Below are 576,716 nucleotides of genomic sequence, written 5' to 3' on the forward strand. Positions count from 1 at the left end.
TACTGGATCTAAAGTTATGCTTATCTCCCAGGAACTTGATCTGCATAGTCACTGAGGTCATCAGTCACAGGGTTTTGCCCCTCTATTTACCCACCTCATGCAGTTTTGCACTTTCTCCCTTGCTCCTTGCTGCTCATGGCCTTCCTTAGCTGCCTGTCACTTCTCACCCCTCCACCCACCACATATCCAGCAATAAATAGCTCCCTGTACTGGTATGCTGGACCACCAGGGGATACAAAAGATGTTGTTTCCCAGAATCCTAGAGAGTGGCAGTCACTGGGTGATCTTAGCGTTTATGGACTGGATGTTTTTGTTCCTCACAAACCCATATGTCGATACCTAGCCTCGTAGTGTGAGGATATTAGCAGGTGGGGCCTTTGAGAGCTAGTTAGGATTAGATAAGGTCATAATTGTGGAGCCCTCATGGATGGGATTCGTGTCTTTATGGGAGTCAAGACAGAGCTTGCTTCCTCTCTCTGCTCTCTGCCATGTGGAGGTACAAGGAGAAGTCAGCTGTCTGCAGCCCAGAAGAAGGCCCTCACTAGAATCTGGCCACACTGGTATCCTGATCTCAGACTTCCAGCTTCCAGAACTGTGAGAAATACATTTGTTGTTGATAAGCCACTCAGTCGATGGTGTTTTGTTATAGCAGCGCAAGCTGATAAAAACAAGGGTGTTCTAAGAAAGGGCGAGGTGTCCGGCCTTCCTCTGGTCCTTTCAGCCAGCAGACCTCCCACTCACCTTGCAGCAACCAGCAGGTACTGATGAGTCTGAGATGCCGTGAGTCTGCTCAAGTAACTTTTCTAGACACTCATTGCAGAGTCCTCAACTTCTCTCTCTGTGGTTTCTTGTTCACCTGATAGGGCCCACTAGATCCAAAATCCTGAATTTAATGAAATAGTTGCTAACAAAGTAACGTAAGTACAAAATTCTGTGAAGGTTGAAAGTAATTAGTTTTAAATGCCTCATTATTTTATTATTTCAAACACATGGACATTATACAAAAATTGAAAATACAGTTTAACACAAAACAATAAAAATCAAAGATTATGCATTATTTTAATTTAATGTTTGTTTTCTGTTCACTTTGTACAGTATGCATAGATTCTGTTTCTAGTCATAAAAACATTAAAAATGCTGAGTCTATTTGTGTTTTTGTTCATGTTGAGCACTGCAGTGGGTCTTTGCTTTTCTAGTTTTTGTAATCATGAATTCAAATTGCTGAAGTCATAGAGCCCACTGCTCTGGCATTAATTTGCTTTGTAGTTTTCTTGAGTTTTCCCAGGCTATGACATTTGGAACTTGACAAGTCAATGTGCCAGGCAACGAAGATGACTTATTTGATGAGACTGGTGTTCTTTTCCAAGTAGCTGATATTATGCTAGAGTCAGCTTCATTTAAAAAGCAGGTGCAACAGGAACCATCCCTTGAAAATGTAGATCCCATCCCAGTATTAGAGGCAGCAATCTCTATGATAAAGGGATAGGTGGAGCAGAAGATGAGGCCACAGGGAAGGGTCTCTAAGGGACCCTAAAAGCTGCCTCATGAATCCAGAGTCCATTCAAAGCTCTCCCTCCTATTTCTTGAAAAGATTGGCCACCAGGGTGTTGAGTTTAGAGAAATAGGTATGAGCCTCATAATCTCAACCCCCAGCCACTCCCAACAGATCTGACATTTACTGTCTGTGCTTGCCATGTGGGGATTGTGCTTGCCATGCCTGGCACCCTCTCCACTCACCAGGTGGTGAAGTGCAGCCGAGGCTTGGGGTGGGTCATATGTATAAGGGGTGGGGGCAGGTACATTCTGAATAAGGGAACTGTGAGGCAACATGTCTCCTGTCAAGTACCTCGATAGACATTTACATAACCTAAGGACACGTGAAGATGTTTTCTTTTGGAAGTTTTACTGGTGATCCACATTTTTAAAAGGAATATAATTGTCATCAGAAAATACTGTTGACCTTTTGTTCTCCAACAATGACCAAACAACAAGACCAAAATTAAACAAACAAGCACCTTTCACTATTATTGCACTCAACAGCAACTTCTCAAACTAGGTCCTCTCAGCCAAAACTGTACACTTGAATCTTACTTGGAACAATAGCTGTATTTTTGAAAAGTTATATACATCACATTTTTTCTTTGGTTATGCATTCATTAAACAAATATGTATTTATCTCCTACTATGTACCAGGTCAAATTCTAAACAAATGTAATTGTGCTAAAATGTTCTATTAGAAAGAATTCTTGTTTTGGAAAACAAAGTGAATAAAGTCCCTTTTACGTGTAATATTTTAGGATTCTAGTTAAAGTCACCTAAATGGATCCCTTTTATAAAATACAGCCCTTCAAATTTACTTAGTTGAAAAATTTACATTTTATATATTTTGCTTAATTATGGGATACCTATATCACCTTCTTTTAATAAAATTATAATGTCTGTCTAGGTGTTTGTGTATAGTTAGAATAAAATCGTAAGAGGCAGACGGGACTTTAGAGGTCCTCTATGTGATCCCACCCAGTGAGTGATTCCTTCCTACAACTTCCCTGGGAACGGGCATTTAACTTCTGCTGGAACATCACTGGTGATGAGAAGCTCATTACCTCACAAAACATTTTGTTCTAGGATCATTCTCCTCCTTTAAAAAGGTCCTTGGTGAACTTCACCTACAATGAGGGTGAAATTACTAGTGTGCTGTCAGTCATCTGGGTTTATCTGGAAAAATAGTAAAAACAGTAGTAGCTCATATGGCCTGAGACAAACATGGCATAGGAGAGCTTCAAGAAAGGAAAGCGGGTATTGGGGAAGAAGACTCTGAAGGTCATAGGAAGATCTAGTCTGAGTCCATGGTGGAGCCTGCTAGAAACCACAGGAGGTTCTCTTGGTTTTAGAAATCCAGCTGGCAAGCAGGGAAGCCTGTGTGACTGCAGCAGAATGAGAGAGGAAGCAGGAAGAGGCAGCTGAGGGCAGAGAGGGAGGCAGGGTCTGGATTTGGATTTTCTTCCCTAAGTTTGGAGGAAAACATTTGTGTATTTTTCAGCATTGTGGATGTTTTTTGGCTTTTTGCTTTTAAAATACCATGATTCTATTTGATCAAATCTCTCAGCATTCCCCCTGCCCTGTCACTTTATACCTCACTCCAGAAAACCTGGACTACTCATAGTCTCCTGAATGTACCAGGTGGAAGAGCCTATCATGGTTCCTTACACTTACCTGCCCATCTGCTTCCCTGTTCCTGTCATTCCTTCCTTCCCCTCCTTGTCTACCTGGCAAAAATCTCACTTTGCTGCCAAGTTGGGCTCTACCATCACCTGCTCTGGTAGACTTCCTTTACTCTCTCAAGCCAGTCTGGGTGCTTTGTATCTCCATTACCTCAGGTAGTTACAACTGGTGATTTATGTGAAGTCCTCGAGGGCCAGGGCAGTATTTGCTTCACCTCTGAGTCCCCAGCATCTAACACTGTGTCTGGATTAACTAATTAATCCATTTACAAATCGTCGAACTCTTCTAAAACAATGAAATAAAAATTTGGGAGCAGATGTATTCTAAAATATAACTAGCTCATGTTTGGTGATACCATATAGTACATTTTCATTTCTTTTCTGGGTATCTTTTGTGACTATTTTTTCCTGGTAAGATCGTATGAAAATAGCATAGCTCATATTAGCTGTTTCCTGAGTGCATTATAGAGTCTTTTCAGGATCTGTGATAGATGACCACTGACAACTCCTTTAAAAAGTTCCAGGTCAAAACCATCTATGCCATGCTGTAAGGAGTAGAATCTGGGGTCCTGGACAATTGTTTGCTCCAATAGCAATAGCTACAAAATGTAGGACTTACAAGAATAACTAAGGAAAGTTACCAGGGCAAGGAGCTGGAGGCCAATAGCAAAGTTTATCAATTCATCAGTCAATAGATATTTAGATTGTTTAGATTGTTTCCACATTTGGGCTATTATGAACAATGACTTTTTTATGGTGCCCAAGAATTTCAATTTGAGAAGCAGAAGATAAAGGTGGGGTATGTGGGAAAGGCCTGCACCGGTTAACTAGATCCTTTTCCAAAATCAATATATCTATAGTAGGGAGTGTAAGCATTGAAAGACAAGCAATGTCATCATCAGTTGCTCCTAGAAGTATTCTAGTTCTCCAAGCTTGAACAGTGAAGAGAAGCCTCTGTTAGAGCAGCCTCTGGCACACAAATGCACCCAGCATGTCCCAGTCTCATAGAAGGCCCCCAACAGGTGTTAGATGGATGCAAAAGAACCTACAGAAACAGCCAAAGGCCGGAAGTTGTTTGTTGTTGTTGTTGTTGTTTTTCGTCTCCAATGCAAATCCAGAAATCCATAGCACAAGCCATTCTCAAGCCAGGAGGAAACAACAAAGAGGAAGTTTTCACAACCCCCTTGCTTCACAGTTTCAAAATCAGGCTACATTTCAAGTAACTAGTGGTCTGAAGCCTAACTATATAAATTTAGGACTGCTCGAGGGGAAAGGATAACAGCAGCAGAGCCACTGATCACTGGATTGTTTCAATGAGCTCAGGCTCCTGCATGTCTCAGTTCTTCCCCAGCCACCATCATGTTGCTTCCCCAATACAGAGGAGAAACTCCCAAGAGAGAGGGTATTCCAGAGACCTCATCTGTGCCTTCCAGGATGTTTGAGGAAATATTCTCTGCTCAAAAGATATGTATGAAGCCTTATTTGAGACTTTTTCAGGAATCATCTTTGTGCCTGGGAGTCTCCAGCTGACTGCCAAGGAAATTTGCTATCAATTACACGTGTCTAAAGCCCAATGCTTTGTGGCCAGTGAGGCTATGTTCCCAGTCATGGTCTCTGCCATGTTTGACTGCCCTACCTTGAAGACCAAGCTCCTGGTGTCAGATAAGTGCTATGATGGGTGGTTGGATTTCAAGGAGCTGATTCAGTAAGTGGACACTGAAAATGAGAAACTTAAATCAAGAAAATGTCTGATTTTGGAAGATAGAATGTTGTATGAGAAGGTGGTGTGAGTGGTCGTAATGAAAAGCTTAATGGTAATTTCTAGTCCTGAAAAAAAAAACAGAGTAACTCCCCAACACCCCCAACAGAAGAATCCCTGATCTGGCCTACAAGTTCTCAGTCTGAGTGAAAGTCTCATCTTCTGATTCATACTTGACCATTCATTCTGAGATGGTAAAAAAATAGGTGATAAAAATATAAACACATTACAAAACATAATAAAAAGCTTATATATATATAATTATATAATGGAATACCATTCAGTCATTAAAAGGAATGAAATTATGTCTTTTGCAGCAAGCTGGATGGAACTGGAGGCCATTATCTTAAGTGAAATAACAGAAATACAAAGTCAAATACTGCATGTTCTCACTTATAAGTGGGAGCTAAATAATGTGTACACACAGATATAGAGCGTAGAATAATAGACACTGGAGACTCGCAAAGATGGGAGGTTTTGAGAGGGTGAAGAATGATAAATTATTAATGGGTACAATGTACACTATTTTGGTGATGGTTACACTAAAAGCCCAGATTTCACCATTATGTAACAAAACTGCACTTGTATCCCTTAAATTTATACAAATAAAAAAAACTCACTGGCACTGGGATATGAGAAAATACATATTAAAACAACAACATGATGCCATGTTTATCCTCAGGTTAGCCAAATACAGTAGTCTCCCCTCATCTGTGGTTTTGTTTTCTGTGGTTTCAGTTACCTGTGGTCAACCATGGTCCAAAATAGTTGAGTACAGTACAATAAGATATTTTGAGAAAGAGAGAGAGAGATCACATTCACACAATTTTTATTACAGTATATTGTAATTTTTCTATTTTATTAATTATTGTTTTTAATTTCTTACTGTGCCTAATTTATAAATAAAACTTTATCATAAGCATGCATGTTTAGGAAAAAAGATAGTGTATATAGGGTTCAGTACCATTTGTGGTTTCAGGCACTCACTGGGAGTCTAGGAACATATCCCCCAGGGATAAGGTGGGACTACTGTATTATGTTTGATAATTATAAATGCAGTCTTTAGAGAGTAATATTTTAGTGTCCAGAGATGTAAAAAAAAAAAAAAACGTGAACAAGACAGACAAAGCCCCTCTCCTCATGGATTTTATATTCTAGACAACAAAATGGACAACAAGAAAACACATAAATGATCAAGGTAATACAGTTTCCAAAAGAAACTCCCAACCAAAACCGGCAAATTAAATACAGTGATCTCATGTGGAGATGGGGGAATTATCTTAGATTTGGTGGCTTCTTAGGAGAGGATGAGCTGAGACTTGAATACTATAGAGCCAACCTTTTGAATATCTGTAGGAATAATATCAGAGAGAATACTAAGGTAAAGGACCTGAGGTGGGAAAGAGCTTGACTTGTTCGAGGAACAGAAAGAATACCAGGGTGCCTGAAGTGTTGTGAGTGGAAAAGAGAGTGGGAGGAGAGGAGGTTGAATAGCAAGGGAGAGAGAGATTACAGCGGGTCTTGTAGGTCATGTAGGAATTGTCTGTGGAATGTGGAGGAGAAGGACTTGATCTGAGTGACATTTTAAAAACTCCTTCAACTGCTGTCTGAACAATGAGAGACAAGACAGGTAGTAAAGGGACCTGGCAGAAGGCTAGTGCAGTTGTCCAAGTGAGAAGCCATGTTGGTATGGACCATGATGGTGGCAGTGGACACAGGACTGGGAATTTGCAAGGCGAATAAGGAACTCGCCTCAGGCACAAAATGTAAAGGGGCACTGAAACATCCAGTGATCAAGAGAAATAATATTTTAATTTTCAAATACATTTAAAAAATCAAATTATAAAATAATTTTCATAATTGAAGTTTAAAAATTTGTATATAATTTTACATATTTATGTTATATATTTATATCATCTGTTTATAATTTATAATTTCATAAATTTTATGTTTTTAATACAATAATTTTTTTAATTAATAAAATCATATTGGCAAACTTCCACTGACAGATCACCTGCTTCTATTTTTATAAATACAATTTTATCGGAACCAGAGACAACATTAGGGTGACCAAGTAAGGTGAGTCATGCAACTGTCTGGTTGGATTACACGCTGTGTGAGAACTATACTTTGAAGCTGGCTTGGCTGAATCCCATTCCTAAATCGTATTGGGAATACTTGACCACTTTGGGAGCATTCATTGTCATGTATTTATTTTAAATTTTGTGGCTGGGCACGGTGGCTCACACCTGTAACCCCAGCACTTTGGGAGGTCGAGGCGGGCAGATCACTTGAGGTCAGGAGTTCAAGACTAGCCTGGCCAACATGGTGAAACCCCATCTCTACTAAAAATATAAAAATTAGCTGGGTGTGTTGGCAGGCACCTGTAGTCCCAGCTACTTGGGAGGTTGAGGCAGAAGAATCGCTTGAACTCGGGAGGCGGAGGTTGCAGTGAGCCGAGGTCACACCATTGCACTCCAGCCTGGATGACAGAGCAAGACTCCATCACAAAAATAAATAAATTAATTAATTAAATTAAATTTGGATATTTTATTATTAATTTTTGACAGTAGTTTTGATTATTTTAAAAATATTTCACTAAAATATTATTTATCTTGACTACTGAATTTGCTGGTATCCCCTTAAATATCATGTCTGTCACAAATGTTTCACTTGCTCCACCTTAGTCCCAGCCCTGAGTACAGATAATGAAGAGAGACAGACTTGTGACACGTTGTAGGGGTAAAGTTGTCAGGGCTTGCCAATGGTTAGGATGTGGCATAGATAGCTGGGTAGATAAGTAGATATATAGGGAAAGACTGATAATAAGGATTACTACAGATTTTTGCCCTGAGCAATTGAGTAAATAGAGTAAATAGCAATTGAGTAAATAGTAAATTGAGTATTTTACTGAGAAAAATAAGGCTGGAACATAAAGGCTTCATATATTACTTATCCAACAGAAATTAATGCAAAAAAATTAAGGGAAAAAATGGCAGCTGCACCTCTAACAAATCATCCCCCAATATACCAAGATACTAGCTGTTATTTTAAAAAATCAAAGATTACCAAGCCAGGAGCCTAGGCTCTAAGTCAGAGAACCTAAATTTAGAACTTTGCTGTTGCATCTTTTGCAATTTATAGAGTTGTACCTCCAAAGCAGACCTTCATGGGGACCAAAAGTCAACATCCAATGGCTATATTCTTCACCAATGGGACAATGGGCGTTTCCAAACTGGCCGAGTATTCCCAGTATGATTTGGGAATGGATTTCAGTCAGGCTTCCAGATATAGTCCTCACACATCCTGTTCAGGCTTGAAAGCTCTTCTCTGGGGTGGTAAAGGGAGAGTTTCATGAGACTAAAGCTAAAAAAAAGAGTTCATTACTCAAGATTGCAGAAAACATCAATATTGAGAGAAGGAACAGGGCTGAAAACAGGGTGGGAGGGTGTACACCAAAGGATCAAAAGTAGATTACTATAGATAAAAAATCTAAGAGTACATGGTAAAAAGAGGAAGAGCAGTGAATCCATGCAGTTGAGGAGGGATCCAAGATGATTACTCCAAAGATGCACCATTGGATGTTACTTGTTCTTCAGTGCTACCAGCACCGGGGTGAATAATTGTGTTGACCACTATATGTAGCGATAAACACAGAGATAGAGTCGCAATTTATGAGGGTTTGGGGTTCGAGAGTCAGATTCTAAGATGCGAATCACATGTCATCACACTATCCCTTAAAAAAATTATTTAAGTAGCTTACGAATACTTTTGGGCATGAGTCACTGGGCCAATGCTAATGCCTCTTTCTAGCATCAGTGAAATTGCCACAATTTTACTGGCAATATCCAGGCTTATTACTCAAAGCAACAATGATCAAAACAAGGCTTCTGGGGTTCAGAAGTAAATGCCTCTCTTGGCAAATTCAAGGGATGCTGAAACTGATTTCAATTTCTTTGGTTGAACACTCAATTAAGTAATTAATTGGGTTGCATTTGTTTTAGTTTGGTTTGTCTGTGGTTAAGTTTCCCAACCTTACATTCAATTCTGCCTAAGATAAATGGTTGTGTATTGTGACTCCACACTCAAGTTCTCTTAACAAACTCTACCCAAAGGTTCCTTAGGGGAAACAGGTGTATGTGATGTTCATACTCACCTCAAAGGCTTTGACTCTCATAAGCTATAATGGCCAGTGGATATCAGGTAGAGAATTAGAATAGGAGAAACTATTCTAACTCATTTATTAAAATGGTTTAGGAGATCATTCATTTATTCAATTCATTAATTAATAAAAGTGCTTACTAGAACACTTCAGAGACCCCTGAAAGCCATGAATCCTGGAAGGCAATATCATACCAATTAAGTGATACTCACAGAATTTAAGGAGACTCCATTAGCCTCCTGGCCTCATAGCCTTTGTTTGTTTTCATTTGGGTGGTCCTTGTTTCTCTCCACAGATTAATGCTTGTTAATAGCAAGTATTATTGTTGTTGCTAGTACCAACATGAGAAAATCCAAATGGCTTTCCTATTCCTTTTTAGATGGTGGATGGACCTCCAGCCAACAAATATTTTGTGGTCTAAGTGATGCCTTTGATGGATCTTTATCTCTAAGTACTGCCTTGGGAGCTCAGCTCCAAGGAGTCTGTGTGTTTCTGTGTCACATGCCAATTTTCTGTCCTGAGACTGTTCTAAATGTAAGACCAGGTCCTTGTTGTGGGACATGCGGGCCAAAGGCCAGAAAGAGGCATTAGCAATGGCCCAGTGGCTCATGCCCCAAATGGGGCAAATCAAGAATTAAGTTTGGAGTGTGATCTTGACTTAAAGATGCTCTCCCCTACTTCTGAGAGCAATGCTCCCTCACTTCTCTAGGGCCTTTGGAATTAGGAGGACTTGGCTACTTCAGTTGTAGCACTCAAAAGGCAGCTTTTTTTTTTTTGAGACAGAGTCTTGCTCTGTCACCCAGGCTGGAGTGCAATGGCGTGATCTCGGCTCACTGCAACCTCCCGCTTCCCGGGTTCAAGCGATTCTCCTGCCTCAGCCTCCTGAGTAGCTGGGATTGCAGGTGCCCGCCACCATGCCCAGCTAGTTTTTGTATTTTTACTAGAGACAGAGTTTCACCATGTTGGCCAGGCTGGTCTCGAACTCCTGACCTCCAGTGATCCACCTACCTTGGCCTCCCAAAGTGCTAGGGTTACAGGTGAGCCACCGTGCCTGGCCTGAAAAGAAAACTTTTAAAGGACAATAATGACATTGAAGAAGACAATATTAATATCAGTTACTATTCATTGACTATTCACTGGTACTTCATATGTATTATTTCATTTCATCTCTCCAACAACCCTGTAAGGGAAAAACTGGGGAAGCTGAGTCTCATAGAAGATAAGTACCTAGTCCAAGGAATCACAGAGGTGCAATTAGACATTAAGCAATCATGGTCTATTGGACTCCACAGCACAATCTCTAAACTGTTGTGCTAACCTCTTAAGTGCCTCCACAATCCACAATTTTACTGGCAATATCCAGGCTTATTATTCAAAGCAACGAAGATCAAAACAAGGCTTCTGGGATCCAGAAGTAAATGCCTCATTGTGTATCTATTCAGGTATCAGTGAATAACATGATAGCTGCTAGGTTCACACAGCTAAAGCTAAATTCTCTCCCAAGGTCTGGAGGGTGAGGAATCACTAAATCTCCAAGACAAATGGCATGCCCCAGCCAAGTCTCAAATTTAGTGGCCCTCTTCCCTGGACCTTCCCCACCACAGTCTCACTGTCTTTCCCACTTAACATATAGATTTGGTTTTTTCTTCCTTGGGGTCCCAGGCTCTGTCCAGGCCTTCCGTCACCACTCTATCTGCAAATCCACTGATGTACCAGGAACTGATTCAGCACAAGTGTTTCGCCAGGTAAGAGAGGATCTTTCAGGAGAGAGTCAATTTCCACTCATGGTATCATAAATAAGATTAGGAATCCTCAATCTGTTGAAGTAGATCCAATCCTATCTTTCATTAACACACCTATCTTGTTGCCATTTATGACAATAACTTCGTTAGAGTGTGGGATTTTTTTATTCTCTTGTGACTTTTCAAAGCCATAGCTTCTGGCTCCACAGGAGTCCAGAATATAGAACTAAATTATAATCATAAGGTCGAGTTTGTTTAATCAATTTGTAATTACACCTCCCTTTAAAAAGATAAACATTAAAGACAAATACATTATCTGTAAATAAGGTAAATATTAAAAACAAAGACCACCTTCCTTATTGGATATAAATCCTTTTAGGCCTTTTAAAAATAAATTATATCTATATTTATCTACCTATCTTCACTGCAATATACTGAAATATTGGGATGGGATTATATAGATGGTATCATACTATGTATATCATAGTAAAACCTGCATTTTCACTCCACACTGTTCCTTAGAGCTCTATTTATGATAATATGTGTAATATATTTTAATCATTGCATAGTATTCCTTAGTATGAATGAATTATATGTTAATGAGCCCCAAGTACCTATCAAGGATACTTGAATCTTTTCCAAGCTGCTGAAATAAGAATCTTTGCACATATCCTAGAATTCTCTAGAGTACCCACTGAGAAGTGGAACTGCCAGTGTTTTGTGGAGTCTGGGTGATGCCCAGATTAATCATCACTAAAGATTAATGAGAAAGCACAGGTTCCAAAGCATTGTATCATGCCTTAGAGTTTGCTAAATAATTATTTAACTCTAAATTTTACTTTAGCTGTGTGAGCAAGGACATATACTCTATGAAGGGAGCATTTGTGGGAACAAAGAATAGCAACGTATTAAATTATGATGACATAAACAAATGCCTAGTTCATTGGCATTTTATGAAGCAATTAAAAATAATTCAGCTAAAATACAGTATATCTTTATTCATCAACATGCCATCCCATATAAAATGTTCAGATTCTTTCTTTCTTTTTTTTTTTTTTTTTTTTTTTTTGAGACAGGGACTTGCTCTGTTGCTTGGGCTGCTAAGGTGCTCGAGGGATCCTCCCATCTCAGCCTCCCAAGTAACTAGGACTACAGGCACATGCCACCACACCTGGATATTTTTTGTTTTCATTTTTTCTAGAGACCTGGTCTCACTATGTTGCCTGGTCTTGAACTCCTGGGCTCAAGCAAGTCTCCCACCTCTGCTTCCCAAAATGCTGGGATTACAGGAATGAACCACTGTGCCCAGACAGATTATTTCTTATACTCTTGATAGAAAAGGACTTAAAATTTTACAAGTAGTCAACTCTCACTTGTACCCTTAAATTAATAATAAAAAGGCAATGATAAAATGGTGCCTTTGGAATTAACTCAGAAACAGTTCTCCAATTCTGATCTTTCTTAGTCTCAAGACCTAACTCGGTGGGCAGGTCAGGTATTATCTAATACAGATGAGCTACCACATAACAATTAATTGACACTCTTGTGTTCAAAATACATAGTAATTCTATCTCTATCTGAGACCATGAAGAGGTTTGCTCTAATCATTTTCCCACACTGGAACCTTCTACCATCACCAAAATAAAATACACATAAAATGAATTGTGGGTTTATAAAAAGTGTTCGCTACTATTCTATCTATGTCTGGGGCCCTATAGAAACTTCTCATAATATCCAGAGACTTTCAGCCCAGTTTGTAAAATTGGTGGCTGTCTCTCCATCCCCAGACTTCAGAAAATTAGTTCCTTCTTTACCTTACCATTGCTGACACATTCCTCTTACGCAGGTAAGGCTTTTGGGGTGATAATAGAACTCAGAAGGGTTTCTACAGAAGGCTGGCTTCCTACCATCAGTTAATAATTATTTACTTTTAGCATTAATACCTCTTTTCCAGAAGAGTAAATGAATCTTCATAGAGATTGATGTAACTGAGATGTCTGAATAGATTATCTAAAAGACTAGTAATAAGAACATAAACTATCACTTAATGAGTACCTCCTATATGTTTGGCAATATCTGTATCATTTTTGCAAGTTTCTTTCTCACAACACACCTGTTATTGGTAGAAATGTTCACTAAGGCTAAGAACAACTTTTGATGCCTCTCCAGCTACAGATTCAAGAGTCTGAAGCTTTGTGTGGCTGTAGGAGGATCCATCAGCCCTGGGGTGATTGAGGACTGGAAACACATCACTAAATTGAACATCTATGAAGGCTATGGGAAGACAGCAACTGTAGGTTGTTGCTGATTTACCATTCAGCCAGAAACCAAACTTGTCCATTCACTGTGTAAGCACATTGTCAAAGCACTAGCACACACTAGAAATGCAGAACTGGATATGAAGCACGGGAAAAGGAATTGCTTTAATCTAAAGGGACCGCCCTTCCATTGCAAGACAAAGAATTACAAGTACAGATAACTTATAAACTTACAGATTTCACAGCAGGAAGTTGAGCTAGTTTCCACCTGACAATTCCTGTTTACTCTGTGAAGTATGAGGCAATGTCACCTGACGAGAATGTGAAAATGAGGTGATAGAATTCTGAGTGGAGGATGTTTAAAATGATCATTGCTGAATATGGAAGAAAGAGCAGATTGTGAAAATAAAGGAGAAATGGGTAATTATAAGATCACATTTGAGGTTGCTGAGCATTCATCTTCAAAGTCACTAATCTATGTAGTTGTGTGATTTTTCTCCAATATCACTCTAAAATATGGATATAAGCATAGTGAAAGTGAACAGTTGGATTGAAGCAGGATTAAAGTTGTGCCAAGAAGATCCAATAAAAGGGCAGTGGGCAAGAGATCTAGTGATATTGGAAAGAAAATAGTTAAGATGAAAGACTAACAAACTAAGCTGATTGGGGAAGGAAGAGAATTCAAGAAAAGGCAGATAAGTTGTGTGAAGGCAAAGCACTGGGGATGTCAATGGAGCTGGAATGACTGAAGGTAGTTGTTTTAGGCTGCTGTAACAAAATATCATAGATTGGGTGGCTTAAACAACCAAAATTTATTTTACTCACAGTTGTAGATGCTGGATGTCCAAGATCAGAGTGCCAGCATGGTCAGGTTCTGGGGAGGGCCCTCTTCTGAGTTGCAGACTATCAACCTCTGGTGGTATTCTCACATGACAGAGAGAGAGACAGAGAGAGAGCGCAAAAAGTCTCTTTCTCTGTTTTGTTGTTGTTACTTTTTTTTTTCTTAAGAGTTAGGGTCTTGCTCTATTGCCTAAACTGGAGTGCAGTGATGCAGTCATAGCTCCCTACAGCCTCAAACTCCTGGGCTCAAGTGATTCTCCAACCTCAGCCTCCCAAGTAGCTGGGACTACAGGTACACACCACCACAATTGGCTAATTATTTATATTTTTTTAGTAGAGACAGGGTCTTACTATGTTGCCCAGGCTGGTCTCAAACTCCTGGCCTCAAGTGATCCTCCTGCCTCAGCCTCCCAGAGTATTTAGGACAGGCACGAGCCACCGTGCCCAGTGTCTCTTCTTATGAGGGCAGGAATCCCATCATGAGGGCATCACTCACATGACCTCATCTAAACCCAATTACCTCCCAAAAGCCCCATCTCAAAACACCATCACAGTGAGGAGAAGGGCTTTAGCACATGGATTTGGGAGAGATACAATTTAGTCCATAGCAGCAGTGGTCAAACAGTGAGATACATAGACTTAAGATTTCAGAGGTAGAACATTTGCAGGTGATGCCAACACAAGGGTATAGCCACAGGTGGATTAAGTGTCATGACACTCCCTAGAGATCAGGGTCAATAAATGAAGAGACGAGAGGGTAGGACTGGTCATTCATATAGATGTAGGAGGCACTCAGGATGATGGTGGGACGTGGAGTAAAGGAAAGATCATGAACCTCATGATGAAGGCTTTAATGGATAAGGAATGACTAGGAGATTGGTAAATTATAGCAACCAGGAGTAGTAGAGGGTGGTAAAGGTAAGTGGTGTGAGTCTTAGAAAGACACGGGCATTGTACATAGGGTCAGAAAAGTAATGATTAGGAGTAATCATCTCTTATGTTTTAAAGTATTAGACAAAACGTGAGTCTGGTGATATTTTGACTAGAAGTCGCATGACCTAGATTCTAACACAACTCTGCTACAGAACAACTGAAGGAGTCGTAAGAGGGCCCTCTGTCTTTCTCTGTGCCTGGTTTCTGATTCATTCATTCACTCACCCATTCCATGAACACTTATGGAAATCCCACACTCTCCTAAGCATGGGGACATCGTGATAAGCCAAGCCACAACAACCTTCATGGGGCTGTAGAGTAGCAGAGCAGATTTAATCAAAGAATTGTGTAGTAGAAGTATAGCCAATACCAGAAATAAGTGCTCTGAAGTGAAGGACCAGAACTCATTGAAGGTATATTACAAAGAATCTAACTTCTTTTACGGAATTAAGAAAATCTTCCCTAAGAAATTCCTGTTCTGAGAGCTGAAGGATAAATAAGGGTTCACCAGGTAGGGGAGGGGGCATCTTGGGTGGAAGGGATCAGGTTGCACTAGAGAAACCCTCTGAGGGTTCATGCATAGACTACAGAGGGTCAGGGGACTGGGATGCAGGAGTCACTGGAGAGGTGGGGACCATCCAGACCTTCCAAGGCCTTTAGAGCCAATACAGCTCATGGTCACCCAATGTTCATCCTGCCTTCTCTCTCATGATAAGACAATAAGCTGAATGTGCAATGAATCAGTCAAGGTAGAAAAGCTAAACAAGTTGCCAAGGTCACACAGCTACTTGCTTTAAAATGTTTTAAGTGAGATATGATTCATATATTATAAAATTCACCATTTTAAGTATATACCTGAGTGGCTTTTAGTATATTTATAAGGTTCCAAAACCATCAATAGAAGCCCTTGTTTTTAGGCCCTACTTACTTTGGCCTCTTTTAACCTCCAGAAGAGATCATTTACGTATATATATATAAAATTTTATATTTTAAATATATAATATATTGTTTAATATTTTATATCTATTAAGTATATTATATATTGTTTAATATTTTATATTTATTAAATATATATAATACATATAATATTTATGTGTTTAAATGTGGCAAAACATTCACACAATAAAGCGCATGACTTTTTTTTTTCTTCAACTTTTATTTTAATTTCAGAGGTACATGTGCAGGATGTGCAGGTTCGTTACATAGGTAAACTTGTGCCATGGTGATTTGCTGCACGGATCATCCCATCGCCTAGGTATTAAGCCTGGCATCCATTAGCTATTCTTCCTGATGCTCTCTCGCCTGCCACACCTTCCTCTGACAGCCTCGACTGTGTGTTGTTCCCTCCCATGTGTCCATGTGTTCTCGTCACTCAGCTCCCACTTATAACTGAGAATATGTGGTGTTTGGTTTTCTGTTCCTTCATTAGTTTGTTGAGGATAATGTCTTCCAACTCTATCCATGTCTCTGCAAAGGACATGATCTCATTCCTTTTAATGGCTACATGGTGTATATGTACCACATTTTCTTTATCCAGTCTGTCACTGATGGGTGCTTAGGTTGATTCCATGTCTTTGCTATTGTGACTAGTGCTGCAATGAACATACACATGCATGTATCTTTATAACAGAATGATTTAAATTCCTTTGGGTATATACCCAGTAGCGAGATTGCTGGATCAAATGTTATTTCTGTCTCTAGGTCTTTGAGGAATTGTCACACTGTCTTCAACAATGGTTGAACTAACTTACACTCCCACCAACAGTGTAAAAGTGGACCTAAACTATACCCTACAATAAATGGACTTAACAGATATTTACAGAACATTCTACCCAACAGCTGCAGAATATACATTCTATTCATCAGAACATGGAACATTCTCCAAAATAGACTATATGATAGGCCACAAAACAAGTGTCAGTAAATTTAAGAAAATCGAAATTATATAAAATACTCTCTCAGACCACAGTGGAATAAAATTAGAAATCAACTATAAAAGGAACCCTCAAAACCACAGAAATACATGGAAATTAAATAACCTGCTCCTGAATGATCGTTGGGTCAACAATGAAATCAAGATGGAAATTAAAAAATTCTTTGAACGATAATAGTGATACAACCTATCTCCTCACCTGGGTCTTTGTTCCCTGCTCTCTCTTTCTCTGCTTCTCTCTGCTCCCTCCTTTTCCCCCCCTTTCTCTCTCTCTGTCCTTCCCCCTACCCCCTTTCTCTTCCCCACCCCCATTCTCTCTCTGCCTGTCCCTTTCTCTTACAAACCTCACCCCCCACACTCTGTGTTTCTCTCCAGCCCTGTTCAGAGGGAGCCTCTCACGACTGACCTCTGCACATCCCACAATTTGAAAATTATAGAAAGATGGTGGGGGGACACAAAACTTATTGAGAAATGTCTGCTCCCAGCTCAACTTTTGTCAGACCCACCTGCATTTGGTGCTACCAGGGGCAGCTGGTTCAGTGGGGATAGGGCTCTGACAAACCCTGAGCTTCTGCAGGGTCTCATCACTGGCTCCACAGCCACTGCTGGTCCCTCTTCTATTCCCTATTGAGATAAATCAGCCACCTCATGGGGATACATTCCTGTCTATCTTATCAGAAGGAACCCCTGTGACTGGCAGGCATCAGGTGCCTAATGACTATTTCTGAAATGAATGAGCACAATCTCCACTCATGGCTTGATAAGGGATGTTTCCCCGCCCCAGAAAGCCCCCTTGGGGCCCTCCCAGTCAACACTACCCAAAGGGCAACCCTGCTTCTGCAGCCATCATTGCAATATCTGCCTGGGTTTGAACAGTGTATGAGGAATCACACCTGGTACACCGGGGGGTCATCTGATCCTCCAGGAAACAGACACCCAAACAGATAGGACTGCAAACCTTTATTAGGGGAAACACTATGGAAGATTAGAGACAGATGAGGCAGCAGTGGGCAGGCAGCATAAAACATATTGGATACTTTTCCAAGTTATGTAGGAGCCACAGCATGGCTGTCACAGCTCAGGGGCCTCTTCAAATTTCAGCTTGTCCTTTAAAGCAAAAAAAAAAAAAAAAAAAAAAATTATTTCCATGTGATCTTCTCTTTTCTTATATACACCTTGTCTTCTATAAAATATCTGTGCCCCTGATAAATACTTCTATGTGTGGCTGCATCTGTGTCTATATGCCATGGAAAGCAATTATCTATGGGTCTCAGTTATAGGTCTTACAGTTTAACTGTGTACACATTCTTATAATTATCTTTTCTTTTATCCAGTAGAATCTGAATTTTAATCGTGGAGACAGGGACTTTGCCTTATCTTTTGAAACAGGGATTGGAAATCTCTGGGCCTGAGCTGTTACAGCCTATGGTTTATCTAATGAACTTCAATGAACAACTTTTGATGATCTTCTGAGTGGGAATATTTTCATTTAAACAGTGAGGGGGTGAGTGTCTAACATCTGTCAGCTACTTTGGAAGATGCTTTCTTTATGGGCTTGGTCTCTTCATCCTCACAATGACCTCATAAACCACATCATCCCCGGCTCATTTATAAGAAAGCTGAGGCTCTGAGCTCCACTGAAAGTTAGTATCTGGGCTCAGACAGCAGGGACAGAGGGAAGGGTGACAATTTTGCATGACAATGTTGGAGATGCAAAGCTGGGAGTCAGAGGTGAGAGGCAGAGGGTGCCAGGAATGAGCTGAGACCCAACCTGCCAGGGCAGCTCAGGATTGGCCTTCAGTTCCCCACCAGAGTCAGTCTCATTCTGAAGGCCAAGGCCGCAGCTCCACTGAACCACTGTTAGTCTCCTTGAGCCATAATAAACTCAGGCAGACAGGGTCCCCTTATAGAACCAAGTTAAATTTCCCAGACCTCTAGGCATTCGTTCACCCTGATCCAGAGCCTTCACACATCCAGGGAAAGAATCATCCTTCCCGCAGATAATGGACTAAAGCCTTTAGGGCAACAAGCAACTTCTGGGAAGGATAATTCTCTTGTCTACACTGTGCCATCTGAGCTCTCCCATAGTGGCTCTGTTGTGGCCATCACGCAGCCGCCACGCTCCTGCTCACCCTGCTTGCACCTGCCAGAAGTGGCCTCCCAGCTCCACCTAAGTGAGTTCAACAAACCCCTATGTGAAATCTCCCCACTTCATCTCTCTTCCATGCCCTCCTCTTTATTCCCAGGAGAATCTGTCTTCCTCTTTTGCACTCTGGGGCCCTTCACTCGTGCTTCCATTATGGATGGTCACAAGATCCGTGCCCTTTTTTGTGTGTCTGTCTGCTGCAGGACATAGGAAGCGCTGCAAGTCAAGGGTGTGTCTCATCCCTCACAGAGCTGGCCACATGGTCAAGGTTCCATACATGCCTGCAAAATTGGTATTTATGGCTTCTATAAGCAATCTCTTTCCTCATCTACAAGAGATACCTGCTGCCTTGCTCGTGATGGGGAGATGATGCAACCCACTGTGTGCCCTCAGAAACTTGAGAAAAGTTACCACTTCACTGAGCGTGGTGGCTCATGTCTGTAATCCCAGCACTTTGGGAGGCTGAGGCTGGCGGATCATCTGAGGTCAGGAGTTCGAGACCAGCCAGACCAACATGGAGAAACCCCGTCTCTACTAAAAATACAAAAAAATTAGCCCAGCGTGGTGGCACATGCCTGTAATCCCAGGTACTTGGGAGGCTGAGGCAGGAGAATCTCTTGAACCTGGGAGGTGGAGGTTGTGGTGAGCCGAGATCGCGCCATTGCACTCCAGCCTGGGCAGCAAGAGTGAAACTCTGTCTCAAAAATAAATAAATAAATAAATAAAATAACCATGTCCCCAGCCAGTGTTACCCTTGTATTGCAAAGTCCTGCAGTACCATCTGTGACATTTCTTTCTATTCATTCAATAAGGAAAAAAAAAGATGAATCTGCTTTAAAAGTCAGCCCATACTGTTCAGATCAACATACCAAGTGGTGTGCATGGAGGCAGTGGTCGTGTTCTCAGAGGCCACCCAGGCAGAGGAGGTGTCTGGTAGCCCATGAATGGTCCTGAAGAGCCAGCCATGCAGTAGAGCAAGTAGGGCAATCCTGAAAAAGGGGTCTTCCTGAAGCCATATTGACCTGCAGAGCAGAAGGAAGAAAAGTTTCAAAATGCATTAATATGATGTACAAAAACACCAACACCAACCCCAACCCTATGCAGCAGGTGACAGTCCCTGGCACCTTTCTTTCCTCCAAGTTTCAAAATAGCAGTGTCAGTGCCAAAAAATCTCCCTTTTACTGAGTCCTGAGGACAGCTGGAGTGTGAAGGGAAGCCATGAGGATAACCTGCTGTCACCACATGCCACTGTGTCTGTCTGCAAATGCAGGCACTCTGGGTGCTGTTCCAGTGAAGACAGAGCCATTACACAGTAATAAAAAAGCATATTCCAGACACATGAGTTGTCTAGCCCAGGTATACGCCCATCCCTCCCTCACCACCATCACTGAAGTTGGTTCCTTGCATATGATGAACAGAAAGAAAAGGAGGAATGAAAAGTCCATTATTCATACAAGAATCACAGCTACTCTTGGGAGAACTTTTTATAGGCCTTTTATGTCTTATCTCTGATTCTCAGAATGCTGCAAGGTCAGTGTGGCCACTATGCACTAAATCGAAGGAAAGAGGATCCCAGAGGAAGGAGAAAATTTATCCAGGGTCACACAGCTTGCAAGAGGCAGAGTGGAAGTTGATCCCATCTCTGCCTGCAAGACCCTCTCGTCCCCCTTTGCCTCCCTTCCTGACAAAGGGTCTTCTCTACTCTGGAAGTACAACCTGTGGGCACAAAAAGCTCTGGGGAGATATGAATTACTGATGTCCTGCAGGGGAACTGGGAAAGGGTTTTCTGATAGAACAATCTAATCTATAGAAGTTAGTTAGGCACAGCTATAATATTTATTTTAACTCACAGGTATTACCAAATTTTAAATGCACCATGACATAAAGAACAATTTTGTCCATGGAAAAATGAGATGGGAGTTCTAAATAACAGAATTAAAACAACTGTGACTTAATTTCAAGTGCAGAAATCCTGTCATGTGTGATCGGAGGACTCACCAGCTGTGAAAGCTACAGGGACCACATGAGAAACAGCTTAGCTGACCATAATTTAAGGCCTTTGTTGGGAATTGTCCTTGTAGGTAATTAGTGACTTTCACTCTTCACTATCTCACATCCAGTGTACATTTTCTATTACAAATATAAAACCTCTGACAACTAGAATGTTCGATCAAGGGCACCACTGGATGGGGAGGGGGCATTTTTGCATAGCAAAGTTGCCAAGAGAGATGGGACAGTGATGAATTATGGAATTTGCTTTGTCAAAGAGCATTCAGAGTTGCACAAAGCACATATTAATACTGGATGAATGAGTTTTCATATTTTTCACTTATGGGGGTTACAGCAGATATTCTAAAAGTTAGTCACCTACCCCATAATAATTAAATAACAGCAACAAAAAATCCCCACATATTTGGGGAGGGGACCCAGCAACATCTTGAGTAAAAAGGATCAGTCAGGGTCTACTGGGCCATGAGACCTATAGCAGTGGAGTTAAGTGGCATCTTCTCATGTTATTTCTGGAAATAGAACAGTTAAAGCTCTTCAGCCCTTGGCCCTTAAGCATTTATGGTCTCTGGAAGTGCCACCAAAGATGACCAGCTGGGAATGGAGAAGACTGAAGCCTCGTGGAGAATATTTTGCTTTTTAAAAAGTAAAGAGACAGAAAAGATACCACAGAACACACAAACCAGAGACAAGGCCAGGAGAGGGTGCTGTATGAAAAGACAAAAGTGTCCTGAAATAGGCACAGTGAAAATGACGACAGCATTTACCTTTATCTTCTCTGTGCTCTCAGTTGGGATGCAGCTGCTGTTCCTCATGGGAATTAAATAAGGGCCTGAATCTGCTAAGGGCCAAAGAAGGGATAGAGGCTTATTCTGGCTTGCATGTTATTTGCAGAATAAGAATCCCTCCATGTCCACCTCTGCCATGTCACTCTCTTTGCCACAGTCAGGTCCCTTACCAGAGTTACAGACTTTATTAACCAGATGCCACAGAGGACCCTGGAACTCTCTGGACCCTTGTCTTTGAGAAGGACACCACAGAGCCCTGGTCTTAACAAATCAACTAACTGCGAACAGGCAGGTCTCGAACTAGCTGGAAATCAACTCTAAATCAGAAGTTCCCAGTGCATATCAGAGGGAACTACTTATAAATTAAGCACAGACTAAAAATTAAAATAGGAGCATTCAAGGATAAAAAGAATATCAATAAACCCTGGACAGGAATAGCACTGCTCCTTTTTTTCAAGCCATAGAGACATTCACAATTCTTTGGATTCATATTTAATCTAACTTCCATATCAGACCAGGTATAATAAATATTAATGAACAGAAATGACTTAAAGAGACTAATAGTAATGAGAAAAGGTAAGAGCTATGGGAATTAACTGTAAAGTTTTAGGGTTACACTTAAAATGTTAGAGGAGTAAAACTGCATAGAAATTTATTACTAATGGAATTGTATAGTTCACAATAAACAATTTAAACAAACAAAAATAATAAAGGAAGCTCTGAAAATAGTAAATAAATGCCTCTTTTCCTAAAACATATCTCATTGTACAATATTGATTCACGAAGACATAGCAATAAAATTTCCTCTCTCATTAGGACATACAGTTCCAATTCTAAAATGTTACTGGTGTTGCTTTTCTCAAATGAAAGAAAAATAAAGCCTTCACTCTGACGCAAGGTGGGAAGTGGAGCTGGCCCATTTCCCTTCTAGGCTCATCACCTGTGTTAAAAGTAACCAAAAGCTCAGGGCGGGGTGGTGTCCACAGTCAGTGGAGCGGACTGAGCTCCACCATTCATAGGGGACTGGACGAGAACCATTTGGCTGGGGCATTTGAGGAAAATTGTGTCCTGACACCCAGTGAGACAACTGTTCTCTTTAGTAAGTGCTTGAAACTCTTTCCAGGAAACATAACAATTACCCTCTACCCTGACCCCTCAATCTCAAAAGGAGAAGCAGAGCATGTGGATTGTACAGCAGAAGTTACATGGCTGCTTTCACAGTGAGCTCCTGCCTCTTTGGGGATGATTCTCTATGCCTGGTTGTCCACTAGCTGGCTCCTGACTAATGTGTCTCTCCAGCACTCTCTCTTTTTCAATCATTTCCTATCTTGGAGATAGAGAAAGAATGAACTTAAATAAGAATTAAAACACCAAGTTCTTTACTAGATACTCAAAGCTTTGTCTTAAAACAAAAACATCCTTAGAAATGTCCATCACAATTACCTACCTGTGCTGCTTGTAGGCAGCCTTCTTCTCTTGCATCTCCCTCTGCAAGGCTTAAACACAGAGCTGTGGGGGAGAAAAATACATCCACGTCCTGACCTGGCAGATTATGTCGAAAAGCAAGGAAAGAAAAAAAAAAACTTACCCAGTTGTCGTGAGCCTTTCTTTCAGAAGTGGCGATCTGAAAAAGCCAACACATGAGAAACCATATGTTTAAGGAGTCTAAGGGCCATGAGATCATTTGCATCAGCGCTGAAGGATTCTGCAACTGCTGGGAAGAAGGCTCCTTACCTGGCATCTGTAGTAGTCTTCTACCCACTTCTGCTGCTCTTCTGTGTTTTCCATCATTTTCCTATGGTTTAGAATCACTTTTATCAGGTAAAGTGCCATTTTAAGTATGATTTTAAATAACCTGCCATGTTCCTGTTATCCTCACAACTGTACCCTTACACAATCTATCCATAGATAGAAAATGAATTCCACATGGTTATAAAAATACAGTACTATAAAAAACTGTTGCTATATTGATTCCTCATCTATTATTTAATGCCTGCTGGATTCTGAGTTGGCAATTTCCTTACCTACTCTCAGTATGTCCTTAATTTATCCTTCATTGAGCATCACTTATCATAAATCTCTATTCTCCTTGTACTAATATCCTTACCATATTTCACAGGGAAGAACAACTGGGCTTATAAACAGGCACAGTCCTTTTTAAGGATATGATTGATCCTACAACAATGCACTTTCCTAAGGATGATGACAATCATCCCTAGAAAAGTTTGTGTAAACTGAGTTTCAACACAGTCTGCCCAGCAGTGGAATCAGGAAACGTTTTGTTACTTCACAGTTTTTGGTCACTGGTAAATCTTTTTTTTTTTTTTTTTTTTTTTGAGATGGAGTCTTGCTCTGTTGCGTAGGCTAGAGTGCAGTGGTGCGATCTCGGCTCACTACAAGCTCTGCTTCCCGGGTTCATGCCATTCTCCTGCCTCAGCCTCCTGAGTAGCTGGGACCACAGGCGCCCGCCACCACGCCCAGCTAATTTTTTGTATTTTTAGTAGAGATGGGGTTTCACCATGTTAGCCAGGATGGTCTCGATCTCCTGACCTCATGATCCGCCCACCTCGGCCTCCCAAAGTGCTGGGAATACAGGCGTGAGCCACTGCGCCCAGCCAGTCATTGGTAAATCTTAAAGTACTTTGTTTTCTCTTGTGTGAATTTTCTCTCTCTAAATATGTCTTCTGACCATTTGTTTATGTTTCTGTGTTAATTGGGTATAAACATTGTACAAAGATTAAAAACAAAATACTCCAACAGAGGTTTCCCGAGAGGTTGGTATTGAGTCTCTGAAGTCACTTGTAGGTGTGTATTTCCTCAATTACTAATTTCAAGCTTCCCTCTGCCTCTGACAACTGCCTCTCCTTTGCTGCTCGCTCATGTTCTTTCATCTCAGCTTCCTGAGATGAGAAGGGAAAGAAATGTATGCACATGATCCAGTAGCCAGTGTGGGATTCTTTCTTCCCTTCCAGCATCTGAAGGCTGTGATTAAAAGGTCCTCTACCAACCTTCCCATATATATACCAACAGATCTTCATAATGAGAGGGAGAATGGAAGCCTCCCATTGAGGGACAAAAAAAAAAAAAAAAAAATTCACTCTCTGGCCTGCTGGCAAGTCCTCTGTAATTTCCAGCTCCTCTTCATAGCTCTATACTCCTACTCACTAGTAAGTAAATCAAGGACTATAAAAAGCTTCTATGAGATGCACTGTGTGCCCTTCTGTGGTCAGTCTTGTGCTTGACACAGTGAAAGCTCATTTTAGTTCAATGTGGAAAACCAGACCTGACCAACTCATCACAACTAAATCAATCAGTATGGAGCAGAGGATCATTCCTTGTCTGACTCCTCCCATGGGGAGACCTGATTCTGTCAGAGGCTGGTGCCAGAACCCAGACAATCAGCCTTAGAGAGATCCTTCCAGGACATGGTGTCATTAACCCTGTAGTTCACTACTGCACGTTTCCATGATTCAGGATTGGAACTCTTGTCATCGACTTCAAAGATTCTGGTTGACAGAAAAGGTAAATCTGAGTGCTGTGCACATCTACTGAATCAAAAATAATCTGAGTGGCTCCTTAGTCAGGGTGTTATGTCCTGGAAATAGGTGATAACTGCAAACCATCAACCCTGGTGTTGATCAAGTTTAACAAGGTTCTGTTAATCGATAGTTGAGGCAGAAAATGGCAATAGCCTAAAAAGATTTCACCTAAAGGACTATGAAAATAGATCTAAAGGTGACCCAGGTATTCAATGTAAAGACGCCAGTACCAGTTCCTCCTCTTCTACCTAATCAATTACAAAAAAGAATGCATGAAGGGAAAGGAAATATGCAGATTACAGACATCATGGCAGGAAGGACAAGCACAATTTTCTAAAGACTTAATTTGCCACAAATATTGCATAAAATATTTTAAAGGAAATTATAATTGTCTCCTTTGGTTGACACATGGTTCATACAACAGCATTTGTGTCAATGAACACATTGACATCTTACTCTTCCTCAGTAGTCATTCTTTGTCCATAGATTTTGTAAACACTGTCTACTTTCATCTTCATCTTTTTTATTTCAGCTTGCACTTCTGCTTCCACAGAACTTCGTGAAGCAAAGAGGGCTTTCAGGTCTTTTTTCATTCCTGGAAAGGATAAAACCATTTTCTTTGTGTGCATGCATATGTACCTGAGACCTTGGTTAGGGTGGGGAGAGGAGAAGGTGAGAAATCTGAAGGCAGGAAGTTGTTCTTCACCATCCTAGGGCAAACTCATTTCCATGCTATTGGGACTCCATCAAATAGTAAACCTTCCATCTTATGATTATTGGACCTCCAGGGTCTCAGCTGTAAATCTTTGAATCTGTCATTTACATTTTGTGACTTTAAAACAGATTTGAGAAAAGACATTTAGGAAATAATAATTGTACAACAACATGAATATACTTAACTGAACTGTACATTAAAACATGCTTAAGATGGTAATTATTATGTTATGAGTATTTTACCACAGGTAAAAATGTTTAACAATTTGAAAAGCAAGTAATTATACTTAGCTCTCTGAGTTCTATAATTTGTAACATTTCACCACCTGCTCCTTCTTGATCTTCAGCGGAGTACCTCCCTTCTGTCCCTGCTCTACTTCAGATTCCACTTTCCCTTCCCTGACACCACCTTCATTAAGGCCAGTTTGAACCTAATGCAAAATATTCTGACTAACGACTTAATTTCCACAAACAAAGAATTCCATGTGGATATCATATGATTTTAATCTTCTAAGACATGAAATATTTGTTCTCCTCATAGCTAAGATGCAATGAAAGTCTTGTCGCAGATGTGGGACATTTACCTCTGAAATTCCTGAGGTATTCATTGAAATAACATCTTTCAAGTTCTTTGTAGAATTTTGTTTCCAACTTTTGCATATAGGATAGAAACAAAACATGTACCAGGATTTCAACAGATGCACCGAATGGTCTGCTAAAAAGATGAAACAGCAACCATGCCTATCCCACAGCTACTGCTATATTTCATGGGGAAGTAGCTGGCCCAGTATGAGGATAGGAGAAATATTGAGCACATGTATAAATGAAGAGCAAAGAAACACCATGAGGTATGAACATTTTGTGGCACCCATGATATTCCTGCTTACAAGATAATGGGATAAGTGAGTAGATGACAAGGAGAAAGTAGAGACAATGCGAAATTGTTCAAGTCAAACAGCTCAACTGAACTTTTCTTAATGGAATATTTAAAAAGTGGTACGTAAAGAAAAACTTCCCCCAATTCACACTGAAATATTCTCTGTTCAGCACTAAGTGGGGTAGGGACTGTTCAATGTGCCTAGATATCTTCATCACTCATATAATTTCTGTTTTCTGTATATCTTGAAGGGCAGTGCCAAATAATGTGACAATTACCTATATTGTAAAAATAAAACACACTTCCTATTCCCTTTAATATAAAAAGTCATTGTGGTATTAGTACTTTTATTCCAGATCATTGTTCAGAAGAAGGTTCAGCCCCCAGACACCCACACTTTTACTGTGGTGAGCAGCAAGATAAAATGTAGAGCTCAATTCACCCAATGGACAAAAAGGCTCAAAAGCCAAATTGAATCATGGTACAATTTAGCAGTCAAATTCTTATCAAGTTCAGACTTTTGACATACTGATCCCTCTCAATTGCAACCGGGAACATGTAGTTTGAATGACATCATTCAAAATGTTATTATTTCCTTCAAAGTTTTTGACGTTATCCTTCAATAAAACATATGAAATCATTAACAACTATTCATTACTCTTCTTTCTGTTTTTAGACCGTAATCCAGGCAAAAACAAGGGATTTTACCTTATACTTAAGCATTTCATCAGAGAGAATCTTGTGTTGCCTCTTAGTTTCTTGAAGATGTTTCTTTGATCCACTGATCTATATAAATATGTAATAAAAACCAGAATTTAAAAATATTATAGTGCTAGAAAAACCTATCTTGAACTGTGTAACTCCTAACACAAATGAAAACAACAATACTTTACATATATGAAGCTTACTTTGAATGTGGACAGTTTATAGACCATATGAACTAGGACACTAAGTGAAAGAGGAAGGACCAAAATAACAGAATTGTGGGAGGTGGGAGCTATTTAAAGTGAAACCATGAAAAATTAAAAAATTGAAAAGGCAATGATACTTTCTGTTCCCAAATGTATATTTCTTCTACAAGTTCTGACTTTTCCTTCTTGACATTAATCTTCTCAGAAACTGGTTGTAAATTAACTAAAAGGAGATAAAAACAATCTCTAAGATTAGGAAAACCTCATAAAATTGAATTACCCTAATGTATTAGCTGCAATCACACACTATCTGGTACTATGATCGTAAAATAACTTTTAGCTTTATTATTGTACTTGAAGATAGCAAGTTAGTTAATTGCTTTTTGAGTCTAAGAAAAGAAATATGAAAATAACAACCCTATTTCAATGAGAATCGTATTTGAAAATTTTCCAAATATTGGGAAATATTTAGTCTTTGCCTAATTGCTTTCCATCAATAGCCACTATTCTTCTTGGAAAATTCCATCAGTTCAAACAGTTTTACCATCATCAGAGATGAAACACAGTGAAAATCAAATATCCTATCTATAACTCTTCTGTCCTCTAATTATCAAGGCAAATAAATAGGTCCCTTCAAAAAAGCCCCTCATTTTGGCAGGCTTGATCCACTTCAAGTCACTCTTTGCAATTCCACAGAAGGAACACTCGAAGTATCAACTGATTGGCTACTCAAAAGCCTCCAGTGTTCTCCTGCTGCCCAGCAGGCTGTCCTTCTTGAGAACCAGTGCAGGGGCTTCTGTGACGTGGTGTATGAAATCCAACAAGCTTAGGTACAATCTCAGGTTTACAACTTAGTCTCTCCAGGATCTGGATGACTCACAAGCCCTCTAAGAAAAGCCTTTCATGCCCAAGATGAGAATGTCACCACCCACCATAGACATGAACAGCATGCAGGAAGCTCCCATCCTATAGGTGGAACATAAAACACTTGGAACATAGCCTACAATTCCAGACCCCACTGCCAGGCATTTAATCCTCTCATCTGACCCCAAAGTGCAATCTTCTTTTCTATTTGCCCATTGTAAGAGCTTTGCTGCCCTGAGGTCCCTCTTCTCAATACTACCAACATTGTAATCACTGTAACCAACCCTAGCCTCTGAGGGCCTACTATGTGCCAGACAGCACAGCTCTCAACAGACAGCAACAGGTAATCTTCACAGTCTATGAAGAATGTGCAGAATTCATTCTCCACATTGTACATCAAATTCATTTCCACATATTCTACATTGGCATTAATGGCCCTCTTCACTTAACACTCAAAACACATGTTATAAACCTCTAATATGATACACATTTTGCTCAGCAATATCTGGATTGTTCTCTAGGCTCAGGTAGTGTCTTAATCATCTTTCCATTTCTCCAAGAGCCAGGTCACGCAAAAATATTCCTGCCACACTTCAAATTCATATCAGCACTTGCTTCCTAAATATTTCTGTGATAAGCTAAACTCATCCTATTCTCTCTACTCTTATGATCTCTTCCTCCTCCTACTCTCTTATCTCAATAAATGGTAACTCCATCTATGTTGTCATTTAGACTTTAACCCAGGAAGAGTAAAATTTTCAAGAAGTAAGAAGTCAACCAGATATAAGGACTCATTGTATTTACTCCCAGTTGAATTTGAGCCCACATGAAATACTAGTGTGAGAAAATATTGAAAAGAAATAGACACGGCCGGGTGCAGTGGCTCACACCTGTAATCCCAGCACTTTGGGAGGCCGAGGTGGGCGGATCACGAGGTCAGGAGATTGAGACCATCCTGGCTAACACGGTGAAACCCCATCTCTACTAAAAATACAAAAAAAAAAAATTAGCTGGGCATGGCGGCGGGTGCCTATAGTCCCAGCTACTTGGGAGGCTGAGGCAGAAGAATGGTGTGAACCCCGGGAGGCAGAGCTTGCAGTGAGCCGAGATCGTGCCACTGCACTCCAGCCTAGGCGACAGAGAGACTCCATCCAAAAAAAAAAAAAAAAGAAAAGAAAAGAAATAGACACCTAAAAATCTTACCTTGATATACTGAAGGCCTTATCTGGAACAAGAAGAAAGAAAATCAAATTTTATATCAAATCATATTAAGAAATATTTATAGCTCTTGATGAAATAGCAAAACTTGTAATCCAATGACATTATAATAATCATTTAGTTCAACATAAAACTTCATAGTGTTGACTCTCAGAAGACAATACTCCAGAATATGATGCTTTGGCATACTCACGGCTTCAAATTAGTGGAGATTGTAAGGACTCAGAAATAAGCCTCAGAACCCAAGGTCTCCTTCTGACCTTCTCCCACCCACTATATTGCTGATCCGTTCTGGGATCTCTAAGAGGGGCTTTTTCTGAAGTTTCTTTATCTAATTAATGGAAGTTCCTCCAGAAGAAATATAATTGTCTTAAAATTCCCTCCTAGGAATTTCATGAAGTAACCATGAAAGATTAATCACTGGAGAAGAGAAAAAATTAAGTCATTACCTTGCCTAGACATACTTTTCATTTATTCTTCAGAGAGCAGTTCCAAGAGATTACCTGGGACTTTATCTGCATCATAAGACAACCTTTGTTCAAAGTGCAGTTCTGCCCCTCACCTTCCTGCAACTTGTCACCACCTCCCTCACATCTCAGAGGAACTTTGTCCCAGGCCAATTGTTTGTTGCTTGGGCTGTTTCATATCCCCTAAAAATCATTTACCGCCCCTCTAAATTGCCTACGTCTCCATCTCCCTTCACTCCCCAGTGAAGAGAGTGCTGTTTAAGTTTTAACCTTCTGGCCCTTCTTGCAGTCTCACATTTTGGATGGCTCTCATGTTTATGCCTGTTAATAAGTTTGTATGGTTTTCTTATCCTCTTAAGCTGTGTATTGTCAGTTCATGCCTGCAGTGAACCTTTAGAGAGGAGAGCGGAAGCTTTCCTTCCACCCATACAATAGAAACATAAATCAGAAAGGTTTAGAAAGGATTTCCTATTTAAGTGGTGACACTTCATAATCTATTTCTGATAAAGAGCACAAAGGTAAAAAACTTATTTTTGACCAAAAGATCTGTTTGCATTCTCTTAAACAAACACCGATCTATTTAATTTTTAGAATGTAAATGGTTGTCATAATTATCATGCTAATAAATCATTTACCTGATTTTTGTGAAACTCAATATTCATAATGAAGTCCAAAACCATGAATTATTTTAAATAATTTCTTTTTATTTATGATTAAGAGTATATCTCTACAGTAAGTTCATATACTCACACCAAGGATAGTTCTCCAAAAGAAAACGGCAAATGTAGAAATTCTCAGGAAGGCAGCAATAATGATCGGTTTCCCAGCTTAGATCCAGCTGGGAACAAGCTACTTAAGCAAAAAACTCCATGGCCCAAACAGTTACACAATTTGCAGCCACCAAAGAAAAAGTGATTATACTCTCCTCAGTCAGTTGCTACGAGTAACATGTCTGCACAGCATATCAGAAGGATAGAAGAGAGCAAGAGCCCCCACACACAGTCTCACACATGCATCCTCTGCAGATGTTAAAAAATCTCCATGGATTAGATGCTCATATTAGTAAGAATTTGAGAAACAGCAGAAATGAAGGACCATGGCAAAAAAAGGAAGATTAAAACAAGCAAGGAGATTTCTTCCTTCTAACCTTCTATCAACTTAACACATAAAATTTAACATACTATCTTACTTTGCACAATGAAAATGAGAACATAATCCCCAATTTCACAATTATCAGTTATAAAGAACTAGACATTAAATATTTCTGAAAGTAGCTGAATAAAATGTCAACTATTAGATCACATTTGCAAAGTAATCCACTAAAATTTAAAATATGTACACCCTTCATGCAGCAATTCCACTCCTAGGAATCTGTACCATAGAGATTAAAGTATAGGCCGGATGCGGTGGCTCATGCCTGTAATCCCAGCACTTTGGGAGGCCGAGGCGGGTGGATCACGAGGTCAGGAGATCGAGACCATCCTGACTAACATGGTGAAACCCCGTCTCTATTAAAAATACAAAAAATTAGCCAGGCGTGGTGGCGGGCGCCTGCGGTCCCAGCTACTCGGGAGGCTGAGGCAGGAGAATGGCGTGAACCCGGGAGGCGGAGCTTGCAGTGAGCCAAGACCGCGCCACTGCACTCTAGCCTGGGCGACAGAGCGAGACTCTGTCTCAAAAAAAAAAAAAAAAAAAAAAAGTATAGACATATAAGAACGTATGGACAAGGATGTCGGGTGAATAATTGTTCATGGTTGCCAAAATCTGAAACAAAGTGAATGCCCATTAACAGGGAATGGGCTTGGACTCATACCTATTCATTCATTCGCGTTAGAGCTATGTCTGATGGCTTGCAGGAGTTCACAAACTATCACCGAGTTAGAAAAGATACAGAAGTCCACATAATATGATCCTTTTACTAAAGCTTTTATATGTATATATGAGTACAGTAAAACATGAAAATGTTTGCACTAAGTCCATGGCTCTCAAACTTTAGCACACAGCTGAATCACTTGAAAGTTTTATTAAAACACAAGTTGCTGGGTCCCGCCCACAGAGTGTCAGATTCAGTAGGTCCAGGGTGAGGTCTGAGAATTTGCGTCTCGTTTCCAGGGATGCTGATGCTGCTGAGAATCCCGGCAGGAGGTGACTTTAAGAGTTAGCTCAGAGTACAGAAAGGAAAAGTATAAAGTGGAGGTGAGGGGGAATGGGGTCCTGTCCGTTATAATAAAAACAGCACTTCCATATAATTGCTTTTAAAAAATGTTAGGCTTCCAAGGAATTCCAAAAAAGGCAGGCCCAAAATAAAAATAGTCGTGCAGAAAATTGACTACCTGGAACAATATGATATTTGAAATAATGAGAAGGCTCAATGAGAATTACAATATTTCAGTCACAAAGAATCATCCTTAGAAACCCTAAACCTCCCCTAAGAGGCAACCACATCCCCTCAGATATCACCAGGGTATTTCACTGCTTCAAGAAAGATTGGAAGTTATGAGTTTCGTGTTTCTTTCATGGCTGGTAGTTTTGTTAGGCATCATGAATGTGGGATGTCTTTGTAATTATTTATCTTTTCTTCAACATTACTTATTTTTAAATTGACATATAATATTGTATGTTACCATGTACCACGTGATGTTCTGAAATATACATATATGGTAAATTGTTTAAATCTAGCTAAAGCAAAGCATTACCTAACATCCTAATTATGTGTCTTGAAGTAGGATGCAGTTTCTAGCTCACTATGAGCCCTACCCTCTCCTGTGCCTAATGCTGTGCAAAAATCCCTCTGAATCACAGTTTTCTCTGGGATTAAGTGGATCTTTACCATTTAAAAATAATCATAAGTCAAAAAATACAATAAAGAGATAACTTCATTCAGAAATAAGTATCAAATTTTAGTGCTTAAAAATAACTAAGGTGGAGATCATAAAAATGGCACAAATAGTGTGGGATTTCTCTAAGATTCTTGGTGTTAATTCCATTAGAGTCTTATATGAATGAAAACAAAGATTTCCCCTGAGTAAGTTCAGACTGTTTCTGATAACTGTCCTACACAGATTCTTCAGAACTTAACTGTAAGTTCTTGAAAACTCAACATTTTAATTTTAAATGTTTCTTTCAAAATGGTGAATTAACTAGAGAGAGACATTCAACAGGTTGGACTCAACATATTCTGAGTCAGAAATGAAAAGGAATGAATTATTGATCCGTGAAACAACGTGAATAATTTCAGAAACACTGTGCTGAACAGAATAAGGCAGACACAAAAGAGTCATATGACATGCATGCATCTATATATATATATATATATATATATATATATATATATATATATATGAAATTCCAGAATAGGTAAAATTAACCTATGGTGAGAAAGGAATTGACTGGGAAGAGAGAGAATTTACTTTCTAGAGTGACATAATATTGTAGATCTTGAAAGGGGTTTGGGTTATGATGGTATATGTACTTTTCAAAGTTAGTAAACTTACAATTAACATTTTTATGTTTTGGTCTGTGTAACTTTTATTAAAATAAAAATTTATAAGAAAATATTGAATTATAGTCAGCTAAACTATTCAGCAGGAAGTATATTGATGCTTGCAATTCAATTGACAATATATCTGAAATAATATGGACTGATGGATGGATAGAGGTATGGAAGGGTGGAAACAGACAACATAGATATATGTTAAATCATGTTTATTAAAATGTTAACAAGTCAATACAGTATATGTGAACATTTTCATAATAAAATGTTGGTGCTAATTGGCAAAATCACTTGTCTCATGTCTGTAATTTTTCTTTTAAACAAGAGTTCTAAAATAATTATTATTCATGTTCTATACGTTTGGACAATTTTAGACACAATGTCAATTGGAATTTTTCCCAATTCATCACGGAGCTGCAAAATGCAAGGATACACAGGGAGATCTTGCAGAGGTGCTACTTTCTGGGTTTATGTTTAGAAAGCAAAGACCAAATGGGAAAAACAAGCTTCATATCTCTTTCCAAGGTGGAGGATAAACACTCTGTTGTATATCCATACAAAGGAATTTTACTCATCAATGAAAAAAAAAAACAAGCTATTGATATTTAAAACAATATGAATCAATGTTAAAATGATTCTTCTGGCTTGCAGAATCCAGAACAACACATACCTTGCATAATTCTATCACATGAAATACTATAAAATACAGATCAGTAGTTCGGAGGGAGGATGGTAGGATGGAGGGATAAAAAGGACAGATGATACATGCCAGTCAGAACAAATATTCTCATCTCTCTAAGGTGCTTTTAGCTTCTTTTCTCTTCTCTTCTCTTCTTTATCTCTCTCTCTCTCTGTCTCTCTCTCCCCCCACTCGGGGGGTGGGGGGCAGGGGTAATGGTGATGAGGTTTTATAATTTGAGTGTAAAACCTTTCAAAGTATATACCTGTCATTTCTTTATATTTGGCTAATCCTAAGGACTTTAAAGACTTTCTGCTTTGGGCAAATCAATGATCTAAACAAGACACATTTTACAAAACAAAGGACAATATAGTACTCATTCATATCCTGGTCATATTACCCCTAGTGACTTCTCCATTATAAACATTCCAGAAGGGTGCAGCCATTTATTTTCACATGATGGGCTTCTCGGGGCTCCCATCACAGTGATTGGACACAGACTCTCTAGGGACAGTTTCTAAGAGCAGAAGGAAGAGATGACTCAAAAGTTCCTAAAAAGACATCAAACCAGATGACAAAAAACTCAAATGGCATTTCACTTTTTAATTTTTTTTTTTTTTTTTTTTTAAGCAAGATCTTGCTCTGTTACCCAGGCTGAAGTGCAGTGGGGCGATCTCGGCTCACTGTAAACTCTGCTTCCGGGGCTCCAGTGATCCTCCCACCTCAACTTCCCGACTGGGACTACAGACGCGAGCCACCACGCTCAGCTAATATTTTGGTATGTTTTTGTAGAGAAGGGGTTTTGCTATGTTGCCCAGGCTGGTCTCCAACTCTTGGGTTGAAGTGATCCGCCCACCTCAGCCTCCCCAGTGCTGAGGTTACAGGCATGAGCCACTGTGCCTGGCCGACATTTCACATTTAACAGACTAGCTTTCAGGGCTGTGTTTAATAGGAGTCTAATGCCTATGACTCCTTGTAAATAAGAGTTCTTTATGTTTCCAAAAACACATTTATTGATATACAATCACATACCATAAAATTCCCACCACAAAATTATACAAGTCAATGGTTTTAGTATGTTAATAAATCCTCCTTTTTTGATTCTATTAAGTTATTTTCAAGTTTCCATTCCGTCAACCTTTCCTGTGTTTGGATCAAGCTGACCTTGATGGCACAGGTGTGGGCAAAGCCCGGCCAGACATCTGCTCAGGACACCTGCCCTGAGGTCCTCTGTCTACAGAGAGGACTGAGTCCCATCAAAGACCCCATGAAACACTGTGATGGAAACCACAGCGTGACACAGCCAATGACAAGGAAGAAACCATGGCAGGTCTACTCACATGGGCAGATCAGTAGCTAGGACACCTAGTAGGAGGAGCCAAAAGAGCCGCCACAGCACCCCCATGTCCTGAACTTCTCAGCTTGCCCCGAGGCAGCCAGGAAGGAGGTGGGGGTGAGTTAGGGCCATGGGCAGGGAAGGGGATGGGGATGGGGAATGAATGGCAGTTGGGAAGGGAAGGAGAGGGAAAGGGAGAGGAGGGAAGGGGGCTGTTGGGCACCTGGGAGGAGGAGGAGGAGGAGGTAAAGGAGGAGAAGGGAGTCTGGGAAAGTATCAGGATCAAACCAAGTTATCAAGCATTGACAGGAGGCTCAGTCACAGGTCAGTGGATGAGTAGGTCAGCAAAGCAGCAGGATGCATGGGGTAGGTGAGTGGGATGCTAGGAGCAGTTGGAGGGACACCAGGGATCTGGTTTTCCCCAAACCTTCTCCTGTCTAGGCACTGCCTTAGCAACTGCCATGCTCTGTACTCGCTTTCCACCAATCCCTGGCACCCGCATCTGGTGCTTCACAGCAGTCACCCCATGTGAGGCCGCCATTCTTCCAACGCCCCCTCCCTGACCTGAGCCCCTCACGCACCATCCCAACCACAGGTCATCTGATTTCTGATCCTCCCCAATCCAGCTCCCTGTCCCTGCTTCTGGGCCTCTTTCCTTCCTGAGCTCCCAAGGTTCCCCATGGTCAGTCTTGGCTGCAAAACCTAAAAAACAAATGATGACAAGATGTAATACACAAGCAGAGTCAGAGGCTTCACACCCTTCTTTCAGCAATTCATATAATAAGCCACAAAACATTAGTTGGATGTAGAATATCCTAATAGCAAACCATCTCCATCATATCCGTATATCCATCCATCTATCATCTTTGTATCTTGGGAACAAATGCTGGAGATACATTAATTTTAAGCACACAGGGTACATTTACAAAAATTAACCCTACTTATTTTGTTCATAAAGCAAATCTCAATATATTTCAGAGGAATAAAATCACATAGCATGTTTCTGATCATGTGATTGTGTTAGAAGTCAATGATAAAAAGCTAACTAAAAATTCTTATATGCTTGGAAATTCAAAATGCCCTTATGAGTAAGATATAAATGTAAGAAAAAGTCCAAAATAAAATGAGACTGCATTAGTACTCAATTATATGATCATAATATAGCAACAAAATGTCTCCCTCTGGCCTGGGACTTCTATTTTGTGTCAAAAGATTGTGTGGTCTCAAATCATCCCTAACTTACCTAGACATTTTAACATCTGAAACGGGGTGACTATGTCATTTATCTCTGTCATCTTACTGCCTGTGAGCATGGACTTTAAATTTTGAACCCTAATGAGGGGAAAATCCCAAGTTAACTCTCATGATTGACCTCCCAGGGATCTCCAAGAAATCTGTGCATTTCAAGAGTCAAATTTCATCAGCTTCTCTCTTGCGGGATGTGGCGACAATATTCAGAGGGCCTGGCAGCACCAGGAGTTATGAGTAGGGAGTGACAAGCAGGTAAATAGGGCATGATGACCAGGACAGAAGCCCACTGGCAATCACCTTGCCTGGACCTGTCCTCAGCAGAACTTTCTAAAGGCCTTCTTCTGCCTGATTGTACAGAATGTTCCCAAACTCATTCAGGCCTCTGGTAGCTTAAAACCACTGTGTTAAATCCTATTACTATTCATTATTACAGAAAGTTATTGTAAACAGGAAACATCCTATCACTGCTACAGATGGAAACCCAATGCCTTTTGCCACAAATATAAAGCAGGGTCTATAGTTGGTAGGCCAGCTACAAGGGACTCAAGAGGGCATGAATCCTGTGTGGTCTTTAGGTGAACTTGACTGCTTTCAGGATCTTGGTCAGTAGGGCTGGTGCTGGGATTAGGGTCCACTTCAGGGCCCATACACTGAAAGTCTAGTTTGGTTACACACAGGGGTGGCTTCTTTCAGGTCCTTGGGAAGGCTCCCACTGAGTCACTGAGTGGGTCCCTGGGCAGGCAGTACTAGCCTCAGTCTGCAGATAAGAGAGGCTGGATCTGAGTCATAGAGCTGCTTCAGACTACTGCCTACATTGAAAATGGCCTTCCTTGGTTGTCTCTGTATTTTAAAAATCTACTAAATGTTATGTGATTATTGACCAGGAGACAATACCCAAGGAAATATTTGTAGAAGTCTCTTAGTAATTTACTGGCACCACCCTTCCATGGGAAAAACAATCCATGCAACACCCTTGCCCAGATGTCAGTTGTGTGAGTCTCTACAACAGAGCTTTTGCCTCCCATATGCCAGGTAATAGTTGGTTCTGATTGGCAGCATTTTTTCAGGAATGGATGCCAATGAAAGAGAGACAGGAAGGGAGCAGGCCAAGTGTCAAAGCCCTTCACAATGGGTAAGGCATCCATCTAGCCTCAAACAAGCTTCTCATGTTGCTGTCATTTTCCAAGTTGTCTACCGTGGATTTTTTTGTTAATAGTCATCTCCTGAAAACAAAATGTGAAAACTAGATGGATTCTGAATTTTGGCTAATAATTGTTCATATGAAACTAAAAATGAAATTTAATTATGTTAGACCAGTTTTTTCTTATCACTCTCCCCATTAGATAGTAGTACGCATTTCAAAAATCATTTTATGCACAATATAGTCAATGCAATTAGAGCTTCATTTCCTGAAGTAAACAGTGTTGCAATAACTTGTGTAGGTATTTATAGGTCCAAGTTATCATTGCTTTCCTTGACAAAGACATTACCTACTCTTTGCTGAATAGCATCATAAAGTGTATTTTATCAAACACTTTGCAATCTTGCCTCCTTTCTTATATTCATATATTATTTATCTTGAAATAATTTAAGACTCGCAGGAAATTGCAAAAATAATACAGAGAGTTCACCTGTACCCTTCACCCAGCTTCCTCAAAATATAACCATGGCACATCATCTTGGTGTGTTACAAAATCAGAAAATCCACAACAGCACCATACCATCAATTCACTTACAGATCTTATTCTGATTTCACATTCCTATATGTACTTTCTTATGGCATACATGTCTATGAGATGTTACCATGTATATATATTTGTGTAACCATCATCACAATCATGATAAAGAAGTGTTTCATTTCATCAACATCACAAAGATAGTTCCGGTTGCTCCTCTTTTATAGTCAAACTCTCCCTCCAACTCTAACCTTTGGAACCTAACAATATCTTTTTAATCAGTATGATTTTGTCACTTCATGAATAGTTACATAAATGGAATAACACAGTATGTGACCATTTGAGATGGACTTCTCTCGCTTAGCATAATGCTTTTCGAGATCGTTCTAAGTGTTGTGTGTATCAAATAGTTTACTATTACTGTTGAGTAGTATTCCATTGTATAGATGTACCAGTTTGCCTATCCAATAACATTTTGAAAGGCATTTGGGCTATAATTTTTAAGTGTACCATTCTGTGGTATTAGTAATATTCACAATACTGTACAACCAGCACCACTATCTATTTTCAAAACTTTTCCATCACTCCAAGCAGAAACTCCATACCCATTTAATTAGTAACACCCCATTGCCTTCTCCCCCTAGTCTTTGGCAACCACAAATTTACTTTCTATCTCTATCAATTTGCCCATTCTAGAGATTTCATAGCAGTAGAATCATAAAATATTTGTCCTTTTGTGTCTGGCTTACTTCACTTGGCAAATTGTTTTTAAGCTTCATCATGCTGTAGCATGTATCAATCAGAAATGCATTCTTTCTATGGTTGAATTATATTCCATTGTATGTGTATACTACATTTTGTTTAACCATTCATTTGCTGATGAACATCGGTTTCTACATTTTGGCTTTTTTGAATAATGCTACAATGAACACTGGCATACAAGTATCTGTCATTGTTTACATTTTTTTTTTTTTGCTGATTACTTGGGAGTGAAATTGCTGGATCATAAAATAATTGTATGTTTACCTATTTGAGGAACCACCCACATTTTTTTCCACAGCAGCTGCACCATTTTACACTCCCACCAGTAATGAATGAGCATCCCTATTTCTCCAAATCCTCACCAACACTGGTCATTTTCCTTTTTTTTAAAAAAATGGACATCCTAGAATGTGTAGAGATACACCATTATGCTTTCAACTTGCATTTCACTAATGATTAATGATACTAAGGTTTTATCATGTGCTTATGGGTCGTTTCTGTATCTTCCTTGAAAAATGTCTATGGAAATCCTATGTCATTTTTAAAATTTAGGTTGCTTGTTTGTTGTTGAGTTGCAGGAGTTCTTTACATCTTCTGGATAATAAATGCTTATAGGAATGTGTAATTTGCAAATACTTTCTCCCATTTTACAGATTTTCTTTTCACTTTGATAATGCCCTTTGATGCACAAAAGGTTTTAATTTTAATGAAATACAATATATCTATTTTTCTTTTGTTGCTCCTGCTTTTTTATACCATATTTGAGAATCCCTTACCAAATTCAAGGTCATGAATATTTACCCATATGTTTTCTTCTAAAATTTTTATAGTTTTAGCTCTTTTATGTAGGTTATTGGTCCCTTTCCCATTAACCTTTATATGTGGTGTGATGTAGGAGTCTAATTTCATTATTTTACATGCAACTATCCAGTTGTTCCAGTATCATTTGTTAAAGAGAATATTCTTTTTCGATTGAATGGACTTGACACCCTTCTCAAAAATCAGTTGTCCACAGATATGTGTGTTTATTTCTGGAATCTCAACTCTAGTCTATTGATTTATATGTCTATGCATATGCCAGTACCACACTATTTTGATTACTGTTGCTTTGTCACGAGTTTTGAAATCAGGGAATGCAAGTTCTCTAATTTTTTTTTCTTCTTGTTCAAGATTGTTTTGGGGACCAGGGGCCACTTACAATTCCATGGGAATTTTAGGATTAGCTTTTCCATTTCGGCAAAAATTCCTGTTGATATTTTGATAGCTATTACCTTTAATCTGTAGATTGCTTTGGTTATTATTGTCACCTGAACAATATTTAAGTCTTCCAAACCATGCACATGAGATATCTTTCCATTTATTTAGGTTTTCTTGTGTTAGTTTCAACAATGTTTTGTTGTTTCCAGTGTACAAGTCTTTCACCTCCTTGATTAAATTTATTTGTAAATATTGCATTTTTTGGATGCTATTTTAAATGGAATTGGTTTACTAATTTCCTTTTCAGATTTTTATACTAGTGTACAGACATAAAACTAACTTTTTGTGTGTTTTTTTCTTGTACCCTGCAACTTTTCTGAATTTGTTTTACATTTTTTGTAGACTCTTCAGGAAAATCTCTATATAAGATCTTATCATCTGTGAATACACATAATTTTACTTCCTGTTGCAATTTGGATGACTTACTTTTATATCTTACCTGATTGATCTTCCTGGAACTTCCAGTACTATGTTGAATAGAAGTGGCAAAAGTGCGTATTCTTGTCTTGTTCCCAATCTTAAGGGGAAAGCAGTCAGTCTTTCACCCTTGAGTATGATCCTAGCTGTGAGTCTGTCATAAATGTCCTTTATACTATTGAGGAAGCTTCCTTTATTTCCTAGTTTGCTGTATGTTTTTATCATAAAAGCATGATAGATTTTTAATGAATTCTCTGAATCCATTGACATGACCATGTGGTTTTTCTTCTTCATTATATAAATGTTGTGCATTACATTGATTGATTTTTGTATATTGAAATGCCCTTGAATTTCTGGAACACATTCAGTTTAGCCATGGTATATACTCCCTTTAATATTCTGCTGGATTCAATTTGCTACTCATTTGTTGACTTTTTTTCACCCATATTATTAAGGGATATTGGTCTATAGTTTTCTTTTTTGAGATGTATCTGCTTTTGGTGTCAGGATAATTCAGGCTGGCCTCTAGAGTGAGTTAAGAAGTGTTCTGTCATCTTCTAATTATTGAAAGAGTTTTAAAAGGATTGGTTTTAATCCTGTTTTAAATATTTGGTAGAACTCATGAGTGAAGCTATCTTTGCCTGGACTTTTCCTTATTGGGAGGTTTTTAATTACTGATTCTATGTCTGTACTTGTTACAGGTCTTTTGAGATTTTCTAGTTCTCTGCGAGTCAGTTTAAGTAATCCATGTGCTTCTAGGCTCGCTTTCATTTCAGCTTATGGTTATTTGTGTGTTTTCTTTTTCTTAAGTTGTAAGTTGAGCTACAACTCTGTTGTTTTTTTAACTTTCTATTTCATTTCTCTCCACTCTAATCTTTGTTATTTCCATCCTTCTACTAGCTTTAGATTTAGTTTTCTCTTCATTTTATAGTTTCTCAATGTATAAAGCTAGATTGTTCATTTGATATCTTTCTTTTATAATGTAGGCATTTACATTACATATCACATAAACTTCCCTCTCAGCATTGACTTCATTGCATCCTATACTATTTATCATGTTGTTTTTTCTCATTTTCATTTCTTCTTAAGTGTTTTCTAATATGCTTTGTGATTTCTTAATTCATTGTTTCAGAGTATGTTGTTTACTTTCCAAATATTTGTGATTTGTACAGCTTTCCTTCAGTTATTGATTTCTACCTTCACTCAATTGTGGTCAGAGAAGATATTGTGTATGAAATCAGTCTTTTTAAATTAATTGAGACCTACCATACACCCCATACGCCTATGCCATAGGTGTTGTGGCTTAACATATGTCCTATACTTGAGAATATTCCACATGTACTTGAGAATAATGTGCATTGTGCTGCAACCGGGTGGATTGTTTTGTATATATCTGTTATATGTAGTTGGTTTATGCTGTTATTCATGTTCCATTTCATAATTGAACATAAGGTTTGAACCCTTCAACTATGATTTTAGAACTGTCTATTTTTTCCTTTTAAGTTAGTCAATTTTTGCTTCATTCATCATGGGACTCTGTTGTTAAATGCACCTATGTTTATCACTGACATATTTCCCAGGTAAATTTACCCTTTGATCACTATGTAATGTCCTTCCCTGTCTCTTGTAACAATTTTTTACTCAGTTCCAAAATGCCTAATATTAGTATAGCTACCCCCAGCTCTCTTTACTGTTTGCATGAAATAACTTTTTGCTTCCTTTCACTTTCAACTTATTTGTGTTTTGGGATCTATAGTGAGTCTTCTGTTGGAAGCATATAGTTCATCATGGCTTTTAAAAATCCCTTATGGCAATCTTTGTCTTTTGGTTGGAGGGTTTAATCCATTTATACATTTTTTAGTATTTTTAATTTCAAAATAAAAATTGTATACATTCATGGGGTACAAAGTGACATTTCTATGCAGAAATATATTGTTGAATGATCAAGTCAGGCTAATTAAATATCCATAACTTCACATACTTATTATTTCTTTGTAATGAGAACATTAAAATCCAGTCCTTAAATAATTTTTAAGTATACAATACATTATTATTAACTACAGTTACCATTCAATGCAATAGATCACCAGAACTTAATCCTCATGTCTAACTGAAATTTTGCACCCTTTGACCAACATTTCCCCTTTCCCCATACAGCCACCCCAAGTCCACCATTCTTCTCTCCACTTCTACGAGTTTGACTTTTTAAGATTCCACATAAGTGAGATTATGTCATATTTTTCTTTTGTGCTTGGCTTATTTCACTTAACATACTGTCTTCTAGGTTCATCCATGTTGTCACAATGGAAAAAACTTCCTTCTTTTTTTATGGCTGAGTACTGTTTCATTTGAGATATATATATATAGTTAAAAATGTATTCACGTGTTGATAGGTGATGAACTTTTCTTTTCTCAGCTATTATGAGTAATAATGTGATGAATATGGCAATGTAGTCATGTCTTTGACATACTGACTTCATTTCTTTGGATATATATCCAGAAGGGGACTGCTGGATCATATGCTAATTGTATTTTTATTTTTGGGTGGATCCTCCATACTGTTTTCCAAAATGGCTATACTAATTCACATTCCCATCAACAGCATACAATTGTTCCCTTTTCTTCACATCTGCATCAGCACTTAACTTTCATCTTTTTGATAATAGGTATTCTAACACGTATGAGGTGACATCTCACTGCACTTTTGATCTGCATTTCTCTGATGATTAGTGATGTTGAGTATTATTTGATATATCTGTTGGCCATTTGTATGTCTTCTTTTGAGAAATGTCTACTCTGGTCCATTTTTTTGCCCATTTTTTTTCAATTCAGATATTTGTTTTCTTATTAATGAGTAGTTTGAGTTTCATATATATTTTTAATATAAGCTCCTTTTCTGATGTAGTAATCCATCTTGGCCAATGCCCTAACTTTTCAAACAAGCTCCCCCTGACTTTTCCTGTGAGGCATTAGGCAGTCTATTGTATGTCTCAATCATAGCATTTTGCCCAAGGAAGCTTCAGGTTTTGGTTATCCACACAATGTTTTTCAGCAATGACTGCTGCTTTCTCACACCTAATGTGAGTGGACTCCACATTAGGTGAAACAGAGATGACTGCCTGTGTCACTCCTTCAGTTCCCAGATGGTTAGGAAAGACACACGGAAAAATTTGTGAGTATGGTCTGTTCTGCTTCCTCCAGAGTCTAGAATCAGGGTTTCACACTAGGAACACAGGCTGCCATCTTTAAGATGGCTACAGTGCCATGGAGGGGGTGGGGCAATGTGAAGTAAAACACCACAAAGCTTTCCCACCATTTCATATTTGCTTTCTTTTTGATTCGCCACATTTTGTTTGTGTTGCTATAAAACTTCGACTGTTTGCCAGAGTTCTGACAACTTTGTTCTAACTTCTGCTTATTTCTTAGTGTTACTGTGAAGGAACAGCATCTGGAGCTGTCCTTCACCATTTTGTTGATGTTTTATCCTCAACAACTTGAGAAAATCTTCTCTAGAATTCCACCCTTCTATTTTTCACTCACTCTCTTGCTAATACACAAAACTTCCTTATTCCTCATGTCATACCCGCTTCCTTATTCCCCACTGTCATACCCACTCAGCAACACAGAACCTTAAATGAACCCAAACATCTACCTCTTTCTTACCTTCATTGGGACTTTCTCATTCACATGGATAAAAATCACACAGCCAGGCATACTGGTTCCATTCCACATTTGTGATCACCAACTGCAGGTGGATTTTCCACTATGCTGAACAATCATACAATATGGATCATATGTCAGCAAATCTTTTCAATGTATGCAAGAACTCTTCTGAGCCTGTTCCTTTCTCCTCAAACATTTGACCATGGGTTCCTGTTTGCCCCTTCACTCTTAAAATATTACTTCATTTCCTACCTCAAGGATCAATAAAAGCCATTCTATGGGAAATCTCTCAACATCTTCTTGGACGTAGGAATTCAATTTCACTCGAAACATCTCCTTATCACTCCCTCCTGCTGCATAGAATAGGTTTTCCCACTCTGACCAAAGCCCAGTCCCTACAACTCTGCAGCAGATCCCATTTTTCTCTACCTTATCAGGAAATGTCTTCTATCATTCATCTCTTTGCTCTCCTCTATTTTCTATTTCTCCTCTATGCTTGTTCACTCTAATTAGCACTTAAACAAACTCAGTCCTCTCTTGTCATTAAAATAAATGACAAAGATCAATAAGTGAGATCATGCCATTAAAGGAACATCAGGTGCAGGGGCCAAGTGGTAGGGCATTATTCTCGTATAATCACATCTTTCTCCTTCACTGTTTAAAAAATGTTGACTAGGTTTGTTTTGTGTACTTTAACAATATTTATAGATTCTCGGGCAAGATGGCTGAATAGGAACAGCTCCGGTCTGCAACTCCCAGCAAGACCAATGCGGAAGGCGGGTGATTTCTGCATTTCCAACTGAGGTACGTGGTTCATTTCATTTGGACTGGTTAGACAGTGGGTGCAGCCCACGGAGGGCAAGCAGAAGCAGGGTGGGGTGTCGCCTCACCCAGGAAGTGCAAGGGGTTGGGGAACTCCCTCTCCTAGCCAAGGGAAGCCCCGAGGGATCCTGCCGTGAAGGATGATGCTATCTGGCCTAGATACTACACTTTTCCCACAGTCTTCGCAACCCACAGACCAGGAGATTCCCTCAGGTGCTTACACCACAAGGGCCCTGGGTTTCAAGCACAAAACTGGACAGCTGTTTGAGCAGACACCAAGCTAGCTACGGGAGATTTTTTTCGTACCCCAGTGGCGCCTGGAATGCCAGTGAGACAGAACTGTTCACTCCCCTGGAAAGGGGGCTGAAGTCAGGGAGCCAAGTGGTTCTGCTCAGTGGATCCCACCCCCACAGAGCCCAGCAAACTAAGATCCGCTGGCTTGAAATTCTCGCTGCCAGCACAGCAGTCTGAAATCAACCTGGGATGCTCGAGCTTGGTGGGGGGAGGGGCATCTGCCATTACTGAGGCTTGTAGGCGGTTTTCCCCTCACAGTGTAAACAAAGCCACCGGGTGCTGGAGAGGATGTGGAGAAATAGGAACACTTTTACACTGTTGGTGGGACTGGAAACTAGTTCAACCATTGTGGAAGTCAGTGTGGCGATTCCTCAGGGATCTAGAACTAGAAATACCATTTGACCCAGCCATCCCATTACTGGGTATATACCCAAAGGACTATAAATTATGCTGCTATAAAGACACATGCACGCATATGTTTATTGCGGCACTATTCACAATAGCAAAGACTTGGAACCAACCCAAATGTCCAACAATGATAGACTGGATTAAGAAAATGTGGCACATATACACCATGGAATACTATGCAGCCATAAAAAATGATGAGTTCATGTCCTTTGTAGGGACATGGATGAAATTGGAAATCATCATTCTCAGTAAACTACCGCAAGGACAAAAAACCAAACACCGCATATTCTCACTCATAGATGGGAATTGAACAATGAGAACACATGGACACAGGAAGGGGAACATCACACTCTGGGGACTGTTGTGGGGTGGGGGGAGGGGGGAGGGGTAGCATTAGGAGATATACCTAATGCTAAATGGCGAGTTAATGGGTGCAGCACACCAGCATGGCACATGTATACATATGTAACTAACCTGCACATTGTGCACATGTACCCTAAATCTTAAAGTATAATAATAATAAAAAAAGAAAAAAAAAAAAAGGAAATGAAGCACCTCTAAAAAAAAAAAAAAAAAAAAAAAAACAAAGCCACTGGGAAGTTTGGAATGGATGGAGCCCACCACAGCGCCGCAAAGCCACAGTAGCTAGACTGCCTCTCTAGATTCCTCCTCTCTGGGCAGGGCATCTCTGAAAGAAAGGCAGCAGCCCCAGTCAGGGGCTTATAGATAAAACTTCCATCTCCCTGGGACAGAGCACCTGGGGGAAAGGGTGGCTGTGGGCGCAGTTTCAGCAGACTTAAACGTTCCTGCCTGCCAGCTCTGAAGAGAGCAGTGGATCTGCCAGCACAGTGCTCAAACTTTGCTAAGGAACAGACTGCCCCTCAAGTGGGTCCCTGACCGCCATGCCTCCTGACGGGGAGACACCTCCCAGCAGGGGGTGACAAACACCTCATACAGGAGAGCTCCAGCTGGCATCTGGTGGGTGCCCCTCTGGGATGAAGTTTCCAGAGGAAGGAGCAGGCAGAAATCTTTGCTGTTCTGCAGCCTCTGCTGGTGATATCCAGGCAAACAGAGTCTGGAATGGACACCCAGCAAACTCTAGCAGACCTGCAGACAAGGGGCCTGACTGTTAGAATGAAAACAGAAAGCAATAGCATCAACATGGAAAAAAAAGGACAACCATGCAAAAACTCCATCCGAAGGTCACCAATGGCAAAGACCAAAGGTAGATAAATTCATGAAGATAAGGAAAATCCAGCACAAAAAGGCTGAAAATGCCAAAAATCAAAATGCCTCTTTCCCTCCAAAGGATCACAACTCCTCACCAGCAAGAGAACAAAACTGGACGGAGAATGAGTTTGACGAATTGACAGAAGTAGGCTTCAGAAGGTGGATAATAACAAAGTCTTCCAAGCTAAAGAAGCATGTTCTAACCCAATGCAAGGAAGCTGAGAACCTTAATAAAAGGTTAGAGGAATTGCTAACTAGAATAACCAGTTTAGAGAAAAACATCAATGACCTGATGGAGCTGAAAAACACAGCACGAGAACTTTGTGAAGCATACACAAGTATCCATAGCCAAATCGATCAAGCGGAAGAAAGGATATCAGAGATTGAAGATCAACTTAATAAAATAAAGTATGAAGACAAGATTAGAGAAAAAAGAATGAAAAGGAACGAACAAAGCCTCCAAGAAATATGGGACTATGTGAAAAGACCAAACCTACATTTGATTGGTGTACCTGAAAGTGACGGGGAGAATGGAACCAAGTTGGAAAACACTCTTCAGGATATTATCCAGGAGAACTTCCTCAACCTAGCAAGATAGGCCAACATTCAAATTCAGAAAATACAGAGAACACCACAGAGATACTCCTCGAGAAGAACAACCCCACGACATATAATTGTCAGATTCACCAAAGTTGAAATGAAGGAAAAATTGTTAAGGGCAGCCAAAGAGAAAGGTCAGGTTACCCACAAAGGGAAGCCCATCAGACTAACGGTGGCTCTCTCTGCAGAAACCCTACAAGGCAGAAGAGAGTGGGGGCCAATATTCAACATTCTTAAAGAAAAGAATTTTCAACCCAAAATTTCATATCCAGCCAAACTAAGCTTCATAAGTGAAAGAGAAATAAAATCTTTTACAGACAGGCAAATGCTGAGGGATTTTGTCACCACCAGGCCTGCCTTACAAGAGCTCCTGAAGGAAGCACTAAATATGGAAAGGAAAAACCGGTACCATTCACTGCAAAAACAAACCAAAATGTAAAGACCATCAGCACTATGAAGAAACTACATTAACTAATAGGAAAAATAACCAGCTAGCATCATAATGACAGGATCAAATTCACACATAATAATATTAACCTTAAATGTAAACTGGCTTAATGCTCCAATTAAAAGGCACAGACTGGCAAATTGGAAAGAGTCAAGACCCATCAGTGTGCCATGTTCAGAAGACCCATCTCACGTGCAAAAACACACACAGGCTCAAAATAAAGGGATGGAGGAAGATTTACCAAGCAAACGGTAAAAAAAAAAAAAAAAAAAAAAAAAAAAAAAAAAAAAGCAGTGGTTGCAATCCTAGTCTCTGATAAAACAGAGTTTAAACTAACAAAGATCAAAAAAGTCAAAGAAGTGCATTACATAATGATAAAGGGATCAATGCAACAAGAAGAGCTAACTATCCTAAATATATGCGCACCTCATACAGGAGCACCCAGATTCATAAAGCAAGTTCTTAGAGACCTACAAAGAGACTTAGACTCCCACACAATAATAGTGGGAGACTTTAACATCCCACTGTGAATATTAGACAGATTAACGAGACAGAAAAGTAACAAGGATATTCAGGACCTGAACTCAGCTTCTTGATTTTTCCTTAATGTCATTACTTACCCAAAAGTCATTCAGGACCAGGTTATTTAATTTCCATGTAAATTTATGGTTTTAAGTGAACTCCTTAGTCTTGATGTCTAATTTGATTGCCTGTAGTCCAAGAGATTGTTTGTTACAATTTCAGTTGTTTTTAATATGCTGAGGAGTTTTTTCCTTCCGATTATGTGATTGATTTTAGAGTGCCATGTGGTGATAAGAAGAACATACTTTCTGTTGTTTCTGGTTGGAGAGTTTTGTAGATGTCTATTAGGTCCGTTTGATCTAGTGCTGAGTTCAGGTCCTAAATATCCTTGTTAATTTTCAGTCTTGATGATCTGTCTGATATTGTCAGTGGGGTGTTAAAGTCTCCTACTATTATTGTGTGGGAGTTTAAGTCTCTTTGAATATCTCTAAGAAAAGTGAATCTCCTCCTGTGTTGAGAGCATACATATTTAGTGTGATTAGGTCTCGTTGTGTTGAACCCTTTACCATTAGATAATGCCATACTTTGCCTTTTTTGATCGTTGGCTTAAAGTCTGTTTTGTCTGAAATTAGGATTGAAACCATTGTTGTTTTTTTCCTGTTTTCCATTTGCTTGATAGATTTTTCTCCATCCTTTTATTTTGAGCCTGTGTCATTGCATGTGAGATGGGTGTCTTGAAGACAGTATACCAATGTGTTCTTTATCCAGTTTGCCACTCTATGCCTTTTCATTGAGGCATTTAGCCCATTTACATTAAAGGTTAGTATTGATATGTGTGGATTTAATCCTGTCATCATGATGTTAGCTGGTTATTTTGCAGACTTCTTTATGTGGTTGCTTTATAGTGTCACTGGTCTGTGTACTTCAGTTTGTTTTTGTAGTGGCTGATAATGGTCTTTCCTTTCCATATTTAGTGCTTCCTTCAGGAGTTCTTGTAAGGCAGATCTGGTGGTAAGAAATTCCCTCAGCATTTTCTTGTCTGAATATGATCTTATTTCTCCTTCAAGTATGAAGCTTAGTTAGGCTGTATATGAAATTCTGGGTTGGAATTTCTTTTCTTTAAGAATGTTGAATATACGTCCCAATCTCTTCTGGCTTGTAGGGTTTCTGCTGAGAGGCCCGCTGTTAGTCTGAGGTGCTTCCCTTTGTAGGTGACCTGTAGCTTTCTCTCTAGCTGCCTGTAACATTTTTACTTTCATCTGGACCTTGGAAAATCTGATGATTATGTGTCTTGGGGATGGTCTTCTTTTGAAGTATTTTATTGTGGTTCTCGGCATTTTCTGAATTTGAGTGATGGCCTCTCTAGCTATGTTGGGGAAATTCTCATGGATGATATCATGAAATATGTTTTCCAGGTTGGTTCCATTCTCCCCATCTTTTTCAGGGACACCAGTGAGTTGTACTTTGGTTCTCTTTACATAATTCCACATTTCTTGGATGTTTTGTTCATTGTTTCTATTCTTTTTTCTCTATTCTGTCTGACTGTCTTATTTCAGAAAGCCAGTCTTAAAGCTCTGAGACTTTTTCTTCTGCTTGGTCTATTGTGCTACTAATACTTGTGATTGCATTGTGAAATTCTTGTAGTGTATTTTTCAGCTCCATCAGGTCAGTTACATTCTTTTCTATACTGTTTATTTTGTCTGTCAGCTCCTGTATTGTTTTATCGTGATTTTTAGCTTCCCTGCATTGGGTTTCAAGGTACTCCTGTAGCTCAGTTATCTTCATACCAATTAATATTCTGCATTCTCTTTCTGCCATTTCAGCCAACTCACCCTGGTTTAGAACCCTTGCTGGAGAGGTGATGAGATCATTTGGAGGAAAAATGGCTTTTTGAGTTATCAGGTTCTTGCGCTGATTCTTTCTCATCTTTGAGGGCTTAATCCTTCAATCTTTCAGGTTGCTGACCTTTGGATGGGTGTTTTTTTCTTTTATCCTATTTGATGACCTTGCGGGTTTGATTGTGACATAAGGTGGATTCAGCCAACTGGCTTTATTTCTGGAAGATTTTATGGGGCCAATGCTCAGCTCCCAACTTCTGGACTGTTGCCCTAACTCTGGGGGACTTGTATTGGGCCCTAACTTTCTTCTCTAGATCCTTGAGGTTAGGAATCCACTGTGCTGGGGAGGCTGAGGTGCTCCCAGGCTGCTGGTCACTCCACTCTGATGGGTGGTTTCAGCCAAAGCATTTCATAATGTGGTGAGAGCAGGATCTGTCCTCGTTTGCACATGCCAGTAGCAGTGGTAATGGCAGCTGAAGCAGAATGTTAGTGGGTGCCAGGGTGCCTGCCTCCCTGCGGCATTCACCACAGTGGTGGAGGCAATGCAGGTGTGTGGGGATGGGGTCCCTTGCTGGCAGCCATGTACGCGGTCACGCTGGAGGTGGTGTTTTTTCCGGGATGGGGTGCTGGCAGGCACAGGTCTAGATGCCTTCTTTGTGCCCCACAAGCAGGAGTGCATACTAAGGGGTAGGATCTGCTCTACAATTTCTTTCATCAGTGTTTTGCAGTTTTCCTTGTAGAAATTTTTCACCCTTTTGGTTAAATGTATTCTTAGGTATTTTATTTTTTGTAGCTATTGCAAATGGGATTAGCTTATTGACTTGGTTTTCAGCTTGATTGTTATTGATGTATAGAAATGCTACTGATTTTGTATGTTGATTTTGTATCCTGAAGCTTGAACAAATTTATTTATCAAATCCAGGAGTTTTTTGGAGGAATCCTTAGGGTTTTCTGGTCAGAAGATCGTATGATCAGCAAACAGAAATATTTTGCAATTCTCTTTTCCAATTTGAATACTTTTTATTTCTTTCTCTTGCCTGATTGTGCTGGCTAGGACTTCCAGTGCCATGTTCAATAGGAGGGGTGAGAGTGGGAACTCTTTTATTGTTCCATTTCTTAGGCAGAATGCTTTCAACTTTTCCCTATTCAATGTGACAAGTTGAATTTGGCTGTGATTCAGGCTGGTCCTGGACTATTTTTTGCTTGGGAGATTCTTTATGACTGATCAATCTCACTGGATGTTATTCATTTTTTAAGGATTTCTACTTCTTCCTAGATCTATCTTGGGAGATTGCATGTTTCCAGGAATTTACCTATTTCCTGTGGGTTCTAGTTTTTAAGCATACCGATGGCGCTTCATGATCTTTTGTATTTCTGCAATAGGAGTTGTTATGATTCATTTTACATTTCTGGTTGTTCTTATTTGAATCTTCTCTCTTCTATTCTTGGTTAGTCTATCAATCTTGTTTACCTTTACAAAGAAACAATTTTTCATTTTGTTGACCCTTGGTATTTTTTTTCATTCTCATTTTCATTTATATCTGCTCTGATCTTTCTTATTTATTTTCTTCTGCTAGCTATGGGTTTGGTTTTCTTGATAAGCATTGTTCTTGATAAGTGACATCAGATTGTTGAGTTGCAACTTTTTAATTTTTTTAGTGTAGGCATTCAACACTATAAACTTCCCTCTCAGTACTACTTTTGATTTATCACAAGAGGTATTCATATACTGTCTCTCTAATTTCATTCATTTCCAAAAAATTTCAAATGTTTGTCTTTATTTTGTCTATGACCCAAAGATCATTCAGGAGTTTGTTTAATTTTGATGTATTTTATAGTTTCAAGAGTTCATCATGGTATTGAGCGCTAGTTTTATTCCACTGTCATCCAAGAAGATATTTGATATGATTTTTAATTTTTTAAATTTATTGAAACTTGTTTTGTTATGTAACATATGGACTATATTGGCAAATGTTCCATGTACTGCTGAAAAGAACGTACATTCTGTGGATATGGGTAGAGTGTTCTGTAAATGTCTATTAGGTCCATTTGGTCTAAAGTCCCATATAAGTCCAGTGTTTCTTGATTTTCTGTTTCAGTGATCTGTCTGCTGTCAGTAGGGTATTGAAGTACCCCCAATTATTGTATTGCTGTCTATCTCTTTTTGTAGGTCAGGAGCATTTGTTTTATGAATCTGAGTGCTCCAATGTTGAGTACATATATATTTAGGACTGTTACATCTTCTTCTTGAATTGATTGCTTTACCATTACATAATGAACTTTATTTCCTAAAGTCTGTCGATCTCTAGGCTGCAAGGTAGCCAAGATCCATGAACAACGCCTGCCCCACAGCTCTCCACTAAAATGGTTGTGGTGAAGAACTTACTCCATCAAACCAAAACACACATCCCAACAGCTCTCCTGCTCTCCCGCTCTCCCCTGCAGGAATGCTGCCACTCCGTGTAAGGCATGGAGGGCACCTTTCATGCAACACAGTGCCCACACTGCCAGTGGGGACACATTTGCCCCTAGCAGCCCCAGAAAGGCTGTCAGCATTCTTGGGCCAGTTTCCCATGGAAGCAGCCATGGTTGTCTCAGTGGGGGGTAGGGGAGGAGAAGTGTCCCTCTCCATGCCTTGGCTTGAGCACTGAGGCCACTTGGCCACTGGGATGGAACTATATTACTGCCTTGCAGAGTGGAGAACAGCCCTTGGATCTCTGCTGGAAATGGTGCCATCACTCAGAGCTCACAAGCAGGGAGCTCCTGGGCACTATAAAGTGCATGATCTGGTTTCCTTTGTCCTAGGAAGAGTTTCCTCACTGTGCTGCTGCATTCTCCCTTCCCTTAGGACAAACAGTCCCCTAGGGCTAGACTACTGAAAATCCTGCATGTATCCACCCTGTGCAACTGCTGCAATCCAAATGAGCACTGAGGAATGTCTGAGAGGGTTCCTGTAATGTGGACACAAAAGGGCTGAGGTTCCCTGGGCAGGAAACACTCCCCCGAGGACTGTGCCTGAAGTATAGCACCTGTAGTCACAGCTCGGGTCCTGGGGAGGGCAAGTGACCAGGAACAAGTTAGCATTTTGATATAATGCCCTCAAGAAGTCCGCAAATTATCACCCATGCCAGTGTTTGGATCTCTGTGAGCAGAGGAGCTCTCTGACAGTGTGGATGTTTAAGCCCAGTCTTACTGTCTATTTCTTGAAAGATCCAACCAGTACAAGGACCGGATTGGAAAATACGTGCAAAGATAGGATCTGGAACTGGTTCATCTACTTCTCTGCAGGCAAAGAGAATGGCATCTTGAATCTTGGGTGGGGCACATAACATAAGATGGTGTGGATCAAAGCACAATTGGTTCTAAAGATTTCAACAGTGATGACTCAGGCACACATTCCTGTTGAGGGGAATACTGTGGTAGGTACAATGATGCTGATATCTGGAATAAATATGCCTACCAAGATGGTGGAATTGGCTGATAATTGCTCTGTTGTATTGATGCTTGCATAAGAAAAATGAAAGACTGAGAGTCAGTAACCGTCAGTTAACAGTAAATGTGAGAACCAGAGAGCCTCACTGTAGGATATAAAGAGGTCTTTATCACCTGTACTGGAAGAGAAGACACTGTTAATAGGCAGTCTGAAGATGTAATTTTGAGATTATAGAACTCCAGAAATGTTCGAATGCTAATCCAAGGCAGATTTGGGATCCTGAAAACTGTGAAGAGGTCATTTAGATGGACACCCTGGAGGTTGTTGGCTCTGTAAATGCCCTGGACCCTCTGAGCATGCAGAAGTGGCTCATCCTTTCCTAGTAAGGACTAGAAATTCCACTTTGTGGAATATGCTATAGAATTTTCAACCCCACAGGGCAGCAGGTGACCACTCATGAGCTTCTCTTACCTCTTCTCCTGAATGCCAGGATGAAAAATAATGTGAATGGGGACATTCTGGGCCTAATAAGGAAAGAGACTATAGACCTTACAAATTACAAGGATTAGCTGACATGTACTGGCAGAAAGCAGACAAGTGCCCCTGGAAGTGTGTTTGGAGAGGGATTGATTAAGCAAATTAGAATATAAGGCTGAATATGCAAGAATTCTTTGACTTGGGTGTGCCTCCTCAGGGTACAGGATTAAACACTCCAATAAGAACCACAGAGAATGATGAAAATCCACAGATGGATGGTTCTAGGAAGCCTGGAAAAATGTCCAAATCTCAGTGAAATATAAATGCCCAAGTTTCCATGGAAAGAAGATATAAGAAAGAATAAAGAAGCTGAAGGGAGTGAGAATGCTGGAATGGATAGATTACTTAAAGCTAGAAGACACATGAGAGAATTTTGTTTCTTTGGGGTGCCCAGAGGACACCCAATTCTCCAAAGCCATCAGGAATGCACTAGTGGGAGGAGTATTTAAATCACTAGGAAGTTTGGGGGCAGCTCTTTCCTGTAGGCCAGGGATGATGGTAGGAGAAATGGTCACATATCGGTAAGCACAGCTCATTATTAATGGTGTTGTTGGATACCTGGAGTAACAGAGCTATGTAGTGGTACTTTGCTACTAGAGGCCCAGAGACCACAATTACTATAATGATGAACAAAGTCAGAAGGGAAGTCAGTAGGGCTCCATTGCTCCATCTGCAGGGACTTGTAGAGATGGTTAATAGATAATCGTATTCCTAGGAGCAAAATAAACAGGTATCCAACAAGGGTGATGTTTAGCATGCATAACAGAAAAAAAGCAAAAATGGAAAAGCAGAGCGCTGAGTACAGTCATTCTAAGCAACAGTCATGATTCCTTGCTCAGTTGCCAGTTCTGAGCCAACTTTCAGATCTGAAACCCACTGACTGATGAGGTGATTAGCTTTGTATTACAGAAGGAAGGGCCCTGCAAACCATGGCAAGTATATGCTATAATTATTCTTCTATTCCTTCTACAAGGGATCTATGGCCATATAGGCCTTTGGGGTGGAATGACCAAATATTTTAAGGAATTTTATACACAGGATCAAAATTGACACTGATACCCAAAGACCCAAAATGTGAATATAACCTACTTCTTAAAGTAGGAGTTCATGGGACATAGGGAGTAAATGGAATCCTGCCTAAAGTCCAGCTAAAAATATATCCTGTGTGAATCCAGATTTACCCAATATTCATTTCCTGACCGTCCCTGAGTTCATAACTTGAATCCAAATAATTGGCACCTGGAATCAACCCCACAGTGGGTTCGTGATTTGTGGAATAACAGCTGTCATAATGCAGAAGGTTAAATGGAAACCTCTGAAACAACCCCAACCCCTGATGATGCCCAAGATAGTAAATCAAAATAAATTACGATGTCCTGCAGTGGAGACTAATGACGGAGATACTGCTGCCATTAAAGGCTTAAAATATGCATGGTGGTGATATGGTTTGGCTCTATGTGCCCACCGAAATATCATGTCAAATTTTAATTCCCAGTGTTGTAGGAGGAACTGGTGGGAGGTGATTGAATCATGGGGGTCAAGTTCCCCCTTGATGTTCTCATGATAGAGTTCTCATGAGATCTGGTTGTTGGAAAGTGTGTAGCACTTCCCTCTTCGTGCTCTCTTCTTCCTGCTCCAGCCATGTAGGACGTGCTTCCTTCCTCTTCACCTTCACCATAATTGTAAGTTCTTTGAGACCTCCCTAGCCATGCTTCCTGTACATCCTGCAGAACTGTGAATCAATTAAACTCCTTTTCATCATAAATTACCCAGTCTTAGGTAGTTCTTTATAGCAGTGCAAGAATGGACTGATACAAAACATTTTTAATTAACTCATGGTTCCATAGGCTGTACAGGAAACTTGGCTGGAGAGACCTCAGGAAACTTACAATCATGGCCAAAGGTTAACAGGAAGGAGGCATGTCCTACATGGCAGGAGCAGGAGGAAGAGAGAGCTACGGGGGAAGTGCTACACACTTTCAAACAACCAGATCTCATGAGAACTCTATCACAAGAACAGCAAGGGGGAAGTCTGCCCCATGATTCAATCACCTCCCATCAGGCCCTTCCTCCAACACTGGGAATTACAATTAGACACGAGATTTGGGTGGTGACACAGAGCCAAACCATATCAGGTGGTCCTCTTTATCGTGTCCCCATTTAATTTTCCAGTCTGCACCCTGTATAAAGTGGGTGGGTCCTAGGGAATGCTATAGACAACAACAGACTGACCCAAGTGATAGCTCTGGTTACAGCTGCTGTGCCAATCATGGTGTAATTACTGAGGTACATGGCATGGTACATGGTGTAAAGTCCCAGGTATATGGCATGCAGCCACTGATTTGGCAAATATATTCTTCTCCATTTCGTTGAACAAAGAATACCAAAGCTAGTTCACATTCACACTAGATGGAAAACAATATTCTGCTATAGTTTTACAGCCTGGCAATGTTATTCTCCAGCCATCTATGCTAATATACTCTGGGAATATCTGAAATACTTGGCAAGCCCACAGAACATCACAACAATATGCTACGTTAACATCATCATGCTGATTCAACAAGATGAGCAAGACTTGACTGTTGGATGCCTTGGTAAAACACATGTGATCCAGAGAATGGGAGGTAAATCATGTAAAGATTCCAAGACCAACCACTTCAGTAAAGTTTGTAATGGGTCCAGTGGTCAGGGGCCATATTAGTCAAAGTTTTACCAAGAGACAGGATGCATAGGATGCAAGTATATAAATATATAAGGAAATTTATTAGGACGGTTATCTCATGTTATTATGGAGGCTGAGAAGTCCATAGACAGGCCACCTGCAGGCTGGAGACCCTGAAATGGATAATATGCCTCATTCCAGATGCCAAGGTCTCAGAACCAGGGAAACCGATGATGTAATTCTTAGTCTCAGCCCGAGACCAAAGGTCTGAGAACCTGGGGGTCCATGGGTGTCAATCCTAGTGTTTAAAGGCCCCAGAACCTGGAGTTGTCCAAGGACAGGAGAGGAAGAATGTATCCCAGTTCCAGCAGATAGAATCACACATTTGTCTTTTCTCTGTTTTTGTTCTCTGGGCCCCAGCAGATTGGATGGTGCCTGCTCACATTGAGGGCAGATCTCTGCATAGTCCACTCAGACACAAATGCTAATCTTCTCTGGAAATGCCCTCTCAGACACACCCCAAAATAATCCTTCATGAAGTTTCTAAGTATTTCTTAATCCAGTCAAATTGACACCTAAAATTAACAATCACTGGGGCATGTCAGGATGTCACTTCCAAAGTATGAGAAAAATTGTTATGTCTTGGTTCCCCCACCACCAAAGGAGGAAGCACAGCAACTTGTAGGCCACAGGAGGTTCTGAAGGCAACATATTGGACAACTAGAAATATACCAGCCCTCACATCTACAGACGAGGAATAATCCCTAGTTTTGGTAGAACCTGGAGTAGGAAAAAGTACTGTAGCAGGTCCACACAATGGTGCAATTAGCCCTGCCTCTTCAGCCATAAGCGCCAATATAACAAAGAGTTTGTAGTTGTCAGTGGTGTGAAAATTGGCAGTATAATGCTTATGGCAAGCTCTAATGTAAGCCCCTGGGGTTCTGGGGTAGGGCCATGCCATCCACAGCAGAGAGTTCAGCAGATAGTTACTTACCCTTTAATAAACAGCTCTTGATATGTTTCTGGACCCAGATAGAGACAGAACATATACAAGATACCAAGTGACCATGCATTTGCATTATGAGCTGAGGTTTCTCAGATAAACAAAATCATAAAGTTAGATGAGTCAGGCAGCAGTTCATCAGAAGTTGGAAACTGAATATCAAGGATAGAGCCCAAGCAGAGATATATGCCATGAGTAAGTTACATAGCCAGTAGCCCAGACCTCTGTGACACCCACCAAAGTTGCATAATTTCCACTGTTTCCGTTGACACCTATAGCTGTGTGGAGAAACCTGAATGATCAGCTCAAAATGGATAGAAAATGCCAAGCTTGGTTTACAGATGTCCTAACCCAACATACAGGTGGTTACCAGAAATGGAAATTGGCTCCATTAGAGTCACATTCAGGAGTGGCCAAAAAAGGGAAAATCTTACCAATGTGCAGAGATTTGAGTAACGCATTTGGCCAGCCACCCAATGTAGAAGGAGAAATAACCTGAAGTAAAAATCTATACAGATTTCTGGGGAGTGGCCAATATCTTAGCTGTCTAGTTTGGGGTCTAGAAAGAAAATGATTGGAAAATCAGAGACAAGGAGGTCTGAGGTAGAGGCATGTGGTTAGACATGTTGGAATGGACACAAAGTGTGATGATTTTTGTAATACACATTAACATTCATCACAAAGTCTATGCCATGGAAGAGGAACTGAAAAGCAAGTAAATAAAACCATTCAGGGGAGGAGCCAAGATGGCCGAATAGGAACAGCTCCGGTCTACAGCTCCCAGCTCGAGCGACGCAGAAGACGGGTGATTTCTGCATTTCCATCTGAGGTACCATGTTCATCTCACTAGGGAGTGCCAGACAGTGGGCGCAGGTCAGTGGGTGAGCGCACCGTGCGCCAGCCGAAGCAGGGGCGAGGCATTGCCTCACTCGGGAAGCGCAAGGGGTCAGGGAGTTCCCCTTCCAGGGGTGACTGACGGCACCTGGAAAATCGGGCCACTCCCACCCAAATATTGTGCTTTTCCGACGGGCTTAGGAAACGGTGCCCCAGGAGAGTATAGCCCGCACCTGGCTCAGAGGGTCCTACACCCACGCAGTCTCGCTGATTGCTAGCACAGCAGTCTGAGATCAAACAGCAAGTCGGCAGCGAGGCTGGGGGAGGGGCGCCCGCCATTGCCCAGGCTCGCTTAGGTAAACAAAGCAGCCTGGAAGCTTGAACTGGGTGGAGCCCACCACAGCTCAAGGAGGCCTGCCTGCCTCTGTAGGCTCCACCTCTGGGGGCAGGGCACAGACAAACAAAAAGACAGCAGTAACCTCTGCAGACTTAAATGTCCCTGTCTGACAGCTGTGAGGAGAGCAGTGGTTCTCCCAGCACGGAGCTGGAGATCTGAGAACGGGCTGACTGCCTCCTCAAGTGGGTCCCTGACCCCTGACCCCCGAGCAGCCTAACTGGGAGGCACCCCCCAGCAGGGGCAGACTGACACCTCACACGGCCGGCCAGGTACTCCAACAGACCTGCAGCTGAGGGTTCTGTCTGTTAGAAGGAAAACTAACAGAAAGGACATCCACACCAAAAACCCATCTGTACATCACCATCAGCAAAGACCAAAAGTAGATAAAACCACAAAGATGGGGAAAAAACAGAGCAGAAAAACTGGAAACTCTAAAAACCAGAGTACTTCTCCTCCTCCAAAGGAACGCAGTTCCTCACCAGCAACGGAACAAAGCTGGATGGAGAATGACTTTGACGAGCTGAGAGAAGAAGGCTTCAGACGATCAAATTACTCTGAGCTACGGGAGGATATTCAAACCAAAGGCAAAGAAGTTGAAAACTTTGAAAAAAATTTAGAAGAATGTATAACTAGAATAACCAATACAGAGAAGTGCTTAAAGGAGCTGATGGAGCTGAAAACCAAGGCTCGAGAACTACGTGAAGAATGCAGAAGCCTCAGGAGCCGATGCGATCAAATGGAAGAAAGGGTATCAGCCCTGGAAGATGAAATGAATGAAATGAAGCGAGAAGGGAAGTTTAGAGAAAAAAGAATAAAAAGAAACGAGCAAAGCCTTCAAGAAATGTGGGACTATGTGAAAAGACCAAATCTACGTCTGATTGGTGTACCTGAAAGTGACGGGGAGAATGGAAACAAGTTGGAAAACACTCTGCAGGATATTATCCAGGAGAACTTCCCCAATCTAGCAAGGCAGGCCAACATTCAGATTCAGGAAATACAGAGAACGCCACAAAGATACTCCTCGAGAAGAGCAACTCCAAGACACATAATTGTCAGATTCACCAAAGTTGAAATGAAGGAAAAAATGTTAAGGGCAGCCAGAGAGAAAGGTCGGGTTACCATCAAAGGGAAGCCCATCAGACTAACAGCTGATCTCTCGGCAGAAACCCTACAAGCCAGAAGAGAGTGGGGGCCAATATTCAACATTCTTAAAGAAAAGAATTTTCAACCCAGAATTTCATATCCTGCCAAACTAAGCTTCATAAGTGAAGGAGAAATAAAATACTTTACAGACAAGCAAATGCTGAGAGATTTTGTCACCACCAGGCCTGCCCTAAAAGAGCTCCTGAAGGAAGCGCTAAACATGGAAAGGCACAACCGGTACCAGCCACTGCAAAATCATACCGAAATGTAAAGACCATCGAGACTAGGAAGAGACTGCATCAACTAACGAGCAAAATATCCAGCTAACATCATAATGACAGGATCAAATTCACACATAACAATATTAACGTTAAATGTAAATGGACTAAATGCTCCAATTAAAAGACACAGACTGGCAAATTGGATAAAGACTCAAGACCCATCAGTGTGCTGTATTCAGGAAACCCATCTCACGTGCAGAGACACACATAAGCTCAAAATAAAAGGATGGAGGAAGATCTACCAAGCAAATGGAAAACAAAAAAAGGCAGGGGTTGCAATCTTAGTCTCTGATAAAACACACTTTAAACCAACAAAGATCAAAAGAGACAAAGAAGGCCATTACATAATGGTAAAGGGATTAATTCAACAAGAAGAGCTAACTATCCTAAATATATATGCACCCAATACAGGAGCACCCAGATTCATAAAGCAAGTCCTGAGTGACCTACAAAGAGACTTAGACTCCCACACATTAATAATGGGAGACTTTAACACCCCACTGTCAACATTAGACAGATCAACGAGACAGAAAGTCAACAAGGATACCCAGGAATTGAACTCAGCTCTGCACCAAGCGGACCTAATAGACATCTACAGAACTCTCCACCCCAAATCAACAGAATATACCTTTTTTTCAGCACCACACCACACCTATTCCAAAATTGACCATATACTTGGAAGTAAAGCTCTCCTCAATAAATGTAAAAGAACAGAAATTGTAACAAACTGTCTCTCAGATCACAGTGCAATCAAGCTAGAACTCAGGATTAAGAATCTCACTCAAAACCGCTCAACTACATGGAAACTGAACAACCTGCTCCTGAATGACTACTGGGTACATAACGAAATGAAGGCAGAAATAAAGATGTTCTTTGAAACCAACGAGAACCAAGACACAACATACCAGAATCTCTGGGATGCATTCAAAGCAGTGTGTAGAGGGAAATTTATAGCACTAAATGCCCACAAGAGAAAGCAGGAAAGATCCAAAATTGACACCCTAACATCACAATTAAAAGAACTAGAAAAGCAAGAGCAAACACATTCGAAAGCTAGCAGAAGGCAAGAAATAACTAAAATCAGAGCAGAACTGAAGGAAATAGAGACACAAAAAATCCTTCAAAAAATAAATGAATCCAGGAGCTGGTTTTTTGAAAGGATCAACAAAATTGATAGACCGCTAGCAAGATTAATAAAGAAAAAAAGAGAGAAGAATCAAATAGATGCAATAAAAAATGATAAAGGGGATATCACCACCGATCCCACAGAAATACAAACTACCATCAGAGAATATTACAAACGCCTCTATGCAAATAAACTAGAAAATCTAGAAGAAATGGATAAATTCCTCAACACATACACCCTCCCAAGACTAAACCAGGAAGAAGTTGAATCTCTGAATAGACCAATAACAGGAGCTGAAATTGTGGCAATAATCAATAGCTTACCAATCAAAAAAAGTCCAGGACCAGATGGGTTCACAGCCGAATTCTACCAGAGGTACAAGGAGGAGCTGGTACCATTCCTTCTGAAACTATTCCAATCAATAGAAAAAGAGGGAATCCTCCCTAACTCATTTTATGAGGCCAGCATCATCCTGATACCAAAGCCTGGCAGAGACACAACAAAAAAAGAGAATTTTAGACCAATATCCTTGATAAACATTGATGCAAAAATCCTCAGTAAAATACTGGCAAACAGAATCCAGCAGCACATCAAAAAGCTTATCCACCATGATCAAGTGGGCTTCATCCCTGGGATGCAAGGCTGGTTCAATATACACAAATCAATAAATGTAATCCAGCATATAAACAGAACCAAAGACAAAAACCACATGATTATCTCAATAGATGCAGAAAAGGCCTTTGACAAAATTCAACAATGCTTCATGCTAAAAACTCTCAATAAATTAGGAATTGATGGGACGTATCTGAAAATAATAAGAGCTATTTATGACAAACCCACAGCCAATATCATACTGAATGGGCAAAAACTGGAAGCATTCCCTTTGAAAACTGGCACAAGACAGGGATGCCCTCTCTCACCACTTCTATTCAACATAGTGTTGGAAGATCTGGCCAGGGCAATTAGGCAGGAGAAGGAAATCAAGGGTATTCAATTAGGAAAAGAGGAAGTCAAATTGTCCCTGTTTGCAGATGACATGATAGTATATCTAGAAAACCCCATTGTCTCAGCCCAAAATCTCCTTAAGCTGATAAGCAACTTCAGCAAAGTCTCAGGATACAAAATCAATGCGCAAAAATCACAAGCATTCTTATACATCAATAACAGACAAACAGAGAGCCAAATCATGAGTGAACTCCCATTCACAATTGCTTCAAAGAGAATAAAATACCTAGGAATCCAACTTACAAGGGATGTGAAAGACCTCTTCAAGGAGAACTACAAACCACTGCTCAAGGAAATAAAAGAGGATACAAACAAATGGAAGAACATTCCATGCTCATGGGTAGGAAGAATCAATATCATGAAAATGGCCATCCTTCCCAAGGTAATTTACAGATTCAATGCCATCCCCATCAAGTTACCAATGACTTTCTTCACAGAATTGGAAAAAACTACTTTAAAGTTCATATGGAACCAAAAAAGAGCCCGCATCGCCAAGTCAATCCTAAGCCAAAAGAACAAAGCTGGAGGCATCACACTACCTGACTTCAAACTATACTACAAGGCTACAGTAACCAAAACAGCATGGTACTGGTACCAAAACAGAGATATAGATCAATGGAACAGAACAGAGCCGTCAGAAATAATGCCACATATCTACAAGTATCTGATCTTTGACAAACCTGACAAAAAGAAGAAATGGGGAAAGGATTCCCTATTTAATAAATGGTGCTGGGAAAACTGGCTAGCCATATGTAGAAAGCTGAAACTGGATCTCTTCCTTACACCTTATACAAAAATCAATTCAAGATGGATTAAAGACTTAAATGTTAGACCTAAAACCATAAAAACTCTAGAAGAAAACCTAGGCATTACCATTCAGGACATAGGCATGGGCAAGCACTTCATGTCTAAAACACCAAAAGCAATGGCAACAAAAGCCAAAATTGACAAATGGGATCTAATTAAACTCAAGAGCTTCTGCACAGCAAAAGAAACTACCATCAGAGTGAACAGGCAACCTACAAAATGGGAGAAAATTTTCGCAACCTACTCATCTGACAAAGGGCTAATATCCAGAATCTACAATGAACTCCAACAAATTTACAAGAAAAAAACAAACAACCCCATCAAAAAGTGGGCGAAGGACATGAACAGACACTTCTCAAAAGAAGACATTTATGCAGCCAAAAAACACATGAAAAAATGCTCACCATCACTGGCCATCAGAGAAATGCAAATCAAAACCACAATGAGATACCATCTCACACCAGTTAGAATGGCAATCATTAAAAAGTCAGGAAACAACAGGTGCTGGAGAGGATGTGGAGAAATAGGAACACTTTTACACTGTTGGTGGGACTGGAAACTAGTTCAACCCTTGTGGAAGTCAGTGTGGCGATTCCTCAGGGATCTAGAACTAGAAATTCCATTCGACCCAGCCATCCCATTACTGGGTATATACCCAAAGGACTATAAATCATGCTGCTATAAAGACACATGCACACGTATGTTTATTGCGGCATTATTCACAATAGCAAAGACTTGGAACCAACCCAAATGTCCAACAATGATAGACTGGATTAAGAAAATGTGGCACATATACACCATGGAATACTATGCAGCCATAAAAAATGATGAGTTCACGTCCTTTGTAGGGACATGGATGAAATTGGAAATCATCATTCTCAGTAAACTATCGCAAGAACAAAAAACGAAACACCGCATATTCTCACTCATAGGTGGGAATTGAACAATGAGAACACATGGACACAGGAAGGGGAACATCACACTTCGGGGACTGTTGTGGGGTGGGGGGAGGGGGGAGGGATAGCATTGGGAGATATACCTAATGCTAGATGACGAGTTGGTGGGTGCAGCGCACCAGCATGGCACATGTATACATATGTAACTTACCTGCACATTGCGCACATGTACCATAAAACCTAAAGTATAATAATAATAATAATAAAAGAAAAAAAAATAAAGAAAAAATAAATAAATAAAAAATAAAAAAATAAAACCATTCAACCAGTTGACATTAGTCAGCTCATGTTGTAGGCCACTGCAAAACTAGCAATGGGCACATGAATGAAGTGGCCATACTGGCAGAGATGGAGGCTTCACAAGGATCCAGTGGTATGGACTTCCATTTACCGAGGCCAATCTATTGTCTACTGCCTCTGGGTGTTCAACTTGTAAGCAACTGGAACCAACTCTGAGTATCCAATATTACACTATTCCTTGTCATGGCCAGTCCAGTTTATCTTCACAGGGATCAGTCCCTATCCCAGGTATGGATTTCCTTCCTTGCCTACAGCACTTCACTCAGCAGAACTACTTGGGAACTTATGGAATACCTGAATACATGAGCATGGGATTTCTCATGGCATAGCACCTGATTAAGGGGCCCATTATATGGAAAATAGGTACAGAAGTGACCATGGGATTCACTGGACATATCACATGTTACAAAATCCAGAGACAGACATTCTCAGAGAATACTAGAATAATCTCAATGCACAACTGAAGCACAACTCAGAGGAAACACTCTGGGAAAATGGGTTGCCATCTTTCAGGAACCAGTGTATTTATTAAATCAGAAAACTTATAAGGCAACTTTTCCTCAGTGAGGAGGACACACGGGTCCAGGAACCTAGTGGTAGAGGCAAGAGTGGTCCCACTTACCATCACTCCTGATCACCCATTATGGATTTTGTACTCACAGCTCTGTTCTGCACTGTTGAAGGTCTTGGCTCCAAAGAGACTTTCTGGTTTCACTTTTCTTGGGGGAACTCAGAAAATGCCCCCATTGAACTACAAGTTATAATTCCCCTACACCTTCTGTTGTCATTTTGGACTGGTACTCAGGAGCTAGCAGGTGCGCAGAGGAGTCACCATACTGGCAGGGTAATGGCTCCTGATCAGGAGGAGGGGATAAGGTTACCACAACACAATGAGGGCAGGGAGAAATATGTGTGAAGCCTGAGTGATTCACTTTGGTGCCTCCTAACACTTTCTTCCCATTGTAACTGTGAATGAACATGTACAATCATCCTGAACTGAGAAGCATATAATTATCAAGGGTTCACCTTCCTCAGGAATAAAAATTTTGATCATACCACCAGGTAAGCCAGCAAGGTCTTTCAAAATGATAGCTGTTGATGCAGGGAATTTAAATGAATAGTGAAGGAGGAAGAGGATGAATACGTTATGGCCCTGAGATCTACTGCAGTAACATCTTTTCTGATTTTCCCCTCAGGAAGAAAGGCCCACAGAAACAACTATGGAGCTGTTCCCCAAATCTCAGTAAAGAAGTTGATCTGTGTTGTATAAGTAGTGGACAGTGGTGCCCAGGAGTATGTGTGTCACAGAACTCCTACAGGGAGCATAAATGACCTTTAATCCTATCTTGGCATCCACTTCTCAGAATGCACAGACCAACACAATATATCATTGAACAATTTGCTTTGTTTCACTGAACAATGTGTCTTGGAGAATAATTTAAGACAATTTGTAGAGATATCACATTCTTTAAACAACCACATATTATTCTTCAATGGATAGACACCTAGAACATTTTGAAATGTCCCCTTTTTACAAACAAGGCTGCAGTGAATATTCTTATACATGCCTCTTTGTGCATGTTTCATTGAGATATAATGCACATATTTGTGGGACACCTGTGACAATTTGATACATGCAATGTGTAATAATCATATCAGGGTAATTGAAATATCAATCACCTCAAACATTTATCATTTCTTTCTGTTAGGAACATTCCAAATCTTCTCGTCTAGTGATTTTGAAATACACAGTACATTATTGCTAACTATAGTCACCCTACTGGGCTATTAAACACTAGAAATTATTCTTTTTTTGTAGCTGTATTTTTGTGCCCAAACACAACCTGTCTTCATCCCTTTTTCCCCTACCCTTCCAAACCTCTGGTAGTCATCATTCTACTTTCTGCCTTCATGAGATCAATTTTTAGCTCCCACATTTGAGTGAGAACACATGATATTTGTGTTTCTGTGCATGGCTTATTTCACTTAACATACTCTCTGACTTCCAGGCTCATCCATGTTGCCACAAATGACAGGATTTCATTTGTTATATGGCTGAATATTATTCCATTGTGTCCATATGCTACATTTCCTTTACCCATTCATCCACTGATGGGCACTTAGGTTGATTGCCTATCTTGACTATTGTGAACAGTGATGCAATAAACATAGAAGTGTAGCTATCTCTTTAACATAAAAATTTCCTTGTGGACATATTCCCAGAAGTGGGATTGCTTGATCATGTGCTCTTTTTATTTTGTTGAGGAACCTCCATATTGTTTTCCATAAAGGCTGAACGAATTTACACACCTACCAACAGTGTATGAAAATTCCCTTTCCTCCACATCCTCAACAACATTTGTTATTTTTATCTCTTTGTTAACAGTCATTTTAACTGGGTTGAGATGATATTTCATTGTGGGTTTGATGTGTATTTCCCTGATAATTAGTAATGTGGAGCATTTTTAAATGTACCTCATGGCCATTTCTCTTTTTTTTTTTTTGAGAAATATCTATTAACATCATTTCCCTCTTTTAAAATCAGATTATTCAACCTTTTACTGTTGAGTTATTTGAGTGCCTCATATATTGTTACTAATCCCTGTTGGATGGCCTGTTTGTGAATATTTTCTTCCATTCTTTAGATTTTTTCCTCACTCCATTGTTTGTTTCCTTTGCCATGCAGAAGCTTTTAGCTTGATATAATCCCATGTGTCTATTTCTGCTTTGGTTGCCTGTCCTTTCATGGTCTTATGAAAAAAAAATTTTGCCCAGGCCAGTGTCCTGAAGCATTTCCTCAATGATTTCTTCTAGTAGTTAGTTTCAGGTCTTAGATGTAATCCTTTCATCCATATTGATTTGATTTGTGAATATGGTGAGAGACAGAAGTCTAGTTTCATTATTCTGCATACGGATGTCCAGTTTTTCCAGTAGCCCTTATTGAAGAGACTGTCCTTTCCTCAATGTCTGTTGGCACCTTTGTCAAAAATAAGTTGGCTGCAAATGTGTGGATTCATTTCTGGGTTCTCTATAATGTTCCATTGGTCTATGTTTCTGTTTTTATGCCAGGACCATGCTGTTTAGTTACCATAGTTTTGTGGCAGGTAGTGTGATGCCTCCAGTTTTCTTTTTTTGCTGAGAATTGTTTTTGCTACTTGCGGTCTTTCGTGGTTCCATCCTCATTTTAGGACTGGTTTTTTTCTACTTCTGTGAAGAATGTCATTTGTATTTTCATAAGGATTGCATTGAATATCCATATTGCTTGGGTTGTATGTCCAAAGTTTAACAATACTCTCTTCCAGTTCATGAACATGGGATATCTTTCTATTTTTTGTGTCCTCTTCAATTTATTTCATCAGTGTTTTGTAGTTTTCATTGTAGAGCTCTTTCCTCTCTTTGGTTAAAGTTATTCCTATGTATTGTTTTGTTGCTATTATAAATGGGTATGCTTTCTTGACTTCTTTTTCAGATAGTATGTTGTTGATATATTAGAATGCTATTGGTTTTTTAATTTTGATTTTGTATCCTGCAACTTTACTGCATTTATCAGTCCATCAGTTTTTTGGTTAGGTGTTTAGTCTTTTCTAAATACATTATGTTATGCGAAAACAAGGACAATTTGACTTCTTCCTTTTCAATGTAGATTCCCTTTATTTCTTTCTCTGGCCTAATTGTTCTTGAAAGGCAGGACTTCCAGCAGTATGTTGAATAAAAGTGGTGAATGTGGATATCTTTGTCTCATCCCAGATCTTAGAGGAATGGCTTTCAGTTTTTCCCCATTCAGTTTGATGTTAGCTGTGGGTTTGTTACATATGGTCTTCATTGTTTTGGGGTATGTTCCTTCTACACCCAGTTTGTTGAGAGGTTTTACCATGAAGGACTGTTGAATTTCATTGAACACTTTTTTTTAGCATCAATCAAAATGATCATATGGTTTTTGTCTTTCATTCTGTTGTGATGATATATCAGTAAATGTTAACCGATAACATTTACTGATTTGTGTATGTTGAACCATCTTTGTGTTGCTGGGCTATACCCCACTGTATCATGATGAAATCATATTTTTAATACATTGTTCAATTCAGTTTGCTAGTACTTTGTTGAGGATTTTTGTATCTACATTTATCAGAGATATTGGCACATAGTATTGTTTTTCTATTCTGTCTTCTTCTGGTTTTGTTTTCAGGGGAATATTGGCCTTGTACAATGAATTTAGTAGTATTTGATTCTCCTTGATTTTTTGGAATAGATTGTGGAGGATTGTTATTAGTTCTTTCTTAAATGTCTGGTAGAATTCAAAAGTGAAGCCATCAGGTCATGGGCTTTTCTTTGATGGGAGATGTTTTATTACAGCTTCTGTATCATTACTTGTTATTAGTCTATTCAGATTTTCAATTTCCTCCTGGTTCAATCTTGGGATTGAATTGTTTTGTTTGTTTCTAGGAATTTATCCATTTTTTCTAGGTTTTCCAAATTGTTGGCATATGGTTGTTCATCATACTCTCAAATGACTTTTGAATTTCCGTGGCATCAGCAGTAACGTCTCCTTTTCATCGCTGATTTTATTTGGGTAATCTCTGTTTTTTTTCTTAGTCTGTCTGGCTAAAGGTTTCTCAGTTTTGCTTGTCTTTTCAAAAAAAAACCAACTGTTTGTTTCATTGATCTTTTGTATCATATTTTTGGTGTCATATTTTCTTTGGCTCTGATCTTCATTATTTTTCTACTAATTTGTGGTTTGGCTTTGTTGTTCTTTTTTCTTTCTTCCTTTCTGTCTTCAAAAGGGGAGAAATCATTTTCTCTGGTAGTATGTTTTAATTTTTTGCTTTCTATTTTTTGTGTATCTGTTGTGGGATTTTAATTTGTGGTTACCATGAGATTTGCAAATAACATCTTATAATCCATTATTTTAAACTGATGACTAATTCTCTCTGATTACAAAAAAGAACAAAACAGATAAAAGTAAAAAACTCTACACTGTAACTCCATCTCCCAGGCCCACCTTTTGACTGTTTGTTGTCTCTATTTATATTTATTTATACTACCTATCTCTTAAAAAGTTGACATGGTAATTATTTTTGCTAAGTTTGCCTTTTAATCTTTCTACTCAAAATATAAGTAGTATATACATTGCAATTACAGTGTTAGATTTTTCTGTATTTGTCTGTGTACTTACTATTAGCAGCATGTTTTATACCTTCAGATGATTTCTTGTTCATTAATGTCCTTTTCTTGCAGACTTAAGAACTCTCTTCAGCATTTCTTGTAGCACAGGCCTGGTGATGACACAATCTCTCAGCTTTTGTTTGTCTGAAAAAGTCATTTCTCTTTCATATTTGAAGGATTTTTTTTGCTGGATATAATATCCTAGGGTGAAAGGTTTTTTTCTTCAGCACTTTGAATATGTCATCCTGCTGTCACCCAGCCTGTAATGTTTTAGCTCAGAATTCTGCTGCCAGACATATTGGAGCTCCTTTATAGGTTATTTGTTTCTTTTCTCTTACTGCTTTTAGGATCTTTATCTTTGACTTTTGAGAGTTTGATTATTAAATACCTTGAGCTAGTCTTATTTTGGTTGGATCTGCTTGGTATGCTATGATTTTATCATACCTGGATATTTATATCTTGCTCTAGGTTTGAAAAGTTCTCTGTTACTATTTCTTTGAGTAAACTTTTTACCCTAATTTTCCTCTTTATCTCCTCTTTAATGCCAATGACTCTTAGATTGGCTATTTTGTGACTATTCTAGATCTTGTAGACATGCTTTATTATTTTGTATATTTTCTTCCTCCGAGTGTGTTTTTCATATAACCTCTTTTCTCATTCACTCTTTCCTTTGCTTGATCAATTCTGTTGTTGAGAGATTCTAACGCATATTTCAGTTTGTCAGTTGAATTTTTCAGCTCTGTTATTTCTGCTTGATTGTCTTAATTACTTCAATCTCTTTGTTAATTTTCTTTGACAGAATTCTGAAATCATTCCCTGTGTGGTCTTTACATTTTATTGAACTTTCTGAAGACAGCTATTTCAAATTCTCTGCTTGAATGTTCACATATCTCCATCACTCTGGGATGGATCACCAAAGGCGTATTTAATTAGTCTGGTGAGGTCATGTTTTCCTGGATGTTCTTGATGCTTTTGGACATTTGTTGATGTCTGGGCATTATATAGTTAGGTATTCATTCCAATCTCAGCAGTCTGGGCTTATTTGTACCCATTTTTCTTGAGAAGGCATTCCAGGTATTCAAAGAGAATTGAATGTAGTAATCTAAGCCTGTAGTCATTGCAGTCATATTACCACTAGGGGGCTCCCCAAGCCCGGTAACCCTGTGACTCTTGCAGAATCCTAGCAGCACCCTCTTGGTGGGCCTGGGTAAGATCAGGGAGAATTCCCTGGGCTATCAAACAAAATCTCTCCCTCTCTTCCCTCTCTTTCTCTCATCAGGAGTCTCTCTCCATGCTGGGCTCCCTGGAGTAGGGGGAAGAGTGATGAAAGCACTCCTGTGGCCACCGCTGCTGGCACTGCACTGAGTCACACCTGAAGCCAGTAAAGTGCTGGGTCTCACTCAAGGCCCGTGGCAACTACTACCTGGCTACCACTGATGTTTATTCAAGTCCCAAGGGCTCTTTAGTCAGCAGTTTGTGAATCCTACCAGGACTGGGTCTGTCCCAACAGGGCATCAGATTCCCTTCCGGTCCAGAGTAGGTCTAGAAATGCTATTAATATATGATCTATGGCCTGGAATCAGGGGCTTCAGAAATCTTTTAAATTTCTTCAGGAATATTGCAGTGGCTGAACTGGCATTGGACTTGCAAGACAACGTCCTCAGGACTCTTCCCTCTGCTTTCCCAAACCAGAAGGAAACTCTTCTCAAGCTGCACTGCCTGGAGTTTGGGGAGGGCAGACAGGTACTCCCATGGCCACCAGAACTGGCGTCTCACTGGGTGATGCGCAACCCAAGTCCACTGCCTCTGAGCCTAGTGCAGCAACAGGGCTTGCCCAAGGACTGCATCCTTGTGGCCTGACTGCCTCTCCAATTTATTCTGAGACCCAGGCTGCTTTAGTCAGCTAGTGGTGGAGCCAGCCAGAATTTGAGTTCCTTCCACTGGAGTTAAGAATTAGCCTCTGGCTGTGGCTGTTCCAATTGCTTTTTCTGTGGGCACCAGCAGAATTCTGCCGTGTTGTGTTCCACTGTGACGGAGCAGAACTGAATTCCAAAGCAAAGTTCCACAATCACTTCACTCTTTTTCTTCCAAGTATAGATTATCTCTCTGCACGATGCTGCAAGGGCTTGGAGGATGGGTGGTGTATCCAATGCAAAACTATGTTTCCTACCTTCTTAAAACCACATTCCTTGATACTAGATTGGTGCAAAAGTAATTGCGGTTTTGACCATTAAAAGCAATGGCGAAAACCATGATAACTTTTGCACCAACCAATATTATGTTAAACCAGGTGCTGTCATCACTAATCTGATTTTTTTTGGTTCTTATGATGGTGTTTTGCATGAACAGTCATGTAATTGGTGTTCCTGTGGCAGGGGACAATCACTATAGGGTTCTATTTGGCCATCTTACTCTCGTCCTTCTCTCTTTCTTTCTTAGTCTAGCTAGAGGTTTGTCAATTTTGTTTATCTTTTCAAAAGACTAGCTTTTCGTTTTATTGATCTTCTGGGGGTATTTTTAGTCTAAATTTTATTTATGTTTTGCTCTGATCTTTGTTATTCTTTTCTGTCTAGTAATTTGGAGTTTGGTTGGTTCTTGCTTTCCTAGTTCTTTGAAGTCTATCATTCATTTGTTAATTTGAAGTCTTTCTACTTTTTTGATGTAAGCATTTATTGCTATAAACTTTCCTATTAGTGTTGCTTCTGATGCTTACCATAGCTTTTGATATATTATGTTTCCAATTTTGTTTCAAGAAATTTTTTAAATTTTCTTTTAATTTCTTCTTGACCTTTTGTTTGTTCCAGAGCATGTAATTTAATTTCCATGTATTTGTACATTTTTCAAATTCCTCCTGTTTTTGATTTCCATTTTTGTAGTGTTTTGGTCAGAAAAGGTGCTTGATAGGATTTTAATGTTATTGCACTTATTGAAACTTGTTTTTTTGACTATAATACAGTCTTTGAGAATGTTTCATGTGCTGCTGAGAAGAATGTGAATTCTGTAACAGTTGGATGAAATGTTCTGTAAAAGACAGTTAGACACATTTGGCCTAGAGTGCAGTTTAACTCTGATGTTTCCTTGTCAATTTTCTATCTGGATGATCTGTCCAACACTGAAAGTCAGGTGTTGAAGTCCCCAACTACTATTGGATTTCAATCTCTCTCTTCCTTTACATCTATTAATATTTACTTTATATATTTGAGTGCTCTGGCATTGAATGCATATATAATTGTTACATCTTGCTGAACTGACCACCTCATCCTTATATAACAAACTTCTTTGTCACTTTTTACTGTTTTTTACTTAATGTGTATTTTATCTGAGAGCAGCATAGTTACTACTGCTCTTTTTGGGTTTCTATTTTAATGTAATATCTTTTTTTCTGTCTCTACACTTCCAGTCTATGTATGTCTTTATAGGTGAAGTAACATTAAGCATATAATTAGGTGCTGGTTTTTATCTATTCAGTCACTCTATGTCTTTTAATTGGAGAATTCAGTCCATTTACATTCAATGTAATTATTGATAAGTAAGGACCTCCTACTGCCATTTTATTACTTGTTTTCTGTTTTGTTTTGTTTTGTTTTTTAACTCCTCTCATCCTTTCTTCTTTTTTAATGTCTTCCTTTATGGTTAGGTGTTTTTCACTGGTGGCATGTTTTAATTCCTTTCTTTTCATTTTAAGTGTATCTATTATAGAATTTCTGCTTGTGGTTACCATGAGGCTTACAAAAAAAACTCTATAACAAGCTATTTCGAACTGATGATAACTTTTATCATAAGGAAAAGAAGCAAACAAAGCAACAACTAAACAATTTTACACTTTAACTCCATCCACCCACAATTACGCTGTTGCCTAAATTATCATCTTTTTATATCATATACTTCTTAATATAGTAGTTAACATCAGTTTTGATAAATTTGAGTTTTTAGTCTTTACACTAAAAGTAAGAGCCATTTACATATCACAATTACAGCATTAGAGTATTCTGAATTTGCCTGTGTACTTACTTTTATCATTGAGTTTTATAGTTTCAGATGATTTTTTCTTGCACATTAGCATCTTTTTCTGGCTAATTGAAAACTCCCTCTAGTATTTCTTGTAACACAGGTCTGGTGGTGATGAATTCCCTCAATTCTTGTTTTTCCTGAACAGTCTTTATCTTTCCTTCATGTTCGAAGGATAGCTTTTCTGGGCACAATATTTTTTTTTTCCCTTTGGTACGTGGAATATGTCATCCCTCTCTCTCTTGGCCTAAAGGGTTTCTGATGAGAAGTCCATTGTCAGAGAAATCAGAGCTCTTTCATAAGTTATTTGCTTCTTTTGCTGCTTTTAGGATCCTCTCTTTGTCCTTGACCTTTGAGATTTTTCTTATCATATGCCTTGGTATAGGCTTCCTTTGGTTGAATCTGTTTGGTGATACTTGACCTTCCTTTACCTGGATATTTATGTTTCTCTATGTTTGAAAAGTTTTCTATTATTGTCTTTGAATAAACTTTCTACCCCTTGTTCTTTCTCAACTCCCCCTTAAAGGCCTATGACTCAGATTTTCTTTTTTGAGGCTATTCTGAACTCATATGCATTCTTCACTTTTGACATTTTTTTCTTTCCTATAAATGTGTATTTTCCACATATCCTGTTTTAATGCTCACTAATTTGCTCTTCAGCTTGATTACTTCTGCTGTTGAGACCCTCCATGTGTTTTTCATTTTGGCTATTGTATTTCTGTTCCAGAATTTGGGTCTTTTAATTATTTAAATATCTTTGTTAAAATTCTCTGATAGATTCATTTATTGCTTTTCTGTGCTTTGAGTTCACTGAGTTTCCCCAAAACTGCTACATTGAATTCATGATCTGAGAGCTCACACAGCATTATCTCATTAGGGTCATTAGCTGGCTCCTGGTCTTAACCATTTGAGGAGGTCATGGTTCCCTGTTTGCTCATGTTTCTGATGGACGTATGCCTATGTCTTTGCATTGAAAGAATAGTTGTTTATTCCCATCTTCACTGTCTGGCTTGGTTTGCTTTTGTAGGGTATGTCTGTCTAGAGGTTTTGTGTCAATTGACTATTGAGTTCCCTTAGCTTGAGATTGCTGCCTCCTTTTTGGCACTAGATGTCTCCCTAAGCCTGGGGTTGCTAAGGCTGTTGGAAAATTTGGAGCACTGCCTGTCCTGGACAGGACTTCACGAAGAACATACCCTGGCTTTGTGAGAAGGCTGGCTACAAGTCTGTGGCCCAGAGGATCTCTGTAGAGTGCCACCTACTGTGTGGTGCTGCTAAACAGCCTCTCTGATTTGATATCTCTTTTGGCTGCGATAAAGAAGAGGCACTAAGTTTCATGTGCAGGGTGGTGCTAGCCACATCTTCATCCTTTCTCTAGCTATCCTCAGGAGTTTTCACCCTACAGGCACTTGTGATTCTTCTCATGGGGTGAGGCAGGAATGGTTTTCTTGTGAAGGAACCCAAGTTTGTGGGCAAGCTGACTATCCACCTCAATGTCATTTTTCCAGTGTAGAAACCATGAGTTCTATAGATTTTTTTGCACAGTGCTTCGGGGAGGACTATTGCAGTTACAGAGCTCCATTTTTTTTAACCTTCTGCTCATGATTTTTCACTTCTCTTGGGCCCAGGAATCATCATAACCTTGATTTTGAGTTTTAAGATATTACTGGTGTTAGTCTTGCACATTTACTTATAATTACAATTAATGTTTTTGCACATACTCTGTGCTTATCTCTAGACATTTTACTATTGCTTTCATTGAATTCACGAGTTTGCATAAAATCCTTACGTATTCCATATGTTTATCTTTGCCTCTTTTCTACATTTCAAATATTTTCTTCCAATTTTTCTCATTATCTTTACTTGTAAGACATTTAAAATCTTATGCTGTCAAATTTATCAATCTTTTTTATAATTACTTTTATCTTCAAGAAATCCTTCTCTACCTTTAGGTAATAAAATTAGTGTCGTATTTATTTTCTAAAATGTTTATAGCTTTGATTTCTTATTTGGGTATTTATCTATCTTTTTTTTTGTAAGTGAATGCTCTCAGAAATAACAGTTACAGCCTCCTCCATAACTCTTTCCCCAAGTAGATAACCTGTTTTCCCAACACCATTTAAAAAAAAATATTCCACCTTTTCCCCACTGGCTTACAATGGCTTGTTTCTTGAATACAAATTCCCATATTTGATGTGTCTGCTTCCAGAGTCTCTCTTCATTTCCATTCATCCAGTCATGAATTAGTATACCATTATCATTCTTTTTAAAAATTCACTAGATACGTTGTTGTCAAACTACCCACATTGTTTAACATTTCTTCAAATTACCAAGTCGTCTTGTCTATATTTTATGACAGATAAATTTTTAAATCATCTTGTTAGGTTTCTTTTAAAAATCTATTTTCTTAAACTGTTGGGATATTATTTGGGATGGCCTTGAATTTACAGATTCATTTGAAATACCCATCTATCACATCAATGAACATGGTGTATCTCTCACTTAATGTACCTCTTTTTTTTGTTTTTTTTGTTTTTTTTTGTTTTTTTTTTTTGTTTTTTTTGAGACAGAGTCTTGGTCTGTCGCCCAGGCTGGAGTGCAGTGACATGATCTTGGCTCACTGCAACCTCTGCCTCCCAGGTCCAAGCGATTCTCCTGCATCAGCCTCCTGAGTAGTAGTTGGGATTATAGGCGTGCACCACCAAAACCATCTAATTTTTGTATTTTTAGTAGAGACAGGGTTTTGCCATGTTGGCCAGGCTGGTCTTGAACTCCTGGCCTCAAGAGATCCACTCACCTCGGCCTCCCAAAGTGCTGGGATTACAGATGTGAGCCACCACGCCCAGCCCGTACCTTTTCTTTATAGCCTTCAGTGATGTTTTATGGTTTTTCCTGTAGTTCTTGCATGTATATGCCCATATGAAGATAATTTATGGATTTGGGACTATTGGCAGTATATGGGACAACACTTGATATTTGTGGAATGATACAGACTTTTCTGTATCATTCCACAGAATTGTTCAATTAGTTAAACATAACTTATTAGTTCTGAAATTTTAATGGTTGATTCTTTCAGATTACTTAAATAGGAAAAAAAATCCAAACTTTTATTTCTAGTCTCATTAACTGACAAGATCTTTGTTGTACTAGTGAATGTTAGTGGCAACTGAAGTTATAATGGTTTCAAAATTTAAGTATAGTGATTCCTATAGCTTTTTGATACATATAGTATTTATATAGTTAAGAGCACTCCTATTTTAGTTGTTTACCAGTTATAAAGGTTCAATGTGTCAATACTTGCTGCACAACTAGTAAGGATGTTATGTCTGCTATTTGTATTTTCTCACCTCCTGTTGGGTATATCTCAGTTGATGTGGACACCTGGAGATCTGCAACGTCATGGCAGCTGCACTGTTGGAGAGGGTTAAAGAGTGTAAAAACTGCCTTAGGTCTAGAAATTGTACAAGAATTTGTGCTTTTTTTATTTGAGCAACCTCCCTCAGACCCCCTGGTCATTTATACTTAATTTTTTTTTTTTTTTTTTCTGGTACAAGCAAAGTAGTATCCTTATCATCTGTCTCTCTACTTTTGCATAGGGGCACCATGTTTTATTAATCATCTCCATGACTCTCAACACCTCCAACCTCCTTGGCTGCCTTTGTTAACTTGCGTATCATTATGACAACGTGAACCCTTGGCTTCTGGTGGTTAAGAGCTGCCACGTCACTATTGTTTCAGAGTCTTATATTCCCAAATCCTGCAACAAGCCAAGATCTTCAGCAGCATCTCCTATACTCAGTTCCTACATATAGTACAAAAGAGGAGAGTCACTGTTGAACTTCTTAGAGATTCTAGTATCTCCTTTAGCAGTGCATTCATTATGGCTTCAGTAAATGGTGTGTCCTCTGGTCTTTTGCATGGAATGTACTCATCTGGAGGGGCTTCTGTTCATACATAGTTTATCAACTGCAGCATGTACATATCCCTGACTCCTTTAATCCCTTCCAGCACAATATACCACAACAATTCTTGCATTTCAATCTCACTTAGCATGGGCTATTACATTTTCAATGCTCCTATGAGCCATCTTGCACTGGTCTCCCTCCTGCTTACTATGCTGTAATCACACTTGGAAGCATTGCTATTTGTTTTGACTCCAATAGTCCCAGCTCCTTCCTCACTCAAAGCCTTCCAAAGAGTTATTCTCTCAGTCTGAGGGACACCTCCCAACTTCTCCCACTGTTCCTTGCCTGGCTAATTCATGTTCACCCTTCCAATTTCAACTTAATCACCACTGACTCAAACAAGCTCCCCCCACCGCAGTCCCCCATCTGATATCCCCTACAGTAGGTCAAGACCTTGTGATATTCTCCCATAGCTTTCTGTACTTTCATTGTGTATGTGAATCTCAATTTTACTTACTGAGACTAACTTAATGCCTGTTTTGCCAGCTAAACTGAAAGCTCCATGAGGGTAGAGATCCTGTCTACTTGTTTACTTCCGTATCTTCAAGCTTTCTCTTCCTAAAATATATTTTCCTGCATTCTTGACTAAAAGTCTCTGTAGTTTTTTTAGACTTCTAATCCTGGTTCTTACGCTCATGTGATTCGCTCTGGGCTTTCTTCCATTCTGTGCTACAGTTGCCTAAAGAAAACAGTAATTATTATTAACAACACAATAAAAATTATCACCAACAGTGATGTAACATCCAAACTAAAAATTCCATTCCCTCCACAGAAAAATGACCAACAAGATAGTTGCAAAACTCCCAATGGTCCAATGTCACCTTGCTCTGACTCTATTCCAATGAATACTCAATCAAATCTTCTGTATGTCAGCCTCTTTTCCAATTTAAGCAAAAACAGGAAACACCAGAAATTACCCAGAGCCATTCTGTTAATATTCCTCAAAAAGTACTGTTGCAACTTACATGCACATAACCAAATGGAGAAAACATCATTTGCCCAACTGCCTAATTTTACATTCTGTGATGCCCATACCCACAAAGTTGATGAAATTTTACTATGATAATAATATCAAACAACAAAAATAACACATTAACAAGAGCAAGTAAGTAAATCTCTTACAAGGGAATAAATCTTGTTAGAATTATTTCCATATAATACTATATTTTCACCATTTTTTCTTATTTAAACTTTCCATTGGTTTTAAACATGTTAACTCCAAAATACAAACACTCAGTTGTTCTGTAAAAAGTCACACCTAATTGCAGTTTCATTCTCACTTAAATTGAGCAGCTTCCTTACTGTGGCATTTGGGTAGCTCTGCCCAGCTGCTTAGTTTTTCTCTCTCCTGGAGGAGCCTCTCTTGGTAACTGAGACATTCCCAGGAGAAATGAGATCCCAGGTGCTTGTAAATACCAGGAGATAAGGTACCTCTGCTGGTCTGCAGCCATCCTGAATCCAGCACTGTTCCATCTTCCACCCTCCCACTCTTTCACCTAAGATGGCACAATTAGTGGTGAGTGATGAATCATTCCAACTCTCATGCTGAAATGTTACAGGGGTCAGGAGAACTTTTGCTGTTTGTGGGTAATAATAGAAAGGATTACTTAATAAAGCATGGAACCTAAAACAGTATGTCAAGTTCCATCATATGTCAATTATCTCGCAAACAGAAAGTGGTCATTTCTGCAAAATACACACTCAGAAACACACTTAAAATAATATGTCCAACATTTAGCCACTTACCTCTATCTTAATGAAGACCCAGTTTCTAAGAGCATTTTGTATTAAAACAGTCGTGATGTTTCTTTATCATGCCAACAGACATACGACAATCGTGAAAAACCATGGACGCACTTCTGTGGTTTTGAATTATTTAAAGTCCCATGAAGGAGCAGTCAAAGAAATGGATGACGAAGCCGTATTTCACAGCAATTTATCACTATATATTCACACTCAAATATTCATCTCTCCCCAGTACGGACACAGCTACACATTTAAAATCTCTTGTAATTTACTCAATGGGGGCTCACCCTTCCAGTCAACACTATATTTTTGTTTTTGTTTTTCTTTGCCTAAGAAAAAGCCAACCTTTGCTGAGCTTCCAGGTTAACAGGTAAAAATCACAAGGCACATTCTATGATACATTATAGTCATCTGCTGTGGTCCTGCTTCCCACATCAGCCAGAGATGCTCTGGAGTAAAGAGACCATGATTATACCCTCTTGTATCCTCAGCACCTAGGACAGGTTCTGGACTAATGTACCTATTTCCTCTGCCTGTCTTTAAGGCAAGGGTTCCTCAAGCGTGGTTCCCTGGCCAGTAGCACTGGCATTCTGATGAACGTTCAAGTGTGAAAACCAGCACTTTCAGGAATAGACACCAATCCCAAGACAATGAAAAATACATATAATAAAGACTCTGATTTACCTACATGTTCGTGATATTGCTGTAGCTTGTGCATTGCATGAATATTCTGTATCAATTAAGGTAAGCGTAATCATAAGGGGCTACCAAATACTCTGAACAAATGGAGCATATACTATACTCATGGATTGCAAGTGTCATTATTGCTAAAATACAAATTATCCTGATATTACTCTACAATTGTAACATAATCTCATCCAAAACTGACACATTTTTGTGGAATTTGACAACAACTTCTAAAAGTGATAAAGAAATTCAAAGCATAAAGTGTAGGCAAAGCAATATTTAAGAAGATGAACAAAGCTAGAGAACACACACTACCAGATATCATAAACTTTCCAGGAATATCATGATTGAGAGTGCATGGTATTGGTATAAAGAGGCACACAACCTCATTAATCCCCAGGGCAATAGAAATTGAAGTAGCCACTGACACCACCAGGATGCTGGCACATAACACATGTTGGAGAGAATGGGAGGCAACCTGAAGAATCATACATTGCTGGTGGGAGGGAAAGTTTATAAAAGTACTTATGAAAACTGTTGTGCAGGATCTACTAAAACTGAGCATATATGTGAACTGTGACTGAGCTTTTCCAGTCTAGAAGGAGGAGATGGGGTAGTGGAGAAGAGTCTGTCTGATTCCAGCCCAGAATAACAAATTGTACAGTAGAAGATGGGGATTTCAAATTGTCCCAGTGAGAGAGGATTACGCTCAAACACTTAAAACACATCCTTGCCATCCAGGTTTTTGGAAGGATCAGTACACAATGTCACAGGGAGAAACTGCTATGAAAGGCTGTAGTCTGACAACCAGCTCAAGAAGGGAAAAACCCTTGCCAAGAGAAAGGGCCTCATGGGGTTGTACATAAAAACTGCCGTTATCCTCTTTCATGGATCACCTAAAAAGCAGCCACTTGGCCCAACACAGACCACCCTTCAGTCCATCACAGCATTAGAAAGCCCCTCCTAGAACAAAGTCCTCACCTCAGTCGCTCACGTGTCCCAGCCCTCGCTGCCCAGAAACACGTGCTCACTCCTCTGAGTGCCGACTCAGAGTCAAGTGGAAGATATCACACAAAATCTTCTCCATGAAATACCACTCCAACCTCAGCATCCTGGAGACGTGGAAATCACTGGCTTAGTTCTCATCATAGACTCCAGAGACTCCAGATGAGGTGATTTAGAGTGCAGGGGGCTTGTGGATGCTCCTGAGCACAGGGGGCTTGTGGATGCTCCTGAGCACCGAGCCTGTCCTTTGCATGACACCACAGCCTGTATATCCTCATTTATGAGAATTGCAGAAAACAGATGGCCTGCCTAGTCCTGTCTCATGCACAGGTTTCTTTCTTGTTGCTGCCACCTTGTGAACTACTTCACCTGTTACTCTCCACTGGCCCTTATCCAGCCAAGATGGAAAGAAGTGTTGTGCATGTGTTTCAGCTGCTTAGGAAGGGGCCTGAGTTGTCTTTGTACCTGAGGTCCTTGCACAGTGCCTGGCACACAGCATAAGTGATTGGGGAGTAACTGGAGGATGTAGCATGCACCCATCATCTACAGGGTCATCACAGTGGGAATAGAGAGAGTGCTGTGAACAGCAGTTATGCATCGTTATTCTCTGGCCATTTAAGCAGGAACACTAATTGCTTCCACTTCAGCTTGCATGCTGAATGATAACTGAGCTGTTTAACTTTAGAGGGTCCTATCACCAGGCTTCATGCTGATTAGTGAAAAAAACTGCTAAGATCCCTCTGCCCTTTCTCCCTCTGGGTTCAATCCAAAGTATACAATATTAAAAACAAGTTGAGATTGTACATGATATCAGGGAGGCAAAAACATGAAAGTAAGAGGCATCAAGCCCCCTACTCATGTGGATAGCCTGACTGATAAAGGAATAAAATCCACCTACCAGGAAGATCCTAACCTGAGAATGGTTTTGAAGCTAGGAAAGCATATGTATTGAGACAGAGAACCCCTTGTGTTGTAAGATGCTGAGAAGCTTCCAGGTAAGGGCAGTAACAAAGATCCCTTTCCTAGAGGACAGTCTGGAGCTGGGCCAGGAAGGAGGGCAGAGACATGGCTTTGGGAAGAGTGGAAAGCCAGGGCCTGTGAACAATCCCAAGCAGAATGGAGAAATGCAGGTAATGGCAGGGGGTCCGCAACCTGCCTATTGAGAGCAGGAGAGATGAGTGGACTAGTGCAGAGTGTGTACCTGTGTGTACATAGGAAGCAACGGTTAAGGATAGATAAGTTGCAAAACAAGAAAAATGATTGTGAGATATAATTGGGTTTTGGGGGTAAGGTACAAGTTGTTGACAGTGCTTGAAAGCCAAGCACAAAACTGCAGTCTGTGCAGACAGATGCCTGTGTAGAAACACGATGGGGAGGCCTGCATCTGAGGAAGGCTCTCCTGACAGAGGGCTTTGCAAGGAGTTTATAAGGAAGCCCCAGGATTGTGGGGGTGAGTGTCCAAGCTCACTATGCTGAGAAGGAAGAAGAGGTGCTGAGTGGGCCAGAGCCCAGGCTCACAACCCCCTGCTCAATTACACCTCCTCTGCCATCCTAGTCTTCATGGACTGGGGATTATGCAGAGCAAAATGATTGCTACCCTTTCTAAAAGAAATTATTCAGGTGGATAAAAGAATTATGCCAATAAAATATCTGGAAAGAACAGCGTACTAGTTTTATGTAAGAGTACTGGACTCAAAGGACCATGGACCAAGTTCACCCATGGGCTGTCTCGTGCAGATGGCGTGAGAGCATTTAAGGTACTTAAAGAGTGATGGCAGAAAGCAGTGGAGTAGTTTAGGGAATGGAAGTGGGTACTCTCAGCCTTGGGCAAAAGGGGCCAGGTGGGGGTCCAGGAAGGGGGACTTGTCTTCAGACAACCAATGATAGAGCAGACATAATAGGATATGTAGGACATGAAACTTCAGTGTGTATGGTGGGGATAAGGTTGAGGGAAAACAGGGGATAACAAGTGCTGTTTGGGTACAGATAGGGGGCAGCACGGGGACACTGGGTGGCCCACAGCTATAGAAGGGTGAATATTAAAAGAGTAGAAGTATGACTCTCTAATCAGCTTTCTGATTTGGTATTTGGGCAATCTTACTACCTTAACTGTAGCAATTTGAATACTAATGTGGGCAGAGCATTAGACAATAAGTTGTCTCTGAGCATATCAGGGTGGCCAAGTTCTGGGGCTATGATGGTCTTGTGTCAATTCCAGGGTTCATATTGAAGATGGAGAATCCAGTGGCATTCTGAATTTAACATTAAATTCTGACATCATGAAATAGACAGTAAACACGTAAAAACACTAATCATTAATCATTAGTGATATGGAAAGACATTATCATCAATTCATCATAAGAAAAGATACTAATCATTGATTCATTAATCATTATGGAACTGTGAAATAAAACCACAATGTGAAACCGTTACACAAACACCAGAATGGCTAAAATGACATCAAAGAGAAACACCTTGCATTGTAGAAAATGTAGAGCAGCCAGGACTTTCTCACAAAGCTAGTCAAAGTAGAAGTTTGTACAACCGCGTGAGAAAACCTTTCCCCTGTAGCTATTAAAAGCTGAGCAAGTGCATATCCTATGACTCAGTAGTTCAACTCCTAGGTATATACCCAACAGCAATGAGGGTGTATGTTCAGGAAAGGACATGTAAAGGGGTATTCATAGCAGCATTATTCATAATGGTCATAAACTGGCAATAACCCAATTGTCCAACAATAGTGGAGTGGATAAATAAAACACCTCACAGTGACACTGAACAACATATGCTGCTCTCCTTGTCAAACAAGTTGCCTAAGACTTTTCTATGTTTTGTCAACTTTCCACGATTAAATTTGTATTGCTTTAAAACAATGCTGAAAGAAAAACTAAAGTAAAAAAGCCATATAAACCCCATATTTATCATTTCTACTGAAACGAAGTGTCTGTGGCTCCAGGCAAGGCTGTTTGAACATCTGATCTTTCCAAGCCACACTGTTCAGTCAATCCATTGTCTTATGTCAAAGCACCCGACCTTCAGAGCTCCCCTCACAGGGTTCAGGTAATCCCCTTGTGCCTCTTCCATCTTCCACAGATGTTTCAAGTTCGTTCACTAGACAAGATGTGGGCTAGAAGTCTCTAATTAGACATTCCTCTTTCTGAACACATCTTCCTCTCCCACCAGCCTGCCTAGAGAACTGCTCTTACAACCTCACCTGTTCTTCATCCACACAGGAACTTCCATCTGTCCTGTTGTCCTTCACATGAGCGAATGGCTCAAGCAGGTTGGGCCCTGGGTGTTCAGAATGACTTGCTGTAAGGATTCTGGGAGTCTGAGATTGCCTTGAGGTTAACCTTGGGCTGCCTGGGGCACTCCTGTGTTCTCTGTTCCTCCCACTAGGTCAGGCTTACAGCTGACCTCTGAGACGTTAATCCCTCACAACACACACACTGCTTAATGCTATTCACTGTCTGTGATGTCTTGGGCCATCTGTGGAAGTGAGGAAGCTCTGTCCTTCTGAGGGAGTGGTAGGAGAGCTACCTCAGCATCCCTGATTGGGTTCAGGAGACTAGCTGATCCTGAGCTTGTAAAAGTGCCAGGTGATACCAATATGACAGGAGTGCAGTCCTCACGGCACTTGCTGACTTTATCCCTCCTGCTCATCCCTTCTCTACCCTTCTGCCCATATCCCACTGCCCAAGTTGTTTTGCAAATCCTGCTTTTGGGAGTGGGCAATGTGTGGCATGGGTCAAGACCCACTCTATGAGGACTATGAACTGAGAGAAGGCAGAAACAAACTTTCCTTGCTGATGTCAGCTGTTCTCTGAAAATGGATGAAGGGTGTGAATATGAACAAATTCCAGGGAGGAGAGAGTGAGGACAACTGTCCCCTGAAAGGTTGTTATCCTCCAGTATTTGGAAATCTTCCTTTACCTGGGAACTGAACAGGGCTTTTTTTTTGGGGGGGGGGGAGACAGGGTCTCTCTCTGTCCCTCCACCTGGAATGCAGTGGCGTGATCATGGCTCACTGCAGCCTCAACCTCCCAGGCTCAAAGTAATCCTCCCACCTCTCAGCCTCCCGAGTACCTGGGACTACAGGTGTGCAGCACCACGCCTGGCTAATTTTTGTACTTTTTGCAGAGAAGAGGTTTTGCTATGTCTCCCAGGCTATGAACAGGGCTTAGAGTGTGACATCAGAGGTGGAGATATACACTGGAAGTCCCTTGCCCTGAAACATGGAAAACACGCAAACCAGGAGTCATACCATAACCTGAATTGCTCCTTGCACTGAAGGCAGTCCTCCATTCTTTGCCCCACATCCCCAACATGACCATTACTTTTGCACAGCATATCAAGTGGCTGTTGAACTGGTTTTATTCCTTCCAGTTGCCTGCAGCAGTTTCTAAAATTGCTTTCATTTTCAGAGAAATACAAATACAACTATCTTTTGACCCAACAGTTCCATTACTGAGGATATACCCAAAAGAAAATGAATCATTCTACCAAAAAACAAAAAAAACAAAAAAGCACACATGCACCCGTATGTTCATTGCAGTGCTATTCACAACAGCAAAGACATGAAATCAACCTAAATGCCCACCAATTGTGGACTGGATTAAGCAAATATGCTACATATACACCATGGAATAAGACACAGCCATAAAAAAGAATGAGATCGTGTCCTTTGCAGGAACATGGATGCAGCTGGAGGCCATTCCCCTGAACAAACCAGTGCAGGAACAGGAAACCAATTATCACATGTTTTCACTTACAAGTGGGAGCTTAACACTGGGTGCACATGAACATTAATGGAAACAGTAGACACTGGGGACTATAAGAATGGGGAGGGTGGGAGAGGGGCAAGGGTGAAAAAACTACCCATTGGGAACTATCTACCTGGGTGACAAGTTCAATCATATCCAAAACCTTAGCAGCACACAATATAGCTGTGTAACAAATCTCCATGAGTACCCCCGAATATAAAATAAAAGTTGAAAGAAAAACAACAAAAAATGCTTTTGTTGCTAAATGTGTTCACCCTGCCTCAACATTTCATTTCATTTTGCTCTGATTTTCATATAACTCTCTTTCTTCACTCTTTTTTTTTTTTTTTTTTTTGAGACTCGCTCAGGCTGGAGTGCAGTGGCACAATCTCGGCTCACTGCAACCTCCGCCTCCTGGCTTCACGCCATTCTTCTGCCTCAGCCTCCCAAGTAGCTGGGACTACAGGCATCTGCCACCATGCCTGGATAAGTTTTTGCATTTTTAGTAGAGACGGGGTTTCACCATGTTAGCCAGGATGGTCTCGATCTCCTGACCTCGTGATCCACCCACCTTGGCCTCCCAAAGTGCTGGGATTACAGGCATGAGCCACCGTGCCCAGCCCTCTTTCTTCACCTTTCTTAAGTGGTTTATCGCTGACAGACTCTACAAAATTGTTCTTCACCGCTGAATTCTGACATCTATAAATGTTTGAGTGAAGTACTCAAGAAGCTGTTAGGCTGGGTTAACACATTTCCATAGGTACGGCCAGTAAGGAGGCCTTGAGTCCAAATGGATTTGGACACTTTATTATGCATTACATGGCAGGCCACATGAGCTTCATGTTTACATCAGTTACTGTGGTTCCCCAAGTCCTACCTGGTGATCTGTGTCACTGCTGAGGAATTCTGAGCTTAGGAATTTCCCAGTCTTATAAGGGCATGGCTAACATACCTGATCTAATGTTGCCATGGAAGAAGCCATTATCATTATTATTCTGGTTAGAAAACAACTCTGCCCTCTGACCAAGAGAGAGACATTAGCTATATGTCCTTGCATTGTCTCTGGGTTGGGCAGGAGACTCAAGCATTATTACACTGGAATGTAAGCAAATATGCTTCCTGACTTGGAACAGCTTTGCAAATATCCTCAAACAGAGCTGTAAATGTCATTTGTTGAGAAGATATGCAGAAACACCAGGCCCATGCCTTTGGGTGGAGAAGGGAATGCCACTTGGATCAATGAAAAAAAGGTCATTTTGAAAATTCAACATTCAATCTTAATGAAATTTCTCATTAATAATTATCAGGCAAGCAACCTAGATGCCTGGTATCACCACTTCAGTCAAGACTTTACTGCAGATTCTATCAAATTATCTAAGAAAAAAACAAAAAGAATAGATATGAATAATGAATAGAAGAGCAAAATTTTATCACCATTTTCAGAAAATTTCATCATCCACCAAGAGAAGTAAAATGTAGGAGAATCAATGGAAAAATATCAAAAGTAAAATAGAAGAGTTTATTGAGTGGGAATTACATCAAATAAATATACAAAAGTTTACAGTTTTCTACATGCAGCCTATCACAAATTAGAATACAGTAAAAAAAGAGTGCATTCTAAACAGTAATTATAAATAATAATATATCTAGAAATAAACTTAGGAAAAATGGTTCCATTGTTAAACAAAAGAAAATGAAAAACTTTAATGAAGGCCATGAAAATTCTGAACACATGAATATGTCATATTCTAATAAAACCTGCATGAGATATGAGAAAATGTTTAGGATTATAATTGAACTTAAAGGTGACCTGGATAAATACACAGCTATGTAACAGCTGTAAAACTAAGACCGGACTGAAGAAAAGCAGATAATGAACAGGGAAGTGGTTTAAGTGATAGCAAAGCTAATGCAACAGTTAAGCAGTATGGTTCTGGATTAGGAACTGATAAATTGATTAATGGAAAAGGATAGCAGGTCCAGAAATCAATCTCTGTATACATGAAAATGTCACACACACACACACACACACATGCTATAGGGGAAGGGAAAGGAAAAGAGACAGAACAAGTCTGACTGCATTCTGGAGAAGCAGCAGAACTCATTCCTGCAGAAAACTTTCTTACCTAGAACAAATGAGGCTCTATAGAGCTCCGTCACCACCAGCCCTGTTGTCAGTCCTGGAAGATCCCAGGAAGGGGAGGCCAACTGACTCTGGCAGTGCATCCTCACTCCTCCTCAGGAGACTGGGAGGTAAGGGTGTTGGTTTTAGGAGCAGAAGCCTCAGATCAGCAATGGATCCCAGGCCCTGATTGCAGCCAAGGGGTTGACCCTGGCATGAGGACCCATGTTGCACTAAAGCCAGATAGAGTGGGCCCTGGAGTCTGGCTGGCCCCTGCTGTCATCCCCTGGAGACCCCAGGCAGGATGAGATTCCTCAACTTCCCCATCAGTGGTCTTCTGGAGGGATCCATGGTCTGAGGGGTCAGGCCTCAGATTAGCAGAAAAGAAAAAGTCTATTCCATTCCAGGAGTCACGGTGAGGACCCCGAGTGAGTATTCAGGGGATCAGTCACTCTGGAGCAGAGAGGATGCCAGAGTCCCGCCCCTGCTGTCGGCTCTGGAAGGCCCAGGCAGGGCTAACAGGATGAAATGTTTCCTTGCTTCCCTGCAGGTGTCTCAGGATGGTGAGGCCTTGGGTAAGTGGTGGTGGAGGACTCAGTTCAGCAGGCAGAAGCGAGGCCACCCATTCCCTGCCAGGTATCAAGGCACAGACCCTGGAGGAAGATGAAAGGCACAACCCACCCCAGAACAGAGGGGGGTCCCACAAAATCTGACTTCTGTGGTCAGCCATGCAAGGCCCCCAGTAGGGCTATCTCACTGAGGCCTCCACTGGCTTTCTCCTAAAGAGGCTCTCTGTGTGGCTCAGACTGGATCTAAGGGGTTGGCCTCAAGTGAGCAGAAAGAGGAGACCCAGGTCCTGCTAGGAATCTAGCTGAGGAGTCTGAGGGAGGATGGAGGAGACCAAGCAAACCAGAAGGTGCAAAGACCCTCACCTGTGCTATCTGCTCTCAGAGGCCCAGGGTAGAGGTTACTGGAAGACAGGCATGATCACTGCCTCCTCTGTGTTTTCTCTGAGGTGGGGCCTGACAGCAAAGGCATCAGGTCAACAGAGGAAGGAATCTCAGATCCTACCAGGAGTCACGGTGGAGACCTGCAAAGTTCAGCAGCCCCCAAGACCACCCTAACATCTGACACCAACTGCAAATTCGGGTGTCCCCAAGCCCCACCTCAGGTTTGATAATGTGCTAGAAGGACTCACAGAACTCACTGAAAGCTGGCATACTCATGGTTATGGATTATTACAGTGAAAGGATACAGATTAAAATCAGCCAGGAGAAGAGGCACACAGGGCAGAGCCCAGGGAGTTCCAGGCACGGAGCTTCCAGCGTTCCTCTCTGCGTTGAGTCCCAGACAGCACTAACTTCTAGGTATGACAGTACACATGGAGTACTGCTAACTCCAGAAGCTCACCTGAGCCTTTATGCCCATTGTTTTTACTGAGACTGAGTCAGGTCGACGTGGTTCACCACCCACATGACTAACTTCGAGCATTAGCACCTCTGGAGGCCAAGCGAATACCATGTAACCCAAGGCTGCCATCATAAGTCATTTTCAGCACAGCCTATCCAGTACGGCCCAAGGTTTCCAGATAAATATGGACACGATGATCAGGCAAGACATCCCAAGGGCTTAGAGACTGCCTCCCAGGAGCCACAGCCAGACCTCTCTCTGGGCAAGGATTTTTCTCTAGGCATTTCCTTGGACAATGTAATCTTTTACCACAAGGTACAATAGAAGAACTAAGGGGGCCTCCCATGCCTGACCAAAGGGTTCTCTGCACAACTCCAGCCCTGCCCTCAGTCTCAGAGGCCCTGGGCAGGGCTGTTTAGCTGAGAACCCTGTCACTTCTTCTTCTAGACTCTCATAGAGTTGAGGGCTTGATTTGAAGGGATTGATCCTAGGTCAGCAGATTGGATGGAGCTAAGGCCCTCCCTTAAGTTGAGGTAAGAACCCTTATTGAGAATTGAGGAGACCACCACCTCAGATTAGAAGAGAACCAGCACAGTCTGGCCCCTGCTGTTCACTCTGGGAGTCCCCCACCCTCACTCTCTTCTCAGAGATAATAGGAAGTGAGAGCCTTAGTCTGAGGGGACAGTCCTCAGGTTGGCAGATGGCAGGGAGTACAGGCCCTGCCTGGAGTCAAAGTGAAGACCCTGAGCGAGAATGGAGGGGACCACTCACCCCATCACATGGTGGACCCCACAGAGTCCCATCCCTGCTGTAATCCTTGAGCCTCAGCAGCTCCTGGGAATGGCTTCATTGAGCCTGAGGCATCCCTCCACCTCCTTCTTGGGGTCTCTGGTCTCAGGGTATAGGCCAACAATGTATGCAGGGCATTTCTCACTGTGAGCACTTTCAGCGCCCAGGAATAGAGCTCAGGTGTTTCATGGATCCTGCCAAGTACAGTCTCAGTGTCCAGGAGCATGAGGGATTTAGGTAGCCACGACTCATGAGACTGAGGTGCACCCCGGAAGGATAAATCCACCCCAGTCCTCCTGGATATTCCCACCCCTCCACAGGAAGTAGGGAGAGATGGTTTTAAATTCTCTCCTAATTCTACTGCTGGTATTTGGGAGTTTGTGGTTGAAGGATAAACTTGAGCTTTCTCTGTTGAGGGTGGAGAGTGTGGGGGTTTGACGGGGACAGCCTCAGATTGAGCAAGACAGGCCCTTCCAACTGCCAAGGTGATGACCCCTGAATACAGGCTGAATGTGCCACCATCTGATGCTCCTCTCTCAAGGCTGGGAAGCCCAGAGAATGACTGCTTGCTACTGAGGAGCTAGTTCACTCTATCCTCTAGGGTCTCAGGGAATAGATTGAACAGAAGGACCAAAGCATGGGTCAGTATTCTAAAGCACAAATGGCAGAGATAGCCTTCCTTCAATCCATGGGATAGATTGCTTGCTGAGGCCCCTCACGTGTCCCTCACTCCATCCTCTTCCTTCCTCCCTGCTCCTCCTCTGGGGCCCCATGTCCTGCCCTCCTGCCCACATTCTTATCAAGGCCCCTGAGCAGAGTCAAGCTTGGGCTCAGAAGAGTTGAAGCAGAGCCCACAAGAAACACTGCCAGGCCGGAGGTGAGAACCAGGCTCTTGAGGCTGAGGAGGAGGCCTTCTCCCCACTCTCCTGTTATCAGATCACAGGCTGCTAAGGGGAAACCTGCTGGTGGGACACTCAATGCTCCTCCATGTCCTTGGAATCCCCGTTTCACCTCCACTGCCGCCTTACCTCCCTCAGGGAACAGCTCAGGTGAGGGAGCAAGCAGCCACGAGGAAAAGCAAGGGCCCCACCCCTTTCTGAGTTCAGGCCCAGGGACCTCTTGAGCAGTAATGTGGCTGAGTTGGAGGTGTTCCTGCTGCTCGAGAACCAGAAGAAGAAGCCCACACAAAAGGCAGAAATGCTGAAGCATATTATCCAGCAGCAAATGGATCACTTCCCTCAGGTCCTCAGCAAAGCCTCTGAGAGCATAGAGTACTCTTTGGCCTTGAGTCGAATGAGGCGAACACAGATGCCAGGAAGCAATGTGACATCCTCATCAACAAAGTGGAACTTTCCTCTGCTGAGGGACAGAGTGAGTAAAGACTGGGGCTTTCTCCAAGCTGTTATTCTAGACCTAGTTTCCAAGGAGGGCAACTTTGCTCCTGAAGAGGACATCTGGAATATGCTGAGAGAGTTGAAGATGCTGAGGGGAAGCACATCATTTTTGAAAGGCCCAGAAAGCTTTACGTTGAAGATGTTTTGCAGCAACAATATCTGAATTTGAGGGCAGATGCCCAACAGGGATCCTATATGCTACAAATTCCTGTGGGGCCCTCATGACCACACTGAACCCAAAACCGTGTACATTTTGGGGTTTGCGGACAAAATTATTCACGTTGACTTCTGGTCCTACAGTTCAGTGTGCAAAGAGGTCCTGAGAGAAAATCAGAACAAAGTCCAAGCCAGGATTTCAGGGAATAGGGGTACTAATGCCATGGAGTGTGCAGGGGTCAGGGCCATTGCTAGTGGTACAACTGGTGCCAGTGCTATGGCCAGCAGGAAATATAAGTCAGGCTGAGGCAGGTAATTCACTCTGTGTTTAAAGTAGGCACTCAAATATGCTGTAGTGAGGAGTAGTGAATTGCTGCATGTGTGAGGGGAACACAAATGGTGTTCCATCGCTGTTCTCTATGGACTGAATTGTGTCCCCGCAGCATTTATATGTTGAAGCCCTAACCCCCAATGTGACTTGGAGGTAGAGCCCAGAAGAAGGTAATTAAGGTTAAATGAGGTTGTAAGGGTGGAGCCTTAATTCAATAGGATTATTGCCCTTCTAAAAGGGTAGTAAAGTGTCCGGCTGACAAGAGGCCGAGTGGCAATGCCTTCTGGAGTGGGGATCATGTATTCTAGAGGAAAGAGTTTTAGGGACCCTGAATAGGGTTGGGCAAGGAAGGTCTACAGATATCTAAATATAGGAATACATGGAATTCCTTTCACGTGACATAAAATGTCTGCTATACATAGGATTCTACACTTCTATCATTAACAGAATTTTGAGGTATGCAAAAGGACTGGGTATATTAGATTTAAATAAGCAAAGCAAAGGTATGTGTCCTGCTTTCATAAGCTCATAACAACTCTGAAAACTTCTAAAGCAATGAGTGTAATGAGCACTATGTGGGGAGTGTAAGCTTTCATCTGGATATAGGCCTGGTCTGGAGTCTCAGGGGAAGCAGTTTCCTGCAGCCGTGAGCTTCTTCTCATCCTGGTGCTGGGGCTCCAGCCATCTTGCATTTGGTATCAGGTATTGGGGCTGAATTCCAGACGTCTGCAGGTACATTTTGTAGGTGGGATATGTGGATCCAGCAGTCAATGACCTGTAACTTAGCAACACATAGTTGAGTCAGGAGTACCAGGAACGGACCTTTGCTGCGGGGCTTGAGGAAGTTTTTTAGCTGGCGTCTTTTCTAGTAAATGAAGTCTCCTAGCTAGAGGTCATGATATCAGAGTTCATCTTTTGATGTACGACCACAGAAGGATTCCACAACCAGTTTATGGTGAGTTGTTAGAGCCTGAATGAGTCCTTGGCAGTAGGTCAGGAGGTCTCCTTGTAACTGAGTAGGGTAAAACATTCCCTCAGTTAAATGCATGGGATGGCCTGTGACAATCTCAAAATGGGAGAGGTGGTGTTTTCCAGAGGGGGTAGACAGCAGGATCAATAGAGCTAGAGGGAGAGCCCTAGGCCACGGCAGATTAAGAGTGTTTGTAATCTCAGGCAATGGGCTATTATTCCATTGATTCATTCTACAAGCCCAGAAGACTGTGGGCGGTAGGTGGATGGAAGTGTTACAGAATAGGCCAGACATCACAAACTCATTCTAATGCTTGGCTAGTAAACTATGTTCCTCAATCACTGTGGAGTTCAGTAGGAACTTCCCAAGTGGGGATAATTCTTTCAAAAAGAATTTTGGCTAATATGGCCATGATTTGTTTGTAAGCAAAGGCCTCTACCCAATGGGAATACATATCTATCATCTCAAATACATACTTGCACCCAAGTGAGGAGAGGTACTTGGATAAAATCAAGTTACCAGCTTGCAAAAGGGCCATTTGGCAAGGGGAATTCTTTGGGGGCAGCCTTTGAGGGCTTCCCAGCATTATACAAAGAACAGATTTTGCAACATTTATAGATTTGAGAAGCAACCACTGGGAGAAGACCCCAATTGCACTGTTTTCCCCACTGGATTATTTTGTAAAGGCTCCAATGGGTGAGGTTATGTTTAAAGGTATGAGTGGCCCTTTGTAAATTTTCTGGAAGGACAGGATGAATGTTAAGCCTCTTCCATAACTGAGATTATGATTTGTAGGTATAACCCTGTTTCGCCCATTTTTCCTTTTTTTTTTTTTTTTGCCATCTGCAGACATCTTTTGAGACCTTGAGAGTCTGGAGAAAAGTTTTTTGGAAGGTACAATGGGTAAGGGTAGGGTTTGAATGGAAACAGGGAAGACAGGAGAAGTGGTACCGTTTAGGGCTGCAGTCTTGGCTGTAACATCAACTAAGTGGTTGCCTCTACTATCTTTGGTATTCTCAGAGGAGCGAGCTTGGATTTCAATAAACAGGGCTCTAAGAGCCGGAATGGTATGGAGAAGTGTCAAAACATGATCCTTATTTTTGATAGGCTATCTGGAAGAGGTCATAAATTCTCTCTCTTTCCAGAGCATATCTGCTGTCTGTGTAAATGTCTGCAGTTTTATCTCTGGCTAACAAGCACATGTTATTCTGCCTGTTGGGTGGACCAGGTATTAGTCACAGGCCCCCATTTTCTGGTTTCTGTCAAGGAAACAACTGCATATCCAGCCTGTCAAGAGCCAATGGGGCCTCTGCAAAATCAGTGTATCAGACAAAGTCAGGATTGAGTAAAGGGGTTTCCTTTAAATCTATATGAGAGAAATAAGGGTATCTTTAAGGGCTTCTGTGAAGGTAAAAGAGTGGCACAGTTAAGCAGGTTGCTGTGGATGATAGGTTGGGGCAGGAACAGAAACTTACATCTAGGAGGTCAATCAACTGGCAGGAGTTGGATGTGGTAAGAGGTGAAGAGGGCTTTGACTGAGTGAGGAATGTAAACAGAGAAGAGATCCTATCAGGCCCCCATGGGCCTGAGTTACAAATCCCAGAGTGCTACCTTCTCATTCATGAATGAGAAAGGAAACAGAAAGGTCATAATTAGGGTGTCCCAACATGAGAGACAAGGACAGCTGATGCTTGATATTCTTAAAGGCTTTTTGGCCATCAGTAGTAAAAGTGAGGGAGTCTGAGAAGAAGCCTCAGGCAGAGTATATCAAGGTTGTGTCATCAAAGAGAAATTAGGGATCCAAGCTCTATGGCAGACCACAAGTCCCCAGAAACCCCTAAGTTATCTTTTAGTATAGGGCAAGGGAAAAGAAAATATGCCTTGAAAGCAGGTGAAGTTAGTGTTTACTCTTGATGCCCAAGGAGCTTGATGGAGTCCCAGCAAAAATATAATTTGTCTTAGAGCCTTCTGTGCCTTAAGGGCTAGCTGGTGAAGTAAGAGGCGAGTGTCAGTGTGGCAAGCCTTTTGAGAGAGGGAGCATAAAAGCAAGTCATCAATGTATTGTAATGGAGTCAAATTATCTGGGAAGGTTATTTCTTTTAGGTCAGCCTGCAGAATCTGGGAAAGGTGGGAAGGGCTTTTGGTGTATCCTTGGGAAAGCACCATCCATGTAAATTGTTAGCCTTTCCAAGCAAAGACAAAAAGAAACTGACTTTTGGGGCCGACGGGGACTGAAGAAGGTGCTGCAGAGATCATTAGTGGAGAAACAGTGAGTGTCAGGAAGAATCGTGGGTAAGAGTGGTTGTGGATTAAGCACAACAGGGTATCAGGGACAGACAATGTTGTGGATAGCTCTAAGATCCTGGATGCATCTCCATTCGTTCACATTAGGCTTACAGACTGGCAGAACAGATGTGTTACAAGGAGTGGTGTAGAGGACTATAAGTCCGTGGAAAATGAAACTGCTGACTATAGATTCTATGTCAGCCTGAGTTTCAGAATTGAGAGGACATTGTTTTAAATTTGGAAGAGGACTGTTAGTGTCTATCTGTATAGAAATAAGTGATGCTCAATGGAACAGGCCAACAACTGTATCCACTTTCACCTAAAGGGTTTCAGGCAGTTGTTTTAGAACTGGGTGTTCAGTGACAACTGCATAGCTAGAACCTAGCAGGGAGAAGATATGAGTGACACTGGAGGCTGAAACCTTGGCTGGGGAGACTTCTAAGATGATATCTCCCTTCTGGGTGAAAGAAATGTGGGCTTGGTATCTTTGAGAACGTCTCTCACTATCAGGTGGATTGGGGCAGAGAGGACAACAGCAAACTGTGTTGGCCGGCAAGGGGCCCTAATTGATAAGAAACTGACTCAGACTTAAAGACGGTCATAGTTTGGTTAGTGACCCTCACTATTTCAATTGTTTGATTACTCTAAAGAGGGGGGTCTGAAAAGGAGTTGAGGGTAAGCACCAAGAGCAGAGCTCCAGTGTTGACTAGAGCTTGGATCAATTTGCTGTTGATTTTAAGACCAACTTCTCCTACTTAGTTAGGAAAGGAAAAAATCCCCCTAATTTCCCCCAGAGAGTCCTCAGTTTTACCCAACAAAAACTTCTTACAAGTTCTTGTGAGTAGGAGGGGTTCCTTGCCTTACTTGGGTATTTCTGAAGCCATTGTTTGTATTTTTCCCAATCTCATTTTATATAGTCAGGACCCTTACAGGAAAAGCAAATCATGCCCTTTAAAGTAGACAAGGCTACTGCTTTCTGTCTATTTTGTGGGACTTGCTGATGTGAGGCTTTGAGTTGTTGAATATGTAAGGCCACAAGTTTAGTAGTCTTTTCCTCATTCTGCTTTAGCCTCTTTTTCTTTTTGCGTGGTTTTTAAGAGGCATTCAGCCAGGGAAGCTATTTCCTGGAGTCTCTTAGAAGCTTAGTAGGGATTATATTGTTTAGCTAAAGCACTAGGGGCTTCAGTGAGACCTGAAAGGAAAAGTGAATTTAAAAAATTTACTGTATCATCAGTTAGATCTTTGACACCAGAGTTTTGTTGGCAAGTTTTTAAAAATCAGTCATAATAGTCACAAACAGGTTTTCTTTCTGAACGCATCACAGAATAGCCTTCTAGTTACTTTTTTTCTGGAAGGAGCATTGGAATGGATTTAATTAATTTAGCAGGAATTTTTCCCACTGTCTTGAAGGCCCTTTCACCAGTAAGATGAAAATCTTCTTGGGGCCTATCTCAGTTACATAATCCAATCTTCAGACCCACTTCACTCGCTGCCTGGACTGAGAGACAAATGTCTCTTTTTATTCAGATCCAGTTTTCTTTTTCTGAAACTGTTCTTCAGATCATCCCTTCATTTCACAACCTTGGCAGATCTAAAGAGCAGAGGTGACTCCAAGCTGGGCCTTCCCACTGTCTTCTCCTGAGCAGATGCAGCCCCATCATTCACCACAGGAACACCCCGGGCTGATACTGTGCTCTCCTCAGTGTAGTCCACCAGGAACAGCACAGACCCATCCACCCACCTCTGGTGATTTCAACCTGATAGTGGTTAAATACTCCTTTACAAACACAAATTCTGTCATGTCACTCTTCTGACTTAACTTTGCCAATGGTTTCCCACTGGCCTTAGAACAAGGACCACAGTGCTGACCATAGCCCCCTGACACTGAGTGTTCCTGCTGGCTGCCCTCTCCCTTCCGGTCCACCCCAGTTGCCTGCCATCTAGTCTGCTCTCTTGGGGACACAGCAGACTCTAGGGTATCTGGGGGATTGCATACACATTCTCTCAACCCATTCACCCAAAGCCCACTCTTACCACATTTTCTAAGACTTTGTGCAGCTAAATCCTTAAAGGATCATGAAATTTCATATTATGAAAATTTCATAATGTCATTATTCAAAAGACAAAAAAAAGTTACTTGGCAAATCATCTGTGAGAATAACCCTCAATTTATAAAGCAAGAAAATAGTAGCTGAATACCGAGTCCATATTTGGGATAATTAGTAGAGAAATTCTGAGTGAAAGCCAAATTGAAAGAAAGTTGATCGTTAAAATTTCATAAGAATTGAATGGAGAGTATATTACCTTGTTGTATTCTTACCCGTGTGTGTGTGTGTGTGTGTGTGTGTGTGTATGTTTATGTGTATATATATATATAGACCCGTTGCAAGATATTTTAGATTTAGACACTGATGTGTACATGATCAGTCAATACAGTTAACTGATAAAATGTCACAGTCCACATCCTGACAATCTATATAAATATTTAAAACAACTTTGTTTATACAATTAACAATTAGTACAGGAAACAGATAATTGTTCAGATGACTTATTAATATTTATGGATATTGAAATGCAGTAAAAAGGTGTGATTATTATATCAAAGCTTTGTTATAGGACTTAGGGCAAGTACACATCCAACACTAAAATTGCAACGCATCTCAATGAACCAAATGGCTGCCTGTGTCGCCCCCTGATGGATGGCAAATTCTTGGCCCCATGAACCTTCACTGAAAAACATTAGTTCAGCAGGAAAGTTCCCATATTTCAGAATATCATAAGGAAGGAAAAAAATTTTGCCCCAAAATATATTTCTTTTTTTTTTTTTTTTTTTTTTGAGACAGAGTCTTGCTCTGTCACCCAGGCTGAAGTGCAGTGGCGCGATCTCAGCTCACTGCAACCTCCTCCTCCCAGGTTCAAGCAATTATCCTGCCTCAGCCTCCTGAGTAGCTGGGACTACAGGCACGTGCCACCATACTTGGCTAATTTTTTGCATTTTTAGTAGAGATGGGGTTTCACTGTGTTAGCCAGGATGGTCTCGATCTCCTGACCTCATGATTCACCTGCCTCGGCCTCCCAAAGTGCTGAGATTACAGGTGTGAGCCACCGCGCCCAGCCCCCAAAATATATTTCTTTGATATAATTGGAGATTATATAAAGACAGCCAGCAAGAAGAAGTAGCCCTGCAAAGCTGTCTTTTGTGGGGGAAACTTGCATGTGTAGAAAATTTGCATGAACTCAGCCAAGCCTTCCCTTGTCTGGACCTAGGAGAGAGGAACTAAGATTCTGATGCCTTAATGATTGGAAAGCAACATTTACCATCTATTTACTCTGAGGGCTGCTACCTACCTGTGAGAGTTCTTCTACATAACAAGACCACCCTTGCTAGCCAGCCTCCTCTTCTCTCCCTCCCATAACCTGTCTTGCCACTATAACCTGTTTTACCACTATCACCTGCTTGTGGCCATTCCCTAAGCCAACGTTTTTGCTGTAACCTCAGGATGGTATATAAGCTTCCTCAGGTCATTGGGTGGTTGGGTCATCATGCTGTGATGTTCCCTGTGTACACATCAGTAAAGTTTCTATGCCGTTGCTGCAATTAATCTGTCATTTGTGAGTTGATTTTTTAGCGAACCTTCCGAGGGCAGAGGGGACACTTTCCCTTGGTTCCTACAGTTTGACGCTGTGAGCAGGCTCTGCTCTCCTGACCCACAGCCAAGTGAATCCAGGTCCTGATGAGCCATCAAAAGGGTAAGGATTTCTTACCAGTCAGGCTCCAGGCCTCTGTCTTTCTGTGGAATCTGGTCAAGTGGATGGTAAATATTGTTATTTGTTTCTTTTTCTTCTCCAAAGTCTTGATTAATGGGAGGAAAGGATTTGTTTAACTCGTCTTGTTCTAGTGACTCTGGTGTACTTTTTGGTACTTTGTGGTTTGAATATTAATAGTGTTTGGTCCCTTTTCTACCAGAAATAGTCTTTTCCTTTGTCTTTGTCTTTGTCTTTGGGTGTCCTTCTGTCATGAAGAGGGGTATCATTTTAGGTTCTCTCTCATCTTGTTTGATGTCCTTGAAAGCTTGACTTGTGACCAAGTGGAAGGACTCTCTTGGTCTGTGCCATCCAGGCAGCATAATTTTCGAGTCCCATTGGGTGGCTAGTCTCAAAAAGGCTGCAAAACCAAGACATTTTGTTTCGAATATGTCAAGCTCTCAGCTCTCAGGAGAGTTTGTCTTAAAAAGTTCCATTCCTAAGACTTGGAACCAACCCAAATGTCCAACAATAATAGACTGGATTAAGAAAAATGTGGCACATATACACCATGGAATACTATGCAGCCATAAAAAATGATGTCCCTTTGTAGGGACATGGATGAAATTGGAAATCATCATTCTCAGTAAACTATCACAAGGACAAAAAACCAAACACCACATGTTCTCACTCATAGGTGCGAATTGAACAATGAGAACACATGGACACAGGAAGGGGAACATCACACTCTGGGGACTGTTGTGGGGTGGGGGGAGGGGGGAGGGATAGCATTAGGAGATATACCTGATGCTAAATGACGAGTTAATGGGTGCAGCACACCAGCATGGCACATGTATACATATGTAACTAACCTGCACATTGTGCACATGTACCCTAAAACTTAAAGTATAATAATAATAAAATAAAATAAATAAAAAAATAAAAATAGTTAAAAAAAAAAAAGTTCCATTCCTACACTTTTGTCATCCTAACCCTTGTTGCCTAGTTAGTGCTGGGAAAGCCCAATCCCAGGCAGGCCTATGCAGTGTCACAGATTAAAAGGTCTGTGAGTGGCACCCTCTCCCACAAATTTTGGGTTGCCAAAGGCAAACACCACCCTTGACAATCTGTGGTAACAAGAGTCCTCTGCTATCTCCTTGATCTCTTTGGCTATTAAGTACATACATGTGTACATGTGAACATTATATGTTGTCTACATATATGTATATGGTCATACATATATTTGCATATTATCTACACGTGGTACCACATTAACTTGAATGGGTACTCATACAATTAAACCTATTCCAGGGAGAATTTTTTGGGGAGGGTGTCTTTGGGTTTGCTTCTCTCCAGGGAACATCTTTTTTAAAACCTGGAATATTGCATGCTGGGCTTTCCATGAAGAAGCTATTGGATTGAGTCACTATTGGAATGAGTACAGCACTGGAAATTCAATGGCCAGAAGGTGAATCTTTTAAATTAGATTCCTGAAATATTTTTTTGATGCAGCAATCCCATTACTGGGTATATACCCAAAGGATTATAAATCATTCTACCTTAAAGACCCATGCACATGTATGTTTATTGCAACACTATTTACAATAGCAAAGGCTTGGAACCAACCCAAATGCCCATCAATGATAGACTGGATAAAGAAAATGTGGCACATATACACCATGGAATACTATGCAGCCATAAAAAAGGATGAGTTCATGTCCTTTGCAGGGACATGGATGAAGCTGGAAACCATCATTTTCAGCAAACTAACACAGAAACAGAAAACCAAACACTGCATATTCTCCCTCATAAGTGGGAGTTGAACAATAAGAACACATGGACACAGGGAGGGGAACATCACAAAACAGGGCCAGTCAGGGGGTGGGGGGCAAGGGGAGGGATAGCATTAGGAGAAATGCCTATGAAGATGACAGTTTGATAGGTTCAGCAAACCACCATGGCACATGTATACCTATGTAACGAACCTGCACGTTCTGCACACGTATCCTAGAACTTAAAGTATAATAAAATAAATAAATAAATAAAAAGACTTTTGAGATTTCTCATTCTTAACAGTTGATGGGAAGATAAAATTCAAAGAAAGACATGCAATAGTGTCATGGCCAGCCCTAGAAATTATCTTGACACAATTAAGAGCAAAAATCTAACCTAAACAAATTTAAAATCTTTGTGAGCTCAAACTGCCTGCTTTGGATTCCCTGCAGGATTAATAATGAACGCTGCTCAACCTTGTTGCACAGTAGTTCCAATTCCACACTTTCACAGCCTTCGCTTGGGTTTGATTTCTGCTCCGGAAACCAGTCCCTATTCATTTTATATTTGTGTGATTTTTAATTTTGCGGGTACCCACTTACATGTTTGGAGATGCCTTGTGAATCCTTGGTTAAGTCACAGCTTTGGTTAAGGCTTATTGCTTTCACTTGGGAAGGTATCTCTAGAAAAAAAAAAAACAGAAATGTCAGCTGTTTATCCCAGCTAAAATCTTTTAACAAGAGATTTAAAAAGTTTTTTTAAGAGCTCTATAGTCAAAAGCTGACATAATTCAAACCGATATTTACGTTATGTATGTATACATATATATATATATTGTTTAAGGCTTCTATTCTCTCTGTAAAACCTTCTCGGTCAACTGAATTCCTGTCTTTTTAAACCTCTGCTAACCATATTTGCTCCCTCTGTCTACTTCTCCATTTATTCTGTGTGTCCCTCCTTCCCCTTGCAACTTTCAATGCCACAGGAGGGGACCTAAAAACAATTCTAACTGCCTGGGATCCTTTAAGTAAAACAGAAAAGGCAACACGAGTTTCTCTTTTGGGGAGGAAACTTTGATTTTCCTCATGGAACCCCAAGAGTTGTAAGTGGACAGATTCAAGTCTGAGGCTCTACTACTCTCTTTTGCACTAAACTCCTTGATCTCTTTGGCTATTAGGTACATACACGTGTACATGTGAATGTTATATGTTGTGTCTACATATATGTATATGGTCATATGTATATTTACATATTATTTACACGTGGTACCACATTAACTTGAATGAGTACTCATAAATTAAATAAATAAGACCAAATATTTTTTCAAGTTTATGTGACTTGAATAAATATTTTGGTAAATAAAACTATATTGTTATTGTTGGTTTAATAAAAATAACTGTCTTCTGAGCTAACAACAAAATATACATGTACTTAATGGTAAGGTTCTTGCTTTTATAATACTTGCCTAATGTATAGTAATATAAAAAACAGTTAATAAAAAATTTAACTTGTGATGATGACTAGGTTTTTCTAATGTCTCCTAAAATTGCCTAAACATAATTGTTAAAATTAAATGAATAAAATAGATGTAAATGAGATAAAAGTTTATAAATGAACTTTCCACAAGAATGTTTTATGATATGTTTACTTAGGTTTCTCAATGCTTTTTGGTAATCACACACTTAGAGTTTTCCTAAACTAAATTAAATGGTGGGTTAGGGTTCAGATGCCATGGAGACTGTGGAACAAACTGTCTCACCTTCATCAGAGACTAGTCCAGCAAGAAAGTTCTCATAGTTCATAATATCATATTGAAGGAAACAAAAATGTTTTACCACAAACATAGGCCAGATCTAGGCAAGATTAACTGAGAGTCTGACTCTTCCCTTCACCCCTGATTAACTGAGAGTCTGACTCTTCCCTTCACCCCTGCAATATCAGGCCAGATATTTTCTTTTCTCATCCGAGAAAACCTCCAAAGTAGCATTGTTAAAATGGCTGTTCCTGAGGTAGGAGTGGAACTACAGAAAACAGGAATATCGGCACAACATGAAACTTTGTGAATATCATAAAAAATAAAATATGGAACACTTGGTAAATAAAACTTTATGTATTAAATATGCTAATTAATATCCAAACATATGTAAATGTTAATTGAAATGCTGACCATACATTGGAACTTGAAATCAAGAGGGCCTAATAATATACTATGAAAATGATGAGAACTGATATGGTTTAGCTATTTGTCCCCTCCAAATCTCACGTTGAAACGTGATCCCCAATGTTGGAGGTGGCCCCTGGCAGGAGGGTTTGGGTCATGGGGGAGGATCCCTCCTGAATGGCTTGGTGCCCTCTGCATGGTAATGAGTTCACGAGAGATCTAGTTGTTAAAAAGAGTCTGAGATCTTCCCCAACTCTCTTGCTGTCTTTCTCCTCATGTGACACGCTGGCTCCCCTTGCCTTCCACAATGAGTAAAAGCTTCCGTAGGCCTCACCAGACAGAGATGCTGGCGCTATGCTTTTTGTGTAATCTGCAAAACCATGAGCTAAAAGAGCCTTTTTCCTTGATAAATTACCCAGTCCCAGGTATTCTTTTACAGCAACACAAAATGGACAAACACAAAACTCAGCAATATTTTAGTTTGGAACCCAGCTAACTCCTGCAGTCACCCTATGATTCTGGGTCACAGACTTGGGTCATGGTCTCTCTTAGCATTACATTCTTTGTCTTTAACACCAGCATAGGAGAAAACTTTCCCAGGTTGTCCAGGATTCAGTGAGATGAATTATGCAAACCTGTCAGTTATATGGGCATACACTCCAAAGAACTAAAAGCAGGGATGGGTATATATGGGTATAGACTCAAAAGAACTAAAAGCACCCATATGCACAGCAGCAGTATTCACAATAGCCAAAAATTGGAGGCAACACGAGTGTCCACCAATGGATAAGTAGATAAACAAAATGTGGTATATAATATTATTCTGCCTTAAAAACAAAAGGAATTCTGATACATACTGCAACATGGATGAAACATGAGTCATTATGCAAAGAGAAATAACCTAGGCACAGAAGGATGAATGCTGTACTCTTCCACTTATCTGAGCTACCTAGAGTAATCAATTCACTGGGACATCAAGTAGAGAGGTAGTTTCCAGGGACTGGAGGAGAGAGGAATAGGAAGTAGTGTTTAGTGAATACAGAGTTTCTGTTGGTGATGATGAAAAAAGTTCTGGAGACGGATGGTGGTGATGGTTACACAACCACTGTAAATGTGGTTAATGCCATAGAACTGTATAATTAAGATGGTTTAAATGGTAAATGTTAAGTGTATTCAATCAGAAAGAACACAGGAATGAAGTACTGATGTATGTCATAACATGGATGAACCTTGAAAACATCTTAAGTGAAAGAAACAAGACACAAAAGGCACATACTGCATGACCCCATTTATATGGAATGTCCAGAAGGGCAAATCGATAGAGTTCAGGAAGTAGATTAATAGCTTCCAGGGACTGAAGGAGGGGGAAATGGGAAGGGACATCCTAATGGGTACTGAGTTCCCTTTGGAGGTGATAAAAAAGCTCTGGAACTAGATAGGTGGCTGTACAACACTGTCAAGGTGTTAAATTTCACCAAATTGTATACTTAAAAAGAGAAGCCATCATTCTCAGCAAACTAACACAGGAACAGAAAATCAAACAGTGTATGTTTTCACTCATAAGTGGGAGCTGAACAATGAGAACACATGGACACAGGGAGGGAAACAACACACACCGGAGCCTGCCAGGGGTGGGGGGCAAGGGGAGGGAGAGCATTAGGACAAATATCTAATGTATGTGGGGCTTAAAACCTAGATGATGGGTTGATAGGTGCAGCAAACCACCATGGCACATGTACACCTATGTAACAAACCTGCACGTTCTGCACATATATCCCAGAACTTAAAGTAGAAAAAAAAATGGTTAAAGTGGTAAAATTCATATCAAGTGAATTTACCTCCAAAATACTCATCTGTTATATTTATTTCACTGTGCATAGGATTTGTCCCTCAAAGGACATGGTGCCAAGTTGTAGCCTTCCTGAGCCCTGGCTACCACACTAACACTTGGGGCCCAAGCCCAAGGTCATGAGAGATGGCTTTCATAGCTGGACAACAAAGCACAAAACAGTACCTTGAGACTGACTTTTTGGCTGACAGGCAGGCATTCCTACCCCCTCTCCTCTGTCACCTGCCCTGACAGTTGTGTACACACTCCCAGGACCTATTTCCCCATCTGCAAGAGAAAATGATTCCCAAGGCCCTTCTGGTATAAACCCACCAGTGAGATCTCCTGGGGACACCTGCTCCTCGAGTATTCCCACAGGGCTTTTCTCTCTCCTACTCTGCTCCCCTCCACCTACACCCCAGTGCTGCACAGCCCCCGAGTCCTTGGCATTCAGTCAGGCAGAAGGCAACAGGCTCATGCCAGAAATGGCCAGTCAAGGCTGGTCACTGCTGGTCATGGCCAGGTCAGACGAGTCAAGCCTGGTCAAAGATGGTCAAAACCAGACAAGAGTGATCAAAGCCGGGCACAGACACTCAAAGCCAGTCAAATCTGGTCAATTCCAGTCACAGCCAGTGAAAGCTGGTCATGGCTAGTCAAGACCAGTTAATTGAAGTCATGGCTGGGATAATCAGTCCCAGACAGTCAAGACCGGTCTAGACTGGTCAGAATCTGCCATGCCCTGTCACAACCTGTGAAAGCCAGTCAAGACCAGTTGATATCAGTCAAGGCTGGTCACAGGCCACACTGGGAATCAGTGTCAGGGTCAGAATCTGGTTTAGGGTTTAGCGTTAGGGTTAGGGTTTAGGGTTAGGTTTAGTGTAGGGTTTGTTATGGGGTTGTATTTAGAGTTAGGGTTGTGGTTACAGTCAGGATTAAGGCTAGAGCTAGGGCTGATTACATGGTAATCAGCAAAAATAATCACCAATAAATAGTTGGTTTCCAGAAAACTAAAATAGCAAAGTATAAAGATGATTATATCCTGGCTTTTGCCTTCTCTTTCAGTCTGGTTTTCTACAAAATTGAGTGATATACACATGGATTTCCTTAACTTTGCAAGGATGTAGAGAGAATAAATGTCTGATAGATGACATAATGCCAACTTCATCATTTATTCATCAGACATTGATTGAATACCTGCTCTGTGTGAATTGATGTGCTAAGTGTTGGAGTTTGTGCATTTTCCCCCTTATACTACACACACTCAACACAGGAAGGTTCTGGCCACCAAATGAGGGGATTTTTCACACATTAACAAATTTTCCTATTATCTGCAGACACCGGCTGGATGTCCTACAATTCAGTTCAATTCTATCACTAACTGGAGTTAGCATAGATACTGCACTTTAAGGGTGCAGTCCCACAAGACTGCCTCCCACCCCAGATGCCAATCTTAAGCTATCTAAGAGGGAAGGCAGCATACGTCAATGTTTTGTTCTGTGCACTTATCAGAAAGATCAAAGACTTTAAGACTTTCACTATTTCTTCTACTGCTATCTTCTAAGAACTTCAGAGGAACCAGGAGTATGGGAGGAACATGAAAGTGGACAAGGAGTGTGACCACTGAAGCACAGCACCACAGGGAGGGGTTTAGGCCTCCAGACAACTGCGGGCAGGCCTGGATAATATCCAGCCTCCAGCAAGAAGCTTGTGGAGCAGAGTGTTCCCTGACTCCTCCAAGGAAAGGGAGACTCCCTTTTGCGGTCGGCTAAGTAACTGGTGCCTTCCCAGACACTGGCATTACCGCTTGACCAAGGAGCCCTCAAGCGGCCCTTATGCGGCCATGACAGAGGGCTCACCTCTTGCCTTCTTGGTCACTTCTCACAATGTCCCATCAGCACCTGACCCTATACCCACCAGTTACTCCTTGATTATATTAGTAATACAACAAAGAGTAATATTAAAAGCTAATGATTAATAATGTCTATACTAATGATTGATAATGTCCATGGTCATCTCTATATCTAATTTGTATTATAACTATTCTTATTCTAACTATTTTCTTTATTATACTGAAATAGTTTGTGCCTTCAGTCTCTTGCCTCGGCACCTGGGTAATCCTTCACCCACATGAATTCACATAGAAGTCTTCTTCAAAATCCCTGGCTTCTTTTCCCCAGAGGATCTGGGAATGATGAGAAATGAGTAGAACCAGCCAAGCAGGTGAAAGGCATCTTCATTGTGAAATATGACACTGAAGGTGAGTGGGAAGGTCAGTGGAATAACACATATGACACTGAAGCTCTGGGTGGAAAGCATGAGGTTGCAATTGAGTGTGTGTTTCCTGGAGCCACAGTCCCTTAGTTTCTGCACTGTCCAGCTATTAAAACACTGTGTGTGTTCCTTCTCTGCTCCTAAGTTGACCCCACTGTCATAGCAGTCTTTTTCTTAAATCGATTTACACTCATTGTGGCGTTGTCAAGACAACTATTCAGACGCAAGCAGAGCTCTATTGCATAAAGGATGCAGATTCATCTGGAAAATTAGATTCATGTCTCTTTCCACCCCCACATCCACACTCCCCACTCATTTCTGTATTAAACCATTCCAGTCAGAGCAGCCCACTATGTAAATTCATCCTGCATTCTAATCAGCACTGCCCAAAAAGCTAAGAGGAAGGAAAAAGTACAGCCCTAGGGCACAGGATCACAGAGTAACAGGGACAAGTATGTTCTTATGCTCATCCACCCACAACCTCTACACCTCCAGATCACCCAGGCCACATCTACCGCATCTCAAGCAAGTACATGTCCTTCTGTAAAGAAATAATAAAATATGTGGAGCCAAAAGAATCATTTAAGTATTCACTTCCAATATTTAAAAGGGAAGCTGGAGCTGCCCCAGTCTCAAAATTTGAAGGATTCCAGAGGGCCATATCCCAAAGCTGAGGGTGAGCTGCGCCCTAGAGAAATGCAGTAGTCAGGGTTCTCCAGAGGGACAAAGACAGGACCAATAAGATATATATGTATATATGTAGCAGGGAGTTTATTAGGGAGAATGGGCTCACATGATTACAGAGATGAAGTCCCAATCTGGGGAATAGGAAAAGCCGACAGCATAGCTCAGTCCAAGCCCAAACACTTCAAATCCAGGGAAGCTAATACTGGAGTCCCCAGTCCGAGGCTAAAGGCTTGAGATCTCCCAGGAGGCTGCTAGTGCAAGTCCCAGAGTCCAAAGGCCATGGATCCTGGAGATGGCTGTCCATGGAAAGGAGGAGAAAATGGTATCACATTCCCAAATGTGGGAGAGAGAGAGATTGAGAGATAGGAAGTCCCCTTCTTCTGCTTGATTTGTTCTAACTGTACCAGCAGCTGATTGGATAATAACCACCCACATTAAGGGGGCTCTTCCTGTTCCAGTCCACTGATTCACATCAATCGCCTCTGGCTACACCCTCACAGGCACACCCAGAGACAATGCATCACCAGGCATGGAGGCATCCCTCAACCCAGTCAAGATGACACTAATATTAACCATTTCAGGAACCTTGGGTGTGCTCCCATCTTAGCAAGAAGGAGAGGTGGGTTGGCAGTGAGGCTGAGGCTTGGGGTAATACTCTCACCTCATGAAAGTGGCGAAACATGACAATAATCTCTAGAACAGCAGTCGTTCAAGACACACAAGGATGGTAGATGGGAAAAGGCTCATTCAACAAAACTCTCTGAAACAGTAAATTTTCCATGGAGCCCACCACACCAGCCGAGAACCGAGTGATTAGGTGAGATTGCTTTATCCTACAAACAAGAGAACACAGACTCCTCCCACTGATCCTTCTTTGGGAGTGTCTGGGCAATCAGGTTTACTACATGGGAAGCAGCAGCGACATCACCAGGTCATGTAGGTCATGCTTCCAGGAAGACGTGATGAGCTAGTAGTTCCAGAAAGGAATCCCGGGCAATCACCAATTGAGCTTCTTGCCGTGCAGGCTGCAATGTAATGAGCAGTCCAGGCTTTTCTATAAGGTGCGTTTGCCACCCTTAGTCTGCATAAGGGACCTTGATCAAAAGGTGATGCATTGCTGGCATGTACCATGTCTGTGTTCATTTCTATGACTTTATTCCCATCTTTCTAGCTCTAGTTTTTCCTTTTGCTGGTCCTCCCAGCCTTATCTGGAAGTTTCAGGCTCAACACCATGTTTTAATTTGCTGAGTGGTACAGGGACAACAACAAAAGCCCAAACTGAAGAGAGGATATTGAAAATTCTTCCAATTCATTTTGTTGTGCTAAAGCCTACATTGTTTTTCAAACATTTCGCAGGCTCTCTCATGATTTGTAGAAGAAAACATACAAGAAACAAGCATATGGATATCAGGAGATTTTTATCATGAAATATAAAGGAGTGTATTACACACATATATGTTAATATATATACACAAGGGTGTGTGTGTCAAGAAATAGAACATTACAGCCTCCCAGGTGCTTCCTGAGGTCTCTTCACACTGGCTGCTCCTTCTAAGTCTGTCTTCATTTTTATTTTAAACATATTATTAAATATGTATCAGTAACATAACATATAAATTATATGCACACTTAAAACAGTAACTATGAGGCACACATCAGTACCTAAAGAACAGAATACTTCCTGTAATTTACAAACTGCTAGTATGTCCCTTCCTGAACACATCCCATTCAATCAAATCTAAATGTACCCCTTTCCTGACTTTTGTAAAACTCTCTACTTTGCTTTCATTGATACTTTCTACAATCTTCATTTGCACCCCTAAACACTATCATTTTGCCTATTATTAAACTTTTTAACATGCAATTATACTGTTTACTTCTTTCGATTTGCAACTTTTGCTCACTCTAATGAGGGTCATTTATCTTGATGCTAGTAGCCATAATTTCTTTACTTTATTGCTGCATATATTTCATTCTATGAACATTCCAAAATATCTTAATTAGTTCTAACAATAAGGAATATTTCTATTGTTTCTAGCTTCAGAGTATTTTGAAGTGATGCTATGAACATAGCAAAAAATCTTCATATTAAAGGATCTCCATAGATATTTGAGACTTTAATTCTCAATGTGTCTGATGTTTTAAATGACACTTAGCTTTACAACTTTTTAGATTTTCTTATACTTGTATAACCGAAAGTAAGAGAGTTTTAACATTTTGACAAAAATATTTAAAGATCAAAGAACAAGCATAACTTTCCCTATGGTTATTGAGATCACATAGTATGGTTTCAATTTGCATGGTCATTTCATGGTCCTCCAGTAGGTGCGAAGCGAGGACTGCCTGTACTAGTAAAACTCCTCCTACCTTTTTCTTAATCTTTGGAATTCTTGACCTGCACATCACTGTATCATAGTTAGAATCACCTTGTCAAATGCCACACAAAAACGACTGCTTGGGATTTTGTTTGTGGTCACATCAAATCTTTAAAATGATTCAGAGAGAACTGACACTATTACAACCTTAAGTTTCACAGTCAGTGAACACAGTACATCTATTAATTGAAGTTATCATTTATTACTATCTGTATTAGTTTGCAACCCAATGTCATGTGCATATTTCTAGGTATTTGTTACAGCAGCACCCCACTTCTCAGTACCAGAATCCATTCATTTGCTATGGCTGCCGTAACAAAGTACCACAGTTGGTTGGCTTAAACAACACAAATATATTGTCTCACAGTTCTAGAGGCTAGAAGTCCAAAATCAAGGTGCCAGCAGACTTGGTTCCTTCTAAGGGCTATGAGGGAAGGATCTGTCTGAGACCTCTCTCTTTGGCTTGTAGTTGGCTATTTTCTTCGCATGTCTCTTCATGGGGCCTTTCCTCTATGTGTGTCTGTCTCTGTGACCAAATTTCACCTTTTAATGAGGACACTGGTCGTACTGGAGTAGGATCCATCTTAATGACCTCATCTTGCTAATTATACCTTCAATGACTCCTTCTCCAAATAAGGCCACATTCTGAGGTACTAGGTGTTACAACTTCAACATACGAATTCAAACTATAACAGGAGTATCTTTTAAAAAAAGTTACAGGTTTTTTTCCATGTAGGTCTTTACTGTGTAAGATTTATTCTGTGTACTTTCATCCGTTATCGATGTATTGCCTCTCTGCTTAGACTGAATCCTTCCATATATGCTGTTTGATAAACAACATAATTCCATTAAGCATTTCTCCTTTCAAGTGAGCATGATGAAAGTGAGCTTTTACAGTAGAGGACGGTGGAGGAACACTGAAGGGGAAAGAGGCATTCCTTCCATTTCCAGCAGAGGCAGGGTGAGTGAGTGGTATGGGCAAGGCGATCAGTTGGAGCTATGCCACAGCCACTGGCCCAGAACTCAAGGTCCCTCTGTGACCATGCAGCCTCCATCTGGCAATGATCTGTCCACAGTCGTCTTAATACAGAAACCAGGGCCCCGGAGGCTTCCTACCCACAGGAGCAACAGCGCAATTCCTCTCAACACTCCCACACTCCAAGGCCTCTCACCTGGGCCTGTGCACGTGAAGGCCTCTCTCCTGGCCCAGAGCTCTGATTCCCTGTGCAAGCCCTAGCACACGGCCCCCTTGTGGCCTGAAGGGTCCACACTGAGCTGCAAGCCCTCTGAAAACCTTCCACACATCTCGTGTGCAGTACAGGGCACCTGCTGCCTGGAGGGGTCCCACCCTATCTACCCACCCACATACACCCAAGCCACCCAGTTGCTGATCATCACCTCCCTGCCTGCACTCTGGAAGGCTGCCTTCTGCTTGTCCAGGGACTGTAAACCAGCACCAGCCTGGCTAACCAGACAACTTCTCTACCAAACCAGTGGACTGAACTACAACTTATGCCATGAGAGATCCTTCCAACTGTTTCCTTCCTTGCGTACTTTCCCCTAGCCCTATGGTGTCATATCAAGGTTCCATAAATCTCAGAGTTGATCATAGTTGAATAATTATTTGTATTAAACTTATCCTGTTTAACCTGCTATGTAGTTTCTATCTTTTGATTAGACCCATGCTGATTTCTGATGACATTATTATTAGTACATTTTAATTTACTCATTCTCTCTCTTTTGCCTGTATATTGGTTTGTAAATCTTATATGTGTGTATTGATGTATGTATATGTATATACATATATCATCTAGTAGTGATACTTTTGTCTAACAATTTATGTATAAGTTATTTTGGGTTTTCTAGTCCATAATCAAATCACCTATCAATAATGACAGATTTGCTTCTTCTTTGTAATTCTCACACTTTTATTATTCTTGCCTTACTGAGTAAATTAAGATCTCCAATAGAATCAAGGGAAACTATTTCTCAATCTCAAAAAAGAAAGCTTTCAATATTTCAAAATTTAGTGGACATTTATTAAAGTTATTAAAGATGTCCTTCAGTTAAGAAACTTTCTTTCTCTTCATAGATATCTGAAAAGTTTTATTATGAATGCAGCTTGAGTTTATTGGACACTTTTTTACTACATGTACTGAAATAATGATATGATTTCCATGCTTTGGATTAATATGGTGGAGGACACTAATTTATTTATTTTTTTCTGTTTTTTTTTATTATACTTTAAGTTTTAGGGTACATGTGCACAATGTGCAGGTTAGTTACATATGTATACATGTGCCATGCTGGTGTGCTGCACCCATTAACTCATCATTTAGCATTAGGTATATCTCCTAATGCTATCCCTCCCCCCCTCCCCTCACCCCACAACAGTCCCCAGAGTGTGATGTTTCCCTTCCTGTGTCCATGTGTTCTCATTGTTCAATTCCCATCTATGAGTGAGAACATGCAGTGTTTGATTTTTTGTCCTTGCGATAGTTTACTGAGAATGATGATTTCCAATTTCATCCATGTCCCTACAAAGGACATGAACTCATCATTAATTTATTTCTTAATGATAGACCGTCTTGGTCTTGATATGTTATTTTGTTCATACATTGTTGAATTTAGTTTGCTAATATTTTCTTGAGGATTTTCCATCTATTTCCATGAGTGTGATTGATCTCTTATTGTCATTTATTTTTGTGCCCATCATCATATTCACTTTCAAAATTTTACTACATGATATAAATTGGAAAATGTTCTTTTTTCTCATATATTCCTTAGAAGACTTTGTATAAGATTGGGATCATTTTGTTATTTAATGTTTGATGAGCCTAGAGGATTTCATTTTTGGTTTTAATTCTTTGGGGAAGGTTTTTTAAATGACCCATTTGTTTCTTTTAATAACTATAGGTCTATTCTTGATTTTCATATTGTCTTGAGCCAAGTTTGTTATATTTTTCAAGCATTTGTTAATTCATTTAAACTTTCAAAAATATTACCACAACGTATCACATATTTTCTCATCATCTTTATTACTGAGACACATTATGCATATGCAAAATGTGAATAATATATAAATATGCATATAAAATATGCATATACAGTCCTATATTTCAAACAGTGTATGCTTTCTCTTTCAAATTTAGGTCCATGCAGAAGGAGTGTTTTTATGATGGGAGGGAGAGGTCCAGTTTTTCTAAGAATAATTATGAAAAAGACAATTTCCCATGGTCTGCAGTGCTACAATGATCATTAACCAAGTGTTTCACATACAAATGAGTCTGACTTCACACCTTGTCCTTTCTCAAATGAGGCTTCATTTGCTTGGACATTAAATTTTATGTAAATTTTAGAAGTGGTTTATCAATTTCCACACACCAAGAATACAGAATTTGTTGTGGGATTGTTTTTACTAAAAAAATTTCAGAATAGGCATCCTTAAAATATAGAACATTTTAGCCTATTAACTTGAACTATCTCTTCACTTATTTGTCCCATTTTTACTCTCCATAACATTCTATTGTTTTCTAGTGAAAGATGATTTTATTTTTATTAGTTATGCAAATGTTTTATTATTTTAAGTGGCAGAAGAAGGGTCTGAGGTCCAGAACCTGGTGGACAGTGGGGTGAGTGGAGGTGGGATAGCTGTGTGAGGGAGAGATTACTGGATAAGGAAATACTGGATCTGAGAATGGAAAGATAAAACCTGTGCAGATGGAGTGATGTCACACAGATGGCAGAATAGGTAGTCACCCCTTTGTATCCTCTCACAACACAAATTCTGCACCCATCCATGGACAAAAGACTCTTTGTGGGAACCTTGGGATTCAGGTAGAAGGTGTAACTCCTCAGTGGTGTCCAAGACCTAAGAAGGTCATTTGGCAAGTGCAGACCTGCACCCAGGTGGAAGATCCCCATGACTGTGATCCCAACTTCAGACCCCAAAACAATCTTGTTTCCCAAAGAGCTTGGTTACAGCCCCATGTGGCCTTGAGCCTGGTACCAAAACCATCCAACAAGGGGTCCAGGAGAAATCATGCATACTAGGTGCCCTGGCAGACAAACCCATCTTCCCCAAACACTGGTCTCAACAGTGGACCTGAAAGTTATCCTGTAGCTTAATTCTAGTCCTCCTCAGATGTGGTTCCAGCTTGGTATGCTATAACAAGGATCCAGAGGGACACTTTCCCATCAGTGCCACCAGTTTGGGCTTGCCAGCCTCTGTCCCACAGCAGATTCTGAAGGGGTCCTGTGGGGCTCCAGCCCCTCTATGCCACAGCCTCGGAGTTATCCTGCTCATGCTGAAAACTGCTGGGAGACCAGCCCATTTGTGCCACTATGAAAAGCTTGCAAGCCTTCACCCCACAGCAAAGCCTGAAAACCCTGAATCTCAGCTATAGCTCCTTTCAGCTGTGGTTTGTGAACAATCCTAGCTAAAGAGGGATCTGCTGGGAGTCTCATCCACTAGTGCCACTGGGTCAGGCTTGCCAATATTGGTCCCATGGAAGATTCTGAAGTAGCCCTGAAGCTTCTTTCCAGCCCCTCCCAGCTGTAGTTCAGAAACAGTTCTGTCCAGCTATGGTACCCCCAGGAGACATACCTGTCTGATTCTCTGTGGCAGGATTGCCAACTTCTGTCTCACAGCAGATCCTCAAATTACCCTGGATCTCAGTCCCAGCATTTCTCATCTCTGGACTAAGAGCAGTTCTGCCCACCCGGGGACCCGAGGGGAGGCTTCTCCAACAGTGCCTCTGTAGGCAGATGGTCTGACCTTTGTCCCATTTTGTGGATCTTAAAATGGCCCAATAAATTGGATCCAGCCTTTCTCATCTGTAGCTTGAGAGCAAGCTTGCTTACCCAGGATATCACCAGGACACACACCTATCCATGTCCCTGAAGACAGGCCTATAGATCTCAGTTTTGGCTGTGGATCCTGATCCAATCTGGGTCTCAGTTTCAGCCCATCTTAGCCACAGATTGGGGCAGTATGGTTAGTCCAGGGACCCATTCAGTGATCCAACAGAAACCTCTCAGAGACCTGGAGAAAGCCACACCAGTCAGCACATTTGGAAATAGGCCCAATATTTGCCAACCCTGAAGCCAACATTTATCCCAGCACCAGCTCCATAGATCAAAGTCTTAGACACAGTTCAGTCCACTCAGGGGCCAGACAAAACCTACACCTACTACAGCCCCTGGTAAGAGACCTACCAACTGTGGTGTTTACTGTGAACACAGCATTAGCCATGGACTTGGATTCTACCCCACTCAATGCAATCCTGGAGGCTATCCCATCAGCCCAGAGATGTAACAGAAGATTTTACCTTGTCAAAACCAGTTTGTAAAGACCGAAGGAGGGGTTTGGGCCTTCAAATGTGCAGATACTAACACAAGGCTATATGGTAACAAAGAATAAGGCAAACTTGACACCACCAAAGGAAACTTATGAAGTTCCAATAATCAACCCCAAATTAATAAATATATGCAAATTATCTGAAAAAGAATTCAAAATAATTATCCTAAAGAATCTCAATGAGATGTGTGAAAACCCAGATAGACAACTAAATGGAATCAGGAAAACAATTCATCAACAAAATGAGAAGTGTCATAAAGAAATAAAAAGCCATAAAAAGAATAAAACAGAAATCCTGGAGGTGAAGCATACAATGACAGGACTGAAAAGATGCAATAGTTTCAGCAGCAGACTCAATCATGCAGAAGAAAGAACTAGTGAACTTGAAGATACCTATCAATAATTACTTTAAATGTAAGTGGATTAAATTATCCAATGAAAAGACAAAGAGTAGCTGAATAATTTTTTTAAAAAAACAAGATGCTGCCTACAAGAGACTCACTTTAGCCTTGAGAATACACATAGACTGAAAGTGAAGGAATGAAAAAAGATATTTCAGGCAAATTTTAAGCAAAAGAGAGCAGGAGTGGTTATGTGTTTATATCATACAAAATAGGCTTTAAGTTGTCATTCACCATTATTAAGTGGGACTTACATCTGTGATGCAAGGATGGTTCAACATATGCAAATCAATAATTGTGATACGCCATATTAACAAGATAAAGGAAAAAATCTATATAATCATCTCAATAGATGCAGATAAAGCATTTGAACAAGATTCAACATCCTTTCATGATAAATACTCTCAAGAAATTATGCATAGAAGGAATGTACCTTCACACAATAAAGGTCATATATATAAAAAGCCCACTGCTAATGTCATATTTAATGGTGAAAAGTTGAAAGTTTTCCCTGTAAGACCAGAAAGAGGACAAAAGTGCCCACGCTCACCATTTCTACTTAACATAGTACTGGCAGTTCTAGCCAGAACAATTAAGAAAAAGAAATAAAAGGCATCCAAATAAGAAAGGAAGAAGTGAAACTGTCTCCATTTGCTGATGACATAATCTTATGCAGAGAAAACTTTAAAGGCTCCACCAAAAAACTGTTAGAAGTGATCAGGAATTCAGTAAAACTGCAAGATACAAAATCAACAGACAAACTCAGTAGTATTTCTTTACACTAACAATTAACTATAGGAAAAAACTAAGAAGTCAATCTCATTCACAATAGACTCAAAAAGTAAAAAATAAAGTAGTTAGGAGTAAATTTAACCAGGAAAGTTAAAGATTTCTGTACTGAAAACTATAAAACAATTACTAGTAAGAAAACATTGAAGAAAAGCTGCACAACATTGGTCTTGGAAAGATTTATTAGATATGACTCCAAAAGCACAAGCAACAAAACCAAAAATAAACAAATGGGATGGCATCAATAAAAAGCTTCTGCACAGCAAAGAAAACAATTAATAGAGTAAAAAGACAACCCATGAGTTGGGAGAAAATATTTGCAAACCATACATCTAATAAAGGGCTAATACATACAACAGGTAAGAATCTCATACAAATCAATAGCATGAAAAGAACAAACCCAATTAAAAAAGGGAAAAAGACCATTTCTCAAAAAAGACATATAAATGGTCAAAACTATGTTGAAAAAATGCTCAACATCACTAATCATCAGAGAAATGCAAATCAAAACCACAATGAGATATCACCTCAGCCCAGTTAGAATGGCTATTTTTAAAATGGCCATTTTAAAAAAGACAAAAAAAATGGTGAAGATGCAGAGAAAAGGGAACTCTTACACATTGTTGGTAGAAATGTAAATTTGTACAGCCATTATGAAAAACAGTATGGCGGTTCCTCAAAAAATTAAAAGTAGAACTACCATGTGATCCATCAATCTGATTTCTGGGTATATATCCAAAGGAAATGAAATTAGCATGTCAAAGAGATATATGCACTCCCATGTTCATTGCAGGATTATTCACAATAGATAATATATGGAAGCAATCTAGGTGTCCGTTATTGAATGAATAAAGAAAACATGGGATATATATATATATACACACACAAACACAGTGGAATACTACTCAGCCATAAAACAGAATGAAATCCTGTCATTTGTGGCAAATGGGTCAATCTAGAGGACAACATGAATGGAATTGTAGAACATTATTCTAAGTAAAATAAGCCAGGCACAGAAAAACAAACACCACATAATGTCACTCATCTGTGGAATCTAAACAAGTCGATTTTATAGGAGTAGAGAATAAAATGTGGTTAAAAAGGCTAGGGGAGAGGGTGGAGAGGGAAACGGGAGTTGTTGATCAAAGGGTACAAAATTTCAGTTAGAAAGGAGGAATAAGCTCTGGTAATCTAGCACAGAATGGTGACTATAATAAATAATAATGCATTGCATATTATAAAATTGCTAAAAGATCATATTTTAAATGTTTTTACCACAAAAATAATATGTGAGGTGATGGGTTTGTTAATTAGCTTGATTCAATTATTCAACAATGTAAACATATATCAAAACACCAAATTGTACCCCACAAATACATAATACATACTGTTACTACTTGTTTATTAAAAAAGTTTTTAAAACCTGCAAAGATGCTTCCAATAGAGAAAAAAGCACAGGTGAAGACGTGGAGGTCTATGAAAGAGGAGTAGGGGAGCCGCATTGTGGCATGCAGCTGCTCTTCAATGTGTAGATTTTAAAGGAGAATGTGTGGATTTTGAGGTTCTAATTCTGGATCCTCATATTCTCCATCTGGGATTTCATATTTCATACCAAGTGACTAAAAATTATTAAAAATTTGACAACCTGTGTCATCTTGAACATGGTGAGCAATGAGAATACTTTCAGTTGGAGGTAATGCACAATAGAACAGGCACATTGGAGATTAGGCAGTATTGAGTGGAGCAAAACATGCAAATTAAATAAAATGTTCAAATATTCATTGATGTTGGGATGCTACTTCTGTATACTGCCCTTTTTAATGCTCCCTAGACCCTCATTCTTTTTCCTCATAACTGACTTTGAAACAAACTGCCTACAAACACATTGTTTCATGGTCTGTTTTTAGTGGTAACATAGGCTAAGACAAGCTAAAAATCTCATCAGTAGAAATACAGATAAAAATTATTCTATGGATATTTTTAAATGAAAACTTATTCAGCGATTAAACAGAATTGAGCATATTTGCAAGTATCTTCATAGTTAAATCTCAAAACTATGATGTTAATTGAAAGAATATTTTTGAATGACAGTCTATTGTTTCAGGGAAAATGGGAAGGGAAGAGAAAGTTCAGAAATCACCCTACAGCTGACAAGGTTTTATTAATATGAGAGGGCTAGATGGATATATTACTAAGAGAAAGGAAAACATGTGCAGAATTGTGTGTAAGTATGTTATCATCTCTGTCTAATAAAAGCAGAAAAATGGAGAATTTGTGTTTGCAAATCCTTGCAAATGCTGGTAATTTCAAGAGAAGGATGTGTAAAAATGGATGAGCCATAGATGCCTACAAGAAGGAATAAGTATTTCTGGGGGACAAGATAGTAAAAGAAGTCTTGTATTCACTCACTATTCTTTTTACATTTTGATTTTTTGCCATGTGCATGTTGCAAACATTTAAAGTGAATAATATTTCAAAAATAACATTTATACTTTGCTCCTAATATTATAACTTTTCTCTCCCTCTTCTTATCTGCTCCATTCTTCTGTAGGTATATATGTAGACAGATATTTGGGAAATAAAAATGGAAATTACATGGTGTTCTTACTGGTTACTTCCAGGTGGGAGGGGGCTTTGGAATAATTGCTGCATTCCTTCATTTTTTTTTTTTTTTTTTTTTTTTTTTACTTTCTATACTGCTGGAATTTTGCGTAATGAATATCTCAAATTTGCAAAACACCAAACAATATAATCTGTAAGTGAAATAATTCCGAGGATTCTTGGATCACCACCATTATTCGTACCCCTGTGGAATAGGCCCAGATCCTTATGGACTCAAAATACACTTTAATAATAAAATCCTTTAGCATATAAAAAATTTAAAAAATATTTGTTAAAATGCAAAATACACACACAACAATACAACACACATAACACTTTTGGATAAATATTTAAATATTTCCTCTTGAGGTAAGGAACAACACAAGGATTCTGTCATTGTTCATATTTAGCATTGTATTGGAGATCTAAGGAAAATAAATAATACATTAAAAATAAATACAAAGGGAAAGTGTTGAAAGGACAAAATTAACATCAGTATTTGCAAATGATACGATTGTATACATAAAAAATAGAAAAGAATCTGCAAATTGTTAGATTTTTTTCAGCTGTATTGAGGTATAATTGACAAAATTATATATATTTAAGGTATGTAATGTGGTGATTTGATATATGTATATATTGTGAAATGATTATCACAATTCTGTTAGTCTGTTTTGTGTTGCTCTAAAGGAATACCTGAGACTGGGTAATTTATAAAGAAAAATGGTTTATTTGGGCTGATGGTTCTGCAGGCTGTACAGGAAGCATGGTGGCAGTATCTGCTGCTTGTGAGGACCTTAGGAAGCTTCCAATCATACTAGAAAATGAAGGAGTAGGCATGGCCCAGGGTGAGAGTAGGAGTAGGGGCTGGGGGAGGCGCCACATTCTTTTTTTTATTTTTTTATTTTTTTAAAATTGTAATCCATTTATACAGATTTATTATACATTTCAGAAATACTATCAGAAAATAGAAATGGGAGGAGGAGCCAAGATGGCCAAATAGGAACAGCTCTGGTCTACAGCTCCCAGTGTGAGTGACGCAGAAGACGGCTGCATTTCCATCTGAGGTACCGTGTTCATCTCACTAGGGAGTGCCAGACAGTGGGCGCAGGTCAGTGGGTGAGCGCACCGTGCGCCAGCCGAAGCATGGGCGAGGCATTGCCTCACTCGGGAAGCGCAAGGGGTCAGGGAGTTCCCTTTCCAGGGGTGACAGACGGCACCTGAAAAATCGGGCCACTCCCACCTGAATACTGTGCTTTTCCGACGGGCTTAGGAAACGGTGCACCAGGAGATTACAGCCCGCACCTGGCTCAGAGGGTCCTACGCCCACGGAGTCTCGTAGATTGCTAGCACAGCACTCTGAGATCAAACAGCAAGTCGGCAGCGAGGCATCAACTAACGAGCATCAACTAACGGGCAAAATAACCAGCTAACATCATAATGACAGGATCAAATTCACACATAACAATATTAACTTTAAATGTAAATGGACTAAATGCTCCAATTAAAAGACACAGACTGGCAAATTGGATAAAGACTCAAGACCCATCAGTGTGCTGTATTCAGGAAACCCATCTCATGTGCAGAGACACACATAGGCTCAAAATAAAAGGATGGAGGAAGATCTACCAAGCAAATGGAAAACAAAAAAAGGTAGCGGTTGCAATCCTAGTCTCTGATAAAACACACTTTAAACCAACAAAGATCAAAAGAGACAAAGAAGGCCATTACATAATGGTAAAGGGATTAATTCAACAAGAAGAGCTAACTATCCTAAATATATATGCACCCAATACAGGAGCACCCAGATTCATAAAGCAAGTCCTGAGTGACCTACAAAGAGACTTAGACTCCCATACATTAATAATGGGAGACTTTAACACCCCACTGTCAACATTAGACAGATCAACAAGACAGAAAGTCAACAAGGATACCCAGGAATTGAACTCAGCTCTGCACCAAGCCGACCTAATAGACATCTACAGAACTCTCCACCCCAAATCAACAGAATATACATTTTTTTCAGCACCACACCACACCTACTCCAAAATTGACCACATACTTGGAAGTAAAGCTCTCCTCAGTAAATGTAAAAGAACAGAAATTATAACAAACTATCTCTCAGATCACAGTGCAATCAAGCTAGAACTCAGGATTAAGAATCTCACTCAAAACGGCTCAACTACATGGAAACTGAACAACCTGCTGCTGAATGACCACTGGGTACATAACGAAATGAAGGCAGAAATAAAGATGTTCTTTGAAACCAACGAGAACAAAGACACAACATACCAGAATCTCTGGGATGCATTCAAAGCAGTGTGTAGAGGGAAATTTATAGCACTAAATGCCGATAAGAGAAAGCAGGAAAGATCCAAAATTGACACCCTAACATCACAATTAAAAGAACTAGAAAAGCAAGAGCAAACACATTCAAAAGCTAGCAGAAGGCAAGAAATAACTAAAATCAGAGCAGAACTGAAGGAAATAGAGACACAAAAAACCCTTCAAAAAATTAATGAATCCAGGAGCTGGTTTTTTGAAAGGATCAACAAAATTGATAGACCGCCAGCAAGATTAATAAAGAAAAAAAGAGAGAAGAATCAAATAGATGCAATAAAAAATGATAAAGGGGATATCACCACCAATCCCACAGAAATACAAACTACCATCAGAGAATACTACAAATACCTCTATGCAAATAAACTAGAAAATCTAGAAGAAATGGATAAATTCCTCAACACATACACCCTCTCAAGACTAAACCAGGAAGAAGTTGAATCTCTGAATAGACCAATAACAGGATCTGAAATTGTGGCAATAATCAATAGCTTACCAACCAAAAAAAGTCCAGGACCAGATGGGTTCGCAGCCGAATTCTACCAGAGGTACAAGGAGGAACTGGTACCATTCCTTCTGAAACTATTCCAATCAATAGAAAAAGAGGGAACCCTCCCTAACTCATTTTATGAGGCCAGCATCATCCTGATACCAAAGCCGGGCAGAGACACAACCAAAAAAGAGAATTTTAGACCAATATCCTTGATGAACATTGATGCAAAAATCCTCAATAAAATACTGGCAAACAGAATCCAGCAGCACATCAAAAAGCTTATCCACCATGATCAAGTGGGCTTCATCCCTGGGATGCAAGGCTGGTTCAATATACGCAAATCAATAAATGTAATCCAGCATATAAACAGAACCAAAGACAAAAACCACATGATTATCTCAATAGATGCAGAAAAGGCCTTTGACAAAATTCAACAATCCTTCATGCTAAAAACTCTCAATAAATTAGGTATTGATGGGACGTATCTCAAAATAATAAGAGCTATCTATGACAAACCCACAGCCAATATCATACTGAATGGGCAAAAACTGGAAGCATTCCCTTTGAAAACTGGCACAAGACAGGGATGCCCTCTCTCACCACTCCTATTCCACATAGTGTTGGAAGTTCTGGCCAGGGCAATTAGGCAGGAGAAGGAAATAAAGGGTATTCAATTAGGAAAAGAGGAAGTCAAATTGTCCCTGTTTGCAGATGACATGATTGTATATCTAGAAAACCCCATTGTCTCAGCCCAAAATCTCCTTCAGCTGATAAGCAACTTCAGCAAAGTCTCAGGATACAAAATCAATGTGCAAAAATCACAAGCATTCTTATACACCAATAACAGACAAACAGAGAGCCAAATCATGAGTGAACTCCCATTCACAATTGCTTCAAAGAGAATAAAATACCTAGGAATCCAACTTACAAGGGATGTGAAGGACCTCTTCAAGGAGAACTACAAACCACTGCTCAATGAAATAAAAGAGAATACAAACAAATGGAAGAACATTCCATGCTCATGGGTAGGAAGAATCAATATCGTGAAAATGGCCATACTGCCCAAGGTAATTTACAGATTCAATGCCATCCCCATCAAGCTACCAATGACTTTCTTCACAGAATTGGAAAAAACTACTTTAAAGTTCATATGGAAACAAAAAAGAGCCCGCATCGCCAAGTCAATCCTAAGCCAAAAGAACAAAGCTGGAGGCATCACCTTACCTGACTTCAAACTATACTACAAAGCTACAGTAACCAAAACAGCATGGTACTGGTACCAAAACAGAGATATAGATCAATGGAACAGAACAGAGCCCTCAGAAATAATGCCACATATCTACAACTATCTGATCTTTGACAAACCTGAGAAAAACAAGAAATGGGGAAAGGATTCCCTATTTAATAAATGGTGCTGGGAAAACTGGCTAGCCATATGTAGAAAGCTGAAACTGGATCCCTTTCTTACACCTTATACAAAAATCAATTCAAGATGGATTAAAGACTTAAACGTTAGACCTAAAACCATAAAAACCCTAGAAGAAAACCTAGGCATTACCATTCAGGACATAGGCATGGGCAAGGACTTCATGTCTAAAACACCAAAAGCAATGGCAACAAAAGCCAAAATTGACAAATGGGATCTAATTAAACTCAAGAGCTTCTGCACAGCAAAAGAAGCTACCATCAGAGTGAACAGGCAACCTACAAAATGGGAGAAAATTTTCGCAACCTACTCATCTGACAAAGGGCTAATATGCAGAATCTACAATGAACTCCAACAAATTTACAAGAAAAAAACAAACAACCCCATCAAAAAGTGGGCCAAGAATATGGACAGACACTTCTCAAAAGAAGACATTTATGCAGCCAAAAAACACATGAAACAATGCTCATCATCACTGGCCATCAGACAAACGCAAATCAAAACCACAATGAGATACCATCTCACACCAGTTAGAATGGCAATCATTAAAAAGTCAGGAAACAGTTAAGCTCTACTGCCTGGCAAATACAAGCTTATTACATTAAAAAAATACTGAACCTGATTTTATTTTGCATTTGAAATTTACAGAATACAAGGTCTTTTTGTATCATAGGCTCATCATTGTAAACATCAGTTATCACTGTGTAAATGAACACTGGAAGTGCTATTAAAATATATTTTAAGTTAATAAAAAAAAAGTCAGGAAACAGGTGCTGGAGAGGATGTGGAGGAAGAGGAACACTTTTACACTGTTGGTGGGACTGGAAACTAGTTCAACCATTGTGGAAGTCAGTGTGGCGATTCCTCAGGGATCTAGAACTAGAAATACCATTTGACCCAGCCATCCCATTACTGGGTATATACCCAGAGGATTATAAATCATGCTGCTATAAAGACACACGCACACGTATGTTTATTGTGGCATTATTCACAATAGCAAAGACTTGGAACCAACTCAAATGTCCAACAACGATAGACTGGATTAAGAAAATGTGGCACATATACACCATGGAATACTATGCAGCCATAAAAAATGATGAGTTCATGTCCTTTGTAGGGACATGGATGAAGCTGGAAACCATCATTCTCAGCAAACTATTGGAAGGACAAAAAGCAAACACTGCATGTTCTCACTCATAGGTGGGAACTGAACAATGAGAACACATGGACACAGGAAGGGGAACATCACAATCCATGGCCTGTTGTGGGGTGGGGGGAGTGGGGAGGGATAGCATTAGGAGACATACTTAATGCTAAATGACGAGTTAATGGGTACAGCACACCAACATGGCACATGTATACATATGTAACAAACCTGCACGTTGTGCACATGTACCCTAACACTTAAAGTATAATAATAATAAAATTAAAAAGCAAAAGAATTCCTTTGAAACCCCAGGAGAAGTAATATTAGAAAACGAGAGTAGTATTAGAAAAAGAAAGATTATTAGCCCTTTCCTTACATATCAGTGTATAGTTTCACTTGTTACAGCAAGTATGTTTTACTTCTAATTCAAAGGTCATCAAATAAGATAAAATGTTCTGCTGGCACTTTGCAAAAAAAAGGTATCCTGATGGTCAAAGTCATATGAAAAGATGCTCAGCTCTATGAGACAGGAGGAAAATGCAAATTATAACCACAATGTGATATCACTGTACGTGCCAAAATAACTAAAATAAAAAAGAGAAAAAAGCCAGGCATGGTGGCTCATGCCTGTAATCCCAGCACTTTGGGAGGCCGAGGCAGGTGGATCACCAGGTCAGGAGATCGAGACCATCCTGCCTAACATGGTGCAAAAATACAAAAAATTAGCTGGATGTAGTGGCACATGCCTGTAGTACCAAATACTCGGGAGGCTGAGGCAGGAGAATCACTTGAACCCAGGAGGTGGAGGTTGTAGTGAGCTGAGATCACACTGCACTCCCGTCTGGGCAACAGAGGAAGACTCCATCTCAACAACAAAAAAAAAAAAAAAAAAAAAAAAAGAGAGAGAGAGAAATGATAACAATTTTGGTGACAACAAATGGAAACTACTGGATATGAAATAAGTGGTATTCTTATAGGCTACTTGTGGGAGTATAAATTGATATAACCACTTTAGAAAACTATTTGGCAGTATCTATTAAAGCAGACATATGCATACACCAATACTCAGCAATTCTACTCCTAGAAATGTACCTAACAAATATGTACACATATGAATGTTCAATAAATGTGTTTAAGAATAAAAAAAAACTAAATAAGCATTTTAAGGCCTCAGTACTTTTTATAAATGGAAAGTAGAATTTTCCTTATATTTCCATGCTTTAAAATTTTTTTTTCTCCAAGTTATTGGTAGAGAGTTTCCCTACTTAAAAATATCCCATCCTAGAAGCAAATCATAAGGTCTGTATCCCACAGGCAGAACCCTGGCTTACAGAAATAGCTGGGTGCTTGACAACCAGAGGTCATTGGAGGAGTTGGCAGCAGGGTGCAGGAATAGTTGGGATAATTTTCCTCAAGTTTGTGTTTCCCGGCTTTGTGCCGATGATCATGGAGTCAGAGAGGCAGCATGAGAAATGCTTCTCAGTTCAAGTAACTGAAACTAGGAAACCTGTGAGAAAACTGAGAGAAGACTGGAGCAAAAGTCCTCTAAAGGGCAGTGTGCTTTCCTTCACTGGAGGGCTTGCAAACTGCCATTTGACATCCAGGTGGCAGCATTTTTTTTCCTTTTGTCTAATGAAGCCAATCCCGTAGTCGCAGATTGGTCATGTTTTCCCCAGGACCCACTAGGGGATTTTAATAGGGTGGGGCTACAGAAAGATCTCCACTGGTTTCTAACAACACCCACAGAAAATTTCAGAAACCCTCTCTTGGTTCACAAGGCCCTGTAGGATCTCCTTTCACTCTACCTTACATATTGCTACTCTCCTCTAGCTCACTGTATATCCTCCTTGTTCCCTGAAACATGTACTTCCCACATCCCTAGCTCAGGGGTGTTTGCGTTAGCTGTTCCCTCTGCCTGGAAAGGTCCCAACACCCTCCCTCCTTGAAAGCCATAGAGTTTGCTCATCTCCCTTATTTGTGGCCTAGGAAGCTCTTTCTGTACTTAAAGAAACACCTTCCACTTCTGTCTCCCTATGCCTTGTGTTGTTTTATTTATGTTTTTACCACATAGTTACCACCTCCCAACATGATGTGAAATATTGCAATCTGTTTCTCTGTTTACTGTTTTTATTCCGTCACCCATAACAGAAGCCCACAAGGGTTCTGGACATGTTTTGTGACACAGCAAACACTCAATAATGCATGTTGAATGAAAGCAGGATAGACCCCGTGCCAGCACTCACTCCATCTCCACCTGCTTTAGAGATCTGGCTCAATCTCTCTTTTCCTTACAGCAGAAAATCTGGATATGAAGATTGAGGATCTGCTTAACTGAGTTATAGTAACAGGTTTTTTCAATGTGAGCTTAGGGACTAAGCTGGCTGGCTTAGCTCAGAGAGAAAGGCCTGGGCTTTGATGACTTTGCATCTTCATCTGTGGAATCTGGAGGTGCCTGTTACATTTTGAGAGGGAGTGGAGAGTTGAGTGCTTTGCTAACTCAATAGCTGTCTTTCCCTTCTCTGGCCCAGCGAAACAAAAAGCCAGTGAAGAGGTGAGAGAGACTTGTGCCCTCTGGGAGTCCAAACAGAAGGAAGTAGATTCATGTAAGTGATGCAAGAAGAACATAGTGAAGTCCCATTATATATCTGAACCCTAAATCCCCCTGCCCTCCCTAAGCTCTGGATTCCAGATAATTAGATTTTTCAATATGGCCCCCAAAGCCCACTTGGGTACCCTGCCATATATTTAACTTCAACTTCTACCTCTCACCCTCCTCCCACTTTGATGACAACAAAACACTGACAGAGCACACTCCCACCTCAAGGGCTTTTAAAAAAACTTTTATTTTAGGTTCGGTGTTACACGTGCAAGTTTATTACATAGGTAAACTCATGTCAAAGGGGTTGGTTATACGAATTATTTCATCAACCAGGTACTAAGCTCAGAACCGAATAGTTATCTTTTCTGCTCCTCCCTCCTCCCACCCTCCACTCTCAAGTAGACTCTAGTGTCTGTTGTTCCCTTCTTTGTGTTCATGAGTTCTCATCACTTAGCTCACACTTATAAGTGAGAACGTGTGTATTTGGTTGTCTGTTCCTGTGTTAGTTTGCTAAAAATAATGGCCTCCAGCTCCATTCATGTTTCTGCAAAAGACATGATCTTGTTATTTTCTATGGCTGCATAGTATTCCATAGTGTATATGTAACACATTTTCTTTATCGTATCTGTCATTGATGGGCATTTAGGCTGATTCCACATCTTTGCTATTGTGAATAATGCTGCAATGAACATACACCATGTCTTTATGGTAGAATGATATATATTCCTCTGGGTATATACAATGAGAACACATGGACACAGGGAGGGGAACATTACACATCCAGGCCTGTTTGGGGTGGGGGGCTAGGGGAGAGATAACATTAGGAGAAATACCTAATGTAGGCGACGGGTTGATGGGTGCAGCAAACCACCAAGGCACGTGTATACCTATGTAGCAAAACTGCACGTTCTGCACATGTAACCCAGAACTTAAAGTATAATAATAAAAAAAGTTAAGTTCTCTGTCATAGACAGACAAATCTTGCTGAAACGTAAATTAAGTCACATCTCTTTTACAGTAAAAACCTCTCCCTACCTCCCACCTTACTCATAGTAAACACAGATGTCCTGTCAGTGAGCTGCAACCAGGATGTTTATCTAGCCCCTCTCCATTTATTTCCTTTTTTACCACTTTTCTTGGCTGAGAACACCCAGTCATGCTGCTAGCTTCCTCAATATTACCAGACATTTGCTAGACACATTTCAAAGCCTTTGAATTTGCCATTAACTGAAACACTTCACTGACTGATAGACACAATTTTCATAAATAATGACATAGTTACTTGTTTGGTAATGAACTTAGTATCTCCCCTCACCAGTCTGTTGATTCCCTAATGGAAAATAACACTCCCCAGGATATTTTTCGATTGAGTTTTTTTTTCTTTTTTTTTTATTATTATTATTATACTTTAACTTTTAGGGTACATGTGCATAATGTGCAGGTTAGTTACATATGTATACATGTGCCATGCTGGTGTGCTGCACCCATTAACTCGTCATTTAGCATTAGGTATATCTCCTAATGCTGTCCCTCCCCACTCCCCCCACCCCACAACAGTCCCCAGAGTGTGATGTTCCCCTTCCTGTGTCCATGTGTTCTCATTATTCAATTCTCATCTATGAGTGAGAACATGCGGTGTTTGGTTTTTTGTCCTTGCGAGAGTTTACTGAGAATGATGATTTCCAATTTCATCCATGTCCCTAACAAAGGACATGAACTCATCATTTTTTATGGCTGCATAGTATTCCATGGTGTGTATGTGCCACATTTTCTTAATCCAGTCTATCATTGTTGGACATTTGGGTTCATTCCAAGTCTTGCTAATGTGAATAGTGCCGCAATAAACATACGTGTGCATGTGTCTTTATAGCAGCATGATATAGTCCTTTGGGTATATACCCAGAAATGGGATGGCTGGGTCAAATGGTATTTCTAGTTCTAGATCCCTGAGGAATGGCCACACTGACGTCCACAATGGTTGAACTAGTTTCCAGTCCCACCAACAGTGTAAAAGTGTTCCTATTTCTCCACATCCTCTCCAGCGCCTGTTGTTTCCTGACTTTTTAATGATTGCCATTCTAACTGGTGTGAGATGGTATCTCATTGTGGTTTTGATTTGCATTTGTCTGATGGCCAGTGATGATGAGCATTTTTTCATGTGTCTTTTGGCTGCATAAATGTCTTCTTTTGAGAAGTGTCTGTTCATATCCTTTGCCCACTTTTTGATGTGGTTGTTTGTTTTTTTCTTGTAAATTTGTTGGAGTTCATTGTAGATTCTGGATATTAGCCTTTTGTCAGATGAGTAGGTTGCAAAAATTTTCTCCCATTTTGTAGGTTGCCTGTTCACTCTGATGGTAGTTTCTTTTGCTGTGCAGAAGCTCTTGAGTTTAATTAGATCCCATTTGTCAATTTTGGCTTTTGTTGCCATTGCTTTTGGTGTTTTAGACATGAAGTCCTTGCCCATGCCTATGTCCTGAATGGTAATGCCTAGGTTTTCTTCTAGGGTCTTTATGGTTTTAGGTCTAACGTTTGAGTCTTTAATCCATCTTGAATTGATTTTTGTATAAGGTGTACGGAAGGGATCCAGTTTCAGCTTTCTACATATGGCTAGCCAGTTTTCCCAGCACCATTTATTAAATAGGGAATCCTTTCCCCATTGCTTGTTTTTCTCGGGTTTGTCAAAGATCAGATAGTTGTAGATATGCGGCGTTATTTCTGAGGGCTCTGTTCTGTTCCATTGGTCTATATCTCTGTTTTGGTACAAGTATCATGCTGTTTTGGTTACTGTAGCCTTGTAGTATAGTTTGAAGTCAGGTAGCGTGATGCCTCCAACTTTGTTCTTTTAGCTTAGGATTGACTTGGCGATGCGGGCTCTTTTTTGGTTCCATATGAACTTTAAAGTAGTTTTTTCCAATTCTGTGAAGAAAGTCATTGGTAGCTTGATGGGGATGGCATTGAATCTATATTACCTTGGGCAGTGTGGCCATTTTCACGATATTGATTCTTCCTACCCGTGAGCATGGAATGTTCTTCCATTTGTTTGTATCCTCTTTTATTTCATTGAGCAGTGGTTTGTAGTTCTCCTTGAAGAGGTCCTTCATGCCTCTTGTAAGTTGGATTCCTAAGTATTTTATTCTCTTTGAAGCAATTGTGAATGGGAGTTCACTCATGATTTGGCTCTCTGTTTGTCTGTTATTGTTGTATAAGAATGCTTGTGATTTTTGCACATTGATTTTGTATCCTGAGACTTTGCTGAAGTTGCTTATCAGCTGAAGGAGATTTTGGGCTGAGACAATGGGGTTTTCTAGATACACAATCATGTCATCTGCAAACAGGGACAATTTGACTTCCTCTTTTCCTAATTGAATACCCTTGATTTCCTTCTCCTGCCTAATTGCCCTGGCCAGAACTTCCAACACTATGTGGAATAGGAGTGGTGAGAGAGGGCATCCCTGTCTTGTGCCAGTTTTCAAAAGGAATGCTTCCAGTTTTTGCCCATTCAGTATGATATTGGCTGTGGGTTTGTCATAGATAGCTCTTATTATTTTGAGATACGTCCCATCAATACCTAATTTATTGAGAGTTTTTAGCATGAAGGGTTGTTGAATTTTGTCAAAGGCCTTTTCTGCATCTATTGAGATAATCATGTGGTTTTCGTCTTTGGTTCTGTTTATATGCTGGATTACATTTATTGATTTGCATATATTGAACCAGCCTTGCATCCCAGGGATGAAGCCCACTTGATCATGGTGGATAAGCTTTTTGATGTGCTGCTGGATTCTGTTTGCCAGTATTTTATTGAGGATTTTTGCATCAATGTTCATCAAGGATATTGGTCTAAAATTCTCTTTTTTGGTTGTGTCTCTGCCCGGCTTTGGTATCAGGATGATGCTGGCCTCATAAAATGAGTTAGGGAGGATTCTTTCTTTTTCTATTGATTGGAATAGTTTCAGAAGGAATGGTACCAGTTCCTCCTTGTATCTCTGGTAGAATTCGGCTGTGAACCCATCTGGTCCTGGACTCTTTTTGGTTGGTAAGCTATTGATTATTGCCACAATTTCAGATCCTGTTATTGGTCTATTCAGAGATTCAACTTCTTCCTGGTTTAGTCTTGGGATAGTGTATGTTTCGAGGAATTTATCCATTTCTTCTAGATTTTCTAGTTTATTTGCATAGAGGTGTTTGTAGTATTCTCTGATGGTAGTTTGTATTTCTGTGGGATCGGTGGTGATATCCCCTTTACCATTTTTTATTGTGTCTATTTGATTCTTCTCTCTTTTTTTCTTTATTAGTCTTGCTGGTGGTCTATCAATTTTGTTGATCCTTTCAAAAAACCAGCTCCTGGATTCATTAATTTTTTGAAGGGTTTTTTGTGTCTCTATTTCCTTCAGTTCTGCTCTGATTTTAGTTATTTCTTGCCTTCTGCTAGCTTTTGAATGTGTTTGCTCTTGCTTTTCTAGTTCTTTTAATTGTGATGTTAGGGTGTCAATTTTTGATCTTTCCTGATTTCTCTTGTGGGCATTTAGTGCTATAAATTTCCCTCTACACACTGCTTTGAATGTGTCCCAGAGATTCTGGTATGTTGTGTCTTTGTTCTCGTTGGTTTCAAAGAACATCTTTATTTCTGCCTTCATTTTGTTATGTACCCAGTAGTCATTCAGGAGCAGGTTGTTCAGTTTCCATGTAGTTGAGTGGTTTTGAGGGAGTTTCTTAATCCTGAGTTCTAGTTTGATTGCACTGTGGTCTGAGAGACAGTTTATTGTTATAATTTCTGTTCTTTTACATTTGCTGAGGAGAGCTTTACTTCCAACTATGTGGTCAATTTTGGAATACGTGTGGTGTGGTGCTGAAAAAATGTATATTCTGTTGATTTGGGGTGGAGAGTTCTGTAGATGTCTATTAGGTCTGCTTGGTGCAGAGTGGAGTTCAATTCCTGGGTATCCTTGTTAACTTTCTGTCTCATTGATCTGTCTAATGTTGACAGTGGGGTGTTAAAGTCTCCCATTATTATTGTGTGGGAGTCTAAGTCTCTTTGTAGGTCACTCAGGACTTGCTTTATGAATCTGGGTGCTCCTGTATTGGGTGCATATATATTTAGGATAGTTAGCTCTTCTTGTTGAATTGATCCCTTTACCATTATGTAATGGCCTTCTTTGTCTCCTTTGATCTTTGTTGGTTTAAAGTCTGTTTTATCAGAGACTAGGATTGCAACCCCTGCCGTTTTTTGTTTTCCATTTGCTAGGTAGATCTTCCTCCATCCTTTTATTTTGAGCCTATGTGTGTCTCTGCACGTGAGATGGGTTTCCTGAATACAGCACACTGATGGGTCTTGAGTCTTTATCCAATTTGCCATTCTGTGTCTTTTAACTGGAGCATTTAGTCCATTTACATTTAAAGTTAATATTGTTATGTGTGAATTTGATCCTGTCATTATGATGTTAGCTGGTTATTTTACTCGTTAGTTAATGCAGTTTCTTCCTAGTCTCAATGGCCTTTACATTTTGGCATGATTTTGCAGTGGCTGGTACCAGTTGTGCCTTTCCATGTTTAGTGCTTCCTTCAGGGGCTCTTTTAGGGCAGGCCTGGTGGTGACAAAATCTCTCAGCATTTGCTTGTCTGTAAAGGATTTTATTTCTCCTTCACTTATGAAGCTTAGTTTGGCTGGATATGAAATTCTGGGTTGAAAATTCTTTTCTTTAAGAATGTTGAATATTGGCCCCCACTCTCTTCTGGCTTGTAGGGTTTCTGCCGAGAGATCCGCTGTTAGTCTGATGGGCTTCCGTTTATGGGTAGCCTGACATTTCTCTCTGGCTGCCCTTAACATTTTTTCCTTCATTTCCGCTTTGGTGAATCTGAGAATTATGTGTCTTGGAGTTGCTCTTCTCGAGGAGTATCTTTGTGGCATTCTCTGTATTTCCTGAATCTGAATGTGGGCCTGCCTTGCTAGATTGGGGAAATTCTCCTGGATAATATCCTGCAGAGTGTTTTCCAACTTGGTTCCATTCTCCCCGTCACTTTCAGGTATACCCATCAGACATAGATTTGGTCTTTTCACATAGTCTCATATTTCTTGGAGGCTTTGTTCGTTTCTTTTTATTCTTTTTTCTCTAAACTTCCCTTCTCGCTTCATTTCATTCATTTCATCTTCCATCACTGATACCCTTTCTTCCAGTTGATCACATTGGCTCCTGAGGCTTCTGCATTCTTCATGTAGTTCTCGAGCCTTGGCTTTCAGCTCCATCAGCTCCTTTAAGCACTTCTCTGTATTGGTTATTCTAGTTATACATTTGTCTGAATTTTTTTCAAAGTTTTCAACTTCTTTGCCTTTGGTTTGAATTTCCTCCTGTAGCTTGGAGTAGTTTGATCGTCTGAAGCCTTCTTCTCTCAACTCGTGAAAGTCATTCTCCGTCCAGCTTTGTTCTGTTGCTGGTGAGGAACTGCGTTCCTTTGGAGGAGGAGAGACGCTCTGCTTTTTAGTATTTCCAGTTTTTCTGCTCTGTTTCTTCCCCATCTTTGTGGTTTTATCTACTTTTGGTCTTTGATGATGGTGATGTACAGATGGGTTTTTGGTGTGGATGTCCTTTCTGTTTGTTATTTTTCATTCTAACAGACAGGACCCTCAGCTGCAGGTCTGTTGGAGTTTGCTAGAGGTCCACTCCAGACCCTGTTTGCCTGGGTATCAGCAGCGGTGTCTGCAGAACCGCGGATTTTCGGGATCCGCGAATGCTGCTGTCTGATCGTTCTTCTGGAAGTTTTGTCTCAGAGGAGTACCCGGCCGTGTGAGGTGTCAGTCTGCCCCTACTGGGGGGTGCCTCCCAGTTAGGCTGCTCGGGGGTCAGGGGTCAGGGACCCACTTGAGAAGGCAGTCTGCCCGTTCTCAGATCTCCAGCTGCTTGCTGGGAGAACCACTGCTCTCCTCAAAGCTGTCAGACAGGGACATTTAAGTCTACAGAGGTTACTGCTGTCTTTTTGTTTGTCTGTGCCCTGCCCCCAGAGGTGGAGCCTACAGAGGCAGGCAGGCCTCCTTGAGCTGTGGTGGGCTCCACCCAGTTCGAGCTTCCTGGCTGCTTTGTGTACCTAAGCGAGCCTGGGCAATGGCGGGCGCCCCTCCCCCAGCCTCGCTGCCACCTTGCTGTTTGATCTCAGACTGCTGTGCTAGCAATCAGCGAGACTCCATGGGCGTAGGACCCTCCGAGCCAGGTGCAGGATATAATCTCCTGGTGCGCCGCTTCCTAAGCCCGTCGGAAAAGCGCAGTATTTGGGTGGGAGTGGCCCGATTTTCCAGGTGCCGTCTATCACCCCTTTCCTTGACCAGGAAAGGGAACTCCCTGACCCCTTGTGCTTCCCAAGTGAGGCGAGGGCCCTGCTTCGGCTGGCGCATGGTGCACTGCATCCACTGTCCTTCACCCACTGTCTGGCACTCCCTAGTGAGATGAACCTGGTACCTCAGATGGAAATGCAGAAATCACCCATCTTCTGCATCGCTCACGCTGGGAGCTGTAGACTGGAGCTGTTCCTATTCGGCCATCTTGCGAAACTTCCCATTTCCGATTGAGTTTTTAACCAACCCAAGCCCAAAGTCTGACATGTAGTATAGGAATTGAATAAGTGTTTATGGAATAAATGAACTGAATCAATTTCTAGCAAAATGAACAATTATTATTTTTTAATCCCTGCTCTCTGAGAAAAATAGCAAGACAAAACCAGGGTAAGAAACAGAGAAAAGACATAGGGATTCAGCCAGGCCAAAACCAGGTAGGAACTTAAGAGTAGCAGTATTTAGTTCAATTAACTATCACTTTATCCATTCAACCCTCCAGTCATCCTAGCAGCCATATGTTGACCCAGTATTCCATCCCTTCTTCTCTCTGTCTATCCAATCCCTCCACTCTTCCATTCCTCCACTCTTTGCAACTAACCATTCATCCATACAACTATCTACCCACTTATCCATTCATCCAACCAACAATTAACCCAACCATCTATCCATTCATTCATCCATGCATTCATTTCATCATCCATCCTTTGTCTACCCACTATCAATATAGTCATCTATACAACTCTTTTTTTTTTCTTTTTTTATTATTATTATTATTATTATTATTATACTTTAGGTTTTATGGTACATGTGCCCAATGTGCAGGTAAGTTACATATGTATACATGTGCCATGCTGGTGCGCTGCACCCACCAACTCGTCATCTAGCATTAGGTATATCTCCCAATGCTATCCCTCCCCCCTCCCCCCAACCCACAACAGTCCCCGAAGTGTGATGTTCCCCTTCCTGTGTCCATGTGTTCTCATTGTTCAATTCCCACCTATGAGTGAGAATATGCGGTGTTTGGTTTTTTGTTCTTGCGATAGTTTACTGAGAATGATGATTTCCAATTTCATCCATGTCCCTACAAAGGACATGAACTCATCATTTTTTATGGCTGCATAGTATTCCATGGTGTATATGTGCCACATTTTCTTAATCCAGTCTATCATTGTTGGACATTTGGGTTGGTTCCAAGTCTTTGCTATTGTGAATAATGCCGCAATAAACATACGTGTGCATGTGTCTTTATAGCAGCATGATTTATAGTCCTTTGGGTATATACCCAGTAATGGGATGGCTGGGTCGAATGGAATTTCTAGTTCTAGATCCCTGAGGAATCGCCACACTGACTTCCACAAGGGTTGAACTAGTTTACAGTCCCACCAACAGTGTAAAAGTGTTCCTATTTCTCCACATCCTCTCCAGCACCTGTTGTTTCCTGACTTTTTAATGATTGCCATTCTAACTGGTGTGAGATGATATCTCATTGTGGTTTTGATTTGCATTTCTCTGATGGCCAGTGATGGTGAGCATTTTTTCATGTGTTTTTTGGCTGCATAAATGTCTTCTTTTGAGAAGTGTCTGTTCATGTCCTTCGCCCACTTTTTGATGGGGTTGTTTGTTTTTTTCTTGTAAATTTGTTGGAGTTCATTGTAGATTCTGGATATTAGCCCTTTGTCAGATGAGTAGGTTGCGAAAATTTTCTCCCATTTTGTAGGTTGCCTGTTCACTCTGATGGTAATTTCCTTTGCTGTGCAGAAGCTCTTGAGTTTAATTAGATCCCATTTGTCAATTTTGGCTTTTGTTGCCATTGCTTTTGGTGTGAAAGACCTCTTCAAGGAGAACTACAAACCACTGCTCAAGGAAATAAAAGAGGATACAAACAAATGGAAGAACATTCCATGCTCATGGGTAGGAAGAATCAATATCATGAAAATGGCCATCCTTCCCAAGGTAATTTACAGATTCAATGCCATCCCCATCAAGCTACCAATGACTTTCTTCACAGAATTGGAAAAAACTACTTTAAAGTTCATATGGAACCAAAAAAGAGCCTGCATCGCCAAGTCAATCCTAAGCCAAAAGAACAAAGCTGGAGGCATCACGCTACCTGACTTCAAACTATACTACAAGGCTACAGTAACCAAAACAGCATGGTACTGGTACCAAAACAGAGATATAGATCAATGGAACAGAACAGAGCCGTCAGAAATAATGCCACATATCTACAACCATCTGATCTTTGACAAACCTGAGAAAAACAAGAAATGGGGAAAGGATTCCCTATTTAATAAATGGTGCTGGGAAAACTGGCTAGCCATATGTAGAAAGCTGAAACTGGATCCCTTCCTTACACCTTATACAAAAGTCAATTCAAGATGGATTAAAGACTTAAATGTTAGACCTAAAACCATAAAAACCCTAGAAGAAAACCTAGGCAATACCATTCAGGACATAGGCATGGGCAAGGACTTCATGTCTATACAACTCTTTATCTGTCCATTTATCCATCCAAAAATTCATGCCATCATCCATCCATAAATGTATGGATTTATTTATTCATCCATACATCCTTTGGCTCATTCATTTCTTCATCTATCCAACTGTATGACCACTCATCCATTCATTCAAGCATGTGTTTATCATCTCTCCATGTAGTCATCCAGCCATTTACTCATCCAACTATACATCCATAAATACATCTAACATCCCTTCACCATTGACGAGAGGAAAGAAAAATCATCCAAAGGTAGAGACAAAAAACATGAGCACCCTAGACTTTTCTTAGAAGACCACCTTTGTTGTATATTTGTATGTATGTGTTGTGTTGTGTGTAAAATAAATAATCACAGAACAAATTGCTCATTTCTGATAGACACTTAAAGAGTTCCTCTTTTTTGTCAGTTTGTGGAAGACAGAAACAGCAGCAGGTACAGACAGACTGCTCTGGCACCTGCGGATTGTGTTCAGTTCCTACAGATATGTGGCAATTATGCCAGGCCCCTTGCTATGTGCCAAGGCCAACAGGATGAATAGATGCAGGTTTGTCTTAATAGGGGCCCAATCTGTGTGATACGAACTCTGGAAGTTGGAAATGGAGACAAAGAACCACAACCCCAATTATTCCTGTGAGCTCTCACAGGGCCTCCTTGGTTCCTCTCCCCATAGAGACACAGAGGATCTTTCTGATGCAATGCAAGGGATAGGAAAGTGAGGTCAGAGGTAAGAGGCCCCCACCCTGCCTTGCTTACTTCCAAAGAGAAGCTGATGATAAACCGACAGGTAAAGTAGGAGGACTTGCGGAGTCAAATGAGCCAGCTGTTCTATGGAAACACCCACTCTGCATTCAGCGAAGAGCTCTTCTTCCACAGCACAATGAAGGGAAGCTGAAGGGAGGAGTTGAGGGATGGAATGATGACTCCAAAATCCTTGTGGCTGGCCCTCCAGAAAGTGGTTTGAGGAGGAGAACAGAAAGGTGAAGGACGTCCTGGAGGCAGCTTCCAAGCAACACCAGCAACTGCAGCATAAGCAGCAGAGGTGGGCAGGAGCCACCCCCATAAGAGGCTGCCTATGGGGGAAACAGAGAACAGTTGAACCCAGCTCTCACCTGGGAACGCAGTCCCTGGAATCCTCAGACATACAAATTCCTTTCTTCTCTTTATTCCCCTCTACATGAAATCCTTCCTCTGCTCTTATTCCTCTTCCATCACCTGCTCTTTCTGCTCCTTCTCCTCTGCCTCCCAATGTTCTCCTTCTCCACCTCTAATCCTTCCCCATGCTCGTTTCTCCCTTCTCTTTTTCTTTTCTCCCTATGCTGTCCTTCAACTCTTCCCTTCCCTTTACCTTTCTTTCCCTTCCTCCTATTCTTTTCCTTCCCTCCTCTTTCTTCCCTCCTTTCCTCCTTCTCCTCTCTTCCTTTTCTTCTCATCCCCTTCTTCTCTCTTCTCTCTCCCTTTTTTCCATCTCTTCTTTATCTAACCCTTCATCTCCCCACTCCTTCTCCTCAATCTTACTTTACATCCAGAATTATGGCAGAGATAAAGAAGCTGGACGTTGAGTTCCTTTCAGAAACTTTTAACATCTTAGAAGAAGGGTCCAGAAATGAAAAAATAGGGAGGATGAGGAAAGAAGAGGGAGGAAGATACAGGAAAATGGAGAGAGGAGGGGTTTTTAACCCTAAATGGAGGGATTCCTGTGAAGGAGGAGGCAAACAAGCATGGGGCTGCTATACAGGAGCAGAGGAGCCCATGAAAACCTTTCCAAACATTTTGTCTAGAAGGGACATTTCCTACAGGGGACATACACAGCCAGTGCACAGGCAATGATGTGGAGCCACTGAGGCAGTGAAATTGCAGTGAGGTACTGGCTGACGGGTGTGTGTGTTAGAGCAGTGGTCACCGACCTTTCTGGCACCAGGAACCAGTGAAAGTGTTCTACCTCAGATCATTAGGCATTAGTTAGATTCTCATAAGGAGCATGCAACTTAGATCCCTCGCATGCACAGTTCACAATAGGGTTCACACTCCTTTGAGAATCTACTGCCACCACTGATCTGACAGGAGACAAAGCTCAGGTGGTAATGCTGGCTCACCCACTGCTCACCTCCTGCTGTGCAGCCCCATTTCTGACAGGCCACTGACTGGTACTGGTCTGTGGTCCGGGCACTGGGGACCCCTGTGTTAGAGTTTAAGGAGACCCACACACCCTAGAACCCAAGGTCCCTGTTCCACAACCCTCTCACCTCTAGGTAGAACACCTTCCACAGACCATCCAGGAGTCCCCTTCAGGACCCTAGGAGACCAACTTAGAACACACCTCAGGAAGGGCCACACACCTTCCTGGGAAGAAAGGAAAATAGCTTTATTTAAATGTAGTCAGCAAATGCATCCCAGAGAAAGTTAATGAACTCTAAGCTAAGATTTAATGTACACTTAAGATTTTTTTCATGCTAATGAAGATTCATGAGTGAATAATCTTTTACTTGCATGTTTGTACACATGTCCATTTATGTCCTCTGGAATAGATTGTTGAAGGGACATGATTGATTTGCTGGTCCTGCATATTTAATCTTTGATACAACTTGATTTTCATGAAGATTGAATCACTCCACAGTACTACCAGCAGTTTATGAGAGTAACCTTTTCAACACATCTACACTAGTTAAACATTTTTGCATAGGTGCCACCATCAGCTTTTTTCTACAGGTGAATAAAGGCTCCCAGAGGTTTAGCAACAATCACCAGACTACTCAGCTGGTTAATGGCAGAGCCATACTTTTTACCACAGAAATGTTTGTCCCCAGAGCCAGTGACCTTAATTGAAATTCTGAGTATTATCATTCCTTACTACCCTGAATACCTGGATCTACTCTTTATTTAAATACTTCATCTCTTTTTCCATGATCTACCAACTAGGTTTGGGATTAACAGAGCAAAAACAAAACAAAACTAAAAGGTTACATAGTTTTTAGCCTCTGTGCAAGAGTTTTTCTGTACTGATGGTAATTTTTCCCTTGTTAAAATGACAAAAACAAGAAAACCAAGCCATCTTCCTGATCAATGAGATGGGGTGTCCTTTTTATACTTTGGCTTGATGAATTAGGTTTTATAGAAGTGGTTCTGCTGCTGTTTTTCCTCTGATGTGGAAAAGTTCCTCAGGGTCCTTCTGTCTAGTCTGGACTTCTTGTCCTGCTGCCACATCACTCAATCTTTGCCACTGAACCCTCCACTGTCCCTCATGATATTCCTCCTCAGGGAACTTTGGTTCTAGGGTGGTGACTGCCTCAGCCATTAGCACTCAGACCTCAGTGGAGGGAATCCTGCTGTCTTACCTCTACCTCTTTACTCCAGGCATGGACTTGGGGCTTTCCCTGATTTCCCATTGCACAGTGTATTAGTCCACTTTGAACACTTCTGATAAAGATATACCCAAGACTGGGTAATTTCTAAAGAAGAAGAGGTTTAATGGACTCACAGTTCCACATGGCTGGGGAGGCCTCACAACCATGACAGAAGGCGAAAGGCATGTCTTACATGGTGGCAGGCAAAACAGAAAATGAGAGCCAAGTCAAAAGGGAAACCCCTTATAAAACCATCAGATCTTGTGAGACTTACTCACTGCCATGAGAACAGTATAGGGGAAACTGCCCCCATAATTCAATTATCTCCCACCAGGTCCCTCCCACAACATGTGGGAATTATGAGAGCTACAATTCAAGATGTGATTTGGGTGGAGACACAGCCAAACCATATCACACAGCAAAAACCAAGCTGTAATATTTACTGAGATTTTATTGAAACTTCTTAAACTGCGGGAGAGAAGTGTAACACAAACACTAGGACTTACAACCATGCATAGACTTCAGATGCATTCTGAAATCCCTTACTATGCTAATTTCCTGCCTGGCTCCTGGCCTGCCTCCAAATGGCCAGCAGCAGTTTACCACCCCCACCACCAGAATTTTCTATAAGCATTTCCAGCTCAGAATCATAACCAAACTTACTACCAGCCCAAAAGAGAGTGTTGGAAAACTTTTCCCTTATCTCAGTATAAGAAGGAGGGAGTTCTACAGTGCCCTCATTTTAGGCCTCAAAACCCATCTTCATCAAGAATGTTTTATAGGGAACCATTCTTCTTTTTCAGAGGGAACCCTATCCAGATACCCAGATACATAGGAGGTGATCTGATAAGACAGTTGCGAAATACTCTGAACGTTTATTTTCCTATGCTTTGGTTATTACTACTCTTACATAACATGAAAAAAAGTTGTGTCACTTTTTTCTTTTGGGCTTCTACATAAATGCCAGGTGCTAAGCATATTTTCTTTCATTCATCTTCAGAGAAAATCAGAAGGCACATTTGTATTTACATTTTCTATGCCCTTTGCACTGGGTCACAGTAACTTCCCCAAAATAAGAAAAGAATTGGAGCATCTTGCCTGTCTTAACCATTGGAGTGAAAGCAGTGTCACAGTAGTTACATGTCTGGGCTCTGGAGGGAGACTGCCTGGATAAAAATCCTGCTTCCACTACTTGTGTGCTGAGTGACTGTCAGCATGTCACTGAACCTCTCTATCACTGTCTTAATCCGTAAAATTGAATATAATACCTATACCTAAACTAATAGGTACCATGTATTGTTGATTAAAAGGAATAACATGATTAAAACATTTGAGAAAGTGTTTGTATCATGGTAAATGTTCAGTAACATTAGCTATCTGTGAGTCACTGATCAGCATGTCTCAAATCTGTCATATTTCAGATAAGTAAGGATTACAGCAGCATCTCCATATCTCTTAGGATTTATATGACAAGTGGACACTAGTTTATTTGGTCCTTACACTTGTGATCTGAAGCCACGATTGTCTCATAGGTAAGAGCTTCTTATATGAACATGTCCAAATGTTGAAGCCTAGGAGAAATCTCCAGTATGTAAAAGGTATCCAATGGGTGTTCATGGTGGACAGGAGTACAAGATTGAGATCCCCGGTAAATACATTTGTCCTCTAAGTTTGAACTATAAAACCAAGGAGGATATTTGCAAAGAGTCTTTAAAACTTCAGAATAAAAAAACTTATCATAGTTACAGAAAAAAAAAAATCAGTCAGAAGATAAATATTTGGCCAGCCATGGAAACAATCATAGTCAATGCCCATTCCATTCCCATTTGCAAGACTTTAACTATTACTAAATATTGGACTATTTTATACTGATGCCATTAAACAGGTAAATGGCAGGCAAATTTCATGTTGGCTCTCCCTCATTTCTTGAAATCTGTGAACTCACCATTGGACTGTTTTTACTCTGCATTATCTTGCTGGACCCAGTAAGCAGCCACTCATTAAGCACTTGCATAACCACACTCCCCACCTCACACAATATGCCTCCTCTCTCGAAGAACTTTCCTTGACTGATTTATGATTGGAAGTGTAGCCCAGTGCTGAGCAATGCACCCTGAGGGGATATTTGCTGTAGTTCTTCTTGGATCTATTTCTCTGCTCTTAAAAAAAAGAGGTAAAAGACAAATCTTTTTTTAATGAGTCAATTTAATGTTCTATAGATAATATATAAACATAGACATGCAAGCATATATACATAAAATTACAGAAAGACACAAATATGTTATAGCATTGATTTTAAAATTTTAGCTGTGAGGCTGTTAAACTCACTAGTTTTAAAGGACAGTTGAATTCAAACTGTGCCTTTGTAAATGGAAAAGGGTAAAGTTTACCAGTCCCACATGACCAGAGCCATGAGTTTTAGAGAAAACAGGGTAGCAAATTTATATCTCAAAGCACACACAGAGAGATAATTGAAGTTTTTAAAAGGAGTTTCTGTGTGTTAGAGGAAGACCAAAAATGGATGTCAAGGTAACGCAAAATCTTAGGAATTTACCATAGGATTTTTCCCAACTTTTATTTTAGGTTCAGGGGGTAAATGTGCCTGTTTGTTACATGGGTAGATTGCACGAAGAGACCAAATAATTCAGCTTCTGTGTATTGCCCCATCTGGATCTAGGACTGGAAGTGCTGCAGTCATGTCGAAGTGCTGCAGTCATGTCCTAGTGCCATGTAGCCCAACAGCACAAAAGAAAAGCATCATGGCAAGAATCACAACTCAGCGACATTTTAATTTATGTATGACATATATCAATATCTACATTGGGCATATGAGCAGTTTTCACAGAACTGTAAAACATCAGAGTTGAAATGCTCATTTGTTTTTCAGACTAAAATTCTGAGGCGTGGTCAACTGTGCTCCATAAGAATTCATTGACACTGTGCTTTAAATGTTGTGCTAGGGGTTTGAAAAACACAGAGATGATTCACACAAGGTCCATGCCACGAGGAGCTTAACAATATAGAGGAATCACATAAATATACCAATTCGATGCTGACCTACATTGCCTATCAGCTGTGTGCCTGACTACCTTTGTTATTTCCCAAAGACCTGAGAGATTATATTACAATTCCTCTTATGCAGTTGAAAAAATAAGCTGTGATGAGTTAAGTAATGTAGGTAGTTAAATGGAATTTGGATTCACATCCAGACCTGTTGGACTCCAGAGGTAGGTCTTTTTCCATTCCCCTTGGAAATATTGCTTATGTTACAGTTGTTGAGATGTGGATGTCATTTCTGATGACAGAACCACCTTCCCCCAACATAGAAGGATACTTGGGAAATCCAGGAATTCTCAAAGTGGTACTATCCCTCAAAAGACTAACTTAAGAGTTCTGAAGATCTATGCTGAAACCAACCAGCATGAAGTACAACTATCTGACATTTTTATCCATCAGAAAGGATTAGGTAGCTTAGACTGTGACAGCAGCATTAGAGGCCCCCTCTGAAGATAATGGAGGATTTACATAATTTGAAGAGCTTGGGCGCTGGTATTGTCCCTTCTATCATTGCCCTTTAAATGGAGTCAATGACTAAGAGACAGCAGTTCTTCTGGAACAACTGTTAGCCAGGAAAGGGAGGTGAAAACCCTGCCTTAGAGCCCTGCCCCACTCAACAGATGAGGAGAGCTTCACTTCCAGAGTTATTCTCTGGGGAAGCATCAGGAAAATACAGGGAGGCTCCCAGCAATCTTTCCTGGAAGTTGTTTCCTGGTCCAAGTCTATTAACTTATTGTGCGTATTTTAATAATTTATGGGCAAAGAGAGCCAAGGGAAGGGGAGTAAGTTAAATTGGAGAATGGTATAAGAGAAAGTTTGGCTTAAAACAATTACATGGGACTACAGACTGGGCAAACTAGAGTGGACAACTTATTACTACCACTACTAGTTCTGTGGCCTTTAATAAGTAACTTATCCTCTAAGACCCATGCTCGTATGATTGTTTCTTTCACTAAGATATTTGATCTTTGAGAGGGCCTTAAGTGATTGGTCTTTGCATATCAAGCTTTCAGGATACTTCCTGAAATCTAATAGACATCAATGGATGCTAAATTAAATAATTAAATTTTATAATAACACTGATTGTAATAGCCTTCTTTCCAATTTTCTAACTGGAGTAGTACAGTAGATCCTATCTATGTAGGTAACAATATATGACATCTTTGTGTATCGGGCACTGTACAACATCTTGTAGACACCTGTTTTGTGTTGGAGGGTTAGAATTCTCACACATTTTTCTTCATCAACCTACACAGACACCAGCAAAATTATCTATATACCTCCTGACTTAAGCAGCATTTTTTTATACTCCAGTCCTTTTTGTATTAACTCAAGGGTTTTTGTCATAGGAAGACAGCTGATTTCATTGTATGCATATGTTTATGTATATAAGAGGATTATTTTCCATAAAAATAATTACAATGGAAACAAAAATAGCAAAATTTGGAAAGCTGATATTAACAAGAAATACAGGCGATCTTACATATTATTGTGTCTTATGTGTGTTATTTCATCTTCACATTGTTTCCTCAATGTATGCATTGTTATTCTCTTGCATAGATATGGGAGAGCCATAATTTGATCCTAGGACTTATTTTATTCTAAAGCTTCAGAGTCCTACAATATGGGAACTCCCCAACTTATGCTCTAGCAATTCCCACTCTTTACTCTTCCTTTTCTCTCTGTTACAGCTTCTTACAATTTTCATCCTACCTTTTAACAATTGCAGGCTGGGTGTGGTGGCTCACGCCTGTAATCCCAGCACTTTGGGAGGCTGAGGCAGCTGAATCACCTGAGGTCAGGAGTTCGAGACCAGCCTCAACATGGAGAAACCCCGTCTCTACTAAAAATACAAAAGTAGCCGGGTGTGGTGGTGCCTGCCTGTAATCTCAGCTACTCGGGAGGCTGAGGCAGGAGAATTGCTTGAACCTGGGAGGTGGAGGTTGTGGTGAGCCGAGATCACGCCATTGCACTCCAGCCTGGGTGACAAGAGCGAAACTCCGTCTCAAAAAAAAAAAAAAAAATTGCAGGTGCTCCCAATTCCTGAGACTTCTCTCCATATTAAGTGACCAAATTCTGTGCATGCTTAACACTGACTCTTGTTTTTACCCCATGTGTACAATTCTGTACATGGATTTTCTAACTGTTGGAAAAGGCAGCCCACTGCAAGCCCCAAGTGTCTCTGCATGTCCAAACTACAATGCTCAACTGTCCCTCAATATAGAGCAGTTTCTGTAGCTAGTCACATAGGCAATTAAATAGGCAGAGGTGACCTTAGCTTAACTATTTGCGTGACTGCTCATTCCCTGGGAAAGGGAACTAACTTGTTTGCTACAAAAGGGGCAGAGCCCTTGCTCTTTGGTTTGTCAGCTGTGCCATAACACACTATGTGTGAAGCCACCATCTGGGACTTATGGGACTTGAGGGAAGGGAAATTAGTCCTCTCATACTTATGCTCCTGCTGTCTGCTGTACTGTGAGTAATAAACTGTCTTGCTCTATATTGTTAAGTCTCATCATCTACTTCAGAACTCATCTGCTTTTGGCAAAGCCAACTTACTTACATGCTTAGTTGTCTTCTTTGGCATCTTGTTATTCCCTGCCGTTCTCTATAGGGTTAATTTTCTTCGCTGAAACTAACCCTTGTAACAAACAACTTTGGTTTTTAAGTATTTTTGAGATGAAGAGATAACTGTTATTTACAACTTCCTGCCATTTAACAAGAATTGTGGTTTTTTGAGGAAGGTTTTTGGTGCAAAGTTGGTAATTTATGGGAAGAATGTAATAAATCTGAGAAAGAAGCCAGATTGTCCTACTTATGAAACAACATGAGGATTGATGGCTAGTGGTGGGAGGTTGGAGGGACAACTGGAGTTACAGCAGATGGCTGGCAGGTGATGAAGGCTTTAAACCCAGACATGGGGTGGTAGACACCCAAAAGAATATATTTATGAAAGAGACTTATTTGTCTATTGAAGATTTTTTTAAAATATACTTCTATAGTGTTTCACATATCTCAAGCACTGTTCTATGAGCTTTAACTCATTTAGTCATAATCACAATCCATGTGGTAGTTCCTATCATTATATTCAATGTATAGATGAGGAAACAACTGAGGCACAGAGACATTAGTAAAATGAGGAAAACACATTTAGTAAGTGGTGGGGAGAGAGGAGAGACTTGGAGCTGCTTTGTGGGGGCATGGAATGTCAAGGCATGGAGGATTCTGATAGGTAGCTGTTGCTTACTGAGAAACATCAGAAAAAAAAGAGTAATGTTTAGAGGGGAATTTATGGCATTTTCCCCTTGGGATATGCTCGGAAATGCTCTTGTTTATTTCCCCAAAAAGGCCTACATGTAGATGAAATCTTGCTTTAAAAATAATAAACAAATATATTACAATTAAAAAATAACAGCAACAAAAACGTCTGTACACCACAACAATTCCTTAGGCTCCATCCATGGTTTGCATACCACATTTTGGGCAGCAGTAACTGTGAAAAGACCATGGTCTTTGATGTTAAGCAAAGCTGGGCTGGAATTTCAAGTCTACTACCTAACACCATCCAATTTTGTAATTCTATAAAAATGTTAACTCAGGTTAATGGTGAAGATTTAGTGAAGAAAATGTATATAAATCAACTAGCATATTGCCCAATATGTATTACATATTTGACATTCTTCCTGTCTTTCTCTCCATTCCAGTTAGACCAGTGGATGCTATCCCCTTATTTTCCATCTCATTCCAACCTATCTTACTTTTTCTCCCTTCAGCCATACTGAAATAGTTTGTAGGATTCCTGAATCAGCCACACTCTTTCATCTCTTCACATGCTGTTCCCTCTTCCCAGAATTTATTTCCTCTCTCTGCCCCTTCTTTACCTCAATATTTCATTCCTCTTGTAGCCTGTAATCTTTGTCTCCATTAAAGAGTTCCTTAATTCTCTCAGTGTAGGGTGACTATCATCTGTGCTCTCATCCCTATGCTTCTCAGAAATGTTTGCTTTCTTAGGAAGGGATCCCCAGCCTAATTATTTTACCTACCACCAACCCTCTTCAAACTCCCTTTCTAGACAATACCCACAGGCTAGGGTATTGGAAGCCACAGCTGAGTCTGGGAAGGATTCAGTGGATTTTGCAGATTATAGTACTTGCTGCAGAGCATTAATATTAGGAGAATCTGAGGTGCAATGTTCAACAGCAATGCTGTATTGGTCCCAAATAGTTCTGCTAATGATCAGTTTGAAGACTCAGGACATAAAGGTGGGAGAATGTAATTGAGGACTCCAGTAGGCCGAATGATTAACCCTTAAAGATATCCATGTCCTAATCCCCAGAATCTGTGAACATATTTCCTTAAATGGCAACAGGGACTTTACATTGTGATTAAGTTAAAGATCTTGAGATTGGGAGGTTATTCTGGGTTATCCAGGTAGTCCCAGTGTAATCACAAGAGGAAGGCAGGGGGATTAATATTTGGAGTCAGAGAAGAAGACCATGGTAGCAGAAGTCAAAGAGGAGATAAATTTGAAGATACTACTCTGTTGGCTTTGAATATAGAGGAAGGGCCTATGAGCTAAAAATAATATAGGCTACCTCTAAAAGATGGAAAAGTCAAGGGATTACATCTATCCCTAGAGCCTCCAGAAGGAATGCAGCCTTACCTACACCTTGACTTTTGCCTAGTAAGACCATTTGTGACTCCTGACTTCCGGAAATATAATAAGTGTTTTGTTTTAATCCCTAAATTTGTGATTATTTGTTACAGCACAATAGGAAACTAATACTGATTTTAGTAACAGAAGTAGGGTGTTGCTGTAATAAATACAACAAATGTGGAAGTAGCTTTCAAATTAGGCAATAGATAGATGATGGAAGAATTTTGAGCACCATAATAGAAAAAGCCTAGATTGCCATAAGATTTTGAGTTGATGCAATGATAGGTTCAGACTTTTGGAGAACTTGGTATGGAATGAATATATTTTACATGTAGGACAGATGTGAATCTTTGTGGTAGGCTGAATAATGTCCCTCCCCCAAAAGTGCCCACATCCTAATCCCTGCAATCTGTGAATATGTACTTTACATGGCAAAAGAGACTTTGGAGGTGTGACTAAGTTGAGGCTCTTGAGATGGACTATCCAGGTAGGCCCAATGTAATCACATGGGTGATTACATGGGAAGAAGCAGGGTCAGAGAGGGAGACCACAGAAGCAGAGGTCAGAGAAGAGATAGACTTGAAGATGACATGCTGCTGCCTTTACATATAGAGAACGGGCCATGAGCCAAAGAATGCAGGATGACTCTAGAAAAGGAAAAAGGGAGTGAGTTCTCCTCTAGAACCTCCATCTAGAAAAGGAAAAAGGGAGTGAGTTCTCCTCTAGAACCTCCATTAAGAACACATCTTTGCTGATGCATTAATTTTTGTCCAGTAAGATCACTTCTGACTCATGACCTCCAAAAATGTAAAGTTACAGTAGCAATAAGAAAGTAATTCAGAAACAATTGGGGGTAGAACGCAGGGTCTAAGAGTTGGAGGTGGAGTCTGAAATGGATCTCTGAAATACTGTAGGTAGTGAAGAAGCTATATCAGTTCGTCTACTAGAACATGGACAATTGCCTAAGTTCATCTAGAGTCACTTGAATGGGGAGGATGGGGCACACATACACACACACAGAACATATGACAACTATGGGAAAAACAATAATGTAACTATTGTCCCTATAAGAAGAATATATATTCCAAATCCAAATATAAGTTCCAGCACTACACATAGGGAAGACTGCATTATATAGGTATCTATGGAACTCCTGTCTATGAAAGAGGAGTGGTTTAATAGAACTTAATTTTAAAAAATTAAATATGTGACAGAGATTAATGATGGAGTTGAACCATGAGACTACATCTGGTGGCATTGAGGAGTTAGTTGTGGGCAAGGGTGGCTAGAACCGTGCCTGTATGAAGGAAGACCTTCATGGTAGGAGCAAGAATGTGTAGCATGGTACCCATATGTGGAAGATGGCTGAGTAAAAGGTGCCCAGCACTCTCATCCTCCATAAACGACCAAAACAGCTAGTAGATAATCACGTGTCAAATAGGGCAGCTAAGAGAGAACACTGTAATTAAGCAGGGAAGTGACAGGAACTTTCCAAGGCATGGAAGGAGAAAGAAGTGAAGCAGCCGGCCAAGAGAGGATTGGCTCAGAGACAGGAGGGATTCCCCATTGCAAAGAAAAGGTAAGTGAGAGATCCCCAGTATTCACTTTCCTACTGTAGACATCAGCAATTTTAGCCACAGAAGAGTCCCTCTGCCCTCACAGGCCCTGAGCATAGTAGAGGGAGCTGCTTGGAGTCCATGTTCCAGAGTGCATTGTTCCAGAAAGGGAAATCACACCGGATCTTACACACCCCCTGAGACCCAAGCAACTGCAGCAAAGTGCAATTTTGAGAGCCCAGCCCCCACCAGACTAATCAATGGCTTGCCTTGCCTGCTGTCACTTCTGCCTCCTCCATGAGCCAAACAGGGGTTTGAGGACAGGCCCACCCTGCTTGCCACCACCGTTGCCTGTGCACCTAACACCGTTGCTGCTGCTGGTATGTATGTGGGACTCCTAGGAGTCCATGAACAAGCCCACCCAGATTACTGCCACAACCACCACCCACATGCACCATTCAGGAAACTGGGGACCAGCTCAGGTGGCGCACCACAGCTACCACTGGTGTCTGTATGCATTGACTTGGGGTCCAAGGACTGGCCTACTCACACTACTGTCACAGGTGGCATCACATATGTGGCCCAGAAACCCACCTGCTTGACCTGCAACTGCTATTGCCAATGCCCAAGCATAGAGCTTGATCTGGGGGCCAGCCCACCTGGGCTTCCCACAACCACTACTAGTGCCCACATGCACTGATTAGGGCCCTGACTACTAGCACACCCAGCCCACCACCACCACCACTTATGCTTGAGGACCATCCCAGTGGTGTTAACATACACAGAAAAGCCTTACTACATCCTCCACTAACAACTGCAGCCTAAGCCATTAAAGAATCCACAGACACCACTGATATTGATTACAGCTGAAGAATCACATGGATACTACAGTACTGTGTGTACCAAGAATCAAAGCCAAATCACTGTACCAAATCAACACTATAGATACATGTAAAGAAAATATTTTCCCTAAAAAAGCCAATTCATAAAGTTGAATAAAGTGACTCTTACACCAGACATGCAGCTATTAATGTAAGGATGCAACAAACATAAAAATTGAATGAAATATGACATTTCCAAAGGAATACAATAATTCTCCAGTATCAGGTCCAAAAGAAAAGGAATCTATAAAATGCCTGAAAATGAAATCAAAATAAATGATCTTAAACTTAGTCAGATGCAAGAGAACACAAATAAACAATACAAAGAAATCAGGAAAGCAATTCATGATCTCAATGAGAAATCAACAAAGAGATGGATATCATAAAAAATACCAAACAGAAATCTTGGAACTGAAGAATTTAATGAAATAAATTAAAAATATAATCAAGCGCTTCAACAATGGACCACATCAGGCAGAAGACTTTCTGAACATGAAAACTGATCTTTTGAAATATCCGCATCAGACCAAACAAGCAAAGAAGAATAAAAAAGGATGAAGAAAGCCTATGGGACTTTTATGGGACACCATAAGAGAAATAAATATTCAAATTTTTAGAGTTCCAGAAGGAGAAGGGATAAGCAAAGGCACAGAAAATCAATTTAATAAAATAATAACTGAAAACATCCCAAATCTTACAAGAGATATAGACATCCAGATATGGGAAATTCAAAGATCCTAAATAGATTCAACCCAAAAAGTTCTTCAAGACACATTAGAGTCATCAACCCAATAAGATCTGCAAGGCACAGTACAGTCAAACTGTCAAAGGTTAAAAACAAAAAGAGAATTCGAAAAACAGCAAGAGAAAAGCATCAAGTCATAGATAAGGGAATCCTCATCAGACTAACAGAAGATACCTCAGTAGAAACCTCACAGGACAGGAGAGAGTGGGTTGATATATTCAAAGTGGTGAAGAAAACAAACAAACAAATAACAACAAAAAAAACTCGGCCAAGAAATGAGGAGGAAATAAAGTGTTTCCCAGACAAGAAAAAACCAAGGGAATTCATCACCAGCAGACTGAATCTATAAAAAAATGCTTAAAGGAGTCCTACATCTGGAAGCGAAAAAATGATCTCCACCATCATGAAAACATACAAAAGTATACAACTCAGTGGTACAGCAGATACATAAAGGAGACAGAGAAAGGAATTAAACATTATCACTACAAAAAAAAAAACCCCACCCACTTGGGTGCAGTGGCTCATGCCTGTATTCCCAGCATTTTGAAAGGCAGAGGCAGGAGGATTGCTTCAGCCCAGGAGTTTGAGACCAGTCTGGGCAACATAGTGAGACCTAATCTCTACCAAAAATGAATAAATAAATAAAATTAAAAAATTAGCCAAGCAAGGTTGTGCATGCCTGTAGTCTTAGCTACTTGGGAAGCTGAGGTAGGAAGATTACTTGAGCCCGAGAAGATGAGGCTGCAGTGAACCATGATCACATCACTGCACTCCAGCCTGGGTGATAAAGTGAGATCATATCTGAATAAAAAAGAAGAACAAAGAAACAAACGACACACAAAATAATCATAAAATAATTCAAAAAATGACTGGAGCGTTTGAATGTAAATGGCTTAAATTCTCCACCTAAAAGACATAGAGTAATTGAATGGAAAAAAAAAACCAACACAAGTCCCAACTACATGCTGTCTACAAGTAACTCACTTCACCTGTAAAGGCACAAACTGAAAGTGAATAAATGACAAAAATACACCACACAAACGAAAACCAAAAACTTGCATAAGTAGCTATAGTTATATAAGACAAAATACACACTAAGTCAAAAAAAAAAAAAAAGAGAGACAAGGAAGGTCATTACATAATGAAAAAGGGAATAATTCAACAAGAGGATATAACAATTCTAAATATATGTGCACCCAACACCGGAGCACCCAGATATATAAAACAAATATTAATAGAGCTAAAGAGACAGAGAAACTCCAATACAATAATAGTTGGAGATTTCAACACCTGAATTTCAGCATTGGAGAGATCATTTAGGCATAAAATCAACACAGAAACATTGGACTTAATCTGCATCATATACTAAATGAACATCTACAAAGCATTTCATCCAAAAGATGCAGAATACACATTCTTCTCATAAGCATATGGAACACTCTGGGATAGATCATATGTTAGGACACAAAACAAGTCTCAACAAATTTTTAAAATTTGAAATTATATCAAGTGTCTTCTTGGACCATAATGAAACAAAACTAGAAATCAGTAATAAGAGGAACTTTGGAAACTGGAGAAATACATGAAAATTAAACATGCTCCAGAATGACCTGGGTCAATTAAGAAATTAAGAAGGAAATCAAGAAACTTTTTAAAAAAACAAATTAAAATAGAAACAAAACATACCAAAACCTATGGCATACAGAAAAAGCGGTGCTAAGAGGGATGTTTATAGCAATAAATGCCTACATCAAAAATAGAATGATTTCAAATAAACAACCTAATAAGATATCTCAAGAAACCAAAAAAGCAAGAACAAACCAATCTAAAAATTAGTAGAATGCAAAAAAATAAGGATCAGAGCAGAACTAAACAAAATAGTGACTAAAGAAAAAGTATAAAAGATCAGCAAAATGAAAAGTTGGCTTTTTGGAAAGATAAACAAAATTGATAAAGTGTCAGTGACACAAACCAAGGAAAAGAGAGAAGACCCAAATAAATAAAATACAAAATAAAAACGAGAAATTACAGTTGATACCACATACATTCAAAGGATAATTAGACTATTATGAACAACTATATGCTAAAAATATTGGAAAACCTGAAGGAAATGAATAAATTCCTGGACACATGTAAACTACCAAGATTGAACCAGAAAGAGACAGAAAACCTGAACAGGGCAACAATGAGTAACACAATGAAATCCTTCAGTAATAAGAGACTGCCAATATAGAAAAGTCCAGGACCGAATGACTTTACTGCTAAATTCTACCAAACTTTTAAAGAGAAAATAACACCAATTCTTCTCAAACTGTTCCGAAAATTTAAAGAGGAGGAAATTCTTCCTAACGCACTCCGTGAGGCCAGCATTACCATAATACCAAACTTCACAAGGACACAACAAAAAAAGAAAACTACAGGTCAGTGTTCATGATGAACATATAAACAAAAATTCTCAACACAATACTAGCAAAACAAATCCAACAGCACAACAAAATGATAACATTATGATAAAGTGGGATTTATTCCAAGAATGCAAGGATGACTCAATGTACTCAAATCAATAAACATGATACATCATATCAACAGAATGAAGGACAAAACTCAAATGATAGTCTCAATAGATGCAAGTAAAAGCATATGATAAAATCCAACATTCCATCATAATAAAAACTCTCAATAGGCATAGAATTAACACTTCAGCATAATAAAGACCAATATGACAAACCCACAAGTAACATCACACTTAAGGGAAAAAGCTTGCAGAATTAAGAACTAGAACAAGACAATGATGAACATGTTCACCACTCTTATTCAACATAGTACTGGAAGTCCTAGAAATTAGGCAGGAGGATGAAATAAAAGGCATCCAAGTTGGAAAAGCAGAAGTCCCATTGTCCCTAGTTACAGATGACATAATCTTATATACAGGGAAACCTAGATATTTCACCAAAACGTTCTTGGAAATGATAAATGAATTCAGTAAAATTGCAGGATACAAAACCAATACACAAAAATCAGTAGTGTTTTTTATTTATTTTTTTAAGAGACCGAGTCTCACTTACGTTGCCCATGCTGGTCTTGAACTCCTGGGCTCAAGTGATCTGCCTTGGCCTCCCAAAGTGCTAGAACTACAGGCATAGCCACCATGCCCAGTCCTAGTAGCATTTCTACACACCAATAACAAACTGATTGAAAAAGAAATCAAGAAACCAATTTGATTACAATAGGTACAAAAAAAGTACCTAGGAATAAACCTAATCAAGGAAGTCAACGAGCTCTACAATGAAAACTACAAAACATGAGACAAATTAAAGAGAACACAAACAAATGGAAGGACATTCCATGCTCATGAATCACAATAATTAATATAGTTAAAATGACCACACTGCCCAAAGAAATCTACACATTCAATGCAATCTTTATCGAAATACCAATGACATTCCTCACAGAAATAAAAAAAAATCATAAAATTGATATGGAATCACAAAATAACCTAAATAGCCAAAACAATCTTAAATGAAAAGAACGAATCTGGAGGCATCACACTACCTGAATTCAAAACATACTATAAAGCTATAGTTACCAAAACAGCATGGTATTGGTATAAAAACAGACATATAGAGCAGTGGAACAGAATAGAGAAACCAGAAATGATGCTGGGCGTAGTGGCTCATGCCTATAATCTCAGCACTTTGGGAGGCTGAGCCAGGTGGATCACCTGAGGTCAGGAATTTGAGAAACCAGAAATGAATTTATGTATTTACAGATAATTGACTTTTGATGAAAGTGTCAAGAACCCACACTGGGGAATGGGTATACTCCTCAATAAATGGAATAATGAAACTAGGCCTCTTTCTTGCACCATGTACAAATATCAACTCAACTTGAATTAAAACTTAAGTGCAATACTCAAAACTATAAAACTACTAGGAGAAAACATGTGGGAAACACTTAAAGACATTGGTTAGGTAAAGATTTTATGGCTAAGACTTAAAAAGCACAGTCTACTAAAATAAAAATAGACAAATAGGGTTATATTAAATTTAAAAAAAAGCTTCTGCACAGGAAAGGGAAAAAAAATAAACACAGTGAGGAGACAAGTTATGCAATGGGAGAAAATATTTGCAAATGATTCCTCTGATAAGGGACTAATATCCAAGATATAGAAGGAACTCTAAAAACTAAACAGCAAACAAATAATCCACTTAAATAATGGGCAAAGAAACTGGACAGCCATTTCTCAAAAGACCAGAAATGGCTAATAAATATGTGAAAAATGCTGTACATCAGGAAAATGCAAATCAAAACCATAATGAGATATCATCTCACCCCAGTTAGAAGGGCTATATCAAAATGACAAAAAATAAATGCTGGCAAGAATGCAGAGAAAAGGGACTTATTATACACTCTTGGTGGGAACGTAAATTAGTACAACCATTATGGAAAACTGTAGGATTTTCTCAAAAAAAAAAAAAAAAATAGAACTACTATATGATCAAGTAATCCCACTACTGGGTGTTTATCAAAAAAAAAAAGGAAATTAGTATATTACGGGGATATCTGCACCACCATGTTTATTGCAGCTATATTCATAATAGCCAAGATATGGAATCATATTAGGTGTCCATCAACAGATAAATAAATACACAAAATATTGTATATATACACAATGGAATATTATTGATACAGTTTGGATGTTTGTCTGCTCCAAATCTCATATTGAAATGTGATCCTCAAAGTGGAGGTGGGGCCTAGTGAAAGGTGTTTGGGTCATGGAAGTAGATCCCTCATTAATGTCTTGGTGCCATCCGTATGGTACTGAGTGAGTTGTCGCTCTATTATTTCATGCAAGAGCTAGTTGTTTAAAAGAACACGGCACCCTTCCATCTCTATCTTGCTCCTTCTCTCGCTGTGTAACATGCTGGCTCCCCTTCCCTTCCTGAGGCCTCACAACAAGCCTTAGGAATACCTAAGCCTGGCCAATTTAAAATGTAAAAAGAGATTTATTTGACTCATGGCTCTGCAGGCTGTACAAGCATGGCACCAGCATCTGCTCAACGTCTGGAGAAGCCTCAGGAAGCTTTTACTCATGGTGGAAGGTGAAGAGGGGCTAGTATACCACATGGTGAGAGAGGGAGCAAGAGAGATGTCAGGTTATTTTAATCAATCAGATCTCATGATTACTAATATAGTGAGAACTCACTCACTACCACAGGGAAGGCACCAAGCCATTCATGAGGGATCCGTCCCTATGACCCAAACTCCTCCCATTGGGCCCCACCTCCACCATTGGAGATCACATTTTAACATGAGAATTGGAAGGAACAAACATGCAAACTACGTCAATGGTTGTGAATTTCTTTTTGATTGGGATCTATTTTTGAAGAATCATTGTGTTCCTCTGGAGATGAAATATTTCCTTGCATTTTGTGTTTCATGTGTCCTTATGTTGATATCTGCACATATGGTGTAACAGTCACTTTTTCCCATTTTATGAATTTGCTTTCATAGGGAAAACATTTTCTTAAACATGTATTTGTGATGTCAGTTAGGTAGGGCACATTGGCTTTGATTCTGAGTGCATGCAGTAGTGTAGTCTCTGTATGATTTCTTCAGCTGTCAACAGCATTAATGATATCTGTGATTTTTTTTTTGGTGGCTTAGGGTGAAGTTATTAGTGGAGGCTCTGGGACTGGGATGCCATGTAGGTCAGTCTTCAGGCCCTAGTGATGGTAGCAGTGAGCTGAGCATGCCTGTCTTTGGGCCCCAGGGCAGTGTACCCTGGCAGTGGTGTCAGTGGGTCCAGGCAGGGCCATTCTTGGGCTTCCAGCTGGCTTACTTGGATTGAGATAGTGGCAGTTGTAGGCACGGTGGGTAGGTGGGTTCTTGAGTCCCTGGGCAGCTGGTATGGTATAGGTGATGGCAGTGACAGTGGCAGGACAACCCTCTATGAGCTAGTTTGTGCATGTTGGTGTTGGTTGTGTTTGTGATTGGCTGGATGGGCAAGTCTTCAGACCCACAGGTGGCATAAGCAGGTATGTGTCAGCTTAGTTGTAGTAGCTCAGTGGATAGGCCCAACTGGGAAGTGTTCAGGTGCTGATGATGGTGGATGGGGCTGGGTAATCCCCTGGCCCTGGACTGTGTGCTCTGGGTTGGGAGGGCTTGTCCTCTTTGCTATGTACATGTGCCAGCCATAGTAGATAGGGGCTGGGCTATACCTAGGCCACCAGCAGAATGCTGAGGGGGTAGCAGTGGCCAGGCTGGGGTAGGGCCACGAGCAGGTAGGGAATGTGCATGACTGTCATGCCTCAGCACCTGCTATGGCATCGGTACCATTCATGCCTCAGCTCCAGTAGCAGCAACCTGCTCTTCTCTTGCATCTCATCCCCAACACTATTGGACCTCAGTATGGTGTGCAGTCTGTTGGGGACAGGACTCTAAAAATGGCACTTTTCTGTAGCTGTTTAGGTCTCAGGAAGTGTGTGGGATCCAGCGGGTGCTCCCTCCATAGAGCAGTGCCATTACACAATCTCCTGGCAACTCCTTATGTTAGTTTCAGGGCCTGCAAGAATCTAGGGGCTCTTTCGTGGCTAGGATTACAGGAGTTCATGGTGGAAATCCATTTACATTCAAAATTGTTATTGATAGGTGAGGACTGGGGACTTTCTCTTGGCTCCCAGCTTATCCCAGCCAAGCAGGCTGCCTTGCTTCCTTCTCCTTCCTTATTTTAGATATTTCCTGTTACTTTTTTTATTGAATTACAGTGTTCTCCTTTTGATGATCTATTTGAAGTGTGATTATCTAGTGATATGGTTTGGCTTTGTCCCCAGTAAAATCTCAGCTTGAATTGTAATAATCCCCATGTGTGAAGGGCAGGGCCAGGTGGAGATAATTTAATCATGGGTGGTGGGGGCAGTTTCCCCCATACTGTTCTCCTGGTAGTGAATAAGTCTCATGAGTTCTGATGGTTTTATAAATGGGAGTTTCCCTGCACATGCTCTCTTGCCTACCACCATGTAAGACATGGCTTTGCTTCTTATTCGCTTACAGCCACGATCGTCAGGCCTCCCCAGCCATGTGGAACTGTGAGTCTATTAAACTTCTTTCCTTTATAAATTACCCAGTCTCAAGTATGTCTTTATTAGCAGCGTGAGAACACACTAATACATCTAGTTACTGTTTTGATACTTCTTAGTGGAGCAGGTGAGTACAAAATGCCTCTAGTCAGCTATCTTGAAGTCCCTCCTATCTCAAAAATTACTTTAAAAATAAATGAATTATCCAATCAAAAGACACAGGTTGGCTGAACAAATACAAAACACAAGATCTGGCAATATGCTGCCCACGAGAGACTCACTTTAGCCTTTAGGATACACATAGTCCAAAAGTGAAAGTATGGAAAAAGATATTTCATATAAATGGTAACCAAAAGAAAGCAAGGATGATTGATTATCTTATAAGAGATAAAATAGACATTCAGTCAAAATCTGTCATAAGAGAGAAAAAGGTCAGTATATAAAGTGGCCAATGAATTAAGAGAATATAATGATTGTAAATATACATGCACCCAATATTGGAGCTCCTAAATATATAGGCAAATATTGACAGAACTAAAGGGAGAAGTAGATAGCAGTAAAATAGTAGTAGGGTACTTTAATACCCACTATCAACAATGGATAGACTATCGGGACAGAAAAACCAATAAGGAAATAGTGTATTTGAATGATGATACAGACCAAATGGACTGAGTAGACATAAATAGACATTCCATCAAACAACAGAGGAATATACATTCTTCTGAAGTGCACATGGCCAATTCTTCAGGATAGACCATATGGTCATCCATAAAACAAGTCTTAACAAATTTGAGAAGATTTAAATCCTCTCAAATACCTTTTCTGACCACAGCTATAAAACCAGAGATCAATAACAGAAGTAATTTTGGAAATTCACAAATACATGGAAATTAAACAAAATACTCTGGAACATCCAATGGGTCAAAGAAGAAATCAAAAAGGATTTTTGAACAAAGAAAATTTATTGCAACATAGTAACATGTATGGGACATATCAAAAGCAGTTCTAAGAGGAAATGCCTAAATTAAGAAGACTATTTCAAATAAAAAAAAAAACCTAACTATATACCTCAAGGAACTATAAAAAGAAGAACAAACTGAGACCAAACTCAAGAGAAGGAAGGAAATAAAGATTAGAGCAAAGATAAATGAAAAAGAGACTAGAAACCCAACAGAAAAGATAAACAAAACTGAGCTGGGTTTTTTGAAAAGATAAACAAACTTGACAAACCTTTTAGCTAGACTTGAGGAAAAAAGAGGGAGGACTCAAATCAAGTTATAAATGAAAGACAAGACATATATAACTAACACCACAGCAATACAAAGGATCACAAGGTAATACTGTAAAAAATTATATGCTAACAAATTGGTAAACCTAGAAGAAATGAATAAATTCCTAGAAACATACAATCAACCAAGACTGAATCATGAAGAAAATAAAGTTTTAAGAGACCAATAATGAGTAAAGATATTTAACTAATAATTGAAAATCTTCCAACAAAGAAAAGCCCAGTATCAGATGGCTTCAAAGGTGAATTCTACCAAGCATCTAAGGAAGAATTAATGCCAATCTTTTTCAAACTCATCCAAAAAATTGAAGAGGGGGAAACACTTCCACTCATTTTACAAGGCCAACATTACTCCATACCAAAGGCAGATAGGAGATTATAGGAAAATTATAGGATAATATCCCTGATGAATATATGTGCAAAAGTTCTCAGCAAAATACCAGCAAAGTGAATTCAACAGCACATTTAAAAGATTATACATCATGACCAAGCAGGATTTATGCCTGGGATGCAAGGATGTTTCAACTTATGCAAATCAATAAATGGGATACACTACATTAACAGAATGAAGGATAAAGATTATATAATCATGAATAGATGCAGGAAAAGCATTTGACAAGATTCAACATCTTTTCATAATAAAAATTCCCAACAAATTAGGTATAAATGGAAATTTATTCAACATAATAAAGACCATCTATGACAAGCTCACAGCTAACATCATACTCAACAGTGAAAAGCTGAAAGCTCTTTCTCTAAGATCAGGAAGAAGAAAAGGGTGTCCACTTTTCTCACTTCTATTCAACATAGTACTGGAAGTCCTAACCAGAGAAATTAGGCAAGAAAAGGAAATATAAGGGATCTAAATCATGAAGAAAACAGTAAAATAATCTCTGTTTATACCTTTAAATATTTCACCAAAAAATCTGTTAGAACTAATAAATTCAGTAAAGTTTCAGGATACAATGTAAACATACAAAAATTAGTAGCATTTTTTATACACTAACAATAAACATCTGAAAAGGAAATTTAAAAAACAATATCATTTACAATAGCATTAAAAAGAATAAAATACTTAGCGAATAATTTAATCAAGGAGGTGAAAGATCTATACACTGAAAAGTATGACATTGATGAAAGAAACTGAAGAATACACAGTTAATAAAAAGATATCCCATGTTCCTGGACTGTAGAAATTAATATTGTTAAAATGTCCATATCACCCAAAGTGATCTACAAATTCAATGCAATCCCTATCAAAACTCCAATGGCATTTTCACAACAGTATAAAAATATCCTAAAATCTGTATGAAATCATTGAACCACAAAATACCTCAGATAGCCAAAGCAATCTTGAGAAAGAAGAACAAAGCTGGGCATATTACATGCCCTAATTTCAAACTGTGTTACAGAGCTATAGTAATCAAAACAGTATAGTACTGGCATAAAAACACATATAGAGACTAATGAAACAGGATTTAGATCCCAGAAATAAACTCGCAGGTATATGGTAAACCAATCTCTGGCAAGAGCACCAAGAATACACAATGGGGAAAGGATATTCTTTTCAAAATGTGATTTTAGAAAAATTACATATCTATATGCAAAAGAATGAAATTGGATCCTTGTCCTACACCATAAACAAAAATTAACTCAAAATTGATTAAAGACTTAAATGTAATATCTGAAGCCATAAAACTCCTAGAAAAAAATGTAGGGAAAAAACTTCTTTACATTGGTCTTGACAATTATTTTTGGATATGATACCAAAGCACAGGCAATGAAAGAAAAAATAAATAAATTAGACTACATTAAATGAAAAGCTTCTGCACAGAAAAGGAAACAATCAACAAAATGGAAAGGCAACCTATGAATTGGGAGAAAATATTTATAATCTATATATTAGATAAGGGGTTAATCTCCAAAATACATAAGAAACTCATACAACTCAATAGCAAAACAATTCACAAATAACCATATTTTAAAATGGGCAAAAATTCCAAATAGCTATTTTTTTCAAAGAAGACATACAAATGCCCAACGGGTACAGGAAAAGGTTCTCAAAATCACTGCTCACCAGGGAAGTACAAATGCAAACTGCAATTGGAGATCACCTCACACTTGTTAGAACTGGCTATTATAAAAAATACAAGAGACAACAAGTATTAGCATGGATGTGGAGAATAGGGAACCCTTGTACATTGTCAGTGGGAATGTACGTTGATAGTCATTGTGGAAAACAGTAAGGAGCTTCCTCAAAAAATTAAAAATAAAACCATATAATCTAGCAATCCCACTTCTAAGTATATATCCCAAGGGAATAAAATCACTATCACAAAGATATATATGTACTTGTGTTCACTGCAGCATTATTCACAGTAACCAAGATATGGAAACAACCAAACCGTCCACCAACAGATGAATGAATAAAGGAACTGTAGCATATATGTATATATAAGGGAATATTATCCAGCCTTAAAAAAAGAAAATGCTGCCATTTATGACATTATGAATGAACCTGGAGAACCTTTTCCTAAATGAAATAAGCCAGACACAGAGAGATAAACACTGCATGGTCTAACTTGTATGTGGAATCTAAAAAAGTCAGACCAATAGAATCTGAGGTAGAAGGGTGGTTAGTACGGGTAAGGATGTGTGGGAAATGGGGAGATGTTGGCCAAAGGGCACAAAATTACAATTATAAAGTGTCTAAGTTCTGGAGACCTAATGTACAGCATGGTGACTATAGTTAAAGTATTGCATATTTGAAATTTGCTAAGAGAGTAGATCTCAAGTTTCCTCACCCTCCCCCGATCCCCAACACACACAAAATGGTAACTGGGTAAGGTGATGGATGTTAGCTTGATTCTGTTAATCATTTCACAATGTATACTTATATCAAAACATCACATTATACACCTCATATATACACAATTTTTATTTTTCAATAATACTTCAATAAAGCTGGAAAAAAATTAGTAAGAATTAACAGCTCAGAAACACTGAGTCTTCTCATTCATGAACACCACGGCTCTCCACCATTTATTTACATCTTTAATATCTCTTCACAATCTTTTATAGGTTTCAGTGTATAGGTCTTGCACATCTTTTGTCAGATTCAACTCAAATTATTTTATATTTTTGATGCTATTATACATTTTTAACATTTGATTTTCAGTTTACCATTATCTAGAAATATCCTTCATTTTTATATTAATCTTATATCCTATAGCCTTGCTAAACTCACTTATTATTCATAGTAGTATTTGCACAGATTCTATCAGTTTCTTTTCTTGCTTCTGATCTTACAGGAAAAGCATTCAGTCTTTCTTCACTACAAATGATGTTAGCTGTGCGTTTTTCACAAACGATCTTTTTCAGTTTGGGGAAGTTTTGTTTTATCACTAGTTTGCTGAGAGTTTTTAATATGATGGATAATGGATTTTGTCAAATTCTTTTTCTGAATCTATTGAGATGATTATATGGTTTTCCTTTTGTAGTTTGTTAGTATGGTGAATTACATTGATTTTCTTATTGTCAAACTGTGTTTGCATTTCCAGGATAAACTCCACATGGACATGATATATTATCCATTTTATACATAATTGTATTTGTTTTCTCAAAAGTTTGGTTAGAACAGCTGCACCAATATCCATGAAAGATACTGGTTTGTAGTTTTGTTTTGTCTTTGTACTGTCTTTGCCTTGTTTTGGTATAAGAGTATGCTGATCTCATAGGCATAGTTGAGAAGTATTCGCTCCTCAATTTTCCGGAGTAATTTGTATATACTTCGCATTATTTCTTTGTAAAATGTTTTTCAAATTTCACCAGTTAACTCACCTGGGCTTAGAGTTTTCTTTATAAGAAGGTTTTTATTTTCAAATAGAATTTGTTAAACAAATATAATCCTAGTCAGGAGATCCATTTATTCTTGAGTGTGTTTTGGTAGTCTCTATCTTTCAAGTAACATGTACATTTTATGTGAGTTGCCATATATATTAACACAAAGTTGTTTATAATATTGCCTTATTTTTCTTTTAATATCTGTAAGATGATATCTGTGATGTCATCTCTCTTAGTCCCGGTATTGGTAATTTGTGTCTTCTCTGTCCTATTTTCCTGATCTGTCTGGTGAGAAAATGTATCAATATTGCCAGTCTTCTCAAACAAACAGCATTTGGTTTCACTGATCCTATCTTTAGCATTTTCTGTTTTCTATTTCATTGATTTCTGCTATCTTTATTATTTCTTATTTTGAATTTTATTTGCTCTTATTTTTCTTGCTTCTTAAGGTAGAAGTTAAAGTAACTGGTTTTAGTCCTTTTTCTTTCAAAATATAGGTAGCTAGTTTTACATATATATAAAATATATATATATAATATATATATAAAATATATATATATAATATATATAAAATATATATATAATATATATATAAAATATATATATATAATATATATATAAAATATATATATATAATATATATATAAAATATATATATATTATATATATAAAATATATATATATAATATATATATAAAATATATATAAATATATATATATAATATATATAAAATGTATATAAATATATATATAAAATATATATAAAATATATAAAAATATATATATAAAAAATATATATACATATATATATATATATTTTTTTTTTTTTGAGATGGAGTCTCGCTCTGTCACCAGGCTGGAGTGCAGTGGCATGATCTCGGCACTGCACGATCACTGCAACCTCTGCCTCCCAGGTTCAAGAGATTCTCCTGCCTCAACCTCCTGAGTAGCTGGGATTACAGGTGAGCACCACCACACCCAGCTAGTTTTTGTATTTTTTAGTAGATATGGGGTTTCACCATGTTGGCGAGGATGGTCTCGATCTCTTGACCTCGTGATCCGCCTGCTTCAGCCTCCCAAAGTGCTGGGATTACAGGCGTGAGCCACCATGCCCAGCCTGATATGATATATTTTTAAGTATTGATTTAGCAGCATCTTACAAATTTTGTGCTTTTTATTTACTTTAAAATACTCCTTAATTTCCTGTTTTTCTTTGATCTGTAGTTTTTCAGATGTTGTTACATAGTTTCTAACATTTTGAGATTTTCCAGATAAATTCTGTTATTTATTTCTAGTTTAATTTTATTAGGGTAAGAAAACATATTTTTGTATGACTTAAATCTATTTTAAAATTAATGATACTTGTTTAAGGCCCAGAATGTATTCAATCATGGTAAATGTTCCATAAGTATTTCACGAGAATGTATGAGAATGTATGTTTTGCTACTATTAGGCGCAGTGCTTTATGCTATGTCAAGTTTGTTAAGTTGTCTAAGTCTTCAACTTCTAAATCCTTACCAATGTTTTGCCTACTTGTTAATGAGAGAAAAGTATTGAAATATCTTACTATATCAGTGGATTTGTTTTTCCTTCATGTATTTTGAACCTCTGTTCTTCTAGTAAGGATTTTTAGCATTTCTAAGTGCTTGTGATGAATTATTTCACGTTTTATATGACTTAAAAGTCATTAATTTGCCTTCATTTATGGAATATGTTAGATGTATATAGAATTTTAAATTGATTCATTTTCTTTCAATACTAAATAATTATTGCTTTATTGTCTTCTTGCTTGCCTTTTCCTGAAGCAAAATCTGTCATTCTAATTTTTGTTCCTATACACATAATAATTTTGCCCTCTGGCTACTTTCAAGGTTTTCTCTTTGGCATTGGCTTTAAGAATTTAATTATGCTACTGTCTGGTATAGTTTTCTTCACATTTCACGTTCTTGGGATTTGCTGGGCTTTTTGGATGTGTGGGTTTGTATTTTTCATAATATATAGAAAAATTTAAGCCATTATCTCTTCAAGTAGTTTACTCTGTACCATCCCTCTACTTTCTTGTGGGGAACTTCAATTTTATATACATTTGGTTTCTTAGTTCTTTTTTCTGCATTTCATTTTCAATGCTTTATAGTTGCATGACTTCAGGTTCAGTAATTTTTTTCCACAATGTCTAATTTGCCATTAATTTCTTCCAGTATATTTTTTATCTCTGACATTGTGATTTACATCTCTATAAGTTTAATTTGTGTTTTTTATATATTTCACATTTCTAATTAACTTTTTGAACCTTTAGAATACATTTATAATAATTTTAAATGTCTTTTGATAATTCTAACATCTGTGTCAGGTGTGTGTTGATTTTAATTGATTAATAATTAATTATGCTATAACTAATTATGTTATCATTTCCTACTTCTTTGTATGCCTAGTAAACTTTGATTGAATGCCAGGCATTGTAAATTTTACCTTATTGGGTACCAGATGCTAATATTTTTATGCATTTTCTTCAGTTTCATTCTGGAATGAAGTTAAAATGCTCGGAAATCTTTTTATCCTTTTAGGCCTTTAAGTTTTTTAAGGAGAGATCAGACCTGTGTTTAGTGCAGAACTAATTATTCTCCACTATATTGCTAGTCTTTTCTGAATATTTTATCCATTGCTTTCTGAAATATTAGATTTTGCTATGTTAGTGGTAGAAAGAGGCACAATTCATGGTCATGTGTGAGAGTCAGGCAGTGTTCCCTCTAATCTCTGATGATTTTTTCCTTAGCCCTGGTTATTCTCCACACACACGTGACAATAAGTACTGCTGCATCCTAAAAGGAGACTCCTCACAGATCTCCAGAGTTCTTTCTCTGTGCAGCAGTCTCTTCTCTGGTACTTTGTTCTGTAAACTTTTGCTAATTTGGTCTTCCATGTCAGTCCTATCTCCTCAAGTGAGGGCATCTGCTGCACTCCACCTGGGTTTTCCCTCCCTGCCATGGCCTGGAAAAGCTCTAAAAGCCATACGTTGGGCCAATAGTAGAGTTCACCTCATTCGTTTTCTATTCCTCGGAGTTCACTTTCATTTGTTGCCTGATCTTGTTTATCATATTTTTATTTGTGTACCTGTGCTTTCCTTGTATCCTTATAATAGAATATCAGCTCCATGAAGTTCAGGCGTTTGGTTCAGTGTTGAGTATAATAGCAGCTACCATCTTTCTACTATGTTCTAGCACTTATGCTCACTATCACCCTGGGAGGTAAGTTTTATTAGTTTTATTTGCACTTGAGCAAGCATGCTCTGAATGCTAGACAGACTTGCCCTCCAGTGATACAAAGCATGTAAGAAGTGACAAAGTTTTTGTTTGACCTGAAGTCACTTAGGGAAGCCCAGTGGGATTTTGTTTTGCCATATACAGTATCATTAGGCAGATTCATATCAACATGACTGAAGGCTGACTAAGGACAGTCACCACAATTTTGCTCCATTTTTACCTCTGATTCCTAGTCCAGTGATCAGAACACAATAAGAAATCAAGAATTACTTGATACATCTTTCTTTTTGGGGGGAGTAGGTCCATTTTTAATAAAATCATATTTATTTGAAATGATATGACACTCTTTTATTGGGTTGAGAATTATCCAGTAGGGAAGAAAGTTAGGATCTAGAAGTCTAATAGTTGGAACAAGAGCCACCAGGAGTCGATGATGTATGTTATAACTTGGTGGTTGGTACGAGGGATTTTCTTGTATTATTCTATCTAATTCTTTGTATTTTTGACATATGCCATTGAAATAAATAAAACTGATGTTATGTAATGGGATTCATTCTATAATGATATTCTTCAATAACTCTCCCACACATCATTTTGGATTTATTTTTCTCTAAGTGTCAAAACAAAAGTTTAATTAATTCAACAATTAAAGATAGGTGGATTTGCTGTCATTTTGTGAGTGAAGAATTTATCTATGTTGCAATAAAGTCATTTCAATTACCAAAGTTATCTGTCTGCCACATTTTTTGGAAGCACTTATTTTGAAGGAAAAGGCTTTGAAATTTTAGGACTTTTGTTTGAGTCACACATGTGCACCTATTGCTATGTGACTTTCTACATTCTAAAAATCATAACTCATACATTCTTGAGAAAATCAAATGAGATAAAGCATTAAAGCACCAAGCATAGTACTAAAATATCAAAAGGACTCAATTAGTATTATTATGATGGTGTTGTTTTTTTAGAGCCAAAATTCAAATGTAGCCATTGTCATGACTGGACACAACTCTAGTGTTAGAAAGCCATTTCACATATACACATCTAACTCAGCATATTATCTCCATTTCATTAGTGGAAAAGAATGTTTCAGACAGTTCTGATAGCAAGGATATTAGGTAGAACAGAGTGCAAGGTGAAAAAGAACACAAGTGTCTGGTTTCTAGTCCACTGTACTTTTCTTCTTTGGTCAGGAAATATCTGCCATTTTATCCCCTTTGCCCCCAGGCCTGTTATGGTACCCAATGACAAAAGCTAATACCTTAGGAATCATCCAGACTAATACCCCTTTCTTCCACTTCCTAATTTATGTTTCAATTTCTTTATCCCAGCATATTTTATTTCCATATTTCCTACCACAGCCCACACCACCTCATTATCCATTGTCTTTCTAGACATACTCTGTTCATTTTATGCATGCCATGTACCAGGCACTGTACTCAGAGCTGGGGATACAATGGTAAAGGAAACATATTCCTTGACCTTCGGCAGGTCTGGGACTAATGGGTGATTCAGACAAAGAACTGCTTGTTTACAACACAGGAAGACTAGGGTTGTGGTAGAGGAAGTACAGAGTGCCATGAGAGCTTTGAATCTCATGTAATTAATAATCCTATCTGGGTCTGTTTCCTTGAGCAGGAAAACAGGGGTTGTCCCTTCCTATATGTGTGTCTTTTGCAACAAGAGAACCCTTCCCAGAAATGCTCTGTTCCCAAATTCCATTTACAGATAATATTTTGTTTTCTGAGCCTGAATGAAATCTTGGTTATATTCAGGACATTAAAACAGAGCCTTCACCACATTCAATCCAGTGACATTCCAAGTAAAAAAAAAAAAAGTTGTGCTTTTTCATTCAGCTTTACTTGTGGTAGATGAAAAGAAAATTGATGTTGACAAAGTTTTTCCATCTGCTATTACTGCTATTACCTTCATCCTAACAGCTGAGTTGTGCAACTGTGATGGTGTCTCTCTTTACACCAATATATAAGAGGCTCTATGGAAACTGGACTGAGTGAAACAGACATAGACCCAGCCATCATGGGGCTTACAAGATATTATAACAAACTGTGATGAGTGCTTTCTGATATGGGGAGTACAGGATGCTATGACCATTAGTGCAGGAATCTATTTGAGTTTATGAGAATTTATGCCTTTTCTGTGTTTTCCATATTGGAAACACAACCAAGATTTTGAACTCGTTTATTAGGTGTTTTATGCTAATATAAATTATAATATTAGGGTGTAAATCATTGCAAACATTATTCACAGATATGCTGTGGCAAGTGGTACTAGCAGTGGAGAAATGGATATTTTAGGAAGTGGAATATTCATAGACAGTTTTATTGAATCTGTTGGAAAATCCAAATGGTATGGCTTAGGCTTCTTCAGAATTTCTAGAAGAATTCCTGCAGTTAGCTGGCAGCAGATTTCTGTCTCAAAAGTGTCCAGAATGTGAGCCTCTTGCATCAGGAATATAGCTCATTTAGGATGCTGTCCTTTGCAATAAGAGTTCCATTTAGCACTTTCAGGCAAATAGTATCAAGTACCAAAAAAGAGGCTGCCTCTGCTTGTGAGCCTCTTTATAAATATGAACGAACATTTTCTAAAAACTCATTAACCCCAAATTCCATTTTCAGTCACCGTTTCTGAGCCTGCATAATACTTTGGTCAACTTGGGATATTAGAAATTATCCTCCATCACGTTTCACCTACGAAAAACATCCGATTCCAAAAATGTCACTGAAATTGGCAGAGTAAAGACCTCTGAAAAAATTTCTCCTTTATAAAGGCAATGAGAACACCAACAAAAAGTATCATAATTAGCGTTTTCAGAATGTTGGGATAAACCAAAAGCTTGCAGCAATCTGGAGAGTATTTATTCAGGAAAAATAACAGAATCTCAATAATAGTACATTTTGTGGTGTTTTAATATGCCCTATTCCCAATATTTCTACATTATATAATTTTAAAGGTGAAGTTTTCAACAAAAAATTATAAGACATGCAAAGAAACATTAAAGTATCACCCATATACAAGAAAAAAGGCAGCCAATAGTGACTATCCTTGAAGCCCAGATGTTGGTCTCATTAGACAGACACTCCAAATAAGCTATTATAAATATTTTCAAATAAGTAAAGGAAACTATGTCTGTAAAAACCAAAGGAAAGTATAGGAATGATTACCAAATAATCATTATCAATAAAGATATGGAAATTATATTTTAAAATAACAAATATAAATTCTGAAGTTGAAAATTACAGTAACTAAAATTTAAAAACTTACTAGAGAAGTACAACAGCAGATTTGGGCAGGCAGAAGAATCAGCAAACTTGAAATTATCCAATCCAAGAAACAGAAAGAAAAAAAACCAGAATGAGAAAAAAATGACCAGAACCCTCTACACTATCCAGCACATCAACATACGCTTAATGGAAAAATCATAGCAGAGAAACACAGGGACAGAAACAACATTTGAAGAAAAAATTGCCAAAAACTTTCCAAATTTGATGAAAGAAATCAACTTACACATCTATGAAGCTCAAAAACCTCCAAGTAGGATCAATCAAAGATATCTATTAGTCATATCACAATGAAACTGTTGAAAGTCAAAGACAAAAACAGACTCTTGAAAGCAGCAAGAGAGTAGCAACATATCATGTACAAGGAATCCTCAATAAAAATATTAGCTGATTTCTTACCACAAACCATGGAGAATAGACTTTTAATATGTCATAACATATGTAACTTTTAATGACATATTAAAAGTTCTGAAAGAAGAATAATATCAAATAAGAATCCTATAGCCAGCAAAACTATCCTTGAAAAATAAAGGAGAAATTAAGACACTCTCATATAAAGAAAAATGGGAAGAAATGTTGCTAGCAAACTTAACCTACAAGAATAATAAAAGAAATTTATGTAGTATAGTATAAAACACAGTATAAATATATTTTTATTATAATTCTCTTTTCTCCTATCTAATTTGAAAGACAACTGCATAGAGCAATAATTATAAATCTGTGTGGATCGGCATACAGTTTGTTAAGATGTAATTTGAATGATAATAACAGACCAAAGGAGGGTGAAGAGAATGGAGCAATATAGAAACAATGTCCTTGTAAACCATTGTAATTTTATTGATATTAACAAACTACAATGCCATAAATTTTTAAGTTGTTAATTTTAATTACCAGAGCAATTACTAAGAAATTAAGTTTTAAAATATAGTAAAACAAATGACAAATGAATTTAAATGGTAAGTTAGAAAATAACACTGAAGAAGACAGTAATGGAGGAATAAAGGGAAATAAAAACATAAGATATTAAAAAATGGCAAAAGAAGCAGACATAAATTTTACGTTATCAGAAATTACATGCAATATAAATGAATTAAGCACTCCAATTTACAGGCAGAGCTGGCAGAATGACTTAAAAAATATTTTCCAATTACATTCCATCTACAAGAGACACACTTTATTCTGCCAAATTTATATCAAATTTCAGCTGAGATTTTGCAGAGATTGACAAGGTGATTCTAAAATCCCTACAGATATTTAAGGGACCTTGAATACCAAAAAGGATCTTAAACCTAAAGAACAAACTTAATATTAAAGGTATTAAAGAAAGCCTAAAGAGGTTTGTCTCTTCAAGTTCTTCAAAGACAAAAAGAAGTGGATACTATAAGGATAGAAAAAGATATACCATTCCAATAGTAGCCAAAGGGAACTGGAATGACTATGCTAATAAAAGATAAAACCGACTTTAAAACAAAAATGTTACTAACAACAATGAAAAACATTTTATAAAGATAAAATTATCAATTTATCAAGAAGCTATAACAATTATAAGCATATAAGCATCATATAGCAGAGCCCCGGAATACATGAAGAAAAACTGACAGAATTTAAGAGATAAATAGACAGTTTAAAAATAATAGTGAATACTTCAATACTCTACTTTCAATAATGAATAGAACAACTACACGGAAGATCAACAAGGAAATAGAAGATATGAATAACACTAAAAAAACAAACTAGATCTAACAGACATCTATGAAATACTCTACTCAAAAACAGAAGAATACACATTATTCTCAAGTGCACAGGGAACATTCTCCAGGATAGACCATACGTTAGACAACAAAACAAGTCCCAATAATATAAAAAATACTGCAATCATATAAAGTATGTTCTCTGGTCACCTGTGAAAAACCCACAGAAAACACGTTTTTGCAAAAAGACTAAAAATCTTCCCCTAAGATGAGGAACGTGACAAGGATGTCTGCCTTTGTGACCCCTATTCTGTTATACTGGATGTTCTAACTGGAGAAATTAGGCATGGGAGAAAAAGGTATCTACATATATAAATTATATAATTATAATTATACATGTATGCAGATGACATTTTATAGAAATAATACTAAAAAATTCACACAAAAACTATTAGAGCCAATAAAAGAGTTCAGCAAGATTGCAGGATAGAAGGTCAATACACACAAAAAAATGGTTGTTTTTCCATCCAGTAGGAATGAAAAGTTTGAAAATAATAATAAAAGACAATTCCATATATAATAGACTCACAAAGAATAAAATACTTAAGAATAAATGTAGCATGGGAAGTGTAAGGTTTACACACTGAAAACCATAAAACTTAATTGGAAGATATTAAATAAAACATAAATAAATGAAATGACGTTCCATGTTTGTGGATTTTGAGACAGTATTTTTAGATGCCAATACTCCCCAAATTTATCTACAGATTTGACACAATACATACCAAATTCCAGCTGGGATTTTGCAGAGACTGACAAGCTAATTCTAAAGTCCCTATGGACTTGAATATCCAAGTACTTGGTATTCAATATTAATGAAACTTGAATACCCAAAAGGATCTTAAAAATGAAGAACAAACTTGAAGGACACACACTTCTCAATTTCAAATCTTACCCCAAAGGTACTGTAATCAAGACTATGAAGTTCTGGACTACAGATATACATATAGATCAGTGGAATAAAATTAAAGTCCAACAAGAAACCCTTACATTTCTGGTCAATTGATTTTTGCTAAGAGATGTTAATGTTAATGTTGTCTTCTCAACAAATACTTCTGGAACGCCCACATGCAAAGGAATAAAATTAGACTTCTACTCCACACTATATTTTAAAAACTCAAATGGATCAAAGACTTAAATATAAGAGGTAAAACTGTAAAACTCTTAGAAGAAAACAGGTTCAAATCTTCATGACCTTGAATTAAACCATGATTTCTTAGATATGACACCAAAAGCACAAGTAACAAAAGAAAAAGATAATTAAATTGAAAGTCATCAAAATTGAAAATGTTTTGGCTTTAAAGGACACTATTAAGAAAGTGAAAAGATAACTTACAAAATATGAAAATACTTGCAAGTTATATATCCAATAATGATCTAGTATCCAGAATAAAGATCCCTTACAACTAAATAATAAAAATACAAACACAAATAACCCAATTAAAAATGGGCAAAACATCTGAATAGGCCTGTTTCCAACAAAGTTATACAAATGTCAAATGAGCACATGGAAAGATGCTATCTTTAATAATTATGCAAATGAAAATCAAAACAACAAAAAGTACCATTTCACATCCAGTAAGAGGGCTATAATTTAAAAGTCAGACAGTAACAAACATTGGTAAGGAGGTCAAGAAATTGGAACCCTCGTACATTCCTGGTGGGAATGAAAACTGCTGCAGGCACTTTGGAAAAACAGCTTAGCTGTTCCTCAAAAGTTAAACATAGAGTTGCCATATGACCCAGCAATTCCACTCCTAGATTTATACTCAAGAAAACTGAAGGCGTATGTCCACATGAAAACTTGTACATGAATGTTTATAACAGCCTTATTCATGATAGTCAACTGGTGAAACAACCTAAATGTCCATTAGCTGATGAAAGGATAAACAAAATGTGTTATCTCCGTACTCCTGCGGATGCTCTGAAGCACCAGATGGATCTTCACTCAAAATTTGGTTCAGATGTTGTGAGTGGTGACACCACACATGCATCAGGAGAATATAGAATGATTTATTATTCACATAATTTAACTTTCTTGGGGAAAGCAGAGTGACTATCAAGAAGGTTTGAAAATGACATGAGAGAGCAGGGATAAAAGACTGGCTTGGGGTTTCTATGCTGGTTAGAGGGTAGGGACTGGGTGAGGATTCCAGGGCATGGTTTGAACTTCTTGCCATCACCAAAGGGAAGAAGGCACAGACTCTTGTCAGCAAGCCCAGATGTGGAGCAGGAGGGGAAAAAGAAGTGTGGTTAAAGCTGTCGTGAGTCAAACATCCAAAAACGGAGTCAGAATTAAAAAGTAAACAATAGGTAGTAGTTATTAAGAGCCAGTAATTAAGCTATTCTCCTTCAGCTCCAAATCTACCTTTCTGTTCTCTGCTTTGAGATGCTGGGCCTCAGATTCAGAAAACCGTTTTTCTGTTGATACCAATGGTTCCTTGTTGAGCTTTGTCAGTAGGGAGTGTTGGAGAGAGACTGGAAGCTGAAGGAAGACAGGACCTGCTCCTTCCTGACTGCTTCCTGTTGCTGTCAGTAAAACCCAGAGTTGTCAGGCCACTCATTTCGGGGACAGCAACTGATTTCAGTTTGCAGTTTTTCTAACACTCATTGAATCAGCTTATTGCACCATCAGAGACACTAGCACCAGCCAGTCAGTACCCCTTTCTCAGAGGTCTCAGTTGCAAATCTGTGGGGTTCCTCTAAGCCTCTAAGTTTTATTTACTCTAACCTCCCCATTTTGTTCTTCCAGTCCCAGAGGTAATAGCGGCTTCTTGTAATTGTTACCTCCATGATACTTTAGTATTCTCTTTATGCATTCTTAATTCATCCATATCAATTTAACAATTCTTTATATTAAATGCTCTCTTTTTAAAAAAATGAGGTCAGACTTTTATTAAATTTTATTTTGTTTCCCCTTCTAACTTGACTTGTGACTGAAATGTGCCATTTTGTATTGAATTGAATTTGAATTTAAATAAGCCATTATGACACTCTATGAGGACTGCAGTCTGAGGCTGGTAAGGGAGGTGAACATTTCATTGAATTCCATGCTCAACAGGCCAGCACTGTGTGTTTTGAAAAGTAATTTGAATGCCTTGGTTACTACCAGTGATTTCTGCACCTCTGAAGGGGATAATAAGTGTCTTGGTGAAACTTTGCATTGTGGCTTTCTTGTGGGTAGAAATATATGTAACAATTATTTGTATTTTGGGTATCTTGAGATAAACAATTAATGGGAATTGCTGTTGCTGTCATTAGCCAGACCAGCTGTTGAGACTACTGGCAATGACTCAAGCATCTGTAGAAATGTACAGAGAGGGTTCAGCCAATTTTGTTGACCACTGGGTCTCATCTTTTATCGGGGTGCCACAGTAAAGGGATAAAAAGCAGCAACACTCCACTGACCTCTGTCACTTGCAATGGTGTTAATGCAATCCATAAAATGTATGAAATCTTCTTGCTATATGCTCAGTTAATAACAACCAGGTATCAAAATGGGCTAGAAAAAGGGTGACCTCCTCAAGCACCATGGCATCTGGCAAAGGATTAAGGACAGGGAAGGCTATCACTGCCTGCAGGTAGGGCATGCCAGAGATTTCAGGTTTGGCTCCATTCTGTAATAAGGAAATCTTGGTGGAATGATGAGTTTTCAGGATATTGCTTTCATAACCTAACAAATAATAGGCAGCTAAGTACAGGAAGTCACTGGTTCAGCACCTGAGACAGCCTCTATTTTCAGGAGACACTTGTATGCTGCCAGCAACTGCCACTCTGGGATATAGCATGGGGCTTAGGAGGCTAGTTTCTTGCGTTAGTCACCCATGAGCAACATATGGCCATCATGGGTGGTCCTGAGACTCCAAGACACATGAGAGGAGGTTGCTTAAAGTCTCTACAGTGAAGGAGTTCCTGGGGGGCACTAACAAGAGTGCCTATAGTATTGTGATTTTTGCAGATTCTAGAGCCTTTTGTTATAGGGCGCTCTGATGGTTAATTTTATGTGGCAATTTGACTAGGCTGTAGTGCTCAGTTATTTGGTCAAACACTAGTCTAGAAGCTGCTGTGAATTTATTTGTAGACGTAATTAGCATTTACAATCAGCTGACTTTATGTAAACCAGATTATCCCTCATAATGTGAATGGGCCTCATCCAATCAGTAGAAGCCCTTAAGAGCAAAACCTGAGGTTTTCCAAAAAATAAGCAGTTCTGCCTCAAAATTGCAACATGAAAACTTGCCTGAGTTTCCAGCCGCTGCCCTGCCCTGCAGATTTGGGTTTTGCCAGCCTCGTATTCATGTGAGCCAATTTCCTTTTTTTAAAAAAATTTTTTATTATTATTACACTTTAAGTTTTAGGGTACATGTGCACAATGTGCAGGTTTGTTACATATGTATACATGTGCCATGCTGGTGGGCTGCACCCATTAACTCATCATTTAACATTAGGTATATCTCCTAATGCTATCCCTCCCCACTCCCCCCACCCCACAACAGGCCCTGGATTGTGATGTTCCCCTTCCTGTGTCCATGTGTTCTCATTGTTCAATTCCCACCTATGAGTGAGAACATGTGGTGTTTGGTTTTTTGTCCTTGCGATAGTTTTCTGAGAATGATGGTTTCCAGTTTCATCCGTGTCCCTACAAAGGACATGAACTCATCATTTTTTATGGCTACATAGTATTCCATGGTGTGTATGTGCCACATTTTCTTAATCCAGTCTATCATTGTTGGACATTTGGGTTGGTTCCAAGTCTTTGCTATTGTGAATGGTGCCGCAATAAACATACATGTGTATGTGTCTTTATAGCAGCATGATTTATAATCCTTTGGGTATATACCCAGTAATGGGATGGCTGGGTCAAATGGTATTTCTAGTTCTAGATCCCTGAGGAATCGCCACACTGACTTCCATAATGGTTGAACTAGTTTCCAGTCCCACCAACAGTGTAAAAGTGTTCCTATTTCTCTACATCCTCTCCAGCACCTGTTGTTTCCTGACTTTTTAATGATCGCCATTCTAACTGGTGTGAGATGGTATCTCATTATGGTTTTGATTTGCATTTCTCTGATGGCCAGTGATGGTGAGCATTTTTTCATGTGTTTTTTGGCTGCATAAAAGCCTTCTTTTGAGAAGTGTCTGTTCATATCCTTCGCCCATTTTTTGATGGGGTTGTTTGTTTTTTTCTTGTAAATTTGTTTGAGTTCATTGTAGAATCTGGATATTAGCCCTTTGTCAGATGAGTAGGTCGCAAAAATTTTCTCCTATTTTGTAGGTTGCCTGTTCACCCTGATGGTAGTTTCTTTTGCTATGCAGAAGCTCTTTAGTTTAATTAGATCCCATTTGTCAATTTTGGCTTTTGTTGCCATTGCTTTTGGTGTTTTAGACATGAAGTCCTTGTCCACGCCTATGTCCTGAATAGTATTGCCTAGGTTTTCTTCTAGGGTTATTATGGTTTTAGTTCTAACATGTAAGTCTTTAATCCATCTTGAATTAATTTTTGTATAAGGTGTAAGGAAGGGATCCAGTTTCAGCTTTCTACATATGGCTAGCCAGTTTTCCCAGCACCATTTATTAAATAGGGAATCCTTTCCCCATTGCTTATTTTTGTCAGGTTTGTCAAAGATCAGTTGGTTGTAGATATGCGGCATTATTTCTGAGGGCTCTGTTCTGTTCCATTGATCTGTATCTCTGTTTTGGTACCAGTACCATGCTGTTTTGGTTACTGTAGCCTTGTAGAATAGTTTGAAGTCAGGTAGCGTGATGCCTCCGGCTTTGTTCTTTTGGCTTAGGATTGACTTGGCGATGCGGGCTCTTTTTTGGTTCCATATGAACTTTAAAGTAGTTTTTTCCAATTCTGTGAAGAAAGTCTTTGGTAGCTTGATGGGGATGGCATTGAATCTATAAATTACCTTCGGCAGCATGGCATGTGAGCCAATTTCTTAAAATAGAGTTATCTCTCCCTTCCTCATTCTCACTCTGTGTGTATATGTATATGTGTGTGTGTATGTGTATGAAGATGCATGTATATATGCATATATGTATATTTGTGTATGTATATGTAAACATGTATATATGTGTGTATATACATCTATTTTTTCTATTTTGTATTTATAGCTATAAAATTATATTTTAATTATAATTATATATTTTCTATTTCATGTTACATATATATATACACACATACACACACACACACACACACAGACACACACAAATTGTTTTCGATGGCAAGGCTGTTTGGATATCCCATGGATAGGGTAGGATATCCATTGTGTGTTTTTGGAAGTGAAGGCAAATGGGCTGAGACGCTGTTGAAATAGGCACTGAACAGAACATATTAGCCAAATCTACAACAATAAAATATTAACCAGTTGCTGATTGGATGGAGTCAATAATCTTAAAGATATTAGTTACGGGGGCCTTAATCAGTGGAACCACAGCATTAAGGAGTGATGATAATCCAGGGTGAAGTGCCATTCATTCTTTCCAAGTTTAATAACAGGCCAGATCGGATTGCTAAGTGAAGAAACAGTGGGGACAATCACCTATTCTATAAATAGGTCTTACAGTTGTTTATGCAGCAATAGATAACCAGGACAATGCAGAAGTAAAACAAATTAGTGTGTAGACTTAATCATATACCAAAACATAATATATTTATGAATGTGTTAGTAGAATTACAAGATGTTTATCAATTGTAAACTTAACTTTCACTTAAAATTAAGTCTTGGCTACAGTTTTTTCTCATTAAATGTACAGCTACCTCATTTAAAAAAATAGATCTTGTACAACGGGTCTCAATCCTTGAAGGCCCTATTTTAACATACATTGGGATGAATTGACTAGAAGGAAGGTTCATGGGAACCAATATTTTAAGCTGAATTGTAAGTGCCAAAGACTTGACTTAATTTTAATTTATTACTCTTTAGGTCAGAGCGTCCATGTCCACTATGAAGTATTTTAGGTAATGGGTGCTATTACACATGGTGTATTAGGGTACTCCAGAGAGACAAAACTAATATATAGATATAAAATATATATAATATATCCTATATATAGGATATATATATTATATATATATAGGATGTATATATATGATATATATAGGATATATATATTATATATATATCTGATATATAGGATATATATATTATATATATATCTTATATATAGGATATATATATTATATATATATCTTATATATAGGATATATATTATTAATATATATCCTATTAGTTCTGTTCCTCTAGAACCCATGTATAAAAATATATATAAATAAATATATATATATAAAATATATATATAAAGGGGAGTTTATTAAGTAGAACTCACATGATCACAAGGTACCACAATAGGTGGTCTGCAAGCTGAGGAGCAAGGAAGCCAGTCTGAATCCCAAAGCTGAATTACTTAAAGTCTGATGTTTGAGGCAGGAAGCCTCCATCCAGCACAGGAGAAAGATGTAGGCTGGGAGGCTAAGCCAGTCTAGTCTTTTCACATTTTTTTCTGCCTGCTTTATATTTTAGTCAAGCTGGCAGCTGATTAGATGGTGCCCACCCAGATTAAGGGTGGGTTTGCCTTTCCCAGTCCACTGACTCAAATGTTAATCTCCTTTGGCAACACCCTCACAGACACATCCAGGATCAATACTTTGCATCCTTCAATCCAGTCAAGTTGTCACTCAGTATTAACCATTACACATGGGTAATTAAGCAAGGTAACAGTTACAATGGGTAAGATGAGGCGTTGCTATCTGTCTTTTATTTTATGTTCAGTCACTTCCCTAAGGCTATGAGATATACCTTGTTTAAATTTTGAGAGATCCCCAAGCATAGTAGCCATTTGGGCCACAGTATTGATGACACAAAGATTTGCTAATTGGTGCAAATAAGCAGTTGTTAAATTTATTCAGAACCTATGTTGTAAAGTGTATAAGTCAAATCAGCACGCTTTTATCTTTTTGTTTTATAAATTAGGTAAATGTATTTCCAATTGTGTCAAATTATGGCCATTTCAGTTTTTTTTTTCTTTTGCCTCCCCGTATGTCCAGTTTTCTTTTACTTTTCTCTTTCTCTCTCTCTCTCTTCCCTGCCTCCAACCCCCCGCCCCCCGTGGGTGATTATCGGATATCCTTTGGAAGAAGGAGAGTTCTCTCTACCCTATTTATCTTTATGAATTACTTACTCTAGAGAACCTCAAATCAGTATTATTAGGGTTAGCCTCCCCCACAGCAATGGTGGTTTTATAGGGTTTAAGGACCCTGGACTTCAGTCAGATTTGAATTAACCCCTTGGTATGCCATACAGTTGCCATGGGTGTTTCTCCCTATAACCCTCAAGATCAGTATCATTCTTATGACAGAGGCATAGGCAGTAGAAGCAAAGGCATTTGGAAGGATCCTAGTGAGCCAGCTGCTTTTAGGAGTGTGGACCTCCACATGTCACATATGACTGGTTTTTCCCCTCTATTGGCTGCTTTTTCACTTTCTAATGATTTCTCATTCATAAGCCATCATTCAGTAGGTCAATATATCACAGAGGATATAAGTCTTTCCCCTGAGCACTCTATACAATGGGGGGTAATGCTGGTTGAGACATACAATCAATCTGTCACAGGGCCCAGGTGGTTCCCTCAGCCCAGAGTCATTCAGAGCTTATGCTGAAATTAAAACATGTTATTCATTCTAAGACACAGTTAACCTGAGCCAAGGCACATGACACAGGGCCACATTAAGGAAGATACCAGTCCCATACTCCTGTGAATTATCTAAACTCAGACTTAGGTATATTAAATCTATAAAGGAGGCTTCAGGACAACTCAGCAAATGTAGCACAAAGAAGCTCAGCTCAAAGATTATGCTAGCCTGCAAGTAGTGGCTCTTAAGTGCCTGCTTGTATTCAGGCAGAAGACCCAGTTAGCAAGTCAAAGAAAGAGAATAAAGATCCCCTAGATGGTGATCATAATCTAGACATCCTCCTTACTGCATCACTTGTGGACCCTTGCAGAGGTAGATAGATCTTCACCCAAAATTTGCTCTGCAGAAGCTACATACCAACCAAGAGGATATTTCATACCAACAGGGTATGAAAAAGTTTATTATGCATATGAGGCTTGCTTGAGACAGCAGTGTGGCTCCCAAGCAGGTCTGAAAATGGCTTGAGAATGCAGGGAAGGAAACTGGTGTTTAGAGGATAGGGTCAAGGTGAGGGTTCCTATGTATAGTTTGAACTTCCCTCCAGTATCACAGAAGGGAGCACCCAGGCTTTCCTATCAACTTTCCCAGATTTGAGGCAGAAGGGAAAAGAGGAGAGTTTATGCTTTAAAGCTGAAACATCAAAAATGGGGTCAGTCTTTATTACCATACAATGGAACATGATTGTGCCATAAAAAGGAATGAAGTACTCCCCTTAATGCATGCTACACTATAGATGGCCCTTTTAAACAATGTGCTAAATGAAAGAAGTCAAACTCAAAGGGACATATAATGTACAATTCCATTTATATAAAATGTCTAGAATAAGCAAATTCATAGAGGCAGAAAGTAGAACAATAGTTGTCAAGGTCTGGGGATTGGAATGGGGAGTGACTCCTAACGGGCACAGAGTATCTTTCCAGGGTGATAAAAATGTTTTGGAATTAAACAATGGTGATGTTTGAACAACATTGTGAAAATATTGAAATGCACTGAATTGTACCCTTTAGCACAGTCAATATTTTGAGGTGTGAATTATATCTCAATAAAACAATCATATTAGATTTCTATACAACCATAGGTTAAATTTGCATAAAAACATAGCAAAAGAAGTTGAATTTTTGTATACAGTAATCTTCTTGAGAGCAAGGACTCTAATTTATTTGTGAAAACAGAGTGTATGACACATAGTGGGCATTTGATATATTCTTTGAATGTGTGAGTGAAGCATAAACTCATTAATTTAGCCAGTCTTTATTGAAAACAGTATATTCTACCGCTATGATAAAACATTATTAGCTTACAAATTCAATCTCATTTAAAAATAAGAGAAATAAAAAATAAGCATTTCCTGCCCATGGCAATAAATTCAGAACATAATAAAATATATTAGGAAGAGAAAAAACCTAAAGTGCCACTGATCAGAGATGACCACTGTCAACATTTTGTAGCATACCCTTCATACTTTTCTCTATGTATGACATACATATATATAAACACAATCATAAATATCTTTTTTAAATGTGTAGAAATGCCATATACTTTGTAAACTGTTATTTTAGCTTGATAATAGGAAGTACATATAATTTTACTTCAAATAACATACTTACATCATCATCATTAAAACTTTTCATTGAAAAATAGCATCTAAGTTTAAAAGTGTACAAATCATAAGAATGAAGTTAAATAAACTCTCATAAATTGAACAAACCTGGAGAACTACAAACCACTGCTCAAGGAAATAAAAGAGGATACAAACAAATGGAAGAACGTTCCATGCTCATGGGTAGGAAGAATCAATATCATGAAAATGGCCATACTGCCCAAGGTAATTTATAGATTCAATGCCATCCCCATCAAGCTACCAATGACTTTCTTCACAGAATTGGAAAAAACTACTTTAAAGTTCATATGGAACCAAAAAAGAACCCGCATCGCCAAGTCAATCCTAAGCCAAAAGAACAAAGCTGGAGGCATCACACTACCTGACTTCAAGCTATTCTACAAGGCTACAGTAACCAAAACAGCATGGTACTGGTACCAAAACAGAGATATAGACCAGTAGAACAAAATACAGCCCTCAGAAATAATGCCACATATCTACAACTATCTGATCTTTGACAAACCTGAGAAAAACAAGAAATGGGGAAAGGAGTCCCTATTTAATAAATGGTGCTGGGAAAACTGGCTAGCCATATGTAGAAAGCTGAAACTGGATCCCTTCCTTACACCTTATACAAAAATTAATTCAAGATGGATTAAAGACTTACATGTTAGACCTAAAACCATAAAAACCCTAGAAGAAAACCTAGGCAATACCATTCAGGACATAGGCGTGGACAAGGACTTCATGTCTAAAACACCAAAAGCAATGGCAACAAAAGCCAAAATTGACAAATGGAATCTAATTAAACTCAAGAGCTTCTGCACAGCAAAAGAAACTACCATCAGAGTGAACAGGCAGCCTACAGAATGGGAGAAAATTTTTGCAACCTACTCATCTGACAAAGGGCTAATATCCAGAGTCTACAATGAACTCAAACAAATTTACAAGAAAAAAACAAACAACCCCAACAAAAAGTGGGCGAAGGACATGAACAGACACTTCTCAAAAGAAGACATTTATGCAGCCAAAAAACACATGAAAAAATGCTCACCATCACTGGCCATCAGAGAAATGCAAATCAAAACCATAATGAGATACCATCTCACACCAGTTAGAAAGACGATCATTAAAAAGTCAGGAAACAACAGGTGCTGGAGAGGATGTGGAGAAATAGGAACACTTTTACACTGTTGGTGGGACTGGAAACTAGTTCAACCATTGTGGAAGTCAGTGTGGCGACTCCTCAGGGATCTAGAACCAGAAATAACATTTGACCCAGCCATCCCATTAGTGGGTATATACCCAAAGGACTATAAATCATGCTGCTATAAAGACACATGCACACATATGTTTATTGCGGCACCATTCACAATAGCAAAGACTTGGAACCAACCCAAATGTCCAACAATGATAGACTGGATTAAGAAAATGTGGCACATATACACCATGGAATACTATGCAGCCATAAAAAATGATGAGTTCATGTCCTTTGTAGGGACATGGATGAAATTGGAAATCATCATTCTCAGTAAACTATTGCAAGAAGAAAAAACCAAACACCGCATATTCTCACTCATAGGTGGGAATTGAACAATGAGAACACACAGACACAGGAAGGGGAACATCACACTCTGGGGACTGTTGTGCGGGGGGTGGGGAGGGATAGCTTTAGGAGATATACCTAATGTTAAATGACGAGTTAATGGGTGCAGCACACCAGCATGGCACATGTATACATATGTGACTAACCTGCACATTGTGTACATGTACCCTAAAACTTAAAGTATAATAATAATAAAATAAAAAAAAAACATGCCAGACTTGATAGTGGCATGCCTCGTTTTATATAATTCTCATCCTAATCTAACATTGTACATAGAGTGAATTATATAAATCTAATACATTAAATACACTAAGGGTGCTTGCTAGCTAGAAACAATGAATGTATAAACAATATTACAGAATAATTTATCATTCATGTATATATATGTGTATATATATATGTGTGTGTGTGTATACATATATATATATATATATATATATATATATATATATACATATATCTCCATCCAGGTTTTTTAAACCATCATTAAATATGATCAAGGCAACCAAATCATTATAAATAAAAGTTAGTATCATAAAAAAAATTGAACAAACCTGTATAATCATTGCCCATATCAAGAAACAGTACTTTACCATTATTCCTGAACCAGTTACTATTCCCTCAAGAGTAGTCACTATCCTGACTTTCAAAACTACAAATTACATTTGTTTTAAAAAGTTAAATACACTGAATTTGGCCAAGATAGAATAACCCCTTTCTCTTATAACTAAAAGACCCTGGACATAACAAAAAAAACAAGTCTAGAAGACTCAGAATAGTGGAAAGAAGATAAACAGCACAGGGAGTTTAGAACTCAAAGAACAACACAGAAGTGAATTCCCTGGGTTTCCTTATTTCCCTACATGTGTCCAGTACAGAGTGCTGCAGAAGCCTACAACCTACAACTGCCAACAGATACAAATAAAGCTCCAAGAAAAGACTGTTTTCCCTAGGCAAAGGACCAGAAATGATGGCCTAATAATATCAAACTTTCTGGCAATTCCCACTCTACTCCAGGTAAACGCCAATGGAAAAACCATACCCCACCAAACCACCACCTCTGCCTGTGGTTTCAGTGAGACTGAGAAATAAGTTGATCTTCTATTTCATCCCACCTCCATCCCCACAGAATCAGATGTCAGTGTTCTAATTCCCCACTCAGCTGTGTTAACAGGGCCAAAAAGGGGCTTATCTTTTATTATCTGCCCAGTGGAAGCAGTCAGTGATGATCTGATTTCCCTACTTGGACAGTGTTAGCGCGACACAGTGAAAACCTTATTTTGTGTGTCCCGCTGGGAAGAAGCAGATGATGCTCCTATTTTCCTGCCCATATAGTGTAGTGAGGTAGAGTGGGTAGCTGATCTTCTGTTCCCTACCCAGTAGAAAAAAAGTGGTACTCTTAATTCTCCTGTCAGGGAAGAGTCAGCAGGGTCCAGTAGCAAGCTGAACCTCCACCTTCACCCAACAGCAATGTGACTTAACAAGGTAGTGAAAAGTGGAGCTAGTCATTCGCTAGGTTTCACAATTTCTCCCTTACAGTGTCAGGGGGTAGAAATTCCTCAGCAGACAGAGGAATTTCTACCCCTACATGCATCAATGGACTGAATAAGACAGTATAAGTCAGAGCTGGTAAGCATTCCCTTTCACTCCATCCCTGATATCAGTGAGGCCCAGGAAGTAGGTGAATCACCAAACTCACAACTCATTTGTACCCTCATTTAGTCTCATAATGAGACTTATAATGATACTCATTATGAGACTAAATTAGGTGGCACAAATCACAGCTAGTTGTCACCTCTGTCCACCCTCCCACGTGTAGAAGGTCATCCAGTGACAGAAGACAGCACAGGTGTGTGCCTCCTACTCATACAGAAGTTACCAGCATGGATTGGTTAGGAGCCTTGGCAGCACCAGAAGCCGGAATCACACCAGAATATCATTTCGAGGACTCATAAAACTTTTCATTAGAATGAAAGCCTGGAAAAGTAGGCCAGAACTTACATACTAAACCAAAACAAGGTGACTCCATTACAATAGAAGATTTAGGTACGATCATTAGTCTCCTAACATAGTAATAAAAATGTCTATGATTCAATTTTTAAAAATCACTTGTCACATTAAGAACCAGTAAATTCACAATATGAATGAGAAAAGACAATAAACAGAAGCCAATACCAACATAAATCATAAGTTGGAATTATCTGAAAAAGATTTTAAGGCAGACATTGTATAGATTCTCTTTTAAAATGAAAAAAAAAAATTCCAGCAAATGAAAGTCATAAAAAAGAACCAGAAGAAATTGTAGAATTGAAAATTATAACAACTGAAGCTAAGGAAAAACTTTCTAGATGGACTTAATAGTAAAGTAGAGATGACAGCGAATAGAATCAATAAACTTGAGGACAAATCAATAGAATTTACTCAATTTGAACAATGAAAATAAAATGGACTGAAAAAAATGAAGAGTTTCATGGGCCTGTGGGACAATAACACAAGAGAGAACTTTTGTATCATATAAGTTCTGGAAAGAGAGTAGAGAGATTGTGGGAGGGAATATTAAAGAAAGTAATGAACAAAAACATCTCAAATTTTGTGAAAGATACAAACTTACAAATTCAAGAAACTGAATGAACAACCAATAGATAAATGAAAGGAAATCTATGCCAGAGAACATTATAATTAAACTTCTGAAATTTAAACACAAAGAAAAAGATCTTCAAAGCTGCCAGAGAAGATGACATATTACCTACATGTCATTGCCCATGATGCATAACTGTGGGGTAATATACCAATATGAATAACAGCTGAATTTTCATTGGAAAACATGGAGGCTAGAAGGAAGTGCCACGTTTTTCAAGTGCTAAAAGAAATGAGCTCTTAATCATGAATTCTGTATCTGGCGAAACAATCCCAACACAAAGAAAAGATAAATGGTTTAGATGATGTATATCCCAATTACCCTGACTTGATCATTACACATTGTAAACAGGCACCAAAGTATCACATGTACCTCAAAATATGTACAACTAATATATATAAATTTTTTAAAAGGTAAAACAAAAAGAATAAAAGAGAAATTAAGACAACCTCAGATGAAAGAAAACCATAAGCATTTGTTGGTAGCAGACCTATCCTTAAAAACTGGCTAAAGGAAATTATTCAAAAAGACATGAAATGATAAAAAGAAAGAATCATGGAGGATGAGGAAGAAAGAAGGAATGATAAAAAGAGCACAAATATGAATATATACAACAGTATATCCTTTACTTATTACTTTAGCTGATAATATGATTGAAACAAAAATTATAACACCATCTGGTGCTCAAGACAATGGTATTTTAAAGTGAGTAAAGCATAAATTGAAGTGAGGCTTACACATTCCACCAAAAGTGGTCAAACTTTGATACTACTTGGCTGGGATAAGTCACATGTACATTTTTTTTTTAAGACAGAGTCTCACTCTGTTGCCCAGGCTGCAGTGCAGTGGCGGGATCTCAGCTCACTGCAACCTCTGCCTCCCGAGTTCAAGCGATTCTCCTGCCTCAGCCTCCCAAGTAGCTGGGATTATAGGCATGTGCCACCAAACCCAGCTAATTTTTGTATCTTTAGTAGAGATTGGGTTTCACCATGTTGGCCAGGCTGCTCTCAAACTCCTGACCTTAAATGATCCACCCACCTAGGCCTCTCAAAGTGCTGGGATTAGAGGCATGAGCCACTGCGCCTGGCCAAGTCACATGTACATTTTAATGCCGATGGCAACCACTAGGAAAACTATACCATGGGATATGCTCAAAACACTAAGAATAAATCAAGAAGAAATTCTAAAAACTGTTCAAACTACCCACACAAGGGTAAAAAGGAAATTTCAAAGAACAAAGAACAAGAACTAGAATAAACAAATGGAAAATAAATAATATGACAGACTTGGCTATGCTTGCTTATAAGTTTTTTGAGATCTTTAGGAATTCCATCTACTACATCTAAGGTATCAAATTTGTTGGCACAGAGTTATTTACAGTATCTTTTCAATATCATTTTAATGACCATGGACTCAGTAGTTATAACCCCTCTTTCATTTCTGGTACTGGCAATTTGTTTTTCTACTTTCTTGGTTAGATAGAGGCTTATCATTTTATTTGCATATTTAAAAAACCAGGTTTTGGTGTCTTTGTTTCTTATTATCTTTCTGTTTTCAATTTCATTGATTTCTGCTCCATTTTTTAATTATTTCTTCAATTCTACTTGCTTTAGGCTCAAATTACTCATTTTATTTTATTTTATTAACTTTTCTAAGGTAAAAGCCTAGATTTTGAATTTAGATATTTATTCTTTCCTGAAACACAGATTTCATGTTATAATTTCCCTCTGCCACTTTCACAGCACCCCACAAAGTATAAAAAGTTGTATTTTTATTATACTGTATTTTTTAGAAGGGCTCTAGGTTTACAGAAAAATTGAGAAGATAGCAGAATTTCCATGCACCTTACACACACTTTCCCTTATCTGTAAAATCCTTTATTGGCATGTTTCATTTGTCACAGTTAATGAACCAATATAAATACATTATGATTAATTAAGCCCATAGTTTATTTATATTTCCTTATTTTTTTAACCTAATGTTCTTTTTTTGTTCTAGAATACCACATTATTTTTGGTTGTCATGTCTTTTTAGGTTCCTTTTGTCTGTGGTAATTTCTCAGACTTTGCTTGTTTTGATAGCCTTCACAGTTTTGAGGAGTAATGGTCAGTTATTTTGTAAGATGCCTTATGATTAGAGTTTGATGATGATCTCATGATAATACCAGGTTGTGGGTAATTGGGAGAAAGCCGCAAAGGTAAAGTGGCATGTTAATCACATCATATCGATGATACATACTATTCATATGATTTATGATTATTGATGTTGGCCTTGATGACCTTGCTGAGATAGTATTTGTCAGGTTTCTCCACTGTAAAACTCCCCCATTTCTATATCGTACTCTTTGAAGGAAGTGACAATGTGCATCCCATACTTCATACTTAAGAACTGGGGAGTTATGTTCCTTCTCTTTATCTACATAAATTATTTGGAAATCTTCTACATGGGAGATTTTTCCCTTCTCTTCATTCATTCAATCATTTATTTATATCAGTATAGACTCCTGGGTATTTACTTTACACATTGCATTATAATCTAATGTTACTTTATTTTGTTGTTCAAATTGTTATACTTTTGTCATTGGGAGCTCTTTCAGTTGGTTCCTATGCTTCTTTAACAAACCCCCACCTATGTGGTGGACTTTTTTGTTTGTTGTTTTGCTTGTATAATAGCATTCTCTTATTTTCTGGTTCCACAAGATGTTCCATGCTCATCATATATATTTACTGCACCAGTCCTAGAATCATCCATTTCTCAAAGGAGCCCTGATTCCTTTTATTGGAAAATAGTATTAGAAAACAAGAGCTGGGTGCTAGGTGTGCTCTTTTCTACTTTAGTGTCATTTCTTTAAGGCCTCAGCAAACAGAAAAAAAAATATGTGTGGTTACTAACCCATGTATATACCAATATCTATAAATATTTTATATAAAATTATCTGTATCTATATTAGGCTAAACATAAGTTCATACTGATATCTCCAACTCTAACCCATTGTTACATGAATGACTCTAGTCTCCTCCCCTTTCTTATCTGTAAATTTACATTCCTACAGTCAGAAAACCTGGTTTCTACCTCTATACACGTATAACAGTATTAGCATGATTAACCCATACCTCATAGGAGATACAACTTTATCAAATACAGTGGTTACGAGTAGTTACTTTTACCTTTATTCTTATAGACTTCACTTATTTCCAGAGTTATTTAAGCATCTTCCCCCTCCACTTCCATGGATTTTTTTTTTCAAGCACTTGTAATACATTTACATTATCTTGTCACAGTCTGCATTCCTTTGTGGAACTTTCTGACCTAAGAAATTTTGTTTTAAATTTACATACCTTAAGGTTTATTCTTTGTGAAGTAAAGTTATATGGGATTTTATAAATACATAATGTTATATACCCACCATTGTAGTATTATACAGAATAAATTCACCGCCCTAAAAATCCTCTTTGCTCCATCTACTCATCACTCCCTCTCATCTCCAAACCCCTGGCACCCACTGATTGTTTTACTGTCTCTATAGTTTTGCCTCTATCTTATGTCATATAATTGGAATCATTCAATATGTAGCCTTTTTAGACTGACTTCTTTCACTTAGCAGCATGCATATAAGGTACTTCTATGTCTTTTAATGATTTGATATCTCATTCTTCTTATCACTCAATAACATTCTGTTGTATGGATGTACCACAGTTTCTTTAACCATTCACTGATTGAAGAACATCCTGGTTGCTTCCAGTTGTTGGCATTTATAAGCAAAGCTACAATATACATTTGTTTGTAGATTTTTATTTGAACATGAGTTTTCAAGTTAATTGGTTAAAATACCTAAAACAGTGGTTTCTGGGTCTTATAGTAAGACTATGTCTAGCTGTGTAAGAAACTGTCAAACTGTCTTTCAAAGTGTCTGTACCATTTTGCATTCCCACTGCAATGAATGAGACTTTGTTTTTTCTCCACATCCCTGCCAGCATATTATATTGTCAGGGTTTTTTTGTGTATGTGTTTTAGCCATTCTAATAAGCATGTAACAGTATTTCATTATGGTTTTAATTTGCAATTATCTGATGACAAATTATATTGAGCATATTTTCATATGCTTATTTACTGACTGCACATCTTCTAGCCTCTGATTTAACTTCATAAGTGAACTTCATTTGGCAAGTCTCTGAAAACTTAACAAATAAAAAATGATTGATTTTTTTAACATAGGTCCTCAAACAGTTTTCTTTTTTGGTTGGAAGAACTTCTGAATAAATGTCTGATAATTAGGTTATATTAATTTACAGGGGAAAGACATGCTATTCTGGCTTACATTGACATAATCATGGATATAAACTCAAAGATGCAAGTAACTGTCACAGCCAAGCACTCTCACATTAACAGAAGAGCTCTCCTACTCTTATCCTACATCTCAGGCCATGACTTCTCTGTCCATTTCTCTAGTCTACTTCCCCTGTCTCTCCTTTGGACTCCCACTGTAGTCTGTATAGATTTATATTTAAGAATCTGCAGTTCCTATTTTGTTCTTTTTCACTTACGTATCTGCCTCTGACACAGTATTGTGAAATTCACAACTGTAATAGATCATGTTTCATTGATCTTTTTATATCCAGCGTACAGAACACTTCTGGAAATAAGGTGGGCATAACTGAGCCTTTGCTATCATAAAAATTAATATTTTATAGAGACCACAGATAGGAAAAACATACACTTCCAATAGGAACTTCATATAACGCATGCTATTTTTGTAGGCACCATTTGCGTAGCTTTTGAGCATCAAGTTCTGAGCAAACTATTAAGCAACTGTGAGGTTTTCTGGGAAAATCTCACTGAGAAATTTTCGTATAATAGCCCACATAGTAACTGGCAAACTTCTCATCAAAAAGCCTGACTTAGGCAGAATTTTCAAAAGCATCTCAATCATTAATGTAATATTTTAGAATTTTCATGATACACACAAATCCATTTTGATGTTTCTTAACAATTTACATTTTATCATCCCCCCACCCCCAGAGAACTATTTCATTTTATTCTAATTTCATTATATTATCTCATCCTTAACTCAAACTCACTTAAAAGGAAATGTTATATCACTATTTAAAAGATGAAAAAACCCCATTGTGTGTCATGGCAAATAGTTCATAAACTTAATATAATAAAATATAAAAAGTATAAAATTCTAAAAATTAAAAACAAATAGAAATGATCAGTATAATTGATTTCCTTTTAATAAGCACTCTGTAAGTGCTCTGTCATTTAATCTTCATAATTGCCTTTTTGAACTTTGTGTACCACTCAATTCATCTTGGTGACTACCACTTGCCTGAGTGAAACTCTGGAAAGCACAAACAAACAAGCAAACAAAAAAACAGGCTCTTTTGAAATGATACAGAGTTGAGCTTTAATCCTAGTATCTACCATCTACCACTATCCAACCTTATAAAATATAAAAATCTTCACTACTCTTCATTGCATGGATGAAATAAACATATAAAGCAACAAGCACAGTGCCTAACAAAAAGCAAACACTCAAAAATACCAGTTATTATTATTGGCATTATTGTTCAATAGATGTACATAACATTAATGTTCTTAGATTTGAGCTTTAGACAACATTTCCCACATATTTTCTCGATGTTTGAATACGTATTTTCCTGGAAATAAGTCCTAGTCTCAAAGATGTTAAGTGGCTCAACTTCTTATGGCTTCTACATTCTAACTTCCCACTTCAATCCCCAGCCTATATCCCATTCTGCCACCAGCCAGTTTCCCTGAACTGAACAAGCTCTCTCACACCTCTGTATCCATTCTCTCCTTCATACACACACATGCTAGAGAATTCTCTGGTTGTTAATAAAGATTTGCCTTCTTCACCATCTTAAGTTTTCTGTGTTCTTTTATTTTCTGTTGCTATACACTAGAATAAAATATTGATGAGAGTAAGCTATCTGTCTGTTGTGCTCCCTGCTGTATTCTCAGAGGCTGAAATTGATCAATAAATATTTGTTGAATTAATTACCTGACCTTTGTACTAGTCTTGGATACACAGTTGGGTGCACATGGGGCTTCCACTTAAACTCTTGGAAACATGGAATTTGTACAAGTTAATCTTTTTGGGAAGGTCCATCATCCAGAGAGAAGAGTACAACCAAGACTTCAGGCCAGGATGGAATTCTACCTCTCTTTCTCTCTACTTTTTTTTAAAGTTTTATTTTAAGTTCAGGAGTACATGTGCACATTAGTTAAATAGGTAAACTTGCCTCATGGGGGTTTGTTGTACAGACTGTTGTCACCCAGGTATTAAGCTTACCACCCATACGTTATTTTTCCTGATCTTCTCTCTCCTCCCATGCTCTACCCTCCGATAGGCCCCAGTGGGTGTTTTTCCCTTCTATGTGTCCATGTGTTCTCATCATTTAGCTTCCACTTATAGGTGAGAACATGTAGTATTTGGTTTTCTGTTCCTGTGCCAGTTTGCTAAGGACAATGGCCTCCAGCTTCATCCATGTTCCTGCAAAGGACATAATCTCATTATTTTTTATGGCTGCATAGTATTCCATCATGTATATGTACTACATTTTCTTAATCCAATCTACCACTGATGGGAATTTAGGTTGATTCCATGTATTTGCTACTGTGAATAGTGCTACAGTGAACATATGTGTGCATGTGTCTTTATGATAGAATGATTTATCATATTTATCATACCCAGTAATGGGATTGTTGATTCGAATGGAATTTCTGTTTTTACGTCTTTGAGAAATTGCCACACTGTCAATTCTGTCTGTCTCTTACCAGTTGTATGGCCTTGGACATGCTTCTCAACTTCTCTGAGCGTCAGTTTCCTCCTCTCTTTAGTTATCCTAACGAGATATTTGAAATTGACCAAAAATTTTGTTTATTCATTCTGCAAACATTTATTGAATGTCCTCTATCTGCCAGGCACTGTTCTAGTTGGTATGGATAAGTCAGTAAAAAAGTCATATCCATTAGCTCTCATTCTAATGGATTACACTGACAAATGATTTTCTCTTTACAGCACAGGGTAGAGGAAGTATGGTGTTGGCCATGGCAGAGGAAGTATGGTGTTCTAGTTCCACGGGTTGTAGGAGTAGTTGCTGCTCTTCACTTTTGTTTCTCATATTAAAATCCTACCAGCCTGTCACCACAGCCTGAGGCCTGCTTCCAGAATCATTCTTCATGTTTCTGCATTTCCATGCTCAATGAATCTCTAGATTTGGCATTGGCTTAATAAGGTTTACTATAATTTTGAGGTTTTTCCCATAATTGAATCTCTTTGGCTATCAGTAGTATCCAAAGATAACAAAAATTGTGATAAAATAGACACTACTTATTTTTAATGTACCCATTGATCCTTATTTTCTCCATTACAATTCATTATTATAAATTTTCATACTCAAAATATCACATTTTGAAAAATTACTTCTGTGCTAAGCACTTTACTAAAAGCTTTTATTACTTTATTTAAACATCACAACAGAAAATACAAAGTCAGAGGAGACAAAAGAAAAAAAGAATAAAAAACAATGAAGCACATCTACAGAATCTAGAAATAACCAAACAAGGCAAACCTAAGACTTATTGGCCTTAAAGAGGAGATAGCAAAAGATATAGGGGTAGAAAGTTTACTCAAAGGGATAATAAGAGAACTTCCCAAACCTAGAGAAAGGTATCACTATCCAACTACAAGAAGGCTATAGAACACCATGCAGATTTAACCCAAAGAAGACTAACTCAGGGCATTTAATACTCAAACTCCCAAAGCTCAAGGATTAAGAAAGGATCCTAAAGGCAGAAAGAGAAAAGAAACAAATAACATACAATGGAGCTCCAATACTTCTGGCAGCAGACTTTTCAGTGGAAACCTTACAGGCCAGGAGAGAGTGGCATGACATATTTAAAGCACTGCAGGAAAAAACTTTTACCCTAGAATAGTATGTCCAGCAAAAATATCCTTCAAATGTAAAAGAGATATAAAGACAATCCCAGATAAACAAAAGCTATGGGATTTCATAAATACCAAACCTGTCCTACAAGAAATTCTAAAGGGGATACTTCAGTCAGAAAGAAAAGGACATTAATGAGCAATAAATAATCACCTTAACGTACAAAACTTACAGGTAATAGTAAGTACACAGAATAACACAGAATATTATAACACTGTACCTGTGGTGTGTAAACTACTCTAATCCTAAGTAGAAAGATTAAAAGATGAACCAATAAAAATAATAACTTTTTATGCAGCAATAGAAAACTAATATACAGGTATTTAAGTTATTACTACATGGAATCTGTTGTGCTTAAAGTGATGCACTGCGTTATCTAAATCACTGCAGAGGATGAAGAATAATTTCTGGCTCGGACATAAGCTTACATAGCTCTAATGTACAAATTAAAGTAAGTATGGCTAAACTCACTGAGAATGTTAACTGTGGAGCAAAGGTTGATTGTAATATAGCCATGAGAACAGGCAGCTTAAAGTATGACAGCAACAATGGAGGACACCCTCAGGTAAGACAGTGTCATTCTCAGTGTGAAGGGCTCAGATGCTGGGGCTGCCCCTTCTGTGCCAGCCCTTTAAATAAGGCAGATATTTCAGTTCCAAGGTTCTCCTGTAGGGCTACAACAGACAAGCAAAGCCAGAGGACTGGCAGGCAGTGTCTCCGAATTAAACTAAAATAACTTATTATGGAAAACTCATGTGATAGACGTTCCTTGAGGCTTTAGAGTCTCCAACACCAGCTATCTCTGTGATTCAATCAGAGTTCCAGGATTCTAATTTATAAGAGGTGTGTGCATACGTGGGTGTGTGTGTGTATGTGTAAAACACTTCCCTGATAAATAATTGTGACAAATCGTTACAGACCACTGCCACTGGGGTTAAGATATGCCTGCATGATTTTCTTCATGAAGAGAGCTACAAGGTCCCTGAATGCCTCCAGACCCAGAGCCTAACATAGTGCATGGAACATGGGGACTTTCTAACTTTTAACCCAGCTCCCATTTGTCAATAGCTTTCAGTACCAGTGTATTGCTGACTTCCTGCCTTCATAATCGATGTTGGCATTTCTAATAATCTCTCAGTTTCTGAAATGTCCTCACAGTGGGAAGGCTGGTTCAACATACACAAATCAATGAACGTAATCCATCACATAAACAGAACCAATGACAAAAACCACATGATTATCTCAATAGATGCAGAAAAAGCATTTGACAAAATTCAACAGCCCTTTATGCTAAAAACTCAATAAACTAGGTATTGATGGAATGTATCTCAAAATAATAAGAGCTATTTATGACAAACCCACAGCCAATATCATACTGAATGGGCAAAAACCGGAAACATTCCCTTTGAAAACCGGCACAAGACAAGGACGCCCTCTCTCACCACTCCTATTCAACACAGTATTGGAATTTCTGGCCCGGGCAATCAGGCAAGAGAAAGAAATAAAGGGTATTCAATTAGAAAAAGAGGAAGTCAATTTGTCTCTGTTTGCAGATGACATGATTGTATATTTAGAAAACCCCATAATCTCAACCCCAAAATCTCCTTAAGCTGATAAGCAACTTCAGCGAAGCCTCAGGATACAAAATCAATGTGCAAAAATCACAAGCATTCCTATACACCAATAACAGACAAACAGAGAGCCAAATCACGAGTGAACTCCCATTCACTACTGCTACAAAGAGAATAAAATAACTAGGAATACAACTTACAAGGGATGTGAAGGACTTCTTCAAGGAGAACTACAAACCACTGCTCAAGGAAATAAGAGAGAACACAAACAAATGGAAAAACATTCCATGCTCATGGAAAGGAAGAATCGATATCATGAAAATGGCCATACTGCCCAAAGTAATTAATAGATTCAATGCTATCCCCATCAAGCTACCATGGAGTTTCTTCACAGTATTGGGAAAAAACTACTTTAAAGTTCATATGGAACCAAAATAGAGCCCGCACAGCCAAGACAATCCTAAGCAAAAAGAACAAAGCTGGAGGCATCATGCTACCTGACTTCAAACTATACTACAAGGCTACAGTAACAAAAAGATCATGGTACTGGTACCAAAACAGAGATATAGACCAATGGAACAGAACAGAGGCCTCAGAAATAACACCACACATCTACAACCATCTGATCTTTGACAAACCTGACAAAAACAAGCAATGGGGAAAGGATTCCCTATTTAATAAATGGTGTTGGGAGAACTGGCTAGCCATATGCAGAAAGCTGAAACTGGATCTCTTCCTTACACCTTATACAAAAATTAATTCAAGATGGATTAAAGACTTAAACATAAAACCTAAGACTATAAAAACCTTATAAGAAAACCTAGGCAATACCATTTAGGACATAGGCATGGGCAAAGACTTTGTGACTAAAACACCAAAAGCAATGGCAACAAAAGCCAAAATTGACAAATGGGATCTAATCAAACTAAAGAGCTTCTGCACAGCAAAAGGAACTATCAGCCTACAGAATGGGAGAAAATTTTTGCAATCTATCCATCTGACAAAGGGCTAATATCCAGAATCTACAAAGAACTTAAACAAATGTACAAGAAAAAAACAAACCCATCAAAAAGTGGGTGAAGGAAATGAACAGACACTTCTCAAAAGAAGACATTTATGCAGCCAACAAACATATGAAAAAATGTTCATCATCACTGGTCATTAGAGAAATGCAAATTAAAACCACAATGAGATATCATCTCATGCCAGTTAAAAAGGTGATCATTAAAATGTCAGGAAACAACAGATGCTGGAGAGGATGTGGAGAAATAGGAACACTTTTACACTGTTGGTGGGAGTGTGAATTAGTTCAACCATTGTGGAAGACAGTGTGGCAATTCCTCAAGGATCTAGAACTAGAAACACCATTTGACGCAGCAATCCCATTACTGGGTATACACCCAAAGGATTATATATCATTCTACTATAAAGACACATGCACACATATGTTTATTGTGGCACTGTTCACAATAGCAAAGACTTGGAACCAACCCAAATGCCCGTCAATGATAGACTGGATTAAGAAAATGTGGCACATATACACCATGGAATACTATGCAGCCATAAATAAGGAGGAGTTCATGTCCTTTGCAGGGACATGGATGAAGCTGGAAACCATCATTCTCAGCAAACTAACACAAGAACAGAAAACCAAACACCGTTTGTTCTCACTCATAAGTGGGAGTTGAACAATGAGAACACATGGATACAGGGAGGAGAACATCACACAACGGGGCCTGTCAGGGGTGGGGGGCTAGGGGACGGATAGCATTAGGAGAAATACCTAATGTAGATGACAGGTTGATGGGTGCAGCAAACTACCATAGCACATGTATACCTATGTAACAAACCTCCACATTGTGTACATGTACCCCAGAACTTAAAGTATAATAATAAAAAAGAAATTCCCCTACACTTTACAAGTAAAAAGTGATTGATTTAAAAATGAATTAACTGGAGAGATTAATGAATGAATATAAGACTGTTAATCCAATTATTTAAGTGTTTAGGTGAAAAGCATAAACATGCAGGAATATGAAATCAAGCCTCTGGACCCACAAACAGCGGCATTTTCAAGCACAGACATGCATGTTCATAATCACAAGGATTCAGTCCTCCAGATGTGAATCCTGCTCCTAATTCCTCTACTCTTTCTCCCTCACATTTTTTTGTGTCTTCTCCCTCTTTTCTCTCTTTCTACTGCAAATATGCCCTGTAAAGCCTATGAATGAGAATTTACATTCTTCTGTTTGTTTGTTTTCCTAGGAGATGGTTAAGAACAAGAACCAGTTTTTACTTGGTCTTCACATATGCTCTGTCAGTCAGTTACACTGCATGAAACATACAGGCATTGCAGAGGGTTTACTAAATGAATGCATTTCGTAATGAAACAGTGATAGCGAAAACACCCACTTTCAAACTGGAGGCAGTACACTAGTTACTTTCCACATAGGTACCCTATATGTGGCTTTTGTGTATCAGGAGCCATGCAAAGTCTTCTAGAAGCTGGTAGATGTCACAGGGATAGAAAGCAGATTCATTTGTCCATGGGCCTCTACACAGTGCATAGCATGGTTTTCAGCACACAAAAAGGGGTAAATCAACATTACTTAACTTAGTCATATATATATCTTTTCAAATCTGCCACCCCCAAATATACTGTAAACTAAATATTTCACAGGAAAGGAAAAATACCATTGGTCACGAGTCAAACTCTAAAATAGACGGATGATGTAACAGCGGTATGGAATTTTAAAATTTACATTAGTGGCTTTCAGAGACACAGGGATTTCTTTACAAGACTGTGTAAAATGTGGGGATAATGATCAATGTAGGCAATGGCCTGTGATGCATGCCTCTTAAATCCCAGCTCTGCACTTCCCAGCTGTGTGAACAGGGGCAAGTAGTCTATCCTTCTGAACTTAAATTTCCTCATCTGTGAAACTGGAAGAAAGAAACTTACGTCACAGGGAATTTATGAAAACTATCAGTAAGATATGTCAAGCACCTGATACATGGTGGGCCTGAAACAGCAATTATTATGTATTCTGATATTGTAGTTAAGAGAAACCGCCTTCAGCCAATATAATTTCTTTATTAGAATTTCAGGAATTCCACATAATAAGAAGTTCGTCAGATGCAAAAATCACCCTTCTGAGATGTAGGCTGGTAGTAAAAGCCATTTGATCAAAGCTAAAGTGAAAGAATCTCAGAGTGTCATGGGTGTTCCCTCAGAGGATATCTATTGTAGTTTAGGAAAACTACTAACACAACCACTGATTTTCAAACTTGCCTCAAAATAAATAACATGGAAAAGGATGGAAAAAGGGAAAGAGAAACCTCATATTTTTCCCATCTTGTACTCCCAGAGAATGGCTGGCCCAGAGCCCACAGTCAGAAACACTCGTTCATGGTGGAAATCTCTCCAGAACTGGCTGAGTTCATTGGCGGTATGAGACGTTTTAGTGTGGAACAGGGAATGCAGCCATTTCCTGATCACAATTTTGATACGTGTATATGCCTTGCTATCTTCATCTAATGAATTTGTGAAGTTTTAGAACAGCTTGGTGACCTTGGAAAGCCTGTTCTGCTTCTGACAAAACTGGCCTGAGCCTGTGGGTACACAGTGTCATTGATAAGTAAACTATCTTCCTCGTGGGCTGGCCTGATGTCTTTGTGGAGGGGAAGGCATCCGTCCAAGACTGGAATTCTCTCATGCAGAGACTAGCTTGCATAAAAGACCCTCCTCCAGATCCAGCCTCATCAAGACCTTGAAGCAGCTGTAAGTACCAATCATTTTATCCCTTCGCAAGGACTTGAAACAAACTCCATTCCTCTGCCTCTGCAGAAATTAGTGTTGAATTTTCCAGCATTTGGCCAAAGGAGCAGGAGAACAACCTTTACGATGAGGAGCTTCTGAAAGTATCAGCAGATGGGAAGAAAATGTTGCAGAGATGTGTGCATGAGAAATGGGGAGGGGAGCAGAGAGAACTCCAGGGGCAAGTTAAGTGGTGGGCGTCTGCCTATACTGCCGTCTTTGTGGGGTGTTCTCACCAATAAGCCTGGAAGATTCCATTCATTCAGCTACTTCCTAGCGGTCAGATACTGGGCAAGTTACATAATGCCTTAGATCTCAATCTTCTCCCTTGTGAAAATGGGAATGACAACATTGCATTTGAAGGATTTTCATTAGGGTTAAATGAAAAAGGTACATGAAGTGCCTAGTGTAGCCCATCCATAATTATGTGTCCTATTACACAACAATAGCGTCCACTTTATTTTCAACTCTTTCATAACATCGTTCTGCTTTCATTGTGTTTAATTATATAATCGTGTTTCTTTCTGAAAGCCACTACCATATGAAAATAAAATATAATATGTAAATCACAGTACATGTCTACCCAGATAAAACCAGAGAGCTGAAAGCACCACCTTAAGTCATGCTGTGTAGTAGGAACTGTGCTACTCTGTAAAGAGGTCATGGAAAATGAATGAGACTTCTGCCCTTAGGTATCTCACAGCTGCCCAGCTGTGTTTCTATGGCATTTGGTACCTATGTGGTGCCGACACAAATGGCAACTACTGGAATAGCTTCAGACTACAAAGAGAATGTTTTCCCTATAAGTGTTATTTTCAAAAGATTAATTAATTCAACGACTATTCAGTAGTGCCCTTCTGGTTGTATCAGAGAGTGTGGATGGTAGGTTTACAAAGACCAACAAAACATGGCCCTTTCCCTCACAAGTCTCCCATCTAGCACAGGACACAAACACATTCATTACATCCACAGGTATTTTCTGAGTTACTCCAGTGTATGCTCAGCAGAGATCTGGGCTGCTTGGGATATACCAGTGAGCAAGAGACAAAGATCCCTACCATCAGGAGCTAATACTCTAGCAGAAGCCATCATTGGCTAGGAAAGAGAACAGTAATAATCATCACTAAGTAATTATATAGTCTGTTAGATGCAAAATATTATAACAGAAAGGAAACTTGGGCCAAGGAAAAGGGGATCAGAAGTATCAGCAACAGGGTGGCAAGGAAGAGTGGGTTTAGCAGTCCATCCTAAGGTGGCCTGGGTAGGCCTCATCTAGAAGGTGAGAAGTGATCAAGGCCTCGAGGTTAGTGAGGAAGTTATCCTTGTAGATATGGGAAAGGAGCATTCCAAGCAGAGGGAATGGCTAGAGCAAAGGCCTTGAGGAGGGAAGGAGCCTGCCTGACACAACCCAGAAGCTGCAGAGTCCAGGTCTGCTAGAGATGTGTGACCCATGGGGAGTGGTAGGGACAAAGTCAAAGAGGAAATGGGCCAGATGTTGTAGGGCCTTGTAGGTTTTGGAAGCATTTAACATTTTACTCTGATGCATAAACACAGGGCCACTAAAAAGGGTTTGGTTTCTGAATTAGAAGTCTCTGCAAGGTAGGGTAAAGGGAAAAGGAAGGTGACATCAGTGAGACAGGATCAGGTAGTGAGCGAAGAAGTGGGAGAAATCAAGGCATGCTGCATCATTATGAGAGAGGCAGCACTCGCCTGGACTTGACAATTCCATGGATCACTGGGGCCACATCCATGACCTGTGCACATCTATACCATTACTCACAAAATCACAAAAGTAGCAGTTCTGTGTGCATTGTGTCATTTGTCCAGGAAACAAACAAACAAAACAATGAGGGAGGTTATTTTGTATTCCATTCACTTTGTATTTAAGACCTTTCTAGGGAACTAGCTAGTATAGACCCAAAATGAAACCGCCTTTGTGTTTGAACAAGACTGTCCTAGGTACATGAAGGAAGAAAACATTAGGGAACATATGAAGGTTGATGTGAAAGACACAACTTACCCTGCCTTCCCCGGTCCTAGTTTCATTTGTATTTTATTTAATATCACTATTAAATAGGTAACAGGTAAAATAACAACTATCCTTTTTGATCTATGTAGATCCTGTCATCATTTCTCATTCAATCAATATGTTTTAAATCCCTACTGGACACCAGATCCCAGGCACTGTGTTGACTCAGAGGGGAACAGACATGTTTCAGGCTGGTTCCCAGTCCTCAAATTTCTCACAAGCTTGCAGAAAAATCATTTCAGAGCCCCTTAATTAGAGCTAAAACAGAATTAAAGTCAAGGAAGCCTGGAAAAACAGAGGGGGGTACCTTAATCCCAATGTAAAGGATGGGCCAGCACATGGTCAGGAAACCTTTCTTGGGAGAGGTGAGGTTCTGAGTAGGTAATTATCCCTCTTTACATCTGAGAAATACTAAGGTCAAAGATATTAACTTGCCTAAGGCTGCATAGCTACTGAGAGAGCAGGATTTAAATTTTAGTTCATGTGCATTTCAAAACATCATTTCTTTTCTCATGGACTACTACCAAAATCACTTCCCCTGGCTCTGCTTCCCTTAAGTATTCTGAAGGTTTCTCAGGTACGTTGCAGTCCCTCTCCTGATAGCTGGGTCCAGCTGTGATTACCATCAAGCTCTTAGAAGGTCTTTAACATTCCCGACCCCAGGTAACAGCTATTTCTGCAGAGCTCCTCTCTTAGGACTGTACTCCAATTAAAACACAGTTAGAAATGTCACCTTCCATGGCTTTCTCACTAAGTAAAGCACCCAACCCCCCTGAGGATAATTCTACTGTTCCTGTCAATTTCTCATCTGCCTGCCCCTTCCTACCTCTGAAAAAACAGGCAGAAATATGTATCCTAGACTTGTTGGTTTCAGGGTAGATCCTCTAAGCTTTTATGCTAGGGATTCTGGAAATGTACATGGAAGTTCCATTCTCTTGAGTGCCTGGATCTTCCAGGCAGAAAAAAACTAGAAAGGAGGAAGACCATACCAAAAGGAATGACATGCACTGTCTATGTCAGCAACTCTTAACATAAGGGAAACATGCCATAGTAAACGCAAGATGATTACATCTGGACTCAGACAGACCAGGGTGTGGATCCCAGCTCTACCACTTCCTGGCTTGCTCACTGTAACCCATCTCAGCCTGTTAATCTGTTAAAAGGGGATTTTGATACTTTTCAGGTTTTTTGGTACAAAAATATTAAGTGCACAAAGAAAGCAGACCATCCATAAATCACCATCACGGCCTAGTGTGATGACAGCATAGAATGTCTTCCTTTCTGTGTCACTTCATTGCATTTTATCTTGCAGGGGAAATGAAAGCTTCAAAACATCAAGTAACATTTGGAGGTGATGCAACTATTATTTGCTGGGAGTGAGAGAGGTACTCACATGTTCTTTTCACATTTTGTTCAGAAGAAAAACATGATGAAAAATACCTTTCTCTGGAGTCAGTGAATCTTAGCTACTGAATACCTTATCCAAAAGGTCAATGCTGAATGTCATCAACGAAGGCCATAACAAACGACAGCTGTGGATAAGAAGAATCCTTCTGACAAGATATGGTGATGTTCACTGGCCATCAGAGAAATGCAAATCAAAACCACAATGAGATACCATCTCACACCAGTTAGAATGGCGATCATTAAAAAGTCAGGAAACAACAGGTGCTGGAGAGGATGTGGAGAAATAGGAACACTTTTACACTGTTGGTGGGAATGTAAACTCTGTAAACTAGTTCAACCATTGTGGAAGACAGTGTGGTGATTCCTCAAGGATCTAGAAATAGAAATACCATTTGACCCAGCAATTCCATTACTGGGTATATACCCAAAGGATTATAAATCATGCTGCTATAAAGACACATGCATACGTATGTTTATTGCAGCACTATTCACAATAGCAAAGACTTGGAACCAACCCAAATGTCCATCAGTGATAGACTGGATTAAGAAAATGTGGCCCATATACACCATGGAATACTATGCAGCCATAAAAAAGGATGAGTTCATGTCCTTTGTAGGGACATGGATGAAGCTGGAACCATCATTCTCAGCAAACTATCACAAGGACAGAAAACCAAACACCGCCATGTTCTCACTCATAGGTGGGAATTGAACAATGAGAACATTTGGACATAGGGTGGGGAAGATCACACACCGGGGCCTGTCATGGGGTGGGGGGTGGGGGAGGGGCGAGGGATAGCATTAGGAGAAATACCTAATGTAAATGATGAGTTAATGGGTGCAGCCCACCAGCATGACGCATGTATACATATGTAACAAACCTGCACATTGTGCACATGTACCCCAGAACTTAAAGTATAATAAAAAAAATAGATGAATGGATAAAGAAAATGTGGTACCTATACACAATGGAGTACTATTTGGCTATAAAAAAGCACGAGATCCTGTCATTTGTAACTGCATGTATGGGACTGGAGGTCATTTTGTTAAGTGAAATAAGCCAGGCACAGAAAGACAAACATCACATATTCTCACTTACGTGTGGGACCTAAAAATAAAAATAATTGAACTCATGGAGTTAGAGAATACAAGAATGGTTACCAGAAGGTGAGAAGGGTAGTGAGGTGTGGTGGGGAGGTGGGTATGGTTAATGGGCACGAAAAATATAGTTAGAAAGAATGAATAAGATCTAATATTTGATAGAACAACATAGGGACTATAATCAAAACAATTTAATTGTACATTTAAAAATAACTAAAAGAGTATTATTGGATTGTTTGAAACACAAAGGATAAATGCTTGAGGGATTGCATGCCTGTATCAAAACATTTCATGTAGCACATAAATATATACACCTACTATGTACCCACAAAAATTTTTAAAAAATAAAAAATTTTAAAAAGAGAAAAAAAAGATATGGTGATGTGGGCATGCAGGCTATGGAGACATGAAGCCTTGAACTCAAATACAAACTCCACTCTAAGTCCTCATTTTCTCTTCTATAAAATGGACTTATGAACTGCCTCCCTCTCTAAGAGTTAATGGGATAACAGTTAAATAGGACACAGGGCGTAATACAGAGCCTCTCACAGGGACTGTACTCAACAAATGTTAGATGTCTTAACCTCATCCCTTTCTTTCTGACTCCAGAGAAAGTTAAATGTCAACATCTTTAAGTAGACATTACATTTCCACAAGGAAGAATCTTTTCTCTCTCTGTCTTTGGTTGGATTTTGATGGATGGCTGTTAACAGTTGGAGCAGCCATTTTTTAATGCATATCAAAACACCCCGAAGTTTTGTATTTTAAGCAACAATGAATTATTTTGTTCACCATTGTTCAAGTCAATTCCAGCTTAGGAGGAGGCAGCGCACAATGATCAAATGATGCCTCAACCAATTGTCCTCCAAATAGGAACAGCAAATTGACCAACTATCCACACAAATGGGCACCTTTATGAGAGCCAAAAATCAGGTGAGTGATCACAGGACCCGGTTTTAACTTCATATCACCAAAAGGGGCAACGAGGTAGGTAGGAAGACAATCTTGAATTGCCGATGCCACCCCCTCCCACACCCTGGCAACAGCCACCTGATGCGGAGAGAGAATCTGTGCATGTGGGGGAGGGAGAGCACAGTGATTGTGAGACTTTGCATTGGAACTCCATGCTGTCCTGTCACAGTGCAACACAACACCATGAAGAACTCAGCTGACACCCAGGGAGGGAACATTTAGACCAGTCCTGGCTAGAGGGGTATCACCCATCCCAGTGGTCAGAACCCGAGTTCTGGCATGCCCTGCCACTATGGGCTAAAGGGCTCTGTGGTGCTAAATAAACTTGAAAGGCAGTCTAGGCCACCAGGACTGCAATTCCTGGACAAGTCCTTGTGCTACGCGGGACTAGCAGACTTGGGGGGCACACAGCCTACTGAGATACCAGCTGGGGCCGCCAATAGAGTGCATGTCCCACCATCTCCCCAGCCTCAGGCAGTACAGATCACAGCCCTAGGAGAGACTCCTTCCTTCCTCTTAAGGAGAAGAGAGGAAAAAGTAAAGAGAATCTTGTCTTGCAACTTGGTTACCAAGTCAGCCACAGTAGAAGGCACCAGGGAGAGTCCTGAGGCCTTAGCTCTGGGACGACACTTATAGACACACCCTGGGCTAGAAGGAACCAGTCCTGGCAGGAGTCATCACCTGCTGAAGAAAGAGCCCTCAGGCCCTAAATCAGCAGCAGCAGCACCCAGGAAGTACTTAGCCTTGGGTGACATTCAGGGACATGCTAGCTTCAGGTGTGACCTAGCACATTCCTATCTGTTGTGGCTAGGGAGAGAGACTCCTTCTGTTTGAGAAAAGTAGAGTGAAGTTTGAAGAAGATTTTGGCTTACACCTTGGGTACCAGCTCAGCCACAGTGGGGTAGAGTACTAAGTGAGCTCTTGGGGTCCCCACTTTCAGGCTTGGCTCTTGGATGGCATTTCTGGACCTGCCCTGGGCCAGAGGGCAGCCCACTGCCCTGAAGGGAGAGTCCCAGGCCTGGCAGCATTTACTTCAAGCTGACTGAAGAGCTCTTGGGCCTTGAATGAATATTGGCAGTAGCTAAGCAGTACTCGCTGTGGGCCTGGGACAGTGGTGGCCACAGGAAGAGCCTCAACTGCATGCAGAAAGGGGAGGGAAGAGTGGGAAGGACTATGACTTGTGCCATGCATGCCACTTCAGCCACAGTAGGATAGAGCACCAGGTAGATTCTTAAGGTGTCCAACTCTAGTCCCTGGCTCCCAGATGGCACTTCTGGACTGGCCCAGGCACTGAGGGAACTTGCCACACTGAAGAAAAACATACAAGCCAGGCTTGCTCCACCACCTACTGACTGTAGAGCCATAGGGTCTTAACTGAACATAGGAGGCAACAGGTAAAGGTTAACATGAGCCTTGGGCAAGACCCATTGCTGTGCTGCCTTCAGGTCTGACCCACCTCAGTCCCAAGTGTGGTGGCCACAGGGATGCAGCTCAGCATAGAGAGAGAGACTTTGTTTGGGGGAAAGCAGAGAGACAGAGAGAGAGCAAGAGTCTCTGCCTGGTATCCCAGAGTATTTTTCTAGATCTTATCCAAGACAACCAAGGAGGGAACGTTATGACTCTGAAAAAACACAGTGCTCCCAAGTTTGTGGTGTCCCTAATGAAAATATGGCTGCAATGACCGAAACTTAGATTACAACACCCAAGTCCCTTAGAATGCCTGGGAAGGCTTCCCAAAAGAAGGATGGGTACAAAGAAGCCCAGACTATGAACACTACAGTAAATACCTAACTCCTCAAGGCCCAGACACTGATGAACATCCACAAGCATAAGACTATCCAAGAAAAGAGGATCTAACCAAGGGAACTAAGCCACCAGAAACAAATCCTGGAGAGATGTGGGAGCTTTCAGAGAATTCAAAATAGCTGTTTTGAGGAAACTCAAAGAAATTCAAGATGCGCTTTAAATGGTGAATTTTATGATAGGTAAAGTATATCTCAATAAATCCATTTTTGAAAAAGAAAAAAAAAAAAAAAAGAAAGTTCTCAGAGTCCTATCAGATAAATTTAACAAAGAGATGGAAATAATTTTTAAAAATCAAGAAAAAATTCTGAAGTTGAAATAGGCCATAAACTTGAAAGGCAGTCTAGGCCACAAGGACTGCAATTCCTGGACAAGTCCTTGTACTGTGTTGGACCAGCAGGCTTGGGCAGAACACAACCTACTGAGATACCAGCCGGGGCTGCCAATGGAGTGTGTGTCCCACATTGAAACATATGGAAGAATGCATCAGAGCCTCTTAACAGCAGAACTGATTAAGCAGAAGAAATAATTCATGATCTTAAAAACAGGCTATTTGAAAATACACAGTAAGGCCAGGCACAGTGGCTCACACCTGTAATCACAGCACTTTGAGAGGCTGAGGCAGGCAGATCATGAGGTCAGGAGATCGAGACCATCCTGGTCAACATGGTGAAACCCCATCTCTACTAAAAATACAAAAATTAGCTGAGTGTGGTGGCATATGCCTGTAATCCCAGCCACTTGGGAGGGTGAGGCATGAGAATCGCTTGAACCCAGGAGGCAGAGGTTGCAGTGAGCCAAGATCGTGCCAGTACACTCCAGCCTGGTGACAGAGCGAGACTCCATCTAAAAACAAACAAACAAACAAACAAACAAACAAAAAATAGTGAGAGGAGGCAAGCAAAGAAAAGAATTAAAAATGAATACAGTAGCTAGAAAGCCTCAGAAGGGCAAATTTAAGAGAGTTATTTGCCTTAAAGAGGAGGTAGACAGAGAGATACGGGTAGAAAGATTATTCAAAGAGATAATATAAGAGAACTTCCTAAACTAGAGAAAGATACCAATATTCAAGTATAAGAACGTTATAGAACACCAAACAGATTTAAGCAAAATAAGACTACCTAAAGACATTTAATAATAAAACTCCCAAAGATCAAGGATAAAGAAAGAATACTAAAAACACTAAGAAAAAAGAAGCAAATAACATAAAATGGAGCTCCAATAGGTCTGGCAGCAGACTATTCAGTGGAAACCTTACAGGCCAAGACAGCATGATGTAAAGTGCTAAAGGAAAAAAATTTAACCTAGAATAGTATGTCCAGTGAAAATATCCTTCAACATGAAAGAGAAATAAAGACTTTCCCAGACTAACAAAAGCTGAGGGATTTTATCAACACTATACGTGTCCTACAGGAAATGCTAGACAGAGTTCTTCAACCTGAAAGAAAAGGAAGTTAATGAGCAAAAAGAAATCATCTGAAAGTACAACTCACTGTTAATAGTAAGTTCACATAAAAACACAGAATCTTATAGCACTGTAATTGCGGCATGTCAACTACTCTTATCTTGAGTAAAATGACTAAAAGATGAACATCAAAAATAACCACAACAACTTTTCAAGACATACACAGTACAATATGATATAAACAGAAACAACAAAAAGTTAAAAAGCAGGGGGATGAAGTTAAAGTGTAGAGTTGTATTCGTTTTCTCTTTTTTAGTTAGTTTATGCAATGAGTGTTAAGTTGTCATCAGTTTAAAATGATGGGTTATATTATTTGCAAGCCTTATGGTAACCTGAAATCAGAATGCATACCACAGATCCAGAAAACATGAAAAGCAGAAAATTAAACCATATCACTAAAGAAAATCACCTTCATTAAAAGAAAGATGGGAAGGAAGGAAAGGAGGAAGAGAAGACCACAAAACAATCAGAAAACAATAAAATGGTGGAAGAAAGTCCTTACAAATCAATAATAACACTGAATATAAATGGACTAAACTCTCCAATCGAAAGACATAGAGAGGCTGAATGGATTTTAAAAAACTATACCCAGTGACCACTTGCCTACATGAAACATATTTTACCTATAAATATACACATAGACAGCAGTTAATGGAATGGAAAAAGATATTCCATGCCAATGGATACCAAAAAAACAAGCAAGAGTAGCTATACTTATATCAGACAAAATAGTTTCAAGATAGAAACTATAAAAAAGACAAAGGAGACAATTGTATAATAAGCATAAGTTGCTCAATTCAGCAAGAGGGAATAAAAATTGTAAATATATATGCACCTAGCACTGGAGCACCCAGATATATAAATATTATTAGAGCTAAAGAGAGAGAGATACCCCATCACGATAACAGGTAGAAACTTCAACATCCCACTTTCAGCATTGGACAGACCATCTAGACAGAAAACCAAAGAAACATCAGCATTAATCTGCACTACAGACCTAATAAATGTACCTAGTAGATATTTACAGAACATTTCACCCAATGGCTACAGAATACACATTCTTCTCCTCAGTGCATGGATCATTCTCAAGGATAAACCATATGCTAGGTCACAAAACAAGACTTAAAAATTGAAAAAAAAATGAAATGATATCAAGTATCTTCTCCGACCATAATGGAATAAATCTAGAAACAAATAACAAAAGGAATTTTGAAAACTATACAAACATTTGGACATTAAGCAATATGTTCCTGAATGACCAGTGGGTCAATGAAAAAATTAAGAAGAAAATTGAGTCAGGCACAGCAGCTTATGCCTCTAATCCCAGCATTTTGGGAGGCCAAGGTGGGTGTATCACCAGAGGTCAGGAGTTGGAGACCAGCCTGACCAACATAATGAAACCCCGTCTCTTACCCTAAAAATAAAAAATTAGCTGGGTATGGTAGTGCATGCCTGTAATCCCAACTACTTGGGAGGCTGAGGCAGGAGAATCACTTGAACCTGGGAGGTGGAGTTTGCAGTGGGCCAGGATCACACCATTGCACTCCAGCCTGAACAAAAAGAACAAAACTCCACCTCAGAAAGAAAAAGTGATTGAAACAAATGATAATGGAAACACAATATACCAAAACCTATGGGATACAGGAAAATAAATATTAAGATGAAAGTTTATAGTTAAAAGTGCCTACTTAAGATAAAACAACTTCAAATAAACAACCTAACAATGCATCTTAAAGAGCTAGAGCAGCAAGGACCAATCAAATCCAAAGTTACTAGAAGAAAAGAAATAATAAAGACCAGAGCAGAAATAAATGAATTGAAATGAAGAAAACAATACAAAAGATCAATGAAGCAAAAAGTTGCCTCTTTGAGAAGATAAAATTAACAAAAATTTATTCAAAGTAACTAATAAAAAAGAGAGAAGACTCAAATCAATAAAATCAGAGATGAAAAATGAAATATTACAACTGATACCATGGAAATTCAAAGGATCATTAGAGGCTACTATGAGCAAATATATGACAATTAATTGGAAAACCTAGAATAAATGGATAAATTCCTAGACACATGCAACCTACAAAGACTGAACCATGGACAAATCCAACACCTGAACAGACCAATAAGAAATAACAACTTCAAAGCCATAGTAAAAAGTCTTCCAGCAAAAAAAAAAAAAAAAAAAAAGTGCAGGATCTGATGGCTTTACTGCTGAATTTTGCTAACTTTTTAAATAACTAATACTCAAACTGTTAGTATTAGTTTTTTCAAACTGTTCTGAAAAACAGAGGAAGAGGGAATAGTTTCAAACTCATTCTACAAAGCTGGTATTGTCCTAATACTGAAACCAGGCAAAAGCATATCAAAAAAAGAAAACCAAAGGCCAATATCCCTGATGAACACTAATACAAATCTTCAATAAAATACAGCAAACTTAATTCAATAACACATTAAAAAGATCACTCGTCATGTCCAAGTGGGATTTATCCCAGGGATGCAAGGATGGTTCAACATATGCTAATCAATGTGACACATCATATCAACAGAATGGACAAAAACTATATGATCATTTCAACTGATGGTGAGAAAGCATTTGATAAAATTAAACATCCCTTCATGATAAAAAACCCCAAAAACTGGGTATGAAAGGAACACATCTCAACACAATAAAAGCCATATATGACAGACTCACAGCTAGTGTCATACTCAATGGGGAAAAGTTGAAAGCCTTTCCCCTAAGATCTGGAACATGACAAGAAAGCCCACTTTAACCACTGTTATTCAACACAGTACTGGAAGGCCCAGCTAGAGAAATTGGACAAGAGAAAGATATAAAGTGAATCCAAACTGGAAAGGAAAAAGTCGAATTATGATATAATCTTATATTTGGAAAAACCTAGACTCCACTAAAAAAACTATTAGAAGTGATAAATTCAGGAAAGTTGCAGGATACAAAATCAACATAGAAAAGTCAGTAGCACTTCTATATGCCAACATCAAAAAATATGAAGAAGAAATCAAGAACTTAATTTCATTTACAATAGCTACGAATAAAATTAAATACCTAGGAATTAGCCTAACCGAAGAGGTAAAAGATCTCTACAATGAAAACTATGAATCATTGATGAAAGAAACCGAAGAGAACATCAAAAAATGGAAGGATATAATATGTTCATGTATTGGAAGAATCAGTAATGTTAAAATGTTCATAGTACCCAAAGCAATCTACTGATGCAATGCAATCTCTATCAAAACACCAATGACATTCTTCACATAAATTGAAGAGACAATCCTAAAATTTATATGGAACCAGAACAGACACCAAACAGCCAAAGCTGACCTGAACAAAAAGAACAAAACTGAAGCAATCATGTTACCTGACTTGAGGTTATACTAAGAGCTATAGTAACCAATACAGCAGGTACTGGCATAAATACAGACACATAGACCAGTGTGACAGAATAGAGAAACCAGAGATAAATCCATACATCTACAGTAAAATCATTTTTTACAAAGGTGCCAAGAACATACACTGGAGAAAACACACTCTCTTCAATAAATGGTACTGGGAAAACTGGATATCCATATGCAGAAGAATGAAACTAGACCTCTATCTCTCACCATATACAAAAATCAAATCAAAATAAAGTCCTAAATCTAAGAACTCAAACTATGAAACTACTACAAGAGAACATTGGGAAACTCTCCAGGACATCAGTTTGGGCAAACATTTCTTGAGTAATAACCCACAAGCACAGGCAACCAAAGCCAAAATGGACACATGGGATCACATCAAGTTAAAATTCTTCTGCACAGCAAAAGAAACTACAAAAAAATTAAGGAGACAATCCACAGAATGGGAGAAAATATTTTCAAACTATCCATATGACAACAGATTAATAACCAGAATATATTAAGAGCTCAAACAACACAATAACAAAATAATCTCACAATCCAATTTAAAAATAAGCAAAATATCTGAATAGATTATTTCTCAGTAGAAGACAGTGAAATGGTGCATAGTTATATGAAAAGGTGCTCAACATCATTGATCATCAGAGGAATGCAAAGACTACAGTGATATATCATCTCACCCCAGTTAAAATGGCTTATGTCCAAAAGGCAGGCAATAACAAATGCTGTTGAGGATGTGAAGGAAAGGGAAACCTCATACACTGTTGCTGGGAATATAAAGTCATACAACCATTATGGAGAACAGTTTGGAGGTTCCTCAAAAGACTAAAGACAGAGTTACCATATGTTCTAGCAATACCACTGCTAGGTATCCAAAGGAAGCAAATCAGTATATGGAAGAGATGTCTGCACCTGCATGTTTATTGCAGCACTATTAACGATAGCCAAGATTTAGAAGCGACCTAAGTGTCCATCAACAGGTGAATGGACACAAAAATGTGGTGCATACGCACAGTGGAGTACTATTCAGCCATTAAAAAATGAGATCCTATCATTTACAACAACATGGATGAAAATGGAGATCATTCTATGAAGTGAAATAAGCCAGGCACAGAAAGACAAACTTGGCATGTTTTCACTTATCTGTGACAGCTAAAAATTAAAACAATCAAACTCATGGAGATAGGAAGTAGAATGATGGTTACCAGAGACTGAGATGGGTAGCTGGTAGGGGTGAAGTTGTGGGGATGGTTAATGGGCACAAAAACATACTTAGAATGAATAAGATCTACTATTTTATACCAAAATAGAATGACTAAAGTCAGCAATTTATTGTACATTTAAAAATAACTAAAAGAGTATAATTGGATTGTTTGTAACACAAAGAATGGATAAATGCTTGAGGTGAAGGACACCCCATTTACCCTGACATGATTACTATGAGCTGTATATACCATGTACTCTATAAATATATAAACCACAATTTTTTCTTCTTCTTTTTTTTTTTTTTTAAGACAGAGTCTCATCTGTCACCCAGGCTGGAGTGCAGTGGTATAATCTCAGCTCACTGCAACCCTCTGCCTCCTGGGTTCAAGCAATTCTCTTGCCTCAGCCTCCCAAGTAGCTGGGACTACAGGTGTGTGCCACCACACACAACTAATTTTTGTATTTTTTAGTACAGACAGGGTTTCGCCATGTTGGCTAGACTGGTCTCAAGCTCCTGAACTCCTGACCTCAGGTGATCCACCCACCTAGGCCTCCCAAAGTGCTGGGATTACAGGCATGGCCCACCACACCTGGCCCCTAACAAAAATTTAAAATTAAAAAAAATTCCAGCTGGGCTCATCTCAGTTGTTGTGCTGTTCTTGGCTAAGCTTACTTACACATCTAAGGATAGTTCCCTCTTATGACCTATTTAGTTCTTCTGGGGCCCTAATAGTCTAGGATGGCCTCACCCATATGTTGCACAATGGGATCACTGTCACTTGGGGTGAAGGGGATGAATGGCCCATGGATCTTAGATGTGACACAAAAGTACAATCTGCAACACAATGCACAACATAAAAAATTGTTAAATTTGATTTCAACAATGTTAAAACTTGTTCCTCAAAAACAGTAATAGAATAGAAGGAAAAGTCACAGACTGGAAAAAAATCTTTTCAAAGCATATATCTGATAAAGAACTTATATCTATAATATATAAAGAGTTATCAAAACTCAACAATAATAAACAACCAAATTAAAAATGGGCAAAGGATTTGAAAACATGTCAAGTAAGCACAGGAAAATATGCTCAATATCATTTGGGAAAATGCAAATTAAAACCCAAATAAGAAACCACTACATACCTATTACAAGGTCTACAATTTTAAAAAGCTGACCATACCAAGTTTTATGAGAATGTGGAGGAACTGGAACTCTCATACACTGCCAGTTGAAATGTAAAATTGTACAACCACTTTGCAAAAGTGTTTTAGTTACTTAAAAAGCTAAACATATACCTATCATATGGTACAGCCATTCTATTCTACTACTATGTATTTACCAAAGAATAAAAAATATATATGTCCATGTGCTATGGTTTGGATAAGGTTTGTATGTCCCCACCAAAACTCATGTTGCAATTTGATCCTCAGTGTGGCAGTGTTGAGAGGTAGGGACTGGTGGGAGGTGTTTGGGTCATAGGGACAGATTTTTCATCAATGGCTTGGTGCCATTCTCATGGTAGTGAGTTCTTGAAAGACTAGATTAATTCTCTGAGAATGGATTAGTTCTCACAAGAGTTTGTTGTTATAAAGCCAGGATGCCACTCGGGTCCTCTCTCATCACATGTGTCTTCTCATTTGACCTTCTCCACCATGTTTTGACCTACACAAAGCCCTCAACAGAAGCCAAGCAGATGTCCACACCATGCTTCTTGTACTTCCCAGCCTGCAGAATTGTGAGCTAAATAAGCCTCTAATTTTTTTTTTTTTAACTTTTATTTTAGTTCAGGGGTAATGTGCACATTTGTTATACAGGTAAACTTGTGTCATGGGGGTTTGTTGTACAGATTTTGTCATCCCAGGTATTAAGTCTAGTAGCAATTGGTTATTTTTCCTGATTCTCTGACTCCTCCCAGCCTCCACCCTCTGATAGGCCCCAGTGTGTGTTGCTCCCCTCTATGTGTTCATGTGTTCTCATTATTTAGTGCCCACTTATAAGTGAGAACATGTGGTTATTGGTTTTCTGTTCCTTTGTTAGTTTGCTAAGGATAATGTCCTCCAGCTCCATCCATGTTCCTGCAAAGGACATTATCTTGTCCTTTTTTATGGCTGCATACTATTCCATGGTGCATACGTACACATTTTCTTTTCCCAGTCTACCACTGATGGCTATTTGGGCTGATTGCATGTCTTTACTATTGTGAATAGTGCTGAAATAAACATTCAAATGCGTGTGCATTTATGGTGGAATGATTTATAATCCTTTGGGTATATACCCAGTAACGGTATTGCTGGGTCAAATGGTATTTCAGTTTTTAGGTCTTTGAGGAATCTCCACACTGTCTTCCACAATGGTTCAACTAGTGCACACTCCTACCAACAGTGTAGAAGTGTTCCTTTTTCTCTGCAACCTTTCCAGCATCTGGTTTTTTTTTTTTTTTGACATTTTAATAATAGCCATTCTGACTAATGTGGGATTGTATCTCATTGTGGTTTCTGATTTACATTTCTCTAACGATCAGTGATTTTCAGCTTTCTTTCATATGATTGTTGGCCACATATATGTCTTCTTTTGCAAAGTGTCTGTTCATATGCTTTGCCCACTTTTTGATGGGGTTTTTTCTTGTAAATTTGTTTAAATTCCTTATAGATTCTAGATATTAGACTTTTGTCAGATGCATACTTTGCAAAAATTTTCTCGCAATTTGTAGGTTGTTCACTCTATTGACAGTTTCCCTTGCTGTGCTAAAGCTCTTTAATTAGATCCCATTTGTCAATCTTTGCTCTCGTTGCAATTGCTTTTGGCATCTTCCTCAAGAAATTTCTGCCTGTTCCTATGTCTAGAATGGTATTGCCTAGGTCGTCTTCCAGGGTTTTTATAGGTTTGGGTTTTACATTTAAGTCTTTAATCAATCTTCAGTTAAATTTTGTATGTTGTATAAGAAAGGAGTCCAGTTTCAATCCTCTGCATATGGCTAGCCAGCTATCCCAGCAGCATTTATTAAATAGGGAATCCTTTCCCCATTGCTTATTTTTGTCAGCTTTGTTGAAGATCAGATAGTTGTACCTATGAGGCCTTATTTCTGGGTTCTCTATTCTGTTCCATTTGTCTATGAATCTGTTTTTATACCTATACCCTGCTGTTTTGGTTACTGTAGCCCTGTAGGATAGTTTGAATTCAGGTAGCATGACACCTCCAACTTTGTTCTTTTTGCTTAGGATTGCCTTGGCTATTCAGGATCCTTTTAGCTCCATATGAATGTTAAAATAGTTTTTTCTAGTTCTGTGAAAACTGTCAATGCTTGTTTAATAGAAATAGCCTTGAATCTATAAATTACTTTGGACAGTATGGCCATTTTAGCAAGGAGCATGGAATGTTTTTCCATTTGTTTGTGTCATCTGTGATTTATTTGAGGAGTGTTTTGTAGTTCTCCTTGTACAGATCTTTTACCTCCCTGGTTAGCTGTATTTCCAGTTATTTTATTCTTTTTGTGACAATTGTGAATGGAACTGCATTCCTGAGTTGCCCTCCTCAGCTTGACTGTTGTTTGTGTATAGTAATGTTAGCGATGTTTGCACATTGATTTGGTATCCTGAGACTTTGCTGAAGTTGTTTATCAGCTTATGAAGCTTTGGGCTGAAACTGTGGAGTTTTCTAGATATAGGATCATGTCATCTGCAAACTGGGACAGTTTGACTTCCTCTCTTCCTATTTGGATGCGCTTTACTTTTTTCTCTCATTGCCCTTGCCAGGATTTCCAATACTATATTGAATAGAAGTGGTGAGAGAGGGCATCTTTGCCTTGTGCCAGTTTTAAAGGGGAATGCTTACAGCTTAGGCCCATTCAGAATATAATGCTGGCTGTGGGTTTGTCATAGATGTCTCTTATTATTTTGAGGTATATTCCTTCAATACCTAGTCTATTGAGAGCTTTTAACATTAAGGGGTGAATTTTATCAAAAGGCTTTTCTGCATCTATTTGGTAATCATGTGATTTTTTATCTTTAGTTCTGTTTATGTGATGAATCACATTTATTGATTTGCATATGGTGAACCAACCTTGCATCCCAGGATAAAACCTACTTGAACATAGTGGATAAGCTTTTTGATGTGCTGCTGGATTCGATTTGCCAGTTTTTGTTGAGAATATTTGCATAAATGTTCACCAAGGATATTGGCCTGAAGTTTTCTTTTTTCGTTGTGTCTCTGCCAGGTTTTGGTATCAGGATGATGCTGGTTTCATAGAATGAGTTGAGGAGCAGTCTCTCCTTCTCATATTTTTTTCCTGAATACTTACAGTAGGAATGGTATCAGCTCTTCTTTGTACATCTGGTAGAATTTGGCTGTTAATCTATCTGGTCCTGGGCCTTTTTTTGGTTGGTAGGCAATTTATTACTGCTTCAATTTTAGAGCTCATTTTTAGTCTATTCAGAAATTTAATTTCTTCCAGGTTCAGTCTTGGGAGGGTGTATATGTCCAGGAATTTACCCATTTCTTCTAGATTTTTTACTTTATGTGCATAGAGGTGTTCATAATATGCTCTAGTGGTTCACTGTTTTTCTGTGGGGTCAATGGAAATATCCCTGTTGTCATTTCTGATTGTGTTTATTTGAATCTTCTCTCTTTTCTTATTAGTCTAGCTAGTAGTCTATTTTATTAATTTTTTCAAAAAAAAAACCAGCACCTGGATTTGATCTTTTGAATGGTTTTTCATGTCTTAATATCCGTCAATTCAGCTCTGATTTTGGTTATTTCTTGTCATCTCCTAGCTTTGGGATTTGTTTGATCTTGGTTCTGTAGTTCTTTTAGTTGTGATGTTAACTTCAGATCTTTCTAACTTTTTGATGTGGGCACTTAGTGCTATAAATTCCTCTCTTAACACTGCCTTAGTTGTGTCCCAAAGATTCTGGTATGTTGTATCTTTGTTCTCATTAGTTTCAAAGAACATCTTTATTGCTGCCTTACTTTCATTATTACCCAAAAGTCATTCAGAAGCAAGTTATTCAATTTCCATGTAATTGTATGGTTTTCAGTGAATTTCTTAGTCTTCATTTCTAATTTAACTGCACTGTGGTCCAAGAGATTGTTATGATTTCAGTTTTTTTTAATTTGCTGAAGAGTATTTTATTTCCAATTATGTGATTGGGATTTTAGAGTATGCACCATGCGGTGATGAGAGGAATATATATTCTGTTGTTTTCATGTGCAGAATTCTTTAGATATCTGTCAGGTCCATTTGACCTAGGGCTGAATTCAGGGTTCTGAATATCTGTAATTTTCAGTCTCGATGATCTGTGTAATATTGTCAGTGGGGTGTTAAAGTCTCCGAGTATTATTGTGTGGGAGTTTGTCTCTTTGAAGGTCTGTAGTAAATTGCTTTACAAATCTGGGTGCTCCTGTGTTGGGTGCATATATATTTAGGATAGTTAGATATTCTTGTTGAATTGAATCCTTTGCCATTAGGTAATGCCTTTCTCTGTTTCTGATTTTGTTGTTTTAAACTCTGTTTTGACTGAAAGTAGGATTGTAATCCTCACTTTTTTTCTGTTTTCCATTGCTTGGTAGATTTTTTTCTCCATGCCTTTATTTTGAGCCTGTGTGTGTCATTGCATGTGAGATGGGTGTCTTGAAGACAGCATACCAATGGGTCTTGGTTCTTTATCTACCTTGCCACTCTGGAGCATCTTAATTGGAGCAGTTAGCCCATTTATATTTAAGGTTAGTATTGATATGTGTAAATTTGATCCTATCATGATGTTAGCTGGTTACTTTGCAGACTTGTTTATGTGGTTGCTTTACAGTGTCACTGGTCTGTGTACTTCAGTTTTCTGTAGTGGCTAGTAATGGTCTTTCCTTTCCATATTTAGTGCTTCCTTCAGGAGCTCTTGTAAGGCAAGTCTGGTGGTAACAAACGCCCTCAGCATTTGTCTAAACACGATCTTATTTTTTCTTCACTTATAAAGCATAGTCTGGTTGGCTATGAAATTCTGGGTTGGAATATATTTTCTCTAAGATTGTTGAATATTGGCCTGAATCTCTTCTGGCTTGTACATTTTTTATTTTGACCTTTGAGAATCTGATGATTATGTGTCATGGGGACAGTCTTCTTTTGAAATATTTTACTGGGCTTCTCTGCATTTCCTGAGTTTGAATGTCAATCTGTTTAGCTAAGGGAGGTTCTCATGGATGATATCATGAAATATGTTTTCCAAGTTGATTCCATTCTTTCAGGGACACAAATCAGTATAGATTTAGTCTGTTTAGATAATCCCATGTATTGCAGAGATTTTGTTCATTCCTTTTCATTCTTTCTTCTCTATTCTTGTTTCATTTTTTTAATTTTATTATTTATTTTTTCAAACAGAGTCTCACTCTCAGTCAGGCTGGAGTGCAGTGGCTCACTGCAACCTCCTTTTCCCAGGTTCAAGCAATTCTCATGCCTCAGCTTCCCAAGCAGCTGGGATTATAGGCATGTACCACCATGCCCAGCTACTTTTTGTATTTTTGGTGGAGACAGGGTTTCACCATGTTGGCAAGGCTCGTCTCAAACTCCTGGCCTCAAGTGATCTACCCACCTCGGCCTCCCAAAGTGCTGGGATTAGAGGCAGGAGCCACCACACCTGGCCCTGACTGTCTTATTTCATAAAGCCAGTCATCAAGCTCTGAGATTCATTGCTTCGCTTGGTCTATTCTGCTATTAATACTTGTGATTGCTTTATGAAATTCTTGTAGTGTGCCTTTCAGCTCTATCAGGTTGGATATGTTCTTTTCTATACTGTCTATTTTGTCTGTCGGCTCCTGTTTTATCATAATTTTTAGCTTCCTTGGATTGGGTTTCAATGTACTCCTATTGCTCAATGGCCTTCATTTCTATTCGTATTTTGAATTCTATTTCTGCTATTTCAGCCATCTCAGCCCAGTTCAAAGCTTTTGCTGGAGAGGTGATGTGGTCATTTGGAGGAAAGAAGGCATTCTGGCTTTTTAAGTTTCTAGGGTTCTTGCGCTGATTCTTTCTCATCTTTGTGGGCTTATCTACCTTCAGTCTTTAAGGCTGCTGGCCTTTGGTGGGTTTTTTTTCTTCTTTTATCCTATTTGATGACTCTGAGGGTTTGATTGTAGTATGAGGTGGATTCAGCTGACTGGCTTGGTTTCTGAAAGATTTGATGGGACCAATAGTCAGTTCTCAAATCCTGGACTGCGTACTCTAATTCTGGGGGACTTGGATTGGGTCCCGACTTTGTTCTCTGGCTCCTTGAGATTAGGAATACACTGCACTGGGACGCAAGGTGCAGTAGCTGTGGCAGAGTTCTAGCAGGTGCCAGGGTACCTGCCTCCCTGCAGGCATTCAATACAGTGGCAGAAGCAAGGCAGCTAGGGAGGGGACAGGGAGCTACTGCTGGCAACTGTGTGAGCAGTGTGCTGAAGGTGGTGTTGGCTCAGCAGTGGGGCGCTGGCAGACACCGGTCTGGATGCTTTCTTTGTACCCTGCAAGCAGGAGTGATCACTCAGGGTGGGAGATGATCTGTTCTTCTCTGTGCAGTGTTAGCACAAGGGTGGGGTGCTGGTGGGGGAAGGGCTAGCTGGCTCTTTGGCCAGGGATGGGGGGCTGGACTGTACTCCTGCACATAAGCCAGACAAGAAAAGCAAAATTCGCCCATGCAAACAGGTGGCAGCAAAGTGATGTGGGGAGTTGCTGTGGTCATGGGGGAAGCTGCTGTATAGGGAGGGAGTAGGTGGGCTGTAGTGTGTCTGTAGGGGCTGCCCTGCTGGAGTTGGAGCTCTCCACCAGTCAGGCATGGTCCACCAGTGCAGAAGCTATTGTGTGGGCCCCCACAGCACCCGAGACGGCACGCAAGCAGGAATGGCCAGGCTTGGTTCCCAGGAGAGGCCAGCAAACCAAGGGGTGCTCAGGTCGGACCAGCCTTGTCTCATGGGCAAGACCACCCTGCAGAGGTCAGGTCTGACAGTTCCCCTAGGTGTAGAGTCTCCTATAGGAAGCAATTCAAGCTTAGGGTAAAGGCCATCTCCGGCCATGCTCTGCTACAGACACTTCTGCACCAAACCGTGTGAGCTCCACGTCATCTAGTTTGCTGCCCCTACCACTTCTCTATTAGCTTTTCCTGCTAACTCTAGTGTCTCCGGTGGTTGAAGGGTCTCCTGCTGGGTTCCAGAGGCCCGTGGTGAAAGTGGGTTCCTCCTTGCCAGTTCAACTCACCCAATTCCCCTCAAGCCATTGTGGGCCAGGAATGAGTCCCAGTGAGGGGTAGCCCCATGTAGGGTTCCCAGCTTTCTCCCCCTTCAGCCCAGCTTTTGTGTCTTCCCTCCATCCACTCTCAGTGCCTTCCCTCTGAAGATCTGTTAGGAGCACACCAATCATCTGGGTCCCTCAGTGGGAGCCGTTCCACCTGGCTGCATCCAGTCGGCCATCTTGCCCTCCTCCCCTCTTTTCTTTATAAATTACTCAGTCTCAGGTATTCTTTTATAGCAACATGAAACAGATTAAGACACCAAGTAAAAAGTTTCACCTGAAAGTCTATTGAAGCTTTATTTGTGATACCGCTAAACTGGAAATAACATAACTGCCCATTAACTGATGAATGGTTAGTTGTGGCATAGTCATACAATGGAATATTAGTAATAAGAAGGAAGGAAGTATTGATACATGCAATATGGATAAATCTCAGAATAATTATCTGAGTGAAAGAAGCAAGAAATAAATACATAGTGTATCTGATTCCATTTACATAAAACTCTAGGAAGTGCAAATTAATAAGAAAATAACAGAAGTCAGTTCAACGGTTGCATGGGTTTAAGGAGTGGTGAGCAGAGTGTTAAGTATGAATCACAAAGGGTCAAAAGAAAAACTTTTAGGGGTAATGAATACATTCATTGTCTTGAATGTAGGGATGGTTTTACAAATCTATACGTATGTCAAAACTTCAAACTGTACAATTTTAATACACAAGACTTATTATATGACAATTATATCACAAAAAAGCTGTTAAAAATGGCTATGAGGGAAAATTTATGGACAACAAAGGTATTCTTGAACTGGATTGTTGTGATGTTTATGCAACTGTAAACATTTCCTAATAAGTTATCTCAATTTAGGGTTACAATGGATGATCCTTTTGGTATATTAACTATAATGTAGTAAAACAATTTAAAAATTACTAGATATTTTCCCTTTCCTTGGTGATTTGGTAGGCAGGATTTTATGCTGTGAATGGGTACGGTGAGAGATAAAAGGTGAGAGGACTGGTCTGATGAGAAGTAAGAGATTTTGAAAAGGTTGTGTGCAGAATGAGAGAGAGTACTTACTGAAGAAACACGGAAAGCTTTTCAGGCAGCACATATGGCCCAGGTAAAGCACATATTAAGTACTCCAAAATACCAATTAAAGGGGAAAATAATGCATAAAGTTACTTATACAACTAATATTTATTGAGCACCCACCATGTAACAGGAACCCTGTTAGAGACAATGTTTAATTTCAATCACTAATTTCTGCTTCATTCACTTACTGTACTACAATGTTCACTTTGTAAGACCCCAATGGCTTTTCTAGTATTAATTATTGCTAAAGTGAATATCTCTTTTTATTTAAGTATCCGCCTACAAACAAATGGAAGAACATTCCATGCTCATGGGTAGGAAGAATCAATATCATGAAAATGGCCATACTGCCCAAGGTAATTTATAGATTCAATGCCATCCCCATCAAGCTACCAATGATTTTCTTCACAGAATTTGAAAAAACTACTTTTAAGTTCATATGCAACCAAAAAAGAGCCTGCATTGCCAAGTCAATCCTAAGCCAAAAGAACAAAGCTGGAGGCATCATGCTACCTGACTTCAAACTATACTACAAGGCTACAGTAACCAAAACAGCATGGTACTGGTACCAAAACAGAGATATAGACCAATGGAACAGAATAGAGCCCTCAGAAATAATGCCGCATATCTACAACTATCTGATCTTTGACAAACCTGACAAAATCAAGCAATGGGGAAATGATTCCATATTTAATAAATGGTACTGGGAAAACTGGCTAGCCATATGTAGAAAGCTGAAACTGGATCCCTTCCTTACACCTTATACAAAAATTAATTCAAGATGGATTAAAGACTTACATGTTAGACCTAAAACCATAAAAACCCTAGAAGAAAACCTAGGCAATACCATTCAGGACATAGGCGTGGACAAGGACTTCATGTCTAAAACACCAAAAGCAATGGCAACAAAAGTCAAAATTGACAAATGGAATCTAATTAAACTCAAGAGCTTCTGCACAGCAAAAGAAACTACCATCAGAGTGAACAGGCAGCCTACAGAATGGGAGAAAATTTTTGCAACCTACTCATCTGACAAAGGGCTAATATCCAGATTCTATAATGAACTCAAACAAATTTACAAGAAAAAAACAAACAACCCCATCAAAAAGTGGGCGAAGGACATGAACAGACACTTCTCAAAAGAAGACATTTATGCAGCCAAAAAACACATGAAAAAATGCTCACCATCACTGGCCATCAGAGAAATGCAAATCAAAACCATAATGAGATACCATCTCACACCAGTTAGAATGGCGATCATTAAAAAGTCAGGAAACAACAGGTGCTGGAGAGGATGTGGAGAAATAGGAACACTTTTACACTGTTGGTGGGACTGTAAACTAGTTCAACCCTTGTGGAAGTCAGTGTGGCGATTCCTCAGGGATCTAGAACTAGAAATACCATTTGACCCAGCCATCCCATTACTGGGTATATACCCAAAGGATTATAAATCATGCTGCTATAAAGACACATGCACACGTATGTTTATTGTGGCACTATTCATAATAGCAAAGACTTGGAACCAACCCAAATGTCCAACAATGATAGACTGGATTAAGAAAATGTGGCACATATACACCATGGAATACTATGCAGCCATAAAAAATGATAAGTTCATGTCCTTTGTAGGGACATGGATGAAGCTGGAAACCATCATTCTCAGCAAACTATCTCAAGGACAAAAAACCAAACACCACATGTTCTCACTCATAGGTGGGAATTGAACAATGAGAACACATGGACACAGAAAGGGGAACATCACACACTGGGGACTGTCGTGGGGTGGAGGTAGGGGGGAGGGATAGCATTAGGAGATATACCTAATGTTAACGAGTTAATGGGTGCAGCACACCAACATGGCACATGTATACATATGTAACTAACCTGCACATTGTGCACATGTACCCTAAAACTTAAAGTATAACAACATTTTTTTAAAAAGTGCAGCTCAAAAAAAAGAAAGAATTCTATAAATGCTATGCTAAGTGATTTTCATAACTGCCTTGTAAATGTTGACCACTCAACTCATCTTGGTCACTACCAGTTGCCTGTTTCCGATTCTGGAAGCACAAAGTTGTGAAAAAGAACAATTTGATAGACTGGACACGGGCTTCAATCCTAATACCTGGAATCTATTGCTATCCAACCTTATAAAATATAAAAACCCTAACTACTTTTCATTGCAGTGGATGAAATTAACATGGAAAGCAACTAGCATACTGCCTAACAGCAAGCATTCAAAAGTACCAGCTGCTATTATTGTTCAGTAAATGAGCTGAATAACATTAATGTTTTCAGATTTGAGCTTTACACTACATTTTTACACATGATCTCAGATGTCTGAATCCTTGTTTTCCAAGTAAAAACACTTAGTCTCAAAGTTAAGTGGCTCATTTTCTTGTGGACTCTACTTTCTAATTTCTCACTTTAACTCCCAGCCTATATCCCATTCTAACTCCAGGCACAGCAAACTCCTCCAGGTCCTCTGAACTTAGCAACCCTCCTCTCACCTCCATATCCACTCTCTCCTCCAAACACACACATGCTGTATAATTTTCTATTTGTTAATCAAGCTTTACTTTCTTTACCATCTTAAGTTTTCTGTATCCCCTTATTTTCTGTCTCTGTGCACCAGAATGGAATATCAATGAGAGGAGGTTATCCATCTGTTGTACTCACTGATATATCTCCGGAACCTATAAGGCCTATAGTAAGTGATCAATAAATAGTTGTTGAATTAATTACTGAACCCTTGAACCAGTCTTGCATACATAGTTTGGCACATATGGGACACCCATTTGAACTCTGGGAAACATGGAAATTGGACAAGTTAATCTTACTGGGAAGGCTCAGCATCCAGAGAGACCAATACACCCAAAGCTACTAGAGTCAGATCAGGATGGAATTCTACCTCACTCTCTCTTACTATAATAGTTGTATAACCTTGGGCATGCTTCCTTACTTCTCTGGGTCTCAGTTTCCTTCTCTCATTAATTATCCTCATGAGATATTTGAAATTATTCAATGCTTTCGTTCATCCCTTCAGCAAACATTTATTGAACGTCTCTTATCTGACAGGCACCATTTCAGGCATTGGGGTAAGTTGGTAAATAAGTCACATCTATCAGCTCTCAGTCTAATGGAGGACACAGACAAATAATTGTTAATAGAACAGTGGATTTGCTGCTATGATAGGGGAAATACAGAGTTCTGGCGGCAGGGGTTGTAGGAGTAGTTGCTTCTCTTCGCTTAATCTTTTTTGTTTCCTCATGAATACTGGTGAAGTCTCACCAGTCATCAAGGCCTAAGGCCTGCCTGCTTCTGGAATCATTCCTCCATATTTGTACTTTCACAAGTTCTGTGATTCTGTGGATCTTACTTTGGCTTGACAAGGCTATAAGTGTCTCCTTGAAATTTTTCACAGGGCAAAACTTATTCACTGACAAGAGTATTTGATAGCAACAAAATGATGATAAAATAGCTACCACTTATTTTCAAATGGCCTTATGGATTCTAGTTTTATTCACTGGGTCACAACCCATTATTATTATTATTATTACTCATTCTAATGTTCAAATGGTCAAATTACAAAAATTACTTTTGTGCCACGTTCTTTGCTAAATGCTTTCAATAACTTATTTTAACCCCACAACATACCTAGACAAAAATCCTATTTTTATGTGCATTTACATATTGGGTAAATAGAATTAAGGAAAGTTTGGAGGGTTTCAAAGTCATATTGTCAGTAGATAGGTGATTTAGAGTGCAGACTTGCTTGTAAAAATCATTCCACACTAAAACAAACAGAGGCGCTTTAGAGAAATGTCTGACTCAAGGGCTGGAACAGGGAAAGTACAAACAGCCAGGAACATCTTGTTGCACTAGAAAGTAAAGAAAGTGTTCCAGCTAAGATAAAGATAGGACAAAAACATACAGGAAGTTTCAAGGAGCTTCGACTAGCCCAATCTGGGCTAATTTGAATATCAAAATAAATTTTGATGATAATCTATTATTACCCAGTGATTAAATATATACCCATGAGCCCATAATGATGTAAGTAAATACATAAATAAGTTAATAAATGAGGAAGATGTGTGTGATGGTTAATATTGAGTATGAACTTGATTGGATTGAAGGATGCAAAGTATTGTTCCTGGGTGTGTCTGTGAGGGTGTTGCCAAAGGAGATTAACATTTGAGTCAGTGGGCTAGGAAAGGCAGACCCACCCTCAATCTGGGTGGGCACCATCTAGTCAGCTGCCAGTATGGCTATAATAAAGCAGGCAGGAGAAGATGGAAGAGCAGACTTGCTGAGTCTTCTGGCCTTCATCTTTCTCTCGTGCTGGAAGCTTCCTGCCCTGGAACACCAAACTCCCAAGTTCTTCAGCTTTTGGACTCTTGGACCTGTCATCTTACACCAGTCGTCTGCCAGGGGCTCTCCAGCCTTTGGCCACAGACTGAAGGCTGCATTGTCAGCTTCCTTACCTTTAAGGTTTTGGGACTCAGACTGATCCACCAGTGGCCTCCTTGCTCCCCAACTTGCAGACGGCCCATCATGGGACTTTACATTGTGATCCTGTGAGTCAATTCTCCTTATAAACTCCCTTTCATACAGGCATATATCCTATTAGTTCCGTCCCTCTAGAGAACCCTGACTAATACAATGGGAAAGCTCTTCATGACAGTACAATGCCAACTTATTAAGTGTTGAAAGGCTCTTGTCACTCCCATGTTCGTCACAGTACTATTGAAAACAGTTAAGATATGGTATCAAACTAACTGTCCATCAGCAGATGAATGAATCCAGAAAATGTAGGAGACAATGGAATTCTATTGAGCCTTAAAAAAGAAGGAAATCCTGCCTGAGCACGGTGATGCATGCCAGTACTCCCAGCACTTTGGGAGGCTGAGGCGGGAGGATTGCTTGAGCCCAGGAATTTGAGACCAGCCTGGGCCACATAGTGAGATCCTGTCTCTACAAAAAAATAAAAATTCATGTGGCATGGTGGCACATGCCTGTTGTCCCAGCTACTCAGGAGGTTGAGTTGGGACAATCCCTTGGGTCCCAGAGGTCAAGGATACAGTGAGCCATGATCACATCACTGCACTCCAGCCTGTGTGACAGAGTGAGACCCTGTCTCTAAAAAACAAAAACAAAAGACATCCTGTCATTTGCGACAACCTGGATGACATTTTGTTAATGGAAGTAACCCAGGCAGGGAAATACAAAGACTGCAGGATCTTATTTATGTGTGGAATCTAAAAAGGTTGAACTTGTGGAAGGAGAGAGTAGAATCCTAGCTACCAGGAAATTGAAAGGAGGTGGTTGGTGAGCAGTTCATCAAGGATCCAAATTTTCAGTTAGATAGGAGGAATAAGTTCAAGAGACCCACTGTACGTTATGGTGACTATGGTTAATAACACTGTATTGTATTCTGAAAATCACTGAGAGTAGATTTTGTGTTTTCCCCACAAGAAATGTTAAGTATGAGAGGTAATAATGTACATGTTAATGAGCTTGATTTAGCCATTCCACAATAAATACATATTTCTGAATTCAAAGTTTTTGACCTGTGAGAAAGGATAATCATTGAGCTTACCTACCTCCTAGGGCCATGGTAAGGATTAAACGAGATGATGCACATATGTTTTCAGCAATATCTCGGACAGGGCGAGTATACAATAAAAGTTAACTCACATTGATTTTTTTATTCCTTTTGGTTTTTAGAGGACAACATTTGATTAGACAGTTCTGGTTCCAAGGACTCAGATCTAACCATGTCTCTGAGGTGCCTACCAGAGATAGGATCCTAAGTTTTGAGACTCATATAATTAATTACTCAACAAAGGATACCTTTCATCCTTATTAAAATTATTGGCCCAAACATTTCTGATCTTAATATCCAGTCTCTTACCATTCCACTTAGCTGCCTATGTGTGTTCCTGGAGCCAAATATCCTCACTTTAACATTTAGTGTGTACTAAGGTCCCTAGGCTTCTATATGTGCTACCTGTATGTTCGGTGGGAATGTAACTATTTTCAGCCTTCCTTCTGACTAGCCCAATGTATCATAGTAAAAATATCTGCCATTCATTTAGAGCCTAAATATACCATGCACAAAAGTTCTGGGGAGCAGATTTTATATCTATCTCCTTTTTCAAAGTGAATACACAGGCTCAGAAAGGTGGAGAGACTTTTCCCGAGTCACAGAGCCAATAAGAGGTGGTACATGGAATGCCTCACTGCAATACCCAGGGCCTTGCTGCATAACTGAGCTGCATTCAGTTCTAACACCGTACACTATTATTAGGCACTATGTTCTCAACTAGATTCTAATCTCAGTGAAGGCAGACAGCAAAATTTAGCTCTCATGGATACCCCAGTACCTTCTTCACGCCTAAGCACACAGTAGGTATCCAAGGAATATCTGTTGTCTCTTTAATGTGGAAAAGAGGGCTTGCTTTTAAATATTTCTAAAAGCCTCTATAACCAAGTTAAATAAGGTTACTCTTTAAGTGTACTCTAAAAACTCTGAGCAGAAATGTGATCCCGTAAACATTGCTACAAACTAAACAAGATAGTTTAGAGTTGTTTACACAGGTGGGAAATCTATAATAAGCAGCAAAGTAGAGATTCTAAACAATGAGCAGGATGCTAGGATCGTCCATTGAGGAAATAGACAGTTGTGGTAGGGAAAGGGACATAAGGGGTTCTAGGGTTTTATCAATATTTCATTTCACTGTTTTGGGTTGTGGTTACACAGGTTTTCGCTTTATAACTATTCATTATTTATCTTTGTATATCCGTGTTATGCACTTTAAGCTGAAACCAAGAAAAAAGAATAAGATTGATTCCAGGTCAAAGAAACACCAAGATTTGAACAAAGGGATTAATATGGCTACGTGAAGAATGTATCAGTCAGGAGGGGGTTTGTCAGTCATCCATGAAAGGAAATACTGGAAACACCAATATAGGCATTGTGTGGGAAAAACAAGTCTCTACATGATTTCTGGTCCCACTGTCAAAGCATTACCTAGTATGAGATGGAAATATTGAATGATGCTAGCCTCATACCATTAACAGACAAAATGTATCTATGTAAGATGTCAGCTCTTTCCCCATCTTAATTACCTTAATTAAAGCGATTAATAACCTTAATGCATTTCTTTTCATTTTGTAACACTTGTGTACCAGAAATTACCTCTTTTTCAGGCTCATAGACACACACACACACACACACACACACACACACACACACACACACACACATCCAATCACACCAGGGCACTGATGTATTTCAGTGGACATTGTCATTGACTCCCCAACATCCATTCTGTCTCCTGTTTATCTAAGCCAGTCATGGCAATTCCAATATTCTTGACATTCACTGGTTTTGAAACAGGCATGTGACCTAATTCAGTCCCATATGTTGGAGTTGACTGTGGGGATATCTTCTGGAAAATAGTATGTCACAGGTCTTGTCTCTTTGAAAGGGCACATTGGAAGATATATTCCTTTCTGTCTGTAAACATTACCATGTCGAAATCAGACACCTAAAAGTGCTTCAGCCACATTGAGACCAGTACGTTAAGGGCACTGAGAGTGGCGCAGAAAAGAGGAAAAAAATCTGAACCCTTCAAGGCATCCTTGAGCTGGAGTTCCCCTTGTATGGAATCCACCTACTTTTGACTGCAGGTTTATTTTGGAAATAGACCAAATATTTAATGAAGAATAACTAACGGCCAGGTACTATGTGGGCTCTAAAGATACTACAGCAAACAAAGCAGACAACTGTGTCTGGCCTCATGGAACTCATATTTTCATGTAATTATACAAACAGTAAATAAAACAATTACATCTTACTGCATGTCATAAGATTATAATGGTATGGAAAAAATTAGAGGAAGTTAAAGATCCGGAAGGCAGAGAAGTTGGATAGGGCTGAGAAGTTGGAGAGGATAGGGCTCTCTCTCAATGTGACATGTGAGCAAAATCTAATGAAGCTGATGAAATGAGCCATTAAATATGTGGAGGAAGAATATTTCAGGCAGAGAGGACAGCCAGCAAAAAGCCTTTAGTTGAAAGTATGACTATTATAGGTAGGGTTGATGTAGTGGGATCTAGTGGGGGAGTTGTTGGATTTTAGAGAAGTAACAGAGTATCATATCACATAGGAACTTGCAGCCCATGCCAATGCTTTGATATTTTTTTTCTCTCAATGAGACTGAGAACAATGACAGAGGAGTGGCACGATCTCACCCAGGTTTCAAAAGGATACCTATGGCTGCTGGGATGAGACTAATCATTAGAAACAAAGGTACAGGGAGATGAACCAGTAAAAATGCTATTGCCATAATCCAGGCAAGAAATTGTAGTGGCTTACAATGAAGTGGTAGGGGGGCAAAATTGCTCACATTCTCAATATATTTAGAATGCAGGCCCAACAGTATTTCCAGATAAATTTAATGCCAAGATTGACACCACCGTTTCTAAGCGAGCATCTAAAAAGATAAGGTTAACTTTAACTGAGATGAGGAAGAATGAAAGTAGATGAAATCAGGGGAATGAAATAAGAAATCCAATTTTTACACAGTTAAAATCAAAATGTTTATTTAACATGCATGTGGACTTGCCAAGTGGGCAATTGGAAATAGACTGTGGAATCTAGGTCAGCTATCTAAACTGGACAGAGATGAGAGTGTAGATCACATAAGACACCACAATACTGGATAAGATCACCAAGGTAATGAGTGTAGGCAGAGAAGAGAAGGAGACCAAGGATTGACTTCTGAGGCACTTCAATGTCAAGAGATCACGAGGAAAGGAGGAGAATCAGCCAAGGGGACTCAGGAGTTACAGCTAATGAGGTCACAGAAAAACCAAGAGAGTATTGTACTGGAACTCAGGAAAGAAAGGACTTTCGGGTAGAGGGACTGATCAACTCTATCCAATATATGTCATATATATATATATACACATATATATATATATATATATATATATTTTTTTTTTTGAAATGGGGTTTCGCTCTTGTTGCCCAGGCTGGAGTGCAATGGCGCAGTCTCCACTCACTGCAACTTCCACCTCCTGGGTGCAAGTGATTTTCCTGCCTCAGCCTCCCGCGTAGGTGGGATTACAGGCCTGTGCCACCACACCCAGCTAATTTTTGTATTTTTAGTAGAGACAGGGTTTTCCCATGTTGGCCAGGCTGGTCTCGAACTCCTGACCTCAGGTGATCCACTCTCCTTGGCGTCCCAAAGTGCTGAGATTACAGGAGCAAGCCACCGCCCACACTAACTCTATCCAAAAGTATAAATAGGTAAATTAAGGAGAAGACGGCGAAATAGCCATTCGATTTAGAAATATTGGTGTCATGGTTACCTTGACAAGAACAGTTTGTTTAGTGGAAGGTGCGTAGGCCTGGCTGAAGTATGATTAAGACAGAATAGGAGGAGAGAAATGGGACACAGTGACCATAGACAACCCTCTGTGGGAAGCTTGCAGTTGGGGAACAGATAAATGGCACTAAGCAAGTAAAAGGAGTGAGGTAAACAGGTTTTTGGTGTTTGCATTTTTTTTTAACATGGGAAAAATAACACCAGTATGTATGTTGACAGGAATAACGTAGTAGAGGGAGAAAAAGTCATGTCATGAGGATGTTACAAATGCTGTGAGATTATGAACTTGCTTTTTGATTTAGCCAGTCTAAGATTTTTCTGTTATGTGTAAGCAAAAAAAAAAACTGTCATGTAGTGAGCAATTGGCTTGATATGTCTGACTTTTTGTCTTATGCCAATTGTGGAGGCATAATTTTAATATTGCTCTCTTTCACGTGCTTGAAGGATAAATTATAAGGTCACAATAATTGGATAGGAAGACTGGTTCTACAGTCATAGATTCCAATCCTGGGCCTGCCACTTAAAAGATGTCATTTAGGATAAATTACTTAGCTTCTGTGTGTCATACAAAATGTCTTCCTATGAACATAGGGATAATAAAGGTACTTATGAATCAAATGAGGTAAAGCATTTAAAGAGCTTGTAGAAGAACTTGCTATGTGGTAAAAATTTCATAACTATTAAAAGTCTGCATGTCACATGGTAAAAGTTCCCTTTTGCAGTAAAGAACATCAACTGCCTGATTAACTGTTTTGCCTATTCACACATATAACCTTAAAATTAATAAACATGCAACTAACAAAGTAAAATTATTCACAGCTCCATTTTATAGGTATGAAAACAGGGAAATAGATCATTTAAGATAAAAAGGGAATTAAAATATAATGGTTAATTTACAAGCTGTGTCAAGATGCTTGTCGTTAATTTTATGTGTCAACATGACTGAGCTACGGGGTGCCCAGACATTTGAGCAAACATGATCCTGGGTGTGTCTGTGAGAGTGAGAAGTTGATTTCAGCCTTGCAAGGTCCTAAACGGAGAACACAGTTAATCCATGGCAGACTTATGGAAACTGTGAACTGATAAATGTGTGCTGTTTTCAGCCACTAAGTGGGTGGTAATTTTTTATGAAGCAATAGAAAACTAATATACAGGTATTTAAGTTATTACCATATGGAATCTGTTGTGGTTAAAGTGATGCACTGCGTTATCTAAACCACTGCGGAGGATGAAGACTAATATCTGGCTCAGCCATAACTTATATAGCTCTAAGGTGCAAATTAAAGTAAGTATAGCTAAACGCCAAGGGCCAAGAATGCTAAATGTTATGTAGTAAAGATTGATTGCAATATAGCTGTGAGAACAGGCAGCTTCAAGTGTGACAGCAACAATGGAGGACACTTCCAGGTAAGATGGTGTCATTCTCAGTGTGAAGGGCTCAGATGCTAGGGCTGCCCCTTCTGTCCCTGCCTTTTAAATGAGGCAGCGACTTCCGTTTCAGGGTTCTCTTGTGGGGCCAAAACAGACAAGCAAAGCCAGAGGAATGGCAGGCAGTGGCTCTGAATTAAACTAAATAACTTATTATGGAAAACTCGTATGACAGACATTCCTTGAGGCTTTAGAGTCTCCAACACCAGCTAGCTCTGTGATTCAATCGGCATTCCAGGATTCTAATTTATAAGAGGTGTGTGTGTGTGTGTGTGCACGCATGTGTGGGTGTGTGAGTGTAAAACACCTCCTGGATAAATAACTGTGACAAATCTTTACAGACCACTGGCAGTGGGGTTAGGATATGCCCGCATGATTTTCTGCATGAGACACCTGCAAAGTTCCTGAATGTCCCTGACAAACCCAGAGCCTACCACAGTGCATGAAACATAGGGACTTTCTTTTAACCTAGCTCCCATTTGTCAATAGCTTCTAGTACCAGTGTATTGCTGAATTCCTGGCTTCATAATTGATGTTGGCCTTTCTAATAATCTCTCAGTTTCTGAAATGTCCTCACAGTGGGATTAATTTAGAAATTCCCCTAGGTTTTACAAGTGATTGTTTAAAAATAAATTAACTGGAGAGATTAATGAATGAATATAAGATTGCTAATCCAATTATTTAAATGTTTGGGTGAAAGGCATAAACATGCAGGAATATGAAATCAAGCCTCTGAACCCACAAATAACAGCATTTTCAAGCACAGACATGCATGTTCATAGTCACAGGGATTCAGTCTGCCAGATGTGAGTCCTGCTATTTCCTCTACTCTTTCTCCGTCAAATTTCTTGTCTCCTCTCCCTCTTTTCCCCTCTTTCACAGCAAATACACCCTGTGCAGACTATAATTGAGAATTTACATTCTTCTATTGCTTTGTTTTCTTAGGAGATGGTTATGAATAGGGACCAGTTTTTACTTGGTCTTTACATATGCTCTACCAGTCAGGTACACTGCATGAAACATACAGGCATTGCAGAGGGTTTGCTGAACGAATACATTTCATACTGAAACACTGATAGCGAAAACACCCACTTCCAAACTGGAAGCTGTACACTGGTTACTTTCCACATAGGTACACTATGTGTGGCTTTTGTGTATCAGGAGCCATGCAAAGTCTTCTAGAAGCTGGTAGGTGTCACAGGGAGAGAAAGCAAATTCATTAGTTCATGGGCCTCTACACAGTGCATAGCATAGTTTTCAGCACACACAAAGAGGTAAATCAACATTATTTAACTTATTCATATATACACATTTTCAAAGCTGCCAACCCCAAATATATTGTTGTAAACTAAACTAAATATTTCACAGGAAAGGAAAAATACCATTTGTTGTAAGTTAAACTCTAAAATAGAAGGATGACATAACAGCAGTATGGAATTTTAAAATTTACATTAGTGACTTTCAGAGACGCAGGGATTTCTTTCTAGACTATGTAAAATGTAGGAATACTGCTGACCAATGTAGGCAATGGATTGTGATGCATGTCTTTTAAATCCCAGCTCTGCACCTCCTAGCTGTGTGAACAGGGACAATTAATCTATCCTTCTGAGCCTAAATTTCCTCATCTGTGAAACTGGAAGAAAGATTCTTACGTCACAGGGATTTTAAGAAAACTATCAGTAAGATATATAAAACACCTGATACATAGTGGGCCCTGAAAAAGCAATTATTATATATTCTGATATTGCAGTAAAGCAATACCATTTTCCCACAATATAATTTCATTATTAGAATTTTGTGAATTCTACACAATGAGAAGTTCATCTGACACAAAAATCAAGGATGCTTCCTTCTGAGATATAGCTGGTAGTAAAAGCTATTTGATCAAAGCTAAAGGGAAAGAATCTAAGAATGTGATGGCTGTTCACTCACAGGATATACTATTGTAGTATAGGAAAACTGCTAACAGAACTACTGATTTTCAAACTTGCCTCGAAATAAATAACCTGGAAAAAGATTGAAAAGAGGAAAGTGAAGCCTCATATTTTTCCATCTTGCACTCCCAGAGAATGGCTGGCCCAGAGCCCACAGTCAGAAATGCTCTATCATGGTGGAAATCTCTCTAGAACTGGCTGAGTTCATTGGCGGTATGAGATGTTTTACCATGGAACAGGGAATGCAGCCATCTTCCTGATCACAATTTTGATACCAAACATGCATGTGTCTTGTTGCCTTTCTCTAATGAATCAGTGAAGTTTAGAACAGCTTGGTGACCTTGGAAAGCCTGTTCTGCTTCTGACGATACTGGCCTGAGCCTGTGGGTACACAGTGTCATTGATAAGTAAACTATCTTCCTCGTGGGCTGGCCTGATGTCTTTGTGGAGGGGAAGGCATCCTTCCAAGACCGGAATTCTCTCATGCAGAGACTAGCTTGCATAAAAGACCCTCCTCCAGATCCAGCCTCATCAAGACCTTGAAGCAGCTGTAAGTACCAATCATTTTATCCCTTCGCAAGGACTTGAAACAAACTCCATTCCTCTACCTCTGCAGAAATTAGTGTTGAATTTTCCAGCACTTGGCCAAAGGAGCAGGAGAATAACCTCTAAGATGAGGAGCTTCTGAAAGTATTAGCAGATGGGAGGAAAATGTTGCAGAGATGTGTGCATAAGAAACGGGGAGGGGAGCAGAGAGAACTCCAGGAGCAAGTTAAGTGGTGGGGGTCTGCCTATACTGCCATCTTTGTGGGGTGTTCTCATCACTGAGCCTGGAAGATTCCACCTCATTCAGATACCTCCTAGCTGTCAGATACTGGGCAAGTTACATAAGGCCTTAGATCTCAATCTTCTCTCTTTTGAAAATGGGAATGACAACATTGTGATTGAAGGGTTTTCATTAGGGTTAAATAAAAAAGGTACATGAAGTGCCTACTGTAGCCCATCCATTGTTATGTATCCTATTACAAAACAATAGCTTCCACTTTGTTTTCAACTTTTTTGTAACATCGTTCTGCTTTGTGCTTAATTATTATAATTGTGTTTCTTTCTGAAAGCCACTGTCTTGTGAAAATAAAATGCAATATGTAAATCATAGTATATGTCCTGTCCAGATAAAACCAAAACAATTTAGGCAATGAATGACCAAGATCTGAAAACACCACCTCAAGTCATGCTGTGTGGTAGGAACTGTGCTACCCTGTGAAGATGCCACGGAAAATGAATCAGACTTCTGGCCTTCAGGTATCCCATGGCTGCCTTTCTATGGCATTTGGTTCCTATATGGTGCCAGATTCTACCTATGGCATCTGGTACCTATATGGTGCCGAAACAAATGGCAACTACTGGAAAAGCTGCAGAATGCAAAGAGAATGTTTTCCCTATCAGTGTCATTTTCAAAAGATTAATTAATTCAATGACTATTCAGTACTGCCCTTCTGGTTGTATCAGAGAGTGTGGATGGTGGGTTCACAAAGACCAACAACACATGGCCCTTTCTCTCACAAGTCTCCCATCTAACACAGGACACAAACACATTCATTACATCCACAGGTATTTTCTGAGTGACTCCAATGTATGCTCACCAGAGATGAGATCTGGGCTGCTTGGGATATACCGGTGAGCAAGACAAAGACCCCTAACATCAGGAGCTAATACTCTAGCAGGAGCCATTATAGCTGGAGAGAGAACAGCAATAATCATCAATAAGTAATTAAATAGTCTGTTAGACGCAAAATGCTATAATAGAAAGGACACTCGGGCCAAGGAAAAGAGGATCTGGGGTATCAGCGACAGGGTGGCAAGGAAGAGTGGGTTTAGCAGTCCATCATAAGGTGGCCTGGGTAGGCCTCATCCAGAAGGTGAGAAGTGATCAAGGCCTCAAGGTGGGTGAGGAAGTTATCCTTGTAGACAACGGACAGGAACATTCCAAGCAGAGGGAATGGCTACAGCAAAGGCCCTGAGGAGGGAAGGAACCTGCCTGACACAACCCAAAAACAGAGTCCAGGTCCACTAGAGCTGTGTGGCCCATGGGGAGTGGTAGGGGCAACTTTGAGGAGGAAATGGGCCAGATGTTGTAGGGCCTTGTAGGTTTTGGAAGCATTTAACATTTTACTCTGATACATAAACACAGGGCCACTAGAAAGGGTTTGGTTTCTGAATTAGAAGTCTCCGCAGTGTAGAGAAAAGGGAAAAGGAGGGTGACAGCAGTGAGGCAGGATCAGGTAGTGAGCAAAGAAGTGGGAGAAATCAAGGTGTGCTGCATCTTTATGAGAGAGGCAGTGCTCACCTGGACTTCACAATTCCATGGATCACTGGGACCACATCCATGATCTGTGCACATCTATACCATTACTTGCAAAATCACAAAAGTAGCAGTTCTGTATGCATCCTATCATTTGTCCGGGAAACAAAACAATGAGGGACGTTATTTTCTATTCCATTCATTTTGTATTTAAGACCTTTCTAGGGAACTAGCTAGCAGACCCAAAATGAAACCACCTTTGTGTTTGAACAAGAGTGTTCTAGGTACATGAAGGAAGAAAAAATTGGGGAACATATGAAGGTTGATGTGAAAGACACAACTTACCCCACCTTCCCTGGTCCTAGGTTAATTCATATTTCATTTAATTTTGCTATTAAATAGTTAACAGGTAAAATAACAACTATCCTTTGTGATCCATGTAGATCTTGTCATCATTTCTCATTCAATCAATATGCTTTAAATCTCTACTAGACACCAGATCCCAGGCACTGTGTTGACTCAGAGGGGAACAGACATGTTTCAGGCTGGTTCCCAGTCCTCAAATTTCTCACAAGCTGGCAGACAGATCATTACAGAGCTCCTTAATTAGAGCTACGACAGAATTAAAGTCAAGGAAGCCTGGAAAAACAGAGGGGGGTACTTTAATCCCAATGTAAAGGATGGGCCAGCACATGGTCAGGAAAGCTTTCTTGGGAGAGGTGAAGTTCTGAGTAGGTAATTATCCCTCTTTACACCTGAGAAATACTAAGGTCAAAGATATTAACTTGCCTAAGGCTGCATAGCTACTGAGAGAGCAGGACTTAAATTTTATTTCATTTGCATTTTAAAGCACCATATTTTTTTTTCTCATGGACTACTATCAAAATCACTTCCCCTGACTCTGCTTCCGTTAAGTATTCTGAAAGTTTCTCAGGTATGTTGCAGTCCCTCTTCTGATAGCTAGGTCCAGCTGTGAGTACAGTCAGGCTCTGAGAAGGTCTTTAACATTCCCAATCTCAGGTAACAGCTGTTTTTCAGAGCTCCTCTCTTAGGACTGTACTTCACTTAAAACTCAGTTAGAAATGTCACTTTCCATGGCTTTCTCACTAAGTAAAGCAGCCAACTTCCCCGAGGATGCTTCTACTATTCCTGTCAATTGCCCATCTGCCTGCCCCTTCCTAATTCTGAAAAAAAGGCAGAAATGTGTATCCTAGACTTGTTGGTTTCAGGGTAGAGCCTCTCTGCTTTCATCCTAGGGATTCTGGAAATTTACATGGAAGCTCCATTCTCTTGGGTGCCTGGATCTTCCAGGCAGAAAAAAGCTAGAAAGGAGGAAGACCATACCAAAAGGAATGGCATGCACTGTCTATGTCAGCAACTCTTAATATAAGGGAAACATGCCATAGTGAATGCAAGACGATTACATCTGGACTCAAGCCAGATCAGGGTGTGGATCCCAGCTCCACCACTTCCCCGCTTGCTCACTTTAACCCATCTCAACCTGTTAATCTGTTAAAGGGGATTTTGACACTTTTCAGTCTTGCTTGTACAAAAATATTAAGTGCATATAAGAAAGCAGACCATCCATAAATCAACATCATGGCCTAGTGTGATGATAGCATAGAATTTCTTTTTTTCTGTATCACTTCATTGCATTTTATCTTGCAGGGGAAATCAAAGCCTCAAATCATGAAGAAACATGTGGAGGTGACACAACAATTATTTGCTGGGAGTGAGAGAGGTACTCACATGCTCTTTTCACTTATTGTCCAGAAGAAGAACATCACGATGGAAAAATACCTTTCACTGGAGTCAGTGAATCTTAACTACTGAATACCTTACCCAAGAAGTCAATGCTGAATGTCATCAACGAAGGCCGCAACAACCACAGATGTGGATAAGAAGAATCCTTCTCTTAAGACATGTTGATTTTTTGAGTGTGCAGGGTATGGAGACATGAAGCCTTAAACTCGAATACAAACTCCACTCTAAGTCCTCTCTCTTCTGTAAACTGGACTTATGAACTGCCTCCCTCCCTATGAGTTAATGAGATAACAGTTAAATAGGATGCAGGGCATAACACAGGACCTCTCACAGGGACTGTACTCAACACGTTAGATGTCTTAACTTCATCCCTTTCTGACTCCAGGGAAAGTGAAATGCCAGCATCTTTAAGTAGACGTTACATTTCTACAGCGAACAATCTTGTCTTTCTCTGATTGTTTTTGGTTGATTTTTATGGATCGTGTCAATGGTTGGAGCAGCTAGTTTTTAATGCATAACAAAGCACTGCCAAATTTTATGCTTTAAACAGTAAACTATTTTATTCACAATTCTGCAGGTCAATAATTTCAGCTGGTCCCATCTGAGTGGATTTTTTTGTGTTTGTTTGTTTGGTTTGTTTTTTGTTTTTTGGTTTTTTTTGCTGTTCATGGCTAGGCTTAGTTATGCATCTTCAGCTAGTGCCCTCTTATGACCTAAGTAGTTCTGCTTGTGGGTGAATGGTCTAGCATGGCCTCATCCATATGTTGGGCAACGGTTTCACTGTCAGCTGGGGTGAAAGGGAAGCATCGGCCATGGGTATCTCATCATCCAGCTAGCCCGGCCAGCCTTCCTCACATTGCTGTCACAATGTTTCAAGAGCAAAAAGAGAGAGGATACCCCAGTGTGCAAGCACCTTTCAGTTCTCTGCTGACTTCTGTTCACATTTGCTATTGTCCCACTGGACACAACAAATTACATGGCCAAGACCAGAGACAATGACAATGTGGAAGGAGATACAGGCTTCCACGAACAAATTGCAGTTTCACTGTAACAGTCTACTACTACAGTGATTCCTGAATTACACTGCTCATCATTGGAGAAATACTTAAATATGCAAAACCAGACAGAGGAAGGCTGTTCTCTTAAAAAGGATTTTTACTATCATTACAAAAGTCTTAGCTTTTCTTGCCCTGTTACTATATTATAGATGAATAATAAAGTTATTAGGCCATTCTCACATTGCCATAAAGAAATACCTGAGACTGGGTAATTTACAAAGAAAAGAGGTTTAATTGGCTCATGGTTCTGCAGGTTTTACAGGAGGCATGGTGCCAACAGTTGCTCAGCTTCTGGGGTGGCCTCAGGAAGCTTACAATGGTGGCAGAAGGCAGAAGGGGAGTAGGTGCATCACATAGCGAAAGCATGAGCAAGACAGGGGAAGGTGCCACTTGCTTTTAAGTCACCAGATCTTGTGAGCACTCACTATCACACAGACAGCACCAAGCCATGAGGGATCCGCCCTCATGATCCAAACATCTCCCACCAGGCCCCGCTTCCACCATTGGGGATTACACTTTAACATGAGATTTGGGCGAGGACAAGTATCCAAACTATGTCAGCTGTGAAAGTTTGGGGAAAAGGTAATTTAAAAATTCCCTTGCTATTGTATTAAGCCTGTTTTAAGTTGTGGGTCTCCATATCCAGACTTTTCCAGTAGGGTTTCAGTCTGTGCCTCTTTCCATGTTAAAATGTCCTATTCCTCTTCCCTGCCACAAGTATGCCCCCAGAAGGGACCTATTGCAGAGGCACAGTGTGATGTAGAACTGATACTGATGGAATAGACTAGAAAATGGCACCTCTTTCTGGTGAGACAAAGGAGACAGTACCTGGCAATTGTGAAGCAGCCCTGCCCTGTGGCCGGAGCCTGGATTGGCCCCTCTCGACCCCAGACACCCCACTAGTCTGCTAGTTTTGCTAGAGTGTCTCGTGATTCATTCAAATCATGTTTCAAAGCTCTGAGTAGAAGTTCAGCCATTTCGTACTACTAAGTCCTAACCATATTTTTAGGACCCCTTGGTATTTTATTTGTTTTGTGGTGGTTAATAGTACACTTTGGGAGGCCGAGGTGGGCGGATCGCGAGGTTAGGAGTTCAAGAGCACCCTGACCAACATGGTGAAACCCGTCTCTTCTAAAACCACAAGAATTAGCCAGGCGTGGTGGCACCCGCCTGTAATCCCAGCTACTCAGGAGGCTGAGGCAGGAGGATCGCTTGAACCCGGGAGGTGAAGGTTGCAGTGAGCCAAGATCATGCCACGGCACTCCAGCCTGGGCGACAGAGCGACAGAGCGAGACTCCGTCTCAAAAAATAAAAAATAAAATAAAATTGTGAAATACGACGGATCTCCATGTGCATGGTTTCCCAAACACCAAGTGGTGCTTATCAAAGAGAAGAATAGAGAAGGGTGGAGTGTATGGAGAACAGGAGAATGTCTCTAGGCTTTAACGCAGGACTACTAGATGGGTGGTGCTCTGGTCTTTAAGGTGTACTTGCATGGAAGTGCAAATGGCTGCAACAAGGAGGCGAGGAGTGTACCCATGAGAAAACTGAGGTGCAAGGGGGTCAGGCAGGTTGTGAACAGAGATTTAAGAAAAGCATTAAATTACTGGCTGCGCCAAGATGCTCTGCAAGGTGGGAACCTGTTGAAGAAATAAAACTGCATCATGTGACTCAGCAAAGACGCCCGGCTACTGTGCCAAGAATCCCGTGGGTTGTTCTGACAACACTAGGGCCCAGGTCCCATGAGTAAGCCAGAATGGTTGATAGTGGGGGAGGATGATGACGACGCTGCCTTTGCCCCTGTCTTGTGTAAATCAACTGCGTGTGGGTTTCCTGCAGCGCAGTGGGGAGTGAGAGGAGAAACGTCCTGCCGTGCCACAGTGCGTTTGGGTCAAAGGCACACGTGGAGGCAATCTTGGCCAAAGTCACAATGCGGTGAATTTCGCTGTGCGCCAAGGAGGTTCCTGGCCCCAGGAGTGCGAAGCGCCTGCGCAGTGGGCCCCAGGCGTTGCACGCTGCGGGAGCCAGGAGACCCCCGCCCCTCGCCCCTCGCCCCTCGCCCCTCGCCCCTCGCCCCTCGCCCCTCGCCCCTCGCCCCTCGCCCCTCGCCCCACGCCCTCCCCTGCGAACGAGCACGTGAACAGGAGCGCGGACGCGCCCGAGAATGCGCTTCACCTCACAGAGGCGGGTGGGCTCTGTGGAGAGTCGCGGGCTCGCGGGCGGCGGCACCTCCTCCACTCCGGCGGGCCCGGGTTCGGCCGGCCGCCCGCCCATCGGACTGGCGGACTGGCTGACTGACACGCCTCGCTTGCCCCCGCCTCCGCCCGTGCCCCGCCCAGCTTCATCTCTCCCTCCGCTCCTCGGGCTCGCGGGCAGACGGCAGACGGAGGCGCCTCTGTCTCCCCGCCCCTTTCCTCGGCCCTTTTTCTTCCCAGCACCTCGGCTGCTCCCCGGCAGCGGCAGCAGCTGCGTCGGCGGCCCACACAGCAGCGAGCAGCGAGAGGAGGCTGCCTCGAGGATGAAGTGCAAACCCAACCAGACGCGGACCTACGACCCCGAGGGGTTCAAGAAGCGGGCGGCATGCCTGTGCTTCCGGAGCGAGCGCGAGGACGAGGTCCTGTTAGTGAGTAGCAGCCGGTACCCGGACCGCTGGATCGTGCCGGGCGGGGGCATGGAGCCCGAGGAGGAGCCGGGCGGTGCGGCGGTCCGAGAGGTGTACGAAGAGGCGGGAGTCAAGGGGAAGTTAGGCCGGCTCCTGGGCGTCTTCGAACAGAACCAGGATCGCAAGCACAGAACGTACGTGTATGTACTGACTGTCACGGAGCTGCTGGAGGATTGGGAAGATTCGGTTAGCATTGGGAGGAAGCGAGAGTGGTTCAAAGTCGAAGATGCCATCAAGGTTCTCCAGTGCCACAAGCCCGTGCACGCCGAATATCTGGAGAAACTAAAGCTGGGCGGTTCCCCAACCAATGGAAACTCCATGGCCCCATCCTCGCCAGATAGCGATCCCTAGTATGTACCGCTTGCGCCCGCACCCGCGCAGACTTCTATTTGTCTGCCTTGCTTAAAATGCGTCCCGCCTGGAGCACCTCTCGTGCCATGTGCGTTCTCATGGGGAGGAGGGAGGCTTTTGTTTCCTTGGCAGACCCTCTGAATCACGCTTGCAAACTGTTGCCAGGCCCTGTTTTCAGTTTGCACGTTTTTCAGTTGCTTTCAAAATCGCTTTTTGGTTACACTGTAAAATGTTTCGGGGAAGCCGATGCCGCTTGGGGTTTTAGGTGCCTTAACTGTTCACCCTGCTTTTGGGCGTGGGTGGGGGGGGGCGAGGGGTGGGCGGGGAGTGTGTGTCTCTGCCTGTGTGCCCTGTGATGTTTTTGGTTCTTTTATATTTCACACATATTCGTGGGTGAGCGTGCGTGCACATTTTTGATACCAGCCTTGTGGTTTGTTTGGTAGTGGAGGCCTTTAAAGTCTGACCAGCTTGGTTGTGTGGCATCTTTTAGTATTTTTTTCCCTTGAGTTGTTTTCTCCTTCACAGCATTCACCCTTGTTGTCAGGGAGCCCTTATGTGGTGGGAGTTGGTTTAAAAAATCAGTTTTGAATTTGTAAAAACATTAGGAAATTCTACATCTTGTGCTCTTTCTGCACTCGACAGTCACTCTAGCCTCTGAAATGGGATCTCATTTGCCCCTTTCAGAAATTTCTTTTTCTATTTCTGTGTAGATCATTTGGTTTTCAAAAAATTTGCACAAGTAATTTTTCACTGCTGACTTCAAATCGCTATTTCCCATGTAGATTAACCTTATTGAATAGATGCTGCTGGGGATCTGCTAGCCAAACACATCTTATCAGAAAAACTGTATTCACAGAATTTGATTTCCCATACTCAACTTCCAACTCCCATTACCCCTTACTGGATACCATAGAAGAACCATGGTTCTCTGGATTTGTTTTTGAAAGAAAGTGGTTTCCATTCCATATTTGAACGTAGTGACATTCCACTTAACCTCCCTGACTCCCAGTAACCACAGGAATGGAATCTTTTGTGGCGATTACATCCCAACTGAGTTAGCTCTAGTGATGTTCAGCTGGTACAGAACTGTCAAACTATTAGGATTCCTGAACAATCTGTCAATGATAGAGAGTAATTGTTTTGTCTCACAGTACCACCTTTTCTGGGTGCCAAATTAAAAGCTCTCACGTTTGCCTCAATACTTGCTTGAAGTCAGGAATCCCATCTAGAATAGCTAAATCTCTCTTCTGGACCTTCCTCTGTTCCCCCAGCCATGTCTGACATTAGGTAGAAGGAAAGCCTACTTTGTGAAGAGGGTATTCGAATGAAAAGATCATTCCTAATTTCTAGAGCAACCTAGACTATGTCATATCTCTTAAACATTATTGACAGGTATTTGGGGTCCCGTAACTTTTTTTTTTTTTTGAGACGGAGTCTTGTTCTATGGGTCACTGTTACGCACTTTCTATTAAGAAATTTTGGGTTTTGCTATGTAAATTCTAGGTTCCTCTTCTGGATCTCATCTCCCATGACAGTTGAGGAAACGTCTAGTTTTTGAAGAGAGTATGGGTGGGGGCCGGGGCGCCGGGCGCGGTGGCTCACGCCTGTAATCCCAGCACTTTGGAAGGCCGAGGCGGGCAGATAACGAGGTCAGGAGATCGAGACCAGCCTGGCCAACATGGTGAAACCCCGTCTCTACTAAAAATACAAAAATTAGCTGGGCATGGTGGTGCGCGCCTGTAATCCCAGCTACTCGGGAGGCTGAGGTAGGAGAATCGCTTGATTCCGGGAGGCGGAGGTTGCAGCGAGCCAAGATCGTGCCACTGTACTCCAGCCTGGGCGACCGTTTCAAAAAAAAAAAAAAAAAGACTGATTTTCCCCCTTGTCCCTGTCCCCCACTGGACAAGTGCCTACTTTTTCTTATTCTAAAAAAAATTTGAAGACGACATGTTGGAGTAAAGGTAAGTTTGGTTGCTTGATACAGAATTTGCTCTGGATGGTTAACATATTTTCTAAGAAACCTATGTTCTCTTGATCAGGTCACCTTTGAAAGAAGTAACCCTGAAAGTGGTGAAAGGTGGCTATAAATATTTTTAAGTCCTGTATATAGTTTCATTTGAGAGAATCATTGTAAAGATTTCAACATTTTTGTATTTAGAAAATCGATAAAAATTGAAGTGTGTATGTGTAAGAGCTTGTAAAGAAACAGCAACATTAGAGGGCCCTTGTGGGACAGATGGTTTAAAGGGCTCTGATGTTGGAGCTGCTCCTTGTCTCACTTGTCTTTAAGTGGAGTTCAATTGTAAGAAAAAGCATGTCTTCCCTCCATAGTTGTTGACTGGGAAAAGGGAGGTTAGAGCTTACAGCACTAACAGCTGGCCAGAGTTTTCTTTTTCAGAGTTCCTTTTGTGGAAGCACCAGTCAAAACAAATATTCTCAGCATCATTCTTGTATTGCAATCATCTTTCTGAATGACTGTTGGCCTATTAGAATATGAACTTTTCGAGGACTAGGACCCAGACTGAATCCTCCCCCATATCCTCAGAGCCTAGAACAGTGCCTGGAATTTGGAGACATTTGTCATTGATCCACAGATTAGAAATGTCTACTACAAGTGTATTTCTGATTTCTCAGCTTCATAATGTACCTGGGACAATCTATTATTCCCTCAGGCTCTCATCTGGCCTCACAGTGAAACTGCATTCGATAATTCACTGAAGGCTTTTCCAATTCAAAATGGTTGACGAGCCATAGTAGGTGCTCAATAAGTATTTGTTGATTAGAGGAATGGATGAACCAATAAAACCCTATTAATAAGAATTTTTTTTTTAGGTGAATGGCATAGATGTTGTTCAGATTTACTTTGAAAGAATCCAGTATGTGAATGGATGGATGAATGGAATTGTGAAGCACAGATGAGCTCTTTCACACTCCAAGGACACAGCTCATCCTATGCTTTTGGACACTTCTTCCCTGTTTATTACAATGACTATTCTCCAGGTTGTTGCACTACCGCTGTATCTGTACAGAATTCTAACTTGGCACCTGTGGCCTTTTTTGTGCTTTTATGATTATGTGTCTGTATTTCCCAGCAGATTATATGCCCTTGAATGCAAGGAACTTGTTTCCTTAGTCTTTTTTATATATCTAGCATATAAGATATTGCTTAGAATATGGTAGACATCACTGAAGATTTGTTTCAGTAGTTCATATTTTGTAATGATACTGAATGGTTAAACAATCCCTTTCTAATCTGTCTAGCATATATGTGACTTTTGTTTATCAAGTGTCACACAACTGCTTCAAGGCAGCTGTGAGATACTAGAAAGCAAAAATTCTTACTCCTATGTCTGTGTCATCCCAGATGTGTGCCTCCAGATGGCAGTATACTACACTATCTGTAAAATACATTTGCAAAGCCAGGCACAGTGTTATGCATCTGCCTCAGGAGGCTGAGGCAGAAGAATAGCTTGAGCCCAGGAGCTTTAGTCTAGCCTGAGCAATATAATGAGACTCCGTCTCTTAAAATATTTGCCCAAACATTGAACTTAAATTTGACCATGGCCCTAGAAATAATTCCTAATCTTTAGAAAATAGGGCAGAGAAACATTATTTTACACCATGGAGATGAGATGAGCAGAATCCAGACTATAAGAAACTACAGGACACATGAACTAGTTTCTTCTGTAAATAACTTGCAAGGATGAAAGATGGAGGATGAACTTATAGATTTAAAGAGACTTAAGAGACATATTAACCAATTGTATGGATCTTATTTGAATTGTGATTTGACCGAACTGTAAAACGAATACATTTATGAGACAATCGGAGTAATTTGAACATTGGTGGGGTATTTGGTATTAGAATAATGGTTTTATCATTATGTTAGAAAGAAGGGTCCTCATCTACATTCTCAAACATTTGTGGCTGATATGATATGATTCTTGGAATTTGCTCCAAAATAATAAGTCTGGATGTTAAGTGCATTGGAAATATTGATGAAACGAAATTGGCCTTGATAATTGTTGAAGCTGGGTGATGGCTAAAATGATGGTTCATTATATATGTTCATCTCTATTTTTGTATGTTTGGCATTTTCCGTAATAAAGTTTATAAAAATAATTACTGGAGTTATTCTTATTAAGCCTAATATATAAGGTAGAAAAAAAGGAAAAAATTTAGATTGTTTAAAAAAGGTTAGCTGTGGCATACTGCTTCTGGCCCAAGAGGTCAAATGCCCAAAAAGAGAAGGGAGAAATACCCTGGAGTGGCTAGCAGTTCCCTTGCTGTAGACCAATGTTAGCAGTTTTTTCTTTTAATTTGGCCCATTGAAATAGGAAAAGCTAAATTCTTATTTATTCATACTAGAAAATAAGAATGGATTCTTATATGCTATTGAGCAGGGGTTTTGATAACACCTACATACCAGTTCATACAAATGTGAAAAATCAAAGAGGTGGAGTCTCCAAGGAGAATGTTTATGGAATTTTATAAAAACCTACATAATCCACTTTTTGAATAGTTTTTAGGGGAACAATAGCTGTAAACTTGTTAGTTTCACATAATTAAGTTTAAGGTTATATTTGAAGGTAGGTAAAACAGGAAATTAAGCAGTTAACATTCCTGACTTCAGTGGACCATTTTGCATTTCACAGATTGCAGATACTCCTTCAGTTGTGGACTGTGCTTAAAATTCTGCAAAGGCTAAAATTCTGTAAAGGCTGTGCTTACATCAACAAACATGGTGTCTGTCCTGATGTTTTTGTGAGTCAAGAAGGAACAGGCAGAAAGTGAGAAGAGTATTAAAGGTCCCTCCTAGGGAAGATGAATTCCTTCCTAAGTGTGAAGTACTGAAGCTGAAGCTGCCCCTTCTACTTCTGTTCTTTAAGTGTGTTCCAATCCCAAGAGCAAGCAACTCCCCAGAACCAACTGTTACTGGGAAAAGGGGAGGTGAAAAGTTTACCTTAGAGCCCTTTACCAGTCATAGCTGGACAGAGCTTTCAGTTCCAAGATTCCCCTGTGAGAAGGCACCATGATATACCAGAAAAACTTTCATCAAGTTTTCCCTGGAAATTGTTTTCTAATTTGAGTCTACTCTGATTGTAGCAGATTTTTTTTTTTTTTTTGAGACGGAGTCTCGCTCTGTCACCCAGACTAGAGTGCAGTGGCACGATCTCGGCTCACTGCAAGCTCCGCCTCCCGGGTTCACACCATTCTCCTGCCTCAGCCTCCCGAGTAGCTGGGACTACAGGCGCCCACCACCACGCCCGGCTAATTTTTTGTATTTTTAGTAGAGACAGGGTTTCACGGTGTTAGCCAGGATGGTCTCGATCTCCTGACCTCGTGATCCGCCCATCTCAGCCTCCCAAAGTGCTGGGATTACAGGCGTGAGCCACCACGCCCAGCCAGCAGATTTTTTTTTTTAAGTTTAGAGGCAAGCAGAGCCAGGGAAGCTGTAGTTTGGTGGATGTAAATTAAAACAATTTAGTGATTCGGAATCCAACAAGCTATAGCTCAAAACTGTCTTGACCAGAGGCTGTATGGCCTCTGCCAGATTAGTTTACCTCTCTGATTTTCAATTTTCTCATCTGTAAATTTGTGGTAATTACAGTCCCTACTTTTGTAAATCACTGCTTCTGAGAAGCCCTTCTTGATATTTTTTGAAAAAGTTCTTTTTTCACAGAGATGGGATCTTGCTCTGTTGCCCTAACAGGAGTGCAGTGGCATGATCATAGCTCACTACAGCCTCAAATTCCTGGGCTCGAGAGATCCTCCTGCCTTAGCCTCTAGAGTAACTGGGACTACAGATGTGTACCACCACACTTGGCTATTTTTTCCGTTTTTGTAGAGATGGAGTCTCGCCATGTTGCCCAGGCTGGTCTCAAACTCTGGGGCTCTAGCCATCTGCTTGGCTTGGCCTCCCAAAGTGCTGGGATTACAGGTGTGAGCTACCATTCCCAGCCCTGTTTTGTCATAGTTCTTATCAAAAGTATACTTACTAGCCTGAATGTCTCTGTCTTCTTAATTCTGAGGTCCACTAGCTCTGAGACCCAGACTGGGTTGTCTGTGTCCTGAGTCGGGCACAGAGCCTGGAATATGGCATCCCACAGATGTTCCTAACATGTTTATTATATAAATGGTTGTCACACCTCCTACTTGTGAAAAACACATAGCTATTATTTTGCCAGGTGTTTACCTGAAAATATGAAAAATGAGATACCATAAGACTGTGATCTCTGATCAAGTTTCCCTTTATTGGGAAGAATATTTCATCTATAAACCATACCCTTATTTTTCAGGATTTTCCAGTACCAATATATTCCTGACTTCTTAGCTTCATAAAGGACTGTGTGATATTCCCTTAGGTGCTAAATTGGCCCACAGCTGCATTTGATAATTCACTGAAGGCTTAAAGCTTCCCAAATACAAATGATTTAAGAACATGGTAATCCTTCAGTATTTATTTATGTAAGAACCTTTGAATGAACACAAGTATCCTAATTATTTTAATTTACAGGTAAAAAACAGACAGCAATTAGGATTATATGGTAACAAGCTCATATAGACAAGGCTAAAGCCTGACTGATTTGACTGGTAAAGATACAAGGAACCACTTTTAGATTGAGACAGTTTAGTACTTACATAAACAGTACAAAGAATGAACCAAAGAGGCCAACTCCCCAGGTCCTTGTCTCATATACCCTAAAAGACAACAAAGAAACAAAAGGGGCTAGATGACTATAATGCAAGTTGAGGGATACTCCCTGGCTGAGGAGCCAAATCTATACTGCGGCTGAGTGGCTATATATTCCGCAGCTCTATTCTAAAAGGCACAGGACAGAAAGTTCCATACCTCATCAGAATCTGGTAAGTGATGAGAAATTCATTCAAGACAGCCTCTCCCGAGAGAGAAGGAAGTGACTGGGAGAAGGCCTTATAGGCCTTACAGGCTCTGATCTTCTCATGTTCTGGGAGGATCACAAAGCATTTAACCAAAACTCAGATTAGCTGCAGTTCGAGCCTATATGGATATATCCAAGGGTGCCAGGCCATCATGGAGGAGCCATTCCCCTACAACTCCACTCTCCTTTCATATATCCACCTAAGGATTCTTTTTACAAACATAAGCCACCTGTTGTGGCCACTCTAAAGATACAGAATGGACCCCATGCAAAATTTGGTTTAGATATCAAGAGCGATAATGCCATATACACATCAACAGGGTATTCAAAGGTTTATTACTTGCATAATGAGGCTCTTTTGGGAGAGCAAGGCAGGCTTCCAAAGCTGATCTGAAAATGTCTTGATAGAGCTAGGAAAGGAGACTAGCTTACAGTTTTTATGGTGGTTAGGGGTGCTGGGGTGAGGGTTCCAATGTGCAGCTGGGGACTTGCATGGTTTGAAACTCCTTTCAACAACAAAGGAGAGAGCACCCAGGAATTTCATAAGCTTGTCCAAATGCAGGGCTTAAGGTGAACCGAGGTGAGGCTTAGATGCTGTCAGCAAATATCCAAAAAAAAAAAGAGAGAGACAGCTTCCTTATTACAATTTACTCCTGATGTTCGAGAAATAAAATGTACTATGTTTTTGTAATTGAATTTAAACAGATTTAAATAATCCATTATGGTGCTCTATGAGGTCTGTAGCCTGATACCTGTAAGAAAGATGAAAGTTCCATCAACTGTCTCATTCTAGAGCTCAGCATTGTGTATTCTGGGAAGTGAAATGAATGTCTTGGTTGCAATAAATGGCGTCTGGAACTCTGACGGCAGTAATGAGTGTCTTAATGAGGCCTTGTATTATAGTTTTATTATATGTAAAGGCATGTGTGGTATTGACTTATATTTTGGTATCTGTGAGGCAAGAGATTCCCAGAGTTCCATACCCCAAAAGAGACACTGGATAAGGAATTTATGTTGCTGCCATTGTCCAAACCAGACAACCATATAATTGGCAATAACCTAAGGGTCTAAATATTTACTGAGGGGGTCAATTAGTGACCCAGGCATCCACTGCTAAGATAATAGCCTGAAGTTTGGCCAATTGTACTGATCCTTGGGTCCAGTTCTTTATCAGAGACATCCTAACTAAGGGATTAAAAAAAAAAAAAAAAACAGCAACAATCCACTGAGCTCCCTTATGTGTGATTATGACAGTGTATCCATAAAGTGGACAAACTCCCATTATTCTTTATTCAGTTGATTCTACAGGGGTCCCCAAGTAGCCAAAGGGTCTGGTAGAGGGGTAGCCTCATCCAGCACCATGGCATCTGGCAAAGGACTGAGGACAGGGGAGGCCATCCCCACCTGTAAGTGTGATATGCCAGAGGGCCCAGGTTTGGTTCCTTCCTGTAACAAAGAGACTTTGGTCGCTGTGATGAGTTTGTAGGGTGCTGCTGCCAAGACCCAGGGCATAATTAGCTGGAAATGGAAGGTCATGAGCTGAGTGCCTATGAAAGCCTCTATTTCCACAAGACCCCAGTATGTATCCAGCAGTTGCCACTCTAACAATATACAGCATAAGACCTACGAAGGCAGTTTCTTGCATCAGAAGGTCATGGGCAACTCATGGCCATCATGGATGGTACAAAGACTCCAAGAGGCATTAGAGGAGGATGCTAAAGCCTCTACAGTGAAGAAGTCTCAGGGTGGGCATGGCACTAATATGGTTGAAAAAATTCTAGAATATTTTGCTGGGAGGGGGTCCCACTCAAGATGGGCCTATTTTGCAAGTAATGGCATAAATGGACCAAAGTAAAATTTGTAAGTGAGGAAAATGTTGCCTCCAGAACCCACAAAGGCCTAAATATGTTGGGCAAGCTTTAATGTTGACAGGCATGGATTACCCTCAGTTTACCAATATTCAGGAATTTAAACAAGGTGGCAAGGCTTTGTGCCCTGTGTGGGGCAATGGTCCATCCCCTTTTTGTGAGCTCCTTCTTAAAATATTTATATGTCCTGAATGAGTTTTCTAAAGAATTCTCTTAGAAAAGGATGCCATCAATGTGGTGTCATATCTGTGCTCCTGGAGCAAGTTAGATGCAGTTAAGTTCTTGCCTGCAAAGACTGTGTGAGATAGCAGAGCTGTTGAGGTACCCTCTAAGTAGCCAGGTAAAGGTGTACCATTTCACTTTGGAGGGGAAGGAAAACGGGCTGAGAGGCTATTGAAATATACACTAAACAGAATGTATTAGCCAAATATACAATAGCAAAACATTTATCAGTTGCTGATTGGATGGAGTCAATAATTTCCATTGTAATCATAATTAGGGGGTCTAATTACTGGGACCACAGCATAAAGGCTGTGGTAATTCATCAAGAAGTCTCATTCATTCTTTCCAAGTTTAGGAACGGGCCAAATTAAGCTGTTAAATGGAGAAGCATTGGATATAATCACCCTCCCTCTTCTCTAAATAGGCCTTGTAAAATGGGTTGCAATCCTTTGAAGGCTCTGTCTTGAGCTAAGAGCCATTGTCTTGTCAATGTCTAATTGACACTGGGCTCTCTTAGCTCTGTACATTGTGGGGGAGTTTTTCATGGAGGCCCATTTCTTCAAGTCAGTTTGTAAATGCCAAAGACTCAATCTAATTTTGATTTATTATTTAATGAGTCTGAGAGTCCATGCCCACTATTCGATATTTTAGGGCAATGGATGCTATAACCATGGGGAATTTAGTCAAGACAACAATTATGATGGTTAAATGGAGGCATACATGTTTGTCCTCTATTTTATATTCAGTAACTACCCTAAGATTACAGGGCTACCATGTGTATTAGGGTTCTCCAGGGAAACAGAACCAATAGGATGTGTATACATATATAGAAGCAGATTTATTATAAGGACTTGGTTCATGAAATTATGGAGGCTGGGGTGAGTCCCAAATCTGCTATGTGGACTAGCAGCCTTGAGACCCAGGAGAGTTCATGGTACAGATGAAGTCCAAAGGCAGTCTGTTAGAGTATTCCCCCTTGCTCAGGGAGGTCAGCCATTTTATTTTATTTGGGCCTTCAGTTGATTGGCTGAGGCCCATTCATATTGTGGAGAGCCATCTGCTTAGTCAAAGTTCACTGATTTAAATATTAATCTCACCCCAAAACACCCTCCAAGTTGACATATAACATTAACCATCACAAGTCCACCCCTCATCAAATTGGCACCCATACACATCTTAAACCATACTTTATCCCCTCAAAAAGACAATAACAAGGCCATACTTTCTACTTAACATGATACAACTTTCCTGCATGCAATGGAAAGTGAATAACCTTTTCCCCAGGAGAAGATGCAAAGTCTTTGCATTTAATCTCTTTGATATCTCATAAGTTAAATACTATGATAACAAGTTCATACATCTTGTGTTACATGAAAAGGAGATAAGATAGAGAAGATATTTGCTACTCACACACACGCACACACACACACACACGCATGCAAACACAAACATACAACAAAATAAGGTGGAAATACTCATAGTGATTGCCGTCTTCATTTCTGTAACTGGTCACATAGTAGTAGCTGGTATTTATAATTACCTTCTTCTACTACTGATTATGTATTCCCTTTGCCTTCAGCAAACACCTCACCTGGTCATGGTTCTTTATCTGGTAGGGTGACCCAAACCTTCATTCCTAAGGACATTAGTAGTCTTACTTCAATTAGGTTGTTGTAGTTTACCATTGATTTTAATTACAAGACATGGTAATACTAAGAGATGCCCTAGCGGATCCTCCTATATTGCAGACATACTCTTCCTTATCTCCTTTGAGGAATAGCAATCTGATTTCCTCAGTAGTCAGAATTACTCCAGCTATCAGCGTAAGTCCTTTCTTTACCTGTTGATTCAAAGGCATGAGGATCCCAAAGTGGCCAGGTGGCAATCTTAACTTCCAGATCAATGGAATAATTGTATCTTCTGGTGGAAGCATTCCTCCATTTGGGCATAAGACCTCTAGGCCAGCAGAGTATAAGGTTGTGGGGAAAGGAAGCAAAAAATTTGCTAGTGGGTCACAAGGCTTGTTACTGAGTGGTGTCACTCCCATTTCCCTTCCTTGATTACTGGACCTGTGAATCCTGGCTATTGGAGAAACAGCACCATATATTGGACACTGATTCAGTGCATATATATCCTCCTGGAGAACCTTCCTCTAGCCCTGCAAGGTATTGTCACTTAGCATGCAATCTTCAAAAGGTCACGCTTGAAGTTCTGTCAAGCCAGGTACTTCAAGATGATGGGGAACTTGGTAAGAGCAGTGAATTTCAAAGAGCGTGAGCTCATTTCAGCACTGCATTTGCTGTGAACTTAGTTTCTTGATTAGAAGCAATACTGTATGGAATGCCATGACAGTGAATAAGGCATCCTTTAAGTCCACGGATGGTAGTTTTGCAGAAGCATTGTAGGTAGTGAAGACAAACCAGTATCCAGAGTAAATGTCTATTCCAGTAAGAATAAAATTCTGCCTTTTCATAATAGAAGTTGCTATGGTTTCAATGTCTCTCCAAAATTAATGTTGAAACTTAATCCCCAATGTGGCAGTATTGAGAGATGGGGCCTTTAAAAGACAGAGCCCTCATGAATGGATTAATTATTCATTCATGGATTAATGGATTAATAGGTTATCATGAGAGTGAAACTGGCAGCTTTATAAGAAGGGGAAGAGAGACCTGAGCTCCATGTGAGCACACTCCTCAGCTGCCTCAACATGTGATGCCCTGCACCACCTTAGGCATACAAAAATAACCTCTACGAGAGTCTTCACCAGCAAGAAGGCTTGCACCATATGCAATCCCTTGACCTTGAACTTCTCAGCCTCCATAACTGTAAGAAATAAATTTCTTTTCTTTATATATTACCAAGTTTCAGGTATTCTGTTGTAAACAACAACAAAAAATAGTCTAACACAGAAGTAGTCCAATGTAACCAACCTGCCATCAGGTAGACAGCTGATCACCCTAGGAAATAGTGCCATATTGGCAACTTGGTGTTGGTCTCTGATGCTGGTAGTTTGGGCACTCAGCAGCAGCTGTAGCCAGGTCAGCCTTGGTGAGTGGAAATCCATGTTGCTGAGCCCGTGCATAACCTCTATCCCTGCCGCCATGGCCACTTTGTTCACAAGCCCATTGCATGATGATGGAGTTACTGGGAAAAAAGGCTGACTGGTATCCACAGAACAGGCAATCCTATCCACTTGAATATGAAGATCCTTCTATACTAAGGTCACCCTTTGTGAGCATTCACGTGAGATGAAATATCTTCACATTTTTCACTCAGAGAAGTCTATCCACATAGCTCTTTCCCAACCTTGCTTATCACCAGTTTTCCAATCATGTTCCCTCCAAGTCCCTGACCATCTGGCGAAAGCACTGGCTACGGCCTGTGAATCAGGATGTAATCCCATGTCTGGACATTTCTCCTTCCAAGAAAAGTGAGAAAAAAGTTGTATTCCTTGTAGTTCTGCCCACTGGGTAATTTTCCTTCACTAATGTCCTTCACGGATGTTCCAGGACGGGGACGTAGCACTACAGCTGTCCATTTTTGGGTGATGCCTGCATATCACGCATAATCATCTGTAAACCAGGTCTGAGCCTTCTCTTCCTCTGCCAACTGATCATTGGGTATTTGTGTCTCCAGGGACTGCTTGGGCATGATTTTATTTACACACACACACACACACACACAAACCACTTCCACTTCATGGAGTGCTGCTGTGCACACCCAACTTGATGACCTAGTGGATCAAATAACACTCATTTTATGAATAGCAGTTCAGGTCCCATGGCAACTTGGGGGCCCATGGTTAATTGTTCAGTCTCTACTAAGGCCCGGTAGCAGGCCAAGAGCTATTTCTCAAAAGGAGAGTAGTTACATGCAGAGCATGGCAGGGATCCTCTCCAAAATCCTAAGGGCCTGCAGTGTGATTCACCTATAGGGGCCTGCCAAGGGCTCTGTAGTAGTCCATTTTCATGCTACTGATAAAGACATACCCAAGACTGGGCAATTTACAAAAGACAGAGGTTTATTGGACTTACAATTCCATGTGACTGGGGAGGCCTCAAAATCACGGTGGAAGGTGAAAGGCACATCTCACATGGTGGCAGACAAGAGAAGAGAGCTTGTGAAGGGAGACTTCCATTTTAAAAACCATCAGATCTCGTGAGACTTATTCACTATCATGGGAACAGCATGGGAAAGACCTGTCCCCATGATTCAGTTACCTCCTACTGGGTCCTTCCCACAACACATGGGAATACACGATGAGATTTGGGTGGGGACACAGCCAAACCATATCAGGCTCCAAACAGCATCTCTATCTGCCGCTGTCACTTCAAGCACCATTGGATCTGCTGGATCATATGGCCCAAGTGGCAGAGTAGCTTGCAGAGCAGCCTGGACTTGTTGTAGAACCCTGAGTTCCACAGTCAAGCAAACTAACATGCCCATCATCTCAATTTTGTTGTTGTTGTAATAAAGGTACCTAAAATCTACTTTCTTGGCAAATTACCAGTATATGATACAATATTATTAACTATAGTCCTCATGTTGTACACTAAATGTGTAAACATTCATCCTACATACCATAACTTTCTATTATTTGACCTACATCTTCTCTATGTTCCTCTTTTTTCATTGCTGGAGGGGCCAGATGCAACAACTTATTCTTCACCTTAGAAGGGATAACTTGACATGTTCCACACCACTGGACCCCTAGAAATTTCACTAAAGAAGGCCCCTGAATTTTTGTCAGATTTATTTCACATCCCCTGGCATATTAATGTGTTACAAATAAGTCTAGAATGGTTGCTACTTCTCATGCACTAGGTCCAATCAGCATAATATAGTCAATGTAATGTACCAGTGTGATTTCTTGTGGAAGGGAAAGATGATCAAGATCCCCACAAACTAAATTATGACATAGGGTAGGACAGTTTATATACCCCTGATGTAGGACAGTGAAGGTATATTCCTGGCCTTGACAGTTGAAAGAAAACTGCTTCTGGTGGGCCTTATGGACAGGTATGAAGAAAAAGGCATGTGCCAGATCAATAGCTGCATATCAGATGAGATGTGTTAATTTGCTCAAACAATGAAACCACACTGAAACAGCAGCTGCAATTGGAGTCACCACCTGATTAAGCTTATGATAATCCACTGCCATTCTCCAAATTCCATCTGTCTTCTGCACAGGTAAGATATTTGAGTTGAATGGGGATGTGGTGAGAATCACCACCCCTGCATTTTTTCAAGTCCTTAATGGTGGCACTAATCTCTGCAATCCTTCCAGGAACATGGTATTGCTTTTGGTTTACTATTTTCCTAGTGTATTAGTCCATTCTCATGCTGCCCAAGCGTGAACTGCCCAAGACTGGGTAATTTATAAAGGAAAGAAGTTTAATTGTTCACAGTTCCACATGGCTGGGGAGGCCTCAGGAAACTTACAATCATGGCAGAAGGGGAAGCAAACACGCCCTTCCTCACATGGTGGCAGGAGACAGAAGTGCCAGCAGGGGATATGCCAGATGCTTATAAAACCATCAGATCTTGTGAGAACTATCACGAGAACAGCATGGGGGAAACCACCCCCATGATCCAATCACTTCCCACCAGGTCCCTCCCATGATATGTGGGGATTATGGGAACTACAATTCAAGATGAGATTTGGGTGGGGGCATAGCCAAACCATATCACCTAGGTAGAGGGAGTTCTAGCAGCTTCCACTTGTCCTTTTCAACCATAATGGCCCTTACTACAAAAGTCATTCTTTGGGATTCTGCCAGTTGCTGAGTATATCTACACTAATTATTCATTCTTAAAATGGGAAAATAATCATAGGATGGACTCAGGGACCCACTGGGCCCACTGTGAGGTGGACCTGAGCCAAAACTCCATTGTTCACCTGACCTCCATAAAACCTTACTCTGACAATGATGTTTTAGGCCTCCTGGAATTAGTGTCAGAGCCAATAGTAGTCCCTGAAAGGTCTGATTATTTTCTTTTATCCTATGCACAGTTACCCTGGCATAAGGCTATAGGTTTCTTTGGGAAAGGTTAGGAGACAGATTAATAATATTCATTTTTGGCAGTGTTTCAGGGTTCTTCCTCAAGGGGATCTGGCCTCCTTTTCAATTCAAGAGTTTCTGTGTCTGTGAACTGGCTCATATCTGAGAATTGATTGAGGAACTGTGACACTCTTTTTATGATTCGGGTTACACATTTATTAATTTGACCTAAAGTTTTCTGCTTATACAGATCAAACATAACTTTAGTAGACTTCTGTCTTTGTCCACTCAGACTGCTCTGATAAAATACCATAGACTGGGTTGTTTTAACAACAGACATTTATTTTTCATAATTCTGGAGTCAGACTCTTTATTATATGACCCTATCAGATGTCCCAATTACTTGTACTGATTATACCAAATCTGTTCTGTTTGTCTTAGGCAACATTGAAGTAGAGTGACCATGACTATAACTCATAGTAGGATGATTGAACCCATCTGCAGGATAGATTTCAGTCACTTGTAGTCAAGGCAGTTAAATATATAAAAGCATAGAAAAGAGCCCAACAATAACAAGATGAGGCTAAAGGGAATCATATCAGTGTACAAAATAATAATCTTATTATTGTTTCAAGTGGAGGCTATTTCTGGAGTCAGTGGATGTTAGGAGGTTTCTGAGAATTCTTAGATTGGGATTTCTTCTTGGCCAGAAATTAAGTTGAGAATGGTGGGAACATGAAATTGGCCAGATGCCCTGTGAACAAGAGCTGAGAGAGAGATTAATGGTCTCCCTTCCAACTCTTGACCATTCAGGGTCAATGGTGTTTTCTCCCCACCATTCATGGTTGTTCTCTTTCCACAGCCACAAGACTGATGTGACTTGTTTCTGCAGCAGTCACTTCACTGTTTTTCTGGTCTTCTCAATGTCTTACCCACTCCATATCTCTGACCTCATCCCTATGTGGTTTGGAAGTTTCTTCTTTGTATTTCTTGTACCCTCTAGATTATCTCACACTCCCTGACATGTGGGTCATGCCAAGATTACCTTAGGAGTGGTCATTTCATATTTATGATCAGTACCATCAATGTCCATAATTGCCCAAATATAGCCAGATGGCAAAAGAAGCATTAGATTAGTCTCCCACTCCCACAGCTTACAAGTTCTAGTAGCTTGATTTCCCAGGAGTAGGTGTAGGAGTGAAAAAGTAGAGTGAGAGGAGAAAATTATGGTTTGTATTTTCTTACTGCCAGCCTGGACTTCCTTTCCCACTCTTCAGCCTCATAATTAAACATTTTATTTAAATAGGAATTACCCTTCTGAAGAATTACCACATTTAGAGCCCAAACTACCTGTCTTAAGTGTGTGCTCCACTGGGATCTGAGCCTTGGTTAACCAGTTGTCTTTTTCATTTTCTCCTTTAAGAGTCCACTTTATCTTTCAGTGGCACCTGCTGCCTGGAAATGATATGGGGCATAAAATATCCAGAGAATATCTATATGGCTGCCCACTGTTTGTTACTTTTTGCTATAAAGGCAGTACCAGTGTCTGACCAGATGTGTTCAGGGAATCCAAATACGTAACATAGTCCATCTTAGAGTCACTGAATAGTATGGCCCCCATTTGCTAAGTTGATAATAGCAATGCCATGCCTGAAAAGTTGTCTATGAAAGTCAATGTCCAGTGGTAGCCTCAAGAGGAGGATAGGATGTACATATTTTCCAGGATTGGCCAGGTCTGGTACCTCTGGCTATGTGTCCCAAAGCTCCCTTTGCCACTTGGTTGTATAGCTTTCAGTCTGAACACATCTGCCAGGCTTCAAGTCTCATGTTCTGGAATCACTAGGTCTTGTTTTTATTTTGGCCCAGTCCTGAACTGTAAATAGATTACTGTACCCCATGTGATGTTATATTCAGGTGGATGCCCTACCCAGGTGTCCTTTTATGGGTAGTACAGATTTGATCATCTTGCTGTTGCCATTGAAGTTCATCTTCAAAGGGTCCTTTGTCGTGGGCATCCCTGTTAGTCATTAACAGAGGTTGTGGTCCTGTGCAATTTGCTGCTATGTTGTTTGTCTCTGCCGGGACTGAGACTTGATCATCCAGTCATCCTACTGCCAGTTACTACACTGCCAGACTCTTGACTCCTGCTCATAAGTCAATGAAAAATATAACAGGGTACATTTTGGGGGATGTTTTCCAGGGAAAACACCATGAAAATATATCACTAAACAGACATCCCTTTTCCATGAGCAGTTACAGTACACAGTTTTATTTGGAGATGCAATGCAGCAGTGGCCCAGCACATCTCACTGGTTTTGAACTTAGCTGAACCATCTGTAAACCAGGCCCAGTTGTCCTCAGGAACCTCAGTATACTGAAGCACTCAAGAAGCTGAACGTGCTGGCACAGACCCCACATCTAAGACAGCCTCATCTAAAACATGACAAGCCAATATTTCATGTAACTGTGAGGCTCCATAATGCCAAGCTTACTTTTTCCTGGATATACAACTTCCACTTAATAATGGATGCTTGTTGGGTGCTATAGTTTGAATATTTTTGTCCCCTTCAAATTTCATATTAAAACTTAATCTGCAATGCAACAGTATTGGGAGATGTGGCCTTTGGGTGGTAATTGAGTCATGAGGGTAGAGCTGTTATAGGATTAGATGCCATTATAAAAGAGCTAGATGGAGGGAGCTCATCCCATTTTTGCACTTCCACCTTTTGCCACGTGAAGACATAGGGTTCCTCCCCTTCAGAGGATGCAACACTTACCAGACAACCAAACATGCCACCACCTTGATGTTGGACTTTCCAGCCTCCAGAACTGTGAGAGAATAAATTTCTATTCCTTATGAATTACCCAGTCTATGGTATTTTGTTATAACAGCACAAACGAAGACATTGGGCAACATCTACTTTGTTGATGTTCTCCTTTCTGACCCACCTCACGGTAGAAATGTCAGGGTGTCACAACACCTGCTGCTGCTTTGTTAGTCTCTCAGAGTCCACCAGCAACCAACAACAACCAGTAATAGGCTGACAAATGGACTATGCCAGGTGGTCATGCCAGCCAAGTGCTGTGTCCAAAACCCCAGGAAGCACCATTGCCTAGTGTATTAGTCTGTTCTCATGCTGCTGGTAAACACATACCTGAGATTGGGCAATTTATGAAAGAAAGAGGTTTCAATGGACTCACAGTTCCACATGACTGGGGAGGCCTCATAATCATGGCAGAAGTCAAGGAGGAGCAAGTCACATCTTACATGGATGGCAGCAGGCAAAAAGAGAACTTGTGCAGGGGAACTCCTCTTTATAAAACTGTCATGTCTTGTGAAATTTATTCACTATCATGGAACAGCATGGGAAAGACTTGCCCCCATGATTCAGTTACCTCTCATCCCTCCCACAACACATGGGAATTCAAGATGAGATTCGGGTAGGGACACAGCGAAACCATATCACCTAGTGACCACATTCTTTTGTCATAAGCTCTAGTCTGTGTAATTGTCAATTACTGACACTTGTAGCTCAAAGGGCTTTTTAGAACTGACTGGCCTGAGTGGTAAGTCTGTAGAGATTCACAGGACAGGTATAAAATTATGTAGTTTCTTTAGTCACTTCTGCCTCCATTAGTCCTTGGTTAGTATAGTGACATCCATTTCCCACCCCAATATCTTTATTGCTTTGCAGTTACTACATGACTAGACTGGGGAAGTCTGGAAGTCTGGCAGGCTTCCAGTTGTGCACTCACACTACTAGCACTGTTCTAATTGTGTTATTTCCCCACAGGGAATATCCATTGCAACCATGAAATGTTGCAACCACTTGAGTGTATATTGGTCTCAAAGGACCCATATGTAAGATTTTATTTATTTATTTATTTTTTATTTATTTATTTTTCTTGAGATGGAGTCTCACTCTGTCGTCCAGGCTGGAGTGCAGTGGCGCGATCTCGGCTCACTGCAAGCTCCGCCTCCTGGGTTCACACCATTCTCCTGCCTCAGCCTCCCGAGTAGCTGGGACTACAGGCGCCCGCCACCACGCCTGGCTAATTTTTTGTATTTTTAGTAGAGATGGGGTTTCACCGTGTTAGCCAGGATGGTCTCGATCTGCTGACCTCGTGATCCGCCCGCCTCGGCCTCCCAAAGTGCTGGGATTACAGGCGTGAGCCACCGTGCACAGCCTCATATGTAAGATTTTATAAGTTCATTGTCCAATCTGAGATTTCCAAATCTAGTTAAAGTCATTTTAAGACTATGTTAATTTCTTATTGCTGCTACAACAAATTAGTACAAACTCAGTGGCTCAAAAAATATATACATTTGTTCTATTACAATTCTGGAGATCAGAAGCCTAAAATTAAGGTGTTTGTAGGGCTGCATTTCTTCTGGAGGCTTCTGGGGATAATCTATGTCCTTGCCTTTTCAATCTTCTAGAGGCCACCTGCATTCCTTGGCTTGTGGCCCCTAACTCCATCTTCAAAGCCAGCAGCATAGTATTTTCTCTCCTCTCTGACTTCCTGACTCCCTCTTATAAGAATTATAATGCCTCTTGTGATTACATTGAGCCAGCGTGGATAATCCAGCATTATTTTCCCACCTCAAAATTTGTAACATAATCACGTCTACTAAGTTCCTTTTTCCCATGTAACATATTCATAGTTTCTGGGGATTAGGATGTGAACATTTTGAGGGGGACAGCATCATTCCACCTGCCACACTAGCCATGACTATGGATGCCAGCTAGCCAGCATCACAATGGCTTGTATCCCAGTGTTCAAAAGAGTTGAAAAGGTTTGGCAACCTTGGTTGCTGTCAAGTCAGTAACACACCTTGACCAGTGTATAAGGCCTCCAGTCCCACTTAGAGAAGTAGGGACCTTGGCCTCTGCCCTAGTTGTTCTTTTCTTGAAGTGGGGCAGGATCTCGGTTAAGAGGTAGTGTTGAAGGTGTTGGGTCAACACTAGCTTGAACAGCACACATTTCATCAAGGATTCTAGGTCCTTTTGGTGCTCCTCCTGTTTGTCCACAGTAAATACCAAAGCTAGCTAAGGACTCTTCCCTCCTACAGCCAGGATCTTTAAATTTTGTGGTCCTCTTGTGGCCTGATAGTGAGAGAGAACTTCTCTCATGGGAATATTATCAATCTCTTGGGGGACCCTGGCATAATAGCCATGTCTACAAGGTACTATTGTCTGGATCTTCAGTTGGTTTCTTTTTCTCCTCCTTAGCCTGAAGGACATTTTCCTAGTCCTGTGTTCTGTAGCATTTTGTTTCCCAGGAGCTGAGGAGTTTTCTGGAGGCTATGTCTGGGACACAAGAGAAGATTTTTATTGCCACTGATAGCCTAGTGGTGCCAACTGAACAAACCAGTCAATCTGACCCTGTATGACTATCTCATCACCTAAGAACTCTTGTTCTCCATTATAAATCCAGGCTCAGGTTACTTTAGCTCTAAGGGAAGTTATAGCTGCCCCTGCTCTCATCCATAGGTGTTTATCAAATGACAGAAACTCATCTCAGGTTGGTCACTGTTTCATTATGAATGTAAAGACCTACTGCAACAATTCCTCACTGGTCTCGACATACTCTTCTATGTCAACGTTATCAGCCGATGTGTATGTGGCCAGGCTGGCTTGGAGCATGGGGCCAGTCTTTAGATGACTGAGTGATTTCCATTCCTTCTCATTTATAAAAACTGGAATGGCTATCTCATCTGCTAGTCAGATAAGCCAAGCCCCTGTACTCTTACTGGGATCTATTCAAAGCTTTCGCCAATTTACCTAATTTCTAGCTCATTGTAAGCGTGGACCACAGCACATGTATGAGTAACTGACTGCGCTTGATTATCAGGGCACATGTTATCTGTGGTTATGGCCAGGGATTAGAGGGAAACAGTTTTGCTTTCCCAATGGGACAGAAGGGTGGATAATAACCATGGAACACTTTTTTTTGGCTTTATGGAATCCCTATCTCTTATCTCTAACTATCAATGCAAGTCATCAGGGGTCTCAGGGATGATGGTCAAGGACCACTTGTCCCCCTTTATTGCCAAACGCTTCAGTAACCAGGTCTGCGCTACCACTCACCAATGTTCCCTACCTGGCTACCCAGCTTTTGGGTCACAGCTGTCTTTTTTTCCAAAAAGGCATTGTGACTTTATAGGCCTCCAGGAAGAGAGGATTAAAAATTGGAATGGAGTCAATCTGTCAGGATAAGGCCAAAGTCCCCTATAGTGTGGCCTCTTTTATTATATACAAATGGCCAAATTTTGTAGGAGTTACAGTTTTTCTATCAGGAACATACTGTTATTTAGTTTGCAAAACACAGCAGTTTTTCTTTGGTGCCAGAGGGATTCAGTGTTGTGAAGCTACCTACATTGTTTCAAGAAATTTTATTTGAAAAGCAGGCCTTGAATTTTGGGGGAGCTTATCAGTTTTTCCTGTAGCTGGGCAGCCAAGGCTGCTGATAATGAAACCTTTAATTTGTCAACCAACAAGACATCATTTATACAGTGAAAACTTTGGACATCAGAGGAATTTCCTAACACCGTATAAACATTCAAGATTCAAGTATGTAACCTATTTTAAACCAATTACAGATTTTTACAACTATATACACCATGGATCGTCTCAAGCCTCACTCAAGTTACTTTTTTTCTGTCTCCGTAGCAAGTTTTGCCCAAACTCTACTAGGCATCTTTTTTTTCACAGAAACATAGAACAAGAGGCACCTCCAGAGTTACAGGGTAGCTGGAAGCTCAGAGAATAGGGGAATAGGGTGGCACAGGGTGAGCAACTTACACCAATAAGTGCATCTTTGCACTTACTTTTTTGTGGTTGTAAGTGGCCATTCACTGGGCTTCAACAAATGTACTCTTAATAACATCAAAGCATCAATTGAACTGCTGGTTTCAATCTTACTTCTAGCCACTTGACCTCCAAATGTTTATCAGCAGGTAACACGGTAACACTATGGGATCCCTGGGAGTCCTGTCCCTTAACAGGGCTCATACAGACCCTGTGCAAAGACCCTTACTTCTCCTCCCTCACCTACCTCTTAGGCAAGGGCTATGTTACCAGATCCTGGGAGTCTTATCCTTCCTAATATGGCCTATGTAATACCTTAATAGGAGGACCCTCCTTCACCTTTTGCCCACCACATAGGCAAAAGCATGTGCAACCAGATGCCAAGGAATCTATCTTTTCACTTAACCAGGACTGTGCAGCTCCATGTTTTCTAAAAGGACACTATAAATTTACTGGCTTCACATTGACACAAAATTTGTCAGGCTCACAAATAATAATAAGGCAAAGCCAAGGCCTGACTGATTTGACTAGTAAAAATTCAACAAGCTGCTTTTAGATTTAGGCAGTTTAGTACTTACATAGACAGTGAAAGAAAGATTAGCCAAAGGTGCCAGATCCCTGTGATCCTTGTCTCACACACCAAAAAGGATGACACCAAAACAAAAGGGACTAGGAGACTACAACACAACTTGTACAATACTTTGTTACTGAGGAGCTAAATCTAGATAGCAGTTAAGTGATTTTATATTTTGCAGCCCTGTTTTGAAGAGGATGGGACAGAAAGCCTTTTACCTCCTCAGAACCAGGAGGTAGATGGGAAACTGTCTCATGACAGCCTCCCGGGGAACTAGGAAGGTAAGAGATCACCTTATAGCAGCTTCTTATAGGCTTCCCATTCTCTTGTGTTCCAGGAGGATCATAAGGCACTCTTCTAAAACCCAGGTTAGGTGTGGTTCAAGCCTTTGCCAATGTGAATACAAACAGGGCACCAGGGCACCATGACAGAACCATTCCCCTTTGGGTGAAAACCATAGATGTGAACCCAGTGATCCATAGAATTACTAAGTCTGTTTAGGCCTCTCACATTTATAATGAGGGATAACTCGTTTTCCTCCTCCTCATTTAGCCATTCATTCTCAATCTACTTTGCTGTCTCTTCTATTTTTCCCCTCCCTGCTCAACATTTTACTCTATACAAACTTCAAATTGAGAACCTATACTCCTTTAGTGTACTTTTGTTTGTGTTTGCTCCCTGTCTAGATTCTGAAATGTTTGTGGGGAAATATTCCATTTCATTGCCTTTTCCATATCCAGTAGATATCACACTGAATGAAATATGGTAGGCTATTTGTTGAATTAAAATTAATTTTAGCATTGACACTAATTGGAAAAAGATCCCATCCAATCTGGAATTAGTAGATGATTTCTCTGTATGTGCTGTATGTGTCTTGTTTGTGATTTTAGTGTATCAAGTGCTATATAAATTCTGTTAAGCAAGTGAGGTATTTGAGGACTAGAAATTGGACTCAATTTTCTGTGTCTGTCCTCACAGTGACTAGCTCAGTTCTCAATACAAAATATGTTAAGCATCATTTCTATCACTTTAGTAACTCATGTCTTCCCTACGGTTTTTGTCTCATCTACACATGGCCTGTACTTAATATTTTTAAAATTAAATTAACTCCAAAAATGAATCCTCTGGGTACTGAACAGTATTATTAAATAAAAATAAATTTAGATGTTAATATATCCAAAGATACTCCCATCCTCAGAATCCCCTCCCAGAATATACCCTCCATCCCTATGGATGCTTCAAGGGTTCACCCACCAGTTCCAGGGGTTGGTATTTCCAGTCACAGAACCTCCTTAGGAGATGCGATGACCCTGAGTTAGGGCCACCATAGAAACCAGAGAAAGAACTGTTCCTGAAGCTAGAGAAAAGGAAAGTACTTACAATATGAACCCAAAGGAATCTTGTACTTCCCATATCATGATCTCAGAACTTTTTTAAGCCAGTGAGGCAGAGCAGATGGCACACCAGAAAGAAAAAAAAATGAGCTCACCTTGGCTTATTCTCCTTGAAGGGGAAGATATTCTAGCTTCATGCCTCTGAGGTTCTAGGAGAGATCACAGCCCCACAGCCACTCCTAGAAAAAGAGGCACCTGCATATCAAACAACTCTGAAGAAAAGCTGCCAAATTCCAAACTTCCCCTCTCCCACACATTCCCCAGAGAAACTCCCCAACAAGGCCCTCAATAATAAAGTGGTCACACCGAGACGATATATGTCAAAAGAAATATAGATCCAAGATTATTTTCTAAGTTTTAAGAAAGGCAATAGCAACAAAACCCAAAATAGACAAATGGGATCTAATTAAACTAAAGAGCTTCTGCACAGCAAAAGAAACTATCATCAGAGTGAACAGGCAACCTACAGAATGGGACAAACTTTTTACAATCTACCCATCTGACAAAGGGCTAATATCCAGAATCGACAAAGAACTTAAACAAATTTACAAGAAAAAAACAACCATATCAAAAAGTGGGTGAAGGATATGAACAGACACTTCTCAAAAGAAGACATTTATGCAGCCAGCAGACATATGAAAAAATGCTCATCTTCACTGATCATCAGAAAAATGCAAATCAAAACCACAATAAGATACCATCTCACACAAGTTACAATGGCGATCATCAAAAAGTCAAGAAACAACAGATGCTGGAGAGGATGTGGAGAAATAGGAATGCTTTTACACTGTTGGTGGGAGTGTAAATTAGTTCAACCATTGTGGAAGATAGTGTGGCAATTCCTCAAGGATCTAGAACTTGAAATACCATTTGACCCAGCAAGCCCATTACTGGGTATATACCCAAAGGATTATAAATTATGCTACTATAAAGACACATGCACACATATGTTTTTTGTGGCACTATTCACAATAGCAAAGACTTGGGACCAACCCAAATGTCCATCAATGAAAGACTGGATTAAGAAAATATGGCACATATACACCAGGGAATATTATGCAGCCATAAAAAAGGATGATTTCAGGTCCTTTGCAGGGACATGGATGAAGCTGGAAACCATCATTCTAAGCAAACTATCAGAAGGACAGAAAACCAAACACTGCATATTCTCACTCATAAGTGGGAATTGAACAATGAGAACACATGGACACACGGCAGGGAACATCACACACCAGGGCCTGTCGGGGGGTGCAGGGCTAGGGGAGGGATAGCAGTAGGAGAAATATCTAATGTAAATAATGAGTTGATGGGTACAGCAAACCAACATGGCACATGTATACCTACGTAAAAAACCTGCACGTTGTGCACATGTACCCTAGAACTTAAAGTATAATAATAATAAATGGTCTCTAAAAACTTAATATTAACAGGAGGAGGACTGGAGACCATGAGAAAGAAGAAAACTTAGGGGTAGAACACGAATCAGATAACAGAGACCTTTTCTTTATTTGTCTTTTATAAATATGAAAATAGGGCTCGTCAATCTAAAATAATCAAAAACGTGAGAATCTAGTTTAAAGAGAGTTTTATTCATGAGCAAAAGTTGAGGACAGACTGCCCAGGAAAACACAAGCGCCAAAGAATGAAAGTCAGTATTCCAAAGTGTAGAAGTTTGGGATTGTTTATATAAACAAAGTTCAGGAAAGTTTCACAGAATTTCAGTATCTTTCTATGTAAAGCTTAAGGCACAGTTACAATGATCTGATTAGTTAAGGAGGTCCTTTTATTTCATGAAAGGTATATTTAACATTCCACAGTGAAGATGAAACTGTCATGGGGCTCCTATTCAGGTGCCATCTTGTCTGAGTTAGGTACAGGACAATAAAGGAAGCAGTTAATCTGTAACAAAGTTCAGTGATTGGAGGGGGAGGTCTTGTCTCTGGTCTTTCCTAGTCATTTACAGAACAATAACAACAGGGACAAGAGTTAAGCTATAATCTGTCTGTGAAGTAGAGTTATAATCATGCTGTGACTCAGATTTCAGTCACATCTCACTCAAGGCTTAAAATGTTTTGGGGGTTCCAATGGCTTTTTTAAAATTCCAATGGCTTTTAAATCTTATTCATTTTTCACATTTCCCCCTTTTTAATCACTATCTTTCAAAGATTAGAAGGAGCAAGATTATGTAAAAAAAAAAAAAAAAGATATTTCAAAGAAAGCATCATAGATGAGCACAACAATAGCTTTGCCTCCTTTTATGTTCAGGAGTATAGTCCCATGTCACTAGGAAGGTTCTTTCCTAGAATGTCATGTGCCATGGCAAAGGGAAATTGGACAAGCCATAAAGTTGATGGAGTATAGGCCAAATTTAAAGAAACATGAAAAAAGTGATTTTGTGACCTGTGTTAGGCTGAACAGATATATCTTCAATTAATGCAGTTCTTTGGGCAATCATTATTCTAATCTTTTTAGTAATGCATTGACTCCATTGCAAACAAATGCCATAACAGCAGTGTAGACAAAAACAGGACAAAACACAACATATGATTATAATTCCCAGGATAAATAACAGATTTTGCCACCAAATTCCCCATAATCCAAACAAGCTGCTTAGCCAATTGCTTGGAGAGGGTTTTGGATCTGAAAGGTTGGTTAGTTGGGTTTTCATGCCATCGTTTAATTTAGTGATGTTATTTGATTCATCTGGGATACAGACACAATGTTCAGTTTTTATGATAGTGCAGGTTCCCCCTTGGGCAGCAATGAATATGCTTAAAGCCATACAGTTCTATAATATACCATTTCTCACAAGAGTAATTTCATTATTTAATAACAAAATACCCATGCAGCTATCATTTAGGGCTTTTTGTATATAATTGGTTAGGATCTCTACATGGCAAAATGACATGCTCGATACCTAGTTGTGGTGTGAAGATGGAAGCTAAATGGTCATACCAATGGGACACAACAAATCCAACAAGATTATAAATGAGGAAAATTTGAAGGTTTTGACAAGGTATGAACTACTTAACCTTGCACCCAACCATAACCAAAGCAACATTGTCCTAACCTTCCTGGGGGTAACCATGGCCATAGGTTAGTGCCACATAGCCAAGACATTCTATTTGGAGCTAACTAATAAATACATGGTCATTGTGCCTATTCAGTGTTATGTCAATCAGTACTTTTTAACATAATGTTGTCGATACAATATTCTTTGGGTAGCCATCCCATATCTCTAGTGCTACTGGGCCAGGTATCTTTAGTATGATTTCTCTGTTCCCAACATAAAGGGCCAAGCTGGCTGAGCTGACCAAAGGAAGGGTTAAACCAGATAAAACCATCCCAAATTTGTTATACCATCCTGAAATAGTATTGTCTTAGGTTTTAATTGGGGCAGTGTTATTGTTTCATACATCAGTTGGGATAGTGGCAGCGTTAAAGCTAATGAACTAAATTTTTTACTGAGAAGCTTTTCCCATGCCCTTCTTCTGCAAAGTACTAACAGGCCAATGATGAACATTCTTCTTAATTACACTAGTGTCAAGCACCAATGACTGGTTTTGAGAAAGACGGATATATTTCTGATGTTTTATCCACTCTTGTCTGAAGGGAGGAGACACTCACCACAGAAGGCTAGAAATACTGGAAAGGGGCATGAGACTACACACCCATCAAGCACCTTTTTGTTATCTATTACATAATCCTGGGCTCATTGCAGAAAGAGATTTGCTTCATAAGCAACAGCTGGTGATAGTAGTGCCAACATGGGAGAAACAAGGACAAGAGGAAAGAAGTTTAGTGGGAGTTTGTAAAGGAAAATGTTCCCCATCTATTAATAATTGTATATTAAGTATTCATTTAGATAGAGGCCTAACCCAGAGTCTTGTGTTTTAGCTGTCTAAATCAGATGTCATCTTCTTCTTGAACTGGCATCAACTTATTTTAAGTTGGAGGTCACTTTCTGGGGAAACAGTCTACTCAGGAGATGGAACATTCTTCAGAAGAGAAATGTGGATCTTTGTGTCTATTCCTTCTAATTTAACAGCACAAGGGTTACTAAGAAGCACTTGGTAAGGGGCCCTCCATTTTGGTTGGAAAGAGTCTTTTCAAAGCTGCTGGGGAGGGGGCGGGGCCAAGATTGCCTACTAGAAGCACTGGCGTTCTGAGGCTCCCATGGAAAACAACAACAACAACAAAAACAAACAAACAAAACACATAATAAGTGTGTGAATCCTTTACCGGCAACCAAGGTATCCAGGTTCTATCATCAAAACTGACTAGAAGGCTGGTGTGACCCATGGAGAAGGAAGAGCAATGTGGTGCAGCGGCCCACCTGAGAGCCACAAGAGCCACACAGGGAAGGGGATCCCCCTCCCCGCAGCCAAGAGAGGTGGTAGGTGAGCGTGCTACCCAGCCGGGGAAACCGTGCTTTTCCCAAGTAACTGTGCAACCCATGGATCGGAATATCCCACTCATGAATCCATGCCACTGGGGCCTAGCGTCCCAACCCCAGAACACACAGATTCTTACAGCCTCTCAGTTAGAATCTGCTTAAGCCTACAGAACTCCTGGGGGGAGGGGCGACGAGCACTGGCTGCTGCTGCCTGCTATCTAAGCCCTTTGAGCTCTTTGGGGGTGGGGCAGCAGCCATCACTGGGACTCGCAACTGCCTAATACTAAGCTCCCTGGGCAGGGGAAGGGCAGCACCCATCTCTATAGCCCCAGGCTGTGCTTTTCCTCTGCTGGAGCCAGGGAGGCTGGATGGCTTGGTCCCAAGACTTGTCCCCCACAGCCCAACACACAGGCTGTGGTAGTCTGAGGCCAGAGGGCCTCTTCAGGCCTGAATCTGACCCATCCTTCCTCACTGGGTGTGGCTTCCCTGCAGGAACTCCAATAACTCTAGCCAGAGCCTCAGGGACAGAACCCAGATCTCCCTGGGCCTAAGTCCCTAGGGGGAGAGGTAGGCCCAGTCTCTGTGGACCAACAGACTTAGCCTTTCCTCCTGGTAGTTCTGAGGAATATGGGCAGCCCAGATGAGTGGATTTTCCCCCAGTGAGGCACATCCCCCTCCACCAAGGGACAAAGTGCTTTGTTACATGGGTCCTGTCCCCCATGCCACCCAACTGGGTGAGACCCTCCAACAGAGGTTGTCAGACACCCTATACAGGAGTGATCCTACTGGCATCAGGTTGGTGCCCCTTGAGGTCAGAGGTCCCAGAAAAAGAAGCAGGCACCCACGCCATCTGTGCTGTTCTCCAGCCTCCTTGAGTGACATCTCCAGGTGTGGGAGTGAATCAGATGAATAGGGCCTGAAGTGAACCCCCAGAAAACGGCAGCAGCCCTACAGAAGAGGGACCTGACCACTGACCGAAAAACAAACAAGTGGAAAGCAACAACAACAGCATCAACAACAGCAACAAAAAGCCCCCATAAAAACCCCATCCAGGTGTCAGAGCAAAGAGCAAAGCTAGACAAACTCACAAACATGAGAAAGAATCAGTGAAAAATTGCTGAAAGCCCAAAAGGCCAGAGTGCCTTTTCTCTTCCAAGTGGTCTCAATATCTGTCCATCAAGGGCACAGAACTGGACAGAGGATCAGATGGATGAATTGACAGAAGTAGGCTTCAGAAGATGGGTAACAAAAAACAAAGATGAGCTAAAGGAACATGTTCTAACCCAATGCAAAGAAGCTAAGAACATTGGTAAAAGGTTAGAGGAATAGGCTGGGCATGGTGGCTCACGCCTGTAAGCCCAGCACTCTGGGAGGTCAAGGTGGATGGATCACGAGGTCAGGAGATCAAGACCATCCTGGCTAACACGGTGAAACCCCGTCTCCACTAAAAATACAAAAAAAAAAAATTAGCCGGGCATGGTGGCGGGCACCTGTAGTCCCAGCTACTCAGGAGGCTGAGGCAGGAGAATGGCGTGAACCTGGAAGGCGGAGCTTGCAGTGAGCCGAGATCGCGCCACTGCACTCCAGCCTGGGTGACAGAGAGAGACTCCATCTAAAAAAAAATAAAAGGTTAGAGGAATTGCTAACTAGAATAACCAGTTTAGAGAGGAAGAAAAACGACCTGATGGAGCTGAAAAACACAGCATGAGAACTTCGGGAAGCATACACAAGTATCAACAGCCGAATCAACAGAGTGGAAGAAAGGATATAAGAGTGTGAAGACCACCTTACTGAAATAAGCCATGCAGACAAGACTTGAGAAAAAAAAATGAAAAGGAATGAACAAAGCCTCCAATAAATATAGGACTTCATAAAACACCAAACCTACAATTGATTGGAGTACAGAAACAGACGGGGAGAATGTAAACAAGCTGGAAAATACACTTCAAGATATTATCCAGGAGAACTTCCCCAACCTAGCAAGACAGGCCAACATGCAAATTCAGGAAATACAGAGAACACCATTAAGATACTCAACAATAAGATCAACCCAAGACAAATAATCATCAGACTCTCCAAGGTTGAAATGAAGAAAAAAATGTTAAGGGCAGCGAGAGAGAAAGACCAGGTCACCTACAAAGGAAAGCCCATCAGACTAACAGCAGAACTCTCACCAGAAACTGCAAGCCAGAAGAGACTGGGGGCCAATATTCAACATTCTCAAAGAAAAGAATTTCCAACCCAGAATCTCATATCCAGCCAAGCTAAGCTTTGTAAGCAAAGGAGAAGTAAAATCCTTTCCAGACAAGCAAATGCTGACAGATATTGTTACCACCAGGCCTGCCCTGCAAAAGCTCCTGAAAGGAGCACTAAATATTGAAAGGAAATGCCAGTACCAGCCACTGCAAAAACACACCAAAATATAAAGATCAATGACACTACAAAGAAACTGCATCAACTAGGCGTGCAAAACAACAAAATAGCATCATGATGACAGGATCAAATTCACACATAAGAATACTAACTTTAAATGCAAATGGGTTAAATGCCACAATTAAAATACACAGACTGAAAAACTGGATATGGAGTCAAAACCCATGGGTGTGCTGTATTCAGGAGACCCATCTTACATGCAAAGACACACATGGGCTCAAAATAAAGGGATGGAGGAAAATTTACCAAGTAAATGGAAAGCAAAAAAAGAAAAAGCAGGGGTTGAAATCTTAGTCTCTGACAAGACAGACTTTAAACCAGCAAAGATCAAAAAAGACAAAGAACAGCATTACATAATGGTAAAGGGAACAATTCAACAAGAAGAGCTAAGTATTCTGAATATATATGCACCCAACACAGGAGCACCCAGATTCATAAAACAAGTTCTTAGAGACTGACAAAGACACTAGGAATCCCACACAATAATAGTGGGAGACTTTGACACCCCACTGTCAGTATTAGACAGATCAACAAGACAGAAAATTAACAAGGATATTCAGGACTTGAACTCAGCTCTGGATCAAGTGGACCTAGTAGATGTCTACAGAAATCTCCTCCCCAAATCAATAGATTGTACATTATTCTCAGTGCCACATGGCACTTATTCTAAAATCAACCACATAATTGGAAGTAAAACACTCCTCAGCAAATGCAAAAGAACGGAAATCATAACAAACAGTCTCTCAGACCACAGTCCAATCAAATTAGAACTCAGGATTAAGAAACTCACTCAAAATCACACAATTTCATGGAGATTGAACAACCTGCTCCTGAATGACTCCTGGGTAAATAATAAAATTAAGGCAAAAATCAAGAAGTTCTTTGAAACCAATGAGAACAAAGAGACAATGTACCAGAATCTCTGGGGCACAGCTAAAGCAGTGTTAAGACGGAAATTTATAGCACTAAATACCCATATCAGAAAGCTAGAAAGATCTCAAATCAGCACCCTAACATCACAATTAAAAGAGCTAGAGAGGCAAGAGCAAACTAATCCAAAAGCTAGCAGAAGACAAGAAATAACTAAGAGCAGAGAAGAATTGAAGGAAACAGACACACGAAAAACCCTCCAAAAAAAAAATTCAATGAATCCAGGAGCTGGTTTTCTGAAAAAATTAACAAAATAGATAGACCACTAGCTAGACTAATAAGAAGAGAGAGAAGACTCAAATAGATACATTAAAAAATGATTAAGGGGATATCACCACTGACCCCACAGAAATATAAACTACCATCAGAGAATACTATAAACACTTCTACACAAATAAACTAGAAAATCTAGAAGAAATGGATAAATTCCTGGATGCATATACCCTACTGAGACTAAACCAAGAAGAAGTTGAATCCCTGTATAGACCAATAACAAGCTCTGAAATTGAGGCAGTAATTAATAACCTACCAACCAAAAAAAAAAAAAAAAAGCCCAGGACTAGATAGACGGATTCACAGCTGAATTCTACCAGAAATACATAAAGGTGCTGGTACCATTCCTTCTGAAATTATTCCAAACAATTGAAAAGGAGGGACTCCTCCCTCACTCATTTTATGAAGCCAGCTTCATCCCGATACAAAAACTGGGAAGAGACAACAAAAAATGAAAACTTCAGGTCAATATCCCTGATGAACATTGATGTGAAAATCCTCAATAAAATGCTGGCAAACTGAATCCAGCAGCACATCAAAAAGCTTATCCACCACGATCAAGTCAGCTTCACCCCTGGGATGCAAGGCTGGTTCAACATATGCAAATCAATAAACATAATCCATCACGCAAACCAAAGAGAAAAACTGCATGATTATCTCAATAGATGCAGAAAAGGCCTTTGATAAAATTCAACATTCCTTCATGTTAAAAACTCTCAGTAAACTAGGTACTGATGGAACATATCTCAAAATAATAAGAGCTATTTATGACAAATCACAGCCAATATCATATTGAATGGGCAAAAGCTGGAAGCATTCCCTTTGAAAACTGGTACAAGACAAGGATGCCATCTCTCACCACTCCTATTCCACACTGTATTGCAAGTTCTGGCAAGGGCAATCAGGCAAGAGAAAGAAATAAAGGGTATTCAAATAGGAAGAGAGGAAGTCAAGTTGTTTCTGTTTCCAGATGAATTTATATTATATATATATAATATAAAATCCAAATGATTTTATATTAAGAAAACCCAATCATCTTGGCCCAAAAACTTCTTGAACTGATAAGCAACTTGAACAAAGTCACAGGATACAAAATCAATGTGGAAAAATCACAAGCCTTCCTTTATACCAACAACAGGCAAGCAGAGCACCAAATCATGAATGAACTCCGATTCACAATCGCTACAAAGAGAATAAAATACCTAAGAATACAGCTAACAAGGGATGTAAAGGACCTCTTCAAGGAGAACTACAAACCACTGCTCAAGGAAATAAAAGAGAACACAAACAAATGGGAAAACATTCCATCCTCATGGACAGGAAGAATCAATATCGTGAAAATGGCCATACAGCCCAAAGTAATTTACAGATTCAGTGTTATTCCCAAACTACCACTGACATTCTTCACAGGATTAGAAAAAACTATTTTAAATTTCATATCGAATCAAAGAAGACCCTGTATAGACAAGACAATCCTAAGCAAAAAGAACAAAGCTGGAGACATCATGCTGCCTGACTTCAAACTATACTACAAGGCTATGGCAACCAAAATGGCATGGTACTGGTACGAAAACAGACATATAGACCAATGGAGCAGAACAGAGACCTCAGAAATAATACCACACATCTACAACCATCTGATCTTCAACAAACCTGACAAAAACAAGCAATGGGGAAAGGATGTCCTATTCAGTAAATGGTGCTGGGAAAACTGGCTAGCCATATGCAGCAAACTGAACCTGGACCCCTTCCTTACACCTTATTCAAAAATTAACTCAAGATGGATTTAGACTTAAATGTAAAACCCAAAACCATAAAAACCCTAGAAGAAAACCTAGGCAATGTCATTCAGGACATAGGCATGTGCAAAGACTTCATGACAAAAACACCAAAAGCAATGGCAACAAAAGCCAAATTTGAAAATGGGATTTAATTAAACTAAAGAGCTGCTGCACAGCAAAAGAAATTATCATCAGAGTGAACAGGCAACCTACAGAATGAGAGAAAATTTTTGCAGTCTACCGATCTGACAAAGTTCTAATAGCCAGAATTTACAAGGAACTTAAACATATTAGCAAGAAAAAAACAACCCCATCAAAAAGTGAGCAAATGATATGAACAGACACTTCTCAAAAGAAGACATTTACGTGGCCAACAAACATATGAAAAAAAGCTCAAGCTCAACTTCACTGATCATCAGAGAAATGCAAATCAAAACCACAATGACATACCATCTCACGCCAGTCAGAATGGCAATTATTAAAAAGTAAAGAAACAATAGATGCTGCAAGGCTGTGCAGAAATTGGAATGCTTTTACACTGTTGGTGGGAATGTAAATTAGTTCAACCATTGTGGAAGACAGTATGGCAATTCCTCAAGGGTCTAGAACCAGAAATATCATTTGACCCAACAATCCCATTAATGGGTATATACCCAAAGGAATAAAAATCATTCTACTATAAAGTCACGTGCACATGTATGTTTATTGCGGCACTATTTACAATAGCAAAGACATGGAACCAACCCAAATGCCCATCAATGATAGACTAAAGAAAATGTGGTACACATACACCATGGAATACTCTGCAGCCATAAAAAGGAATGAGATCATATCTTTTGCAGGGACATGGATGAAGCTGGAAGCCATCATCCTCAGCAAACTAGCTCAGTAACAGAAAATGAAACAGCATATGTTCTCGCTCATAAATGGGAGTTGAACATTGAGAACATACAGACACAGACAGGGGACACACGAGGGCCTGTTGCGGGGCAGGGGGCGAAGGGAGGGAATTTAGAGGACGGGTCAACTGGTGCAGCAAACCACCATGGCACACATATACCTTTGTAACAAATCTGCATGTTCTGCACATGTATCCCTTTTTTTTTTTAGAAGTAATTTAAAAAAAAAATGCTGGGGAGAAGGCAGAGCAAGATGGCTGGATAGAAAGCTGCCTGATTGTTTCCCCACCTTACCCACCACCACCAGCAAGGACACAAGGCTAACAACTATTTATACAGGGGGAAAAAAAAAAAACAAAACCACCTTCATAAGAATCGAAAATCAGGTGAGTACATATAGTACCTTGTTTTAACTTCATATCATTGAAAGAGGCACTGAAGAGATAGAAAAAGCAGTCCTGAATCGCCAACACTACCCCCCCACCCCAGCAATGACAGAGTGGTGCAGAGCTTCTCTGGGTGCTGGAAGAGAAACAACACAAAAATTTTGAGGCATTGAATTCAGTGTTGTCCTGTTAGAGCAGAATGGAAAATTAGACCAAATAGAGCTGATGCTTCTCCACAGAGGGAGCATTTAAACCAGCCCTAGACAGAGGGGAATCACCCATTCCAGAAGTCTGAACTTGAGTGCCTACAGACCTCACCACCAAGGGCTATACCACTCTGTGTCTCCAAGTAAATGTGAAAAGCACTCTAGGCCATAAGGAGTGAAACTCTTAGGGGAGAGGCCAGTCCTAGGGCTGAACTAGGGCCAAAAACAGTAGACTAGGCAGTAGGGGTGGGGGGACTTGACCTACTGAGACACGAGGAGTTAGGGCAGCCAAGGAGTGCTGATATCACCCCTCGTCTACCCCCAAGCTGCACAGTTCATGGCTACAAAACAGACTCCTTCCTTCATTTGAGAAGAGGAGAGGGAAGCATGGGTAGGATTTGTCTTACATCCGGGATACCAGCTCAACCACAGCAGTATAGGGCACCAGTCAGAGCTGTGAGGCCCCCCATTCCAGACCCTAGCTCCTGGAGAACATTTATAGACATAACCTGGGCCAGTAAAGAACCCATTGCCTTGAAGAAAAGGACCCAGTCCTGGCAGCATTCATCACCTACTAACTGAAGAGACCTTGGGCCATGAATAACCAGTAGTGATACCCAGGTACCACATCAAAGGCCTTGGGTGAGCCTCTGACATCTGCTGGCTCCAGGTACTAGCACAGCCACAGTGGGGTAGAGCACCAAGTCGGCTCTTGATGTCCCTGATTCCAGGACTTGATGCTTAAATGGCATTTCTGGACCTGCCCTGAGCCAGAATGTAGCTCACTTCCCTGAAGGGTGAGTTCCAGGCCAGGCAGCATTCACAACATGCTGACTTACAAGACCTCGGGCCTTAGGGAGACATCAGTGGTAGTCTGGCAGTACTCCTCATGGCCGGGGGTGGTGGTGGCTACAGGGTAAGGCTCCTCTGAGGGAAGAAAGGGAAGAATTGCGTCTTGTGGTTGAAGTGCCAGCTCAGCTGCAATATAACAGAATACCAGGTAGATGTCTAAGGTTTTTGACTCTAGTCTCTGACTCCCTGACATCACTTATGGACCCTCCCAAAGCCTGGGGGACTTTGATGTCCTGAAGGGAAGGACACACCACACGCCTGGCTGGCTTTGCTACCTGCTGATTGTAGAGCCCCAGGGCCTTGAATGAACAGAGGCAGTAGTCAGGGAGTAGTTACAGCAGGCCCTGAGCAAGACCCAGAACTTTGCTGGCTTCAAGTCTCACCCAGTACAGTCCTAGTGGTAGTAGTGGCCACAGGGTGCCTCGGTCACTCCACCCCCAGCTTTAGGTGGCACAGAACAGACAGAGACTCTGTATGTTTAGGAGAAATTAACAGAAGAGAATAGGAGTCTCTGCCTGGTAATCCAGAGAATTCACTTGGATCTTGTACAAAACCATCAAAGTGATACTTCTATGAGTCTGTAAGAACCACAGTGTTATTGGGCTTGGCATGCCCCCCTAAAGCAGATACAGCTTAGATCACAATCCCAAGTCCTTTCAAATATCTAGAAAGCCTTCCCAAGAAGGATGGCTACAAATAAGCCCAGACAGTGAAGATTACGATAAATACCTACTCTTCAATGCCCAGACACTTTACTAGCATCAACACCATCCAGGAACACGATCTCACCAAATAAACTAAATAAAGCACCAGGGACCAGTCCTAGAGAAAAAGAGATACGTGACGTTTCGAGAAGATAATTCAAAATGGCTGTTTGGAGGAAACTTCAAGAAATTCAGATAACACAAAGAATTAATTCAGAATTCTATCTGATATATTTGACAAAGACATTGAAATAATTAAAAAGAAGCAGAAATTCTGGAGCTGAAAAAATGCCATTGTCATACTGAAAAATGCATTAGAATCCTTTAATAGAATGGATCATGCAGAAGAAAGAATTAATGAGCTTGAAGATAGGCTACTTGAAAATACATAGAGGAGACAAAAGAAAAAAGAATAAAAAACAATGAAGCATGCCTACAAAATCTAGAAAATAGCATCAAAAGGGAAAATCTAAGAGATATTGGCCCTACAGAAGAAGTAGAGAAATAGGGGTAGAAAGTTTATTCAAAGAGATAAAACTTCCCAAACCCAGGGAAACATATCAATATCCAAGTACAAGAAGGTTATAGAACACCAAGCAGATGTAACTCAAAGAAGACTACCTTAAGGCATTTAACAATCAAAATCCCAAAGGTCAAGGAAAAAAGAAAGAATCGTAAAAGCAGCAAGAGAAAGGAAACAAGTAACACACAATAGAGCTCCAATACATCTGGCAGCAGACTTTTCAGTGGAAACCTTATAGGCCAGGAGAGAGTGACATGCCATATTTAAAGTGCTGAAGAAAAAAATCTTTTACCCTAGAATAGTATATCTGACAAAAATATCTTTGAAACATGAAGGAGAAATAAAGAATTTCCTGGACAAACAAAAGCTGAGGGATTTCATGAACACCAGACATGTCCTATAAGAAATGCTAAAGCAAGGACTTGAATCAGAAAGAAAAGAATATTAATGAGCAATAATCACCTGAAGCTACAAAACTCATTGATAACAGTAAGTACACAGAAAAACACAGAATATTATAACATTGTAACTATGGTGTGTAAACTACTCTTATCCCAAGTAGAAAGACTAAACAATAAACCAACTAAAATAACTACAACAAAGTTTTTCAAGACATAGGAAGTACAAGATATAAATAGAAACAGCAAAAAGTTAAACAGCAGAGGAACAAAGTTAAGGTGTAAAGTTTTATTAGTTTTTGTTTGATTGTTTATGCAAATAGTGTTAAGTTTTTATCAGGTTAAAATAAAGGGTTATAAGATAGTATTTGCAAGCCTCATGGTAATCTCAAACCAAAAAACATACAATGGATACACCAAAAATAAAAAGCAAGAAACTAAATCATATCACCAGAGAAAATCACCTTCACTAGAGGAAGACAGGAAGGAAAGAAGGAAGAAAAGGCCAGAAAAAAAATACCAAAATGGCAGAAGTCTTTACTTATCAATAATAACATTGAATATAAATGGACTAAACTCTCACATCAAAAGACATAGACTGGTTGAATGGATGAAAAACAAGACCCATTGATCTGTTATCCTCAAAAAACATACTTCACCTATAAAAACACATATAGACTGAAAATAAAGGGAGAGAAAAAGATATTCCATGCCAATGGAAAACAAGAGCAGGAATAGCTATATTTATATCAGGCAAAATAGATTTCAAGACAAAAACTATTAGAAAAGACAAAGAAGGTCAGCGTGTAATGATAAAGGGGTCAATTCTGATAGAGAATATGACAGTCTTAAATATATATGCCCCCAACACTGGAGCATCCAGATATATAAAGGAAAATCTATTAGAGCTAAAGAGAGAGTTCAGCCCCAATGTAATCACAGCTGGAGACTTCAGCACCCCACTTTCAGCATTAAACAGATCTTCCAGACAGAAAATCAACAAAGAAACATCAGACTTAATCTGCACTATAGACCAAATGTATACAATATATATTTACAGGACATTTTATCCAAGAGTTGCAGATCTAATATATATTTATAGAACATTTCATCCAAGAGCTGGAGAATACACCTTCTTTTCCTCAGAACATGGAATATTCTCAAGAATAAACCATATGACAGGTCACAAAACAAGTCTTAAAACATTCAAAAAATTGAAAAATATCAAGCATCTTACCACAATTGAATAAAACTAGAAATTAGTAATAGAGAAATTTTGGAAACTATACAAATATATGGAAATTAAACCATATGCTCCTCAATGACTAATGGGTCAATAAAGAAATTAAGAAGGAAATTGAAAAATATCTGGAAACAAATGTTAATGGAAATACAACATACCAAAACCTATGGGATACAGCAAAAGCAGTAGAAAAGGGAAGTTCATAGCTATAAGGGCCACATCAAAAAAGAAGAAAATCTTCAAATGAAGAAAACGATACATCTTAGAAAATCTAGAAAAGCAAGAGCAAACCAAACCCAAAATTAATAGAAGAAAATAAATCAAAAGATCTGAGCAGCAATAAATGAAATTGAAATGAAGAAAACAAGACAAAAGATCAATGAAACAAAATTTGGTTTTTTGGAAAGTTAAACATAATTGGCAAACCTTTAGCCAGACAAAGAAAGAAAGAATATACTAATAAATAAAATGAAAAATGAAAAAGAAGATATTATAACTGATACTACAGAAATCAAAGGATCATTAGTGGCTACTATGAATGACTATATACCAATAAATTGGAAAATCTAGAAGAAATGGACAAATTCCTAGATACATACAACCTACCAAGATTGAACAAGGAAAAAATCTAAAACCTGAACAGACCAATAACAAGTAATGAGATCAAAGCTGTAATAAAAAGTCTCCCAGAAAAGAAAAACCCAGGAGCTGCTGGCTTGACTGCTGAACCCAACATTAATACAAATCCTACTTAAACTTTTCTGGAAAATAGAAGATGAAGGAACACTTCCAAACTCATTCCATGAAGCCAGTATTACCCTGATACCAAAACCAGACAAAGACACATCAAAAAAAGAAAACTACAGGACATCATCTCTGAGGAATATTGATGCAAAAATCTCAACAAAATACTAGAAAACTGAATTCAACAAACATTAGAAAGATCATTCATCATGATCAAGTGGGATTTATCCCTGGGATTCAAGGATGGTTCAACATATGCAAATCAATCAATGCGATACATCATATCAACAGAATGAAGGACAAAAACCATATGATCATTTCAATTGATGCTGAAAAAGCATTTGATAAAATCCAGGATCCCTTCATGATAAAAACCCTCAAAAAACCAGTTATAGAATGAACATATACCAACATAGTAAAAGCCATATATGAAAGACCCACAGCTAGTATCATACTGAATGAGGAAAAACTGAAAGCCTTTCCTCTAAGATCTGGAACACAACAAGGATGCTCAGTGTCACTGCTGTTGTTCAACACAGTACTGGAAGTCCTACCTAGAGGAATCAGACAAGAGAAATAAAGGGCACACAGTTGAAAAGAAAAAAAATCAAATTATCTTTGTTTACAGATTATATGAGCTTATATTTGGAAATACCTAAATACTCCACAAGAAAACTATTAGAACTGATAAACAAATTCAGTAAAGTCGTAGGATACAATATCAACATGCAAAATCAGTAGCATTTCCATATGCCCATAGCCACAATAGCCACACATAAAATTAAAAAGCTAGGAATTAAACAGAGAAGAGAAAGATCTCTTTAAAGAAAAGTATAAAACACTGATGAAAGAAATTGAAGAAGTCACCAGAAAATGGAAAAATATTTCATGTTCATAGATTGGAAAAATCAATATTGTTATTGGAAGAATTAATATTGTCCATGCCACTAAAGCAATCTACAGACTCAATGCAATCCCTACCAAACTACCCATGACATTCTTCACAGGAATAGAAAAAGCATTCCTAAAATTTATATGGAACCATAAAAGACCCAGAATAGCCAAAGCTATCCTAAGCAAAAAGGACAAAACTGGAGGAAGCACATTACCTTACTTCAAATTATACTACAGACATACAGTAACCAAAAAAGCGTGGTACTAGCATAAAGACAGACACATAGACCAATGGAACAGAATAGAGAACCCAGAAACAAGTCCACAAACCTACAATGAACTCAGTTTTGATAAAGGTGTCAAGAACATACACTGGGGAAAACACAGTCTCTTCAATAAATGGTTCTGGGAAAACTGGATATCCATATGCACAAGAATGAAACTAGACCCTATCTCTCTCTCTCCATATACAAAAATCAAGTTAAGATGGATTGAAGACTTAAATCTAAGACCTGAAACTGTGAAACTACTACAAGAAAACATTGGGAAAAATCTCCAAGATATTGGTCTGGGCAAAAATTTCTTGAACAATACCCCACAAGCACAGGCAACTAAAGCAAAAATGGACAAATAGGATCACATCAAGTTAAAAAGCTTCTGCACAGCAAATGATACAATCAACAATGTTAAAAGACAACCTGCCAAGTGGGAGAAAATATTTGCAAACTACCCATCTCACAAGGGATTACTAACCAGAACATATAATGAGCTCAAACAACTCTAATGGAAAAAAAACCTAATAATCCTATCATAAAATGGGGAAAAGATTTGAATAGACACTTCTCAAAAGACATACAAATGGCAAACAGGCATATGAAAAGGTACCCAACATCATTGATCATCAGAGAACTGCAAATCAAAATGACAATCAGATATCATCTCACCACAGTTACAATGACTTATATACAAAAGACAGGCAATAACAAATGCTGTCAAGGATGTGGAGAAAAGGGAACCTTTGTACGCTGTTGGTGGGAATGTAAATTAGTACAACCACTATGGACAATGGTTTGGAGGTACCTCAAAAACAAAAATTGAGGTACCATATGATCCAGCAATCCCACTGCTGGTATATACCCAAAAGAAAGGAAATCAGTATACGGAAGAGATACCTGCACTCCTATATTTGTTGCAGCACTTTACAATCGCTAAGATTTGGAAGCAACCCAAGTGTTCATCAACAGATGAATGGATAAAGAAGCTGTGGTACATATACTCAATGGAGTAATATTCAGCCATAAAAAAGAATGAGATCCAGTGATTTGCAATAACCTGGATGGAACTGGAGATCATTGTGATAAATTAAATAAGCCAGACACAGAAAGACCAACATCACATGTTCTCACTTATTTGTGGGATCTAAAAATCAAAACAATTGAACTCATGGAAATAGAGAGTAGAAGGATGGTTACCAGAGGCTGGGAAGGGTAGTGAGGGTCTGGGGGTTGGGATGGTTTATGGGTACAAAAAATAGTTAGAAAGAAAGTAGAAGACCTACTATTTGATAGCACAATAGGGTGACTATAGTCAATATTAATTGTACATTTTAAAATCTTAAAGAGTATATTTGGATAGTTTGCTACTCAAAGGATAAATGCTTGAGGGGATGGATACCCCATTCTCCATGATGTGCTTATTGTATATTGCATGTCTGGATCAAAACATCTCATGTACCCCATAAGTATGTATATCTACTATGTACCCACAAAATTTTTTTAAAAAGATGCCATTTCCAGTAGACAAAATCTCCTGGTTAAAAACTGCAGGTCTTGAATTCTTTATTTCCTAGGAGCCCACTATAAAAATAATCTTTCACTAGGTTATAATTTTTTAGTTAATTAATAAGGTTAGAACAATAAATATGTCTCCCCTTGCAATTATGGAGTTACAATGTCCTGGGGTAGACTCATAGGTCTTCCAGTTGTTATTTCAAATAGGGATAACTGTTGTTTTCCAAAAGGGGCTGATCTTAGGTTAAGCAAAACCAAGGAAAGTGCATTCAGCCATGGAATCTTAAGAACTTCTGTTATTTTTGCCAATTGAGTCTTAATTATTCCATTTGTACATTCCATCAGTACAGATGGTTGGAAATGATATGCACAATAAAAGTGCTTGAGGATGGGTCAAATTTTACATATTGATTGAATTATCTGTCCAGTGAAGTGAGTACCTCTGTTGCTCTGAAATTCCATAGGAACTCCCTACGTTGGAATAATTTTTTCTAAGAGAATTTTACTTGCCACTAAGTCCATTTCTTTTCTGAATGGAAATGCTTCTATTCAACAAGAAAACATGCAAATCATCAGTAGAACAGAATTGTATCCTTGTAATAGTGGCAGCTAAATAAAATTTCATTGCCATACTTCAAAGAGGCCTATAAATAAAGGAAAATGTCCTTGGGAACTGTGTAAAAGTTTTCCTGGATTCTATTTTGGGCAGATATGGCAGCGATTGTATGCCTCATGACCTATAGTCAGAGAAAGTTTCCAAAAATATTGTTTTCCACAAGCAACCACTTTATCAGGGCTCCAATGAGTGAAATCACGTACATAGGTAAAAATGATGACTATAATTCAGCAGGAAGTATAGGCAAGTTTTTTGACCCCTACTATATCTAATCTTTGGGAGAGTATGTTCCTCTTTTTGTTTTCCAACTTTCCTGTTTGGATTTTGGAGCTCTAGATTTAGTTCATTTTATGTCAAATTCAGGTGCTTTTAAAAACAGTTATTCTCTTTTTTGGGGTGCTTATTTTAAAGTTAATATAAATTGCTTTTCTTGTTTAGATGCATTTAGAGCATCTCTTAGTGTTACCTTATCAGCTAGCTGATTTCCTTTGCTTTCTGGAGTATCTGATTTGGAATGACCTAGAATTTTAATAATGGCCAGTGATTTGGGTAATAATACGGCTTCTAATCATTGTGAAATAAGATATCAATTTTTTTATGGGCTGACCCGAAGTTAAAAATTCTCTTTGCTTCCATAGTATTCCAAAATTATTAGCTACTCTAAAAGAATATCTGCTGTCTGTATGAATATTAGCATTTTTTTTCACCAGTTGACAGGCCCTGATTAATGCTATCAATTCTACTTGTTGAGCTGAGGTGGCTTCTGGAAGGGAAGCACTTTCCATTTCTTCAGCTAAATATACTCCTGTATAGCCTGCATAGTAAGTCCCAGATTCATCTTTTAACTAAGGTCCATCTATAAACCAAACAACATCAGTGTTAGTAAGGGTAGTTTCCTGCAGGAGTGTTCTAGAAAAGACAAGCTTGTCAGTTAAGATTACACAATCATGCAGCATCTCATCTGAAGGTAGAGGCAGAAGGGTGGCAGGGTTTATATTATTGCACCTAGAGCTTGTAAGGTGAGGTACAGAAAGAAGAACTACATAAAAAGCTAGTCTGCTGACAGAATAATGTTGAGTGTGGTTTGAATTTACAAGTGCTTCCACAGAATGTGGAATGAAGACAGTGAGGGGAATCCCATTGCTATTTTTTCAGGGGTTTTTTTTGTTGTTGTTGTTTTACTAAAAGAGCAGTGGCAGTTACTCTCTTCAGGCAGTGTGGCAATCTTTTAGCCATGGCATACACTTGCTGACTACAGTATCCTATAAGTCTATTTTGGTCTCAGTGTTTTTGTGACATAACACCTAAAGCATTTCCCTTATTTTTATGGACAAACAATGAAATGGAATATAGATGCTGGGGTATTTATAAGGCTCTTTGTAATCTCTTCCAAAGTTAATGAATTTTCCTCAGTCCATTCCAGGGGATCTGGCTTGTGTTTCTTTAAAAGAGTATATAGATGTTGAGTTTTTTTTTTTTTTAAGCTTGGAATCCAATTTATACAGTATACTGCCAGTCCCCCAAATCCTCTTGGTTGTTTCTTAGTTTGGGGGATAAGAAGGCCAATATTTCTTTTATTCTATCCTGGTAGATAAAAAGACCTTCCCTTGATATTAGATGACCCAAATATCTTACCTGTTTTTCACAAAACTGAAGTTTTTCCTTTGACACCTTGCATTCCTTTAGGGCTAATTGTTGTAATAAGTGAATCCCATCTTCTATAGAGGCTTCTTTATCCTCTGAACTGAGAAGCAAACGTCTATGTATTGTATTAAAATGGATTTCTTAAGGAAGTCAATATCTGAGAGATCTGCTTCTAATATTTTTTAAAAGTAAGTTGGGCATTCAGTGTATCCCTAAGGCATGAGTTTCCAAATGTGTTGTTTGTCTTCCCAAGTGAAGGCAAAGAGAAATTGAATGTCCTTATCCACAGGAATACTAAATAATGCACTATATAACTTAATCACAGTAATGATTCACATTAGATAAGGATAGCAGTCAAAAACGTATGGGGCTTTAGAACTACCAGATGGTGAGGAATGATTCTATTGTTAATTGCTCTCACACCCTGTACAAACCTCCATGCTCTATCATTTGCATTTCTTACAGGAAGAATTGGAGTATTACATGGGTATGTACAGAGAATAATCAGACCCATTTTTATATAGTCTAGAACTATGAGTCTTATTCCTTCCAAAGCTTCTGGTTTTAAAGGGTATTGTTTAAAGTTTGGATGAGGTTTTTGTGGGTCTATTTGAATTTTTATTGGAGAAGCTAAATCCCTCCATCTTCTAACCCCTATTACTACCAAAAACCTGGAATCTGCATTTTCAAATTATAGACACTGATTCCCATACCCGTGGAGAGGGGAAAGCTGCTCTCTCAACCAAATCTCCAAGTAGCACTTGTGGTCTCTCAAATTTATATTCCCAGAATTAAGGATACAAACTTGAAATCAATTAAAATAATCAAAGAGCTAGAATGGGGTGGGTTGGGTATGGAAATTCAGTTTTATCTTAGTAGTGCTAAGAGGGAAAATATAGCTATAAATGCTTACATTAAAAAAGATCTCTCATCTATAACCTAACCTTACACCTTAAAGAACTAGAAAAAGAACAAGCTTAACCAAAGCTAGCAGAAATAAATAAATAATAAATATTAGAGCAGAAATCATTAACATAGAGAATATAAAAAATAGGGAAAAACAATGAAGCCAATAGTTGGTTCTTTGAAAAGATCTATGTGACTGACGTATATTTAGCTAGATTAAGAAGAAAAGAGACAAGACTCAAATAACTAAAAGCAGAAATGAAAGGACATTACAAATGATTTTGCAGAATTAAAAAGCATTATTAAGACATAGTATGAATAATTGTACACCAATATGATGACCTAAATGAAATGGATAAATTCCTAGAAACAGACAAATTGCCAGAACTGAATCCAGAAGAAGTAGAAAATTTGAACAGACTTATAACTAGTAAGGGGATTACATCAGTAATAAATAACCAAAACCCCTGGACCAGAATGCTTCACTTCTGAATTCTACCAAACAGTTAAAAGAAGAATTAGTACCATTCCTTCTGAAACTCTTCCATAAAAATTAAAGGAGGGAACACTTCTACAGTCATTCTGAGACCAGCATTATCCTGATACCAAAGCCAGACAAAGGCACTACCATCAGAAAGAACTACTGCACAATATCTTGGATGAACATTAATGCAAAAATTCTCAACAAAATACTAGCAAAGAGACTTCGTCAGTACATTAAAAAGATTATACACCATGACCCAGAGGGATATTTTTCTTGGAATGCAAAAGTAGCTCAATATGCAAAAATCAAAGTAATATATCACATTAACAGATTGAAGGAAAAAAACCCCACATGATCATCTCAGTTGATGTAGAAAAAGCATTTGACAAAATTCAGTAACTTTTCATGGAAAAAACTCTCAACAAACTAGAAATAGAAGGAAATTTCCTAACATAATAAAGACCATATATGCAAAGCCCACAGCTAACATCATACTAAATGGTGGAAGATTGAAATCTTTTCTTCTAATATCAGAAACAAAACAAGGTTTCTTAGTTTCACCACTTCTATTCAATATAATTCTTGAAGTCCTGGCCATAGGAATTAGGCAAAAAAGAAATAAAAGGCATACAAATTGGAAAAAGAGAAGTAAAATTACTTCTATTCACAGATAGCATGATTTCATATGTAGAAAACCCTATAGAGTCCACACCAAAAAAAGCTGTTATAATAAATGAATTCAGCAAAGTTGCAGGATACAAAATCCACACACAATCAACACACAAAATCTAGTTGCATTTCTGCATACTAACAATGAATAATCTGAAAAGGAAATTGAGAAAACAATTTTATTTGTAAAAGAACCAAAAATAATGAAATACTTAATAACTTTCTCTCTTCAACAAATAGTGTCTGGACAACTTCATATCCACATGCAAAAGAATGAAGTTGAACCCTTGCTTTAACTCACATACAAAAATTAGTTGAAAATATATCAAAAAACTAAACAAGAAAAACAACTAAAACTCATAGAAGAAGACATAGGGGAAAATTTTATGACACTGAATTTGTCAATGACTTCTTACATATGACATCAAAAGCACAAGCAACAAAAGTAAAAAACAGATAAACCGGCCAGGCGCAGTGGCTCACACCTGTAATGCCAGCACTTTGGGAGGCTGAGGCAGGTGGATCACGAGGTCAGGAGATTGAGACCATCCTGGCTAACACAGTGAAACCCCGTCTCTACTAAAAATACAAAAAATTAGCTGGGCGTGGTGGCTGGCGCCTGTAGTCCCAGCCACTCCAGAGGCTGAGGCAGGAGAATGGCGTGAACCTGGGAGACTCTGTCTCAAAAAAAAAATTAAAAAATTAAAAAATAAAAAAAAAAACAGAGAAATCGGACTACATTAAAATTTAAAACTTCTGTGCATGAAAAAATATAACAAACAAATTAAAAGGCAATCCATAGAATGGGCGAATGTATTTGCAAATCATATATCTGATAAGGGGTTAAAAAAGAACTTCTACAACTCAATAACAAAAAGCAATCCAAGTTAAAAACAGGCAAAGGACTTCAATAGACATTTCCCTAAAGATGATATACAAATGGGCAATAAACACATGAAATATGCTCAACATCTTTTTGTATCAAAAAAATGTAAATCAAAACCATGATAATGAGACAGCACCTTACATACATTAGAATGGCTAATACAAAACAAAAAACAAACAGAAAACAATATGTGTTGACAAGATTATTTTTAAAAATCTGAAATCTTGTACACTTTTGGTGGGAATGTAAAATGGTGAAGCTGCTGTGGAAAACAATATGGCAGTTCATTTTAAGAATGGAATTACCATATGATCCTGCAATTCTACTTCTGGGTATGTATTCCAAAGGATGTAAAGCAGGATAATCTCTCTTGTATCTTAAAAAAAGCTTGTTTAAAGATTGAATATATAGAAACAGAGTAGAAAAGTGGTTACCAGAGGCAGGGGTAGGAGTGGAGGGAGGAACTGGGAGATGTAGTTCAAAGGGCACAAAGTTGCAGTTACTTAGGATGAATAAGTCTAGAGCTCTAACATACAGCATAATGATTATAGTTAATAATATTGTAGTGTATTCTGGCAATTTGCTAAGAGAGTAGATTTTAGGTGTTCTTACCCCAATACACAAAAGGTAACTTTGAGAGATTAGGATAGATATGTTAAACAACTTGAACACAGTAATAACTTAACAATATATTTATATCAAAACATGTTGTATGCCTTAAATATATATAAGTTTTGAAAAAAAGAATTTCAAGCATGGTCTTAGAGATTTGCACGCCCATGTTTATAGCAGCATTATTCACAATAGTCAGGAGGTGGAAGCAACCCAAGTTTCTTTCAGTGAATTAATGGATAAACAAAATGTGGTATATACATTCAAGGAAATATTATCAGCCATTAAAAGGACAGAAATTCTGACATGTTATAACATGGATGAAATTTGAAGATATTATGCTAAGTGAAACAAGCCAATCACAAAAAGTGAAATATTGTATGATTCCACTTACATGAGGCAACCAGAATAGTCAAACTCACAGAAACAAAAAGTAGAAAGGTGTTTGTTGGGGCTGAGGGAGAAATGAGGTGTTGTTTAATGGGTATAGAGTTTACGTTTTGCAAGATGAAAAATTCCTGGAAACTGATTGCATAACAATGGAAATATACGTAAAACTATTGAACTGTACATTTTAAAATGTTTAAGATGGTAGATGTCATGTATATCTCACCATTAAAAATTTTTAAACAGCAGTTTCTTATTGCATGTCTGCCACGTGTCAGCCACTATACTCTGTTCTTTTTCAAGATTTTTAAAAAGATATCTCTCTCAAGCTCCTCACCTCCTCCTTAACTCATTCTACAAAGCCAGCATACCATGATACCAAAACCTGGCAAAAAAAAAAAATGAAAAAAGAAAACTACAAACCAAAATATCCCTGATAAACACAAATGCAAAAATCCTTAACAAAATACTAGCAAACCAAATTCAGCAGCATATCAAAAATCTAATTCACCATGATCAACTAGGCTTCATTCGTGGGATGCAAGGTTGGATCAACATATGCAAATCAATAAATGTGATTCATCACATAAACAGAATTAAAAACAAAAATCATATGATCATCTCAATAGATGGAGAAAAAGCTTTTGATAAAATCCAACATCCCTTCATGATAAAAACCCACAACAACATATTAGACATCAAAGGAACATACTTCAAAACAATAAGAGCCATCTATGCCATACCCACACCAAACATCATACTGAATGGGCTAAAGCTGGAAGCATTCCCCTTAGGAACTGGAAAAGACAAGGATGACCACTCTTACCACTGCTATTCAGTATAGTACTGGAAGTCCTAGCCACAGCAAACAGGCAAGAGAAAGAAATAAAAGCCATCCAAATAAGAAAAGAAGAATTCAAACTATCTCTCTTCACTGATAACATGATTCTATACCTAGAAAACCCTAAAGACTCCACCAAAAGGCTCCTAGAACTGATAAGTGACTTCAGTAATGTTTCCGGATACAAAATCAGTGTACAAAAATCAGTAGCATTTCTATACATCAAGACCATTCAAGCTGTGAGCCAAATCAAGAATATAATTGAATTTACAATAGCCACAAAGAATAAAATACCAAGGAATACAGCTCACCAAGAAAGCAAAAGATCTCTACAAGGATAACTATAAAACGCTGCTGAAATAAATCATAGGTGACACAAACAAATAGAAAAACACGATGCTCATGGAATGGAAGAATCATTATCATTAAAATAACCATAATACTGCTCAAAGCAATCTACAGATTCAATGCTATTCCTGTCAAGCTATGAAAGTCATTTTTTTCACAGAATTAGAAAACACCATTCTAAAATTCATACGGAACCAAAAAAAAAGAGCCCAAATAACCAAAGCTAAGAAAAAAGAGCAAAGCTGTGGGCATCACATTATCTGACTTCAAACTGTTATAGGGCTAGAGTAACTGAAAGAGCATGGCACTGGTAAAGAACAGCACATAAACCAATGAAACAGAATAAAGAACCCAGAAATAAAGCCACACACCAACAGCCATTTGATTTTCAGCAAAGTTGGCAAAAATAAGCAATGAGGAAAAGACTCTCGATTCAATAAATGGTGCTTGGATACTGTATAGCTATATGCAAAAAAATGAAAGTGGACTGCTACCTTTCACCATATACAAAAATTAACTCAAGATGCATTAAAGATTTAAATGTAAGACCTCAAAACTATTATAATCATAGAAGAAAACCTAGGAAACATCATTCTGGATATTAGCCTTGGGAAAGAATTTATGACTAAATCCTCAAAAGCCATGGGAACAAAAACAAAAATTGACAAGTGGGACCTAATTAAAGAGTTTCTGCACAGCAAAGGAAACTATCAACAGAGTAAAGAGACAGCCTACAGAAGGTACGAAAATATTTGCAAACTGTGCATCCAACAAGGGTCTAATCTCCAGAATCTATAAGGAACTTAAACAATTTAATAAGCAAAACATAAATAACTCCATTGCTCCATATCACTAATCATCAGGGAAATGCAAATCAAAACCACAATCAGCCAGAATGGCTATTACTAAAAAGTCAAAAACAACAGATGCTGGCAATGCTGTGGAGAAAAGGGAATGCTTATACACTGTTAGTGGGAATGTAAATTAGTTCAGCCACTGTGTAAGGCAGTTTAGAGATTTCTCAAAGAACTTAGAACTACCATTCAACCCATCAATCACATTGCTGAGTACATATCCAAAATAAAATAAATCATTCTACCAGAAAGACACATGCACTGGTATGTCCATTGCAGCGCTATTCACACTAGCAAAGACATGGAATCAGCTTAGGTGCCCATCAGCAGTGGAATGGATAAAGAAAATGTGGTACACATACACCTGGAATACTACGGAGCCATACAAAAGAACACTATCATGTCTTTTGCAGCAGCATGGATGCAGCCGGTGGCCATTATCCTAAGTGAATTAACACAGGAGTGAATTAACACAGGAACAGAAAACCAAATACCACATTTTCTCACTTATAAGTGGAAGCTAAACACTGAATACACACGGACATAAAGATGGCAACAACAGACACTGGCAAGCACTCAGGGAGAAGTAGTCGGGGGGAGGGAGGCGAAGGGATGAAAGACTATTACATACTATGCTCAATATCTGGGTGATGGGATCAGTCATACCCCAAACCTCAGCATCACACAATATATCCATGTAGGAAACCAGTACGTGTACCCTCTGAATCTGAAATAAAAGTTGAAATTATTTTTTTAATTTAAAAAAGTGTACACAAGTTTTAAAAATTAAAATAAATGGAATTGATATACAATAGTTGTACATATTACATATTTTAGGGGTACATGTGATATTTTGATATATGTATATGATGCATAATTAAATCAGGGTAACTGGGATATCCATCATCTCTAACATTTATCTTTTCCTTGTGTTGGGGACATTACAATTCTCTTCTAGCTATTTTGAAATATATAACAAATCATCATTAACTATAATCTCTCTGCTATACTATCAAATAATAGAATGTATTCCTTCTATATAACAATATGTTTGTATCTATTAACCCACTTCTCTTCATCCCCCTCTCTTCTACCCTTCCCAGCCTGTAGTATACACTATTCTACTCTCTATGTCTATGACATCTACTTTTTAAGGTCCCATATGTAAGTGAGAACATGTAATATTTGTTTTTCTGCACATGGCTTATTTCACTTAACATAATGACCTCAAGTTTCACTTATGTTGCTGCAAATGACAGAATTTCTTTCTGTTTCCTAGCTAAGTAATATTACATTATATGGAGATTCCATATTTTTTATTCATTCATTTGTTGAGGGGCACTTAGGTTGCTTCCAAATCTTGACTATTGTGAATAGTGCTGCAATAAATATGGGAATCCAGATATCTCTTTGATATACTGATTTCTCTACTTTGGGATATATACCCAGCAGAGAGATTGCTGGATAAAATGATAGTTCTATTTTCATCTTTTTGAGGAACTACCAAATTGTTCATCCCAGTGGTTGTACAAATTTACATTCCCACTAACAGTATTCGAGTGTTTTAGTCCATTCTCATGCTGCTATAAAGAACTGCCCAAGACTGGGTAATTTATAAAGAAAAGAGGTTTAACTGAGTCACAGTTCTGCATTGCTGGGGAGGTTTCAGGAAACTTACAATCATGGTGGAAGGCAAAGGAGAAGTGGGCACTTTCTTCACAGGGGGGCAGAACAGAGTGAGTGCAAGCAGAGGAAATGCCAGACACTTATAAAACGATCAGATCTCATGAGACTCACTCACTATCATAACAACAGCATGGGGAAACTGCCTCCATGATCCGATTATCTCTGTGTGATCATACCCTTGACATGTGGGGATTATGATAATTACAATTCAAGGTGAGATTTGGGTGGGGACACAGAGCCAAACCATATCATTCCACCCCCCCGGCACCTCCCAAATATCATGTCTTTTCATATTTCAAAACCAATCATGCCTTCCCAACACTCCCCAAAAATCTTATTTCAGCATTAACACAAAAGTCCACAGTCCAGTCTCACCTAAGACAAGGCAAGTCCCTTCTGCCTATGAATCTGTAAAATCAAAAGCATGTTAGTTACTTCCTAGATACAATGGAGGTACAGGCATTGGGTAAATACATCTGTTCCAAATGGGAGAAATAGGTCAAAACAAAGGGGCAACAGGACCCATGCAAGTCCAAAATCCAACAGGGAAGTCATTAAACCTTAAAGTTCCAAAATGATCTCCTTTGACTCCATGTCTCACATGCAGGTCAAGCTGATGTAAGGTGGCTCCTGTGGTCTTGGGCAGTTCTGCCCCTGTGGCTTTGCAGGGTACAGCCCCACTCCCAGCTGCTTTTGTGGGTTGGTGTTGAGTGTCTGCCACTTTTCTAACTGCACAGTACAAGCTGTTGGTGGATCTACTCTTCAGGAGTCTGGAGGACAGTGACCCTCTTCTCACAGATCCACTAGGCAGTGCCCCAGTGGGGACTCTGTGGGGGGGGTCTGCCCCACATTTGCCTTCTGCACTGCCCTACCAGAGGTTCACCATGAAGGATTCACTCCTGCAGCACACTTCTGCCTAGACATCCAGGTGTTTCCATACATCCTCTGAAGTCTAGGCAGAGGTTCCCAAACCTCAATTCTTGACTTTTGTGCACCCACAGGCTCAATACCATATGGAACCTGCCAAGGCTTGGGGCTTGCACCCTCTGAAGCAATGACCTGAGCTTTACCTTGGCCCCTTTTAGCCATGGTTGGAGCTGAAGCAGCTGGGACACAGGACACCATGTCACGAAGCTGCACAGGGCAGGGGGGCAGTGGGACTGGCCCAGGAAACCATTTTCCCTCCTAGGCCTCTGGGCCTGTGACGGGAGGGGCTGCCCTGAAGTTCTCTGATATGCCCTGGAGACATTTTCCCCATTGTCTTGGTGATTAACCTTTGGCTCCTGGTTACTTATGCAAATTTCTGCAGTGAGCTTGAATTTCTTCCCAGAAAATGGGTTTTTCTTTTCTATTGCATAGTCAGGGTATAAATTTTCCAAACTTTTATGCTCTGCTTCCTCTTGAATGCTTTGCAACTTAGAAATTTGTTCTGCCAGATACCCTAAATCATCTCTCTCAAAGTTCCACAGATCTCTAGGGCAGGTGCAAAATGCCACCACCCTCTTTGCTAAAGCATAGGAAGAGTCATTTTTGCTCCAGTTCCCAACAAGTTCCTCATCTCCATCTGAGACCACCTCAGCCTGGACTTTGTTGTCCATATCACTATCAGCATTTTGGTCAAAGCCATTCATCAAGTCTCTAGGAAGTTCCAAACTTTCCTACATCTTCCTGTCTTCTGAACCCTACAAGTCTCTAGGAAGTTCTAAACTTTCCCACATTTTCCTGTCTTCTTTTGAGCCCTCCAAACTGTTCCAACCTCTGCCTGTTACCCAATTCCAAAGTCACTTCCACATTTTCGGGTATCCTTATAGCAGTGCCCCACTACCTTGGTACCAATTTACCATATTAGTCCATTCCCATGATGCTATAAGGAACTGCCAGAGACTGGGTAATTTATAAAGGAAAGAGGTTTAACTGACTCACAGTTCTGAATTGCTGGGGAGGCTCAGGAAACTTACAATCACGCCAGAAGGCAAAGGAGCAGCAGGCACCTTCTTCACAGGGCAGCAGGATGGAGTGAGTGCAAGCAGGGAAAATGCTAGACGCTTATAGAAACCATCAGATCTCGTGAGCCTCACTCATTATCATGAGAACAGCATGGCAGAAACAGCCCCATGATCTGATTACCTCCACCTGGTCATGCCTTTAACACATGGGGATTATGGGGATTACAATTCGAGGTGAGATTTGGGTGGGGACACAGAGCCAAACCATATAAATGGGTATTCCCTTTTATCTGCATCCTTGCCAGCATTCATTATCTTTCATCTTTTTCATAATAGCAACTTTAGGCCATACTGTCCAAAGAAATTTATAGATTCAATGCTATTCCTATCAAACTATCAATAACATTCTTAACAGAACTAGAATAAACTATTTTAAAATTCATATGGAACCCAAAACAGAGCCTGAATAGCCAAGGCAATCCTAACCAAAAAGAACAAAGCTGGAGGCATCACATTATCCAACTTCAAACTATACTACAGGGCTACAGTAATCAAAACGGCATGGTACTGGTACAAAAACAGACAGACACATAGACCAATGGAACAGAATAGAGATTCCAGAAATAATGCTGCACACCTACAACCATTTAATCTTCAGCAAAACTGACAAAAACAAGCAATGGGGAAAGGACTTCCTATTCAACACATGGTGCTGGGATAACTGGCCAGCTATATGCAGAAGATTGAAACTGGACCCCTTCCTTACACCATATATAAAAATCAATTCAAGATGGACTAAACACTTAAATGTAAAACCCCAAACTATAAAAACCCTGGAAAATACCTACGAATACCATCCTGGATAGGAACTGGCAAAGATTTCATGACTAAGACACCGAAAGCAATTGCAACAAAAGAAAAATTGACAAATGAGTTCTAATTAAGCTGATGCTTATGTACAGCAAAAGAAACTATCAACAGAGTGAACAAATAACATACATAATAGGAGAAGATGTTTGCAAGGTCGAATATCCAGAATCTATAAGGAACTTAAATTTATAAGAAGAAAACCTCATTAAAAAGTGGGCAAAGGACATGAACAGACAGTTCTCAAAAGAAGACTTTCATGCAGCCAACAAGCATAAATAAAAACATTCAACATCACTGATTGTTAGAGAAATGCAAATCAAAACCACGTGAGATATCGTCTCACACCAGTCAGAATGGCCATTATTGAAAAGTCAAAAGATAACAGATGCTGGTAAGTTGCAGAGAAAAAGGGACACTTCTACACTGCTGGTGGGAGTCCAAATTAGTGAAACCACTGTGAAAGACAGTGTGGCAATTCCTCAAAGAACTAAAACAGAACTATCATTTGATTCAACAATCCAATTACTGAGTATATACCTGAAGGAATATAAATTTTTCTACCATGAAGACACATGTATGTGTATGTTCACTGCAGCACTATTCACAATAGCAAAGACATCAAATCAACCTAAATGCCCATCAACAGTAGACTGGATAAAGAAAGTGTGGTACACATACACCATGGAATACTATGCAGCCATCAAAAAGAATGATATCATGCCCTTTGCAGGAACAATTGATGGATCTGGAGGCCATTATCCTTAGTAAACTAACACAAGAACAGAAAACCAAATACCATATGTTCTTGCTTATAAGTGAGAGCTAAATAATGAGAACAAATTGACATAAAAGAGAACAACAGACACTGGGCCCTACTTGAGGGAGGAAGGTGGGAGGAAAGAGGATCAGAAAAAATAATTATTGGGTACTGTGCTTAGTACCTGGGTGATGAAATAATCTGTACACAAAACCCCCATGACATGAGTTTACCTATATAACAAACCTGCACATGTACCAATGAACCTAAAATAAAAGTTAAAAATAAAAGACAATAGCCATTTCAACTGGGGTGAGATCATATCTCACAGCAAAACCTGTGAGATACAGTGAAAGAAGTACTAAGAAGAAAGTTTGTAGCTATAAGTGCCTACATCAAAAAACTAGAAAAATTTCAAATCACCAACGTAATGATGCATCTTAAAGAACTAGAAAAGAGCAAGCAAAACCCAAAATTAGAAGAAAATCAGAGCAGAAATAAATGAAATTGAAATAAAAAACGTGAAAGATCAACAAAAAGGTGCTTTCTTGAAAGACAAACAAAATCAAAAAACTTTCAGCCAGACTAAGGAAAAAAGAGAGAAGACCCAAATAAATAAAATTAGAGATGAAAAAGGAGACATTATAACCAATACCTCAGAAATTCAGAGGATCATTATAGGCTACTACGATAAATTATATGCCAAAAAATTAGTAAATGTAGCAGAAATGGATAAATTCCTAGACACATACAACCTATCAAGATTGAACCATGAAGAAACCTAAAATCGGAACAGACTAATAACAAGTAATGAGATAAAGCATTTAAAGAAGAATAGAATACCAATTCTACTCAATCTATCCTGAAAATAGAGGAGCAGGGAATATTTCCAAACTCATTCTATGAGGTCAGTATTACCCTGATACCAAAACCAGACCATGACTCATCAAAAGAAAGAAAACTATAAGCCAGTATCTCTGGTGAATATTTATATAAAAATCCTCAACAAAATGCTAGCAAACCAAATTCAACAACACATTGAAAAGATCATTTATCATGACTAAATGATATTTATCCCAGGGATGCAAGGATGATTCAACACACACAAATCAAATCAATGGGATACATCATATCAACAGAATGAAGGACAAAATCTATATGATCATTTCAATTGATGCTGAAAACGCATTTGGTATAATTCTACATTCCTTCATGATAAAAACCCTCAAAAAACTGAGGATAGAAGGAACATACCCCAACACAATAAAAGCCATATACAACAGACCCACAGCTAGTATCACACCGAATAAGGAAAAAAGCAAAAGCCTTTCTTCTAAGAACTGGAACATGATAAAAGATGCCCACTTTCGACACTGTGCCAGAAGTCCTATCTAATACAATCAGACAAGAGAAAGAAATAAAGGGCATCCAAATTGGAAAGGAAGAAATCAAATTATTCTTGTTTACAGATGATATGATCTTATATTTGGACACACCTAAAGACTCCACCTAAAGACTTCCAAGATCTGTTAAAACTGATAAATTCAGTAAAGTTGTAAGATACGATATCAATATACAAAAATCTGTAGCACTCATATATGCCAACAGCAAACAATCAGAAAAAGAAATTTTAAAAGTAATCGCATTTACAATAACTGCAAATAAAATTAAATACATAGGAATTAACTTAACCAAAGAAGTGAAAGAGCTCTACAATAAAAACAATAAAACATTGATGAAAGAAATAGAAGAGAACACAAAAAAATGGAAATATCTTCCATGTCCATAAAATGGACAATGTCCATTAAAAAATCAATGAGGTTAAAATGTTCATAGTACCCAAAGCAATCTACAGAGTCGATGCAATCCCTATCAAAATACCAATGACATTCTTCACAGAAACAGAAAAAAAATCCTAAAATTTATGTGGAATCACTAAAGACCCCAATTAGCCAAAGCTATCCTGAGAAAAAAAGAACAAAACTCAAAGAATTATATTACCTGACTTCAAATTATACTACAGAGATATAGTAGCCAAAACAGCATGGTACTGACATAAAAAGAGACACAGACAAATGGAACAAAAGAGAGAACCCAGATATAACTCCATCCATCTACAGTGAACATTCATCTACAGTGAACTCATTTTCAACAAAGGTGTCATAGTATACATTGAGGAAAGGACAGTCTCTTCAATAAGTGATGCCAGGAAAACTGAGTATCCATATGGAGAAGAATAAAACTAGACCCCTATCTTTCACCATATACAATAATCAAATCAACGTGAATCACAGACTTAAAACTGAGACCTTGGACTATGAAACTACTGAAAGAAAACATTGGGGAAACTGCCCAGGACATTGGACTGGCAAAGATTTCTGGAATAATACCCCACAAGCACAGGCAACCAAAGCAAAAATGGACACATGGGATCACATCAAGTTCAAAAGCTTCTGCAAAGCAAAGGAAACAATCAACAAAGTGAAGAGACAACCCACAGAATGGGAGAAAATATTTGCAAACCATCCATCTGACAAGAGCTTAATAACCAGAATATATAAGGAGCTCAAACACTTTAATGGCTGAAAGTCTAATAATCCAATGAAAAATGGGCAAAAGATCTGAATAGACATTTCTCAAAAGAAGACATACAAATGGCAAACAGGCATAGGAAAAGTTGCCCAACATCACTGATTATCAGATAAATGCAAATCAAAACTACAATGAGATATCATCTCATCTCAGTTAAAATGGTTTTTTTTTCCCCAAAAGATAGACAATAACAAATGCTGGCGAGGATGCGGAGAAAAAAGAACCACCATACACTGTTAGTGGGAATGTAAATTAGTACAACCACTATAAAGAACAGTGTGGAAGTTCCTCAATAAACTAAAAATAGAACTATCATATGATCCAGCAATCCCACTGCTAGATATATATCCCAAAGAAAGGAAATTAGTATATCAAAGAGATATCTGTACTCCCATATTTATTGCTACACTATTCACAGTAACCAAGATCTGGAAGCAACCTAAGTGTCCATGAACAGATGAATGGATAAAGAAAACGTGGTATATATACACAATGGAGTACTATTCAGCCATAAAAAAGAATGAGATCCTGTCATTTGCATCATGGATAGAACTGGAGGTCATTATGTGAAGTAAAATAAGCCAGGCACAGAAAGACGAACTTTGCATGTTCTCGCTTATTTGTGGGAGCTAAAAACTTAAACAATTGTGAAATAGAGAATAGAATGATGGTTACCAGAGACTGAGATGGGTAGTGGGTGGGAATGAGTGAGTGCTTATGGTAAATAGGGACAAAATCATAGACAGAATGAATAATATCTAGATTTGATAGTACAGGATGACTATAGTCAACAATTTATTATACATTTTAAAATAACTAAAAGAGTATAATTGGATTGGAACACAAAGAAAGAGTAAATGCCTAAGGTGATGGATACCCTATTTTCCCTGATTTGATTACAATGCATTGTATTCCTGTATCAAAATACCTCATGTACCCCATAAATATATACACCTAATATGTACTCACAAAAATTAAAAATTAAAAAAGAAAAAAGAAAAACCATCAGCGTGTACACTTATGATTTGCATAAATTTATGTATCTTTACTTGAAAAAATTAAGACTGGCTTCCAGATCAGAGCAGAACCAAGACTTACTACATCTACTAAAAGAATGCATAAGTCAAAAGATGGTCGGTTGGTCAGGGATGGAAACAAATACTGACAATTCCCTTCTGAACACTGGACTTATCTTTAGTCTCATGCTCTTAATGAGAAAACTATAGATATAGAAATGTTAAGTGTAAGTTAGCTCTCCCCCATCCCATCGTCTGGTTCCTATGCCACTATAGCCAATTATTCTTCACTCTACACCACTCTAGATCTAGAAATCAGACTTAGCTTCAGGTTCATTCTATCTTACATATGTACACACACATACTCCTTTCATACTCACCAGATGTGAGGCCTAGAACTTCTCCAGGCATCGTAGGACATTCAGAATAAGGATGAAGCCAGCAATGAGGATTTCAGTAAATCACCAATCTCTTTCTTGAATCTTCTTTCTCTGACACACTGATATAAACCCTTCCATTATGTAGTCCCTACCTGTACTCTCTCCTGTCTGCTGGCTCACTCCTTCTGGATGCCTTCCCCACCCTACCCACTGGGAACCAAAAATATCATCCTCTTATATTCTGTTCTATCAAGCCTCTGGAAGTTCTGAGATGCCAAGAATAGGAATTGGGAAGGAAGGTTACAACAGAGGTGACATGATATATGTCTTTGAGTCCTTAGCATGGCATTCAAGGTTCCTCATAATCTTACTCTTGCTAATCTCATTAAAATCATCTCCCTACACCATTTCCATTCACATTTAACACGTATGTTTGTAGCTCCACTTCACCCATACACCATTCTATTTCTAACCTCTTAGCCACTGCTCACACAATTCTTTTTTGTCTAAATTACCCCCATATCTCTTAAACCATCTGCTTATCCATTTACACATAACTGAAGTACCATCTCTTCCAAAAAGTCTTCCTTTACCATAACATTTACAACACTCTAATAAAATTACCTATGTGTTTGTCTCTCCCACCAGATTGTGAGAGCTTTCAGGGCAAAACTACTTCTCTGATTTTCCTCTCTAAGCCTCACTGTACTGTAGGTGTTTAACAAACATCTTCTCACTGTACAGTGTCAATGAAATAGAATAGAAGGAGCAACCATTTTGAGGGAAAGGAACAAGGCGAGTAGATTATGTGTGATTTAGAATCACACATACCTGGATTTGAATCTCTGCTGCCAACTTCATAGCAGAGGGGCCTGGCCAAGCTGCTATGTCCTCCTCCATGTAGTGAATTGACTCATAGTGCACTTATGAGTCAGTAAATGGGAGAGAGAAACATAAGACTTCAGGGTCAGGTTGCCTGGGTTCATATCAACTTCATTACTAACTTCTAGTGTGACCATAAGAAATTTTCTGACCCTCTGCCTCAGTTCTCTCATTTGAAAAATAAGCTTTGTAATAATTCGTCTCTCTTAGAGCTTCTAGAAGGATTAAATTGTGATGAAACCTGATAGAATAGCAATATGCAAATGTTAAATAGTTATTAAAGTTAGCAATTATCACATAAAATGGGGATCATAATACTACTTATTTCAAAGGTACTACAAGCATATACAGTGGATGAGTAAATGATAGTTGTTACCATTAATTGATATATGTCAAATAAAGAACATTTATATATTTTTACAAAGAAACTGGAGTGTAGCTGAGGTAGGAAAAATAAATTCTGAGAACTAAAATATCATTCTAAAACTCTACTTAAAACAAAAATCTTAGGCCAGGCATGGTGGCTCACACCTGTAATCCCTCCTTTGGGAGGCCAAGGCGGGCAGATTACCTGAGGTCAGGAGTTCGAGACCAGCCTGGCCAACATGGCGAAACCTCGTCTCTACTAAAAATACAAAAATTAGCCCGGCATGCTGGTGGATTCCTGTAATCCCAGCTAGTTGGGAGGCTGAGGTACAAGGATCGATTGCTTGAATCCGGAAGGTGGAGGTTGCAATGAGCCAAGATCGTGCCACTGCACTCCAGCCTGGGCAACAAAGCGAGACTCCGCCTCAAAAAAAAAAAAAGTCTTGCCCAATCCTGGTCAATTTTCAGCGTCACTAAAGAGAAGAAAAAACAAAAGAGGATTTAACATTATGCACTAACACATGTAGTGAAAATGACATAGGCTTCGGAGTCAGATAAGACACACCTGCATTCTAATCCTGGTCCTATCACTTAAGTCATTGTTTCCAATAAAGCATCAGTATTTAGGGTTTTTCCTTGGAAGATGTCTTCCAATACGTTTCTTCACTGTATTCAGCAGTTTTTTTTAAACAATCCCGAGGCAAGCAATGCCTGGAAGATGCGGTTGAGAATAAAAATGAATGACATTGTCACTAAGGTGAGCTCAAGGTAATGAAAACTGCATGAGACACTGGGGCCAGACAGACCTGGAGTTGAAAACGGTTTCCACCTCTGCCTTGCTATGAGACCCTGGGCAAGTTACATAAACTCTCTGGCTCTCAGACGACTCTTCTGTAAATTGGGATAATAATAGTATCAGCTTCACAATCACGTCCTCTGAGAGGAGCCTATGCTGATCCTGCCCACCTACCTATGGCTGTGGTTAAGGAGTCTTAGTCTGTGTTCCCAGAGCCCACTGTTCTTGTTATTTTACAGATGAAAGGCATAGATGTCATTCTGGGTTACCCTGAAAGAACCAAGAATGTGAACCCAAAGATTAGTGGAATTGTCAAAAACAGATGAGCCTTACAGTCACAAGGAGACAGCTCTCTCAAGTTTCCTGTTTCTTCTTTGACCATTCACATCCCCAGTCCATCTCAGTCTGCAGTTTTCTCTTTGTGTCTCTCTATGCATTCTCATCATACTCCTAAAAGACTTACAATTCTTCACTTGAAGCCCTTTCATGTAATTTTTCTGTGTGTCTGGCTACCACACAAGACTGTGAGATGCTTGAGGAAAAGGATCGAGTTATGTTGGCTTTTACCCACCCAGCAACCAGAACACTTCCTGAATCTTGGCACAAAAACTAAAAATAAATCCAACGAAAACTGAAAACTTATTGAAAAAAAAAAGTTTAGAAATAATATGTATATATATACATATATATAATATATCCAGTTCCTTTCTGCTGTATTAAATATTTCAAATAAATTCTTGCATTTACTCCCCACTGCATCTGGGATATATTATTCCCTTTTTTTAAATATGAGATTACTGGGAACCAGAGAACTTCGGAGTCATTTCCATGGATACAGGGCAGGTATGTAACAGCATGAGCATGGAAACTCTGGGTATGTAATGCCAACGCACACAAGGACGGCAGCATAGGCAATCTCCATACCTATATGTGGACAATGTAAAAATACCTCTTGGGAGAAGGGGCTGCAAATACAGTTTACCAACATGTTACACCAGTAAAGCTGTCATTTTAAGATAAAGGGAAGGGTCTCCCGGACCCATTTTCAACAAGTGGCCAATCTTGGTAGTGCATACTAAGAAGCAGCCCAGTAAGTTCTTAGAACCGGAAACTCCCCTCCCCCAAACACCCAACCGCGCAGCCCACGCTGCAGGGCCACGACTTGGCCGGATTTATGTTCATGGCTGAGGATGCCATGGGCCGAATAAGAAGGAGAACCGCCACCCAACCACGCAGCCAAGAGCAACCCAGGGATCCCTCCTCTGCTTGCTCCCCTCCCCCACCCCTGCTGTACCTTCTGCGCAGCCACCTCGGTAACGGGCGCCAGGGGCGCTCGGCGGCAAGCCGGGGTCAGGAGCCTGGCGGTAGCAACATCACCGAAAGGAAGCTGGTAGGCTAGCGAGGCCAGCCCCAAAGACCCACAGATACACGCGCTGCTCCGAACTCGCGGGCCCGCAGCGTCCACCAATGAGATGAACCTGGGCGCGCAGCGGCTGGACCTCGGCTTCTAGGGCGCAGCCAAGGCCCTGCTGGACACCTTCTGGTACCTGGGCCTCGTGTATTACACCTGTGGCTGCCGCCGAGGCGCGGTTCAATTTGAAGTCTGAGCCCCTACAGGCCCGTGAATCCTGGATTACAACTGCAGTTTGTGCAAGAAGCAGCAGCACCTGCACTTCCACTAAGCAACCTCCGGCTTCACGCTCCTCCAGGGCGCAGAGAGCATCAAAGCATTATCACCGACCCAACACACACCGGCGCTGCGTAGTTTCTGCAGCAGGTGTGGGGTGAAGAGTTGCCACACAGCTGTCTGACACCGGGTGTACGGCGTCACCCCTCACTTCCTGGACAAGGCAACATTTTCCTAAAGGTAAAGCCCATGAACATGTAGAGGCCCCCTTACTCTCATTCTAGTCCGCATTCAGCCGGAAGCAATTCAGCAAATTTGCCATTTAAGTGACGCCCTGGATCTGTCTTTCAGAGTAGTGGCTTACCCTGCAGCCTCGTTTCTCTGATAAGTATTTTTTTAAAGCCAATGATTCAGTTTGTTCAGCTTTTTCTTGTTGGAAGAAGGGGGTGGGGTGACAATTTCCAGCTTCTTTACATGAAAGAGCTGAAACCAGAAGTCTCGCTTGTGACCATTTTTGCAATATACTACAATCAGTATAAGCCTATGATTTAGAAATGTCATGGTAAATGCCTGAGAAGCAGAAAAAATAGTTGAAAGAAGTTTTCTCAGGGAGCCAGAGCAGGAGTGGGGGCGAGTATGGATTTAGATTCAAATGATTTCTGGTTTCATTAAAGGCTAGTGTTGTTCTTTAAGAACTTTTAAGACCATGTATGTATATTATTTTGAGAAAATTAAAGAATAAGTGATGCATTTTGTGTAGAAATAATCTATATAAATTCTACATAGAAAAATACGTAGAAATACCAAGTTTAATTTCAAGATTAAATAAATGCTCAAAAATACATACAATTCCTAAAACAGTTATTACCACTTACTTGTTAATGTTAGTTGTGACTGTTTATAAATTAACGTGCACATTTTACTCTTGATCCAAATGCTACTGTTTGAACATTAATTGGCTTAAGTAATAATTTTTAAATTGTACTTCACAAAATTTAGAGGAAACAATGCAAGGGAAGGGACTATATTCCCATTTCCCTGATGAAGACACTAAAGCTTGGAAGATTAGGTAACTTGCTGAAAGTCATGCACTAAGTAAGTGGTGGACTGGCACAGTCTCACAAATCCATCTGATGTTATGTATACCTCTCTCCCTCTACACATTTTTGAATAGCCATGCCTTTATCAGAAAAAATGGTGTTACTCTTCCACTAGGATTGGGAACCAAAATTACTGATAAAAGTACAAGGAGAGTTGAATACGATCTTTCAGTTCTTTTCAAGAATCACAAATCCCTAAGCCAATAAAAAAGTTTAGAAGCTAGAAGCAAAGACAGAGATCTTCCAAATTTGTTTAATGAAGGAAGTCTAAATTCTGATTCCAAAACCTGGCAAAGACAGTTCACTACACACAAAGAAAGATATGGATCTCTCTCACTTATTAACTTATATTTAATTTTTTATTAATAAAATTTGGGTCCATAAAATTCAACTGTATATAAAAATCTATCATATCCCGGTAGTTTTCTAGTCATGAGAGCATGGTGTAATATTAAGAAATATTTTAATTAGCCCATTATATCAATAGGTCAAAGGAGAAAAATCCTATCATCTGAGGTGCTGAACAAAGAATTCAATAAATGCAATCAATCTGATGCACTCTGCAGTCGTTCTAAGTTCTTGTCTACTAAAATCCTCAACTACTACACATCCACAATCCCTTCTGTGAAACTCTTGGGACCAAATGGTTCAGAATTTGTCTCCCATACATACATAATATCTATGTCAAGGCCTGTAGTAATACTGTGGAGTCTAATACAATGATATTTCTGTAGTGAAACATACAAATGTTCACTCCAAGACCTAAAGATTACAAATAGCATCATGTCAGTTCAAATCAGGTTTTATGGATAAATGAGTCAGGAAAAGTATGTTTTTCAAAGCATTTTGAATGTTAGACTTGTGCACAAGGGATTGTGAGTCTCAATCATATTTCTGTCAACTCTTCTTGCCTTTCATACAATTTTTTTCTTTCTGTTATCTTTTTTATCATTGAAATACAACATTTAAATAGAAGATGGTGCAAATCATAAGGGACAACAAGTTGATGACTTTTTACAAAGTGAACACATGCATGTAACAACCAGTAAGACCAAAATATAGAACATTACTGGCACCCCAGAAACTTATGTTATACCCCTATCTAGTCATTACCCCTGAAAGTTAAGCACTATTCTAACCTATATTACTATAGAATTGTTTTCCCGGCTTTTTATACTTTATACAAACGGAATTATAAATTATGTACATTTTTATGCCTGGTTTCTTTTGCTCAGTATGAATGCTTTTAAGATCTGTACATTTTGTTGCATGTAGGGATATTTGCTTGTTTCGTTCCTGAATGGTATTCCATTGTATTAATATACCACAATTTATTCATTCAACTGTTGATATATATTTAGATTGTTTCTAGTTTGTGACTATTTCCAATAATGCCACTGTGAACATCCTTATCATGTCTTTTGAAAAACAGGTTTATGTATCTCTGTTGGATATATACTTGTGTGGTAAGCAGAATATATTACTTCATATGGCAAAAAGATCTTGCAGATATAATTAAGGTTACAAATCAGTTGCCCTTAAAGTAGGTGAGGCAGACCTAATCAGGTGAGCACTTACAAGGGCCCAGGTTTTTGCTGAGAGATTTGAAGCATGAGAGAGCATTTAAAGGGGGCCACATGACAAGGAACTGCAGGAGTCCTCTAGGTGATGAGTTGCTGCCCCTTGTTGACAGCCAGCAAAAGAATGGAGGGGCCTCAGTACTACAGCTACAGGGCACTGGCCTCAGCTGGCAACATAGATGGGTCTGCAAGGGCTTCTTCCCCAGAGATCCAGAAAGGAACACAGGAAGTCCAAGAGCATCTCACCCTGTGAGACCTTGAGAAGGGAAACCAGTCCACATGGTGCACAGACCTCTGACCTACACAACTGTAAGCTAATAAATGAGTGTTGGTGTAATCTGGTAAGACTGTAGCAATGTGTTTAACACCAATAGAAACCACTATAGATTTTGATACCTGGATGTGAGGTGTAGTCACTGTAAACACCTTAAAATGTGGATGTGGCTTTGGAACTGGATAGTAAGCAAAGGCTGGAAGAATTTTGAGATGCATGACAGGGAAAGCCTAAATTCCCTTGGACAGACTGGTAGTAGACGTCAGCTGGATATCCAGACTGCTTTGGAACTCCTCTTTTCTGCCTTCTATTTTCTCCTGTATAAAATAGAATGTTTATAGATGTTATCCTATGCCCGTCCCATCATTGTATATGGTGGTGTTGGGGGAAGATAGCTTGTCACTTTAGTGCTGATGGTCCACAGTTGGAGAGGGATTTTGCCCTAGGAGTTTTACTGGATAGGATCATACCCAGGAATCTCATCCGTTCATGATTAGGATGATGAAATTCAGATGAGCTTTTGGAATTGAGCTGATGCCATAATACAAAGAAATTTGGAGACTGTGGGATGGATTGAATGTATTTTATATGTGGGAAATACTGGATCACTGAGGGCCAGAGGGCAGGCTGAGGCAGGCAGAATTCTAAGATGACCTCTAATGACCTCTGGTCTTATATGAACTTCTCTTGAGTATAAGAACGGCCTGTGAATATGATAAGATACCACTCCTGTGATTATGTTACACAATATGGGGAAAGAGATTTTGCAGATGAATTATGCTCCCAAATCAGTGAACCTCGAAATAAGGAGGTTGACCTGTGTGGGCCAGACCTAAGTAAGTGAGCCCTTAAGATGGCCTGAGCCCTTCTTGGGAGACTGGAAGTGTGCGAAGGAATATGTAGAGCTCTATGTGGCAAGGAACTGCATGAGGCCTCTACGAGCTAAAAATGGAACCGAATTCTGCCAATTACCTGAATGACTTTGGAAATATATTCCTCCTCAGTCTCCAGAAAGAAACAGACTCACTGACCAATAGAACAGGCTAATTTCACCCTGTGAGACTTGAACAGAGTACTTGTAAACCTATAGAACTGGGAGCTTAAATAAATGGCCATTGTTTAAAGCCATTAAATTTGTGGTGATTTGTTACTCAGGGATAGAAAAGTAACATAGATGGAATTGCTGGGTTATAGAAAATGCATAAATTCAGCTTTAATAGGTACTCCCAAACAGTTTTCCAAGGGTACTAATTTACACTCCTACCGGCAGTTAGAGTTTCAGTTCCTCTGTACCCTCCCCTGCTCCTTATATTGGTAGTCATTCTAGCTATTCTGGTAGATGTTTGCTGATGTCTTATTTGATTTTAATTTGCATATCTCTGATGACTTATTTTGGGCAGTCTTTGTTATTTGTCAATTTAATATCCTATTTTGTGAAGTACCTGTTGAAATATTGTGCCACTGTTTAACTGCATTTACTTTTATTCTTTATTTTATTCTGTACATAAAATGTTTTCTGAATGTGTACGTGCACACGTGTTTATTTGTAGTTAATGTTTTCCTTTATCGTTAGAGGTTTTTGTGTTGTGTTTTAGATATAATTTACCCCAAGGTCATCAAGATATGATTGTATCTTATTTTCTAGAAGCTTTATCTTTTGGAATTCATTTTTGTGTATGGCATAAGTTAGGAGCCAAAGTTATTTTTTCTATATGGCTGGATATCCAATTTGTCCAGTTCCACTTACTTAAATGATTATCTTTCTCCCTGAGCACTGCATTGGTATCTTTGTTGTAAATAAGGTGATCATATGTGTGTGTCTGTTTGTGGACTCTTTTCTTGTCCTATTGGTCTATTTGTCTATCTTTATCTAAACATATATATCTTTATTTATCTATTCCTGCGTAACAAAATGTTACTGTACACAAATCATACTATCTTAATTATGGCTTTTCTGACTGTGAAAGTTCTTCAGATTTCTTCTCCTAGATGGCTTTGGCTGTTCTTAGATCTTTGATATCCATTCACATTTTAGAATCAGTTTGCTGATTTACATTTTCAAACTATCTGTTGAGATTTTTATTTGTATTGCATTGAATACATAGACTATTTGGATGAGAATTTTCTCTGATTTAATTTTCATAATATACTAATCTACAAACATGACATATCTCTGATTAATGTAGGGCTTCTTTATTTAAGAAATGTCATGTTGATTTCTGGACAAAGGTCTTATGAATTTTTTTATTAGATTTGTTCCTAGTTATTTGATATTTTCTGATGCTATAGGAAATGGCAATTTTAACATTTCCTCTTTATACTTTTTACTGCTAATATGTGGAAATACAATTCCATTGTGTAATATTGACCTTATGTCCAGTGATTATACCAAATTCATTTATTCTAATATTTGATATATATTCTTCAATTTTTAAGTGTAAAAAACATGTTGTGTCTTTATTTTTTCAAGAGCTGAGAAACCTTTCCCCCCAAAACCCTAAAACACAAGCATCCATATCTTATTGACTGCAACTGGGAAATGACTATTCCCAAACCAGTCACTGGAGTGGTAGTGAGATTACTACGACCTGGTTAGTCAACCACACTACTATTTATATATCGGCTACACTGTGTTATAAATCAATTTTTCTTTATTTTAACCACATATGTAAATATTTAGACATTAATTTTATTAGAAGTTTGAACATCTCTGTTGGATTGATAATTGTGGAATATTCCTCCATCTAAATGAGCTGAAATTACAGATCTTAAATTTTATAAATTCTTAGCAATCAGGCCAGGCCCGGTGGCTCATGCCTGTAATCCCAGCACTTTGGGAGGCCGAGGCGGACAGATCACTTGAGCTCAGGCATTCAAGATCAGCCTGGCCAACATGGTGAAACCCCATCTTTACCAAAAATACACAGATTTAGCTGGGCATGGTCGCACACGCCTGTAATCCCAACTACTCGGGTGGCTAAGGCAGGAGAGTCACTTGAGAGGGGGAGGCTACAGTAAGCTGAGATCACACCACTGCACTCCAGCCTAGGCTACGGAGTGAGACTTGGTCTCATTAAAAAAAAAAAAAATCACACCTGTAATCTCAGCACTGGCAGAGGCAGGTGACCACTTGAGGTCAGGAGTTCCAGATAAGCCTGGCCAACATAGTGAAACCATGTCTCTATTAAAATTACAAAAATTAGCTGGGTATGGTGGTACACACCTGTAATCCCAGCTACTTGGGAAGCTGAGGCAGGAGAATCACTTGAACCCAGGAGACGGAGGTTGCAGTGAGCCGAGATCACATCACTGCACTCCAGCCTGGGCCATAGAACGAGACTGTCTCAAAAAACAAACAATAAATTATTAAGCAATGAGTAGTATGCTTAATATGTGAAAAATATTTGTGGCTTATTCAGGAATAATGAATTTTTTAAATGGCTTAGTTTATTTCAAAAATATACTGTTGATTATAAAATACAAAAATATCAGAATATTTAATATGTACATATATCAGACTTTTAAACATAGTTATCAGTCACTGGTAAAATTGCTTGTGATTTAAATTATCTTAAACTTTTCTAAATTATCTAAATTCCATACTGCAAAGTTTGCCAAACTTCACACAACTGGCATTTTGGACCAGATAATTCTGTGTTGTTGGAGGCTCTCCTGTGCATTGAAGGGGTTGAGCAGCATCCTTAAAGCCTATATACTAAACGCTGGTAGAACTCCTCCTCCCCAATTATGGCACTCTTCAGACATTTTAAAATTTCCCCTGCAGGGCAAAATTCCCCTAGCTGAGAACAACTGTACTATGGTGAACAAAATTTTAATAACTAGGTAGATGTAAAAATAAACAGATGTAAGTATAGATCAGTAGATACGGTACATCATGGTTTTTTTTTAATCTCGTAGCCATTTTCCTATGGCATTAAAAATTTTTCAAAAACATACTGTAACATCCTATATAAGTTTATTCTCTAGGCATTCTACTGGAAATTGGGTTGTTTCAGATTTTTAAAAATAATTGACACTATAATAATCACCTTTGAGCATATAACACTGTGAAGATATATGAGTATTTTTTTTTTTAGAATTAATGCCTGGAGAGGAATTATGCATTTCATATAAGACTTTTTATATGTATCATCATATCATCAAATTTTCATCTTGGAAGGTGCTATGAATTTATAATTCTATCCAGTAGTATATATGAGAGCTTGTTTTGTTATAATAGCTTAAAACCTGATTAAACATAATTCTTTTCAGAAATACAGTAGCTATATTTGCTTAGTACCAGAGTGATATATGCTCATTGAAACCATTCAGAAGATGAAGTATGAAAAGAACGAAAAACCACCCTTTCAGATTTTTTTAATGAGCACATAGATACATATATACTTTTAAATGGAACACAGAGAGAAAGGTGAGGATATTGAAGACAACAATGGAGTTAAAAAGAGGGGCTTCTTTAAAGTTTGAGATCTTGGAGGATAGCAAAACAATAAGTAGAAGACATATATATTCCTTTAAAGAGAGCAAGGGTAGATAGGAGCATTTTAATTATTACTAAGTCAGGGACCATGACTAAGGCCCACGGAGATTCAAGAAAGGAGGAAAACTCTCAGAGAATAGATTGAAATGACTCCCAAGACGAAAAGTGGATCCATAAAACTGGTGAAAGTTGACCTACAGAACAAAGAGAATAGCTATAAGTGGGGTTCATACCCCAAAATTTCAACTATACAGGGAACAGTGGTTAACATGGTCATAACAGAATCACTGATTCCCACCATCTTCCTGATCTTTTCAACTGAGCAAGTTTTCCCTGTTTCGGTAAGTGGCACCACCATCCATAAAAATATAGGATTCATCATTTACTGCTGTCCTTCCCTCATGATCTCACAGCCGTTCAAGTTTCCAGCGGAAGTCCCAAACATTGAGGAACGCAGAAAATCCATCCCCACTATGTACCGTCTGAATTCTAGCTCTACAAAATCCATGGGAATGTTAAAATGGATGTTGTTTCATGACACTAAATTGTGGAATAATGATAAGCAGACATATTCTGTTCATTTTTCTTCTTCACTTATGTCCATCCTGTATTTTATCAATATTTCGTTTTCCATATTCCATTCTTATTGAATTCCTATCCCATCCTTCATCAACTGTATTCTATATTTCATTCTAAATTTCATTCTGTTCCATTATTTAAAAATCTATACCGTATATTTCATAGTCCATTTATTTCAGGCCATTGCACATTTTGTTCCATTCTATATTCCTTCCAATTTTGATTTCCTTTTATTTTCTTTAATATTTTATTTCATACCGTATTGCACTCATTCCTTTTCTCATATATTTTTATTTTATTCCATATGACATTAGATATGTTTCCATTTTCTGTTCCATTACATTTTCCGATTAAATTCCATTAAATTTCCAATATTCCATTCTACATCCTGTTCAAACCCGTATTCTACTCCCCATTTTATTCCAGTTTCCATTGCAGTCTCCATTTCATCCCATCCTGCATACCATTTCAAATCCATTTTCCATACTATATTATTTAACACTCCAAATACCATTCCATTCTATTTTTGAGTTGCATTTCAGCCCAATTGTTCACCAATTCCATTAAATATCCTATTTTATTCTCCTCAAAATATTATAACAGTGACATTCAGGAGACTCGTTTGCCAATATTTTTAATCAAAGAATTACAAATGTGGCTGGGCGCAGTGGCTCACACCGGTAATCCCAGCACTTTGGGAGGCCGAGGCGGGCAGATCACCTGAGGTCAGGGATTTGAGACCAGCCTGGCCGACATGGTGAAACCCTGCCTCTACTAAAAATACAAAAAATTAGCCAGGCATGGGTGGCACGCGCCTGTAGTCCCAGCTATTTGGGAGGCTGAGGTGGGCAGATCACCTGAGGTCAGGTGTTTGAGACCAGCCTGGCCGACATGGTGAAACCCTGCCTCTACTAAAAATACAAAAAATTAGCCGGGCATGGGTGGCACGCGCCTGTAGTCCCAGCTATTCGGGAGGCTGAGGCAGGAAATTGCTTGAACCCGGGAGGCAGAAGTTGCAGTGGGCTGAGATCATGCCACTGCACTGGAGCCTGGGCGACAGAGCCAGACCCCACCTCAAAAATCAATAAATAAATTAATTAAGTAATTAAAATAATTCCAAATGTTCATAGGCTTGTACCAAGAATTTTCTCTTCTGGGAATTTATCCACAATGACACATTTAAGGATATGAACAATTTTTAATGAGAAAGATGTGTCTCACAATGATGTAAAATGTTGGAAACAGCATAAATGGTGGCCAATATGGGAATGTTTGAAAATGTAAACTTCTTTTATAAATGGAGTATTTTGTAATTTAAAGTGGCCTTGTAGAAATTTGTTTACTGACATAGAAAGTGTGCTTTCTGGAACCCAAAGCAGGTTACAATGCAGTATCTGTGGAGAAACTATTCCATTTCATAAAATAAAAAATTTTAAAAACTATGAAACATGTATGAATAGGGCCTTTCTACCAAAGTCTAAGTAAAAATTTCCAGCACTTTCCCATGGGTGCGTGAGGACTTAGGTGTAGTTTTCTTACATTTGCTTTTCTGTTTTGAGTACTGAACATGACACCTTTTGTAATAAATAATGACTAAAAATGAGTGGCCAAATATTAAACTTCAAGTCTATACATTACAGCATATTTATATTAATAGGAGCTAGAGACCACACTAAATAAATTAATATATGTTCATCAGCGGATTACTACGCAGCCCATAAAATATTTAAGGACGGTGTCACCCTTAACCTTAGGCAATCCCAAACTGTGCCTTGGGGGAAAAGGCACAGTTCTAAATCCTCCTCTGGTATGTGGGACCTGAGGTGTGTGGGACCTGAGGGAAGCAGCAGTGCTTGAACATCCGGAGGCAAGACGGTGTGGGCCCCTTCCCTTTTCTCGCCTTCAGGCCTCTGTATAACCCTAAAACCCACCAGACCCCACATGGGGTCATCTAGATGCCTGGAGGAGTTCCAGGGTGGTCCCTTCGGGCGTCATGCCTGGGTTCATTGTCCTGATCGGGTGCGAGGAGGGACACCTGGCCAGGAGATATAACCTGCCGGTCAGTGTGGCATTTCTTTCAAATGACCACTTAAGCCTCAGCCACGATTTGGGGTGACTCAAATCGTTCATGTAGAACACACACACACACACACACACACGTGTCTTAGGGGCCCCGTGTGAGGAGAGGAGAGTCACACTATTGACCCAGCAGCCAGGGTCGACCCCAGAGGGCTGGAGCACACACTCCGGGTTGACGATAGGCGCCTGGCTCTGGGTTGTACGGCTCCGGATTGGACGGCTCCCAGGAAGAGAGAAGAGTCATCTGACATCCAGCTCGCCAATCAGAGTCGAGGACTGGCTGGGCTCCACCCACCTTCTTGCTCTACTAGTTCGCGCTCTCCTCCGGCAGAAGTAGCAGCTGCGCTCTTTGCTCTGTAAGGGAGAACCTGGCGTTATGGACACTCAGTCAGACATGGAGAAGGAGCAGAAGCACCAGCAGGACGAGGTGCAGGGAGGGCTGAACAACGAAACCGCCCTTGCCTCCGGGGATGCCTGCGGGACCGGGAATCAAGATCCTGCTGCTTCCCTCACCACAGTCTCCAGCCAAGCATCTCCCTCGGGCGGCGCCGCCCTAAGCAGCAGCACAGCCGGTTCTTCCGCTGCAGCCGCCACCTCCGCCGCCATTTTCATCACCGATGAGGCCTTGGGGCTGCCAATCATGGCTGCTGTGCTGACGGAGAGGCATTCTGACCGCCAAGACTGCCGCAGTCCTCACGAAGTCTTTGGGTGTGTGGTGCCCGAGGGGGGCAGCCAGGCCGCTGTGGGGCCCCAGAAGGCCACTGGCCACGCCGACGAGCACCTGGCCCAGACCAAGAGCCCCGGGAACAGCCGTCGTAGGAAGCAGCCCTGCCGCAACCAGGCTGCCCCGGTTCAGAAGCCTCCAGGGCGGCGTCTGTTTCCTGGGCTTTTGCCGCCATCTTCGCCAGGGTTCCCGCCCAGCAGCCATCCCTGTTCCGGGGCTTCTACGTCGAGTCAGGCAACCCAGCCAGGCCCTGCACTCCTAAGCCACGCATCTGAGGCAAGGCCTGCTACCCAAAGCCGCACAACCCTGGCAGCTTCTGGTATCCGCAGACGTGCGTCTGGTCCACGCCCTGTCATCCGACGTTGCACCGCCCAGCCAGGCCCTGCTTTTCCACGCCGCGCCACTCATCTAGACCTTGCTCGTCTAAGCCCTGAATCTGCGCCAGGCCCTGCCCGCCGAGGCCGCGATTCTGTGCCAGGCCCTGCCCGTCGAGGCCGTGCATCTACGCCAGGCCCTGCCCGCCGAGGCCGCGATTCTGCGCCAGGCCCTGCCCGCCGAGGCCGCGATTCTGCGCCAGGCCCTGCCCTTCGCGTCCGCACAGCAAGGTCAGACCCCGGTCATCGCAGCACCAGCACGACGCCAGGCACTGGCCTCCGGAGCCGTTCCACCCAGCGAAGATCAGCCCTTCTCAGCCGCCGCTCTCTGTCTGGGTCAGCTGATGAGAATCCTTCCTGTGGGACTGGCTCAGAAAGGCTTGCCTTTCAGAGCAGATCAGGCTCTCCTGATCCTGAGGTCCCAAGCCGTGCTTCCCCGCCTGTTTGGCATGCAGTCCGTATGCGTGCCTCCTCACCCTCACCCCCTGGGAGGTTCTTCCTTCCCATCCCTCAGCAGTGGGATGAGAGCTCCTCCTCCTCTTCCTATGCTTCCAACTCCTCCTCCCCGAGTAGGTCTCCTGGCCTAAGCCCTTCTTCCCCTTCCCCTGAGTTTTTGGGCCTGAGATCTATTTCCACTCCTAGCCCTGAAAGCCTTAGGTATGCTTTGATGCCTGAGTTTTATGCTCGGAGCCCTGTCCCTCCAGAAGAGCAGGCAGAAATAGAGAGCACAGCTCACCCCGCAACACCGCCTGAGCCGTGACCCTCTATGAGCATCCTCTAAGACCCACAGAAGGAATCAACATCTACCCACTTTGTGAATGGGTTGCCTGCCCTGTAGTTAGCTGCGAGGTCTCCCAAAGTTCCAGCCGTTAACCAACATCCTGAGTAGTTTAGAAGCCTCTCCTCCCCATGACTCCACCACCTAGCACTTACCTGCTGTTGGCCTTTGATTCTGGGCCACCTTCTTCCTCAAGAGTTTGCCTTTGCCCTTGAGCTGAGATTTCTGTTTTCCAAGTTGCTTTTCTGTTATGAAATGTTTTAATTAGTAAAATAAATTGTTTTGTTTAAACAAAATGTAGAGGTGTGTTTTTTTATTGAGGTTCGAAAAATTGTTACTCCTATATCATATTTGGAGGGTTAAAATTGTTAACATACTTAGCTGACTCTTCGGACAAGAGAAGAAATAAAATACTGTCCTAGCAATAATTTATTCCCACTGGCGAAATGGAGTTCTGTGCAGGAAGTTCCCACTTAGGTTCTATATACCCTCTTAGCAGAGGTGATTTGCGACTTGGGCAAGAAAAGGGGGCAGGGTCTAACCCAGGTGGCTGGAGAAAAGGAGGGGTGATGGAGACATCCAGGGTCAGAAAAGGAGCAGGGAATGATGAAGTTTGGGGTGAGAGGGAGGGAGACGATAACCCAGATGGGAGTAGGGAAGCTGGGAGGAAGATCCAGAATCAGGAAATGGGGAACATCTTAGATTCTAAAGGACAAAAAAATGTTTATGTGTGGGGAACGGGCTCCTGAGGTCTTTGGGGGTGGGAAGAATGTGGGAGGGTGATTTGGGGCTAATAATTGACGGGAAAATGGTCAGACATTCAGTGGAAATATGTGTTAATCGATAATGTTACTGTAACAAAAATAATTGTAACTGAGTTTGAGCAGATACGTGAGGGTGTGTGTGTGTGTGTGTGTGTGTGTGTGTGTGTGTGTGTGTAGACATTTGGAGAGAACTACATGGGCATACACCATGCTGTGAACAAGGTGGATATCTGGTTTTTTTAATAACTGGTGATATGGTCTTCTATAGTCTACAAGTTCCACATTGACCATATAACTATTTTTTTAAATTAAACTCCGCTGTTTTTTGAAAATTTAAGCTGTAGAAACATAATAGGAGAGACCACATTAAAAGAACAGAGTGAAAAAATATAAAGCAAACCAGCAAAAGAAACTCCCTTTTCCTCCTTTCTCATATTTCTCCTCTCCTTTGCTATTCTGGTATGTGAACAGTACAGGCATAGACCTGACCAAAAAGGGCCCTGGTCACAATTTGGAGTGTCCTGTTCAGGCCCTGCTCATGCTTTATTCATACCACAAAGCTAAGAGTCCATGGGGGACAAGTGGGACCTGTGTGCCCACCAGGTCCCAACATCCTGCCACTTTTATAGAAAGTGTTTCAGGTACCCTCATTCTTCAAGGCTGTTTCTAGGGCTTGCAAGGCCCTATTCTCAGGGTCCTTCCTAAGGAAAGAACACATATTTTAAAAGCTCTCACTTTGTTATATTTCTATTTCTTGAGTAATTCTAGATATCCAAAGACTAAGAAAAAGTAGACAGTTCCAATGCAGCAAGTCACAACCTCCCAGTGTTGGAGGGCCTACATTTATTCCCATTTCACAGATGTGGAAATTGAGGCTCAGAGCAATTTTGTGATTTTCAAAATCTCATAGCTAATAGAGCTTGGCTCCAGAGTCAGAATTCCTGGGTTTGAATTCTGGTGTTCCTATTGAATCACTGTGTGACCCAGTGCAAGTTAGTTAACCTGGGATCCAAAGCTTCTGCATTTGTCAATTGGGCACAGTAAGAGTGCACGTCTCCAAGATTATTGTAAGGATTAAAAAGGATGGTGCATATTAAGTGCTTCCAACAGTGTCTTGCACATCGTGAGTGCCCAGTACAGATGGTTCTTACTCTGATTAGGATTATGATCATGTGTCCAGATATTTCTGACAGCCCCTTAACAGGTTACTGGTCTTTCCTAAACAACAATACTTTCAAAATCAAACTGTCTGTTTCAAAAATGGAGAGGGACATTCTTTATTGTACTTAGTACTTTAAAATATGAAGGCATTTCCACAAGCTATTGAGCAACATTTTTACCAATACCAGAGGCCACTGCGCAAAAATGTAAAAAAAACAAAGGATTGAGCCTCAGAGGTACAAACTCTAGGAATTTAACAAATTTATACTTGCAGTAGTTACATGAATGCTTCTGAGAACAGTAGTTTTCCTCCCAGCATTATTTGTATCTTGTTTAAAATATTCATTTTAATGAATGAGTGGAATACATCAAGGATTAACATGTCATTGACTGCAGGTTGCCTTTATATAATACCTGGCATGCAGATATAACAGGTAAAAATTATAGTATGCTTGTATGTGTTAAGTACTGTTTTAACGTTTATACATACACTAAGGTTGTTCACAGAACAACCTTAGGAAGTAGATGTTCATGTTGAGCCCATTTTATAGATGAAGACATTGAGGAACAGAGGTTACATAAAATATAATATGAATGAAAGACACATTGAACTGTGGACTCTGTCATGGCCCCCTTGCGAGGTTATTAACTTCTTTTGTGAAGTAAATTGCATGATATGCCCCTGCACAGAGTACTACTGTTTTGCCAAGTGTGAAGGTAATGGTTTGGGCATGTTCATCTACAATTTATTATGAGAAATGGCGTTGGTTTTGTATTGTGTAAAGTTACTCTATCAACCTAAACTTCATATGGAAGGTGAAAAATTCTAGCCCAACCACATTAACTCATTTCACTCGTGAAAATATTCATAGCTGGAGGTTATAATTGATTATGTGGGAAAGGCTTATCTACCTAGAAGCAGGAGCAAGTTTAGAAAGTAACAGCCACATTGCAGACCTTTCCTGGGAATTTGTGTGCCCTGTCTGTAGCTTTCCTTTGTGTCTCCATGTCTAAGTGGTGTCCAATCCCCAGAAACAGCTGTGAACTGGGAAAGAGGTGGGGGTGAAAGGCCCATTTCAGAGCCCTGCACTCCTCACAGCTGAGCACAGCTTTCACCCCAGGGTTCCTCTGTGGGGAACATGAAAACACCCGAAAATCCTTCAGCTGCCTTTCCCTGGAAGTTGCCACAATCAGCTCCTATACTGAACAGGGCTGGATTTATGGGCACGTGACCTGTGCAGTTGCACAGGCCCCTGCTTGCTTTAATGATGTGTTGTTGCCATCTTAAATGCTTAATGATTTTTGAACCAGTTGTCCCACATTTTCATTTTTCACTGTACTTCACAAATTATATGGCTGATCCTAAAACTGTTTTTAGTACTTAAAAAAAAAATTTTTAGCAAGCAGAGTGCCAGGAAGTGTAGCTGGTGGCTGGTAATAAAAACAGATGACATTGCCATAAGAGTGAGCTTAGGGTAATGCAAACTGCATGAGACACTGGGGTTGGACAAGCCTAGGCTTGAAATTTGCCCCACCTCTGCCTTGCTGTGTGACCTTAAGGTTCATATCTCTCCGATCCTCAGTTTCCACAACTGCAAATTGGGGATAATAGTATCTACTTCATACTCACAACTTCTGAGAGGAGCCTAGGATAATCCTGTCTACTCATCCTTCTGGCTGTAGTTTAGGGTCCTTCCTCTGTGTTCCCAGAGCCTCTTGTTCTTACCCTTGCCAAAGCCCTCATTACACAATTTTGGAAATTATATTTCTGTATAACCATCTTCCCACTAGACTATGAGAACTTTGAGGACTTGGATAGAGCCTGGATTTTCCCTCTGTCCCCAGAACCTAGGGGCCTTAGGCCTTGGTAGGCAGAAAGAAGTATTTCTTGGCTTAATGGTAATAGTATAAGCTACATGCTTAATAAAGAATAACAACTAATTTACAAAATATGTGTTGGAAATAATATGTAAGAAGTGTGTAAACCCAAGATATTTCCCTACTTAAATTTTCTTCACTCAGAGAGGGTGTGGCCTTTTATCCTTTTTTCAGAACCATCAAGAGCCAGTGTTTTCCTGATATCTTACTTCATAGTGTAACTGGCACCTTCTGTTACTCCCTCAGTCTCAGATTTGGCCTTACAGTGGACCTGCATTGGACATGGCACTGAAGGCTTCCCAAACACAGTGTTATTGATGCTAAATAGGCCCTCAAGAAATATTTGTTGAATAAATGCCTTGTTAGATTAATAGAAGCCAGCTAATTACATTATTTTATTTTATAGGTAAAAGGATTCTATATCATTTGGTCTTATACTGGCAAAATCGAGGACATGAGCTAAGAAGTCAGTGGAATTGTCAAGTTCAAGGAGCATGTTCACACACACACAAAGAGCCCACTCTCCTGGTGTTCTGTTTTTTCCATAACCACTCATTTCCAGTCAATTTCACTTTCTTCTCTTCTCCTGTGTTCCATTTTCACATCAATACACTACATTGCAAATGCCATCAAATTCATCAGATACAGACTTCTATTGAGCTTCTCAGGTTGTGTGACTGCCTTCCCAAACAGAATGTGAGATTCTTGAGAGCAGGGAACATGCTATCTTGGTCATTACAAAAAACAGAATCCAAAATAATGCCTAAAATATGGTAGGAGTCACTGAATAGTTGTTGAATTAATTAATCTGTTGTGACACATATGAAAAAAATCTGCCTTTCAATTTGAGGATCGTTGTATAGGCACCGTTATTCTATAGACACTACCTGTATAGGCAATATGTGTGTGGCTTTTTTTATCAGTTGCCAGATGCATTCTGATATTCAGCTGTAAGGAATTGAGAGAGGATTATTCCAATTCCTCTTTCTACAGCATTTTTGTATAGTAAGTAGTACAGTTTTCAGTACACACCTTAAATAAGGATAGTGTTCCCCAAACCACAGGCATTCATAAGAAACCTTTAGGATTTCTTAAAATTTTCTTTCTTTTTATCTTTCCCTTTCTTTCCTTTTTACTTTCTTTCTCATTATCTTTCCCTCTTCTCTTTCTCCCTCTATCTTTCCTTCCTTCTCTTCCCACTTCCCCTTCTTCTTTCCTTCCTTCCATTGTATGGATAGTCCACAATTTTTATTTGTCCAAACACATTAATGGATATTTGATTTGTTTTCATGTTCGGGCTATTACAAATAAAGCTTCCATGAACATTCATGTACAGATACTTGTACAGACAAGTTTTCTTTCCTCTTGAGTAAATACCTAATAGTGAAATAGCTGGGTCATGGTAAGTATTTGTTTAACTTTTTAAGAAACGGCCAAATTGTTTTTCAAACTGTATGTAGAGTTTTATATTCCCACTGGCAGTGTCTGAGTCCAATTCCTCCACAGCCTTGCCAACAATTGATGGGGGCAGACATTAAAATTTTAGACACTCTACCATCAATGATAGACTAGATTAAGAAAATGTGGCACATATACACCATGGAGTACTATGCAGCCATAAAAAAGGATGAGTTCATGTCCTTTGTAGGGACACAGATGAAGCTGGAAACCATCATTCTCAGCAAACTATCACAAGGACAGAAAACCAAACACCACATGTTCTCACTCATAGGTGGGAATTGAACAATGAGAACACTTGGACACAGGGCGGGGAACATCACACACTGGGGCCTGTTGTGGGATGGGGGGATGGGGAAGGGATAGCATTAGGAGAAATACCTAATGTGAATGATGAGTTATGGGTGCAGCAAACCAACATGGCACATGTATACATACGTAACAAACCTGCACGTTGTGCACATGTACCCTAGAACTTAAAGTATAATTAAAAAAAAAATTTTTAGACATTCTAATAGGTGTGTAGCAGTATCTCATGGTGGTTTTGTTGTGGTGGTGGTGATGGTGGTGTGTGTGTGTGTGTGTGTGTGTGTGTGTGTGTGTTTGAGATGGAGTCTCACTCTGTTGACCAAGCTGCAGTGGCATGATCTCAGCTCACTGCAACCTCCGCCTCCTGGATTCAAACAATTCTCCTGCCTCAGCCGCCCGAGTAGCTGGGATTACAGGCGCCCACCACCATGCCTAGCTAATTTTTGTTTTTTTTAGTAGAGACGGGGTTTCGCCATGTTGGCCAGGCTGGTCTCAAACTCCTGACCTCAAGTGATCCGCCACCTTGGCCTCCCAAAATGCTGGGATTACAGCAGTGAGCCACCACACCTGGCCTCTCATGTTTTTTATATGAATTTTCCCAATGGCTAATGATGTTGAATATCTTTTCACATGCTAATTTGTAAATACTCTGGCAATTATTTATTGGGTTGTTCGTTTTCTTACTTTGAGTTCTGAGAGTTCTTTATATATTCTGGATACAAGTCTTCTGTTAGATATGTGACTTGCAAATATCTTTTCTCACTCTATTGCTTATCTGCTTATTTTTATAGTGCCTTTTGAAGAATAGAAATTTTTAATTTTAATGAAGTCCAATTTATCAATTTCTTTTATAAATCAGGTTTTTGGTGTCGTATCTAAGAAATATTTTTCTAACTCAAGGTCACAAAGCTTTTGTTCTACATTTTTCTCAAACTTCTATATATTTAGCTCTCATATTTAGTTTTATGATCTAGGTTGAGTTAATTTTTAGATATCACTCAAGGTATAGATCAACATTCATATTTTATTTTTGGATATGGATAACCACTGGTTCCACGACCATTTATTGAAAAGATTAACCTTTTCCCACTGAATTGTCTTTGTACTTTTGTTGAAAATCAATTGACCATATATGTGCTGACATTTCTGGACTCTATTCTATTACATTGAATTTCAAAGAGTCAGTACCACACTATCTTGATAACTGTTACTTTACAATAAGTCAGAAAAACAGTTTCTTCCTTTTCAAGGCTGTTCTGGCAATTTCAGCTCTTTTATAATTCTATAAGAATTTTAGAGCCAGCTTATCCATTTCTACTAAAAAATCTCGAGATTTATTAAGTATAATTTGAGATATAATAAGCCACATATATTTAAAGTACACAAATTTGATATGTTTTGATATATGTATATATATGAAAACCATGAACCATCACCACAATCAAGATAATCAATATATTCATCAAACTCCAAAAGTTTTCTCCTGCTTAACTGTAATCCCTTCCTCTTTTCCTATACCCTTACCCTGTCCGTAGGCAATCAATTATCAGCAGTCTGTCACTACAGATTAATTTGCATTTTCTAAAGTTTTATATAAATGGAATCATACAGTATGTATACTTTTATGCTCTGGCTTCTTTCACTCAGCATACTTATTTTGAGATACATCCATGTTGTTGCATATGTCGATACATTATACCGTTTTAATCAATGAGTGGCAGTATTTGTATATACCAAGATTTATTTAATCATTTACCTGTTGAAGGACATTTGGTTTCTGTTTAATTTTTGACTATTACAAACTACTATGAATATTTTTGTATGTATTTGTAAGGACATATGCTTTTCCTTTTCATGAGTCAATACCTAGGTGATGAATGACCTAGGAGATAAACATGATAGGCATATGTTTAATTTTGTAAGAAACCTCCAAATATTTTTCAAAGTGGTGGTATCATTTTACACTCCCACCACCACTATGTGAGGGTTCCTGTTCCCTTACATCCTTGCCAAACCTTAATATCATTTGTGTTTATAAATTTTCACATTCTAACTGTGTAATGGTAGCACATTGTGGTTTTAGTTTGCATTTCCTTAATAACAAATAACGTTTGTCTTTTTTATGTACTTGTCAGTAACATATTTTCATTTGTGAAGTGTGCAAACAAACATGAACCTAAAACAGCCAGTCCTTCAAGATGGATTTTGAGTGGCTAACAGGACCTAAATTTAAAATACAGCCAAGCGGCCATTTGCTGACTAGAGATCACACAGGTACTCTGAGTTTCCTGGAAAACTCAAGCCTTTGTTTACCTTTGGGGCTTTCAGAGCTCACCTGAACCAACCAATCAGAGCCAACCTGCCTTAGCCAATGAGAGCTCAGTTGTATCAACCAGTCAGAGCTCAGCTGTGTTCACCAATCAGAACCAAGCAAGTCTGAATTCTTCATTTGTATAAAAGGTCTTGACTGGGAACGTGAGTAGGAACTTTCTCTATGAAAGCCAAACCATCTCTTTGTTCTCTGGAATACACTTTCGTTTTACACAGAAGGCTGTGTCTGTTTGCAAACTGTTAAGTCTTTCCTCCAAATTCCTTTTCAGAGAACTTCTGTTTACATTCTTAGTGTCAGAAACAGGATTTGAAGCCATCCCCAACTACTCCCAGTGCCGTCTGAGACAAGGTATAAGTGCCCGCAAGAGCCTCCTGAGGTCAGTTGTATTCTTACTGGTGCCAGGGCTTCAGGGATAGGCTGGGGTAATTTCTCTCAAATTCGGACGTCCTACCCTTTGTTTAAGGTCTCAGAGACTTTATTCCTTTCCTGTAGGTTCCCTCCATCCAGACCCCAGAGGAGACCTTCCTTTTGTCTCCTGGCTGGGATGGGGGGTGGGAGGCTTGGGAGGGTGGCCTTCCCAGCCAGTTCCCCCTATCTGGACTCTGGAGGGGGCATTCCCTGTTGGCCCCAGGCTTAGTGGAGGGCCTTCCAAGTCTCAGCCAGTTCCCTCCATCTGGATCCCAGAGGTGGTCCTCCCAGTCACCCCAGGTTTAGAGTGTTGTGGGACTCAGGAGGATGAGAGAGACCTCGGGTTGAAACAGGAGAATCTTTATTGAGTGCACTCAGGCCCAGCTGACTCACATCCAAAAGACTGGGCCCAGAACAAAGACAGTATCTGACTTTTATACACATTTTACAAAAGGGGGTGGGCTAGCCGGAAGCAAGCTTACAGTGGCGTGAAAGCAGGGATACAGAGGCAGAACAAAGGCAGGATTGCACATGACCGTTGCCCAGCAACCCAGATGTTCGTTATCTAGGTTTGCCTGGGCATGGGCTTATCCCATAACCTTCACTATGGTGCCCAAGCAGCTGTAGTTCAGGCCTACTCAGGCTTCTCATGATCTTCATTGTACCTCTTAAATAAAACAGAGTACTTGAAGTCACTAGTTACAGAGAACAAGAATCTATAAACTCATTTCATGAAACAAAGGAAAATTTGTTTTTCTTCTCCTTACGTTGAGGGAGTGCTGGGAGAGTCTCCAGAGCACATTAGTTAATACTATCAAGACTTTTCCTGGGTCTGGGCTGTGCCTGTTGCTGCCTCTGGGACAAGTCGCCTAATACAGGACAACTTATTTCTCTTTCTTTTTAATTTTCTTTTTCTTTAATTTCCCGCCTCAATAAGGGGTCCTTCCCAGCCCAACTCAGCTGGTCTATAAGGTTTTCTGGGGATGCTTATGCTACGGGCAATGAAAGAGAGGCATTCGTCACGTCAGTGCAATGGGTAACCCATATTTTAAGTTTTTCCCTGATCAGCTGCCTTCTGGCACTCCAGCTTGATTTACGAGCAAAAATTATGGTCCAGGGAATTGTAATTGGCCAGGTGTCTGGACAAAAATTATGCAAGACAATCTTTAACTTTATTGGCCAAATGGGGCTTCTTTGAAATTCCAAAACCTGACTATGTGCAGGCACAATTAGAAGAAAGAAAACATGGAACATTCCAGAGACAATGGGAAACCTTTTTTTCAACTGGTATTTTGAAAGTTCTAAATGGAATCAAAGGGCTACCATTGCCTCTCTTAGGGAAAATAATTCCCAATTGAGTGAGTGCCTTAATGAAATAGAGAGAAGCGCTTGTCAGACTGAAACTAAAGCTGGAAAAAAGAAGCCCCCTCTGGAAGAACCTTCTTCCACTAGCCTCCCCTTGCCTGCCACTCGGCCTGTCTTCTGCACCTTTTTTCCCACCTCTGCTTTATCTTTCACTCTCTCCTTCCTCTTCTACTCTTTGATTTTGAAGGGATTACATTTTCTCTAGACTCATATGTATGTTTTCTTGTAAAATTCTGTGATAAATTCCCATGATTTTATGTTACCTTGGTATCCATTTCAGTCTTCCTCTAAAACACCCAAACTACTTGAAAAAGCCTAAATTTTCTGTGCTTCGAAATGTAAATTTGTTGCCCTGTTCTCTAAAATTCGGTAAAGGCATCAGCCATGTGGGACAGACGAATGTCAGTTTATTCCGTTTACAGAGAAATAGTTTGAATCTAACTGTTCTTTAAACTATTAGTTTTACCTGACTCATAGCTACAGGCTTATGATTAAAGCTACAAGATCTTTTTTGTCTGTCTGTATTTTCTTTGTGTGTGTGTGTGTATATGTATATATCTGTATATTGTCTACAGAACCAAACTGGCTTATAAATAAATGAATACTCGTAAATTAAGCAAATAAATGCAAATGTTTTTCAAGTTCATGTGACAGCAATCTTTTGGTGGATGGGACTGGTCTAATATTGTTGGTTTGGTGGCAATGGCTATGTCTTCTGAGTCATTAGAAAAATACGTATATATTTAAATTTAGGGCTCTTTTATACTTATCTGGCATATAGTAATGTAAAATTGTTGACCGAAAATTGTGTTTGCGCTGGTGGCGAGATTTTTCTAGTGTCTCATGAAGTCTTCTAGATGTAATTGTTAAGAGTGAATGAATTGAATGGATGTAAATGGGATAAAAGTTTGTAAATGAACTTTTGAAAATGGTTATGTTTCATAATATGTTTACTTGGGAGGACGTTCATTGAATTGAATTAGATCATTTCCAGATAAGATGTAATTCTGAGACATTGGTTACTGAATATGAGTTCAGGCTCATATGTTTTTGGCTTCTTATTTGAAAGAAACAAAAGTCATTTGAGTCTGTTGGTAAATATGTCCTGTTCCGTATATATATATATATATATATTTTTTTTTTTTTTTTGAGAAGGAGTCTCGCTCTGTCACCCAGGCTGGAGTGCAGTGGCGCAATCTTGGCTCACTGCAAGCTCCGCCTCCCGGGTTCACGCCATTCTCCTGCCTCTGCCTCCCTAGTAGCTGGGACTACAGGCACCCGCCACCACGCCTGGCTAATTTTTTTTGTATTTTTTAGTAGAGACGGGGTTTCACCGTGTTAGCCAGGATGATCTCCATCTCCTGACCTCGTGATCGGCCCGCCTCGGCCTCCCAAAGTGCTGGGATTACAGGCGTGAGCCACTGCGCCCGGCCCCTGTTCCGTATTAAAAAGATATTCTGTTAGCCTATGTTTCTGGAAATTGTAAAATGTGTATTCATGGATTGTTGGTACATGATTGGCAGTTAAAAATTGCTTAAGTCTCAGGTTTTCACTGAAGATTAGGGTTACTAAGAGTTAACATTTTAATTAATGTGTGTGATTAAACAGATGAGAAATATAGTCTGTATGCAAGTATATGAGGAAAGTAGGATGTATTTTTGGTAAGATAGATTGAAGAGAAAAGAGAATCATTCTGTATAAGAAATAATCTTTTGTGGTAAATTTTTGTCCTAGAATAAAGTGACTGGTTATTTAAGAAAGAGGAAGTATAGGAGAAAGCAGAAAATCGAAACATGTTACAAATTGTCTAAGCACGTTATAATAGGTTTATGAAAAGAAAGTTTATAAAAGGAATTTTCTGTGTGATCAGGTTGGCTACAATTGAAAAGAAAATTTTTATTGGTCTTTCTAAAGATTGAGCTTTGATGTTTAGAAATGCACTGATCCAGAATTTTAAAATCTAATCCCCTGTGTTAGAACAAGATTTTCTTAAAATATTGATTTGCTCTTAGTAAAGTTGCAGGATGTTTTTATTTTTAATTCCAAAATCTCTTCCCTTAACAGCCATCCTGCAAACTATAAACAGTTTTTATTTATGCCACATTTCTTTCTTAGATCTACCTAATTTTCCTAGTTTCAGGTTAGAAATGCAGCTGTCCTTTTTACCCTTGAAAAGCTATATCGTTTTGCTTGGCTGGGGTAATAATCCTCTCCTTCAACCTTTTCATCACCTCCTTTAATTTTTTCTCCAGTTCTAACACCAATGTTATGGCCTGATGCTAAAATGTTTATCTTGAAAGTCTAGAAAGACGATGTTTCCTTCAGTACAACTTGATTCTGTACTTTTGACTTCTCTTGATGTTTCTGAATTGTTCCATGTAACCAGGAAATTTCCCATGCTGTCACTAAAAACCATGTATTCCCCTCTGCTCAAGGTACTAGTTTTCTTGTTTCCATCCCTCTTTAATATAGTGTACACCCATAATCCTGGACACACTTTTCCTGTGTCTGATTAAATTCATGTACCCTTTTCATCAGGTTTAACTTCCAGGTTATCTAAATGGGCTTTCCATAAGAAGCAACACACTGGAGGAGGTTTTCTTTTCTTTGCCTTTTTGGTAACTGGCCTAGGAAACAAAGATTCTGTGTTTTACCAAGATAATTTCCTGTGCTTCATGTCTTTATTAGGTTTTTGATTATGTTGGAAAACTAACCTTCAGAAAAGTTCGGGTTTCTACATCCAAATAGCATTCTGTATTGCTTTTAAAGTCTTTTGGTTATCACTCTGGTTAAGAGAATAAATATTATTTTACAGTCATCTGTGATTCTGTTTAATCAAGGACTTTGAACCTTTTGACATCTTTGGCAGGTATCCACAGGATCAAAATCCTAAGTCTTTTTGACCTAAAGCTAACTTTGGGATTTTCTAGTTGGGCCTTGAAGAGCATAAAAGAATGTGTTTCTCATCTTATGGAAATATTAAATGATTAGGCTTACGTGGTAAATTGTATGGGAAACATTGTTAATTGATAAGTGATTCTGGATCCTTTCTCAGTTACACTTATGGGTATATTATTAAAATATATTTCAAAACTACAGGTTCATACAAATCTAATATGTTATCAGTCATAAATCTGGATATTATTAATATGAGTAGTCCAAAAAATTACATGAAACTTGTAAAAGTCTGATGGTCCTGATGTGAAGATGTCAATTATAATTCTGGTTGTTATCTTAAAATGCTGCGTATAGTAGAGGTGGCTCAATTTCCTTGTCAATTGTAAACTCTCATCAGATTTTTGACCATGACTGTTCTGGGTTTTTGTCATCCACGGTTAATGTTTTAATTCTTCTCTGGAAGCAGTTGCAATCAGCTGTAGTCCAAAATTGCTTTTCATGGAATTGCTAATCAAGATCAAGTAAAACAACGGATGATGAAATTATTGATGGGTGGACAAAAACTGCTGATTGTCATGTTCTGATTTGGCTCTGTCGCGTTCTCATGGCCAACATGTGTCCGTGTAGCTCCTGTCTGGGAGCTGGAGGAAGCCTATAGCACTTTTAGCTGCTACCCAGCATTTGTCCCAGGAGTCCCTTTAGTGGTCAAAGTATTGCCAATTGGCACATAAGGCTATCTGTTAAGCAATTTTTAATGCCACTACTTGGTGTGTTTTTGTCTCGTGTTAGAAAAAAGTGGATGGCTAGTTTTCTTACAAGTTGAAAGGATTTCAAATAAGGTTTAGTGTAAATTTTGTTGAGTACAAAAGCATTCTTGACGTGTGTGAGCCTAGAAAAGATAATTACCCCTTTACTTGGCTTGCTGGGTGTCTGGTCAAGATTGAGTACTGCTGAGAATATTTAGAACTTAGGCAACTGGGAACTAGAGAGTAAGGGCTGCTTTAGTTTGGATGCTAATGGTGATATTTTTTCCCTACGGGGAAAAAAGATTGAGTAAAACAAAATAGTTTATATAAAATTAAGTAATTGACAAGGCTGTTGTTTTCATGACTTATTGAAAACATTGTTTTTTCCTTAAATGTTTTGTTCTCCCGATTTAATAAAACTTTCTTTCATAAGCTATCTATAGTCTGCAATAATTTGGAAAAGTATCTTTTTTTATGAAAAGGTGGGAGCATTTGCTTTTTCTCCCTAATCGATTTCTCAAAAATTCAGAAACTAGTCATAAATATTCTTATTTTTATTTATATAAGCTCAGTAAAAATTTGCTCTCTCTTTATAAGCAGGATATAATTGGAAACAATGGTTATGTTATCAAGGTTTTGACTGAAATGTCATATTTATGAATATGCATAAAATACCTGGCTTCAGATATTGTCACTTCCTGGAGGGCCCAAAAACCTTAAGATTTTAAGTAACATTTTGGTTTTCTAGCCTCAACAGGTTTTTAAATCTAGGATTCCTATATGATCAATGTGGAGATAAAAAGTTATGTTTCTGAAGAAAAACTAAAGTACACCTGTTATTAGATTGTAGCCCTGTGCATTGTTTTTAAGTTCTTACCTACCTGCAGACTGCACTAGATCCTGAATTATCCTAATTTCTCTAATATTTGGCTACAACTAATCCTGATAAAGTATCCCAGCCCTCTTCCCCCAAGCAAAATTACACATACTCTGGGGACATTAAAGGGACATCTCCCCTACTTAAAACTAACCAGGTATTAATTAATTAGGTATTAAAATTGGAGATGAACCAGTCAGAGCTCTGGTTGACGCAGGAACTACTCTGTCTATCCTTAATTTTGACACACTTTCCACATCCCCTCCCTGGAGTTCTGAATTCATCCAGATGGTTGGGGTAGCCAACCAACCTATGATGGTTCTTAAATCTCTACCTATCCCCTTCCAGCTTGGGCCCCTCACTCTCAGTCATTGCCTTTTGTTTGTCTCATTGTCCCACATACATCTCATGGGAAGAGACTTTTTAGAAACTTGCCATGCCTATATTTCCTTGTCCCAAAAAGAGGAAGTAAGTTATAAGCTTGAGCTGTCTTTGCCAGGAGATTTTGTCACAGAAATGGCTTTTACCTAAGTTTCTATCTGTTCAGTTAGCCTCGCTAATGCTACCTACCCTGATCTCCGAAAGCTACCTGAGAGTCTTCCGGCATAATTCAACACCAATGATAACCCCTCAGATTATGAAGATGATAATGGTAGACATTCCCAAGGATGCCATTTACCCAGAGGAGGTAATCCCAATGAAGGAGCTGGATGAGGAAGGCTTCTAGAGTTCTGATTTGGACTAGGCCCTGCTTGGGATGAATATATGATCAGAAACCTTTACTCCACTGTTAACAGAATTGCCTACACCACTAACTGGACCATCAGGGTGTAACAGAGGTCCCTAGACTTCTTTGCTTGTATGGCCCTAGGCAACTGCATTACTTTAGACTATTACCTTGCTGTACAAGATGGTGTTTGTGCTGTTACTAACACTTCCTACTGCACCTGGGTAAATACTTTCAGTCAGGTTGAATTAGAAACATCTAAGATCCTAAAGCTGGTCAAATCTCTGAAAGGAACATCTTCACAAAGCCTCCTGGATGGCTTACTGGACCAAATTTCTGATTTCCAAATATTTTCAGCTGGCTCCCCGCCAGATCCCTATGTCCTACCCTACAAGTCTTAATAATCCTCTCATATTTGGGCTAAGCATTTGACTCCTGTTTAAAATATTTCTATCCTGTTTTAATAGATGCCCGCAAGAGACTACCCACCAGTATCATGTTGACCCAATACTTTTAAGACTTTAAATTCACTCCAGCTGGAAACCAGAACCAACTTAACCCAAGAGACTTTGATTCAAATGCAACAGTACCTGAGTGCCTTTCGTAAGTAAATGGCTCTAGTTGCTCAATTGGCCACTGCCCTTCCATTAGGATTCCTGCACAGGACTAGATAGACTCACAGCAGGTATCAGCTGTGTGTTTTTGCAGCAGCCCTTTATGAGTTTGAGGGTGTTTTCTCTACTTTTAGTTTTCAGACAGCTCTTTTTAGGAATGGATGTTGGATTTTTGTCAAATGCTTTTTGTCTCTCTATATACTGATGAATCTTTTATCTTCATATCTTAATTGTAATTTGATGTAGTGGGTTTTTTAAAGTTTTATTTTATATTTAATTGACAGATAATAATTGTATATATTTATGGTGCATAATATGATGTTTTGATACTAAACTTTATGGAATGATTAAATCAGGCTAAATAATGTACCCATAATCTTAAACACATCATTTATTTGTGGTGAGAACATTCCAAATTTGTTCTTTTAGCCATTTTGTAATATACAATACATAATTACTAACTGTACTCACCACACTGTATAATAGATCAACAGTAGCTATTCTTCCTGTGCAACTAAAACTTTGTGTCCTTTGACCAACAGCTCCGCTTTACCCCTCATCTGCACCCCAGTATCCACAGCCTCCCTTCCAGCCTCTGGTAACTACCATACTACTCTATTCTTATATGAGTTCCCATTTTTTTAGATTCTACATATAAGTGAGATCATGCGTATTCTTATATGAGTTCCCATTTTTTTAGATTCTTATATGAGTTCCCATTTTTTTAGATTGTACTTATAAGTGAGATCATACGTATTTATCTCTTAGTGCCTGGCTTATTTCACTTAGCATACTGTCCTCTAGGTCCATCTATGTTATCACAAATGACAGCATTTCTTGCTTTTTTAGTATTTTATTGTGTGTATGTATATCACATTTATTTAATCCATTCATTGGTTGATGGGCACTTCTGTTGTTTCCATATCTTGGCTATAGTGAATAATGCTGCGATGAGTATGGGAGTGCTAATATCCCTTCAACATACTGATTTCAATTCCTTTGGATATATACCCACAAGTGGGATTGCTGGATCATATGGTAATTATATTTTTAGTTTTCTGAGGGATTTCCATACTGTTTTCAAAAATGGCTGTACTAACTTACAATACCACCAACTGTGTACAAGGGTTCCCTTTTTTCTACATCTTCACCAACATTTGTTATCTTTCATCTTTTTTATTATATCCAGTCTAACAGGTGTGAGATGATAGATCATTGTGGTCTTCATTTACATTTCTCTGATGATTAGAGATGTTGAGCACTTTTTTGTATATCTGTTGGTCATTCATATGTCTTTTTACATTTTTTACTTTTTTTTTTTGAGACAGTGTCTTGCTCTGTCACCCAGGCTGAAGTGTAGTGACACAATTATAGCTCACTGCAACCTCCAATTCCTGGGCTCAAGCAATCCTCCCACTTCAGCCTCCCAAGCAGCTGGGACTACAGGCACATGCTACCATGCCTGGCTAATTTAAAAAAAATTTAGAGATGGGGTCTTGCTATATTGCTCAGGCTGGTCTTAAACTTCTGGCCTCAAGTGATCCTCTCACCTCAGCTTCCCAAAGTGCTGGGATTACAGGCACGAGCCACCATGCCTGGCTTGTGTGTGTGTGTGTGTGTGTGTGTGTGTGTTTGTGTGTGTGTGTGTGTAGAGACGGTATGTATGTCTTCTTTTGCAAAACATTAATTCGAGTCCTTTGCCCATTTTTAAATAGGGCTATTTGTTTTCTTGTTATTGAGTAGTTTGAGTTCCTTTTATATTTTGGATATTAGCCCCTTATCTGATATATGATTTGCAAGTATTTTGTCCTTATCTGTGGATTGTCTCTTTACTGTGTTGTTGTTTGTTTTGTTGTGCAGAAGTTTTTAGTTTGATGCAATTTCATTTTTCTGTTTTTGCTTTCATTGACTGTGCTTCTGGGGTCATACACACAAAAAAATCTCTTCCTATACTATTGTCATGGAGCTTTTTCCCTATGTTTTCTTCTAGTAGTTTTACAGTGTCATGTCTTACATTTAAGTCTTTAATCCATTTTGAGTTGATTCTTCTGTAAGGAGTGAGATAAGAGTCCATTTTCATTCTTCTGCATGTGAATATCAGATTTTCCCAGTACTATTTATTGAAGAGGATGGCTGTGGTCATATTGTGGTTAGTACTCTGAGTTGTGTAATCCTATTTTAATATTACATTATTTGATTTGTTAAATATTTTTAAATGTTTGCATCTGTGTTCATGATGGATGTGTCTGGCAGTTCTTTCTTTTAATATCTTTGGTTTTCTGTAAGAGCAATGCTGGCATTATGTAATGTGTTGGGAAATAATACTTCCTATTAAATTTTCTGAAGGAATTTGCATAGAATTGTTATTATTTCTTCCATAAATGTTTGGTAAAATGCAATACTAAAATCATCTGGTCCTGGAGTTTTCCCTGTGAGAACGTTTTTAACTACAGCATCAGTTTTTTAAATAGATATAGGGTTGTTCAGATTCTGTATTTCTTCTTGAGTAAGCTTGGATAGTGTAAGACTTTCAAAGAATTTGCACATTTCTTAAAGATTGTCTAATTCATTAGCATTAAGTTGTTCTTAATATTCCCTTTTAATCATTTAAAAATCTGTAGAACCTCTGGTGATGTTTCCTCTTTTATTCCTGATATTAATAATTTGTGATGGGAGGTTTGTGAATTTTATTGATCTTCTCAAAGAAAATGTTTTTTTGAGACAGGGTCTCACTTTGTTGTTGCCCAGGCTAGAGTGCAGTGGCATGATCATGGCTCACTGCATCATCGACCTCCCTGGCTCAGGTGATTCATCCACCTCAGCCTCTTGTGTAGCTGGGACTACAGGCACACACCACCACACCTGGCTAATTATTATTATTATTATTTTTTTTGTAGAAACAGGGATTCACCATGCTGCCCAGGCTGATCTTGAACTCTTGAGCTCAAGCTATCTGCCCACCTCGGCCTCCTAAAGTGCTGGGATTACAGGCGTGAGCCACTGTGCCCAGCCCTCAAATAACTATTTTTAAATTTCACTAATTTTTTTTTTTTTTTACTGTTTCATTGACTTTTTTTTTTACTGTTTTTTTAACTTTTTTTTTTTTTACTGTTTTTTTACAAGCTTTTTTTTTAACAGTTTAAAGAATAATGAATAAAGATCAAAACAAAAATCAATGAAATAAAGTGCAATAATATAGAAGGGGCAAAATAGTTTAAATAGTAAAACTTTTTAAAAACTGTTTTACCTCTACTGTGTTATTGCATCTTATGTCAGTGATCTTTGATTTGGTCTTTACTCTTTAAAATGCTTAATTTGGATTTCATTTGCTGTCTTATTCTCTTGTATTTTAAGGTGGAAACTGAGACCATCAATTTCAGCTTTTGTTCTTTTCTAATATTAGGTTTTATTGCTATAAAATTTTCCCTAAGTAAGGCTTTACTAAACCCCATCAATTTTGAAAGAAAGTGTTTTCATTTAGTTCAAAATGTCTTCTGATTTTTCTTTTGATTTCTTGTTAAACTCTGATTGCCTAGAACTGTCTTATTTAGTTTCCAAATATTTGGAGATTTTACACATAACTTTCTAGTATTGATTCCTATTTTAATTCCGCTATAGTCAGATGACATACTTTTTATGACATGCATTTGAATTTATTGAGACTTATTTTATGGTCCAGGATATGGTCTACCTTGGTAAATTATTTGTGTAATTGAAAAGATACATTCTTCTGTGGTGGGGTGGAATGTTTTATAAATGCCTTGATGGTGTTGTTCAAGTATTCTGTAGTCATAGTGATTTTTTATTTCCTTTTTTTGTTTTGTTTTGTTTTGTTTGTTTGTTTGAGACGGAGTCTTTCTGTGTCACCCAGGCTGGAGTGAAGTGGCACGATCTCGGCTCACTGCAACCTCCGCCTCCTGGGTTCGTTCAAGTGATTCTCCTGCCTCAGTCTCCCAAGTAGCTGGGATTACAGGTGCCCACCACCATGCCCAGCTAATTTTTGTATTTTTAGTAGAGATGAGGTTTCACCATGTTGTCCAGGCTGGTCTCGAACTCCTGACCTCAGGTGATTCGCCCACCTCTGCCTCCCAAAGTGCTGGGATTACAGGCATGAGCCACCGTGCCCGGCCTATTCCTTGTTTTATAAATTATTGAGAAAGTAGTATTGAAATCTTAGACATACTTGTGAAAATTTCTATTTGTCCTTTTAGTTCTATCATCTTTTCTTAATTTATTTTGCAGCTCTGTTACTAAGTACATACATATTTAGGATTTTATGTTGTTTTAATGTATTGACCACTTTGTTATTGTGAAGTGACCAGGCGACTCTCTTTGTTCTTGCTGTGACATATACTTTGTTGGGTTAATAATGTAGCCACTCTAGCGTTCTTTTGATGAGTGCTGTCTTTTCCAAACTTCTCTCTTTAAGCAATTTATGGTTTAGTATTTAAAGTGGGACAGATATACCTTGGATTTTTTCCCCTATCTGATAGTCACTACCTATTAACTAGAGTGATTAACTAATTCACAATTTAAAGTGATTGCTGATATGGCTGGATTTAAATCTACCGTCTTGGTATTTGTTAGCTATTTATCCAATCTGTTATTTGTTTCCTTTTCCCTTTTTCTCTGATTTCTCTTGGATTGAGAGTTTTTTCTTCTTCTGATATAAAATTCTCATAACATAGTAGTCCGTCTTTTAAAGTGTACAATTCAGTGGTTTTTAGTATATTCACCAGTGCCCTGGAGTTGGGAACAGGAATCTGATTTTCCAAGAAATAACCCCCACTCTACAAATGAGCACTGGACAAGGATGGCAGCCCCTGATCTTCCTGGCTTGCCCTGCCAGCCATGGAACCTTTGCTTTATAGAGGAATGGAGGGATGTGGGTCAGAGGCAACCAGTGCCCCAGTGTTCTTCGCCTGTTGCATCTGAATTCGAGCTTTTACCATATAAATTGAGGCTGAGTGAAAGAAGGGAACTTTAGTCCTCTCAGCAGCTACTGCCTGGAATAGAGCTTCCATCTGATGTGGCTTAGAGAGAGGAATAATACTGGCAGCTTGCCCTTCTTACTGTGAAACCATAGCCCCAGGCTGGGAGCTGGAGGGAGAGGGAGCCCCTGTTTTTTGGCTGCACATGCCTGGAGCTGAGCTTCCATAACATGGAGCTGGAGGTGGAGAGTAATCAAACAAACTGTTACTCTTCTTACCAAGATTTAGTTAAGTTTTCTTGAATAAATGTTTCTCCATTTGTCACATGTCCTCAGGTTAATTTCCATAGGCTTCCAATGATTGCTTTTTAATAACTTTTGCCAGTTAAATAGTTGGTTTGCTCGGTAGAGGGTAATCTGAGCTCCTTCCTCTGTCATTCAAGAAGTCTCACCTTAGTAATCACTTCTTTATTTTTTCTGCACCAAACTCTTAATTCTTTCAGTATTTTGAAAGACACAAATCTTAAGACTTTTAATATTGCCTCACAGAACACTAATTTGGGTAATTCCCATTGATCTTTCTTCAAGTTTACTGATTCTTTCCTTTGTCATTTACTTTCTGTTGTTAGGTCCATCCAGTGAATGTTTCATACACATTAATATGTTTTTCTGTTCTTAATTTTATATTTTTAAATAGTTTTTATTCTGTAGATATCTACTTTTTCATTCATTTCAAATGTGTTTATTTTTACCTCATGGAACATAGATATACCAGCTACTTTAAAGCCTTTGATAATTCCAACATTTTGGTCATACTATAATTGGTATCTATTGATTATTTCTTTGGGAATTGATCATATTTTCCTGATCCTTTATATGTAGTATAGTTTGAGTTTGTATTTGCAAATTTTTTAATATTCTGTTGTGAGTATTTTAATATGGGATCTTGAAGATAGAGAGTACCTGTGCAATTATTAGGAGAGACACAGGGAGAAAATAGAGTCTGCTACTTATAGGTCTTGGGGGTCCATGGCACATGTGGAGACTGTACACACTGAGGTCAGGGAGTACCTGGAGAGAGAGAGAGAGAGAGAGAGAGAGAGACTGAGACTCATCAGCCAGTACTCTTACTGGGGTTAGGGCAGTTATCCAAACAGATTTCCTGAGAGGGCTTTTAATTGGTGGATTTAAAGCAAACATACAAGAGTTCCAGGAGGTCACACTGTGAATGAGAGTTGGTCACTGTGGCATATCCGCACAGTTCATGAGGGTATGTGGGTTAGTGGGGACAGTCAAGTAGCTTATATCTAGCTGTCCCTTAGGGAGATGGTCAACAGAAGGAAGTTGTATAAGGCAGATATCGGTATCAAATATATTGAGAAACTAGGGGAGGTATAGAACTGGAAGCTGTGCCAAGGGTGACTAAGCCCTGCTTCTGGCATGAGAAAATTAAACTTATATATAAAATGGATGTCAAGGCAACAGAAAATTATAAGAATTTACTACATAAGACATTAAGTCTATTAAAATAGCCTGGAGAATATTGATTGTTGTTTCTTTGTTAAGCAATCAATCTAGTTAAGTTCAGACTACATGTTCTCTCCTTTGTTTTTTTAATTTATTCTTAATTATGGATGCATAATCATTGTATATAATAATGGAGTACATGCAATGTTCTGATACATGTATACAACGTATGATGATTGAATCAGAATAATTGAGGTCTCCATTACCTCAGCCATCTAACGTTTGTGTTAGGAACATTCCAATTCCACTTTTTAATTATTTTAAAATATCCAATAAATTGTTGTTAACTCTGGACACTCTATTATGCTACTAAATACTAGATCTTATTTGTTCTGTCTGTTATTTTGCACTACCCTCACTTTATTCTCATTCATTCTCTCTCTCTCTCTTTCTCTCTCTCTCTCTCCCTCCCTCCCTCTCTCTCTCTCCCCTACCCTTCTCAGCCTCTGGTAACCATCAATCTACTCTCTATATCTATGAGTTCATTTTTTAAAAATTTTTAGCTCCCACATATAAGTGAGAACATGTGGTATTTGTCTTTCCACCCCTGTCTTATTTCACCTAACATAATGTCCTCCAGATCCATCCATCTTCTTGCAAATGACAGAATTTCATTCTTTTTTATGGCTGAATAATATTCCATGTTGTGTGTGTGTGTATACATACATATACATGTATATATATATATACACATATATATAATTGGATAAAGAAAATGTTATATATATATACATATATATATATAACATTTTCTTTATCCAGTTATTCACTGATGAACACTTAGGTTGATTCCATATCTTGGCTATTGTGAGGAATGCCAAAGTAAACAAGGGAGTGCAGATATCTCTTCGATATATTGATTTCCTTTCTTTAGAAATATATAGCCAGCACTGGGTTTCCTGGATCATGTGGTACTTCTACTTTTAGTTTTTTGAGAACTTGCATACTGTTCTCCATAGTGGATATACTAATTTACATTTCCACCAACAGTGTTTGTGGGTTCCCTTTCTCCACATCCTTAATAGCATTTGTTATTGCCTGTCCTTTGGATAAAGGCCATTTTAACTGGAGTGAGATGATATCTCATTGTAGTTTAGATTTGCATTCCTCTGATTATTAGTGATACTGAGCATTTTTCAATATATCTGTTGGCCATTTGTATAATATATCTTCTTTTGAGAAATGTCTATTCAGATCTTTGCCCATTTTTAAATTGGATTATTTGATTTTTCCCTATTGAGTTGTTTGAGCTTGTTTGATTCCTCTGGATTTGTTCTTTTTGCTCAGGATGGTTTGGCTATTCTGCGTCTTTTGTTATTCCATATACATTTTAGGATTACTTTTTCTATTTATTTGAAGAATGTCATTGGTAGTTTTACAGGGATTGCATTAAATCTGTAGATTGCGTTGGGCAGTATGGTCATTTTAACAATTCTTCTGATCCATGAGCATGGGATGTTTTTCCATGTATTTGTGTCATCTACAATTTTTTCATCAGTGTTTTGTAGTTTTCCTTATAGAGAACTTTCACTTCCTTGGTTAAATTTATTCCTAGGTATTTTAATTTTTGTAGCTATTACAAATGGAATTACCTTCTTAATTTTGTTCTCAGATAGAACACCGTTGGTGTATAGAAATGCTACTGATTTTTGTATGTTGATTTTGTATCCTACAACTTTACTAAATTCATTTATCAGTTCTAACAGTTTTCTGGTGGAGACTTCAGGTTTTTCTAGATATAAGATCATATCAGCAAACAAGGACAATTTGACCTTTTCTTTTCCAGTTTGGATGCCCTTTTTTTATTTTGCTTACCTGATTTTTCTGACAAAGATTTCCATTACTATATTGAATAAAAGTGGTGAAAGTGGGCATCCTTGTCGTGTTCCATTTCTTAGAGGAAAGGCTTTCAGCTTTCCCCCAGTAAGATGTTGGCTGTGGGCTTGTATATGTGGCCTTTCTTATTTTGAGGTATGTTATTTCTATTCCTAGTTCATTGAGGATTTTTATCATGAAGGAATGCTGTAAATTTTTTTTTTTTTTTTTTTTTTTTTTTTTCTGAGACAGAGTCTTGCTCTGTCACCCAGGCTGGAGTGCAATGGTGCGATCTCGGCTCACTGCAACCTCCGCTTCCCGGGTTCAAGTGACGGAAGGCTGAATTTTATCAAATGCTTTTTCTGCATCTATTGAGATGATCATATTTTTTGTCCTTAATTCTGTTTGCATGATGTACTGCATTTATTAGTTTGCATATGTTGAACTACCTTTGCATCACTGGTGTAAAAAACCCACTTGATCATGGTATATTATCTTTGATGTGTTGTTGGATCTGGTTTGCCAGTATTTTGTTGGGGATTTTTGTGTTATGTTCATAGGGACATTCATCTGTAGTTTTCTTGTTGTGTTCTTATCTGTTTTGACATCAGAGTGATACTGACCTCATAGAAGTTAAGAATTCCCTCCTCCTTGATTTTTTGGAACAGTCTCTGGAAGATTGGTGTTAGTTTTTCTTTGTAAGTTTGATAGAATTTGTCTGTGATTTCATCTGGTCCTGGGCTTTTCTTTGTTGGGAGATTTTTAATTACTGATTTAATCTCACTATCTCACTACTTCTTATTGACCTGTTTGGGTTTTCTATTTCTTCCTGGCTCAATCTTGGGAGGTTGTATGTCTCCAGGAATTTATCCATTTCCTCTAGGTTTTCTAACTTGCAAGTGTAGAGTTGTTCATCATAGTCTCTAATGATCTTTTGTATTTCTGGGGTATCATTTGTAATGTCTCCTTTTCATTTCTGATCTTGTTTATTTGCATCTTCTCTCCTTTTCTTTTAGTCTAGCTAGCAGTTTATCAATTTTATCTTTCCAAAGAACCATTTTTTTTGTTTTCATTAATCCTTTGTGTTTGTTTTGGGCCTATTTTGTTTAGTGGTGCTCTGATCTTTCTTATTTATTTTCTTCAGCTAATTTTGGGTTTGGTTGGTTCTTGCTTTTCTAGTTCCTTAAGTTTCATTATTAGGTTGTTAATTTGTAACCTTTCTACTTTTCTGATGCAGGCATTTAATGCTATGAACTTCCCTTTTAGCACTGCTTTTGCTGTATCCTGCAGGTGTGGGTATGTTTTGTTTCCAGTTTCATTTGTTTCAAAAACTTGCAGGCAGTTTTTTTTTCTCCTGACCTTTTTCTGGTGTCATGCTGTTCTATTTGTTTAGATGTCTTGTAAATTTTTTGTTGTGAAATAGAGATTTTAGATAATGCATTGTAGCAATTCTGGATACTGCCCATCCCACTCCACCCCTCAGTCTTATTATTGCTGTATGTTTGTTAATTTGTTTAGTGACTGGCTAAATTTGTTTATTTCCCCTCTCTGTAGTGTTAAATCTCTGATGCTGCTTCTCAAATAGGCACAGCCTTGGGTATACCCACAGTCACACTGGGGTGACATTGCTTTTGTTAGAGCTCTCTTTGACTATTCTTTTACTTTACTATCCAGCTGTTAAGCCCTACAAATTAATGATTGGTTGTTGTATGGTCTTTAGTAGTGCTTCAGGACTTAAATTGCTGTGCAGACTAATCCACTAAAACTCAGGCTCTTTTGAAGAAGTTCCTGTGGACCATGATTGAGATTTTTTTCTTAACCCTCATGGGCTGTTCCTGCATCTTTCCCACAGGCTCTTTTATCTCCCCAGGCCAAACCTCTGAGTCATGACCCTGGAGGTGGGGTATAGACAATGGCATGCTTCTCTCTGAGTGATATTTCACTTTACCAGCTGAATGCTCAGTGGGTATGTATGTAAACTAACCTCAAATTATCTTGACTTGCCTCTCCTAGTGTGGAACCACTGCCTTACAGGAGTGATTGGATCACTGCCAGTGGTGATTTGGACCTCAGTATTCTCAGTGGCACTGTGTCCGAGATGGAGATTTCACCCCTCAAGTGGTGTTCAGATCGAAGAAGGGAAACCCCACCTCTCAGCTACACTCATCTGGAACTTAGTAACAGATAGCTGGGGGAAGGATAAGAAATACTGACATCTACCCTTCCCAGAAAGATTGTCCTCTAACTGGGAGTTTTGGAGAGAGGAAGCCCTGTGCTCTTGGCTGCAGCAGTCTGGAGTATAGTTCCTATGTTACTGATCTTTGAAACGGGAAACAAGGAGCAGGTTTCAGCTTGAACACCACAGACTCACCATTTTTATCAAACTCTAGTAGATTTCCTTGAATAAATGCTTCTTCATTACTTACATGCCCCCCAAGACCACTTCTAGAGACTTTAAATGGCTGCTTATTTTTGATATTTTATACCATTTTCACTGGGGAGCAGGTCCATGAAAATCCTCACACTGCCATGCCAGCAGTAGAACTCTGATAGTTCTCTTTTTAATGAAATTCGTATTCTGACTGAAAAATAACTTACGTAGTTATAAGGTGACTCAGTCTGGGTTGCTCTAACAAAATACTATAAATGAGTAGTGTATAAGCAATATAAATTTACTTTCACAGTTCTGGAGGCTAGAAGTGTGAGATCAAGGTGCTAGCAACTTCAGTGTCTGCTGAGAGTCCAATTTATGGTTCACAGATGGCACTTTCTCACTGTGACCTCCTCACATGGTGGAAGGGACTAAGCAGTTCCCTGAGGCCTCATTTAAAAGGTCACTGGTCTCAAAATGAGGGCTCTGCCCTCATGACCTCATCACCCCAAAGGCTTCACATCCTAATACTATCACATTAGTGATTAGGTTTTCAACATATAAACTTTGGGGGGACACAAACATCCAGACCATAGCATAAAATATAAAAGCGAAAGAGAAAATGAGGGAGAGAGAGAAAGCATACAACACAGAAAATAATAAAAAATATTTAAAATGCCATAGTCAACATTTTATTATGTATATTTTCAGACTTCTGTCAATGCATACACACAGATTTCTTTATAGAAATAGGATTAGGTTATACCTGCTGTTTTTTAAATTGTTCTTTTCATTTACAAAAGAAGGTAGATATATTTCATGTTAAATAATATATGCGCTTCATCATTTTTAATGTCTTCATAATATTCTGTTACACTGATGTACTATGTTTATTTAACTAGCCCTCTTCTGATCAATATTTAGGTTGTTTTATGCATTGGGTTATGACAGTGTGTTTTGAAAAATAAACAAGGCATAATTTGCTGGGTTTTTTTATCATATGGGTAAAAATCAATGGGTAGTCTATGACCCAATAAATGTGCTTAGATGTTACTGAATTCTTTAACATGCTTAGGTAATAACAATGTGTTTAAAAGCTGTAAATAAATACACTCAAAGTAATCTTTTTCTCCTGTGTCTACTATACATGAAATAACTTACCTAGCCTAACAAACAGAAAAGCTCATCACACTTCAATCTCCCTCCTCCCTTCTTTCTCCTGCTCATACCCACCCCCATCCTGAGGGAGCAAATTTAGGATCCTGTCTCTTTACCGTGTTCTTTCCCTATAGAGCCATTCCTGCTTTGTTATATACAGACATCCCTATACTGCAACACTCTGCTCACCAAGCAAATTGATTATAGTCTGGCATCTTGTCTACATCAGCATCCGGTGAGGAGACAGAAACTACACCCATTATTTTGTAATATAGCATGAGTTTGAAAGTTAACCAGATATGGAGGGGAGGAGCCAAGATGGCCGAATAGGAACAGCTCCCGTCTACAGTTCCCAGCGTGAGCGATGCAGAAGACGGGTGATTTCTGCATTTCCATCTGAGGTACCAGGTTCATCTCACTAGGGAGTGCCAGACAGTGGGCGCAGGACAGTGGGTGCAGCGAACCGTGTGTGAGCCAAAGCAGGGCGAGGCATTGCCTCACTCGGGAAGCGCAAGGGGTCAGGGAGTTCCCTTTCCTAGTCAAAGGAAGAGGTGACAGACGGCACCTGGAAAATCGGGTCACTCCCACCCTAATACTGAGCTTTTCCCACGGGCTTAAAAAACGGCGCACCAGGAGATTATATCCCACACCTGGCTCGCAGGGTCGTACGCCCACGGAGTCTCGCTGATTGCTAGCACAGAAGTCTGAGATCAAACTGCAAGGCGGCAGCGAGGCTGGGGGAGGGGCGCCCGCCATTGCTCAGGCTTGCTTAGGTAAACAAAGCAGCCAGGAAGCTCGAACTGGGTGGAGCCCACCACAGCTCAAGGAGGCCTGCCTGCCTCTGTAGGCTCCACCTCTGGGGGCAGGGCACAGACAAACAAAAAGACAGCAGTAACCTCTGTAGACTTAAATGTCCCTGTCTGACAGCTTTGAAGAGAGCAGTAGTTCTCCCAACACGCAGCTGGAGATCTGAGAACGGGCAGACTGCCTTCTCAAGTGGGTCCCTGACCCCTGACCCCCGAGCAGCCTAACTGGGAGGCACACCCCAGTAGGGACAGACTGACACCTCACACAGCCGGGTACTCCTCTGAGACAAAACTTCCAGAGGAACGATCAGACAGCAGCATTCGCGGTTCACGAAAATCCGCTGTTCTGCAGCCACCGCTGCGGATACCCAGGCAAACAGGGTCTGGAGTGGACCTCTAGCAAACTCCAACAGACCTGCAGCTGAGGGTCCTGTCTGTTAGAAGGAAAACAAACAAACAGAAAGGACATCCACACTAAAAACCCATCTGTACATCACCATCATCAAAGACCAAAAGTAGATAAAACGACAAAGATGGGGAAAAAACAGAGCAGAAAAACTGGAAATTCTAAAAATCAGAGCGCCTCTCCTCCTCCAAAGGAACGCAGTTCCTCACTAGCAACGGAACAAAGCTGGACGGAGAATGACTTTGACGAGTTGAGAGAAGAAGGCTTCAGACCATCAAACTACTCCGAGCTACAGGAGGAAATTCAAACCAAAGGCAAAGAAGTTAAAAACTTTGAAAAAAATTTAGACGAATGTATAACTAGAATAACCAATACAGAGAAGTGCTTAAAGGAGCTGATGGAGCTCAAAGCCAAGGCTCGAGAACTACGTGAAGAATGCAGAAGCCTCAGGAGCCAATGCAATCAACTGGAAGAAAAGGTATCAGTGATGGAAGATGAAATGAATGAAATGAAGCGAGAAGGGAAGTTTAGAGAAAAAAGAATAAAAGAAACGAACAAAGCCTCCAAGAAATATGGGACTATGTGAAAAGACCAAATCTACGTCTGATTGGTGTACCTGAAAGTAACGGGAAGAATGGAACCAAGTTGGAAAACACTCTGCAGGATATTAACCAGGAGAACTTCCCCAATCTAACAAGCCAGGCCAACATTCAGATTCAGGAAATACAGAGAACGCCACAAAGATACTCCTCGAGAAGAGCAACTCCAAGACACATAATTGTCAGATTCACCAAAGTTGAAATGAAGGAAAAAGTGTTAAGGGCAGCCAGAGAGAAAGGTCAGGTTACCCACAAAGGGAAGCCCATCAGACTAACAGCTGATCTCTCGGCAGAAACTCTACAAACCAGAAGAGAGTGGGGGCCAATATTCAACATTCTTAAAGAAAAGAATTTTCAACCCAGAATTTCATATCCAGCCAAACTAAGCTTCGTAAGTGAAGGAGAAATAGAATCCTTTACAGACAAGCAAATGCTGAGAGATTTTGTCACCACCAGGCCTGCCCTAAAAGAGCTCCTGAAGGAAGCAGTAAACATGGAAAGGAACAACCGGTACCAGCCACTGCAAAATCATGCCAAATTGTAAAGACCATTGAGGCTAGGAAAAAACTGCATCCACTAACGAGCAAAATAACCAGCTAACATCATAATGACAGGATCAAATTCACACATAACAATATTAACTTTAAATGTAAACGGACTAAATGCTCCAATTAAAAGACACAGACTGGCAAATTGGATAAAGAGTCAAGACACATCAGTGTGCTCTATTCAGGAAACACATCTCACGTGCAGAGACACACATAGGCTCAAAATAAAAGGATGGAGGAAGAGCTACCAAGCAAATGGAAAACAAAAAAAGGCAGGGGTTGCAATCCTAGTCTCTGATAAAACAGACTTTAAATCAACAAAGATCAAAAGAGACAAAGAAGGCCATTACATAATGGTAAAGGGATCAATTCAACAAGAAGAGCTAACTATCCTAAATATATATGCACCCAATACAGGAGCACCCAGATTCATAAAGCAAGTCCTGAGTGACCTACAAAGAGACTTAGACTCCCACACAATAATAATGGGAGACTTTAACACCCCACTGTCAACATTAGATGGATCAACGAGACAGAAAGTTAACAAGGATACCCAGGAATTGAACTCAGCTCTGCACCAAGCAGACCTGATAGACATCTACAGAACTCTCTGCCTCAAATCAACAGAATATACATTTTTTTCAGCACCACACCACACCTATTCCAAAATTGACCACATACTTGGAAGTAAAGCTCTACTCAGCAAATGTAAAAGAACAGAAATTATAACAAACTGTCTCTCAGACCACAGTGAAATCAAACTACAACTCAGAATTAAGAAACTCACTCAAAACCGCTCAACTACATGGAAACTGAACAACCTGCTCCTGAATGACTACTGCGTACATAATGAAATGAAGGCAGAAATAAAGATGTTCTTTGAAACCAACGAGAACAAAGACAAAACATACCAGAATCTCTGGGACACATTCAAAGCAGTGTGTAGAGGGAAATTTATAGCACTAAATGCCCACAAGAGAAATCAGGAAAGATCCAAAATTGACACCCTAACATCACAATTAAAAGAACTAGAAAAGCAAGAGCAAACACATTCAAAAGCTAGCAGAAGGCGCAAGAAATAACTAAAATCAGAGCAGAACTGAAGGAAATAGAGACACAAAAAACCCTTCAAAAAATTAATGAATCCAGGAGCTGGTTTTTTGAAAGGATCAACAAAATTGATGGACCGCTAGCAAGACTAATAAAGAAGAAAAGAGAGAAGAATCAAATAGACGCAATAAAAAATGATAAAGGGGATATCACCACCGATCCCACAGAAATACAAACTACCATCAGAGAATACTACAAACACCTCTACGCAAATAAACTAGAAAATCTAGAAGAAATGGATAAATTCCTCGACACATACATCCTCCCAAGACTAAACCAGGAAGAAGTTGAATCTCTGAATAGACCAATAACAGGAGCTGAAATTGTGGCAATAATCAATAGCTTACCAACCAAAAAGAGTCCAGGACCAGATGGATTCACAGCTGAATTCTACCAGAGGTACAAGGAGGAGCTGGTACCATTCCTTCTGAAACTATTCCAATCAATAGAAAAAGAGGGAATCCTCCCTAACTCATTTTATGAGGCCAGCATCATCCTGATACCAAAGCCTGGCAGAGACACAACCAAAAAAGAGAAGTTTAGACCAATATCCTTGATGAACATTGATGCAAAAATCCTCAATAAAATACTGGCAAACAGAATCCAGCAGCACATCAAAAAGCTTATCCACCATGATCAAGTGGGCTTCATCCCTGGGATGCAAGGCTGCTTCAATATATGCAAATCAATAAATGTAATCCAGCATATAAACAGAACCAAAGACAAAAACCACATGATTATCTCAATAGATGCAGAAAAGGCCTTTGACAAAATTCAACAATCCTTCATGCTAAAAACTCTCAATAAATTAGGTATTGATGGGACATCTCTCAAAATAATAAGAGCTATCTATGACAAACCCACAGCCAATATCATACTGAATGGGCAAAAACTGGAAGCATTCCCTTTGAAAACTGGCACAAGACAGGGATGCCCTCTCCCACCACTCCTATTCCACATAGTGTTGGAAGTTCTGGCCAGGGCAATTAGGCAGGAGAAGGAAATAAAGGGTATTCAATTAGGAAAAGAGGAAGTCAAATTGTCCCTGTTTGCAGATGACATGATTGGATATCTAGAAGACCCCATTGTCTCAGCCCAAAATCTCCTTAAGCTGATAAGCAACTTCAGCAAAGTCTCAGGATACAAAATCAATGTACAAAAATCACAAGCATTCTTATACACCAACAACAGACAAACAGAGAGCCAAATCATGAGTGAACTCCCATTCACAATAGCTTCAAAGAGAATAAAATACCTAGGAATCCAACTTACAAGGGATGTGAAGGACCTCTTCAAGGAGAACTACAAACTACTGCTGAATGAAATAAAAGAGAATACAAATAAATGGAAGAACATGGCATTTCAATGCCATCCCCATCAAGCTACCAATGGCTTTCTTCACAGAATTGGAAAAAACTACTTTAAAGTTCATATGGAACCAAAAAAGAGCCTGCATCACCAAGTCAATCCTAAGCTAAAAGAACAAAGCTGGAGGCATCACACTACCTGACTTCAAACTATACTACAAGGCTACAGTAACCAAAACAGCATGGTACTGGTACCAAAACAGAGATATAGATCAACGGAACAGAACAGAGCCCTCAGAAATAACGCCGCATATCTACAACTATCTGATCTTTGACAAACCTGACACAAACAAGCAATGGGGAAAGGATTCCCTGTTTAATAAATGGTGCTGGGAAAACTGGCTAGCCATATGTAGAAAGCTGAAACTGGATCCCTTCCTTACACCTTATACAAAAATTAATTCAAGATGGATTAAAGACTTAAACGTTAGACCTAAAACCATAAAAACTCTAGAAGAAAACCTAGGCATTACCATTCAGGACATAGGCATGGGCAAGGACTTCATGTCTAAAACCCCAAAAGCAATGGCAACAAAAGCCAAAATTGACAAATGGGATCTAATTAAACTCAAGAGCTTCTGCACAGCAAAAGAAACTACCATCAGAGTGAACAGGCAACCTACAAAATGGGAGAAAATTTTTGCAATCTACTCATCTGACAAAAGGCTAATATCCACAATCTACAATGAACTCAAAGAAATTTAAAAGAAAAAAACAAACAACCCCATCAAAAAGTGGGCGAAGGACATGAACAGACACTTCTCAAAAGAAGACATTTATGCAGCCAAAAAACACATGAAAAAATGCTCACCATCACTGGCCATCAGAGAAATGCAAATCAAAAGCACAATGAGATACCATCTCACACCAGTTGGAATGGCAATCATTAAAAAGTCAGGAAACAACAGGTGCTGGAGAGGATGTGGAGAAATAGGAACACTTTTACACTGTTGGTGGGACTGGAAACTAGTTCAACCATTGTGGAAGTCAGTGTGGCGATTCCTCAGGGATCTAGAACTAGAAATACCATTTGACCCAGCCATCCCATTACTGGGTATATACCCAAAGGACTATAAATCATGCTGCTATAAAGACACATGCACACATATGTTTATTGCGGCACTATTCACAATAGCAAAGACTTGGAACCAACCCAAATGTCCAACAATGATAGACTGGATTAAGAAAATGTGGCACATATACACCATGGAATACTATGCAGCCATAAAAAATGATGAGTTCATGTCCTTTGTAGGGACATGGATGAAATTGGAAATCATCATTCTCAGTAAACTATCGCAAGGACAAAAAACCAAACACCGCATGTTCTCACTCATAGGTGGGAATTGAACAGTGAGAACACATGGAGACAGGAAGGGGAACATCACACTCTGGGGACTGTTGTGGGGTGGGGGGAGGAGGGAGGGATAGCATTAGGAGATATACCTAATGCTAAATGACGAGTTAATGGGTGCAGCACACCGGCATGGCACATGTATACATATGTAACTAACCTGCACATTGTGCACATGTACCCTAAAACGTAAAGTATAATAATAATAAAATTAAAAAAAAGAAAGTTAACCAGATATAAAATCCTTAACTCGGTAACTGACAGGAAAAAAAGAACTGTAAGGTACCATGAAGGGAGCAACTGCATGAAGCAGGTATAACCCTCAGGGGAGAGGAAACAAAGCAGTTGGAATTATTAAAGCTTGGAATCTTAAAGGAGGAAGCTTCATGGAACTGGTGTTTCTTTGTTTGGAGAAGGATCCACGTGAATCTGAGACCAGGTTCTCTGAGGAGGGGTGCTTCTCACAGTGTTGATGTATTTGAGCTTGGAAGTGGGGCACTGCAGAGCTGAAAGTCAGACCTCTAAGAAGAGGGCACTGGATGGAAGACCATTTCTAGTGTGCCTGATCTCAGAAGAGAGGTCCTGTTGAGCAGAATTTCACACCTCAGAGGAGGATGCTCTGCTAACTGGTATTGGTGTCTCTGAGCTGTAAAGAGAGGTCCAGGAAAACAGTTTGGGGGCATATGACCCAGAAATTTTAACCCCAGGTATATAACCAAAAGCATTTAAAACTGGTGTTCAAGCAAAAACTTTTACACAGATGTTCATAGCATGCCTATTCACAAGAGAAAATGTGAAAACAATCCAAATGACCACCTGTGGTATATTCATACAATGAAATAATATTGTCTATAAAAGGAATGAAATACTGATATGTACTACAGTATGAATGAACCTCAAAACCATTATGCTAAGTGAAAGAAGCCAGACACAAAAGGCCACAATAATGTATGATTCTATTTATATGAAATATAAATAATAGGGAAATAAGGCAGATTAATGGTTGACAAAGACTAGGAGAAATAGAGAGTGATTCCTTAGTAAGTACAGAGTTAACTTTTGGGGGATGAAAGTGTTCTGGAACCAGATTGTGGTGATGTTTGTGCAATGTTAGTGTACCAAATACCACTGAATTGTATATTTTAAAATGGTTAAAATGGTAAATTTTATGTTATATGTATTTACCCCAATGAAAGTAATTAATTAATTGCCCCAATTAATTAATTAAACAGCAAGGTAAATGGGCTAAGACCCATACCCTTGAGTAACATTACAAAGTTGCATATAGAAGGGTGGGTTTGAATTGAGGGACAATATCTTAATAACTGACATATACTGAATGCAGTTTATCAGAGGGAAAAAATGATATCTGCCGGAGGATCCTGCTTAGGGGGTCTGGCTGTCACTGATTATTAATCATGTGGCACATAGTTTACATGTTATTCACTTACAATAGTTAGAACAAGTCTGCCACCTGAGATACTCATCCAGTTTTGGGGTGGACAAATCCAGCTTTCCAGCCTTAATTCAAGGGCAAGACCCTGGTGAATCTTGCTACTATGCAAGGTTGATGTAACACACATGCCAAGTTAGTTTCTAAAGAGAAATCCCCAAACTCAACATGCACCTTCTTTTTCCAACCATGCTCTGAGTTAGTTAAGACTGAAATAGGGTCTCTAGATTTACATAGTTCTGAGGCAGGATAGGCAGTCAAGGAAGTGATCATGTCCTTGGGATGCAGTAACCATGGTGACCATACAATCAACACAATAAGTCCCAGCATTCTTATTGTAGTTAAGCTCATTCAAGCAAAGCTATCTCCAGTAGGAACTTTCCCCTCTAGAAAGCATGTGCATTTTGATTTTACCTGTCCTCAGACTCACATTTTGCGCATTATAATAGTAAAAAATACAGCCCTGGGTGGAGATTTAAGATGCTAATGAGACATGCGACCTATGAACAAGCATGTACAGGTACTGCACATGTGCACCTAGAGGACCACCCAGAAAATGCTTACTAGTAACACCTCTTCCCACCTCCTTATAAATAATCATGTAAGACTCCCAGAAAGGCAGTTTCCCTAGTAATAATCAGCACTGTCTCATCCTTATAAACAGCCCACCCTGAATTCTGTCTCAGGGTGTACTCTCTATTCTTCACTTAATTTTCAAAATACTTTTTTTCGTTTGCAATAAATTGCGTTGTGCTGTGTCTCCTTTTATGTGTGTCTCTTGTTTAAATTATTTTAATCTAAAAAGACAGGAACCAACGTCTCACAACAGTGGTCAACATTTCTGTTGCGGTGACCTGGAGAGAGGTTGGTCCGCTTCGTTGACCAGTTTCCCTTCACCCGCGGTGAGTACTATGGCAGTCCCAGACTACCTGATTAACTATGGAAACAGGAGAAGTTCCCTTATCCCCCTCGCAGGGCGTGCAACAGGGGGTGTGGCTCGCTTCTTCAGTGCCCAGCTGCTCAAACCCCTAGGGGGAGCATGCACGGGGCAGGTCGTGGGGAGTGCTTTTGGGTTCCGACCCCACAGCAGCGTCTAGGGTTGAGTGTATACAGTTCCAGAAGCCCCAGTGAGCATGTGTTACGGTGTGCTCTTTCAGCTTTGCCATCTGCAGGCGGCTTCTGTTAATCAGCTCAATTAGACCCTCTGCGTTACCACAAGCACAGACGGCTTTCTGTATCCCGGGTTCTTGCCCTAGTGTACTGGAAAAATCAGATCACACGTGGGCTTGGAGAATGAGTGCAAGGTTTTATTAAGTGGAAGAGGTAGCTTTCAGCAAGGTGGATGAGGAGCCGGAAGGGGGCAGATGGAGTGGGAAGGTGGCCTTTCTCTGGAGTCAGGCCACCCAGCGGCGGGACTCTCCTCCAACTGCCCCCAGCCGAATTCCACGTTGTCCCTCCTCAGTGGCCTGCTGGTGTCTGTCAGTGTGCCCTGCTCCTCTGGACGTCTGGCCGCTTGCGCCTGTTAGGGTCTCGGGGTTTTGTCGGCACAGGATGGGGAGCGTGGCGGTCCAAAAGGCAACGTTTTGGGCGCGAAAACAGAAAAGCCTGTCCTCATTTAGGTCCGTGGGCACAGGCCTGAGGGTGGAGCCCTCACCAGGGACTCCGCCCTTCTCTACCCAGCAGTTCCCTGCCCTACTCTCGCATCACCATCACTGCTTTTGCCAGCATTGTTTCAGTGAAGTTCTGGGAGAAAAGTTTTTAAGTTGTCTGTATTGCTTATATGAATATATGTGCTGCTCTCCTTTTGAATGTTGCTTCTGTACTAGTCATAATTGTACTAACCACATGGGTTGCTGTCAACATTCAATATTTGCGTTATTTTGCTGCTTAGTTTTACATCTTTCAGGCCACATTTCAAACTCAGCTCGTTTGTTGTCCCTCCAGCAGTACTTGAGACTGCCACCTAGTGGACGTTTATTTGCTGATCGAGTTTTCTGTTTACAAAATTTTCTCCATTTTCAGGAGCACATTAACAGTACCCCATTCCTCCAGGCTTTATGCATTTTCAAACTCCTTCAGATTGTCTTTCAATAGACTTTCTTTGCTGAACAAAAGATGCTCAGTCATGTGGACGCCCAGTTGCGGGGATTTCACCAGTGAATTCCAGGTATTATAACTGGTAAACCAGTGAGGTACAGAAAGGCTTGTTGGGGAGACATTCCAGCTCCCCAGCTGGCAGCAGGGGCCATCTTGGTCGTGCCTGGAGATGTCCAGTGTCGGTGAGACTTAGGATGGTGCATGGCAAATGCTCATTACCTCCTAGGGCTTCAGTTTTATGGGGATTCAAGGGGACCCCACCATGGTCCAGCTTTCCTCTTAGGGACACCCATGGCCTCCTGGATTTCAATATATGTTTCAAGCAGAACCCCTTATTCCCTTAGGTTTAGTCCTATGCTCTCTATTGGGATTAGCAGGGTCAGCTATGGGAGTTGGAGCCTTGGGAAGCCAGCATAAACTGTCTCAGGAGACTGCAGCGGCCCTCCAACACACAGCAAAGGACCTAACTAGGCTTCAACAACAGCTAGACTCCCTGGCTGCTATAGTCCTACAGAACCAAAGAGTCTTAGATCTCCTCACAGCTAAATAAGGAAGAATATTTTTGTATCTAAGAGAAAAATGCTATTTTTACATCAACCTGTCTGGTCTGGTCCAAGAAAATATTAAAAATATTATTATCCAGGCAGACAAAATTGAATCTTTAGGAACTTCTGTGGGAACTTAGAAGCAATGGCTATTATCTGCCCTGCTTCCTTTAATATAAGTGGCAATTATTACCTTACTTTTAGCCTTAACTTTTGGGCTAACTTTGTTTAAAATTCTAACTGATTTCTTGCTCTCTAGCTTACAGCAATTCCAGGACCACATGATGGTTTTGCAAAGCTTCCAACCTTTAGCTGCTAATGAGCTATCTCATTTCTTGTCCACTGGTCCCATGAATGACATGGCTTTCACTCCATTAGATCAGGCAAGAAGAGACTTTAGGGCCCAGGCTAGGCAGGGACAATGTTGCACTCAGCAGGAAGCAGTTTCAGAAGAAATTACCTAGCCCCTCAACCTCCCATATGATTATGGGCCCTAAAATCTCTTAGGTGGGGAATTGAGGCAGGATAGGTGGTTGAGGAAGTGACCATGTCCTCGGGATGCGGCAACCATGGTGACCATACAGTCAACACAATAAGCCCCAGCATTCGCATTGTAGTTAAGTTCATTCAAGCAAAGCTATCTCCAGTAGGGACTTTCCCCTCTAGAGAGGATGTGCATTTTGATTTTGCCTGTCCTCAGACTGACCCTTTGCTCATTATAATAGTAAATAAATACACCCCTGGGTGGAGATTTAAGATGCTAATGAGACATGTGACCTATGAACAAGTATGTACAGCTACTGTGCATGTACACTCAGAGGACCACCCAGAACATGCTTACTAGTAACATGTCTTCCCACCTCCTTATTAATAATCATGTAAGACTCCCATAAAGGGAGTTTCCCCAGTAGTAATCAGCACTGTCTCATCCTTATGAGCAGCCCACCCTGAATTCTCTCTGTCTCAGGGTGTACTCTCTATTCTGCACTTAACTTTCAAAATATTATTTTTCCTTTGCAATAAATGTCTCTATCTTGTGTCTCCTTTTCTGTGTGTCTCTTGTTTAAATTATTTTAAACTAAGAAGACAAGAACCAAGGTCTCACAACAGCCATCAACAGTACCAAATCCATAAACCCCAAAGATTTTTTTCTGACAACTGTGATTTTAGCTTCTCTCTGGACTATAGCTAATTTGTAGTATAACTATGGGCTATATATTTTGAAGATATGGCATAATGCTATTTCCAATTACTGGAAGCTTCCAAGTCAAGGGAAACTTCAAATCTGATCACACAGATTACAGTAATTTCACTATTGCAATTCTATTTATAATCAACATAATTGTATTTACTATAGTAGTAAAGGTAGAGTTGTTTTTCTTTATGACTTAATTTTCCTTTTTATATTTTTTGTCCAAGATCATGAGTCATTTGAAACTGTATTAGAGCCTCAATTCACCATGTAAAGTAATGCAAATGGTGTATTCTTTCCAGCTGTAGTTCACATGTCAGCAAAGGACACAAATGGAAAGTATCTTAACTCCTTCCTTCAACACTTGCTGCACCAGGTGTTACAGGAACAGTGATACAACAGACAAAAAGCTCACAGGAATAGAGAGAGAAAAAGACAGGTACACAATGACAACACAGTTTGATCAATGTTATACAGAGATAGATACTGGGGTGAAGAATCACAGAAAGTGGGTATTTTCCTTTGTCTGATGGATCAGTAAAGACAGCCTAAAGGAAGATATATGTCCCTAAATTTTGTAATATGAGAAAGGCTTAACTAGAGATGCAGTAGAAGATATTTCTGACAAAGAGAATAGCCGTTGCTGGAAAATTCAGAGTGGTTTGTTTAAATTAGTGACTCCCAATCAGGGAAAATTTTGCCCTCCCCCTTCAGGGACATTTGGTAACAGCTGGAAATATTTTTGATTGTCACAACTGGGATTTTCCTACTAGTATCTAGTAGGTAGAGGAGCCAGGGATGCTGCTAAACCCCACAATAAAGAATTATCTGGCCCAAAATGTCTATAGTACCCAAATTGAGAAATCCTGGTTTAAATAGATCATGAAGCAGTGACAGAAATGTTTCCATTACTACCCACACAAGATTGAGTGATATGGAGTCATTCTGCAGATACTGGATTCAATATAATAATATGATTTTCCATAATAAATAGGAATTACTCATTTATTGAGGCCTTAATCGTGTCAAAATAAAAAACTGTACTTGGCAGAATATTATATACTCAATATTATATGCTCTGCAGGGACATATCATTCAGTTTTACTTTGAAAAGTAGTTCATCAAACACTTTGCCAGGTAAGATATAGAGACAACAGATGACCACAAGAAAAGATGATTCAACATCTTTAAGTCATTAGGGAAATTCTAATTAAAATCACAATGAGATAGCGCTACACACGCACTAGGATGACTAAAATTAACAAGTGGCCATACTAAGTGTGACAAGGATATGGGATAATTGGAACTCTCATATACTGCCAGTGGGAATGTAGAATTATACAACCACTTTGGAAAATAATTTGGTCATTTTGTAAAAATTATTTACATAGGTAATTATCCAGAAATATAAAAGCATCTGCCCATGCAAAGATTTGTTCATGAATATTCTAATAGCAGCTTTATTTGAAATAGCCAAAAGTTAAAAGCAATCCAAATGTTTATCAATGGCAAATGGATAAACAAACTCGTATATTCTTAAAATGAAATACTACTCAGTAATTAAATGTATTGAACGACTGATACATGCAAAAACATAAAAGAATCTCAAAATAATTCTGCTGAGTGAAAGAAACAAGATGGAGTACATACTATATGATTCTATTTACATAAAATTTTAGAAAATGCAAACTATAGTATCATAAAGCATATTAATTGTTACCTGCAAATGAAGGGGCAGGGAAGGTGGGAGGAAAAGATTATAAAAGGGCATGAAGAACATATTGGATAAGATGGATGTGTTTACTATCTTGATGATGGTGATGGCTTCATATATCAAAATTCATCAAATTGTATCATTTATTATATGTAAATTGCAACTCAACAGAATTGTTAAAAATGTGGTTCATAATATTACCAAGCAGTTTGATCAGCTTGTAAGTTAACATTTCTCTCTAATCACTATTAACTTCTTTTTCAGTGGATACATAAAGATGTACATATTTTAGGGTACATGTGATATTTTGATACATTCATATTATGTATAAAGATTAAATCAGGGTAATTGAGATATCCATCACCTTAAATATTCACCTTTTCTTTATGCTAGAAATGTTCAAATTATTTTCTTCTAGCAATTTTGAAATGTATACTAGATTATTGACTATAGTCACCCTACTGATCTATCGAACACTAGGCTTTATTTCTTCTATCAATCACTGTATATTTGTACCCATTAATCATCTCTCTTTATCCCCCATTCCTTTCTACCCTTCCTGGCCCCTGGTAACCACCAATTCACTCTCCATCTTCGTGAAATCCACCTTTTAACTTCCACATATGAATAAGAACATATAATACTAGTCCTTCTATGCTTATTTCACTTAACATAATGACCTCCAGTTCCACCCATGGTGCTGCAAATGATAAGATTTCATTCTGTCTATGGCTGAATAGTATTCCATTTTGTATATATACCACATTTTATTTATCCATTCATCCGCTGATGGGCACTTAGGTTGATTCTGTATTTTGGCTATTGTGAATAGTGCTGCAATAAACATGGGAGTGCAGATACCTCTGTGACATACCAATTTCATTTCCTTTGGAGATATAACCAGTAGTGGAATTGTTGGATCATATGATAGCTCTATTTTACGTTTTCTGAGGAACCTCCATACTGTTTTCCATAGTGGCTATACTAATTTACATCCCCACCAACAGTCTATGAGGGTTCCCCTTTCTCCACATCCTCACCAGCATCCATTATTGCCTATCTTTCAGAAAAAGGCCATTTTAACTGAGGTAAGATGATATCTCATTGTGGTTTTGATTTGCATTTCACTGAGGATTAGTGATGTTGAGCAATTTTTCATATACCTGTTGGCCATTTGTATGTCTTCTTTTAAGAAATGTCTATCCAGGTCTTTTGCCCATTTTTAAATCAAATTATTTGATTTTTGGTTTTGGTATAAGGGTAATGCTGACCTTATAGAATGAGTTGAAGAGTACTCCCTTCTCTTCAGTTTTTTCAAAGTTTGAGTAGAATTGGTATTAGTTCTTCTTTAAATGTCTGGTAGAAATCACCAGTGAAGGCATCAAGTCTTGGGCTTTTCTTTGATGGGAGATATTTACTTCTTATTTAACATCTCTACTCCTCAGTTTTCTCATAAGTAAACTGCTTTCTTGTTTTAGCTATTCTCGAATCTAAGTATAAATTTAATTAATTGGCCACTAAGAAATGAAGTACTGACGACCTCTTAGAACTATTCACATAGTGATTATGTAGAATTTTATTAAATTACACGAATTTATGCCCTATAGACTGCACCCTTTATATGCACTGTCTTATTTTACAATAACACCAGTAAAAATACATTCCTTAAATTTAAACAATTTTATTCTTAACATCGTATCATCTGGGACTTTAGCAAGGGGTCGCCTTGCCACTCTGGGCTGTTTGTTTTCTGTCTTTTTGGTCATCCTCATTTCTTTTCCCAGAAGTGATATCTGAGAGTCAAAAATGTTTGAAACAACCTAAACCATTTTCTCTTTTTTTTCCTTATTACCTGCTCTGAACATAAGCCTTATTGCAAAAACTACTAATGAACAATTTTTTTTATTCTACCTTCCTGTTATTGATTATTTCTCTCTTGCTACCACACTGGCTGGCTCTAGCCAAGGAGGTTTACTATACTTTTTTTTCTTCTATAAAAAGGATTTTTGAATCCCAAATGGAATTTGAGCAGAGGTCCAAAAATGAATTTGGTGACTCTTCGTATAATCCAATTTATAACAATTTAGTTAAATTTTGCCTAAACTTGTAAGCCAAGTCTTGGAATATTATATTGAAAATTTATGGTTCTACCATATACCAAAATAGGAAATACAGAACACTTATAAAAACATATCTAGTCATATATATATTAAATGGCCCCAGGCTTTCACACAAACTCACATACACATTCCAGAGACAGAATGTCTTCTAATTTTATCAATGGACATGAATGTTTATAATTTTGTAGCTCAATTATTATCTTTTGGGAGGGTTCATCACAAACAATTACTGTCTGTGACTTTTCCTTGATTTCAATTCAATTAACTTCCAACTGATTTACACACATTACAGAATTTCAAAGGCAGATTTCTTCATTTAGAAAACAAATCCCCACTTGATCAAGGAGAAATATTATTAACATATTTTATACAGAAGTACTAACACTTAGAAAGACAAAATCATAGGCTAGTTATTTTACCATTTTTATATCTCTTGATCACTTTAGTTAAATATAATATATAGTCTTAACCCTAAATATGACTGAAGATCCTCAAGCCATTTTGGTCCTTCTTGCTAATCAAAGTTTGGTTCACGAACCAGCTGCATAGGTATCATTTAGGAACTTCTTAAAAATGTAAAACCTCAGGACCTACCCTATTCTTACTTGAATCAAAATCTATATTTTAACAAAGACCTCCATGAGATGTATATGTACATAAAAGTTTGAGAAGTACCTATGGTAATATCTTTAGTCGAGTCTATTTCTTGTTTTCATCCAGGAGCCCATCTTATCTTTAAATGTGATTTTCATACATCTGCTCTGATCTTGTAGTTATTCCTTTGATTACAATATTATTTTTCTTATATCCAAGTTCTCCTAGTTGCCTCACTTTTCCCACCATGTGTGTCCGAATGGAAATGGCTTATTTCCTGCTGATTTTTCTCTCACTTCAAAATGTGTAAAGGCTGGAATATTATATACTTTCACCAGAAGTCATGGTAGAGTCACAACTCAAATATTAGGGGAGATTGAAGTGATGGGCATTTGGAGGATACATTGTAGTTGTCCTAGAGATGCTGTTGCCATACTGAGTGTTTTGAAAATAAAAGAGTTATTGAGACATGCTGACCTACAGAAACAGATTAATATAGATTGAGTACTTTCCATGTATCATGAACAATTCTAAGACAATTGCACACATTAATCAATTAATCTTAAAATGTATAATGCTGAGTTGTCAATGTTTCATAGAGGCATAGAGAGCTGAAAACAATTATCTTAACGCTGCATAACTAGTAAGTGGCAGGGACAATCCAAGTTGCCCAAAAACAGAGATCTATTTTTAAATACTGTGCTTTTCCTCTTGCAACAGACAGATTTCCTATATCTAGTGTGTTCAGAAGTATGAAATAGCTTAACAATTACCAAGGCTATTAGTTTTCTCCCATTTCTCACCCTGTGTCAGGGAGAGGCTCTGTTAAGGAAGCTTATGGTCACAAAATCTCATTACAAATTCAGTCATGTCATATAAAATCAATTTTTGTTAAACATTTTATTTTGAAATAATTGTAGATACACATTCAGTTGTAAGAATAATCCAGAGAAATCCAGTGTACCTTTTATCCAGTTTCTTCACAATGGTATCAACGTGAAGAACTACGGTATAATATCACAACCAGTATATTGACATTGATATACTGCACTTATTTTATTACAGTTTACTTACATTCGTGTGTGTGTGTGTGTTAGTTCCATGAAATTTTATCACATGTGTAGGTTCATGTACCCACCACAGTCAAGATATAGAACAGTTCCATCAGCACAAGGATCCTTTGTGTTGTCCTTTATTTATTATTTATTTATTTATTTATTGAGATGGAGTCTCGCTCTGTCACCAGGCTGGAGTGCAGTGGCACGATCTCGGCTCACTGCAACCTCCGCCTCCGAGGTTCAAGTGATTCTCCTGCCTCAGCCTCCCAAGTAGCTGGGACTACAGGTGTGCACCACCACACCCGGCTAATTTTTTTATTTTTAGTAGAGACAGGGTTTCACCATGTTGGCCAGGATGGTCTCTATCTCTTGACCTCGTGATCCACCCACCTCGGCCTCCCAAGGTGCTGGGATTACAGGCGTGAGCCACCGTGCCCGGCCTGTGTTGCCCTTTTAAAACAATACCCACTTCCCTTCACAACACCTTTGTCCTTAACCATAGGAATATTATATAAATGGAGTCATACCTGTGATGAACATCTGTCTACAGGCTTTTATGTGAACATGAAGGTTTCATTTCTTTGGGATGAATGCCTAAGTGTTCAACTGCTGGGTTGTACGATAATTGCATATTTAGTTTTGTAAGAAATTTCCAAACTGTTTTCATGATCATTTTTGAAAACAAATTAATCAATCAAGTGCAGAAGAAATTGATTAGGGTAAATGCCTGTAAGAAAAAATATAAAAGAAGCTGGGTAAGGCAAAAACAGATTCTTGCACATTTAATCTTGTCTTAGCTTCCACTTATCTGAGGACTTGAATGAGTCCATGAGTCATGCTTGCGGACACTGCCTTCACTGAGCCTATAGTTCAGCTGGGAAGTCAGCCTGAATGACGTACATTACTGAAACTGAAGGCAGTTTGAGCAGAAAGGCTTTGGAGTCAGATATATCCTGTGCTATATCTTTTTGGTTTTGTGATCAGTGAGATAATCTATGCTTCTAAACCGGTTTGATTCAGATGAGGAAAACAAAACCTACCTCAAAGGGTTATCATTAGATATTAGTGTTGGTATACTAGTCTCTCCATAAATGTTTACTGCTAGTACTATAGTGTACTACTCAGAATGTAGGATGAAAAATAATCAAGTACTGTCCATGCCATCCAGACAGTGCATACAAAAGACCAGTGTATTTAGTGCAAATTAGATGTTGACCTGAGGATGTGACAGTCTGACAACAGGAAAAACGTAGTGTCTGATAACCTATGAGAGTATTAAGTGGTAGCTAATTCTGTGAGAAATAACTGAGTTATTAACAATAATGACACTAAGAATCATGAGAGCTAAATTTTATACAGTGCTCAATATGTGCCCAATACTCTTGAAAGCAATTTATGTGCAATCTCATATGTAATCCTTACAACAATTTTATGATGTATAATTATCCTCATTATATAGGTGAAGAATATGAGGATCAGAGATTAAGTGACTTGCTTATGATCCCAGAGATCCTAGCATGTAGCTTGACTCCAGTGTCTGACTTTGAAATGCCAAATTCAACAAGCACTCTGGGAGATATTGACCTCTCTTAACAATTCTGACCCTCATATTCTCCATCTCTGTAATGAGAAAGAAATAAGACATACCTCACCAGGAAGTTGTGAGGCTTAAATAAGGAAATATATGTAAAGTACTGGCACTGTGTAGATATTCAATAAATGAAAAATATTACAATTATCAGTTGTGTTACATGACACTCCCATCTTTTGTCACATAGACACTCAGCAAATCCAGAGAAATCTTAGTAAAAGCTCAGGTAGGTTCCATTGGCTGTAAAACCACTGGGACTTCTCAGACAAGGCTTACAGTTCCCAAAGGAATTTTCCCCTCCTCCACATGCTAAAGGCACCACCATGCTCTCAGTCAGCCTGAGTTCAGGCACACCACAAGCCAAAACAACCACAAGTTAAGTCTTTCCATTTGCAGGTAGATGGGAATGAGGTGTGGGGGAAGCTTACCCTAGAACAGCAGACAGGCTACCCAGAGAGGGAAGGTATAGAGGCCACACTGAGATTTGTGGGGCATTTCACCATCTCTATGAAACTCTGCCACTACTAGGGACTTTAGTTGTTCAAGGAGCTGGGGAACAAGATCCAAGGAGAGTCCTATCCCCATGATAAGAAGGGAATCTTGCTGCCTCATCTCTTCAGAGTTACCCCTTCACATGGCCATTTCTTATTGATCTTTTAGTACCCAGCTTAGCCATTAATTCCTCTTCATAAATATCTCAAGTACAACCATCTCACAGAAGTCATATTATATTTACAAATCACTGATAACCACATGGCAAAGATAATCTTATTGGAAGTCTGAGAGTTCAAAAAGGCTAGGTTATACTCATAAATCTTTCACTTTTTACTTCTGTGAACTTTAGAAGGTTCCTTTTCCTTATTCTTTTTAGTTGAAAAGAATTGTATTTTAGTAGCCTTTTCTGATCATTGCAGGTATTCTTTTTGGATACTGCATCAAAACTTGAGAAGTAGTAGTTTCTTAAAAGTTAGTTACAATGTGTAATCAAACCATATCAATGAAATTTTTATACTCTTAAATTCATTAGGCTATCCTGTACTTTGAATGTATCCTTTACTCACGCATGATCTTGTAACCTCATGATTGATTATTTGGAAAAGGTTAGTTCACTGAATTATACAAATCTAACTTAGGAAGATTTCTAAACCTCTCTGAGCTTCATTTTCTGCAAAATAGGAAAATAATGACTTGTAACAAATTAGATAAGCAATAAATAATTAAAAATATAAACAAAACATGCAAAGGATTAGTAGTCCTATGAACAGAATTAAGCCAGAATAAGCAGATAAGTGAGTGTCCCCAGTGAGAGGACAGGCAGTGAAGGTGAGAAGGAGCAGTGTGGGTTTCAGGGAACCTGACATGATTTAGTATGGCTAGAGAAAGAATGAGATATGGAGTATGGTGTCATGGTGAGACATAAGGAAATATAATCCACTGGTCTGACCAGCTGGAATGGATAGAGAGGTAGGAGATGGGAGCTAGATAGAGAGGTGAAGGAAGAGTTGGGAGATATATAGAGAGGTGAAGGAAGGGGGTCCATTTAGGGAGACTTCCAAGTTAATAGCTTGACTAGGGAAAGGAAAAGATTAATGGAGAAGAAACAATGGGTATTGTCTGATGAGTCAATCAAAAGAGGAAAGAGGATCAAACTGGGAGTCAGCACACCTGTCATCCTTTATTTTTTTATTTATTTTATTTTATTTATTTATTTATTTATTTTTTGCTATCTTCTCCTGAATGTGTTACTTGAATTACAAGACAGCTGAGACTTCCATTATATTGCAGGAAAATGGGACAAAAACACCTCAGGTGAGGAACAGAAATTTGTTGTTCAAACCACAGAACTATGTATAGTCATGAGGATAGCTCCATTTAATGATCTCCCACTCTAATAACAGAACAAAAATAATAGTAAATACTTACTGAGTGCTTTCTCTGTGATAGGCACTATATTGGGTGCTTTCTGTGCTTGGCATCATTTAATCCCTACAAGAAGGTGTCCCTCTCATTGAGGTTAGCTTTTATGTTTCAAAAGGACTTAAAAACCTAAGGTCCAGATAGAAACCAAGTTTCTATGTTGGTTATACAAGGCAATGTGCCATGGGATCATAAAAAGATTACTGGACTTAGGAGCTAGATGGAACCATCAGGGGATGTGTTCAAAACAGCAGATAGGGTATCACTAACCGAAGGAAAAGAACTCAGGGAAAGTTGCTAAGGCATTATTGCAGCAGGGACCACTACCTTGCAGACCCTATGGTCTTCAGTATCAACTAGCCCTGGGTTTGCATCTTTGATCTGCTGAGTAGTAGCCATGTGATGACAGGAAAGTTCATCAATTTTTCTGAGACTCAGTTTTCCCAATTTTAAAAATAAGAATTGTAGTACTTATGTTGAAAGCTTGTGGAGATTAATAAATAAATGAGAAAACATGAAGTACTAATTACCTTATGAGTGGATTGTGAGTGTATATATGTATATATAGATATATATATAAAAATATAATTTGCAAAGTAAAAACCATAATTTTAAAGAAATTTATTTCTACAAACATCTATAATTCTGGTTCTGCATTTTCAGGTATGATATCATTTTCTTATAAAATAAATTTAGTTAAAAAGCAAAAGGTGTACAAAATGGCAGACTAGGAAGCTCTAAGCCCTCATACTCCTACAAAAACACCCAAAAAAACCCCCTAAATTTGTAGGAGCTCTTGAAAACAGTGAAAGATTTGCAGCTACCAAGCTAACATCACATCAAGAAAAAAACATTTTTAAAAAGATAGAAATGTTTTATGGTACTTTTCACCCCTGCTCCACCCGCTCTTCAGTATGGCAGTGGTCTTACCTTGAGCAGGCAGCACCCTGTTTCCCAGTTACACGCCCCCTTAAAAGGAGGGAATAGGGCATGTCTTATTTGCAAATTTTATGTGTGTGTGTTCACATCTGTCTGGGAGATATCTGAAGGATTGATGCAAGGCACTCATGTGTCTTGACCCTCTTGGAATTGACATCAGTCCTTCTCAAGCTCTTCCATAAAGCTGAAGAGAAAGAAACACTTTCTAACTCATTCTATGAGGCTGATACAAATAGCAGACAAAGACACAACAAGGAAAGAAAACTACAAACTAATATCTCTTATAAATTGTCTTAGTCCATTTAGTATTGCTATAAGGGAACACCTGAGGCTTAGTAATTTATAAAGAAAAGAAGTTTATTTGGCTCACAGTTCTGCAGGCTATACAAGAAGCATGGAACCAGCATCTAGTTTTGGTGAGGGCTGCAGATTGCTTCCACTCATGGTGGAAGGCCAAGGGGAACCAGCATATACAGAGATCACATAGCAAGAGACGGAAAAAGAGAGAAGGGAGGAAGGTGCCAGCCTCTTTTAACAACCAGTTCTCATGAGAAATACAAGAGTGAGAACTCACTCACCCCCACCCCAACCAAGGGCATTAATCTGTTCATGAGGGATCCGCCTTCATGACCCAAGCACCTCCTATTAGGTCCCACCTCCAAAATTGGGGATCAAATTTCAACATGAGGTTTGGAGGGATAAACATACAGAAATTCTCAAAAAAACACTAGTAAACCAATTTCAGCAGCTTGTTAAAAGGATTATACACTGTGATCATGTGGGATTTGTTCCAAGAATAAAAGGATGGTTGAACATACAAAAATATATTAATGTAATATACCACATTAATAGCATGAAGAAATGAAACCACATGATCATCTGAATTAATACAGAAAAAAAGCATTTGAAAAACATTCAACACCCTTTCATGATAAAAACACTCAATAAACTGGAAATAGAAGGAGACTTCCTCAACAAGGTAAAGACTATTTGTGAAAAGCCCACAGCTAACATCACATTCAATGGTGAAAGACTGAAAGCTCTTCCTTTAAGATAGGAACAAGATAAGAACGCCTGGTTAATCCACCTCTATTCAACATAGTACTGGAAATTCTAGCTACAGCAATTAGGTAAGACAAACAAAAACAATTCAAATTTGAAAGGAAGAAGTAAAATTATCTCCCTGCATAGATAACACAATTTATGTGTTAAAAACCCTGAAGATTCCACAAAATAAAAGATTCCAACTAATAAACCAATACAACAAAGTTGGAGCATACAAAAATCATTTACATTTCCATAGACTAACAATGGGAAACAATAAAGAAATCAAGAAAACACTTCAATTTACAATAACATCAAAAAGAGTAAAATGCTTAAGAACAAATTTAACTGAGGAGTCAAAAGACATACACAGGAGCAGAGTAAGAATAGAAGCCTCCACTAATCATTCCCCCCTTCCACAGGAACACCAAATTTTAACAAGCAACTATACACACAAAAAAAGCACCATTATAAGAACCAAAAATAAGGTGAGCAATCACAGTACCTGATTTTAACTTCACATCACTGAAAGAGGCACTGAAGAGGGTAAGAAAGACAATCTTGAATTGCTTATGCCACCCCTCCCCCATCCCCCAGCAGGAGCCATTTCACATGGAGAGAGAATCTGTGCACTTGGAGGAGGGACAGCACAGCAACTGGGGGACTTGATATTGAACTCAGTGCTGCCCTGTCACAGTGGAGAGCAAAGCTGTGCTGAGCTCAGCTGGCATCCACCCATGAAGGGAGCATTTGGACCACCCTAGCCAGAGAGGGGAATCGCCCATCCCAGTGGTGGGAACTTGAGTTTCTCAGCAAGCCTTGCCACTGCAGGCTAAAGTCAGAGTCCTCATGAATGGGATTAGTGCCCTTATAAAAGAGGCCCCAGAGGCCCCAGAGAGATGCGTTTCCTCTTCCACCATGTGAAGACACAGTGAGAAGGCTGTATTTATGAACGAGTAAATGGGCCCTCACCAGACACCAAATCCAGCAGCATCTTAATCTTGGAATTTCCAGCTTCCAGAACTGTGAGACGTTAATGTCTATTGTTTATAAGCTTCCTGGTTTATGGCATTTTGTTATAGCAGAATTAAAATATGGACTAAGACAAAAAATGGTACCAAGAAATGGAGGTGCTGCTCTAACAAGTACTTAAAATATGGAAGCACCTTCAGAACTGGGTAACAAGTAGAGACTGGAAAATTTTTGAGGTAGATGCTAGGAAAAGCCTACATTGCCATAAAAGGGCCTTAAATGGTGACTCTGGTGAGGTCTCTGAAGAATAGGATAGCTGTAGAGAAAGCCTCAGCCTTCTTAGAGAATATCTAAGTGGTCATGAACAAAATGTTGGTAGAAATATGGATGGTAAAGGCCATTCTGATGAGACTCAGATGGAAATGAGTAACATACTATTGGAAACTGAAGGAAAGGTGATCCTTGTTATAAAGGGGGAAAGGATGTGGCTAAATTTTATTCCTGTCCTAGTGTTTGTTAGAAAGTAGACCTTACAAGCAATGAAATAGAATATTTGGCTGATGAAATTTCTGAGTTAAGTATTGGTGGTTTGGTATGTCTTCTCTTGAATGCTTGAACATCATGAGAACATCAGTGTATGTGGCCAACCAACTATTTGATAAGGAGATTAGTATGGATCAGCCTGGTGCTATTCATCAAGATAATGGAAGAATGACCCCAAAGGCATTTCAGAGATGTGCTGGCCCTCCCTTCACAGGCCCATAGTTCTAGGGCCTTGCAGGCCGAAAGATTTTGAAGAAGGAGCTGAGGCATCCATGAGCCTTAGTGCTTGCTGCCCAACACTGCCTCAAGGATCTGCTCTCTGCATTCTGGCTTAGTGCACCTTGGTCATCCCAGGTGTGGCTCCAGTGGATCCAGGTACAGTATGGGCTACAGTGGCCACTCCTGCAGAGGGCATAGGCAGTAACTCCTGGTGGCACCCACTTGGTGCCATCTTTGCTGGCATACGGTATAATTGAGCTGTGGGGGTATGATTGCCTGCAAATGGATTTCAAAGGATGGAGCCACCTGGAAGTTAAAGCATACAACCCAGGCAGAAGGCTGCTGTGAGGTCAGGGCCACTGCAGACAGTCCCCACCAGGACAATGCCTAGTGGAGTTGAGGAGGTGAGGCCCCCACTCTGATCTCAGACCAGTAGAGCTACCAGCTTGTGATTACAGCCTGGGAGAGCTGCAGGCATCCTACTCTAACCTGTGAGAGCTACGGTGTAGGCTACACATTGCAAAGCTGTGGGGGTGGGGCTGCTCAAACTCATGGGGGCAGGGATGCCCTGAACATTGAAGGCCCAATTCATGCCAGCAAGTCTGTGGAGGTGGGACCCCCAACCCAGTGGGCCTGGAGGACAGACCCTCAAGTCAAAGATAGAGCAGTAAGGTTTTAAGCTTACTTGGGGTTCATTAGCTCTTTGTTTTTCCTATTTCTCCCTTTTACAATAGGAATATCTATCCCATGCCTATCCTACCATTGTATTTTGGAAGCACATAACTTGTTTGATTTTATAGGTTGACAGCTGGAGAGCAATTTGCTTCGGGATTAATTGAACCTTTAATCTCACCCATATCTGATTTAGACAGTATTTGGGAAAGATTTTGGATATTTTGAGTTGTTACTGGAATGAGTTAAGACTTTGGGAGCTATTGAGGTGTAATGAATGTATTTTACATATGAGAATGACATGAATTTGGCAGGGACAGGGATAGAATGCTATGATCTCAATGTTTGTATTTTCCCAAAATTCATATGTTCAAAACCTAATCACCAGTGTGATGATATTAGAAGATGGGGCTGTTGGGAGGTGATTAGCCCTCATTAGTGAGATTTGTACCCTAATAAAAGAGCTACCAGAAGGTTGTCTTGCCCCTTTGCCATGTGAGAGCATAGCAAGATGGTTGTGTCCACCAGGTAGCAGGCCCTCACTAGACACTGAATCACTGAATCTGTCTGTGCCTTGATCTTGAACTTTGCAGCCTCCAGAACTGTGAGAAATAAATTTTTGTTGTTTATAATATGCCTGTTATTGCATCCTGAGCATACTAAGACAATTACTGAAATATATGCTGACGTTTTATACTTTGATAAAACAAAAAGTAATATGCCAACAAAACCACAACTTGGTAAGAAGAGAGAAAGAAGAAAGCATAAGTATGCTACTTAACTTATTTTTCACGAAGAATACATGGACACCATCAAAAGTTGAAATGCACCTTTAAAAATGAAAAACATCAGCCTTTTATTGTTTTTCTAGTTTAAAGGGACTTTTTTAGAAACTAAAATGTAATATTTTGAGGAAAAGAAAGAAGCCATACCTTTATGTCCAAACAACAAAAATCTTTTTGTATAAAGAATCACATAAATTTGGATAATATTTTATCTTTCTGCATAATTTAGAATATGAAAGTACATAATTGCTTTCAAAAAGTTACCCATTTTATACTCTTCTTATTCCTTTGACAGCATCAATTTAATTTTTGTTAAGTATAACACGCACTTTAGTTATATGTGGAAAAATTATTATTTTAAAAATAAGAGCACCAAAGCTATGGCATTCAGTTTTGCCAGTGATTGTGTTTTTTTATAAAAGCTTAATTTGTGGAATAACAATGTTTAAATCACATTAAATATCCACTTTAAACTTATTACTGGCCTGTAGAATATTTTTACACAGTTTAAGAGCTGTATGTAGAATGATATCTCTGTGCTTACTTTCTTCACGTATTAGGCTTTTCCTCAAACTTTTTGGGAGAACAAGAAGTTCCAGAAGAGGATGCTAGACTTTACACAGCAAAACTCCAAATTTCTTAACACAGAACACATTACAGTGATCCAAAAAATTAGCTGTTATGATATTTATTATTATCAATGATATTTAGAAAATATTATATTGTCTAGGTATTCCTAACAATTAGGAATTATATTTTGATCCCAATACTCTGTTCAAAAAGTGGCTTTCCCTTTACCTAATTTCTGACATGGCTGGGGGAAGATGGAGTTCCAGAAAAAGAGACCTATATATTTTAGATGAGATTTCTGATTTCAAGCAAGTATCAAGACAAATGTTAATGGTTCTTAATTTGACGAGACTGGGCATGTTCAGGGTGGTACGGCCCTTGATGAGGGTTCTTAATTTGATACCCAAAAAACTGCTGTGTGAAACAAAACACATATCCACGATATTCTGAGGAGATTGTTCAGGTGTCCTTATAGCTTGAGAAGTCTGTAATAGCTGGTTATCAAAAAAGCTAACTCACTCATTGGAATGTAATATTTGAAATCGATATCTAGACAGTCCTGTGACTAATAATATTATTAAATTTGTAGTTTAAAATCTTCATAAAAATAAATCTCTAAACAGAGATGGCTTCACTGACAAATTCTACAAAATATATAAAGAAATAACATTTTTACATAATCAATTCAAGAAAATAGAAGTGGAGTGAACATTTTCAACCTCATTTTAACAACACAGAATTACCCCGATACAAAACTAGACAAAGATATTACAAAGTAAGAAAACTATGAACCATTTTCCTTCAGGAACATAGATGCAAATTTCCTCATAAATATTATAAAATAGAATCCATCAATATCTAAAAATAATGATGCACTGTAATCAGCTAGGATTCAGATATTCAAGGCTGCTTCAATATCAGAAACTCAATCAATGTAATCCATCATATTAACAGAATAAAGAAAAAAAATTACATGATTAGATCAATTAATGCAGACAAAACTTTCGACAAAATGAAACACCTATTCATCATGAATGATGGTCATCAGTAAACAATAAATGGAAGGGAATTTCCTCAGCCTGATAAATAGCATATACAAAAGCCTATAGGTGACTTCATACTTAATAATGGAATGCTTATACTTTTCCTCTAAAATCAGTAACAAAGAAATGATGTCCTCATTCACTACTCCTATTTAACATAGTACTGGAAGTCCTAGGCAGAGCAATATGGTAAAAAAAAAAAAAAAAAAAAAAAAAAAAGAAAGAAAAAAAAGAAAATTAAAGACATACATAACAAAAAAAATAAAACTTCCCATAGTGAAAGATTACAAGGTTTTCTACTGAAAACTATCAAAGAATCTTATTTAAGTCTTTAATTTCTATCGATTCAAGGAGTACAGGTGCAGGTTTGTTACATAGACATATATGTATTAGGCTGTTCTTGAACTGCTATAAAGAAATACCCGATACTGGGTAATTTAAAAGAAAAGAGGTTTAATTGGCTCATGGTTCTGCAGGCTGTACAGGAAGCATAGTAGCATCTGCTTCTGGGGAGGCCTCGGGAAGCTTTCAATCATGGCAGAAGGAAAACAGGAAGCAGGCACATCACATGGCGAGAACAAGAGCAAGAGAAAGAGAGAGTTGGCAGGGGAGGTTCCACACACTTTTAAATGACCAGATCCTGTGTGAACTAATAGCAAGAGCTCATTTATTACCAAGAGAATGGCTCAAGCCATTCATGAGGGATTTGCCCCATGGTCCAAAGAGTTCCCACCAGGCCCCACCTCCAACACTGGGGATTACATTTCAACATGAGATTTGGATGGGGACATCCGAACTATATCAGTGAACACTGTACCCAATAGATAATTTTTCAACCCTCCTCCCCACTCCCCCGTTTTGGAGTCCCCTGTGTCTATTATTTCCCTCTGTATGTTTGTGTGTACCTGTTGATTAGCTCCCACTTATAAGTGAGAATATACAGTAACTGATTTTTGTTTCTGAGTTATTTCACTTAGGATAATGCCTCCAGCTCCATCCATGTTGCTGCAAAAGACAATATTTTATTCTTTTTTATGGATGCATAGTATTCCATGGTGTATATATACCACATTTTCTGTATGCAATCGACTGTTGATGGACACTTAGGTTGATTCTATGACTTTGCTATGGTGGACAGTGCTGCAGTATGAGTGCAGGTGTCTCTTTGAGGGATTTATTTTCTTTTGGACATATGCCCAGTAGTAGGATTGCTAGGTCAATAATAGTTCTATTTTTAGTCCAAAGGATCCTTTTTTAAAAAGCTGCTACAATTAATAAGTGAGGTTACCAGGGTGATACAAGTAGCCCTGTGGCCGCCACCACTAGGACTGTGCTGGGTCAGACCTGAAGCCAGCACAGCACTGGGTCTTGCCCAAGGCCTGCTGTAACCACTCCCTGGCTACTGCCTGTGTTTGCTCAAGGCTCTGGGGCTCTACAGTCAGCAGGTAGCAAAGCCAGCCAGACCTGTGTTCTTCCCTTTAGGGCAGTGAATTCCCCCAGGCTTCAGGCAGGTCCAGAGGTGCCATCTGGGAGCCAGGGACAAGAGCCAAAATCCTTAGAAATCTATTTGGTGATCTATTGTGCTGCAGCTGAGCTGGCACTCAAACCACAAGATGCAGTTCTTCCCACTCTTCCTCCCTTTTCCAAAGGCAGAACAGTCTCACTCTGTGGCCACCACCACCACAGGCCCACAGAGAGTAGTGCCAGACTATCGCTGGTGTTCCCTTAAGGCCCCAGGGCTCTCCATTCAGCTTGTGGTGAATGTTGCCTGGCCTGGAACTCACCGTTTAGACCAGTGGGTTCCCCTCTGGCTAAGGGCAGGTCCAGAAATGCTGCCCAAGAGCCAAGTCCTGCAATCAGGGATGTCAAGAGCTTGCTTAGTGCTCTATCCCACTGTGGCCAAGCTGGTACCTAAGGCGTAAGACAAAGTCCCCTTTACTTTTCTCTCCACTTTTCTCAAGCAGAAGGAGTTTTGCCCCATAGCTACCATAGCTAGGAATGTGTTGAGTCTCACCTGAAGCCAGAAAGTCTCAGAGTCTCACCCAAGGCCCATGGCATACTATCTGGGCATCACTGCTGCTTATTCAGGGCCCGAGGGCTCTTCAGTTAGCAGGTGATTCGTTCTGCCAGGACTGGATTCTTCCCTTCAAGGCAGTGGGTTCCCTTCTGGCCCAGGGTGTGCGTAGAAATGTTGTCTGGGAGCTAGGGCCTGGAACGGGGGCCTCACAACTCTGACTGGTGCCCTATCATGCTGTGGCCGAGCTGGTATCCAAGGTGCAAGACAACGTCCTCCCCACTCTTCTCTCTCCTCTCCTCAGGTGGAAGGAAGGGGTCTCTTTTGGATCTGGGAGCTATGCAGCCTGCGTTTAGGAGAGGGGTGGTGCCAGAACTCCCTTAGCCACCCTGGCTGGTGTCTCAGTAGGTCACATGCCCAGCCCCAGAACATTGGCTCTGGGCCCAGTACAAAACCAGGACTTGACTAGGAGTTGCAGTCCTTGTGGCCTAGACTGTCTTTCAAGTTTACTTAGGACCCTGCTCTGGGGGTTGGGGGGTCTTTTAGCCCGTTTTGGTGAGGCTTGTGGGAATTCAAGTTCTGACTGCTGGATTCATTGATTCCCCTCTAGCTAGGGCTGGTTTAAATGCTCCCTCCATGAGTGGACATCAGCAAGTTTGGTCCGGTTTTGCTTTCTGCTATAACAGGGCAGCATTGAGTTCAATGCCTCACAGCTGCTGCACACCCCCTCTCCTCAGTGCACAGAAATGCTCTCCACATGACACTGTCACTGCTGGGGGATAGGAGTGGGTGGCACTGGTGTTTCAAGACTGTTTTCCTACCTCTTCAGTGTCTCTTTTAGCAATATGAAGTTGAAACCAGGTACTGTGAGTGATCACCTGATTTTTGGTTTTGCTGAAGGTGTTCCTTTGTGTAGGTATTTGTTAAATTAGTGTCCTTGTAGCGGGGGATGATCATTGGGGCCTTCTATTCTGTCATCTTGCTCCACCTCCCAAGATCACTTTTGTCAGCAGGCAGTGAATCCTGCCAGGACTGAGTCGGTCTCACCAGGGTAATGGATTCCCTTCTGGCCCAGGGTGGATCTAGAAATGCCACCTAGGAGTAAAGACCTATAACCAGGGGCTTCAGGAATCTGCCTTTGCACTTTATTGTACTATGACTAAGTTAACACCCAAGTTGCAAGACAAAGTTTTCTTTACTATTCCCTCTCTTCCCCCAAGCAGAAAGAGTCTGTCCTGCAGCTGCATTACCTGGAGATGGGGGAGTACACAAGTACTCCCTTGCCTGTCACAGGTGATGTCACTCTGAGTTACACCCCAAGTCTACTGCCTCAGTGAAGCACCAGGGCTTGCTCAAGGACTATAGTACTTGTGGCCTGACAGCCACTCAAATTTGTTCCTGGCCCCAGGCTACTTCAGTCATCCAGCAGTACAGCCAATGAGACTTTTCTCCCACTGGGGCAGGGAATTTCCCTCTGTCTTAGGACTGGTCTAAATGCTCCCTCTTTGAGCACCAACAGCATTCTGCCCTATATTGTGTTCCACTGTGCCAGGGTAGCACTGAGTTTCAATGCAAAGTCTCGAACTCACTTTACTTTCCCTCCTCCAAGCACACAGATTCTTTCTCCATGATGTGCTGCCTAGGGTTGGGGGAGGGGTGATATGGGCAATGCAAGACTGTCTTTCCTACCCAATTCAATGCCTCTTTCCTTGATATTATATTTAAAACAGGTACTGTGATTGCTCACCTGATTTCTTGGTTCTTGTGAAGGTGGCTTCTTGCATGGATAGTTGTTCAATGTGGTGTTTCTTTGGGATGATGAGCACTGAAGGGTTCAATTTGGCCGCCTTGTTCTGCCCAAGTTCCTAAAATTTGATGTCTTTTTAGCAAAAGGAAGAAGCCTCTCATCGCCAGTGGTAGCAGCATTCCCACCCTCATCCACAGTGGTAGTGGCCTTTCTACCTCTGTCTCAAGAGTTTAATTCTGCATTGCCTGAGGAAACAGTAATGGCCTCCCCTGAAGCAGTTGCCAGGCTGATTCTTCTGAGGATCCACCTTTACCACCCCTTTTTGCTTCTAGATCTATAACTAGATTCAAGTCTCATCAGGCCCCTAATGGTGAGACACAAAGTGTGACCCATGAGGAGGTGTGCTACACTCCACAATAACTACTTCAGTTTTCTGATTTATACAGGCAGAAATCTGGGGAACATATGCAGGAATGGATATTAAGGGTGTAGCATAATGGTGGAAAAAACATGAAGTTGGATCAGGTCAAATTTGTTAATATGGGCCCACTAACCAGAGATTATGCATTTAATGTTGCAGCTTGAGACATTAAAAAAAAAGTGCTAGTAGTTTGGCTTGTTGGCTAAAATGCAGCTGAAAAGATGGCCTATTATGAGTGAGCTGGAAATGCCAGATTTCCCTTGATTTATGGTAGAGGAAGGGATTCAAAGGCTTGGAGACTGGAATGCTAGAATGGGTTTGTCACATAAGACCTACTCACCCAAACTTGGAGGGTCCAGATCATATACTTTTCACTAAAGTGAAAATAGATTTGGAAGGGGAGCACCAGCATCTTTGAAGAACTCTGTGATTGCTCTTCTCTGTATACCAGACATCACAGTATGAACTGCTGTAACTCAATTGGAAAACCTAAATGCAATGAGAATAATTGGACCCCTGCCAAGTGACAGCACTCAACCACCAAAGGCAAGGTGGACATGGTTATCGTAATGGACAGCAGAGGCAAAGCAATAATCAGAATAGTCTGACTCGTGTAGATCTATGGTGTTAGCTAGTTAATCATGATGTTCCTAGAAGTGAAATAGATAGAAAGCCTACTACTACATTCTTATGTGATCTGTAGAAGCAGAAACTTCCAGGTCAAGTGAACAAAAGTCTAACTTGAATCATAAAGCAGAGAATCATGACCCCAAATCAATTTCCAGACTTGAGCCAATTTACAAACCAAGAACTTGAACAAAGGGGAGGTCAGCTCCCCTTGTGGAAGGACCCCAGTATATTATCAAAAATTTATATTTTATTCATCTTTGTTCCATTTTTGCCCAAAGACCTTTTACCAAGGTAACTATGCATTGGGGAAAGGGAAATAATCAGACCTTTGGGAACTGCCAGACACTGGTTCTAAACTGAAATTGATTCCAGGAGACCTGAAACATCATTGTTGCCCTCCAGTTAGAGTGGGAGCTTATGGAGATCAGGTGATTAATGTTGGAGTTTTAGCTCAGATCTGATTTGCAATGTGTCCAGTGGGTCCCCAAACCCATTTTGTGGTTATTTCCGTAGTTCCAGAATGCATAATTAAATAGACATGCTTAGTAGCTGGCAGAATCCCCACATTGGTCCCCTAACCTGTGGGGCGAGAGTTAATATGGTGGGAAAAGCCAAATGAAAGCCATTAGAGTTGCTTCTACCTAGAAAAATAGTAAATCAAAAACACTACTGCATCCCTTGAGGGACTGCAGAGATTAATGCCACCACCGAGGACTTGAAAGATGGAGGGGTGGAAATTCCCACCACATCCCTATTCAACTCTCCTATTTGGCTTGTGCAGAAGACAGATGGATGTTGGAGAATGACAGTTAATTATCATAAACTTCATCAAGTGGTGATTCCAATTGCAGCTGCTGTACCAGATGTTTCATTACTTGAGCAAAGTAACACATCTTCTGCTACCTGGTATACAGCTATTGATCGGGCTTTGAGTCCTGCTACCAGCCTGTCTGGTTCTTCAGCTTGCAGACTGCCTATCGTGGGACTTCACCACCTCAGTGATTGTGGGAGCAGATTCCCCCTAATAAATCTCCTTCCATACATTCTACTGATTCTGTCTCTCTGGAGAACTCTGAGTAACACAATATCCATTCTTTTGCATGTGAATATCCAGTTGTCCCTGCATCATTTTTGAAAACACTATCTTTTCCCCCACAAAATTATCTTGGCCCCTTTGACAAATTTATTTCTTCCTTTACTTTATCAAAGAGTTTGTGAAGGATTGATATTAATTCATATTTAAATATTAATTAGGATTCACCAGTAAATCCATCTAGACCTGGGTGGTTTTTTTTGTGTGGGGGGGGGGGAGTTTTGAAATTACTAATTTAATCTTTTTATTTGTTATAGGTTTATTCAGATTTTCTATTTCTTCTTGTGCTAGTATTGGTAATTTGTGTCTTGGTAGGAATTTATTTAAGTTATATAATTTGTTGGCATATACTTGTTTATAGGTTTCCTTATGATACTCTTAATTTATATAAGTTTGTTAGTGTTATCTTCTCTTTCACTCCTAATGTTACTAATTTATGTCTTCCTTTTTTGTTGGTCATTCTAGCCAAAGGCTTGTCAATTTGTTGATCAGATTTAAGAAATAACTTTTGGTTTTGTTATTTTCTATTTAGTTTATTTGAAGTCTAATGTTCATTTTTTCTTTCCTTCTGTTTGCTTTTGGTTTAGTTTGCTCTTCTTTTCCTACTTTATTAAGGTTAAAGTTTGGGTTACTGATTTGAGAACTTTTTTAGCATTTTATATAAATTATTTTCCTTCCAAACATGCTTAAGGTGCATCACATAAGTTTGGTATGTTGTTTTATTTTCATTCATCTCAACATCTTTTCTAATTTCCCTTTTGATTTATTCTAAAACCCATTGGTTGTTTAGGAGCACATTAATTTCCACATATTTTTGAATTTACAAATTTTCCTTTTACTACTGATTTCTAATCTCACTCTACTGTGGTTGAAGGACATATGTATATAATTTCAATAATTCTAAGTTTATTGTGAGTTATTTTAAGGCCTTGCTTATATACTCTCCTAGAGAATGTTTCATACGTGCACTTAGGAAGAGTGTATATTCTTCTATTGTGCTGTAAATTGATTTACAGATATGTGTTAAGTTTAGTTGGTTTATATTATTATTATTCAAGTTTTCTATACCTTTGTTGATCTTTTGCCTAGATATTTTATTCATTATTCAATGTGTGATATTGAAATTCTCAACTATTTTTTTAAATCATATATTTATTTCTTCAATTATGTCATTTCTTTTGCTTCATGTATTTTGGGATTCTTCTGTTATATGCATGTACATTTATCATTGTTATATTTTCCCAATGGATTGATATTTTATCATTATAAAATATCTCTTTTTATCGCTATCAACATTTTTGACCAAAAAACTATTTTGTCTGATGTTAGCATAGCCCCTCCAGATCTCTTATGGCTGTTTTTGCATAACATCAGTTTCCGCCCTTTTAGTTTCAACCTATTTGTATCTTTGAAAGCAAAGTATGTCTTTTGTAGACACCATAAGTAGGATTGGATCTTCTTTTTCTATCCAGACAATCTCTGCCTTTTGATTGGATAGTTTAATTGATTCACATTTAATATTATTATTGATATGCTTTGATTTATGTTTACAATTGTGCTTTTGGTTTCTATATACCTTGTGTCTTTTTTGTTCCTCTAGTCCTTTTTTCTGTCTTATATTAAGTATTTTCTAGAGTAACTTTTTCATTTCTTTAATGGTTTTTTCACTACATTTTTTAGCAATTTTCCTGGTTGTTGCTTTGACTTATGGATTATATGTTAAATTAAACTACTTCAAATTTATGCTAATTCCAATAAGATAGAAAATCTTAGTTCCTTTACAGCTTCTGTACCTCCCACCCCCTTTGTGATACTGTACATACTACATCTATTCATATTACAAAAAAAAATAGTATTACAATTATTGCTTTATATAATTGTGTGTCTTTTAAAGAAGGTAAGAGAATAAAGGAGAAAACATATATTTATACCATTTTTATATTAACCTTATTTACCATTTCTGTCTTTGTGTATTTCTCCTGATGAAGTCAGGTTATTGTGTGGTGATATCTCTTTACTCCAATATATTTCATGTCTGACCTCCTTTTTTGTTCTGTTATTGTCAAATATATTGTATTTCTATATGTAATATGTCAATATATAATTTTATAGATTTTTATGCAATATGTTCTTTTTTTTTTTGACGGAGTCTCACTCTGTCACCAGGCTGGAGTGCAGCGGTGCGATCTCGGCTTACTGCAACCTCCGCTTCCCAAGTTCAAGCAATTCTCCTGCCTCAGCCTCCCGAATAGCTGGGACTACAGGCATGCATCACCACGCCCAGCTAATTTTTGTATTTTAAGTAGAGACAGGGTTTCACCATGTTGGCCAGGATGGTCTTGATCTCCTGACCTCGTGATCTGCCTGCCTCAGCCTCCCAAAGTGCTGAGATTACAGGCATGAACCACCACGCCTGGGCGCGATATGTTCTTAACTCAGTTTAGAAACAAGGAATGATACAATCTTTTATACTTATCTACATAATCATTTTTAATAGGATTCTTTGTTTTGATGTTTAGATTTAAATTATTCTATAGTGTCCCTTTCTTTCAGCTTGAAGAACTTTCTCTAGTATTTCCTGTGAATAGGAAATACTAGCAGCGCAGCTCTGCTAGTATGTTAGTTTCCTATGGCTTCTGTAACAAATTATCACAAACTTAGTGGCTTAAAACAACACAAATGTATTATCTTATAGTTCTGGAAGTCAGAAGTCCATTCATCTTACTGTGCCAGAATCAAAATGTTAGTAGGGCTGTACTCTCTTTGGAGGCTCTACAGGAAAACTTGCTTTGTTGCCTTTCCAGCTTCAAAACATCACCTGCATTCCTTGGCTCATGACCCCTTCTAACCTTCCTCAAGTCCATCACTCCAACCTCTGTAATCATAGGTTATAGGGATTAGGACATGGACATCTTTGGTGGACCATATTCTGTCTACCACAGATGGCAATGAAATTATCTCAGCTTTTTTGTTGTTGTTTTTCAGGGTATGTATTTTGCCTTCACTTTTGAAAAATAATTTTGTTGGACATAAGACTATTAGTTGCTTTTATTCCTTAAACACTTTGAATATGTCATTCCACTGCCTTCTGTCTTCCATGATTTGTGATGAAAAGTCACCTTTGGTCTTATTGCAGGATACCTTATATATGATCTTCTTCTCTTGCAAATATCAAGAGTTTATCATGTGTCCCATATTTCTCTGATGCTCTTTTATCTTTATGCTTGTTTCTGTCTATTCTTCAGATTGCAAAATCTATTGTTATATCTTTAAGTTTACTGATTCTTCTGCCAGCTCTGATCTACTGTTGAGCACCCCTTGTGAGTTTTTATTTAAGTGTACTTTTTTAGTTTTAAAAAAAAAAGATGCTGGTGAGGTGGTGGAGAAAAAAGAATGCTTATACACTGTTGGTGGGAGTGTAAATCAGTTCAACCATTGTGGAAATTCCTCAGAGACCTAAAGACAGAAACACCATTTCACCCAGCAATCCTATTACTGGGTATATACCCAAAGGAATATAAATTATTCTATTATAAAGACACATGCACATGTATGTTCATTGCAGCATTGTTCACAATAGCAAAGACATGGAATCAACCTAAATGCCCATCAATGATAGACTGGATAAAGAAAATGTGGTACATATATACCATGGAATACTATGCATCCAGTATAAAGAACGAGATCATGTCCCTTGCAGGGACGTGGATGGAACTGGAGACCATTATTCTTGGCAAACCGAAACAGGAACAGAAAACCAAATACCACATGTTCTCACTTATAAGTGGGAGCTAAATGATGAAAACACATGGACACATAGAGGGGAACAACACACAGAGGGGCCTATTGGAGGGTAGACGATGGAGGGTGGAAGAAGGGAGAGGATCAGGAAAAATAACAAATGGGTACTAGGCTTAATACCTGGGTGATAAAATAATCTGTAAAACAAACCCCCAGGACACAAGTTTACCTATGTAACAAACCTGCACATGTACCCCTAAACTTTAAATAAAAGTTTAAAGAAATTCTCACTCCTTCAGGGATTATGTAAAGAGTTTTTGGCATTCATTTAAGTAATCAACAGTTGATCTAGTTATAAACCAATTGAAAGAAGTTGTAAAATGAGTTGATGATGGAATTCCATTGTATCAGGAGAATATCACCAATGCTTGTTACAAATGCCTTTATGCAGCCATGATGCAAAATGAAATCAATAAAATATCAATTATTGCAAAGTTAAAAATAGTGTACTTTTTTGATTAATTGTTGACCAAAAAAGAAAACTCTGTTAAATATTTCAATAAGTTTATTCTGAGCCAATGTGTCACCATGGCCCAGGGAACAGTCTCAGGAGGTCCTGAGAAAGTACACCTGAGGCAGTCAGGTTATGGTTTGGTTTTATACATTTTAGAGAGACAGAAGTTACAGGCAAAGACATAAGGTATACATTGGTTTAGCCCAGAAAAGCAGGACATCTCAAACTGAGGGGGACAGCTTACAGGTCATAAATGGATTCAAAGATTTTCTGATTGGCAATTGGTTGAAAGAGTTAAGCTAAAGACTTGACATCAGTAAAAAAAAAAAAAAAAGAAAAGAAATGATTGAGTTAAGATAAGGGGAGTTGTGGAAACCAAGGTTCTTATTATGTATATGAAGTCCCCAGGTAGCAGGCTTCAGAGGGAATAGATGGTAAATGTCTCTTTTCAAACCTTAAAATAGGTGTCAGACTCTTAATCTTTCCTAGATTCAGGAAAGGCCTAGATGTATTAATGGGGATTCTCTACACATGCAAAATTTCCTCCACCAAAGATGGCTTTGCAGGGCCATTTCAAAACATGTCAAAACAAAACATATTTTAGGGTAAAATATTTTGATTTTCTTCAGGGTCTACTATCTTTCATGTGACGCTATACCAGAGTCAGGTTGATATTTGGTATCTTATTGCCAAAGAGTCTGTTCTGTCAGTCTTAATATCTCTATTTTATTAATTCTGGCCAGTTTTGCCTAAACTCCAAAAGGGAGGGGTTATAATGAGGCATGTCTAACCTCCCTTCCCATCATGGCCCGTAATTTAGTTTTTCAGGTTGCTCTGGGGTCCCCTTGGCCAAGAGGTTTATTTCTGGTTTAAACTTCAGATTGCAAAATTTGTTATTGTTATATCTAAGTTTGCTGATTCTTCTGCCAGCTCAGATCTACTATTCAGCACCACTCGTGAGTTAGTATTGGCCGAGCGTGGTGGCTCAGGCCTGTAATCCCAGCACTTTGGGAGGCCGAGGCAGGCGGTTCACTTGAGGTCAGGAGTTCAAGACCAGCCTGGCCAACATGGTGAAACCCCATCTCTACTAAAAACACAAAAATTAGGTGGGTGTGGTGGTGTGCATCTGTAATCCCAGCTACTAGGGAGATTGAGGCAGGAGAATTGACTGAACCTGGGAGGTGAAGGTTGCAGTGAGCCGAGATTGCGCCACTGCACTCCAGTCTGGGCGACAGAGCAAACCTCTGTCTCAAAAAAAAAAAAAAAAAAATACAGGTGTTATTAAGAAATAGTTTTAGGCAGATAGAGAGGGTTAAAGGAGTTCTCGGTAAGGCTTTTTCTTTTAATAGAAACAGCTCCCGAAACACTTCTTTACTAACAGAAAGGCGACTTGCAAAAACCAGGCCAGCAAGCATTGACATGTGAATGCTGGTGATTAGAAACTCGGTCCAACCAATATGGCCATTCCCGCCCTCTTCTCCTTGTCACCACATGTGCCAAGTGTCATGGCCACCTCCAGATAACTGCATTTACAGGCTATCGTGGCGGCCCACATTTGCATATTAAAAGACTATGGTAGGAGGGCCAGGTTTTTCATGGGCTACATAAATGACACACCTGGTCAAACCAATCCCCTGGGCCCTATGCAAATCAAACACCACCTCCTCTAGTCTCCCAATATAACCAACTACTTTTCCGCCACACATGGGGTTTTCTCTTTCCGTTTGGAGCCCCCCTCCCTCTGTCTCTGTATGGGGGAGCTGCTTCCTTCTCTCCTGCCTATTAAACTCTCTACTCTTTAAAACCACTCCACGTGTGTCCACGTATTTATCTACATCAGCGTGAGACCAAGGACCCTGGTGTTCCTACATTCATTGAGGTAGTATCACTTTGGTGTATTGGGTGGGAATTCATTTATCGGAGTGGTGAGTATGGAGTGAACCTCAACCTCAGATCTGTCCTTTAATCTCAAGGCTCTTTTCCTGCTATCCTGTCACCAAACTTTCCTTCTTTCTCTATCCAGGGTCTCTTACTGTCTCTGTGTGTCAAATGTGCAGGAATTTTTACAGTTCAGGGAAACAGGTCTGTTAGGAAAGATCAGCAGCTCTGGTGAGCTCATGGTATTTCTAAACCAACATCACCACCTAGTGAAAATAGAAATCCTCTTCATGAGGCACATTTTTTACAGTAACACTGAGCTTCCTTTCGCACCACTAGAAATCAGGCTCTCAGCTACTTCTGTGAACGGGAAAGTTCTGCCTTTAGCAGCTAAGAAGTAAAATGTCTTCTATAGTCAAATTTTAGTCTTGATATTGTCCCATAAGCAGGAAAATGGCCATTCGTTTCCTATATTCCTTTAAGGCACCTATTCTGTCTCTGATTCAGACCATACTTAATTAGTAAGGGGATTTTAAGTTTGGAAGTAAACCAGAACTATTTTTCTGAAGGTAAATGCTTTAGCATGGGCCATAATAGTAGGCAATCTAGCACGTTGCCTCCGTTAAAGGAGCCTTGCCCAAAGACGACACAGTCTCTCCAGAGATCCATTTTTCAGGGAGCCGGGCAGATCACACAGGTTTAGGAAGTCAAAGGGGCTCACACAAGGTGGATAAGCTAAGGTTGCATGGGTAAAGCGTGGTTAGTCCCATCATTTAATTCATCCGGTCCCATGGCTTGGAGGACCACACCGACAACCATGGGTGGCACGTTTAACAGGGTGCCAGGACCCAGGAACCATGGAGGGAAAATAGGAGGATGCTCCACGTCTTCTCCACCCTGGGTCATACAGAAAGGAAGGAAACTAAAAGGACACTTTTATTCTCGCCTCTCTTTCTAGATGGGTAATGGATTATCTTCAGCTTGCCCCCCTCTGGAATGCACTCTGAAGCACTGGAACTTCCTTAACCTCAGGACTTTGAAGAGAAAAGTGACTCATTTTCTTTTGCACAAAGACATGGCATTTTTACTAAACCTTTGCAAGGGTTTTAAGGTCAACCCAGCCCTTTTAGCAATCATATCGGGCAGGCCCAAAGAGAATAGTTCCCCAAAGTTAGAGAAGCAATTTCCAGGGGAACTACCTGAGGATCCCCCTTATTTGGGGCCCCTTCAAGTTCCCTTTTCATTATAGGACCTTAGGCAAATAAAGGGAAACTTAGGCTGATTTTCTGACGACCCTGATAGGTATATAGAAGCTTTCCAAAATTTAATTCAGGTGTTTGACCTCACATGGAGGGATGTTATGTTGCTCCTAAACCAGACCCTCATGGCAGCTGAAAAGCAGGCAGCTCTACAAGAAGCAGAGAATTTCGGAAATGAGCAAAATATCGCCTATAATACACCAAAAAGGAAGAAGGCAGATAGGAAAAGTGAAGAAATAACAGAAACACCGTTCCCAATCGGGAGGGAAGCAGTTCCCGGTGCACAACCCTGACTGGGACCCCAATAACTCAGGAGATGAATGGAAAAAGAAGCACTTTTTAAGGTGTATATTAGAGGGCCTACAGAAAACCAAGGCCAAACCTCTCAATTACTCTAAACTGTCTGTGATAGACCAAAAGCCAGATGAGAATCCTGTAGCCTTTATGGAAAGGCTGAGAGAGGCACTAATAAAACACACCTCCTATCCCCTGATTCAGTCGAGGGACAGCTCATCCTAAAGGACAAGTTTATTACACAGGCAGCTCCCGATATCAGAAGGGAGCTATAGAAGCAGTTTATAGGACCAAATAGCACCTTAGAGAACCTCCTGAGAATAGCCACTTGAGTCTTTTACAACAGGGACCAAGAGGAGGCCCAAAAGAAAGAGAAAAAGCTCAGGAGAAGGACAGAGGCTCTGGTTGCAGATTTGCAGGCTTGCAGAGTCCAGGATCCCCAAGGTGCATCCGCTAGTTGCTATTAGTGTGGCAGGCCAGAGCATTTTAGGAAGGAATGCCCAGGCAGCAAGATGAAGCCACGTCAACCCTGTCCAGCCTGTGGTGGAAACCACTGGAGATGGAACTGCCCCCAGAGATGGAAGTCACTGGGTTCAGGACCAGTCTCACAGATGATCCAGCAGGACTGATGGGTCCTGGGGCTCAAATCTCAGCTCCAGCGGTTCAAACTGCCATTATAGCACAAGAGCCCTGGGTGATTCTGGAAAATAAAGGAAGGAAAGTAGACCTCCTTTAAACACTAGATCCTCTTTTCTCTCTCTTTTATCCTCTCTAATCCAGGCCTCCCCTCTTTCCATAACATGACCGTAAGAGGCATCTCAGGAAAAACTCTAATCCAGTGTTTTTCTCAACCTTAGTTGTAGTTAGGAGGACCTATTTACACAGGCTTCCAAGCCATTGTTATGACAGCTCTACTAAATTAATCCTAGGAAATAATTTAAGTGTTTACACTCCACATAATGTGGCAGGATCACTGTCCTCTAGGGGGAGCTCTTAGCTAGCAAACAGCCAGTAAAGCAAGAAGTACATAAGGCAGGATAAGTAGTAGTAGCTCTAAATAACATCTCTCCCCAGACACAAGCGCTCAATTAGCTGAGCTAATAGCTCTTACAAGAGCACTTGAATTAAGCAAGGGAAAGACAGCTAACATTTACACTGATTCCAAGTATGCTTTCCTGGTTCTCCATGCTCATGCTGCCATTTAAAAGGACAGACATTTTCTTACCATTCGTGGATCTCCTATAAAAATATCACCAGGAAATTAGGTTATTATCCTCAGTTTTTCTTCCGTGAGAAATAGCAGGGATGCATTGTAGGGAACATCAAAAGGAAACAAATAAGGTAGTCAAAGGAGATAGCTTAGCTGATCAAGCAGCTAAGTCAGAGGCAAGGAAGCCTCCAAGGCATCAACACATTTCAAGCCCCTCCTAATCTAGGAAGGCTCCATAAGAAAAAACTAAACCTCAGTATTCCCCTGCAGAAATAGAATAGGCCACTTCTCGAGAGCATACTTTCATCCCTCAGGATGGCTAGAGTCGGAGGATGGCAAACTCCATTTGCCAACTTCCAGCCAATGAAAAGTCCTTAAAATCCTTCATCATGCTTTTCACTTAGGAAAGCATAAGACTTATCAATGTACTCAAAGATTATTTTCAGGCAGGAAAACCTCTAAATTGGTTAAGCATGTAACCTCTCGAGCTCATTTCCAACAAGAATTAACACAACTAGCAGAAGCCCAACCCCAGGAAATAGAACCACCTTTATTTAACCCAGGAAATAGAACCACCTTTATTTAACGCAGGAAATTTGGTATTAATGAAAACTCTCATCTCTGTCTCCTTCCCTAAGCCAAGCTGGGAAAGGCCCTACACTCTTCTTTCAACTCAAACCCCTCAGCAGTAAAGGTTACAGGAATCAACTCCTGGATACATCACAGTCAAGTCAAAGCCTAAAGAGCTGAGGGAGCAACCCCTGACAGTCCAGAGGAACGTCCTGAATATCAATGTGGAGAAACAGACGATCTTAAGCTGAAAATCATAAAAGATAAGTAACTGAGTGAGGGCTACTCATCTTACTCAGTCCCCCTCCTACCTCACCAGATACTGTTTATTATTTCTCCCCTTTCCTCTCAAAATTTGCCACCAAATATTAGAACTTCTTTTTAATGCATATTTGCAAGGAAATTTTAATTATACATGGGATTGCATTTGTAACTTTGTAGATCCCCAAAGGAAAATGTTATATCTTGGCAAGTAAAATTTTAAACAGAAATTATTTACTATGCCACTCCTGTGAGAATTGTTATAGTCACGCTACTATTTGCAGTAGAACTGTACACTGTGGCACCCACAATGTGGAATTCTGGTTGTAAAATTCTAATTGCTGTAATATTTTGCCTAATTCTCATCCTTATAACAGGATTAATAATTGCAGGAAAGATCTAGTCAAGGTTGCTTTGCTTATAGCAGGAGTAATAGTTACGGATAAGAAGCAAGCATGAAAGTTTTACTATCATTAAGTTTAATAGGACTTTTTACTGAAGGTTGGTGATAGGATGCACTCTAAGCTATGAAAAGGATATGAAAAGCAGAGATTTTACATAAGGAAGGATCTTGTATGGTAAATTCTTGTCCTAAAAGGAAGTGACTGGTTGTTTAAAGAAAGGATGTTTAGAACAAGTCAGAAAGTTTAAGTATGTTGTAAGACAGTATGTGAAAGTCATGAAAAAATTTTAATAATTAAAGGAAAGGATTGTCAAGATTAACACTAAAATTATTTTAGCCGCCCAGTAACATACTTCTCCAAATTTTATTGCAAGTTATAAAAATGGTCTAAGCCTGAAGTTATTCTCTAATGGCAAGCTAAGAGGGAAAATGTATGCTCTTCCCAAGGAAAATGTTAGTTTTATATGAACGTTTCTGGTAGTGTACGGCGACATCTAGTGGAGACAAACGGGTATTGCAATCCATTGGTTTAGATTAACAGGTATCAAAACTCAGTAATGGTCTATAGGACCCCCACTAACGGTGGTAATCCTAATACTCATATTCTAACACTATATTTTAAACCATCTTGTAAAATTTATCTCTTTTCGCCTAGAAGCAATCAAACTCCAAATGGTGCTAGCAGAACCACACATGGACAGGCCATTCTTCTGAGAACCCATAGCTCAACCTCAGGAGAAGGTCCAGTTGCTGTTCCCCCACATGATGCCCCTTTTCAGCAGGAAGTAGCCAGGAAGAATCATCGTCTAACACCCCTTAACAACAGTTAGGTTTACTTCTCTTGAGGGGGGAATTACAAAGTTATTAAGGAATAATTTTAGGCAGATAGAGAAGGTAAAAGGAGTTATCAGTAAGGCTTTTTTTTTTTTTTTAAATAGAAACAGCTCCTGAAACATTTCTTAACAGAAAGGCGGCTTGAAAAAACCAGGCCGGCAAGTATTGATATGCAAATGCAGGCAATTAGAAACTAGGTCCATCCAATATGGCAATTCCCACCCTAATCCCCATGTCACCAAGTGTCACGGCTGCCTCCAGATAACTCCGCATGGGCAGGACATCTTGGCGGCCCACATTTGCATATTAAAAGACTAGGGTGGGAAGGCCAGGTTTTTCTTCGGCTATGTAAATGATACATCTGGTCAAACCAATCCCCTGGGCCTTATGCAAATCAGACACCGCCTCCTCCAGCCTCCCAATATAACCGGCTACTTTTCTGCTGCACAAGGGGTTTTCTCTCTCTGCTTGGAGTCCCCCTCCATCTGTCTTTGTATGAGGGAGCTTCTTCCTTCTTTCTTGCCTATTAAACTCTCTGCTCCTTAAAACCACTCCACGTGTGTCCCTGTCATTTATTTACATCAGCGCCAGACCAAGGACCCTGGTGTTCCTTCATTTCTTGGAGCCATGTCAATTTAAGATATTGTACTTTTTAACTTTAGGTTTTGTATTTGATTCTTTTTATAGAATTCCTACTTATTGATTGATACTTTCTAGTCAATGATTCACTGTCATCATACTTTCCTATGATTTTTAAAACATAGTTTCCTTCAGTTCTTTGAACATATTCATAATAGATATAGTATTTACCTGCTGACATCTGTCCCACTCAAAGACATCTTCTATTGTCTGTTTTCTTCCCTGTATATGAGTCATACTTTTCCTGTTTCTTTGCATATCTCTTAACTTTTTGTTTAAAAATTGACATTTTACAGGAAACAACAGGTGCTGGAGAGGATGTGGAGAAATAGGAACACTTTTTACACTGTTGGTGGGACTGTAAACTAGTTGAACCATTGTGGAAGTCAGTGTGGCAATTCCTCAGGGATCTAGAACTAGAAATACCATTTGACCCAGCCATTCCATTACTAGGTATATACCCAAAGGATTATAAAACATGCTGCTATAAAGACACATGCACATGTATGTTTATTGCAGTACTATTCACAATAGCAAAGACTTGGAATCAACCCAAATGTCCAACAATGATAGACTGGATTAAGAAAATGTGGCACATATACACCATGGAATACTATGCAGCCATAAACAAGGAGGAGTTCATGTCCTTTGCAGGGACATGGATGAAGCTGGAAACCATCATTCTCAGCAAACTATCGCAAGGACAAAAAACCAAATACCACATGTTCTCACTCATAGGTGGGAACTGAACAATGAGAACACACGGACACAGGAAGGGGAACATCACACTCTGGGGAATGTTGTGGGGTGGGGGGAGGGGAGATTTAGCATTAGGAGATATACCCAATGTTAAATGACAAGTTAATGGGTACAGCACACCAACATGGCACATGTGTACATACATAACAAACCTGCATGTTATGCACATGTACCCTAAAACTTAAAGTATAATACAAAAATTGACATTTTAGATAATATAATAACTCTTGATATTGAACTCCTTCTGGGGCTGGTTGTTATTGTTTATTTGTCTAGTAACTTGGGTGGACTAATTCTGTGCAGTCTATTTCTTCTGCACAGTACAGCTCTAGTGTCTCCTGTTCAGATTTTTCTTTTACTTTTTTTTTTTAATTGTAAGCCTTGCTGACTAGCAGTTGTCCCTGGGTCAGCATAGCTTAGTAGTCAGCCACTGATTGGCCAGAGGTTATGCTTAAAGTCTCTGAGCCAGTGTGTGGTTTGGGGACCGCCTTCACAGCTTATGAATTAGCCCCTCAATCAGCCAGGAGGTTGTATCTCCTAGCTCGTAAGTTCTCATTCTAGTCATTTCCAAGAATGTGCTGACTCAGGCAGGTGCCCTGTCTTCTATGAGTGTGATTTGGCAGGGTCCTCTTTGGCTATTTCTATCACCGAACTCCCTTTTAGATTTCAGGCTGATCTGCCTCTATTGGTATCACATTCTGATTGTTAGCCGATTGCTCTATTGTATTAGGCCATTCATGTTTTGCTTTAAATACCTGAGACTGGGTAACTTATAAAGAAAAGAGGTTTAACTGGCTCATGGTTCTGCAGGCTACACAAGCATGGTGCCGGCATCTGCTTGGCTTCTGGGAACGCCTCAGGGAGCTTCTATTCATGGTGGAAGGTGAAGCAGGAGCAGTTAAGCCATATGGCCAGAGCAGTAGCAAGAAAGAGAGAGTGGAAGGTGCCACACACTTTTAAACAACCAGATCTCACATGAACTCACTCATCACCAGGGGGATGTTGCTAAGCCATTCCTGAAGGATACATTGCCATGATCTAAACACCATCCACCAGGCCCCACCTCCACCATTGTGGATGGCACTTCAACATGAGATTTGGTGGGGACATATATCCAAACTACATTATCTATTGTTTTCAAAAGTGCCCTGGACCCTCCAAGCTCTGATTCAAATAATGTTAACCCCCTCAGGAAGGACCAGAAATACTTCTTGGCGTACCCCCCTCTCCCTGGGCAAAACCTTTTCATTATGGAGTGGAAGGTGGGGGTGAGTGTGTAGGCTAGTGTGGCTACTTGGCTCCCACCACTTGCCCAGTGCAGATTTTCCACAAGTATGAAAGTAAATGCAAATCCAAAAAGGGGAGAAAATTAAACTTTTCATGGCACAAAAAGGGAAAGAGACCCCCTCCATCCCTTTCCTTAGAGCATATACTTTAGACGACGTTTAGTTATGAATCCTTTTTCTGCTCCTTTGAGAGATGTGTAAATATTTTTTAAGCTGTTAAAAATTACAGGAAGCCATTGTTTTGGACTGAGCTCCTGCACTAGGTTCCAACATTCAAGAAAAAAACAAAATAGAGTCTCTCGTGTTAAATACCACATCATCAAACTAAAACTTTAATGAAGCAAACAGATTCTAAAACAGACCCGTTTTTCCTGAAAACAGGAGATTCTAGTCCACCTGTGTCAGCATAATAATAAGGAAGTATCCTCTGCTTTAACTCTTTTAAAAAATTAACCCAAAGTAACCTAATGTTAACCCATCCAGTTTTTTTCTATTGTTCTACTTCCTTGTTCCCACCCTTCAATACCTACTCTTCTGCCATCGCTCAATGGGAGATCTCATTATTTGTAGAATGGATGCTTCCCAAATTCATGAATCACAGATAAAAGCAAATTAGACCTATAACTACATTTGTCATAATTTTGTCTTTTAATAAAGCTAAATAAGCCTTTTGCCAGCTTTAAAACACAGAAATGTCTTTCTCAAGAACCTGGGTGACATCTCTTTGAAATGTAAACATCAAAGAATACAGCATCCCTATTTCCTTGGGAGTTTAATGTAGCTGTCTGGCTTCAAATTACAGCTACCTATGTGTCATAGAATTATGAGAAGTTTTATAATTTCTTTGGATAAAGGTAATTAGCAAAGGCAAATGGCCACCCCCAATTACCAGGTGAATTTAAAATGAACTATGCGTAACAAACGGTGCTATTAAGTCCTCTCATATGAAGACTAGTCTATCTTGGGAACATGTATGTAATAGGTTGTATCTGCCTGGGCTATATAAAAAGATGATATTTCTTTCTATCTTTGCAATCTCTTTAGCAGATTGCTTGTGATGCACATCACATTCTGGTTTAATGCTTATTCAATAATAAAACTGTTTTCCTTCTTTTCTACTTTTGTGGGCAGGTTTTCTGGGTTGGCAGATTTTGTCTGTAATCATGTTTTCCCAACACAGGCACCTGGGGACAATGAGTACTGCCAATGGACTGCTGAACCAAATGAAGAGCTTTTCTGAAACATTCATGTTGCAGAGGAGATGGGAACTGCCACTCAGCTGCTGCCACTCAGCTACTAAATCTGAAATAGTTAATCAGCAATACAAAAATGGTATTGCGGGGTTCTGGGGCAGCCCCTTTGGCTCAAATGCCAGAGCTTTCTGCTATACCTACTGAGTTTCAGTAGATTTTATTGAATAAAAGTTTCTCAATTCGTTACAAGCCCTTTGATCAATCTCCAAAGACTTTGTCTAGTTTCAAATATGTTTTTCTAGGGGAAAGGATTTGCCAAGCTCCTCACACTACCATTCCAGAAGTCCTAACCCTGAACTATGTTTGCAACTTCTTGTGAATCCTAAATTATTTTAAAATAAAGAGTAAAAGAAAAATTTAGTGGTGCCTAGCATGATCCAGGCAGTGTCCTTGATGCTGGATTTACAAAGACCAATGAAACCTGGTTCTTTTCCTTCAGGATCTTATAGTCAGGTGTGGGAGACAGACGTGTATTGGAAAAGCACAGAAAAGTGCTATAGGTGCTAAATTAGCAATCTGTGCAAATAGCATGGAGGAAGGGATGAAGAAAACAAAAGTAGTTAGTAAAATAGAAACAGGAATGGCCAACAAATTAAAAAGAAAATTCAGGAGAACTATGTCCTTGTGAGTATGAAATCACTCACCTATACTTGACAATGCAACTGGTCATTGGGTTCACATCCTTGGCTCTTCCCAGGTAATAGTGAATAGTATCCCTTCTCAAAATAAAATAATTCAGACAGGCTTCTATTCATTCAATTACGCATCTAAACAAATACCATTTTTATGGGACTTCTCCATACATCAATCACTGTTTATCAGAGAAACCCTCAGTGAATTATCTCATGCAGTTTTTCTTTTTTTTTTTTTTGAGAAGGAGTCTCTCTCTGTCACCAGGCTGGAGTGCAGTGGCGCGATCTCAGCTCACTGCAACCTCTGCCTCCCGGGTTCAAGCGATTCTCCTGCCTCAGCCTCCCGAGTAGCTGGGACTACAGGTGCCTGCCACCACGCCTGGCTAATTTTTCTATTTTTAGTAGAGACGGGGTTTCACCGTGTTGGCCAGGCTGGTCCTGATCTCTTGACCTCATGATCCACCCGCCTCAGCCTCACAAAGTGCTAATGCAGTTTTACTGCAAGATCAGACCTGAAGGAAAAGGAGTAACAGATTGACCAAAGTTCTTTATGAAGCCAAGAAGTCAGGAATAGAAACTTCCAAAAATGGGAACATGGAGTAAAGAATATAAAAATCTCAAGTGAAGAGAATTTCTAATACAGATGTGTCCTGTGTCAATTCATTGTTCACATATATTTTCCAATAAGGGCAAAACTGACACAATGATAGCAATACTTTATTGAGCAAGTAGCAAATGTAATAATTCATTCAATAAATACAGGGCACTGTGTTATGTTCTGGGGATACAGAGATGACTCAAGCTGGGCTTCAGGCCTCAAAGACTTCGTGTTCTAGTGGACGGACAGACAGACCTGTAGATAGATTCTGCCTACATGTAGAATTGCGCCTACATGAAATTGTGAGGAGAGCTATGACAGAAATAAGTATGGAGGAGCTTGGGAAACAGATGAGGGCCCCTTAATCTAGGTAGCCATGAAAGAATTCTCAGAGGAGATAATGCTTATGAACTAGGTACTATTATGATCCTCAACATTAGATTAGAAAACTGCAGATCAGGGAGGTAAGGTAACTTGGCTGAGATCACATGGATAGTAAATGGTTGAGCCAGTTTTCATTCATGGTAATGTGGACTCCCAAACCTCGTTTGTTTTACTTGACTGCCACCACTTAGATTTTCAATGGCTCTGTTTGCTTCATATACTTTTTTGAAATCTGGTACATTTTATGATCTATGGGAAAGTCAGAAAGATACTCCATATCTATTGGTTTAAGTACAGCTCCTCTGAGTTCTAACTACTGGGCCCTGATGCTGTATAGAATTCCGAGCACAGCCTAGACACTAAATGTTTTTCTTTTCTACAGACTGTCAAATGCTAACTGATTCACTTCAACCTTGAGTATTAATTAATTTTTGTTTTGTTACACCCACTTCTAAAGGTAAATTTAACTTAATGCCCTTTCGAAATCCAATCAAATTAACAGTATAATATGGATTTTCATAAAGATCCCAGAATGTCCTGCTCTGAAACACCATCCAATTGACTATTCATATCAATGTAAACTGGACTTGGAGTGTTATAAAAATCCTGCTCAAAAGCATATACTAAACCATTACCATTTTCTTGTAAGTACAAATCAATTTTTATGAGACACAGTCTTGCTTTGTCACCAAGGCTGGAGCGCAGTGGTGTGACCACAGCTCACTGCAGCCTCGACCTACATAGCTCAAGTGATCCTTCCACCTCAGCCTCCCAGGTAGCTGGGACTATAGGCATGCACCAACAATCCAGCCTAAATTTTTATTTTTGTAGGGATAAGAGTCTCACTATGTTGCCCAGGCTGCTCTCGCACTCCTGGGTTCGAGCAATCCTCCTGCCCCAGCTTCCCAAAGTGCTGGGATTACAAGTGTAAGCCACCACATCCAGCCAAGGCTTTTGTGGAAGACAGTGTGGCGATTCCTCAAGGATCTAGAACTAGAAATAACATTTGACCCAGCCATCCCATTACTGGGTATATACCCAAAGGATTATAAATCATGCTGCTATAAAGACACATGCACACATACGTTTATTGCGGCACTATTCACAATAGCAAAGACTTGGAACCAACCCAAATGTCCATCAGTGATAGACTGGATTAAGAAAATGTGGCACCTATACACCTTGGAATACTATGCAGCCATAAAAAAGGAGGAGTTCATGTCCTTTGTAGGGACATGGATGAAGCTGGAAACCATCATTCTCAGCAAACTATCGCAAGGACAAAAAGCCAAACACCACATGTTCTCACTCATAGGTGGGAATTGAACAATGAGAACACTTGGACATAGGAAGGGGAACATCACACACTGGGGCCTGTCGTGGGGTGGGGGGAGGGGGGAGGGATAGCATTAGGAGATATACCTAATGTAAATGACAAGTTAATGGCTGCAGCACACCAACATGGCACATGTGTACATATGTAACAAACCTGCACATTGTGTACACGTACCCTAGAACTTAAAGTATAATAATTAAAAAAATAAAAATAAATAAAAATAATAAAAAGACCAATTATAAACATGCCCCACATGAGACTCCAAAAAGTTCTGGACTTCATGGCCCAGAAATAGTAGTATCCTGAATGAAGACAAAAAAACAAATAAGCCAAAAACCAAAAAAACTAAAACTAAAACCTTTCCTCCTCCTCTTTTTGTTGCCTCTACACTAGTACTGACCATAGTGAGACACACTGTGTGCGTGTGTGCGTGTGTGTGTGTGTGTGTGTCACCAAATGGTATATTTTCAAACATTTTTGACCTTTGTTTGTGGAAAAGTTGCTTAACCTCTCTGATTCTTGGTTTCCCCATTTTACAGAATAGGACAACTACTTCTCAGAGACAGTGTGAGGATTAGATGTCATAATACATGTAGACATGTTTAGAGAACTACGAAGGGCTGTACATGTGTTATATACTCCCCTGGGAACATTTGGAGCACACAGAAATTTTGGTGAGTCACAGAAAAACCAATTTTTATAAAAGCAGCTTCTCCAGCCCAATCCCTTGTATATAACAGTGAGTGTTTAATATATTTTATTATACCAATGAGTTTATGCAAACTTAACCCATTCGGAAGTCATAATAAACAATGCTTGACACCACACTAGGAACTTGAGATTCAAATGGATGAAACAGGGTTCCTTCCTTCAAAGAACTCATGGTCTAGTAGGGGAACACTGGAAACAAATAACTACAAGGATTGTGACAGGGTACACAGTAGAAGTATATACCAGGTACAGTGTGGTACACAGGTAGGATAGGCACTCCCAAGTCTTTTTACCCTTTCAGGCTCTTGTTCCATTGATCACCACATCTTCCTATGTCTCCATCCTCTTCCTGTCTACTGGCTCCTCCCCATAATCAAATAAGCCATGTCACCCTCTTGGTCACAATCACAGTTTAGTGAGCGAGTCAGATAAGTACTTTAGGCAACTGCAGGATTCACAGTGGATTTTCATCTTAAAGTTAAACAGGAAGGTATGGCAATAGAGTATTGATATAGTGAGGTGTGTCTTTAGTTACTGCCATGTTCTGAGTAACTTGGTGAATGACAATTCACCAAGGACCCCAGGACGAGGGAAAGTATTAGGAGTGGGAGGCTTTGCAAGGTCACAGGTTCAGATTTAGATGAATAAATAATTACAATGTTTAATGCTTCATACTTGGCATGAAATGGGAGAAGATAATTGTGGAATAAGAAAACTAAGTTAAAATCCTGGCTCTGTTGTACATGAGCTCTATGACCTTGGGAAATTTTCTATGTGTTGAAGAGTCCATTCACCCAACATTATTGATAAGATTAAAAAACAACAGTAGAATTTATAACGTAGCACAATGGTTGAGAACACAGCCTCTGGAGTTGGATTGCTTGCATTTGAAACAGTGCTACCCTTTATTTGCTGTAGGAGAGTGAGGAAATTTTAGCTTCTTGGTTTTCTTATCTATAAAATGGCATATTAAATAGTAGTTCTGACCTCATGGGGTTTTTATGACAATTCAGTTACTTAATATATTAAATAGTATAGTAGAGTACCTGGTATATAGCAACTGCTAAATGTTTGCTAAATATATTAGGAATACCTATTTCAGAGTTCACTGCAAATTTCACAGGATATGAAAATTGTTAATTAGTTGTAACTATGCCACTATAGTCTCTTCCAAAATGTTGATTTTGGAAACCATGGCATGTCTTCTAGCTTCGAATTATCTTTAAAGTGAAACTGCACTGTTGAATCCTACAGCTCCTTGAAGTACTTGTCTGACTCTCCAACTAAACAGTGACAGTAGCAGAGATGGTAGCATGGCCTAATTGGGACAGCTAATCTTTAGGTATCTGATCATTCAATGTAGTCCTCAACAAGGGTCAGTCAGTTTCCTGCAGCCAGGGGAGCACAGCAGAAGCTTCAGAGCACTGGAACCACAGATTGTCCTGTTGAGGATGTGGCCCCGACACCGAAAGCCATGATAAGACCTAATAGCTCCAAGTTTGTTCTCCTTTCCTTCAGGACTTCTCCCTACATCCCCCCATCGACATTGCTCTCCATCTCATTGCCCATTGGCATCAGACACATACACATACCATTCACTGGCAATTAGGACTAATCATGAGACAAACTTTGAATACGTGGATTGTGAGCTTCTTTAAGTAAGAAGAGTATAAAATCCAAATAAACATATTCAAAGAGAGGCGTGCTTTTGGAATGGAAGCAGTCAAGTTTTGTTTAGTTTGGCATCGAGCTGTAAGAAACAGGGTCATGTTAAATAGAGCTTCTATGGGTCTGTAGCCATTTATCACCACACAGATGTTTTCCAGCCCCACTCCTCACCTGCTGTCCTCTTGCTGTATCCTCAGTCAGCAATTTCCTATTCTCCACAGAGCTACGTCAATACTGCCCTCACTTTCTCTTAACCTCTTATATTACTCATACTTTCTCACCTCATGCTCACTGGATAACTCTATTACCTCTCCAAGGGAAATGAATATCTCAGGTGTAACCTACCTTAGTTTCATAATACAAGTCTACCAACCTTCCTTATACCTATCCAGTTTTTTCTCCTTCCCCCCTGGTACAGTGGAAGGGGTAATTTTCCCCCATCTAAGATAAATTCCTTCACTGTGCTTCACATCCCAAGTCCTTCCACCCTCTCAGACTCTTTTTCCATTGATTACTACATCTTCCTATACCTTCAAGGCTTTCCTTCTGTAAGGGTTCCTCCCCATTAACAAATGAAGGTGCCCAAGTCTCTGACACCTAGAAAACCTTAAAACACTCCTTCAATGTGACCTTTCTCTTTAGCTACCATCCTATTTCTTGCCTCTCCTTCAATAGTTAATTAAACTATTTGAAAGAATTATTTACTCATTGAATCCAGATCCTTATCTCCCACTTATTCCTCAGCCCACTGCCATCTGCTTTACCACTCTGCCACTCTATTGAGACAGTTTTCATTAATGATCTTTTCTGCCACCACCACTATAATACTCCATATTCTTCACAACTCCCTCTTTAAAATATTGTATATCCTCAATTCTCTTTATTTTGAGGACTGCTTTTGATAACTCCTTTGTATGCAATTCTCCCTCTACTCATCACAGAAATGTTTTTTGTTAACAGCTTTATTAAGGTATAATTACATCTGAACTTGCTTCTAGACACAGGTAAATTTAAAATATATATATATAGTTACATACCATAAACTTCACCAGTTTAATGTGTACAATTCAATGGTTGTTAGAGTATTTAAAAAATTGAGCAAAAATCATAATCTAACTTTGAACATGTTCATAATCACCAAAAGAAATCTTGTACCCATTAGAAGTCAATCCTCATTCCCCTTTTCCCTAGCCATAGGCAAGCATTACTCTACTTTCTGATGCTCTAGATTTGCCCATATTAGGTATTACATATAAAACAAGTATTACACAATATGTAATGTACTGTGTCTGGCTTCTCTCACTTAGCATAATGTTTTCAATGTTGACCCATGTTATAGCATCTATCAGTACTTCATTCCTTTTTATTGCTAAATAATATCCCATTGTATGGGTATACTACATTTTCTTTATATAGTCATAGTCTATGGACATTTGAATTGTTTCCACTTTTGGCTATAGTGAATAACGCTGCTATGATTATTCATATACATGCCATTTTGTGAAACATTTTCTTTTTTTTAATTTTATTATTATTATACTTTAAGTTTTAGGGTACATGTGCACAATGTGCAGGTTAGTTACATATGTATACATGTGCCATGCTGGTGTGCTGCACCCATTAACTCATCATTTAGCATTAGGTATATCTCCTAAAGCTATCCCTCCCCCATCCCCCACCCCACAACAGTCCCCAGAGTGTGATGTTCCCCTTCCTGTGTCCATGTGTTCTCAATTGTTCAATTCCCACCTATGAGTGAGAATATGCAGTGTTTGGTTTTTTGTTCTTGCGATAGTTTACTGAGAATGATGATTTCCAATTTCATCCATGTCCCTACAAAGGACATGAACTCATCATTTTTTATGGCTGCATAGTATTCCATGGTGTATATGTGCCACATTTTCTTAATCCAGTCTATCATTGTTGGACATTTGGGTTGGTTCTAAGTCTTTGCTATTGTGAATAGTGCCACAATAAACATACGTGTGCATGTGTCTTTATAGCAGCATGATTTATACCCTTTGGGTATATACGCAGTAATGGGATGGCTGGGTCAAATGTTATTTCTGGTTCTAGATCCCTGAGGAATTGCCACACTGACTTCCACAAGGGTTGAACTAGTTACAGTCCCACCAACAGTGTAAAAGTGTTCCCATTTCTCCACATCCTCTCCAGCACCTGTTGTTTCCTGACTTTTTAATGATTGCCATTCTAACTGGTGTGAGATGGTATCTCATTGTGCTTTTGATTTGCATTTCCCTGATGGCCAGTGATGATGAGCATTTTTTCATGTGTCTTTTGGCTGCATAAATGTCTTCTTTTGAGAAGTGTCTGTTCATATCCTTCAACCACTTTTTGATGGGGTTGTTTGTATTTTTCTTGTAAATTTGTTTGAATTCATTGTAGATTCTGGATATTAGCCCTTTGTCAGATGAGTAGGTTGCAAAAATTTTCTCCCATTTTGTAGGTTGCCTGTTCACTCTGATGGTAGTTTCTTTGGCTGTGCAGAAGCTCTTGAGTTTAATTAGATCCCATTTGTCAATTTTGGCTTTTGTTGCCATTGCTTTTGGTGTTTTACACATGAAGTCCTTGCCCATGCCTATGTCCTGAACGGTAATGCCTAGGTTTTCTTCTAGGGTTTTTATGGCTTTAGGTCTAACGTTTAAGTCTTTAATCCATCTTGAATTAATTTTTGTATAAGGTGTAAGGAAAGGATCCAGTTTCAGCTTTCTACATATGGCTAGCCAGTTTTCCCAGCACCATTTATTAAATAGGGAATCCTTTCCCCATTGCTTGTTTTTCTCAGGTTTGTCAAAGATCAGATAGTTGTAGATATGCGGCATTATTTCTGAGCACTCTGTTCTGTTCCATTGATCTATATCTCTGTTTTGGTAACAGTACCATGCTGTTTTGGTTACTGTAGCCTTGTAGTATAGTTTGAAGTCAGGTAGTGTGATGCCTCCAGCTTTGTTCTTTTGGCTTAGGATTGACTGGGCGATGTGGGCTATTTTTTGGTTCCATATGAACTTTAAAGTAGCTTTTTCCAATTCTGTGAAGAAAGTCATTGGTAGCTTGATGGAGATGGAACTGAATCTATAAATTACATCTTCTACATTTGCTGAGGAGAGCTTTACTTCCAACTATGTGATCAATTTTGGAGTAGGTGTGGTGTGGTGCTGAAAAAAATGTATATTCTGTTCATGTGGGGTGGAGAGTTCTGCAGATATCTATTAGGTCCGCTTGGTGCAGAGCTGAGTTCAATTCCTGGGTATCCTTGTTAACTTTCTGTCTTGTTGATCTGTCTAATGTTGACAGTGGGGTGTTAAAGTCTCCCATTATTATTGTGTGGGAGTCTAAGTCTCTTTGTAGGTCACTCAGGACTTGCTTTATGAATCTGGGTGCTCCTGTATTGGGTGCATATATATTTAGGATAGTTAGCTCTTCTTGTTGAATTGATCCCTTTACCATTATGTAATGGCCTTCTTTGTCTCTTTTGATCTTTGTTGGTTTAAAGTCTGTTTTATCAGAGACTAGGATTGCAACCCCTGCCGTTTTTTGTTTTCCATTTGCTTGGTAGATCTTCCTCCATCCTTTTATTTTGAGGCTATGTGTGTCTCTGCATGTGAGATGGGTTTCCTGAATAGAGCGCACTGATGGGTCCCGACTCTTTATCCAATTTGCCAGTCTGTGTCTTTTAATTGGAGCATTTAGTCCATTTACATTTAAAGTTAATATTGTTATGTGTGAATTTGATCCTGTCATTATGATGTTAGCTGGTTATTTTGCTCGTTAGTTGATGCGGTTTCTTCCTAGTCTCGATGGTCTTTACAATTTGGCATGATTTTGCAGTGGCTGGTACCGGTTGTTCCTTTCCATGTTTAGTGCTTCCTTCAGGAGCTCTTTTAGGGCAGGCCTGGTGGTGACAAAATCTCTCAGCATTTGCTTGTCTGTAAAGTATTTTATTTCTCCTTCACTTATGAAGCTTAGTTTGGCTGGATATGAAATTCTGGGTTGAAAATTCTTTTCTTTAAGAATGTTGAATATTGGCCCCCACTCTCTTCTGGCTTGTAGAGTTTCTGCCGAGAGATCCGCTGTTAGTCTGATGGGCTTCCCTTTGTGGTAACCCGACCTTTCTCTGTGGCTGCCCTTAACATTTTTTCCTTCATTTCAGCTTTGGCGAATCTGACAATTATGTGTCTTGGAGTTGCTCTTCTCGAGGAGTATCTTTGTGGCGTTTTCTGTATTTCCTGAATCTGAATGTTGGCCTGCCTTGCTAGATTGGGGAAGTTCTCCTGGATAATATCTTGCAGAGTGTTTTCCAACTTGGTTCCATTCTCCCCGTTACTTTCAGGTACACCAATCAGACGTAGATTTGGTCTTTTCACATAGTCCCATATTTCTTGGAGGCTTCGTTCGTTTCTTTTTATTCTTTTTTCTCTAAACTTCCCTTCTCGCTTCATTTCATTCATTTCACCTTCCATCACTGTTACCCTTTCTTCCAGTTGATCGCATTGGCTCCTGAGGCTTCTGCATTCTTCACGTAGTTCTCGAGCCTTGGCTTTCAGCTCCATCAGCTCCTTCAAGCACTTCTCTGTATTGGTTATTCTAGTTATACATTCGTCTAAATTTTTTTCGAAGTTTTCAACTTCTTTGCCTTTGGTTTGAATTTCCTCCTGTAGCTCGGAGTAGTTTGATCTGCTGAAGCCTTCTTCTCTCAACTCATCAAAGTCATTCTCCCTCCAGCTTTGTTCCATTGCTGGTGAGGAGCTGCGTTCCTTTGGAGGAGGGGAGGCGCTCTGCTTTTTAGTGTTTCCGGTTTTTCTGCTCTTTTTTTCCCCATCTTTGTGGTTCTATCTACTTTTGGTCTTTGATGGTGGTGATGTACAGATGGGTTTTTGGTGTGGGTGTCCTTTCTGTTTGTTTGTTTTCCTCCTAACAGACAGGACCCTCAGCTGCAGGTCTGTTGGGGTTTGCTAGAGGTCCACTCCAGACCCTGTTTTCCTGGGTACCGGCAGCGGTGGCTGCAGAAGAGCAGATTTTCGTGAACCGCGAATGCTGCTGTCTGATCGTTCCTCTGGAAGTTTTGTCTCTTTGGCTGTGTGAGGTGTCAGTCTGCCCCTACTGAGGGGTGCCTCCCAGTTAGGCTGCTCCGGGCTCAGGGGTCGGGGACCCACTTGAGGAGGCAGTCTGCCCGTTCTCAGATCTCCAGCTGCATACTGGGAGAACCACTGCTCTCTTCAAAGCTGTCAGACAGGGACATTTAAGTCTACAGAGGTTACTGCTGTCTTTTTGTTTGTCTGTGCCCTGCCCCCAGAGGTGGAGCCTACAGAGGCAGGCAGGCCTCCTTGAGCTGTGGTGGGCTCCACCCAGTTCGAGCTTCCTGGCTGCTTTGTTTACCTAAGCGAGCCTGGGCAATGGTGGGCGCCCCTCCCCCAGCCTCGTTGCCACCTTGCAGTTTGATCTCAGACTGCTGTGCTAGCAATCAGTGAAACTCCGTGGGCATAGGACCCTCCAAGCCAGGTGCAGGATATAATCTCCTGGTGTGCCGCTTTTTAAGCCCGTCGGAAAAGTGCAGTATTGGGGTGGGAGTGACCCGATTTTCCAGGTGCCGTCTGTCACCCCTTTCTTTGACTAGGAAAGGGAACTCCCTGACCCCTTGCGCTTCCCGAGTGAGGCAATGCCTCGCCCTGCTTCGGCTCTCACATGGTGCACTGCACCCACTGTCCCGCGCCCACTGTCTGGCACTCCCTAGTGAGATGAACCCAGTACCTCAGATGGTAATGCAGAAATCACCCATCTTCTGCCTCACTCACGCTGGGAGCTGTAGACCAGAGCTGTTCCTATTCGGCCATGTTGGCTCCACCCCCCAAAATATTTTCATTTCTCTTGGGTGGATACCTCACAGTAGAATTGTTGGGTCATATGGTAAGCTTGCTTAACATTCTAAAGGACTGCCAAACTATTTTGCAAAGTGGTAGCGATATCTTATATTCTCCCCAGTAATGTATGAGGGCTCAGGCTTCTCCACATCCTTACTAAGTCTTACTTTTAGTCTTTTTGGTTATAGCCATTCTAGTGGGTGATAAGTGGTTTCTCATTGTGGTTTTAATTTGCATTTCTCCAGTAACTAATCTTTTATTATTAGTTAAGCATCTTTTCATGTGCTTATTGTCCACTTACGTATTTCTTTGGAGGAGTCTATTCAAATCCCTTACCCAGTTTTTAATCACATTATTTGCCTTATTATTGACTTTTAAGCATTTTTTAATATTCTGGATACAGTCCAGGTTGCTGATCATTTTAAAGGGCGAACTTTTAATGTTATTAATTTTCTCTATTTTTCTTCTATTCTCTATTTATTTTCATTTGAATATTTAGTATTCTTATCCTTCTGCTTATCTTGTTTTGTTTGGTCTTTTTTTGTGGAGATTTAAATGAATTATCCAGTAAGTACTGCTTTAGCTGCTTCTTGCTTTGGTGTTTTGATTACATCCATCTTGAAATATTCTCTAATTTCCACTGTGACTTCTTATTTGACCCACAGGAATGTGTTGTTTAATTTCTACATATTTGTGAGTTTCACACATTTCTTTCTGTCATTGATTTCTAAATTCCACTTTGGTTAGAGAACATAATTTGTATCATTTCAGTATTTTTAAATCTATTGAGGCATGTTTATGGCCTAGCATATGATCTATTTTGCAGAAAGTTACATATACTTGAAGGGGATATATATTTTATTGCTGTTGGGTGAAGTGGTCTTTAGATGTCTCTTAGTTCAAACTGTTTTATAGTGTTGTTCCCTTGTTGCTACTAGTAGCATGGAACCACCAAGCCCCTCTTAATTTCTCACCATTAAGATACTCACTGTTTTCAACAATGCTTTCAGGCATTAGCTTCTCCAGATTTTGTTCCCCATAAATTCAGTCCCTTCAGGCAGAGATGCTATGCTTTATGCCCTGCCTTTCTACATATATAGAAACTCTGGACAAGTGTACCTGAGCTGGGTGTGGGTATAGGAGACCACTTCTCCTCCAGTAACACCTTACTCTATTAGTGGACACTGAGGAGAGATGGTAGCCTCTGGTCGTTTCAGCTTGCCAGTCTCCATGTAGAAACTTTACCTTACAAATACACTGGCACATAGGAGATTGGGAACCCACTAGTCTTAGCCTATCACAGCTGAGGCAGAGGCCTCACCCTACAAGTAGGAGCTAGTCCTCTAGCCCAGACTTGCCTGCCTTGACTAGGACTTCTGCAAAATGGGGCTGTGGAGGGATAAGAGACTGGTGGCTTTCTCCTCCTGGGTCAAACTATGGACTAGGAACTTGGGGGATAGAGGCCCCCATCTTCTTGGTCATATCCACATGTAGCACATGTAGTAGAGGTCTAGAGTAGAGCTTGTCACATGGGGCTGAGGGAGATAGAACAGCTTGTAGCTCAAATGTCACAGATTCTAACCATCTTTGCCAAGATCTAGTAATTTTCTTAAATACTTCTTCATTTGTTGTATGCCCTTATGACAATTTCTAAAGACTTTGTGTGCATGTGCATGCATGTGTGCATATACACATAGCTGTCACGAAATAATGGTGTTTCTCTGGGAAATGGGTTCACCAAGATCCTCATATAACTATAACAAAAATGCAGGTTCAGACACTGCCATTTGCAGAGTCCAATTAACAAGAGCAAGGTCTGGTATAAAGAAAGTGACTTTTTATTCCAAAGCTAGCTTAGGGGAAGAAATACAGGCTTCCTGCCATAGAGGTACAAATTCACTTTTGGAGCAGAAAATGGACACTTTTAAAAAGGGACCTAGCATGAATGGCACGTAGGGCAAGAAGCGAACAGGTAGGGGTCTGCATGCTCACTTTGGTGCCTTGTCTACCAGGCAGTGAACTGGTGCCTTTGTGAGCAGAACGAGATTGTAAAGGTGGCCGAAACTCTCCAGGTGGGAGAGAGTGTCATAGCAGGCATACTAAGGGTTGTAAATTGACGGTTGTCCCTCAAGGCAGTCTCCTGGTGGGAGAGAATTCTGCTCTGGAGCTTCTAAGAACATAGTTAGATGAACTTGCCCTGTAGGGAGCATCTGATGAAGGGGAGATAAAAGGTTATAACTGCATTTCTAAAGGGCTACGTAAGAAGTGGGGAATGGGGAAATTGATAAAATAAGAGAAAATAATAATAATAATAACTCATTTTCTTTTTCTTAGAAATATGAGTATACTCAATTATAATTTCCCACTGTCAGGTTCCATTTTACTTCTATGGGATTTGGGTGCTATATTCACTCTGGCTAATTCCTGCTGAGAAAGGGCACAGTCATTGGTTATCACAATGAAACTAATCTACTTGGAGTTGGAAATATTCACAAGTACCCAGACTTACAGATGATGTTTATTGGAACATTATGGTGTGAAGTTTGAAGAGTCTTTGGGAAAGCCCGTCTTGCATTTCCATACAGAGTGTGCAACTGCAGTAAACTCCACAACAGAGGAATATGCCTATCCCTGCAATCAAGGCCAATGTTACAAGCAGCTTTTTCTACCAAGATGGTCTTGACCTGAACCAGGATACTGACCATTGGTCTATTGACAATATTGTGTCAGACATAGGTTTGAGTTGTTGGTGCATGTCTTGCAAAGCTAGAGACATTTTCCCAAATTATTGGGGATGTATATACAGCAGTTACTCTTAATTATCGTTCAGGTTCCCCACTGCCAATTGTAACTGGATATAATGACAGGATGGCTAAATATGTATTTAAAAGATTACAGGAAGAGTTATGAATACTCATGAAGGTGGTCATAGCACTGTCTAGTCCATGAGAATGGATTAGTTTAGTTAAATAGCTGTGTTCTATCCAGGAGGTAGCACTGCAGATGGGCTAGGCCTCTATATGTGATGAAGGCAAACAAATTTTTAATAAGAGGCATGTCTATGGAAACAGAAGAAAAATAAAGGTTAATGTTGGGCACAATTTTCCAGATGTTAGACTCACAGCATCTTTAGTTACAGAGGAGGAAAGTTGTGGCAGCCTGACATGTTTTTCTTGCCTGTATTACAAGGAACAATGTAGTAGCAATTTCATTGAGTTCAGATCAGGAAAATGGAAGAAAAAATTCAAAGTGTTTGTTTAGGGACTTGTAGCCCAGAAAGAATTCAGAATTTATTCCAAATTGCAGAAAATAATAAAAACTCAAAAACAATGGACAAGACTAGAATCTAACACAGGTGTACTATAGTTTTTTCTGAAACATAATTTTTCTCTCTCCAGTCCCCATTTTTACTAAAGACAAATCATAGTAGGATAAATTTATTTGGAAATAAGGTTTAGTCTTATTTTGCTAGTCCTAATTATTTGCATCAAGTACAGCAAGAATAATTATTTGCCATGTAAGTTCCTTTGCAACTTGGCTTTGCTGGAATTTTTATTTATATGGAATCTTAGATTAAACCTTTTAAAGCCTCGAGCCCAGCCACAGATTTATTGGTGCCTGCAAATACCTGCATGGATTGAGTGAATTCCTTTCCTTTTGAAGTCCCAAGATAACCTGGGGCTTCTGAGCCTGTCAAAAAGTGACCTTCTTTACTTAGCACAAGTCAGGAAACCCTGTACAAGAACTGCATGGACAAGGTATCAGGCCAGTTTTTCCCAAGGGGCTTTAATTCACTCTATAAGTCAACTTTGATTTGTTAAAGCCATTTGTTCATATCTGAAAGTATGGCAATCCAGTTAAAACCTTAGTAAAATAACCAGTGTGTCCAGTGGAGTCCTGTTACAAAAGGTAACAGAATCTTATTGAGTTTATGTAAATAACTATACTGCTATAAACTAAGTATACTTACAAATAGTTTTCAAGTTCTGGGGAAATCAGGTAGAGAGAAATATGCTCCAAATTTTTCTCACACAAGTGTACTTTACCCAATTGTTAAAAGCTGTAAATAGCTCAAAAGAAAAATGGGTTTCTGGACTCTGAGAAACAAAAGAATTAGCAATGCTTCAAACAAAAAGTCATAAAAAGATTAGTCTTCCATTAGTTCAGTCTATGCAATTAACTCCTGTTCTGCTCAATATTCAAGAACATATTAGCTCCCTATGGGAGTCTTGGAAGTTTTTTTTGTCCATTCGAGTGTCACAATCTCCAAAGTTATTAGAAACCTGCATTCAAGAATACCTGTCAGAATCCTACAGCTGATTATAAAATGGCCTTTGAAGAGAATCAAAATAAAATAACAATTATGGATGACAAAAGTCTCAGAACACTCACAGATAAAGACACAATTGACAAGGAAATCTGGTCATCTCTGTGGCATACAATAATTTAACATAGCAATCTTAATTATTACTGATAACATACATTGAGATATATCAGAATTATGGGGATCTTATACAATTCTGGAAAACATACCAATAACATATTTACATGAATATAACCCAAAGAAAGAAAGTTAAACACCATTTTATATGTAACAGTGCTTCCTGTATAGCTTTAGTATACCAAGTAAGCCAAATATATCTCTTTTGGACTTCAGGGGACCTAATAAAAGAGTTAACCAGGTCAAAAAAAAAGCTTAATTTAGAACTTGACTTTGGAAAGTTTATCTAATATCAAAGCTTTAAACACCTGATATTACAAAATAGATTCCCAGGTCACTATAAGCTATTTATTTAACCAAGATAACTCAAAAGTTTTTTAAAGGCTAAAATCTTTACTCATTGATAGAGGGCAGACTCAGCTTTCCCAACAAAACCCAAAAACACAGCATGAGGACAACTGAATCTCTTTTCTCTCCCTTCTTTTTTCTATCATTATTCAAAAGGCAAACAAAAATCTTTCATTATCTTTTAATATCACATGAAAATATTGTTCAAAAGAGAAAGCCAAATTTCACCTTTGCATTTAGTGTGCTATTAATGTTAAACCCAATTCTTAATAAAACCTTACAAACAAATCTGTCCAATCTTAATTAGTTTGACCATAATGTAAAATTTCCATAAGCCTTTCATAACACTTTACAATTTTCTGTTAAAGAGCAGATCAATACTCTAAGAAGACCTTGTAATTCCAATACATGAGCCCAGATTCTGGCCCTGCATCAGTGTGCTTTTTTTTTAATGTTTAATTTTTGGAAAAACTAAATAGCCTCCTTCAAATTTTAGCCAACTTGCTCATACCCACAGAACTTCCATTACAAGATCAATCTCTCACAAATCTTTTACAACTTGCTTAAGCTCTCAGTTTTGTCCTATTATTCTTTTAGCTTAGGACAATCCTTAAAAACCTCTGAACTAGACAAAATTACATTTCCTTTAACAAAAACCATAATTACATGCCTTCTTATAACCTTTTACTAAAAATACATTCTACCTTCCTTATACACCTTGCATGTAAAGCTGTTTCTTCAGTAGTCTCAGTTACTTGTTACAATGTTAACTCTCAGCAACTTTTATTTTTGGTGAAAAACCCAGTAAGTAAGCAATTTTAACCATGTATCAATCAGATTATGGAGCCCAGGACAAAGACAGAGCTGCAGACAATGTCTGACTCTTCCCAGCCTAGCCAGGGAAACTGGCTAACTCTATGTCCCCAGGCCTTAACTAGAGAATCTAATTGGCTGTAAACAGAGAAGTTAAGTCATTATTAAGTCATAGAAGCAGCTTATGACCTTAAAGCATCTAGAAAACAGTATCTGACCTGCCTAATTTAGACCAAATGTCTAAACGTTGAAGACAGTTTTCTTTTATCAAGAATCTTTAAAACTAGGTTTATTTACCAAAGATTACTACAGTCTTGTGAACTAAAAGGCATTACAGTTTTTATTTTTCTAGAAAAATATTTGATTTAAGCACTTTTTTAAGCCAATTAATTAGAGCTCTTTTATATAAGCATTACACATACAACACATATACATACACAGACAGAGCAGATCTGGTAGGGAGATAAAATATTGATACAAGAGGAAGAAGGATTGGACAGGAGTAAATGGAGAATCAGACAGAATTCCATTGACTGAGAAGATTTTAGAGGGCAAGCAGGGGTTTTAAAACAATATAGGTACACATAAAACCCAAATATCACCTTTAAGTTAATTTCTAACTACAAAGCTCTCAAAAAATATATATATATATTTAAATCTTTTATTACCAGATTTCAGCTAGGACAAAGGGCCAATATTTCTGACTTTTAATTTTTTTTAAATAAAGGTAACCTCCTACATGAAATCAATAAGCCTTAACCAACGGTATGACTTAACTAACCCTAGGTGCATGGGGCATTTTCGAAAAGATGGCAAGTGATTTTCAAAAGCTCAGGGAAAGGAAAATTTCAAGACAGGAAATCAGAAGCTGTCCATAAGGGGAAAAGAATCAATAAATGGCCAAAAGTCACACAAATAACAAATCAGAATGGACCTATTCCCTAAGCACCTAGGCTGTCATTGTGAAAGGCAAAGCCTGCTGAGCTATGGGATGGGCCACATGCCACTGACCTTTCCAGAAGGACCTAGAGCAGTCATTTTTGAGCTTGCAAAGGATTTTAATTTCTCACAAGAATTAAGGCTAGACATGACATTATCATGTACCCTTTTTAGACCCAAGAGTCAAAGCTCTGTCTTAACAGCACAAGGACTTAAAAAGCAATACAGAAAGTTACATGTATAATCTTTTCAACTCCATAATTTGAATTAACTTTTAGATAACTTTCGAATTAGTCAAAATTATTTTTCTCAATAATGAGAGGTGAAGCCAGCTGGACTTCCTGGGTCCAGTGGGGACTTGGAGAACTTTTCTGTCTAGCTAAAGGTTTGTAAACACACCAATCAGCACTCTGTAAAAACACACCAATCAGCACTCTGTATCTAGCTAAAGGTTTGTAAACGCACCAGTCAGCACTCTGTAGAAATGCACCAATCAGCGCTCTGTGTCTAGCTTAAGGTTTGTAAATGCACCAATCAGCACTCTGTAAAAATGCACCAATCAGCACTCTGTGTCTAAAGGTTTGTAAATGCACCAATCAGTACTCTGTAAAAATGCACCAATCAGTGCTCTGTGTCTAGCTAAAGGTTTGTAAACGCACCAATCAGCACTCTGTAAAAACGGACCAATCAGCACTCTGTAAAATGGACAAATCAGCGCTCTGTAAAATGGACCAATCAGCAGGATGTGGGCAGGGCCAAATAAGAGAATAAAAGCTGGCCACCCGCGCCAGCAGCGGCAACCTGCTCGGGTCCCCTTCCATGCTGTGGAAGCTTTGTTCTTTCGCTCTTCGCAATATATCTTGCTGCTGCTCACTCTTTGGGTCTGCACTACCTTTATGAGCTGTCACACTCACCACAAAGGTCTGCAGCTACACTCCTGAAGCCAGCGAGACCACAAATCCACCAGGAGGAACAAACAATTCCGGATGTGCCACCTTTAAGAGCTGTAACACTCACTGCAAAGGTGTGCGGCCTCACTCCTGAAGTCAGCAAGACTACGAACCCACCAGAAGGAAGAAACTCCGGACACATCTGAACATCAGAAGGAACAAACTCCAGACACACCATCTTTAAGAACTGTAACACTCACCGCGAGGGTCTGCGGCTTCATTCTTGAAGTCAGCGAGACCAAGAACCCACCAGAAGAAACCAATTCCAGACACATTTTGGCGACCCAGATGGGACTATTGACTATCACCAAGCAGTGAGTACCATCGGACCCCTTTCACTTGCTATTCTGTCCTATTTTACCTTAGAATTTGGGGGCTAAAGACCAGGCAACTGTCAGCCAGTTAAAAGCAACTAGCGCGGCTGCCGGACTAAAGACACAGGTGTCACGCTTTCTGGGAAAGGGCTCTCTAATAACCCCCGACTTTTCGGAGTTGGGAGCGTTGGTTTGCCTGGAACCAGCTTCCACTTTTCCTGTACTTCCGGGCTGAGCCGAGGGTCGACAGAGAGGAAAGCCATTCAGCTCCAGGGTCCCAACAACAAGTTGGTTGACCCTGTGGCCATGAGCAGAACTCTCAAAGTCATGTCACCCAAGCGAGACTCGCCCATCTATCCTATCTATTCTGACCCTTGCCTCCTGGGTCCTAATGCTTGTCAAACAAACTTCCTCTCACCTCTCTTCTCCGAGGCTAGTCCCACTTCTAAAAACCACTCCCTGTCTCTGGTGCTTTTCTAGTTTCTCCTGTAAGAATGATTTCTAGTATAAACTCCAGGACTCTGTTACCTTCTTTAGGCACCTGGGCTCACCAATTAGAAAGACATAATTTTTGCCCAAAGCCCCATTGGGGCGGGGAACTATCTTATCTGGAATTTTAGGATCCCTCCTCAGACTAGCAGGCCTAACAAAAGCTATTCCTGAAGCTAAGATATGGGGAGCCTCAGAAATTGTATCCTTCCTATTTATATAAATGAGGACAAAGGCTGATGCAAGTCTTTGTCCTCTTTCAACTCTGGAGATCCCTCCCATCCCTCAGGGTATGGCCCTCCACTTCATTTTTGGGGCATAACATCTTTATAGGACAGGGGTAAAGTCCCAATACTAACAGGAGAATGCTTAGGACTCTAACAGGTTTTCGAGAATGCGTCAGTAAGGGCCACTAGATCTGATATTTCTCGGTCCTCTTTGTGGTCTAGCAGGACAGGCAAGGGTGCAGGTTTTCGAGAATGCATCGGTAAGGGCCACTAAATCTGACCTTCCTTGGTCCTCCTTGTGGTCTAAGAGGAAAACTAGTGTTTCTGCTGCTGCATCAGTGAGCACAACTATTCCGATCAGCAGAGTCCAGGGACCATTGTGGGTTCTTGGGAAAGAGGTGTTTCTGCTGCTGCGTCAGTGAGCACAACTATTCCCATCAGCAGTGTCCAGGAACCGTTGTGGGTTCTTGAGCAGGGGGAGAAACAAATAAACCAAAACTGCAGGTGGTTTTGTCTTTCAGATGGGAAACACTCAGGCATCAACAGGCTCACCCTTGAAATGCATCCTAAGCCATTGGGACCAATTTGACCCACAAACCCTGAAAAAGAGGCAGCTCATTTTTTTCTGCACTATGGCCTGGTCCCAATATTCTCTCTCTCATGGGGAAAAATGGCCACCTGAGGGAAGTACAAATTATAACACTATCCTGCAGCTTGACCTTTTCTGTAAGAGGGAAGGCAAATGGAGTGAAATACCTTATGTCCAAGCTTTCTTTTCATTGAAGGAGAATGCACAACTATGCAAAGCTTGCAATTTACATCCCACAGGAGGACCTCTCAGCTTACCTCCATATCCTAGCCTCCCTGTAGCTCCCCTTCCTATTAATGATAAGCCTCCTCTAATCTCCCCTGCCCAGAAGGAAAGAAGCAAAGAAATCTCCAAAGGACCACAAACACCCATAGGCTATCGGTTATGTCCCCTTCAAGCTGTAGGGGGAGGGGAATTTGGCCCAACCCGGGTACATGTGCCCTTGTCCCTCTCTGATTTAAAGCAGATCAAGGCAGACCTGGGGAAGCTTTCAGATGATCCTGATAGGTATACAGATGTCCTACAGGGTCTAGGGCAAACCTTTGATCTCACTTGGAGAGATGTCATACTATTGTTAGATCAAACCCTGGCCTTTAATGAAAAGAATGCGGCTTTAGCTGCAGCCCGGGAGTTTGGAGATACCTGGTATCTTAGTCAAGTAAATGATAGAATGACAGCCGAAGAAAGGGACAAATTGCCTACCAGTCAGCAAGCCGTCCCCAGTATGGATCCCCACTGGGACCTCGACTCAGATCATGGGGACTGGGGTAATAAACATCTGCTGACTTGTGTTCTAGAAGGACTAAGGAGAATTAGGAAAAAGCCCAAGAATTATTCAATGATGTCCACCATAACTCAGGGAAAGGAAGAAAATCCTCTGCCTTCCTCAAGTGGCTACTGGAGGCCTTAAGAAAATATACTCCTCTGTCACCCAACTCACTTCAGGGTCAATTGTTCCTAAAGGATAAGTTTATTACCCAGTCAGCCGTGGATATCAGGAGAAATCTCCAAAAGCGAGCCCTGGGCCCTGAACAAAATGTGGAGGCATTATTAAACCTGGCAACCTCGGTGTTCTATAATAGGGACCAAGAGGAACAGGCCCAAAAGGAAAAGAGAGATCAGAGAAAGGCCGCAGCCTTAGTCACGGCCCTCAGACCAACAAACCTTGGTGGTTCAGAGAGGACAGAAAATGAAGCAGGCCAATCACCCGATAGGGCTTGTTATCAGTGTAGTTTACAAGGACACTTTAAAAAAGATTGTCCTATGAGAAACAAGCTGCCCCCTCACCCATGTCCACTATGCTGAGGCAATCACTGGAAGGCACACTGCCCCAGAGGACAAAGGTTCTCTGGGACAGAAGCCCCCAACCAGATGATCCAACAACAGGACTGAGGGTGCCCAGGGTAAGCGCCAGCTCAGCTCATGTCATCGCTCTCACTGAGCCCCGGGTACATATAACCATTGAGGGCCAGGAAATTGACTTCCTCCTGGACACTGGTGCGGCTTTCTCAGTGTTAATCTCCTGTCCTGGACAACTGTCCCTAAGGTCCGTTACCACCCAAGGAATCCCGGGACAGCCTGTAACCAGGTATTTCTCCCACCTCCTCAGTTGTAATTGGGAGACTTTGCTCTTTTCACATGCCTTTCTTGTTATGCCTGGATGTCCCACACCCTTATTAGGGAGGGATACATTAGCCAAAGCTGGAGCTACTATCTACATGAATATGGGGAACAAGTTACCCATTTGTTGTCCCCTGCTTGAGGAGGGAATCAACCCTGAAGTCTGGGCATTGGAAGGAACAAACTCCGGACACACTATCTTTAAGAACTGTAACACTCACCGCGAGGGTCCACAGCTTCATTCTTGAAGTTAGCGAGACCAAGAACCCACTGGAAGGAACCAATTCTGAACACAATAAGAGCCCATGTTCTTTGGTACATTTTATATAAACCTAGGAAGCAAGAAGTCCTGAACTGTATATCAGATATTAGCAGTTTATAGATGAGAACATTCCACAATTTTTGGAACATGTTTCCCATACAACAACCCCTTTTTAATTTGAAATGACCCAGACATCCAATAAGCATCCAAAACAATTGTAAGATTTTAAAGTATATAAAAGTCTACTTACAAGCTTTTATGTCATTTATATGTACCCAATTTTCCCATTTCTAACAGTTTATTTAGATTACTTCTGAAAACTGAGATATTACACAAAGGTGGTCATTATTTAAAGTTATTTCCCTGTTAACCATTTTAAAGCCTGTAAACATTAGGTGTTTAAGAACCTTAAACAAATGGGCATTTCGTCAATAACTCAGACTTAGAAGTTATCACTGAACTAAAATTAGTCTCTGTCAAAAAAAATATACAAACTCACCACTTTATGGTGAAATTCACACTGCTAAGCTATTCTTTCATGAAATTGGAACTTGTTTACATGGCTAAACTTTGTTTGCCCCAATACATAATCCAGTAAAAACTGTGAACTTAAATTTTGGTAAAGCACTCTCTGTGGTGGCTTTTTTTTTAAAAGAAACATTTTACCCTTTTCCCCTTCAGTTTCAAGTGAGTTTCCAATGTTTACGTTCTAGTTAGCCCACAAATAATGAGTCCTATCTCAGTACCAGCAGCTTAGTAACAGCAGATTTAAAGCAGGCAGAAAAGAAGAGAAAGATATAGCCTGGCAGGCCTCCACGCAGAAGCCAGGTTTTACAAGTGAGGCATGAGAAAGAAAGGAGGGGAAGAAGGTTTTACGAGTGGGGAATGAGAAAGAAAGGAGGTAAAGTGACTGAAAGGAAACTTGGGAGCCTTCCAGCCATCACACAGTGCAGGGTCACTACCCCCACCATTCTCATTTATCTTCCATTAAAGACAGCCTCAGTACCCCAAGTGGGAGGCTCTCCGAGATAGTCAGAAGGGTGAAATTGGAGGTAGAGAGTAAAGGGATCAGGGCCCATACACAAAGTCATACATTTACACATGGAAACAAACAGCATGCTTCAGAATGAATCACCAATCAAGGGATTGGGTGAGGTCCTGAATCCCCACCCCACTTCCAAATGGCTCCACAGGCAGCTGAGTCCAAGCCCAGCAAATGGTCCTTTGGTGCTGCACATACAAACAAATGTAAATGTATAAAATGATGAAATGGTGTCACTATCATCAGCCAAGTCTAAATAAAGCAGGGCCCCGCAGCACCCCAAGAGAGGCAAGAAGGTGGTCAAGTGTACTCTAACTCACTCACTCAATTCCAGAGTTTGCTGGCTTCTTCAGAGGTCACCTTCTTTGTACCCGTGAAGCATTGAAAGCAGCAGACATCATGCTGGGAGGTGAAAGGGAGGTTCACCAAGAACAAAAGCCTTTCTGGCAGCTGCTGGGAAGTTCCCTAATGGTCCTGTCACGGGTCTGCTAGCCAAGAGCAGCTGGCACTCGCAGGCAACCCCACGCCTGACCCAGTGGTGAAACCAGGCTGACAGGCTTGGATCGCCTAGGGCACACAGAACTTCCCCATATGGGCCACCAAAACTGTAACCAAAACGCAGGTTCAAGCAGGTTCAGTTGCTTGCCACTTGCACAGTCCAATTAACAAGAGCGAGGTCTGGTATAAAGAAAGTGACCTTTTATTCAAAACCTAGCTTAGGGGAAGAAGTACAGACTTCCTTCCTTAAAAGCACCGCTTCACTTTTGGAGCAGAAAGTGCATGCTTTTAAAAGGGGGCCTAGAATAAATGGCATGCAGGGGAGGAAGCAAACAGGTGGGTGTCTGTGTGCTCATTTTGTTGCTTCATCTACCAGGCAGTCGAGTTGGCTTCTTCGTGGACAGAACTAGGTTGTAAAGGTGGTTGAAGCTCTCCAGGCGGGAGAGTTTTGTAGCAGGCTTACTTTGGGTTGTAAATTGACTGTTGTCCTTGTGGCAGTCTCCTTGTGGGAAAGAGTTCCACACTGGAGCTTCTAAGCACATAGTTAGATGAAATTGCCTTGTAGGAAGTGTCTGGTGAAGTGGAGGTAAAAGGTTATAATTGAATTTCTAAAGAGCTAAGCAGGAAGTGGGGAACAGGGAGAAAAGGAAAAAATAGAAAAGGAGTAACCAAAATAAAAAATAATAACTCATTCTCTTTTTCTTAGAAATATGAAATACTCAGTTACATAACCATCTGGAAGTCCTTAAATGTTGATACTACTCAAAGAGATCTTCACTGTCCTCTCTCTACACCCTCTACTGGATGATCTCGTTTATATCCTCTTCACCTACTGCCCATGCACTGATGACTCCAAAATCCACATCTCCGGCTCATTCTTGTTTCCTAGGCTGCACATCAGGGTATCTCCGGCCTTTTGAACATCTCCAAGTTAATGCCCCTTGGGTACCAGAAATTCACATTTATAAAATTAACCTCACATTCTTCTCAGGCCTGCATAGGAGGAAGAAGTACAGGATTCCTGACTTAAAAGTACTGCTTCACTTTTGGAGCAGAAAGTAGGTGCTTTTATATTTTTCCTCTATTAGGTTCCATCTAAGGGAATGGCACACCATCAACTAAGCTGCTCCAGCCAAATATTCTAAAAATATATCCATGATATCCACACCTCTTTCTCAACTCCAACATCCAATTAATCAACTTATATTCCTTTAAATGCCACATATTTACGTCTTTTTTTTTTTGAGACAAAGCCTTGCTTGGTCACCAAAACTAGAGTGCAGTGACACAATCATAGCTTACTGCAGCCTCAAACTCCTGGGCTTAAGCAATCCTCCTGCCTCAGCCTCCCAAATTGTTGGGATTACAGGCATGAGCCACTGTGCCTGGCTCACATATTTCTTGAATGTATCTACTTCTTTCAACATAGTCAATATCCTAGTTCAGGTCACCATCATTTCTCACCCAGACTATTACCACAGCCTCTTCTTAGCCCCTTAGCAAACAATTTTCTACTCTTCGGATTGAGGTAATGTCTCCTTTCCTCAAATCCCTGAACAAGTCACATCAGACTCTCTATAATCTGGATTTTTCTTACCCCATCAGTTTCATCTCCAGAAGATCCTTTCTTTTCTTTTATACCCTTACACTACATTCTAGAGATAATGAACAAGTTCTTGTTCCCCGAAGCACCATATTTTATCTGTCTTCCAGAACCTCACATTTATTCTTCCTTCTCTGTGGAATACCCTTTCACTACTTTTACTGGCTAAATCTTATTTATCCTTCAGATGTCAAATTACATGGCATTTCCTCCAAGAAACTTTTTCTCTTCTCCCTTGCCTCATATAGATTAGTTCCCTGTACTATGAGCTAGCAGAGCCGACTGAATCCCCACTATCATAAAAAATACTTAGTACATTTTGTTGGAATGTATAATCTGTCTCCTCAATACACTGAGAGTTCCATAAAGACAGGAGTTATTTCTGATTTCCTCAACCCACGTACCCTGAGGTAGCAGAATTCTTGGCCTAAAGTTCTGAATAGCTTTATCACAGCTAAAGCACAGTTGTAAGGAAGGAGGCACTAGATCAATGCAAATACTTGACTATTTATCTACCAGGTTAAAGCTAGATGGCAAAATACAGCTTAAAGAACTCAAAATTTTACTGACTGAAACATGATGAAGGCCCCTTCTTCATATATTGAGTACTAAGATTTAATTCAGAATTAGAAAAAGGTCAATGTAAATAGTCTTGGACAGCAAGTGTTTCTGGGAAAGGTTTCCTTGCTCTAAATCAAATGTAATAGTAAACTTTTAAAAATAGATTTTGTGTGTATTTAAGGTATACATGTTATGGGATACATATAGATAGTGAAACAGCTACTATAATGAAGCAAATCAACATATACATCATCTCACAGAGTTACGCTTTCTTTTTTGTTTTTGTGACAAGAGCAGCCTTTTTTTTTTTTTTTTTTTTTTTTTTTTGAGACAGTCTCGATCTGTTGCCCAGGCTGGAGTGCCTTGTCTCACTGCAAGCTCCACCTCCCGGGTTCACGCCATTCTCCTGCCTCAGCCTCCCCAGTAGCTGGGACTACAGGCGCCTGCCACCACGCCCGGCTAATTTTTTCTATTTTTAGTAGAGACGGGGTTTCACCGTGTTAGCCAGGATGGTCTCGATCTCGTGACCTCGTGATCCGTCCGCCTCGGCCTCCCAAAGTGCTGGGATTACAGGCGTGAGTGACCGCGCCCGCCCAAGAGCAGCCATTTTTTATTGCAGAATGGCAACAGCATTCTGCGTACCTGGTTATCTAATCCCAGCTTTGTTCTGTATTGGAAGCATAACCTATATCATTTTACCTAACCTTGCTGAGACTCAATTTTCTCATCTGAAATGGAGCTAACAGAACCTCCCCAGCATCAGACTTTGAGCTCAAATAATTTATGTGAAAATAGTGTAATAAATTTTTCTTTAAAAATACATTAGGACTGAGCTAACTCCTTAAATGTCCACTAGGGTGCGTCATGCCACCACTGGAACCATCTGCTAAGAATGACTTTGCAGTCTACTTACATATGTCTTAACACCCAAGAAATGAGGTCTAAGTTTGAGTGAGTAGATAAAAGAAAAATAGTTGTTACCAACTCTGCCCTGAGCCCTCTATCCCCTCAGCACTAGCCCCAAAGTCTAAACTCCCAGAGGTCCTGGCCTGCTTCTTCACATTGCTGTGAAGACTTACACAGGTCAGTGTTAATGGATCTTCTTGGACCATGGATGGGCTTTTTGGTTCTCCATGTTTACCATCCAGTATAAAGGAGGACATTATGAGATATTGTCATCATCTTCATCTAAAGAACATGAGCTTTTGAGTAAGATAAAACTGAACCTCCATTCCCAACCCACCACATTCCACTCCTTTGATTCATTTCATTGATTTCAGGTTTATAGCCTCAATTCTGGGAATAGAAATTTGAGACACCTCAAGTGCTATTTGGGGACTGAGTTGAGGGAACAGCTTTCCCCTCTCCTCAGGTATGGGAATATCAGTGTCCATAATTTGAAATTGCAGACTCTCAGTTTTTGGTAGTGGTAGGGGTTGGAGGACGGAGGGATTTCTCTAGGCCATTTGGAGTCAGCCTGGGTCAGAGTACTAGTCTAGCAACAAAACCTACAAAGTGTCTGACCCTTCAAGTATACACTGTGCAGTAGTTGTAAATTGTATTTTTTGTATTACATTTGCCTCACATTATCTGGTAATCTTCAGTAAAATCTCATTAAAAGTCACGGCCTAGTCTCTGATGGTGCTGTAGGAAATTAGGGAAGGGTGTGGGCACATTATGGGGTAAGAAGGTAGAAGAGGGAGAGCAGGATTCCCTTTTGAGTCCAGAGTTATTTACCACTTGGATACCACTGTGCCCAGAGGAGCAGCAACTTCATGAGGGTCAGAGCCTGCAGAGAGGCAGTGATATGGTGGCTTGCTGAGAAGCCAGAGAAGACAAAGACGATTTTCTGGAAAACAGGTAAACTAATAACAGGCCTACTTTTAGCCAGTACACTGCAATTGTATGATTTATTACAAGAGCACCCCCTCTGAATTGATGGCTTGTCCCCAGCCTCAGTGCTTGGTAAGTAAAAAGTCTGTGTGGGAATTAGGAAACAAAAGCAAACACAAAACAGGCCTATTCCACCCTGCACTAGGTCTTGGTGACTAGAGCTTGGTCTAGATTTCAGACCCAAGTTTTCTGCTATGCTTTTTATACTTATGCAAGGCAGAAGCAGTACAAATTCCATTATGGCCCTGCGCATTAGCCTAAAAAATTCTAAGGAATAGCGAGATGCCTATATGGCGTATACTCAACAATAAAAAGATCATGGATTATTTGGAAATATTCTGGATGAGGCACACCTGTGCTATCCTTGTTTGAATTATATATATTTGTAAATAGAAAGACTGGAAATTATATATATTTAAACTTGGTTATCTGTGTAGAGGAATCGTGTGATTTTTTTACATGTAATTATTTAAATTTTTATTTTTAATTTTTTTGAGTACATAGTAGGTATATATATGTATGGGGTATATGGGATATTTTGATGAAGGCATACAATGCGTAATAATCACATCAGGATAAAAGGTGCATCCATCACCGCAAGCATTTATCCTGTGTTACATGCAATCCAATTATACTTTTAGTCATTTTTTAATGTACAATTATTGACCATAGTCACCCTGTTGTGCTATCAAATACTAGATCTTATTCACTTTTTATTTATTATTTTGGAATTTTAAAAATTTTCTGAAATTAAGATGAATTAATTTTGTAGTCAGAAAAAAAAAATTCAGTGCCCTTTTTTAAAAAGGTAAATAGTAGAATGAGTGTCCCAACTGGAACCTAAACTTATATCCACCACTAGGGTTTAAAGTTTTCTGGTAATGTGTGACATACTGAAGGGGATAAAGTCCTTTGGCATGTAGAACTGGGGGCTTTGCAAGGAAAAATTCACACTAATGAAGAGCAGTCTGCAAACAAGTTTAGCTCAAGAACAAAAGCTAGGTTTTCAGAGAGGAGGAATCAAGCTTTCGGGGCTGTGGATCTATCTTCTGATCAGCCCTTCTGCACTTAAGTCTAGGAGAGACGGGGCCTACAAGTAAACTCTGAAGAATACTTTTTTCAATTTTTATTATGGAAAATTTCAAACATATACAAAAGTATAGAGAATAGTATAATGAACTCTCAAACATCCATCACACAGCTTCAGCAATTACCAATTTATGGCCAATCTTGTTTCATCTATGTACTCAATTACCCCACACTCAGATGATTTTGAAACAAATACCAGTAGCATATCATTTCACCTGTACATTTTTCAGTATACTTCTCTAAAAGATAGTAATTTTTTAAAACAACATAACCACAGTACCATATCACATCTTAAAAAAACAATAAATCAAGAAGTTATATTTTTATTTCAAATTATGTAACAACTGGGGACACAATCAATACATTTCACTGGTATCATGAGGAAGAGTGTCACACTAAAATGGAGTCCAAGCTTTTATCGATGCAATTGCTTTATAATGTAAAAGAAAAAAAAAATCAAACAAACTAGCATATTAGAACCACTTTTGGTAATTTGTAAGGAGCTGAAGACTGCTGATATCACACATCCCATGGCAAACTCCGTAAGATTTCTTCTAAACATCTTTGTTATTTTCTTAAAGTTGTTCTGGAGGCAGCTGATCCAAGTCCTCTTTTTTAAAAAATCCTTCACTTTGTGTTCCCCTCTAACAGCAGCCTCTTTCCTAAATGCCTTTTCTAAGTGACAACAATTTTGCCCTCTCTCAGCCCTCTGCATTCTCATATGCAGAAACCAGGTAGGATGAGGAGCTAGCTGTATGTACTGGAAAAGGAATGAAAACTACAGCCAAATGCAACAGTGAGAGAGGCAAAAGAAATCTAGACAAACTAAATGGCATAATTAACTTTGGAAACTGCCTATGATATAGCCTGTTGGCTCTGGCATCAAATAATACAGTATGTTAAATCTGTGAAATGAGGAAACGGTGTTTCCTCAAAGAGATGTTAAGATGACATGTAAGAAGTGGTTAGGGCAGGCATTGCAAAAAAAGTCTTATATATCATTTTAAAATTTACTTTTATAAAAACTCACATTATTTTGCGTCCACTGTATTTATTTTTACAATTACCTTTATAGCAAGTGATAGTTTTTGAATAAAATTTAAGCAAATCATCAACAGTACAAAAACACTAGAGTTGTTACACGAAGGACTGATTCTATAAAACATTACCCTAGGCGATGGCATAATCTTAAAACTGTGCAGCTACTGTGTGGTATGACATAGAAATAGGAGTAATAATTCTTGTCCTCAAACATCTTACAACTGCCTTGAAATATTTCTGAAACACCTGATACACAAAAGCCACACACATGGTGCCTAGATAGCATATACTCTACTAGCACCAGATTGGAAGGGGAATGTTTTGCCACACGGTGATTACAAAATATTAATTGAATCAAAGAACCTTCAGTGATGCCAACCATATTTCAAGTAGTGTCTCAGATGCAGGATATGCAAAGAGTAAGGAAAAATAGTCTTTGTTCTCAAAGACATCATAGTCTAATGAAGGCAGACACATCAAAAAAGCACAACAAAAGGCTATAGGTGCTGAATTAAGAGTCTGTTCACGTATAATAGTACAACAACCAGAGCAAGAGTCAGTGGTATAGACAGGAAAGGAGTGTCCCAAGATGCAGGAAGAAACCAGATGAGCTGTCTTCTTGGGAACACAGAAGTGCTCACCTGTACTTGACAATTCCATTGATCACTGGGTTCACATCAGTGTTTCTTTCAGCAAAATCCTGAACATCTCTGCTGTTCATCTGGAAAAACAAACCCACATACAATTAGTAGGCTTATGTTAATAATTCCTCCAACTGACAAATGTACCAAGAGCTTATTATGTACATCAATCACTTTGCATCAAGCACTTCACTTCCACAGAATTATCTAATGCAGATGCAATGAGTCTGGATCAGCAACTGAGGGGGTTATAAGCCAATGTATACCATGATGCAAAAAAGTCAGGAAAGCAGCGATATCAGAAGTTTTGTAAAAGAGGAGTGACCATTTAAGACACAAAATATCCTAAATTCCATGTTACAGACTCTAGACTCATGGAAATAATTCAGGCTGGTTCCCACCCACGAAAGAGTTTTCAGTCCAGTGACCACATAGCCAAGAAAATAGATTAAGTACAATAAACTCTGCGAACCATGACACAGAAGAGGGTTTCTTACCCAGGTGGTCAGGAAAGGCTTCTCATTGGAGATGTTTATAAAGTATCTATTTTTACTATCTCCAACAACAGATTTTTTTTTTAAACTGAGCGTCAGATAGATAACTTGGCTTAAGTTTCAGTGAGGAAGAACTGGAACTAGATCTGTCTGACTTCAAACCCACAATGTAGTTTCTATCACATCATGCGCTCACTCTTTTTTTTTTTTTTGAGACATAGTCTCACTCTGTCGCCCAGGCTGGAGTGATCTTGGCACACCGCAACCTCTACCTCCTGGTTTCACGAGATTTTCCTGCTTCAACCTCCCAAGTAGAAGGTATTACAGGCACGTGCCACCATGCCTGGCTGATTTTTGTAGTTTTACTTCATTAATAATTAGAAGTAGAGTTGGGGTTTCGCCATATTGGCCAGGCTGGTCTCCAACTCCTGACCTCAAGTGATCTGCCCACCTCGACCTCCCAAAGTACTGGGATTACAGGTGTGAACCACCATGCCCAGCCCATGCTCTCTTATTCTTATAAAAGTGTTATGTTTTAGCACAGTCAGCATAGTAACTTCCACTTCTTATAGTGCTGTTTGCCCAAACATATTTAAAATCTGCTAAATACCATTAGTATTAATAGCTATCTTATCAAGAGACCACTACCAGGAAAATATTGTTTAAAGTCTTTCTGAGAGTACCTGGTGGCTCCCCCACAAGGGAATTCTAGAGGTGAAAGCTCTGCCAGGCAAATACACATTTTCTAACTGTAAACAAATTGGCTTTCTTATACTAACCTTCTGAAATGAAATCACAGAAAGAATTTAAAACCTTTACATCAATTGTTGCAAATGAATCTATGCAAATAAAGCAACTAAATTATTTTCGAATTTCTTCCCTTTAGTTTCTTTAAAGTGTAGTCAACAGATTTTGTATCTAAACACACATACACATATACTTCTTGAGAAAAACTGTATATATTATAGACACAGCACCAATTACATTTCCAGTATATGCATCTATATTAATGTTTCCTCTTTATATATTCACAAGAATAAAACACTTGACCAGCTGAAAATGTAAGCTATTTATAAAACATGCAGAAAATAAATCTGATTCATGTCTGCAAACCTCAATTGTCTGTGTACTCTTTTTCCTTTATCAAGACAGGGCTGTAAAATGTAGGTGTACATTTTTCTGCTATCACAAAAGAAATAATGTACAAGGGAACTCTAATACTCTTAGAAGGAAAAAAATCTCAACTATACATCAAATTTTGGAGCACTGAAGTGGTAGAAATTTTCTATATACCACCTCTGTTCTAAAGAAATGTGGTGCCACTGTTCCGAAAACAAAATCTTATAACACATTTAAGTATAGGTAAACAAAGTACAAATCTCAGTTTTTCAAATCATTTTCTGTACTAATGCTTTTAACTTGAAACTCCTGACTTAGTTTTGAAGAGAAAAAAAGAATCTCCTTGGCGCTCTTAACTATTCTGATGAGACTAAGTTCCAGAGAATATTTTACAAAAACTACTTAATTTAACAGTACGCCTTGAAAAGTAACACTACATATTCTAAGTGTTTCTGGGAAAAAAAAAAGAAAAGGAAAAACCACAACATCTTTATAAGCTAACAGTTCTTAAGAGTGGGTTACTATGAATACTGTACATTATTTTTTACTTTGTTAGATACATAACTTAAGAACCAAATAAGATGATGCCTAATTACTTCTAATGATAGCAAGTACGAGTTAAGTCTCCAAAGTAATCGTGACACTGTTTCATGTGGAACACATTTCATCTACAAAAATATCCATAAAATACAATCTAGTATATCTCCTAGGTCAATATTAATGTAGAAACAAGAACCTTCTGGAATAACTAGGTTATTGAGGAAAATCTTAAGATCTATTTTAGACTGAATAATTAAAGTCAATTTGTTTGGAATTTAAAATATGTGCTTCATGATGAAGAAATAATCTGTACAACAAATAACCATGACACAAGTTTACCTGCGGAACAAATCTGCACTTGTACCCCTGGAATTAAAAGTTAAAAAATATTTTTAAAAATATGTGGTTCAAATATATATATTCAACATGTATCACTTTGTTGAGAAAAATAGAAAAACACTCTGAATTTGATCAGACCATGTAATTCAGATAATAAAACTGTTGTAAGTTTTAAAAAGCCACATTTCTAGTTTACTCTTTCCTTTGATAGCATTAGTGCAGAAAATGTTTTGAGAAACAGATTTGTACTTTGTTTGCCTATACTTAAATGTGTTGTTGTAATATTTCTTTTCAAAACAGTGGCACCATATTTCTTTAGAAAGTGCAACGGCACCCACTGTTTAGCAGCATAAAAAATATTATTTGTGAAATTACAATGTACTCCAAATAGAGAAAAATATTTCAGTGTTTTGAAGGGTAAAATACAAAAAGCACACAAGGGGGCAGCAAAAAAAAAAAAAAAAACCAATAGAGACGGTTTCAAAATGAACTATTCTATGGTATTAAAAGACAGGAGAGCAAAATAATGAGTAGGAGGTTTTTGGATTACAGGCAACGTTAAGTTCTTGATGTAGATGCTGGTCACCTGCACCTAGAATAGGTTGTCCTGTGAGACCAATTACTCTCTATCGTTAAGAGAGATTGTTCAGGAATCCTAATAGTTTGACAATTCTGTATCAGCTGAACATCACTAGGGCTAACTCAGTTGGGATGTAATCGTCATAAGATTCCATTCTTGTGGTTACTGGGAGTCAGGAAGGTTTAAGCGGAATGTCACTACATTCAAATATGGGAGGGAGACCACTTTCAAAAACGAACTTAAATCCAGAGAACCATGGTTCTTCTATGGTATCCAGTAAGGGGCAATGGGAGCTGGAAGTTGAGCATGGGAAATCAAATTCTGTGAATACGGTTTTTCTGATAAGGTGTGTTTGGCTAGCAGATCCCCCGCAGCATCTATTCAATAAGATTAATCTACATGGGAAATAGCCATTTGAAGTCAGCAGTAAAAAATTACCACTTGTAAAAATTTTTTGAAAACCAAACGATCTACACATAGAAATAGAAAAAGAAATTTCTGAAAGGGGCAAATGAGATCCCATTTCAGAAGCTAAAGTGACTGTCGAGTGCAGAAAGAGCACAACATGTAGGATTTCCTAATTTTAAAAAAAATTCAAAACTGATCTTTTAAACCAACTCCCACCACAGAAGGCCTCCCTGACAACAAGGGCGAACGCTGTGAAGGAGAAAACAACTAAAGGGGAAAAAAAATACTAAAAGATGCCACACAACCAAGCTGGTCAGACTTTAAAGGCCTCCACTACCAAACAAACCACAAGGCTGGTATCAAAAATGCGCACGCACGCTCACCCACGAATATGTGTGAAATATAAAAGAACCAAAAACATCACAGGGCGCACAGGCAGACACACACACTCCACACACACTCCCCACCCACACCTCCCAAAAGCAGGGTGAACAGTTAAGGCACCTAAAACCCCAAGCGGCATCGGCTTCCCCGAAACATTTTACAGTGTAACCAAGAAGCGATTTTGAAAGCATCTGAAAAACGTGCAAACTGTCTTGAAAACAGGGCCTGGCAACTTAGACAGTTTGCAAGCGTGATTCAGAGGGTCTGCCAAGGAAACAAAAGAAGCCTCCCTCCTCCCCGTGAGACCGCACATGGCACGAGAGGTGCTCCAGGCGGGACGCATTTTAAGCGAGGCAGACAAATAGAAGTCCGTGCGAGCGCAAGTGGTACATACTAGGGATCGCTATCTGGCGAGGATGGGGCCATGGAGTTTCCATTGGTTGGGGAACCGCCCAGCTTTAGTTTCTCCAGATATTCGGCGTGCACGGGCTTGTGGCACTGGAGAACCTTGATGGCATCTTCGACTTTGAACCACTCTCGCTTCCTCCCAATGCTAACCGAATCTTCCCAATCCTCCAGCAGCTCCGTGACAGTCAGTACATACACGTACGTTCTGTGCTTGCGATCCTGGTTCTGTTCGAAGACGCCCAGGAGCCGGCCTAACTTCCCCTTGACTCCTGCCTCTTCGTACACCTCTCGGACCGCCGCACCGCCCGGCTCCTCCTCGGGCTCCATGCCCCCGCCCGGCACGATCCAGCGGTCCGGGTACCGGCTGCTACTCACTAACAGGACCTCGTCCTCGCGCTCGCTCCGGAAGCACAGGCACGCCGCCCGCTTCTTGAACCCCTCGGGGTCGTAGGTCCGCGTCTGGTTGGGTTTGCACTTCATCCTCGAGGCAGCCTCCTCTCGCCTTCTCGCTGCTGTGTGGGCCGCCGCTGCCGCTGCCGCCGCCGGGGAGCAGTCGAGGTGCTAGGAAGAGAAAGGGCCGAGGCGAGGGGCGGGGAAAGAGAGGCGCCTCCGTCTGCCCGCGAGCCCGGGGAGCGGAGGGAGAGATGAAGCTGGGCGGGGCGCGGGCGGAGGCGGGGGCAGCGAGGCGCGTCAGTCAGCCAGTCGGCCAGTCGGATGGGCGGCCAGCCGAACCCGGGCCCGCCGGAGTGGAGGAGGTGCCGCCGCCCGCGAGCCCGCGACTCTCCACAGAGCCCACCCGCTTCTCGGGAGCGCGTCTCCCTCCCTCCGCCGCCGGGTAGGGTTTGAGCGAGGTGAGGCGCATTAACGGACGCGTCCGCGCTCCCGTTCACGTGCGCGTTCGCGGCGGAGGGCGAGGGGCGGGGGCGGGGGCGGGGGCGGGGGCGGGGGTCTCCTGGCTCCCGCAGCGCGCGACGCCTGGGGCCCACTGCGCAGGCGCCCCGCACCCCTGGGGGCCGGGAACCTCCTTCGCGCACTGTGAAATTCACCGCACTGTGACTTTGGGCGACTGCCTCCACGTGTGCCTTTGACCCAAACGCGACTGTAGCGCGGCAGGACGTTTCTCCTCTCCCTCCCCACCGCGCTGCACGAAACCCACACGCAGTCGTTTTACACACGACAGAGGCAAGGGCATCCTCGTCATCATCCTCCCCCAGGATGAACCATTCTGGCTTACTCATGGGACCTGGGCCCCGGTGTTGTCAAAACGACCCACGGGATTCTTGGCAGAATAGCCGCGCATCCTTGCTGAGTCACATGATGCAGTTTTATTTCTTCAACAGGTTCCCACCTTGCCGAGCATCTTGGCGCAGCTAGTAATTTAACGCTTTTCTTAAACCCCTGTTCACAACCTGCCTGACCCCTTTGTGTCTCAGTTTCCTCATGGGTACACTCCTCGCCTCCTTGTTGCAGCCATTTGCACTTCGATGCACGTACACCTTAAAGACCAGAGCACCACCCATCTAGTAGTCCTGCGTTAAAGCCCAAGACATTCTCTCATTCCCCACACACTCCACCCTTGTCTATCTTACTCTTTGATAAGCACCACTTGGGGGTTGGGAAACCATTCACGTGGAGATCCCCTCCTATTCCACACTTTGATTTTTAAAAGACTCCCGGCATGAGACTCCCGCAAGGTCACTTGCTGCTCTCTCACCTCTCTCTCTGGTCCTCCTGTCCTCTTGGCCAGGAAATGGCATCCCATCGCCAAAAATTTAACAATCTAGAGCCTTCCTTCTTCTCATTTATTCTTGGTGTTTCCTCATCTCATAGTAGCCGTAGAGAGAAGAACTCTGAGGTCCCCTGATTTTGGTTGCACCTTTGTCTCTCTCTTACTGGCGCTCTGTTGGCATCAGCCAAGGGGGGATCATGAAAGCCTCCTTCGTTTGTTGATGAAATAATTCCTTTATCTAGGGGAAATGGACTCATATGGATATGGAGAGTAGTCGTAAGACATACAGTCCAATTTTCAAATAACAGTTTAGTTCACTTTCCCAGGATCTGCTCAACTCCACTTATACCCAGAATCACAAATAAAAATGATCCTATTCCCAAGCGCAAGCAATATCTGCACTAACCTAGACCGTAATATAACAAAACGCTGCGGGTCACATATTAACAAAATTATAAAATAGAGACATAAAAAGAGTGACCTCGATAGAGACACTTCTGCTCCTGACCATATTTTAAAGATGGATGGACGATGGAAGAGCATTTGAAGGAATTCAACACTTGGGATTAAAAACAAACTAAGAGGCTGGGCGCCGTGGCTCACGCCCGTAATCCCAACATTTTGGGAGGCCGAGGCGGGCGGATCACCTGAGGTCGGGAGTTCCAGACCAGCGTGACCAACATAGAGAAACCCCGTCTCTACTAAAAATACAAAGTTAGCCGGGCGTGGTGGCACATGCCTGTAATCCCAGCTACTCGGGAGGCTGAGGCAGGAGAATCGCTTGAATCCGGGAGGCGGAGGTTGCAATGAGCCGAGATCGCGCCATTGCACTCCAGCCTGGGTAACAAGAGCGAAACTCCATCTCAAAAAACAAACAAACAAACAAAAAACTAAGAAAGTGTACTTAACAGGCAATATTTCTCAGGGTTCTCAAATTCACAAACACGCAAATTATGTTAAACAACTAGGGAAAACTGCATTACAATCAGGAGCAAGACAAGTCTGCCCACTATCAAAAATATTATTAAATATTGTCTTACAATTTCTTTCTAGTGGAATGAGTTGTAAAGAGAAAAAAATCTGATATATATTGGTAAAAACACAAAGTTGTCATTATTTGTAGATGATATGGATATCTTCTTGGGAAACAGCTAAGAAAAAATGTAAAAATAAATCCCTGTAAATAGAAAAATAAAATATTATGATTTAAAATATCAGAAGCTTTCATGCATACCAGCAATAATCATGTAGGAATTAAGATGGGAAATGATGACATCCAACTTGGCACTATCAACCACCACAAAACAAATAAAATACCAAGGGATCCTAAAAAATAGTTAGGACTTGGTAGTACAAAATGTTTGAACTTCTACTCAGAGCTTTGAAACATGATTTGAATAAATCACGAGTCACTCTAGCAAAGCTAGCAGACTGGTGTGGTGTCTGGGGGCGGGAGGGGCCAATCCAGGCTCTGGCCACAGGGCAGGGCTGCTTCACAATTGCCAGGTACTATCTCCTTTGTCTCACAAGAAAGAGGTGCCATTTTCTAGTCTATTCCATCAGTATCAGTTCTACATCACACTGTGCCTCTGCAATAGGTCCCTTCTGGGGGCATACTTGTGGCAGGGAAGAGGAATAGGACATTTTAACATGGAAAGAGGCACAGACTGAAACCCTACTGGAAAAGTCTGGATATGGAGATCCACAACTTAAAACAGGCTTAATACAATAGCAAGGCAATGTTTTAATTACCTTTTCCCCAAACTTTCACAGCTGACATAGTTTGGATACTTGTCCTCACCCAAATCTCATGTTAAATTGTAATCCCCAATGGTGGAAGTGGGGCCTGGTGGGAGATGTTTGGATCATGAGGGCGGATCCCTCATGGCTTGGTGCTGTCTGTGTGATAATGAGTGCTCATAAGATCTGGTCACTTAAATGTGCGTGGCACCTTCCGCTGTCTTGCTCATGCTTTCACCATGTGACGCACCTTCTTCCCCTCTGCCTTCTGCCACCATTGTAAGCTTCCTGAGGCCACCCCAGAAGCTGAGCAGCTGTTGGCACCATGCTTCCTGTAAAGCCTGCAGAACCATGAGCCAATTAAACCTCTTTTCTTTATAAATTACCCAGTCTCAGATATTTCTTTATAGCAATGCAAGAACAGCCTAATCACTTTATTATTCATCTATAATATTATAGTAATAGGTCAAGAAAAGCTAAGACTTTTGTAACAAGAGTAAAAATCCTTTTAAAGAGAACAGCATTCCACTGTCTGGTTTTGCATATTTAAGTATTTCTCCAATGATGAAGAGTGTAATTCAGGAATCACTGTAGTAGTAGACTGTTACAGTGAAACTGCAACTTGTTCGTGGAAGCCTGTATCTCCTTCCACATTGTCGTTGTCTCTGGTCTCAGCCATGTAATTTGTGGTGTCCAGTGGGACAATAACAAATGTGAACAGAAGCCAGCAGAGAATTGAAAAGTGCTTTCACACTGGGGTGTCCCCTCTCATTTTGCACTTAAAACATTGTGACAGCAATGTGAAGAAGGTGGGGCTAGCTGGATGATGAGATACCTGTGGCAGATTCTTCCATTTCACCCCAGCTGACAGTGAACCCATTGCCCAACATATGGGTGAGGCCATCCTAGACCATTCAGCCCCTAGCAGAACTACTTAGGTCATAACAGGGCACTAGCTGAAGATGTATAACTAAGCCTAGCCGTGAACAGCAAAAAAAAAAAAAAAAAAAAAAAAAAAAAAAAAAAACCACTCAGATGAGATCAGCTGAAATTACTGACCTGCAGAATTGTTAACAGAATAATTTACTGTTGTCTAAAGCATAAAATTTGAGGGTGCTTTGTTATGCATTAAAAACTAGCAGCTCCAACCATTGACACCATCCATCAAAATCAACCAAAAACAATCAGAGAAAGAAAACGTTGTTCGTTGTAGAAATGTAACGTCTACTTAAAGATGCTGGCATTTCACTTTCTCTGGAGTCAGAAAGAAAGGGATGAGGTTAAGATATCTAACATGTGTTGAGTACAGTCCCTGTGAGAGTCCCTGTGTTATGCCCTGCATCCTATTTAACTGTTATCCCATTAACTCTTAGGGAGGGAGGCAGTTCATATGTCCATTTTATAGATGAGAAAATAAGGATTTAGAGTGGAGTTTGTATTTGAGCTCAAGGCTTCGTGTCTCCATACCCTGCACACTCAGAACATCAACATGTCTTATAAGAAGGATTATTATTATCCACAGCTATGGTTTGCTATGGCCTTCGTTGATGACATTCAGCATTGACCTCTTGGGTAAGGTATTCAGTAGCTAAGAGTCACTGACTCCAGTGAAAGGTATCTTCCATCATGATGTTCTTCTTCTGGACAATAAGTGAAAAGAGCATGTGAGTACCTCTCTCACTCCCAGCAAATAATATTTGTGTCGCCTCCACATGTTACTTTACGATTTGAAGCTTTGATTTCCCCTGCAAGATAAAATGCAATGAAGTGATACAGAAAAGAAGACATTCTATGCTGTCATCACACTAGGCCACGATGTTGATTTATGGATGGTCTGCTTTCTTACATGCACTTAATATTTTTGTATAAACAAACCTGAAAGGTATCAAAATCCCCTTTAACAGATTAACAGGCTGAGATGGGTTAAAGTGAGCAAGCCAGGAAGTGGTGGAGCTGGGATCCACACCCTGGTCTGTCTTGAGTCCAAGGGTAATCGTCTTGCATTCACTATGGCATGTATCCCTTATGTTAAGAGTTGCTGACATAGACAGTGCATGTCATTCCTTTTGGTGTGGCCTTCCTCCTTTCTAGCTTTTTTCTGCCTGGAAAATCCAGGCACACAAGATAATGGAGTTTCCATGTAAATTTCCGGAATCCCTAGAATAAAAGTGGAGAGGATCTACCCTGAAACCAACAAGTCTAGGATACACATTTCTGCCTTTTTTTCAGAATTAGGAAGGGGCAGGCAGATGGGCAATTGACAGGAATAGTAGAAGCATCCTCAGGGAAGTTGGGTGCTTTACTTAGTGAGAAAGCCATGCCAGCTGACATTTCTAACTGAGCCTTAAGTGGAGTACAGTCCTAAGAGAGGAGCTCTCCAGAAACAGCTATTACCTGGGGTCAGGAATGTTAAAGACCTTCTCAGAGGTTGACTGTACTCACAGCTGGACTCAGCTATCAGGAGAGGGACTGCAACATACCTGAGAAACTTTCAGAATACTTAAGGGATGCAGAGCCAGAGGAAGTGATTTTGGTAGTAGTCCATGAGAAAAAAATATGGTGTTTTAAAATGCAAATGAACTAAAATTTAAATCCTGCTCTCTCAGTAGCTATGCAGCCTTAGGCAAGTTAATATCTTAGACCTTAATATTTCTCAGGCGTAAAGGGGGATAATAGGACTACCTACTTAGAACCTCACCTCTCCCAAGAAAGGTTTCCTGACCATGTGCTGGCCCAACCTTTCCACTGGGATTAAGGTACTCCCCTCTGTTTTTCCAAGCTTCCTCGACTTTAATTCTGTCATAGCTCTAATTTAGGAGTTCTGTAATGATCTGTCTGCAAGCTTGTGAGAAATTTTAGGACTAGGAACCAGCCTGAAACATGTCTGTTCCCCTCTGAGTCAACACAGTGCCTGGAATCTGTTGTCCAATAGGGATTTAAAACATATTGATTGAATGACAAATGATGACAGGATCTACATGGATCAAAAAGGATAGTTGTTATTTTACCTGTTAACTATTTAATAGTGATATTAAATGAAATATGAATGAACCTAGGACCAGGGATGGTGGGGTAAGTTGTGTCTTTCACATCAACCTTTGTATATTCCCTAATGTTTTCTTCCTTCATGTACCTAGGACACTCTTGTTTAAATACAAAGGTGCTTTTATTTTGGGTCTATACTAGCTAGTTCCCTAGAAAGGTCTTAAATACAAAATGAATGGAATACAAAATAACCTCCCTTATTGTTTTGTTTGTTTCCTGGACAAATGACGGGATGCATACAGAACTGCTACTTTTATGATTTTGTGAGTAATGGTACAGATGTGCACAGGTCATGGATGTGGCCCCAGTGATCCATGGAATTGTGAAGTCCAGGAGAGTGCTGCCTCTCTTGTAATGATGCAGCATGCCTTGATTTCTCCCACTTCTTTGCTCACTACCTGATCCTGTCTCACTGATGTCACCTTCCTTTTCCCTTTACCCTACCTTGCAGAGACTTCTAATTCAGAAACCAAACCCTTTCTAGTGGCCCTGTGTTTATGCATCAGAGTAAAATGTTAAATGCTTCCAAAACCTACGAGGCCCTACAACATCTGGCCCATTTCCTCTTTGAGTTTGTCCCTACCAGTCCCCATGAGCCACACATCTCTAGCAGACCTGGACTCTGTAGCTTCTGGGTTGTGTCAGACAGGCTCCTTCCCTCCTCAGGGCCTTTGCTCTAGCCATTCCCTCTGTTTGGAATGCCCCTCTCCCATGTCTACAGAGACAACCTCCTCACCCACCTTGAGGCCTTGATCACTTCTCACCTTCTGGATGAGGCCTACCAAGGCCACCTTATGATAGATTGTTAAACCCACTCTCCTTGCCACCCTGTTGCTGATACTTCTGATCCCCTTTTCCTTGGCCCAAGTTTCCTTTCTGTTATAGCATTTTGCATCTAACAGACTATGTAATTACTTAGTGATTTTTTTTTTTTTACAATAACATGTTTTACTTTATTTACATTTGTTTCATACAGAATTTATTACAAACTTAGTTTCTAATAATGTTGTCTTTAAGAAATTGTTCGTAAATATAATCTCTTAGAGCAGGTTTCTTTTTTTTTTTTTTTTTTTTGAGTGAGAAAATGAAACTTTATTATTTAAAAAGTCATGACAATTTTGTAATCTGGCCTATCCTGATGAACATTCATAGGGTTATGATGGGTTATCCTTTTTTTTTTATTTATTATTATTATTATTATACTTTAGGTTTTATGGTACATGTGCGCAATGTGCAGGTAAGTTACATATGTATACATGTGCCATGCTGGTGCGCTGCACCCACCAACTCGTCATCTAGCATTAGGTATATCTCCCAATGCTATCCCTCCCCCCTCCCCCCACCCCACAACAGTCCCCGAAGTGTGATGTTCCCCTTCCTGTGTCCATGTGTTCTCATTGTTCAATTCCCACCTATGAGTGAGAATATGCGGTGTTTGGTTTTTTGTTCTTGCGATAGTTTACTGAGAATGATGATTTCCAATTTCATCCATGTCCCTACAAAGGACATGAACTCATCATTTTTTATGGCTGCATAGTATTCCATGGTGTATATGTGCCACATTTTCTTAATCCAGTCTATCATTGTTGGACATTTGGGTTGGTTCCAATGAACAGACACTTCTCAAAAGAAGACATTTATGCAGCCAAAAAACACATGAAAAAATGCTCACCATCACTGGCCATCAGAGAAATGCAAATCAAAACTTAGTGATGTTTATTGTGGTTCTCTCTCTTAGCCAGTGATGGCTTCTGCTAGAGTATTAGCTCCTGATGGTAGGGATCTTTGTATCTTGCTCCCCAGTATATCCCAAGCAGCCCAGATCTCTGCTGAGCATACATTGGAGTCACTCAGAAAATATCTATGGATGTAATGAATGTGTTTGTGTCCTGTGCCATATGGGAGACTTGTGAGGGAAAGGGCCATGTTTTGTTGGTCTTTGTGAACCCACCAACCACACTCTCTGATACAACCAAAAGGGCTGTGGTGAATAGTGTTTGAATTAATTAATCTTTTGAAAATGACACTGATAGGGAAAACATTCTCTTTGCAATCTCCAGCTATTCCAGTAGTTGCCATTTGTTTCCGTAACATGTAGGTACCAGATGCCATAGAAACACAGCTGGACAGCCGTGAGATACCTGAGGGCCAGAAGTCTGATTCATTTTCCATGGCCTCTTCACAGGGTAGCACAGTTCCTACTACACAGCATGACTTGAGGTGCTGTTTTCAGATCTCAGTCGTTCATCACCTAAATGGTTTTGGTTTTATCTGGGCAGGACTTGTACTATGATTTGCATATTGTATTTTGTTTTCATAAGACAGTGGCTTTCAGAAAGAAACATGATTATATAATTAAATGCTATGAAAGCAGAACGATGTTATGAAAAAGTTGAAAATAAAGTGGAAGCTATTGTTGCGTAGCAGGACACGTAACTATGGATGGGCTGCACTAGGCACTTCATGTACCTTTTTCATTTAACCCTAATAAAAGCCCTTCAAAGGCAATGTTGTCATTCCCATTTTCACAAGGGAGAAGATGGAGATTTAAGGCCTTATGTAACTTGCGCAGTATCTGACAGCTAGGAAGTATCTGAATGAGGTGGAAACTTCCAGGCTCATTGATGAGAACACCCCACAAAGACGGCCGTATAGGCAGACCCCCACCACTTAACTTGCCCCTGGAGTTCTCTCTGCTTCCCTCCCCGTTTCTCATACACACATCTCTGCAACATTTTCCTCCCACCTCCTAACACTTTCAGAAGCTCCTCCTCCTAGAAGTTGTTCTCCTGCTCCTTCAGTGAAGTGCTGGAAATTTCAACACTAATTTCTGCAGAGGCAGAAGAATGTAGTTTGTTTCAAGTCCTTGTGAAGGGACAAAATGATTGGTACTTACAGCTGCTTCAAGGTCTTGATGAGGCTGGATCTGGAGGAGGGTCTTTTATGCAAGCTAGTCTCTGCATGAGAGAATTCCGGTCTTGGACGGATGCCTTCCCCTCCACAAAGACATCAGGCCAGCCCACGAGGAAGATAGTTTACTTATCAATGACACTGTGTACCCACAGGCTCAGGCCAGTATCGTCAGAAGCAGAACAGGCTTTCCAAGGTCACCAAGCTGTTCTAAACTTCACTGATTCATTAGAGAAAGGCAACAAGACACATGCATGTTTGGTATCAAAATTGTGATCAGGAAGATGGCTGCATTCCCTGTTCCATAGTAAAACATAACATACCACCAATGAAATCAGCCAGTTCTGGAGAGATTACCACATGATAGAGTGTTTCTGACCATGGGCTCCGGGCCAGACGTTCTCTGGGAGTGCAAGATGGGAAAAAATATTTCCTTTTTTCAATCTTTTCCAGGTTATTTATTTCAAGGCAAGTTTGAAAATCAGTAGTTCTGTTAGCAGTTTTCCTACACTACAATAGTATATCCTACAAGTGAAAGCTATCACATTCTTAGATTCTTTCGCTTTAGCTTTGATCAATTAGCTTTTACTACCAGCCTACATCTCAGAAGGAAGCATCTTTGATTTTTGTGTCAGATGAACTTCTCATTGTGTAGGATTCACAAAATTCTAATGAAGAAATTATATTGGAGGAATGCGGTTTCTCTTAACTACAATATCAGAATATATAATAATTGCTGTTTGAGGTGCTTGACATATCTTACTGATAGTTTTCATAAAATCCCTGTGACATAAGTTTCTTTCTTCCAGTTTCACAGATGAGGAAATTTAGGCTCAGAGGGGTAGATTACTTGTCCCTGTTCACACGGCTAGGAAGCACAGAGCTGGGATTTAAGAGGCATGCATCACAATCCATTGCCTACATTGGTCAGCAGTATCCCCACATTTTACACAGTCTTGGAAAGAAATCCCTGTGTCTCTGAAAGCCACTAATATAAATTTTAAAACTTCGTACTGCTGTTATGTCATCCCTCTATTTTAGAGGTTGACTCATGACAAATGGTATTTTTTTTTTCCTGTGAAATATTTAGTTTACAACATTATATTTGAGGGTGGCAGATTTGAAAAGGTGTATATATGAATAAGTTAAGTAATGTTGATTTACCCCTTTTTGCGTGCTGAAAACTATGCTATTCACTGTGTAGAGGCCCATGGACAAATGAATCTGCTTTCTAGTCCTGCGACACCTACCAGCTTCTAGAAGACTTTGCATGGCTCTTGATACACAAAAGCCACTTTCCTATGTGGAAAGCAACAAGTGTACTGCCTCCAATTTGGAAGTGGGTGTTTTTGCTATCAGTGTTTCAGTATGAAATATATTCATTCAGTAAACCTTCTGCAATGCCTATATGTTTATGTAGTGTAACTGACTGATAGAGCATATGTAAAGACCAAGTAAAAACTGGTTCTTAGCCAGGTGCCATGGCTCATGCCTGTAATCCCAGCACTTTGGGAGGCCAAGGTGGGCAGATCACGAGGTCAGAAGTTCGAGACCAGCCTGGCCAACATGGTGAAACCCCGTCTCTGCTAAAAATACAAAATACAAAAATTAGCCAGGTGTGGTGGCGAGTGCCTATAGTCCCAGCTACTGGGGAGGCTGAGGCAGGAGAATCGCTTGAAACTGGAAGGTGGAGGTTGCAGGAGCCGAGATCATGCCACTGCACTCCAGCCTGGGCAACAAGAGCTAAACTCCATCTCAACAAAACAAACAAACAAACAAAAAAACTGGTTCTTATTCATAACCAACTCCTAGGAAAACAAAACAAACAAAAAGAATGTAAATTCTTAGCTATAGTCTGCACAGGGCGTATTTCCAGTGAAAGAGGGGAAAAGAGGGAGAGGAGATAAAAAAATTGATGGAGCAAGAGGAGAGGAAATAGGAGCAGGACTCACATCTGGAGGACTGAATCCTTGTGACTATGAACATGCATGTCTGTGCTTGAAAATGCTGTTATTTGTGGGTTCAGAGGCTTGATTTCATATTCCTGCATGTTTATGCCTTTCACCCAAACATTTAAATAATTGGATTAGCAATCTTATATTCATTCATTAATCTCTCCAGTTAATTTATTTTTAATCAATCACTTTTTACTTACAAAGCCTAGGGGAATTTCTAAATTAATCCCACTGTGAGGACATTTCAGAAACTGAGAGATTATTAGAAAGGCCAACATCAATTATGAAGCCAGGAATTCAGCAATACACTGGTACTAAAAGCTATTGACAAATGGGAGCTAGGTTAAAAGAAAGTCCCCATGTTTCATGCATTGTGGTAGGCTCTGGGTTTGATAGGAACACTTAGGAACTTTGCAGGTGTCTCATGCAGAAAATCAGGCAGGCATATCTTAACCCCACTGCCAGTGGTCTGTAAAGATTTGTCACAGTTATTTATCAGGGAGGTGTTTTACACTCACACACCCACACATGCACATGTACACACACACACACACACATACACCTTTTATAAATTAGAATCCTGGAATGCTGATTGAATCACAGAGCTAGCTGGTGTTGGAGACTCTAAAGCCTCAAAGAATGTCTATCATACGAGTTTTCTATAATAAGTTATTTAGTTTAATTCAAAGCCACTGCCTGCCACTCCCCTGGCTTTGCTTGTCTGTTTTGGCCCCACAGGAGAATCCTGGAACTGAAATCTCTGCCTCATTTAAAGGGCAGGGACAGAAGGGGCAGCCCCAGCATCTGAGCCCTTCACACTGAGAATGACACCGTCTTACCTGGAAGTGTCCTCCATTGTTGCTGTTACACTTGAAGCTGCCTATTCTCACAGCTACATTGCAATCAGTCTTCACTACACAATATTTAGCATTCTCACCACTGTGCGTTTAGCTATACATACTTTAATTTGCACCTTAGAGCTACGTAGGTTATGTCTGAGTCAAAAATTATTCTTCATCTTCTGCACTGGTTTAGATAACGCAGTGCATCACTTTAGCCACAATAGATTTCATATAGTAATAACTTAAATACCTGTATATTCGTTTTCTATTGCTGCATAAAAAATTACCACACAGTTAGTGGCTTAAAACAGCACACATTTATCATTTCACAGTTTCCATAAGTCTGCCGTGGATCAGCTGTGTTCTCTGCCTAGGGCTTTACAAGGCTGAAATCAAGTTGTCATTCTCACAGACACACCCAGGATCATGTTTGCTCAAATGTCTGGGCACCCCGTGGCCCAGTCATGCTGACACATAAAATTAACCATAACACCAAGCGTCTTGACACACTTTGTAAATTAACCATTATATTTTAATTCCCTTTGTATCTTAGTTAAATGATCTATTTCCCTGGTTTCATACCTATAAAATGGAGCTGTGAATAATTTTACTTTGTTAGTTGCATGTTTATTAGTTAATTTTAAGGTTATATGTGTTAGTAGGCAAAAACAGTTAATCAGGAAGTTTATGTTTTTTACTACAAAAGGGAATTTTTATCAGGTGGCATGAAGACTTTTAATATTTATGAAATTTTACCACATAGAAAGTTCTTCTATAAGCTCTTTAAATGCTTTACCTCATTTGATTCAGCAACACACCATAAGTACCTTTGTTATCCCTATGTTCATAGGAAGACATTTCATATGAGACACAGAAGCTAAGTAATTTATCCTAGATGACATCTTATAATTGGCAGGCCCAGGATTGGAATCTGTGGTTGTAGAACCAGTCTTCCTATCCAATTATTGTGACCACATAATTTATTATTCAAAATATATGAAAGAGAGCAATATTAAAATTATGCCTCCACAACTGGCATGCAACAGAAAAGTTAGACATATCAAGCCAATTGCTCACTCCGTGACAGTTTTTTTGCTTACACATAACAGAAAAATCTTACTTAGACTGGCTAACTCAAAAAGCAAGTTCATAATCTCACAGCATTTGTAACATCCTCATGACATGACTTTTTCTCGCTCTACTATGTTATTCCTGTCAGCATACACACTGGTGTTATTTTTCCCTTGTTAAAAAAATGCAAGCACCAAAAACCTGTTTACTTCACTCCTTTTACTTGCTTAGTGCTATTTATCTGTTCCCCTATTGCAAGCTTCCCACAGAGTGTCATCTACGGTCCAATACTGTGTCCAGTATCTCTCTTTCTATTCTCTCTTAATGATACTTCAGCCAGGCCTACGCAGCTTCCACTAAACAGAAACTGTTCTTGTCAAGGTAACCATGACAGAGAGATTTTGTCACCACAAGGCCTGCCTTACAAGAGCCCCTGAAGAAAGCACTAAACATGGAAAGGAACAACCGGTACCAGCCACTGCAAAAACATGCCAAATTGTAAAGACCATCAATGCTAGGGAGAAACTGCATCAACTAACAAACAAAATAACCAGCTAACATCATAATGACAGGATCAAATTCACACACAACAATATTAACCTTAAATGTAAATGGGCTAAATGGTCCAATTAAAAGATACAGACTGGCAAACTGGATAAAGAGTCAAGACCCATCTGTGTGCTATATACAGGAGACCCATCTCACATGCAGAGACACACATAGGCTCAAAATAAAGGGATGGAAGAAAATCTACCAAGCAAATGGAAAATGAAAAAAAAGCAGCGGTTGCAATCCTAGTCTCTGATAAAACAGACTTTAAACCAACAAAGATCAGAAGAGACAAGGCCATTACATAATGGTAAAAGGATCAATTCAACAAGAAGAGCTAACTATCCTAAATATATATGCACCCAATACAGGAGCACCCAGATTCGTAAAGCAAGTCCTTAGAGATCTACAAAGAGACTTAGACTCCCACACAATAATGATGGGAGATTTTAACACCCCACTGTCAACATTAGACAGATCAATGAGACAGAAAGTTAACAAGGATATCCAGGAATTGAACTCAGCTCTGCACCAAGCGGACCTAATAGACATCTACAGAACTCTCCATCCCAGATCAACAGAATATATACATTCTTCTCAGCACCACATCTCACTTATTCCAAAATTGACCACATAGTTGGAAGTAAAGCACTCCTCAGCAAATGTAAAAGAACAGAAATTATGACACCAATATTTCTAAATCGAGTGGCTATTTCACAGTCTTCTCCTTAACTGACCTATTTATACTTTTGGATAGAATTAGGCCAGGCGCAGTGGCTCATACCTGTAATCCCAGCACTTTGGGAGGCCGAGGCAGGTGGACCACCTGAGGTCAGGATTTCGAGGCCAGCCTGGGCAACATGACGAAACCCTGTCTCTACTAAAAACACAAAAATTAGCTGGGTGTGTTGACAGACGCCTGTAATCCCAGCTACTCTGGAGGCTGAGGTAGGAGAATCACTTGAACCCGGGAGGTGGAGGTTGCCGTGAGCTGAGACTATGCCATTGCATTCCAGCCTGGGCAGCAAGAGCGAAATTCTGTTTCAAAAAAAAAAAAAAAATTGATAGAGTTGATCACTCCCTCTACTCGGAAGCCCTTTCTTTCCTGAGTTCCAGTACAATACTCTCTTGGTTTTTCTGTGACCTCATTAGCTGTAACTCCTGAGTCCCCTTGGCTGATTCTCCTCCTTTCCTCGTGATCTCTTGACATTGAAGTGCCTCAGAAGTCAATCCTTGGTCTCCTTCTCTTCTCTGCCTACACTCATTACCTTGGTGATCTTATCCAGTATTGTGGTGTCTTATGTGATCTACACTCTCATCTCTGTCCAGTTTAGATAGCTGACCTAGATTCCACAGTCTATTTCCAATTGCCCACTTGGCAAGTCCACATGCATGTTAAACAAACATTTTGATTTTAACTGTGTAAAAATTGGATTTCTTATTTCATTCCCCTGATTTCATCTACTTTCATTCTTCCTCATCTCAGTTAAAGTTAACATTATCTTTTCAGATGCTTGCTTAGAAACGGTGGTGTCAATCTTGGCATTAAATTCATCCAGAAATACTGTTGGGCCTGCATTCTAAATATATTGAGAATGTGAGCAATTTTGCCCCCCTACCACTTCATTGTAAGCCACTAAAATTTCTTGCCTGGATTACGGCAATAACATTTTTACTGGTTCATCTCCCTGTACCTTTGTTTCTAATGATTAGTCTCATCCCAGCAGCCAGAAGTATCCTTTTGAAACCTATGTTGGATCATGCCACTCCTCTGTCATTGTTCTCCGTCTCATTGAGAGAGAAAAAAATATCAAAGCATTGCCATGGGCTTCAAGTTCCTATGTGATCTGATACTCTGTTACTTCTCTAAAATCCAACAACTCCCCCGCTAGAGCCCATTACATCAACCCTACCTATAATAATCATACTTTCAACTAAAGGCTTTTTACTGGCTGTTCTCTCTGCCTGATATTCTTCCTCCACATACTTAATAGCTCGTTCCATCAACTTCATTAGATTTTGCTCAAATATCACATTGTGAGGGAGCCCTATCCTCTCCAACTTCTCAGCCCTATCCAACTTCTCAGCCTTCCAGCTCTTTCTTAACTTCCTCTAATTTTTTCCATGCCATTATAATCTTCTGACATACAGTAGGATGTAATTATTCGTTTTATTTACTGTTTGTATAATTACATGGAAATATGAGTTCCATGAGGGTAGACACAGTTCTCTGCTTTATTTGCTGTAGTATCTTTAGGGCCCTCAATAGTGCCTGGCAGTTAGTTATTCTTCATTAAATATTTGATCTATTTCCAAACCAGACTGGAAGTGAAAAGTAGGTGGATTCCATACATGGGGAACTCTGGCTCCAGGATGCCATGAAGAGTTCAGATTTTTTTCCTCTCTTCTTTGCCACTCTCAGTGTCCTTAACATGCTGGTCTCAAGATGGCTGAAGCACTTTTAGGTCTCTGATCTGGGCACGGTAATGTTTACAGACAGAAAGGAATATATCTTCCAATGTGCCTTTTCAAAGAGACAGGACCCATGACATAGTACTTCCCAGGAGATATCCCCACAATCAACTCCAACGTACGGGACTGAATTAGGTCACATGCCCATTTCAAAACCAGTGAATTTCAAGAATATTGACTGGCTTAGATAAACAGGAGACAGAATGGATGTTGGGGAGTCAATCACAATGTCCACTGAAACACGTCAGTGCCCTGGTGTGATTGGATGTGTGTACTTGTGTGTGTGTGTGTGTGTGTGTGTGTATGAACCTGAAAATGAGCTGATTTCTGGAACATAAATGTTACAAAATGAAAAGAAATAGATTAGGGTAATTAATCAGTTTGATTAAGGTTATTAATTGGTTTAATTAAGGTAATTAAGACAGGAAAGAGCTGACATCTTGCACAGATACATTTTTGTCTGTTAATGGTATGAGGCTAGCATCATTCAATATTTCCATCTCATACTAGCTAATGCTTTGACAGTGGGACCAGAAATCATGTAGAGACTTGTTTTTCCCACATAATGCCTATGTGGGTATTTTCAGTATTTCCTTTCACGGATGACTGACAAACTCCCTCCTGACTGATACATTCTTCATGTAACCATATTAATACCTTTATTCAAATCTTGGTGTTTCTTTGACCTGGAATCAATCTTATTCTTTTTTCTTAGTTTCAGCTTAAAGTGCATAAAACTGATATACAGAGATAAATAATGAATAATTATAAAGTGAAAACCTGTGTAACCACAACCCAAAACAGTGAAATCAAATATTGATAAAACCCTGGAACCCATTATGTCCGCGTCCCTAACCACCACTGTCTATCTCCTCAATAGAGGTTCCCACCATCCTGCTCATTGTTTAGAATCTTTACTTTGCTGCTCATTAGAGCTTTGATACTCATTATAGCTTTGCCACCTATGTAAACAACTAAAGTACCTTGTTCAGTTTGTCACAATTTTACAGAATCATATCTCTGCTCAGAGTTTTTACAGTACATTTAAATAATAATCTTATTTAACTTGGTTATCGAGGCTTTTAGAAATGTTTAAAAGCAAACTCTCTTTCCACATTAAAGGGACAACAGATATTCCTTGGGTACCTACTGTGTGCTTAGGAGTGAAGAAGTTACTGGAGTATCCATGAGAGCTAAATTGTGTTATCTACCTTCACTGAGATTAGAGTCTAGTTGAAAAGATAGTGCCTAATAATAGTGTATGGTGTTAGAACTGAATACAGCTCAGTTATGCAGCAAGGCCCTGGGTATTGCAATGAGGCATTCCATGTACCACCTCTTATTGGCTCTGTAACTCTGGGAAAGTCTCTGCACCTTTCTGAGCCTGCATATTCACTTTGAAAAGAGAGAGAGATTTAAAAGCTGCTCCCTAGGGTTGTTGTGCATGGTATATTGTAGCCTCTAAATGAATGGTAGATATTTTACTATGGTACATTGGGCTAGTCAGAAGGAAGGCTGAAAATAATTAAATTCCCACTGAACATATATAGGTAGCACATATAGAAGCCTAGGCACCTTAGTACACACTACATGTTAAAGTGAGGATATTTGGCTCCAGGAACACACATAGGCAGCTAAGTGGAATGGTAAGAGACTAGATATTAAGATCAGAAATGTTTGGGCCAATAATTTTAATAAGGATGAAAGGTATCCTTTGTTGAGTAATTAATTATATGACTCTCAAAACTTAGAATCTTATCTCTGGTAGGCACCTCAGAGACATGGTTAGATCTGAGTCCTTGGAACCAGAACTGTCTAATCAAATGTTGTCCTCTGTAAACAAAAAGGAATTAAAAAATCAATGAGAGTTAACTTTTATTGTGTATTCGCCCTGTCCAAATATTGCTGAAAACATATGCGCATCATCTCGTTTAATCCTTACCATGGCCCTAGGACGTAGGCAAGCTCAATGATTATCCTTTCTTACAGGTCAAAAACTTTGAATTCAGAAATTATTCATAACGCTTCTGCTATCACACAGCTGATAAATGAAGTAGCCACAAATTTATTCTAGTTGCTATTCAGAGCTCACATTACTTTCCTTGGGGGAGGTACTTTTTTTCTGAGATAATTTCAAACTTGCTTACAAAAAAAGGTGCAAGAATGAGACAAAGAACCTCCTTTTGTACTTCTCCCTAATACCTCCACTGTTAACATTTGACATATTTTTACACTTGCTCTCTGTCTCTGTCTCTCTCAATACACAGATGCATAAGCACAGACACATTTTCATATATATATGTGTATTCTAAACCATTTGAGAGTGAGCTAGAGACATGTTCTTTTACTCCTAAATACTTCAGTGTTACTTCCTGAGAATAAGGACATTGTCTTACATAAACAGTATAATTATCAAAATGTTATCTTTATTAACATTGAAACAATACTATTATCTATCTCATGTACAAATTTTATTCAAAAGTGACCAATTATCCCAATAATGTCATTTACAGAGTTTTCTAATTTTCTGATCTATGATCCCTCTAGTGTCATGTGTTTTATGTAGTTGTTACTTCACTTTAGTCTTTTTTATTTTTATTTTTTATAATTTTAACTCACTATAGTCTTCTTTAGTTTTGAACAAGTCCTCAGATTTTCTTTGTCTTTCATGACCATAACAGTTCTTTAATGTGTGGGCTATTTACTAGAGTGTCCTTTAATTTGGGTTTGCCTGGTTTTCTATCCTCATGATTAGATTCAATTTATACATTTTTGTCTGGAATACCACAAAATGATAGTATTTTCTTCTCAATGCATTACATCTGTTGGCAAAGTACTCATTTATTCCATAACTGGTAATGTCAAATTTAATCACTTATTAATGTTGTATTCAGCAGGTTATGTCAAGTAAAGTTACTATATTTTCTTTGAAATTTAAGTATTCTGTGGTGAGATACTTGGAGACTATGGACATATCCCGTCTTGTCATCCACTAATAATTCCGCCTGAGTCCACTAATGCATAACAGTTCGAAAATGATGTCTTTCTATAATAACACTTTATTTTCCTATTTTAAAATATATTTATTAATTTAATCAACAAATAAAAATCATATATATGGATCATGTATAACATGATGTTTTGAAATATGTATACATTGTGGAATGGCTAAAATGAGCTCCTTAACATATATATTACCTCTCATACTTATTATTTCTTGTGGGGAGAACACAAAATCTACTCTCAGTGATTTTCAGAATACAATACAGTGTTATTAACCATAGTCACCATAACGTACAGTGGGTCTCTTGAACTTATTCCTCCTACCTAACTGAAAATTTGGATCCTTGATAAACTGCTCACCAACCACCTCCTTTCAATTTCCTGGTAGCTAGGATTCTACTCTCTCCTTCCACTAGTTCAACCTTTTTAGATTCCACACATAAATAAGATCATGCAGTCTTTGTATTTCCCTGCCTGGGTTACTTCCGTTTACACAATGTCATCCAGGTTGTTGCAAATGACAGGATTTCCTTTGTTTTTGTTTTTTTTAGAGACAGGGTCTCACTTTGTCACCCAGGCTGCAGCGCAGTGATGTGATCATGGCTCACTGCATCCTTGACCTCTGGGACCCAAGGGATTGTCCCAACTCAACCTCCTGAGTAGCTGGGACCACAGGCATGTGCCACCATGCCACATGAATTTTTATTTTTTTGTAGACACAGGGTTTCACTATGTGGCCCAGGCTGTTCTCGAATTCCTGGGCTCAAGCCATCCTCCCACCTCAGCCTCCCAAAGTGCTGGGAGTACTGGCATGCATTACCGTGCTCAGGCAGGATTTCCTTCTTTTTTAAGGCTCCATAGAATTCCATTATCTCCTACATTTTCTTGATTCATTCACCTGCTGAGGGACACTTAGTTTTATTCTATATCTTAACTGTTTTCAATAGTGCTGCAATGAACACAGGAGTCATGAGAGCCTTTCAACATTTAATAAGTTGGCATTGTACTGTCATGAAGAGTTTTCCCATTGTATTTGTCAGAGTTCTCTAGAGGGATGGAAGTAATAGGATATATGCCTATATGAATGGGAGTTTATTAAGGAGAATTGATTCACACGATCACAATGTAAAGTCCCACGATAGGCGGTCTGCAAGTTGAGGAAGCCAGTGGTGGATCAGTCTGAATGCCAAAACCTCAAAAGTAGGGAAGACAACAGCACAGCCTTCAGTCTGTGGCCAAAGACCAGAGAGCACCTGGCAAACCAGTGGTGTAAGTCCAAGAGTCCAAAAGCTGAAGAACTTGGAGTTTGATGTTCCAGGGCAGGAAGCACCAACAGGGGAGAAAGATGAAGCCCGGAAGACTCAATAAGTCTGCTCTTCCATCTTCTCCTGCCTGCTTTATTATAGTCATACTGGCAGTTGATTACACAGTGCCCACCCAGATTGAGGGTGGGTCTGCCTTTCCTAGCCCACTGACTCAAATGTTAATCTCCTTTGGCAACACCCTCACAGACACACCCAGGAACAATACTTAGCATGACTCAATCCAATCAAGTTCACAGTCAATATTAACCATCACACCCAACTTCTTCATTTATTTACTTATTTATGTATTTACTTATATCATTATAGGTTCATGGGTATATATTTAATCACTAGGTAATAATAGATTACCATCAATATTTATTTTGATACTCAAATTGGCCCACATTTGGCTGGTTGAAGTGCCTTGAGACTTCCTGTATCTTTTTGTCATATATCCATCTTAGCTGGAACACTTTCTTTACTTTCTAGTGCAACAAGATGTTCCTGCCTGTTTGTACTTTCCCTGTTCCAGCCCTTGAGTCAGACATTTCTCTGAAAAGCGTCAGTTTATTTTAGTGTACAATGCTTTTTACAAGCAAGTCTGCACTCTGAATCACCTGTCTCTACTGACAATATGACTTTGAAACCCTCTAAACTTTCCTTAATTCTATTTACCCAATGTGTAAATGCACATAAAAATAGGATTTTTGTCTAGGTATGTTGTGAGGTTTAAAATAAGGTATTGGGCCAGGTGTGGTGGCTCACACCTGTAATCCCAGCACTTTGGGAGGCCAAGGTGAGCAGATCACCTGAGGTCAGGAGTTTGAGACCAGCCTGGCCAACACGGTGAAACCCTCTCTCTACTAAAAATACAAAATTAGCCTGGCATGGTGGAGCATGCCTGTAATCCCAGCTACGTGGGCAGCTAAGGCAAGAAAATCGCTTGAACCTGGGAACTGGAGGTTGCAGTGAGCCAAGATCATGCCACTGCACTCCGGCCTGGGCAACATGAGTGAAACTCTGTCTCAAAAAAATAAATAAATAAAATTTAAAAATAAAAACATAAAATAAGGTATTGAAAGCATTTAGCACTGTTCATGGCACAAAAGTAATTTTGGTAATTTGACCATTTGAACATGAGAATGAGTAATAATCATAATAATAATGGGTTGTGACCCAATTAATAAAATCAGAATCCATAAGACCAATTGAAAATAAGTGGGAGCTATTTTATCACCATTTTTGTTATTATCAAATACCCTTGACAGTGAATAAGTTTTACCTCTAGGAAAAATTTCAAGTTTACACTTATAGCCTTGTCAAGCAAAAGTAAGATCTGCAGAATCACAGAGCTTGAGAAAGTACAAATATGGGGAATGATTCCAGAAGCAGGCAGGCCTTAGGCCTTGATGACTGGCAAGACTTCACTGTTTGAAACAAAAAAGATTAAGTGAAGAACAGCAACTACTCCTACAACCCCTGCTACCAGAACCCCATATTTCCCCTATCATAGCCGGAAATCCACTGTTCCATAAATAGTTACTTGTCTGTGTACTTCATTAGACTGAGAGCTGATAGATGTGACTTATTTACCAACTTATTCCCAATGCCTAAAACGGTGTCTGTAAATAGGAGACATTCAATAAATGTTTGCTGAATGAATGAATGAAAGTATTAATAATTTCAAATATCTCATGAGGATAATTAATGAGAGAAGGAAACTTAGACTCAGAGAAGTAGGGAAGCGTGCCCAAGGTCATACAACTTTTTTTTTCTTTTTTTGAGACAGAGTCTTGCTCTTGTTGCCCAAGCGCTGGAGTGCAATGGTGCAATCTCAGCTCACTTCAACCTCTGCCTCCTGAGTTCAAGCGATTCTGCTGCCTCAGCCTCCCGTGTAGCTGGGATTACAGGCGCCCACCATCACACCAGGCTAACTTTTTGTATTTTTAGTAGAGACGGCCTTTCACCATGTTGGCCAGGCTGGTCTCTAACTCCTGACCTCAGGTGATCTGCCCGCCTCAGCCTCCCAAAGTGCTGGGATTACAGGCGTGAGACACCATGCCTGGCCCAAGGTCATACTACTATTTTCGTAAGAGAGAGTGAGGTAGAATTCCATTCTGCCCTGACTCTAGTAGCTTTGGGTGTATTGGCCTCTCTAGATACTGAGCCTTCCCAGTAAGATTAACTTGTCTGATTTCCATGTTTACCAGAGTTCAAATGGGAGTCCCATAAGTACCAAACTATGTATGCAAGACTGGTTCAAGGGTTCGGTAATTAATTCAACAACTATTTATTGATTGCTCGATATAGGCCTTACAGGTTCTGGAGATACAGCAGTGAGTACAACAGATGGATAACCTCCTCTCATCAACATTCCATTCTGGTGCACAGAGACAGAAAATAAGGGGATACAGAAAACTTAAGAGGGTAAAGAAAGTAAAGCTTGACTAACAAATAGAAAATTACCCAGCATGTGTATGTTTGAAGGAGGGAGTGGCTATGGAGGTGAGACGAGGCTTGTTAAGTTCAGAGGACCTGGAGGAGTTTTCTGTGTCTGGAATTAGAAAGGGATACAGGCTGGGAGTTGAGGTGAGAAATTAGAAAGTAGAATCCTCAAGAAAATGAGCCACTTAATGTCTATGAGACTAAGTGTTATCACCTGGAAAACAGGGATTCAAACATCTGAGGTACCGTGTAAAAAATGTAGTGTAAAGCTCAAATCTGAAAACATTAACATTATTCAGCTCATTTATTGAACAATAATAGCAGCTGGTACTTTTGAATGCTTGCTGTTTGTTAGGCAGTATGCTAGTTGCTTTCCATGTTAATTTCATCCTCTGCAATGAAAAGTAGTTAGGGTTTTTATATTTTATAAGGTTGGATAGCAACAGATTGCAGGTATTAGGATTAAAGCCCAGGCCCAGTCTGTCATACTTCAAAAGCTTGTTCTTTTTCACAAATTTGTGCTTCCAGAATTGCAAACAGGCAACTGGTGGTGACAAAGATGAATTGAGTGGTACAACATTTAAAAGACAGTTATAAAACTTACTTAGCATAGCATTTATATAATTACTAATGAAAAGAAAAATAATGAAATTTATTATTTATATTTCAATCTTAATATTTAAACTTATATTTTAATATTTTATTAAATTAATTTCTAAAATTCCTACACTAGCACATAATACTATGTGTTTTGTATTTTTAGAAGTGACATAAGATTTTCTTTTTAACGTTTTATTTTATTTTTAGTTGGCATTTAATAATTGTACACACTTATGGGGTGCAATGTGATGTCTTGATATATGTATACATTGTGTAATGATCAAATCAGGATAATTAGCAAATACATCATACCAAATATTGATTATTTTTTGTATTGAGAACATTCAAAATACTCTCTTCTAGCTATTTTACAATATAGACTATATTATTGTTAACTATAGTCAACCTACTGGACACTAGAACATCAGAACCTCTTTCTTCTCCAGATGGAAGATCAACAAGGAAATATAGAACTGAACAATGTTACAGACAAAATAGACCTAACACACATATATGGAACATTCCACCCAACAGCAGCGAAAATAATCATTCTTCTCAAATGTACATGGAACATTCTCCAAGATATCTCATAGTAGAATCTCAAATCAAGTCTTAACAAATTTAAGAAGGTTGAGATCAATCTAAGTATCTTTTCTGATCACAACTGAATGAAACTAGAAATCAGTAATAAAAAGAAAATGAGGAAATTCACAAGTGCATGGAAATTAAATAATACACTTTGAAACAATTATTACGTCAAAGAAGAAATTGAAGATGAAATTAGAAAATATATTGAGACAAAGGAAAACCAAAACACAACACAGTGAAACATAACATGCAGCCAAATCAGCACTAAGAAGGAAGTTTATAACAATAAATGGTTTATTAAAAGAAGAAAAAAAAGGAAAGAGCTCCAGTAAACTAACTTTCTCCCTCAAGGAACTAGACAAAGAAGAACAAACAAGTCAAAGTTAGCAGAAGGAAGTAATAATGAAGGTTATAGCAGAAGTAAATGAAATAGAGAATAGAAAAACAATTTAATAAAATTTTAAAAACCGAAGAGTTTTTTGAAAAGATAAATAAAATGGACAAACCCTTAGCTAGACTAATAACAAAAAAGAAAATATTCAAAATAATACAATCAGAGATGAAAGAAGAGACATCCCATGGCTGGGGGTAGGGAGAGTTATAGGAACTATTATGAACATTTAAATGCTAATAAATTGGATAACTCAGAAGAAATTGAAAAATTCCTAGAAACATAGGACCCACTGAGACTGCATCAATAAAAAATAGAAAGCCCAGACATACCAAAAAACAATGACATTAAAAGAATAATCAAAAATGTCCCAACAAAGAAAAATACAGGACAAGGTGGCTTCATAGATAAATTCTGTGAAACATTAAAAAAATTAATAGCAATCTTACTGAAAGTCTTCTAAACAACAGAATAGGGAATACTTACAAACTAATTCTATGAGGCCAACATCACCCTGATACAAAAGCCAGAGTAAGACACCAGAAGAAAAGAAAACTACAGACTAATATCCCTGATGAATATAGATGCAAAAAGCCTCAAAATATTATTAGCAAGCCAATTACAAAAATGCATTTAAAGAATCATACACCATGACCGCATAGGAGTTATGCCTGTGATACAAGAATCGTTCCACATATGCAAATTAATCAGTGTGATAAACCACATGAATAGAATGAAGGATGAAAATTACATGATCACCTCAATAGATTCAGAAAAAAACATTTGACAAAATTAGACACCTCTTTATGCTAAATATTTTCAACAAATTAGGTTTAGAAAGAACTTACCTCAATATAATAAAGGCCATAGAGGAAAATCCCACAATTAACATGATGTTCAATGATGAAAAGCTGAAAGATTTACTCCTAAGATGAGAAACAAGACAAAGATGCCCACTCTTGGCTCTCCTATTTAACATAATACAGTCATTCCTCAGTATTCATGGGGAATTGGTTTCAGGACCCTCACAGATACCAAAATCCGTGGTTACATTTGTATAAACCAACAATGACCTATCTGTAAAACAGATTTCAGGAAACAATTTGACTCACAATTGCACAACAAATAAAATACTTAGAAATAAATGCAGGTGGCTGGGCATGGTGGCTCATGCCTGTAATCCCAGCACTTTGGGGGGCTGAGACAGGTAGATCACCTGAGGTTGGGAGTTCGAGACCAGCCTGACCAACATGGAGAAACCCCGTTTCTACTAAAAACACAAAGTTAGCCGGGCGTGGTGGCACATGCCTGTAACCCCAGCTACTCGGGAAGGCTGAGGCAGGAGAATTGCTTGAACCTGGGAGGCAGAGGTTGTGGTGAGCTGAGATTGTGCCATTGCACTCCAGCCTGGGCAACAAGAGTGAAACTCCATCTCAAAAATAAATAAGTAAATAAAAACAAATAAATATAGGTAAAGGAGGTAAAAGGGTTGTACACTGAAAACTACAAAACATTGACAAATAATTTTTAAAAAGCAGAAATAAATGGAAACATATCTCATGTTCATGTATTGAGAAGAATTGATATTATTAAATGTCCATACTTCCCAAAATATCTAAAGATTCAATGCAATCTCTATCAAAATCTCAATGGCATTTTTGTACAGAATAAACAATCCTAAAATTCAGAAGACCCTGAATAGCCAAGCAATTTTGAGCAAGTACAGAGCTGGAGTTATCACACTCCCTGATTCCATAATGTGTCACAAAGCTACAGTAATCAAAACAGTATGGTACAGTTATAAAAGTAGTCATATAGAACAGTGGAACAGAATAGAGAGCTCAAAAATATATCTACTGAGTGCCAAGACTACACAATGTGGAAAGATGGTCTCTTTGATACATGGTGTTAAGAAAATTGCATAGGAATTGAAATCACAGGAATTGAAATCTGGATTTCCAAGAGATGAGTGTATTCCCATGTTTGTTGCAACATTATTCACAGTAGCCAAGATATGGAAACAACCTCAGTGTCTGTTGATGATGAAATACTATTCAGCCTTACAAAAGAAGGAAATCCTGCTGTTTGTGACAACATAGATGTACCTGGAGGACATTAGGCTAAGTGAAATAAGTCAGATCACAGAAAGACAAATACTGCATGATCTCAATTGTACTGTATGTGAAATCTAAAATTGTTAACCATATAGAAGCAGATAGTAGAATGGTAGTGGCCAGGGGCTGAGGGAAGAGAGAAATGCGGGTGGGGTGTTGGTTAAGCAGTACAAAGTTTCAGTTATGTGTAATAAATAACATCTGTAGGTCTAGTGTATAATACAGAACCTATGATTTTATACTCAAGTTTGCTAAGAGGGTAAATCTTCATTAAGTGCTCTTACCACGAAAAGGAAAATAAACAAAGAGGGCAAGAGGAAACTTTCAGAGGTGAATGATAAGATTATGGCATTGAGAGTGATGATGTTGTGATCATTTCATGGGTGTATACTTGTCTCTTAACACATGAAGTTATATACATTAAATATGTACAGCTTTATGTAAAAAAAAAAAAGCCATATAAACGTTGCTATGAAAGTAGCATCCATTGTTTTTCCTGTCTGCAGTATATAATAATTTATTAAAACATCAAACACTCAATTATGCACACTGTATTTCCAGAAGTAATCTGTACCCTGAACATACCATGATCAATGAAACACGGCCTTTCATAATCAGGGATTTCATGATCTCCTCTTGGAGGTATAACATATCAATGAAAAGGGACTTTAAAAAGGAGCTGTAGGCCGGGCGCTGTGGCTCAAGCCTGTAATCCCAGCACTTTGGGAGGCCAAGGCAGGCAGAACACCTGAGGTCGGGAGTTCGAGACCAGCCTGACCAACATGGAGAAACCCCCTCTCTACTAAAAAATACAAAATTAGCCAGCCATGGTGGGGCATGCCTGTAATTCCAGCTATTCGGGAGGCGGAGGCAGGAGAATCGCTTGAACCCAGGAGGCAGAGGTTGCGGTGAGCCGAGATCACGCCATTGCAATCCAGCCTGGGCAACAAAAGTGAAACTCCATCTCAAAAAAACAAAAACAAACAAACAAGCAAAAAGGAGCTGTAGTCTGTGCAGAGTACAGTGGGAATCTTCAGGAGGGGCACAGAGAAAGTGGACCAGAGAAGCAGAGAAGGAGTAGCGCAGTCAGTAAAACAAAAATAGGAGAGCTGCCTTTTCTCTGTTAATGTGAGGCTGTTTACTTGTGCATGATACCTGCTTTCATCTTTGAGTTCACGTCCTTAATTCTGTCAGTGTAAGCCTGAATCAAATAAATCTTTACCCTATAAAAGAAAACAATTATCAGGCATATACTTTCAAACCTTTCTCTAGTGAAACAAACAGGCACAAAATGAAAACAGATAAAACCAATGAATACAAAGTTACAGTTAGATAGAAAGAATAAATGCTGGTGTTCTATCGGACAACAGGTTGACTGTAGTCAACAACAGTGTCTTGTATACTTCAAAATAGCTAGAAGAGAGGATTTGGCCAAATGTTTCATCACAAAGAAATGACAAGCATTTGAGGTGATGGACATATTAATTAGTCTGATTTGATCCTTATACAATGTATATGTGTATCAAAGCATCACATCATACTCCCAAAATACATACAATTTTCATGTGTCAATTAAAAATAAAATTAAATTAAAAACCAGTTTGAGAACCTAGATTAAAAATCAGTCATTTTGTATTTGATAAATTTTCGGAGTATTACCAAATAAAGTCCAACTGTGAGGTCAGCTTAGGAGCTAAGGTTAACATATTTACCTGTAAATATTATGAAATTATTCATTAAGAAGTTCAGAATGGGGCCGGGCGCGGTGGCTCACGCCTGTAATTCCAGCACTTTGGGAGACCAAGGCGGGTGGATCACCTGAGGTTGGGAGTTTGAGACCAGCCTGACCAACATGGAGAAACCCCGTTTCTACTAAAAATACAAAATTAGCCGGGCATGGTGGCGCATGCCTATAATCCCAGCTACTCGGGGAGGCTGAGGCAGGAGAATCGCTTGAACCCAGGAGGCAGAGGTTGTGGTGAGTCGAGATCATGCCATTGCACTCCAGCCTGGGCAACAAGAGCAAAACCCCATCTGAAAAAAAAAAAAAAAAAAAGTCCAGGAAGTCCAGAATGTACTGGTACTAGAAGTTCCTGAAAACAGCAATGATCAGCTACAAAAACATTCTCCAAATAAAGATAATCTGAGGACAGCAATAGCCTGTATTCATTAATTTATCATGAATTTTCCCAACTAATAAATAGCTCATAAAATAATACCCATCTTTTATTGGGCAATGATCAGATTAGGAATCATCCACATTCATACAATAAATATTTATTGAGCACCTGCTGGACACCAGGTTCTAGGCTGTATGCCAAATTTTAAAGTCACATGTGACACAGGCTCTATCACACATATCAATGATTTCTGAGATTAATGAAAATACAAAGATGAACAGATAATTACTGGGTTGTTATCAGGAGAACCATAACAGAAGTAAACACAGTGGACACTAAGAACAGAGAAGGGAATGCTAACTCAAATGGTCTAAACTACTTCTCATCACTTATGAGATGGTTGCTATTATTGTCCCCATTTTTTATATGGAAAAACCTAGGAACAAAGAGAATGGTGCAGGAATATAGCAGGCACTCATAAATTGTGGAATGCATGAAAGTTTACTTCACCAACACCAAATATCTCAAAAATAGATATTGTAGTAAAGCCAATTAATTTTTAATTTGAAAATTAATAGAAGATTTTTAAAAGGGTTTTAGGCTTACAGAAAAATGAGTGGAAAGTACAGTGAATTTCCAAATACCCCCCCACACTCTCCTCCTCCATTATTAACACTTGCATTAGGGTGGTACACTTATCACAATTGATAAGCCAATATTGATACATGATTATTAACTAAATTTCATAGATTATATTAGGGTTTTCTTTTTGTATTCTACACTTCTATGGCTTTTGACAAATATATTACAGGTATTCATCATTACAGTATCATACAGCATAGTTTCACTGCCCTAAAATCCCCTATACTCCACCTATTCACCCCTCCCTCTTTCCCCACAAACTTCAGACAACTACTGAACATTTTACTCTTTCCATATCATGTCCTATGGTTGGAATCATGCCATATATAAATCTTTTCAGACTGGCTTCTTCTTCTTTTTTTTTTCAGACGGAGTCTCGCTCTGTTGCCCAGGCTGGAGTGCACTGGTGCGGTCTGGGCTCACTGCAACTTCCACTTCCCGAGTTCAAGCGATTTGCCTGCCTCAGCCTCCCGAGTAGCTGGGACTACAGGCGTGTGCCACCACGTCCGGCTAATTTTTTGTATTTTTAGTAGAGACGGGGTTTCACCGTGTTAGCCAGGATGGTCTTGATCTCCAGACCTTGTGTTCCGCCCACCTTGGCCTCCCAAAGTGCTGGGATTACAGGCATGAGCCACTGCACCCAGCCCAGACTGGCTTCTTTAACTTAGCAATATGTATTTCAGTTTCCTCCATGTTTTTTGTGGCCTGATAGCTCATTTCTTATCCTTGAATAAAATGTCATTGCATAGATGTACCACAATTTGTTTCTTCATTGACTTATTGAGGGATCTTTTGGCTGTACTATGGTTTGAATATTTGTCACTTCCAAAACTTAAATGTTGAAATTTAATCCTCAGTGTGGCAGTACTAGTACTCGGGGGAGGCTTTAAGAAGTGAATGGGGCCAGGCATGGTGGCTCACGCCTATAATCCCAGCACTTTGGGAGGCCAAGATGGGCAGATCACGATGTCAGGAGTTCAAGACCAGTATGGTCAACATAGTGAAACCCCGTCTCTACTAAAAATACAAAGAATTAGCCAGGTATGGTGGTATGCACCTGTAGTCCCAGCTATTCTACTTGGGAGGCTGAGGCAGGAGAATTGCATGAACCCAGGAGGCAAAGGTTGCAATGAGCCAAAATTGAGCCATTGCACTCCAGCCCAGGTGACAGTGCAAGACTCTGTCTAAAAAAAAAAAAAAAAAAAAAAAAAGTGATTGGGTCATGAAGACTTTGCCATCATGAATGACTTAATTCATTCATGGCTTAATGCATTGATGGGTTATCATGGGAATGGGACTGGTGGCTTTATAAGAAGAGGAAGAGAGATCATAGCTAGCCTGCTCAGCTTTCTCTCCATATGATACTCTGCCTTGCCTCAGGACTCTGCAGAGTACCCACCAGCAAGAAGGCCCTCACCAGATGTGACCCCTTGACCTTAGACTTCTCAGCCTCCATAACTGTAAGAAATAAATTTGTTTTCATATAAATTACCCAGGTCCAGGTATTATGTATAAATAAATTACCCAGGTCCAGGTATTATGTATAAAGAGCAGAAAATAGGCTAAGACAGGCCACTTCCAAGTTTTGGCAATTATGAATAAAACTGGTACAAATATTTGTGTACAAGTTGTTGTGTAAATATAATTCTCATCTCAATTGGGAGTTCAATTGCTGGATCATATGGTATGAATATGTGTGATTTTCTAAGAAATTGCCTAATTGAATTCTAAAGTAGCTGTACCATTTTTCCTTCCCACCAGCAATGAATGAGAGTTTCAATCGCTCCACATCAAGCATTTGAGTGTTTTGAATTTTAGTCATTCTGATAAGTTTATAATGGCTTTATATCATTGTTTCAATTTGCAATTCCCTAAAGACATATGTCATTGACCATCTTTTTATATGCTTATGTGCTATCTGTACATTTTGTTTGGTGAGGTATCTGTTCCTATATTTTGCCCATTTTTAAGTTGGTTGTTTAGTTTTTTATTGTTGAGTTTTAGGAGCTCTTTGTATATTTTGGATACTAGTCCTTTATTGGTTATGTGTTTTGCAAAGATTTTCTCCCAGCCTGGTCATTAAGAGTGTGTTTTGTAGAGCAGCTTTTAATTTCAATAAAGCCTGAAATCAATTTTTTCTTTCAGAGATTGTAATTTTGGTATTATATCCAAAATATAATAGTCAAACCCAAGATCACCAAGATTTTCTCCCCTGCCAGCTTCTAGAAGTTTTATAATTTTGTGTTTTACATATTAACAATTACATGGGTTACTTTTGATAAAAGATGTAAGATCTATATCCAGATTCTTTTTTCTGTGAATGTAGAACTGCATGCAAGCAGTTCATTTGTTGAGAAGTCTGTCCTTCCTCCATTGAATTGCCTTTCTTTTTTGTAAAAGATGGATTATCTATATTTGTATGAGTCTATTTCTGGGCTCTCTATTCTATTCTCTTGATCTATTTGCTTATTCTTTTGCCAATACTAAACTATCTTGGCTCCTGTAGCTTTATAGTAAGGTTTGAAGTTGGGTAATGTGAGTCCTCCAATTTTGTTCTTCTTCAATACTTTCATAGCTATTCTGATTTTTTGCCTTTCTATGTAAACTTTAGAATCAGTTTGTTAATACTGACAAAATAACTAACTGTGATTTTGATTGGAATTGCATTGAATCTATAGATCAAGTTGGGAAGAACTTGATTGCTCAACAATATTGTGTCTTCCTATTTATTTACATGGAATATTTCCGCATCTGTTTAGTTCTTCTTTGAATTATTTCACCAGTGTTTTAAGCAATTGACTTATGTATATTATACTTGTATCCCATGACCTCGTTATAATTGCTTATTAGTTCCAAGACTTATTTTATTGCTTCCTTAGAATTTTCAACCTACACAATTATGTCATCTGCAAACAGACAGTTTGATTTCTTACTTCCCAATTTGTATAACTTTTATTTCCTTTTCTTGTCTTATTGCATTGGCAAAATTTTCCAATAAAAATTTGAAAAAGAGTAGTGATAGTGGACATCCTTCTTTTTTTCTTGATCTTGGGGGAAAACATCTAGTTTCTTGTGATTAACTATAATGCTAACTGTAGATTTTTTGTGTGCAGATATTCTTTTCCACGGTGAGGAAGTTCACCTCTATGCTTAGTTTGCTGGGTGTTTCTATTGCTAGTTGGTCTTAGATTTTGTCAAATGCTTATTCTCCATCTATTTATATGATCACATCCCTTTTTTCTTTAGCCTCTCAATGTGATGGACCACATCAATTGATTTGCAAATGTTGGCCCAGCCTTGTATACCTGGAATAAATCCCACTTGGTTATGGGTGTATAATTATTTATAAATATTATTGAAGTCAATTCGCTAATATTTTATTGAGGATTTTTGCATCTATGGTCAGAGTGGATATTGGCCTATATTTCCATTTCTTGTAACATCCTTCATTTTAGTATTAGGGTAATGTTGGACTCTAGAATGTGTGAGGAAGTATTCACTTTGGTTCTATTTTATAAAGATTACAGAAAATTGGCATAATCTTTTCCCTTTAATGTTAGATTAAATTCACCAGTGAACCCATCTGGGCTTGCTGCACTTTGATTTGGGAAGATTATTTGAAACTTCATTCCAGATGATTATTAATTATTGATTTCATTGCTTTAATAGTTGTGGGGCTATTCATGTTTTCTATTTCTTCTTAAGTGAGTTTTGGCAGATTGTGTCTTTAGAAAAATTGGTGCATTTGCTCTTCAAGGAGAACTACAAACCACTGCTCAACAAAATAAAAGAGGACACAAACAAATGGAAGAACATTCCATGCTCATGGTTAGGAAGAATCAATATCGTGAAAATGGCCATACTGCCCAAGGTAATTTACAGATTGAATGCCATCCTCATCCATCTACCAATGGCTTTCTTCACAGAATTGGAAAAAACTAAAGTTCATATGGAATCAAAAAAGAGCCTGCATTGCCAAGACAATCCTAAGCCAAAAGAACAAAGCTGGAGGCATCATGCTACCTGACTTCAAGCTATTCTACAAGGCTACGGTAACCAAAACAGCCTGTTACTGGTACCAAAACAGAGATATAGAGCAATGGAATGGAACAGAGCCATCAGAAAGAATACCACACATCTACAACCATCTGATCTTTGACAAACGTGACAAAAATGAGAAATGGGGAAAGGATTCCCTATTTAATAAATGGTGCTCGGAAAACTGGCTAGCCATATGTAGAAAGCTGAAACTGGATCCCTTCCTTACACCTTATACAAAAATTACTTCAAGATGGATTAAAGACTTAAACATTAGACCTAAAACCATAAAAACCCTAGAAGAAAACCTAGGCATTACCATTCAGGACAGAGGCATGGGCAAGGACTTCATGTCTAAAACAACAAAAGCCAAAATTGACAAATGGGATCTAATTAAATTACAGAGCTTCTGCACAGCAAAAGAAACTACCATCAGAGTGAACAGGCAACCGACAGAATGGGAAAAAATTTTTGCAATCTACTCATCTGACAAAGGGCTAATATCCAGAATCTACAAAGAACTCAAACAAACTTACAAGAAAAAAACAAACAACCCCATCAACAAGTGGGTAAGGATACGAACAGACACTTCTCAAAAGAAGACATTTATGCAGACAACAGACACATGAAAAAATGCTCATCATCACTGGCCATCAGAGAAATGCAAATCAAAAGCACAATGAGATACCATCTCACACCAGTTAGAATGGTGATCATTAAAAAGTCAGGAAACAACAGGTGCCGGAGAGGATGTGGAGAAATAGGTGGGACTGGAAACTAGTTCAACCATTGTGGAAGTCAGTGTGGCGATTCTTCAGGGATCTAGAACTAGAAATACCATTTGACCCAGCCATCCCATTACTGGGTATATACCCAAAGGATTATAAATCATGCTGCTATAAAGACACATGCACACGTATGCTTATTGCGGCACTATTCACAATAGCAAAGACTTGGAACCAACCCAAATGTCCATCAATGATAGACTGGATTAAGAAAATGTGACACATATACACCATGGAATACTATGCAGCCATAAAAAATGATGAGTTCATGTCCTTTGTAGGGACATGGATGAAGCTGGAAACCATCATTCTCAGCAAACTATCGCAAGGACAAAAAACCAATCACTGCATGTTCTCATAGGTGGGAATTGAACAATGAGAACACTTGGACACAGGAAGGGGAACATCACACACTGGGGCCTGTCGTGGGGTGGGGGGCGGGGGACGGATAGCATTAGGAGATATACCTAATGTAAATGATGAGTTAATAGGTGCAGCACACCAACATGACACATGTATACCTATGTAACAAACCTGCACATTATGCATATGTACCCTAGAAATTAAAGTATAATTTTAAAAAAAAGTAAGAAAAATGGTCCATTTTATCTGCATTATCAAATTTGTGGACTAGACTTGTTCATAATATTCCTAATTTTCCCTTTGGTGTTACTAAGATCAGTAATAAGGCCCCTATTTCATTTCTGGCATTGGTAATTTGTGTCTTCTCTTTTATTCTTGTTATCCTTACTAGGGGTTTATCAATTTCATTAACCTTTCAACAAACAAACAGGTTTTGGTTTTGTTGATTATTTCTATTGATTTACTGTTTTCAGTTCTATTGATTTCTACTCTAAAGTTTTTATTATTTTTCTTTTTTAGTTTAGATTTAATTTGCTCTTATTTTTCTAATTTCTTACTGTTGAAACTTAGATCATTGATTTTAGATCTCTCTTATTTTCTAATATATGTATTCAATGCTGTGAATTTTCCCATAAGCACTGCTTTCACTGCATCATACAAATTTTTTTGTGCTTTCATTTTATTTAGTTCAAAATATTTTAAAATTTATCTTGATATGTCTTCCTTGACCCGTGTATTATTTAGAAGTGTGTTGTTTAACCTCCAGGTATTTGGGGATTTTCCAGATATCTTTCTGTTATTGATTTTTATTTTGATATCTTTGTGGTCTTTGTGTGATTTCTATTAATTTAAATATGCTAAGGTGTGATTTATGGCAAATAAGTTGATCTGACTTGGTGAATGTTCCATGTGCGCTTGAGAAGAATGTGTAAATTGCCATTTTTTGATGTTTTCTATAAATGTCTATCAGATCCAGTTCATTGTTCTGTTTAGTTCAACTATGTCCTTAACAATTTTTTTGCCTGCTGAAATTGTCAATTACATTCTCTCCAAATCTGAAAGTCTCCAACTACAATAGTGGACTCATCTGTTTCTCTTTGTAGTTCTATCGGTTTTTGTCTCACATATTTTGATGCTCTGTTGTTACGTATATACACATTAAGAATTGTTGTCTTCTGGAGAATTGACCCCTTTATCAATATGGAATGCATTTTCTTTATCTTTGATAATTTTCCTTGCTCTGAATTCTGTTTTGTTTGCAATTTATATAGTAAGCTTGGCTTTTTATTAATGTGTTAGCATAGTACATTGTTATCCATCATTTTGCTTTTATTCTATTCATGTCTTTATATTTAAAGTGGATTTCTTATAGATAACATATTGTTGTGTCCTAATTTTGATCCACTCTGTCTTTTTTTTGTTTTTGTTACTTTTTGAGATGGAGTCTCGCTTTGTCGTCCAGACTGGAGTGCAGTGGCATTATCTTGGCTCAGTGCAACCTCTGCCTCCCGGGTTCAAGTGATTCTCCTGCCTCAGCCTCCTGAGTAGCTGGGATTACAGGCACACACCGTCACGCCTGGCTAATTTTTGTATTTTTAGTAGAGATGGGGTTTCACCATGTTGGTCAGGCTGGTCTCGAACTCCTGACCTCAGGTGATCCATCCACCTCGGCCTCCCAAAGTGCTGGCATTATAGGTGTGAGCCACCATGCCCGGCCCACTCTGTCTTTTAACTGATGAGTTTAGACCACTGACATTTAAAGTGGTTATTGATATAGTTGGATTAATATCTATATTGGTTTAATATTTGCTACTGTTTTCTTTTTGTTGTTGTTGTTGTTGTTGTTGTTATTGTATTTTTTGTAGAAATGGAGTTTTCCAATATTGGCCAGGCTGGTCTCAAACTCCTAGCCCCAAGTGATCTGCCTGCCTCAGCCTCCCAAAGTGCTGGGATTACAGGTGTGAGCCACCATGCCCAGCCATTATTTGTTACTGTTTTCTATTCAAGCTAATTTTCAAAACTACATCTTTATCCTTTCTTTACACAAATACTCTCTTTTAATAATAATGTCATTCTCTTTAATACAGAGGTACTAGCTGCATTTCCTGGGCTTTGCTTGCCCATACATTTAAAGCTTAAATCGGCTAAGGAGAGTATATAATTGATCAGGAGACAACTTGTAGAGAAAAACTGCTTGAAGGTCTCTGTTTTTGCCTGACACCTAACTTAATCCTCACAGGACAGTTATGAGGTATCCTCTGACAAGAGATAGTTGACATCATTTTCCTAATTCCACAACAGAAGAAGCAGAAACACTTGCTGAGGCATCTCAGGTCATGCGCTGAAAGTCATACTGCCAGCAAGGGGTGCGGTGGGATTTGAATCCAGGCGGTCTGATCCTGTGCCCATGCTCCTTAACTTACTCACACTAAGCAGATGGTGCCCTCATAGTTTTGAAGGGGGTGAGCCAGGTAAGCCAATATCCTCTGTGATCTGCTACTGGGGCCAGGGAAGAAGTATGTTCCTTGAATGCCCCATGCTCTCTCAGGCCCACAGGACCTCATGCATACATGCTGTTCCTCTGCCTGGACAATTCATCACCCACCTTCCACTCAGCTTCCAGTCAGCTGCCAACTACCTTCTACTCAGCTAACTGCCACTCAGCCTTCACACCTGAAATTACTGGCCACTCACTTGGGGAGAATGTACCCCCTAAACAAGGTTATAGTTTCCTGCCACATGCCATCAGAGCCCACTGAATTCTATCACACTGCACATTCATCAAAGTTGAAGATTCTTTACTTGTTGTATGCTCCCCAAGAAGATGATGAAACCCCTGAAATCAGGGTCCTTGTCTGCCCTTCCCAACCCTGAGGCCCCAAATCCTCACTGCACAGAAGTGTGAGGTCCAGAGATCTTAAAGGAATCGTGTTTTTGCTGGGAAGAAATGGTTAGTGGTGACAGGAAGTGGGGGTGCTAACATATACAATTATTCAACACCTCTTTCCTGTTCATCCTGGAAAAGTTAGGGATGGATGAAAAGTTACAGCTAAAGGATTGACTTTTTTTTGGAATCAAAACCAGTGGATTTCTAGGAGAGAGACTGGTTAGGTTATTGGATTATAATACATACCTGTGGGATTATATATTTGAACAAACTAATACATTAAGATAAAATGCTCAAAGGCAGATACCTAAATAGAGATGTTCACTTTACACAGTAATTAATACTAGAACAGCCATTGAGGTTTTAAAAAGTGAACATTGTAGTATACTATATTAGTCTGTTCTCACACTGCTAATAAAGACATACCTGAGACTGGGTAATTTATAAAGGAAAGAGGTTTAATGGACTTGCAGCTCCATTTGGCTGGGGAGGCCTCACAATTATGGCAGAAGGCAAAGGAGAAGCAAAGGAATGTCTTACATGGCGGCAGGCAAGAGAGCATGTGTAAGGAAACTCCCCTTTATAAAACCATCGGATCTCATGAGATTTATTCACTATCACAAGAACAGCACAGGAAAAACCCATCCCCATGATTCACTTACCTCCCACTGGGTCCATCCCACAATGTGTGGGAATTATGGGAGCTACAATTCAAGATGAGATTAGGGCGGGGATGCAGCCAAACCATATCATATACTAAGTGAATGAAACAGAAATTAATTGAAATTAAACAATGTCTGTAACAGAGTGCCTGTTACATGGTGGGTGCTCAATAAGTATTAGTTATATAAGTAAGTTTATGCATCATTTTCTCCTTTAGTTGGTATTTGTGGAGTACTTACTATGTGCTTCACCTGGGCCCTATGTGCTCCCTGAAAAACTTTCTGTGTTTCCTCAGTAAGTACTCTCTCCCGTTCTGCATACAGCTTTTTCAAATTATCTTACCTTTCATAAGACCAGTTCTCTGACTTATCACCACCCCCGATACCCAGTCATAGCATAAAATCTGGCCTACTAAATCACCAAGGAAAGGGAAAATATATCTAGTAATTTTTTAACTTTTTTGTTACATTATAGTTAATACACCAAAAAGATCACCCATTGTAACTCTAAATTGAAATAACTTACAGGAAATGTTTACAGTTGTACAAACATCATTACTATGCAGTTCAAGAACACTTTTGTTATCAATAAAAGTTCCCTTGTGACCATTTTTAACAGCTTTATTGTGGTGTAATTGTCATATAATAAACCATGTGTGTTTAAAAAAGTGTACAATTTGATGTTTTGACATATGTATAGACTTGTAAAACCATCCCTACATTCAAGATAATGAATATATCTATCACCCCTAAAAGTTTTTGTTTTGACCCTTTATCATTCATCCTTCATACCCTGCTCACTTCTTCTTATGCTCATGCAATCATTGAACTGACTTCTATTCTTTTTTATTAATTTGCGTTTCCTAGAGTTTTATATCAATGCCATCAGATATACTATGTATTTTTTCTGGCTTATTTCACTCAGATAATTATTCTGAGATTCATTCATATTGTGTGTATCAATAGTCCCTTCGTTTTTATTACTGAGTAATATTCCGTTGTATGACTATGCCACAACTAACCATTCATCAGTTAATGGGCAGTTATGCTGTTTCCAGTTTAGGGGTATCACAAATAAAGTGTTAATAGACATTCAGGTAAAACTGTTCACATGGTGTCTTAATCTGTTTTGTGTTGCTGTAAAAGAATATCTGAGACTGAGTAATTTATAAAGAAAATATGTTTATTTGGCTTACAATTCTGCAGGCTGTGAAGTACAAGAAGCATGATGCCAGCATCTGTTTGGCTTCTGGTGAGGGTCATGTGTCGGTCAAAACATGGTGGAGAAGGCCAAAGGAGAAGCAGACACATGTGAAAACAGAGGACTTGAGGGACATCCTGGCTTTATAACAACACACTCTCATGGGAACTAATCCATTCTCAGAGAAGAAATCCAGCTTTTCAAGAACTCAGTACCATGAGAATGGCACCAAGCCATTCATGAAGGATCTGTCCCCATGACCCAAACACCTCTCACCAGGCCTCACCTCTCAACACTGCCACATTGAGGATCAAATTGCCACATGAGTTTTGTTGAGGACAAACAAACCTCATCCAAACCACAGCATGTAGACATATATTTTCTTTACTCTTTGCTAAATACATAGTAGTGGACTTGCTGGACCATATGATACGTATATGCTTTTTAAGTAACTAAAAAACTGTTTTCCAAAGTGGCTGTGCAATTTTACATTTCAACTGGGAGCATATGAGAGTTCTAGTTCCTCCACATTCTCATAACACTTGGTATGGTCAGAATTTTTAAATTGTAGACATTGTAATAGGTATGTAGTGGTGTCTCACTGGGGTTTTAGTTTGCATTCCCCTAATTACTGAAGATGTTGAGCATATTTTGATGTGCTTACTTGACATCTGTTCAAATCATTTGCCCATTTTTAATTTGGTTGTTTGTTTTATTATTGTTGTATTTTGAGAGCTCTTTATATATTATAGATATGTGTACTTTATCAGATACATGCTTTGAAAAGAGTTTTTACCCAGTATGTGGCTTTTTTCCCATTCTATTATCATTGTTTTTCGAGGAGCACATTTTACTATTGGTGAAATAAATTTAACAATTTGTTATGTTGTGGATTGTGCTTCTTATGTCATATCTAAGATATCTTTACATAAACCAACATCATGAAGATTTTTTCTCATCATTTCTTCTAGAAATTTTATAAATTTCGATTTTACAGTTAGAGCTTTGGTCTATTCTGAGCTGAGATTTATGGTATGATATATGGCTCCAACTTTAATTTTTGCATATGGATACCCAATTATTTTGCTTAAGAAAGTCTATCCATTTCTGCGCTGTCTTTTGCACCTTTGCAAAAAAAAATAAGTTGTCCATTTCTGTTTGGGTTTATGTCTACACTTTCTATTTTGTTCCACTGATCTATTTATCTATCTTTACATCAATACTATGGTGTTTTGATTACTGTTGCTTTGTAAAAAAACATTTGAAATAAAGTGGTAGTAGTCCTTCAATTTCGTTCTTTTTCAGAGTTGTTTTTAATATTTTAGGTACTTTCATTTTCATATTTCATATTTCATATAGCATTTTCTTGTCAATTTTTGCAAGAAAAGCCAGCTGTGATATTGACTGGTATTACATTGAATCTATACATCAATTTTGGAATAAATGATGCCTTAATAACATCAAGTCTTTGAACCAGTTAAGATATATCTCTTCATTTACTTAGGTCTTCATTAATTTTTCCCCACCATATTTTGTTGTTCTCAGTATACTGGTCTGATATGGTTTGGCTCTGTGTTCCCACCCAAACCTCATGTCAAATTGTAATCCCCATGGGTCAGGGGAGGGACCTGGTGGGAGGTGATTAGATCATGAAGGCCAATTTCTCCCTTGTTGTTCTTCTGATAGTGGGTGAGTTCTCATGAGATCTGGTTGTTTAAAAGTGTGTGGCACTTCTTCCTTCACTCTCTCTCTCCTGCCTCCATGTGAAGAAGGTCCTTGCTTCCTCTTCGACTTCTACCATGATTGTAAGTTTCCTGAGGCCTCCCAGCCATGCTTCTTCTTAACTGTGAGTCAGTTAAACATCTTTTATTCATAAATTACCCATTCTCAGATAATTCTTTATAGCAGTGTGAAAAAGGACTAATACAAGATCCTTCATGTGTTTTGTTAGATTTATCCCTAAGTACTTCATATTTTACGCTCTTGTAAATGATATTTTTAGTTTCAATGTTCAATTTTTTTATTGCTTATATATGGAAACCCAATTTTTGTATCTTGACTTTGTAGTTCCCTACCTTGATAAATGTGCTTATTAGTTCCAATAGGATTTTGAAGATTTCATCTAATTTTCTAAATGAGCAATTATGTCATTTATGAATAAAGAGAGTTCTACTTCTTCTTTTCCAAACTCTGTTCCTTTTCGTTTTCTTACCTGACTTCACTGCCTGGAACCACCAGTCTAATGCGGAATGGATGTGGTGAGTGTAGACATTCCTGTCTTCCTCATCGTGTGTGTGTGTGTTTGTGTGTGTGTGTAAGGCGAGACCTTCCTTCCTTCCTTCTTTCCTCTTTTTCTCTCTTTCTTTTTTTCTTTCTTCCTTCCTTCCTTTATCTTCCCTTCTTTCTTTCTTTCTTTTCTTTTCTTTCTTTCTCTTTTTCTCTCTCCCCTTCCTTCCTTCCTTCCTTCCTTCCTTCCTTCTTCCCTCCCTCCCTCTCTCCCTCCCTCCCTCCCTTTCTTCCTTCCTTCCTACCTTTCTTCCTTCTTTCTTGCTTCTTGGAGATGGAGCCTTGCTCTGTCACATAGCTCACTGCAACCTCAACCTCCTGGGTTCAAGCAAGCCTCCCAGCTCAGCCTCCCAAGTAGCTGGGACTACAGGCATGCACCACCATGCCCAGCTAATTTTTTAAATTTTGTAGAGACAGGGGTCTTCCTATGTTGCCCAGGCTGGCCTCAAACTCCTGGCTTCAAGTGATCCTCCTGCCTCAGCCTGCAAAGTACTTGTATTACATGTGTGAGCAACTGCATTCGGAGAGTTTTTCATTGTTAAATATGTTAGCTGTAACATCATATTTATACATGTCCTTTATAAGGTTGAGAAAATTTTCTTTCATTTCTAGTTTTCTCCCAGTGCTTATCAGGAATGGATGTTGGGGTTTCTCAAATGCTTTTTCTGCTTCAATGGAAATGATCAAATGATTTTTCATTAAAGTTTGCTAATATGGTAAATTACATTGACGGTTTTTGATTGTTAAATGGCTGGGCATGGTGGCTTATGCTGCCTGTAATCCTAACATTTTGGGAGGTTGAAATGAGAGGATTGCCTGAGGACAGGAGTTCAAGACAACCCTGGGTGAGATAGTGAGACCCCCACCTCTACAAAAAAAACAAGTAAAAAAAATAAGCAGCCCTGAATTCCAGGGATAAAACCTAGCTGACTATGATCATCATATATTCCTTTAATCATTTTAATATAGTTTTATTTAATTCCTTTAACATATTTATAATACTCGCTTTAAATGCTTTGTCTGCTAAATATAACATTTGAGCCCATTCAGAGTAACTTTCTATTGCCAGGGTTTTTTTTCCCCATTTTGTTGCGTCATAAGTTTTGTTTGTAAACTAGATATTTTAGATAGTGTTTTATAGCAATTCTAGATTTTGTTTTATTTTTTACTTATTTTTCTTTTGCAAGCTTAAAACACTTTTTAAAAATTTTATTATTATTATACTTTAAGTTTTAGGGTACATGTGCACAACGTGCAGGTTTGTTACATATGTATAAACGTGCCATGTTGGTGTGCTGCACCCATTAACTCGTCATTTAGCATTAGATATATGTCCTAATGCTATCTCTCCCCCCTCCCGCCACCCTACAACTGTCCCCAGTGTGTGATGTTCCCCTTCCTGTGTCTATGTGTTCTCATTGTTCAATTCCCACCTATGAGTGAGAACATGTGGTGTTTGGTTTTTTGTCCTTGCGATAGTTTGCTGAGAATGATGGTTTCCAGCTTCATCCATGTCCCTACAAAGGACATGAACTCATCATTTTTTATGGCTGCATAGTATTCCATACTATGTGTATATGTGCCACATTTTCACATACTATGTGTATATGTGCCACATTTTCTTAATCCAGTCTATCATTGTTGGACATTTGGGTTGGTTCCAAGTCTTTGCTATTGTGAATAGTGCCACAATAAACATACATGTGCATGTGTCTTTATAGCAGCATGATTTATAATCCTTTGGGTATATACTCACTAATGAGATGGCTGGGTCAAATGGTATTTCTAGTTCTAGATCCCTGAGGAATCGCCACACTGACTTTCACGATGGTTGAACTAGTTTCCAGTCCCACCAACAGTGTAAAAGTGTTCCTATTTCTCCACATCCTCTCCAGCACCTGTTGTTTCCTGACTTTTTAATGATCACCATTCTAACTGGTGTGAGATGGTATCTCATTGTGCTTTTGATTTGCATTTCTCTGATGGCCAGTGATGATGAGCATTTTTTCATCTGTTTTTTGGCTGCATAAATGTCTTCTTTTGAGAAGTGTCTGTTCATATCCTTCACCCACATTTTGATGTGGTTGTTTGTTTTTTTCTTGTAAATTTGTTTGAGTTCATTGTAGATTCTGGATATTAGCCCTTTGTCAGATGAGTGGGTTGCAAAAATTTTTTCCCATTCTGTAGGTTGCCTGTTCACTCTGATGGTGGTTTCTTCTGCTGTGCAGAAGCTCTTGAGTTTAATCAGATCCCATTTGTCAATTTTGGCTTTTGTTGCCATTGCTTTTGGTGTTTTAGACATGAAGTCCTTGCCCATGCCTATGTCCTGAATGGTAATGCCTAGGTTTTCTTCTAGAGTTTTTATGGTTTTTGGTCTAACATGTAAGTCTTTAATCCATCTTGAATTAACTTTTGTATAAGGTGTAAGGAAGGGATCCAGTTTCAGCTTTCTACATATGGTTAGCCAGTTTTCCCAGCACCATTTATTAAATAGGGAATCCTTTCCCCATTGCTTGTTTTTGTCAGCTTTGTCAAAGATCAGATAGTTGTAGATAATGTGGCATTACTTCTGAGGGCTCTATTCTGTTCTACTGGTCTATATCTCTGTTTTGGTACCAGTACCATGCTGTTTTGGTTACTGTAGCCTTGTAGAATAGCTTGAAGTCAGGTAGTGTGATGCCTCCAGCTTTGTTCTTTTGGTTTAGGATTGACTTGGTGATGCGGGCTCTTTTTTGGTTTCATATGAACTTTAAAGTAGTTTTTTCCAATTCTGTGAAGAAAGTCATTGGTAGCTTGATGGGGATGGCATTGAATCTATAAATTACCTTGGGCAGTATGGCCATTTTCATGATATTGATTCTTCCTATCCATGAGCATGGAACGTTCTTCCATTTGTTTGTATCCTCTTTTATTTCATTTAGCAGTGGTTTGTAGTTCTCCTTGAAGAGGTCCTTCACATCCCTTGTAAGTTGGATTCCTAGGTATTTTATTCTCTTTGAAGACATTGTGAATGGGAGTCCACTCATGATTTGGCTCTCTGTTTGTCTGTTATTGTTGTATAAGAATGCTTGTGATTTTTGCACATTGATTTTGTATCCTGAGACTTTGCTGAAGTTGCTTATCAGCTGAAGGAGATTTTGGGCTGAGACAATGGGGTTTTCTAGATATACAATCTATCATCTGCAAACAGGGACAATTTGACTTCCTCTTTTCCTAATTGAATACCCTTTATTTCCTTCTCCGGCCTGATTGCCCTGGCCAGAACTTCCAACACTATGTTGAATAGGAGTGGTGAGAGAGGGCATCCCTGTCTTGTGCCAGTTTTCAAAGGGAATGCTTCCAGTTTTTGTCCATTCAGTATGATATTGGCTGTGGGTGTGTCATAGATAGCTCTTATTATTTTGAGATACATCCCATCAATACCTAATTTATTGAGAGTTTTTAGCATGAAGGGCTGTTGAATTTTGTCAAAGGCCTTTTCTGCATCTATGGAGATAATCATGTCATTTTTGTCTTTGGTTCTGTTTATATGCTGAATAACATTTATTGATTTTTGTAAGTTGAACCAGCCTTGCATCCCAGGGATGAAGCCCACTTGATCATGGTGGATAAGCTTTTTGATGTGTTGCTGGATTCGATTTGCCAGTATTTTACTGAGGATTTTGCATCAATGTTCATCAGGGATATTGGTCTAAAATTCTCTTTTTTTGTTGTGTCTCTGCCAGGCTTTGGTATCAGGATGATAACTCATAAAATGAGTTAGGGAGGATTCCCTGTTTTTCTATTGATTCGAATAGTTTCAGAAGGAATGGTACCAGCTCCTCCTTGTACCTCTGGTAGAATTCGGCTGTGAATCCATCTGTTCCTGGACTTTTTTTGGATGGTAAGCTATTAATTATTGCCTCAATTTCAGAGACTGTTATTGGTCTATTCAGAGATTCAACTTCTTCCTGGTTTAGTCTTGGGAGGGTGTATGTGTTGAGGAATTTATCCATTTCTTCTAGATTTTCTAGTTTATTTGCACAGAGGTTTTTATAGTATTCTCTGATGGTAGTTTGTATTTCTGTGGGATCGGTGGTAATATCCCCTTTGTCATTTTTTATTGTGTCTATTTGATTCTTCTCTCTTTTCTTCTTTATTAGTCTTGCTAGCAGTCTATCAATTTTGTTGATCTTTTCAAAAAAGCAGCTCCTGGATTCATTAATTTTTTGAAGGGTTTTTTGTGTCTCTATTTCCTTCAGTTCTGCTCTGATCTCAGTTATTTCTTGCCTTCTGCTAGCTTTTGAATGTGTTTGCTCTTGCTTCTCTAGTTCTTTTAATTGTGATGTTAGGGTGTCAATTTTAGATCTTTCTGTCTTTCTGTGTGGGCATTTAGTGCTATAAATTTCCCTCTACACACTGCTTTAAATGTGTCCCAGAGATTCTGGTATGTTGTGTCTTTGTTCTCATTGGTTTCAAAGAACATCTTTATTTCTGCCTTCATTTCTTTATGTACCTAGTAGTCATTCAGGTGCAGGTTGTTCACTTTCCATGTAGTTGAGCGGTTTTGAGTGAGTTTCTTAATCCTAAGTTCTAGTTTGATTGCACTGTGGTCTGAGAGACAGTTTGTTATAATTTCTGTGCTTTTACATTTGCTGAGGAATGCTTTACTTCCCAATATGTGGTCAATTTTGGAATAGGTGTAGTGTGGTGCTGAAAAGAATGTACATTCTGTTGACTTGGGGTGGAGAATTCTGTAGATGTGTATTAGGTCTGCTTGGTGCAGAGCTGAGTTCAATTCCTGGATATCCTTCTTAACTTTCTGTCTCATTGATCTGTCTAATGTTGACAGTGGGGTGTTAAAGTCTCCTGTTATTATTGTGTGGAAGTCAAAGTCTCTTCATAGGTCACTAAGGACTTGCTTTATAAATCTGGGTGCTCCTGTATTTGGTGCATATATATTTAGGATAGTTACTTCTTCTTGTTGAATTGATCCCTTTACCATTATGTAATGGCCTTCTTTGTCTCTTTTGATCTTTGTTGGTTTAAAGTCTGTTTTATCCAAGACTAGGATTGCAACCCCTGACTTTGTTTTCCATTTGCTTGGTAGATCTTCCTCCATCCCTTTATTTTGAGCCTATGTGTGTCTCTGCACGTGAGATGGGTCTCCTGAATACAGCACACTGATGGGTCTTGACTCTTTATCCAATTTGCTAGTCTGTGCCTTTTAATTGGAGCATTTAGCCCATTTACATTTAAGCTTAATATTGTTGTGTGTGGATTTAATCTTGTCACTATGATGTTAGCTGGTTATTTTGCTCGTTAGTTGATGCAGTTTCTTCCTATCCTTGATAGTCTTTACAATTTGGCATGTTTTTGCAGTGGCTGGTACCGGTTGTTCCTTTCCATGTTTAGTTCTTCCTTCAGGAGCTCTTTTAGGGCAGGCCTCATGGTGACAAAATCTTTCAGCATTTGCTTGTCTGTAAAGTATTTTATTTCTCCTTCACTTATGAAGCTTAGTGTAGCTGGATATGAAATTCTGGGTTGAAAATTATTTTCTTTAAGAATGTTGAATATTGGCCCCCACTGTCTTCTGGCTTGTAGACTTTCTGCCGAGAGATAAGCTGTTAGTCTGATGGGCTTCACTTTGTGGATAACCCGACCTTTTTCTCTGGCTGCCCTTAACATTTTTTCCTTCATTTCAACTTTGGTGAATCTGACAATTATGTGTCTTGGAGTTGCTCTTCTCGAGGAGTATCTTTGTGACGTTCTCTGTATTTCCTGAATTTGAATGTTGGCCTGCCTTGCTAGATTGAGGAAGTTCTCCTGGATAATATCCTGCAGAGTGTTTTCCAACTTGGTTCCATTCTCCTCATCACTTTCAGGTACACCAATCAGACGTAGATTTGGTCTTTTCACATAGTCCCATATTTCTTGGAGGCTTTGTTTGTGTCTTTTTATTCTTTTTTCTCTAAACTTCTCTTCTCGCTTCATTTCATTCATTTCATCTTCCATCGCTGATACCCTTTCTTCCAGTTGATAGCATCGGTTACTGAGGCTTGTACATTCATCACGTAGTTCTCGTGCCTTGGTTTTCATCTCCATCAGGTCCTTTAAGGAATTCTCTGCATTGGTTATTCTAGTTATCCAATTAGTCTAATTTTTTTTCAAAGTTTTTCACTTCTTTGCCATTGGTTCGAACTTCCTCCTTTAGCTCGGAATAGTTTGATCTTCTGAAGCCTTCTTCTCTCAACTCGTCAAAGTCATTCTCCATCCAGCTTTGTTCCATTGCTATTGAGGAGCTGCGTTCCTTTGGAGGAGGAGAGGCACTCTGATTTTTAGAGTTTCTGGTTTTTCTGCTCTGTTTTTTCCCCCTCTTTGTGGTTTTATCTACATTTGGTCTTTGATGATGGTGACGTACAGATGGGTTTTTGGTGTGGATGTCCTTTCTGTTTGTTAGTTTTCCTTCTAACAGTAAGGACCCTCAGCTGCAGATCTGTTGAAGTTTGCCGGAGGTCCACTCCACACCCTGTTTGCCTGGGTATCAGCAATGGTGGCTGCAGAACAGTGGATATTGGTGAACCGCAAATGCTGCTGCCTGATCGTTCCTCTGGAAGTTTTGTCTCAGAGGAGTACCTGGCCATGTGAGGTGTCAGTCTGCCCCTACTGGGGGGTGCCTCCCAGTTAGGCTACTCGGGGGTCAGGGGCCCACTTGAGGAGGCAGTCTGCCCGTTCTCAGATCTCCAGCTGCGTGCTAGGAGAACCACTACTCTCTTCACAGCTGTCAGACAGGGACATTTAAGTCTACAGAGGTTATTGCTGTCTTTTGTTTGTCTGTGCCCTGCCCCCAGAGGGGGAGCCCATAGAGGCAGGCAGGCCTCCTTGATCTGTTGTGGGCTCCACCTAGTTCGAGCTTCCTGGCCGCTTTTTTTACCTACTCAAGCCTGGGCAGTGGCAGGCGCCCCTCCCCCAGCCTCACTGCCGCCTTGCAGCTTGATCTCAGACTGCTGTGCTAGCAATGAGCAAGGCTCCGTGGGTGTAGGACCCTCCGAGCCAGTCACAGGATATAATCTCCTGGTGTGCCGTTTGTTAAGCCCATTGGAAAAGCGCAGTATTAGGGTGGGAGTGACCTGATTGTCCAGGTGCCTTCTGTCACCCCTTTCTTTGACTAGGAAAGGGAATTCCCTGACCCCTTGCACTTCCCAGGTGAGGCAATGCCTCACCCTGCTTCAGCTCATTCACAGTGTGCTGCACCCACTGTCCTACACCCACTGTCCAGCACTCCCCAGTGAGATGAACCCAGTACCTCAGTTGGAAATGCAGAAATCACCTGTCTTCTGCATTGCTCATGCTGGGAGCTGTAGATTGGAGCTGTTCCTATTTGGCCATCTTGGCTCCACCCCCTAGATTTTGTTTTAACTATATGAATTTTTTCTGGAGAGTTGCCTGGCTTTAGCATTGTAATTTGTCATCTCATGGCAAGCAGCCGCTGAGTTCTCTGTTTAAATTTTTTATTCTTATTTTTATTTTTTATTCTGGATTCCTATTAGTCACCCCTGTATCTGCATATCTTAGTGATCAGGCAATGGTTTGACCAGAGATTGTTTTAAAATCCTCAAGCCTGTAAAGCTTCTACACTCAGCTGACCAATCAATCCATCAATCAATCAGTGTGTGGATTGGGGAGCACAATAAACGTTTCAGTCAATTCTCAAGCCTGCCTTCACTTTTACTTTTCTCTGAGCTCTCCTGGGTCTCTCCTGTACATGTGCATATTTTCCCAGTCACACAGGATATATGAAGCCCTACTGTGGAGCATTCATTTTCAAAATCTCTTTATTAAATTCCTGTCTGATCCTCTGCTTGCCCCACTGTAACCTCAAACTTAGGCAACCAAATGGATAGATTTTACCATTTGATTCCTAATGAGTATACAACTTTTAACTAATAATAACCCAGCTTTTCACCATCTGACCCAAATGGAATTCACCCACTGGGAGAAAAGCTGCTAAATTGTTTTGGTCGGCACATACTGTAAAACTATCCTTCTCACCTTGGGAGCTGAGGGAGATTGTGGTGTGGGCTGGATGGAAGCAGCCCCATGCAGGGACACAGATTCTTTTACACACAGATCTAGCAGTTTTTCAAGGTTAAACACTTATTAATAAGTTATTTACCTTGAGTATATTTTCAGAGCCCCAAAAATCTTGTTTTTGACAATTTTGTCCAGTCTTATTCTTGTATTTGGCAAAAATGATTAACCAAACTCTTCAAGCCACCATAACCAGAATTTCACATCAGGTGTAATTTTCCTCATTTTCTTTCAACTAAACCTAAAAACTTTGCTGTAGTCACTCTCTTATTAGTTAGTTATTGCTGCAAAACAAATGACACCAACACTTAGTGCTTAAAATTATATTGATTTGTTTAACTCTTCTTACTCTGGTAAGCAATTTAGCCTTAGTTCACCTAGCCAGTTCTGATCTCTGCTGGAATCATTTATATTTGTGTGGTCAACTGGTAGATTGACTGGGAGCTGGATTTTTTTAAGATGGCCCCAGATAAGATGTCTCATCTCTTCTGTATGTGGTCTGTCATCCTCCACCCAATTGACCCAGGATTTCAAGTGTCAGCTGAGTAAGATTCCAAGAGGGAAAGCAGAAGTGTGCAAGGCTTCTTTAGGCCTATACTCAGAATTAGCAAAATATCATTTATTCCACATTTTATTAGTCAAACGGTTGTAGGAAAATCTGGGTTCTTTTCACATGACCAGGAAAGATTAGGCTTGCAGACACTTTGAAGGGGAGGGGAAACAGAATTTATTGGGCAAGAAAGGAAAAAGAGAGAAAAACTTTCAGTAGAGTGAGAGGGAAGGCTGTTAACTGGCTCTCATCCCACCACACAGGAACTCAAGAGACTGGGCTCCTCTGCGAATGGCGTGACATTCCATGGCACCATCCTGTTCTCCCAGTGTGCAGGCAGGTTGGAGTTTCTTTGGGACCAGCAGTCCGGTTTTTCAGCCTTTAGGCTGTTTTAGGCTTGAAGGTGGGGTTTTGCTGGGCAGCCTTTGACTGCCTCCTGTCTCTACCATTCCCCCTTCTAAAGAAGTACATCTAACTGTCCCTAGAGTAAGAATAAAGACAAGGATGAAGACCAATCTTAACTGCTTCCTGCTGAGAGGGGGTGCGGTTTTGGGAAAATGGCAGTCAGATCTCCCTCAGAGAGAGGTGCCATTGTCTGAGGCTCCTGTTGTGTGACCATTTGGACTTTGATGGCCTGAAGGTGAGATGAGACAAACCAGGTTATTAGAAAACATATCAAAATGAAACAAGGGTAAGGACAGCTTAGAAATTCTGAGGCCTGTTACCAGTTTGCATGGGGAGAGGGAAGTCAATAACTGGACTGGCAAAAAAAACTTTTACCCTTTTGACGGCATGTCAGACTTCTGGGTTCCCTTCACCTGAGCCCAACCATAAGCCAACCAGTTTAAGGTTTGGGAAATTAACTTTTCCCATTTTGGAGGATGCATCCAAGGGGAGTGTCCCATAGTATGGAGACACAATTACCTATCGGTGAAGAGAGGACAGAGGAGGAGAAAAGAAAGAAGAAAGAGTTTTTTTTCAAAGGAGTCCCTAATAAGTCTGGAATTTAATGACAAATGTATGATAAGTTTTGAAACAAAATTTCTGTCTCTCTAGTCCTAATTTTTGTTAAAAGAAATCATGATAGGACTGAGTTGTTTGCAAAATAGACTTTAGTCTTAGACTTAGCCTGATTATTTGCATAAAATGCAGCAAGAATAACTATTTCTACATAGGCCTTTTAGATTGGCTTTGATGGAACTCTGTTCCACAAGGAATCTCAGATAAGACCTTTTAAAGTTGAGCTCAGCCATGGGTTTGTATCCTCAAATACATGTGAGTTGGGTGATCCTCTCCTCTTAAGGTCCCAAGATAAACTTGGAGCTCCTGGGCCTGTTAGAAAGTGACATTCTTTACTGACCACAAGTAAGGAACACTGTACAGGGACTGCGTAGATGAGGGTATGAGGCCAGTTTCCCCGAGGGGCTTTTATCAGCTCTGCAAATCAAGCTTGACTCCTTAAAGGGGAGCATACCCTTCCAGTCAAAGTCTTGGTAAAGCAACCAGTTTCTTCAACTGCATCCTGTTGCAAAAGAAAATGGATTCTTATTGCACTGATGCAAACAGCTAGATTAGCATAAGTTAAGAATACTCACAGATAGCTTCTAAATTCTAGAGGAACCAGGCCAAAAGAAACAAACATGCTCTAAATTTTGTTCACAGGAGTATACCTTACTCAATTATTAAGGGCCATAAATAGTTCAAAATAAGTTTCCTTGACTCTGAAAAACAAAACAAGGATCAGCAGTATTCCAAGCAAAAATAAAAAAGGTTGCATCAGTTTCCTGAGTTCATTCTGTTGGCTCTTGTTTTGCTTGATATTCATGAACATTTCAGCTCTTCATGAGTCCTGTATGTTTTTCCTTTATTCCAATGTCACAATCTCCAAAGTTATCAGAAACTTGTATTTGAGAGCACTTATCAAAGTTCTATAGCTTATTATAACCATTTTTTGAAAAGGATTAAAACAAGACAACAATTGTCTGTGAATAACAAAATATCTAGGGTAGTTACAGTTAGAAACACAATTGATAAAGAAGTTTGGTTATCTCTGTCATTTACAATAACTTAACATAACAAACTTAATTATGATTGATAGCATTATACTTTAGACATCAGAATTTTGGGCTGGGAACAATGGCTCAAACCTGTAATCCCAGCACTTTGGGAGGCCGAAGTAGGCAGATCACTTGAGGTTAGGAGTTTGAGACCAGCCCACCCAACATGGTGAAACCCCATCTCTACTAAAAATACAAAATTTAGCCAGGCATGGTGGCATGTGCCTGTAATCCCAGCTACTTGGGAGGCTGAGGCAGGAGAATCACTTGATCCCAGGAAGTGGAGGCTGTGCTGAGCCAAGATCATGCCAATACACTCCAGCCTGGATGACAGAATGAGACTCTGTCTCAAAAAATAAAATAAAAAATAAATAGATATTAGAATTTTTGGAATCCCATACAATTTTGGAACATATATTGGTATTATTCTCCAAAATATAACTTAAAGAAGATTGAACATTATTTTGCAATTCCATGCAACTAAAATTGTCAAATAATCCTGTTTACCTCTCATCTCTGAACATTCCAGGGGCCCTTCTGAAGTATCTGAAAAGCTAGGTGTCAAGAAAGACAATTTTGAAACTGAAGTTTGATTTTGGGAAGCCTGTTACATATGTTAGAGGTTTGAAACACTTGGTGTTATGAAATAGAATTCCAGATTACCATAAATTATTTAGTTTCCCAAAATAATGACTCAGAAATGTTTAAAAAGCAAAAAAACCTTTTATAATCCTTTACAAATTTTGCTAAAGAGCAGATTAGTGCCTTGGGAGTACCTTGTTTTGCTTTTATTTTAATCCTCAATTTACAGAAAAACCATATAATACCCTTTTGAATTTAATCAATATGTTCACACAGAGAATTTCTTTTACAAGATTAATTTTTACAATCCTTCCTCCACTTGTTTGAACCTTTAGCTTTATCATATCTAATTTAAAACAATTCTTTAACCCCAGGCAAGAATTTACATTTCTATGCCTTCTTATGACCTTTTATTACAAACACATTTTATGTTCTTATACACCTTGCATGTAAATCTATTTCCAGTAGTTTGAATTACATTTCATAATGGTAACTCCTAGCAATTTTTAACTTTAATGTAAAACATGGTAAGTTGTTTTAATTTTCTAAGTACAGCCAAGATTTGACTCCTTCCAGTAGAATTAGGGGCATGGTTAGTTCCATATGTCCCCAGGCCTTACCAAGTTGAACAGGCATTACCAAGTTGAACAAAAACCAAAAAGCAGTGTATAACCTTAAAACACTTAGCAAACCTTGCATCTTACCTGCATAATTTAGTCCACCTATTTATATTTTAATGACATCTGCATTTTACCAATAATCTTTATAGCTGTTTTTATTTCTCAAAGATTAAAGTCATATGAACTAAAAGGTACCACTTTTATCTTACCTTTAAAAAATATCTGATCCAAGTGCTTATCTTCCTTTAGGCCAAATTAATTAGAGTTCTTTTTACAGATATCACATATACAACACATATATAACTACACAGACAGGCAGAAGAAAATCCAGTTGCCATAAAATCTTCCATCAGAGGAGAGGGATCCATCCACTTTTAATTCCTGGGGTTCTTATGAGGAAAATAGAGGTCTCTTGCCTCATACATGCATTGAGAGTGGCAAGACAAAATCAAGAAAAATAATTCAGCTGACTGAGAAAAAAAAACCTTTTTCCAGCAAAAGAAGATCCAAGGAAAGAAAACATAAAGGCCTTTTAAATATAACCATAACTTGGATATACACTTTTAATGAAGCTGAGCACTCCTTAAGAAAATCATTTTAGGCTGGGCATGGTGGCTCATGCCTGCAATCCCAGCACTTTGGGAGACAGAGATAGGTGTAACATGAGATCAGGAGTTCAAGACCAGCCTGACCAGCATGGTGAAATCCCATCTCTACTAAAATTACAAAAATTAGCCAGGTGTGGTGCCACACACCTGTAATCCCAACTACTCAGGAGGCTGAGGCAGGAGAATAGCTTGAACCCGGGAGGTTAGATTGCAGTGAGCCAAGATCATGCCATTGCACTCCAGCCTGGGTGACAGAGTGAGACTGTGTCTCAAAAAAAAAAATGCTGGGCATGGTGGCTCACGCCTGTAATACCGGCACTTTGGGAGGCCAAGGCAGGTGGCTTACCTGAGGTCAGGAGTTCGAGAGCAGCCTGACCAACATGGAGAAACCCCATCTCTGCTTAAAAATACAAAAATTAGCCAGGCATGGTGGCACATGCCTGTAATCCCAGCTACTCTGGAGACTGAGGTAGGAGAACTGCTTGAACCCAGGTTGCGGTGAGCTGAGATTGCGCCAATGCACTCCAGCCTGGGCAACAAGAGCAAAACTTGGTCTCAAAAAAAAAAAAAAGAAAGAAAGAAAATCATTTTAACTCCCTTATTATCTGACTTTAGCCATGCCAATCAGCCAATATTTCTGGCTTTCAAACTTTGCTAAAAGCTCAGAGAAAGGACAATCCAAGGTGGTTCGTGGAGGGGAGGGGAATCAACAAATAGCAAAAGGTCATGCAGATATGAAACCAGAAAGGACTCATTCCCTAAGCCAGGATTGAATCTGGACCACGGCAGTGAGAATGCCAAATCCTAACCACCGGAACACCAGGGAGAGAAGCTTAATTGCTGTTGGACAAAGCTGGACTCCCTAGCTGGAAAAGAAGGAGAATCCACCAGATGCATAGTGGGGAACACAGGCCAGCCTGCTGTTGGGCACCCTTGGGCCATGCATTCCAGCCCTGGCTTCGAAGGGAGTAGGGGGGCCACCATTCTCCACTCCATCCTGCACATGCCTGCAGCCACTGGGATGTGCCATTTCCTCTACCCTCAGAAGAGATCTGAGGAGAAAAAAGGCTTAGAAGCAAAAGGAAAAAAGGTTTTTTGTTTTGCATGATACTCACCCTTCCTCAAGCCCCATGTTGGGTGCCAAAAAATGTAGGAAAATCCGGGTCCTTGTCACACAACCAGGAAATATTGGGCTTGCAGACACTTTGAAGGCTGAGGGAAATGGAATTTATTGGGTGAAAAAGGAAAAAAAGAAAAACTTCCAGCAGAGTGAGAAGGAAGCTTGTTAAGTGACTCCTGCCCCACCACACAGGAACTCAAGAGGCCAGGCTCCTCCTCTCTGCAAATGGTGTGAACTTCTGTGGCTCCACCCCATTCTCCCAGTTCACAGGCCAGTTTGAGTTTCTCGGGGACTGGCAGTCTGGTTTTTCAGCCTTCAGGCTGTTTTAGGTTTGAAGACAAGGTTTTGCCAAGGCTGGGCACTAGGGTGCCTTGGCTGCCTCCTGTCTCTATCAAAACCAAGTCACAAGACCAGTATAAAATGGACAAATCAGTCAAAAAAAAAAGATGCTGACTTTGTTTATAGGTAGTTCCATGAAAAATCGTCATAATGGATGGATTTGTCCCTTATGTGTTTTCATTTCCAGACACCCCTTATTTATTTGTAAGTATAAAAATTATTTCCTTGCCAAATATGGATGTTTTATGTTACTCGATATTTTCCTTCTACTCAATAATGATCAAGAGTCATAATGATAAACATGAATAATTTGTAGGTCCTGATTACATTGCTGCTACAATAATTATTTTTGGTCCAATTTTATGGATGAAGAAAATATGATTTATCGAGTAATTGCCCCAAGGTTAAGAAATAGGTAAGCATAGATTTGAATCCATGTATGTCTTTCCAGATCTTGTGTTCTTCCCATATTTCAAGTTAATATATTGAGAGTTCTAAGAAAACTATCACAGTTGCAGCCCATTTCAGGGAGTGGGTGGGCTAGAGGTAACATAGAAATGAAAACTGTCATATTTTGGTTCCTGATACACAGTTTTCATTTGCTGTTCATCACACACAGCCTTATCTGGATGAAAAGCACAAGTAAAAGCTTGAAATTTCACTTGATGGTACTTGATGAAGGTTTATTATAACCATCTGGAATGGACTAAGGTCTAATTATGGTTCAAAGGTCAAAGGTCAAAGGTCTGATAGCATGATTGATATATGCAGCCCAAAAGATTACAGATTAAGTTTTTTCTTTCTCAGTCTACCAGACTATTGGGTTGGAAAAGGTATTTTTTCTTTGTTTGACTAATTTTCAGTGTTGCAGTCATCCTTTGGTATATGCAGGGGATTGGTTCCAGTACCACCACCCACCTCACTCCACACATACTCAAGTCCTCCAGTCAGCCTTATGGAACCTGCTTATATATTAACAGTTGGCCCTCCTTATATACAGGTTTCTCGCATCTCCCAGATACTGTATTTTTTATCTGCTTTTGGTTGAAAGAAATATGCATATAAGTGAACCCATGCAGTTCAAGCCCATGTTGTTCAAGTGTCAACTGTATCTAGTAGTATTTTTTAGTTGTGAAACTGTAAAGCTATAAATGTATTAAGGAAATTACCCAAAGTCAAGCAACCACTCATAACATTTCACAGATATCTGTTCAGTCATTTTTCTGTCTATAGTAGGTGAATGTTTGTATATTTTATATTAGCAAGGATACACTCTTTCATTTTCACCTTAGATATTTTAGTTCACTTTTCTGACTAAAAACATAATAATTTTAAAAGTTAAAAAGCAGGCCAGGCATGGTGGCTCATGCCTATAATCTCAGCACTTTGGGAGGCCAATGTGGGAAGATCACTTAAGGCCAGGAGTTCAAGACCAGCCTGGGCAACATAATGAGACTCCATCTCTACAAAAAATTTTAAAATTAACCAGGCATGGTGGCATGCACCTGTAGTCCCAGCTACTGAGGAGGCTGAGGTGGGAGGATTGCTTTTGCCCAGGGGGACAAGGCTGTAGTGAACCTTGATTACACCACTGCACTCCATCCTAGGCAACAGAGAAAGACCCTGTCTCAAAAAAGAAAAATAAACACTAAAGAAGATTTAGGGGAAAAGAAGAGTAAATCATCTGTATAGGGTCCCCCCAAATTAAAATACACACTAACCATTATGATACTGGTTAAACAAATATTTATTATTTATAAGCAAGCCGATTGTATGTCTAGAAAAAGGAAGACAGTTGACAGTGAAAATAACTGTCTTAGAAAAAGTGCCTAATAAATTGTCTATGTACACAACAAATATTCACAAATTGATATTCCTCAATATACCATAAATAATTAGTTGTTGACACTAGCCATAAAAACATAATGTTTAGACATTATATGAAAGAAATGTGGGTCCTGTATGAAGAGAATTATTAAATGGAGTGAGACTAAGTGGTGATTTGAATAAGTTGAAATATTTGCTTTAATTGGATTTGAAGACTCAATTGTAAAGATTAGTATTGGATACACTCAATAGATGTTCCAAAGGTATTCAGTAATAATTAAACACCTATTCTCATTTTTTAAAATATATATATTTAAAGTAGATTCTAGTAGGCTATATTGAGGTGATTTTTTTCCCTGTAAAAAAAGCACAGAAAGGTTTTATACAACCGGAGGAAATTTCATTAAAATCAAGACCAAGACAAATATGTTCATTATCCCCAGTATTATTTAATATTGCTTTAGAAATTATCTTCACTGTAAAGAGATGTGAAAAAGAAATAACTTTTGAAAAGGAGAAGACAAAGTTATCATTGCTTGCAGAAGATAGGGGTATAGTCCTGGAAAACATTAGAAACAACATAAAATGTCTTGGTATAAATGAATTTTACAAAAGGATAGAATAAATGGTAACTGTTTAAAGTATCAATAGCTTTTATGCGTATCAGAAAGCCTTACATACAAAACATAATGGGAGAAATGACGACATTCACAATAGGATCTAGTTTTAAAAATGATAAAAATTGCGAATTTTGAAAGAAGATTTGAATAACATATGGAGACACAGTTTTGCAGAGCTAGGATGATGGTAGTGGTGACTGGAATGATGAGGAAGTCATCACAAAGCCCCTGTTGAATTATAATTTTCCTAGGTTCCAGCCATATCACAAGGATCCCTCACAATCATCAGGAACAGTTATGTCTCATCTATGTGTCATTTTGTGGAATAATTCAATTCCACAACCGATTATGCCCCTCTAATTCAGTGTCTTTGCAAGTACCTGTACCAGAGGGAAGGGGAAAGAGGAGAAAGACATGCTAAAATGGGAAAAAAGTTATCAGGTAAGCCAGCCTTTTAATGATAATAGCAGGCAAAACCTTATTTCTAGAACATGAGGGCCATAACTTACTGATTGAATAAAATCCCAATCAAAATGCCAATGGAATTTTATTTGCAGAGCTTTATATAACCATGTTAATATTCACCTATTAGAATAACTAGGAAAGACTGCTTAATTTTTAAGGAAGAGTACAATCATTTTCAAGGAGATGGCATTCTGATGCCTGGATTTGCGATAATTATTAAATATTTCACTAATGTTGCATAAGTATTATTTGTTAACTGCTTTGAACTTTAACCCCCATCTTTTAGCTTCACCAAAAAGCAGAGAAACAAAAACAACCACAAAACTTGGTTTTGTAATGGAAATTTAATCTATGGTCAAATGAGTTAATGCTTAACATTGCCTAGAGTCAAAAGGAAAGGGAAGGGCTGAAGTAATCCAGCATTGGTTGAGCACGATCTATTTGCCAGGCCCTGTGTTAAACACTTCATCTCCTTTAATTCTGATAACATCTTGGTATTAATGCCAATTATATAAGAGTAAACCAAAGATTAGATAGTAGTTGGGATTGAAATTCAAGTTTTTCTGGCTCCCTAGCCTATGCTCGCACACTACCACCGTGCCTTGTCTAACCAATTACTTCATTGAGTGCTGTTGTTTGTTATGGCATTTTTCAGTGGTAGACAGCATTTACAACTTAGATCAGGTACTCACCTGCTGAAAAACACTATGTTCTCTGGAAAGCGTTTGCTGGTTTTGTTTGTTTTTTTGTTTTTAAGACTGAGTCTCTCTCTGTTGCCAGGCTGGAATACAGTGGCGTAATCGCGGCTCACAGCAACCTCTGCCTCCTGGGCTCAAGCGATTCTCCTGCTTCAGCCTCTCGAATAGCTGGGACTACAGGCGCATGCCATCATGCTCAGCTAATTTTTGTATTTTTTAGTGGAGACAAGGTTTCACCATATTGGCCAGGATAGTCTCGATCTCTTGACCTTGTGATCCACCTACCTCAGCCTCCCAAAGTGCTGGGATTACAGGCGTGAGCCACCGCGCCCGGTCTGCTGTGTTTTTTATTATTCTTCTGCATGATATAGTAATCTCAAGCTTTATCCTAATACATATCTGCATTCCAGTCACATTCCCACCAGTTAATAGCTGTGTAACCTTGGACAAGCTACTTAAACATTTGGAGCCTCAATTCCAGCAGCATACATACAATTTCATAAAGCAACCCAGAAAAGAAGATAGTCTATTTTGTCATTACTCCATGCAACTATTTTGATAAAATCTGCACCTTCACAATGAATTCAATGACGTTTATTTGGGGTAATGATATTGTTGCATTGCCTCTCTTGTGCATTAAATATTGGGTGTTTTTTATCACCCAGCCTAGGGTAAAAAGTAAAGAAACAAATGTGGCTCACACCTAGCCACTTTTAAATCAAAAGTTCAAATAAATAACCAAGTCTAAAGTCTGAATACAGAAAACTTTGACTTTTCTATATAACAAGAGAGTCATGTATATAGAACTGTTGGATATAAGCTATCCTGCCAAATGGAATAGCATCATTTTTCAGGGGAAGAGACTGACAAAAATGTATTTGATATACTGACACCAAGTATATGTTAGGGGCTGTGCTAGGTGTGGAGGGTACATAGACGAATTATATAGAGTTTCTGCCCTCAAGGGTTTTAAAGTCTAGTTGGGGTTGGGGAAGAAAGATAAACAGACAAATCATAATCTTTCTTGATGATCTCTTCTGTGCTATAAAGAATTTTTTTTCTCTCAGTAAGGCTTCAGTTAGACATCAGTGATGCTGAGAGGTTAAATGACTAAGATTGTAAGTGGTGGAGCTGGGACTTAACACTTATGTATGTTTACATTAAAGCTGATCTGCTTCCATTCATTATGGCAACAGTTTACTTATGTTATATGTAGTGCCGTTTATAATTCCCAGTGAGAGAGTCATCCTGTTTCCCAAATGATTCACATCTGAAAAATCCAGGCACACAACATGCCAATAAAGGCCAGATCACCCAGTCAAAGCTCAAATAAAGTGGGTTGAAACCAACAGGCCAGTTGTCCTTATTCTTGACTATTTTTTGTGTTAGGAAGGAGCAGATAGGTTAGAAAGTGAGAGCCACAATATTGAGCCCTTCTATGAAAAGCATATGTTTTTGGCTGTGAAGGTGGCAGTTACCTCTATGCTTTTGATATCTTAGTGGGGACCAATCCTAAGAGAGCAGTTTCTCAAAAACAGCTGTTATCTGGGAAAGGGGAGATGAAAGGCCTAACTCAGAAACTGAGCTACTCACAGCTAGGCAGAGTTTTCACCTCAGTTTCTCTTGTTGGCAGGCCCCAGAAACAGTTTCTTTAAAGACTTCAGCAGATCTTTTCAAGTAGATTTATTGATAGAAGAGCCATGAGAAATATTTTGGTGGCTATAAATAAAAACATATTTGCAGGTTCGAGTCAACAGACCCAGAATTGAAAACTGACTTAGCCACTAGTTAGTTGTTTTGTATTCATTCTAGAGCAATTCAAGTCACATTGTATTCACTCAATAAATATTCATTGATTGAATGAATGTGTTTATTCCCCCCATTAGGCTGTGAGACCCTTGAGGGCAAGAGCCATAGTTCATTGGTCTTTGTAAATCACATCCAGTTCACTGCCTAAATTCTGTTAAGTATCACTGAATTTTAAATTAATTATTCTTTGGTAAGAAACACTGATAGGGAAAGCATTTGCCCAATGTGAACATAATACAGAAGATACTATTGATATAGGCACCATGTATTTTGTTGGTTGTATACCAAGCAAACTCTTCTAATCAGCTGAGAGTCTGTGAGGGCAAAGATGTCTGACTCATTATCTTTGGCAATGCACAGTAGCTGACATATTACAGTACATGTAATGATTTACTGCAGCATTTCCTAGAGCTTTTTCATTTGAGTGTCACTCAGGGTTTTTGCTTTATCTGTGCACAGTCTGTATGTTTATTTACTTAACATGTTTCTGTGGTATTTTTGAAATAAAAAGTATCACTTGAAATGAAACATAACTCTACAATTAAAAACTAAGAACAAAAAATAATGTTACTAAATATTTTTAAATGAAATTAAGATTCAGTACAAGTAGTAGTAAGCTACTAATGTGTATTGCACTAACATTTTATATACCTACTCTCTTTCAATCCTCATGCTAGCTCTTCTAAAAAATATTTTCCCATTACCACAGATGAGATTAAGATCTAGGTAAGTTAGGTAACAGCCCAGTGTCACACAGCTAGTGTAAGGGAGGGCCAGGACTCTAAACTGAGCTTGTTTTTTAATGCTAAAGCCAACATGGGCTGCAGTATAGGCAATACTTAACTTTATTATTCCCAAGTGATTCCACCTGGCCCCTTCCCCTTTTTCTTATTGATTCAGCTCTCCTTGGTTCTCAGACCACCTCCTGTTTACACTTTAAGCAGCTCCTCATCCCGCAGGTCATTCCCCTCTGGCCCACTGCCAATACACCCAATACCAAGTTCTGTTAGAGCAGAGGAAAGATGGATATTTTTTCATCTTTCTGAGAACAAAAAACAATTGCTATCTATACTTTACTGAGAACTATTAAGGAGTGAGCATCCTGAGAAGGCTCTTTGTGATCTGGTTTCTAGGCATAAGAATGCAGATAGGGACTTCAGGGAGAGATTGAAATTGTCCTCCCTGCGCAAAAGTCTGGGGGAGGAGATGGAGTTTGGAGCCTGCTGTGGGGTAAGGGAGGAAGGGAGGGAGGGAAAGAGCTGAGACTGAGTTTTAGTCTGCAGGAAATGTGGGAGACAAGGGAGAGCACAGGGCCAGGCTCATGTTGAGTACCCAGTAAATGCCCTTAAGATTTAACTAGAGTGAGGGGTGGTAAGTTGTGGGGACTCACATAAAGAGAAAATCGCTTTCCGAGTTGAAACTGTGACCAGGACCTTTCCCTTTTGGTTCACAAAAATCTTTTCTCTGTTTTTGTAAGCTGGGTAGCTGAATCAAGGAAGTTTGAGGCAGGTAATGATTTAGGGCGAGGTTTGGCCCAAGGAATAATGGATCTGGGACTGGTAACTGAAGCCAAGGGATAGAATATACAGTAAAAGAAAGAGGAAAGGAACTATATGATTTGCTGAAACCAGAACCCCTTTTCTTCAAAGCCAGCTATAAAGCCAAAAAATATAACTCTACTTTCCCTCTGCCTTTCTATGTAAAAACTGGACATAAAGAAGTGATCTGGCCTACTTTATTTGACTGTAGGTCATAAGACCCCCCCATTCTAGAGAGGGAACTGCCACATACCCAGAAGGAAGGAATGCTACTCAGAGAGGCCAAGAAGAATCTAGACAGACAGGCCTTGCTGCGTTTCCCCTCTTAGTCTATTCGCATTAGTTCATACCCTTTTTGTTCAATCATATTTCTACACGGCTGTCCATAATTTGCTGAACTTAAACATGGACAAAATGGACAATTTCCTTTGTGTCTTTGGGTCTTCATTCTGAAAGCTCCTGTGCATACATGCTGAATCCATTTGTATGCCTTTTCTCCAATTAATCTGCCTTCTGTGAGTTGGTTTTTCAGCAAACCCTCAGAGAGCCAAAGGGGAAGCTCTCCCTTAGCCCCTACAGCACCCACTCTCCACTGTGTCAGGTAATTTATTTATATTATTCATTGAAATCTTCAGAGTAACTCTGTAAGGCAGATGTTGTCCCTACATGACAGATGAGGAAAAAGGTTCAGAATGATGTGAAGGAATTCAGCCCACCAAAGTGATATAAAGATTATTTTAAACTGAAAATATCTGAACAGACAGCAGAAGCAGAAATAAATATTACCTAAATTTAAGCAGAACCTCCTGAAAATACAACCACAATTGAACAATTGATTCTGAGGGAGTTTCCTATTTGTATTAAGACTGACCCCTTAGCATTGAGAAGTGCAAACACAGCTGCCAAAAACCTCCCCAGAGGGAAATTTCCAGCCTAGGAAAGAGATAAACTGTTCATTAGCATCAAAAAAACCAATAGAACCTTCCATACTTTCACATTGAAGTCCTAACCTCTCCTTTGTTAAATCGGGTATATAAATCTCTGTCTCTGGCTTATTGAGCAAGTTACTCATTATTCAATGGTCCCATGTGCATGTGGAAATAAACATTGTCTTTACTCCTGTTAATGTGTCTATTGTCAGTTAATTTGCAGGCCCCTGTCATTTGACTATTGAAACCTTAGATGATAGAGGATAGATAAAGCAGTGTGGTTCCCTAGAACAGCAGTCCTCAACCTTTTTGGCACCAGAGCCTGATTTCCTGGAAATCAATTTTTCCACGGGGTGGGGAGTTGGGGGAGGGAGAGGTGGTGGGGTGACAGGGTAGAGGGATGGCTTCGGGATGAAACTGTTCCACCTCAGACGGCCAGGCATTAGATTCTCATAAGGAGCACACAACCTTGATCCCTCACATATGCAGTTCACAATAGGGTTCATGCTTCTATAAGAATCTAATGCCCTGCTGATCTGACAGGATGTGAAGCTCAGGCCATAATGCTCTGCAGGCCCACTGCTCACCTCCTGCTGTGTGGCCTGATTCCTAACAGGCCGTGGACCCATACCCATCTGTGGCCCAGGGGTTGGGGACCCCTGCCCTAGAATAAGACCCAAGAGCAACCATAGAACTGTCCCAGTACATATCCAGGGTTCTTAAACCTCACATAATCATGATCCAGGCCATAGCTCCTAAACTTGTTGAAGCTGAAGCAAACTTTGTACGTGGGTGGACACAGGAGGAACCTGTGTCCCTTCAAGGAGTAGAGTAACAGTTAAGACCAGTAAGTGGTCACTTTACAGAATTATCTTCTGTCCTAGAATCTTCTGGGCAGTCACAGATCCTGGGGAAAAGGTGACTTGAGTCAGGACTATTCGTCAGAGCAGTCAGGGCAGCCTTTGGATTCAGGGAGATCACACTGATTGAGGACAAGTCACCTAACATCCCTAAGGCTCAGTTCTTTAAAATGTGGATACTCTTATCTACTGCCAGAGATCTTGTAGGGAATAGGGATGATATTAGACAAGTGTTTGCCACAGCAAGTTCAGCTTATAATATTAGCAGCTCCTCTGCAACACTTTTTAAATTTCCAATATACTTTGTAGATAACTGTGTCTGCACATATAAAACATATCCAACACACACACATACATGCATGTAGAAAATAAGAAAAATATTTTTAAAAATTAATTCTTCCCATATTTGCTGTTTTAAGCAAGCTGCAACATATAATATTGCAATTAGAATTTATACAACAGTTATATTTCTAGAATTTTGGCAAACCATGGTGCTCAGATCAACTCTTCACATGTAAAGCAACTCAAAACGTTATGGTAAATAACATTGGGATCTAGACTTCTGAGGATATTTTGTCTTCAATCATTAATTGTTCCTATAAGAAACTAAGAATTGATTTTTTTGTTTTGTTCTAATTCAAAAGCCATCAGAAAGCCCTGGAGTCATTCTAATATTTCATGAAAAAGGATACTTACTTGGCCTTTTCTAGACCAACTCAAAAAGGAGGAGATTAGCAAGTGGCACACTGCTGATATGCATTTTAAAGTGTTTCTAACAAATATTTGGCAAATGAGTGCTTCAAGTGTTCTTATTCTACAAAGTCTCTTCCTGAGGGTTTTAGCATACCATACCCACTGAATGCACAATATCTTTCTCAAACTCTTGTTTATGATAGATTTTTCCAAAGAATATTAAAAAACATAATAGCTATGATTTATACAGTGTTACCTATATTTGAGGAACTGACTACCCAACAACCAAGGCAGTACAAACTGTTAAATCCACGAAACAACAGTGGCAATATATGTAATTAATTACTGATTTTGTATATTATGAAAGTGAAGCTCACGGAGAATAAGCAACTGACCCAAGGTCACAGAGTCAGTAGATAGAAAATACTAGAGCTGGAACATGAGTAGTGGTGGGCTAGTAAAGGTTTAAAAACCATTAAGGGTGGAAGATGGCACCTGGAAACACTTGCTTTGTAGAGTTTGCTGATTTCTATGGTGTAAATGCTCCTCTATAGACAATTTTAAGGAGTAAATGCACACAATTACAAGAGCCAGTTCTAGAATGTTACTACAATAGGATGCTATAGTCTGAATGTTTGTGTCCCTCTCCAATTTATATGTTGAAATCTCAACTCTTAATGTGATGATATTAAGAGGTGGAGCCTTTAAGAGGTGATTAGGTCACAACAGCAGAGCCCTCATGAATGGGATTAGTGCTGTTATAACAGAGGCCCCAGAAAGACTCCTCACTCCTTCCATCATATGAGGACATAAGCAGAAGGTGCCATCTATGAACCAGGAAGTTGTTGCTCACCAGACACTGAATCTGCTAGTACCTTGATCATGGGCTTCCCGTCCTCCAGAACTATGAGAAATAAATTTCTACTGTTTATACGCTACCTGGTTTGTGGTATTTTATTTTAGCATCCCAAACAGACTAAGACATAGGGGAAGCCATTAACCACTGAGCAACAAAATTTCTTCACTGTGAAGTGAGAATAAGAATAACTTCACTGAAAAAAAATGCTCTTAAGGCTTACAGGAATAACACAATGTGAGAGTGCCTAATACTGTGCCTCGCTCATAGGTGCTCAAAGAATGTTTGTTTAGGATCACAATAGTAACAAAATAGCTGCTTTCAACAATAAAACAAGATCATTACTATTCTCCTTAACTAGCTCTTGAATGGAATCTACTCTGTATGAGCAACAAGTACCATTTTTACCAAAATATTTCTGTGTGGATCATTCCCTAAAGATATGTTTAAAAACTAAATTTGCACAGAAAACCACAGGCTGACAAGGTTCTCAGTGGCACAACTTAACTCATAGTTATCCAACCTTTCTAAGTCACAGCTCCTACTAAACAGGTATCATGAAAGCTACACTTCAAGTTTGGTAGGATAGAAGCAAAATCTGATGGCACATTTAGCAGAATCTAGTACATGGTGCAAGCACAATATATGGTACTTACAGACAGGTATAATTCACACCCTGAAGCTTTCTTCAAAGCACTGGAGGATGGGGCTGATGCCCTTTTTCCCCCAAGGACACCAAACAAGATCGAGAGAGATTATTTACTTACTAGTGGGATACAGTGTACTGACAGAGACTCCACAGACCAGTTGCCCTGAGGGTACACATGTAGTTCCAGGAATTTCATGGGTGCTTGAGATTTAAAAAGAAAAAAAAAAGCTCATATGAGTATATTTTTGCTTCAGAATATATGATCAGTAAAATAGATGCATTCTCTGTTCATTTGTAAAAGCTTCAAGTCCATCCTGTACAATCAGCCTATTCTAGAGAGATGCTTCATTAGCAGGCACCAAGGTAGAGTGGTTATGACCACAGGTTCTGTTTCAGGCCTTACCCTTTTATAATCTATTTGGAAGGAAAATATCTTTTGCTTTTTGTTTTATTCAGACTATGTATTTCAGGGCCATCTTTTCCAATAAATGGTGACCTGTGTTTAGAGTTCAAATTATAAGAATGTACTCTAGAAGAGGACACCAAATAGACGTTTAGTTTATGAGCTTCTCTTTAGCTTTAATTGTTTCCAATAACAACCTATGCTTCAGAATGAATCATCCTTGGCATTTTTTTAAATTTACTTGCCTGTTTTATGCAATTGACAAGTTGCCTGTAAAGAAATTCCAATTGTGTGTGACACACTTTATGTATCTGCAGTATAAGACCTAAAGTTAAGGCTCAATATTATGTGCTGCTTTGACATCTGGTGAAATTTAGAGGGCTTCAAATGACCTAACCATGAATTTCCCTCCCTACTCTGCTCCTATGAATCAAGTCCGTAGCCAAATAATGGTTCTTATCAGGTGGACCAGGCATAGCTCCTTCTTATCCCTGAGTAGCAGGTTTCAATTCCCTTACTGTCCATGGAATTATTTAAACAAACTAATCAAATCCTCCCAGGGGAAACAGGGGGCACTCCACCTTCTTAATACCAAATGGCCTGCTTCCAACAGCTCCTGGTTGTCCAAGTGCAACCACATTTGGCCCTGCTTGGCCTGAGATGTCTTCTTTCCCAGGTTGTGAATATAGGTGAAAATAAACTGTTGTCATTGTTATTTGTTCCGTATTAAGTGTTATGTGCTTGGTCAACCCCATAACGCAAGATTGGGAATACTGCCCTCACTGATGGAATAAATGGGACACGATCTTACTGCTGATTATTAAGATCCTGTGACATAGGTATCTTTATTCCCATTTCAATAATGAGAAAATTAAGGTTCTGAAAATAGTAGATAACTGCCCCCCAATCACACAGCTGAGAAGCTTCCAACCTGGGATTTGAACTCAATCCTTTTATACTTCAAAATCTGTGCTCATGTTAGCCAACATATCTCAAATATTGTTTAAACATTGAGAAAATTCTGTTTATCTTAAATATGCAACCTAATAAACTTATTTTTAAAAGATCATTATTTTTGAGACTGAGTCTTGCTGTCGTCCAAGCTGGAGTGCAGTGGTGAGATCTTGGCTCACTGCAACCTCTGCCTCCCGGGTTCAAGTGATTCTCCTGCCTCAGCCTCCCAAGTAGCTGGGACTACAGGCACCTGCTACCACACCTGGCTAATTTTTGTATTTTTAGTAGAGACGGTGTTTCACCATGTTGGGCAGGCTGGTCTCAAACTCCTGACCTCAAGTGATCCGCCTGCCTCAGCCTCACAAAGTGCTGGGATTACAGGTATGAGCCACCACGCCCGGCCAAAGACATCATTTAATTAATTAATTAATTTATTTATTTGAGACGGAGTTTCACTCTTGTTGCCCAGGCTGGAGTGCAATGACACGATCTCGGCTCACTGCAACCTTTGCCTCCCGGGTTCAAACGATTCTCCTGCCTCAGCCTACCAAGTAGCTAGGATTACAGGTGCCTGCCACCACGCCCAGCTAATTTTTGTATTTTTAATAGAGATGAGGTTTCACCATGTTGGTCAGTCTGGTCTTGAACTCCTGACCTCAGGTGGTCCACACACGAGAACTTCATGAAGCATGCACAAGTATCAATAGCTGAATGGTCCAAGCATAAGAAAGGATATCAGAGTTTGAAGACCACCTACTGAAATAAGACATGCAGACAAGACCAGAGAAAAAAGAATGAAAAGGAATGAACAAAGCCTCCAAGAAATATGGGACTTCATAAAAAGACCAAACCTATGATTGATTGGAGTAACAGAAGGAGACGGAGAGAATGGAAGCAAGCTGGAAAACACACTTCAGGATATTATCCAGGAGAACTTCCCCAACCTAGCAAGATAGGCCAACATGCAAATTCAGGAAATACAGAAAACACCATTAAGATACTTCATGAGAAGATCAATCCCGAGACACATAATTATCAGATTCTCCAAGGTCGAAATGAAGGAAAAACTCTTAAGGGCAGCCAGAGAGAAAGGCCAGGTCATCTAAAAAAGGGAAGTCCATCAGACTAACAGTGAACCTCTCAGCAGTAATTCTACAAGCCAGAAAAGATTGGGGGTCAATATTTAACATTCTTAAAAAAAAATTTCAACCCAGAATTTCACATCCAGTCAAACTAAGCTTCATAAGCAAAGGAGAAATAAAATCCTTTCCAGACAAGCAAATGCTGAGGGATTTCATTACCACCAGGCTTGCCCTGCAAGAGCTCCTGAAAGAAGCATTAAATATGGAAAGGAAAAGTTGATACCAGCCACTGCAAAAACACACCAAAATATAAAGACCAATGACACTATGAAGAAACTGCATCAACTAGTGTGCAAAATAACCAAATAGCAGCATGATGACAGCATCAAATTCACACATAACAATACTAACCTTAAATGTAAATGGGCTAAATGCCCCAATTAAAAGACACAGACTGGCAAATTGCATAGAGTCAAGACACATCAGTGTACTATATTCAGCAGACCCATTTCACTTGCAAAGACACATATATGCTCAGAATAAAGGGATGGAGGAAAATTTACCAACCAAATGGAAAGCAAAACAAAACAAAACAAAACAAAACAAAATAAAACAAAAAACAAAAAACAAAAAAAAACCTGTTGTTTCAATCCTAGTTTCTGGAAGAACAGACTTTAAACCAGCATAGATCAAAAAAGACAAAGAACAGCATTACATAATGGTAAAGGGAACAATTCAACAAGAAGAGTTAACTATTCTAAGTATATATTCACCCGATACAGGAGCACCCAGATTCATAAAACAAGTTCATAGAGACCAACAAAGAGACTTAGATTCCCACCGAATAACAGTGGGAGACTTTAACACCCCACTGTCATATTAGACAGATCTATGAGACAGAAAATTAACAAGGATATTCAGGACTTGAACTCAGCTCTGGATAAGTGGACCTGGTAGATGCCTACAAAACTCTCTACACCAAATCAACAGAATATACATTCTTCTCAGTGCCACATGGCACTTATTCTAAAATCGACCACATAATTGGAAGTAAAACACTTTTCAGCAAATGCAAAAGAACTGAGATCAGTCTCTCAGACCACAGTGCATTTAAATTAGAACTCAGGATTAAGAAACTCACTCAAAACCACACAATTTCATGGAAATCGAACAATCTGCTCCTAAATGACTCCTGGGTAACTAATGAAATTAGGACAGAAATCAAGAAGTTCTTTGAAACCAATGAGAACAGACAACGTACCAGACTCTCTGGGACACAGCTAAAGCGGTATTAAGAGAGAAATTTACAGCACTAAATGCCCACATCAGAAAGCTAGAAAGATCTCAAATCGACACCCTAACATCACAATTAAAAGAGCTAGAGAGGCAAGAGCAAACTAATCCAAAAGCTAGCAGAAGACAAGAAATAACTAAGATCAAAGAAGAATTGAAGGAGGTAGAGATATGAAAAACTCTCCAAAAAAAATCAACGAATCCAGGAGCTGAGTTTTTGAAAAAAATAACAAAATAGATAGACCACTAGCTAGACTAATAAGAGAGAAAAGAATCAAATAGACACAAGAAAAATGATAAAGAGGATATCACCACTGACCCCACAGAAATACAAACTACCATCAGAGAATACTATAAACAACTCTACACAATTAAGTTAGAAAATCTAGAAGAAATACATAAATTCCTGGACACATACACCCCACCAAGACTAAACCAGGAAGAAGTTGAATCCCTGTATAGACCAATAACAAGCTCTGAAATTGAGGCAGCATTTAATAGCCTACCAACCAAAAAAGCCCAGGGCCAGATGGATTCACAGCTGAATTCTACCAGAAGTACAAAGAGGAATTGGTACCATTGCTTCTGAAACTATTCCAAACAATTGAAAAGGAGGGACTCCTCCCTAACTCATTTTATGAAGCCAGCGTAATCTGATACCAAAACCAGGAAAAGACACAACAAAAAAAGGAAACTTCAGGCCAATATCCCTGATGAACATTGATGTCAAAATCCTTAATAAAATACTGGCAAACTGAATCCAGCAGCACATCAAAAAACTTATCCACCACAAACAAGTCGGCTTCATCCCTGGGATGCAAGGATCCTTCAACATATGCAAATCAATAAATGTAATTCATCACATAAACAGAACCAAAGACAAAAACCACATGATTATCTCAATAGATGCAGAAAAGGCCTTTGATAAAATTCAACATTTCTTCATGTTAAAAACTCAATAAACTAAGTATTGATGGAATATATCTCAAAATAATAAGAGCTATTTATGACAAACCCACAGCCAATATCATATTGAATGGGCAAAAGCTGGAAGCATTCCCTTTGAAAACCAGTACAAGACAAGGATGCCATCTCTCACCACTCCTAGTCAACATTGTATTGGAAGTTCTGGCAAGGGCAATCAGGCAAGAGAAAGAAATAAAGAGTATTAAAATAAAAAGAGAGGAAGTCAAGTTGTCTCTGGTTGCAGATGACATGGTTTTATACATATAAAACCCCATCATCTCAGCCCAAAAACTTTTTGAACTGATAAGCAACTTCAGGAAAGTCTCAGGATACAAAATCAACGTGCAAAAACCATAAACATTCATTTACACCAGCAATAGGTGAGCAGAGAGCCAAATCCTGAATGAACTCCTGTTCACAACTGCTGCAAAGAGAATAAAATACCTAGGAATCCAGCTAACAAGGGACGTGAAGGACCTCTTCAAGGAGAACTACAAACCACTGCTCAAGGAAATAAGAGAGGACACAAACAAATGGAAAATCATTCCATCTTCACTGATAGGAAGAATCAATATCATGAAAATGGCCATATTGCCCAAAGTAATTTATAGATTCAATGCTATTCTCATCAAGCTACCATTGACATTCTTCATAGAATTAGAAAAAAACTCTTTTAAATTTCATATGGAATCAACAAGGTCCCATATAGCCAAGATGATCCTAAGCAAAAAGAATAAAGCTGGAGGCATCACGCTGCCTGATGTCAAACTATACTACAAGGCTACAGTAACCAAAACAACATATTACTGGTACCAAAACAGACATATCGACGAATGGAGTAGAACAGAGATCTCAGAAATAACACCACACATCTACAACCATCTGATCTTTGACAAACCTGACCAAAAAAAGCAATGGGGAAAGGATCTCCTATTCAGTAAATAGTGCTGGGAAAACTGGCTAGCCATATGCAGAAAACTGAATCTGGACCCCTTCCTTACACATTATACAAAAATTAATTCAAGATGGATTAAAGACTTAAATGTAAAACCTAAAACCACAAAAACCCTAGAAGAAAACCTAGGCAATACCATTCAGGACATAGGCATGGGCAAAGACTTCATGACAAAAATGACAAAAGCAATTGCAATAAAAGCCAGAATTGACAAATGGGATCTAATTAAAGAGCTTCTGCACAGCAAAAGAAACTATCACCAGAGTGAACAGACAACCTACAGAATGGGAAAAACATTTTGCAGTCTACCGATCTGACAAAGCTCTAATACCCAGAATTTACAAGGAACTTAAAACAAATTTACAAGAAAAAAAAAAAAACCCCATCAAAAAGTGGGCAAAGGATATGAATAGACACTTCTCCAAAGAAGAAATTTATGCAGCCAACAAACAAGAAAAAAAGCTCAACATCACTGATCATCAGAGAAATGCAAATCAAAACCACAACGAGATACCATCTCATGCCAACATGACATTTAAGTCATCCGTGAATTAAAATGTCAGGGAACAATAGATGCTGGTGATGCTGTGGAGAAATGGGAATGTTTTTGCATTGTTGGTGGGAATGTAAATTAGTTCAATCATTGTGGAAGACAGTATGGCAATTCCTCAAGGATTTAGAACCAGAAATACCATTTGACCCAGCAATTTCATTACGGAGTATATACTTAAAGGAATATAAATCATTTTACTATAAAGACACATGCACATGTATGTTTATGGAAGCACTATTTACAATAGCAAAGACATGGGACCAACCCAAATGTCCATCAGTGATAGACCAGATAAAGAAAATGTGGTACATATACGCCATGGAGTACTATCCAGCCATAAAAAGGAATGAGCTCATGTCCTTTGCAGGGACATGGATGAAGCTGTAAGCCATCATCCTCAGCAAAGTAACACAGGAGCAGAAAACCAACCACTGCATGTTCTCACTCATAGTGGGAGTTGAACATTAAGAATACATGGACACAGAGAGGGGACAACACACACCAGGGCCTGTTAGGAGGTGGAGGGCGAGGGGAGGGAACTTAAAGGATGTGTCAATAGGTGCAGCAAACCACCATGGCACACATATACCTATGTAACAAACCTGCACGTTCTGCACATGTATCCAGTTTTTCTTAAGAAATTTTAAAAATTAAAAAACTAAAAAATAATTTTAAGAAAAGACAGCTGAAAACATAATTCTTCCTCCCTCTCACAAAGGTTGAAAACAAATTTCCCTGTCAAAACATAACTAAAACGTGGAAATGGTTCAAGTTAAAAGCTATTCTAAATTAACCAGATAGTTGGCTGGAGAACCTGGAGAAAAGTCCTAGAGTAAGGAGCTAGTGGAAAGTCTTAAAAGGAAATTAGATTATAAACTTTGCAGAGCCTATTAGTGAGAAAAGAAAAGGTAATAAATTGTAACTATTGGGATAATAATCCAAGTGGGGGGCTGGCTATGCAAGTCTTATGCACACTTAAAATAATCATGGGACTGAATCTTTGATCTGGGAATAGAGTTTATCATAATATTTGTTTATTATCCTTATAATCCCTATAGCGTCTGTAGTAACATCACACCTTTCATTCCTGATATTGGCATTTGGTGTCTTCTCTATTTTGTTATTGGTCAGTGTGGCTAGAGGTTTATCCATTTTATTTATCAAAGACCCAGCTTTTAGCCAGACATGGTGGTTCCCCTGTATTCCCACCTACTTGGGTGGCTGAGGCAGGAGGATAACTTGAGCCCAAGAGTTCAGTGCTGTAGTGCTCTACGATTTCATCTGTGAATAGCCTTTGCATTCCAGCCTAGGCAACATATCAGGAAAAAAAAAAAAGAACTAGCTTTTGGTTGTATTGATTATCAATCAATTATAATAATTTCTATTCTTTATTATTTCCTTCCTTCTGCCTTCTTTGGGTTAATTTTGCTTCTTTTTAATAGCTTCTAGGTATAATTTACTTACCATAACACTCACCAATTTTAAGTGTCCAATCAATGATTTTTAGTAAATTTACAAAGTTGTGCAAATGTCATCAAAATCCAATTTTAGAACATTTCCAACCCTCCCCCATCGTTGCAGTCAATCTCCATTTCTACCTGCAGCCCCAGATAATCACTGAAATTTACAAATTTTCATTTATCAGTTTGCCCTTTAAGGCCCCTGCATACAAATTAAGTAATACACTATGTAATCTTCTGTGTCTGGCTTCTTTCATTAACATAATGTTTATGAGGTTCGCCTATGTCTAGCATGTATTGGTCCTTTGTTTTATTGCTCAATAGCATTTTGTATGACTATGCTCTGTGTTGTTTATATATTTAGATTTACAGAAATTAGGGCAATTTTCAGGTTTTAGCTATTAAGAATAATGCTGTTACATATCTTCATGAATGGGTCTTTAGGGAACATATGTTTTCATTTATCTTGACTAAATTTCTGGAAGTACAATTATATGGTAAATTTATGTTTAGCCATTTAAGAAATTGCCAAACTGTTTTTCCAAAGTGGCTCCATCATTTTACATTCCCATTCGCAATGCCTAAGGGTTCCAGTTTCTCCACATGCTCATAAACACTCCTTATTGTTTGTCACTTTGATTACAGTCATTCTAATGGTGTGAAATGGTTTAGATTTGCATTTCCCAAATAAATAAAAATGAGCGTCTTTTATATGCTTTTTGGATATAGTATTTGTACATCTTCATTGTTAAAATTTTATTACAGTCTTTTGATCATTTTTAATTGGTTTATTTGACCTTTTGCTATTTAGTTGTAAGAATTGTTTATATGTTTGGGATACAAACCCTTATTAGATATGGTCTGCATGTATTTTCACTAGTATGGGACTTGTCTCTTCTTTTTTCTTCATGGTCTTTTGATGTTTGGAAGTATGGGGTAGATGAAGCACAACATATCATTTTTCTCTTTTGTAGATTGTGTTTTTAGTGTTGTATGCAAGATATCTTTACCTAACCTTAATTTTTTGTGTAGTGTGAGGTGAATGTCCAAAGTGGTCTTTTTCCAAGTGCATGTTCAACTGTCCAGCACTATTTGTTGAGAAGGCTACTCTTTATCCCAGTGAATTGCTTTGGCTTCTTTGTTTAAAAAAATCAACTAATCATAAATATAAGGGGTTATTTCTGAAATTTCAAATATATTCCATTGAACTATATGTCTGTCCTTATGCCAGTTAATACAGTGTTTTGATTACTGTAGATGTATAAAAGTTTTAAAACTGAGTAGTAGAAACCCTCCAACAATTTTTTCTTTTTAAAGATTGATTTGCCAATTCTAGATGTTTTGCTTTCCATATTTTTAATTGGATAGTCACTTTCTACAAAAAGTCCTGCTGGAACTTTGATGGGGATTGTGTTGAATCTGTAGACCAATTTGGGGAAAATTGCCTAACAGCATCATGTCTTGGAATCCATGAATATAGAAAGTCTTTCTAATAATTTAGATCTTCTTTAATTCCTCTCAACAATGTTTTACAATGTTCAATGTGCAAGTCTTGCACTTCGTTTCGTAAATTTAGTCCTAAATATTTTTCTCTTATGCTGTTGTGAATGGCCTTCTTTTCCAAAAACTCATTTTTGATTGTTCATTCATAATATATAGAAATACAACTGATCTTTTATCCTGCAACTTTGCTAAATGTAGCTATTAGTTCTAATATTTCTGTGTGTGTGTCTTAACATTTTCTTCATCAAGATTATGTTGTCAACAAATAAAGTCAGTTTAACATCTTCCTTTGTAATCCAGATACCCTTTATTTGCTTTTCCTGCCTTCTTTCACTGGATAGCACCTCTAATACAATGTGGAATAGAATTGGTGAGAGCAGCTATTCTTGTCTTGTTCCTGATCATTGAGGGAAACCATTCAGATTTTTACCATTAATTATGATGTTAATAGTAGGTTTCTCATAGATGCTCTTTATCAGGTTGAAAAACATCCCTTTTGTTACTATTTTATTCAGAGTATTTCTTATGAGTGAATGTTGGATTTTTGTCCAATGCTTTTTATGTATCTATCAAGATATTCATGTAGATTTTGTTCTTTATTAATATAATGCATTATATTAATTAATTTTTTAATGATAAACCAACCTTACATCCCTGGTACAAATCTCAGATGTTCATGGCACATAATCCTTTTTAAATATTGCTGGATTTCACTTACTAATTTTTTTTTATTTACTTTTAAATCTATATTCCTAAGAAGTATTTGTTGTTTTCTTGTAATGTATTTCTCTGGTTTTGGTGTCAGGGTAATGTTGACCTCATTGAATCAGTTGAGAAGTGTTTCCTCTTCTATTCTCTGAAAGATTATGTAAAAAAATCTTTACTTATTTAAATGTTTGGTAGAATTAAGCAGTGAAACTACCTGGTCCTGTACTTTTCTTTGTGGAAAGGTATTTTAATTACTACTTTCTTTGATTTCTTCACTTGTTTATTCTGATTTTCTATTTCTATTTTCTCTTTCTTTCTTTCTTTTCTTTTATTTCTTTTTTTTTTTTTTTTTTTTTTTTTTGATGGAGTCTCCCTCTGTCACCCAGGGTGGAGTGCAGTGGCACAATCTCAGCTCACTGCAACCTCCGCCTCCTGGGTTCAAGTGATTCTTCTGCCTCAGCCTCCTGAGTAGGTGGGACTACAGGCACGCACCACCACGCCCAGCTAATTTTTGTACTTTTAGTAGAGGCAGGGTTTCACCATATTGGCCAGGCTGGTCTCGAACTCCTGACCTTGTGATCTGCCCACCTTGGCCTCCCAAAGTGCTGGGATTACAGGTGTAAGCCACCGTGCCTGGCCTATTTTCTATTTCTTTCTAAGTCACTTTCAGCAATTTGTGTCTTCCTAGGAATGTGTCCATTTCATACATTTTAAAATTTGTTGTCATAAAGATTATCATAGTAGCCTCTATGATCCTTTAATTTCTCTAAGGTCAATATTGATGTCCCCGGAACTTCCATTTCTGATTCTGGTCCTTTGCATCTCTTCCCTTTATTTCTTGGTCAATCCAGCTAAAATATTGTTAATTGTTTTTTTTTTTGAGGTGGAGTCTCGCTCTGTTGCCCAGGCTGGAGTGCAGTGGTGTGATCTCAGCTCACTGCAAGCTCTGCCTCCTGGGTTCACGCCATTCTCCTGCCTCAGCCTCCAAAGTAGCTGGGACTACAGGTGCCTGCCACCACGCCAAGCAATTTTTTTTTCTTGTATTTTTAGTAGAGACAGGGTTTCACTGTGTTAGCCAGGATAGTCTCCATCTCCTGACCTCGTGATCCACCCACCTCGGCCTCCCAAAGTGCTGGGATTACAGGCGTGAACCACCACTCCCGGCCTAAAAGATTGTTAATTTTTTAAAAATATTTTCAAAGAAGAAACATACAGTTTCACTGATTTTTGTTATGGCTTTTTTTTTCTAATTCATTGATTTCCAGTTTAATCTTTGTTATTTCTTTTTTTCACTTGCTTTGCATTAAATTTGCTCTGACTCTTTCTAGTTTACTTAGTTGAAAGCTTCAATTACTGATTTCAAAACTTTTTCCTTTTCTAATACGAGCATTTATTGCCTTCATCGTTCCTCTAATCCTTACTTTAACTGCACCACAAAGTTTCATTTTAATGGTAACATCTTGCAAAACTATAATAAAAGTTCAAAATAACAATATTGATATTGACATTGATGCAATCCATGCATCTTATTCATATTTCCTGAGCTTGTTCGTACTCATTTGTTTGTGTATGTTTGTGCATTGGCTTCTTTTTTTGTTTTGCTTTTTTCTCTGTCGCCCAGGCTGGAGTGCAGTGGTGCCATCTCAGCTCACTGCAACCTCCAGCTCCCAGGTTCAAGTGGTTCTCCTGCCTCAGCCTCCTGAGTAGCTGGGATTACAGGCGCTCACCACCATGCCTGGCTAATTTTTGTATTAAAAATTAATACAAATTTTTAGTAGTGGAGACGGGGTTTTACCATGTTGGCCAGGCTGGTCTCGAACTCCTGACCTCAAGTGATTCACCTGCCTCCGCCTCCCAAAGTGCTGGGATTACAGGTGTGAGCCACTGCACCCGGCCTGTGCATTTGGTTCTATATATTTTTATAATGTGTGTAGATTCATAAGTTCATGTATTTACTATCAGAGTCAAGAAACAGAACAGATCCCAGCAGTGCCCTTTCATAACCACACTAACCTCCTTCCCATCCTTGCATCAGACCTAAGCACTAGCATCTACACATTTGTCCTCCACATCTGTAATCTTTCATTTCATGAATGTTATATACATTGAAAACTACACTATGTGATCTTTTTTTTTCATTATACTTTAAGTTCTAGGGTACATGTGCACAACGTGCACGTTTGTTACATATGTATACATGTGCCATGCTGGTGTGCTGCACCCATTAACTCGTCATTTACATTAGGTATATCTCCTAATGCTATCCCTTCCCCCTCCCCCCACCCCACAACAGTCCCCAGAGTGTGATGTTCCCCTTCCTGTGTCCATGTGTTCCCATTGTTCAATTCCCACCTATGAGTGAGAACATGCGGTGTTTGGTTTTTTGTCCTTGTGATAGTTTACTGAGAAGGATGATTTCCAATTTCATCCATGTCCCTACAAAGGACATGAACTCATCATTTTTTACGGCTGCATAGTATTCCATGGTGTATATGTGCCACATTTTCTTAATCCAGTCTATCATTGTTGGACATTTGGGTTGGTTCCAAGTCTTTGCTATTGTGAATAGTGCCACAATAAACATACATGTGCATGTGACTTTATAGCAGCATGATTTAAAGTCCTTTGGGTATACGCCCAGTAATGAGATGACTGGGTCAAATGGTATTTCTAGTTCTAGATCCCTGAGGAATCGCCACATTGACTTGCACAATGGTTGAACTAGTTTCCAGTCCCACCAACAGTGTAAAAGTGTTCCTATTTCTCCACATCCTCTCCAGCACCTGTTGTTTCCTGACTTTTGAATGATTGCCATTCTAACTGGTGTGAGATGGTATCTCATTGTGGTTTTGATTTGCATTTCTCTGATGGCCAGTGATGATGAGCATTTTTTCATGTGTTTCTTGGCTGCATAAATGTCTTCTTCTGAGAAGTGTCTGTTCATGCCCTTTGCCCACTTGTTGATGGGGTTGTTTGTTTTTTTCTTGTAAATTTGTTTGAGTTCATTGTAGATTCTGGATATTAGCCCTTTGTCAGATGAGTAGGTTGCGAAAATTTTCTCCCATTTTGTAGGTTGCCTGTTCACTCTGATGGTAGTTTCTTTTGCTGTGCAGAAGCTCTTGAGTTTAATTAGATTCCATTGTCAATTTTGGCTTTTGTTGCCATTGCTTTTGGTGTTTTAGACATGAAGTCCTTGCCCATGCCTATGTCCTGAATGGTAATGCCTAGGTTTTCTTCTAGAGTTTTTATGGTGTTTGGTCTAACATGTAAGTCTTTAATCCATCTTGAATTAATTTTTGTATAAGGTGTAAGGAAGGGATCCAGTTTCAGCTTTCTACATATGGCTAGCCAGTTTTCCCAGCACCATTTATTAAATAGGGAATCCTTTCCCCATTGCTTGTTTGTGTCAGGTTTGTCAAAGATCAGATAGTTGTAGATATGCGGCATTATTTCTGTGGGCTCTGTTCTGTTCCATTGATCTATATCTCTGTTTTGGTACTAGTACCATGCTGTTTTAGTTACTGTAGCCTTGTAGTATAGTTTGAAGTCAGGTAGTGTGATGCCTCCAGCTTTGTTCTTTTGGCTTAGGATTGACTTGGCGATGCGGGCTCTTTTTTGGTTCCATATGAACTTTAAAGTAGTTTTTTCCAGTTCTGTGAAGAAAGTCATTGGTAGCTTGATGGGGATGGCATTGAATCTATAAATTACCTTGGACAGTATGGCCATTTTCAAGATATTGATTCTTCCTACCCATGAGCGTGAAATGTTCTTCCATTTGTTTGTATCCTCTTTTATTTCATTGTGCAGTGGTTTGTAGTTCTCCTTGAAGAGGTCCTTCACGTCCCTTATAAGTTGGATTCTTAGGTATTTTATTCTCTTTGAAGCAATTGTGAATGGGAGTTCACTCATGATTTGGCTCTCTGTTTGTCTGTTATTGTTGTATAAGAATGCTTGTGATTTTTGCACATTGATTTTGTATCCTGAGACTTTGCTGAATTTGCTTATCAGCTGAAGGAGATTTTGGGCTGAGACGATGGGGTTTTCTGTATATACAATCATGTCATCTGCAAACAGGGACAATTTGACTTCTTCTTTTCCTAACTGAATACACTTTATTTCCTTCTCCTGCCTAATTGCCCTGGCCAGAACTTCCAACACTATGTTGAATAGGAGTGGTGAGAGAGGGCATCCCTGTCTTGTGCCAGTTTTCAAAGGGAATGCTTCTAGTTTTTTTCCATTCAGTATGATATTGGCTGTGGGTTTGTCATAGATAGCTCTTATTATTTTGAGATACGTCCCATCAATACCTAATTTATTGAGAGTTTTTAGCATGAAGGGCTGTTGAATTTTGTCAAAGGCCTTTTCTGCATCTATGGAGATAATCATGTGGTTTTTGTCTTTGGCTCTGTGTATATGCTGGATTACATTTATTGATTTGCATATGTTGAACCAGCCTTGCATCCCAGGGATGAAGCCCACTTGATCATGGTGGACAAGCTTTTTGATGTGCTGCTGGATTCGGTTTGCCAGTATTTTATTGAGGATTTTTGCATCAATGTTCATCAAGGATATTGGTCTAAAATTCTCTTTTTTGGTTGTGTCTCTGCCTGGCTTTGGTATCAGGATGATGCTATGCCAGCACTATTTTAAGTATTTGTTATGCACTGACTTAATTCTGACAGCAATCTTTTTTTTTTTTTTTCGGGGACGGAGTCTCACTCTTGCCCAGGCTGGAGTGCAATGGCATGATCTCGGCTCCCTGCAACCTCTGCCTCCCGGGTTCAAGCGATTCTCCTGCCTTAGCCTCCAAGTAGCTGGGATTACAGGGATGCACCACCACGCCCATCTAATTTTTGTATTTTTAGTGGAGACGGGGTTTCGCCATGTTGGCCAGGCTGGTCTCTAACACCTGACCTCAAGTGATCCGCCTGCCTCGACCTCCCAAAGTGCTTGTATTACAGGTGTGAGCCACCGTGCCCAGCCTCTCACAGCAACCTTATGGTAAAAGAAAGAGTTCAGCTGAATTCAATTTAGAGGAGTTTAATTGAGCAATGAATGATTCGCAAATCAGGCAGTCCCCAGAATCATAGCAGATTCAGAGAGACTCCAGCGCAGCCACATGGTGGAAGAAGATTTATAGCAAAAAAAAGGGAAGTGTCATAGAGAAATCAGAAGTGAAGTACAGAAACAACTGGATTGGTTACAGCTCCGCGTTTGCCTTAATTGAACACAATTTGAACACTTAGCAGTCTATGAGCAGTTGAAGTATGGCTGCCGGGATTGGCCAAGACTCAGCTATTGTTACAGGGCATACTCCTAAGTTAGGTTTTCAATCTTGTCTACCTCTTAAGTTAGGTTGCAGTTTGTCCACTAGGACTCAAATTTAGAAGTATGGAGTCCTTCTCAGGCCATATTTAGTTCGCTTCAACACTTATAATGCAGGTACTATTATTTTCTAAGTATCACACTTGAGGAAACCAAGGGACCTCGGTCAACTTAAACACCTAGCAAATGGTGGTGCTGAGATTTGAATCCAGGCATAGGTCTGGCCCTAGTACCCATTATTTTAACCCAGTACAGTACGCTATTGCCTCTCCGTTTGTGAAAAGAAAAAAAAAAAAGACGGAAAGTCATTTTTATGGAAATACAAATAGGATTTTAAAAACACGCTCCAGAAAACCTTACACAACACTTTCTGCTATTAAACCATTCTCTTTCCTTCCCCTTCTCTCTCCTTCCCTTTTCCCTCTCCAGTCCATCAAATCCTTGCTATGGAATATCACGCACTCCTAAATCCAACTGCTCCTTTGACATTCTTTGGCCACGACCTTAAAATAAATGGCCATCCTAGGATAGATGGGGTTAAAACCACAAAGAAGAGTCTTCTTGGCATGCTAGAGTGGCTGCAGTCTAGGAGGCTTTCTGGAAAATGGAGGTGATATTCCAGAAAATGGAGGTTTGTTTTTCTGGAAACAAAATGTCATGGTTGTCAGGTTATTGATAAGGGGACTATTAGGAAAATTGGGTCCCAAATTTATTCTTAAGGCAAGTAGGGGTGCAGGACGTGAAAAGAAGGTCGGTTTCCCTGTATGCTGGGTGTAATGGCCTAATTATTTCTACTACATGCAAAATACACCACTGCTTCTTGGGATCCTCAAAACATTCAGGCTCTGGGCACTGAATAGTGTGTGCACGGATGAGGGCTGTCCCCCTTAGAGTGATGATTGGTAATGATAGGTGATTCATGAAAAAAAAAAAAAGTACAGGAGGTTACAGGGCAGAGGATGGCAAAGGGACAGGTTGGAGAATCTGTTTTTTTTAAAAAAATTATCTGGTTGGTGGTAAAGGACTGGAGGTGGAGAAGAGTGGAGGGGTTGAAGAGGATTGTCTTCTCTGTGAAAAGGGTTTTATAGGTTATTTCTAGTATAGCACACTCCTGTGGGAATAAATGCTCATTTGAATTTTTGTGAAATTCTAAAAATAGTTTCTAACATTCACTTGGTAAAGAATTCAGTAACTTTCCAAGTGAATATGTAAATTGATCAATAGATTCCCAATCCATTTTTACCTAAATGGTAGCACACTGTACAAACTATTCTGTACCTTGCTCTTTTGAATTAGCACTGTAGCCATAGACAACCAGAAAAAAACCTAAGTATTCATCAAAGTGGGCAATGGTTAAAAGAATTATTTTATATCCATGAAATTGAGTATCATGGAGATATTAGAAATGGTGATGCAACCACATATTGACATTAAAATTATATTCATCTTCTAAGGTCAAATGAGAAAAGCAGTTTTTGAAATAGAGATGTGTGTGTACACATGCAAATGCATAGTTAGAAGTTTAGAAAGATATATAAACACACAAAAATTGTTGACTGAACATCTCTGAATGATGGCATTACAGATGATACGTTTCCCTATTTTATGTGCATTTTGTAATGTTTCGGTTTTGCTACCATTTGGTTAATTACATATTTAATTTTTAATTATGTAATACTTTCACAGAATTTTTTAAAATCAACAAATAACAAAAGGTATAGATTAAAAAGTCCCCATCCTGCCCCAGGATCCTGCATCCCTAGCTCCCTAGTTCCCATTCCTAGATTAGGAAATTCAACATTCAAATGAATAAAACAAGTTTCTCATGATATAGTGTGTATATGGAGAGGCAGGGATGCTGTATTAGCAAATAAGCTCAATATATTATTGTCATGGCTAGGAGAGAAATCTGTTCTTCATGTGAATCAAGCTCTCTCTGACTTGTTCAGGGCCTCAGATATACTGTTCCCACTAACCGGAAAACTTGCCCTCCGCTTTACACCTGGCTGTCTTTTTACTGTCCCTTCAAGTCTCAGCTGATAAATCTCTTCCTCCAAGAGGCCAGCGTAAACTAGCAGGGATTTCCATCCTGTGCTATCTCAAAGCACTCTGTATTTCTTGTATCTCAGAGAGCACATATACCCCTTGCTGTAGCTTCTTTTTTCTTTTCTGTCTCTTAGCAAACAGCACAAACCCAGCATGAAGCTTGTTCATTTTTGCATCTTAGAATCTAACATGATACCCAGCCAGCAGGTTTGGGAAATTCTATCTCATTTGGATCACAAAGACCAATACAAAAACTTTGTTCCCATCATTTCCTCATCATCCGATATACGTTAGAGCTGTTTGAAAGGCACAAATAAAGGAGTTGACTTTTTGGTGGATGGAAAATGGTAAAAGTTTATTACTAATATCTGAAGTGGACCAAGATGTTACTCAGGCTTAAAAAATGTAATTAGAAATAGAATTTGAGGGCAGGAGACTTCTGGAAATGGTTTCCTTACTCTTAAAAAGAGACATACAGGGCTGGGAGCAGTGGCTCACACCTGTAATACCAGCACTTTGGGAGGCTGAGGTGGGTAGATCACGAGGTCAGGAGTTCGAGACCAGTCTGGCCAAGATGGTGAAACCCATCTCTACTAAAAATACAAAAATTAGCTGGGCATGGTGGCAGGTGCTTGTAATCCCAGCTACTCGGGAGGCTGAGGCAGGAGAATTGCTTGAACCCAGGAGGTGGAGGTTGCAGTGAGCCGACATCGTGCCGCTGCACTCTAGCCTAGGCAACAGAGCAAGACTCCATCTCAAAAAAAAAAAAAAAAAAAAAAGACATACAGGTGAAAACGACCTTTTTCTTTTCTTTTCTTTTTCTAATTAAGAAAACACATTGGTTTTTCTATTACTCAAGGTTTAATCAAATAAACAAAACCAGCAGGAGATATACATATACACACACATACACATTCAAGGGACTGGCTTACATAATTGTGGGGGCTGGCTATATAAGTCCAAAGTCCATAGAATAGTCAGTCAGGAAGTAAAGATCACGAGTAGGCTAGAGCCTCCTCAGGTATGGGATGAAGCTGGTTTCTACAGGTACAAGCGTCTCTTTTCCCAAGGAAGGCCTAAGCCCCTTTTTAAGGCCTTTTAACTGATTAAGTTAGGCCCACCCAGGACAATTCCTCTAACTCAAAGTCAACTGATTAGGGTATTCTAGTACATCTGGAAAATCCCTTTGCAGCAGAAGCTATATTCATGTTTAAATAACTGGGAGTAGTGTGTATGCCATAGAATGGCTGCTACTTTCCTTCCATCTTCTAATTCACACAAGAGATTATCTCTAGTAGCCCACTTATCAAGAGACACAATAGAAAGTTAATTCTGGGGAATGTAATTTTGCCTACCCAAGTTGACACACCACAGAGTTATTATATCCTCTACAGAATGCACCATCCAGGACTTTTCCCAGAACTTGATGAGAGGTAGACTTGTTTTGGGAGATGAGCAAAGGAATTATGAAAGTTTATTTCTTCTTTGTTTTAGGCAGCCTTCTTTTTATACTGGAAGCAGTTGTGCCTAGAATTGATGCCTGGAAGTCTTATTGCAGAGAAAGCATTCTAACTGAAGTGTCTTTTGATGTCAGAGGGCTCATTTCCTCGAACTTCTAGAGACAGAAATCTTCTGACTTCAGGAAACCCAGACACCCTGAAGAGAAGTCAGCCAAGATGCGGGCTTCCCAAATAACCTATCCAGAATGGTACAGTTTCCTCCAATACCCACTGGAGGTCACAACTTCACTGCTGATATCATCAGCTGTTGTCCAGTGGGAATAGAAGTGAATCCTTTACAACTTATTTTAAGTCCTCGTAGAACAAAGTATATCAATATAAAATAGGTCCAGGACTTAGTTGTGTGGTCAAAAGGGATAAGATAGAAAGGACAATGATCCTTCCCCCATGATCTATACTGGACTAAAACCCCAGTGGCTCCCCGCATACTGATGTGAATGGCTCTTCTTGAAGCATGGCAGGTATGCTTGGGTGCCCAAGATTCCTGTCCAGGCAGAGCAGTAAGAGTAGTATTAAACCTTAGGGCCTTGTTGCAATTGGATTGATTGAACCCAAGCTGAAGCAGCAACAGTTTATTTATGTCCACTTATGAACTCTTGTCCTTCAGAGAAAATGCAGGATTTCACTGTTCCTGGAGGGTGAGTTTGGAAATCTGCAATTGCACTATTTTTACGCAGAACAGAAGAGTTTCTGTTTATTTTTGGTTAGTTACTAATACTTTATATTGCCTCTACAGCAGCCCCTCCCCCATCCATTTCCTCAGACATGGAAATTTTTCTCTCTGAACCCCTTCTGTGAGCTCCATGATAAATACCAAAAGCCAGCACTAAAATATAGGTATCCTCCTTAGAATGCAGCAGGAAAAGAAAACAATTTCTTTCTCATTTCTTGAAAGGAGACATATATTAGTTTTATCATATAGTGGTAATCAGCTATAGCACCTCTGCTATTTTGTAGTTTTTTAAGAATTTTACAACTATTTGTTTTCCACTGTATTTATTTTTAGTTATAATCTATGACATGAAACATTAGTTTTCCATTCTTGATCATGATGTGGGGCTTCTTTTAAACTGTATTTAAATTTAAAGTTTATATGGTTTCAATGGAAATATTAATCAAATGATTCTTCAGGTGGTATTTGGATATGTTAAAAATCCTAAAGTTGATACATGAATGACCAAGATCTGGGAAAAGCAACTTTGATTCACTGTGACAGTTACCATATGCAATGTCTCAGTAAAAGGAGTCAAAGTTCTTCTTCCTCAGTACCTCATAACTCACCACAAGAGTTAATCTGATACCTGATACACAAAGCTACACATTGGTACTAATAGTGGTGGCACTTGTTTTTCTCATTCCAGACTCGGTTAGGGATTTTGTTTTCCTATCAGTGTCACTACTAAGGTTAATTAATTAATTCAACAAATAGTCAGTATGCCTATTAGGTTTCAACCAGTGACCTGTATGCCGGATCTGTAAATACCAAGGAAATATGGTCTTTGTCCTATCTACAGAAACAAGGGAACGCAAAGAAGGGACATAGAGAAACAGGAGAGAAGTGAAATAGACAGAGAAGATAGGCTACAGAAGTTGGAGGAAAACTAGCAGAACTATCTCGTGTGAATACAAGAGTGCTTACCTGTACTTGACAATTCCATTGATACCTGGGTTCACACCATCAAATATATCTATGTAAGCCTGAATGATGCTTATACCTTTTACCTATAAAATAAAATATTCTAATTAGCATGCCTATATACATCCATTACCCTGCATGTGGGAAGCAATCAGTGAATTATTCAGTTCAATCTCGTCAGGAGGAAAATCACACTAACAGATACACTCAGATACATTAAGAAATCAAGAATTCAAGAATATACTGGCTCTGGAAATTATGAGAAGTATGGGGTTGAAAGACATAGACCCTTCTCTTACTGAAGAAAATTAGAGTTGAAAGATGTCCTGTAGTCACTTGTTTAAAAGATATTATTACCAACTAACATATAATCAGTACAATAACATCTAAACTTCATTGGGTGTGTAGAATGTTCCATATTCTTCATGGAATAAATGTTTATTGAAGACCTTCAGGGCACTAGTTTCCAGGTACTGTGGGTACACATGATGATTCAAGTTTGGTCCCAGGCTCAAAGAACCCACAGTCTAATGGACACAGATAATTACAGTACTGATGTGTGGGAAGCAGGAAAGCTACGAGAGCAGGGGATGTTGGGAAAACAGAGGTGGGCCCCTTTAATCCATGTGGTCTCAGTAGGGGGCTTCTTCAGGAGGTAGGTACTATTATTATCTCCATTTGTCTGATGAGAAATTAACAGAGAGAATAGTACCTGGTATATGGCAAGCACTCAATACATATTCCTTTAAGGAATAAGTGGATGTTAAGCAACTTGCTCAAGAAAACACAGCTAGTTAGCGCTGGAGTTTTTCAGCCCCAAATCTGACTGCCTCAAAGCCCTGTGCTGCTTCCAGTACGCTGATCTCTCTCTTTGTCAGTAATGTCACTCATATTGTGGAGAGCTACTCTCTCTCTGAGGAGTCAACCTGCCATAGAGAGCAGTGAGAGAAGGGGCAGGTGCAGTTTCCAAGCCTTTCACATTGGATGAGGCACCGAACTTCCAGAGAAGATGCTTATAATGTCGCTGTCATTTTCTGAGCTGTCTGGTCTTTCTACACTCATTAAAAAGTTAGGAAGGTGTACTGCATGCGTCTTGGCTTCAGGAAAACTCCTTTTACTGCTGACTTAGAGGCTCCTGTCACATTATAAGGATGCTGGGTCCTGCTGAATTTTTAGATTGTCCGGGAGGAAATGGTGTTCCCAGGAAGATGGCTATCTCATCAGGAATGCCATGGCCTGCTCTGCAACACTGTGGAAAGGATGCCATAATCAAAAACTGAGGTATTATCTCAGGCTGTGAAATGTAACATGTCTAATTATAAACAAGATTGTTAACTGTTTGCTTACCTGTTCTGCCCTCCTTGAAATGAAATTGTCCAGTCCAGGTCTAACTTCAAAGCCTTTTCTCGTTTCTGAAAGTAAGAGCTTCGAAAAGTGTGGAACACGGAAAACTGGTGATATTCATAATAATTTTAATGCTACTTGGACATTAAAATTTTAATAGTCGTATATGTGTTTTACTTTTCAGTAAACATGTAGTATATCACAGCCACATCAAGATCTTTGTGTGGTGATTGGGGAAGAGCGTTGATGTTACACACTCCATGGAAAATCACCATAACATTTCCTTTCAAGATCTCTGATCTTTCCTTCAGATTTCCTACCCTGCTGGCAATTGCCCAGTTTTTTCTCACTGTTTAAATCTTTCATCCATTATCAGACTTCTTGTTTCCCCAAGAATAGAAGCCATCTTTCTGTCCTCCCCTTCTGTCATCTGTTTTTACAGAAGCAGATTCTAAGCTTGTGATTTGCATTCTTTCAACCAGAAACCATTTCTGCAATAAAAGACCCTCCTCAGAACACAATCTTCGGCTGACAGCAGGATATTGTAAACGATGAATTTTTTCTCTCTCAGAAAGCATACAAACAAATTTCCCCACCCCTAAAAGACAGAAATTATAACTGCATTTCAGGAAGAAAAAAACACCATACCTCATCTTATTGGGTGTCCTGAGCATTTTGCCACAGGATCTGAGGAGAGGTCTCAGGGATGAGAAGTTGGCTGATAGTGTTGAGATCATAAATTCCATGAAGTGTGTCGGAGAGAATGTTGGTGGATAATTAAGCTGACAACAGCCTACACTGCTTACTCAGCAGTCTGTGGGCTTTGGCATCATATGACTGTGGGTGTCCATCCTAAATCTGTGGCATAGCAGATTTGGGCATCTTTTCTAGCTTCTCTGGTCTCAGTTTTCTCATCTTGAAAAATGGAAATGGTATTATGCATTCTGAGTTGCTTTATGAGGATTGGATGAGAGAATACATATGAAGTGTTTAGTAGTGTGGAAATCTATTATTTATTTCATTTTTATTTCATTTTAATAAAAAGGATGAAGAATAAAATATTTAATTGAAATAAATTGATTTAAGTAACTTAAGGAAATTTTTCAATAAAAAATTTTTAAAAACTTTTAAGCATTTTATTGTATTTCTTTTTGAAGTTATCTTTCCTACCCTGATTGTCCACTTTTATAGTTACGTATGTTACTTTAAGTTAATTTCAATTTTAAGTAATTCCGTTTCACTGAAAATATTAGAAAAAAATCAGCACAATGGTATCTATACTAGTAAAAAATCTTAAAAGTGGTGAATGCATGACTGAGTTCTGAGAAATGTTAACCCGAGTTATGTCCTGTGGTGTGCACTGTGCTAGCTATGATGAGGGATGACACTGAGAACATGAATCAGAATTCCCTGCTCCCTCAATACCTCATATACAATGGAAAACTTTACTTGACATCTAATACACAATAGCCAAATTATGGTATCTATTGTACTAATCCCAGATTGGAAGATAGTTTTCTGTTGCTATGAGTAGCACAGTAAAATATCAATTCAATAAATACTCGATAATGCTTATTGTATTTCAGTCTAGATTTCTTGAGGTCTAGTGGGTAAAGGCCAATGCATACACAGAACATAAAAATGGGACTGTAAGTGATGAATTAAAAGCCTTTGCCTGGCACATCAAAAAGACAACTACCAAGAAGAAGAAAATTCAAATAGATTGAAAAGGAGTTACCACAGGAGTATGCGGAAAACCAGGAAAGTCATCTCCTTGTGAGTGTCAAAATGTTCACTTATGTTGACAGTTTCACCAGTCATTGGATTCACGTATTTAATTCTGTCAAAATGATGTCTATGAATTTAAACTCTGACATAAAATAATACAATTAGCAGGCTTGTATTAACTCAACAAGTTTTCTTCTTCCAATAAGTATTTATTAAAGACTCATTGTGTATCACAGTTTGTATTTGAGAAAGTTTTAGTAAATCATCAATGGGCTCTCACCCTAAGGCCAGACCAGTGAATATGGTAATAACGAGTTGACCAAGATTCATCAAGAGGCAAATACGTTAGGTGTGGAAGGTCTGGAGGGTTCTAAACCCAGGGTACGGATGAAAAGCCCAAATACCCCTTAAAATGAAGAGAAGTTTGAATGCGGTGGTAGAATACTAGCTATCCTTTACCGAGGGGTGGGTCACACAATAAACATTTACTGAACATGACTGGGCTTTTTGGACATGGAGAAGAACCAAGCCAAGGCTACAAAGTGCTTTTAGTCTAGTGGGCAGACAGTTATACAGAAATGTAATTGCCAAACATTTTGATGAGAATACTGACAGGGCTGAGAAGATGAGTCACTGGAAACACAGAGGAAGGCCTCTAAAAACCAGGCTGAGGGTGTGTGGGTGTGATCAAGCTGTACAAAAGTTTAACTTGGTCAGGGACACAGAGCTAAATAGCAGTGTGGTCAGTTTTCATCACTGGATCAGCCTGATTCCAATGCTCTGTGCGGTTTATTCCAAGTTCACGCCTACAACAAGGCCATCTGTTTTCATTTGGAACTTAAAGGTGCACTTCCCCTGGCTCTGCTTTCACTTTCCATCATGCTTCCTTCTCCTTTCAGACTCACCATAAAGTGAAATAGTTGATCCCAGCCTGTTGGCTTCAGAGCAGCAATTTTGAGCTCTTTTCTAGCACTTTACAGCGATGCTCTTTTCTGCTGAGTGCTGAGATTTTTTAGGCATGAACCCTATTGGAAGCATCGCACGTGTCTCATCAGGAAGGGCAGGTATATTTCAGCAAGTACAGTATACATGAACTGTTGTCATAGTGAGTGGACAGAGGTCTGGCTTTGGAGACAGACAAATATGGATGCAAACCCCTGCTCCATTACCTACTAACCAAGTTACTGAACAGGGTAGTTAGTTACTGAAACTACCCTGTTTGCTCATCTGTAGAAAGCGGAGAAGGTAGGAATTGATAAATATCTCTCAGGGTAGGCTAGGAAAGAAAAATATGCACTCCTTGAGATTATCTGTTTATGTTTCTGACTGTTAGAATGTGAACTCCCAGAGGACAGGGATGCCATCTGAGTCATCTCTGTGCCTTAAAAAACTCCAGAACCACATCCAACCAGAGCAGTCTCAGCACATTTTTCTTGTGCAGAGCTGAATCAGGCCTCAGCTGCTTCTGCTCCAAAGCGATGGTGCTTATTTTGAAGATCCTTTCCTGCATCCTAGAGGTCTATGAATACTACTCATATGCCAACGTTGATGAGAATCTCCACAGAGGAAGGTATATTTTGCTCCATTGTGACTTTTGCCATGTCTGTTTCCATTTGAATTTTTGAGCTACACTTGGATACAGCTGAACCAGAAATAATTTCCCGCTCTCTCTGCCATATTAAATTTTATACACAGGCAATTCAAGAGGCAGGTCTCAGGCCTTTTAAAGGTATAAGGCTTTATTGGCAGAAAGACTGGAATGTGAACAACAAAAGCTTTCCTTACTATATCTGCCAGTAGCAAGCCGTAATATGTCGATTTTAGCCCTAATCCCATTGTGCTGTAAACAGTGATAACGTGTATGTCTTAGTAACTGAACTGTGAGCTTCCAGAGGCCAGGAAATGTATTTATTCTTGTTTATTCCTCTTTTTATTCCCAGCACCCATGACAGTGCCAGGCACATAGAGGACATTCAATAAATAGTTCTTAAGTAAATGAATGAGAGCATTTGTGAGTTTTATATAAGAACCACACAGAGGAGGTGGCAGGCTAAGAGTGTTTCTAAAGCAATGCTGATGTTACACAACTTGCAAGTGAGAGAGACAGAAACCTCTAGATCTGCTTGAATCCATAAGTCTGCAGTCTTAGTTGTATTGGCCTTACTAGACTCTGGGACTCTCTGAAGCTTACCTTGGCCACTTTCCATGGTACTCAGAATTCAGAAAGGAGCCCTGTTTAGAATGGACTTTGTGTCCAAGGCTGGTTCATAGATTAGATTATTCATGCAATAAGTAGTTATTATTCACTTAATATGATTAGCTATCCCTCTAGGTGCTGGGAATTTAGCAGTGAAGAAAACTGAGACTGTTCCTTGAGTAAATGTCCCCGCTCTATGAAAGCTGGTATTCTAGTTCAAAGAGAAAGAAAACAAACAAACAAATGCACAAGGCTCACTAAACAGTATTTGAGGATTATTTATTGTGAGATGGGAGTTTAGCAAATTGCAGATGAATTTAATACATGAAAGCAAACAACATAATATCCTCTTATTTATCTAATGCAAGTAATGAATAGCAAGTGATATTTTTGAATTAAATATACGATTCTATAACTAAAACAGTATAAAGATTCTTGAGTTTTGGGAACAAATATCTGATTAAATAGCTATTGCTTCAAGTCTCTTTCACCAACTCACACAGCTTCTGAGAGCAGAAAAATACTTTGATGGAGAGAACGTCTGAGTAACACATTCTTTCTCTAGCTGTGATATCATTACATATTCAGCCTTGTCAAATTATGTTGAATTTTAAATACAAACTGAGTCCTTGTGACCTAGTCACCAGGTATTTTATGCATACTTATTATGGGGTTAACATTAAATTGGGTACCAGAGGTACAAGAGAATGCTAAATCATTCTCTGCCTTCAATGATCATATAGCCTTGTTGGGAAGACAATGCGATTTGACCTTTTACACTGGTAGAACTCAAGACAGTTTGAACTACAGTGCGGGGAATGGAATCTAGATTCATAAATACCCTTGATCATCACTTACTGGTTTTGTGACTCTGGACATGATCTTGCACTCCTCTGAGCTTATTTACTCTTGTGTAAATTAGAGATAATAAAATCCACCTTTTGGGGTTACCAGGAAGATGAGAAATGACTCCTGTACACAGTAGAATCACAGTATTATTAGTCTTGTACATTATGTGAGCATCAAAGATTAGCATAGAGCTATCGGTATAGATTAGGCATTGTTACTCATCTATACTTTTATGGTCAGAAAATGGGAGTGGAACATAATTAAATACAACCTGATCCATACAAAAAGGACAAACAGAAATCCTTAGAGTAGATTAAATATTGATCTAACAATGTGATGGTCTAGCTAGCACCAGGAAACAGGCAGTCTAACAACATAGTAGACTGGTAAGGTGCTAGCCACTAGGGTCATAAATAATCATTGTTAGGATGACAGGTGATAGGTGCTCATAGCAGTAGGGGAATTCAAGATATCCTGAGATGAGAGATGACTATGTTTCCACATCCATTTTAATGCATACAGCAACAATATAAGGTAGATACTGTTTTGTACCCCATTTACATATAAAGAAACCTGAGACTCAGAGGCTAATGAACTTGCCTAGAAATACCTAGCCAGTAAAGGAACAGGTTATGATTCAGACCTAGGCACTCTGATTCCAGTACTTAAGACATACCTGGGGCTACTTTTCTAAATGTTTCACATGTACTATCTAATATAATCCTTACAGTTACACAATTTTTATTAAAAAGTACAGTTCTCACTCAGAAAGAAAGAAGGATTTGCATAAAAAAGAATTTCAAGCCCAGAAATACTAAGATTACAGGTGTCAGGAATAGTAACATCCAGCCTACTTCCAGCCTTTCTCTCTCTCTCTCTCCTTCCCTCCTTTCTTTTCTCCCTACTTCCTTCTCTCTCTCTCCCTCTCCCACCCTCCCTCCTTCTTTCTCTTTCTTCTCCATTCCTCCCTCATTCAAATCCAGTCAATAGACTATTACCAAGGGCTCCTTTAACATTCTTTTGCCATGAAGTCAAAGAACTGCTCCTGCAGAGAAAAGGGTTAATTAAGATCACAGAGAAGAACAGTTCACCAAGCATACTAGAATTTCTGCCCTGGTAAAACATACCCAAAGATGATGGTGACTGATTGGAGCCAGGGATTCCTGGAAACTAAGAACTTTACATTTAGGGCAAAAGACTTGGGATTTAAAGGAAAGGTAATGTTGGGGAAACTGGGTTGTAATTTTAGTCCTGGGAGTCAGTTGGAGGGGGAGTGTAGAAGGTAGGATCATCTTTGTGATGGACTGGTTCTGTTTTGTCTCAGGGTTACATGAATCTGTGGCGAGAAGCCAGCAGTATGCTGTAGGCAGCTCATACCAACTCACTAGAGCTGATGATTAAAAATAAAATTATATGAACTTACAATAAAATAAATTATATTAACAACAAAAAGGCCGGGCGCGGTGGCTCACGCCTGTAATCCCAGCACTTTGGGAGGCTCAGGAGGGCAGATCACGAGGTCACGAGATCGAGACCATCCTGGCTAACACAGTGAAACCCCGACTCTACTAAAAATACAAAAAAATTAGCCGGGCGTGGTGGCAGGCGCCTGTAGTCCCAGCTACTCAGGAGGCTGAGACAGGAGAATGGCGTGAACCCGGGAGGCGGAGCTTGCAGTGAGCCGAGATCGTGCCACTGCACTCCAGCCTAGGCGACAGAGCAAGACTCCGTCTCAAAAAAAAAAAAAAACAACAACAAAGATAAAATACTCAAAATGAATGGGGCTCCTATTTCTCTTATTACATTTTACTATTATCTGTGTTCTTGAAGGAATTTGTGTTTTTCATCTGTACCGTGGAAGTGTTGTGGAATAGTGTGCCCCTGCTCATCTGGTCTCAGGTGTGTATTCAGTGACTTCACATTGGTAGCTTGAAGTAAACCATGGTAGGGGAATTTACAGCACCCAGAAATCAGGACTTCATTTGTTGTTATGTTGATAGACTAGAATTAATGAAATGATGTAGAAAATGTTAATAATGCTGATTAAACTTTAATGCGTTTTGTGTCTGTAGCCACTACATTGTGAATAGAATAGCATAGAAAATTGAGGAACTATTATTTTTGTATTTAAAGACTATTGTTCAGTTTGCCAAAGAAGTCACTAGAGTCATTGATGAATAAGTGAAGTTCTTCATGAATAAATGAAGTTCTCATATGGTTCTTTGTTATATGACTCTTACTTGTTAACATAAACAAGTTAAAACCCCAAATTCATGTTAGAACTACACTTGGAGAGATGCTTGCTAGGTATTTACCAGTATATATCTGGCCAATACCTTCAACTCCTGCCGCATCCCATGCACACCAAATGACCTGGTCTCCCAGCACTGACTAGTGGTTCCAGAGCAGTGGACATTGCAAGTGACATCGGAAGGGATGGTTAGAGAAAATGGGACATAAGGCCTTGAAAGGAATCAGAAAGGGCAAACTGAGGAGGGGATGAAGGGATGGAGGAGCTAGCCCATTTCTACGAGTACATATGTCTGAGAATATATAGCTAATGTTTACTTAGAATGTGTTTCTTTACAAACTTCAATGCATATTCCATGCATATTCAAGGATATACATTTGTACATGCATGTACATAAACAGGCATTCAAGCACATAACTACAATAGAGTTAATCAATTTTATTTATTCATTTTTAAACACGTTAATGCATGGACATATTAATGTGTATGTGCAATGAATGTTTCAAAATTTTCAAAAACACTGGCTGATTGTTTCTCCCACTTCTTTTTACTCAAACCGTAAATACATTTTTTTCAGAATTTCCTACCATTGGCAGGAAATAGCTATATTTTAAGTTACGTGCTTTCTAAATAAGTATAATTCTGGAAGTTATAAAACCCCAATAGAAACTCTACTTCAGTAACTGGTGCACAGTGAGTATTCTTAGCTTATGCATACACAGATATTTATTGGATAATGATATGTCAAATGATGTACGGGGCACTTGGGATTCAGAAAGAATTGGGTAGTGTCCTTGCCTTCAAATATCTCATGGAAAACAGCAATTAAACATATGTAATTTATGATCTGATATTGGGGCCAGGTTAGAAGTCTGATCCTCATGTATGCCATACTCTCTCCAGCTTCTAAGATCTCATATATATTATTCCACTCTCTGGAAAATTCTAGTTCTGCTTTTCACCTAACTCCTATTTATTTGCTATATCTCAGATAGCGTGTCTCTTCTTTTGAAAGGCTATATCTTGCCTCCATCTTAATATATACCGTCAGGACATCTTGAATTCCCCTACTGCTATGAGCACCTATCACTGTTTGTTGTAGTTTCTTGTTTTGTTGTCTTCCTCAACACACCACGAGCTCCACAAGGACTGAGATCAAGGATGCCTTACTCATTTCTATATCCAGGAGCCTACTTCAGTACCTGCCATGCTAGTGTGAGGAAAGACACTATGACAGCTGGAGGGCTCAGTTCATAGGATGGGGATAAAAAACAGTTAGAAAAAAATGAATCCATGCCAATTTCCTATTCATATATCACAGTCAAAGCTGCATGATTGGACATGACTAGACACTGGAAATTCACTGATGTAGGTTGTATTCTTAATATTCAAATAGTCGAGGATTTTATTTAGCAAGGAAATAAAATTTGGGAGCAATGATTTCATGAAAGATGTCCTATTTCATAAAAAGGACAGAGAAAAAAACAGTGCCTCTTTCTCTTCTTGATTCTATTCTTCCTGGTTGTAATTCCTAGAATGCTTATTATAGAGGAAAGCATCCTAACTACTGGGCTTCTTTCCCAGAGACTCTGAGGAAGCAAGCGTCATCCCATTCCCTATGAATTTCTCAAGTGTTAAAGTAAAATCATCCAACAATGTGCCATCACTTATAACGTACACTGGAGGGCGATATACTACTGCTGGTACTACCTTCTGTAGCATAGCCCGCGAGGACTAACTTTAGTTACCTAACAATGTAATTATAAGTCCTCATAGTGCAGAACACCTAATAAATAAAAGAAGACTTTTCAGTAGATGCGAAGATACAGATGAGAAGATGGAAATGGCACCAACCCTGCGCCCACCTCCCATTTCCTTACCTATGATCCCAGGGTAGACCAGGTTCCCAGGGGTCCTGTAATACTTCCCCCCCATGCTGACTTGTGACTAACAGAACACAGAGCTAATGGTTTCACCTAGAACATGGCTGGTCTCTTTAGGTTCCTGTGTATCTCATCCTGGAGAGAGGACAAGATTAGGAGATGAGTGTTATTATGATAACAATTTTAGAGATGAGGACACTAAAACTGAGGTCCAAATAAGTTTATTAACTAGCCCAAGAATAAACTTATTAACCGGCCTCTTTTCTGTGCTCCCACAGCACCCCACTTTTTCCTAGTCATACTGTATTTGGAGGCTTTCTCATTCGCTAAATGGAAGTGATAAGGACCTAGAGACTGTGTTTTTTGTTCACTGTTCTATCTTAGCATGGAAAACAGTGCTGGGCAGCCAGGAGGCATACAGTGGAGGAAGGCTGGGCAGAGAATAGGGTATGAGGTGGGAGAGGATGAGGTTCCATCTATGGTGATTCCCCTGTCACAGCTTGGATGAATGTGGATGGGGAAGAAACAGTGGATGTTGTCTGATAAATCCGTTAAGAGGAGAAAGATCATGCAGCACCCTATGGACTTACTTCCTATTACTCCTTCTACCCTGTCACTGGATTGATGTAACTCTCACTTTAAGTGCCCAAAAAAATCGCACCTGAGAGGGTATCCATGAAAGTGTCTAAATCCTAGGATTGAGTGCAATCATGACCCTTGGTTCTATTTATCAGTGTCATCACCTAATAAGAGCAACCATCATAGCAAATTCTTGAGTGCCTGCTGGGCGTCAGCCACTGTGCCCCCAGATTATACACACGCCCTCATTTCATCCTCACAATGAAGATGACGGTGGGCTTTTACAGATTTTTTTCCTTTTTAAGACAGAGTCTTGCTCTGTCACCCAGGCTGGAGTGCAATGGCGCAATCTCGGCTCACTGCAACCTCCGCCTCCCGGGTTCAAGCAATTCTCCTGCCTCAGCCTCCTGAGTAGCTGGGATTACAGGCGTCTGCCACCACACCTGGCTAATTTTTTGTATTTTGACAGACTTTACAAAGCTGGACAGTAGTGTATAGAAGAGTTGGGTTTTCAGCCCAGGCTCAAATGCCAAGCCCTTGCTCTTTCCTTGAAGTAAGAGATGCCTGAAGCATGGCACAGCAGCCACTGTCAAGGTCCATGATCACTAATGGCTCACAAACATTCATTCACAATTTTGAAGTATAAGATATACATTTGCACAATAGAAAAAAGACACTAACACATAAAGTAACATTAACTTTAAAGCCTCCTTTGGAAATACAGGGGAAAACACTGACTTCCTGCAACCTGTGGTAAAATCCCCCAAAGACTCCCTTAAACACCTCTTGCTTTCCCCTATATTCCTTGCTGGATCTAAGCTGCTCGTTGCTTCTCTTTCTCTCCAATTCTTCCTCAGTCATCCCCTTCCCCAACAGCTTGTTCTTTCTCAGGTTTTAGCCCCCCTCCCATTCCTTCTCACCAGCACAGCAGTCCTCTGCTTACATTCTCACACACAGAAACCAGCCTAGCATGCTTAAACTGTATGCCAAGTTAAAAAGGTGCTCTGGCACTCTTGAACATGAGTCTTTAACCAAACTGATGAATGATTTGCACATGGCTTAGAGAAGCAAAAATTATCAAAACACGCTTTAAAAGTCATTCTCAGAAAAAGAGAGAAATTATATATACCCATTTCTTTGGACAGAAACACTGACATGGCAGAAACATGACATCTTGAGTCATTTTTTTCCATCCCTCTGGATATATTCTATGCAATGGAGTGTAATATAGGTGTAACTCAGTGCAATTTGGTATTTTCTTACCACCAATATGACTGAACCACCTAAGGCATATATGCATGTTCATGTTCTCCCTTCCTCCCTCCCTCCCTACCTCAACTCAATCCCTAGGTGGAGAAGGACTGGGGCAAGCTATTCCAAAGAACAAAGGAGGAATCTTGGGGAGTAGAGCAACATGTCGGAGAAACCAGGTCACAAAAACCTTCCCTTTAGGTAGGGGTAGGGGAAGATGGAAAAGAAGAGGTATGAATTGAAAGGTGGTAGCATCTCTATGTGAGGCACAGCCATGTCATCTCTCATATACATGGAAACACAAACTTACTTAATTGATCTCTTTTCCCTTCGTTGAAAAGGTAAGTCAAGTTAAACAATTCAACATCCAATGAAACATGTACAGAGGAGAGACAGACAGCAAGTAAAAGACATATGGAAAGAGTATCCAGGCCCTTTTACCGAAGTAGTAGAACAATGCAGACATTTATTAGAAGTTTGCTCCTTTGAAATATTATTATTACACTGAAGGTTGGAAAAAAGCTAAACATCCATCAGATGAGGTTGATTACATAAATTATGAAAGATCCATATTTTTTAATTCTATGAAGCCATAAAATGATAATATTGATATGTATCATTGAAACCACCACTGATTGTTTGATAAAAATTTCAGATATCAAGAATTACATATAAATTAGAGTTGGTTTTGTAATATACAGCATAGAAATACATACTTTTCTATTATTAAATATTTACTGATTTCTGAATACTTACACATGTATAAGATAGGGATTTAGAAAGATTAAAGAGGGCATACAGCACACAGACGTTTCTCATTCCTGTCTCCCATCTCCTTTCCCAGAGACAGTTTCTAAAACAAAACGGAGGAAAATACTAACATCATTCGTCTAGTAAGAGCAATGAGGTATGTAATACTAATGAATCTTAAAACATCATATAAAAAACACTAAATAACTGGACTAAGTAGTGCAAACGTGAATGTCTATCTAAAACACACACGTCGCACACACACGATAATGAATGGAAGACGTCCTAGCACATGTTTACAAACTGGTTGTGTGTTGCCGTCCTACACACCAGACGCAAAGCGCTGAAAACAGCAAGCCTGTTCACAATAGCACCAGGAACGTACAGTACACAGGAATCATCTGCAGGTGATTTGTGACAACTGTAGGCAGAACAGTAAAAGCGAGAGATACAATGGATGGTTTGAAAAATCAGAGACACTCTTCTTCCTTATCGAATTGCAAGATTAACGTTGTACTACACAGACAAAGGTGTGTTCAAGATTTGGATCGTAAGCGAGTTCACTGAAAACTAGCGGAGGGGAAGGGCAAATACTGGAAGGGAATCCACGGTTTGACCGGGCCAGAAACACCTCTTTCACAGCATGGGATCTGTGCAGGTACTCGGACGCTCCCCGCAGGGCCGCCCGGGCCGGTTTCAGGCGGGCTTGCGGCCCCAGTCACTGCTCCTGTTCGCGGGGACAGGCAGGGGCTGACTGGGAGGACGTCTTGTGGATGGCCTTGTGCTCCTCGGCGGCCTCCTCCCCCGGGTCGCCACCGCCGACCTCCTCGATGACCACGCTGCGCACGGTGCCCTCGTCCAGGCAGTGCGGGGCGACGCCGTACACGCGGGGGTCAGAGACAGCTGCGTGGAAACTCTGCACCCCGCACCTGCTGCAGAAGCTGTGCAGCGCCGGGTGCGTGTTGGACCGATAGGTGACGATGCTTTCTGCGCCCTGGAGCAGCGTGAAGCGCGAGGCCGGGACGACGAAGTGGCGGTGCTGCTTCTTCCTGCACAGCCTGCAGCTGCAATCCACGACGCGCAGATCTGCAGGGGCCCAGACCGCAAAGCGGACCGCGCCGCAGTGGCAGCCCCCGGTGTGATGCACGAGGCCCGGGTACTCGAAGGTGTCCAGCAGGACCTTGGCGGCGCCCTCGCAGCTGAGGCCCCACAGCTTCCTGAACGTCTCCCAGCGCTCCCGCTGTGCGCCCAGGTCCAGCTCCTTAGGGGACTCGGCGGGCGCCGGCAGGTCCGGGAGTGGCGCGGAGGGCAGCGGATCTCTGGAGCCCGCCTCCCGGACCCGCCGCCACCGGCGATTCCGCCGCAACCTTCCCAGCCACCTCTTGGCGGCCGCGTGGCTCCCGACCCCGACTTGGACCCGGGGGCACTGCGCGCGGCTGGCGCCCATGACCGCGATGGCCGCGCAGGCGGCGGGAGGATCCCCGGGCCGCTTTCGCCTCCGCCGCTGAGCAGTGGCGCGGTTCCTCACTCTGCCCATGGCGCCTGCAGACTCCCGAGCGCGTGCCCAGCCCGCTACCCCCATTTCCCCGTCAGTTGCTGAGCAGCCTCCTTGTCTGCGCCAGCAGGATTGGCCACTTGTTGAATGTGATGTAAAGAGACCCTTCCCTTGACCCTATCACAACAGCCTTTGCTGGCCTGAAATTCTGACTGAGCCTATCAGTTGCCCCTTCTCCTAAATGTTAATTTCTATTGTTGATTCAAATCATCAACCTAACCTTAACATATTGAACCACTGAAAATACTGTAGATCTTTTAGTTAGCATGCAGCAGCAGGTAGATCAGCTTAAGAAAAAAGAATTATTCATCTACTATAGAAGAGACAGAGTCATACATAAAGCCTTGGGGGGTGAAAATGTGTGGTGCGTAAGTAGTTGTACCAAAGTTAAGTGTAGTAAAGATGATGATCCACAGTAGTATGTTACATCAGTGGACCCAACCAGAGAGAATACAGGCGAAAAAAATTTACTTATTTAAATCTATCTTCTAAGGACAAGAGATAAAAGAAGAAACAGTACATTTATTTTTGCATCTGTGCCAAGAGCAAATTAACAGCTCTGGCAGGCATGACTATGAAGTGGATATTTTGTTCTTTTAAGATTGATTTGGTTGATCGTTGGGCATAGCCAGAGGAGAAACCCCATAAAATGAGCACAGATCTTCTTTTCTGGGGTGCAATGAGCACCTGGGAAAACAGTGAGCAGTCTTAGGAAAGCTGCTTCTTGTGAGTTAAGTAGTAACATCCACACACATGGGTTTTAAGCAGAGATGCATCCATCTACCCACAACCTAGATTCAATGATTCTTAACATTTTGTTGTATGTATCTATATGCGACAACTGTAGACAGAACAGTAATTCGATAGGAATTACATGTATCTATATACATGCATATGTGCATACATTTTTTCAAAAACATTTAAAGTAAGATACATACATTAATGCCATGTTGTCTTAATATTTCAGCACTCACATCCTAAGAATAAAGACATAATTTCTCTTTTTTTGAAGCTCAAGATTATGTAAGTTCGGTGCTACATGTGCAGGTTTGTTACATGGATATGTTGTGTAGTGGTGAGGTTTGGGGTTCTAGTGCACCCATCTCCCAAACGGTAAACACCATAGTCAATTGGTACTTTTTCAACTCTCATTTCCCTCCCACCCTCCCTGCTTTTGCAGTCCCCGTGTCTATTATTTCCCTCCGTGTGTGCATGTGTACCCATTGTTTAGCTTCCACTTATGAATGAGAATTTGATTTTCTGTTTTTGGGTTATTTTATTTAGGATAATAGCCTTAAGCTCCATCTATGTTGCTGCAAAATACATGACGTCATTCTTTTTTATGGCAGTGTAGTATTCCATGGTGTATATATAGCATATTTTTCTTTATTCACTCGTCTGTTAATGGACACAAAGTCCATGACTTTGCTATTGTGAATAGTGCTGCAATAAACATACCAGTGCAGGTGTCTTTTGGATGTAACGATTTCTTTTTCTTTGAGTAGATACCCAGTAGTGGGATTGCTAGGTCAAATGGTAGTTCTATTTTTAACTCTTTAAGAATCTCCATACTGCTTTCCATAGGAGTTGTACTAATTCCCACCAACACGATATAAACGTTTTCTTTTCTCTGCATCCTTGCCAACATCTGTTATTTTTTGGCTTTTTAATAATAACCATTCTGACTGCTGTGAGATGGTATCTCTCTCCTTGTGATTTTAATTTACATTTCTCTGATGATTAGCAATGCTGAGCATTTTTTCAAGTGTTTGTTGGACATTCGTATGTCTTCTTTTGAGAAATATCTGTTCATGTCCTTTGCCCACTTTTTAATGGGGTTATGTTTTTTTTTCTTGTTGATTTGTTTCGTTCCTTATAGATTCTGGATATGAGTCCTTTGTCAGATGCATTGTTAGTGAATATTTTCTCCCATTCTGTAGGTTGTCTGTTTACTCTGTTGATTGCTTCTTTTGCTGTGCAGAAGCTGTGCAATTTAATTAAGTCCAATTTGTCTATTTTTCTTTCTCCTGCATTGCTTTTCAGGTCTCAGTCATAAATTCTTTCCCTAGGCCAATCTCCTGAAGAGTTTTTCCTAGACTTCCTTCTATGATTTTTATAGTTTCAGGTATTACGTTTAGGTCTTTAATCCATCTTGAGTTAATTTTTGTGTATAGTGAGAGATAGGGGTCCATATTCTTCTGCGTATGGTGCTAATTTTCCCAGCACCATTTATTGAATAGGGTGTCCTTTCCCCGTTGTTTATTTTTGTCATCTTTGTTGGAGATAAGTTGGTTATACCTGTGTAGCTTTACTTCTGAGTTATCTGTTCTGTTCCATTGATGTGTCTATTTTTGTATCAGTATCATGCTGTTTTAGTTACTATAGCCTTGTAGTTATAGTTTGAAGTTGAGTAATGTGATGCCTTTGGCTTTCGTCTTTTTGCTTGTGATTGCTTTGACTATTTACTCTTTTTTTGGTTCCATATGAATTTTAGAATTTATTTCTAATTCTGTGAAAAATGATATTGGTAATTTGATAGGAATTACATTGAATCTGTAGATTAATTTGGGCAGTATGGTCATTTTCATGATATTAATTCTTCTTCTTCTTTTTTTTTGAGACAGAATTTTGCTCTTGTTGCCCAGGCTGGAGTGCAATGGCGCAATCTTGGCTCACTGCAACCTCCGCCTCCCAGGTTCAAGCAATTCTTCTGCCTCAGCCTCCTGAATAGCTGGGATTACAGGCATGCGCCATCACGCCCAGCTAATTTTGTATTTCTTGTAGAGATGGGGTTTCTCCATGTTGGTTAGGCTGGTCTTGAACTCCCAACCTTAGGTGATCCACCTGCCTCCGCCTACCAAAATGCTGGGATTACAGGCGTGAACCACCGCACCTGGCTGATATTAATTCTTCTAATCCATGAGCATGGGATGTTTTTTCATTTGCTTGTGTCATCTACAATTTCTTTCAGCAGTGTTTTGTAGTTTTCCTTGCAGAGCTCTTTTATTTCCTTGCTTAAATGTATTTCTAGGTGTTTTATTTGTTTTTATGTGAATATTGTAGATGGGATTAAGTTCTTGTTTTTATTTTTAGCTCGAACACTGTTGGTGTATAGAAGTGCAACTGATTTTTGTATGTTAATTTTGTAACCTGAAACTTTACTGAAGTCCTTTATCAAGCCTAGGAGTCTTTTGGAAGAATCTTCAGGGTTTTCTAGGTACAAGATCAATATATAATTTGTTATACAGCCACAATATCATTTTCACATCTACAAATCATTAATGATTTCCTAATATCATCTAACTCCCAGTAGATGTTTAAATTTCTCCAATTGTTTCCTAACTGTGTTTTTAAAAAAGATTCTTCCCTAAACACAGAGTCTAATTAATATTTACACATCAGATTCAGTTGATATGTCTTTTTAGTCTCTTCAATCTACAGTAATCTCACCAACATTTATTTTAATAGGCCAGGGCAGTTATCTGCTGATTTTGTCTGATTGTTTCCTGTGCCATTAGATTGCTTGCCTATTTCCTATATAACTAAAAGTCACATCTAAAGGCTTAATTAAATTCAAGTTACATATTTTGGCAACTATGTCTCATAGGTGGTATTGCATACTTCATATTTCATCACATCAGAGGTTTATGATATCAAATTATTCCAGTAGTAATAAAACTAAATGTTATCTCTTCACTAAAGTGGTAATTGCATAATTTTCTATTATGAAAGCATGGTCTTTCCTTTGCAATAAGCAAGTAATCTTGTCACAGGACAGGCAAACCCCAAATTGAGACTTAACCAAAAAGGGTTCTTGGCTTCACCCAGAAAGGATTTCAAGGGTTAGCTGGTAGTGTTAGCTAGCAATCTTCTATTGAACATACTGCTCCTCTTAGAGCATAGCTAACTCATAGGCAGTGCACCCAGAGTCAGCAAAGTATGATGCTCTTGGCAACTGTATTTATACTTACATGGACCCTCTTTCAATTACCTGCAAATTAAGGGGCAAGTCAATGCAAATTGAGGGGTGAGTTATTTAAAACTTTCTAGGGGGAGGGGCGGTTCCAAGATGACTGAATAGGAATAGCTCCAGTCTACAGCTCCCAGTGTGAGTGACGCAGAAGACAGGGAATTTCTGCATTTCCAACTGAGGTACTGGGTTTGTCTCACTGGGGCTTGTCAGACAGTAGGTGCAGGACAGTGGGTGCAGCCCACCTAGTGTGAGCCGAAGCAGGGCGAGGCATCACCTCACCTGGGAAATGCAAGGGATCAGGGAATTCCCTTTTCTAGCCAAGGGAAGCTGTGACAAACGGCACCTGGAAAATCGGGTCACTCCAACCCTAATACTGTGCTTTTCCAATGGTCTTAGCAAATGGCACACCAGGAGATTATATTCCGCGCCTGGCTTGGAGGGTCCCACGCCCACGGAGCCTTGCTCATTGCTAGCACAGCAGTCTGAGATCGAACTGCAAGGCTGCAGCAAGGCTGGGAGAGGGGTGCCTACCACTGCTGAGGCTTGAGTAGGTAAACAAAGTGGTCAGGAAGCTCGAACTGGGTGGAGCCCACCGCCACTCAAGGAGGCCTGCTGCCTCTGTAGACTCCACCTCTGGGGGCAGGGCATAGCTGAACAAAAGGCAGAAGAAACCTCTGCAGACTTAAATGTCCCTGTCTGACAGCTTTGAAGAGAGTAGTGGTTCTCCCAGCAGGGAGTTTGAGATCTGAGAATGGACAGACTGCCTTCTCAAGTGGGTCCCTGACCCCTGAGTAGCCTACCTGGGAGGTACCCTCCAGTAGGGGCAGGCTGACACCTCACACAGTCGGGAACCCCTCTGAGACGAAGCTTCCAGAGGAACGATCAGGCAGCAACATTTGCTGTTCAGCAATATTCACTGTTCTGCAGCCTCCGCTGCTGATACCCCGGCAAACAGGGTCAGGAGTGGACCTCCAGCAAACTCCAACAGACCTGCAGCTGAGGGTCCTGACTGTTAGAAGGAAAACTAACAAACAGAAAGGACATCCACACCAAAACCCCATCTGTACGTCACCATCATCAAAGACCAAAGGTAGATAAACCCACAAAGATGGGGAAAAAACAGAGCAGAAAAGCTGAAAATTCTAAAAATCAGAGTGCCTCTCCCCCTTGAAAGGAACACAGCTGCTCACCAGCAATGGAACAAAGCTGGACAGAGAATGACTTTGAAGAGTTGAGACAAGAAGGCTTCACACGATCAAACTTCTCCGAGCTAAAGGAGGAAGTTAGAGCCCATTGCAAAGAAGCTAAAAACCTTGAAAAAAGATTAGTCGAATGGCTAACTAGAATAACCAGTATAGAGAAGTCTTTAAATGACCTGATGGAGCTGAAAACCATGACATGAGAACTACGTGATGAATGCACAAGCTTCAGTGGCCGATTTGATCAACGGGAAGAAAGGGTATCAGTGATGGAAGATCAAATGAATGAAATAAAGTGAGAAGAGAAGGTTAGAGAAAAAAGAATAAAAAAAAAGGAACAAAGCCTCCAAGAAATATGGGACTATGTGAAAAGACCAAATTTACGTCTGATTGGTGTACCTGAAAGTGACGGAGAGAATGGAAACAAGCTGGAAAACACTCTTCAGGATATTATCCAGGAGAACTTCCTCAACCTAGCAAGGCAGACCGACATTCAAAATCAGGAAATACAGAGAACGCCACAAAGATACTCCTCGAGAAGGACAACTCCAAGACACATAATTGCCAGATTCACCAAAGTTGAAATGAAGGAAAAAAATGTTAAGGGCAGCCACAGAGAAAGGTTGGGTTATGCACTAAGGGAAGCCCATCAGACTAACAGCAGATCTCTTGGCAGAAACTCTACAAGCCAGAAGAGAGTGGGGGCCAATATTCAACATTCTTAAAGAAAAGAATTTTCAACCCAGAGTTTCATATCCAGCCAAACTAAGCTTCATAAGTGAAGGACAAATAAAATCCTTTACAGACAAGCAAATGTTGAGAGATTTTATCACCACCAGGCCTGCCCTACAAGAGCTCCTGAAGGAAGCACTAAACATGGAAAGGAACAACTGGTACCAGCCACTGCAAAAACATGCCAAATTGTAAAGACCATTGAGGCTAGGAAGAAACTGCATCAACTAACGAGCAAAATAACCAGCTAACATCATAATGACAGGATCAAATTCACACATAACAATATTAACCTTAAATGTAAATGGGCTAAATTCTCCAATTAAAAGACACAGATGGGCAAATTGGATAAAGAGTCAGGACCCATCAGTGTACAGTATTCAGGAGACCCATCTCACGTGCAGAGACACACATAGGCTCAAAATAAAGGGATGGAGGAAGATCTACCAAGCAAATGGAAAACAAAAAAAGGCAGGGGTTGCAATCCTAGTCTCTGATCAAACAGACTTTAAACCAACAAAGATCAAAAGAGACAAAGAAGGCCATTACATAATGGTAAAGGGATCAATTCAACAAGAAGAGCTAACTATCCTAAATATATATGCACCCAATACAGGAGCACCCAGATTCATAAAGCAAGTACTTAGAAACCTACAAAGAGACTTAGACTCCCACACAACAATAATGGGAGACTTTAACACCCCACTGTCAACATTAGACAGATCAACGAGACAGAAAGTTAATAAAGATATCCGGGAATTGAACTCAGCTCTGCACCAAGCGGACCTAATAGACATCTACAGAACTCCCCATCCCAAATCAAAAGAATATACATTCTTCTCAGCACCACGTTGCACTTATTGCAAAATTGACCACATAGTTGGAAGTAAAGCTCTCCTCAGCAAATGTAAAAGAACAGAAATTATAACAAACTGTCTCTCAGACCACAGTGCAATCAAACTGGAACTCAGGAGTAAGAAACTCACTCAAAACCGCTCAACTACGTGGAAACTGAACAACCTGCTCCTGAATGACTACTAGGTACATAATGAAATGAAGGTAGAAATAAAGATGTTCTTTGAAACCAATGAGAACAAAGACACAACATACCAGAATCTCTGGGACACATTTAAAGCAGTGTGTAGAGGGAAATTTATAGCACTAAATGCCCACAAGGGAAAGCAGGAAAGATCTAAAATTGACACCCTAAAATCACAATTAAAAGAACTAGAAAGGCAAGAGCAAACACATTTAAAAGCTAGCAGAAGGCAAGAAATAACTAAGATCAGAGCAGAACTGAAGGAGATACAGACACAAAAAACCCTTCAAAAAATCAATGAATCCAGGAGCTGGTTTTTTGAAAAGATCAACAAAATTGATAGACTGTTAGCAAGACTAATAAAGAAGAAAAGAGAGAAGAATCAAATAGATGCAATAAAAAATGATAAAGGGGATATCACCACCAATCCCACAGAAATACAAACTACCATCAGAGAATACCGTAAACACCTCTATGCAAATAAACTAGAAAATCTAGAAGAAATGGATAAATTCCTCAACACATACATCCTCCCAAGACTAAACCAGGAAGAAGTTGAATCTCTGAATAGACCAATAACAAGCTCTGAAATTGAGGCAACAATCAATAGCTTACCAACCAAAAAAAGTTCAGGACCAAATGGATTCACAGCCAAATTCTACCAGAGGTACAAGGAGGAGCTGGTACCATTCCTTCTGAAGCTATTCCAATCAATAGAAAAAGAGGGAATCCTCCCTAACTCATTTTATGATGCCAGCATCATCCTGATACCAAAGCCTGGCAGAGACACAACCAAAAAAGAGAATTTTAGACCAATATCCTTGATGAATATCGATGCAAAAATCTTCAATAAAATACTGGCAAACCGAATCCAGCAGCATATCAAAAAGCTTTTCCACCATGAACAAGTGGGCTTCATCCCTGGGATGCAAGGCTGGCTCAATATATGCAAATCAATAAATGCAATCCAGCATATAAACAGAACCAAAGACAAAAACCACATGATTATCTCAATAGATGCAGAAAAGGCCTTTGACAAAATTCAACAATGCTTCATGCTAAAAACTCTCAATAAATTAGGTATTGATGGGACGTCTCTCAAAATGATAAGAGCCATCTATAACAAACCCACAGCCAATATCATACTGAGTGGGCAAAAACTGGAAGCATTCCCTTTGAAAACTGGCACAAGACAAGGATGCCCTCTCTCACCACTCCTATTCAATATAGTGTTGGAAGTTCTGGCCAGGGCAATTAGGCAGGAGAAGGAAATAAAGGGTATTCAATTAGGAAAAGAGGAAGTCAAATTGTCCCTGTTTGCAGATGACATGATTGTATATTTACAAAACCCCATTTTCTCAGCCCAAAATCTCTTTAAGCTGATAAGCAACTTCAGAAAAGTCTCAGGATACAAAATCAATGTGCAAAAATCACAAGCATCCTTATACAACAATAACAGACAAACAGAGAGCCAAATCATGAGTGAACTCCCATTCACAACTGCTTCAAAGAGAATAAAATACCTAGGAATCCAACTTACAAGGGATGTGAAGGACCTCTTCAAGGAGAACTACAAACCACTGCTCAAGGAAATGAAAGAGGACACAAACAAATGGAAGAACATTCCATGCTCATGAATAGGAAGAATCAGTATTGTGAAAATGGCTGTACTGCCCAAGGTAATTTATAGATTCAATGCCATCCCCATCAAGCTACCAATGACTTTCTTCACAGAATTGGAAAAAACTACTTTAAAGTTCATATGGAACTAAAAAAGAGCCCGCATAGCCAAGTCAATCCTAAGCTAAAATAACAAAGCTGGAGGCATCCTGCTACCTGACTTCAAACTATACTACAAGGCTACAGTAACTAAAACAGCATGGTACTGGTACCAAAACAGAGATATAGATCAATGGAACAGAACAGAGCCCTCAGAAATAATACCACACATCTACAACCATCTGATCTTTGACAAACCTGACAAAAACAAGCAATGGGGAAAGGATTCCCTATTTAATAAATGGTGCTGGGAAAACTGGCTAGCCATATGTGGAAAGCTGAAACTGGAGCCTTTCCTTACACCTTATACAAAAATTAATTCAAGATGGATTAAAGACTTAAATGTTAGACCTAAAACCATAAAAACCCTAGAAGAAAACTTAGGCAATACCATTCAGGACATAGGCATAGGCAAGGACTTCATGTCTAAAACACCAAAAGCAATGACAACAAAAGCCAAAATTGACAAATGGGATCTAATTAAACTAAAGAGCTTCCGCACAGCAAAAGAAACCACCATCAGAGTGAACAGGCAACCTACAGAATGGGAGAAAATTTTTGAAATCTACTCATCTGACAAAGGGCTAATATCCAGAATCTACAATGAGCTCAAACAAATTTACAAGAAAAAAACAAACAACCCCATCAAAAAGTGGGCGAAGGATATGAACAGACACTTCTCAAAAGAAGACATTTATGCAGCCAACAGACACATGGAAAAATGCTCATCATCACTGGCCATCCGAGAAATGCAAATCAAAACCACAATGGGGTACCATCTCACACCAGTTAGAATGGCAATCATTAAAAAGTCAGGAAACAACAGGTGCTGGAGAGGATGTGGAGAAATAGGAAAAATTTTGCATGGTTGGTGGGACTGCAAACTAGTTCAACCATTGTGGAAGACAGTGTAACGATTCCTCAAGGATCTAGAACTAGAAATACCATTTGACCCAGCCATCCCATTACTGGGTATATACCCAAAGGATTGCAAATCATGCTGCTATAAAGACACATGCACACGTATGTTTATTGCAGCACTATTCACAATAGCAAAGACCCGGAACCAACCCAAATATCCATCAATGATGGACTGGATTAAGAAAATGTGGCATATATACACCATGGAATACTATGCAGCCATAAAAAATGATGAGTTCATGTCCTTTGTAGGGACATGGATGAAGCTGGAAACCATCATTCTCCGCAAACTATCACAAGGACAAAAAATCAAATACCGCATGTTCTCACTCATAGGTGGGAATTGAACAGTGAGAACACTTGGACACAGGAAGGGGAACATCACACACCAGGGCCTGTCGTGGGGTGGGTGGATGGGGGAGGGATAGCATTAGGAGAAATACCTAATGTAAATGACGAGTTAATGGGTGCAGCACACCAACATGGCGCATGTATATGTATGTAACAAACCTGCACATTGTGCACATGTACCCCAGAACTTAAAGTATAACTAAAAAAAAAACCTCGTTATTATTAATAAAACACTCTGGAATACTTATTAAAAAAAAAACTTTCTAGGGAAGAGGTGATAACTTCTGGATCGTTGTCATGGCAAGTGTAAACTGTCATGGCACTGGTGGGAGGGTCTTATGCTAATGAGTAGTGACGGCAGCTAGGGATTGCACTCATCACCATCTACTGGTTCCTGCTAGTTTCTTTACTTCATCCTATCTGGAGCAGATCCTGTTTTGGTCAGCAGGGTTGTGACCAGAAAACAAGTCCTGTTGGTCTCCCACCTCAATCTGAGGGATATTATTTTGACACAGTGTAAGTATCTTGTTCCTTTACAACATTTTTCCTGGTGGTTTTAGAATCTGTCAGTAATCTTTGACTGAACCAATTATTTCACTGTTGTTACGTTACAAAATGATGCTTTTCTAATTCTAAATTCTCTTCTATTTTTATTAGCTGGTATTCACCCATGAAGACTAGCTTTTTCTCATCAACTGTGGATGGACTATTTTTTCTCCCTTAAAGGCAGGATATATGCTTTATTCTTTTCCTTTAATTATCATTTTGCGGAGTAAAGAGTTGGAGTAATAGAAATCTCCAATTACGAAACATTATTCTCCCTCTTTCTATCTTTCTCTCTCTTTCTCTTGGTATAACTTTGGATTCATGGATTTTTATTCATTTAATAACTTACAATCATCAAGTAAGTAATCGAATTATCCCAATTTTGGCCCATGGGATTTCTTTCAAATTGATTCCTGTAACCTTTTGCATTTCTCCATTATCTTTGAGCACTTCCTTGTTTCCTGGAACAACTAGATGTCCCAGTATCTCCTTGTAATTGTTACTTTTGCCATCTGATCCCTGGAATCACATATTTCTCCAAAGACCTTCGATTCCTTTTAGCAGAGTAAGATATTTAGAACCATACCTGGGCACATCATGACACATTATTTATTATCAAAATTTTTATTGAATAGTTGTAGACATGCATACTGTTGTAATATATAATACAGAGAGATCTCTTGTACCCTTTATCCAGTTTCCTCCAATAATACCATTTTGCCAAACTATAGTAAGACAATTTGTATATTTTTATTGATAAAATCCACCAATTTTGTTGAATTTCCCGTTTTAAATGTATTCGTCTGTATGTGTGTATTTGTTCTATGTAACATATATATGTGATATATATGTGATATAGAACAAATACACACATACAGATATAGAGATAAGTGTATCACATGTATGTGTGCGTATATATATATATGTGTGCATATATATGTGTGTGTATATATATATATATATATATAGGTTTTATATGTTCATGTCCCGTCATTACAATCACTAACACTGGTACCACAAATCTGTCCAACATTTCCAATATTTTGTCATTTCCAAAATTTTATATAAATGAAATCAAATAGTAAGTAACTGTTTGGAATTGGCTTTTTTCTCTCAGAATTATACTCTAAGTATCATCCAAGTTGTTGAGTGTATTGATAGTTCATTCTTTTTTATTGTTGAGTGGTGTGTGTGTACTATAGTTTGCTTAAACATTTACCTGTTTAAGGATATCTCCCAGATTTTTTGCTATGACAAATAAATATTACACGGACATTTGTGTACAGGTTTCTGTGTGAACATAAGTCTTCATTTTGCTAAAATGAAGAATGCGATTGCTAGAGCATATAATAATTGCATATCTTGTTTTATAAGAAACTGCCAAACTATTTTTCAGAGTGACTGTACAATTATACATTCTCACCAGCAATGCACGAGTGATCCAATGTCTCCATATCCTCCCCAGCATTTTGTGTTGTCACTGATTTTTATTTTAGCAATTCTGATACGTATGTAGTGATATCTCATTATGATTTTAATTTGCATCTCTCTCATTGCTAACGGTGTTGAGCATCTTTTCAAGTATTTATATGCCATCTGTGCAGCCTTATGTCTTTGCCCATTTTCTAATTGGGTTTTTGTTGGGTTTTATTTGTTTATTTCGCATTTTTAATGTTGAGTTTAAGAGTTATTTGTACTCTGAATAGTATTTCTTTGTTAGATATATGGCTTGTAAATATTTTCTTCTAGTCTGTATTTGTTTTTTCATCCTCTTCACAATGGTCTGAGAATTTTTTGGTTCTGAATCACACAGATTTTCTCATGTTTTTTTTTCTCAAAGTTTTAATGTGATTCACTTTCAGTTAATTATCATTATTATTACTTTTTTGAGACAGGGTCTGGCTCTGTCACCCAGACTGGAGGGCAGTCGCCCAATCTCTGCTCACTGCAACCTCGGCCTTCTGGGGCTCAAATGATTCTCCCACCTCAACCACCCGAGTAGGTGGGATTACAGATGCGCCCTACCATGCCTGGCTAATTTTTGTATTTTTTATAGAGATGGGGTTTCACCATGTCGCCTAGGCTGGTCTCAAACTCCTGAGCTCAAGTGATCCACCCGCCTCAGCCTCTCAAATTGCTGGGATTACAGGCATGAGCCACTGCACCCAGCCCACTTTCAACTAATTTTTATATAAGGTGTTAGGTTTAGATAAAGCCTTTATTTTCTTACTTTCTGATTTTTTTCCCCATAGGAATGTCCAATTTCCTTAGCACCATTTTATTGAAAGGGCTATCCTTTCTCCACTGAATTGCTCTTCCACCATTGTCAAAAATCAGTTGAGCATATTTGTGTCTATTTCTGGATTCTCTATTGTGTTTCATTGATCTGTGCAGCCATACCTGCCCCAATACCACACTGTCTTGACTACAGCCTTATTATCAGATAGGTAATTCCTCAAATTTTTGTTCTTCTTCAAAATTATTTAAGCTATTCTAGGACCTGTGTCTTTCCATACAAATTTTAGAATAAGCTTGTCTATGTCTGCAAGAACTTTGCTGGGATTTAGATAGGAACTACATTAAACCTATAGATCAGTTTGTGGAGAACTGATGCCTTTACTGTATTGAGCCTTCCAATCAATTAACACAGTGTACTTCACCATTTATTTACTTCTTCTTTGATTGTTTTCATCAGTATATTGTAATAATGTTCAGCACACAAATACTGTTCATGTTTTGTTAAATTCACACCTATGTTTCTTAGTCTACTTGGGCTGCCATAACAAAATCCCATAGCCTGGGTGGCTTAAACAATAGAAATTTATTTTCTCATAGTTCTAGAGACTGGAAATCAGAGATCATGGTATCAGCATGGTCAGGTTCTGGTGAGGGCTCTCTTTCTGTGCTCAGATGACCTTTCTCAGAGAAAAGCAGGGAAAGAGAGTGAGAGAAAGAGAGAGAGAGAGAGAGAGATCCCTTCCTATTCCTATAAATCCACCAATCCTATCAAATTAGGAACCCATCATTATGACCTCAGTTAACCTTAATTATCCCCTAAAGGCCTCATCTCTAAATATATTTGCATTGGGGGTTAAGGCCTCAACCAATGAATTTGGTGGGGAGAGGACACAATTCAGTCCATAGCACTAAGTAGCTTGTTTTCTTTGCAGTAATTGTAAATGGTACTGTTTTTAATTTGCTTTCCTCATGTTCTCTATTACTATAAAGAAATAGGATTAATTTTAATGTTCGATCTTTTATCCTGTGACATGGCTAAACTCACTTACACTAAGTACTAGAATTTTTCTCTTGTATTAATACTAAGATTTTTTCATAGACTCCTTGGAAATTTATACATAGACAATCATGTCATCTGCAAATAGAGATAATTTAATTTTTTCCCCAATTTGTATAACTTTTTTAAAATTTTGCTTTATTGCACCAGCTGGACCTGGTATTATGTTGAGTAAAAGTGGTGAGATCATAAATCCTTGCCCTGTTCCCAATCTTAGGGGAAAACATTTAGTCTTTATCATTAAGTATATTAGCAGTTTTCTTGTAGATATTCTTTATAAAGTTTTGGGATTTGGGGCTTTTGACAAACTCTCTGTAACTATTGATAGGATTTTTCTTTTTCTGCTCTTTGATGTGTTGAATTACACTGACTGACTTTTGAATGTTGATCCAGGAGCCTCAAAACCCTGGAATAAATCCACTTTGTCATAGGCATAATTTGTTATATATTTTTGGGTTCATTTGGTTAGTGTTTGTTGAGGACCTTTGCATCTCAATTCATGAGAGATATTACTCTACAGTTTTCTCTTCGAATTGACTTTATATGGTTTTAGTATCAGGGTAATACTGGCTTCATAAAATGTGTTGGGAGCTTTTCTTCCTTTTCTGTTTTCTCCAGGAAATTGTGTAAAACTGGTATTAGTTCTTCCTTTAAAGATTCATAATGTTCCAGTGAATATTTATTATAAGAAATTGAAACAATCTGGCTTTGGAGTTTTTTTTTTATCAGGAGCTTTTAGTAAGAGTTACTTCTTTTTTATTGTTAGGGCCCTTCAGATGATCAATTGCATACTGGTGAGTGTTGGTAATTTGTGTTTTTCAAGGAATTTGTCATAAATTATTTAATTATCATAATATCCATTAATTATACTCTTTGTATAGTTTTCAAAGTGGTTACTCTAGTCATTTTATTTATTTATTTATTTATTTATTTATTTATTTATTTATTGAGACAGAGTTTCACTCTTGTTGCTCAGGCTGGCGTGCAACGATGCGATCTCGGCTCAACGCAACCCCCGCCTCCTGGGTTCAAGCGATTCTGCTGTCTCAGCCTTCCCAGTAGCTGGGATTACAGGCATGTGCCACCACGCCTGGCTAATTTTGTATTTTTAGTAGAGATGGGGTTTCTCCATGTTGGTCAGGCTGGTCTCGAGCTCCCGACCTCAGGTGATCTGCCTTCCTTGGCCTCCTAAAGTGCTGGGATTACAGACATGAGCCACTGTGCCCGGCCTACTCTGGTTATTTTAATATTTTCATGATCTGTAGTGATATTCCTATTTAATTACTGATACTGTTGATTTGTGTATTTTTTTCTTCTTTCGTTCAGTCTGCTAAAGGTTTATCAATGTTGGTGTTTTTTTTTTGAAGAACCAGCTTTTTGTTCCATTGACTTTCTCTATTATTGTCATGTTTTCAATTTCATTAATTTGTGTTCTTGGCTTTATTTTTTAATTATTATTATTTTTTTTTTGAGAAAGAATCTCCCTCTGTCACCCAGGCTGGAGTGCAATGGGTGTAATCTCGGCTCACTGCAACCTCTGCCTCCCAGGTTCAAGTGATTCTCCCGCCTCAGTTTCCCAAGTAGCTGGGATTACAGGCACGCACAGCCATGCCCAGCTAATTTTTGTATTTTTAGAAGAGACGGCATTTCACCATGTTTGCAAGGCTGGTCTTGAATTCCTGACCTCAGGTAATCTACCCGCCTTGGCTTCCCAAAGTGCTGGGATTACAGGTGTGAGTCACCACGCCTGGCTGGTGTTCTTGTCTTTATTATTCCTTTCCTTCTGTCCATATTTTAAATTTTAGTTTTCTCTTGTTTTTCTACTTTCTTGATGTGAGACCTTAGGTTATTTTTAAAAACATTTTCTCATTTACTGCTATAAATTTTCTCAGCATTTCTTTAGCTGCATCCTACATATATTGATATGTTGTCTTTTATTCTCATCAGTTGTATGTATTTTAATTTTAATTTCGAGACTTCTCTTTGACCCATTTATCACTTAGTAGGGTGTTAATTTCTACATATGTAGAGATATACCTGTTTTAAAAAATTGATTTGATGACTGATGCCTTTATGGTTGCCTTTTCACTCTGTTGATTGTTTCCTGGGTTTTTTTTTGGCTATGATTTTCGTGTCATACGCACGAAATCATTGCCAAAATCAATAGCATAAAGTTTTCCTTATGTTTTCTTCTAGAAGTCTTAAAGTTTGGGGTCTTATGTTTAAGTCTTTATTCATTTTGAGTTTATTTTTGTACATATTGTGAGATAAGATCCAATTTCATTCTTTTGCATGTGGATAGCTAGTTTTCCCAGTACTGTTTTTTGATGAGACCATCATTTTCCCATTGTGTATTCCTGGCACCCTTGTTGAAGATCACTTGACCATATATAAGTCTGGTATTATTTTCGGGCTCTCCATTGGGTCCCTTTGGCTAATTTGTCTGTTTTTTATACGTCTGGTTTTGGGTTTCATTTTGTTTTGTTTTATTTTTGAGACAGGGTCTCACTCTGATGTCCAGGCTAAAGTGCAGTGGCACAGTCACAGCTCACTACAGTCTCCACCTCCCAAGCTCAAGCTATCCTCCCACCTCAGCCTCCAGGGTAGCTGGGACCAAAGGTGCACGCCACCACACCTGGCTAATTTTTTTACTTTTTGTAAAGATGAGGTTTCCCTATGTTGCCTAGGGTGGTCTCGAACTCATGGGCTCAAGTGATCGCCCCACCTCGGCCTCCCAAAGTGCTGGGATTACAGGCATGAGTGTCCACATCTGACCTATATGTCTGTTTTTATGCCAGTACCATACTATTTTGATTACTGTAGCTTTATAGTACATTATGAAATCAGTTTTGTTTTTCCTTCTCAAGATTGATTTGGGTATTTATGGTCTTCTGTGGTTCCAGACGAAGTTTAGAATTATTTTTTCTATTCCCGTAAACAAACATGCCATTAGGATTTTGATAGGTTTACAATGAATCTGTAGATCACTCTGGGTATTAGGGATATTTTAACACTATTAAGTCTTCAGATCCATGAACACTTCCATTTGCTTGTTTCTTGTTTAATTTTCTTCATCAATATTTCGTAATTTTCTGTATACAAGTCTTTCACCTCCTTCAGTAAGTTTTTATCTATATATTTTATTCTTTTTGGTGTTCTTGTAAATGAGTTTGCTTTCCTAGTTTCCTTTTTAGATAATTCATTATTAGTGTATAGAAATGCAATTGATTTTTATATGTTGATTTGTATCCTGCAATTTTATTGAATACATTTATTCTAACAATTTTTCGAGGAATCTTTAGGGCTTTCTAAATATAAGATCATATTACCTGCAAAAGGGACAATTTCACTTTTTACTTTCTGATTTAGCTCCCTTGAAACATTATTATTATTTTTTGACTAATTGTTCTGAGTAGGACTGCTGGTACTATGATGAATAGAAGTGGTGAAAGGGGCATCCTTGTCTTGTCCCTGATCTTAGAGGAAAAGCCTTCACTTTTTCACCATTAAGTATGATGTTAGCTCTGAGCTTTTCATATACGGCCTTTATTTGTTGAGATAATTTTCTTCTGGAACTCCCATAAGTCATATATTGGATTGCTTGATGGTGCTCTATGTTGGGAAAAAGGCTTATGGGGTGCCTGTATAAACTGGCCATAAACATACGGAACAATAAGTTGTGGAAAGCCACAAGAGGCCTCTGAGGAGGAAAGCCTTCTTATCACCATTATGTTCCCATGCTCTGAGCGAGACTTGCTCTCTTACCCATAAACACTGTGTTCAAGGAGAAAGACACTCCTTTGAAGCATTGGAATGTGGCCAGACGTGCAGCCTCCTAGTTAAGGCTGCTCCCACTAGCTACTCTCTGATAAGTTAAAGATATGCTGTTTGAGCACAAAGGAGATTCATTTAAACCGCTATTGCTATAGATTATGCCTATGACGCACTGCCTCCCTTTCATTGTTTCGCCCTGAACATCTGCTTCTTAGATTTAAGTGATCGTACTCAACAAATAGTGTGGAGACTAGAACTCTGGGCCTTTTGCAGCCTCCATTTTGCAACTGGCCCCCTGGCTCCCACCTTCATGAACTCTTAACCTGTCTCTTCTCATTCTTTTGTCGTCACCAGACTTTGGGTACCCTACTGGTGGTGCTGAGGCTGGTACCCAATAACTCTATGTATCTCTTAAGCTTTCTTCACTCTTTCATTACTCTTCTGTCTCTGCTTAAGTTCCTGCTGGTACCACCTGGAAAAAAGAAGGTGCTTCCTTTTGCCTTCCAAGTATCATAAAGTGAGTTATGGGGAATCCAGAGCAATGGCGCAGAAAGTGTTTCCCCTGATTTTTGTTTCCAGCCCCCCATCACCAGTGAACTTTCCACTTTATCTCTGCCAGTGCAGACAGGAGTGGGCTGCCTTCCGCCTTTGTGTGGAGGAGCAGGAGCCATGAGTCTGGGTGGAAGGTTAGGAGACCCCAGCCCAATTCACCTTCTGCCACTGGGTAAAGAGCCAGGAGACACCAGGCCTGGATTGTCTTAAGCCATTCGGAATAGGGCCAGGACCCACTGGATGTAGGTAGCGGTCTACCAATGTGTAGAAGATCAGGAGACACTGGCCTTAGGCTGCCCTCTGCAGTTGGGTGGAGTGCTGGAAGACACCGGGCCAGCTGGCATTAGCATTTCAGGTAGAAAGGCTCATCTCTGGCCTCCTGGTATGGGGCAGAGAGTACGTTAACCTACCTGGGTCTCACTGTTACTGCTGTGGGCAGGTCTGATCCTGTCATTGCTGCTGGCTGGTGTAGGTGTGGGGGATGGATTGGTCTTTTCTCCTGCAGCTTTGCTGGTGCAGCTACTCCCGGCAGATCAGCCAGCTGCTGCCACTGGATATGAATCTCCCTGCTAAGTTCCTGCTAAGCTTTCCCTTTCCTGAACCTTTGTTCAGAGAAAGCAGGCTTTTCTTTTGCATTTCTTTATTTGTTTATCTATTTTTGGTCTAGCCTATTGGCAGTTTCTGGGTTGCACACCTCCCAGACACCCAGTTTGGGATATACGAGTGATACAGCCTGCTCCTTTCTTGGAGGGTCCTTCTCTCAATAAACTCTGTACTCTTTATTTTCTTTCAATAAATCTTTTGCTTACATTAAAAAAAAAAAAAAGAAAACCTAGGGAGCTCATTATGGTGTCTTCCTCAAGTCCTGAGGCTCCTATCCAGTCTACCTTCTTCCTATATTTGAGAATCTGTTAAATTATTTTCAAGATATTTAGTTGTATTTAGAGGGAAGGAACAGGGAAAAGTAAGCCTATGCCATTGTCCCAGAGCCAGACTAAAACCACTAAGTTTTGACATACTACAATCTAAATATCTTTATTTTTTTCTCTCTAGGTTACATTTCTGGTTCCAGCTAAGAAAGGTGATGAAAAGTTGCTTTTTAGACAAAATAAGCCCTTACCCTCAAAGGGAAGTTGCTCCTGAAATACAAGCAGAAATCAGTGGTAAGTCATACAGCAAATATCTAAAGCATTTTAGATATTTGTTTTTGGAAAGTTGTCCAGCATCTGCTCTACTCACCTACAAGAAAGAAGGTGCTTCCTTTTGCCTTCCATTTTAGCCGATTGTCCAGGATCTGCTCTACTCACTCCAGAAAAATTGGAAACCAAGTTTCTATTAGTTCTCTAAGTATTATACTGGAGCTAGTAGATTTTTATTCAAACACTTACAGTTCCAGGACATAGGCAAGAAACAGAGAACATAATAAAAATGTGTTGTTTATCTCAGTTGCAATGAGAATATCTAACACCCAGATAATTGTTTCTAAGTATCATTTCTTAATGAAAGGAGCCAGGGGTCCTTGGACAAACCATTGATTCCAGGGATAAAGTATGGAAAGCACAGGTTAATGTGGAACCTCTTAATGGGACAGAAAGTAAGGCAGCACTCAAAAAATTGCATAGACTTGTCAAAAGGATGTAGAAACAGCTTGAATGGGGCTCACATTGCTTAAACCTAGGAAATTTGAGCTTTGGAATAAATAATTATAACAATGAGTTATAAAAAAATTGAGTAAAATAAGAATCCATTAATCAGTACTATAAGTAAATAAATAGAGGAAAAGCTCTTCGTTTCAGTAGAATCCCATCTAATAAATGTAGAAGAAATGATGCTGTTAGAAAAACACCATTTTATAACTATCATATAATAATTGTCTAGGACAAGAATCATTAATGGGTACTAAAATTAGTGTATGGAAGCTTTGTGATTAATGGGATAGTTACACATTCTCAACACCTCTCCCACAAAATAGGTAATAATTACAAAGGAAAAATGATCAATTTGCATTGGAGTAAGCTGGCAGACACCACTTTAACCACGTGATCAGGTTGCCAGAATCAATATTGGGACAATCCATATCATATGCTGGCCTTTATGATGTAACGAGAAAGACATGTGTGGCGTTCCTGCCATATATGTCTAACTTACATAGAATCATGAGAAAACAATCAGCTAAGCCCCAAATGAAGGACACCCTACAATATAATTAGCCCAAACTAGCAGGCGTGGCTCATGCCTGTCATCTCAGCATTTTGGGAGGCCAAAGTGGGAGGATTGCTTGAGCTCAGGAGTTCGAGACCAGCCTGGGTAGCATAGCGAGACCCTATTTCTAAAAAAAAGAAATACAAAAATTATCCTGGCCTGGTGGCACATGGCTTGTCATCCCAGCTACTGGGGAGGCTGAGGTGGGAGTATTGCTTGAGCTCAGGAGGTTGAGGCTTCAGTGAACTATGATCACACCACTGCACTCCAGCCTGAGTGACAGAGTAAGACTCTGTCTCAAAAGAAAATTATCCCAAACTATTGAAAAACGACAAGATGTAAAAGAAAAAAACTGAGAAACTGTTTGGAGTGAAATAGATAATAGTGACATGACAATTAAATACAAGGCATGATGCTGAAATGGACCTTTCATTAGGAGAAAAATCCTATAAAAAGCATTATTAGAAAAATTGGTGAAGTTCATATAAACTCTGTAACATAGATATTTTCATCAATGCAAATTTTCTTATTTTGATAATTATATTTATTCTTAGGAACCATAAGGAATTATTTAGGAGTAAGACACAAAGTCTGCAACTTATTCTCAAATGGTTCAGAAAAAAAAGTTACATGTGTGCTTATTTGTGTGTATATATGTGTGTATAGAGAGAGAGGGAGCGAGAAAGGGAGAGATAACATGATAAATCAGATGGTAAAATGTTAACAACTAAGGAATTTGAGTGAAGGAGTAAAGGGTAAATGTGAATTTCTTGTACTATCCTTGTAACATTTCTTTTTTCTTTTTCTTTTTCTTTTTTGAGATGGAGTCTCACTCTATCACCCAGCCTGAAGTGCAGTGGCGCGATCTCAGCTCAACACAACCTCTGCCTCCCGGGTTCAAGCCATTCTCTTGCCTCAGCCTCGGGAGTAGCTGGGATTACAGGTGTGTGACACCATGCCCGGCTAATTTTTGTATTTTGAGTAGAGATGGGGTTTCACCATGTTGGCCAGGCTGGTTTTGAACTCCTGACCTTGTGATCCACTCGCCTCGGCCTCCCAAAGTGTTGGGATTACAGGTGTGAGCCACCGCGCCCGGCCCCTTGTAACATTTCTATGTTTGAAGTCACCTCAACATAGAAAGTTCAAAATTTTTTTCTAATACATCACAGACTGCCTGGATGGGAGCATATGTGTATACACACACACACACACACACAGACACACATACACACACAAAGAGAGAGAGAGAGAGGAGTTTCAGGTAATTTTCATGCTGGAATTATGAATTCCAACTTGGTGATGCTATGCCAAGTAAACAGTAATGTCTGAAACTTTTGAACACAGATTTCAAACCAATTAGCTCAAAACCTATGTACACATAAATTCAAATAATAACTTCACCATCTTTGAGTACTTATAATATACTTGGCACTGTTTTAAATGCCTAAAATAAATTATCTTAGTCCTTACAAGACCATTATGAGGTATCCTCTGACATGAGATAGTTGATATGATTTTCCTAATTCCACAATAGAAGAAGCAGAAGCACTTGCTGAGGCATCTTAGGTAATGTACTGAAGGTCATGTTGCCAGAAAGGGGTGAGGTGGGATTTGAACCCAGGTGGCCTGACACTGTGCCTGTGATCTTTAACTTAAACTAAGCACATGGTGCCCTAATAGTTTTGAAGTGGGGTGAGGCAGGTAAACCCATATCCTTTGCGATCTGCTACAGGGGCCAGGTAAGAAACCTGTTCCTTGAATGCCCCAGGCTGTCTCTGGCCCACAGGACCTCATCATGCATGCTGTTCCTCTGTCTGGACAACTCTTCACACACCTTCCACTCAGTTAACTGCCACTCACCTTTCACATCTGAACTTACTGGTCAGTCACTTGAGGAGATTATACCCCCTAAACAAGATTATAGTTTCCTGCCACATGCCGTCAGAGCCCACTGAATTCTGCCTGTCACACAACATATTCATCACAGTCAAAGATTATTTACTTGTCTGCCTCCCCCAGCAGACTGTGAATTCTCTGAAATCAGGGTTCATGCTTGCCTTGCTCAGCCCTGAAGCCCCAAATCCCCACTGCACAGAAGTGTGAGGCCCACAGATCTGAGAGGTGAAATCAAGGAGTTAGTATGGGAATACTGGGGTATATAGGAGTAATTCATCAACATCCTTTTTCTATTAATTCAAGTCAGGCTAAAATGAATGAAAAGGATTTACTTTTTCCTGGAATGGAAAATGATAGAGGATAAGATTAATTAGCCTGAATGAATCAAGATCGCATTCACTATTAGGGAAGGGTAAGCGAAAACAGACTGTGAGGGCAAGATGTTTATGGGAAATGTTTTCTTATTCTTAAAAACAAAAACAAAAAAACTGCACTAAAGGGAAAACCAGCGACTCTTATTCTGTTGGACTCTGTTGTGCCTGGATATGATATCTGAAACTGTTACTATAGATGAAAGTATCATAAGTGAGATATCAACCAGATGCCAAGGACTTTCTTCCTGTGCCATATGGAGAAAAGAATCCGCTGCCTGCTGACTTCTGATCCTCCTCCCAGATTCTCATCTGTGCCTTTTGGTGTCGGCAAAGATTCAAAACTACACAGAGCTATGTTTGTTCCTACGAAGTTCCACTGGAGGGCGCAATATCATTACTGTTACCAGCTAATAGCACGTGACCTGTTAGGGCTAACATGAGTAATTTACAGAGCATTTTTATAAGTTCTCTTAGTATAGGCCACCCAAGAGAGAAAACAGTTTTGTGCCTTAGATGGATGAAAGGACAACACAGGAAATTATAACAACGGCAACAATCCTTTTCTTCATCATCCCCCCAGGAGTCCTGGTTGCTTCCTCTGCAAATCAGTGATGGCTTATACAAAGAACAGTATTAAAGACGCCGCAGCTGGACGCAGTGGGTCGCGCCTGTAATCCCAGCACTTTGGGAGGCCGAGGCGAGTGGATCGCCTGAGGTCAGGAGTTCAAGACCAGCCTGGCCAATATGGTGAAACCCCGACTCTACTAAAAATACAAAAAATTACCCCGGGGTGTGGTGGCAGACACCTGTAATCCCAGCTACTCGGGAGGCTGAGGCAGGAGAATAGCTTGAACCCGGGAGGCGGAGGTTGCACTGAGCCGAGATCAGGCCACTGCACTCCAGCCTGGGCAACAAGAGCAAAACTCCATCTCAATAAATAAATAAATAAATTAATTAATTAATTAATTAATTAAAAAAAAGAAAGAAAGAAAGATTCTGCTAACCTGTGGTGGGTTTGTTTGGGTCCCTGTGTATTCTTTCCTAGGAAAAGCATGAGGATTAGGGTTGGGCCATGGGGCCTCATTCCTCCAAGAGTAATGGAACACTAGCTGCAGCTGCTCCAGTCTGTAGCAAGGGTTCAGAACTTGTCCATGACAAGGCCTCAAAACCCATCTTTCAAGAAAAGCCAGGCTTGGCCCGTGGCTCTGCCTGCCCATACATTATTATCATCTGCCAAATACAATATAGTAGTTGATCAGGGGACAACTTTCAGGAAAACACAGCTGCAAGTCTCTCTGATATTTCATGGTTCTTCACCACTAGAGAGTCCCAGAGGTGAAAGCTCTGAGGCAGGCTTCCCCACTTTCCAGGTAACTGCTATTTCTGGGAACTTTTAGTATACCCCACCTAGTGTACAGGAACACAAAGGGAAGCTGCTACTTTGAGCAAAGCATCCCTGTGTATGGGCCTCTGATGTAGCTGTCGCTTTCTAATATGTCTGGTGTGATTATGTGTATTCATTATTCTACTTTACTATAACCAGTATAATACAGTATGCTTTCTTTTGCTTCACTCTGACCTTGGACAAGTCCCTTACCTTCTTTGAGTCAGCTTTCTCATTTTATAGTGCGTGGAAATGTCACCTATCTCACAGTCCCCTGGAATTTGCCACAGTACCTACACATTTGTAATAGTCATATTTTTTTTCTTTCAACAATATCTTTCAGGTATCAACTGTATGCAAGACATTATTCTATGCACTTGAGATACAGCAGCAAACTAGAAAGACAAGATCCCCATGCCCGTGTAGCATACATTCTAAGGGGCAGAAAGACAGACACAGTTTAAATATATATATATATATTTCAGACATCGATAAACGTTATGCAGAAAGTGAAGTCAGATAGCGGGATAGAATGTGAGAAGGCGTGAAAGGAGCTACTTGAGATAGAATGTCCTTTAAAGACCTGTCCAAAGATGTGACACTGAATGATAAGGATCCAGTATGTGAAAACTTGGGAGATCCGTGTTTCAGCAATCATAATGGTCCTGAAGTGATTTGATTGGCATGTTTTAGGGACTAAAAGAATTTCAGGCTGGCTGGAGAATGTTGGATGAGAGGAAGACTTGTAGGAGATGAAGTTGGAAAGGTAATGAGTGGCCAGTTCACAAAGTAGTGTGAAGACATTTGAATTGTATTTCATTTTCAGTGCATTGAGGAATCATTGGAGGAGTTTGAAACAACAGAAGAATGTGATTTGATTTTCATTCTAAGAATCTCATGGATGGATGAAAATGAAGGATCAAAACTATTTTCTGAAAATACTAAAACATGATTGGCCATTTCCATTGTGTTGTTATTTGCACTAATGGTGCAAAAGCAATGATGGGTAAAACCGCTAGGGTCAGCACAAATGATGGCAGTGGCATCAAACTACACCACACTACTGTACTAGTTGTCGAATTCCTCATTGCCACATGAAAAGAAACATACACACACACCACATATATACATATATACGTAGTCAAATCTCAACCCTTGAGTACACATCTTTTTAATATTCTTGAGGATGAACAAAAAAGTGAAAACGTACTGGTAAAGACCTCTGTTCAGTACCAAAGCCAGATGATTGCCTCAAGGAAAAGAAATTGTGTGATTATTTGAGTTGCTAGCTTAACCAGGGGTCCCCAGCTCCCAGGTGGGGGACTGGTACTGGTCTGTGGCCTATTAGGAACTGGGCCACACAGCAGGAGGTGAGTGGAGGGCAAGCAAGCATTACGGCTGAGCTCAGCCTCCTGTCAGGTCAGCAGCTATGTTAGATTCTCATAGGAGCAAGAACCTTATTGCGAACTGAGCATGTGAGGGACCTAGGTTGCGTGCTCCTTATGAGAATCTAATGCCTGATGATAGGAAGTGGAAGAGTTTCATCCAGACACCATCCTCCCCTCACAACCCCATCCATGGAAAAATTGTGTTCCATGAAACCAGTCTCTGGTGCCAAAAAGGTTAGGGACCGCTGAGCCTAACTAGCTGGGATTTTCTTCTCTGAATTCCATTTTTACTTGAAAGGACCACTGACAGACAAACTGTGGTTATCCAGATGTGGGTATGTGAAAGATGTCTTGAAGATAAACAAAGGGAGCTTTGTTTCAACAAAAACAACTTACAGCATCTACTGCCAATGATAAAACTGGACTCCAGCAAAAATTAGAATTTTTGGAAAACATGAATCTGCCATCATAAGCTTGATACCTGCACAATACTCAGAGACTATTCAGATAATATCAGGGCTATTGTCAATGAATGTGACTTTAAATTAGTTTGTATAATTCTTTTTAATTGATTTTTTATTGTGGAAAAATATACATAACATAGAGTTTGCCATTTTAACCATGTTAAGTGTAGAATTCAGCGGCATTACCTACACTTCTATTGTTGTACACCATCATCTCTATTCATATCCAGAATATTTTATCAAACCAAACTGAAGCTCTGTTCCCATTAACCAATTACTCCTCATTACCCCAGCTCCTGGTAGAATAGAATCATAAAGATAGAATATATCATAGAGATATATTCTATCTCTATAAATTTGTTGTTCTAGGTGCCTCATATAAGGTAAATCATTCTATTTTTTTGTGACTACTTTATTTCATTATGTTTTCAAGGTTCATCCATGTTGTAGTATGCATCAGAATTTCATTCCTTCCTAAGGCAGATTAATATTCTATTGTATGTATAAACTATATTTGATTTGATTTTTATTCTAAGAATCTCATGGGTGGATAAAAATAAAGAGATCTATCTGGTCAAATGTATTTTCTTAAAATACTAAAACATTATTGCGCATTTCCATTGTATTGTCATTTGCGTTGATGCAAAAGCAGTGGTGAGTAAAATCATTTTGTTTATTCATTCATCCATCCACAGACATTAGGAGTGTTTCCACCTTTTGGCTATTGTGAAAAATGCTGCTATGAACATTGGTATACAAAGATTTGTACAAGTCTGTGTTTTCAGTTCTTTGGGGTATATACCCAGAGCTGGAACATGGTAATTCTATGTTTAAATGTTTGAAGAACCACCATAATATTTTCCATAGCAACTGCACCATTTTAAATTCCCAACAGCAATGAGGCACTGTTACAAAGTAGCCACTTCCTTACCAACACTCCATATTTTCCCTTTTTGTTTTTGATAATAGCCATCCTAATGAGTATGAAGTGGTATCTCATTGTGATTTTGATTTGCACTTCCCTAATGACTAGTGATGTTGAGTATCTTTTCATGTATTTTTTCACCATTGGTGTAGCTTCTTTGGAGAAGTGTCTGTTCAGGCACTTTGCTTATTTTTGACTGAGTTATTTGTTTGTTGTTGTTGACTATAAGAGTATTTTATATAGTCTGGATATTAATCTCTTATCTGATATATGATTTACAAATATTCTCCCCTATTATATGGGTTTTATTTTCATTCTCTTGATAGTATTCTTTTTTTTTTTTTTTTTTTTTTAGACAGAGTCTCGCTCTGGTGCCCAGGCTGGAGTGCAGTGGCACGATCTTGGCTCACTGCAACTTCCACCTCCCAGGTTCAAGTGATTCTCCTGCCTCAGCCTCCCAAGTAGCTGGGATTACAGGCATGCACCATGCCTGGCTACTTTTTGTATTTTTAGTAGAGATGGGGCTTCACCATTTTGGCCAGGCTGGTCTCAAACTCCTGACCTCAAGTGATCCACCTGCCTCAGCCTCCCAAAGTGCTGGAATTACAGGCGTGAGCCACTGTGCCTGGCTTCTTGGTAGTATTTTTGATGTGCAAAAGTTTATAATTTTGATGAAGTCCAATATATCTATTTTTTCCTTTGTTGCCTGTGCTCTTAGTATCATATCTAAGAAATCACTGCCAAATTTATTGTCATGAAGTTTTTCTCCTATGTTTTCTTCTACAAGTTTTATAGTTTTAACACTTAACATTTAGATCTTTGATCCATTTTGAATTTTGTCTAATGTTAGGTTTTGTCTGATTAATGTAATTTTGTCCAATATCAATGTTACCTCTCCTACTCTCTTTTGCTTATTATTCTTGCTTATTATTTTTATGGAATATCTTTTGTGATCATTTCACTTTTAAACTATGCATGCCCTAGGTTTAAAGTGAGTTTCTGGTAGACAGTATATAGTTAGATCCTGGTTTTTTTTTTTCCTTTGTATTCAATTTTTAAGTTTTTGTTTTATGGTGTTTGGTTTGTTTGTTTTTTGAGACAGGGTCCCGTTGGCTCTGTCACCCAGGCCAGATGGCACAATCGCGGCTCACTGCAACCTCCGCCCCCCTCACCCCCTCCCCAGAGTCAAGTAATCCTCCCACCTCAGCCTCCTGAGTAGCTGGGACTACAGGTGCGTGCCACCATGCCTGGCTAATTTTTGTTTTTTGTCTTTTGTTTTTTTTTTTTGTAGAGATGGGGATTCGCCATGTTGCCAAGGATGGTCTCGAACTCCTAGACTCAAGCGATCTCCTGGCCTTAGCCTCCCAAAGTGCTGGGATTACAGGCGTGAGCCACTGGGTCCGGCTGTTTTACAGGTTTTTTAATTTCAGTTTTTCTTTTAGATACAGGGAGTACATGCACAAGTTTGTTATATGGGTATATTGCACCTAGTTATTGAGTATAGTACCCAAATAAGTAGTTTTTCAACTCACAGTCTTCCTCTAGCCTTCTCCCTCTAGTAGTCTGTGGTGTCTGCTTTTCTCACATTTATGTCCATGTGTGCTCAATGTTTAGCTCTTACTTATGAGAACATGCAGTATTTGGGTTTCTGTTCCTGCATTAAGGTGCTTAAGATTATGGCCTCCAACTCCATTCATGTTGCTGCAAAGCACATGAAACATGATTTCACTCTTTTTATGGCTGTGTAGTATTTCACGGTGTATATGCACCATATTTTCTTTATTTGGTCCAACATTGATGGGCCCCAGAGTTGATTCTGCATCTTTGCTATTGTGAATAGCACAGCGATGAACACATGAGTGCATGTGACTTTTTTCTATAAAGATCTATTTTCCTTTGGATATTATATTAGTCTGTTCTTGCATTGCTATAAAGAAATACCCAAGACTGGGTAATTTATAAAGAAAGGAGTTTTATTTGGCTCATTTTTCTGTAGGCTGTACAAGAAGCATAACACTGGCAACTGCTTCTGGGGAAGCCTCCCCAGATCTCACAAGAAGTCACTCACTATCTTGAGTACAGTACCAAGAGGGATGGTACCAAACCATTCATAAGAGATCCACCCCCATGATCCAATTACTTCCCATCAGGCTCCACCTCCAACACTGCGGATTACATTTCAATATGAGATTTTGATAGGGACACATCCAAACTATATCAGGTATATTCCCAGCAATGGGGATTGATGAGTTGAACAGTAGCTCTTTTTAAAGTTCTTTGAGAATAGATCCTGTTTTTTAATACATTCTGCCAATCTAAGTCTTTTCCTTGACAAGTTTGACCCACTTACATTTTAGGTAATTACTTATAGGAAAAGATTTAGTAATTCCATGTTTACCTGTTTTTGTATGTCTTACAGCTTTCTGGTTTCTCATTTCTGTCCTTACTGCCTTTTCGTGTGTTTAATTATTTTTTTTTTGTAGTGATGCATTCTGATTCCCTTCTGATTTCCATTTGTTTATATTTTGTAGATATTTTCCTTGTGGTTACTAGGGGAATTATATACAACATCCTAAAACTAGAGCAGTCTATTTTAAATGTATAACAATTATTTGAAGTAGAAATGTGTTAAATCCCAAGAATTTGCCCCCTGGAGATGCAGCCTTGTGATTTTTCACATTTATTTGCGCTGGCTTTGGCTGTTAACAGAAATGTTTCTCAACAGTTTATCAATTCACATTTTCTACCCAATATAAGACAGACTTTATCTTACTATTTTTAAAGTGGTCAATTAGATTTTGAAATTACTGCTTACAGGACAGCTCACTGAAATGATAAGAGTGTAGCTACTGTGGCTGAAAATTCTCTGGATGTATTATTAAAATCCTAACCAGGATAGGATTCATTTGTACTGAGTGCTCATTATGTGCCAATCGTGGAAGCATAGAAAATATGTTGATGGTGGCCATCTCAGTGTTGATTCAATTATTTCTGAAGAGATACATGTTTAAAAAAAATTTTTTTTTTGAGATGGAGTCTTGCTCTGTCACCCAGGCTGGAGTACAATTGTGTGATCTCTGCTCACTGCAACCTCCACCTCGTGGGCTCAAGTGATTCTCCTGCCTCAGCCTCCCAAGTATCTGGGATTACAGGCACGCACTACCACGCCCAGCTAATTTTTTTGTATTTTTAGTAGAAATGGGATTTCACCATGTTGGCCAGGCTGGTCTCGAACTCCTGATCTCAGGTAATCCACCCGTCTTGGCCTCCCAAAGTCCTGGGATTACAGGTGTGAGCCACTGTGCCTGGCTATGTTTAAATTTTATGTTAACAGGATTTCCATTAAACTGTCTGACACATACATATTGTTCAAATACAGTTATTGAATAGATAATTTTATGCAGGATTTGCTTATTCAGTCAGCATTTATGAAACATATAATATGTGTCTGAAACTGTCCTGGGCACACAGGATTCACAAATACATTAGACAGGTTTATTGCTTTTCATACGCTTGTAGTCCAAAGGTAAGGTCAGCCATCTAAACACATATAATGTATAATCTTCTATTAAGGTCTGAATAGAAATCTTTCCTTCATGTTCGCTCTAGCTTCCAGGATATCATACGTGTTGTTCCTATTCCTTCTTCTAGGACAATTCTTACCTCTTCTCTAAACAGATAACTCTTTCTGAGTCCTTCTGAGGATACAGCTTACAAATCACTACCTCCATGAAGCTTTAGAATTTTCCCCGCTACCAAACCATCATCCTGTCAACTGTCAGGAGATCCCAAATTCCCCTATCATAATAAACATTTATATCACAGCTTGTTGCAGTTTCTTGTGTTACTTTATGTTGCTTCCAATAGACAGTGAGCTCCAGAACATTCTCACTATCTACCTTACTCATTATCTACCTTACTCATTATCTTATTACTTATCTCAGACCTTAGTACGGTACCTGACATAACAGGTGTGAGGAAAGATACTACCATAGCTAGATGTTTCAGGTCATAGAATGGGAAATAAAATAGAGCTAAAATAATCTGCCAACATCATCTAATCTTAGATGAGAAGGCACAGCTAAAGATTTTGCACTTTTACTGAATGGAATATATTTTAACACCTTTATTGAGATATAATTGACATACCATAAACTTCACATGTTTAAGTTGTCAATTTGAGAAGTTTTGAAGTTTGAATGCATCTGTGAAAACACCAAAATAAAGGTAAAAAAGACATCTATCATCACCAAGAGTTTCCTCACGGTTCTTTGTAGTCTACACCCCTCACCTCTATTTCTAGCCTGCTCTGATCCCAGCCCCAGATAATCACTTACGGGCTCTTTGTTTGTATAAATTGGTTGGCATTTTCTAGAATTTCATATAAATGGAATCAAACAGTGTGTCCTCTTTAATCTGGCAACTTTTCCTCATCATAATTGTTGTAATGATGTTGTTCCACATAACAAAAATTCACTCATTTTATTTTTGAGTATTATTTAATTGTACAGATGTACTACATTTCCCTCATCTGTTGATGTTTCTAGTTTGCAGCTACTAAAATAAAGCTGGTATGAGTATTTAAATGTACACGTTCATTCACATGGTAAATATGCACTTTCATTACTCTTGGATAAATACCCAGAGTTGTAAAGTCTGGATTATATGATAGGTATTGGTATAACTTTTTAAAAAACTGCCAAACCTTTTACCAAAGTGGTTGTAACATTTTATAATTCACAAACAATGTTTGAGAGCTCCTGTTTCTTCACATCCTCAGGAACACTTGATGTGGTCAGGATTTGTAGTTTGAGATACTCTAATAAATATACAATGGTATGTCTTTGTGTTGGACTTTCCGTTTTCCTAATGACTAATGATGTTGAGCATTTTATGTGCTCATTTGCCATTCATATATCTTCTTAAGTAAGGCATCTGTTCATTTTTTCCCATTTAAAAAATTGGATTGCTTGTTCTTTTATTATTGAGTTTTGATAGTTCCTTATGTATACTAGATACAAGTCCTTTATTAGGTATGTGATTTTCTAGTACTTCCTCTAGTTCTGTGGCTTACCCTTTCTTTAATTTAATGATGTCTTTTGAAGGACAGAAGTTCTTAGTTTTAATGAATTCCAATTTGTCACTTTTCTTTTATCAAGTTTTTTGAGTTTCATGTAAGAAATTGTTGCCTACTGTATGGTCACAAAGATTTTTCTGTATTTTCTTCTAGAAGTGTATAGCTTTGCATTTTACATTTACATGTGTGATCCAATTAATTTTTATATAGGATGTGCTGCATGGGTATAGATAGCAGGTTCTTCCAGCACTAGTTATTGAAGAGATTATCCTTTTTGCACTGAATTACCTTTGCACCTTTGTTGAAATACAATTGAACATACATGTGTGGTCTATTGCTGATGTCTATTCTATTCATTTTTTGCCTATATTTTTGCCCATATTGGTACCATTACTATACTATCTTTATTAGTGTGGCTTTCTACTGTAAATTGTCCAAATTTGTTCTTTTTAAAAGTCATTTTGGCTATTTTGCATCCTTTGTAATTTCATTTGAAATTTAGAATTAGCTACAAAATAGTCTGTTGGAGTATTTATTTAATCTGTGTTTCTAGATCAGTTCAGGAATTAACAAAATCGAGTCTTCCACATGAATATGATGTAACTATCCATTTATTTAGATCATCTTCAAAAATCTCTCAGTACAATTTTCAGTGTATAGATTCTGCCACCTTTTGTGAGATTTATCCCTAAGTATTTCATGTTTTTAATGTTATCATACTGGTATTTTTATTTAAATATCAAATTGTTTGTTAGTAGTATATAGAAAGGCAAGTGATTTTTATAGATATAGTAATGGGGTTTTTTGCAGATTCTATAGGATTATTTTATAGAGATGATCATATCTTCATAGACAAAAGAGACAGTTTTACTTACCCCTTTCCAAGTTTTTCTTCTGACCCTTTTATTAACATTTTTTCTTGTATTATTGCACTGGTTAGATTAATCGCTGGGCAACATATTTGCCCACTTTTTTTTCATTTTAAGAGGAAAGTACTCAGTCTTCATCACTACATTTCAAGTTACCTGTAGCTTTTTCATAGATGCCATTTCCTTATCAAGTTGAGGAAGATTGCTTCTGTTTCTAGTTTGGTAAGAGTTTTACCAGGAATGAATGCTGGATTTGCCAAATGATGTTTCTGCATCTATTAAAATGACTATTTTACAAATCTGTTAATATTGTGAATTACATTGATTTGTTTTTCTAAGGTTAAACTACCTTTGCATTCTTTGGTCATGCTGCATTATCCTTTTCCCCAGGTAATACTGGCTTCATACAATGAGTCAGGAAATATTCCATTTATTTAATTTTCTGGAAAAAAAAATTCTGTAGGTGGCATTATTTCTTCCTTATATGATTAGTAGAATCCACAAGTAAATCCATCTGGGCCTTTAATTTTCTTTGTGGAAGGTTTTAAAGTAGAAGCTTAATGTATTGAAGAGTGCTTTAATCACCTCCTATTTACCCCGTTAGTGAGGGAGGAATTCCTGCCTAGGTTTATGGAAATAGCTGGCATATGACATGACACCGGACAGATGAGACTGTTAGCAATTTATTAGTAACGTGTACTCACAACCTGAGAGAGGAGGATACCATGCACCATACAGTGACATATGAAGTGTTGCACTCAGAAATAAAGTGGAAAACCAGGGCCTATGAAAGGCAGAGTTTGTAGTATTGTTAAAGTGCCCCAGGTTCACATGGGAGGATGTGATTGGCTTGTTTCAGTAATTCTATAGCCTGACAGAGAACTAAGACCTGCTACTCAGAGACAAGCAGGAACTGCATCTGTTCTGCTTGATAAGGAGGATTGCTTGCCTAGGGAACCTTATCCATGGGAGCAGAGAGGGAAGGGAACTTGTGGATTCACCATTCAAGATCCTCCCGATTTCACCAGATGTCAAGGTAATACACAATATTGGACCTTAATTTTAGGCCTCACACCACAAATGGATACAGAGCTAGTCAGATTATCTATTTCTCTCGACTAGCTGTTGTCTCTCAATGAATTTCTCTACTTTATTCAAGTTATTAAATGTGTTGACATACAGTTTTTTTAAATAACGTTTCCCTATTTTTTTTTTGTTTGAGACAGAGTCTCACACTGTCGCCTGGGCTGGAGTGCAATGGCGTAATCTCAGCTCGCTGCAACCTCTGCCTCCTGGGTTCAAGCGATTCTCCTGCCTCAGCCTCCCAGGTAGCTGGGATTACAGGCGCCCGCCACCATGCCCAGAAAATTTTTTGTATTTTTAGTAGAGATGGGGTTTCACCATGTTGGTCAGGCTGGTCTCAAACTACTGACCTCATGATCCGCCCGCCTCGGCCTCCCAAAGTGCTGGGATTACAGGTGTGAGCCACCGTGCCCAGCCTCTATTTTTTAATATCTGTAGAATCTATGGTGATATCACACTTCTCATTCCTGATCTTGATAATTTTTGTCTTCTCTCTTACTTTCCTGATCAATCTGGCTAAAAATTAATCAATATTTTTATCTCCTCAAAAACCTAGCTTTTGGTTACATTGGTTTTCTCTATTGTTTTTCTGTTATTTCATTGATTTCTTATCTGATTTTTGCTATTTTTTATTCTCCTTACACTGAGTTTTATTTGATTTTTTTTTTTTTCTTTTTGATATGAAGTCTCACTCTGTTGCCTAGGCTGGAGTGCAGTGGTGTGCTCTCGGCTCACTGCAACCTCCATCTCCTGGATTCAAGCAATTCTCCTGCCTCAGCCTCCCAAGTAGCTGGGATTACAGGTGCCTGCCACCATGCCCGGCTAATTTTTGTATTTTTAGTAGAGATGGGGTTTCACCATGTTGGCCAGGCTAGTCTTGAGCTCCTGACCTCAAGTGATCTGCCCGCCTCGGCCTCCCAAAGTGCTGGGATTACAGGCATCAGCCACTGCACCTAGCCTTTATTTGACCTTTATATTGCTTCTTAAGATGGAACTTGATGTTATTAGTTTGAGATTTTGTTTAAATAACATCGAGTGCTGTAAATTCTAATCTAAGTACTGTTCTAGCTGCATCCCAGAAATGTAAACATGTTTTGGATAAATTGTTATTCATTTCAAGATAACTTATGATTATCCTTTTGATTTGTTCTTGTGGCTCATGGGTTATTTAGAAGTATGATGTTTAGTTTTCAAGTGTAGATTTTCAGAATATCTTTTTGTTATTGATTTCTAATTCAATTCCATTTCAGTCAGAGAATATACTTTCTGCTATTTCAAAACTTTTAAATTTATTGAGACTTATTTATGGCCTATTATTTAAACATTCCATGTATGATTGAGAATAACGTGTATTCTGTAGTTGTTTGGTTCAGCATTGTAAAAATGTCAATAGGTTAGGTTGGTTGAACCTGTTGTTCAAGTCTTCTATGTCCTTACTGAATTTCTTTGTACTTGTTCTATCAGTTTTTTTGAGAGGAGGTGTTGACATCTCTATTATTATTGTGGACGTGTCTATGATTACAGTATAATCGATTCGTCAGTTCTTTATGTATTTTGAGTTCTGTTATTAAGTACATATTTAGAATTATTATATCCCCTCGAAGAATTGAGCTCTTTATCATGATGAAATGACTCGCCTTATCCCAGATAATATTCATTGCTCTGACATCTACTTTGTTTGAAATTAATATAGTCACTCCAGCATTATTTTGATGACTGATTGCATGATATACATTTTCCATCCTATTACTTTTAACCTTTTATATCATTTATAAATTAAGTGGATTTATGTAGGCATCATATTGTATTTCCTTTTTTTTAATCTTATGACAATCCCAGTCTTTTAATTGGAATATTTATATTATTTAATATGTAATGCTATTGATACATTTTGGTTTAAGTCACCCATCTTGCTACTGGTTTCCTGTTGTTCGCATCTACTCTTTGTATTGTACTCCTTTCTTATTTTTTAATTTTTGTGTGTACAAAATAGTCGTATATATTTATGGGATACATGAGATATTTTGATATGGGCATGCAATGCATGATCATCACATCGTGGGAAATGGGGTGTCCACCCCCTCAAGCATTTACCCTTTGTGTTACGAACAATCCTTTTATACTCTTTTAACTATTTTTAAATGTACAATTAAATTATTATTGACTATAGTCACCCTCTTGTGCTATCAAATACTAGGTCTTATTCATTCTTCCTAACTACTTTTTTGTACCCATTAACAATTGCCACCTCCCCATGACACCCTACTACTATTCACAGTCTCTGGTAGCCATCCTTCTACTCTCTATCTCCATGAGGTCAATTGTTTTGATTTTCCGATCCCACAAATAAGTGAGGACATATGGTGTTTGTCTTTCTATGCCTGATTTATTTCATTTAATAAAATGACCTCTAGTTCCATCCATGTTGTTTCAAATGACAGAATTTCATTCTTTTATGGCTGAATAGTAGTTCATTGTGTATATGTACCCCATTTTCTTTATCTTTTCATCTGTTGATGGACACTAAGGTTGCTTCCAAATCTTGACTATTGTGAAAAGTGCTTCAACAAAGTAGGAGTGCAGATAATCACTTTGATATATTGATTTCTTATCTTTTGGGTATATATCCAGCAGTGGGATTGCTGGTTCATATGGTAGCTCTATTTTTAGTTTTTTGAGGAACCTCCAAACTATTCTCCATAGTGGCTGTACTAATGTATATTCCAATCAACAGTGTACAAGGATTCCCTTTGCTCTACATCCTTGCCAGCATTCATTATTTCCTGTGTTTTGAATAAAAGCCATTTTAACTAGGGTGAGATGATATCTCATTGTGGTTTTGATTTGCATTTCTCTGATGATCAGTGATGTTGAGCACCTTTTCCTATGCCTGTTTGCCATTTGCATGTCTTCTTTTGAGAAATGTCTATTCAGATCATTTGTCCATTTTTAGATTAGATTTTTTTCCTACAGATCTGTTTGAGCTCATTATATATTCTGGTTATTAATCCATTTTCAGATGGGTAATTTGCAATTATTATCTCCTATTCCATTCTGTGGGTTGGCTCTTCACTTTGTTGATTGTTTTCATTGCTGTGCAGAAGCTTTCTAACTTGATGTCATCCCATTTGTTCATTTTTGCTTTGGTTGTCTGTGCTTATTGGGTATTATTTAAGAAATTTTTGCCCAGAGAAATGTCCTGGAGAGTTTCCCCAATGTTTTCTTGTAGTACTTTCATAGTTTGAGGTTTTAGATTTAAGTGTTTAATCCATTTTGATTATATTTTTGTATATGGCAAGAGATAGGGGTCTAGTGTCATTCTTCTGCATGTGAATATCCAGTTTTCCCTGCACCATTTATGGAAGAGACTGTCTTTTCCCCAATGTATGTTCTTGGCATGTTTTTTGAAAATGAGTGCCCTGTAGTTGTGTGGATTGATTCTGGGTTCTCTGTATCAAAGAAGAACAAAGTTGGAGAACTAACACTATCCTACTTCAAGACTCATATAAAGATACAATAACCAAGACAGTGTGTTACTGGCAAAAGAATAGAAAAATAGATCAATGGAACAGAGTAGAGAGCCCACAAAGAGACTCATCCTAATATAGTCAACTCATCTTTCACAAAGGAGGAAAGGCAATTCAATGGGGAAATTATGATCTTTTCAACAAATGGTGCTCAAAACTGCACATCCACCTGGGAAAAAAATGAACCTATACACAGACCTTATGCCTTTCACAAAAATTAACTCCAAATGGATAGTAGACATAAATATAAAATGCAAACCCATAAAACTCTTAGAAGATAGCATAGAAGAAAATTTAGGTGACCTTGGCTTGGTTGATGACTTAGATACAACACAAAAACACAGTTCATAAAAGGGAAAATTGCTAAGCTGGACTTCATTAAAATTAAAATGCTCTGCTCTGTAAAAAAAGATGCTGTTAAGAGAATGAAAAGTCATTCTCTTAGATGACTTTGAGAGAATGAAAGAGTCCCAAGTCAAAGACTGGGAATAAACTTTTGCAATATAGTATCAAAGGGCTGGCATAAAAAATATACAAAGAATTCTTAAAACTCAACAATAAGAAAATAACAACATGATTTGAAAGTTGTCAAAAGATCTGGAAAGGCTAGATACTGTATGATTCCAACTATAGGACATTCTGGAAAGAGCAAAACTGTAGAGACAGTGAAAAGACCAGTGCTTTCAAAGGATTCCCAGGGTGGGAAGAAGGGATGAATTGGTGGAATGTAGGTGATTTTTAGGGCAGTGAAATTGTTATTTCATGCGATAGTGTAAAGGTGAACAAATATCCTACTTTTGTCAAAAGCCATAGAAGATGCAACACAAAGAGTCAACTCTAATGTAAACTATAGACTTTAGTTAACAATAATGTGTCAATATTGATTCATCAAGTGCACCATATCAATGTAAGTTATTAAAAATAAGGGAAATTGGTGAAGGTAGAGATATATAGGAATTCTGTGTACTTTTTCTCATTTTTCTCTGTACACCTAAAACTTCTCCAAAAAATTAAATCTATTACTTTTAAAAAATATATGAAGTCATGGACTGGGAATATAAAACAATAATTTCCAAGATATTGGACATGAAGCAGTGAAAGAGAGTAATCTGAGGAGATGAGAAACAAATTGAGTGACATGTATTTAAAAATTCTATTAAACATGCTCAATCTCTCCCTCGAGCTTCCTGAACATATGGAATAGTGATAATAACCATTTTAATATCCTTGTCTAGTAATTCTACCATTTGTGTCATTTTCAATTTGTTTCCATTGAATGCATTTTCTCTGCATTAACGGTTGTATTTTCCTGCTTGCTTGCATGCTTGATTCTTTTTTATTAGATGCCAGATATTGTTAATTCTGATTAGTTGAATAATAACTATTTTTATATGTCTGTAGTTTTCCTTTTTGTTCTCAGATGTGGTTAAGAAATTTAGAAACTATTAATATTTTATAATTTCAGATTTTATTTTTATGCTGGATTAGATATGAGCAGAGCGATGTTCACTCTGGGAATAACTTTCTTCCATTCTCAAAGCAAAGCCTTTTGAGTACTTTGCTTGATGCTCTGTGAATTGTGAGCTTTTCCACTGTAGCTGGTGGGAGTCACATTCCCCACCCCGTGTGAGCTTAATGTTATTTAACCCTTTCAGGTGGCTTTTTCCCTAACCTCTAGTAGTCTTATATGCAAACCTCTGTACCACTTACTTAAATACTCAAAGGGAAATCTCTACAAAGGTCCAAAGTTCTCCCTCTGTGCAGCTCTCTCCTCTCTAACACTCTGCCTTGAACACTAGAGCCACCTTGACTCCCTTACAATGTACTCCGCACAGGGAGACCACCAAGCTCTGCCTGGGTTACCCTTTCCTACAGTAAACTAAGGCAGTCATGTTACTCAATTTGTTTTTGTTTCTCATCTCTTCAGATTACTCTTTCACTGCTTTATGTTCAATATCTTAGAAGTTTTTGTTTCATGTATGCTGCCTAGTTTATTTCATTGCTTCAGGGGGAAAGGTAAATCCGGTAGCCTTTTCTCCATCTTTACTGGAAATAGAATCTCATGAAACATAATTTTTAATATCCCATATTTAGCACGATCCTATTCAGACTAAGAAAAAGAAAATGGGAAAGAGAATCTTCATCAAAGATTTTCTAGAAAAGATTTTCAAATACCCAAGAAGTTATACTAAGTTAAGACGGTCACTCTTTTTCTATTGGACACTGTTGTACTTGCATGTGATCCTGAAACACTTTTTGTAGACATGCCAATCCTAACTGGGATATCTCTCTGATGCTGACAGCAAGCTCTCAGGGCCTTCTACAGGTAGGAATCTGCCACCTTGTAATGATAAGGGTTTATCTCGGAGACCATGTTGTCATAATTTGGCTTTCCCCAGCGGGTACCTTCAACTCCCTCGGGCTGTTGACAGTTCCTCCAATGTCCACTCGTGGGTGTGAAGTCAATGTTGGTTACATCTTTTACAGCCTGACCCATGAGAATAGATTTCATTCACTTCAAATCTATTATTATAAGTGAGAGACAGGAATGACATCAACCCCCTGCCCCAACCTCACACCTCATGCTTGTTCCCCGTGCTTCCTACATTTGGAAGAGCATGAAGACTGCGATAGTGTCTCAGAGCCAAGTCTGAGAAACTGTGAAGGAATCTCTAAACTTGTGCCATTTAGAGAAAAACCTTGATCTCCTCGTCACGATGGGGGAGGGGAAAGATATTGGGGTAACTCACTGACAGATTTACTGCTGAGACCCAAGCAGAACAATAAGGTCTAGATTTTTTTGGTCCAAATATCTGGGTATAATAACATGTTACATTAGTAACAATATGTGACATTTGTTGACAATTTGACACATCAGGGCATGGAGCTCTGTATTCTTCCAGCACTTCACTTAAAATGCTCAATAAATTAAAAGATATGTAGTTCTATAACCATTTTACAGATAAGAAAACCGAGACCCCAAATGGTTTATTGACTTGTTTGACAATGAGCTCCCCATCTGTGTGCTCCTGCGGGATCCTGTACTTCGCCTACCTGTGCCCCTGTCACATAGTGTTGAATGGAAAAAGCTTTCTCTGTTTCTCACACAATACATTGGGAGATGTTAGGATCTAGAGAAAATAGGAACTTAATAGAACCAAGAGGCCTATATTCTTCTCTCCTCCTACATTTTTGTAGCAATGTGACCTTATCTTCTGAATTGCTTTTTTACTTCGTTTTAATGTCAAGGAAACGTGGGGGACGGCTCCTGAGATAGTGGTTCTCAAAGTACTGCCTACACCTCAAGCTGTGTACAGTTGAGACAAAAGCTGCCTTTGAATTTTTGCTCTAACAGCAACAGAAAAAATAAAAAGAGCTCACATGCAGTATTATTTTTTAAAGGTGCATTGCCTCATTTAAGCCTCACAGAGACAGTGAGTGTACGTTTTTAAACACGCTACAAATTCAGATAACAATAAGTGACAGATTTGAGGCACAAATCAAAGTAAATAAATGTCAGTTCAAAGCCCCTTTCTTCAAAATAAGTGTTTCCCAAACTGAAATGTGAGGATCATAGTAATTCTGTAAATTTAAACCTGGGATAAAGTATAAAGTTTATTTTTTAAAAAGCATGTTGGTACCCTGTTGTAGTAGTTTCAGTTATCTTGAGGCTCTCTAGATAGCTATGCCTTCAGATATAAAATGTAATTTGCTTTAAAAACTATTTTTTAAAATGGCTGACTTCTCCCTAGATTTGGCAAAACAAAACAAAACAAAACATATAAGTATAGATTCAAGGAAATAAGTGAACCCCAAATTTGGTAATCCAAAGTAATCCATGCCAAAGCACATGATATTTAAACTTCTGAAACCTCAAGACAAAAAAAAAATCAAGAAACAGCACACAAATATGATATATTACTTATAGGGGAACATAAATTCTAGTGACGGCAGATTTCTCTTTCAAAGCATGGAGGAGAGAAAGAAGTGACATGATATTTGTTCGTGTTCTTGAAGAATAAGTTGACAAGTGCAAATTTCATATCTGGAAATATTATCTTTCAGAAATGAAAGGAGAATAACGACATACTCAGAACAAGAAAAACTAAGATACCGTGTCACTGGCAGACCTACACTTAAAGAATGGCTAAAAGAAGCTCTTGAAATAGAAAGAAAGGCATAACTGAAAAAAGCTGGAAACATAAGAAAGGAAAAAAAATGAATAAATGGAAATAGGATTAAATAATATAAGCTACACTTTTCTTCATGAGCTTCTTTGATCATGCTTGATGGTTCAAGCAAAAATTATAACATTTGTTTCAGTGTTCAATCCATGTCAGAAAGTACTTGAGACAATTATATTTTTAAAGTTAGGAAAGTGTACAGACCTAAATGGAACTTTCTATACTTCATGCAAAAGCATAAAATATCAATATCTGTAGATGGTGTTTAAATATATCTATCTAGAGTAGTTACTTAAAAAAAAAGATTCAAAGTGATATACCCAAAAGTATTATAAAGAAATGGAAGGGGAATTCTTTTTTTTTTTTTTTTTTGAGATAGAGCCTGGCTCTGTCACCCAGGCTGGAGTGCAGTGGTGCGATCTCGGCTCACTACTACAACCTCTGCCTCCCGGGTTCAAGCGATTCCGGAAGGGGAATTCTAAAACGTTTCCAAGTAACTGCATCTCCAAAAAAAAAAAAAGAAAGTCTGTAAAACTCATAAACCTTGGGTGAGACTTATGAAGATAAAAGGAGTAAGACACAAATTGGTAATATCAAGAATCAATACTGGAAGGCACATCACTAGAGACCTTCATGCCCATAAATTGAAAATTTAGAAGTGGACAGGCCAGGCAAGCTGGCTCATGCCTGTACTCCCACCACTTTAGGAGGCCGAGGCGGGTGGATCATGAGGTCAGGAGTTCAAGAACAACCTGGCCAAGATGGTGAAACTCCGTCTCTACTAAAAATACGAAAATTAGCTGGGTGTGGTGGTGGGCACCTGTAATCCCATCTACTATGGAGGCTGAGGTGGGAGAATCACTTGAACCCTGGAGGCGGAGGATGCAATGAGCTGAGATCATGCCACTGCACTCCAGCCTGGGTGACAGAGCAAGATTCGTTTGGAAAAAAAAAAAAAAGAAAAGAAAAAAAAAAGAAAAGAAAAAAAAAAAAAGAAGTGGACAAACAGTAAAATACTTAAAATACTGAAAACTTAAAATACTGAAACCTGAGAGAATACGTTAAAACATGATTTGATCTGTAAATGTGAAATAAATGCAATCAGTAATTAAATAATTTTGACAAAAAAATCTCTAGCCCAGATGGTTCATAAATGAGTTCTGTCAATGCTTAATGTGAGAGATCACTCCAATACTGCACAACTTTTTCAGAGAATAGAGCTAGCGAGTACACTACCCCTTGTATTTTACCAAGCGAACCTAGACACGGAAACTAGACAAGGATAATTTGAGAATGGCAAATTTCAAAGCAATCTGTCTCAGAAACATACATGAAAATATCACATGCAATGTGCTTGTTTAAAAAGCTGGCAATATTTTTTTATTTTTATTTTTAGTTTAGTTTTTTTTTTTTGAGATAGAGTTTCCCTCATGTTGCCCAGGCTGAAGTGCAATGGCATGAACTTGGCTCACTGCAACCTCTGCCTCTCAGGTTCAAGCAATTCTCCTGCCTCAGCCTCTCAAGTAGCTGGGATTACAGGCATGCGCCACCATGTTGGGCTAATTTTTGTATTTTTAGTAGAGACGGGGTTTCACCATATTGGTTAGCCTAGTCTCGAACTCCTGACCTCAGGTGATTTGACCTCCTTGGCCTCCCAAAGTGCTGGGATCACAGGCGAGAGCCGCCTGGCCTCTAACAATTTTGTTTTAAAAGATACTATAAAAGTTCAAAAATCATTGAAAAAAAAGATAGTACATGATGTGATTTGGATGTGTGTGCCCACTCAAGTCTCATGATCAATTCTAATCCATAGTGTGAAGATGGGGCCTGGTGGGAGATGATTGGATCGTGGGGACCGAGTTCTTATAAATGGTGTAGCACCATCCCCATGGTGCTTTTCTCCTGATAGTGAGTTATCAGGAGACCTGGTCCTTTAAGTGTGTAGCACCACCCCCTAATCTGTCTTCCTCCTGCTCCAGCCTTATAAGAGTTGCCTGCTTCCTCTTGGCCTTGGGCTATGATTGTAAGTTTTCTGAGGCGTCCCCAGAAACAGAAGCCCCTATGCTTCTTGTACAGCCTGTAAAACCATGAGCCAATTAAACCTCTTTCTTTTAGAAATTACCCAGTCTCAGGTATTTCTTTATAGCAGTGTGAGAACAGACTAATGTGCTTTATTATGACCAAGTTATATTTATTCTAGCAAAGCAAGGTTGGTTTAACATTAGAAGAGAAATGAATGTAATTCACCACTTGAACAGATTAAAGGGAAGAACAAAACTAAATGTGATCACCTCAATAGATACAAGAAAATAACTTGGTAAAAGTCATCATTCATTCATGATGAAACAACCTGTGGAAATGACGAAATCTACGAGCCTCTCCGACAGAGTTTCAGATGCAATGTTGCAGTTGACAGTCTTTGGAGGTATGTCACAACACCGGAATTCCTACTAGGAAAAGGTAATAAGTTTAAGTGCATGAAGACTAAAAGAAGATACTGCAAGCTAAATCCACCTAAAGTAAAGTTAAAATTCCAGAAGCAAACTTGAAAAGTGCTTGCCAATCATATCGCAGACAAAGGGTTGATTTCCCTAATAAGTAAATACCATCAGTGGATTCATTTTTTGAAAAAGGGAACTAAGCCTACTCTATTGTCATTGATAACGCTAGCTGCTGTAACAGATGAACTCCAACCTCTTAGTGGCCTAACACTATGAACATTTTTCTTGCCTACATTTTTCCCAAAGGAAACAGGACTGGGAGGGTTGGCTCTTCTTTTTGAAAACAATCTAGGACCAGGCTGACAGAAGCTCTGCCATCTTCAACACTTGGCTTCATAGGTCTCTCTGGGTGTCAACATCTTTCCAGCAGATGGGGAAGAAAGAGTAGGAGGATCTCACAAGAGGTTTTTATGAATCATGCTTGGGAGAATTGCCACTCGGGCCCACCATCCATTGCCCAGGCCTCAGTCCACCAGCCACAGTTACCTGCCAGGAGGCTGGGAAACCCCAGGAGGAAAAGAAAACAGGTTTGGAGGACAGGTAGTCTCTGTATATGTATGCCTGAACAGTTCACAGAAAGAAAAACACAAAAAGCTCCCAAATGTATATAAAACTTCCCAGCCTCACTCCTAATAAGAGAAATGGGTATCTGAACCACAATAAAATACTGTCCATGATCTGTCCTGTGGACAGATATGCAAATGTTTGAAACAGACTGATTTGGTGAGGGTATGGGAAGAGTCACATTCCTGCATTGTTAGTATGGGTGTAACTTGATATAACACCTAGAGAAGGCAATTTAGCAATATCTGTCCACATTGTGTGTGCTTTATCCCCCTCCTCCAGAAATCCTGCTGCTATGAATTTGTCCTTTGGATGTACTTGCACTTGTATGGAATGATATAACATGTTAGTTTACTCAATGCGGTGTTGTCTGTAATAGCCTAAGCCTGGGCAAACCCCTGTGTCAACAGGGCACTGGCTAAATAAAGAAAAGGATATATCCGTATCAAAGGATACCATGCAGGCATGACATAGAGCAGAATGCTTTTACCTCTGTGGAGCTCCACTGCAAGGGTGCAAATCCTGGTTCTTCCCTCGTTTAGAAGTATTACCTATGGCAAGTAATGTCAATTGCATGTGCTCTTCACTCCTCATGCACAAAATGAGGAAAGCACTTACTTCCCTAGG

At 39.4% G+C, this 576,716-nt stretch overlaps 4 protein-coding genes, 2 long non-coding RNA genes, 1 other non-coding gene and 1 pseudogene across 12 annotated transcripts; 5 read left to right on the plus strand and 3 right to left on the minus strand.

Annotated features, from left to right (window-relative positions):
- Window positions 1-4,687: 4,687 nt before the first annotated feature.
- Window positions 4,688-13,192, plus strand: LOC100442520 (acyl-coenzyme A synthetase ACSM6, mitochondrial-like; annotated as a pseudogene).
- A 4,021-nt stretch (window positions 13,193-17,213) lies between these two features.
- Window positions 17,214-326,292, minus strand: LOC129052930 (uncharacterized). 5 transcript variants are annotated; one of them, XR_010139033.1, is made up of 11 exons: window positions 319,981-326,292; window positions 268,318-268,401; window positions 102,471-102,550; window positions 29,898-29,919; window positions 27,628-27,705; window positions 23,524-23,584; window positions 23,378-23,413; window positions 23,237-23,298; window positions 21,769-21,842; window positions 19,864-20,016; window positions 17,214-17,955 (listed from the first exon to the last, which is right to left on the minus strand). It is a non-coding gene; the product is annotated as an uncharacterized LOC129052930 (long non-coding RNA). The 5 variants fall into 5 exon arrangements; XR_008518062.2 differs by lacking the exon at window positions 319,981-326,292 and adding an exon at window positions 25,785-25,923 and having other exon boundaries at window positions 268,318-269,199; XR_010139032.1 differs by lacking the exon at window positions 319,981-326,292 and having other exon boundaries at window positions 21,769-21,839; window positions 268,318-269,199.
- On the plus strand, window positions 243,669-248,570 carry LOC100443622 (diphosphoinositol polyphosphate phosphohydrolase 3-beta). The gene is made up of 2 exons (XM_002831654.5): window positions 243,669-244,447; window positions 247,281-248,570. Coding segments are annotated over exons 1-2 (495 nt in total). The 5' UTR covers window positions 243,669-243,953; the 3' UTR covers window positions 247,282-248,570.
- On the plus strand, window positions 314,894-320,384 carry EZHIP (EZH inhibitory protein). The gene has a single exon (XM_063721292.1). The coding sequence runs from the start codon at window positions 318,326-318,328 to the stop codon at window positions 319,805-319,807; it is 1,482 nt and encodes a 493-aa protein (XP_063577362.1). The 5' UTR covers window positions 314,894-318,325; the 3' UTR covers window positions 319,808-320,384.
- A 516-nt stretch (window positions 326,293-326,808) lies between the features above and the next one.
- Window positions 326,809-336,662, plus strand: LOC134760918 (uncharacterized). The gene is made up of 3 exons (XR_010139034.1): window positions 326,809-328,103; window positions 335,216-335,351; window positions 335,905-336,662. It is a non-coding gene; the product is annotated as an uncharacterized LOC134760918 (long non-coding RNA).
- LOC112131150 (small nucleolar RNA SNORD43) lies at window positions 332,927-332,985 on the plus strand. The gene has a single exon (XR_002913290.1). It is a non-coding gene; the product is annotated as a small nucleolar RNA SNORD43 (small nucleolar RNA).
- An 87,473-nt stretch (window positions 336,663-424,135) lies between the features above and the next one.
- Window positions 424,136-430,952, minus strand: LOC100443257 (diphosphoinositol polyphosphate phosphohydrolase 3-beta). Of its 2 annotated transcripts, XM_002831653.5 has the most exons (2): window positions 430,054-430,952; window positions 424,136-425,875 (listed from the first exon to the last, which is right to left on the minus strand). In XM_002831653.5, coding segments are annotated over exons 1-2 (495 nt in total). In that variant the 5' UTR covers window positions 430,548-430,952; the 3' UTR covers window positions 424,136-425,874. The 2 variants fall into 2 exon arrangements, with proteins under 2 accessions (XP_002831699.1, XP_054400537.1); XM_054544562.1 differs by lacking the exon at window positions 424,136-425,875 and having other exon boundaries at window positions 430,053-430,894.
- Window positions 430,953-527,036: 96,084 nt separating this feature from the next.
- CENPVL3 (centromere protein V like 3) lies at window positions 527,037-531,569 on the minus strand. The gene has a single exon (XM_009234858.4). It carries the CDS (start codon window positions 531,515-531,517, stop codon window positions 530,654-530,656), a length of 864 nt encoding a protein of 287 aa, XP_009233133.1. The 5' UTR covers window positions 531,518-531,569; the 3' UTR covers window positions 527,037-530,653.
- Window positions 531,570-576,716: the final 45,147 nt, after the last annotated feature.

The sequence above is a fragment of the Pongo abelii genome, chromosome X, assembly GCF_028885655.2.
Source record: "Pongo abelii isolate AG06213 chromosome X, NHGRI_mPonAbe1-v2.0_pri, whole genome shotgun sequence".
NCBI lineage: Eukaryota > Metazoa > Chordata > Mammalia > Primates > Hominidae > Pongo > Pongo abelii.

Excerpts from the sequence above, each read along its gene's own strand:
- CENPVL3 (XM_009234858.4), bottom strand. The coding sequence starts at position 531,517 with ATGGGGGTAGCGGGCTGGGCACGCGCTCGGGAGTCTGCAGGCGCCATG.
- LOC100443257 (XM_002831653.5), bottom strand. The coding sequence starts at position 430,547 with ATGAAGTGCAAACCCAACCAGACGCGGACCTACGACCCCGAGGGGTTC.
- EZHIP (XM_063721292.1), top strand. The coding sequence starts at position 318,326 with ATGGACACTCAGTCAGACATGGAGAAGGAGCAGAAGCACCAGCAGGAC.
- LOC100443622 (XM_002831654.5), top strand. The coding sequence starts at position 243,954 with ATGAAGTGCAAACCCAACCAGACGCGGACCTACGACCCCGAGGGGTTC.